This window comes from Tympanuchus pallidicinctus, unplaced genomic scaffold (assembly GCF_026119805.1).
Source record: "Tympanuchus pallidicinctus isolate F22 unplaced genomic scaffold, pur_lepc_1.0 scaffold11, whole genome shotgun sequence".
NCBI classification, from domain to species: Eukaryota; Metazoa; Chordata; class Aves; order Galliformes; family Phasianidae; genus Tympanuchus; species Tympanuchus pallidicinctus.
Window position 1 is genome coordinate 906,674 of NW_026294627.1, and position 546,686 is coordinate 1,453,359.

General features: G+C 44.7%; 14 protein-coding genes and 1 long non-coding RNA gene across 28 annotated transcripts; 6 read left to right on the forward strand and 9 right to left on the reverse strand.

Annotated features, from left to right (window-relative positions):
* The first annotated feature begins 21,617 nt into the window (after positions 1–21,617).
* On the forward strand, positions 21,618–77,715 carry ACER3 (alkaline ceramidase 3). 3 transcript variants are annotated; one of them, XM_052670897.1, is made up of 11 exons: positions 21,618–21,788; positions 40,402–40,512; positions 47,046–47,098; positions 51,066–51,118; positions 52,763–52,844; positions 54,409–54,444; positions 63,534–63,592; positions 65,315–65,416; positions 68,853–68,957; positions 71,215–71,260; positions 71,477–77,715. In XM_052670897.1, the coding sequence occupies exons 1-11, from the start codon at positions 21,686–21,688 to the stop codon at positions 71,528–71,530; spliced, it is 804 nt and encodes a 267-aa protein (XP_052526857.1). In that variant the 5' UTR covers positions 21,618–21,685; the 3' UTR covers positions 71,531–77,715. The 3 variants fall into 3 exon arrangements, with proteins under 3 accessions (XP_052526857.1, XP_052526858.1, XP_052526859.1); XM_052670898.1 differs by lacking the exon at positions 21,618–21,788 and adding an exon at positions 36,262–36,280; XM_052670899.1 differs by lacking the exons at positions 21,618–21,788; positions 40,402–40,512 and adding an exon at positions 41,576–41,601.
* Positions 77,716–90,619: 12,904 nt separating this feature from the next.
* On the forward strand, positions 90,620–138,216 carry CAPN5 (calpain 5). Of its 2 annotated transcripts, XM_052670895.1 has the most exons (13): positions 90,620–90,746; positions 103,681–103,857; positions 119,655–119,786; positions 130,142–130,350; positions 131,060–131,252; positions 131,859–132,052; positions 132,544–132,621; positions 133,139–133,334; positions 134,069–134,191; positions 134,681–134,877; positions 135,230–135,351; positions 137,696–137,832; positions 137,936–138,216. In XM_052670895.1, exons 2-13 carry the CDS (start codon positions 103,696–103,698, stop codon positions 138,116–138,118), a joined length of 1,926 nt encoding a protein of 641 aa, XP_052526855.1. In that variant the 5' UTR covers positions 90,620–90,746; positions 103,681–103,695; the 3' UTR covers positions 138,119–138,216. The 2 variants fall into 2 exon arrangements, with proteins under 2 accessions (XP_052526855.1, XP_052526856.1); XM_052670896.1 differs by lacking the exons at positions 90,620–90,746; positions 130,142–130,350 and having other exon boundaries at positions 103,689–103,857.
* Positions 122,865–124,475, forward strand: OMP (olfactory marker protein). Its single transcript, XM_052670900.1, has one exon. It carries the CDS (start codon positions 123,738–123,740, stop codon positions 124,215–124,217), a length of 480 nt encoding a protein of 159 aa, XP_052526860.1. The 5' UTR covers positions 122,865–123,737; the 3' UTR covers positions 124,218–124,475.
* Positions 138,217–144,443: 6,227 nt separating the features above from the next.
* MYO7A (myosin VIIA) lies at positions 144,444–241,075 on the forward strand. Of its 2 annotated transcripts, XM_052669335.1 has the most exons (50): positions 144,444–144,579; positions 160,842–160,899; positions 180,959–181,072; positions 182,128–182,280; positions 188,998–189,182; positions 190,085–190,206; positions 192,772–192,914; positions 193,007–193,120; positions 194,086–194,239; positions 195,004–195,080; positions 195,920–196,039; positions 196,788–196,930; positions 197,375–197,585; positions 198,074–198,209; positions 198,824–198,930; positions 201,441–201,497; positions 205,855–205,992; positions 208,665–208,823; positions 209,163–209,255; positions 210,561–210,655; positions 211,763–211,847; positions 212,818–213,036; positions 213,169–213,276; positions 213,776–213,985; positions 214,498–214,701; positions 215,786–215,962; positions 217,566–217,655; positions 218,891–219,018; positions 220,236–220,362; positions 223,348–223,467; positions 224,194–224,367; positions 224,758–224,989; positions 225,782–225,948; positions 226,910–227,027; positions 227,333–227,459; positions 227,566–227,735; positions 227,841–228,031; positions 228,577–228,701; positions 229,834–229,991; positions 230,745–230,898; positions 231,034–231,189; positions 231,389–231,494; positions 232,950–233,063; positions 234,080–234,167; positions 234,369–234,475; positions 235,173–235,358; positions 236,106–236,222; positions 237,074–237,157; positions 237,627–237,746; positions 238,739–241,075. In XM_052669335.1, the coding sequence occupies exons 2-50, from the start codon at positions 160,882–160,884 to the stop codon at positions 238,826–238,828; spliced, it is 6,591 nt and encodes a 2,196-aa protein (XP_052525295.1). In that variant the 5' UTR covers positions 144,444–144,579; positions 160,842–160,881; the 3' UTR covers positions 238,829–241,075. The 2 variants fall into 2 exon arrangements, with proteins under 2 accessions (XP_052525295.1, XP_052525305.1); XM_052669345.1 differs by lacking the exon at positions 201,441–201,497.
* A 1,316-nt stretch (positions 241,076–242,391) lies between these two features.
* LOC128074227 (glycerophosphodiester phosphodiesterase domain-containing protein 5-like) lies at positions 242,392–276,307 on the reverse strand. 3 transcript variants are annotated; one of them, XM_052669902.1, is made up of 17 exons: positions 276,186–276,299; positions 275,487–275,717; positions 263,669–263,877; positions 262,204–262,307; positions 261,349–261,442; positions 256,090–256,149; positions 254,337–254,435; positions 252,739–252,832; positions 251,119–251,264; positions 250,666–250,748; positions 249,615–249,765; positions 248,768–248,992; positions 247,971–248,128; positions 246,464–246,611; positions 245,352–245,434; positions 244,002–244,084; positions 242,392–243,385 (listed from the first exon to the last, which is right to left on the reverse strand). In XM_052669902.1, exons 3-17 carry the CDS (start codon positions 263,849–263,851, stop codon positions 243,354–243,356), a joined length of 1,743 nt encoding a protein of 580 aa, XP_052525862.1. In that variant the 5' UTR covers positions 263,852–263,877; positions 275,487–275,717; positions 276,186–276,299; the 3' UTR covers positions 242,392–243,353. The 3 variants fall into 3 exon arrangements, with proteins under 3 accessions (XP_052525862.1, XP_052525852.1, XP_052525872.1); XM_052669892.1 differs by lacking the exon at positions 275,487–275,717; XM_052669912.1 differs by lacking the exons at positions 242,392–243,385; positions 244,002–244,084; positions 245,352–245,434; positions 275,487–275,717 and having other exon boundaries at positions 246,493–246,636; positions 276,186–276,307.
* Positions 276,308–285,282: 8,975 nt separating this feature from the next.
* On the reverse strand, positions 285,283–354,279 carry PAK1 (p21 (RAC1) activated kinase 1). 3 transcript variants are annotated; one of them, XM_052669916.1, is made up of 16 exons: positions 353,722–353,739; positions 329,745–329,822; positions 313,893–314,106; positions 308,721–308,821; positions 307,201–307,348; positions 306,304–306,341; positions 304,546–304,662; positions 304,269–304,443; positions 301,725–301,788; positions 300,868–300,916; positions 297,960–298,072; positions 292,736–292,853; positions 292,181–292,280; positions 289,906–290,102; positions 288,489–288,626; positions 285,283–286,472 (listed from the first exon to the last, which is right to left on the reverse strand). In XM_052669916.1, the coding sequence occupies exons 3-16, from the start codon at positions 314,083–314,085 to the stop codon at positions 286,386–286,388; spliced, it is 1,638 nt and encodes a 545-aa protein (XP_052525876.1). In that variant the 5' UTR covers positions 314,086–314,106; positions 329,745–329,822; positions 353,722–353,739; the 3' UTR covers positions 285,283–286,385. The 3 variants fall into 3 exon arrangements, with proteins under 3 accessions (XP_052525876.1, XP_052525875.1, XP_052525880.1); XM_052669915.1 differs by lacking the exon at positions 329,745–329,822 and having other exon boundaries at positions 353,722–354,279; XM_052669920.1 differs by lacking the exons at positions 329,745–329,822; positions 353,722–353,739 and adding an exon at positions 336,602–336,679.
* Positions 354,280–356,445: 2,166 nt separating this feature from the next.
* On the reverse strand, positions 356,446–380,642 carry LOC128074640 (uncharacterized). The gene is made up of 6 exons (XR_008203255.1): positions 380,554–380,642; positions 379,543–379,749; positions 366,467–366,566; positions 358,186–358,279; positions 357,248–357,405; positions 356,446–356,534 (listed from the first exon to the last, which is right to left on the reverse strand). It is a non-coding gene; the product is annotated as an uncharacterized LOC128074640 (long non-coding RNA).
* AQP11 (aquaporin 11) lies at positions 380,186–393,559 on the forward strand. Of its 2 annotated transcripts, none has more exons than XR_008203200.1 (4): positions 380,186–380,529; positions 380,610–381,266; positions 386,296–387,218; positions 387,322–387,414. XR_008203200.1 is itself a non-coding variant. In XM_052670305.1 (4 exons), the coding sequence occupies exons 2-4, from the start codon at positions 380,672–380,674 to the stop codon at positions 392,671–392,673; spliced, it is 783 nt and encodes a 260-aa protein (XP_052526265.1). In that variant the 5' UTR covers positions 380,194–380,529; positions 380,610–380,671; the 3' UTR covers positions 392,674–393,559. The 2 variants fall into 2 exon arrangements, 1 of the variants encoding a protein (XP_052526265.1); XM_052670305.1 differs by lacking the exon at positions 386,296–387,218 and adding an exon at positions 392,603–393,559 and having other exon boundaries at positions 380,194–380,529; positions 387,322–387,438.
* Positions 393,560–396,583: 3,024 nt separating this feature from the next.
* Positions 396,584–407,831, reverse strand: CLNS1A (chloride nucleotide-sensitive channel 1A). The gene is made up of 7 exons (XM_052670375.1): positions 407,665–407,831; positions 404,635–404,771; positions 402,759–402,866; positions 401,752–401,862; positions 401,258–401,431; positions 399,518–399,602; positions 396,584–397,192 (listed from the first exon to the last, which is right to left on the reverse strand). The coding sequence occupies exons 1-6, from the start codon at positions 407,781–407,783 to the stop codon at positions 399,535–399,537; spliced, it is 717 nt and encodes a 238-aa protein (XP_052526335.1). The 5' UTR covers positions 407,784–407,831; the 3' UTR covers positions 396,584–397,192; positions 399,518–399,534.
* A 7,969-nt stretch (positions 407,832–415,800) lies between these two features.
* RSF1 (remodeling and spacing factor 1) lies at positions 415,801–470,490 on the reverse strand. The gene is made up of 16 exons (XM_052669467.1): positions 470,257–470,490; positions 449,916–450,007; positions 445,681–445,773; positions 445,184–445,389; positions 443,093–443,247; positions 437,271–438,991; positions 435,107–435,304; positions 434,119–434,223; positions 432,715–432,794; positions 428,511–428,565; positions 427,232–427,341; positions 424,545–424,612; positions 423,226–423,433; positions 421,685–421,908; positions 419,379–419,570; positions 415,801–417,602 (listed from the first exon to the last, which is right to left on the reverse strand). The coding sequence occupies exons 1-16, from the start codon at positions 470,450–470,452 to the stop codon at positions 417,037–417,039; spliced, it is 4,269 nt and encodes a 1,422-aa protein (XP_052525427.1). The 5' UTR covers positions 470,453–470,490; the 3' UTR covers positions 415,801–417,036.
* A 249-nt stretch (positions 470,491–470,739) lies between these two features.
* On the forward strand, positions 470,740–478,340 carry AAMDC (adipogenesis associated Mth938 domain containing). Of its 2 annotated transcripts, XM_052670550.1 has the most exons (5): positions 470,740–470,846; positions 471,929–471,993; positions 473,206–473,356; positions 476,542–476,637; positions 477,370–478,340. In XM_052670550.1, exons 3-5 carry the CDS (start codon positions 473,225–473,227, stop codon positions 477,508–477,510), a joined length of 369 nt encoding a protein of 122 aa, XP_052526510.1. In that variant the 5' UTR covers positions 470,740–470,846; positions 471,929–471,993; positions 473,206–473,224; the 3' UTR covers positions 477,511–478,340. The 2 variants fall into 2 exon arrangements, with proteins under 2 accessions (XP_052526510.1, XP_052526518.1); XM_052670558.1 differs by lacking the exon at positions 471,929–471,993 and having other exon boundaries at positions 470,751–470,846.
* Positions 478,341–481,461: 3,121 nt separating this feature from the next.
* On the reverse strand, positions 481,462–515,101 carry INTS4 (integrator complex subunit 4). Of its 2 annotated transcripts, none has more exons than XM_052669533.1 (23): positions 514,977–515,101; positions 513,612–513,806; positions 509,685–509,802; positions 509,029–509,135; positions 508,342–508,527; positions 506,855–506,905; positions 505,688–505,776; positions 505,310–505,430; positions 504,768–504,839; positions 504,002–504,176; positions 501,633–501,838; positions 499,539–499,681; positions 497,579–497,694; positions 494,913–495,046; positions 493,907–494,064; positions 492,078–492,171; positions 490,129–490,209; positions 487,725–487,855; positions 487,169–487,228; positions 485,319–485,478; positions 484,861–485,004; positions 484,016–484,136; positions 481,462–482,413 (listed from the first exon to the last, which is right to left on the reverse strand). In XM_052669533.1, exons 1-23 carry the CDS (start codon positions 515,028–515,030, stop codon positions 482,220–482,222), a joined length of 2,910 nt encoding a protein of 969 aa, XP_052525493.1. In that variant the 5' UTR covers positions 515,031–515,101; the 3' UTR covers positions 481,462–482,219. The 2 variants fall into 2 exon arrangements, with proteins under 2 accessions (XP_052525493.1, XP_052525485.1); XM_052669525.1 differs by having other exon boundaries at positions 514,938–515,089.
* A 1,289-nt stretch (positions 515,102–516,390) lies between these two features.
* Positions 516,391–520,833, reverse strand: KCTD14 (potassium channel tetramerization domain containing 14). 2 transcript variants are annotated; one of them, XR_008203206.1, is made up of 3 exons: positions 520,613–520,833; positions 517,432–518,311; positions 516,391–516,892 (listed from the first exon to the last, which is right to left on the reverse strand). XR_008203206.1 is itself a non-coding variant. In XM_052670357.1 (2 exons), the coding sequence occupies exons 1-2, from the start codon at positions 520,670–520,672 to the stop codon at positions 517,640–517,642; spliced, it is 732 nt and encodes a 243-aa protein (XP_052526317.1). In that variant the 5' UTR covers positions 520,673–520,833; the 3' UTR covers positions 516,391–517,639. The 2 variants fall into 2 exon arrangements, 1 of the variants encoding a protein (XP_052526317.1); XM_052670357.1 differs by having other exon boundaries at positions 516,391–518,311.
* Positions 520,834–527,591: 6,758 nt separating this feature from the next.
* LOC128074563 (thyroid hormone-inducible hepatic protein-like) lies at positions 527,592–529,087 on the reverse strand. Of its 2 annotated transcripts, none has more exons than XM_052670525.1 (2): positions 528,577–529,078; positions 527,592–527,943 (listed from the first exon to the last, which is right to left on the reverse strand). In XM_052670525.1, the coding sequence occupies exon 1, from the start codon at positions 528,986–528,988 to the stop codon at positions 528,599–528,601; it is 390 nt and encodes a 129-aa protein (XP_052526485.1). In that variant the 5' UTR covers positions 528,989–529,078; the 3' UTR covers positions 527,592–527,943; positions 528,577–528,598. The 2 variants fall into 2 exon arrangements, with proteins under 2 accessions (XP_052526485.1, XP_052526496.1); XM_052670536.1 differs by lacking the exon at positions 527,592–527,943 and adding an exon at positions 527,959–528,193 and having other exon boundaries at positions 528,577–529,087.
* Positions 529,088–533,524: 4,437 nt separating this feature from the next.
* LOC128074983 (thyroid hormone-inducible hepatic protein-like) lies at positions 533,525–534,023 on the reverse strand. Its single transcript, XM_052671392.1, has one exon. The coding sequence runs from the start codon at positions 533,987–533,989 to the stop codon at positions 533,525–533,527; it is 465 nt and encodes a 154-aa protein (XP_052527352.1). The 5' UTR covers positions 533,990–534,023.
* Between the last annotated feature and the right edge of the window lie 12,663 nt (positions 534,024–546,686).

Below are 546,686 nucleotides of genomic sequence, written 5' to 3' on the forward strand. Positions count from 1 at the left end.
GTCAGTTCCAGGGCTGCTTCCAGCTGCGTCAGAGCCGGGCTTTCCTCCTGCATGCGGGCAGTGCTGTCAGGTCTGAGGGCTGCTTCTGCTCTGGGGATGCTGCGAGCCTCGAGGCGCTGCAGTGCATCGAGTGTGTGCGGTCAGCACAGGGCAGGGCAGGGCAGGGCAGCTCTCTGGGCTGAGCTGTGGCCTCGCCTGCCCAGAGGCCTCCTCCAGCCTGGCTGCACCCACACATGCTGGTGGCCTTGTAAGAAGTGATTGCTGAGCACGTCTCTATCACCTTTCAAATGACAGATCTCTGCTCTCAGCTGCAACGGTTGTTTTTCCTTCCCAGTGTCAGGTACAACGCTTTGGCTTCAGGAGAAAAGCAAACATTGACCAAACACATTGGTTGTTGACCAAACACACTGACCTCTTGTTCAGCCTGGAGAACAGAAGGCTGCAAAGGAGATCTCCTTGCAGCCTTCCAGTGTGGAAAAGGGCATAAGGAACAGGAGGGGAATCAACTTTTTACAAGGGTAGACAGCGAGAGGACAAGGGGGAACGCTTCTAAGCTCAGCAAAGGAGGGTTTAGGATGGATGCCAGGAGGAAGTTCTTTCCAGAGAGAGTGCTGAGGTGCTGGAAGAGGCTGCCCACCGAGCTTGTGGATGCTCCATCCCTGGAGATCTTTGCAGCTCATGGCAACTCAGCAGGCCCTGCAGCCACTGCAACCCTCCAACGCAAGCGGCAGATGCTCCAAGTGCCGTGACAGAGCCTGCAGTTGCTTCAACCCTGGTGATAGGCCCTGCTGTTGTGACGGGCCCGGTGGTTGCTCCAGCCCTTACGCTGTGTGCTGGGGTTGCTAAAAGCCCTGCAATGGGCCGTGCAGCTGCTTCTGCCCTCATGACGGGCCCTGCGGTCGGGACAGGCCCTGCGACGGGAGCTGCAGCTGCTCCGGTCCCTGTGAGAGGACTTGTGGTTCAGCCACAGAACCCATCTGTGCCACTGTCAGACGCCCGTGTTCACAAGACGAGAAAACGGCCTGAGAAAGTCGGCGCATTTGGTAAGGAAATTAACTTTGACTAAGATGGGAAAGGGCGTAGAGGATGAGAACGAAGCCGAGCCATTGCAAGAGATCTGCAGGAAACAGTTCAGGGAGAGGCAGGGACCCGCAGTCCCCTCACAGTGTGCAAGCACAGTGGTTCTGAGGCGCTGTGAGCGGAGCCAGGAGTGACGTGGTCAAATCCTGAACGTACAAAGGCTGTCCTTGGGGAGCGTGGTCAACCAGGAACGTGGCTGAACAGAGCCAGCAAACAGACTGTGGCATGGCTGCTGGCGCAGGCAGGGCGAGCAGGGAAGGCAGAGCCTCCCTGCCCACTAGGGAGACCTCCTCACCCACCGGCTTCCTCCTTGACAACAAACCAAGCCATGGCCTCCACCCAGGAGAAAGCTCTCACCAAAAAGAGCGCAGCTACCCAAACTGAGTGCCTACCCAGAAATACAGCTGTCCAGGTCTCGCAGTGCCTGAGCCTGCTGCTGCCAGCGGAGGCGGCAGAGATACCACCTGCATGAGGTGAGGGCAGGGGGATGGATGGTGTGCTCAGCCTGGTGGCACAGCTCTCGGGGGAGGTGGAAAGACTAAGGAATGCCAGGGAATTGCAATCATAGAACCATTGGGGCTGAAAGGCACCTTTCAGATCATCTAGTTCCAACCTCTGCTATAGGCAGGGATACCTCCCACCGGCACAGGCTGCTCACAGCTCCACGCAGCCTGGCTTTGAATGCTTCCAGGGAAGGAGGGGGCATCCACAACCTCGCTGGGCAACCCATTCCAGTGGCTCACCACCCTCACAGCAAAGCATTGCTCCTAGTATCTAGCCTAAATCTACCCTCTTCCAGTTTACAGCCGTTTCCCCTCGTCCCGTCGCAACATGCCCTTATAAAATGTCCCTCCCCAGCTTTTCTGTAGCCCCCATTCGAGTACTGACGGGCTGCTATAAGGTCCCCTTGGAACCTTCTCTTCTCCAGGCTGCAGATCCCCAGCTCTCTCAGCCTGTCCCCGTCGGGGAGGTTCTCCAGCCCTCTGATCGTCTTCATGGCCCTCACTCCTCTGCAGTGAGCAGCGATACCCACAGCTCCATCAGATTCTCAGAGCCCATCCAGCCTGACCTTGAGTGTCTCCAGAGATGGGCCATCCACCACCTCTCTGGGCAACCTGTTCCAGTTCTTCACTTTCCTTTGTCATAACAAACATTGTCCTTATATCCAGAGACATCCTGGAGGAAGTTTCTGACTGGCTGTGCCCGAGTGCCTCTTTGGATGGATGTGCCTTTTTCAGGCTCTACATGTCACATTCATGTACACAGAAGTGTCTATAAAAATGAACAATTGTACATCAAGGTGCTAAGAAAAGAACTCTTCTGTCCTGTTGGAAACAGGATGGTGTTGTCAGGCCAGTAAAGTCCCTTTCATCTCAAATATCTTTGTTTCCAATTCTTTGCACATCTAATTTTGCACCTCATTGCTCCTAATTGAGTGGTTTTGAAAACCCATCCTGTAGAGCTATCCGTTACTCTGCCACCACCAGTGTCAGAGAAAATAATTTCTGAGACACTTCTGTCCATAAATAATTCTGCTGCCGTGAGGATATCCGCAGGGAGTGTTGACAGCTACCTCATTACTGGCGTATTTCTTGGTTTTCTATCCAGTTCCTTGCTTTCTACCTTCAGCTTCTCCCCAAAAGGAAAGAGCAAGTCTTCCTAAGCAGCATTTCCAGCATCTTCTTCCCAGAGTGGATGCCACAAACAACCATGAGAGCAGCTGTTCCCAGGTTGGGACTCAGCAATGAGACTTCTGGTGCTTGTGTTTGCCTGAGATCGTTCTCAGCATCCAGAATCAGAATCACCAAACTCCTGCTCCAGTCATTACATTCTGCTAATCCAAATTCCACCATGCAGTTTCAGCAGAACGCGTGAGTCTTCATGCTGTTGTGCATCTTTAAACCCCTGCTGTGGTTTATCTCACAAGTTTGGGTGGGGAAAACTGATTTCTGTATATTTGGCCCTAAAACCCATTTGTGAGTTTTGGGGCAAACACCATAACACTGGCTTATGGGGGAGAGGGATGATCAAGATCAGCTTGGTTTCCAGCAGGAAAAGAATCATTACTGAAGTGGGACTTCGGGGATGGTGTTCCTATAATACAATGAATTTATTCACAGCAGCAATTGAACAGAACGGCTCCAAGCTTGCAAGGGAACAAAACTTATAGTCTAAGCTGGCAGTCCAAATACCCAAGCAGCTGCATCATGCAGGCAAACCATCACCTCTTGCTCCCACTTCCCCACAAATCACCACTGTAACACTGACAGCAGTGCAGCATGAATTTAAAGTGCCTACACTGCTTTCCTGCCATGGCAGGAAAGTGCTTGCACCCTCTGGTTCCTCCCACTGTAATATTTAGTCCATAATTAAACAAGCATTGGAGATAAATAGCTGACAGCTTAAAAGCACTTTTTCACACTCTTCTTCTCACTTTGTAAACACAGACCTTACTTCTCCCATAAACTGCAGAGCACAGCTATAACTCACTCTTACCAGCACTGCCTGCCTCTGGCTTTTCTTGCCCAAGTTCCTGCTGTGTGTAATCATTTGGGCTGCCGTTCTGTCTTGAAATTTGCCTTTTTTTAAATCAGAAAATTGCTTTGTCCGCCTCTGAGGATGGATGGAAAGTTCTCTGAGATGGACCTGTTGAAGTACTATCCTAAAGTCAGCAGCATGCTCTGCACAAGGATATGGCTACAACATATGGGCCACCATTTTCAGGAGCGAGTCAGAGAGAAGAATTTGTTGGACTTCTCCAGAATAAATCAGTTTGGATGAAATAATATCATTTTTGTCTTGACTTGGAAACCCCCCCTCTTGCCAATGGAAAACGCTCTCCCAGGGGATGGAGCTGGAGGATGCTGGCACATGGTCAGCTTTGAGGTTTCACCCTGAGCTGCTGGCCCTCCTGAAGCTGCAATGGGCAGTGCTCAAGGTGGGATAGGCTGGACCGTGGAAGGTGCCCGTGGAAGTGGAGCCCTGCCCTGCTATGTGGGGCAGAGGTGCTGCATACAGCGTCCTAGAGCACCATCTGCTGGCACCTTCCCCCAGACGAAGCCTCTGTGGGTTTAAAGGGAGGTGGCCACGGCCAGAACTGCAGAGGGGGTATTGCTGAGAGCAGAGAGGGCTGCTAGCAGCTGGAGGAACCCCACGCTCTCCTGTGGGCCTCCAAGGGAATACGGAAGAAGGGAAAACAGGACAAAGCCTTTTCTTATTGCTGCAGTCAGAGTGAGCAGTGGGCAGGAGCCATCCACACAGCTGAGATGCCAGGGGTGGAGAAAAGCAAAGAGGGTCAGAGCAGGCTTGTTTGGGAAAGCCCACCACCCCAGCAAGGGTTTGGGTCTTGCAGTGTCTCTGATGGGATGTTGCTGGGCTCTACTTGCCCTGTGAGGAAGATTGGCACCTAGGCCCCTTGTGTGTCTGTTAGCATCTATGCTCGGTCTCCCCTTCTAAGATTTTCCTCCTCCAAGATTGACACATCTGAACTAGATGCCTACATGCCCTATTTTGGCTCATTTGCCATGTGACATTCTCAGTCACTTCCCCAAACTTCTTTTTTTCTCCTTTGCTCCCTTTCCATGCATTTACCTTCTACGCCTTATTTTCAAGACTCCAAGTGTTCAAGTCCACCGACAGAAGTGCTTTTCAAATACTGTGCACAACAGCTTGCTTCTTCAGCTCTAAAATAGCCAGCTGTGGTGCTAATCAGTTAGGACAGGTCTACACAAGATATTTTTGGATGCTAGATTTCATCAACACCTCCAAGACAAAGGTCTACAGACACTTCACAGTTGACATCTACAGTCAAATTTTGCTTCTGAGCAAAAAGAGCCCTGAAAATAGAAAGGATCACCCTGCTCACGAGGCCAGTGCTCTGTTTTCATAAGCTGCTCACCCTGCTATATCCTCCATCGATCCTATCTCACACCTGTAATTTATACAGGGCCATAATGTTGGAGCATTTCTCTCATTCATGCAGAAAATAGACAGCGTTCTGCTTGAGGGAGGTAAACTTTCTGCGTGTAATAGCAGAGCAGAAATGTCTGGGATGACAGAGAGGATGTATAAGCAGCATATTGATTTTTACGTGCTGCAAATAGCCAAAGGAAGTTGTCTCTTGATACACTTGGACTAACAAAGCACAACACTTGACACTGGAAGCGTTGCTGCCACAAAGCAGAAGAAAGGAATGTAGTCTCTCTGTCTTGGGTGCAGAGCGGACTGAAATTATAAGCCATGTAAAGCTGGTTATGAGCTGCTCATCAAATGAGTCACCAAATCATTATCTATTGAGCCTTTCTGCATTCATCTTCCTGCACTGTGGGAAGGTGAGGAGGCAGGGGCGGGAGGGGTAAGTCCCAGCTCCTTATAGACAGAGGTGGTAAGAACTGCCCCAGGAACCACGGTACATACTGTCACCAACACCAGATCATCCTGAAAGCACAGATGGAGCAGCAGGATAGGAAGAAGAGCACAGAAGGAATGCACTGGACATGGGAGTGGATGGAAAGACCAATGTGAGCCAGCGATGTGTGCTTGCAGACTAGAAAGCCAACCATGCCCTGGGCTGCACCAAAGCAGTGTGGCAGCAGGTTAGGGAGGGGATTGTCCCCTCTATTCTGCTCTTGGACTCCATCTGCAATACTCTAGGGCCCCAGCACAAGGACTTGGGGCTGCTGGAGTGGGTTCAGAGGAGGCCATGAAGATGCTCAGAGGCTGGAGCGCCTCTGCTATGGAGAAAGACTGAGAACTGGGGGTGTTCAGCCTAGAGAATAGGAGACTCTGGGGATACTTTATAGTAGTATATTTCCAGTATATAAAGGAGGGGGTACAGGAGAGCTGGGGAAGGATTTTTGTCAAGAGTGTAATGATAGGACAAGGAGTAATGGCTTTGAACTAAAAAAGGGTAAGTTTAGATTAGTCATTGGGAAGAAGTTCTTTACTCAGAGGGTGGTGAGGCTCTGGCACAGGCTGTCCAACCTACGGATGCCCCATCCCTGGCAGTCCTTAAGGCCAAGACTGGATGGGGCTTTGGGCAACCTGATCTCGTGGGAGGTGCCCCTGCCCATGGCAGGGGAATTGAACTGGATGGACTTTAAGGTCCTCTCCAATCCAAACCAGCCCATGATTCTATGATTCTATGATGAAACAGGTCATGGAGAACATGTGCCATTGGTTGGATGAGATTGGACATCAGAGTCAAAAGCACTGGTTTCTTGGTCGCTGGACTCTCTGTTAGCACAGGGGTAGATAACCTCAAATCCATGGATAGGCAACTACTTTCTGAGACCAACAGACTTCTAGGCAAGAAATACACAAAAAAGAACAGATTCAAGACTGTGAACATGCCCGAGATCAAACAGAAGATTCTGAGGCTTTTGGTTCTCCATATCCTGGTTGCACTGGAAGAGGAGGTGCTTCCCTAGAACTGTATCCATTAACATACAAAAGATGACTGATTGATATGGCAGCTCTCCATAATACTGGTATCCCCAGTGGTCTTTGGAAAGGAAAAGTGTTTCCTGACTAATAGGCCTTTTATGTGTTTCATATTAGTTAAATTATGAAAAAGTTATGATAAAAATTTTGGTTTGGTGTTAGGAAACAGAATATAAACTTATCTGTCACTGTTGTTCGCCCATGTAGCTATGCCTACACTATCCAAGGTTTTAGCTGCAGACTCTATTGGCATCCACATTCACTTCTTTAAGTACAAGATCATGCTCTGGTGTTGGTTCTGGTAGGAAAACTTTTGGGGAGCCTAGCTGCCCAAATAGGACCTGAACTCACTGTCAGCTGCTTCCATATATTTGCCATAGCAAAAACACTAGAGTGAGGTTAAGTGTGCAGAAAAAATTGTATGATCAGAACAGGGAAACATACTCCCATTTACAAGAAAGAGAGGAAGGAGGACCCAGGGGAAGTACAAGCCGGAGAGCCTCACTTCTTTGCCTGGGAAGATCACGGAACAGATCGTCCTGGAAGACATATTAAGGCACATGAGGGATGAGCAGATGATCTGAGACAGCCAGCACAGCTTCACCAAGGGAAGGTCTTGCCTGACCCATCTGGTGGCCTTCAGTGATGGACTGACAGCATTGGTGAACAAAGTAAAGGCAGCTGGTGGCATCTACCTGGACCTGTGCAAGGCCTTTGACATGGTCTCCCGCCACATCCTTATCTCTGCATTGGAGAGCTGTGGATTTGAAGGGTGGATTATTCTGTAGTTGGCTGGAAGGTTGCAACCAGAAGGTTGTGGTCAATGGCTCTGTGCCCAGGTAGAGGCAAGATGACCAGTGATGTCCCCCAGGGATCTGTCTTAGGACTGGTACTCGTTAACATCTTTATCAGTGACATACCTGATGGGACTGAGCGCACCCTCAGCATTTTGCTGATGACACCAAGCTGAGTGGTTTGGTTCTGCCCTCATGAGGCCTCATCTGGAATACTGCATCCAGGTTTGGGGCCCCCAATACAGGAAAGATGTGGAGCTTTTGGAGAGGGTCCAGAGGAGGGCCATGGAGATGATCCAAGGCCTGGAGAACCTCCCCTACAAAGACAGGGTGAAGGAGCTGGACTTATTCAGCCTGGAGAAGAGAAGGCTGCAGGGAGAAGTCACTGTAGCCTTCCAGTATTTGAAGGGAGATTATAGAGAGAATGGAAATCAGCTTTTTACATGGGTAGATAATAATAGGACAAAGGGGGAATGGTTTTAAACTAAAGGAAGGGAGATTTAGATTAGATGTTGGGAGAAGTTTTTTACTGAGAGTGGTGAAGTGCTGGAACAGATTGCCCTATCCCTGGAGGCCCCATCCTTAAGGTTTGCTGGGATGGGGCCCTGGGCAATCAACTTGATCTAGCAGCAGCCCTGCCCGTGGCACAGGGGTTAAAACTTGATGATCCTTGAGGTCCTTTCCAACCCAAGCCATTCTATGATTGATTCTAAGATTCTGTGATTCTATGAACAGCATGAACTTCTAGGGTTCAAGTCATTCCAAGACATTTTTAAGTCTTACACTAATTGTGCCTGTGCTGGTCAGCATGGGTTCTGTGTAAAATTAACATTTCTATGTAGGCGGTCTTACAGTATGATTCATTGACCCCTTTTTAGAGTTCTGCTTTAAGATGAAATTACTGTTTCCGCTGACAAAAATGGCATCTTGTGGTTTCAGGCTTGCATGGAAACATCTACTCTGTAAATATTTATATTTCATTCAAAAAATTCAACCTCTGAAGTGTTATGATGAAAACGCTGTGTGTGGGTAAAGAGGAAGCACACCATACATGTGAGTAAAGCCAAGAACTTACTATTAGCATAACTAAAATCTTAATTGGTTAAATCAGGAATTGCTATTACTCTTCGTCTAATTATTAGAGAAAAGGAGAGAATAATCATTTAAAATTCAGCACAGAAAAAGTCTTAAAAATAGCAAGAACACAATTCAAAATGTGTTGTTTATGTTACTGGCTTATCATTTCTCATTTTGAGATCCACTTTGGGTCCTTTTTCTATGTTTGCTGATGTTATTTCATAACCTTCTCTTTCTTCATGAGTCTACCAATCCCTCCCATCTCCAAATTTGCTGTATGCTGTGCCATGCATGTACATTAGATATTATTGCTTTGTTCTCTTTGTTGCCCCTAAAACTAGTTCTGTCCATGTCTGCATTTCTTTAACTGACCGTGGGTGAATTGTTTATAACCAGGAGGTCTCCAGCTTTAGCCTGTGCCCTATCTCTTCTCATCCCACTCCTGCTCTCCTTTATATCACATCCTGTATCTCCACTTCTCAAGGTCTCTGCTGTCATTCCAGGCCTGTATTTCTCCATATTACATCATGGTGTTATGGCTGTTTGCATCTCGTTCCTCACAGAATAACTGCTTGCTCCTGCCGTCCATGTAAACTGTGGTTGATCATAACACAGAAAGATAAATGAAAGCAAAGTAAATCAGATGTAGACACGCAGTCAAATAGAGAAATTGCTGTCACAGCTAAACTGAGTGAAACAAAGCTCAGGGGGGTCAGGAAAAGTTCAAAGCAAACCTGGCAAGGCTCAGTCCTGAAAACTCCTAACTGTAGGACTGCCTTCAAAAGAAGCTCTTCTCCTTGCAGTTCCCCCAGGTTCTTCAGAGAAGCATATCCTTGCCTCTGGGATTGCTCACACCACAGAACATTGTACGCTTTTCTAGTGAACCCCAGGAAAACTCTTTCCAAAGTGCATGGAAGTACTCTGAGGGCTGACTTAGACTCAGGTGGGACACAAAGGTGTCAGGTCATCCTCCTTCATCAGCACAAGCAGGAGGAGCCAGCAGACAGCCATAGACTGGCTGGGCTCAGAATAGCTCATTCAATGCAGGAACCTCATGCCCTTTTACTTACCAAGATACTACACTTGGGTTATTCTGCTGATACCTCAAATAGCTATTTCTGGCATATCTTTGTGACTAAAATGAATTTCACGCTTCATCTGTGGATCTTTGCAGCAAGATTTAGGAATACTGAAGGAAATTGAACACAGTCTTGACATGCATTGCTCTTCTCCTGTGTACAAATGGCACCAGGACTGCTGGGTTTCTGGAGTTTAAGCTGAATTTCAGGACCAGGCTGATGTTCATGTTTCTGCCACACCTGTGTAGACAGGGGAACAGCTCTGAAACTTGCTTGGTCAGAAAGGCTGGAATCCATTTTGGGTGTTACCATGCAGGGCCAAGCTCTGTTCCTACTATCCAGAGGAGGACCTGGGAGCTGAGAAGGGCACAGCCATCTCACCTCGACTCTTTCAGAACACAGCGTGGAATTTTCATACTTGGCCTCTACAAGATATTATTCTGTTAACATCAGTGTCTCAAAGCTTGCTGGGGACACAGATGGACTTGTTCGAGTCCAGGCAAGTCCTGGGCAGGGGCTGAGAAATCCTTTGCCTGGGGGGCACAGATGGATAAGGCCAGGAGCGGGGAGAGAGAGATGAGCTGCAGCTAAATAGCTGTGAAGCGGTCTTTTGTGTGGACTTATCTCAGGATGATGGCCATCTCAGGGGGTACTCACATGTCTCTTGCTCAAGCACCCAAGTATATCAGTTAGGCAGGAGGAAAAGGAGGATAAAAGGGGAATCCAAAACCATGAGGATAGGTTTTCTGGCAACAGATGCCTCACAAAGTGATGCCTGCATGCTGAAGTAGAAGAAGAGGTGTCCGACATTCCTCACAGTACGGAATTCCTGCATGCTGACCAACTCTCCTGAGCACGTTGCCTCAGCGCTGCTGCTTCCGCCCCGCATTGGCTCCGCGACCGCCTTCTGCTGCCTGCTTGCTGCCCAAGGCCGGCCACGCTGCCGCTCCTCCCCTCCCGCCCCCCGCTGCTTCTGCCTCGGACCTTCATTCGCCGTGCATCGGGACCTCTGCTGGATCCTGGTGGTGACTCTCACCCCTTTACGCAATTCTTGCTTCTTTCCTGTCTTTTCTATCGCCCTCCTTCCCTTCCCCATCTCTCTGATTAGAATTTGTAACAAACTGGTTGGAGTAACATATGAACCGTTGTTTTTTAATCTCACACCGGGTATACAGATATGAAAAGAAGCTCATCTCCCTCCTATAAATTGGAGCGAGACAGCCTCGTTGCCCCTCCTGGTACACATGGCTCCACCTCTCAGGCATGTCCAGATCTCTCCGCATGATGTGCCTCCGTCCAGCACCCCAACCGTACCACACAGCTTGGATTTTAGGATTGGTCATTTAGTGACGTACATTCCTTTTGAGGGGGGGTATTGCAAACAGCAAGATAATCAATCTTACCATCTTACCAGACCCAGTAGGGAATCAGACATTAATCTTTCATCCGAGGTTGCTGAAACAGGAGGTTTCCCACATGCTGACATCAATCTCCCCCCTCCCATGACCAGGTTTTCTGGCATAATAAATAAGTCACTTTAAGAAAATCCCCAGATTCCACTTCCTTTATGCCTGCTCTGACACATAGCCGAGCTGTAAGCCCCAGCCATCCCCTTCTGTTCAGCCAAGGACAAACAAGACTTTCTGCAAGCAAATAAACAAATGCAATAAATCAGCTTTTATAGTGTGGCTCTCCTTTCCCCTCTGCCTCTCTGCATCTGAGGTTCCTCTCCGTGCTATGACTTAGGAGATATGTCAGGCAGGTGGAACCAAGCCTAAATTTCCCTGAGAAAACAGAGGAGTCAAAGGCATGTTTGGAAAATAAATATCAAAGCTGGCAAGTGAGGCACAGGAAAGACGGAACTGGCATTGCTAGAAGCCAGTAGGAACAAAAGTAGAGGCAGTTTCACACAGGACTCAACACTGACAGAGCCCCCTGCCAACAATATCTGGGGAATATTGCTCCAAGAGCAAAAGAAAGAGAGCTGGGCCTTGAGCAGGGAAGAAATTAGAAGTGTCTGTCTCTGCCACTCTGATAACACGAGGAATAATAATAGAGTGTGAGAAATAACGGAGGAGGGAAGGAAACAAGCGGGGAGAAACTGGCAACAGAAAAGCATGTCAGAGTTATAAAAAGAGACAGTGAAGAGAATTTTATTCATGAGCCTTCCAAATGCATCTGCCATTATCACAGGCATGAGAATATTATTCTGCTGCTGTCAGGGGGCATGTGACTGAGGCTCCAGTCGTCAGAAAATCACTGCCAGCTGTCAGAGGGCCAAGCCATGGAGGGCGATGGGCCAACACCAATCACACTGTCAAGAGATGCATTTGCTTGTCCAGAGATTAGCAGCCTGGCCTTCAAAGATTGAAAGAGCATTGGTTTAAAAAATGGAGATGGTCATGTGAATGGTGCAGCGTGCCCAGCAGGGCACAGAATGCTCCTTGTAAAAGCAATGGGAGAAGAAAGGTGTTCAATTCTTTCCAGTTGGATCCGGTGCATTAGGAAGGCACTGAATAGAACAGTGTGTGTTTGCTCTGATGGTATTAAAAAGAGATTAACTTATCCAGAATCACTGTTCAGCCTTTGAGTGTCAGAAAGTGATCGTTTCTTTGTACTGGCACTGGTGAGGCTGCACCTCGAGTGCTGTGTTCAATTCTTGGCCCCTCACCCACAAGAAGGGCACTGAGGCCCTGGAACATGTCCTGAGAAGGGCAAAAGCTGTGATGGGTCTGAGCACCTTATGGGTCTTATGGAGAGCAGCCTGAGGAAGCTGGGATGGCTCAGTCTGGAGAAGAGGAGGCTCAAGGGAGACCTTTCTGCCCTTGACAACTGCCTGAAAAGAGGTTGTGATGAGGTAGGGGTTAGCCTCTTCTACTAGGTAACAGCGATAGGATGAGAGGTAATGGCCTCAAGTTGCACCAAGTGAGGTTCAAGTTGGATATTAGGAAAAACTTATTCTCCAAAAGAGTGGTAATGCATTGGCACAGGCTGCCCAGGAGGTGGTGGAGTCACTGTCCCTGGAGAACCATGGAGATGTGGCACTGAGGGATGTGGTCAGTGGGCATGGTAGGATGGGTTGGGGTTGGGATTGGTGAACTTGAAGGCCTTTTGCAGCCTTAATGATTCTATGATTCTGTGACCGATGGGTTGATGATGTACAGCATCCACCTCTGAGCACATCACAACTTTCTTTGGGAAGACTCACAAGAGAGCTGAATTTTTGCTGTATTTATGACCCTTTCCTTTAAGCATCATCAGTCCCCTGTAAACTGTATCAGTCACACCTGATCATGGATGTGGCACTGTGTAGCAGAGCTGCTGCAGACAGTTCAGACCTCAAGCAGCACAGTCTGCCAGCTTCAGCAACGCTCCTAGAGAAGCACAAATCATAGAGGTGAGTCACTGTATCCCTTCCATGAGACAGTCCAGTTTCTACCAGGAGGATATAAAGCTATTAGTACAGTTCACAAAGGGTTAGTGTTAATTATAGTGAGCCATGGTTAAACCCTGCATTAGCACTGCCTAACTTTTAGATCCCAACTACTGCAGCATTTGAACCCAGGAACCAATACTGCACTCAGTATAGAGAGTTGTCTACTATTTAGCCATAAGAACATCAGACAGAACGTAGACAGTGATTCACATGCGTTAGGTTGCTTCATATGCTGCAATTAATCCATTCACACTGTAATCAAATAATTACGTCAGACTTTTAGAAAAAGCTTTTCAGAAAAGCATATCATGATGGGTCAACTCTCCTCTCCAGTTTTGTTATGATACCTGCATTAAGCTTGGCTTGATGAACACCTGGGCACTGCCATGTCCAGAAACCAGCTCTCATTCATATAATTAAGTAGTGTACCATGTACATAATATACATACATATAATCAGATGGTTGGATAAGATGTTTTTAGAGGTCTTTTCCTGCTGTTTATCTTGCTCCACAGCTTCTGCTCTGAACAGTTTTTCTTGTATTCCCACATTTTCCAATCTTGATGATTCTATAATTACATGGTACTATAATATATATACATGAATACTATATGTAAAGTCAATTTGGATGTGTATCTATACATGTATTCAATATGTAGCATGCTGCATGTATGTATATATAAAGATCAAATACGCATACACATATAAAATATGTAGCATATTACATATATAAAGCATTGACTTCTTACAGTATAGGATAACATGACTTGCTTCTTGGGAGCTGATGCCAGCAACAAAGCAGAGATGGGAAATCTCCTGGAGATTTCTTTCCTTTCCCCTCATTAATGAGCTCTGCTGCTGAGATCAATCATCAGATGGTCACTGTGGGAACGGCCATGGGACAGATGGAAGAGAGCTGCAAGTGGAAATGTACTACTGTATTTCCTCGTGCTTCCTTTTCTCCCCCTTTTTGTTCACAAGTCTGAATTATTCAAGCTGTGTTAATAAAGTCAAAATTGTCTGAGCAGGCTCCTTTATTAATGACATGTTAAAAGAAAGAATTTGGCTGAGGTTGAAGTTGATTAGCTCGCTGATAATTAACTGAGATCCAGAAAAGTAACAAAGAATTTTTGCCAAGTAAATAATTACTTGATCCGTTTCCTCTCCTCCCCCTTCCTGCAGTAAAGGAAAGAATATAACAATGGTTTCTTTAGATGAGCAGAAACTGCTTCATTTCCTAGGCTAGGTAGAAAAATTTGCATAAACCTGGGGTAAATATGTATGTCATCTTCCCAGAGATCAAGGAAGAAAATAGCAGATGCCTTTCCTCCTGTAGACGCTGTGCAACTGAAGGCATTTTGGTGGTTCTTTTTGTTATTATTATTATTATTACTATTACATTTTAATACGTCTGTATCTGCTTGCTATTTTCCTCTTTTCCAGGGGTTTCCCAGAATAGCAATGCAAGGAAGTGGCTTTTCTAGCAATGAGCCCAAATGCAAGGCAGTGCCCAATTGAGTGGGGATATATTATCTTCCACATTCAGGCACTAATTGCCTCATTATACAAGAGAAAAAACAGTCTGTGGGTGCTTTTTTTCTCTAAACTGAAACTTAGAGAACGTGAGTGAGGCATTGGTAATAGCTAGTTCCTCTAATTCTGTCCCTACAAGGATTCTGGGAGGAAATGCTGCCAATAAAGACATTTTAAGCTGAAATAGTTGGAAGCTCACATGATGATGGGATTTGAGACTTAGAGCTGAGAAACTTGTCTCAGTATTTCATGCCTAAGATGCTGAATACGATCCATTAAAATACAATCCTAGAAGCCCTTAATTAGCCTGTCCCTGTCTCAAAATCAGTTTCTTGTTGCTCAACAGCAAGTTGTCTTTAAGATTTGCCTTAAGCCACTCATGCACTGTTGGGAGTTCCATTCCGGCATCAGGTGGTCACAAATAAGACCCTGCTCAGCCACCATCTCCCCACACACTGAAAATGGGAAGAGTGGGAAGGATTATCTCCCCCCATGCCACAACAACAGCATGATATAACATACAGATTTAACCTAGGATAGATTCTCTTATTGTAGTCTGCCTAGAATCCTTTCTCAGCCCTTTTCCTAGGGATTTTGTCCCTAGCTGGGACAAGAACAAAATGAGAGGAATGCTGCTCTCACCATTGTAACAAAGAGCTGCTTCAAGTTTTTAAGTCCCAGATGGACTCAGTGCTGCCTTGCCAAAACCTGGATAGAGCCAGCATTCTGTTGCTCTCATCTTCTGGCATCTCTCTCCTCTTAGGTTGAATAGAGGGAGTTTCTAAGCTGTCCTAAGAACAGCATACTGCACAGGGTGGTATGATATCTAAAAGTGAGGCTGCTTGCCACGAATGCTTGAATTTCAGTCAACTGATGTCCAAGCAGTTCCAAGAGTCCATTAGACGTTCACTTGTCATGGGCCCTGTGAGCACAGAAAACAGAGCAGGAAGCTCACAGACCTCAGATCAGAGCAGAGTGCTCTGCAGAACTGAATAGGGAAAAAAAAACAAGACTCAAGACCTCACCCAACTCCAGCCCTCTGAAAAATCCAGGCACTTACTGAAATGTAAAACATAAAACATTTATTGCTCTTGGACACAGAGCAGCTGGGAGCTATGCGTGCTATGATATGAGAGCTAGGGAAGATCAGTGACCTCAGGGCATCCTGCCTGGCCTTCTGCTGCTATTCTGAAAGAATATGAAATGACAACACTTATGAAAGTGAACTGAGACTTTAAAGCAAGATCCAACTTAAGGTTAACACATTTAAATACTCTTGCAAATGTTCCTGCACATCTTGTTATACTAAGCTACACATAACATAAATTAGCATGAAAAGGTAGTTTGCTTTATTTTTTCTAAGGCAAACGCTGTTTACAAGTGTAAAGAATGAATTACAGTGTTTGGTTTTGGTTCTTTAAAGGCATGAGAAGATTTCCAGGGTACAAAGGCAGGCTGATTCCTGGATTCCTTTGAAAGTCCAAGAGATTGAAGCACCTGCCACTTGTGCTTTTAGAAAGTCTTTCTCCCTTGATCATCATATGATGTTTCAGCTTAAATTGGTGTGCATTTAGCATAAATACATTGCAGGGTTCTGATTCACACACAATTCTGAGTGAATTAAGCTTAGATGACAGGAAAAGTCGCTAAGCTGGGCTCTCCTCTTGCACTTTTCCCACTGCCTTCTGTATCTCCTACAGGACTGGATGAACAGCAGGCTTACCCTCTCTGTGCCAGTTCCAGATCCACAAATTAGTGCAAATTTGATTTCATGTTAACACTATGGGCTGAAAGCTGCAGGTGTTAGAAGATACCTACACGCGCTGTCTGCATTCAGGGTAGTGACCACCAAGCGTTGATAAATTTCAGCTTAACCCATCACTAGCAGTAAGCAAACATGCAGATTTTAGCACCTACTTTCCCAAACACCTGTGCTCAGCAGTTCCTGTTATAATCGACTCTTTGAAAGGGTAGATAATAGCAGGACTAGGGAAAAACGGTTTGAAGTTGAAGGAGGGAAGACTGAGATTGGATGTCAGGAGGAAGTTCTTTACAGAGAGAGTGGTGAGGTGCTGGAACAGCTGTCCAGAGAGGCTGTGATGCCCCGTCCATCCCTGGAGGTGTTCAAGGCCAGGTTGGATGGGGCCCTGGGCAGCCTGGGCTGCTATGAAATGGGGAGGTTTGTGGCCCTGCCTGTGGCAGCGGGGTTGGAGCTTCGTGATCCTTGAGATCCCTTCCAACCCAAGCCATTCTATGATTCTGTGATCAGCACTATTCAAGTTGTTGCATTCAGACTTGATTCTCTCAGTGCCTGGTCACAGAACCCACACAGCTGATGCCATCCACTAACAGCCATCTGTATGCCAAATGCATACAGTATGAAAATGAAAATATGATTAAGAAAAGTCTTGTGATACTGGCAAGTTTCTGAGTGTTTGTATGGCTCTAGGATCTGATAATGCTTTACATAATGCATGACTCCATTTAACTTCAGCACAGACATACCTACTTAGCTATCAACAGTAAGACATACCTACTTACCTAACTTTCTTGGATCAGATCTCTCTTCATGTTAGGAAATGACTTACCTTTTCCATTCATTCATGTGCTAATAATCTCTGTGATATTACTTCAGGCAAAAATTCTCATCATCCTAACAAGGGTGCTTACAAAATGCCCTTAAACTTCAAAGCACTTTACAAAAGAGACCAATTCAGTCTCTTACAGTTTTTAGAACCCTGCTCGTGCTATCTGCATATAAACCAATGGGATAAATTACATGTTACACAGGATCAGGCTCACATGATGTCAAGGTGTTCATGACCTTCTTCTGTAACCAGTGCAGAGCAGACGATTATTGGAAAGCTGTCAATAATGGCACTTTGAGCTGAAGTGGGAAACCAACATTTTCATGGGATCTGAGACTTTTGAGCTAAGAACTCTGCCTTAGGATTCCACACCTAAGTTGTTGAATATGGCAACAACCCATTAAAATACAATCCTAGAAGTTGTACAGGTTCATAATAATGAACTGTGATAATTAATATAGAATTGCACCAGGCAATTTGTAGCACAACATTTAGCTTTGTTGCTGAACCAGTGACTGATACTTTTATTTTAACATTATTAGAACCAAGTAGTGAAAACACCCTCAAGACTGCGCCAACTTTATCTCCCCTGATGCAGGCAATTACTGATGAGAGGGAATATGTACAGCCTTCTCCAACATATGCAGGCATAGTGAGCTGTAATCAATCTGTTTGTTAGTTCTCATTTTATGTGGAAATTAAACAACCAGCAGAACAAGCAAAGATCATCATAGAATCATAGAATCAGAAGGTTGGAAACGACCTGCAAGATCATCTAGTCCAACCACCCTCCCATTCCCAGTACCAAATAGATAGAGGGTTTGCATTGTGAAGGGAGTTAAGAGAAACGATCTTCAATATTCAGGTGTCATTTTTGGAATTTTGGAGAGCACAGAAAGAAACACCTGCCATTTCTGAATGGCAGCCTCTTCCCAGCCCCAAGCTAAGGCCTAAATTTACAGGGCATATCCCTCTAGTGGTGTACACTGACACGACTTGACTAACTGAACAGTTCGGTTGCTGCTGAGGTTTAGGGTGACACAGAACAGTATGGAGATCCTTTACCACAAGCAAGCAGGAGAAGCCACAGGAAATTACTCCACTGGCATGTGAAGTGCATTTTTAGTAGTACTGAAAATAAGCATTTCATGAGCCCTGTCTTAGTTTCCCTATTTGTTACTGCAGAAATGAGATGTTCCCTCCATGTGTCTTATAGTTCACACAAAGAAAATATACCACCTGGGCACAGGTAGGTTTTACTATCTAGTTAGAGAAACCACATTTAGATGCAAATTACTTCAGGCTGTCACATTATATCCAGTGAGGTAATGTACCCTGCAAAGCATCGCTCAGTGTTACAGGGGAAAAATACTGCATTCAATATGTGCTACTGTAAGAGCAGACAAAAATTGTCTTTGTAGAAAATGCCTTTACCTTTACAAAACAGGTTTAGAAAAGCGTATTACAATGGTTTGTGGTCATCTCTTCAATACTATGCTTCTGAGAGTGCAACGGCTGAAAGGATTGCTAGAGAGTAAGTCAGAAATAAAAGGCTGTTACAGTGAAGAACCCAACCAAACCAAAACAAATAATAAAATAAATAAATTCCCACGGAATTACATTAACAGCTAACCATACATTTCTGTTTGCATTTCACAAGGGGAAAAAAAAAATTGTAATAGTCTGTGTTATTACATACCCCATACAAACATTTGTTAATGTACCCTGCCCAGTTAAAAAACCAGTTTCCTAACTGACTTCTTTTCCTATTGCAATTACAAACCTTATCATATCCAGCATCCATTTGGCGATAAAAGAAATGAACATCAATGTTTTTAATTATTTATTTAAATCCAATTGTAAATGAATATTGTAAATACTGTTTGTTTCCATTCTGTACTCCTGGTCTGTAGAGGGAATATTTATTTCTTCAGTTCCAGAACTGTTGTCATTTCAAACTTTGAGTTATTTTCTTGTTAAGAGCTTGTAAACTTACTATGGTTAACTATAATAAGAAAAGATAGATTAGAACCCCACAGGCTTCCTCGTAAGAAAGGAGCATGTCCAGAGAAGGGCAACAAAGCTGGTAGAGGGTCTGGAACACAAGTCTTATTAAGAGCAGATGAGGAAACTAGGATCATTCAGTCTGAAGGAGGCTCAGGGAAGACCTTATCTGCAACTCCCTGCAAGGAGATTCCGGTGAGGTGGAGATCGGCCTCTTATCCCAGGTAACAGCAATAGGATGAGACAGAATGGCCCCAGGTTGTGCCAGAGGAGGTTCAGGTTGTATAGTAGGAAAAATTTCTCCTCTGACAGAGGGATAATGTGTTGGAACAGGCCGCTCAGGGAGGCAGTGGAGTCACCATACCGGGAGATGTTCAAGACCAGGTTGGATAGGGCCCTGGACAACCTGCTCTAGTACCAGATCTGGAGGTTGGTGGTCCTGTCTGTAGCAGGGTGTTTGAATTTGATGATCCTTGGGGTCCCTTCCAACCCGAGCCATTCTATGACTATTCCATGATTCTGTGAACTGTGGGTATGTGGCACTGAGGGACATTGTCAGTGAGCATGGTGGGGTTGAGTTGATACTGGGATTGGTTATCTTGAAGGTCTTTTCCAACCTTAACGATTCTATGATCTGAACACTCAAATGTCCAAAATGCTGCAACCACCAGATTAAAATCCTTCTCATGGTTCATAAACAGTTTTGCACTTTGGAATCGGTTTGGCGCTACTTCAGACCTGTTTCAAAAGTCTGAGTACGGAGAGGAAAATCTTGCTTTGAAAAAGAGGAAAAAAAGAGAAAAGAAAAACAAACAAAAGGAAAATAAAAGGAAAAAAAAAACAACATAAAAGGACAGGTCTACAATGCATAGTGATTTTGATGATATCTTGGCAGCCTAAATATTTTATCATTGCCATAACTAAAATCAATTTTGCTTTGCAGGCTTTCTAACATCACAAAAAATGTTGAACACCTTTCTCTACCTGATGCTGAAGGCACTTAGGTTGGGATGAAGAAGGCAGGTTAAGAGATATATGTTATAGTGCACTTGCACTTGCACAAGGAAATGGATGTATTTACACTGGAGCGTTTTTTTTGTGTACAGAACCATGCAATCAAAGTGTCCATTTGAGTTGGAAGTTACAGAATCACAGAATCACAGAATGGCCAGGGTTGGAAGGGACCTCAAGGATCATGAAGCTCCGACCTCCCCTGCCACAGGCAGAGCCACAAACCTCCACATTTAGTCCTAGACCAGGCTGTCCAGGGCCCCATCCAACCTGGCCTTGGACACCTCTAGGGATGGACGGGGCATCCACAGCCTCTCTGGACAGCTGTTCCAGCACCTCACCACTCCCTCTGTAAAGAACTTCCTCCTGACATCCAACCTCAATCTTCCATCCCTCAACTTCAAACCATTTCCCCTTGTCCTGCAGTTATCAACCCTTTCAAAGAATTGGTTCCCCTCCTGTTTGTAGGCTCCCTTTAGGCACTGAAAGGCTGCACTGAGGTCACCCCACAGCCTTCTTTTCTCCAGGCTGAACGAGCCCAGCTCCCTCAGCCTGTCTTCATAGGGGAGCTGCTCCAGCCCTCTGATCCTCTTTATGGCTCTCCTCTGGACCCTCTCCAACAGCTCCCTGTCTTTCTTGTACTGGGGGCTCCAGATCTGGGCACAGGACTGCAGATGGGGCTTCGCAAGAGCAGAGTAGAGGGGAACAATCACCTCCATGGCCCTTTACCTTGACCTTAACCCCCTGTCCCTGTTACCTTTAAGGGCCATCTGGTCCCATTCCCCTGCAATGAAAAGGGACAACTATACAGTGCTGGAGGGGAGGTGAGAAGAAATAAGATGTAGAAGTCTATGTGTATACACACAATGAGTTCCAGTGAGTAATGGGTAGAAGAGCTGTGCCTGGCTGTCAAGGTCTTCCCAGATCTCCTCCTTCGCTCTGAAATATAAACAGAACACAATGTTATCAGGCCTTTCCTCGCACATTTATTCTTTTCTCGTGTGTTTTGAGTCCTTTTTAGACTGTGTTTCCTTTTGGAAACAAAAAGCACTTTGCATATTCCGGGTGCGAGCATAGTAGGCAGCGTAAGAACTAAATAAGGCATCAGCTGGGAGGAACCCCCGTGTGGGAGGCAGTGTTATAAAAAAAAAAACCTCTTTCCTGCCTGCCCACCCTCAGAGAAACGCTTTCCTCTTCATTTAAAAACACAGCAGTGAAAGGAGCAGCCACGTTTGTGCCACCCGGGGAGCGCTCTGTGGTGGGCTCTCAGCTCTCTCAAGGGCACAACACGGGCGCCCCGAGCCTTTAAACCTTCCATTTCTCTCAGGTGTCCCCTAAATCCGCCTTTCCCACCTCCACACCCAACAAATCCACAGAGGGCCGAGACGCGCCCCGAGGCCACGGCGGTCGCCATGACGACGCGCGGTGCCTCCTCTGCTCAGCTCCGCCTTCAAGCGGGCGGGCTCAGCTCGATTCTCCACCCTCAGAACTCCGGGCCCGGCAACCTTCTTCTTCCCTCCCTCTTCCCCCCCCTCCCCCTTTTTTTTTTTTTTTTTTCCTTTTTCTTTTTTTTTTCTTTTTTTTTTTTTTTTTTTTTTTTTCCCTTTTTGCTCCGCTGTGGCCTAAAGCCGGCGCGCCGCGATGGCTCCGGCCGTTGACCGGGAGGGTTACTGGGGCCCTCCGACCTCCACCTTGGAGTGGTGCGAGGAGAATTACGCCGTCTCCTACCACATCGCCGAGTTCTGTGAGTGGAGCCGGGCTTCCCCTCCTTCCCCCCTTCCTTCGTGCTCCCCCGCGGGTGTTGTGAGGGCCCCCCAACCGCACACGCTGTGTACGGTTCCCTTCTTTCGTGATCCTAAGGGAAGCGAATGGTGTGGGGTGGGGAATAGGCTTACCCCTCCGCCAGCCCGGTGGGTGAGAATGGGTCCTTTCCCCCAAATCCCTGAGGGCTTTGCTTGTCCCTTCTCCCTCCCTCCCCCCCCAGATCCCTGCCTGAAGGAAGGCCGTTTCTCCCAGTGTATCATCTCGTGGTCCCTTCTGCCCAGACTCTGCCCTTTTGGCTGTGCCCAAGCAGCAAAAAGGTGCCTGAAGGTTGTGGAGGGTTTGAAGGGTTTTGCCATTGCATTAAAGGTGTTCTTGCAGCAGTGCGTGGATAACCAAAGAAGGAAGCCTTCCCAGAGCTCTACAGGTCCACAGCCAGCAGTGGGTATCTTCATACAGAGCTGGCATCTTCAGCTGCCTGAACTTGGGTTGCCCAGTTCCTCGAGATGCTTTATAGTAGCTGGGTCCCACCTGTTGACGTAGCTCTGAGGAGCAGCAAGAGGACAGGTCGCGGTGTGGACCTCAAAACTCTATTCTTCAGGAGCAGTCAGGAATTTAAATGTATTCCAGTGTATTTCTGAGGGAAGGCGTTTGAACTATGCAGTCATCCAACAGGCTTGTTGGGTTCAGAGGGTTTGAGATGCTGTATGTCGTGGTAGGGAGTAAAGAATCAAGCCCTGTCTCTAGTGTGTTGTTGAAAAATTATGTATTTTTGTGTTCTGTGGCTTCAAATGATGTAGAAGTTTTGTACAGCCACCTGACCCTGTCCTACAAAGGCTTTCATGTCCATTTGATGAGAGTGCTTTTGAAGTCTTAAAACTGTAGGAAAAGTAGTTCGAAAACTGAACAGGCTCTTCTACCCTGAAATGCTTGGAGTGGGAAGCCTGAGAGGGCCTTTTGCATAGCTGGGATGCTTCAGCAGCACTTTGGAAGAGCGTGGCATGCAGGAGAGTGAAGGTTCTGGGTGTACCTCCTGGGCTGCGAGTGGGTGACAAACACTGACATGGGTGGAGGACCAAAAGAAATAGTTGTTATTTATTGTTGAGGTTTTCAGAGTGTGGGAATGGGAAAGAGTGAATAACGAGAGGAATAGGGATGTTGGGGTGTAGATTTATGGCTGAAAAGAGGCTGCTAAGAGAGGGCTTAGTACTCTAAAGTGGGACAAACGTAGGAGTTCTTAAATAGAGTGACAGTTTTGCAGAGTATGTATTTTTGTGTTTTCCTCTTGGCAGAAATTGGTTTGAGAGATAATCTGCATGGGGAAGAGGAAGTTGGTACTTCACCATGTGAAAGTAGATTTGGCTAGCATGTAAATTTTGAAGTAACCCCTGCACTGTTGGGTGTGTGAACTGATAGTTTTCATCTGCTTCTAGATTAGACAAAGAAGATGAGATTAAAGGTGTGTGTTTAGGGGCAAAAGTAAAAAGGGATTAATTACAGAAGGTTTGATCTCTCCTTATGGTTTTAGTGTTGGAGACCGCAGTTTGTTGGTCAGTTGTGCTGAAACAACTGCATATAAAAGCTGTGCTGTAAGCTGCAGCACTTAAATGGACCAAGCTCAGCAAGAAAAGCAATTAAACAAAAACTCAAATTCAGAGAGCAAAGAAACCAGAAAGTACAAAAATATTTTTCTTGCATCTCTCCCCGTTCTCACTGTGGTAATTTGTGATGTTGCAGTTAATTATATTTAAAGCTCTGTTACTTTGTCTTACCTTACTGAATAGTGAAAATCACTTTTGGACTTCCAGCTGACTTGGTACCACTCAGTTAAGCTGGTGGTGTATTTAAAATATTTTCATTAAACATTTATTGTAATTAATTCGTAAGAAATCATTGAAGACCCAAAGTTGAAGGATGCTGATGGGTCCAAATCAAATATTATGTTTTCTTCAGGTTTCTGAAGTATGCAAAGAGCCAAACTGAAAACTTGTTTGGCAAATTAAGTCCTACTGCCATTTAGCAATTTATTTTTATACACTAATTTTAGTAGAAATTGCTACCAGTTGTGTTCCAGAAGCAGTTCTTTGCTATTCACTTCTTAAAGAAACAGCAAGCAATGGCAGTTCATCAGCTGTTCAGAGGTGTGAAGGTAATGTGGTGCAGACTGTTGTTTGTTGTTTTGTTTTGTTTATTTAGCATGTCAAGTTTGCATTGCCTTCGTATGCCCCAAAAACAAGGACTTGCATTCAAAGACTCGTGCTTTAACTAAGGAAAATTGTTTTTTTCGTGCCTTTGAGTTTGCATCTAGCCAGTTTTCCTTCCTTGTGTAGGTGGATGACTAACTAAATAATATTAAACTGATTGAAATGGAGAAGCAGATGAAGATAATTACTTCACCAGCCTGTGTTTGATGCTGAAATGACTCTCGCATCCCTCACTGATGCATCTGTTGTGTGGTGTAGAAATTCAGTCAGTGTTCCTTGGAGTTTTGGATTAATTCTCATGAGCTGGAGGGCAAGCAGTACAGGTGCATTTCTTTAGAACTGATCCTTTCTACCTCCCAGTGTGTTATGCTGAATTATCTGAGCTTTTGTGCACCAACAGAAGCGAAATAAGACCACCGCCACCACCACCCTCCCACCCAAACAAACAGAACAAGGTCAAATGTAAGTCGTGTTGTTACAGTTTATTCCTTGTTTCCACAGGGGTGATGTTTCAGGTGAGTTTAACCCATATAGCGTTCAGTTTTTGGGCTCTGTTTTGATTTGAACATTTGTATGATAAGTACTGTGTCCTTCTTGCATCCATACTCTGGGAAGCACGTGTCTTGTAGGCTTTGAAAAGTGGATATAACTGATCTTCGTAATTTCTGTGCTGTGGTTCCAAAGGGTTTATGATTCTCTGTCAGAAGAATCTGTTGTTGGTACCAACTCAGTGTTTGGTTTCAGTTCTGATCAAACTTTGGTGGTGTTTCTGGGTGTGTGGAATAAGGCCTTGTGCTGTTGTCTGTGAGTAATGCGCATGGCCTACAACAGAACTGCTTTCAGGTGGAGTAAACTCATGTTGGCACAGACAGTGGCAAGCATCTTGAAAGCAGCTTCAGGCTTCCAAGGAACTGTTGTCAGATTGTTTCTTTCTTGGCCTCTGATCCTGTGTCGCTATGTTCTGCCACCTTCATTTAAGAAAATACGCTTTTATTACCTTTTGTTTTCATTGAATGCTTGTTTACCATATTTCTTGAGCTGTTCTTTCCTTATAGAACCAATATTGGGGGGGGTTGAATTGGAAGGGAAGACATTGTTTTGGTCTGCTTACGATTCAGGTCAGGCAGGGCTGGGCTCTGAGCACCTGATTGAGTTGTAGGTGTCCCTGCTCGTGGCAAAGGACCAGATGGCCTCAAAGGTTCCTTCCAACTCAACTCTGTGATTAGAGCCACTTCTGCCAGTGTTTCTGAAATCCTTCCTATTTTTTGTCTAGATGAGAGGTAGAGGTGAGATGGTTGTTACCTGTGTTGTTAGATACAAGAGATTTCGTTCACATAGATACTACTATCAGAGAATTCTCTGTTGGAAACTAACACAAAAATACCTGTGCTTTCTTTCAGCAAGCCTTAAAAAAAAATAAAAAAAAATTGAGCTGTCAACAAATACACCTGTATCTCTGTTCTGCATGGGAGTCGTTACTTTGGAACCTATCAATTTTCTTAATGTACTTCAAGTTGGGAAAACATCTTGGATGTTGGATTTTGACTGCCGTGTATATACTCTTACCTGTTCCTCTCGAACATCCTGCTTTATTTTGCTTCCTTTGCCAGAGGCTTTGAAAAGGGGCCAGAGGCTGAAAAGCTTGATATTGCTGTGTGAGTGAAAATAAAGAAAGAAATGAAGTGAAAAAAAGCCAAACTGTCTGGCTTCAAGAGCTCTGTCTGTTCTTTCTATCATGAAGTGGCAGGTGAAGGAAGAATCATGAGGATTAATTGGGTGTGATCAGCCCAGCTGCCTGGCTGCAGCTGAATTATTTAAAGGCATCATGAAACCAATGATTTCTAAAGTGCTGTTTAAAAAGAAGACAGTGTCACAGCCCTGCAGCCTTCAAGACTGAAAGGGATTTGGACTTGCAGCTTTAATGACCTGATTGCAGGAAGCCGCATCACACATTTCCTCTTTAAACTTATCAGGTTCCTTCAGGGAGCTCCCTCAACTTAGGGGGTGGGAGAGATGAAAAGGTAAAGGAAAATTAAACTAATTGATGGTGGCTGTAATGTCAGGTGGAGTGTACAGAGCAGTGTGGAGCTGCGGGATGCTTTTCAGCACAAACACTTCTCGCTTGGTTTTTCGTGCTGTGGACAAAAGGAAGTTGATAGAAGGGTCTCTTTATTCGAAGAGGGATATTGCAGAAGGAAGCTCGTTAGGCAGACAGCTGTCTCTGCTTACAAGTAACTTTTGGTCAGTGGCAAATACTGCTGTGTTATTTTTATTTCTCTTCCTAGTTTGTATATGGGTATGCTACAGCTGGAAGATCATCTTGTAGCCTTGCTCTGATTTATAATTTTTCCTTTTCTGTGTGTGGGTCTCTGATCCTTGGTGCTCCTCTACCTGTCATCTCATGATAGCTTAACTTTTACAGCTTTCATTAAAAGACATGGTCAAAGGCTTCAGCAAAATCCGGTGAACTCGTTCTCTTCTATCCCTCACCTTGTAGATATGCTTAAAACTCGTGTGTGTTGTACAGCTACTAAGTGACAATAAAAGCCTTAAATATGGTTTAACAAAGCATTTAATTACTCTATAATTAGTGCTTCGCATTCGGTACTTGTACAGCTGGCATTTGGACATCTGCCACTCCACATGGTAACAGAGCAGTGGCATTTGTACAGTTCAGTTCTGCTTCATGCAGGCTGAAGCAGAGAAACTTACGAACTGCACGATATGAATCTGCAGAGTATGTATTATTAGCTAAGCATGGGAAGGTTAATGTAAAATAAATTATGGTAAAGGAACACTGCTGAGTTCTGAATGCCTGTAAATGAGCCTTTAGTGACAGCTGTCCCAACTGAAAAACAAAAATGTCTTCAGTCTGTTTGGAGTTTGTCTTTGATTTTTGAAACTGCTGTTTCTGTAATGCATTTTGCATATTTGCTGGAGCCTTCTGTAGAACAGTGGGGAAGATGTTTTCTAAACAAAAGAATAATATTAATCACTGTAAAAATGTTCAGAGGAACTCGGTGTTGTTTTCAAGCCCAGGAGCTAAGTGGTATATGGTCATTTTGTCTTGCAGGGCCTGCAAGCACTATTTGGCCATTCTCTCACTTTTCAGTGGCATAAAGAGGGTCACAGGAAGGTTCACAGATCGTGAGAGGTTAAAAAATGCAAAAAGAGTTTTTAGTTCAAAGTACATATCAAATAATAACACGTACAATGCTGGGAGTGAGTCCAACTGCAAACAGTTCTCGAGTCAAAGCTACCTACCTTTGGCTTTGGGTTTTCTATCGGTGCAACTCTTCATGCCTGCCTCATTAATTACAGCCGTTTTTCAGTCCATTAGCAGAGAAGAAAAGCTGCTGCATGAATTCGAGGTGCTTGACTATTTTGGTAGTTTTGGAAGCATTACAAAGAAGTCAGGAAAGTGTCAGGTAAAAAGAAATTTCTAGACAATATTAGAACTCAGAAAACAAAAGCACTGGTTTTGCACTGATCTTTTTTACCACTGACAGATCTGAGTATCTCAGTATCCCAGACAGGCAAGCTCTGGGCAGGCTTGCAGTGATTTTACAGGCAGCATTTAGGTTTGACAGTGTGGGCACAGATCTTTTTGTGCATCTAAAAAACTGAGCGTAAATACTCAGGTTTCTTGTGCTAGCTCACACAGGTCATAAAATTATCATTAAGGTTGGCAAAGACCTCTGAGATCATCTGGACCAATGGTCAATCCATCACCACCATGCCTGCTAAACCTTGTCCCTCAGTGCTGTAAAGTATCTTGACCAGGCTTATTTATTTCTTTAAAGGGAACCAGTGTGTCTGCAGCCTGGGAGGTAGCAGCTCTCATTCATTCATTTCTGGTGGCAGAGAGGCACCCTTGGTGCTCAGCCCCCTGCCCCCCCCAACCATCTGATGCTTCTCTCCATTTCTTGACCTTTCCAACTGGTGACTCAACCTGCCTTCTACACTGCAGATCTTTCCTGAGGGAAATTCCAAAACTTTATTTCCAAATTGAGATTAATGTCCAGCAGCAATTTTGCTTTCCAGCTGTGTCCTGGGGCGTTAGTTTATTGTATCATTTTTTTTTATTGTCATTGGTTTTGCTGGGGAGATGTTATTCCTTGGTTTGATTTGTTTTCAGAATGTAGTGTCCTTGGAGTGACCTAGCAGTGATACAGGCATCTCTTGAAGGATCTCCAGCTGGCTGTGTGAGCAAGAAGTTATTTTCCCTTGCAGCACAGGTTGCACAGGTCCAAGCAACACTGTGCTATTGATTCTCTTCTCTAACCAGAAGAGCTGGTGAAGATGAATCACCAGAAGTTCTTGTCAGCTGGGCAACTTTCAGGCTTTCAGTTTGAGATTTGACTTTCGGGTTTGAGGAGAAGACAAGGTTTGCTCTGCTTTAGGCAGGAAAGTAGACAAGCAGGATTAGAGAAAGACAATGCTGAGGGTGAGCTGGACATCTGCCTCTACCTGCAGGTTTGCACCAGGTGTGGTATCCGGGACACAATGTGTAATTTACACCAACCCTTCTTTCCTCTCAATATCTTCCTTCACGTTTGCTTCCCTGTGAGTTGGGGTGTATGGCAGTGGATGTCTGTGTATGACTTGTGTGGTTTCCAGCTAGTAGGATTTCAGTATATCAACCTTATGGTCATAAAGCATGACCTTGGAAGCTCTCTTACTTACACAGTGCCTTAATGAGCTCATTATTTGCAGTGAAAGCTCAAGATACTACTGCCCTGTAGGCTGGTTTTTCAGTAATTGCTAATTGCAATTGGATAGGGGCCTTCATTTGGACAAGATCCAGCATCCAGAAATCAGATAAAGTATTACACCAAAAGGAAGGAGACTGTAGTGCTGCTGTAAGATAGTTAAGCATTAATAATAGCCTGGAGCATTGATGATCCTGGGACAAAGTAATTCTGTCCACTGTCATTTCTTCATCACGTATTTCCATCCTCCCAAGTCAGAGCCATTTGTCTGTTTGGACCATGGTTTGCCTCCCAACTGGAAAGCATGCTGCTCCCATCCCCTCTCATGGGTGTTTTGACCTTACCATGAGGAAGCACAGGGATCCTTGAAGAATTACTTGCATATCTTCTTTGTGAAATAGTATCTGCAGACCTGGCTTTGCTCTGAAGCAGTTTCCAGCATTGCTGTGCTGTTAAGGACAGCCAGGTCTATGCTGGCTCTGTACTGCAGCGGGCCAGGGCACATTCCTCCTATAGGGCACAGTTCTTTTCAGGCTCTTGTTGATTTATAAATAAAGATTTATATATGTCAAAGTTGCTCTGGGTGATATTTTGCTCATGAGTAAAAAAAAAAAAAGTCTTTTTTCCTCCCCTCCCTCCCCCTCAAGTTGTTTTTACAGCTGTGGAAATGAATAGAAGGGAAGAGCAGTCTGGAGAAGCAAAAGGTTTTTCTACCAACTTTTGATTTGGTAACAGAAGCTTAGAAAGAGAGCAAAAGCAAGGTGCTTGTGTTCATGGCCTACTGTTACCTGCAGGTCAGGCTTCTGCAGATGGCTCTCCATAAAGCTGCAGCTAGCTGCATAATGTGGGAGATCATAACTTTCTTCAGAAGCAGCAGAGTGAAAACCAGGTGAGAATTGCTGGTTTATATTGCTTGTGGCTCTTTGGAAATGGTGACTGTTGGCTCTAAGAAGAATCAGCTCAATTGGACTGCATAGATGCTTCGGGAAGTAGCAGAGAAGTGTGGCAGGGCAGTGAAATCATCCAGCAGATGTTGTTTTCCTTCACTTAACCAAGCTGCTATGGCTTTGTGGTCTGTGATATCACAGTTGTTTTTCACTCGGGCGTTTGGGACTTGATGGCTGTTAATTCTTTTAAGGCCCAAGTTTATCTTCCTGTGATACTGTCTTCCATACGATGTCCAATGGGAGCACAATACTCGAATGCTAAAATTGAGTCCATCATACTTAAATTTGCCTGTATTTTTTCCTCTTTTCTGTTGCAGGCTGTAGAGAAATGTTTCCTTTTCCTAAACATATCCTGTTGAGAGGTCTTCTATTCTTTTTGTTGTTTTGTCCTTGAACTCTCCCACAGTGATTTCCATATGTCTTTTGTGTTAATTTATATTTTCTTCCACTTTTGCTGTACTTCTACATTTGTCTCAGAGCTGTCCTCTAAAAGTTTCCTCTGCCAGTCTTTGAGCCAGCAGTTGTGCTGGGAACTTGGTTCATTTTGTGTTCAGTTTGCTTATCTTTGCACAGTAGCTCTTCTTCCTGCCCAATGTCTTCCAGCTAACATATGAATTGTTTCTTTGCAGCTACTGTATTAAACAAAGATGGTGTGTAAAGCTTTAGTCTTCAATGCACTGCATTCTCTCTTCCCATATTTGGTTTAGATTGTGAGATTGTTGAATTTAGACTTCAAACTTACTATCTTTATGGAGAAGAATCTTCATTTTCACATAGGTAGAATCACAGAATGGCCAGGGTTGGAAGGGACCTCAAGAATCATGAATCTCCAACCCCCTGCCACTTGCAGGGCCGCCAACCTCCACATTTCATAGCAGTCCAGGCTGCCCAGGGCCCCATCCAGCCTGGCATTGAACACTTCCAGAGGCAGGGCATCCACAGCCTCTCTGGGCAGCTGTTCCAGCACCTCATCACTCTCACAGTAAAGAACTTAATAAATAGTTTTTGCCAACATTTGTGGGCTAATAGGGAACTACTTTAATTTTTCGAGTGAGAACATGCAAGTTGTGTTGAAATGACAAGTAAAAGGAGTTACAAATAGCAGACCAGGAGAAGACACAGCCTTCAAATGTTGGGTTAGTGAATGAGGTACAGAAGTCCTTGCAGGAGGTTGTTACTGAATTACAAACTGTTGGAAAGACTTTAAAGGTGACATACTTAGAAGAAAAAAACCTAAAAGAAGTAAAGTTGGATGTTAAGAAGTGAATAAGAGTAATAAGAGTCAGTCATTTCAGAGATCAGATGGTTCCTGTTTTTTTCATTATTTTCTTTATCTCATGCAGAATCACAGAATTGTGGGGGTTGGAAGGTCCAGAGATCATCGAGTCCAACTCCCCTGCCAAAGCAGGTTCCCTACACCAGGTTTGGATGTTGTATTGAGGGGCATCGTTTAGTGAGTACTATTGGTGATAGGTGGATGGTTGGACTGGATGATCTTGAAGGTCTTTTCCAACCTTGGTTATTCTGTGATTCTGTGATCATTGTGTTGGCAGCCATACGGTTCTTAAGGTGGTGCTGCAAGAAAAAATGGCAGTTAATTCTGGATGGAGGTTTCTGTTGGTTTGCTGATGAGAGAGAAAAAGTCATCAAGTGGTATTGTGGTGGCTGCTGTGTGTCTGATTCAGGCTGTGGTTGCTACTGGTTCATCATCTCAATGTGCTCTGTTTTACATTTATCACACCCCATCCTCCCTTTCATTTTCCTATCATCCGTGTGAGATGAATCATCAGTAGGAGAGACTTGTAGCTTTATCATTCTGGACACCCATGAGAAATCCATGATGAAAGTCAGGAAGGCAGGAAAGCAAGAGGGTTTGAATTTTGATGAAAGCTTTCTAAAGTTAGTGCTGCAGGTATCTTGAAAAAAGCACTGATCCATGTTATTTTCTGCTACTCACCTTTCAGAGATGCTGAGCTCTCATGCTTCACTGCACAGTGCCTGGGAAGGAGCTGCCAAAGCCTCTGAGTCCATTCCCATAGGATACTGTGCCTCAAGGCACTGCATCTGGAGTAAGGGTAGAGGATGCTGAGCTGGATGTATTCTGCTAACTCAACGTCAGCTGCCAGAAGCTGTGCTTCTATGCTCAGAGAATCTCAGGCTTAGAGGAGTTGGTGCAGGCACTGAGTGTGAAGCCAGTACACTGATCCCAGTGTAGGAGAGGAAAGGTGAACAAGAAGGAGTTAAGTATGATGAAAATCAAATTAAATGGATGATCTCTGTAACAAACATCATCATAATCACTTCAGTTTTAACATTGGCTCGAGAGTAAGCTTGCCTTTCTTGGTAGCTTCTTGGCAGTCTGACATCAGTTTGTCTTAAAATAACATTTCAAATAGGTTTTATTTTGTTTCCAGTAAAGGCTGTAGTGGCAGCAAATCTGCCCTTCAGCAATGAGCTTATCACATGTAATATTCAAACTTTACATCATCTCAGCCTAATCTCTTTACACTTTGATTGCATTTTCCGGATGTAGGTACTTGCTTTCAGTGTGCTTTCTAGATTGATATTGCAAATGATGTGTCTGTGTTAACTGTTTTAACTTCAGATTTACCTGCAAAATCCTTCCAGGTGTACTTCCAATGGTTGTTCTGCTTGTGTCTTAGGTGTGCGTTTATCAGGGAAATGATGCTTTCTTTCCCTATATTCCAGAAAAGCAATGTTCAAAGATGGCATATCAGCTACTGGTAATGAAAATGAAGTCTAGGTAGTTCTGGATGTCTTGGATTGGAAATAAAGTACAGTGGTAAGGAGGTGTTCCCTGTCTTGCTCGTTCAGACTTCTTGCAGACTCAAGAAAATGGTCAAGGATATATTCTGGCATTTTTGTTTCGTTCTCAAATACTGTTACATTTAGTATAATACTCTCCTCTGAACCCCAAAAATAATAATTAATGCTTCAGAACACCTTGTACTGTAGGCGTGCCTGGATGTGATAGGCATGGTTAAAGCCATAGGAAGATAATTATCAAAACTGGCCTTTAGTAGTGAGGAACTACAGAGAAAGGAGGACAGTCCAAGGCCACAGCAGCCCTGCTGATTATCTCCCTTCTATCCCTGGAAAAAGTGCCCTTGAAGTGACAGAAGGACCACCTCTGCTTTGGAATCCTGAAGTAAGATATCACATTGATGTCCTGGGCAGATGCTCTTTCCACAGCTGGTTTCATCCCATACAGAGGAGATGCTGAGAACATCCCCTGTCTTTCATGCTCTCAACTCACTCCCTCAGAAGAGCCACGCATCCACGTGTGGGGCTGTCATGTGCTTTTCCTTCATTTTTTTGTCTTCTTTAAGAGTTCCAGTAGGAGGAGAACTCCATTATGCTAAATGCTGTAAGAGCTGGTAACTAAAGAGCTACAGTTCTTACTCTTGCATGCTTTGAAACTATAATTAGAAGAGATGATGTGGGTAAGTCAGTTATTGTGCTAGGTAAGGGTAGTTGAGTGGCTGGACATACTCTCTTCTAACCTGTCTTCCCCTCGCAGGGGTATTAAGGATAAACACACAGAAGACTGGAGTGGTTCAGACACTGCAGTAATAGGAACTAAATAGGTAATGAATATTTTTTTTTGCTTTTGGGAGGGAAAAGCAAAAGCTGCTTAGTCCAACAATGGGTGTTTCACCATCTAAGTTGAAATCTGCATTATTTTACATGGTTGTGCAGCTATCAGTTTCTAATGAAGAAACATGGAGTTATTTTAAAATTTGCTTTCACGCATTTATTTTATTTTTAGAGCAACATAAGGAATAAGATCAGTGCTGGAACAGTCTCCTGTTAGGTTCTAATTTTTTAGTGTTTTTATTACACAGTAGAAAGCGATTTTCATAGAGGTGAGAGTCAGGAAAAGGATAACTTAATTGTAACCCAGAGCAATTACAGAAGCTGTAAGGAGACATACCAAGGAGAGGGCTGTGCATTAGAAAATACCTGTACAGTGTGGGTGTTCAAACTGAGCTTGCTCACGCCAGCTCTGTTAGTCAGCAGCATTGAGAGCTTTCTCTTCTAATTACCTTCTACACGTTGGTTGTTTTGAAGAACACAGACGTGTCATGCAATACTGTAATCGGAGTAGAAGCATCTACAGAAATATTGGCTGAGTGGGTACACTGAATGCCAAGGGATGAGTTCTGCTGCTGGGATATGAGATGCATAATGCTGTAAGTCAGCACTTCTTGCTTGATGCAGCATGTTGGAACTGCTCATAAAAGCACTGGAGATAAAAATCAAATTGCGTTGTTAATAATTAATCTATTATTTTTTTTTTCCTTGAAATTACCTCATTACCCCTCCCTGATCCACTGATTCGCTGGAGTGGTTTACCTGTGCAGTTTTGTTTGAAGGATACCAGTGTATATTTAAGGATCCAGAGAACTGAAGACCCAGCAAGGCAGCAGCAGCCAAGAGAGGTCAAAGCACAGGTCTGGGATGCTGACTTCAAGCACAAAACCTCCTAGCTGGCCACTTGTTTTCCTTTGTAGTGCTCCTGGTTGCTCTTACCTGAGCCCCTTCTGACTTTTCTCTCTCAGATTTTCCCATAATATTACACTAAGGTACGTTTCTTATTTGCCTAAACCTATGCATAGCTGGATTAATACAGTATTCCTTTCCAATCTGCTTAATCTATCACAGTTTCCTGTGGTGTTCTACCGACCTTTAAATGTTAAAATTCTTACTATTTATAATAGCCTGGTCTTTAGGTTTCTAAATTTTAAAAAAAAAAAGGAACAGCTTAGGGAGATCAGTCCCTGTAATAACCCATTAGATTGTATTGCATCTGGACCAATTCTTGTGGTTCTTGAGTAAGTTTTCATACGCAGCTTATACAGTTCAGTAGTTCAGTAGTCACATTGCTATTTGTTTCCTTCAGTGTTTTTCCCATGTTGTTATTTGGACTGTGATGACTAATGTAAGTTGCAGCTGAATTGCTACAAGTAGTAGCTTCAGTTAATGTCCATGTAAAGGACATCAAGACTTCCTTAGCATATGGAAAGGAGACCTGAATTGCAAGAGGTAGGAATCAGTCATTTAAAAAGTACCTTCTCTTTTTCTTTAAGGTCAGGATTGCTCTGGTGCTCCAGCCTGGAGTCACTGGGTTGTGCTTCTCTGAATAACAGGAAGCTGACATCGATCTTTCATGCACATTAGCAAGTAGGGAGCTCAGTAATCACCTACTGGCAGAATTCCCGTCAGGATGACTCGCTTTTCTCCCCTCAAGGTCCTTCTGAAATATCAAAAGGAGACAGGAGTTTTCATTTCCTGATGCTCTGGAGTGCAGTTATTGTGGACTTTGAAGTGGAAGATATTAAAAATGGCTGGTGGAAGTTGAAATCTAATTGCTAGACAGCCCTCCCAGTGCTGACTTAAGTGAAAGCAGTTCCAGATTGAAGATAGTAGCCAAACCAGCTGATCCTGTGTAGTTGGATTTTCTCAGCAATCATGAAATGCTGGATTTTGGAAAGTCAGTGATGCAAACATCTTCTGGGCTCTGAGTTAGTTATTATTCACTGACAATATATAGCATGTACTGTATGGAAACTTACTGGATTTTCTTCAAATTAATTCTTTTGCTGATTGCTTACAATGCTGTAGCTTACAATGCTGTAGGTAAGCTGTGAGACACTTCTGTCTTAGCAGGGGACTCCCGTATTGCATTTGACTGAGATTCTGGTAAGGAGATATTCTAGAATCCTCCATTGTGTTTAAGTCGTTAGGCTGCCTACTTCTCCAGTTTGGAATTCAGGTTTCAACACCTTTTTGTCATTTTTTGTCTCACCTCACCTGCTGCAGCTGGGACTTCTCTTCTTATGCCATTCTTACACCGTTGATCTCTGAGTTTCTTTGGTTTCCCATCTCTAGAAATCCTTCCATGAAGAGAATCCATCCTTTCTTAAGGAGAGGATATTTCCATGGTAGGTGGTTGTGCCCTCAGATAAAGAGCCACGCTTTGCACCAGAGCTGCTTGAGATGCTTCCGAGAACAAAAACTGTGAGATAGAAATTGTATCTGAAAGCAGCTAAAAGGATGATTCAAGTTCTGAATGTATCATGAGGCCATCTGACAGGCTTTGGTTTTTTTAAAATTATTTTTGTTTTTTTTAATCCATTAATGGGAAAAAAGGAGCAGCTATGTGATCCAGGTGCTGCACTAAAATTGTGCTGTGCAGCGTGACGTGCACACAATGGAATAGATCATTTTCACCTCAAAATCTTGTTTGTTTTCTAATCACACAAGACACATTGACTTTACAGGAGCTAGGTGTGTATATTTGAGAATGTAGGAGCTACTTCCCTTTCTTGTGTTTCACAGTGAGCTGCTGTTGATTTTAAGGGTAGGTTGAAAGCCTGTAATGAATATCATGATTCTTAGAAGCTTTCAATATCTAGCTGACATCTTAAGCTGGAAAAAAATCATGATGTTCTTCGCTATCTGAAGGTAATGGTTATTTTTGTTGTTGGTTTGAGTCTTGCAGAAACCGTACTGAATTCAAAAGTCTTCCTTTGAGCGTGAGACAGCCAGATGGAGAGCAGAAAGGCAAACGTCTTAACATTTGAAAAGGTCCTTACAGTTGGTAAACCTTAACTTATTCTATGTACAAACACAGGAGAAAGGATCTCTTAACACTGTAAACCGTGTTAGGACACCTTGCCAAAAGCAGAAAATGATAATTTTGGCTTCTTTTTAAATACCACTTCTCTTCCTGCAATGAAAACATTCCTATTTTCTCTCTTTGTGCTATGTCCCTGCATCCTGCAAAGTATTTTTTCTGACTGTGCTTGACGTATTTGCAACTTCACATGGTTTATCCTTGTAACTTCTCATCCACGTTTATTGTAGAAATAACTCTCTAACATAGAAGTGACTGCATCTTGGGGAAAACTGAAAGCTTATGAAAGTAGGGTCCTTCAGGTTTGTGTACCTTAGCTATACCAAACTCTTCAGATAAGAGTATGTTGCGCCCATGTTTGCCTGTAAATGCTATTTCCTCTTGAAGTTTTGTTTGTAACTTTGGTGTAAACCACTAACCATGTAATTTCAGTCTCTGTACAGATCTTCATTCATTTATGATACCATAAGTATATTTTTAACGGTCCAAAGATGACTGTACATGCATAGGGGAAAAAAAAAGACCAGTCAGTTTTGCTGCTCTGTTTGTATAATAGAGTGCAGCTGTGGTGAAACACAAGTAGAGCTGTCCTTCCTGGAGACAAAGGCTTGTTGAAGCGATGATCTGATTTCGTTTTGGTACAGTATGGTGTTCTCCCAAGGAATAAAATCATCCTCTGAAACAACACTTTGTTACAACAGTCTTGAAAACACTTAAGAAATTTGGCAAGGTTCGTCATCCAGTCTGCCAGTTAACATGGTTGAAGTTAAACTTCTATTTGACCTGGTACCAAGTATAATCTTCATGGTCGTAGGCCACCATATTGCATCACTCCAGTGTTGGAGCTGACTGAGCTTTACCCTAGAGCAGCAGACAGCCCGTTACTATTGGGAAGTAACTCGTAAATGATTCTTCCTCATTTGGAAGATATTTTCTACCTGCTAGGATGCATTTATTTAAGCTTAGTTTATTATCACACAGAATCACAGAATCACTCGAGTAGGAAGGGACCTCAAGGATCATGTAGTTCCAACCCCCCTGCCTAGCAGGGCCACCAAACATCCACATTCAGATCAGGTTGCCCAGGACCCCGTCCAACCTGGCCTTGAACACCTGTAGGGATGGACGGGGCATCCACAACCTCCCTGGGCAGCCCGTTCCAGGGCCTAACCACTCTCCTTGTAAAGAACTTCCCCCTAACATCCAACCTCAATCTTCCCTCCCTCAACTTGGATCCATTTCCCCTCGTCCTGCTGTTGTCAGCCCTTCTGAAGAGTTTACCCCCCTCCTGGCTGTAGGTTCCCTTCAGGTATTGATAGGCTGCAATGAGGTCACCCTGCAGCCTTCTCTTCTCCAGGCTGAACAAGCCCAACTCCCTCAGCCTGTCCTCATAGGGGAGGTGCTCCAGCCCCCTGATCATCTTAGTCGCCCTCCTCTGGACCCTTTCCAAAATCTCTATGTCTTTCTTGTACTGAGGGCTCCACACCTGGACACAGTACTCCAGGTGGGGCCTCACAAGAGCCGAGTAGAGAGGGACGATCACCTCCCTGTCCCTGCTGACCACCCCTCTCCTGATGGAGCCCAGGATCCCATTTGCCTTTCGAGCTGCCAGAGCGCACTGCTGCCTCATGTTCAGTCTCTCGTCCATCAGGACCCCCAGGTCCTTCTCTGCCGAGCTGAGAATTATCTATTTATTCATTTGTCACTCTTATCCTTTATTTCACATAGCTCCCTTTTATCCATGGCATTTCCCATGCTGTGTTTGTGGAGCCTGGTTTTATGTGTATATTTACAGTATAACTTTCCCATTTCCAACTTCAGTATCTGTTTCCTTTAAAACTTGTTTCAGTCAGTCCTCTGTTAATTACCTTCTGAGCAATGGGGCTGCAATTACTTGTCATCTTTTTCTTTTTTGGGATTGTCTGCTAATTTCTGTGCATGTCCCACTGCCACTTATGAGGGAATTAGTAAAAATCCTTGTTAATGAATGGGTGAGCTCTTCTATACGAGGATAATCCTGAAAAAAAGAACACGACTTTTATGAAATCCACACTCCTGAGGACACGATGTTGAATAACTGCCTTGTTTTGGTTCTTGAAATAAATAATTTTGCCAGCAGTGTGCTATAGAACTCCACTGCTCCCCCGCTCCTATTCCCTTTATTTAAAAACAAAACAGCACAATTTTCAATAAATGTTTCCTAAATAGGCTTGCTTAATCCATGCTGTAAACATTCTGAATAATATGGGCCAAAAACTGCCCAGGAGGAGTGTCAGGAATTTATGGCTACGCTAGGTCTGCAGCATTTCCTATCGCAGCAGGATGGTCTTAAATTAAATGCTCATAAATTTTCAATAAATTAACGTAATTATAACTTCACAGGAAGTGTTGGAGCCTTTGTTTTCCTACGGAAGAATCTCTTTTCTGTCTTCCTGTATCCATTAGCAGTTTGTTATCCTACTGCAGATGGCTTTGAAGGTCACGTGCCTTCCCATCTATGGATAAACAATGTGGTATTTCTTTTATTCAGCACTTGCATATTTGAATTTTTGCCAGGTTTTTGACAATTTCATCATAAAGTGACCTTTAACAGTGATGTTTACATCAATTCTAACGACATCTTTGTTAGATGGATGTATTTGACAGCTCCTTTGGAAAGCAGGAGTTTTGCTATCCAGTCTGTGTAGCCTTTGCTCTGTTTTCTGAGGCTAGATGACATCTCTGCCTGATTTGTGGGTTATGGTGATGGTGATGTACCACATAGTGCTGCATTTTCAGCAGGTTTCTTCCAAACCTGGTCTCCTGCGTCACTGTAGGAACATGCTGATAGGTTAATGACTCCCCAGAGATACAAGGCATCCAAAAGGCCTGTTATATTGGTTCAAGCTAGTGTGTATTTGTAGAGCTGTTTTGATTTGTGGCCTCTCATTATCTTCAGACATTGTGCTTGTGGCGTATTGAGATCTTTGGAAATCAAACTTTACGTTTTGGCTATCTGCATTTAACTGATAGCATGTGAAATTTTGCAGCTTAATTTATGTGAGCAAAGTTCTTCCTTCTTTTCTATCTGCTCTTGCCTAACTTGCATGTCATTTCATTCCCATTGCAAAACCTTTTTCCTTAAAACTTTGATTTGTGGTTGGGCTCAAAATCTGAATCCTCTCTGCTGAGAAATGTGCTATTTCCTTTTACTTCACTTGTACTTCTCACCATTTCAGTGTGCATTTTCCAATGGCCAGGACAGTTTGAAAACATGTCTAAATGAGGATGGCTAAGTAGTCATAAGAAAGAAAAGAAGAGGGAAGGTTTCTTCATCTTCCCCAGTGCTGGAAAGGCTGTCCTGCCCCCTGGTATGAGAGCTGGGCTCTGTGCTTGTTCGTGCTGTCTCTGATCTCTGCAGCACATGTCATTCCTTTGTGTTGCATCCCAGCTTCAGCAGCAGGGATGGAGAGCAGCAACGTCTTGCTGAAGCTCCAGCTTTTGATAAGCTTTGACAGTTGCCTGTCATGCTGATCGTTAGTGGCTTCTAACTTTTTTGCTATTCTTATTCATACCCTCTTGCTCTTAACCCTTTGCTGTTCCTTTTCGAACCTTCTTGCAATCTTTGATCGTGTTGTGATTTGTGATGTAGTGATTGCACACAAACAGTAGAGATTGAACTGGTTAATTTAGGAATGAGTCACTCAGTGACCTTAAGGATCTGAAGGGAGCGTAATGGGGAGAACTGTGAGGGCAGAAGAGAAAACAGACAGCTCGTAGAATACCTAGCTTTATCTCCTGAAGGACTTGGGTTTGAATTCATGTTCCATGCAATCAAGGAACCCTATCATCATCTAAGCCAACCTTTTCAGCTAATTTAGTATTCTCTTACTACGGAAAGTGGCAACAGAGTGAAAACAGTCTTCAAATGGTTAACTATGCTGCGCCAGAATTTAACTGTGTGTGTTATGTTTAAGCAGAAGACAGTTTCAAAAAGATGCAGCTTCCTGGGTGACAACTGTTGAAGCAGCTTTGTATATTGAAAGTGTGTAGTATCCAATTCTAAATCCCTGCTTTTGCTTCTGTCTTACAGGGAACACAGTGAGTAACCTGATTTTCATTCTACCTCCAATCTATGGTGCGATTCGGACCTATAAAGATGGCCTTGAAAAGCGGTATTTAGCTGCATATTTATGTCTTACAGGTATGTGTAAATGTTAATTTGTGCTTCTGGCTGCCTTTATAAGAAAAGAACAGTGAACAATATCCAAATATTAATAAACCAAGTCGTGGAATCCAAATACTGTGTGTGAAACTATAACAGCTCAACCACATTGAGGTTTATGTTTACAGGAAAATACTGTTTAGAATCGTAGAGTCATAGAATTGCTAAGGTTGGAAAAGACCTTAAAGATCATCGAGTCCAACCGCAACCAAGAGCATGAAATTAGGGTGTATTAAATAACTCTGTGAGGTTTTCATGCAGAAGGCCTCTTTTGTGGTGCTATTTTCAAAAGCTTAATGGCATATTAGTGTGCTTTTTGTTATTTTTAAATAGTATTTGTATTCCATAGAAACAGGCGAGATTTTAGAGGAATTGAAAGAGCATTCTTTCATGAGTTGGAATTGGCTTTCAATTCTTGTTTGGCCCCAACGACCTAACTGCTGTTGTGTTTGGGAAGTTCTGCAGGGGCGGAAGAGAAAATAAGAGACCTTGGTGTATCAGTGGACTTCACTGCAGTCTGTTTCTTCCTGTAATAACAAAATACAAAAAATAAACGTATTCCTTTAAGTTTTCAGTTATGTAGCTACTAATCGCATTCCATCTGAGAAAAGATGTAAGCCCATTCAGACTTGGTAGTAAGGGTCTCTAGAAGTGCATTTCACAAATCTGTTTGCTGTAGCTCCCTTCTCTGGGGAGGCTGACTTTCCCAGTCTTCTCAGTGCTAAGACGCCTGTTTATTGCAAATGTTACATTTAAAACTGGCATGCATATGTATTTAGATAAACATTGTCAGAAAGCAGACAACCATATGCTAAGTGTATTTGTGATGCCAATGAAGCTGTTACATGCACAAGGTACAACTCAGGGTTTTTCAGCTACTTGGAGACCTAGTTCAGCTTTGCTAATATGTGTGAAATATAGGCAGCCGTGGAAGCTCCTGAGAACTTTCCAAATAGCCATATGGAGGTGTTCTAGAGCTTTGTGTAAAAATTGAGTGATTTTTTTTTTGTCTCAGTTTAAATTACTTTGGTGGAAGGAGCTTCTGAAGGCCAGAGAGAAAACGAAAGTGTAAGCATTTGAATCATAGAATGACTTGGTATGAAAGGGACCTTAGTGATCATTGAGTTTTAGCCCCCACCAGCTCAGGCTGCCCAGGGTTTCATCCAGCCTGGCCTTGAGCATCTTCGGGGATGGGGCCCCCACATCTCTGGGCAGCAGTGCCAGGGCCTTACCGCACTCCGAGTAAAGGATTTTTTCCTACCATCTAATCTAAATCTCCCCCATTTTACTTTAAAACCATTCCTCCTTGTACCATTGGTATCAGAGTAAGAAGTTAATTTCCTCCCAGTTTATAAGCTCCCTTCGTGTACTGGAAGGCCACACTGAAGTCTCCTCAAAGTCTTGTCTTCTCCAGGCTGAACAAGCCTAATTCCCTCAGCCTTTCTTCATAGGAGAGGTGCTTCAGCCCTCTGAGCACCTTCATGGCCCTGCTCTGGACCCGCTCCTAACAGATCTGCATCCTTCTTGTGCTGGAGGCCCCAGACCTGGATGCCCCAGACCTGGATCCAGATGGGCTGCCTCACAAGGGCAGAGAGGTACAAACCCCTCCCTCACCTTGCTGCTACCCCTCAGATGATGCAGCCCAGGATACTGATGGCCTTCTTAGCTGCAGGCACACACTGCTGGCTCATATCTAGCTTTTCCTCTACCAACACCCTTAAGTCCTTCTCCACAGGGCTACTCTCAGTAAGTTCTTTTCCCAGTCCATACACATACCTGGGATTGCCTGGACCCAAGTGCAGCACCGTGCACTTAGCTTTGCTAAACCCTATTTGAATCCCACAGGTCCACATTTGAAGCCTGTTCAGGTCTCCCTGGGTGGCTTCCCTTCCTTCAGCTTTGCTAAAGTTGACTCTTCCCTTGTTTTTGAATCAAAGTATCCTGAAAGATTAGTTCCTTCTAAACTGAAAAATGGTAAAACTGCATTGAGTCTCACTATTTGCTATATATTGTAGCTGCTTCATGATGGACAAATTGTGCCATTGTTTGACCAGAACGTCAGCATGTCACACCAAGACTGCTAGAGGGATTTCCAGCTCTGAACTGGCACTTATCATATACCAGTTAATGTGGTAAAAGAGTCTGTCTTTGTTCATTATAAACACCATAGACTTCCATTTTCTTGCTGTTTCTGGTGTTCATGAAGGGGAACTCAGCCTGCATACTTGGCAGCATTGCTGCAGGGCAGTCCTGACTTCCAGCTGGGCTCATCTGTGACTGGGGAGAAGAAGTCTTTGAATGCTGTCTGCAGTGATAATGCTTGCATGACTCGACTTTCATTTCTTATGTTAGAACCTCACATTACAGGTCACTGTGTGTGACCCAGTATGTTTCTCTTCTGTTTTGTCTCCATTTCGCTATTCATAATGCTGGGCTGTTTTGCAGCAGTTGGGAGATATGAAAGAATGTAGACAGCTTTATCACTTCTTGGTGGAAAAACAAGAGCAGAATGGTGTGGAATCACAAGCCTCTTAACATCTGTTCCTCTACAGAAGCAAAAAAGCAGCAAATGAGAAGAAAAACAGAATTTTAAATGCAGTTGAAATGTGCCAGGAACATTGGCATTCTATCTCTGCATGTGACTGAATGAAAAACATACTGACACAGAGAGAGTAGGTGTACAGAAATGTCTTTGTGTTAGAAAGTGCCAGAGAGCACTTTTCCTGAAAATGGTTTTATTTATGAACAGATTTCATTCTGTCACTAATTTATCACAAATATAGACTTAATCCATAAAGGAGCATTGAATGTAACGCAGAAGTGCTGGTTTCACTTGAGGCTTCATTGAAAACACCACCAGTTAGGAGCTCTGCTGTCAATGGGTTGTTTTGTCAAAGTAGAAAGTCTTTCACAGTTCTGCTCTGAAGATATGGGGGTGGGAGGGGGCACTGTAGTTAGTTATGTTGAATCATTACTGATATTTTACAAGAAGCTAATAGGCAGCTGTCAAAGCGGACGTTGAAATGAAATCTGTTAGCATTTGAGAATGTAAATGTTGTTTCTAGACGTTATTTCGATCCAGATCAGCTGCTCCTTTTGGATGCTTCCAGACATTCAGCTGATTGTCAGGTCCTTTGTTTCACCACGCTGTGTTCAGTGCTTTACTTTATACCCTACAATTTCTGCTGCTGACATCTATTTCCTCTTTGAACCCAGTGCATGTTGAATTAGGGGAGGACTGTTCATTTCACATACGTGCTAAGATCCCAACTTGGCTCAACAAGAATGGGGATTTCTGAATAACTATTTAAATAAATTCCTTGTTCATACTGGTGCCAAAACTGGGTTGCACTTTACAACGAGTGTTTTGAGATGCAGCACACTGTTCTCAGCCTTTGTTTCTGCTGCGCTTCAGCTCGAAGGGCCTACTGTCAATGAACTCAATAGAAAAAGGATAAGATTTTTAGTGAGAACTATTTATCAGTCAGTCTAAAGTTACTAAGATTATTCTTAAGCAGTCGCTTTAGCATTTTGCTTCTCATCAGGCAGGTAGAAGAGATCAGAGTGTCATTACCTCGAAGCAGTTGGTTTTGGGTGGCTCATTTTGATGCTTTGGTTTTTTATTGGGTTTTACCCATGACATTTTCTCTTCTTATGGGGAAATGTGATTTCCAAATGTTTTATGTTCTAGACGGGTCTTGATTTAAATATATGTATTTCTTTTTCCACTGAAACTGCATCTGCAATAAGAGTTGTTAGAAGCCCTTCGCCCCAAATTAATTCCCTTATTTTTATCTAAGAGCCACAGAGATGCTGTAGAGGCTGTGTTTGTAAATCAGATGTGCTTGGGAATGTTCCTGCATGCTGAAGCCAAGCAATGTGGAACGGTCTATCTGTTTATCGCAGCCTCCAAAAGAGGGAGACTGCATACAAATATCCTATTGGGCACGAGCTTGGGGCTCTTCTGGCTGCTGGACTGTGCTGGGAACTGCTGGGGAAAAGTGCTAGTTGGAACAGGCCAGGCTCATGCCACAGACTGTTCTAACCATTCTCTAGCACAGACGCTTGCATTATGCTGTCTGGGAACTGGCCCAGCTGTGCTGGAGTTCACTGGTAGAGCTGTACGGTGGGAGTAGGCAAGGTCACTCTTGTCTGAGGCGGAGGAGAGAATCACAGAATCACCCGGGTTGGAAGGGACCTCAAGGATCATGTAGTTCCAACCCCCCTGCCTAGCAGGGCCACCAGAGAAACCAGTACTGAGCGTAGAAAACAAAACAACTCCATAAAAATAATTGATTTAATTCTGCTTTTTCATCTTTCATTCTTTGACTGTTTGTGGTACGCTGTAGTTGGCCAGCTGAATTGCTCTTATAAATGATGCTGTCTTTAGTGGAAGCTTTGATACCAAGTAAATATGTAAATACCTAAATAAAGATGTTAGCAGCTAGAGCAAAATTTCATCCCACCCTTTACAGTGTTCTTTATTTTAATTTAAATTCGTGCCACATCTAGGTGATCCTAATATATTGCTTTTTCTGTAGATGTTAGGTTATGATTAAAGAATAATTCTTAATGCTGATGGATAGTCTGATATCAACATGAATTGCCACTGCTTATGTGACAGATCTAATTTTTCCTCAAAGTATTGAAAAATTCATAGAATGTTCTGGGTTGAAAAAGACCACAATGATCATCCAGTTTCAACCCCCTGCTATGTGCAGGGTCGCCAGCCACCAGACCAGGCTGCCCAGAGCCACATCCAGCCTGGCCTTGAATGAACAAGAAACGGTGTGATCACTACACAGACACAGCAGTATTTTGATAACTGTTTCTAGAAATTAATTATAGTCCTGGGATTAATGACTTGCAACAGTATTACCTGTGGCATTTGATGATACTGAATAGGAAAGATAATCTCGAAATAACTGCTTCTAATCATGTTCCAGGAGGAAGGGGAGGAGTGTGTTTAGTAACAAGCTGTTGAGATTTATAGCCTCAATAACATTTAAAAAATGACAACAAACACAAACAAAAAAGAAACCTAATAACATATTTTGTTAATTTAAAACGAATAGCAATTTGTTATGCAGTGGTTTTGTTCATACTCGAAAATAATAGTTACAATTTTTAATGGATTGTATCATGAAGATACTGAAATCAGCATGACAGCCACAGTAATGGGTGGCACTGTTTTAATTACGATCTCAATGTGCTTTTTCTGCAGAGTGATTAATAGTTATAATCTATTCTGTATATGCAGAAATACAGCTGTGAGAATTTCTCATTAAAATCCCATGAAGTGGTTGCCTATTGTTCAGAAAGAGTTTTCAAAAGCCAAGCAATGTAATCAGAAGTCCATTGTAAGTTACAGGGTGCGTATATATGGACTTGAAGAGTTTGGCAGTGCAGCTCTGTTACAGTTCTGTGTTTCAGTACAGCTTTAGTATTTCGTTTTGTTGAGTACATATAATCACAATTCCAGGATAAAAGCATCTAAAGAAACATCTCCAGGCGTGTCTATCAACTGCCTTGGGAAAACTGTATAAAAAGTGCTGTTTGTGTATGCCTCAGTGAAACCAAGCTGGTGGGTACAGAAAAGAAGGTTGTATTCTTGCAGCAAAGGCTGCACAGCAGCACTACCCAGTGTGCAAAATAGTTGGCTTTCTCTGAGGATGAGGTAAAGCTTCATTTCTTGAAGGAAGACAAGACATCACATTAATGTAGTTACTCTTCCAAAATAAAAATGAGCTGGTGCTTAATGAGAGTATTTAATTATTCACATTCCAAAGCAGCGAATGACAGATTAAATACTCTACTGGCTTTGCTCTAAATAATGAAATCTAACTTACAAGAAACATTGTCCTTGTTTAACTGCTAAGAACTTGGTACGAGCAAAGCATACATCTCATAAATTAAATTCTGAATTTACTTGTGAAATCAAAGTATTTCAAATAAATAAAATGGATCATCTAGAAGGATTGCAGGAGGAAGCTAGGAGATGGTGCTTACATTTCACAGAATGAATGAATACTGATGGATTCTGTTTGTGTACTTTGAATTTCTAATTCTGAGTTCTAGTAACAGTTGTGCCTCCATAACTAGCCAAAAACTACTTGCAAAATTTACCTTTAAACTAGATGATAAGCAGAAATATTGCTGACTTTCAGGATAACCACGTTAGAATGATGCTTTGCATTATAAGATTGACAAAGTGAAGTCTTAATGTTCTAAAAAGAAAGCTGCAGTAATGCTGTTCCATTCATTCTGGGTTCCCTTCGCTCCTGATCTCAAGTGAAATCACACTAGATAGTAGGAGACAGGGAAACTTCCCTCCCCCCACAAAGAAAAAAATTGACAATATAAAGTGGGCAGCCATGGAAAACCGAGTTGTCCCCAAGATAGGATGCTCATGGCTTTTTTTTTTTTCCAGTAAGTTTTGCGTGTTTAAGTTAATGCACCCAAAATGTTTTCAGCATAGACTTGTATTCTAACCATGGCTTTGGTGTTTTCAGCTGTGGGATTGGGATCTTGGTGCTTCCACATGACCCTGAAGTATGAAATGCAAGTAAGTATTGATAAGTCACTGTGACTCATTGTGTTTCTCACTGTGTAGTCATACTGCCATTTCTTGACAAGATGAAACTTCTGTAACAGGAGTTAATGTACCTCAGATATGATTGTATGTGGGTCTTACTCCACGTGATGCTTTACACTAATAGATGTACATACTCCTAAAATAAGAGCTCTAATCGATTGCTTACTTTGTAGAAGACACTTTGTTTGGAAATTATACTATCTTCTTACTCACTGGTACTTTAAAATTCCTGCAGCTGTGTTTTAATAGCAAGCAGTATAGACTACTGTTATTCACTGTATCATCTTTTTTAGCTTAATGTCTTCTATTATATTTTCTATTGATCTAGATGCACTTGTAGCACAAATACTGCAGTCAGTGTCTGCTGAGAAACAATAGTAGAGTCTCGTTCTCAAGCAGAAAGTATTCAGCAATCAGGCGTGGGCATAAGGATTTGTCCTGGTATTACTCATTTTCTAAAGGGACATAGAGAGCTTTGTCCTGTTTTAGGTCTGAGAGAACAAAGGAAATTTGTCTTTATATCAAAGAATGAAATGAAATTGAGTTCAAAATTAAGAAACCTATGCTCTATGCTAGGAATCTGTGTTTACACAGATTCTATGTTGGTAGCCTGAACTTGAATCATAGTCTACCAAAACAAAAGTGTGTGTCCTTTCAGACCATGTGAATGTTCTGTCTGGCCTCCAGGTGCCATCCCTCAAGAGTGCAGGTCTCTTGGATCCCATACTGTCTCTGCCAGCCTTGAGAGGGTGTAGTGGAGACCCTGAGCATCTGAGATAGCCTGTGCCTTGGCAACTGGATCAAGTCTTGAGTCATAATGGGACCTGAGACTGTGTAGATAGACACCAAAAATCAGATGTCTTGAATTTGAACCCAATTACAGTCTGTAGTGATGCTTGCCTCCGTGATGCTCGTTTTCAATTTTGTAGCATGTGCTGGAGATAAGTCACAGTGGAGCATCCTGTTGCCACCATACAAATATTTGCTGTTCTTTTTTTTTTGGCATGGAAAAAGTTTCTTTCTGGATCCATCACCCCACCTCCTCCCAACTAATAGCTAATACAAGTTAATCCCATCTCAGTGGGAAAACTTAAACCTTTTCTTCTCTCTAACCAGACTTTCAAATCCCCTTTCATAGAATCATATATCCCACGTTTGAAGGGATCCATAAGGATCATCAAGTCCAACTCCTGGCTTCACATAGCTCCACCCAAAAATCAGAACATATGCCTTGGGGGCTTTGCCTAAATACTTCTTAAACTCTGGCAAGCTCAGTGTGATGACCACTGCCCTGGGGAGGCTGTTCCTATGGCCTGTCACCCTCTCAATGAAGAACCTTTTCCTGATATCCAACCTTAACCTCCCCAGTAGCAGTTTTGTGATGTTCCCTTGGGCTCTGTTTCTTGCAGGCGAGCAAGGCCACACAAAAATGATCCAGGCTTAAAAAAAAAACTGGGTGGTTGTTTTTGTTTTTGTTTTTATTTTTAAATCCATGTGACTTTGCTGGTTATCATGTAGCTCTGGTGTTGCATCAGAACAACCAAGTGTCCTACAGACCATGGTGTATAAAGGGCGAACAGAAGCAGAGTAGAGGGGAACAGCAATGACTTGCATCATTTTTCCCACTGGAATAAAAGGCTTTATGTGAGATAAAGTACACTTGTTATTTTGGCAGCCACGCTAAATCTGCAAGTGGCCCATAATACTCTGCTTACTAAGCGATGAATCACCATAAAAGAAACATTTCAACTAGTAAATAGTCTTTTCTTGTTCAATTTCTCTCTTGTTATGATTCAAAGTCAGCACTTGACAGCTGTTTGAAGAGAATTTCTTGACATTTGTTTCAATCTTAATACTGTAAATGGTCAATTCACATGCTTTAATTAAGGGAAATGTGAAAGCTTTGCTTTCAAAAGCAGTTCCTGAGAGTTTTTTTTTCTGAAGCAACCACTTTTTGATTTTTATTTGCTCAACCATGGTTTGCGGGCTCCAAAATACTTCTTTAACCAGCTGAATCAGCTCACAAAGTTCCCTTCTATACATGTTCCTTCAGTGTTCAGGTATCTTGTCACAGCATTTTGGGAAGGATAAATTTCTTTTGAGACAGAAGCCATTGTCTTCTGCAGGCAAATCCTAAGTAGGATCTTTTTGAGAGTCTCTTTGCTGTTAATGTTTTGTCCCTGAAAAGCAGCCAACATATGAACTTTGTGGTACACACAGCTGTCCAAATGTGCAAGTATTTTCTAAATTGTATTTCTCATTCTTTTTACCTTCTTTTTATGAGTCCTTGAATCACTCATGCTCTTAACGAATTATGAATGAATTAATCCTGCAGAAAATTCTTTTCAGGCTTGGTGAATGAATCACTGAACTTGTAATTAACAGTAACTACTATTATCAACTAGAATTTAGCTATTGCTTCTTTCTTTTTCTCCCTAAGACATCACAACAATGATGAGCTCATCTGGTGGCAAAGTTGGCTTCATCTGCCCACTGTTCCCAATGCTTTCTTTGTGCTACCTACTGCAATCCCCAGCCCTATAATTCAGGGATTAAAACCTTCTTCCTGCAGTCTCAGCTGTGTGCTGGGTCACCTATTGGAAGTGACTTCCCATGGGTCAGACAAACATGGCTGCTGGCTCGAGAGGCACCGGCGGTACGTTCGAAGAAGAGCAAGACTTGCCATTTCAGTGACTTAGATCTGTTTAGCTGTATTGTGAAATATTCCTGAAGTTTCTGTGACCAAACCCAAGGAAAGCTTTATAGTTCATGCCTTGGAGAATTCATCTTCAGTAAAGAACTAGCTCACTTTTTCCAATCTAAACATTCAGTACTGAAAGAAGCTTTTTGCCTTTGCAATTCAACCAGTGCTCCCAAATGGAGGAGAATCAGGTTGGCCATGCAGAAAAACAAGATTGTGAACTAGCTAACTATCCTTTACCAGTAATGGGAAGGGAGTTTCTGTACAAACATGGCCATCGACGACTTCCAGCATGGTGGAGGAAATAGATCAAAACAGCTTTGCATCTGGTTCTTGTTTTTCTTAGGAAAAAGTCCATTGTGTTGTGGGAGTAACAGTTCTAAGGTGGCGCAGCGTTAGCGTTTGATCCACGATCAGAAGCAGTAGACCTTCACTGATGCATTCGCTTGCTTTTCCTGATTTTTCCTGATTTTTCAGTCCTTCACTGGGAAATCAGTTAACTGTGTTACGAGCAGAAATGCGGTGGTGTTCTTTGAGAACAATTTTAGGATAGAATAATGCTATAAAGTTCTGTGAGTTTCTTTCTTCTTGTTTTCCCCTCTTGGATAAATGCATCACAATTCAGAGTGTATGTGTACCTGTTATTGAGAAATCACCTACAACTGTTTTAATTCCATCGAAATTGAGGTGGAGAAATAACACTGATCTCCAAAATAATAAAAAATATTTAAAGTAAGACATTATTTGGCAGTCACAATATGAAAAACAAGCCCACAAATCAGCAGAAAAAGCCATCTCAGAATTAAAACAGTGTCAGAAATTACCAAAATTAGGAAGTAAACCTTTGAGCGTATTTCAGGGTGCTTCATAATGGCCTCAAGATTTATTTTACATGCTGAAACAATTATATCATTGCAGTTTGTTGAAGTTTGTATAGGAGCAACTTGTATAGAATGTATTATAGAAGCTTGTGTAGAATGCTACTGCATCAAGCAGAATCCAAGTGATGTGGTCATAATGTAATGTAATGTTCCAAAGATCCAGTGTAATTAGCTTATTAATATAGTAACATTTCAGTAGTCGAATAGGAGTTGATACTGCCTCATACTGAAGTTCATTTGAGAAGGGGAAATCAAAATGATGTAAGAGTTCTATTTTCTTAAGTCTTCTGTCTCCTTAATTAACTTACACAAGTTAAAAGCAGTTTACATGTTTTGATGTCTCTGCTTTTTGTAGCTGTTGGATGAACTGCCAATGATATACAGTTGTTGTGTGTTTGTCTACTGCCTGTAAGTATTTGTTAAATGTTTTTTTTTTCCTGAATATTTTTGAAATAGTAGATTTTATAATATGGCATATGTGGAGCTCAACAGAGAGGCTGACATTGAGGCTTTCAATGAGATCTCAATTTTGCCAATAGTACAACATTGTGATTGGCCATTAGAGCACCAAGTTGACTTAAATCCTTGTTTTTGCTACTTTAGAGATATCTTCCTAGTGTTTAGCAGGAAAGCATTAAAGAGTAGCACTGCATCCAACCAGAGCTGTGGCACTTAGTATGTAAACAGCTGACATAAGAAAATCACTTCAGCAGTACCGATGAAATTATCAACGTGGCAATTAATTGCAGCTATGTTTTTATGACATAGTCTGGCTTTACATGCAGATTTCAGTTTTCTGGTTAAACCTGCTTTCCACTCATCTAGAAAAGTAAAGCAAAAAAAAGGCATTAAGAGCAAATTTTGTGAAGAATGTCCTGGAACATGCATGACAGCTTAATGCTGTGCCAGGATGGTTTGTGCTGTTTAATTTCAGGAATAATGTGGCATTTAGTAAAGATACAGTAAGTTATTTTTCTTGCCTGTTGCTGCAAGGCCTGGTTGGAATAACGGTTTGTTCCATTGCTTGGAAAATCTAAATGATTAAAAGGACCCGTTGCAGACAGAAATTAATTGTCTTGTTGCTTTTGAATGTGTGATCAAATATTCAACTTGCAAACTGGATATCTTTTTTGTAAAGGGTATAAGTAGCTTGCAGTGGAGATGGGCTGAGATAGAAGTAAATCTGCATCTTGTGGAAATTACCATCAGTTTGTGATTCATACATTAGTATGATTTGTACAGACTGAGGAGCAGAATAATAATCTCTCTGTTACAGTTTTCCATTGTAGCTCCCTGTCTCCTTGAAATTGCCTTTGCATTCATTTTGTCTGATTTGAGTGTGATTGGAGAAAGGATAAGAAGAGGCTTTAGAAAGCCGATTGAAAAAATAATCACGCTCATTTTGTGCAGTGGTTGCTGTCGTCTTCAAAAGCACTGAACTCTGTTACTGCACATCCAGCTCTAACAAGACTCTACGTTTGGTTGGTAGTAATTAAAATGCTGTGAAGAACGAGCTAATGCTTGGTTCAGGAGGCCTTTAATAATCGTTCTGGTTTTCTTGGAGGTAGTTGGGGTGGTTCTGCATGGGATTCTCCCTCACCTCATCATTCAAACCCAGCGGCTCTCAGGCCATGCAATTACTTTGACAGTGCATTTTGCAGTGTAACATATTGTGCTGCCTCATACATTATATTTCAGATATTTCTACACTTTTTTTTTTAATCCATGCTGGTATCTTTCCAAAAGCTTATGAACTGAAGAGTTTGCTGTTTTGTAAGGTGGATCCTTTCCCACACTGACTTTAGCTCACAGACGTAATGCTTTGGGGCACTTGCATTGCATTCCAAACTCATTTCTAATTTGTCACCCATCACCCCTCGAGCACCTTTGAAAAATGTTTATGCTTTCTTTCTCAATTTGTTCCACTGATTGGTTTATTTTCAGTACATGTATAAGCTTACTGTTGGGTTTTTTGCTTATTTGTTTTTGAAAAATACATCCTTTATGTGGTAAGTGACAAATGTTATCTCTCTCCTTTATGTTCTGTTCCAGGTACGAATGTTTCAAGTACAAGAACACAGTCAATTATCCAATGCTTTTCATTTTAATAACATACAGCTTCATAGTCAGCATAGTAAGTAACTTTTTCTGATACCTCATTTTCACCTGCATGTTGGCAGCCTCCTGTCCCACAGCAATCCTGAGTCACTCCCACTGCCAGTGAAGAATGACTGTTGTGGGAAAATTACATACTGGCCTTAGTAAACTGAAACCTCTCTCTCTAAGCTACTAAACAGAATAAACAAAGAGGAAACAACGCAGTAATCCAGTTGCTAGAATAAGAATGTGACAAAACAATCCTTTGAGGACTGAGGAGTCCTTTTACAGGGCTGAAGCACCTCCCCTATGAAGACAGGCTGAGGGAGCTGGGCTCGTTCAGCACGGAGAAAAGAAGGCTGCGGGGTGACCTCACTGCAGCCTTTCAGTACCCAAAGGGAGCCTACAAACAGGAGGGGAATCAACTCTTTGGAAGGGTTGATAACTGCAGGACAAGGGGAAATGGTTTGAAGTTGGGGGAGGAAAGATTTAGGTTGGATTTCAGGGGGAAGTTCTTTACTATGAGAGTGGTGAGGTGCTGGAACAGCTGTCCAGAGAGGCTGTGGATGCCCTGTCCATCCCTGGAGTTCTTCAAGGCCAGGTTGGATGGGGCCCTGGGCAGCCTGGTGTAGTATTAAACATGGAGGTTTGTGGCTCTGCCTGTGGCAGGGGAGGTCGGAGCTTTGTGATCCTTGAGGTCCCTTCCAACCCTGGCCATTTTATGATTCTATGATTCCTTTTAGGTCCCTGAGGAAAGCTCTTTGACAAAAGTGGCAATAATCCTGTTTATCAGGCTGCAAGAAGTGAACTGTAATGGACTGTTGTATTGAGGGGTGTTTTGAAACAACAGCCCAAATAGAAAGGAGCATTGCTGATTAAGAAATGAGATTCAACATGGTTTCAATTCTTCTAACTTCATTCCCTTCTCAATGCAGACAGCTACCTGCTCGAACAAAATGACTTTTGCACAGGCTGTCAGCCACAGATGGAATCTCTTTCTTTATTTTTGATAAAGGTTATTGTATTAAAATAGTGATGCAGGTCTTTTTCCTTTAAAAGACTTCTCTTTTACACCTCCTAAGCTTTCTTTTCTTTACACTTGTGGCAAGTTATGCCTAGGGCACGTTGCCTTTCTGTCTCCAAAAACAGAGCATAAATGAACTGTGTGACCAACGTGTCTGTTAACTACTGGCTTTTGGTAAAAAGAACTGGAATATTATTGTCAAAAACATTTGTAATAGCAAATCAAAGCAAAGTACATCATTTTCTTGCAATGCTTATCCGCAATGTGCCTGGCAATTTCTGTATTTTAATTGTTTTTGTGTGTTATAAGTCTGTTAAATGAGAGGAGGTCTTAGATGTTAATATCTCTATTTGTGCTCCCAAATGTTCCAAAATAACTCCACAGTTTAAAATGGATTGAAGAAACCCCAGATTTTGCCAGACGAAACTTCAAATGTTTAATCAGCTTTAATGGTATATGGGTAGGCCCTCGTTTTTATTCTAACAAACAAGCCTTGGCTGTTTAATCAGTAATTTAAATCAGTAATGTTATGTTTGTTCTCTGTTGCAACTTATCTATCTCTTTTTAATCTGTGCAGGTTTACTTAAAATTGAAACAGCCTGTGTTCCATCAGGTAAGCCTTGCTCTGTTGGAGAAGCTGGTTTTGTTTAAACCATGTTATTTTAGTGGAATGTCATGTAGGGTGCTACATCTGGAAGGAAGAATGGAAGGTAAACACCATTTGCTTTTTACATAGTCTTTAGGCAGCAGTGCTGCCTGTCCCATTGCCATCCTGTTTCTTGATGACCTGAAAAACTGGTAGGTTTGATACGTGTTGTTTCAGTATTTGACCTAGTAGCCTACATGTTTCTTCATCAGTGTAATAAACGTAACAAGAGGAAGGCCTTAATGAGTCCTGATCTGCTTTATTCCATTACTGGCTGCTGTGAAACTGCAACATGGCATAGGCAGTTTAGCCCCGTGGTCTTTTCTTCCTTTTTCAATATCAACTTTCTTTTTTTAACTATTCAATTTTAATTTGTATAAATTCAAGCTGTATTTAAATGGAGAATATTTACAGGGCTATGCAGTGACCTTGTTGCTATTGATTCTGTCCCGTCTGCTATTGATGGGCTGAGAGAGTTGGTGCCCTGCAGCCTGGAGAAGAGAAGGCTCCAAGGAAACCTTATAGCAGCTTTCCAGAACCTGAAGGGGCCTACAGGAAGGCTGGGGAGGAACTTTTTATAAGGCCAAGTAGCAGCAAGATGAGGGAAAGTGATTTTAAACTGGAAGAGGATAGATGTAGCATAGATACTAGGAAGAAATTCTTTACTCTGAGGGTGGTGAGACACTGGCACAGGTTGCCCAGTGAGGTTGTGGATGTCCTCTCCCTCGAAGCACTCAAGGCCAGGCTGGATGGGGCTGTGAGCAACCTGATCTGGAGGGAGATGTCCCTGCATATAGCAGGGGGTTGGAACTAGATGATCTTCAAGGTCCCTTAGAACCCAAACCATTCTATGATTCTACGACTCTCTGGTTGTACAGACTTAATAAAACATTTGGTACAGGCTCTTTTGTTGCTACACTGTCCAAAATTATTAAAGCGCATCTGCTGGTGTCAGGTTAGGACGTGCATCTCTTGGCCATTCAAAGGACTTTAGAAGTCGTGCTTGCTTGTCTATGCCATGTGTAGCTTTCCTTCTTTTATGACTTTTTTTTTATTAAGGATAACAGCAGAAAAATTGCTGAGCAAAATCACGGAGCTCTTTGCGGGATAGAGCTTTAAAGCCTTAATTTCAGAAATTGGTAGTGCTGTCACTTGTCAAATGGTGCGTGCTTCATCAGCAGTCATAAAAATGATGCATGCTTCCTGTTGCTGGATTAGTAAAGTGCTGGAGAATAAAGTAAATTCTCAATTGCTCCAAATGATCTGTCTTGGAAAGAGGAATTGTTAACACTACCTGTAGATAAAAAAAGACTTGCAGGTGTTTTTTACCCTGTTTATTAAACTCCATTTTACCATCCTGGTTTTCTTTTTGTCAGGAAGATATTAGGCACGGTGAAAATTGCAGTTTCTGATACTTTTACTGAGCTGACTGTAACTAGCTTTGAATGAAGAGATTTTAAATATATATATTTTTTTACAATAGCAGAATCTACTACTGATGTTGGACTGTTTTATTTCTCTAATTTCCTACTCAACCTACATTTACTGCAATAAGTATATCACAGCTTCATTGTAGCTCAGTTTGGAGTGTTCACTTAGATGCAGTTCCATATGACAGATATTAAGATAAATATTACGACTTGTCTGGAAAGAGGAACAGGGAAACTTTAACTCGCTGCCCCAAAGCACTAATTTTTTGCAACTGGTTTCTGTTTGGTTCTGTGTACAAATTCCCTGTAATAACTTATACGTGAAGAATCAATGTAGAAAAGATTTAGGCCAGTATAAGTGCTGAACTTCTATAACTCTTTCCAAATTGATTTTTATGCAGAACATACAGTTATGGCCAAATACCAAAGTCTGAAGTACTGCAGACATTTTTTTTCATAATCTGTGCCAAATATGTTGTAAATCTGGAGGAAGCATTACCCCGACTCACAGCTAAGCAAGGTTATTTTCTTAATTCTTGTCCTCTGCATAATTACAGTAGGTATTTTCCAGCTGAATGAGTTGTATAGTCTTGAAGGTTAAGTATTAAATTTCTTTGTACCTCATATTGTAGCCTATACTCTCAGTCCCAAGCTGTATGAGAGAGCAGCGTTAGGACTTAAAACAGCATTTGATTCCTCTATTTGTGGTCATCGTCATTTGCCAGCCTTGCAGAAAGGAGAATAATCCCGTGGACACCTTGGTATTGTTTATTGTTGCGGTGTGTTTTTTCCTCTAAATGAAGAGCAACAGGACTCTTGGAAAGGGCAGATAATAGCAGTGCAAGGGGAAATGGTTTTAAGCTGAAGAAGAGAAGATTTAGGTTGGATATCAGGGGGAAGCTCTTTACTCAGAGTTGAGAGTGGTGAGATGCTGGAACAGCTGCCCACAGAGGCTGTGGATGCTTCATCCATCCTTGGAGGTGTTCAAGGCCAGGTTGGATGGGGCCCTGGGCTGCTATGAAATGTGGAGGTTGGTGGCCCTGCCTGCGGCGGGAGGGTTGGAGCTTCATGATCCTTGAGGTCCCTTTCAACCCAAGCCATTCTGTAATCCTCTGAAGAATGGGAGTGGATTCCATTATATTCAGTTGACAGGATTCAAGCTTCAGTTCTCAGTGAATTCCTTTCCACTTCCCAACTTGTGCTCATGAATTGCATATTGCCAACAGGGCATGAAGGGAATTCAGTTTGTTTCTCATGGTACTGTGGCACTAGAGACCAACTTCTTATTCTCCATTCAGATACTACAGGTGTGCAAGGGTCTCAATGATTCAGCCATGGAAGGAATGAGATGTGCATTTTAGTTAGCTGGGTACTACACATCATTAGAAGGAGAAAACACTTAAAAACTGATCTGTAGGCTTCTTTTCTTTTTTTCTGTTTCATCAATTAATCAAACAAGATAGCACTAGTCTTTACAGGCTTGTATTGTTCTGCTTATATCAAAATTTCTACGACTAAAGCGTTGTTTTACCTAATTTCCATGCTAAACAGGCACAGGTCCCAGTTCTATAGCTGTTCTGAAGCCAGCATCATTGACCTCTCCTCTCCCAGCCAGCACACCGATTTACTGTCTGATGGGGAAATTAACAGGTTAAAACTGTTCAGAGTTAGCTTTAAATCAGATTAGCTGCTTATCCCTGTTGCGTGCTTGTACCACGTGTATATTTGTGCTTATGGAAGGAAAGAGATGAAGGAAGATTGGTTGCAGGCATGGAATTGTCCACAGACAAGTTAAAGGCAACCCTTTAAGCAGAAAAAATGTCCTGAACAGTTAAATTTTTAGACTTATGTATCACTGGTGGCCTTCTAGTATGTTATGGCCTAGCAAGCTATCATCTGCAAAGCATTTTCCATCCAGATTTATCTACTTGCTCCGTGTGGGATGCTGGCTGTACAACTGAAGGGCTCAAAATCTTCATTCAGTGAGTGGGCCAAGCTACATGAATAATGAAATAAATGTAAAATCCTTTATTATTTGCACAGTCATCTGCTGCAGGAGTTTGAAGCAAAATTTCTAACAGAGTTAGCTAAAAGGTAAACTGAAAATTAGATGAAGCCTAACCTGACAGCTTTTTTTTTTGACAGCTGTTTTTTCCACATTAGGAAACACAGTTTAAAAATCTTTTGTATAGACATTACAAAAGTGTTGATATGTTCTCCCATGAATAACAGAGCAAGCTGGAGAAGGAGATCAGTGTAAGAATTGCAAATATGGTAAGGGAGTGAGTAGTGCAAAATGACTAAGGGAGATGATGAAAGCCAGACTTGGTCTGGACTTTCTCAGATTGGTTATGGGAGTGTTTTTATTTAATGACCTGTAGCAGGAAAAGAGTCACATCCTGATGGTATTTATGATGATACAGATCTCAGAGACATCACTAAGTACAGAGGAGGATGAAGAGTGAACTGGGAGACCTGGAGGACTAACACTGCTAAAGAGGGAGTGGGATCTGAAATGACTCGGAATGGAAGAACTGATGGGCACATACCAGCTACTGTTGTCATAAGCTGTGCACAGATCATTCAAGGAGAAGAGAGCCTGGACGTGTTTGCTGATCACGGCATAATAATATGGCCTGTGAATTTTCTGCAGCAATGATAGAAGTAAACCACGTGTACTGGATTTTCAAGTTAAGGTGATTTTAGATAGAGGGAGTGAGCGTGAGAGGAAAAGATATTTCATGTGCTTAAATGAATAAAATTATCTTCGGTGGTGTTTTAAGCATACAAATGGAAAGAAGAAAGAAGAATAACTTAGGCTATTATGAAACTTGAGATGGGAGCCTGAAACTGAATGAAGAGTGTGTTGTGGCACAGCATAACACATTTGGACTTACAGATTCCCATTTTTTTAGGGAATATCTGTGAGCAAAACAAAGAGTCCTGCAGCTCTCCAGAGTCTTTCTTGCTAAGGCAGCAGCCAGTTGTAGCCTTTTGCCTTAATGATATTGTACCTCACAGTGGTTTCCTGCTTTCTACATGCTCAGGTTGCCAAGCAGTCTGTTAAAAATGACCTTTTCAGAGCGTATTTTCACCACAGAGCTTTTCATACTCAGGCACTGTCCTGCTAAAGAACAAGTATATAAAATGAATTGTGTGAAATTTTACTCTTAAGTTACATGGCCTCACTTCTAGAAAACAAGTACAGCTTTCACTCTGGCAAGTACCTGAACATAACAATAGCTTAGGGAGTGTGGAAAGATGTTCAGAATCTACAAAGGATGAGCTCTATGAGTCATTGAAGAGGAAACCAAGAAAAACTGCTGCAAACCGTGTCCCAGGAGCTCTGGAAGGCTGCTCAGCACCATGCAGCAGCAGTAACTTGCATGTCACGTTGATGTAGTTAATACCAAACCTGGTGAATCTGGTTTGGCTCAGTAACGAGCTGTTGGTGCCACATGTAGTGCTGAGCTGCAATAAGACTGTTCTCAGATACTCAGTGTTACTGTAGGAGTTGCCCTTCCTTTTTACCTCTGCTCAGATGTCTTTTCTAGAAATGCATGAATACGTAGAAGTCTGGTGCCTTTGCTGTAAATCTCAAATACAGTTTCTAGCTTCAAGTAATATTTCTTGATAGGTGGTTGGGATATTGATAGGTAAGTAGTGCCATGATCCCCAAATCTGCAAATGTGATTCCCAAAGTGTGCATATTTGAGGCTGATGAATTTGTTAGCAGAGAATGGACTGGAGGTTAGGAGCAGAAGAAATAGAAGTGGAAATAACAGGTTTTCTGTATTAGAAAGTAGATGAAGAACCAGTTTTATATATTTCCCCTGGTGTGGAGGACAAAGCTTGTTTCTGATGTACACAAGAACAAATCTGTTTGATTTGTTAAACTCTACATCATATCAGAAACACTGCTGAATACTGAGTGCTGGAATGCTTGGGTCCCATTCGTAAATGAGAAGCGTGCTCTTCATTGTATGTCCTTTTCACCAGGTAATGCTCAGTATGAAGAAGACTTTGAGTTTTTCCCCATCGGAAAGACGGGTGTGGAAGCTGAAATAATCATATCATAGAATCATAGAATGGCTTGTGTTGAGAAGGACCACAGTGCTCATCCAGTTCCAACCCGTGCTATGTGCAGGGTCACCAACCAGCAGACCAGGCTGCCCAGAGCCACATCCAGCCTGGCCTTGAATGCCTGCAGGGATGGGGCATCCACAGCCTCCTTGGGCAGCCTGTTCCAGTAGAGGGGAAACTGTTAACGGACAACAAAAGAAAAGGTTCTCCTGCTTTCTCTTGTTTAAATTGTAGTGAGGTGTTCTTTTGCTTACAATTTAAAGGCAGTGTAAGGCAGAATTGCACAAAGCTTGCTTGGGTGTTCCAGTGTCACTGAAGTGATACATTAAAGAACAACAAAAAAAGGGAACTGAAGGAGTTGAGAAATTTGAATAGACTTGAATTACAGTAGATATTTTTTATTTTATTTTGTACTGTGTCCCTTGGGTGGGCAGATAATACCTGAGATACTTTTTTGGCATATTTAAAATAGTAAATCCATGGGTGGTAGAGGAATAAAAGTAAACACTGCTCCCAAAAGTAGAAACTAATTTATGCTGCAGTGTTTATAGATACCTAGTAAGCAAAAGCTGTCATAAGACATGCATATCGTAGCAACACCTCCTGGATGTTTGTCTGTGGTGTGAAGAGAAGGATTGGAGCACACAGAGCAGAACACTGTTGTTCCAGTCTTTCATGGGCTTTTAAGCATGAATGTTGTGTTTTACTGCTTACAACCTATTTGTGTGGGGGAGTGCAAAAGGAAAGAAATTGTAGTGTCAGCTGTGCACAGGTTTTTCTTTATACTCATTGCAAGGTTCCTTTTTTCCTTCCTACATTAAGCCTGTCCCCTTCTACAAGCGTTTAAGAGATATCGAGCCACTGGCTCTACACTTTTCAGAGCTTTCCCTTTTACCTGCTTTTAGGAGCTGCAAAAATAGTGGTTATAGCCAGTGTTTTACATTGGCTTTAGGCTGACTCTAAAGTGTGTTTCTATGGACTTAATCTAGCACTATTTATTGCTTTCTTGTACGAAGGAACTGAGAGAAATTACATAGAAAAAGCTTGAAGGTCATTCAGTTGGACTAGATGATCTTTTCCAGCCTTAATGATTATGATTCTCTTAAGCAGATTGGTAAAAGTCTCTCACTTCACATGTTATTTTTTCTGTAACCATGCTGCAGAACTGTGTTTTGTCAGTGCAGATTGTATATGAGAACCACAAGGAAATGAGGTCAGGCCAAGGAACCTTCCCAGGAGCTGCTGCTTCTCTCTTAGAATAAATTACTGGATTTGGTTAGGAAAGCAAAAGCGCTTTGAAGTGGGTAAGATGCTATTCAAGAGCACTGTGCTATTGTAGCTTGGAAAGCAAATGGGATCCTGGGCTCCATCAGGAGAGGGGTGGCCAGCAGGGACAGGGAGGTGATCGTCCCCCTCTACTCTGCTCTTGCGAGGCCCCATCTGCAGTACTGTGCCCAGATCTGGAGCCCCCAGTACAAGAGAGACAGGGAGCTGTTGGAGAGGATCAAGAGAAGGGCCACAAAGAGGATCAGGGGACTGGAGCACCGCCCCTATGAAGACAGGCTGAAGGAGCTGGGCTTGTCCAGTCTGGAGAAAAGAAGGCTGCAGGGTGACCTCATTGCAGCCTTTCAGTGCCTAAAGGGAGCCTACAAACAGGAGGGGAACCAACTCTTTGGAAGGGTAGACAACAGCAGGACAAGAGGAAATGGTTTGAAGTTGAGGGAAGGAAAATTTAGGTTGGATGTCAGGGCAAAATTCTTTACAGAGGGAGTGGTGAGGTGCTGGAACAGCTGCCCAGAAAATGTGAATGCCCCGTCCATCCCTGGAGGTGTTCAAGGCCAGGTTGGATGGGGCCCTGGGCAGCCTGGTCTGGTATTAAACGTGGAGGTTGGTGGCCCTACTTGTGGCAGCGGGGTTGGAGCTTCGTGATCTTTGAGGTCCCTTCCAACCCTGGCCATTCTGTGATTTAACTGTATTTGTATTTGTCATTGTGATGGAGAGGCAAACTCCTAGCAATGGGGAATTGCAGCAGCACATGGAGCACTCAGCAGTGAGCAGTCCCAACACCACGTCCCCTTTCCAACTTCAGATGGCACTGATCAGCACTCAATACCAGGGCCATATCTAGCAGATTCTCTGATTTATGTGCTGCACTCCAACAGGGGAATTAGTTTACAGTTTTGTGTAAAAGTACAAGCCAGAACAAATTAGCTTTTCCAAATAGTTTTGCTTTGTTTACAGAGCAGTATCCACGTAGCAATAGTGTAGTTACTGAATTTATCTAATGCTGAATCCAAATGGAGAGCTGCTGAGCTGAATGGCTTTACATAGTCAATATTGTAACTTCTGTCTGTTGTCGAACACAAAGAATCCATTGTCTGTCGTGTTCTGAATGTATGCACTGATAATACAGTATGTGCTACTAACCTCATCATTAAAGCTGAAGTGAGTTTGGAAGGTGGTCTTTATGGATTTCTGAACGGTAGGTTTTATTAAATGCTGTTACAGCAGTCTGTTTTGTGTCAGGTGAATGGCTGCGTGCATATGCTTGTGGGATATTAATAGTTGAATGCTCCAGTTATGGCAGAGCCTTGCAGACAGTGTAGTCTAAAAGAAGGAAAGTGGTGAGATTGACAGAATGTGGTGAAGTCGCTGGTATGTAAATCAACTGTTCTGTTAGGTTTAGTGGGTTTTTATCACCGTAAAGTGATGCCGCTGGTGTCTGAAAATCCTCCGTGCTGCATTGCCTTCTGCACCACTGCTCAGGCATGGCACACTCCATTGCTTCACTTTGTTAATCCGTATTTCTTGGAGGTGGTATCATGTGAATCCTGAGGCTGTGGAGAAAGAAACGGAGAGTGATTCGAAGATCATGAGGCACGAAAGAAATGAGTACTTTGACCTTTTATTTGTCAGTCCATTACATTCAGCTTCATTGAGCTTACAGTGAGACAGATGTTGCTCATGGGACTTCTCAGAGCATGCGGCCTTTTCTCTGTATGTGTAGAATGAATCCTAGCAATTTGGGAATAGATGATTTGAAATGCTCCCTGGAAAGTTTTTTTCATGCTGGTGCTCAGTGTGGGCGTAGTGCATCGACTCTTGAAGTGTTTGCCTTCAGAAAAAATATTAAACGTACGTGAAGGAAGTATAAATTTCAAGTGTGTTTTCAACTGATGCTTATGCAAGCAGGGGTTAAAATTTACAGTTACAGAAGAAGTAATGGGAGTGAGTTACTGTTTTGAAGCCAAGGTGTTTACTGAGTGCCATCTAGTGTTTGCTTTCTAATTCAAAGAAACGAAACAGCAGCTTTCCACGACTGACTTTTCCCATAATTGCATACACAGTGTGATTATAACTTTGTTTCTATTTGTCTATTCTATAGGCATTCTCTTTGTGTTGACCCAAAGAGAAATTTAGCAGGGATTCTATTTTCTTCAAGCTAAGAAATAACAGTCGAGATGCAAATAGTTTTATTCATTTAGTCTTTTATAAAGTCTCTTGAATGCCACTGCTGATCTTTATCTCTGCTTTTATTTACAGATCATGTATGGAACACTAGTTTCTATTATAGTTCTGCGATCTGTTTATATAGTATTATGGTAAGTGTTATTACATACTACTAGTAACTCAACATTATAAGGTACATCTTAGCATGTGTATCTTTTCTGGTGGTCATAACATGGGAAATGAGTGGTGGCAGAATCTCTTTAACAAGGTACACAGTGCTAATTCACAGTGCTCTGGTTGAAAGAGAATGCCCCACTTCCTTGCATTTTCTTGAAGCCAACAAGTTATCATCAAAACTTGGTTTTTAGTTCCGTATGTAACTGTTCAGGAACACGAGGAAAAACATAACAAAAGCTGTGAATTTAAAGTGAATATGCTGAATCACCTTTCATTTGCAATTTCAGTTAATTTGGTTTGACTTTCCCCGAGAAATTTCCACAAACCAAGCATAAATGTTCGCAGGCTTCTGTTAAGCAAAAAACACTTAAGATGGATTGCGTGTTGCTTGCAGCTATAGAAACAACAGTTTAAAGATACTTTTCAAACCCATGAGCATGGAAATTTTAATCATAGCATAGAGATCTTAAGTGATACTGCCTCTGTTCTCATCCAAGGGGAATCAAGTTCGAGTCGATCTAATTTTATTCTTGTACAAGGATTCAGCACAGCTCTAATCATTTAGATTAAATCTCTCCCTGTGTAGATAAGCTCTTGGGTCTGCTGACTTCTCAGTTCTGCAAATTCCACTCTTGTGCACGCTGGTTATTTCTGAAACATTGCTATTATGGCACTACCAATAATGCCACCATCCTTCTAGGATTTCATCCAAAGTTTTCCACCTGCAAAGTTAATCTCTGAAGTTCTGCCTACTTTTTCTCTTTGGTTTTAGAAGTTTTGGAATGTATTTTCTTAATTGACTAGATCACTTCATTGCAACACTACAAAGACTGACTTCCCTTTTCAACTATACTGATGCAAACTGTGGTTAGAAAGTTGAAAAAGGGAAAGAAGCTTTGCTGTCCTTACAGTGCCCTTTCTCTTTGAGAGAAGCCAGCCCTGAGTATACTTTCAGGTTTACTTCCTCTCCGCGTTGCTAAAATGCATTTCTGTCTTTCTCTTTGTAATTCTAGCAGTTGTTCAGGTCTGTTCTATTAGATTGCTGTTTCTGCTTTACTGTTTTATTTCTTTAATATGTAGTAACATCACACTTACGTTTTGTATAACTTCAGTTTACCCGTGCACTGCTCATCTGTAACGCAGCACTTAGGGGACAATTAGTGTAGAGGCAAAGTCTCTAAAAGACCAGTCCCAGAGAATGCTGTTTCAGCAGAAGCAGAGCAATATATGGACTTATTGGAGCACGTCCAGAGGAAAGCCACAAAAATGATCTAAGGGATTGAGAATGGGGGCAAACAAAGATAAATGGTTTTAAACTGAAGCAGGAGAGATTTAGATTGGGTATAAGAAAATTCTTTTTTTATTTTTAAAGGGTAGTGAAGCAGTGGCACAGGTTGCCCAGAGAGGCAGTGGATGCCCCGTACCTGGAGGAGGCATTCCAGGTCAAGCTGAATGGACCTCTGAGCACCTGATGGAACTGTAGTTGTTCCTGTTTGTTGCAGGGAGGTGGATGTCCTTTTAGCTCAAAAGTTTCCCTTCCAGCTCAAAGATTTTTGTGTATACTTGAATAGATGAAATTTGAAGTTGATATCTTCTAAATGAAGCACTTTACATGTATGTTATAGTGTTTATGTATGCTACAAGCTGCCTTTAAAGCATATTGAACTAAGCTCTATTATTTCTCTTTCTCTCTTTAGGGTATACCCATGGCTTAGAGGTCTAGGCTATACATCTTTAACTGTATTTCTGATGGGATTCTTCCTCTGGAATGTGGACAACATTTTTTGTGAGAAATTGAGGTGAGCACTTTCACTTTGTCTCGCTAGCTTGTAATCTTTTAGCTGTTTCTTTGCTGTGTATATTCAAGTCCATCTCATGGTAGGTTTGGTAAGCTGCCTACAAAGCATTCACAAGGCTTTTATCGAGTTTGCTTATGACCAGATTCAGCACTGAACAGTTCTTTTAAAGTGTTCTTTTAAAAAGTTCTTTTCTTATTCATGAATAGATTCCTTTTTTTTTTTTTTTTTTTTTTTTTAATAGTAGGTATTTCTCTTTAACTTCAATTTAAATTGAGGGAAAGTAATGTCACTGAATTAATTTTGAGGATCTGTGCCTTACTAAAGTCTGCTCATCATACTTGATTTACTTGATTTCATCTGAATGAGATTTTTATCCTGCTTTTTTTTTTTTTGTTTCTGATCTTATGGTTTCCTAGGAAGATATCAAAAACAGCAGTTCTGCAAGTTAAAGAGGTATCTGCTGCAATATATCTGTCACCAATAAATAGCAGCAATTTGAGTGTCTCGAAGAGCAGTAACTCTGTGAGCTGTTGCACTGTGCCTAGCTGTCATTATTAGCCTGAAGTCTTACAGTTTAGCACTGCAGAAGAGGCCAGAAAGACTTCATCTCTGTTTAGTCTATTGCCAAATGGGGTAAAAAAAAAAAAAAAAAAAAAAAAAAAAAAAAGGCTTCCACATAAACCATGTAGGAGTCCACCATCTTGTTGTATGGCAGATGCTGTACATGTGCATGAAAGAACACCAGACCAACACGTTGGTTTCTGAGTGCGTCATCCCTTGGAGCTGGAGAGCTTCCTAGCAGCACTTGTCTTTCACTTCACTGTGATGGTTATGTTCCACCACAAGCTGGAAGAATTGGACAGGTTGATGCCAGCAACAAGAAAATCCCATCTTGACTCTGTACATAACGCAGAGAGGCTGACTCTCAGTGTACATAAAATACACTGTTATGTACTTGAGTCTGTGGTGTACAGAATTATCCTATTAGGTTGCTTTGTTAGGCTCAGATCATAACATGCTGTAAGGAATCTTATGTTTTCCATCTGTCCCTTTTGGCTCTGTAAGTCTTGCAGTGTTTTGAGCCAATTGATATGTAACTCCACCAGGATTTTCATTAAACTTGGGGAGGAAAAAAAAAAAAAAAAAGGCAAAAAAAGCCCCTCTAAAAATACTTGATAAACTTGCATAGAAAGTTTATTTTCCAGCACAAGTGGGTAGGTATACAGTCAGTTTGCACATGCTGGCATTCAAGGTTGATTTTTGCAGCTGCATCAAATTGCTGGTGAGATTGTAGCACCCAATTCACCAAGCCTGCTGAGTTCCTGGGTGTCTGTGGGGCTTTGGAGCTTGCTCTTAGAGTCAGTGATTCCATCAACTGCTGAAGCTCTTTTTTTCCACCCTGATTTTGTAAGGGGAAAAAAATGTTAGCGTATTTCCTGTCATACTTGTTTGGTTATGGTGCTGGAAAGAAAAATTGTTTGTTTACTGGCTTTAATAATCAGATGTCGTCAGACCCTTTGAATTTCTCTAAGTGCAATTATGATTTGAACATTTTGAAGTCATTCAGGCAGAGCAGAAGGCTGGTCCCAGATGTGAAGAAGGTCAAGAAAGATTATTACATTTACAGGCCTGTCAGCCTCATTTGGGTGCTTGGTAAAATTATGGAAGAGGTTATTTTGAGAATTACTGAAAAGCACCTGTAAGGCAATGAAATCATTGGTCTCAGCCAACGTGGGCTCATGAGAGTGAAGTCCTGTTTAATGAACCTAACATCTCCTTTGATAACAGGGCTACCCACCTAGCTGACCAAGGGAAGCCAGTTGATCTAATCGTCTTGGATTTTAGCAAAGCTTTTGATACTGTTTCTCACAATATCCTTATGGACAGAATGTCCAGGATGCAGCTAGACAAAAACATCATGGGATGTGTGAACAGTTGGCTGGTGGGTCAGGCTTAAAGGGTTGTAGTAAATGGGGTTACATCAGACTGGTGGCTGGTCATCAGGGCTCCATTTTAGGGCCAGTTCTTTTTAATGACTTTATCAACGACCTGAATTCAGGACTTGAAAGTATACTAAGTCAGTCAGCAGTTGAGACTAAACTGGAAGGGTCTGTTGATTCCCTTGAGGGCTGAGAGCTCTTGCAAAGAGATCTCAACAAATTGGAGGGCAGGGCAGTCATCTGGTTCCCAAGGCAATGGGCTGAGCCTCCAGCTGCCAGCGATCAGGGAATATTTGGACGCTGCTGACAGACTTTGGGTTTGGGGTGGTCCTGTGTGGGGCCAGGGGTTGGATTTAGTGATCCTTGTGGGTCCCTTTCAATTCAGCATATTCTGTGAAAAAATATGCTCAATTTCTTGTTCCCTATAACTTTTTTTTGTTCTCTAAAAGATCTGACTTGTGAATCATCCACCCACCTGCTCTTTTGGGCTCTAATATTCAAAATTGTTTTGATTTTTTTTGTTTCTCCTTACGTCATTTAGTCTGGAGCTAAATGAAAAAACAACAACAACAAAACATGAGATTCTGATTTTGTGCTTTTTCTTTTCCTGCTATCAAAATGGTCAGATTTTTGAGTGGTGCTGTATGGAGGCAGAAGTTGGACTCTGTGGTCCTTATGGATCCCTTCCAACTTAGGATATTCTCTGATTCTAAAAGGCTGGGGTGACTGTTTTCGTATTCCAGTAGTCATTAATGGTCTGACTGAATCAAAGCTGTGTTTACCTTTGTGACTGAGTTGGAAACCTAATCGGTAGCTCAGGGACTAGCATTTAGTGGAGAAGCCTGAACACTGTAACATAGTGCAGTAAATAAGTGTAACAGAAGTTGCAGACTTTTCTCCCTTACTCCTGCAGTCTTTGCTATTTTCCCTTTTCGTTTTGACTGAACATAAAGTACAAGTCAGCCAAGAAGGCAGCTAGATGTTCACTTTTGCTCCATCAGCCACCAAAACAGGAGTTAACTGCAGAAATCTGGCGAACAGGAGAAACCACAGTGACTTAATTCCTTCCTTTTTTTCTTCCTCTGTCTCTATCATTGAGACTCTTCCCAAGTAGCTCACACCCTGTGACTGCTGAAAATACAAAATGTGTTGGCAGAGCATTTCAGAACCTCTGTTTTCATTGCTTCCTCACTAAACACTATGTTTCTCCCTGTTCTAAGTGTAAAACAGAGAAAGGTAAGCTAAGCCTCCACAAAGCTGGAATGAAGCAGTGAGGTCAGGTGGACCCCCTCGTCTCTCAGGCCTAATCCTCAGCAGTAGTTTGCAAGGTTTGGGACTGGAGAATGACAGAACTCATTTGAGACAGTGGGACGCCATAAATGCACTCTCTGAAATTTAAGTCCAGAGGTAACAGATGACTCAAATCTGAGATTGTTCTGTTGGGGAAGGGGAGGAACCCAACAAAAACAAAAAAACCAGTGTTTTCTTTCTTACAGAGCACTACGAGAGAAGATGCCTCCTGTTTTGGGAGCTGTGACACAGTTTCATGCGTGGTGGCACATTCTCACAGGCCTGGGCTCTTATCTTCATATCTTGCTCAGGTAGGAAATGTTTTCTAAACTGGATGATCAGGAAGCAGCCCTGGGAGTTTCCCCAGATTCAGATTGACTTCAACATGCTGTGTCAGCAGAAGAGCAGGAAAATGACCTCTTAATGAACTGAAGGCAGTGGAAGTCCTTTCCTCTGAGTGACTTGTCTGTAAATTCTGGTAGTGTATGTTCTCCAAAAATAATCATCAATTTTTTAGATAGTCATGATTCTACAAGAAAGCGCAGTTTAGAAATGAGAACTCTGTGCAGTTTACTGTTGAATACTTTTGAAGTTTTAATTAATTTCCAAATATAAGCTATTAATATCTTTCTGCTCTTGTGCGAGAATCCTCAAGGGCTTCAATGTGTTTAATTTTACAAGTGTAAGTAATTATTTGATAGGTGCTGTCACTCCTGGGGACTATCAGGCATTAAGCTACAGAGCAGAAGGGTGATGGCTGAAGTGCTTGCAGAAGTGTGGGATGTTAGTTTTAGAAGGAGACTTAAATATGTAAGCGCCTTACACATTTGCAGGTCTGCAGCTAGCAGATTTTCCCTGTTGTTGCTCTATACCCCCATCTACTGGAAGCAGGGATGAAAGTCGACAGAGTGCAGATTTTATGTAGTTTGTTCAATGCCTAACAGGTACATCCTGTATAAGTGAGAAAACATGATCACATATCAGCTTTGCTATGCCTGACGTAGTTCTCCATTTTTTTTGTCAGATGCTAAAATAGCCAGTAAAAAGAGAATTCAAGGAAAATAAGTACAATTCCAGTAGCTGATCTGATAGTTGTGTTGTGTTTTTTTTTTGTATATAACTGTAAAATATATAAATATGTGTGCATATATATGTGTATGTGTATATGAAATATAACATAGTATGTGGAAAACAGTTGCTCCGTTTTGGCTGAAAAGTTGTCTGCTGTCCTGAAGAGCTTGAGATGATCTTTTGAAAAAAATTCCTTATGGAAAACAAGTTGATGGAGATGCTTTGAATACTATAAGCAAGGTTTTTCCAGTATGCTGCACAGAGAAAACAATTTATTTCTGCATTCTCTGGCCATTGAGGAATGTATCCTAATCCAATGAACCACAACTTTCCCTGCAGTAGTTTCCTTAGGGTTTTCTCTGAGGCACCACCTATACTACCTGAGCTGATGGTTGCATAATGAGTGGGGTCACAGACAGGAAAAGATCTGCTAAGGGGAAAGAATGAGTCAGAACAAAAGTAAGGAATCAAGCTATGCTTTTTTACTATTATTTTTATTGATATCTGCTACGTTCTGTGATATGGTGAAGTAATTTCACCCTTCCAAAATGACAGGCTCTATCCAGTTCCTATTCATGGAGTCATAGAATGATTTGGGTTGGAAGGGACCCTTAAGATCCCCCGCAGATATAGGCAGGGAAACCTCCCTCTAGACCAGGTTGCTCACAGCCCCATCCAGCCTGGTCTTGAAGCCTCCAGCATTCACAACCTTTCTGAACAACCTGTTCCAGTGTCTCACCACTCTCACAGTAAAGGATTTCATCCTGATACCTAAATCTACCCTCTTTCAGTTTAAAGCCATTTTGTCTTGTGCCATCGCTACCTGCCCTTTTAAAAACCTCCTCCCCAGCTTTCCTGTTGGCCCCCTTCAGTCACTAGAAAGCTGCTATAAGATCTCCTCAGAGCCTTCTCTTTTCCAGGCTGAAGAGCCCCAGCTCTCTCAGTCTGTCCCTGCAGGGGATGTTCTCCAACCTTCAGATCATCTTCATTGCCCTTCTCTGGATGCGCTCCAACAGCTCCATGTCCTTCTTGTGCTGGGGGCTCCAGAAGTGGGCACAGTAGTCCAGCTGGGGTCTCACGAGAGCGGAGCAGAGGGGCAGAATCACCTCCCTCAACCTGCTGGTCACACTTCTCCTAATGCAACCTAGGATATGGTTGGCTTTCTAGGCTGCAAGCACATGTTGCCAGCTTATGTTGAGTCTTTCATCAACCAACACCCCCGAATCCTTTTCCTTATGTGTTTCCTGAGATCTTTTCCTGAGCAGAGAGGACTTCTCCTTGCTCACATAGTTGATTGTGTAGATCTGTTTGCTAATTGCAGTGGGATTTATCATGTGGGCTGTTTCCTATTTTGTGTAAATGTAGTCATAACGTTTAGTTCTACAATCACAGTATCAATTATTTTCCAGTTGGAAAACAAAACAAGCATTAATACTTATTATTTTGTACGCTGTCTTACATATTAAATTTAAAGTGTGCTTTCCTTCTCTTTCTCAGTTTATACACAAGGACACTTTTCCTGAAACACAGGCCAAAGGTGAAGGTAAGCAACCAATATTTTGTGTCCACTGGAGCATTCGTGTATCTTGGGCCTGAACGTGCAGTGGGGCTTGCTTGTTGTGTCTGTTGTTATGGTACTGCCTTTGCTTTCTACTTGCATTCCAGTAAGTGCAATTGAGATGTTGTCAACAGTGCTTGCTTTCTGTTCCAAGAGATATTCCAAGAAATCTTTCTCTTCTTCATATTTTTCTTTTAACAGTTTCTTCTTGGAATATGGCCTGTTCTTCTTGTGGAGCCACCCAAGAAGCTTTGACTGAGAGCTAGGCCGTCACGTGCATCCACTTAGCCTGGCTGAATAAAGTGATTCAACACTTATTATGGCTGGATTGTCAAAATCGTGGATCAGTTCAAGTCCCATTGCTACAAAAGGACTTCTCTGTGTTACTTGGCCTGCCCGCCAGAACAGAGCAAAGAGTTGGCACAATAGGAGAATAACGCTTAGTACAGCTTTATTCTAAGTTGTTAAAACAAAGATTAAGACACAATATTTTTATGTATATGTCGTATAGCTGATGATACTGAGCTAATATTTCGTGCTGGTCACAGAAAACTAACCATTTTTGAAGTGGGTTGCTTAAGTTTTTCATTCAGTTGTTGTTCTTTCTGTGGTGTAAACTAATATTAGTAACTGAATGATAAAAACAGGTCACTGATGGCCAAGCTAAGCATCTGTGTGGACTGTAGTGGACTGAATGCTTAACCTGAACTACTTTAATCTTGCACTTTCATACAATTAATGAAGTATGTATGATTGATTTAGAGCTTTATTCTACCCTTGCTTCTCTACAGCCTCCTTTGCAATTGATATTTTAAGCAAAAAGGTTGGGATACATGTGCCATTTGGTTAATTTTGTACCAAGTTTTCACTTTTGTTTTAGCCCAACTGAGGTACATCATACAAGATGTTCCAGGGTGTGACCAAGAGAAGGCATTTGTGATATATAGGAGCTGTTTGTGTGTGGAAACAAAATTCCTAATTTGTTTGACTGGTGATCCATCAGGTGGTTTATAACCACAAGAAACATGTTAAAAATCTTTTTCTATTTACATGCCTTCTTTTTCTCTTCATACTTTCCTAATCCCATTATGCTAGCCTTAGCACAGATTGACAAACACTGTGTATGTGTGTGCTTGTTCAGCTTTGAATTCGTGCCTTTCTATTATTTTATGAGTCTTAAATACTGCTGTGACTTTCAGAAGCACCTGTTTCAGAAATATTGACAAAAGAGTAAAGAACAAGATTTATGTTGAGGATACCCCAAAACATGCAGCATTTTGATTGCTTGCTCTTAATGTTTCCATCATGTGGTTTCTCTGTGGAAAGTTGAATACCTTTTTAACACCAACTTTTGGCTCTTATGTGGGGACAAACCCTCTGATTTCTGTGTTTTTTTCCTACCCAGATGATCAAAATTAGTAAGCATTAAAAATTAAAATAAAAAAAATAATAATTGAACATGAGGTATATTAAAAATATACCTCATATTGGAGGCTCTTGTTTTGTCTGTCCAGAGCTTGGGGTGGCTAATGTAGTTTGTCTCTAGGCCATCAAGCTGCCATGCTATGCAATTGTTGATGCTTTGAGGAATTTATCCTTCTTGCCACCAAGGGAAAAGGGAAGTGCTCAGACTGATGGCAAGTCCTGTTCTGCATTGATTTAAAACATGCCCACAGCAGTGAGGCACGGTAATGTGACTATAAAGCTCTCTCTCTGGTTGAAAAAATCAGACTTATGTATATCTTCTGTGTCCATTTGTGGCAGCCCTGCTGATGCAAAGCTCTAAACAAAATCATGGCTTTTGGTTATGGTGACTAAGCCTGGACTCTTGGGATCCAAACTCAGGACTAGAAAACAATGCTTAACCTTCAGTGACTCCAGCGAGGTTTGTGCATGTGCTAAGAGCAGTGAATTTTGACCTGTCATCAGTTAACAAGACTTCTGAACAACATTTTTTAAACAAATCTGTTGTCAGTAGCCTCTAGTTCTATAGAGATGAGGTGGGAAAAGAGGAGTCTCTGAAACTGAAAGAGGTTGGAACTGCTAGCACAGAGGGAGGAAAGTGCTGGTTTGGACCAGATGTCTGTGATTACCCAGAAGTCCTATTTTCTTGTAGCGAGATTTGAGAACCATACAAAAAGTGTAGCTTGAACATAAGTGCCTGCCTTTTCCCCTCCTGGCTCTCTCAAGCATGCTTCTGCACACTGTATCTTATTCTCTTATTGAATACATCTGCACGCTTCCATCTGTTTGGGAAAAGAGTCCTGTAACAGGAGCAGTGCAGGGACTGCATATCAACAGTCCTTAGTGACGTTTGCTAGGTAGGATTTTGTTTTTAAGAAAAAGAACAGAACCTTTATTTTAGTGGTCTTATTTTTGTTTCTGGAAGATGTAGGGGCTCTGCTTTATTTGCCTGTAATTGCAGGAACCACAGTATACGAAAAAGCCACTTTCATCCTGATAAAGCATCTCTAGAATGGTGTATTTTAAAGGAATTTGTACATTCTCCCACACACTTGCAACAAAGATGTGTTTCCATTCAGACCCTGTTGAATTAATTTGTCAAGATTAAAAAGATATTAGCTTTTACATTAATTTTAAGCTGCTGTTATCTTTTTTATTCATATCATTTATCAGCAGTGTTTTTTATCTTAAAAACTTAGGTTGTGTTCTTCCTTCATTCCAAATAAACGTGAGCCACCCTCCTGGTGACCTTTCAGGTTGTGCTGGACCCTGATGAATGTAATTTTTATATATATATAATGTTATATATATATATTCTAAGCATAAATAATCTAACCTTATAGTTGCTTTGGGTTGACTGCCTTACTGATCCTGTAAGTGATAATGAAAATGGGAAGCCAGTCTTAACTTTGTTGCTAAAATTCTAATGTTTTCTAGTGCCTGGAAAGACATACATCTTTACTCCTGTAATTTGGTAGATGTCTGTTAAAACTGATTTCTATTTATATTGCTTGTATGATGTGCTGATTTTTCTGCAGTCCCTAGAGCAGCATACCCCAAACTTTTGTTGCAGTACATCTTACAAGGTGGGTCATCTTTGATCCTGCTTTTCGAGTAGGATTCAGACAGCAGCTACTTTGAAGGGAATTACAGAAATAGCAGGTGTCCTTTAATGTGAATCCTACAGTATGTGTTAGACAGACATAAAAATAATGAAGAGCCCTTTTATTCTTTAACATCTATGAAGAACCAGGAAATGTGTCACCTTGAGCCCGTCAGTTTGGCACAGATCAGGAGCGAGTAGTTATGCAGACTGTAGATGAAGAATTTTTCCTTGGAAAGCAGTAGAAAAATGTCAGAATGACTCTCTCAGTACAAAACAACACCATACCACACCAGGAATCAAGATTTTCTGGATCCTTAAGACTCACATTGCCAACTGAAGATGAGACATGATAAACAGAAACGCACCATCGAGAGGGATCTTGTCTGTGTTTTGAAGGCAGTGTTTGAAGCTGGCTTGCAGTATTAGTCATCTCCAGACTCCTTTCTAATGCTTTTCCTTTCAGCACAAGGAAGGTGTGCTACCAGCAAGCGCTTAGAAGACTACCCCAGAGTCAAGGTTGGAATATGCAGTCTATCACTTGCCAATCTACCTCTGTCGTGCATTAGACAGTGCCTGTGCCCTTAATGATGCCTGCCTGAAAATGCAGGTGTCAGAGCAGTCTGCAGCCCCCAAGCTTTGCAGTATGTGTCTGTGGCTGACTGTTCACTACATAAATGTCCACATTCGTTTGGTGTCTGTCAGACTTTCTGGTCATGCCCCGTCTGCTGATCCTCTGAACACAGGAGTTTGATTTAGATAGAGATGTGAGTAGGAGGACTTAATAACGGAGACAGGTGAACTGAAACCTCTTTTTGGCAGTGTATTAAGTGACATTTAATGTTTAGATATGGCGTACAATTAATTTGATGTGACCGTGGCAGAGATGTGGTAGGAGATATTGTCCTGTAATTAGTTTTAATTCTCTTCTAATCTAGCACTGACGCTGTGTTCATCTTTGGCCCTGCTTTGTTTGCCTGAAGGGGACCGTATGATTTGAAGTGCAGTTAATTCTTTTGGCTGAGTACATTTGCTTCCAGCACTTGATTTCTAACAGAATGAATTTTTCTGCTAACTCATCCACCTGAAACTCATAAGAACACAAAATCCTCCAAGTATCACTTGTGTATCACTCGTGTTTCCCAGACTCACCACCACATTGTTTAGTTTTTGCATTCAAGAATTTCATTAATACCACTTCTGAAACCAGTTTCACCCTGTGGATATTTATTTTTTTGGCATCTGATAGCAGGTGGTGAAATAAATCACTGCGATCTTTGGTGGTGGAAGAGGAGCTGTAACAAAGCAGCACTGCTGTTTTCTTCAGTAGACCTGAGGATCCAAGAAGGCATTCATTTTGATGGGCCCCCATGGTTGTAATGGACATTTTTGGGTAAAGCAGTTGCTTTGCTTTACAGAAACGTGCTCTCCCCGTCTGCGCTTTATAAGGAGGCAGTGAGAGGCTTTAAATGCAAACTACTGATTGACTGTGAGCCTTCATTGTTTATCTCTTTTCATAATAAAGTCTTTATTACCCACGAGAAGCAAGAGGCAGAAGGAGATTAAGAAATTTGACATGGAAAGAGAATAATGAAAGATTAAGCACAGAATCCCACGGTATTACATCAGCCGCCTTCTTTATAACAGCACTTTGGATTTTTGTGTAGCAATCTCGAGGGTTTTGATGTTTATACACTTAACTTCTCCTGCTGGCTCTGCCATAGAGGTGATGTAATGTGTTACGTGTGGTTCATTATGAATTATCCAGCTGTTGCTCTCTGAGGATGGAAGCTGACATGGATTGTTTCATACACAAGTGAAAATGCTTTTCGCGTACCAGGAACATCTTCTGCCAGCTTTCCTTGAGAGTCCATGATAAAACTGCAGAGGATTTACTGTACAGCTGTTAAGATTGTTTGGAGGCTGGTCTTTCCCATGTCTCACCCACAGCTGCCTACTGCAGCCAAGTGCCTGACCTGTTGCAAGTCTTTTCTGAGAGCTGAAGCTGTCTTTTTCCTTGAGGTCCACAGAAGGTCCTTGTTAGGTGGAAATGGGCTTTGGTTTATGTTAAAAATCCTTCTAGTGCATAAGTCAGGGCACTTCTCGTGGCTGTTCTGTAGAAATACAGTTACCCAGTATGCAGCTGCCTCTCAGCTGAAACTCGTGCCTGGCTACCCCACGTCCCTGATGCTGTTGGATCCTTGGATCCTCTCATGTTTGTAAAGATGGATGAGGAATTTAGCCCCATAACTGCTGTTTATTGTAGCATGTGTAGTGCAGTGATGGGCAGTGAGAAGGCACAGCAGTTAAGCAAGCACTTTATGCAGACTCCCATTTTGTTTTTGGAGCTCCTGGGTCTGTTGATGTGATTTTGGAGGCAGGATTGTTGCCTGAATCTCTCACTTAGGATCTCTATTTGTACCTGTTGAAATATCCAGTCTCAACAAGATGAGAATCCAGCTAATGCAAGACCCTAAACCAGTGCCTGTAAAATGTTTCACTCAAGTGGAGTATATGCATCTGCCTGATGCTGAGGGCAGATGACTGAGATTTTACAAATGCAAAGATAAAGGGTCTTCCTTGATTTTGTTTATTTATTTTTTTGGTCCTTCATCACCAGAACACAGGAATAGCTGGAAGAACAATCTCAGATTCACTCTTCTTTCCGTGGAACAACATACATCTGTTCCTCAAATGCCAGTATTGAATAAAGATGGGTTTTCCCACATGCCCATAGCAAACCCTATACCAAAATGTTTCCTAAATTAGAGCCTTGGTCAGTCACTGCAGAGGAACATACTGTTGCACCCTGGATTTTGGAACAGAGCTTCAAGCAGCGTGAACAGTGGTCACTCCTTAGACAGAACAGGGATGGATTTTTCTGTTAATCTCCCAAACTGACATTGTCTGTGTGATGTTGACTATTAAGCTGAGCTGAATGCACTGATGATGCCTCGTTTACTGTCTTAGCAAGTAACATCTGTCCACCTGTATGGGGTGTGAAAAACACCACGTGTTACGTGACCAAACCTTTTAACACTGACACTATTGGTTCTAATGTAATATTTTGGGGTTTTTTTTCTGAAATTCAGCATACTGTTACAGATATATAAATACACTGTGATGGACGAATGGCAGTTGACTTGTAAAACAGCTGCTTTGAGCAGTGTTTATTGACAATTTTGATAATACTGAACTGATTCTTTGTACCAGACCTGCTGGTAACTAACGTTAGGCTTCTGTGTATCAGCCTATCTTGTTTTGCGAGCACCATAGCTTTGAGATATTTAATGCATTTTGTTTGTTATTCATGTTGTGGTCAGGCACTAATTTGTGTCTTAGTTCAAATTATTAAAGAACTTTGTTTTAAGTATCCCTTTTCCCAGGTGTTTCTTGGCTTTTGTATTGCACTGGGTTGGCCGGTTCATCTTGCTGCTGTTTGGTATCCGGATAGCTGTGTATCTCAACCTCACCCTTCTGGTTCTTTCAATGCAAGAGGAAAATTAGCTGTGTGGTTGCATGCTACATTATGGGACCTGCTAAGAAAAGAGGATTCTCAGTTCTCTGTAGTTTTGCTCCATCAGCATCTGTGCCAGTGCTGAGAAAGGACACAAGCATGTCGCTAAGACTCATCTCCTGCAGGGTCAGTGTGGGACTCCTTTTGGTTGTGAATGTACCTTGAGAAGCCCCAGTGGTCTTGGATTGGCTATTGCCCAGAAGGACCACCACATGCAGACCCCAGACTCATGGAAAATAAGACTTGAAGTCTTGAGAATGGTGATTTAGGCACTGCACAGGAAAACTGTGTGTCCTCAGAGGCCTTCTTCAGAGCCACTTGCACCAGCTCTGCCTCCTCAAAAAGCCCATTTTCCAGTAGTTAGGATAGAACTAACGTAGGCTGCCTGAAGTGCCAGGTTGAAAGCCAGATGAGGGTCCTGCAGGTCTCGGATGGTCCTCACAAAGACAGGACAGAAAGACAACTCTGCTATCATGGAAGAGGGGATCAACAAAGGCAGGAAAAGGACAAGTCTGTCAGTGTCTGGATTCAGTCCTAGCTGCTCAGAAATCATAGGCTCATAAAGGTTGGAAAAGACCACCAAGCCCAACCCATCCCACCATGCCCACTGACCGTATCCCTCAGTGCCACACTTCCATGGTTCTGAAGCACCTCCAGGGACGGTGATTCCACCACCTCTCTGGGCAGCCTGTGCCAATGTTACCACTGCTTCCAAGAAGAAACGTTTCCTCATATCCAACCTGAACCTCCCCTGGCACAACTTAAAGCCATTACGTCTCATCACTTGTCACCTGGGAGAAGATACAAGCCAGGATGCCATTGCAGTCCAAGTCACCACTGGAAGACGTCCAACCCAATTAATTTGCTTCACTCAGAGGCTGACTCTATAATTAGCGCACACTGATTTAATGAAGTTAGTAGTAATTAGTGGCACTGAGGAGTAGCTCCTGGGGACTGAGCAACTGCAGCACAGCACCCAGCAGCACTTGAGCCATTAAGGGCTCCGACTTGGTGCTTTCTCATCTCGGAGATCACATAGGTGAACACTAACAAGGAACAGCTTGAGAAACCCACAGACTGAATTAATTGAGTTGTAGCTGATGTAAACTGATGTCCAAACACCGATATTTATAGGCTGGCTGAGCATCAGAGCTGCAGTGATTTATGGGGATACTTCACCTGAGCAGTGTTTTTTCCTTATAGCTGGCGTGTTGAGTCACCACCAAGCAGCAGAACAGGGTGAATTTGTTAAAACACTTCAGCCCTGTGTAAGCCTGGGGACAAGTCCAACTTCTTCTAAGCTGCAAGAAGCAATGAACAGGACAGCTAAATCCATGCTGCAGTGGGGCAAACCTGTCCAGGTACTCAGGAGTGCTTAGCAGGATTTTGTTCACCTGCAGTGTTCCAAGGGATTTTTATTATTTCTTTTCATTTTCTACTTTTTTTCCTATTAGTTCAAATCTTTAATCTTGTTTTTAATATCTCACTTTGGCTGGAATGAAAACAAGACTAAGTGCTTGTTAGGAGATTAAAACCAGCAGTGAACCTGCAAGCCACGATGTCAAAGCCTCACTGCCATTTTTATGCTGCTTATTTGAAAAGCAAACAAACTCCAGCTGGGCTTTCTTGCTGCTGGCACTAATTGAAGTGGGAGGGCTGATTAACGTGTTGCTGCTGAAGATCTCTCTCTCTGTTTCAGAATTTGACAATTTTCTATCAATTTGCTTTGCAGCTGATGTGCTCACGTCCACACCTCCCATGCAGTCGTGGCTCTTCAGTGGGTTTGTCCATAAGCTGACATCATTCGGTGTTTGTGTTTGAGACAGGATAGAAGCCCCTTTGCATGGACTGTGGACCACAGTACTGTGATGTTCATGCTCAGGATGGAGAAAAAAAAAAAACCCTTTGGGGGGATGATGGACTATGGTACTGCAGTGTTCATGTGCAGCATGGAGTAGAAGCCCCTCTGCATGGACCATTGATCATGGTACCATAGTGCTGAAGTTCAGAATAGAGTAAATGTCCCTTTTTGTGGACCATGAACCACAGTACTGCAGTTGTTCAAGTTCAGGATGGAGTAGAAATCTATTTTTGTGGATCATGGACCATGGTACCATAGTGTTCAAGTTCAGGATGGGGTAGAATTTCCTTTTTGTAGACCATGGGATGGTAGTGTTCATGTTCAAGATGGAGTAGAAGTGGGAAAACACTCACTGACAGCCAAGCTGTATTTTACATACGTGTTTATATGCAATCTGAAATGGTCAGGGATTGCTTCAGTTGCAGTTATTGTGAAGTCAGGAGTCAGCAAATTAGGGAGAGCAGGAGGAGTCTCCAGTGTTATTCATCAGAGGTGTGACAGTGGTTCTAAGCCTTATGCTTTGCTCTCAGAAAAGATGGTATGTGTGTATGAAGGTATGAATGAATGTCCGTAGGAGTGTGTATCTGTATGGACATTGATCCTTCAGTACAGCCAAAGCAGCATCTCTTCATTTTGGATGTCTGGAGGGAGGACTGGTGCTCTGCATCCCTGATTGGGCTGTTTCATCATAATTGAGTTAATTCTCACCCTCCAGATAAAAGCTGGGCTCTGTTTGCCACCAGGTGATCAGAGCCTTTCGCTGCACTTCAGAGGGATGCTGCCACCTCCTGTGTATTAGCACAATTGCATCAGGCAAAAACAAACCATGAATTCCTTTTCTCTCTGTAAGAAGCTGAGCACTAGGAGAGACTTTCTATTGTTTATTTCCTGAGGTATCACCATCACTGGACTGAATTTCTTTCCTCCAGCCTTTAGAGTTGAAACAGAAACTCCTCACTTCCAAAACCCTTTTTTTCTTTCTCTTTTTTTGGCATCCATGCCCTCTTTCTGGCGAAGACAGTGGGGGAAAGGCATTTCATTGGCTGCGTACAGCATTAGATCTAATAAAACACCACAAGGAAGCAATCAGGATGATTTGGGATGGATTTACACCCTTGGGTAGAATGATTTCCCAGCCTCATACATGCCAATTGGGTTTCCAGAGAATCATAGAATCATTGTGGTTGGAAAAGACCTCTAAGATCCCAAAGCCCAACCCCAACCCATCCCACCGTGCCCAGTGACCACGTCCTCCAGTGCCACATCTCCACGGTTCTTGAACACCTCCAGGGATGCTGACTTTACCACCTCCCTGTGCAGCTGTACCACTGCACGGACGCTCTTTCTGAGAAGAAATGTTTCCTAATACCCAACCTGAACCTCCCATGGCACAGCGTGAGGCCATCACTTCAATATCTTTTTGTGAGGTGCCCAGAATGGAACACTGTCATTTCTGTGCTACATGAGCACTGCTGGGTCTGTTTTGTCTCTATTATTTTTCTTTTTCCTGAGATTTTATAGCAAAACTGATCACTTTGTCTTCGCTTTCCCTCACCTAATGCTTTGCACAATGCACTAGTTGGCTAATTAATACAGCCCTTCCTTCTCAACTGGCAAATCAATGAGATCACTTGAGTTATTAAAAAATGAGGAGGAACACGGATTAAAGGAGGACCGTATAATTAGCTCGCTGGCTGCTGTCCCTGTTGCCAGCCTGGGATATTAATTCTTTTCATGCTGATTCAGGGGAAGAGAGCCAAGCTTTGAATCAGCCCTGCCACTTCTTGCAGCACCTGTCTTCTCCCTGCATCTCCTCTCCGAATCCTAACCAGGTCTGGCGGCGCTTCGTTAATGAGATCAGGCTTAATTGCAGCACGAGCCTGTAGGGTTGCAGAGCTGGGGGAGAGTTGGAGTGAGTGCTCTTCCTTCCACACTGCGAACAGGAAGTGTTATCTGGGAGCAGGTGGTATCTTTCTGCCTAAAAATCCCAGTTAACAGTTGTGTTTTTTTGTAGGATCAGAGGGTTCTCACTTCCCTCCCATTGCTCTGACTGCAGAAAGAGCAATGTTGTCTCCTTTAAAGAGACTGAAAACCAAAAAAGACCCAAATTCTCACCTCCTGCAGCCAAGATGTGCATCCCTGTGTGAGAGAAAGTGGCACAGATGTAATGAGGCAACAGCTTCCTGGCAGCACCACAGGCTGCTCAAAAGCCACATCATTATTCATTTACTCAACTAATGCAGTCAAGTTGTGAAGAGGAGGTGGGAAAGCTATCTGAAGGGCTGAGAGAATGTGAAGGTCTTTTGAAATTATAGCTAATACAGAGAGGTTTGCTGAAGGCCAGATATAAAGAAAAAGTTATTTGTATTTAGTGAGGCATGTATGGTATGGTAGTGAGGCACTGGCACAGGTTGCCCAGAGAGCTGGTGGTGCCCCATCCCTGCAGACACCCAGGGTCAGGCTGGATGGGCTCTGAACACCTGATGAAGCCGTGGGTCTCTCTGTTCATTGCAGGGCAGATGGACCAGATGGCCTTTAAGGGCCTCTTCCAACTCAAATGACTCTATGATTCCATGACGCAGGTGGGAACCTGCAGCCCAGTTGGCTAATGGCTGCTTTTCCCAGTATGTGATGTGTGATAAAATGGTTAAAGCTCTTAAAATGCTGGTTGAGCCCATTTCCCAAACAGGCAACTCTAAAAAACTGCTGTGTCAAAGATCTCTCAGAAAAAGTGTGTTTGAGGATGTCTTCTACTGGACACTCATTTTGGTGACTATGCAGTATTTTTTCCTCAAAGGCAAGGAGGAATGGGCAGAAGCCAGTCACTAAACACTGCAAGAGAAGAGCATGGAGGGAGACCAACTTTTGCAAGGATAGATAAGTGATGACAAGGGGGAAAGGTTTTAAACTAAAAGGAGATTTAGGTTAGATGTTGGGAGGAAATTCTTTACTCATAGGATGCTGAGGCTGTGGCACTGCTGCCCAGAGAGCTGTGGGTGCCCCATCCATGCAGCTGCCCAAGGTCAGGCTGGATGGGACCTGGGCAGCCTGAGCTGGTGAGGAGCAACCAGCCCATGGCAGGGGGTGGAAATGGGTGGGCTTTAAGGTCTTCTCCAACCCAAACGGTTCTGTGATTCTATGACTCTATGATATCTGAGGGGCTGTGCCCAAGTGAAGGCTCAGGTGGAATCCCAAACCAGTTCAGGGTTTAGACAACGATGCTGAGCAGTGCCCTACTGCTGAGCTTTACACAAAGAATCCCATCGCTGTTTTTCCCACACCCTCAGTTCCATCTTTCCAGCCAGACTGTGCTGCAGCAAATAAATCTTGATTGTGCTAATAGTTTTATGCTTGTCTACTGATTGAAGCTAAGCTGATGAAGCTGGGACGTAGAGGTGACCTCTCTAATTAAGACCCAAGCATGATTCTCCGAGCTGTGTAATCTGAGAGCTTGGAGCTGGCTTCCTCACCAAGTGCAGGACTCAGCATGAGGACTGGAGTCGCTAAACATTGACTTTAGGGTGAAGGTTAGGCTGACAGGCAATGGTAGAGGGATGTACCTTAAGAGCCTCCAGGACAAGAGCTGACAGGACAACAGGCAATGACCTTCAGTTGCACCAGGGGAGGTTCAGGTTGAATATGAGGAAGAATTTCTTCTCAGACAGAGTGTTAATGCAATGGAACAGGCTGCCCAGGGAGGTGGTGGAGTCACCATCCATAGATGTGCTCAAGAAATGGGTGGATGTGGCACTGAGAGGCATGGTTTATTGGCCTTGGTGGGGATAGGTTGATGACTGGACTAGATGATCTCAGCAGTCATTCCAACTTCAATGATTCTACGATTCTCTGAAGTGTCCCAGAAGTGGCTCATATGAAAGGAGAAAAACTGGTTGTGTGAAAACATCTGCCTGGGAAATGGTGGGGAAAATCTCTACAGATGAGTCCTCATGGGGTGACTGTGATGGGAATATGGCTTCTGTTACAGGAGGATGAAAGGACTGTGGGGACACTTTGCCACTGTGGCAAGTTATTATTTGTGATCAGATTTTGGGTAGTCCAATGGGCAGCCATGGGTTGGGCTCAGTGATCTTTATGGGTCCCTTCCAACTTGGGATATTCTATGATTCCATTGTATGTTGTCCTTTTCTCCTCTGAATCCTTTTTCCTTGAATTGCAATGGATGTGATGGGCAACCTGCAGGTCCTCCCAGGTGTGGGAGGTAGCTCAGTCAGAATTGTATTGAACTAAATAAATCTCTGGGGAAACTGGTCCTTTTGGAGCTAGTGACTACTCAACTTAGTGTCTTGTCATGCAGAGAATCATTGGAGTCATCTTCAGCCCTGACTTCATGCAGGAGTCTTTGCTCTACAAACACAGGAGCAAGGACTTGCTCAGGGGTATTCAATGTGTCCCACACCAGAAGTGGTATCACAGAATCATAGGATCATTAAGATTGGAAAAGACCTCTACGATCACCAAGTCTAATCAACTCATCCTCACCGTGCCCGCTGACCGTGTATCTCAGTGCCACATCCACACACTTCTTGAATACTTCCATGCACAGTGACTTCACCACCTCCCTGGGCAGCCTGTGCCGATGCATTACGCCTCTTTTAGAGAAGAAATTTTGCCTAATATCTAATCTAAATCTGCTGTGGTGCAACGTGAGTCCATTACCTCTCATCCTATCGCTGAGCCCAGTGGCTCTATCTCCATCATCCCTCATGTATGCTCTTGGACACTGGAAATCAGACATCTGTGGTCCTCAGATGTTTGATGAGAGCTGAAAGCAGGGATGGTGGAAGAGGGCAAAAAAAAGCCTACACAAAAACCACACAACCCTTGTGGGTTTTTTTATGTCTCCAAGGTAGAGAATCAGCAGAAAAAATTGCCTAAAGAGCTCTTGGCAGGACTGTTTGGAGTCAGCATTTGTGCAGGCTGCTCCTGATCTGCCAGAAATAAAAAGCAGCTGAGAGGTCAGTGGTGCTGTTTGCTCCTTTCCTTCTTCTCTGCTCCAAGGAACGTGGGCTGGCTGGCAACCTGTTGTTTTCCAAACTGTCTGGTGGAAAACCCCGAAGAAAAATAAAATTCATCTCCTGAACTGCTTCTGCAATGCTGGTCTGCTTCACGCAGGGCTGCATCCAAAGCAGCTGAGCCCTGGTGTCTTAAAGTCATGGAATCATTAAGTTTTGGAAAACATGACCGAGAACATCAAGTCCAACCATCCCACCATGCCCACTGACCATGTCCCTCAGTGCCACATCTCCATGGTTCTTGAACACCTGCATGGATGGTGACTCCACCATCTCCCTGGGCAGCCTGTGCCTATGCATCACCACTCTTTCTGAAAAGAAATGTTTCCTAACATCCAACTTGAACCTTCCCTGGCACAACTTGAGTCCATTACCTCTCATCTTATTGCTGTTACCTGAAAGAGGAGATCAACTCACACCTCACTACAGCTTCCTTTCAGGGAGTTGCAGAGAGCTTTAAGGTCTTATTGCAGCTAGGTGACCCAAGTCCTGCAGGTTGTGGCCAGGAGGTGGCATTGGCTTCCCAGAGCCACAGCCCTGCTGCTTGTGCCATGAGGAACCCTGGCAAGGTGGGAGCTTGATGTACCAAGGCATTGGCATCATTGCTGACTGACCCCATCCTGAGTCTGATACATCAGAAGAGTTTCAGAAACAATTTGGATCTCTTTGGGAACATAATGAGCCTGGAGGTCAGAGTTGTTATCTCTCTTTTATACGAGGTGGTGTACAGCAGGGACAAGGGTGCAAAGAAACATCCCTCCTCAGTGAGCCTCACATGGAGGGTGGTGACACACTGGCACAGGTTGCCCAAGGAGGCTGTGGATGCCCCATCCCTGGAGGCATTCAAGGCAAGGCTGGATGTGGCTGCCTGGTCTGCTGGTTGGTGATCCTGCACATAGCAGGGGGTTGGAGCTGGATGAGCATTGTGGTCCTTTTCAACCCAGGCCATTCTACGATTCCATGATTCTATGACTGGGAGTTCCATTCAGCTGGGGTTCAGCTGGGGCACTTGCCCTTATTTCATCCCCACACATGCAGATTGCCCCAGATGCTTGTGCCAGTGCATTGCCACTCTTTCAGATCAATCACAACTTCATGCTTCCATCCCTTTGCAGGCAAGCTTCTTGCTGTCTGGCTTTTATCTTGCTGAACACCAGGCGGCCCGCTGCGAAGCTCCTTGATTTGTGACTGTGGAGAAGGAAGCGCAGATACAGACAATTAAGTGCAGAACTTAACGGTATGGATTTCCCAGCAGAACTATCAATTAGCATGAGCTGTTTGCCAGCCAGATGCATCCACTCTGCCACATCCAGGAACCACGGCCAGTGTGTTCAGCAGTGAAGCAGAGTGGCTTTCAGCAAGGGTTTTCCATGTGTTACGATATCCAGCTTTCATTTTACGTAGAAAGAGTAGGGGGAAAAAATGGGCTTTTGATGACAAAATGTTTTTTGATAGGGATCTTTGGATGGGAAGGACTCTTCTCGACAAGCATTGCTTGTCATTAAAACCTGGCTATTTTGGTAGAGATGCTTCCCTGTGGAAGGCCACGCAACAACCCACAAGGCTGGTTGGCCCCCAGTCACTCCTGGGCACGTCTGCCTACTTTAGTAGCTGCTTTTCCTACCTTAGTTTATATATGATGGGAGAAAATGGAAAGCGAGGAGAATTCTGATCTTTATCAGAGCTCTTAAACTAGGTTAGATCACTGGGCTGAGGCCAGTGGGATGAAATTCAAAGAGAGCAAATGCCAGGTCCTGCACTTTGGCCACAACAACATCAGGCAATGCTACAGACATGGAACAGAGTGGCTGAAAGCTGGGTGGAGGAAAAGGATCTGGAGGTGTTGGTTCACAGGTGTCTGAACATGAGCCAGCAGTCTGCCCTGGTGGCCAATAGGTCCCATAGCATCCTAGCTTGTATCAGCGATAGTGCAGCCAGCAGGAGCAGGAGCTGATCGTCCCTCTGTACTTGGCTTTGGTGAGGCCACACCTCCAGTGCTGCATTTAAAACTGCCCATAAGGAGGTTGCAGCAAGGTGGGAATTGGCTTCTGCTCCCAGAGAACAGCGATAGGAGGAGAGGTGATGGCCTCAAGTTGCACCAGGGGAGGTTCAAATTGGATATTAGGAAACATTTATTCTCCGAAAGAGTGGTAACACATTGGCACAAGCTGCCCAGGGAGGTGGTGGAGTCACCATCCCTGGAGGTGTTCCAGAACTGTGGAGATGTGGCACTGAGGGATGTGGTTACTGGGCATGGTGAGGATGGGTTGATGGTTAGAGTTGTTCTTAGAGTTCTTTTTGATGATTTAATGATTCTAAGAGAAAAGGCATCTCAAGGTCTAACTTCTGGACGAAGATGTTGGTGAAGTTCCACTGAAATGCAAGATTTAACAGCAAGGATACACAGCAGCTGGACTGGCTACCAAAAGAGGTGACAGAATCCTGGGCAAGGAGCTGTCTGTGTGAGTGACCAAAATACTCACCTGCCCTTTGAACCCTACTGAGCACATCTTCATGGGAGACACATCACTGAATTATAGCCCAAACTTCCCCCATCATGGTCAAGGACAGCAATTTGGCTTCTTACTCAGGAGCTGCTTCTGCCAAAACCAGGAGGAGCTCCTGTCACTTCCCTTTGTTACCAACTGGTCACAATGACCCCCATAAATAAAGCAGCTAATTAATGCCCTTCTCCTCCCACCAGCGACTGGCCATGACCTTGAATGACCTTGCTGAATTTAACTTCCTCTACCAGCTATTTTTGACAGCAAATAATTTAACATCCTTGTGACCCCAGCCTTGCCTCTCTCCTGCCAACTGGCTCTGCAGCTTAAATGAACAGCAATAAATAAATACATATCTGCAGAGGGACCTAAATGACTCCCATTATTGGAGCATCTGAAGGCCCGCTTAAATAAATCAAGTGAGGAGGAGATTATGCTGCAATCATGTGGAGAGGAAAAGGAGAGAATACATTACTGGTATTCCAGAGGCTTTAACAGGGCCGAGCGACTTTGTAAAAGTCAGAAAAATGCCATTCAATTCAAGCACAGCCAGAGGAACTGGGTTGGATTCAACAGTTGGGTACAACGTTGGGTTCATCGGTTGGGTACAACCTGGTCTGGTGGTTGGTTGGTTGGTTGGACCCTGCACGAAGCAGGGGGGTTGAAATTAGGTGATCACTGTGCTCCTTTCCAGCCCAGGCCATTGATTCTATGATGCATCAGTTGGGTTCATCGGTTGGGTTCCTTGGCTGGCATCTTCAAAAAGATGCAGAGCAGAAGCTCTGCTCACCCTCGCCAGGCTCCCGCAGTGGGGACACGCATGGGGAAGGAATCACAATTTGCCAACACTTTGTTTTTTTCCTTATTTCTTCTTTATTTATGGCACATTTTTCCCTTTATTCCAACTTTATTTATAAGATCCGGTCTTAAAGCCTCAGTATTTCATCCTCCCCCCTTGCCCACCCTTCATGTCGCTCATCACCGCAGCCTCATGCATCCCAATGAGGAGCCACCGCATGTTGGTATCAATTATATGCACATAATTTAGAATAACATCAGGCTCCAGTTGCTGACTTGTTTCTTATTTCTTTTTTAACTGCTTTTTCATTCCTTTCCTTTTGTCCACTGCAGTATCCCCTGTCCCCACTGGGAGTGATAAACTCCCATAAACGCCGCTCTCCCCATATCCTTGACCCCAGCTTGTCCCCAACCCAATGACCCCTTAACCTAAACCCTAGAACCCCAACAACCAACCCAAACCATCAAACAGATAAAAATGTCTCTTTGCTTCTATTGCCACTATGGAAGACTACAGAAGGCAACAGGGCAGCAGATATGTGCACTGTTGGGATGAACGATGTGTTTATCAACCATCACTAATTAATACTGAGGTATTAACATGATTATTGGAGTGTCATCAATCAATTAACGTTGATGGATGCCGATTAAAGCACATAAACTAGAATGAGCTTCCCTCCCTGCCCTGTTTTTAGGGCCATTACTGAAGATTTGAGGCTTGGGGTTGGAGACCTGCATAGGGTCTGTCCTCCTTTCCTCCTTCCCTCATAAAAACCTTCACAAACTGAGATTTCACCTTTTCTATCTGTTTTGTTCTTTGACTTTTGCTGCTGGAGTTGTCCATCATGGGTTCCTAATATGATTTCCCCCACCCCCCCCCCATTTTTTCTTTTGTATATTTTTATTGGGGTGAGGGGAACAAAAAAAAGAAAAAAGAAAAAACCATGGAATGGGGTCATTGCACTGACCTGGTTTTGAGCACAACCAGACCACAGCAGCCCCCAGGCCTGCGAGCAGAGAGGAAAACACACAAGGAGAAGGAAAACATGAACAAAGGCTTTTGCTGCCAGGGAAAAACATTGCATTCCTGGAACGACACTCTGGCAAACGAACTAAAATAGCCCCAACACAAATAGTGCATGAGTTGAATATGTGACAAAAGTTACAAAACAAAAGCTCATTTTTAGGTATATTTGCATGGCGAGAGCACACGTTTTCCACCGTGCCACCCCAGCCCCATTGCACATGGGCCAAGCACCTGCCCCCTCCTCCGTGAATCATGCTTCCCTCTTGCAAACCAGACAAAGGGAATGGATTTGGGTTCTGAAAAACGCGGCTCTTTTGGGAAGATTCCTATCCAAATCTTGCACCCTGATTGCTCTCCCCATACAGGTGATGCCCTGGGGCACTGAGAAGCTAGGGACTGGTGTCAGTGCCTGGTGCCACCTCCATCCCCCAAATTCTCATCACAATTCCCCCCAATTCCCACCCCTACCCCCCTACTTCCCAAATTCAGTCCCCAATTCCTATTCCAATTCCCCTAATTCACCTAATTCCCACCTCTACACCCCCAATTCCCACTCCTAGCTCTCAAATTACCCAATTCCATCCCCAATTCCTATTCCTTGTCCCCCAATTCCCATGTCTAGTCCCCCAATTCCCACCTCCAGCCACCAAAGTCCCCAAGTCCCAGTTCTCACCCCCAGACCTCCAATTCCCACCTTACTTCTTCTCAATTCCCACATCCAGCCCCCAATTCTCACCCAGAATCCAACTCCCAGTATCCACTCCCAGCCCCCAAATTGATGCTCCCAGCCCCCCAGTTCCAATCCAATTCTCCCAACTCCCATTCTCTTCCCCAGACCTCCAATTCCACCCCCATCCCCCCAATCCTCACCTCTCAGCTCCCACCCTGATTCCCCCAATTCCCACCCCCCCCAGCTTCCCAGTTCCTACTCCAAACCCCTTGGCTCCCCGTGAGACTCATATCTACTCCCAGACCCCAACTGCTGCTCCCAGCCCCACAATTCCCACCTCAACCCCTGGTTCTCACCTCCCAGATCTCAAATTCCCACTCCCATCCCCCTAGTTTCCAATCCAAATTCCCACTCCCATCCCCCCAGTTTCCAATCCAGACCCCCACTTCTCACCTCTACACCCATAATAGCCACTGCTACACCCCTACTGTTACTCCCAGCCCCCTAACTCCCACCTCAATTCCCATCCCTCCAGCTCCCCTAACTGGGTGACTAGAAGTCACCCAGTTCCCAATCCAGGCCCCTACTTCTCACCCATAGAATCATAATACCCACTCTCACACCCCTATTGCTATCCACTCCCAGCTCCCTGACCCCCACCCCAATTCCCATCCCCTTATCTCCCAATCCCCAACGCCCTCAATTCCCACAATTCCCACCTTTCCCACCCTCGACCACTTCCCCACAACTCCTGAACCACTGCCGGATGCACCCTTCCTCCGACCGACTGCCATCACTCTCATCTCCCAACCCAGCCCCTATATCCCGGGCATCCCTCTCCACCTCCACCTCCGTTCCCATCTCCCGGCCCCACGCAGGCGCGGCGCTGCCCTCCCCGTCGGGGCGGCGCTTGGGGCTGGAGCGCTGCGGGCATCGGAGCTCCGGGAGCGGCTGCAGCGGAGCGGTGGGATATCGGAGCTCCGGCAGCTCGAAGGTACCGAGAAAACCCCGGGATGACCGATGGAAGGGTTTCTCCCTGGCTTTTTCTTCAACCCCGAGGCTGTGACTGCGCGCTGTGCCCGGGGAGGGTGGGACTGCAGCCTTTCGGGATACCTTGCTCCCTTTAGGATGAAGCTATCCCATTTGGGATGGCACCGTTTCCTTTGGGATGCTCGGGGCACTTGTGGCTTTGGGGACGGTGTAAGGGGGGACAACTGCATGGTGAGGGGTGAAGAAAGGTTTTAATGGGGGGGGAAGGGGTAAGGAAATGCATGCACACCCCTGCACTGCTTTGCTTTAAACACGGTGCTGCTCTTGGCTCGAAGAAGAGGCTGAGATTTTGGGGATGCTGCAGATTGGGGTTGTGCAAATCAGACCCCTGAATGCTTAAAACCTTTCAGCTGCTCCCAGTGCAGCTGAGCTGAAGTGAAACTTTCGGCAGCGAGGCCTCGTGGAGAGCAGCATCAGCCACAGAGCATGGGAGGGGAAAGCTGGGAGGTTTCAGAGTTCTTCTTTGTTCTGAATTTCTGGGACAAACCCAATGGCTTTTAGAAAGTTAAAGTGAGATAGAGAGCTCCTGTCCTCAGGGTGACACAGGGAGGAAAGCGATGTTTCTGCAGGTTCCCGAGCAGGGATGTGAGCCTGGCTTTCCCTTGTCCCTGTGATAGGAGGCATTACCTCTTTCTCCCCGTTTTTTTGCTGCCCTGAAAATGTTATTTCAGAGCTGAAAACACCAGCCTGGTGCTTTTCAATTGGGCGTCCCATCAGGAGTGTCTGTGTGCCTGCACCCCTCACCTCCTGTGCTGGTCACTGCCAGCTGAGCCTGGGATGCACGCACAGCACTTGGGTTTATTACCACGTATATATTATCAATTAATTATTGCCAATTCCCATTATGCTGCTGCCTGGGTGCTGGGGAGAGCTGGCAGACAGCAAGAGGAGATGAGAGCAGGGCACTGTTTGCAGGGATAGAGGGATGCTGTTAAATCCTACGGCTCGCTTTCTCACTGCATCCAGCCAGGACGGCGCTTTGTGGGCTGCTCTCATCTCCCTGCTGGCCTTCATCCCTTGGGATCATCCTCCAGGGAACCCCTTCCCCATTGGGTTATGGAAGAATTAAGGTGGTGGTACAAGGGAAGAGCTGCTTCTATCTTCCCCACCCCTTGGGATTGCCCCCTAGAAAGCCCCTTCCCCAAGGTTTCTGATGGAAGAGTTAAGGCGGTGGGACTATGGAGTGGGGTTGGGATGGACTCAGCTTGCAGCAGGTGCAGGGACTTCCCTAGAGGCTCTGCAGCTTCATCCCATTGGGAAGAGCATGAATTTGGGCAGATTTCTCTTCTAAGGTGCTGCGTGGCTCTGGGATAAGGAGGATTTGGGGCTGGTAGGAGGAAATGATCTCCAGTCTGTGTGCTGGTGTCTCCTTTGTGAAGGGCCATGTTGGTATTCCCCCCCCCCGAAGTGGGTGCAGAGCAGACGTGGTGAAGCTCAGCTGTATCCCTGAGATAAATGTTGTCTTTGATTATACCTCAAAAAAAAGCAACAAAAAAGGAAGAAATAAATCCAGCTCTGCCATGCCCTGTTGCTGCACAGATTAATAACAAAGCATTGATGCTTTAAGAAGGCTTTGGATCTGATCCCGAGAGGAGATTTAGACAGTGTTTGTGCTGGGGTATGATGATGATGCTAAGAATGGGTGCATTCTGTAAATCTGTTCATACTTATAGAATCATTACCAGACATTTTCGGCTGGTTCAGAGGTGCCAAAATCCCTTTCCTGGCTTGGTCCAAGCAGGCTGGTGTGTGGGGAATGAGAACGATGCAGTAAGGGCTGGGTGAGCATCATGGTGATGCTCTGGGTGTTCCTGCTGGGGCAAGGATGGGCCAGATGGACCCAGAGGTTCCTCCAACCTCTGCCATTCCACAATTCTGTGATCGTATACAGTCCCTCCTCCTCCTCACAAGTCTCTATGATTTGTTCCCATTTCTCTTCCCCACCTGTGTTCAGGTTTCAGCCTGTAGGGAGCCAGTGGTGTGATGGGATGCTCATGGAAAGAATTTATTTGCTGGTGTCTTCATCTGTGGTTCAGCAGTGGGTTTTCATTGACCTGCTTCATATTCAGGTCCAGACAGTTCTCCTCCACTTCCTATCCCATCCCACGTCCCCATGGGTGGAACCATGGCTGTGTGATGAGATTGTGGTGCTTACTCCAGCTCTGCTCACTTCCACCTGATTACCCAGGGAGAAAGGACTGAGCTCACTCCAAAAAATGGATGCAGCCCATTCCCTTTGCTGGGGCTGCTTTGATTGCACCCGCTGAGCTGCAGCATTTTAACCCTTTCCTGCTCTTAGGGACTTGATTAGCAGGCATGGTGGGGATGGGTTGATGGTTGGCCGTGGTGATCTTGGAGGTCTTTTCCAAGCATTATGATTCCATGACTCCCCTTTGTACCCTGGGGGGATAACTCAAAGGTTATTGGTGTCAGATTGAGGAGTATGTATGGGTAGCTGCTGGAGGCATCAATGGAAACGGTGTCTGAGTTAATCACAGAATGGCCAGGGTTGGAAGGGACCTCAAGGATCATGAATCTCCAGCCCCCCTGCCACATGCAGGGCCACCAACCTCCACGTTTAATGCTAAACCAGGCTGCCCAGGGCCCCATCCAACCTGGCCTTGAACACCTCCAGGGACGGGGCTTCCACAACCTCTCTGGGCAGCCTGTTCCAGTACCTCACCACTCTCTGGGTAAAGAATTTCCCCCTGATGTCCCATGTTTTGATCCTCTCTAGGGAATAATAACATGAGAGGTAATGTCTTCAGGTTGCGTCAGGGAGGTTTGGGTTGGATGTCAGGAAAAATTTCTTCTCCAAAGGAGTGGTGATGCATTGGCACAGGCTGCACAGGGAGGTGGTGGAGTTGCTGTCCCTGGAGGTATTCAAGGACCGTGGAGATGTGGCACTGAGGATGTGGTCAGTGGGCATGGTGGGGTGGGTTGGGGTTGGACTTGGGATATTAGAGTTCTTTTCCAACCTCAGTGATTCTGTGATCCTATGAAAAAGCCCCATTTCTCCTTTGTACTCTGGGACAGAGCAGACTTCAGCAGCTCTTGCCTTTCTTCACAGAGTATTCTTTTGCAGCCAGCATTGCAGATCCTCGTGCTCCAAGGCTAGGACAGATGATAGCTCTGCAGTGCCCCGTAGGTCAGCAGACCATCTCCTCTGGGCCTGATCCAGCTCTATGGGGTGGCTGAACCCAGCTCCCCTCCTCCTGCACATCCCTGGGCAGCTTTCATGTGCTTCACAGGCGATGGCCCAATTCAGCAGTGCTTTGACACATTTAACCTTAAAACACTCCAGCACATTAAAAAAAAAGCAAAAAACCAACACCCTGACAACACTCCTTGTGCCTTAGTTTGCCCTTGGGGTTAAAGGAATGATTTTCATCCTTCTGCTCTTCATTTCCTGCGTCGTTTCTGCTCGCTCGTATCCTGCAGTTTCAACCAGTCTGGAAGTTTTAATGCTGCCCACAACCAGGAAATGTGGCAGCGTGCATCAGCAGCGAACAAACATTTAAGGGTTTTTCCTTGTGCAAGCTTAAATTGTTACGAACAAGGGAAATTTCCAACCAGACTTACAGGTGAAGCGGCAGCAGCAGCTTGAGGGCTTGCAAAGCACTGCGACCATCCTCACTCTGCCCCATTGCAGCAGAGGTGGTGGGGCAGATCTTCTCCCTGACTGCAGCTCTGCTTTACAGCTCTGAGGTTTATTCTGCAATATTTTCTTGCTGTGAGGTTTATCTGACAATAACTGACCTGACACGGCTGCAGCAGCCCAGAGCAGTGCAGTTTCCAGCACGGGGACAAAATTGCAGGGGAAAAGGGCAAAGCTGCAGCTCTGCACATGAAGCAAGATGCCTTCCCCCTCTTGTGCTTTTACTGCTCTTTTTCTTTGTATCTCCAGTTAAATCGCAGAGTGGGTTCAGTGGGGGAGAAAACACATCCCTGCAGCAAGGAGACCTCTGCCCATTGCATTTCTATGCTTTTTTGATGTAGCATGCAGGCAGCTCTTGTTAGCTAGCCTACATCCCTTCCCAGCTGTCCCAAGCTCATATAGAAAAGAAGGAAGCATGCTGATTAGTTGCTCAGGGTTTGCTTGTTTTGTTGTTCCTTTGGGTTGTTGTTTCTTTGCATTTTTTTTTTGCTTGCAAGCCACACCCTGGCAAGCAGAGCTTCCCACCAAGTCTTTGCACACTCAGCTGCTCCCCAACCTTGCAGAGCAGGTCCTGCCACTAGTCTGAGCACGTGTGCATGCTGCCAGGATTGCTTTGGGCTGATTAAGGGAGTGAAAGCAAAGGGAAGCCGTGCACAGATAAAAGATGCAGCTGCAAACCCTCCATTTGCAAGCAGCTGTTGCAGAGGCATTGGTTAAGGGCCTTAAGAAATCCTCGCCCAGAAGAAATCTTCAGAGCTGGGAGGATGGCTGCTTTCTTTCCTACCCATGTGGGATTCCTCCTGGTGGTGCTGTCTGTAGGTTCAGCCTTTGGGGGATGTCAACCAGGGTGGATGTTCTGGCAGGAGCAAAGGATTGGGGTTGCAGCCCTGCACATGAAGTTGGACTTGCAGCAGTGGTTTGGTCTCCCTGTTTGTAGTTGTGGCATGGTGTTGGGTCAGCTCAAGCTGGGGAGCCTCTCTGGTGGCTCAAGGTCATATCCTGGGATCCTGGGGGTTGATTGTGTTGTAGAATGGCTGGGAAGCAAAAGCAAAGGAAGGTAGGTGCTGCCCATGGGCATGAATCCCTACCAAAAGTCCAATAGTATTGGTGCATAGAATCATTGGAGTTGGAAGGGGCTTTTAAAGGTCATCTAGTCCAACTTCTCTGCAGTGACCAGGGGTATCTACATGGAGATGCCCGATGTTTTCTGGAGGTCACCGTGCCTTGTAAAATGGATCTGTTCCTCCCTGAATGTTTCTGCTATGGACAGAGAACCAAAGGCCATGGACACAGGACACAGCCTGTCCCTGCCCAGAAAGCACCACGATGCTGTGATATGCGTCAGTCATTGAATCATAGAATGGAATCATAGAATTGTTACAGTTGGAAAAGACCTCTAAGGTCCCCAAATCCAACCATCAACTCATCCCCACCATGCCCACCAAACTATGTCCCTCAGTGCCACATCTGCATGTTTCTTGATCGCAATGAGCAGCAGCTCACGTGATGCTGGTTAGCTTTGACCATCCAACTGTAGGGCTGTATGTTGGCCTATGGGATTTCTCCCTTGGAACTCTTGTTACTCAGGAGGGGAAATGCTCAAAAGGGAGATGAGGTTCAGTGGACATAATCCATGGTGCTCAGCACCATAAGCTGTATCCATCTTCCCTGGGCAGCAAGAGTTCAGGCCTTGTTGGTAAAAGTCTGCAGCCTTTTGAGTTCAAGAGCAGCACTGCAAAATCTTTCCTCTATATTAGAGAAAACTGGGGCTGGTGAAATTAAGGAGAAAGGGAAGAAAGGTTTGCTAAGGTGTTGCAGTATTAAGGCAGAAATGTGACTTGGAAAGCTCAAAATGAGACAGCAGGAGCTTTACCCCTATGCCTCTTTGCCCGCGTTGATCTTGTAGCATCCAATTGCCTCCATTCTGCCTCCTGTAGAGTAGCTGCAGCCCCGTTATCTCTTCAGCTTCTCAGGCACGCGTCTCTGCATCTTTTGAAGTTCAATTGCTTTAATTATCCCAGAAGCTGCAGTAGCAATTGGAGGCAGCACATTTGCATGGAGACGTGCTGCATTTTATCTGTGCTTAATAATGAGCTTTCTGAATGAATTTCCCAAAACCTCTTAATGAAGCATCTCCGAGACCCGTAATGCCCTAGCAAAAGGCTGTCTGCACTGTCTCAAGCAATACCTCCTGACTTCTCTGTCCTTCTCCCTGTATACATAATGGAGGTGTGGGTCTGTCTTCAGACCATAATGTTTCTGTCCAGCTGGCAAGAAATTCAGTGTGAACATATTGTTGTGGTGTAAGGCTTCCAGTGGAGTCAGTGTGACTAGGTTTAAAAGCAGCTGGTCCAGACATTCAATTAAGAGCCCTGAATAAATAATAGAAATCAGTTCAGGCCAGTCCTACAAAGACGACATTCTTCTCTTGACTTATTTGTATTTTATCCAGAATGATGCTGAGAAGGGCACGGTGCTCCTGTTGTCTGATAAAGCAGGTGTTCAGCACCATGCACATGGGGGGTGATGGCAGTTGGGTCCTCTTGGGTTAAGGATGGCCCGTGTGAATGAACAACCACAGGTGGAGGTGAATGGATTCTGCGTGCATGACTCTGCTATTCCTAGGCAGTTTCTCCAGTGTCTGAAACCCTGCTCTATTCAGAGCATGTTTGAAAGCACAACCTTGCTGTATGAGACCAGCCTCCTACCTCTCTAAGCTACCCCATCTCAGTTTGGGGCTGCCCTATGTAAATCTGGTGGAGCCCTGCAGAAGCTATCTGCCGTCAGTAGGGTTTTGCTAGGAAGCCCAAGGATTCATGGGTGTGCTCGGATGTGACCTTTCCCTTCTTTGTTGTAACCAGCCATTACGTAGTGCTCGCTGTAATCATTAATCAGAGCCACAGCTACAGGGCTGGGGCATGGAGGGTTAGAAGGGTGATGGATATCTCCAGGAGTTGGGCATTTGCAGGGCTCATTAGTTCACTTTTCGTTTCTTGTCCTACAATCTCTGCCGATCTGCAAGGGTTTTAAACCCTAATCTGGAGATTTATCCAGGGTTTTTAAACCCTGTTGAGGTACCTGGTGGAATCATCAATCATTAAGGTTGGAAAAGACTGCTAAGATCAAGTCCAACCATCAACCATCCCCACCTTGCTCACTGGTCGTGTCCCTCAGTGCCACATCTCCGTGGTTGTTGAACACCTCCAGGGTTGGTGACTCCACCAGCTCCCTGGGCAGCCTGTGCCAATGCATTACTACTTTGTCAGAGAAGAAATTTTTCCTAATATCCAACCTGAATATGATGTGCATCTGCTGTGGTAAAGTTTGGGACATGTTGACTTTTTGGGGTATCCCAAACAGAACTTCTCTGTTCTCACCAACCAAGAGTTTGGGAAGAGCTGGATGCCAAGCAGGGAATATCGTCTTCTGTCTTCATTACTCATGTGAAGCTGGCAGCCTGGTGGCATATTAACCTCCCTCTGCTTTTGGGTCTGTCCTTGTGCCATCTTCTCTTGTTTTTTTTCCCCACAACCATCCCTGTTAGTCCTGCAGCTCTCCAGCCTCTTCCATTTGAGCCACCAGATTTACTCTGTGCCAGGATGCCTTCAGACAGACATCCTGCTCCTGCCTGGACTTAATGCTGAGCAGAAGGTTTGCCCTGGCAGCCCACAAACCCATGTTGTGTGCAGCGCTCTGGTCAGGCAGATCTTGACCACAGCAGCTCAGCAAGCAGAAGATGAGGAATGAGCTCTGCTCATAACCTAGACAGCCACCAGGAAATGTGTTTTTACATCCTGCTGCTGAGACAGTGTTATCAGGGTGTTGGGCAGTGCAGTGTTGCCCTTTTCTCCTGCAGTGACATCGTCGCCTGTTTGCAAATGGTGACTCACGTCTGCAGGGAACGAGGAGCTCCCAGCTTGGTGGCACTCCCTGTGAGTTATCCAAGCAAAAGGGAACTCCTGACGTTTGTACCCTGCCTGTTTCCCTGCAAACAGGCATCCAGGGATACCCAGACGTGCTGACTCCAAGTACAACCTGAATTCCACATCTCCATGTAAACCCATTGGTTTGCCCACTTGGTATGCAGGCACCTTTAGGAGCTCTTTTGACTTGCAAGTCTGTGAGCTGTGCTTTTGTGTTTTCTTGCCCATGTTATTTACCTGGTGGTAACGTGGTCCCATGTACTAGGGGAGAGTGGGGTGACGCAGGAAGCTTCTGCTGACCCTCTGGGTCTATTAGAATCATTAAGATTGGAAAAGACCTCGAAGATCATCAGGTCCAACCATCAACCCGTCCCCACCGTGCCCACTCAACCACGTCCCTAAGTGCCACGTCTACACATTTCTTAAGCAATGAACAGGTGATGTTCTGGGGATGTCACATTAACAGAAAGGTAAAAACCAGAGAGATGCATTCAGTCCTCTGTTTTTTGATGGTTTTCTTTCGATAAGAGACTGCTGTGAATGCTCGGTAATTTGCACTTTGTGTAAAGCAGCTACTTAGAAAAACATCCAACTGCTCCCAAACATCTGGGTATGAAGAACCTACAGCTTCCCAGAGGAATTAAATCCCTGGTTAACCGCAGTCAATTTGTGAAGAAATAATGTCTTGTTTTCGGATATTCACCAACCTGGCTTCACCTCTCAGTCCTTGTGGATGCTGCTGATGCACGCAGGATGCTCTGCGGTGCTGTTGGCTCCAGGCCATGCCACTTTGTGTCCAAGCAAATCAACGGTGGATGCACCCATGGGAATAGGAAAGAGCTTTGGGAACGCAGTTCAAACCTGCTGCCAACTGTGCTGCTGGTTCCAATGGCCCTTAAATGAGAGTGTCACTTTATAGCCTGCATCTTGAGGTTTTTTTGTTTGTAGAGATGTGTGTGGAGCACTTATCTCATGTTCTGTGCAGAAAGGGATCTGTGGTTTGGCTGCTTCTTTCCCAGATTGTGGAAAAAGAGTGCATAAAGCTGTTCTTGTGTTGGCAGCATTTCCCTTGCAGGGCAGGACTTCTGTGTCAATAGCTGGAAGAGCAATTCCCAGTGTCCACAGAATCATGGAGGCATTAAGGCTGGAGAAGACCTCCCAGATCCCCAAGTCCAACCCCAACCCATCCCACCATGCCCACTGACCACGTCCCACTGTGCCACATCTCCACGTTTTCTGAACACCTCCAGGGATGGTTGACCCCACCACCTCCCTGTACAGCCTGCCCCAATGTGTTACCCCTTTTTTCAGAGAATGTTTCCTGATACCCAACCTGAACCTGCCCTAGTGCAACTGAAGGCTATTACCTCTCTTCCTAAAGAAGCACATGAGAAGGCTGGAAAAGACAAGTTAAACAAAATTTTTGAACAGAGTCTGTCTGCTCTGAGTACTCTGAATATTCTGCCATTGAGAGTTGTGGTTTGTAGGTTGTAAATTTTCCTCATGACTGCACCTGGTTGGGGCTTTGTGAGTGCCGTGCCTGGTCCCCACCTCGTCTTCTCTTTGACCTGTGCCACATTGCAGTGTGATACCAAGGGTGTCTCCTGCTCAGTGAGAACGTAGATCGCACCCTGTAAGGACAAATTGTTTGGTCTGACATGTCTCCAGACAAATAAAAACTGTAGGATCTCCAAGCAAGGAGCCCTTTGCTCCCTGGCCAGTGTGCAGCCCTGAGATAAGTGCGGTGAGCCTTTGCTGGCAAAGCCTGCAAGCTAGAAGGATAGGAAAGGAAGTGATTTCTGAGAAAGGAAGGAATACATCAGCAGACATTTGGTCCTGGCCGGTGCAGACACTTTCAATAGTTATTCCGTTTCAGTGCTTGGAGCTGGGATCACAACCAGCTGGCAGGAGCTGGAAGGGGGAGTCCACAGCAGCCCTGAGTCATGCATCTGGCTCCCTCCCCAGCAAACAGCTTCTTGCTTAACTGCTTGGTGGCTGAACTGAGGTCAGGCTCAGATCTCTGTTCCATTTCAGCTCTGCAAAGGGGTTGGAAGCACGGGTTTCATTTGTTACCCATGCACAAACACATGTGTGGGGTTTTGTTAATGATGTCTGCTTTCCTTGCTCCGTGAGCATGCTAGCTTTGTGCAAGGAGGCAAAGGGTGCTCAGGCAGTCCTTCAGCATTTTAATGTGGCAGATCTGAAGTTCAGCCTGGTAAGCATGAAATGCTGCAAATTAAAGAGAGTAATGATTTTTAACACTGCCCCAAAAACATTTCCCCCAGCCCTCCCTTTCAATTATTTTGCAATTTAAAAAAAAAAGAAAAAAAAAAAAGGGTCCTGAGCATTTTCCTTTCTCCTTTAGCTTGGCTTTTTCTTTGCAACTCAATCCTATTTCATAGAATTATAGAATGGCTTGGGTTGGAATGGACCTCAAAAATCATCAAGTTCCAGCCCCCCTTCCATGGGCAGCGTTGCCAGCCACTAAATCAGGCATCAGACCAGGCTGCCCAGAGCCCCATCCATCCTGACCAACCATTTCCATCCTCTTGGCCAAGGGTGACAGTCACCCTGTGTGGGATAGAAGGCAAGGAGTCACCCCCACAGGCAGATTTGGGCCACAGGAAGGCTGATGAGCTTGGCTTGGAGAACTTTTGACCCATTCTCATCAGGATGCTCACTGCCAAGGGCATCACAAGGAGGTAAACATTGCAAAGGTCGTTGGAAAAAGCAGCTCCAAGCTGTGATTGCAGAGCAGTAATCTTATGAATAAGCACCCAGATGCCAGCCCTTGGCCACAGGACAGGCAGTGGAGTGGTGGCTGGCATCTCCTGCATCAAAGCCATAACTTCTGCCTTAACTTGAGCATGGCTTTTCAAAAGTCACAAGACTTCCCCTCCCCTCCAGGCTCTATTCCTAACTCTCACAAGTTCTTTCTGCACAGCATCTCATGGATACATCCTTTCCCCTCTATAAAGACACGTATTTCGTGTCTTTGAATAATTCATCTTATATCTGCTATAGCAGAATCCTTCTCCCCCTGCCTTTGTATCATTAGATAAAGCATTAGAAACTATACAATTCCAAATCCATAGTCCTGCAGGATCATCACTGAACACTGTGCCTGCAGAGGAAGGACTTGGGGTGAGTGGGCTGTTGACCATACAGTACCAGTGGTTTCCCAGTGAAGATATGTCAACCTATTGCCCCAGTTATAGAATCATAGGATGGCCTGGGTTGTAAAGGACCACAATGATCATCTAGTTTCAACCCCCCTGCTGCGTGCAGGGCCACCAACCACCAAACCAGGCTGCCCAGAGCCACATCCAGACTGTCCTATGAAGTCTATCCAGGGCAGTGCTTCTCTTGGAATTTAGATCTCATTTAAGTAAGGGCCTAATCACCCTTTTGCATAATTATCCCATGCTGGGAGACACAAGGCATGTTGGAGAAATGTGGGTGACAAAGTACCTCACAAGCTGCTTTAGCAACCAGACCTCAGCAGCAAGGAGACCTGTGGAGCTAACAACAAGTGGGTTATTTTGGCTTCAATCAGGCCTTGGCTGATAAGCACTTGTGCTCCTAATCAAGCTGATAAATGCCAGCAATTAAAACCTGTGCTTTGCAGGAGTGAAGTGTTTTCATCTCACCCAGGCAAGAGAAGGTCAGTCGGTTGGATGATACTCTCAGCAAGGGCACTGATTTGTCTCTCCAATATCTACTTAATTCATCAATGAGGAAAGTGAAACCACTCTGACATGGGTGTATGATCACATAAGTGATTGTACAGTCCCTGGGACTATGGATGTTCACACATTTTCTGCTCCCAGTCAGCTCTTCCTGCAACTTCCTTCTCATATCTGTGGATATTCATTAACCACAATAGGGATATAGTATTTATACATCTTGCTGGGATCAGTGAGTTTGGTCAGCTTGCTGGATATATATTCTGCTGGATGTATATTCTGCTGAATCATAGAGTTGTTTGAGTTGGAAGGGACCTTAAATGTCATCAACTCCACTGAAGTAAATAGGGATACCTGCAACTCCATCAGGCTCAGTAATGATCAACAGAATCAACAGGACGCCCTATTTTGGGGAGAGAGAAAAATGATGCATGAATATTTAAATCTGGGGTACTTTTAGGGAAGTAGCTGTAGAAGAGGGGCTATGGTTTAGTAGAGTGGAAAACTGCAGGAGGTTCCCCCTTCCCTTCTGTCTGAGGTGAGAGAATTCTTCTTATGGGATGGAGGGATGAGAACCAAAGCAAAAGGGTTGGTACCCAATGACCAAGCAATGAGGGTCCTTGACGAGATGCTGCTTTCTCTCAGAATCATCTGGACAGTGGTTTTCTGCTGTCTGCTGGATTCCTAAATTCATGTCTCTACCGTAGAAGCTAGAAGCTTGTCAAGACAGAATAATTAATCTAAAAACACAGGGCTTGCTGCCAAGAGGTCTTTTTTTAATTAAAAACAGATCTGATCAAGCCTACTGATGAACTGGCTTCTCTGATGAAACCATGAAGTGTGTGTGTGTGTTTAATTTTGAGCAGAAGGTGCTTCTCGAAACCCTGGCCCTCTGGGGATGGCCTGCACTCATTGCTGCCTTCTGAGCAGATAAATGGTCATCACCTCGAGACGACTGAGGAACGTTTCCTGCTTTAAATGGGGCATCCAGGATTTGAAATGTTTAATATTAACCATGACAAAGTTCCCTCTGTGTGATAGTGGGCTGAGAACCTGCTCTGTGTAGGCACCACCCAGGGTGCCCCATTGCTCTGCAGTAGACCATAAAAGCTGCTCACATACAGCTAACCTGGAGGCATCTTCAGGCTTCAGTTTTCCTCAGGAAAACCCCAAACAGGTTATGAATTCACTGCAAGTCAGGCTGTCATCTCCTTCTGTGCCTGTTTGAGTGGTGTTCGTCCAACCCTGGGGGAATTCAGAGACATGAGTCCAGGCAATCAGTTAGTTTAGAGGAATCACCCATCTCCTCATTCAGATACAGGCTTTTTCCTGCCTGTTTAAACTGGAGCGTGCTGATACCTTGTGGTATGGCTTAATCCTTATAGGAGAGGGAGCCACAGGTGCTCTAAAGGACCCAAAAAGTGTGCAGTAACTCAGACCAGTCAAAACTGGGGGAAGGCTTGGGCAGAAGCCAGGGGGTGTCCTCCAGCCATGCCTTTTTGGTCTCCATGTCTTCTAGCCGTGACTTTTGGGTCCAGGTGTAGCAGAGGAGGGTGGGGTATCCATAGCCATACCCTACCCATCTCACTCCTGCTTTTTCTGTCCCCCCAGAGTCGGTAGGAAAGGATGTTTTCCTCAGTGAAGCCCTATGAGAACCAGCGCTACGCTGCCCTGAAGAAGGAATGCCTGAGGAAAAAGCAGCTCTTTGAGGACCCTCTTTTCCCCGCCAACGATGACTCACTCTTCTACAAGTCAAGGATCCAGGGCATTCAGTGGAAGAGGCCAAAAGTAAGTGTGCCCATTCCCTTGCCTCTTAATGCTGCTTTCCACCACCCCATCGCTCAGGAAACCCCAAAATGCCCAGTGCTTTACCAACTGCAACACTAAGTCCCAGACAAGCTATCCTCTCTCTGGAAAGGTTTATCAGCAGCATGAACCTCTGTGAATATAAGGAGACCTGCTGCACTGAGGAGTGGGCCCAGGAGCCCACTGGGAGTTTCTCCATGACTCTGTTTCTTTGTGCATAAGTCAGGGAGATGCTTTGCAACCTGATTGCTGGATCATATTCTGGTGGATCTAGTAGAGCAAAGAGATAGCTGTATTTCCTTGCTTATGCATTTGCAAATGAAAAAGAAAATAATCTATGAGCAGGTGAGGTGTTTGGGGGGTTTTGAAGAGGTGGGCTTTGAGGGCTGAGTGTAGAGGTGCTGGGTCCAATCTGCAACCATGACCAGAGACATGGAGTTGTTGGAGTGCATACAGAGCAGGGCCACAAAAGTGATCCAAAGGATGGAACCATCCTCTCCAATGAGGACAGGCTGAGAGAGCTGGGGCTGTGCAGCCTGGAGAAGAGAGAGCTCCAGGGCAGTCCGTGGGGTGAATAAAAGGGCTCTGTGTGATGGGAGGGTTGGTGCTGAACAGGCTCCTTTTGTGCGGCTGAGCCCAGCATCCCGGCAGGCCCTTGAAGAAGGAGATCTCATTTCTCTCTGTGTGATTCCTTCTGCTCTGTCCTGGGCTCTTCCTTGATGTTTGTGCAAAGTACTGTGTGCACATTTTGTTCCCTTTGTCCCGCCAACATCTTTTTTTCTGTGACTGTCAGCAACCCTTTCCTTACATTGCAATCATTAAGGTTGGAAACGGCCACTAAAATCATCAAGCTCAACCATCATCAATCCCCATTTAGAAAACATGCAAAGTGACACTCCCAGCTCTCAGCAAGCACTCCTTTGAGGGCTTCCTGACCCAGAAATGCAGTCCACAAGACCTTGGGACGCTCTCTGCAGGCAGGGGATGCTGTGCACGCACCTCTGCTATCTCTCAGGGCCATGGCCATGATTTGTTTGGGAGAGTTTCAGCTCAGGCTGAGTGATAAGGCTCAAGAGTACACCATGCCCTGGGCTCTGCTGTGGAAACAGGGTGGGTGGAGAGTGGAAATAAGAAGTGTTGGATGTTACAACAGCTGTTTGCTTTCACAGAAAGGGTGTTGCTTACCATCTGTGTGGGGAAGTGGTATGTAGGAGCTAAGCTTTTCACTGGTGTGTGAGAAGTAACTGCACTGAGCTCACTGGGGTGGTGGGAATTAGCTCTGGCAGGGTCTCATTCCCATTCTTTGTGTGTGCAAGTACCTTCATTCCCTTCCCATACCTAGAAGCATAGAATCTTTTGAGTTGGAAGGGACCCTTAAAGGCCATCTGGTCCAACTCCCCTGCAGTGAAGAGGAACACCCACAGATCCATCAGGTGCTCAGAGCCCATCCAGCCTGACCCTGGGTGTTTCCAGGGATGGGACACACACACATTTCTGGGCAACTTGTTTCAGTGCCTCAACTGGAACTGCTTCATCCTTTCTACTCCTCCACTTACACCCAGAACCTGCAGTGGCCAAAAAAAACAATCTCTGCACCACTCTCCCTCTTGTTTGATGGGAGAAGGGAAGGCCTTCCTGGAGCAGTTGGTGAATAACCCAACTTGGGCAACTTGAGATAACCTCCCACATCTGGTGCTGCAGTGTTTTCTGTAATGGTCTCAGCCTTGTTTTTTCCCAGAGTATCTTCCCACCCTCCCTGCTCTCCTGGCCTCCAGATCTCCTTTGGAAGCCAGCTTTTTGCAGATGTAGCAGCTGGACAAGCCCTCATGCTGGGCTTTAGCTCTGGTGGCTGCTCTCTGGATGACTTCATCTTCCAGCACAGCTGAGCCAGAAAGCTAATTGCTGGAGTGTGTCAGAGAGAGGGAAGCCATACCAGGAAGTGGGTCTTGAAGAGCTGTTGTTTTGTGTAGCCATTCAAAAATGAGACTGTTTTGTTGCTGAGCCAAATCAAATTCTGGAGCTGGCTTGGCCAGCATTAGGGGTTCTTTCTGGCAGCAAAGCTTGGCGTTTGCATCAGGGATTAAACTTGGTGTTTTGGGCTGAGTGCTTGAAGCTCCTTCTCCCTCTGTCTGCTGCTGTATGAAGGCAAAAGAGATCTGTGTAATGGGGCACATGGTGCTTGATCCTCAAACTCTGAGTTTTGCAGGTTCCATTGGAGATACAGATGCTGTGGTGCAGCAAAGAAACAGCAGTGTGAAGAAGAAATAGTCTGTGCATTAGGTGAGATAATCCAGGATTTTAGGGGCTGGATAAATGAGGAGAGATGGTACTGGGAAGAGGCTGGCAGACATACAGGCTGGGAGACAGAAATTAGGGCTGAAATAAGGAAAGCAATGGATGTAATTTTTCTGGATTTTATTTAGACTTTTGCAACATCCTTCTGGACAAATTGTCCAACTGTGCAATAAATGAGGTCACAGTACACTGGATGATGAACTAATTCAATGGTTGAGCTCAAAGGATCATAGTCAGCAGGGTGACATCTGGCTGGTAGCCACTTCCTAATGGTGGTCCTCAGGGCTCAGTTCTAGGACCCGTCCTGTTCAGTGTTTGTATCAGTGATCTGGATGACAGAGTATAAGGGAACAGCATGAAGCTGTGCCAGGGGAGGATCAGACTGGATGTCAGGAAATATTTCCTTACTGTAAGTGTGATCAGATACTGGAACAGGCTTCCAGAATGGTGGCTGATGCCCCATGCTTGTTTATATTCAGGAGGCAATTGGTTAAAGCCCAACTTTTTGGTTAGTTGTGAAGTGGTCAGGCAGTTGAACTTGATGATCTGTGAAGATCCCTTCCAACTGAGCTACTCTACTCTATTCCACTCCATTCAATTCCCCTATCCTATCCCATCCCATTCCTTGGGAACACCATTCATGGTCTGGAGAGGAAGAGGCTTGTCTACCCTGCTGGAAAACAGCTCACCACTCCTAAAATCACTGACTCAAAACACAGCTCTTGTGTACAGACTGCTACTGGAGATGCCATGAGATTGATATGGGGTTAAATTAGGCTCATTAGTTCCTCCTGGCCTTAGCAAGGGTGTCTTTTCTCCCTGTTTCAAAGAGGACCAGTTGTTGGCTCAGGACCTGGACTCATTCTGTCTGCTGCTGAGACTTTCTGGCTGGTCACCAAGTCATCACTATGCCCAATGGGAAGTAAATTAGACCAGATGGAAGACTTAGATCATGAATAGTCATGGTGCTGCTGCACCTTTGCACTGTGAGCTCAAGCCTACGGGTTGCAACAACTATAGGAACTGTCCTGGATGAAGCCTACACCATCCTGTCTTCAGGGGAAGGGTCCTGCTCTCCATCCCTGTTATCAGGATATTTTTTTTTAGCTCTTTGTAGTTTGCTCTCAAGCACCAAATTCTCTCTACAGGAATTCTCGAGGGAGTTTGACCCTGATTGAACAGTGCAAAGATAGGTTCTTGCTAAATGGCAATGCTATCTGGGTGAAAGTCTGGATGAGGAGCTATGAGATATGGTTTAGTGGCTTGTGGTGTGCAAAGTTAGTGGGAGGACGGTCGGATGATTTTGTAGGTCCTTTCCAATCTTGTGATTCTGTGATTCTATGAAAGATGTTTGGAAGGGAGAAGCTGTGAGCTGGCGTAGTTTTCTTTGGAAAAAGAAAGGCCAGACATTTTAAGAAGGGCTGTGGGCAGGAGGAGGTCTTCCAGCTGGAGGATTGGGGCATTTTCAACCCTGCTTTGGCACTGAGGAGAGATGCTTTCTTTCACAGCCCTTTTTACTTATATTTTTTGTTTCCAGCCATACAATAGCTATTTTGTTTTAAGAACTGGGGAATACCATTTTTCAGCAGCCACTTCTCTGACATATATCTAGACTGACTTGTCCATAGGGATTTTGTCCTATTTCCATTTTCTCCTGAATTCAGTGTCTTTGGATGAGGAGGGGGCACTGCAGGAGAGGAGAGTATCTCTCCAATCCCTTTTTCCTTGCATGATGAAGCACTTATCTCCTTTCCCTTGCTGAGTGAGGGTTATACAATCCATCCCTGCGGGGTTTTCTTGGAATGAAAAAGGAGTCAATGAACTAATTCACTAAAAGCAGGACCGGCTCTTGCCTGCCCGCAACTTTCTGCATTAAAAGGTCTTTTCCCCAGCGTACAACACAGGCTGGGAAGCTGGCAAAAGCACAAGGGTGATGATAGTGGGGATCCAGAGGCTAAAATCTTGTGGAGCTTTACTCTTAGAGCTCTTAGAACTTGGGGTGCCAAATCTCTAAGCCATGTCACTCGGTGCACCATCTACCCTTCTCTTAAACACCTCCAGAGTCAGTGGTTCCACCACCTCCCTGGGCAGCTTTATGGTCCTGCCCATAGGAGGCTAGGGATGCCTGTGAATAGCATTACCAATGGATGAACCATCTCCTTTAAATGGGAGTCTGCAGCCTCCCTGCTATCCATTACAGAGTCAGAGTCCTTCCAGACTTTTGCATTTCTGCACTTAGGAATTTATGAGCTGCTCACCTGTTCATTTATCTGCTGTGCTCTCTGAAGCCTGGAGCTGGCTGCCAATTTGGTTGCTCCTTGCCAGTAAGGGGATTGATCACCTCGCAATGCAGTTTCTGAGTTTATCTTGTTTTTAAGCCTTAAGTCAGCACTGTTTACCTATTCCCAGTCCAGGAAGGATGAGATAATTTTTGTTATTATTTATGATTGTTTCAAGAGCTCTCAGTTCTCACTGAGCTGGATGCTGACCCTGGATCTGTCCCAGCAGATTTCACCAGATCCTTCCAGGGTTGTGGCCCCGTGGTGACGCACATATGTTTTGCCTCTTAGCATCAGACTAAGCTGCCTGGCATGGGCAGTATTCAATAAGAAAGCAGCCAGGGAGTCTACTCCGTCTTCAGCCTCAGAAGGACACAGCCAAAAATGCAAAACCAGTGCTAAAATCAGCAGATCAGATTTATGGCTTACATTTTAATGCAGCCATGTGTCTATGTCTAGAAATTATCGTAGCTGAGTCTGTAATGGAGGACAGTGGGAGCAGAGAGTATCACAGAAAGGAGCCAAGGGCATCTGCTGCCCTCTCTGAGGAAAGTGGAAGGGAATGGTGTAAAACCTTTGCAGATTGGGCTGTAGGGTTCAGGAGGGTTAGGGCGTGGGGCAGATACAGGGCTGCTTGTGCTCTGGGTGAAGCCAAGCCTTTAATCTCTGTGCAAGCACTGCTGGTGAGATCTCTAAGACCACCCCCACCATGCCCACTGACCACATCCCTCAGTGCCACGTCTCCATGGTTCTTGAGCACCTCCAGGGACAGGGACCCCACCACCTCCCTGGGCAGCCTGTGCCAATGCCTCACCACTCTTTCCAAGAAGAAATTGTTCCTAATATCCAACCTGACCCACATGAGCTCCTGAAGACCAAGATGAGCAATGCAGCTTTGATTTTTTAGTCTTGGGAGAAAATGGGATTTCATGGGACTCCGTCTCTGGGTTCTGCTGGCACCAAAGCCCTTGCAAAGGAGCTTGGTTAGGCATGGTGCTGCCTCTTGAAGAAGGAAAATGAAACACTAGGCATGGTAAAACTGAGGGCTGACATCAGTTGCTGTGATAAGTGGTTAAAGAAAGAAGCAAATAAGAGGAAGCATGGGTGGAGGATGGAACCCTGCAGCTGGAGCAGAGGAGCCATTTCCTTGGTCTGCTGAGTCTAAAGCCAGAAGGAACTGCAGTCAATGCATCGGCTGAATTTCTGCACAAGTGGTCACGGGATTTCCTTGAATTAACTTCCCATTGAATTAAACTAGAGCCACTTCCTCTAAGCACCAGCCAGTTTTATTTAAAGCATTTCCAGGAGGGGAAAATAAACCACAGCTCCGGATCACTTGTTCTAAGGACCAGTCCTCACCTGTGGATTTGAATTTGTATGTGTGTAAGAATTGGCAAGGCTTAAGCATGCACCGCTCATATCTTGTGTGCACTGGGGAAACGCTGCTTCTCCATTTCTTTCTCCTTTAAATATGTGGTAGATTTATGATTACCCTGAGCAGAGGGATGCCTATGACTGTAGGGAAGCGGGTATGAACCCTCTCTCCATCAGCTTTCCATCTTGCCTTGCTCAGCATGCCCTGGGCTCCAGTCAGATTCAAAAGCATCAACGAGTTGACCAGGGGTGAAAAAATGCAGCCAGCATCCGTCTTTGTCAATGCCCCAGGGCAAGGGCTTGTCCTTTCCTTGCTGCCAAGGGACTGACTCTGTCTGATTGAGTTGTATGGGGTATTAAATTCCCCAAGTTGTCCCTTTTTAAAATAAAACCCCAACGTAATTCGACAGTAAGTGGAATGGTACTGTTTCTCCTCTGATATACATAATTTAGCACAGACAGTGGGAGGGGATGACAAGCATCATTGAGGAAGTACAGTGGCTGCAGTGTTTATGCAGGCTTTAGTGACCTAAAGCAGAGCACAGATAGCTGAACTCACCAGCTCCAAGCAGGGTGCCAAGCTATGTGAGATGCTGACCTGTTCACACCCTCACCTGGATGCTCATCTCTCAAAATCCACCAATGGGTCCCTTTTTGGACTATCCTTCTGTATAGAAATGGGCTCTGACTTCCTCCCGTCTTGTCCTTGGCTTTCCAGGTGCCCTAAAAGGGATTAGGGCTTCAGCCATCTCTTTGGGGCAGAGGAAGCTTGCCATTTCTCCTCCCTTTGAGGCTGGTGGAGACTCACACAGACATCACAAGAAGAAAACAGAGATGAAGCATCACACCTTGGAATGACAGCTGGTCCAGCATTGTTGACCAGCACAAGAGGCTGCAGCTTGGAAGGGGTGACCAAGCAAAGCAACCAGTATCTTCTGGATCTTTAGTAAGAAACCACCATTTGGTGATGCATTCCTCCTAGTTCCCCTTCAAGAAGAGAAGGGTGAACAAACTATCTTAATAAGCAGTGTTTCTGGGATGCTTGAAGCTTGAGTGTGTCCTGGTGCAAATACCACCACTGGAGTTATGTAAGAAATAATCATGGAACATGTAAATAGAGTGCTTCATAATGGGAGAAACCAGCTAGAAGTCTAACCATGTATACACAATATGCAAACCATGTTGTGAGTTTGTATGGAGACTCACCTATCCCTGGGAGGGCTTGTGCATCTTCCCATCTTGGAGCTATGGATGATGTACGTACATCATTGCATCTCTCACTAAACTGGCAGTAAACTGGGCATGCATTAAAGGCTTCAAAGTCTTGTCTGGGAATGCTGCATGGAAGAAATCACCATAGGAAACAAGGATGCTGTTGAGGAGAGATGAAACTTGCTTGGGTTTAGCAGCTCTGTGAATACTTCTAGCTCCATGACCTGAGACTGCTTCAGGAAGATCCCTGTTGGGTCACTTTGGTTATTAAATATGGATTTCGTTCTGTTTGGTGAAATTCCCCTTGGAGGGTCCAGCCAGCACCAGACAATGCTGGATGCTTATGGTGTGATTTGAGCACACACTGCTGACAAACTCCTCTCTGCTGCCTTCTCTTCCCAGCAGTAGGAATGCACCTTTTCTTGTTGCTTGAATTTTTGAATGATTTTCTCCCATCCATGTTCCATCTCCCATCTCATGTTACAGAAGCTCATGTGTCCACATTTCTAGATGTTGGCTTTCTCATAAAGTGTGTTTCTGTGTTTCTGTGTTTGCAAAGCTACGCCCAGAGTATGAATAACCAGAATAGGTGTGGGCTGGAAGTCACTTCTTTAAATAGCTTAAACTCATGATAACCTCTTCGTCACCAATGCACAAACGGGGATTAATTGGGCCTGTGGTGGGGTCAAGTGCTGGTCTTGAATCAAGGTGCTGCTGTGTTATAAATACAGTACAACCGCAAACTTAGGGGCAGATCCTCGCCCTGGTATAGTGTTGCTTAAGCAGATGTGAGAAGTATCCCTGCTGGAAACTATCTAAGATGATTTGACCTGCATTGCAGAGGGTGGAGATAATTTTCCTTTGCAGCTTTGTGCTCTCTTTTTCCATTTCTTGACTCTTAAGATAGTTAATAATAATAAAAGGCGTGATTTGGGTTTCTAAATTGTGTTTTAGAAGATTGACTTTCAGTGCAACACAGGAATTAGGATTCAGGCAGGGCGGTGTTGGGCAGGCACGTGTGCCAAACCCAAATGATGGCCCTTGGAAGCAGAAACTGTGCAGCTGAGCTCATAGATTCACCAGCTCACTCCGAGATTCACAATAGCTGTGGAACAAGTGGGTGTTTTTGAACTATTCTTCCCAAAATTATATGATTTCTCACAGCAAAGATTGCATGAAAAGGGTCTTCTCTTCCCATCTCTATGTTCCCGATGGGAACCAAAGGCTCAAAAAGATGCTTGCTGTGGCCATCCCCATCACTCGTGCTCATCCATCTGGTTCATGGTTCATTTGTGCCAACATGACTGAGAAGCTCCCCATCCATGGGTTGGTCTGCACATGGTTTCAAGGCTGGCTGAGGTTTGACCCCACAGCATGTACTGGTGTAACAGAAGGGAGCAGCGTGCCACGATGAGGAGATGAGCTCTGGAGTGTGGATGGATTTTAAACCCAAGATGTTGCTAAGCCAGGGCTTTTCCTGACCTTTAGTGCTGATCTTAGTGCTGTCCTAATGGAGGTCTGTAGGAAAGCTGAAGGGTGTGATGGACTATGGGGGAAATGGGGAGAAGTTGGGCAGTAGCATTGTGTTGAATCAGAAGGACGTGTCCTTGGGGTGTGAAAATTAAAGCAGAAAGGGGACTTTGTTTCTCCTCCTCATTTCTGGTGTAACTCCCTTGAGCTCATGCCTACCCCTAGAGGGAAGGAGATCCAGGTGGAGCCATCCCTGAAAGCTGTTGGGTCTGCTCAGCATCATATCTCTTGCTTCCCAGTGCCATGGTTGTGTGCATGTGTAAAGGTCAGGCTGACTCAGGTGCGTGAAGAAGCCAAGTGGCATTTTTCCACTTGGAATGGTGGCCTGTGTGGTGGCTGGACTACTCTGGCACTTGGAACCAATAGGGACCAAGGTTTCTGCCTCTGGCCAGGGTTACTGAGAACAGATATCATCTCACTGCTCTGTACATCCCACTCCCTGGTTTATCAGTAGGTGCCTGGAGACCTTCCTGCTTGGGAGCTGAAATCTGCAGATCTGATCTACTATCAGGTACACCGAACCAATTCACTGTTAGATAGTGTCTGCAAGCATGGAAATGCTGAAAGTGGGGATATCATGTCCTTTGCTTTGATCTTGGCTGGGTGGAGACCAAAGAAGCCCTGGGCTGAGTAATGATGAGGCTTTCCAAGAGCACATCACTATGAAGTAAGGGTGGGAGCACTGGGAACAGCAAATCAGAGGATTCCACACTTGTTTCAGCCTCCTTCCCATTCTGTACTTCCTTCTGGGCTCTGGGATTGTTTAGTCTGGAGAAGAGGAGGCTCAGGGGAAACCTTATTGCCCTCTGCAACTCTCTGAGACGAGGTTGTGGTGAGGTGGGGTTGGCCTCTGATCCCAGGTAGCAACGATAAGATGAGAGGGAATGGCCTTAAACTGCAGTAGAGGAGGTTCAGGTTGGATATTAGGAAAAGTTTATCCTCTGAGTGGGTGGTAATGCGTTGGCACAGGCTGCCAGGGAGGTGGTGGTGGTGTCACCGTCCCTGGAGGTGTTCAAGAACCATGGAGATGTGGCACTGAGAGTCATGGTTAGTGGGCATGATGGGCATGGGTTGGACTTGACAGTCTTAGAGGTCTTTTCCAGCTATAATTACTCTTTAATTCTCTACCTCATCTGCTCCTGGGATGGTGCAGTGCTCCTGCAGTGTGTTGCATCTCTCCCTGTCTGGTTGCTTCAACAGAGATCTCTTTGCGTTTGTATTTCGGATACTGGGAAAAGCAAACATCAGGGCTAAGCCTGCAAATTGACCTTTGGATCTAGTTTGAAACTACCCACGCCATTTCTGGTGCCAAAACAAACGCTGCGGTGTGGTACAGAGGTACACAAACAGAGTCATGATGTTGGTGGGAGTGTATTTTTGTGATGCTTCTTTTTACAAGTCCTGCTCACTGTGGGTGGAGTATCCCACTCCCTTTGTGTGGTGGGAGCTGATAACAGATGCAAATACATACAGGGTGAGGTACGTCAGGTGGGTTAGCATTAGGGATGCCTGGCTGAAGCAATACAAAACCCCCCAAAGCAGTTTTACAGGATGCAGGTATTTCCAACACAACCTACCATATGGTACATGTGAAGCTGAACCACTGGGGAAACATTAATCCCCATGAAAACACAGACCTATGGGTTCCCAAACCCACCCCGTTCCTCTTCCTTGTGTCACTCAGGTGCAAACTCTCTAACTGCTGTTTATGAAATCACATCCCAGTGGAGATACCAGCAGCACAGGGACCTTTGTGCCACCTGTGCCACCACTGTTTGCTCTGCTTGAACATTCACAGCATGAGGTCCGTTCAGTTCCCTGTCACTCAGGAAGGGGGAAGTGCAGCTAATAGATTATCTTGCTGATATTGCAAGTCTGAGTGAAAGCACTGTTCCTGAAAGAGCCGGTCTCCTGCGCCCCAGCTCTGCAATGCAATTAAGCTGGTCTGCTCCTTGCAAGATCTTGTTAGCTAAAACTGATCCTGGCATGCAGCAGATGTTGCGTCTCACATGGTTATTATCCCTCTTAGCTTTTTTCCCTCTCTGCAGCAGCGTTGACATGATCCAGACCCCCAGCATATCTAAAGCTTAGAAATCTGCACCGGGGAACATTTATGATAAGACAGTTGCCAATTATAAAGCCAATTAGAAGGTGATTTGCTCCCTGCTGCCCTATGTGGAATTGGACCAGCTGGAGACAAGGATGATATTTTCTTGTTTAATTGCATCTGGAAGGAAAATGTACCTGTTGAGGGAAATAGTGCTAAAGGTGAGAGAAGAGGGAAAGCCCACATGCTTTTTGGTGGGAGGAAACATTAAACCATCAAGTACAAGATAAATGCAATGATCAGGTCTTCTTTTTCCTAATGGATTTCAGTAATCCAAGCTCATAGGAAGCAAACTGGCACAGACCCATTCTGGACTCCTATAAGCCAGTGCTGCTATCTCTGCCATCAGCCTTTCATCAGCAGGGCCCTCAAAGCCCTCTCCATCCGCTGTCACTGCTGTCCACCTCTACCCTACACCCATTGCAGGAGGAAGAATATAGAAAGCAGGATATGAATCACAAGAAATTTGAATCACTTTGCCCCTCCCTTTGTTATCAGGCTATATCTTTCCATGGGACCATCTGCACCTGCTTTCTCCAAGTCATAGTTAATTACCTGCAGTTCAGTGGCCATTTCAGCAGCCCATTTTAGGGAGGGTAAATAGCTCTAACACTGCCTAGGTTCCCTAGGGATGCTCCAAGCCAAGTTCTTCTTATCATAGAATCATAGAACCATGTGAGTTGGAAGGGACCTTTAAAGGCCATCTGGTTGACTGCACCACACAGCTTGGTATCATCTGCAAACTGCTGAGGGGGCACTCGATCCCACTGTTTACGTCACTGATGGAGATGCTAAACAACATTTATCCCAGTACTGACCTCTGAGGGATGCCTCTTATCACCAGTCTCCATCTGGACCTTGAGCCATTGATCACCACTCTCTAGGAGCGATCTCACAACCAGTTTCTCATCCATCAAACAGCCAACCCATCAAATCCATATCTTTCCAATTTGGATAGAAGGATGTTGTGAGGGACCACGTGAAAGGCCTTTCTGAAGTCTAGAGAGATGACACCAGTGGCTCTTCCCTTGTCCATTGTTGTAGTTATGAAGAATTTAATTTAAAGGCAGTGCAAGCACTCAGCCTTGCAAGCCCATACCACCACTGAAAAAAGCTCAGCCAAGAGGGGTAAAAATGGATGAGGTGGAGTCAAGAGCAGTGCATCAAAACTATATCTCCTGCAGCCATAGCTTTAGGTTGTCCCTTCCACATTCCCTGTTGTCCAGCACCCATATCCAGATGAAGAGCAGTTGTGACCCAGGAGCCATCTGCTATGAGATGAAGAGCAGAAACTAGGCATTTGCTGAAGAGAGCGTGTGGGTTGAGCTAGCTGAAATGTCCAGTGTTTGAACCCAGAAAGCCCCAGAGTGTGTGGATGTGTGTGGTTGTGTGCTGCCCTTTCCTTTCAGGGTCACGGTGCTGGGAGGGTGATTCAATGTTTGTCCAACTGGCCCTGTTGAATGAATGGAATGAAACCAAGGTTGTGACCTCCCGCAATAAGAGCATTCTTGCTTCCCTCCTTCCCCTGCACATACAAACTCCAGGCCCTTCTCATTCAACCTGTCTCCAGGAGGAGCAGATTCCTTTCTTCCTTTCTTCCTTTCTTCCTTTCTTCCTTTCTTCCTTTCTTCCTTTCTTCCTTTCTTCCTTTCTTCCTTTCTTCCTTTCTTCCTTTCTTCCTTTCTTCCTTTCTTCCTTTCTTCCTTTCTTCCTTTCTTCCTTTCTTCCTTTCTTCCTTTCTTCCTTTCTTCCTTTCTTCCTTTCTTCCTTTCTTCCTTTCTTCCTTAATATTTTGAAAAGTCTGGAGCATGTGGCACAACAGAGGAGGTCAAAATGTGTGAGACTCTTCATCCTTGAGCAAACAAGGCTCAAAGGGACTCCAATAGTGTGAATATTAGGAAAACTTTCTTCTTGGAAAGAGTGGTAATGCATTGGCAAAGGGTGCCCAGGGAAGTGGTGGAGTTACCATCACTGGAGGTGTTCAAGAAAAGGGTGGATGTTACACTGAGGGATGTGGTCCATAGGCAGAGGTTGGTGGTTGGACTTGAGGTGATGCTATTGGATTCTATGAATGTGCATAGGGATGGTAGGGAATGAAAAAGACCAAGTCAGACTCTTCTCACTGGTGCCCAGTGATGGGACAAGAGGCACTGAACAAATAATGGAAAAAATAATTATATTTAAACATGAGAAAAACACTTTTTCACTGTGGGTAGCTTAAGCACTGGCATAGGTTGCCCAGAGTGATTGTAGAGTTTCTATCCATGAAGATACTCAAAACCAAACTGGCCACAGTCCTAAGTGACCTGCTCCACCTGATCTTACTTGGAGTAGATGGGTCAGGTTGGATGCTCTCTGGAAGTCCCTTCTAACTGCACTCATTGAGTGATTCTGTGTTTGTGTTTGTCCACTGGGAGGCCACCTGGACCAAGCTTCATCCTGGGGATGATGATGCTGTGTTATCCTTTTGCAGCATGGCAGCCTCTCTCTGCCCTTCCAGGTGGACTCCTGTCAAGGCTTGCTGAATATTATGGGACTTGTCCAAGTTGTGTGCAGAGCTCACAGTGCTGTCCAGGCACATCTAGAGGTTTGTGGCATTTAGGGGCATTCACGATCCTAGGAGATTTGCAATTTAGCTGTAATCTGCTGTGAGGTTTTGCATATTATTAGGGAAGGAGGTTGAAAAATCCATGTGCTGCTAGGGTATAGAGCAAGGATGTGCTCTCAGCCATAACCGCCCTGGACCAAAAGCACCTTGAAATGCCACATCCAAGTTTGCACCTAAATGGGAAACGCCTACTGCAGCATCTGAAGAACTGCCTGAATGACTTTGAGAACAATGTGCCCCTAGGGACCTTCTGCAACAGTGGGAAGAGAAGCTGAGTCAAAGGTTGGATCTTAGGAAAAGCTTTGAAGGAGTGTTTGAATATTGGAACAGGCTGCCCAGAGAGGTGGCAGTCACTGTTCCTGGAGGCGTTCAGGAACTGTGGAGACATGGCACTTAGGGACGTGGTTTAGTGGGCAATATTGGTGCTAGGTGGACAGTTGGTCTAGATGGTCTTAGAGGTTTTTTTCCACCCTTTATGATCCTAAGATTCTGTAAATGAAATGTGTGCTTTGCAGAGGGACTCTGCATTTCCAGACATGAGCATTTCTAGCCTTGGCACCCTTGGTGCTGTTGTGGTTTTGAGAGAGTTGAGAGTAATGCACTAATCTCCTCTTATGTACCAGGACAGGCTGCTTCTCTGATGAAAACACAGGGCTTCCCTGTCTTAAAATGAGCAATCAAACGGTTTTAATTCATAGACACTTGCTTGGTGATGAGGAAATCACCCAACACCCTATACCCTAATTTCTGCCAAGTATAATGTGCTTCCATGATTTCACCTTCTGACTTACCGCAAACCAAGTGAGTTCATTTTTGGGCACTATGGATTCACCCAAGGGTAGAAAGAGCTGCAAAGGTCCTCAGCCATAGTGCCTCTGAGCCCAGAGCAGGACCACTATGAGTTGATCATCCCCATCACTGACAGCCAGGACAGATGCATCACAAGCTTTTGGCTGCTTCCTTGATGGTGTGAAATAGGATAACCCCTATTATCCTGCTATTAAATAGCACTGCTCCTCTTCCATCCCTCTCGGCACTAAGGGATGCTGAAAAGATCAGGTGCTGTTGGCAGCTGTCAGATTGCCTCCCTCTAGTGTTTATTCCAACCTCCTGCAACACTGGCAGCCAGGAGTGAATCAGCCCTCTCCTGTTGGTTCGATCGCTGCCCAATTTACACAGTTTTATCCAGATGAATCTCATGTTGTTTATAAGGTGTGCAGTGCTGGCTGAGTTAGATGGGATTAAAGGGAGATCATAAAATCATAGAACAAGGGAATCGTTTGGGCTGGAAGGGACTCTTAAAGGCCATCTAATCAACTTGCCTGCGGCAAACAGGGAGTCCTACAGCTCCATCAGGTGCTCAGAGGCCTGTCCAGCCTCACCTGGAATGTCCCCAGGGATGGGGCATCTGTCCTGGTATGCTTATGAAGCAGCAATTCCTCCCCATGAGGAACAAGCAATGCAAGTCCTGATGTGCAGAGGCTGGGGAATGTGTTACTTTGGATGTAAATAACCTGAAAAATTAAGGGGCATAGAGAAAGGAGATCTGCTTTGTCTTTCACTCCTTTAAATTAGATAGAATAGCAAAGCAAAAAAGTTTCTTTCGACTCTTTCTCTGCCCCATCCACTTTCAGCCTCCAACTGGTCTTAGCCTTCCAAACTGGACTGATCAGGCCACAAAAAAAAAAACACAAAAAACCACAAAAAAAGAAGAACAACAACAAAACCTGCAGTATTTCACGTTTCACAAAGCTTTTGGATTACCAGCATTTCACCATCTGCTGGAGAACAGTGAGCCTCTTGGATGAAGACACTTAGTGTCCATGGAAATGCCCAAGGCCAGGCTGGGTAAGAGCCTAGGATCTGGATGGGCTTTAGGGTCACATTCAACCCAAGCCATGCTATGATTCTGTGATACTCTCAGCACCAAATGCCTTTCCATCACAAGGTCCCCAGAGCAAAGTGAGAGGGAGAAGCTTGATAAACAGTTTTGTCAGAACTGAAGGGCTTGCAGAAAAGGCAAAGGGTAGACTTACAGGAGGAGATGGTCACTAGGGCTGTAGTGATGTGAAAATGTACCATTATCACCATGGATAATGATAGCAGAGATGTGCTGATGCTGGAACAGAATAGCCATCCTTCAGGGAGAGGATCTGGCATCACTTCAGCAGCAACGTGGTCATGTCCTGGGGAGAGCATAAGGCAGGACAAGGTCCTCCTGCTACCAGTGTGATGAGCCAGGCCAGCACAAAGCTGCAAGTGGGATTTAAAGGGAACCTGAGGAGCAGAGAAAGTGATTTTCCTCTGCCAGGTAGCCTTGCTTTGTATTTCCCCGCCTCCTCACTCACTGTGTTTATTTTCTCCTGTCTCACAGGAAATCTGTGCCGATCCCCATCTCTTTGTGGACGGGATCAGTTCCCATGATTTACACCAGGGCCAGGTTGGGAACTGCTGGTTTGTGGCTGCCTGCTCCTCCCTGGCATCCCGCGAGGCCCTGTGGCAGAAGGTAAGCTTCTCTTCGACACCTCGTGCTTTGTTTGCCTGGCTCAGATGCTGGATCTTCAGAAATGCTTCAGTCCTGAAAAGCTGTTCATGTGGAAAACCTCTCTTAAAAAAAACAATGTTCTTTGAGAGGAATTGTTGTGATTACAGCCACATCGCATTTGAGCCAAACTCTTGGCGAGTTTCTCCATAACCACAAGGATCAAGCCCTGCTCTGTCCTTCCACATCCCAAATCTGACCCTCCCCACTCCAGAATAACCATATACAAATATATATATATGTTCAGGATGCTCAACTGCAGTGCTGAAAGTCTCTGTTTCCCGTGGTATTACCTCTCTGGCTGCCCAGTGTGTTCTCACCTTGGCTATAAGACACCTTGCACATGGGCAGTAGGATGATCTAAGGATATTAGCGTGCCTCCCAAGCCACTGCTCCTCAAACACGCATCCCTGGCATGTCCCATGGATGGTTTGCTCCGCACAGTGGGATTTCCATAAGATTGGGGTCCAAGGGCATCGTGGTTGCACTGTCACAGAGCAGGAGGGCACCGAGGAGCTGCAGAGTAGGGGGCAGAGCCTGAGCAGTGTGAAGGGACAGGAGGTATGAGGTGCCGCATCCTTTGCCAGCCTGTGGCCGTTTTTACCATGTCCTCCTTAGGAGAAGAATTCAAGCCTATGAAAGCCAGTGCAGCTGTGGTCTTCAGTCTGGTACAGGTGTCTAGGACAAGGGGCCAACAAGTTGCAAGTGCCTTTATCTAGATTTTAATGTGAAAAGGCAGACACCAAAGCCCCGTAGTGTTGGCAGCATTGCCCACTTCACCCACAGCCCTACTGCAGCAGAGCAGTATTCCTTCCTTGCTCTGTGTGCTGAGATCCCTCCAGTCTCTACTACTGTGGTCATAAACACTGAGCTCCACCACGGGAATTTGTCTTTTATTTTCTTTTAAAATCAAGTCTTTCCAGCACATGTGAACAAGGTAGGTTTTGTTGGCTTCTGGTTAAGCAATAAGATTTCCTCCTACTTCTGTAGCTTGTGGCTGTTGTTAGAGGCGTGGTGTAAGGTGTTATTTAAACTGTTCCTCTGCATCGTCATCTCCCCAAGGCAAGTTCTCCTCCCTCTTCACCATTCACCTCCAGCCCTGCCCTGGGAGATGTCAACCAAACAGAAGCCAGGTCTCTTTGGACACCTCATTATTTCAGTTTACCAATGGCATTGCTTTTCCTCCCTTGGCAATTTTGCTATAGGTGTTTGTGACTTCTCATTTTCCATACGCTTAACTCTCAGAGCTTTATGTTCTTTATCTGCATCTTTGCATCCTTATGTCTTTCAGAAAGGTTTGTTTTACAGCAAAAGCTAAAGTTGCAGTCCTCTCCCCATGCCCAGAATGTTTGTTGGTGGCTCAATGGCATTACAGCATCTGCACACCCAGGACCCTGCAATGCTATTGTCTGCTCCTGACCCATCCATACACCAATAAAAGCAACAGCTGATAGGACAGGCAAGACAGCAAAACACTGAACTGTCATTAGACACCAGAATGTCTCTGATTTGAAGTCTGGGAAGAATTAAAAGATGCTGGTGCAGGTGTTAATATCACTGAAATATCAGCACAGGGATCTTGGTCCAGCTCTCCCATTGCTCCTAGAAAAAAATGGGTAGGAACAAGGGACTGGAAGAAAATTGAGAGCAGTTTCCTAATATCTTAAGTCTTGTCTGGCCCTATGTGGTTTTAGACTGGCTCTGTAAAATTCTGTTTTGTGGCCCTTCTGAGATGTCTAGCTCTACTGAAAAGAAATAAAGACATTGGATTATGGAGGGGATTAAGTCATTTCCAGTAGCACTTTGTCCTGAAGGGTAATCTGGATCTGTAACCAGGTCTCCAGGGTTTCCTGAAGGTATCTTTACTTTAAAACCCAAGAGTTGATATGTCATTTGTTGCTGAAGGTGTTTAAAAGCTAGCGAACAAGCAAAGCAAGAGCTCAGAGGACATCAAGAAGGGTCTGGTTTCCTCAAACTTCTCTTTAATCCCTTCAAATGGGGCTATGTGTGGCCCTATAGCTTATTTGACTCTGCTCATAGCGTCTTTAGGAGCAGACATATCAGACAGGTGAGTACAGGGCAGTTCCCGGTGCAGTGACCCACCTTGGGCTCCTGATGTCTTCTGATGGTCTTTTTTGGAGACTTCTTATAGAAGACCAAATTAAAACCTCCAGGGATCATGCTCACTGAGTTGTGTGGCATAGCCCAAGTGATAGCAGTGCCTTTTGTAAAAATACTTTAGAAAACTCTTTCCTGGATTTTATTTAACACAGCTGGAGCTCTCAAAGTTCTCTGCAGAAATGTGATGTGACAGAAGCCAGCATGAGTCACAGATAGGACAGAGAGAAGCAAAGAACCTAACGATAGAATCATGGAATCACCATAACAGCATACAACCTAACTGCATACAATGTGCCACATAAAAGTTAATGCTGAAATCCATGGGCTCTCTGACAGTCCAAACCAGTGGCTCTATCCTAAGGATGGCACAGCGTGCTTGAAGGAGTCAGGCCTTTTCCGTGGAACACCTGAAGTCATGATGATGGTTTAGCCATCTTTTCATGGTGCATGGCAGAGGGGTGCATTGTTAAACATGGCAGCTCTGTTTGGGATCCACAGCCTCTTGGAGACACCCTGCAAAGAGGGAGCATTCATTCTCTTTTATCCCATCCACTGCCTGGAGAGCTGACCAACGCAGCACAGATGCTCTGGATATAACCATACTCAGTAGTTTTCAGGAAATGAGCAGCCCCAGGTTAGGCATAGCAGTCTTATTGGTGCTCACTTGGACTCAGAGCATCTCTACAGCACCTGGAAGAGCTTGCTTGCATCTTGGAAATGCTCCTTCACCTGGCCCAAAGAGACAAACATAAGGCCCAGACCACATCCCCATTTCCCAGAAGCACTGAGTAAAAGGGAAGTCCATGCATGAGCACCTTGTCCAACATCAGTCCAGTCCATTCGAGGGCAGCAGACTGTGCTGAGCTGTTGGTGCCCACTAAGGCTTCCTGCCAGCAGTGCCACCCAGCAGAAGACATGGGGTCCTGGCTGTGAGTCAAACATGAAACTTCGTAGAGATGAACAGCCACACGTGGTGCCAAATTGCCATGAGTGCAGCCATCAGGGCAAGATAAATTATTCTTCCCCTCCAACAGGCACTTGTGACTCCTCATCTGGGATTTGTCCAGATTTAGGGTCTACGGACACCAGAGAGATGGTTTTGTGTGGCCAGGAGAAGATGAAGGAGGAGCTTTTTGCTGTTTGGAGGAGGCAGGGTACAGACAAGACAGAGACAGATTTGAGCACAACCAAATGACAAAATTCAACAGCAGCATGGGAAATGAGATATAAAGGGGAAAAAAAAAAAAGAAATATCTCCAGCATGAACATGTTCTGATACTGGGGTCCAGTCTGCTCCATGCAAAGAGGTGCTCAGAGTTGGGATAGACAAACCTCCAGGCAACGTGGTTTAACCATAAAGTCCCAGTCCAAGCAGAAAGCTGGAGCAGACTCCTCCAGAAGCTGCTTCCAACATGAATGATCCCACGAACCAATATTCTGAGAATACACTGGCACCGACACCTGCAGGATGGTTGCCCTGGCTGTGCACCTTCATTTAGGGATAACGAGCTGCACTTTGGCTTGCTGGAGCCGTTGTCAGGGAGGTTGCCAGGGAGGCTGACATCAGATATCCCTTCCCTATAGATTATCATGCACAGCAGCACCATCAGTTCCTAATCTGCAAACGAGATGGGAGGGCACCCAGAGGAAGCCCTGGAGGGTGTTTTGCGTCACTGGCCTGGGTTGCCTAGCACCGCTGGGACCGTGGAGAAGGTGCACCAGAATTTTTACCCCTGCGTGTCCTATCTGGGAGCCAAACGTTGCTGAGGACATAGCAGAGGAGCAGTGGAGGAGATGGCAGCCGAGGCAGGGGAGCTCAAGCTGCCCTTCATCCACGATGACCAGCTCACCCAGTGCATGCGTCTGAGAGCCCAGAGCCTGCAGCAGAAAAACTCCAGGCCCCAGGATGGTGAGAAGCTGCTGCATCCCAACGAGCACATCTACAGGGTGGATTTCATCCAGCAGCACAACCTGCGCTTCCTGCACTGGGACATCCAACTGGAGAGATCTGGGAAGGTGATGGTGACTGGCACCTCCCAGCACTGGACTCCTGATCTCACCCACCTGATGAACCGGCAGCTGCTGGAACCAGTGGGCATCTTCTGGAAGAAACCAGGGGCCAAGGAGGTGGAGTGCAATGAGGCAGATGCCCAAGAATTTGGGGAGCGGCTCGTGGAGTTAGCCAAGATCCGCAAGGTGATGTATTTCCTCCTTGCTTTCACCGATGGCCTTGAACCTGCTCAGCTGAAGGGTTCCATCGTTTTTAAGGCCTGACTCCCTCCTGCTCTGTCCTTCTTGCTCAGCTATGCTTTGTCTTCGTTTTTCTTTCTTTTGTTCAGTTCTCGGTTGTTTCTACGTGGCTCTTCATTGAAGGATGGCATAACAAAATGGTGGAGAACACCTTGGCAGTTCTGGAGCTCCTCACCCCTGAAAAACATTCCCTTAACATGCTTTCATCAATTTGAGTGGAGGGGAAGAGGGAGGACGAGCCATGGGTGCTTGCTGCTTTATTTGCCTAGAGTATAATTCTGCTTCCTTACCCTTACTGCTCTTACCCTTCCAACCACGGCATGCCTGATGGAAAAACAAATTGCCATGCTGCAAACAGGAGAGGCATCCTGGAGAGAGTGCTGCTTTCCAGTTTCCATCCCAACCATCCAGAACGGGAGGCTTGTTTGAGATGGATCCTTGCAAGGATGCTGAGCGCTTGCAACTTACTGTGACTCCTGTGTGACTGTGACTGTGACTGCTCCATGTCTCTGAAGACCAGACCTATGGAAGCTCACCTTACCATGAAGCTGAAGGACCTTCAGACATGTTGTGTTCAGCAGATTGCAACCTCACTGGACAAAAAAATAGGAGGGTGGACCTTGCTTTTCCTGACAGCTTTCACTGTTTAACAATAGGGGTCAATGTGGGGAGGTGTTCTCAAGCATGTTGCCTTCCTCTTGCTGCCTGTATTTCTGTTACTGAGATGGGTTGGAGCAGGCATGCGTTTGTGTGCAGAGCCAGCAGCTCAGAGCAGGCTGTAGGTCTGAGCCAGCAGCTAGTCCCCTGCAGCAAAAGCAATTTGTGCATGATTATGGCCTTAAAACATCTTCATGGCCAAGATGGGGCATTGAGCAACCTGGTCTAATGGAAGGTGTCCCTTTCCATGACAAGGTGGTTGGAACTAGATGACCTCTAAGGTCCTTTTCAACCCAAACCATTCTTTGATTCTGTGATCTATAGAGAGCACTTTGCAGACCCCATCCAGGATGTTTTGTTTCTGTCTCATCTATTGACAGTGGATAAACTGCTAACTTTGGACATCCCCTTTTCCTCCTCCAGAAGGTACTTTAGTGACACTTCTTGAGAGTCACGGGTGGAAATGTCTTTTGAAAAAGTATTTTTATGATTGTTTGCACCCAAATGATGGTGTGCATTCCTCAAAGTATGGACTGAGGTTTTCCTGAGGTGTGTAAGGACGGGGCAATGATGGGAAACCAGCATGAGATGGCATGATACCCATGGCCTACTGATTGTGTAGATCATCCCCAAAAGAGTCCAGCTTCTTCTCCAGATCCCATGGAGGTCCTGGACACCATGCCCTCTCTAGCCCAATGACAGTGTATAACATGATATGCACAAGTTGTGTTAGAGAGAAAGGAAAAGTCAAACAGAGATGGAGAGAAGTTGGGAGATTTGAGTCTTGCCTGCAGCCAAAGTTCAGCAACCACATACGGCCATGCCATGGACACTGCTGGAGAAGTTGATGTCATTGCTTATACCCCAAGACATGCTGTATTCAGTGAAGAGAAATGAAAGGGGACTCATCCCTGCTTGGCTATAGTATGGACATATGGTGGATCAAACCCAGTTCTAGGGTCCCAAAACAGTCTCTTTTTCTATAGGAGAACTCTCTTCATACATCCCAGAACAAAGTCCCCGAGTGCAAAACAGATCAGATCCCATAACAGGAGTCACTGCCAACTTCCAAAAGGATTTTTGCTGGCCAAGTCTCATAATATGTAATTGCTACAATGCTGTTTGCTCAGTTAGAGTTCCTGCAGCAGGTACCTTGCTTGGTATTGATGTGCCACAGTAAATAAAAGCCTTATCAGCTGGTTTCCCCTTAAGGATTAAGGCTGTCCATATTTTCTTGATTCCCTGTTTGGTAGCTGCCCTAGTCCTGCATGCAGTAAGGCAGAACCCACCAATTTTCAAGTCATTTCTGGTAGTTTTGATAACCTTTTCCTCTGCAAAAAAAAAAAGTAAACAGAACATTTACCTTCTTCCCTCTCAGAGTGAAAGGCTAAATGGAGCGTTTAGTATTTGATATGGTTTGGAGGGGTGTGAAGCTGGGCTGAGGAGAAATTGATGGAGGAATTGATCCTCAGGTGGATCTCACCTTTCCATCAGAGCTGGGAGTGGGAGGTGAGTGGGGTACTCAGATTCCTCTCTCCCATAGGGCAGATGATCCAATTCATGCCAACCACTGAAAATATCAAATACAAAGTTTTCATACCCTGTAAAGGCTTTCAGATACACCACTCCATCCCATCTCCTAGACAAGTTCAGTCCTGGTTCGTTCAGCAGATTGACACAGCAGGTTTCCCTCCTCCCTGTCCTCAGCTGGCAAGTTCCCAACAGAATATCTCCTGCTTGGAGGAATCAGCACCCACCCATCCCTCCTTCAAGTCAGGGATGTTTCTCCAGAGTCATAGGTGCATTTTCTGTTAATTAGCCACTCTGGAGTAAGAAAAGGTCTGCCTCAGCTTAGGGAAATGTCATTTGCACTGCCTCAATGCAACCAAGGTGAGTCCAGGACCCAGCAGAATCCCAAGATGAGTGGTTAAGGGCACATTCTCCGGTAACCACTGAAGAGAGGTGAGATATCTGAGGAGGGTTCTTGGGGGTGGGTTAGAGCTGTGGATCTCATTTATATCACTATCTCCTGCTTAATCCCTTAGGGAATATGCAGGATAAGGTCACAGGTAGTGTTGTCATGTGTGCCTTGAAGAGTGACTGTGCTGGGACCAGCATCTCAACAGGCACCTGGAACTGCCACCTCTCTCCTGTTGTGCCAGTGGGTGTAGGAGATGGCCCCTCTCTGGCCCAGGGGCACCACTGTCCTTCTTATACCTTTCTTATGCCCTCAGAAAATGACCATATCATAGAATCATGGAATCATTGAGGTTGGAAAAGGCCTCTCAGGTCATCTAGTCCAACTGTCCACCTACCACCAATATTGCCCACTAAATCATGTTCCTGAGTACCACATCTACATGGTTCTTGAACACGTCCAGGGATGGTGACTCAACCACCTCCCTGGGCAGCTTGTGCTAGTGCTTGGCCATTCATTTGGAGATGTTTTTCCTAACATCCAACCTGAATCTCCCCTCTGGCACAACTTGAGGCCATTGCATCTCATCCTATCACTGTTACTTGGGAACAGAGGCTGACACCCACTTCACTGCAGCCTCCTTACAGGCAGTTGTAGAAGGCGGTAAGGTCACCCCTGAGCCTCCTCTTCTCCAGACTGAACAATCCCAGCTCCCCATAAGACCCATAAAGTGCTCCAGACCCTTCACAGCTCTGTTGCCCTTCTCTGGACACACTCCAGGGCCTTGATGTCTTTCTTGCAGTGAAAGGCACAGAATTGAACACAGCACTTGAGGTGCAGCCATGCCGGAGCTGAGCACAGGGGGGCAATCAGCTCCTGCTCCTGCTGGCTGCACTATTGCTGGTGCAAGCCAGGATGCTGTTGGCTCTCTTGGCCACCTTGGCACACTGCTGGCTCATTGTCAGCCAAGAATTGAGAGTTCATGGAGAGTTCTATGGGAAGAGGAGCCTCATGCTTGAACTCACACCTCACTGTTTGCCAGGTTGAGCAGAGGCTGGGCTCTGGAGATCATAGAGTCATAGGATATCCTGAGCTGGAAGGTGCTCACAAGGATCATCAAGTCCAACCCCTGGCTCCACACAGCACCACCCAAAATCCAGACTCTGTGTCTGAGAGCCATGTCCAAGCGCTTACTGAGCTCCATCATCTCAAGTGTGTGCCCACTGCCCTTTGGAAGCTTATCCATTTCCATCGCCCTCTAGGGCAGAACCTTTTCTGAGAAGAGATCTGACTCCTTGCCCCTTGGAACACTGTTGGAAAAAAACCAGCCCCTGATCATAGATTCTGCTGTGTATGTGAAGTTGCTGCCTTCAGTAGCTGAGGATAATTTTGTTGCCATACCCAGATGAAGGGACAGAAGAGAATGGTTGAGGACCAGTATATCCTGCCACCATTAGTGGTAGTGCTAGATCTCAAAACCAGCCAGCTGGAAGCTGAGTCGCTGTCTCTAATCAATACCTTAGTCATTTTTAAGCTCACATTAATAGTGAGTTGATTAGCACAATGGTCCTCTATGACAATTCATTAGCATGAGTGCCAGTCAGGAGGGAATCGATGGGGACTGACAGTCTGACCTTCCATGGCAGTGACCCAGAGGGAATCTGGGGCATCTTTCATTAGCACTCCTGGAAAACATCAAACCCTCCTGAAGTGGCTCTTCTCATGGCTCTGTCTGTTCTGCCTCTATTGATCTGGACAACTCAGAGTGCCAGTGAGCTCACAGGGCTGATGGCATCATTAATATTTCAACTGTCTTTAATTGTAAGGAACAATAAGAGTCCTGGGCTGGATCAGGGAGACTGTTACAGCTTTGTGGTGGCAACCATATGAAAGCACAAAGTTTCAGCAGCAGGAAAAGGGCCACGGTCTCATATGGGGGTCTCACCAAGACCTGGGGCTTCCTGAAGAGCCTCTTTCCAAGCAATATAACTGTGTCTTGTCCTGTCCCAACCCATTACTTACTGTTTGTCTTTGCAGGACAGGCAATGAATCATTAAGTTTGGAAAAGACCTTCCAGATCCCCAAGTCCAGCCACCAACCCTTCCGCACCGTGCCCACTGACCACATCCCTCAGTGCCACATCTCCACAGTTCTTGAACAGGGATGGTGACTTCACCACCTGCCTGGGCAGCCTGTCCCAATGCATTGCCACTCTTCCAGAGAAGAAATTTCTCCTAATATCCAACCTGAACCTGGTGCAACTTAAAGCCATTACCTCTTGTCCTATCAGGTGTACTGAAACATAATGCTAATAATTTTCCCCATGGGCTCACTGGAGCATCTCCTCTCTTAGGTCACAATGCTTTGGAAGCAGTTAAATATCGGATGGTGCCCACAAGCATGAAGGATATGAACTTTTTATTTACTGTTTTACTGACTCATCCCTTTTTGCCTTGTCCTGCTGAGAGTGCTAATGGCTGTGACTCCAAACCTGCACTGCCTCAACTTCCTAACTTCTCTAAAGTTTCTTTCACTTCAGACTCTTTTCCTTCGTTCCCTCCTGTGCTTGCTGGATGACTATGGCAGGTCTTGGCAGGGATGAAAGGGGACTCTATGGGGATGAGAATCTCACTTTCTTCTACTTTAGCAGAGCAGATATACCCAGAGTGATGGTCCCTGTTTATTACCACTCAGTAAACAAATACAACGTTCACTTTTAGACCAGTCCAATCACACAGGAACCAAGCAAAAGGATTTAAAAAGGGATCCCAGTAGTACCCTTCTGACATAAAAGTTCACAAAAATTCAATCATAGTAATAGCCATCAATGAGAATGTGCTTGTCAATGTTCAAGAAGCATTTTCATAGTGCCCTTAATAACATACAGTAACTTTTGGTTAGCCCTGATGTGCTCAGGCAGTTGCACTTGATGAACTCTATAAATCCTTTCTGAGTGATCTATTCAGTTCTAAAACTTTGATCCTAAGAATAGCCATCCCTGTTCAGATCAAGGACCCTTCTGTTCCAATAAGCTTTCTACAACAGTAGATGTCAGCAGATTTCCCAGGTAGAATTATGAGAATGAGGTCAAGGAAGGCATAATAGAAACAGAGCCGTGAGAGATTTATAGAGACATTCTCCAATGAAGGATGAAGTCTGAGCTATTTCAGTGCATGCAAATCTAGTCTACCTTGGAAGAGGCAAGCCCAGAATATGTCGTGAATGGGCTGTAATGAGCAAATCCACCTCCCTCAGGTTCTTCCTCGTCACTGATATTGTCTGCATTAGTTCTGATGTAAGAATTAACCCTAGCAAAAAAGGGTATAACCTGAGTGCATGTCTCCTTTCTGTCTCCTTCTTGTGTTGAACTCAGGTCATCCCAGACTGGAAGGAGCAGGAGTGGAATGCGGAGAAGCCTGAGAGCTATGCAGGGATCTTCCACTTCCAATTCTGGCGTTTTGGTCAGTGGCTGGATGTTGTAATAGATGACCGCCTGCCCACGCTTCACAACCAGCTCATCTACTGCCACTCCAACTCCAAGAATGAGTTCTGGTGTGCCTTGGTGGAGAAGGCTTATGCCAAGTAGGTGCTTGAACAGATGCAGAGCAAATGAGGACCTGCACACCCCAATTTTCATCTCTGTTCATTCATCAGTTGGCTTATGCCTGTGGAAAATATTTGTAGTAACAGAATGCTGCAGGCTCCACAAATGTCTGATGCCGTGTAGAAGCTGGTGATGGTTATTTCTGAATTTGGCTTAAAGAACTATCAGAGGTAGAACTGCAACAGGGAGGTAGTGTGAATCTCCATGTGAGCTGAGGTCTTTTCTTCTTGAGGATGCAACAGTTTTATAGGTCGGAAGTAGACCAAAGGTTATTGGGGCATATTTGTGGTCAGGGTCCCCACACCAAACATCATTCTTTTTCTCCTCTGGGTATAAGGTCTACTCAAGAATTGTAACTTCCAGCTGGAGGTTGCTTTAGCCTCAGATATTTTGGTCAAAACAACAGCTTTCTTGGGGAGGAGTAAGATGTATCTCAGATACAAAGGAATTGGAAGAAAAAGCTTTGCCTCAGTTTACCCTCAAAACAACATATCCTTCAATTCCACTTAGATTTAAATAATACCTATCTCAGGGGTTTCAGGAGTACTTGTAAACAGCACAGATCTGATTTTTTCACCCTCTTTTTGCTGTCCACTGAAATATTGCCTTCTCTGTGCCATCTCAAGAAGTGTCTGAGAGCTCTTAAAATGTCAGTACTATTGTGCCATCCCTATCACCCTCTTTTAGGTTGTCAGGGTGCTACGAGGCCCTGGATGGAGGCAACACAGCTGATGCTCTGGTAGACTTTACTGGTGGAGTCTCTGAACCTATTGACCTGACTGAAGGGGACTACACCACCGATGAAGCCAAACGAAACCTGCTCTTTGAGCGTGTGTTGAAAGTGCACAACCGTGGAGGCCTCATCAGCTGCTCCATCAAAGTAAGCAACGTTGCCTGCATGATCATGGTTTTATGGGAGTAGACATTTTAGGATGCTGTTTATCCAAGCCTATTGGAGGCATCTAAATTAGATCAAGTGAACTGTGGCCAAGGGTTCATACATTTTCATATAAATGTCAAAAGAACTTGCACAGGGATGTAGTTTAGTGCGCATGGTGGTGATGGGTTGATGGTTTGACTATACAGTCTTATAAGCCTTTTTCAACCTTAATGATTCTGTGATTCTGTGAACTCAATCCTGGAGTTCAGCCCAACCCTCCTTATTACTCATTGCTATGTCCAAGAGTGCAGATTCATCCTACTGGCCTTTGAATACTATCAGAGTATTTACTTCAGGAAAAAAAAACAAAAAACATTTTCATATCTGTATGTGAACATCTTCATGAACACTGCATTTCAAATCTTCCATTATAACCAATAGGATGAGCATTATTGCTTATGGGACATCATGGGAGCTCAGAGACCTCTTGCAACTGGTGAAGACTGGAATGAATCTAGTACCTAATACAAGGTCACATACTCCTGATGAGGCAGCTTTCTCTGTCCCTGAGCACTGGTGCTCTTCTTCTTGTGTCCTCCTGTCCAGGCTACGTCAGCAGCAGACATGGAGGCCCGCCTGGCCTGTGGGCTGGTGAAGGGCCATGCATACGCCGTGACTGACGTGAGAAAGGTCCGTCTGGGCCATGGCCTGCTGTCTTTCTTCAAGTCAGAGAAGCTGGACATGATCCGCATGCGCAACCCATGGGGTGAACGAGAGTGGAATGGCCCTTGGAGTGACACGTGAGTGGGAAAAGCAGCAGTAGCACTTTTTTTTGGTGGAAAATGTTGCCTAGAGCAAGCCCTGAGGTTATATCTACACCCATATGATAACACATAAGCAGTTGTGGAATGCTGCTTCAAACAGTTTCCTAAACTTACTGTTTCATTTGGGTAGATGTATTTTTGGTCCTGGAAGGACACAGCAGGAGGGTATATGAGCTTGCAGATGTTATTGAGGTTCTGGTGGATGTTGTGGTGAAATCATCAGCATTTCACTCTTGTGAAGGATGGCTGTAGCTCATCTCTCTACTCCCAGTCTTACTTCAGCCAAAATAACACCCAAAAGAGTCAGCCTGTACCACTGCCATGACATCTGTGGATAGGATGGGATGGGATAGGATGGGATGGGATGGGATGGGATGGGATGGGATGGGATGGGATGGGATGGGATGGAAAACCAAGGGCTGATGTCCCCTTGCCCTCACAGTGATGATTCTGCACTCTTCCCACAGTTCTGAAGAGTGGCAGAAAGTGAGCAAAAGTGAAAGAGAGAAGATGGGGATGACAGTAGAAGATGATGGTGAATTCTGGTGAGTCCTTCCTGAGGCTGCAACCATGGACAGTGTTCACAGTCCTCCCATCTCTTGTAGCATCTCAGTCATTACCATTCAAGTGGCTAACCAGAGCAAATGGCCTTTCAAGCTATAGGATTTTCAGTTGCATCTCCTTTTGCCCATGGATATTAGCTTTGGCTGGTCATGACCCTAGGATTGCAAGCTGCGCAGTATCACACTGGTTCCAAACCATTTCACTAGGGCACTAGAAACCTGTTGGAAGTGTGTTGAGCATAACCAACTCACCAGGTACATAGATCAGTACCACACATGCCCATACATGCAGGAGGAGCAATTGCTTTGCTTCTATCACTCCAACACATACCACCATTTTGTTTGAAAAAATGAACTATTTGCTGTGTGCATGGAGAAGGGTATCTCCACCTCTTTTGTTGGTATCAGCGGCTATCCACAGTCTCTATGAGTATCTCCCTGCACCATGCTGCTCAGGAAAACAAAGCAGCATAACCCAGCTCTGTCCTTTCTAACTTAGGATGACCTTTGAAGATTTCTGTAGATACTTCACAGACATCATCAAGTGCCGTCTCATCAACACATCCTACCTCAGCATCCATAAGACCTGGGAGGAGGCAGTGCTACACGGGGCATGGACCAGAAGTGATGATCCCTTGAAGAACCGCAGTGGAGGCTGTATCAACCACAAGGACACCTTTTTGCAGAATCCCCAAGTGAGTCATTTAGCAGAAGATATTCAGAAGCCTTCACACTTGCTTCCAAGGATTCCAGTCTCCTACAGGGACTTAAAAGGGCAAAACAACCATCAGAGCTCTGTGCTCATCTTTTTGATGTGCTCGTGACCTTTATTGAACTGAGAACCCTGGGCAGAGTGTGACCAGCATCCAGGCCAACTCTCTTAACATTACCCTTCCTAATAGGCATCCAGGTGGAGCAGCTTGGCACAAACAAACATCCAAACATCAAATTGTGCCACAGGGAAGGGGTATTAATTGGTGCCAGTCAAGGCTAGGAAGCATTTCCATCTATTGGCTATAGGGCCATTTCCTTCTAGCTTTTCTGGGCTTTCAGAAAAGGCCCTGCTGTATGGTTTTCCTCTAGAAACAATCTCCTCTGTCCCCTTCTGAACTAAGATTCTCAGTAACATGGGACAAGCTCTTTTAAGTCCTTCATCCAATAAGCACATAAAGGATGGTCCATTCCATTGTAGGAGCCGTCATCAGGGATGTGGGAGAGTTGTTTTGTGCTCCCTGCTTTGTATTAACTTCACTGTTAGGTCTTTGTGAATAAGTCCTCTATAGAAGGACGTGTGGCAGACTGCAAGGGGTGAAGTGCTCTGGTACAAGCATCTAGACTCCTTGGATTCTGCAGAAGAATTCAAAGATGGGTTTGCCCCCATTCATGCCCAATGCTCCTGTCTTCCTCATCTTCCTCTGTTTGCTTCCAGTATGTATTTGATGTGAAGAAGGCAGAAGATGAAGTGCTGATCTCCATCCAGCAGAAGCCAAAAAGGACCAGTCGCAAAGAGGGCAAAGGAGAGAACTTAGCCATAGGCTTTGATATCCATAAGGTAAACTGTGGGTCCTGCATGCTAGCCTGCATCCCCTCAGGAAGTTCCTTAGTGCTGCACTATCCTAGCATTGCTTGACCATTGGCATGATGTGTTTAGTTGTTACTCTGTGTGCCCCATGGGTGTATTCAGCACATCCTGTAGCAATGGTGAGAGATTTCAGAAATGAATAGGGTCAGCATAGACAGGATTTCCTAGGTGAAAGCAGTGGTTTGCTTGTCTCCTCTGAATGCTGAAGTACGCTAGTTTGATCACGTGTTTCGTGGTGGTGAACCACTGTCAAGCTGGAGTGCAACAGAGGATGAGTTTATGAGCCAAGAGAGCTTTGAGAGGCACCTCAAATTTTATTTGGGACCGCCTTGCTGGTTCTCCTAATTCCAGCTGTCCCATCACTGTGGAGTCAATTCTTGCTGGCTGTCCCCTGATCTGGTAACTGATACAATTCCTCAGTGATGTCCTGCTGACTGTCCTTCTGTGCTCTCTCCCCAGGTGGAGCTGAACAGGAACTACCGGATGCACACCCTGCAGCAGAAGGTGGCCAGCTCCATTTACATCAACTCCCGCAGCGTCTTCCTGAGGACAGACCTGAAGGAAGGCCGCTATGTCATCATTCCCACCACTTTTGACCCTGGTCATGTAGGCGAGTTTCTTCTCAGGATTTTCACAGATGTGCCTTCAGATTGCCGGTAAGAAACAAGAGCAGTGATGGTGAGGAGGAACTGACTTTTTGGAGAGGGCTTTCTGCTTTTTTTACATGGTAGCCCTGACTGGAATTGGCCATAGACTTGTCCAAAGCTGGTGTCTGGCTTCCTTTTAAAGGTGTCCAAGAGACAAAGACATATGGAGAAGTTCTCACTTTGCTTATAAGCATGACATGGGAGAGCATCTCAACCCTTGAGTGAGAAGGAGATCAGAGTGGGGAGCAGAGTCTGCCAGTGGATGGTGCATAGGCTTTCCATCCTACTAGAGAAAACTCATTGGCCTGCCCGTCGGGTAAGGCTGGGCACATCCCAAATATTACACATTTCTCCCCAATAGAGAGCTGACACTGGATGAGCCACCACACACCTGCTGGAGTGGGATGTGCGGGTACCCTCAAGTGGTGTCCCAGGTCCACGTCCTCGCCGCAGCTGGCCTCAAGAATCAGGACTCCCAAGGAGGTAATGGCCTTTTCTGCCCACTGTGCAGTCGCAGAGGGACGGGGAGTTGGTTGTTTCAGAGGGAGAAGAGAGAGGTGGTCTCATGAAGTGAGGGCTTGCTGGGAATTCTTGTGTCCTCAGATAGTTTTTCAATGGAAGTATCTGGTTCAAGCACCAGAGGAGGAGAAAGTCCATGGAAAATCTTGCTGGGCAAATGATGTGCTGTTATATTTAAGCTATCGGCAATAATTCTTGGGAGATCCTCCCAAAACCTCCCCAGAGCCTTTGGCAGAGGTCTTGTACTCTTCCAGGCTTTCCTCCTAAGTATGAGCAGCTGTAAAATTTAGGAATCATATTCAAAGGCCTTTCAGATGGGAGGACAGATAAGCAATGGTCGATGTTGTGGTGTAGTCTTCATCTTATTTATCACCTACCATAAAGGGAGTCTTCTTATCATGACTGGAGCTCAGAGTGAGAGTTTTGTCCTAAGTAGGTTGGTTTTTTTCCTCAGGTTACTCACAATACTCAGTGTGCCTGTAGTAATGCAGCAAAGTAGCCAAAAGTTTCTGAACCGTTCACAAAAACATTTTCTTCCATGGGTGTATGTGGATTCTGGAGCCATAAAATATTTTTTTTCAGCAAGATCTCCCTGGGAATGGCTTTTCCCAGCTGTGTTCCAGCTGTTCAGCTCCCACCACCACCAGCCTGCTTATTCAATGGTTTCCAGTGCAATGGTATCTCTCGTATCTCCCAGCCTAGTTCCTCCACACCATTTCAGAAACAGTGATTTACGAACTGGAATTTGGCTCCCGCTATGGAACATGAAGATTTTATGAGACATCCCAAAAGAAGAGATTGGTTTGGAAAAACAGCTGTGAAATGATGCAGCTGTGTTTTGCTGGGGGATCCGGATCCTTGCACACAACAAGCTAGAGAGGAGGTGGTCTGGCAAACAAAAAGGTGATCTTAAATCCTGGCTCTCAGGAGGAGGTGGTTCATTTCTCCTCATTCCCATGCTCCCCTTGGACAAAAAAGCGCACTTGGTCTGTGTTTCCATCATAGACACTAAAATCCATGGTTGGAAAATGCATCTGACAATTACATTTCCAAAGCAGTATCTTATTCTCTACTGAAATTCCCAGAACCTGCACTTGTTTCATAAGGGAAAAGTGATGTCTAATGAGGGACATTTTCTCTGTCCTAGAAGCTCAGGTACCATCCAGCTATGAGTTCATAGTCTTTGGATTTGGTAATTACCTCTCCCATCATTTTTGCCTGCTTGTTCCCACGATTATCTTGTTCCAGATGGGATATTGCTATAACCTTCCTTTCCTACTGACCTTCTGGCTTCCCACTCACCAGCTTTGCCTGCTTCAATCCCTTCTGGATCCCACCCATTTTACCTCTTTGCCCCTCAGTGCTCCATCTTTCTCTTCCCTTTGTCTCTTGCTACTACAGATGATCCTTTTCTTTTGTGGCATTTCTGTCTTTTCCCTGAAATCTTGCTCACAGCAAATGCTTTAATTACCATCATCATCTTTTATAAGTATTTTTAAATATAATTCCATTCTCAGGTTCTCTGTTCTGCCACTAGTTTCTGACTAAATATTCCCAGTTCCCAGACCCTTTGTGGATCTTCTACCTCAGCACAACTTGGCACTTAATTTTGGCTCAGCTTCGTGTTGTCTCTCATCACCTTGATAGCCCAGCATTTTTTCTTAACCCAGCAGTAGCCCTTATACATAAAATCTCTGCAGCATTTGAGTCTCATTCAGTCTAGGAGAAATAGAAGATGTGCCAAAGATTTATGAATAGAGGTGAAAACATATTATCACACTGAGTTAGTTGGTTCTGACCTTAAAGTAAAACCAAGCCCAGTTCTAGAGTGTGTAAGTATAGTGGAAGCAAGTGTGTTTTTGCAGGCTCTGTCTGTTCTTCTTGGTGTTTCCTTACATGAAACAACCTCTGTGAGTCCAGATCTCTTCTCCATGGCTTTATTTTCATCTACTTTCAGTAAATCCTGTAAGGGAGAGGTGAGCACATCGCTGTCTTCCATGCCCAAAGGCAAGGAGAATTTAGAGTGATGAAGGAGGGCTTAAATAGAATATGAAGTCAGGGAAGAGGTGGCCATTTCATAGCTTTCCATCACCAACTCCTTTCTGGATGCCATGTCACCTAACAGGGTAAGCCCCAGCCCATCAGCAGAGCCTCGTGGACATCATCTGGAGTGTGATGCACTTCTTGGCAGATATCCATCTCTTCTGGTGGGGCTTGGAGGAAAACTGCTGCATGCAGCCCCTGGGAAAGGGCTCTGAGAAATTACAGGACACACAAAATAAGGATAATATACTTTTTATCTCCCCAGGAGCTGACCCATATGTGATAATAAAGTGCGAAGGGCAAAAGGTTCGTTCTGCAGTGAAGAAAGACACAGTGTCACCAGAGTTTGATGTGAAAGGCCTCTTCTACCGCAAGAAGCCAGGAAAACCCATCATTGTTCAGGTATCAGTGATCTGGGGGCTTGAGGTGAGGCTGCACCAGGCAAAGCAAAGTGGGAGAGATTGGTTGGATCCCTTAAGGATCTGCCTTTGTTTTGTTTCTTCAGATCTGGAACCACAACTTGATAAGCGATGAGTTCTTGGGTCAAGTGGCACTCAAGGGAGATCCCAGCGACCAGCAGACCGTGCACACACTGCACCTCCAGGACAGAGGGAACAGAAAATCAAATGATCTGCCTGGAACCATTGCTGTGAGGATGCTCAGCAGTAACATCCTCACCAACGTCTGAGTACTCAAGGACTCTCCTCTAGTGCCACATATGTATATATATGCATATATACATACACACACATATATATATACACACAGCCTATCTACCACCTGCAAGTGTAGGAGAACTATGCATGCATTCCACTCAAAGGAGCCAATCTTGTGTTTTCCATGTTAAAAAATGGTGCCTTGTTGGGGAACCACAACGATCCTTCTACTGGCATCCTCTGCAGCCCCATCACCACCGTGCACCCCGTGGGATTGCTGCTGGCACGCTGTGTGTCCTGACAGCCAAAGCACGATGTCCAGGTGCTGTATGTTTACACGAGGCTTGGGACACACGTGTCACCACGCACACGTGTGGCCACCATGGTCCCACCAGCTGCTTCAGTGCATCTTCAATGTGTCTGCTTGGTTTTAGAGTAGTGCACGAGGAGTCTTCTGCCCATGAACTGGCATTTAATTGCTTATCCAAGGAGGCACGTCAGCAAAGCAGAAGGGGAAAAAGAAATTGGGGCTCTTGGGGTGTTTTATTGATATGCACACAGCAACTGAATGGGAAATGTACTAGAGCAAGTCACACAATCCCGAATCCACAAGGTCAGCAAGACTAGTGGCTCCATCACTGTAGGGACCTGCTGTCTCATTCCAGGTCCTGTTCAGTCCCTGTTCACTGTCCTGAATCACGGAATCACAGAATGGCTGAGGCTGGAAGTCTGGTCCATCTATTCCAACCCTGTCCCAGCAGAGACACCCAGAGCAGGGTGCCAAGCAACCACATCCAGGTTGCTTTTGGAGATCTCCAAGGAGGAGAACTCACAACCTCTTCGAGCAGCTTGTGTGGGGACTCCATCACCCGTGTGGCACAGCAGTGCTTCCTGGTGTTCAGCTGCCTATTCTGAAGGATGCAAAAATGCCAACAGCTCTGGTTAGTCAACTGTTCTGCAGGGCTATGTTTTTGAGTTGGTCTGGCCTCGATTCCTGCCTGTGCCTCTCAAACTGCCATTGTGCCTGCTGTCTCTACTGCTTTTTTTCTGTCGTCCATAGAGCCTGAATTTTACCTTTTGCAGAGTTGTAACCCCATACCTGAGTTGTCTCCTGAGTGTATTCAGTGTTGGGGTAAGAGAAGAACAGTTCCTCTGAAGGCCAGAGCATCAGATCTCATGGATGAGGAGCATCAGTTCCCACACATGAGGAGCTTTGTTCAGTGGACATCGCCTTCACTGCTGCATACTGATTTCTAAAGCATCATTTTCAGTGCCTCACTTTCCCAAACGCTGTGGAACTTGAGCTCATGTTAAAGGAGGGGAGCACTCAATGAATGCTCAGTTCATTCTAACATTCATCTGCCACATTCAGTTTCCAGTTTATTGATGGGTTGCACAGAGCTAAAGCCAGTCCACAAGCACAGCCTAAACACATCTTGGTACAAAGGTACAGAGCACAGTCCTGAAGTGTGTAAGACCATGCTCCCGTTTGCTGTAATCCTGAGTTTCTCTTCCTTATTCCACTGGGTGGCAGACTCTGGCTTCATATAAACTATACCAGCAGATCCTCTGCAGTCAGCTCCTTGCTAGGAGAATGGAGCACACATGATGCAATGCTTCCCGTAAAGAACTTTTTTTTTTAAATTCAAACTGTCCACCTACCACCAATATTTCCCCACTAAACCATGTCCCTAAGGATAACTTCACCTGCTTTTGCAGGCTGTTCTTCCTTCCACATCTTCAGTTGTTAAGCCGTTGTGGGTCAGCACTGGACTTTCGACCAAATTGCTCATTTTTCTTAGGTCTTGTTTTCCAGGGCTTAGCAGCAGGCAGTGACCCACAAGATGCTTTTTTGGGTCCCACTTATTCCTGTTGTGCAGAACACCTTCCAAATCTTGTTGCCATCACCCGAATGAGAGTGGCACTGTGCAGAATGAGCTCAGATGCTGCTGCTTTGATAAAGGGAAGTTTTGAGCCCAAAATTGAAGCAAACTCTTCACTTTGCCCAGCACAGTTCAGAGTTCCTTTGATTAGATCCTGATTTTGGGCACAAGATTCATCAATGAAAATAAGTGGGAGAAGGACTTTGGGGCCAAAAGTTGTGATTTAAGTCTTAGGAGTGACAGATGAAAGGGACGCCTAGGAATGCTTTGGAGGGAGAAGAGCCATTCAGCTGAAGGAGAACACCACAGGAGCACCACAGGCATTTTGCACCATCAGCACCAGATGGAGGAAGCTGGTGTGCTTGCATGAGCCATGTTTTCTCAGGAAATCAGGCTGCCCATAGCTTCAATAGACCACAGCCACCTGGCCCAGGTGCCCTGACCCCTGCCAAACCGTGCTGTGATCCCCAAGAAGTGGCACTGAAGCTTGCTGGGGAGCAGTAATGCCCTGATACCCATGGCCAGCCTCCCTCCTTCCTACAGAGAATCAAGCCATAATGAAAGGCAGCTTTCGATACCTTCTTGAAAATAACAATTGTTATACCATATCAGGACCAAAATGTCTTAATATTGATAATAATTCTGTTCTTTTTATTTCGTTTTCTTGTCGAAAACTTAGAGCAAAAGCTTTCTTTCCCCCTTCATTTCCAAGGGATGAAGGAAAATTTCCTTTTTCTAACTTCTTTTTTTTTTTTGGTCTTGTTTGTAGAGTGGGTTGAGGAAGGTAGTTATAGAAATGCCGCTGTTCGTGTCAATGCCTTTTCTCTTTGAATAGAGTAAATGGATGTATTCCAGTTGTTTTTTTATCTGAGGGGAGGGGCAAACCTGATGAGGACTTTCCATTCCCCTTCCCACCACCATAGATCATAGAATAGTGGAATCATGAAAGTTGGAAAAGACCTTTAAGGTCATCGAGTCTCAACCGTCAACCAATCCCCACCATGCCCACTAAACTAAGTGGTGTGGGGTGTCTCTGATTAATTTTCTGTTTCTTTTATTAATCACTGCATCGGTTGCAAGTAGCCTGTCACTACACTCCATGAAATCCCCTTTTTTTAATGTGGTGGTGTTAAACCAGGCTATGAGTTGTCTTCATCTCCGAAGGCACCGATGTGTCCCGCTGCACAAGATCGGCGAGCGGTCAGAACTGAAGGCCAACGTTGTACAGCTGTAAACCTCCTATAAATAAATTGTGTATATTTTATTCAGACTCCCTGCCTCCGAACTTGCTGTGTTCTTCCAGAAGGCTTTTTGACGGACACCAGGTGGCTCTGCAGAACCTAATTTGTTGGCTTGGTTCACTGAACTCCATTCAAATTATGTATTTTGTTAACTCTGAGACAGGGGCAAAGCAAAATGTTCATAGAATCATAGAATGGCTTGTGTTGAGAAGGACCACAGAGCTCATCCAGTTCCAACCCCCTGCTATCTGCAAGGTTGCCAACCAGCAGACCAGGCTGCCCAGAGCCACATCCAGCCTGGCCTTGAATGCCTGCAGGGATGGGGCATCCACAACCTCCTTGGGCAAATGTGTGAAGATTTTGTGCAAGGTTACCCTCATGTTCACTGGGCAAAGCCAAGGAGGAGAGTAACCACCTCCAACTCGCTTTATCTCAAAGTCATCACAGCGCAGGGATCTTGGGGTTGGTTTCTTATTTCTTTTTGAGTCTCCATTAACTTCAAAAAAATCTCTGCAATCTGGGAAAAATGATAACAACAAGAATAATAAAAAATGTAAGATTATGGGCAAAGCAGGAGGAAGATATGATTTTGGATGGCTTTCCCTCAACAAAGAGCCCATTGCCCATTGCACAAAGAGCAGATTGCACATTATAGAATCATAGAGCCATTTGAGTTGGAAAGGACCTTTAAAGATCATCTGGTCCAACTCCCCTGCAATGAACAGGGATACCTACAGCTCCATCAGGTGCTCAGAGCCATGTCCAGCCTGACCTTGACTGTCTCTAGGGATGGGTTTCTTATAGCTCCTTTGGATAAACTTTGGGGAACTTCTCTGTTTTCCCTGAGACTTGTTTGGTGCATAGCTAAAAATCCAAAAAAAAAAAAAAAAAAAAAAAGCCTATGCAAGGTTGGATGAGCCAAAAATCATCCTGCATGCTTCCACACCAACATTGGCTTTGGCTTTGAGGTTTTGCTAGTACAGTGAGGCTTGAGAGCCAAGGCTGCTTTGCAACTGTGCTAATGGCACTCAAGTGGTGTACACCAACACAGGTAGGCAAGGTAGGGATGCTGGAATTGTTGTGAGGCCAAAAGCAAATCAGTATGGCGACACTGGAACAGTGTATATAATTGGAGAGCAGCAATAGGGAGTGGAGTGGGCCCAGGTTTCCCAAGGTTCCTGCAACATCTCCTCATCCCTCCAGCACTGTCATCTCCTGCAGATTTCTGCCCACTAATGTTAAATTAATAAAAAGGGCACTTTGGGGCCTCCTTTTGACCTGCATGAGCACCTTTGAGATGAAATGAACCACCATAGCCACAAGATGGGCTTGGAATGCTAATTCTCACACAGAATCACACAGAATCACAGAATCACCCGGGTAGGAAGGGACCTCAAGGGTCATGTAGTTCCAACCCCCCTGCCTAGCAGGGCCACCAAACATCCACATTCAGATCAGGTTGCCCAGGACCCCGTCCAACCTGGCCTTGAACACGTCCAAGGACGGGGCATCCACAACCTCCCTGGGCAGCCCGTTCCAGGGCCTAACCACTCTCCTTGTAAAGAACTTCCCCCTAACATCCAACCTCAATCTTCCCTCCTTCAACTTGGATCCATTTCCCCTAGTCCTGCTGTTGTCAGCCCTTTTGAACGGTTTACTCCCCTCCTGGGTGTAATTCTCCTCAGAGTTGGATCCCCTTTAGCCTCCAGCTTCCCATTTGAGCATTCATGTAGAGTAATCCCAGCATGGATCTGAGCCTCCTGCCACTTGAGCAGGCTGAGGATTACCAGTAAGAATGGCTGCAGAGGCAACAGTGCTCTCATCTAGGGGTTCAATGGCTGTCCCTCAGAGCTGCTGAGGTGGTGCCATGTCCTTGGCCAACATCCTCAGCGTTGAATACTCAGGGATAAGCTGGTGACCCATAACAGTGACATTGTTAAAGAAGTTTCTAAGGGCTTAGTAAGGGATGTGGTGGCCACAACATGGCTTCTCCTATGTTTTGAGCAGAATTCCTTGGTGCACCTCTGCAGGACAAGACTCTCTCATAGTGCTCTATTTCCATGTCATCACCAAAAATTCAGCCACCCCCAGGAGAACACTGTTTCAGACACCATCTCACATTTTGGGGCATATTTCTATGAAAGGAAGAAGAATCACAGAGGGCACTGGTACCATTTGCAATTAATATCCAAGCTTGTAGAGCCCACTTTTGCTAAGGCCCACAGAAACCAAAAACATGCTCCAGGTCTGCTCAGCTTCTCTGCCAAGAGATGCTTAGAAACACTTTGTGTGCTATGCTGTAAAACCAAGGTGTAGTTTGCAACAGTTATGAGATAAAATGCCAGGCTTCGTATTCAGTAAGAAGCTCTGGGGATGTTTCTCAGCACAATTAAAAGCAGGAAAGAGAAAAGACATCAGCCCTGATTTGGGCATGAAGTCATCAGGTCAGAGTTAAGCTTCTTGACACAACCTCAGCTCTAAGTTTCCTGGTCTTCAACCATTTCTCTCTGCTGACTTCCCCATTTTCCATATTTACAAGCTTACCAGTTTGTGCATTCAAATATAAATTTCAACATCTAAAGGGGGACTGTAAGAAAGAAGGGGACAGAATCTTCAGCAGGGTCTGTTGGACTAGGACAAAGGGAAATGGTTTTAAACTCAAAGAGATTTAGATTGGTTATAAGGAAGAAGGTTTTTTTAATGATCAATGTGGTGAGGCACTGCCACAGGTTGCCCAGAGAGGTGGTGGATGTTCCAAGGCACCCAAGGTCAAGCTGGATGGGGCTCTGAGTATCTGATGAAGCTGTGGGTGTCCCTGTTTCAATGCAGGAGAGTTGGATTAGATGGCCTTTAAAGCTCCCTTCTAACTCAAACAAATCTGTGGTACTACAATTCTGATTCCATCAGCATCCCAGGGGACCTGGATGAGGTCCCCTGGTTTTGCACATCCATGTGCCCCCAGCATGGTATTGAGAGGTGTTCCCAGTCATCCCTTTGCCTCAGAAGCCATCAGGACTCTGAAAAACCAGAACTTTGCTATTGCGGAGCTCGTAGCTCCGTGGGTTCCACCATTCTGGGCAGCCCCGGGGGTACAGGAGGTGACCTACGGGGCCACGGGGATGCACGGGAGCGCACTGGTCGCCCTGTCCCCGGGTTGGAGGTGTCTTGGACACGTACAGACACACACACCCACGTACACACACACCAGGGGCTGGCTGTAACCCGGCTCCTCCCCCGCTAAGAGGCTCAGCAGCGGGCAGGGCAGCGGCTGCCCTCTCTCCGTACGGGAGGCAGCGCGGATCCGCTCTGGGCACAAAACCCTTTCCCCTGCCCCAACCTTACCCCCGACCCCGGCCATGCCCCGTTAAGGTAAGGAGAAATGGAGCGACAGGTTTGCAGTCGGGAAAAAGACGGCTGGAGGCTGGAGATGCTTGGGGAGGGGGGGTTGAGGGGGAAGGTTGCAGTGGGGTGGGGTTGGAGAGGGGTCCGCTTCCAGCGACCCCGCCGCAAAGCCCGGATCGAACCTGGAAAAGGGGTGAGGGAGGTGGGTGTGGGGTTTCCCCACCTGCCAGGAATGGCCGGCAGCTCGGCTCCTGCAGCACGGATTAGTGCCTCGTTGATTGCTTGGCGCTGATTAATTTAGCTCGGGTCACTCAGAGCTGAGCTGGGTGAGGTGGGGGCTGTTCCCCTCCTGTGCTGGGGTCTGAAGGATCCCCTTCTTCCTTCCACGTCCCCTTCATATTCTGGGAGACGTTTGGGTGTGCTTAGAGATGGGGAGGGGCTGTTGGGGGTGTGGTGCTGCTGTACTGTCAGTGGCACAATGATCTCAGGTGTCCCCCAACCCCACCGGTCCTGGGGACACCTCTACTTCTCTTTGTTCTGCTCCAGCCCCAAAGCTTTGTATTTCACTGCCCAGTTTGGGAATGGGATGTCACTTGCAGGGGCTGTGCTGCTTCAGATGGGTTTGGTAACAAAGTAAGATCCCTAAGCTTTCCTTGATGCAGCCACAGTATCCTAAAAAGGTGCAGCCAGCATCTCTTGGCATCTCAAGGAAAATTGGTGTGTATGGTGGATGCATCCTGCAGGCAATATGGTGGGAGAGTTTAAGAGGCAAAAGAGCTGTGGATCTAAGATTTCTTGGTCTTCCATAGCTCATGTATGGCTGCATAGGGCCCGGTGGTGGTCTCACAGCCCCAGGTCATTGCATTACTGGGAGTATGCTTCTCCCCATAGTCTCTCCATAGTTGGTCCAAAGACCAACTCCATGGGGTTAATCTGTGCTTTGCCTTGAGATATTGATGATGTAGCTCTCCCCTCCTTCTCCACTGTGGGATGCTTCAGCTCTTATCTCTGTCCCCAAGAATGAGGGAATCCCAGTGTACCAGCTGTGGTGATGTGAATATATGGGAAAAAGCTTTTGGTAAAGCTTCAGCCAAAATCTGCTTTCGTGTGAAACCTTGTGCAAGATCCCCACTGTCCTGCATCTCCAGAGGACAGCAGAACAGGGACAAACAGACTCAAAACAGTACAGCTCTTCCCTTCCATAGATTGATGCTCAAGTTGTTGTCACCTGTTGCACTGCAACCCTTGAGCTTGCAGCTTTCCAAACACAGCTGCCTAAATAATGCTCAACATCAAAGCTGTGGTTGTAGTGAGCTGTGTTCTTTCCTTCCCACTCAACTTTTTTGTTGAAAGCTTCTGTAAAGCCAACATGCAGAGCCAGAGTCTGTTCTTGAGCTCTTGGGAGCACAACCAGCATAATTTCATGGAGTTCCATCATCCCCCCACTGACCCAACATTAACGAGACCTGAATCAGGCCCAGGGACGAGCCCTTCTCTATGGCAACGTCATTTCTAGCTGGTTTTCCCCCCTCCAAGCAGCCGATCTGTCTTGCCCTCTATTAAGTTTCCACGGACCAGGGGCTGATGTACAGTGTTTCCCTCTTACGCTTGCTAACTTGTGACTTCGCAATCCTTTGGGTTGCCATGGAAAGGATTATGCTGTGATTAATGAAGGTATTGTCAGCTCATAGGGTTTCTTTTTTTTTCTTTTTTTTTTTTTTTTTTCAAAGCCTTTCCTGGAACAGCAGAACAGCAGAAAGGGGCAGAGGGGACAAGTGGCTGCAGGCGCTGTCAGTCCCAGGCAGGATTTTGTATTTTTTCCACCAAAATCTTGCTGTCAGGTAGAAGCTGCTGCCTCTGCTCCTTGCCAGGTCTCCTCTCTAGGTTCCTTTTGAGGGTAAAAGGAGAAATGTTGACTTTCACAGTTTGCCAGGAGCAGAGCCAGATGGTTCTTGCTCCGGAAGAGGAATGGGATGAGTGTCACTGTACCAAGGGGCTGGCAGGACGTGCAGCTTTCTGCTGGCAATGTATGGGGAGAATCTGGTGTGGGATGAGCTGTGCTTTGGTGCTGTTGGGTCCCCAAGGCAAAAAGCTTCTCCTGCCCAGCAGTGCCTGTGCTTGGTGTACCAACCATCCCCAGTGAGCACTCTAAAACCTTACTGCACCAAATGTGAGCCTCTGCTCTGCAAAGTGCTGAGATGCCAGGACAGAACAGAGCGCGGTTGTTCCTCTTTTGCAGAGCAGCAATGAACAATGTGCAGAAATCCAATGGAAAACAGGCATTTCAATAGACAGAGTGACAAATATATAGGCAAAAATCACAATCCAAAAGTCTCTGGGGACACCCCCACTTCTCAGCACTGCTGACTGAGTTGTGTCCATCCTAAAGAGATTAGCTTGGGCTGGAGGGGACCTTAAAGCCCATTCAGTTCCAACCCCTGTCATGGGCTGGTTGCCCTCCACCAGCTCAGGGCCCCATCCAGCCTGGCCTTTGGCACCTCCAGGGATGGGGCAGCTACAGTGCCAGGGCTTTTCTGCCCTCTGGGCAGCAGTGCCAGGGCTTTTCTACCCTCTGAATAAAGAATTTCTTCCTAACATCTAACCTAATTTTTCCTTCTTTTAGTTTAAACCATTCCCGTTTGTCCTATCACTATTAGACCGTGTAAAAAGTTGGTCCCCTCCTATTTATTAGCTCCCTTCAAGTACTGGCAGACCACAGTGAGGTTTCCCTGGAGATTTCTCTTTTCCAGGCTGAAACAAGCCCAGATACTTGAAGGGAGTTGAAACTTATGGTTTAGGTTGAATATAGACTTTATGGCAAGATAGAGCAGGAATTCTCACAGTACTGGAGAGAGGATGGGCACAAGATGAAGACTGGCAGAGTGTAATTATCAGAAAGAGAATGTATCTGTAGTGCCTGGATGAAGGGAGCTGTCGATGACATGCTGTAAAAGACTTTTAGAAATATTATGGTTTAATCTCGTGGGGTTTGCAGGTTACAGCTATGAAACAAGTTTCATTTCAGAAGGAATTGCAAATGCTGAAGTACAGGGACAGTGTTGGAAATTAGGAAAAATTGCTTCTCAGAAAGAGTGGTCAAACATTGGCACAGGCTGCCCAGGGAGGTGGTGGAGTCACCATACTTGGGGGTGTTCAACAGCTGTGGAGATGTGGCACCGAAGGACATGGTCACCGAAGGACATGGCATGGTGGGATGGGTTGGGGTTGGACTTGGTGATCTTAGAGGTCTTTTCCAACCTTAATGATTCCATGAAACTCAGGTGGGCTAGACTTGGGAGCAAAACCTACTTTTGGGGATCAGGCTGTTGTATGTTGCCCAGTGTAGCAGTCATTGCCCCCTCCCCCTCTTTCCCCTCCATTCCCCTCCCTTCCTTTGCAGCTCCTTACACTCCCATTCCCTTCATAGAATTAAGGAATGGGTTGGATTGGAAGAATCCTCAAAAAGGGCCACTAATGAGACCACTTCATACATTAGGACAGAGGGATACAGAATGTGCATCCTGTAGTTGGTTGGGCTGCAAACCTGTACACAGTGCTTCAAACCTCTACCTCCTCATCTGTGTCTTAGGGTGTTTTCCAGCATTAGTGGTGCCTGCCCTTTGTGCTGTCCCTACTATTTCTGTTCTGCTTCCTCTTATCCCTCAGCTTGGTTGGATCAGTGCCATCAAGGCCAGCAGATTTACCCTTTGTTGAAGCAAACTCCAGAACATTGAGTTTGCATTGTGTTGCACTGAGTTTCTCTCTCCTGCAGCCTTCAGAAGGTTTCAATCTAGAGAAATAAATGGGGTTATTTTACCTATAATCCCCATCCAAGAGCCTTTCTCAAGCCCACTGAGAAGCTGCACTTCTTAATCACTGCACAGTAATTAAGACCCTTCCCATTTGGTCTTGGCTGCCATTCATCACAGAGGGATAACAGAGCCAGGACAACCCAGACTTTTGTGGTCTGCCTCTGTGCTGCAGCTTGGAAAATAGAGCATAGGAAAAGAGACAAAACTGTATTTATGTTATTTTGTTGGTGGTTTGTTGCTGTTTTTTGTTTTTGTTTTTGTATGCAAACTTCATATTGCCAGAATTACTGGGCTGGTAGTGCTACTGCATCCTTAAGTTGGAAAAGGATGGACAAAATTCCTGTGGTTTCTGCAGGTTTTCAGAACTGCTGATCATCCCTGAGCACTTGGGGTGCCTTGGCACAGCCTGCCCAGGGGTCAGGATCCATGGCAGGAGCTATTAGACCTTTTATGTAATTCGGTAAAGCAGCACACGGCAGTCTATAAACAATTAATGAGCAGATCAGCCCAATCTGCTGTGTACTCTGGTATACCCTGAGAACACTGCTCTTCCCATAGAAGGAATTACTCCTCAGCAGCACAACAAGGTGAAGGAAGCTCTGTCTCTGATACCACAGTGCTTGTGGATGCTAGAGCAGGTCCTTGTCCCAAAGGGAGGAGAGTTTCTAAGGGTGTTTCTTCAGGAAGGCACTGAGATGCTGCTGTCGTCACTGCTAAGTGTCTCATCTGTACCCAAATAAGAGATAAGCAAGCACCCCGTGATCTTGGCCAAGTCTATGTGAGAGCCACATGAGCTTGGGATGCCCCAACGGGGCTTATCATGACTGCTCTTCATTCAGGTTTGTTGTTCTGGTACAGAATGGGGTGGTAGGAGAGAAAAAGCTGGTTGAGCAACCTTATTGTTTTCAGAAGTAACCCTCTGGATCTCTTTCAGTGCCTTTTTTGGGGATTGGAACTAGATGATCTTCAAGGAATCTTCCAATCCAACCCATTCCTTAATTCTATGATCTTTAAGCTAAGCCATTCTATGATTCTACAGCTGTTTTGTAGCAGACCACTCTTTGGAATTGCAAACAAGACTCTGTCTTCCACCATACAGCTCAGCAGTTGGGAAGGATATTAAGAAAAACGTTGGACTAAGACCAGGAAAAGGCTTTGGCGTGTCTCCAGCAACACCCATTTCTTACATGAAGATGGGAGCAAATCACAAATAGTAACAGCTATCATTTTTCTTGATGGGATTTCTCAAAGTGCTGCAAACAAGGGTGTGAGTGGAGCAGCTTGTTAAAACTGGAATAAATTAAGTCCCTGATTAGAGCTGACTGGTTCATCTAGTCTAATTTCCATAGGAAGCAAGGCTTGTATGGCCACACTGCCTGTCTCTTCAGATGTGTCACGTAATCATGGTAGAATTTGTTGGCCAACTTCAGTCCAAATTTGACAGAGCAGTTGCAAAGAGATTGAGTTCCTAGGCGCTTCATGACAATCTGCATGCAGGCGTGGGTGAAAACTTGTGCCCTGCAGTGTGGTGTCAGCACTCATCGGACACCAGAGAGACCAGGTGGGGAGAAAGTTGCTCAGTTGCTCTGAGTATCTCATCTGCAGGAAAGGCTGCCTGAGGGGACTGTGTCCTGTTGGCCATCAGGATATCATATGGATTGGAGTTTGTTGGATGCAAATGAGGCTTTGGTAGCAGTGCTGCCGATGGAAGGAATTCTAGAGTTATTTCTGACTGTTCTTCACCAGATGGTCTTTGAATAGAACAAAATCAGTTGACCTCTTGGAGCCTCCAGTTCTGTGGCTCAACCAGGCTGCTTAGGCATGTACTGCCTTTCTGTTTTCAGCCTTTTGCAACACCTAGCACTTCTGCCCTTTAATCTAACCTATGCTTTGACAAAGACCTCCAAGCACAGCTTCACCTCATACAGGTGATGCCCTGGAGAGCACAGAGCATCCCACGTGCCAAAGCACACCCAGCAATGTCACGTCCCACCAAAACACGAAGACCTGAAGACAGAGCAATGAACAGCCCCTTTGACTCAAGTTCCCCAGCTGCAAAATTAACACAGCATTTTGCATCTGCAACCAATGAGTCAGGGAGCGTCTGTCCCCTTTCAGCAGGGCTATTACAGGGCTGATGTCTCCAGCTTTGCCTCAAGGTGCCCTGAGGGATGCAGAGGCAATTGCTGTTAGTAAAATGGCTTGCATCAAGGGCACCCGGAAAAAGCAGAGCAGAGTTTCTACTTGGTTTGTATCAAGTTTCTTTTCAAGCAAAACTCGATAGGTCAGACTTGGTGACCTTAAAGGTCTTTTCCAACCCAGATGGTTCTACTATTCTGTGAAAATGTCCTTTGAAGTCATCAGGTGTCTCAGCAGCGTAATGCAGGGCTGGTACCTTCTCATTTGAACTCACTTAATCCTGCTGATACCAGCTGCACCTGGAGAGTGACCCCAGCCTCTCCAAAAGGCTCACTCTGAGTTTCTCCAGCCCCACAAGAGACAAGAGAGTGGTGCTGGGGAGGGCAGAGGGAGAATATTTCTGAAAAGCCCAATAAGGGGCTCCTGCTGAAAGAAAACTGTGAAGGACTGTAAGATCTCGCTCCAGCCTGCACTAATTGAACAGGAGTGAGGGAGGTCACGCAGTCGAGGACAGACCATTAGGGAGCAGCAAGAACAGAGGCTGCTTATTAGGACAATTGAAGGACAGAGAAAAGAAGGGAAGCTGCCTTTATTAAAGATGTTTTGATCTGGAGTCAGGCACAGACTTGGTGTCTACAAGAAGTATAGCCCTGGTTCTGCCCATGGCCTCCTGCATGACCCTGGGGACAGTCACATCCTCCTTTTGTGCCTCAGTTTCCCTCTGTGTGATATGAGGACAGCATCATCCCCCTGCTCTGTAAATTGTCAGAGATTCACGAGTGAATAACATAGCTCACCAAGAGTGATTACTGTACTAGTGGATGCGGTGAGGGCTCTCTTTAATGAACTTTTCTATAGCAAGAAAATAAATAGCAGAGGGTCAGTAATGAAGGTATTGAACTGCAATTAGTCTGACAAACTCCTAATTCTGCTGTACAGAAACAGGCAGCCCAGGTGGATGTCACCATCCCTGGAGGTGTTCAAGAAAAGGCTTGATGTGGCACTGAGGGGCAGCTTTGGGCATGTTGGGGATGGGCTGATAGTTTGACTAGACAGTCTTACAGTCTTTTTCAACCTTAATGATTCTATGGTTCTATCTATATACAGCCTGGTCTAAAAGGGAGTACTTCATTGGTCTTAGAAGGACCCCATGTGCCTAAATCCGCCTGAAACCACCTCAGGAACAAATTCCTACAGGACAAGTCACTTAACACCCCCTTTTTATTCTGGGGTCCTGGTTCCAGCCTGCTATGGATGCACTGCCCTTTATGCTGCCATGTGACTTGGACATAGTTGGTTCTTGAGATAGAAAGCTGGTGGGAAAAGGACGTCACTGACATCACCTAGAACGACCTCCTTCATAATGACATGACCCAGCTAGAGTGAATAATAGAAGGCTGGGATATGTGTATAATTTTTTCAGGTGTATATATAAAGGGTGTATCATTCTATATGGGGGATATATATAATAGAATCACAGAATCATGAAGTTTGGAAAAGACCACTAAGATCATGTCCAACCCCATCCCATCCCCACCATGCTCACCAGTCACATCCCTCAGTGTCACACCTACACGATTCTTGAACGCCTCCAGGGACAGTGACTCCACCACCTCCCTGGGCAGCCTGTGCTAATGCTTAACCACTATTTCAGAGTACAAATTTTTCCTAATATCCAACCTGAACCTCCCATGGCACAGCTTAAGGCCATTACCTCTCATTCTAAACATTTCTTTGACTGACTTGTCTTTGTTCTCACATTATAGACACAAAATTTATAACTGCTTAACCAATATAACCAAGAGATCAAACTCTCCTATGAGCTAATTGCTAATGACTGTGGTTCAGCTGCAAAGCTGGCAGAGCCCAGATGGATCAGAATGCTGCTGCCTCCTGAATGTGGTGCAAACAGTGACATGCCACACATGAATCTCCTCTCAAATCCATGTGTTCATTGTAAAACATATCTGTCTGAGGTTAACCACTGCCATGTCTGCATGTAGACCCTGCTCTGTTAGTGGTGTGGGCTGAGCAGTCCTTGAAGGAGCAGATCTGTGGAGACCCCAGTAAAACTCAGGACCAGAAAGGGGACATCCAGTACAGCCCAGCACCATGCAGGAAAGCCCTGTTCCAAGGAGGAGAGCCTCGACAGCGTATTAGTGTCCTGAATCACCCTCAGGGTCAAATACAGGCTTCATTTTTCATATGTTCTTGTTCTGTGACAGCTCCCATGTGTAGAGCCTAGCAGAACTGGAAATTCATCTACAGAGTACATAAAGAAGAGATGAAAACAAATTGCAAACATCCTTAGGACAATCTGCTAGTGCAGCGTTGTGCTGGGACTGACTCATTCTGCTAGGTCTGGATTATGCTGAAATTACACCTTGCCACAGGATACTTTATTTGATTAATTATTGTGGCTGTTGAAAAATACTCCGTGGCTGGTAGAGGCTAGTGCACAAAAGAAAATTGCCCTCCTCAGGAGGCTGTGCAGAGCATTCTGCAGCAAGCTGGGATCGGATGCCTCAGTGATGCTTTGTTCTGCTCTGGCTTCTTGAAAGCATCGAGAGGGAGAAAAGGTCAGGTCTTTTGTTCCACTCCTCTACCTGCTGGGCTTTTCGTAGGGATTGAATGCAGGGTAAATCTATTGAGCTTCCTGTTGGAGGCTTAAAAATTTGATGCCTGTTTCCTGATTACTCTCAGAAGTATACAGGGGCTAAATATTGATTTTCTGACTTTTCAGAGTAGAGAGTTTTCTGTGGTTTCTTGCTCTAATGCACCTTTGTAGCTCAGGTTGGAAAAAATTATTTTCCAAACAAGTAGTAAAGCGTTGGCACAGGCTGCCCAGGGAAGTGGTGATGTCACTGACACCAGAGGTGTTCACAAACCATGGAGACGTGGCACTGAGGTACGTGGTTTAGTGGGCATGGTGGAGACGGGTTGATACTTGGACTGTGATGATCTTAGAGGTCTTTTCCAACCTTAATGATCCTACGATGCTCTGATTTTTTGGCTGGGACTCACTCAGATACGATGTCTCTGTGGAGTCACCAACCCTGGAGGTGTTCAAGGAACGTTTGGATGTTGTGTTGAGGGACATGGTTTAGTGAGTACTATTGGTGATAGGTGGGTGGTTGGACTGGGTGATCTTGGAGGTCTTTTCGAACCTTGGTGACCCGATGACTCTTTAATACTGTCCCATGCAGATGTTATGTTAACACAGTGTTGCACTCTTGCCCCCTCACTCAGTACAGCTGAACATACATTTAGAATAAAACTTTCAGGGGAATGGTTTTTCTTGTCCTAATCTGAAATGCAAAAGTGTTTGGGTAACTCCCTTAGGAGATCAGTACTGGATTGCAGAGCCTCTAAGGAGGCTTTAAGATCCTGCAGCTGGATTTGGATACCTATGGCTGTTTTGCTCACAGGCGAACAGCATGGCACAGCCTGGAGCTGTCATCACAGTCTGTGATTAATGCCTGCAGCTTCTGGTGGAGGAAGGCACAGAGGATCACATTCCTTCCCCTTGCTGCCTGTTATATCACTTCACACTCAGAGATCACCACTTTGGCATCTCACGGTGCCTTGATTCTCAGCTCCTGGAAATAACTCACTTGCAGTAAAGTCAGTTGTGTATCAAGCAGCTCACACTTCTGGGCTCTGGTCAGTTAGTTTTTTCAGATGGGTCAGGAGGAACAACCTTATCTGCATCTATAGCTGGGCCATTACCATCCTGACCAGTTTTATCCTTTGGGCAACCTGATGTAGTAAGGGAAAGATGTCCCTGTCATGGCAGAAGGGTTGCATCAAAAGATCTTTAGAGGTCCCTTCCAACCCAAAACACTCTATTGTTCTATAACCAGTGAGAAGAGCTCATGAGATGAATCACAGGATCACGGAATTGTGATCACAGTCAAAGGGGTTGGGAAGCACTGGTGAAGATCCCCCAGTCCAACTCCCTGCTAAACCAGGTTCTCAGATGTGACCTCACAGGGCAGAGCAGAGCAGAGCAGGAGGATCACCAGGATCACCTCCCTCAGCTTGCTGGCCACACTTTTTTAAATGCACACTAATATACCATGGGCCTTCTTGGCTACAAGGGCACTCTGCTGGCTCACGGCAGCAGTTGTCCACCAGGACACCCAGGTCCTTCTCTGCAGAGGTCATTTCAAGTCAGCCCCTGACCTGTACTGATGATTATTCCTCCCCAGGTGTAGGACTCAGCACTTTCTCTCTTTGAACCTCATCAGGTTCCTCTCCATCCAACTTTCCAGCCTGTCCAGGTTTTATTGGTCTAACAGCTCATCTATTCTGAGCACAGCCATATATTCAGAAGCTTTCAGTTCTGCCCAAGGACTGAAAATCCAGTCCTGGTTTGGGGTGCTAAAGTCTTGGGCTGGAAACTCTACCTACTGCCCAGCCACTGACACCTTTCTGTCTTTCACATTGAGTAGATTACCCTCTATTTACTGGTGGTTTCACTTACCAGAGCCATTTCCCTGGGTTTCAGATGCACTCACAAAATGACAGACTGCAGCATGCATAAGCTTTGCCCTTTCTTCCTTGAGCTACTTGCAGAAATATAAAAAAGAGTGCTGAAAACCAAATCAACCAACCGTGCATCTAATGCATTATTCTACACCCACCCCAGGCTACTTTACTGAAATAGTCTGCCTTGGTGTCTGCAGTCCTTTCTCCCTTTAGTTATTTGTCTAACTGATTAGCAATCTGTTCTATGTAGAGAGGATACTTATACTTTGAATAGCTGGCAATTCCTGAGATTGGAGATCCCAGATTAGACCTCTGTGGGATGACGTTTAGCAAGGTCTTCCCTAGGAACATCATCCACTCACCAGAAAAGACAAGCTCAATGGGAGCACCCCCAGATCCACTTAGCATCTAATCCTGTGGCTCTCACCACTGTAAGGCTGAACGCTCTAGGTGCAGATAGAGAAAATTCTGTATGTCCCTGAAACAGCTCTTGCAGGCTGTTCTTTAGTCTCATCATGTTACACTGATGACTAGAGAGGCAACAAAGCCTTTCCAAGGACCCAGGGCTTCATGAGGTGTCTTAACCCTTCACAAATCTTGTAGTTCTACCTGAACCTCTCTGTTTTTCCCCATTTTCCACGCAGAGCTGAAAGAGAGGTGAAAGTGAGGTAATTTTTCCAACAAAACAAGTCTGAACATAGCTATTTCTTTGCCTCCCAATATCAGCTTTACTATGTTCACTGAAACCTTGTAGTCACTCAAGTCTGTTCTTTCTAGCTGTAGATGTCCCTGTTCATTGTGGGATACTTGGACTAGAAGAGCTTTAAGGGTCCTTTTCAACCAAAATGATTCTATGATTCTATGAAGAGTGTGGGAAAGGTGTCTGGATTTGATCTTTTTTTTTTTATGGCCTTTCAGTGAGCTTGGATCAGGATTTTTCCAGTAGAACACGCACTGTGCTGATTAATTCCTGGTCTGTGTTGTGGATGCACTGCCCACGTGAGAAGGGTGTTGGCATCTGCACCTTATTGGTGCTGTGACCTCCCTTCCTGAGGTGACAGTTTCCTGGCATTCCCTCATGTCACCTGCCAACATGACCTCAGGTGATCCATTCATGCGGAGGCGGCAATTAAGATGTAAACAAGGGAACTTTCTCAGCACGTGGCAGGTGGTTTTCTGGCCAGGGAGTGATCACTGTGTCCTACAGCCCCATCATGAGAGAGGTTTTACCTCCTTCTGTTTGCTCATCCAGGGAGCGCCTGTGAGTCTGAGCATGACATTATTTGTGCCATGGGAGAGGAAGTTGTAACTGGATGGTCATTACCATGAACACATCAATCCATAGCCCAGACAGAGGAGATTCTCATATTTAAGCATCATCCCAGTAACTAAAGTAGGCATCTGACAAGACTCAATGTTTTGGTCCTTCTTAACTGAGGTGGGGGTTGAACTAATTTTGCCACTTCTCAGTGGGTCCTGGACAGATTACCTTCATGATTTTGGGGGCACATCCGAGCACACTGGAGGACTGACCCTTTGTGCAGAAAAGAAAGCAAGATTGGAGGTGAAAGCCCAGAGAGGCAAGGGTGTCTCAGGCAGCACTGGATGGCCGGAGATCAGCAGTATCTAAGATTTCCCCAAATTACCTCAGAAACCATAGCAGGCAGTCTGGGCTTCCTATTATAAGAGGCTAAGTGTTCAGTTCACTGTGAGTGCCTTCACAGGGAGCAGAGACCACATGCTGAATCTCTTACACATCAACAGACACCAGTCATACAATGGAGAGGGCATGGCATGGCATCAAAGCAAGGATGTGTACTTCTCAGGAAAAGTTTCCCAGGAACAGATGAAGATAAGATATTTTATTTTAAACAGTAAGGATCTTCAGAGGTAATTACCTCGAGAAGTGGTGGATCGTCTTTGTTGAGGTGTTTAGATCAAGATAGCATAGAAGAAACTTGTTAGCCAAGAAGAAGGTGGATGGCTGCTACATTCAGTTTCTGACCTCAAAGCCTTAATTCTAATGAAGAGTGCATAACACGAATTGTCATAGCCTCTCGAGCATCTAAATTTCAGTAGGACAGGGAGCAGGAGTGGCATGTAGTGGCATTACCTTCTTCCTCTTTGTGCAGTGTCATACAATGCTTAGAGTTCCCAACAACTGATGTCTCTGCTACCTTAATTTCTTTCAAGAGCCATTGATTCTCTTGACAATCAGAATCCTGATTTTCATGAGGACTAAGGCACTTGTCACCGAGGGCATAAGTCTAACCTTTTTATTCACTGTTTCTCAAATGGAGAGTAGAATAGATTGCAAAATCTTTAATTGTTCTCAGATCCCCTGCTGGAGGACAGGAGGTGAAAGAAGCAGTGTGCAGATAGCACTGGTGTATTAAATCTCTATGCTCTGTTAGGGTGATACAATACGTGAGTCAAATGGAGTAGAAGTAAGGCAATGAATCAAGAGCCACTTCTTTTGGCTTTCCACACTGTGAAGTGCCTGGGATATTCCCCATAATTAGACTTTACTCCGAGCCAACTATTCATTTTCTTCACAGCATCTGCAAATGGGAAATTATATGGGATGTGGGACTTCAGAAGAAAGGTACAGAATTTGCACTTTTAGAATGATACATCTGAATATCTCTTAACCAACGTCTAACAAGCATATACTCTGCAGGATTAATGCCATGGAGTGATCCCCAAAGCAGCGTGGCCAGTCATGAGGTTGGATTATGGTCCTGAGCAATCAACAATGAGATAAGAAATACCAACCAGATGATAAAAGCAATCCTCTTGGCAACTGTAACAGAATAGCTCTGCCCAGGCTCCTCCTCAGTTAAGCTCTGTTGGGTTTCCCTCACTCTTGCATTTGAGATCTCCTCATAACGAGCAAGAAAGTCATAGAGGAGGTCATTGTGGTGGAGACCTAGCATGGAAGAGACATACATGGCTCCATGTCACACATCTTGATGCATACAGAACTAGTTTAAAGAGTCTTTTAATCTCACTTCATTGCCTGCCCTGGAGGATCCCTTCAGATGATGTTGAACTAGCCCAGAAAGCTGCAAAATGAACCATTTGGATAAAAAATAGACTTTCCAAAGAGGTGTCTTCATTCCTTTGTTTTATGTGCAGTTGATGTGGTAGAGATGGTGAGTGCATTTTGTTTAACCTAGATTATTTCCTACGCCAAAAGTAGCTGTAAAGCTTCATATAGAAGCCAGGCATGGGAATGATGTTCTAGCAAGGGCTGCAAGGTCCAGATGGCCACTTCATTCCATCAGGGCTCCTGTGAATTAGCAGGCAGCTGATCTCCCCTGTGCTCAGACAAGGCCAATCCTTCTTACCGATCCCTGTGGGAAGAACAAGGAGGGCAGCCTGCTTCATGCTATACCTTTCCCTTTTGGGGTTTTCCCTACTGGGAAAAGCTGGATGCCTTTTCTATTCAACCTCCCGTGCAACAGTATTGTGACTGAGCTTAGGGAGCTGTGAACAGGAACAAACTTGATGGATTGATATGAAGGTTATACCTTCAGAAAAGAAAAAGAAAAATCAACAGGTTCTGAATACTGAAGACCTGTTGGGTACATAAGCACTCTTCCAAACCTAGCACATCTGTTCGGCGGGATTCCCAGTGCAGCTTTAATGCCAGGGGAGCCATGGCACAGTGCTTTCCTTCAGCAGCAGCAGCAGGTTCAATGACTGAAGGAGCAGTTCTGAGACTGGATCCTGTAGTTTTACCCCAGTCTGTGTAAGAGATTCCCCCATTCATTGTTTTTGCAACACAGAAATTCAAAGGAGGATGATGATTGAGGCCTTTTGCTGACTAACATCCCCATGTTGCTGACTAACATGCAAATAATTAATAATATTTATTAATATTATTTATGACCTCCTCTCCATTAGGTGAGACCTCTCTTTTTGAACTCTGATGAACAGTGATGCCTGGGCTGTTCTTCCACCCTCCCCCTCTTCTTCCTCTTCTTCCTTGCAGTTGAGGGAACTGGGCTTGTTTAGCTTGGAGAAGAGAAGGCTCCGGGGAGATCTCACTGCAGCCTTCCACTACTTAAAGGGAGCTTATAAACAGGAGGGGCAATGGCTGTTTACGAGGGTGGATAGTGATAGGACAAGGGGGAATGGTTTTAAACTGAGACAAGGGAGATTTAGGTTAGATATTAGGAGGAAGTTTTTCAGCCAGAGGTTGGTGAAGCACTGGAAAAAAAGTTGCCCAAGGAGGTTGTGGATGCCCCATCCCTGGAGGCATTCAAGGCCAGGCTGGATGTGGCTCTGGGCAGCCTGGTCTGCTGGTTGGCAACCTTGCAGATAGCAGGGGGTTGGAAATGGATGAGCATTGTGGTCCTTTTCAATGCAGGCCATTCTATAAATGAATTCCTTCTCCAGGGAAAGGAGACAGGTAGAGCAAAGGGATCATGTAGTTGGTTTCAACAACTGGATCTTTTCACTAACATGTTGAGGGTACTTAGATGGCAAACTCCTGCTTTTTCCAGTGGTATAGGTATATGCCTTCAAACATCTGTACTGTAAAAATGGAGAGGTGGTGCAAGCAGCGTGGTAAAGAAAAGGAGAATGATAAGACTGCAGTTCAGTCTGCAGTCCCTGAAGAAGTTATTCTATGCCATTCCACCTCACTAGCTTGAATGGGAATATTTATGTCCCACTGCTGGTGGGAAGCCACAGAAAATCCACTTTGCATGGTCATTACTGAATGAGATGAGTGGAACTGCTGTTGGTAGAGAAAGGGCTTTTCTTACAATGAGGAATGTGTACTAGTAGGTTCACACAGGAGGTGAACACTGTCCCATATGGTGTCTCATTCCAAAGTCTCACCTGGAGATTGTAGAATCACCAAGGTTGGAAAAGGCCTCCAAGATCATCTAGTCACACCATCCACTTACCACCAGTATTTCCCCACTAAACTGTGTCCCTAAGTACAACACCTAATTGAGGAGAGGCAAAAAGATATTGCTTTTCTCTCCAATCCCCCCCAAGAAATGCTATCCTTACAGTGGGAATGCATAAAAATAAAAATTATGATTGAACCTTAATACTCAGTTTTGTGTGACCGGTCTGGACCATTCTGTCACCATAAGACAAATGTCTTTTGTCCTTCAAGACTGTCAGCTTTCATAACCCTGGTGTGTCAGGGGAGCTGTAGCCTCTCAGAAAGTGTGACTTTTTGCCTACTTGTTAAGGAATGAGAGTTTTTACTATAGTGGAAAATGTTCCACATCATAAATTTAACAGTGACTGATTGTCATATGAGAAGGATGGCTTAAAGATTAAAAGCTGCAGAAATTTAATTATTTGTAGGCAATTTTTGCTCGTAGAGGCCAAACAATTCCATGCTGCAAGCAACACAAGGCGACATCACACCCCAGGTCTTTTCTTTCCCATCCTGAATAATGTTTTGCTGAAAGTTGTTCAGCCTACCCAGCCTTGTGATCAGTAGGCATAGGGCTGTCCTTCTTCACTTGCATTAACTTGTTCCATGGGATTTGGTGATATACGTAATAAGTCAGCTTTAGTCTGTTTGCTAGTTAATCTTTGGACAACTTTCTAGGACTCAGTTTACAAAATACTGCTTGCATAAGCAACCTCTATCCCTGTCTCATTCACCACCATGCAGGCATTAATCTGAATGTATTAGAGGATTGTCTCACACTGTCTGGAATTAATATTATGAAAGCACTGGCAGTTTAAGTGCTTCTAGCCCTCTTCCATATATAGGGGCTGGGTCAGACCCACCAGGGTTGAGACAGTCCTTGAGTTGGGGTCTATGAATTGGGGTGTCAGTCCATTAACCACAAATTTCTTTTTCTTTAGGTCCATTCCTGGTGATTGCTGATGTGTTTATTCAGGAACCATGGTCATCCTACGGCAGGTGAGTGGAGCATTCCCCTCTTCAGCATTTCTAAATTTACCCCATCACCCCAAGGACTAAGAAGACTTTTCTGGGGGGAAGGGTCGAATCAGGCTATTTTTATCCTATTCTATTTCTTTAAAAGGACTGTTACAAGATGCAGGGATACTCATTAGCCTTAATCCTTGATTGGCTTAGAGGAAATCATTGCTCTCTGTGTGTAGTCCAGATTAACCTCATGGAGTGTTCTGCTTCTATTTTCTCATCTGGGATGGCCCAGGAGCTGCACGTGAGTCCTGGATATGCAGAAGAGTAAACCAACTTTTTGCCAGCCATGAAGAATGTTTACTGCATGAACTGATTTCTGATTTCAAGTAGCAGTGCTGCTTTGGCTGTGCAAGAAAAGGAAGGGTTATCATATTTAAAAAGAATTGATGCATTAAGCTGTCGATTCAGAAATCATTTAGGGCTTCAAACTAGTTTTCCCTGTGTCTGGGCATGGTTTGAATTATGGAATCATAGAATCTTTAAGAGTGGAAGGGCTACTAAGAACAAGTCCAACCATCAACCAATCCCCACCACACCCACTAAACCATGTCCCCCAGTGCCACATCTCCATGGTTCTTGAACACCTCCAGGGATGGTGACTCCACCCTCTCCATGTTCATCTTCCTATAAGCTTTTTTTGGACCAGATGCTTATTTTCTGCTCAGACTTCTCAGTTCATCTGCACAGTATTTTGAGAGTACATAAGGAATCCACAAGTGAACTCCTAAAAGTTGTCAATGCTACCTGATACAGTTTTCTGAGATTAAAACAGTATTTTGAGATTTCAAGACAAGAAAAACACTAAACCTCCAAACAACCTGAGATTTTCAAAAAGCTCTTCCATTTACAGAAGGAAGAGGTGGAGTCACTGTTCCTGGAGGTGCTGCAGAACCACAGAGATGTTGCATTGGGGGATATGCTTTAGTGGACATGGTGAGGATGGGTTGGGTTTGGACTGGATGATCAAAGTGGTCTTTTCCACTCTTAATGATTCTGTAATTCTGTTCTCAATATTTTGGCGCTGCCAGCTTTTTGCTGACAAATATCAGTTTACATAGAACATTTCTTGCAAATCTCTCTGTAGCGTGTTGGGGTGATCAAGGACCTTTATACTGAAATGCAGGATGGTTGCCCAATTGATTTGAGGTAACTTTACATGGCTTACCCCATCTTAAGGTTCACTCTGAGTCAAAGATTTAAGTTATATATCTGTGCTATTCCTATTCCTGATTAGTATGACTTCTCAGATAACTTTCCCTCTGGGTCTGTCTGCTCTAACCATGTCCCAGCAGAGACACTCAGAGCAGGGTACCCAGCACCACGTCCAGGGGCTTCTGGAGATCTTCAAGGTTGGCTCTGTGCAGCTGAGTATGGAGGGCAGTGAACAGCATTGAGCAAGGAGAAGGCAACACTTAGGGCTTCTACACTGTTTTCTGTGCTTTCCATTCAGTAATTCAGAAGAAAAGACAATATTATTCCCCAGCAGGGGCCCACAGGGAGCCAAACTTATCAGCTTTAGTCACTAGCAAATTACTGATGACAACTTCATTTCCATGCACAAAGTAAGGGAAGGAATAAAAGGAGAGCTTCCCAAATTCCTGCCTTGGCAGCCAGTCAAATTCATTTGCCTTGGCAGCACAGCAGTAGTTTGTTTCTCCGTGTTCTGCCTTTTATTTAAAGCAGTGGTGTTTTGACAGTTGGATCTGAGACCAGGAGAGCATGGTGGAGAGTGCCTGGAGAGTGGCACATTCCCACTTCACGATGAGTGGAGTTTGCCAAGCTCATCACTGTTCTGATGGCAAAGAGAAAAGATCTGTCGCTTGAAACACGGCCATTTCTGCCAACTCCCTCTTCTTGCTTGTGTGGACAACATGTTTTTATAGCTATGGTGTCTCAGTGCTCTCGGTTTCCTGCAGACCAATGGAAACGGCCTTAAGTTGCATCAGAGGAGGTTCAGGATGGATATTCTTCTCCAAAAGAGTGGTAATGCAGTGGCACAGGTTGCCCAGGGAGGTGGTGGAGTCACTGTTCTTGGAAGTGTTCAAGAACCATGGAGACGTGGCACTGAGGGATGTGGTCATTGGGGATGGGTGGGGTTGGATAAGGGTTGAGCTTGGGGATCTTAGAGGTCTTTTCCGACTTAAATGATTCTTCGATTCTACGACAAATCAAAAGCATTTATCTGCTGACGATTAAAGCGTGGAAGTATTTCCTGTAGGACCAAATTCAGTGTTCTGTGAACTAGACTTGACATGAGATCATACTGGATCACTCTGGTCTCCTGACCACATCCAGTGCATGCAAGAAGAATGGCTGTTCTTATGAGTTTCTCCCAATGTTAACAACCTGGCAACCAACTCTTGAGTATATAGACATAAGTTAACCATGTAAATATAAAGTAAGCTTACCCAGAAGTGAAGGCCCTGAGGGATCAAGCTCTGCCGAAGTGCCTCCTGCTATAAAGCTCTTGTTTAGTTTAACATGGAGGTGAAATGCATGCAGATGAAGGTGTCTCCAACTAATCTGGAGCCCTGGAGGAGCAAAAGCTTGGTTGGAAAGCCTCAACTCTGCTTGTTTGGCTCAGCAGTGCTCCTTGTAGGTCGTTTCTGGGGGGCAATGCCAAAACCTCCCTCTTTCTCTGCAGCATTTCACCGTGCAAAGTCTGTACCATCTCTGGCATTCTTACAGCACACAATACACAAGACTGAGTATTAAACATGCAGAACAGAAATGTCAACACCACAAAAGCCTCTGCGAGGATCCCTTTGCATTAATATTTAAGTGCTTGAATATGTTCAGCTTGGAGTCACCATCTGATTGTGGAATTAGTTTGTGGTAATGATTTAGATAGCATTGAAAATCAGCTTGAAAGAAACTGAGCAAAATGACAGATGCTTTCTTTGTATCCTGGTTCTTGAACCTTTCCTATTTCCAATCTGGTGAATGTGAGGAGGGCAGCGAATGTTCCTTTGATGATTTCTAACAGTGTATGTGCAAGTCCCTGCAGAGAAGACAAGGACCTTGCTAGGTTCAAGAAGATAGAACTGGAGATCCCTTTCTAGGACTGGAGTGTGATGCAATGAATCTAGAGCAGCTTGGGGCATGAGGTGACAGCAATGGGAGAGTGACAGAGAAGAGAACCACGTGACAGCCCAGGAAGCATCCCTGATTGCAGGGAAGCTGGACTAGATGATCCTCAATGGTCCCTTCCAACTCAAATGATTTTGTGCTTCTATGATTCTACAGGTTTGCAATCCAAACCTTGTACCCACACCCAACATCATTTCAGCTTTAAACCTCCCAGAATAAGTCCAACATGAACAACGCTGTCCTTGACACGTTCATATTTGTGTTTTCTGAAGGTATTTGTGGCTTCTGACAGTCACTTTTTCCTAGGCCAGCCTAGGCTTTTGGATAAAATTTCTCTTTCTCCTCTTTGCCATTTCTACAATGTTTATATATCAAGCCGTCACTTTCCCTCCCAGCCTTGATATTGACTGAAATTCTCTAAAACCTTTATTTTAAACTCATAAAACAAACTCCCCTACCTCTTATGACAGTAGCAGCCCTTTCTGCACCTGCCCCAGTTTAATTTCTTTCTCCTAACACCAGAATTGCACACAGTGCTGCACATGAAAGAGATTTGTGCAGTTCATTAACGAGCAAGAATAGATTTTGTGATCGACAGCATCCACAGCGACGCTCCAGGAGATGTTTTCCCTTCCTGGGAGTAAGAATAGAAGAGAGGAGAGTTTGAAATCTCTCAGTCCATTCAGAAACATCTCCCAGCTGGGCTCTGTGAGCACTGTTTTCACCTGGAGCTGACACACATTGTTCTGGCCCAGGTTGATATCAGATAATAAGCATTCAGCTTTGCATCTCCAAGTGATTCATTATGCTATATGTTTTGTTAGAAAGAAAGGGCAGGGGAGAAAACAAGACTTATTGTAGGTTTTCTCAGGGCTGATCTGTAATCATGTTATTATAAAAAGCAAAACGTAAGCCCACTGTTTGGATTCTCTTTCTCATAAACACTGAATAATTTAAGTCTTCTCCCATTTATGCCTTGTATCTGTCTGATCTATGAGTATGAGGCTTCCCTAGGTAGCTGTAATTCAGCAATGAGAAGTCCAGCACAAGCCAACCAAAGGGCACATTTGCATATAGATTGAAACACGAATCTTTGGGAGCCATTCATTAGTTGCAGTGCTCAAGACATTTGGCATTTTAACAGCTCTCTGCATCAAATCCTTTCCATCAGATTTATGGGACAATTAAAGTGCTGGGGTAGCTGTGTGCAGAAAATGAAGCTGCAGGCTGGGGAGATGTTCTTGTAGTGCTATGGCTGTGGAATATAAATTGCACGATGTCAAAGAAAGGTACTGTGAGCAATCTCAGTCCTGGTATGGAGATATCCTGCCTCTGAGAGAGTCTGTCTGAAACAGTTGTTCCTGCTGGTTGATATGTTAGACAAGTTCCCAGAATCCATCTTTCCCAAAGTTTGATCACTGGAAACCTTATTCTATTTGATCTCAACAGAAGGAAAATGTGGAGTGAGAGCTGTTACATCTGGGGGTGAGTTTTCTTTTGATTTTGCAAGAGGCAATAGCAAAATACCCAACCCAATGGGACCTTCATCTGAAGGTACAGGATATCATGAAGCGCCCAATAATAAAATTTATCCTGAATTAATCTTGGGATTTTGGGTCTCTCAAGGGAGGGCCTACATCACTGGGTACAACTCTTAGAAGATAGTTTCTCTTGCTGGATGGTAATTTCTGTCTCTCAGAGTTCTTTAGGATGTCATTTAACTTGCTGAGACATGAGGTCTGGGGCAAGGAGAGAGAAATCCAGCTCCTTCAAGTCACATTTTTCTTTTAAGCCTTTCAGCAGCCTGACTCTGGAGGATTCGTGCTGTTTGTAAAAGCTTTCTGTAAAGAAAAATCATAAAGCCCTAGAATGATTTGAATTGGAAGGGACCATTAAAGGTCATCTAGTCCAACTCCCTTGCAAAGAAGGAGGACAGCTACAGCTTGATCAAGTTCATCGGCTGGTACAGAGATGTTGGAAGTCCTTCGTTTCCCCATTCTGCACCAGAGGTAGAAGTCAGTGTGAGGGTTGATCTCCTCTAGTCCTCAATCCTACTATCAAGGATCTGTTTCCTGTTCACAATGAGAACACTAACTGCATCCCAGCAGTGTGGACAGAGCAAAGGGGGCCTGTCCTCTTCCCATCCCCAACCCTGCATGCCCACTTTCCTTCACATCAGATGTGTGTTACAGCTGCTGCTGTTTATTATTTCACTATAATCATTTGTCTTAAAAATTTTTAATGTAATTTATTAATTTTTACTTTTTGCTATTATTTATAACTAAGGTCAGTTCTCAGATGGGATATAGGAACTGGAAAACAGGGATTTGGGGAAAGGGCAGAAATTTAAGGCAATAAGGCTGCCATAGAAAATATTTGTGATATGACAGCCCTGATGGGATCCTGCCTTTCACATGCTCCATCTCCAAATGACTGTGCAGCCATGGGTGACTATTCCTTCTCAACCTCCCTCTTCATCAAATTCCCCTTGCACTTGAAAGCGTACAGCAACAAGGCACTGAGAAACAAACTGTCAGTGTTTCATGGGTTTGTGGTCAGAAACACATCCTTGGAATGATGCTGATGTAAGCTCGTGAAAGATTTGTCCTTTCCAGTGTAAAATTCATTCCTTTTCTTCCATTAGCTGCAGCAGCACTTGTTCACATACACTGTAGATTTCTTCATTGGAAAAGCATCCTTTATTAGAAAAGACAATATCTTAAGCCTGGTTTTCGTGCAGTTAGGTTCAAGAAGCTGTGCATGGCTCTCAGGGTCCAGGGAAAGGAAAGCAATAGGAGACCTTTCAGTGGCACCAGCTGTGAAGTTGAATTTGTATCTCAGAAGTCGATCTGGAAATAGAGAGAATGTCTGTTGAAGTGTCACTGTACAGACAATAAAATATTTTTATTGAGTTTAAAAGTTAATTCGGAAGACAGAATTTCAGTGAAAGCATAAAAAAGATGCTTTCCACGTCAGTGCAATATACTCATGAAAAGCTTTGCTGATACAAGTTTCTCAAGGCATATTAGGTTTTGCTCAACTGTGTTCACTAAAAAAATAAAGATTTTTCAGTAAGAATTTTGGGGAAGTAAATATACTTTTAGTTGTTCTAACCCAAAAGAGGAAGGATCTTGATGTTTACTAGAATATGCATCAAATACCTCTACTGGGGCTTTCAGCACTGGCAAAATGAGATGATTACATGTCTATCACGACCTGGAAATTTACAAGCTTACACTTCCACATTACTTTTTTTGCAACTCCTGGTATTTACAGATACTGTTCAGCAGTACTGACTGGCTGCCGACATCCCCAGGCACAGCCAGAGAAAGGGAGTTGTGCATTGACTGGTGTAATTGCCTTTTCCCTATTGACCACAGCTATGTGTATCTGAATTTTGTAGACATGAGAAGGCCATATCATGAATCAGCCTTCCTCTGTTTTCTTTCCCAAATCACCCTTGCTGATATCTGCACAAGGGAAGTGGTGTTAGCAGAGGAATGCTGCTGCTTGCTTGCACTGGGGAAAAGTCAATTTTCAAAGCTTACCAGGATTTCATCCTCCACTGGCAATTTCATGAAAAGAGAAAACTTTACAAGCTACAGATTCTGAGAACTTCTGTTTTTGAACAGAAATTTCCTGAGTTACAGTGTGCTAGAGTTGAGAACATACATAAAATGGCCATACTTTACAGACTAGGTCTGTCATACAGAGTAGTCTGTCTCCAGAACCAACTGCTGGCAAACATGAAGGGACAAGTAAGCATATGGTGTAATTTCCTCCTAGTATTTTCCTGTCCTTCACCTAATTTCCTAGCCTTCAACCATGAAATATCATCTCAGAGATTTCCCAAGCCTGATGTATTTGCTTAGTAGTCAGTCCCCAGTGCCTCTCCTTTCCAACTGTTCAGCTTCCCCTCAACCCTATAAAAACTCATTACTTCTACAGTTGCCCTATTTACCTCTATAGCTTTGTGCTGCACTCAGTTCCTTATGTCTTCATTTGGTATTCCCTTACTCTTTTGTAGGAAGAATATTTTAAAGAAGTATCTCTACAGGCTTTCCCACAACTTATATTCTACCATAAGAATCCACACAGGCCACTGGTGAAGTTAGGGTGCTATCCTAGCTGGATGTTGGGTGTACCTCTGCCTCACACATCCATTCACATGTCCTACCTGACCCAATTAATTTACATCCTGAAAGCATCACTCCCTCCACACTATTTAAACTTTTCCTAAAATCACTTTAGTAGAACCCAGGAGAAAAAGGTGTTGGCTCATTTTGTCTGCTGGAGAAGAAAGAGCCAAATGCTGCTTGTCTTTAAGACTGGGAAAAGTGCCTATTTGGGATAGAACCTTGCCAGTCATTTCCACACCACATCTCCAAAACCATTTGTACAGCCAACATGAATGCAATGTGAGCAATTTAAATGCATCTCCTACCACCCAGCCAGCCCTTTTATTGCCGGCAAGATTGCTGGCCAGTGACTCTTAAGGTCACACACTGTATTTTCATGATCTGCAAATCACTTTGTAAAGGGATTTTATTGCCCCTTAACCCCATAAAATTGCTACATTCAGTGCGAGGCAGACAGACAACCCTTTCCCATCAAGTAGATGCCTGAACTTAAACAGACTTTCATCCAGCAAAATGCAATGGAGGCAGTAACCATATTTCCATGACAATTCTCTGTCTGTCTGTTCCTTATGGAAACATAGGCATAATGACTATCTCTGTGCAATAATACTTTGGCAGTCTCAAAATTAAGGCTGTATGGCAACTCCAGAGTATCTCAAAACAACTATAAAATTGATGAATATTTTTCACACAAATTAATTTAAGTTTGTATGATGTAGGGTTTTACATGAGCACCAATCAGCTGCTTGTTCCTGGTCCATGACTCTAGGAAACAAACAAACCAACAATAAAACAGAGATTTTGGTTCCAGCAGTAACATTTAACACAATTCTTCTGCAATAAAATATTTCCATCCTAAACTGGATAAAATGTAAGACAACATTCCTTTGGAGGACATACACCTGTGCAGACTGTGCAGATAGAATTCTCCTTGTAATAAAATTCCCAGGAGGAAAATAGACAGTCTCTACAATATAAAAATTAGTTGCTGTTCCAAAACCATGCAAAGCTCATTTCTTTTAAGTTTCTTCCTCAGTGATCTTACCAACAGCCATGCCTGCAGTGTCTGTCCCATCTAGTGGACGAGGGAAAGGCTGTTGTAGTCTACCTAGAATTTAATACAGTCTTTTACACTGTCTCCCACAGTATTCTCCTGGAGAATCTGGCAGCCTGTAGCCAGGACAGCTATGCTCTTTGTTGGGTACAAAACAGTCTGGATGGCCTGGTGCAGAGATGGTGGTGAATGGAGTTAAATCCAGTAGGCAACCCATCACGAGTGGTGTTCCACAGGGGTCGGTATTTGGGCTAGTCCTGTTTAACATTTTTATTGATGATCTGGATAAGGGGATTGAGTGCACCCTCAGTAAGTCTGCAGATGATACCAAGTTGGGAGGAAGTGTTCATCTGCCTGAGGGCAGGAAGGCCCTACAGAGGGATCTGGACAGGCTGAATCAATGGGTGGAGGCCAACTTCAACAAGAGCAAGTGTTGTGATCAGAACAACTCCATGCAATGCTACAGGATTAGGGCAGAGTGGCTAGAAAAATGTGCATGGGGAAAGAATTTAGGGTTAATTGTTAACAGGAGGCTGAACATGAGCCACCAGTGAGCCCAGGTGGCCAAGAATGCCAATGGCATCCTGGCTTATATCAGAAATAGCTGGTAGGACTAGGGTGATTGGCCCTGTGTGTTTGGCACTGGTGAGGCTGCACTTCAAGGGCTGTGTTACACCAAGTCCCTGGAGCATGTCCAGAGAAGGGCAAAGAGGCTGTGAAGGGTCTGGAGCATAAGTCTTATGGGGAGTGGTTGAGGTAACTGGGACTGGAGAAGAGAAGGCTCATGAGAGACCTTACCAATCATTACAGCTCCCTGAAAGGAGAGTGTGGCAGGATGGGGGTTGCCTTCTTATAGATAGCAGTGATAGAATGAGAGGAAACGACGTTAAGTTGTGCCAGAGGAGGTTCAGGTTGGATATTAGGAAAATTTTCTTGTCAGAAAGATGGTAATGCATCGGCACAGGCTGCCCAGGGAGGTGGTGGAGTCACCATTCCTGGAGGCGTTCAAGAACCATGGAGATGTGGCACTGATGGACTGGTGGGCATTGGTGGGGATGGTTTGATGGTTGGACTAGATGGTCTTAGACATTTTTTTCAACCTTAACGATCCTGTGAGTCTATGATTCTATTACTGATAATTACATGTAGGAACAACTCTAACTTGTTTTGTTGTGCTTTGTTTTAAGGCAGTGGCAATTAGTCAGCTTTTAATGGCTGGCAATTATTTGATGAAATTTGAGTTTTGAAGCTGGCTTCTGGGTTTGTGTGTGCAAAAAGGACTGATGTTCAGAGTGGCTTTTCATCACTCTCTGAAATACAAATCTCTTAGGAATGTACTCAGCAAGCTATAAACCATCAGCTGCAATCACATCCCAAGCTCTCAGGTTGAAGGCATCCACAGTGCACACCTGTACATGTTCTGGTCCAACAAAGCAAGCGTTTTGGTTGATTCTGACAACTGCAGCTGAAACAGTGAAAAATGGTAATCATCCCCATCTCTATTATCTTGCGCCAGGTTGGAAACCACTTTTTCTCTGTTTGCAGACTGTTAGAGTTTGCCTAGCTGAACTTCCTGTTTTCTTTATATATCAATTCCTTCCTACCCTGATCAACCTGGCTATGCTCTAGGTTTTCTACCTTTGGCCAGAATCTTTTTACACCTCCGTGATGATGTGAAATTTGGGCACCATCTGCCGTACCTTGTTCTGATTCACTGAGGTTATTATTTGCACGAAAGTTGAATTAAAACTCATGGAGAAATCATCAGAAACCAAATTCTCGATGCATTTGGCAGTTCCAGATAGTTACAGCAGATGGGGCTGGTATTTTGTTGCTGGCAGCCCATGGAGCATACGTGTGGTTGGTCCACCTCAGCTCTCAGAGGGATTCACCATTAGCAATTGTGAAACTCTCCAGGCATGATGGGCAGAGGGGCCTGAAGAATCCACAAATTTTCTCTGCTTTTCCATTTCAAGAGGGATCTGGAGAGTTGTTCTGCATCCATGGCACACAGTCAACTCTGGAGTCCCCAAACCCATGAGGGCCACAGAATATAGATGTTTGTGTGGGGTTTTGATGAAGACTTGAGGAGTTCATTCTGTTATCATTTTCCTGGTGACAAAAATGTCTAGATTCTTCGTAATTTCAAGATATTCTTGAAGTAACATTTTGGAAAGGAGATTGCCATCATTGAGGCTGGTACCAAAGGGACAAAAACCAGTATCAAGATGGTTTCCATCACAAGCATTGCTAACATGATTTTTATTTTGCCTCAATGCTTCATCAGGATGCTATTGACTAAGCTGAAAACTAACCTTCCTCCAGACCTCACAGCTTCCTCAGTAACCAAGACAACCCTCGGTGAAAAAGCAGTGCAAGTGTGTAAAAGGGGCAGTGCTGCTCAGAGCCAATATGGTATTGATAGAAAGGCAACACTGCTCCTTTTTCATTCAGTATTTCCAAAGATGAGACATGCTATTTTAAATGCTAGAGCTTGTCTAGACATATCAATGCCACTTTGGCTAATGTAGTCCCTTAGCACAGACAGGTTTCCTCTAGAAAATCTTGTGTTTACACAAGCACAGATTATTCCAAATGGGAGAAATATATTTTAAGGATTTCTTTACTGTATATCCATATTTTTGTTCATGTGGCAATAGATGTACAGATTAGAAAAGTCCATGTCTGTTAAGTACACAAGGACTAATTGCAGACTCAATGAGGTTGTGAAAAGGCAAGGAAGAGGGAAGAGAGAGCTTGAAGTAAAGAAACAAAAGAGGAAAGCATGAAAGATAATCAGCTGCCTCTACCTACCGAATGCTCTGAAAGAGAATTTGACAGGTTGTGTATGAAAAATAAAAGAGATTTTAATCATAGATGGTGGAAAAATCCTGCTTTGTTTCCCCATAAATAGAATCAGGTAAAACTGAATGCGTGTCATTGTTTCTGGCTTCTTTGAACAGCCTTTCTGGGCCAGGATGATTAACACTGCTTCAAATTTAGATTTCTATGCCCAATCTTTGGTTGTTTTCTCCCACCACCGGTGCTTTCTATTCTTTCCCTGCTCCTTCACTGGGGCTTACTGCCCAGCGAGCCATTCAGAGGCTAGCCCAGAAATATGCTTTGCAAAAAACCTGTGAAAAATGATGCTGCTGGGTTAATTCCCTGAGCCAGCGCACTTGGGATCAAACCAAAACCAAAGAAATGGACAGGACCAGGCAGCCTGGCTGTATTTTCCTACAATGGGGACTTTCCGGAATAATTGTGCTTTTTCCCACCTTCCTAAAGCTTGCCACAGAGAATGACATGATATAGGAGGGACATAAAGCTATTAGAGAGCATCCAGAGGAGGGCTACAGGGACAGGGAAGGGCCTGGAGGGGAAGAAGTGGCAGGAACAGCTGAGCACCCTTGGTTTGTTCAGTCCAAAGCAGAGGAGGCTGAAGGGAGGCCTCATGGAAGCCCACAGCTCCTCAAGGCGGCTGCTGTTCCTCGCAGAGGGGCAGCGCTGATCTCTTCTCTCTGGTGACAGACCAGACTCAAAGGAACAACATGGAGCTTTGTCAGGGGAGGGTCAGGGTGTGAGGAAAAGGCTGTGCCCCAGTGGGCAGTGGGCATGGCCCTGAACTGATGGAGCACTGGGACAGTGCTCTCAGACATGGGGTTTGGGTTTGGGAGGTGCTGTGTAGGGTCAGGGGTTGGACTCGGTGATCCTTGTGGGTCCCTTCCAATTCAGGATATTTTGCATTCTTAGATTCCATGCTTCTATTCTTCCTGTTTTGATTTCCCTCCTTCCTGGCTTGCTAGATTTGTATTCCTATGATTGCTCTGCTGTCTTGCTTTAGATGCCTTCTATTTACATTTAGGACATTGCCCAGCTTTGAGGCTCAAAAGCTCAGTCGTCATTTCCTGTTCCACTTCTGCACCTTATCAGATTTTGCAGCCCCATCCCGGGGCGGTGGCCATCAGCTTTTTGTGCGAGACCTCACCAGCTCTGCATTGGCACAGCCTAATCTTCTTGCAACGTCAACGGATTGAGGATGGATTCTCCAAGTCTTCCACGTCAATAATGCTGCTCCCCATCAAATAGGAGTCACGGATTAAATTTTCTATCTCTGTGTTTGTCTGCCTGCTTAAAACCCACTCCTGAGCCAAGAAGTCCCAAACAGTCAACAACAAGCTTCTTGCCAAAACCTAGGAATGAGGGCAGGAACCTCGCATCTCCAGTCAAATGCATTATTTTTGCCCCTTTGAACCAAATAGGTGAATGCTGGGACTGATGCCATGTTTTGCAGGTTGGTTTTTTCCCTGCTATCAGTATTGAAATTACAGGCTGAGTGAGCAGTGCATTGATTATTGAATTATTTAACGATCCTTCCTGTGTCTCTGCCTGTGTTTCAGAGAGTCTGTGGATGCAGTGTGTTACCTTGGCTGACAGCTGGTGCCAGATGCACTATTGAGAAAATGGGAAGAAAATATTACTTATTTATGAAAGAGCAGCAGCAAAATTATTGGGGTGGCTGATTATCAGTGTGTGTGTCTCTTGCACCATGGTTTCCTGTTAAGTAGAAATTCAAGATTTTTTTCTCCCCTTCCCAGAGATGCTGATGGCAGTTTTGCAGATAAAGATGAATGCAAAGAATAGAGATGAGCACTCCCAGTTCTCCCTGTAGATCCAGGAGTAGACCCATTAAAGTGAGCAGCATATGGCCGAGTAATCAAGAGCTGAATTGAATCGGACAGGTGATATCTGGAGGTGATGACAGGTGTTTTTAGCAGAGTGCAGACTTTGTGCTGCTCAAAGGATTCGGGTAATTGTTGGAAGTCCATATTATCATAATGTCCTATGATGCACCAACACATTTGGACATCGGTCTGCTTTCCCCATGACACTGAAATTGGGAATGCAATATATTTGCATCTGCTTGCACTAAGGAATTTCTTCCTGACAAGCAGTAAGGAAATAAAATGCTCAGCTTGGACCAAGTTCTCCAAACACCTGGGTACATGACTGTGCCCATTTCCCCCCCCAAAAAAGAAAAGGAATTGTTTTCCATCAAGTCTCAGAGGCACTGCTCACAGACCACATTTGGCACACACTGTGTATTGACAGCCATCGTACAGCTTATCATCTTTGTTATATTAGAAAAAGTACATTTTCTCAAAGAGATGCAGAGAGGACGGTTGACCTGAGTGCAGGCAGCTTCAGCCAACCCGTGATTTTCCATGCCTGTTATGAGTTTAAGCAAAGAGCAGCCCTTGGGACCTTTCACTGTCTGTGTCAGGGATAGGAGCCGCCGCAGCTAACTTTGGACAGGCTTCTGCCTCCAAACTTCACTCACTCCAGTGTCAGCTGACCTAGTTTAAATATCTATTCCATGTAGAAGTAACTTTAGAAATGCTTCTTTCTCTTCCTTGATTATAGCAGAGATCTAGATATCTTGAGCCTATAGGTTAGTGGAGTCCCACCCAATGTCTTTCACTGCATAACTCAGCTTTTCAGTGACAGTTTCAAATAACCAGCTGAAGGACACTTCCTCAGCCCTAACAGCATCTGATAGGTTTTCTTTGGATCTCAAAATCACATTGGTGCAAATCAAACCCAAGCTATTGTGAAATCCACCTGTTGTGAGGGCAGCTCTGGCAGCTGGAATTCTCCTTTTTGTCTCCAGCAGTGATGCTCACACCATCACCGCTGCAGGGCTTAGTGAGAGCTCAGGTCTCAGTAGCAGCAAGAAGCTATTCCCTGTGTTACACTGATTCCTTAGGATAAGAGTTATTCCCTCGCTGTGTGCGTGCTCTCAGCTGGGCCTGCTGCTGCAGAGATGTAGCACATCATCAGATCAGGGTCCAGCATGGCTCTTTGGGCTCATGCTTCTGTTTCTGCAGTGAGGAGCTAATGTTACCCTGGGGAGCTGTAATCTAAACCGGGCGGCATTGCTGACAAGCTGCCAGCCAGCTCATGGTTTGTTTTCCTCCCCTGCGTCCCTCCCCTTCTCATCCTAAGCATGTTTGTTTGTTTCCCATGCAAGGTGTAGAACTTCTCTTAGATAAAGATGCTGATAGGAGGATTTTGCTATTGCTCTGACCGTGGGTGCATGCAGAAGGGAGGCTGATTTCCAAGCTGGGCCATCCCTTCTGTGGAATGGGATTTCCCGTTTCCAGGAGGCAGCATGCTTGGACTATTCAGGCTATGTTGTGCTAACAACAGATGCCTCTGACTGAGCTACTTGCTCTAACAAGTCCCTGGAAACCTCCTGCTAGCAGGGGAATTATGTGAAAAACATACAGTAGAAATGTGTGGAATTTCAAATCTTCAGCAGCCCAAGGGAAAAGCTGAGCACACTCATTTCATGGCACTGCAGAGACTGGTCCCAGCCCTCTGGGCTCCCTTCTCTGCTTTGTTCCAAGGATAACCTCAGGCAAATCCCTTAGTTTAGTCCTTGGCATCACATGCTGATAAACAGCCTCAGAAATGTGGTACAGGGTACAGCTGATCAGTGGTCACAATGCCTGAGTGTGATAAACTGAGAGAGATAAACTTGTAGGCTGTTTTCTTAGTTTTGCAGTTCATACACTCCTCCTCTCACAGTAGCATAGTAGAGAGGAAAGATAAGCTAACGAGTAAGGAATATTTGTAGGACTCAGCTCAACTCCAAAGAGCTCATCCTATGGTTCCTTTATACATATTTATTCAATCTTTCCTTTCATATGGACTTTACCATTGATTATTGGTTTTGACTGAGCATCTGTCTTGTACTTTCTGGGTAAGTATAAATGAGCACTGTGTGTTCAGGTCGTGATGGAGGTGCACATCTCCCATGAGGATGTCATATTTGACCTGTCTTCTCCCTACATTACTATTCCATCTCATGTAAAATTTTGTTGGCTCTTTTGGCAGACTGTAGACATCCTCAGTCTCTTACCTGGCTTTGTATCTTTGAAACTCAACCTATTCATTATATTTACATAGCTACTAGACTTAAACACTTTATAGAATTGTTTGAGTTGGAAGGGACCTATAAGGGACATCTAGTCCAACTTCCCAGCAATGAACAGGGACATCTCCATCAGGTGTTTATAGTCCAGTCCAGCCTGACTTTGAATGTCTTATCTTCCAGGACTTAAACCTACGAAGTTGTTAATTCATCATCTGCTTAGGCTAGGTCTGCTTCACTGATGTCACTACTGCTCTCAGATGAGCAGAATTAGCATGGTGGAAGTTTGGTATATTCATCATCTACAGATGTTCATGGTGACTGTGTCCTATCAGAAGATTTATAAAGCCTTCTTTCCCTCCTCTAGAGAGGGAAAAAAATGTATAAAAATATATCTTTTGTGTCATGGGCAAGTGGCTCCAAAACCCTGTGGAATCAGGGCTTCACTAGAATTTTGTATTAAAATGTTAATAAATGAGAATGGCATAGAAACTTTAGCAGCTTCCTGTCCAGCCATGTATTGTTCTGATCTGTGCAAATCATGCTGACTTAGGCTCTAAATTTCTGTAGAAGTTACTGTGCCCCATCTAGAGAACAGTCTTTTTACACAGAAAGAGGGATTCAAGAAAAGGGTCTGTAGAGAGAGCTGTAGAGTAGGTGCAACATTCTTATCTCCATGGTCCCCATGTTTAGCACATTTTTGTTCACAGCCGAGGTGTTTCTCTCAGAGGTTGTGCTGCTCCAAACACCATCCACTCAATTATTTAAAATTCAGTTGCTATGGATCTACTCAAGGTGATCAGTTTAAAGAAAATGCAGATGGCCTCTGGTTTTGAGTTCCCGCTGCGCTTTGGTTAATTTGGTATGTAAAGGTATTAGGTTAATTAAATGCCATGTGTTGCATGGAGACTGACTACATTTGTGGATTAATCAGCACCCAAGTGTGTTCTGCGCTGGATATCCTCAAACTGGCAGCATTTTTTTTTTCACTACAAAAGAACTGAAGAGAAGTCAAGGGGAAATGAAGAATTTTTCTGTTAATCTTGCAGTCGTTTCTCTGGTACTGGTGTTTGCAGTGTCCTTCAGGTCTCCGACTAAGCTTCACTCTTTACTGGAGAGACTGGAAGAATTTAAGTGAAGAGTAGCAAAGTTTTTCACTTTGCTTTGAGGATCCCACAACATCGAGTTGTACAGGGAGAGTATGACTGGCAGGTGGAAGTTTTTATACTAGAAGATCTTTACCAAAAGCCAGATTGTGAATGAGGTCAGTGGGTGCCTCACATGCAGCAAGCATGACCATGCCAAAGGTCTGAAGCAAACCGGCCACGTCTCTCTGGCATTCATGGTGGAAAAACTATAGAAGGCAGAGGGTGGAAAACACAGCTGCAAGGTTTTGGAAATGCTGAAGAGAAAGAAAGTCGTCTTCATGCAGCCATGTGCTGAGGTGGTGGAAGATCAGGACAGAGACCAGGGCAAATGGACACTGCTTCGCAACGTCAATCAGGCCCTGAAGCCCGCAACTATTCTAGCGGTAAGATAGGGGGTCCCAGGCTACTAGCATGGCTGGGAGCTTTTAAGCTACTTTGAACAATAGATCTCTCTGTCTGATTACATCCTTCAGCTTCTCTCACCTGAGTCTTTCCTCCTAGTCTTTGAGGCCCCCCATCCCAGGTGCTGTTGCTCCCATGGTGCAGCCTTGTTGTCCTTGCACTTGGAAGCCCCTCCTAAACATCCTCTTTGTTAATTGAGCTGATCTCTGCGTGTGCCCGTCACGGTGCTCCCTCCTCTTGCCCCACTCTTTGACTGTTATTGCCCTTAGGTTGTGTGCTCCCAAGGGCAGAGTCCACCACAGAGCTTTTGGAAAGGCTCTAGCACCTCCTTCATGGGGAGGAACAGTTGGAACATGGAACATGGTTTAGTGGGCAATATTGGTGATACATGGATGCTTGGACGAGATAATCTTTGAGGTCTTTTGCAATCTTAATGGCTCTATGATTCTAAGACTCTATGTCAACACTGTAAAGTGCTCGGTGACATTCTCACTCTTCTGTTGTTTGTTTTGGAAAATGAACAACATTACTCCAGGTATGAGGGAGGTTATGCAACTTACAGGCCAATTCACTGGAGCTGATAAATGCACCCCGATACGCCCTGAAATCCCCAATATATTTGCTGTTATTTGGGCTGATCCAAAAGTGATTGCATTAGTGGAAGAAATGTCAACTGACTTATGGGTTTTACATAAAATTCATTAAAGTGGAGGAAGGAAATAAGTCGGCAGTCTTAAAAGTGATGCTATTTTTTAACCCAGTCAGACCTTCCTGATCTTACCAGCTTAGCCCATCCCATAAGGCTTGTGTTGTTATTTTTTTTCCATCAGTATTAAGAATGGCATTAAAACGTGTTTAGAAATAGTATTTTGGGGGGACAAGCAGCCTGTGCATTAGGTAGTCAAAGCACGGGAGTTGTTCTAGTGGTAGTACAGGATCAATTTACCTTGGGGATAGCAGACTGCCTTTTTATCTCAGTTGTGTAACAGAATATATGAAGCAGGCTGCCTTTACAGCTATTTATTTATATATATATATATATATATTTTTTTTTTTAAGGGAAAAAAAGCAATGTTACAATTTTTTGTTTTCTCGACCTGGAGCAATTTTTACTCAGCTGATGAGGTGTCAGAAGGGCTTTCTGCTGAGCAGGGTCTGAACTCCCCAGCTCTGCTCTTGCTGACACTTTGATCAAGTTACCTACCTTGTGCATGAATTTGCCCAGCTCTGCAGGTGAGATAATACTGCTGAGCACTCTGAAACACTCTCAGAGTCTTGGATCAAAGGAGCTAAGAAATAAATATTAATATAAGCTGATTTATAATGTATGTGTGCACAACACTGCCTTCATATGTGTGGGTTCTTTTTCCCTTTTAACCAAGTTATGGGATGTGAGATAAGGCAGTTAATGAGAAAAAGATCAGATTATATTTGTTACAAGTTGCGTGAAAATATTTATTGAAATGCTGTAGCAGGACTGAGGAAAAGGAAACATAAAAGGCCAGATCCTCACTGCATGTAAGCAGTGTGACTGTTCACATCCAGGTGAAGCCTAGCAATCTGCTTCTGAGTGTGGGAACCACCTCAGAATGGCTGTGAATCATTGTGTATATCATTTCTCTAGGTTTTGATCCCTGGTGTGACCTGCCATCACTGTGACAGGTGTGTAGTCTGGGTAGTGGCACGCAATCCTATCTGCAGCAGTGGTATGGAACTAGATGATTGTTGAGGTCTCTTCCAACCCAAGACAATCTATGATTCTGAGACTTAGGAGGAAGTTTTTCAGCCAGAAAAACACATTGGAACAGATTGCCTAAGGAGGTTGTGGATGCCCCATCCCTGGAGGCATTCAAGGCCAGGCTGGATGTGGCTCTGGGCAGCCTGGTCTGCTGGTTGGCGACCCTGCACACAGCAGGGGGTTGAAATAAAATCTAGATGATTATTGTGGTCCTTTTCAACCCAGACCATTCTACCATCAAGTCCCTCTGAGCAAGTATATGTTGGAACATGTTTCATGTTACTACATGTCTCCAATTCCCACTGCCTGAAGCGGAGTTGAAGAAGGTTGCTCATCAATCCATGGGGTCAAACAAAATCTATAAGCACTTCATCCACAGAAATGGTCAGTAGTGGCTGCTGAGAAAAGAGGTTATAACAGTGCACATTCAAAGCAATCCTTTCTGTTGTTTGCACTCCTCTCTCAGTGATTTTTCAGGACTTCAGAAAACAGGTACTGTATTTCCACCATGCTTCATAGGTACCGATGGAGCTGGCCTGCAGGAATGTGGCATTATAGACGGACATCTTGATCTTACAAATTCACAATGTCAAACCCAGTTGCATGAAAAAGTACATTTTCTTGGTTGTTGCAAAGATTACTGATGTCAGTTGAGGAATAGGCTGCCTCAACTGGATGGAGTCGCTGTCCCTGGAGGTGTTCAGGAACTGTGGGGATGTGGCACTAAAAGGACAGGGTTGGTGGGCATGGTGGCAATGCGTTGGGGATGGGCTTAGGCTTGGGAAGCTTAGAGGTCTTTTCCAAGCTTTATGATTCTATGATAATTTAACTAAGTAGCTCCCAAATGTAGCACCTCATTCCATTGACGTTAGGGATGGAAAATAATTTTGCCTTGTTTCCTGCTTGGGATTTTAGTTTTGGATTATTTTTGGTTTTGCTTTTTGCATTGGGGGAAAAAAAAAAAAAAGATGGAAAACTTTTTTTGCATTCATTTAATACCTACAAAGCCAATCAGCAGATAATCCCTGCCCAGCAGAACTGACAGAGGTTTGTAGGATGACCAATGACACTATGGGTGGGTAGGAATGGATAGAGGTTAGCTTTCTACTCTGTCTTCCAAAACAAAAACAAGTTCTCAAATGAAGCAAGACATTTCTGAAACGCACAAAAGGACACAGATTATCATGCTATCTGTCACTAAACTTTTCCTTTGAGATTATGGTTGCCAATGTTTTTGCACAGTTTCAGGAAGCAGCCAGACACACAGTAGACAAAAATACTGAGAAGTATTAATGCAAAGAGCCCACCTACAAATTTCTGTAGCTGGAAAACCTCCTGGGGAAGTGTCCCTGCCGGCAACCCCACTCCCAGAACCCATCTGTGAAAAACGGATGATACACGGTTTGCAAAGAAAGCCATTTGACTTGTATCAATGTCTTGGGTAGAAAACTTCAGGATCTTTTCTCCCAAGAGATTCTGAGCCTTCTGCAGCACTAGGTGTAACGGTCTTCTCTTTGTTTGCAGGGGGATTATGTGTGGATGGACCTCAAAACCGGCCGGGAATTCGATGTCCCCATTGGAGCGGTGGTTAAACTGTGTGACTCAGGACAGATCCAAGTCGTGGATGATGAAGGCAACGTAAGTATAAAGGGTTGTGGTTGCTCTTCAGCTCTGTAACTGTTGTGGGCTCAGGCCCCAGGTAGGATTAAATGCATGAACTTAGGTTGTATTTGAAAGCCAAACTTGAATCTGATTAAAAATGATGGGATTCTTTCCATTAATATTAGTAGATATTAGAACTGGGCCATGGCTTCAGAAGCAGTCCCACCTCTGAACCAAACTCCAGCCAAATAGAGACAGCACAACACTCCAATTCAAACATAGTTAATAGATGTAATTTTGCTCATTCCCAGTGTTTCCAGAAATTTGAGGAAAAGGGCTTATAAGAAGAGATTCCTGATGACTTTATCATAGGCTTCTCATGTGTCCTTGGAAATAAGTGTAAAAGAAAGATAATATTGTGTCTCTACCTTTGTGGCTGTACTAGGAGTGAAATAGTGAGAAGCTTCTTGAGTACAGTGATGACTCAGTCTGTTTTAAGGGAACATTCATATTACAAGCAGAGAGTGACCTGAGGATGTTTCTTGTCCTTTATCTCTTTTGATAAGCTTTGGTTCAGTTGGATCCTTGTGTCTGGTTTGTAGTGACTTTTGAAGTCCTTTAGAATTGATCAGCCTAAATAAAATTACATCAATAAATGTGTAATTTACCACCTTGTGCATCTCTCTCTGCTTTTTTAAATAATCTTTTCTATTCTTAACAATGTTTTGCATCAAAGGGCCAACAAGTGATGTGGAAACGTAGTTCTTTGAAAGGAAGAACAAATTGTTATTTGTTAAAAACACCTTTGACCTGCTGGATGTCCATGCTTCCCCAGATTATGCTCCTGCCAAGATGGCTAATGTCTCATGTCTCTTGCCACTCCAGTAAACCAGAAGATGTTTTCCTTCTTCTGCTATGAATCTCTCAAATGACTCCCTGACATTTCTCAGTGATAGAAGTGGTCTGTGTGCTATTGCTCTCCCATGCATGCTCTTCTACTTGGTCCTTCTGCCTAGGTTGGACTGTTTATGCCCCTTGCCCTAGCGGTTTTCCATTTGACTTATCTTTCCCTGCCCTCATTCTCTTCCCAGGAGCACTGGATTTCCCCACAGAATGCCAGCCACATCAAACCCATGCACCCCACCTCCATCCACGGAGTGGAGGACATGATCCGGCTGGGGGACTTGAATGAGGCAGGAATCCTTAGGAACCTGCTGATCCGCTACCGGGAGCATCTTATCTACGTGAGTATCTACCCCATCTCCATCTACTCTTTGCACTGTATTTCCAGCTCTCCTCAGCTCTTTGAAACCCACATGAGTTTTTCCCTGATTTCCGGATTTCTAGGACCCAAATAGTTGAGTGTATCTGTGCTGGTATGTTGTTGTTCTGTGGAAAAATCATTGCAAAGTTTACAATTGCACCAGGGAAAGCTGGAGATCCTATTACATGTGATGAGCAAAGTCCTGGTCACCTCTCCACGCAGTCCCTGTTGAAGTTTTCAGAACACGTCAAGTTTATGCACATAGAGTAATTAGTTTAACCCAGGCCACACACAGGGTGTAGTAACCATAAAGAAAAAAGACTTTGGTCACTGTTAGCTGGATGTGGCCTTTCTGCATTCTCTCACTGAACTGTTAAGTCATCCAGCCCAAGTGGGTGAAAAGAGCTATGGCTGGAGGTTCAAGGGCTGGAGAAAGGATGAGAAGATGCACATAGGAATAACCATGTACTGTGAAGTGAGCATCTCAGAGAAGAGCTCCAAAGTACCTACCCCATCTGTGTTTATAAACTCTGAGATCCTGACAGCTGAACTTTTAGGATAGTAGTACTTCTCCTTAGGTTAGTTTGGTCGTGTAACAACCTGTGGGCCTACTGCACCTTTTCCAACCCCAACAGGCATCCAGAAATCAAGGGTTTTACAGGGAGCCAGCAGGAACTGAGCCACTCTCCTGTGACAACACCTCAAAAACCAAATAGGACAAGAGTCAGCATTCTAGTCTCTGAGTTGCTTTTTTTTCAGTATGCTATATACTGGATAGTCTGGTGCACATTCTGGTGATGGAAGAGAGGAAAGTGTATGCTTGCCACTAGTAAATAAACTAAAACAACCTACGTAATATATTACTGCTGGGTATTTGTCCCATGCTACAGCTTTCTGCCACTCAGGTAAGTACCTGCTGTGCCTCTGAAGGCCTTTTCAAGGCAACCTGGAGACCTACTTTTTAAAAGGCTCTAGAGATTACTAGCTTTTGAGGCCAGAGGGAATTGCAATGAATTCTGATCTGCTAGACAGCATGAACTAACAGACCATATCCTTGATTTTCTGTATCAAGTCTGCTTGTTCTGCTTGTTGTCCAGTGCCTTTTGAAAGGATGGTTTAGGATTAGAGCTGGGCAGTGATGGAGAACACATCACCCTGTTACAAAGGCTGTTGAAATGTTTGACCACCTATTCTCTCATCCCAACTCTACAAAATAAATTCCTTCTTTCATAGGTGAATTTCGGTTCTAGAGGAAGAGGACAAAGCTACTAAAAAGACACTCCTACATTCCCAATACATTCCCAAGCACCTCTCTCACTAACACACCTTGTTTGGTGCCTTACGTTGTCAGTTTAGAGAAAAAGGCACAATGAGAAAATAATTCAGATGTTAGATGAGCTGGAGCTCTTTTTAGGGGAGTTCAGCCATTTATAATGATCAAATAGCAAAAGTTAACGGGGCCAAATTTGTAGCTGAAGTGTTATCTCTGAGCACTGAGCACCCATGATAGTCACCAAAGGTATTATTGCAGCCAACAGATCCAAGATTGCCTTTTGTCTGTCTAGACATAGGTGGATGAGGTGAATTGCTTTAGAGCTGGCTGGGGCTCAGATATCCTTGAAAACATTATGTTGGAAGGAAAGTTAGGGTTGGACATCTACAGTCCAAATTCCAGCTAAGCACCTGTCCAGTTTCTAAGTTTGATGTCATACTCACGTGAATAAGTGAATTCAGGCAACCTGGATGCCACCCAAGATGGACAGCTAGCCAATAGTTGGAGGTGACTGGCTCATTCAGAGAACAGGCTTTTCATATCTGTTCAGCATTACCCCTTTTCTTCTGTTTGTGGACACTCCATAATGGTACCAAGGGAAATCCCATGTGTCTCTGTGAGAAATTTGGGATCATGCTGGATATTTTTTCAGTGATGTCTGTGTATCTCTCCTGGGGGTCCCTAAGCCATCAGGCAAATGTCTGTTGCCTTGCTAATTGAAGTCCTTGGATAAGATTTCACATGTACAATACCAGACTGTCCACAGATAAAAGCTTCACCTTCACAAAAGCTCTGTCTCTGAGCTCCCTCACTAAGCCATTCACAGACATCCAGGGAGATTATGAACATGAATGAATGATGTTTGGCAGAGTCATGCTAACAAGTGCTAATGCAAAGGGCAGCTGCTAACCTAGAGGTGAGAGACTGGGCAGTGATTTGGGTTGAGTAATCCATGAACATTATGGTTTCTCCATGAGTTCTTTGAGTCTGATGGTGTCAGAGCTAGGTGTACTGCAGGGCTGCTGCTGCGTAAGGGGTGGCCATTTGCCCTGATCTAATTGTAACTGATCACTCCACCTGCCTTCACAGCACCAGGCAAACACTGCCTGGAGCATGTTCATCTGATTTTAGGCTGTATCCAGAGCTTGAGTTTCACAGCTCTTTGGTTTTCTGAGACTAAGGTACATTTGGTTGTTATTTTTGCAGTATGTCACATGAGTACATCCTTGGAGAATAGCAGCTTAAAGGAGCTCATTTTTTCACCAAATAATTTTAGCAGGTGGTTCTTTACTAGGTTCCTTTATTGCAACCTACTCATAGAATAATAGAATGATCTTCATGGAATCACAAAATGATTGTATGATAAAATGGATATGTTGTATTCATAGAATATAATGGAATCTGTATAGAACAATAGAACCCACTCCTTGGGCTAGTCCTGCTCCATGCAGTAAACTACTTGCATCTATCAGAGAGGTCCCAAGTTACTGTGCTTTGATTACTCCACATCACTAATGGCTTTGAAGTGGCAGTATGTGATCCTGGACACCACAGAGCAGGTAGTGTAATATCAGCATTAGAATGACACTGAAAATCATAGAATCATTTGAATTGGAAGGGTCCCTTGAAGGTCATCTACTCCAACTCCCCTTCAATGAACAGGGAATGACATAGAGCATGTAGCTTGACAGAGATATATGCAAACCAACCCTATCTCTGTGAGTGTTATTACAGGGTCAGGAATTCAACTTTAGATCTTCATCTTTTAAGAATGGAGACACTAGCAGGAGTACATTTGTAATGAGCACGGTAAATGTTGATGGCAGTTTTGCAAAGCCAAGAAGTGTAGGCATACCCAGTTCTATGAAGTGTTGGGGTTTTTTGGTGGTGCTTTGGTTGGTTGTTTGGTCGTTGGTTTGTATTTCTGAGGTATAATTTGTATAGTCTCAAAGTTTGGTGACTTTGCCTTCACTATTTGAAAGAATTTCTGAGCCCCCTGAGTGAAGGCTAACTTTTCCAATAGGTCTTCAGTCCTCTTGTTTCATCTCCGTAGCTTTGTGTAAGGTATAATTCTGCTCTAATAAAATATAATTTTCCTTTTTCTCCTCCCTCACATTTATAAGACAAACTGCGGCGGGAGGGTAAGTAATGACTCTTGGAGATGTCATTTGTAATCATTCTTATGCCCATCCGTTGGATCACTTGTTTCTGTTCTGTTGCGTTTTCATTTCATTTGCACATTACCATTGCTGCTGCCTCACAAATGCATGGAGAGCATCATCCCATTTGCAGCAGAGCTTGGCCCTCGTGGTGAAGTTGTGACCTTCCCAGAGCTGGAAAGTCCCCAGTCTGTCAATGCAGTATTGCATGATTAAAGCTTTAAGTGCTTCTCAGTAATTATCTCAGCTTGCAGGGAAAAAAAAAACAAACAACAAAACTTCTGCAACCAAATGAAAAAAACTTCTACAAGGGTGTTTTTGCCTGAGGTTTGGTTTGTACACAGTGGGGAAACCATGCTGAATAGCAAGGTTATTTGGTGGGGAGTTTGGACTTTGAGTAAGGTTAAATCTCTTTATCTAGAGATGAAAGCCATGTCTGCTGTTGCTTTCTTGTTGCCAAAATGCAGAAAAGTTTGGTAGAGCTTTAACCACATAAAAATCCAGATGAAGTCAGCCACAGTGCTCTGAGCAGTGAGGGAAGCAGGCTCAGAAAGGATTTTGTTTGGGGCTATTTAAGATGTAGGTCATGCAGGCAGTAATGAATTTGGTTTCTGATGTAAGTGGTCCACTACAGCAGAGCCTCTTCCTATCAGCAACACTTGGTTTTTCTGATACAGAATGGCTTTGCTCTCACCCAGCAATAGAAACCAAAGAGATAATACTTCCTTGGAGGTGCCCTTTGGCCTGTCATCAGCAAAGCAGACAAAGTTTTTCATGGGAAGTGGGCAAACTGTGAACATTCATCAACTAGGAATGACCTAGGAAAGCAAGCAATAGTACAGGGGTTTGTGCTGACAAAGTCTTTTGTAAATCACAAGGGAAGGGTCAACAAGAGCATCCAGGAAGTGCATTCCTGCAACTAATGGTTAACTCCTTTCATAAGCTTGCTGGCTGTGTTTGGGTAGGTCAGACCAATGTGGCTGAAACACAGAGATTTCAGAAATCTCTGCAAAGTGTCAATCTTTCTGAGAAGATGCTCAAGGAAGACTAGAAATACTCCTCAAATTAACCTGGTAATGAATTATGAAGAGGAAAACGGTGTTGCAAGTCTCTCGCCCAGTGCTGGAAGGAAACTCAAGGGTCAGTGGCAAGCTTGGTGTCATAAGGCCACCCAGAAATTGAGCTCAGTCCTTCTCTGAACGCTAAATTTACCTACTCTGTCACTGCAGAAGGCTGCTTAGGGACTTTGGTGCTTCCCTACTTCAGGAACTTCTTCTAACACCCAGTCTAAGTTATTTCACAGCCAATTTCCACCCTTTGTGTTTGTGACAGTTTTGTCCTTGGGCTTCGGGAGCTTTTCTCCTTTCCTGACATTTACTCTACTATTACAGAGAAGACCACAACTTTCTCTATTAGTTGCTTCTATAAATTCAAATTTCACCTGGGCTGAACAGAAATCTGTTCTCTGGTGTTGCCCACGGGGCCCGCAATGTGCCAGCCCCTAAGGGCTTCCAGCATCCCTAATGCAGAACACAACTGCCACCTACCGGCTGCCTTTCAAGAAGCTGGAGCAGGCGGGAAGCGGGTAGCTAATAAAGAAATTATCACCTATCTCCACTGAAGCCCATTCCTTCATGATTCAGAGATAACAAGTTTTGATGTTTTGATGAAGTTAACTCATCCTGGGGTTGTGTTATCTACAGGCTATATAAGCATCCTTACCTGAGACACTTTGGTTCCTTGTTCCAAAGGCTTTTTTTTTGTTTGTTTTAGGTCATGCAGCTGAAAGGATATATTTTTATATTGAAATGATGAGGATTTTTGTTGTTTTTTGTTGTTGCTTTTTCCTGGAAAAATATTTGCAGCAGTGGGGACACTTTTGTAACTGATCTCCTGAGAAATGAAAGGGGAAATTCAGCTTTCATAACATTAGTTGTCAAAAGTTAGCCTAGAGAAGGCAAATGAATTCATTTTTCATAGAATCATAGATTCATTTGAGTTGGTAAGAACTTTTAAAGATCGTAGAATCGTAGAATCACAGAATGGACTGGGTGAAAAGGACCACAATGATCATCTGTTTCCAACCCTCTGCTATGTGCAGGGTCACCAAACAGCAGACCAGGCTGCCCACAGCCACATCCAGCCTGGCCTTGAATGCCTCCAGGTTTGGGGCATCCACAACCTCCTTAGGCAATCTGTTCCAGTGTGTCACCACCCTCTGAGTGAAGAACATGTGGTGCAACTTCCCTGCAATGAGCAAGGACACCTACAGCTCAGTCATACTGCTCAGAGCCTGGTAGTCATTACTGTAGTCATTAAGAGAGATGAACCCCTTGGTTACCCTAAGATGGATCTCTGTTGACTTGCATGCTCTAGACAGTAATTTTTAGACAATTGAAATTGGGGGACGACATCTTTACTCTCAGACTTGAGCTGGGATATGTCCAAATCTCCTAACCTCAGAACTGATCTGAGTGAGAAGGCTAAGGCCTTCAGTCCTTTGTTGAGAAGCTCAAGAAAAATAACTCCTGGAAAGGCAGAAATGAAAGCATATGACATCACAAAGAGTTTTGATGCCAAAGGCCCAGGACATTTTCGCTTATCTGTGTGCAACAGAGAGCATGGGATGCACAAAAGGCATTTTCAAAATGACCAGGATGTGGCTTAGGGGAAGTATGTCTGGACTTCATGAACCATTTCCTTGTGTACAGACAGGGTTTAAACTGCAGCATGGAGAAATTTGGTTAGACAAAGATGTAGTGAGGAACAGACTGCAGAGGAAGGTGCTAGCAGCTCTGCTGTGGATTTTTAAAAAGCAGTTAAGTAGGTATCTGTCAGGAACAGTGTGGATCCAGCAGGCCTTGGTTTGAGGCAATGATCTCCAGGTCCTTCACATCTTCAGTTTCTCAGAACTTGTACAGAGCACTAAATGTATATGGATGCATACTGGCTCTGGGGGTGTTTTTGCAAATATAAGCTTGACTTGGAACTCTAAATCTTAACTGAGGGGCATCCGAAATATGAATTAAAGCTTGAATCCATCTATTGCATGAGCAAGGCTGTATCTGAACTGAATTGTATAGTATGGGACTTTTGTTCCAGCTTTGCTCCAGGCTCCACTCTTCAAGCATCTTTGGCTTGTACATCACCTTCCATCCAGCTTTTGAAAAACATGATTTTTCTGACCTCCACACTCCATCCAAACTGCCAAAGCCTCTCGGCTGGGTCTCACTGTGCCATAAAACTTCATGTGCTTCTCCTCCAGACATACACTGGTTCAATACTGGTGGCAGTAAACCCCTACCAGCTTCTACCCATCTATTCACCGGAGCAGATACGGCTGTACACCAACAAAAAGATTGGGGAAATGCCACCACACATCTTTGCGATCGCTGACAACTGCTACTTCAACATGCAGCGCAACAACAAGGATCAGTGTTGTATCATAAGGTGAGTTGGTAAATTTCCAAATGGAACAGACACTGGAAAAGGCAGCTGGTTGATGAGGAACAGATAATCAAGCGTAATCGGGAGTTAGAAAGAGCCATTAGATACTCCATCCACATAAAGTTAGTGTAGAGTTGGTTTCCGTTGTGCGTTTCTAAAGTCAAAAATGCCATCTTGCAAGTAGCATCCTGCTTCTTGCTTTGGTTACCTTCTCCTCTTCCCTCAGTGAGACACAGATTGGATATTAGGAAAAACTTATTCTCTGAAAGAGTGGTTGGGCACTGGGACAGGCTGCCCAGGGGAGCAGTGGACTCACCGTCCCTGGGGGTTTCCAAGAAACACGTAGATGTGGTACTCAGCTACATGGTTTAGTGGGCAATGCTGTTGGTAGGCAGATGGCTGGGTTGGGTGAGCTTTAGAGGTTTTTTTTTCAACATAAATGATGCTGTGATTCTATGGGACCTGTGGCTGTCACCAAATGGCAGTATTTCAGATTCTGCTTTCTAGTGCATTTGTGCACTTCAAGATGTGTTATAAATCTGCCCCGGTGCCACTGGCTCAAGGTATGATGATCCTATTTGGAAAAGCACTGTCTGAAAGTGCTTTCTGGTGTTCTTAGTTAAAACTGTACAATATTTTCTGGAGAAACCCACACCTAAAAGCAAAATTTTGGCCACATGAATTGGAATGTAAATCTGTATCCTGGCTAGAAGCTGTCCCATATTGTGTCCTAACATTTGGATATAACCAGTCTTTGGGGTGTTGGAAACTCATCCTTATTGGACTCGTCCTACTTGTGCTAACAGAACAGGGCTAGAGACATCAGTCCCTCTGGAGATAGAGAGGAGGAAGTTAGCAGAATGCAGAAGGACTTTCACTGATCTCATATTCTGTTGTCATTGCAGTGGTGAATCTGGGGCAGGGAAAACAGAAAGCACAAAACTGATTCTTCAGTTCCTGGCAGCAATCAGTGGTCAGCACTCCTGGATTGAGCAGCAGGTCCTGGAGGCAAATCCTATCTTGGAAGGTGAGGCCTCAAATGGTAGAGGTATTTTTCTGATGGCTAAAAAAATCAGACTTGAGAAATAGAAAATGTGGTCAAATGTAACCATTTATTGAATTAAAAAGTGTTTTTGAAGTGAGAATAAATTTGAAAGAAAAAACAAAAATTCGGAAGCAGCAGTATAAGTGTTTGTTGAACTGTACATTCAGATCCTTTCTGTCTGAATTTATTTTTCTCAACAAAATTACCCTCTATCTGATTATCTGTGTAGTCTGGGATTTCAAAAACTGATGAATGCCAGAGAGTAAAACTGATGATGCCAGAGAATCTGTGGTAGCTTCATCCCTGGAGGTGCTCAAGACCAGGTTGGATGGTGCTGGCCAGCCTGAACTGGGGGTGGCAACTCCCAGTCTATGGCAGGAAGGTTGGATCTTGATGGTCTTTAAGGTCCCTTCCAACTCAAACCATTCTATGATTCTACGTAATATTTAAAATTCTTTAGAAAATGTGCACCACCTCTTCCAATGTTACAGTTATAACTACATGCAGAGCTTTGATACAACAAAAAGGTGCCATTCCATTGATTTTTTTATTTGCTTTGTTAAAATGTAATTGCCAAAATCTCATTCTTATTGTTTGCTGGTTCAGCAGAACGGGAGATTATATTGCTCAGGGCATCACAGACTACAAGCATGGGCTGGCAGTACTCAATGGTCCTGCTGGAACAGGCTGCCTAGACAGGCTGCGGATTCCCCATCCCTGGAGGTGTTCAAGACCAGGTTGGATGGAGCCCTGGGCAACCTGGTCTATAACCAGACTTGGAGGTTGGTGGCCTTGCCTGTGGCAAGGGGATTGGAACTCGATGATCCTTAGGGTCCCTTCCAACCGAAGCCATGCTATGATTCCATTACTCTATGATTCTATAAATAGCAAAGCCCTCCATTTTCTTCCAGTGTCAGAGAATGGAGGCAGAAGACAGAAAAGGAAATGAAGAATGAGATAACAATAATCAACTTATTGGCTATCTGAGATGCATAAGCAAGCATCTGTTAGGGTGAAAAACAGCCGCACAGTTTTAACTGGATGTCTGAACATTAAATAGTTGATCTGAACCTCCAGGCATAGTGCTACATGGAACTTTTCAGCACAAAGAGAAGTATTTTCTTCCTCTCCTCATTAAAGAATAATGAGATTTTAATCTACCTGCTAGTCCCAGTGAGCAGTGTTTGCTTGGTAGGTAGCCCCATAGGAATCAATGGAAATGTGAATATCCTGACAGCTTTCCATGAATAATGCGAGCAGTGCAAACAAGCAAGTCACCAGCTGAGCTTTCCTTCTCTGCTCTTCTCTGGAGAATCTTTCAGTCTAGTATGAGGATGCAACAAGATTGCTGAGGGATGCATGCCATGCACATGTGGGATTTGAACATACATTTCACCAGGAAAACAGACGTTTTGTATTCCAAATGCATCTCCAGCACCTGGCAGCAATTCCAGAGCAAGCAAACACCAGGGCACGCTTCCTATGCCCGCACAAAGGATAGAACTGCACTTTGTCATGCCCGGACCTTTCCCTGCACGTGATCTGCATGTGGTTTCCCTGTCTGCTTTCAGGGCAGAGTCTCCCTCTGGAGGTTGGCTTGGTTCCTCTCTATTTCCTGAAAGGATGGTCTCTTTCCATCTATTAACAAATCAATCACCAACATCCCTGTCATTTCCCACACTATCACCTTGCATACTGTGGTATCCTCCTGTGTGCCTTGCTCTACCCTCCAGTATTTTAGCAGCTGCTGACCAGACCCTGTTGTTGTCTTCCATTTTCCTGCATAAGGTCACTCTGTTTCCATTCCTCCTTCTTGCCCATAGAATCATAAAATGGGCTGGGTTGAAAAGGACCACAATGGTCATCGAGTTTCAACCCCCCTTCTATGTGTAGGGTCACCAACCATTAGATCAGACTGCCCAGAGACATTGATATTCCTCTCCTTTTTCTGAATAGTTATGTGTGGAATATCCTGTCCCCCCGCACTGAAACTGAACCAGGCAAACTTCAAGAAAAAACTTTGGGCTGCTTCCTAGCCTCTTTTGTTTGTTTTTCTTCGACAGGCTAAGCAGTGGGGTCAGGAGAATCTCATGAGGTTCAACAAAACCAAATGCAAGCTCAGTTACTGGGTCATGGCAACCCTCACTGAGGGCTGAAGGACAAAAGGGTGGAGCACACAGCCCTGCCGAGAAGGACTTGGGAGTACTGGTGGATGGCAGATGGACACTAGCCAGAAGTGTGCCAGGGAGGTTTAGATTGGATATAAGGAAAAAGTTTATTACAGTAAGGGTGGTGAGGCACTGAAATATGTTGCCCCAAGGTGTGGTGGATGTTCTGTCCCTGGAGACACCCAAGGTCAGGCTGGATGGGGCTCTGAGCAGTTGGTGGAGCTGTAGGTGTCTCTGTACACTGTAGGAGAGTCAGACTAAATGACCTCTAAGGTTTCCTTCCAATTAAAACAGCTCTGTGATTCTATAACTCTGATGCCAGTTTCACAATCCTTCCCATGTCAGGTCCTCTCTGACCCATTGCAATTCTTCCCTGCAGCTTTTGGGAATGCAAAGACGATCCGTAATGACAACTCCAGCCGATTTGGGAAGTACATTGACATCCACTTCAACAAAAGGGGAGCCATCGAGGGGGCCAAGATTGAGCAGTACCTGCTGGAGAAGTCCCGGGTCTGCAGACAGGTAAGGTGACATATCTGCAAAGCACGAGAGTGGGTCCATTGATATTTGCAGTGACATTATCAGAAGAGCTGATGGCTGCTCTTCTTCTGCAGGCCCAGGATGAGAGGAATTACCACGTGTTCTACTGCATGCTGAGAGGAATGACAATGGAGCAGAAGAAGAAGCTGGGTCTCGGGAAAGCCACGGACTACAACTATCTTGCAATGGTGAGGGTGCAGAAAAGTGAAGGTTTGGAAGGATGAGATAGTGTGAACTTCTTAGCAAGGGAGAGAGAAGTGGAAGCTCTTCCTTCAGGAGGCTGTTTTGCTGATTATAACCTTCTTGAGTCTTAGTCACCAAATAATGAGAATTACTTGTCCCAACACTTCAATCTTAGGACAAACCCTTAACCTGTTTGAATTAAGCAGGTTACATCCATTATTTCTGTTGGATGATTGGGGTGTTTTTTCCCCAGGCCACTTGTTTAGACACAGCTAGGGTGCTAGATACAAACCAATGCTCTTGGAGAAACAATGGAAGGGGATGAATGTGTGTCTGGCAGCCACCACACACACAAACAGCAATTTATTCTCACCTCAAGGAGCTTTTTCTCTGATTGATTCTCTTTAGTGCTTAAAGGGAGCCTACAAGAAATCTGGAGAGAGACTTTATCAGAGATTGTAGTGATAGGACAAGGTGTAATGAGCATGAATTAAGAGTGCAGACATACATTAGATATAAGGAGGAAATTTTTCATTCGTAGGGTAGTGAGGCACAGGCTGCCTGGAGGAGCTGTGGGTACCCTATCCATGGCAGTACCCAAGGTTGGCTGGAGCTTTTGTCACCTATGGTCTATGGAAGGTGAACCTGCCCATGGAATGGGTTGGGACTGGATGGGCTTTGAGGTCGCTTCCAACTCAAACCATTCAATGATTCTATGACACAGGGTGTCTAGGGACAGTAGGGTAGTGCATTTCACAGGGCTGAGAACCAAATCATAGCCTACACCAAAGGCCAGAACCAGACCAACAGGTTCATCTCATTTATTCCTTAGGCAAAACATCTGCCTTACTAGAGCTTATGGTTTGCTGGGTTTTTTTGCTTTTTCAGCAAAGCCCTGTTAGCTTAAAGTTGCACCAACCTGTGCCAAATTCACTCATCTTTACCCCATGAAACATCCATGCCTCCCCAGGGTAACTGCACAACCTGCGATGGCAGAGATGACAGCAAGGAGTACGCCAACATCCGCTCTGCCATGAAGGTCCTTATGTTCACTGACACAGAAAACTGGGAGATCTCCAAGCTGCTGGCTGCCATCCTGCACATGGGGAACCTGAAGTACGAAGGTAAGAGGACAAAATGCAAGGGCGTGTTCCAATATGCTTTTCCTCCTTATTCTGCACAGTGAAATGGAGCCAAGGTAACGGACCATATCTAGACCACCTGCCATGATGCTGTTTTAGGGACTTAGCTGTTCATTGTGATTTGTAAGGACACTTGGTATTATTGTGGTGTGTAAGGACAAGAAAGGAGGAATAAATCCACCTGCCCACTCTGCAGGGCTGCCAGACTTCGGTGCACACAGTGGAGACAGGCAGTCCTGTTCAGCCATCTGCGATAGGACCCTAATACATATAACCTCCACCTTGATGTGTCTGTTCCAGCAGCATGGGGCTGGCAGCCCTTTATTTGAGGCTGTGACATTCATCTCTTCTGAATTAGAGTATTTGGATATGGCCATAGATCGTTCAGTAAATCCAGGTTTGGCAAGGGGAGACCAATGGTGTGGTCAAGAAGTGCCTAGGTGGTTTGATATGCCTTTGTAAAAGTACCAAGCTGCCCTGATGTCAGAAATGACATGTTAAAATGGAAAACAGAAGCCACACTTACATCCTAGAAATTCTGTCATCCCATAAGCCACTGAATACAAGTCCTTTGCTACCAGCAGCAGGACTCCAGTGGCTGCCTTAACTTTTCTCTCCCAACTAATGGTTAGATTTTACCTGGCCACCAAATTGAGGCATTGAGGAGAGACCCTTTCCCTCTCCCATTATATTCTGCAGAGCTGCATCCCTTGCTGACTGCTTTCCCTGTGCCTCTTTTCCCCCAGCTCGGACCTATGACAACCTGGATGCTTGTGAGGTTGTGCAGTCGGCGTCACTGATCACTGCAGCATCATTGCTGGAGGTCAGTGTCTCTGTAGTGGTGAGTGGTATTGTCCTTTTTTGGTTTGTTCCTGCGTTCCCAGTGTTGTAGGAAGGCTTGGAAGGCTTCATCTGAGTTAGGATATCTTTGCCCCTCCAGCTATGGGAGGCTGTGTAAGCCATACTTTGTACTGGCAGTACGGAGGATGTCTCCATCTGAGCTCCCCTTCACATGAGTGGAGAGGAACAGACATTTTAGTGGCACATAGTCCTAAGAAAGACACCCCAGACAGTCCCTGAAATAGTCTGTTTCTCTTATTGATGAAAGACTATCATGGGCAGTCAAGAAAGATACACATACCTGTCTGTGTGTGTCTGGTGAGGTGAGGTAATCCTCACCCAACCACCCACAGTGGGAATGGAGTGCTCCTCTGTGCTTCCCCAGCACAAATCAAGGCTCTCTCCCAGAGACACCACATCCCTATGGCCCCAGAGTGTTACCCCCAGCCATCTTCAGGCAGTTTTCATGGACTTTATGAACTGGATGTTTCTCTTGCGTGATCTCAAGACTACAAAAAGCTGAAAACAAGATGCAAAGCTACACTGATGCTGGCAGGCTTTGCAGGCTTTCCTTTTTCATCTCCATTCCCCACACCTTGTTAGCATCTCTCACTATGTCACAAAGAACACTTTCCATAGTAAAACATTATATTAATTAGTCTTTCTGAAAGTGCCTGTGACATCATTTGAGATCTGTGAAATGATGCTTACCTCCAGTTATGAGGATCTGCACAGTTCTTTTCCAGCCATTTATACTCAAGCTATGGTAAGGAACCCTTGAGCTATGAAGTCAGCAGCTGTGTTTGGTGGTACCTTTGCCAGGTTGAGCCTCAGGATGTGATGAACTGCCTCACCAGCAGAACTATAATCACCAGAGGTGAGACTGTCTCAACTCCTCTCAGCATGGAACAAGCGCTGGATGTGAGGGATGCTTTTGTAAAGGTAAATCTTGGGGTTACTCCTTCCTGTTCCTGATGATACGATGAAGCAATCTGTCAGTTTTGAGACAGAGCATTCACTGCATGGGAAAAGTGAGCTTCAGGAATAGATCCTCAGCTACTCAGAGCAACATTTGCAACACCTGCAGCACCCACACCTGAATTCCAGGATTTCGGCATGTTCAGATCAGTGAAGCTGTGCTAGCAAATAAAACATGTTGACAGGGACAGAGCTGTTCAGCTGTCACCAAAGCATCAGAGAGCATCACCCGAGGCTCTTAGGTGATGGAGGTTAATAGGTTGTGTATGCATCACTGTTTGCAGCCCCATTTAATGTTACAAAACATGCATAAATAGCTCACTACAAATTGTGCTCTGATCTTTGTTGGCCTCATTAGGCATGATATCCTAGGCTTGTCTAATAATGTAGCGTGGCTCTGCTGACCCACAGAAAAGGAAACCAGGGGAAGCATGAGCTGGGTTTAAAGTAAGCACATAAGAAAGTATCAAAATTTGAGACTTTGCTTTAGATTTTCTTTGGTCTAGGCTTTCAAGTCCAATGTCCTTGATCTACACAGTGGCTCTTGCAGCTTTAAAACATGTCAAGAATCAAGCATAGTCTTCCTTGAGAGCGGTCCAGTTGCTGGTTGTGCTGTAGGGATGTCTGTGCCATCAAGGGAGGAGTGATGCCACAGACTATCAGAGAGAACTTCTGACTTGCCTCAGTAAGCTCTGCATTTGGGATATTGCAGGGAATTTATGGGCGGCTCTTTGTGTGGATCGTGGAGAAGATCAACGCTGCCATTTACAGACCTCCTTCGCAGGAACTCAAAAGTGTTAGAAGATCCATCGGCCTCCTTGACATCTTTGGCTTTGAAAACTTCACTGTGAACAGGTATGGAGTCTACAGTTGGAGATCCCAGTCTTAACCCTCATTCACCAACCCAAACATAATGTCTTGCAGTTCTTTCATCTCCCCTGGGATGAACAAGACTTTGTTGGTCCAGGCCAATTTCTGCATGAGAGATTATCAGAATTAATGATTTTTTATGTTGCAGAAGACAAGATACTTCCGTTATTTGCTTAATTATTGTCCAAAATGTATCCACGGGAGATGACCTCCAACTCATCTATTTAGGCTACATACATACAACAGTGGTGACACTGCTTTGGGGGAGAAAAACTGTTTAACTGGACCAATGTGGTAATTTTTAGCCAACAGCAACCTTAGGAAGTGATTGACAAGACCTGAAGGTATTGCTTTAAGCATAGGAGAGTGACAGAGAAATAAAGACCATGGTGGGTCTAAACTGACCTTTCCTTCAATTTCTGTCCACAGTTTTGAGCAGCTGTGCATCAACTTTGCAAATGAGAACTTGCAGCAGTTCTTTGTGCGACACGTTTTCAAACTGGAGCAGGAGGAGTACAACCTGGAGAACATCAACTGGCAGCACATCGAGTTCACCGATAACCAGGATGCCTTGGACATGATTGCCATCAAACCCATGAACATCATCTCTCTCATTGATGAGGAGAGCAAGTTCCCCAAGGTGTGTTTTGGGCTCAGCCTTCCTTCCAGTGACTCTACTGGTTTCACCTCTTTATATTTTCACAACGGCACCCCATGAGAGGTCTAATCAGCCCTAAATCACACACCAGGGAAAATATAACATGCATTTACTACTCAGTTATATACTCATAGCTTTTATTATTCCGTGAGTATCGCAACCATGCTTAAGACAAATTAACATTTCTGGATGGAATAATACACCTGTAAAGGCTCTAGGACAGCTTTTGACTGAAAGTTTAAGAAAAAAAATATTGTTAAATATACTCACTCCTGACTGGTTTGAATACAGCACAGAACACCATATTTTTGTTATTGTTTTCTGCATTTGAGATACCCCTTCCAATCCATCTCTTGTCAAAACAAATGCACACTGTCCCCTGAGGAAAAAAAAAAAAGCACTATTGATTGGAAAATTACTGTCATGGGACAAACCTTGGTTAAATGGATGACCTTTTCCTATGTGCACAGGGTACAGATGCCACGATGTTACACAAGCTGAACTCCCAGCACAAGCTGAATACCAACTACATTCCTCCAAAGAATAACTATGAAACCCAGTTTGGCATTAATCATTTTGCTGGAATAGTTTACTACGAAACAAAAGGTATGGGATGGCCCTTGGCGCACTGCAGGTGTTAGGGGATGCTGAGGGGAAGGTGAGATGTTGCTGCATTGAAGCAGAGTTGGATGGCAGTCAGTACTAGTGTCAGTGTTCTCCTTTTCTGGTGGCCATGGTCTTTCAGCAGTGCCTGTAATCTGCAGAGCTTTGAACTCTATTTCCCTAGGAGAAAACTGCAGTGCTTTTCATCACTACTGTTCTCTATCTGGTCTCAAGATGTGTCTCTGTCTTCCTCCTCTCTGCCTGCTCCACCATTTTTGCTTAGTCTTTCCTAATGAAATCCACTCAGGTCCATCCCAAGCCATGGCTCTATCAGGATATTTAGTTGTCCTGGGCTCTGGGATAATGCTGTGTACCTGCATTGAATTTTTCACACATGAGCTCTGCAAACTCTCTGTCATTGCACAGCATGTCCTTAACCCTTAAGCAATTCCATACAAATAAAGGGCACATTTTCATTACAGTTTCTTGCTTTTGTGCACCTCTCATTACCTCCAGAGAGAAGCCACTATCCCAGCAACCCAGAGACTGTATGCAGGCCACTTATTGGCCATGTCACCCTATGTCATTGACCTATGTGCTGTCCCATTATCCTCTAGGCTTCTTGGAAAAAAACAGGGACACGCTGCATGGAGACATCATTCAGCTGGTGCATTCATCAAAAAACAAATTCATCAAACAGATTTTCCAAGCAGATGTGGCGATGGTAAGGCATGCAGCAGGTGGGAAAAGATCTTTATTTACAGGGAGAGTTTTCTTTGAAAGGGTGGAGGAATTGCAAAGGGACTAAGTGCTTGGGTGCTCCTTGGGGTGTTTCAAACCTCGTAGTAAGAGCCAAAAACCACGATGTATGAATGTGGTACAACCACATTCACACTCCCAGATCACACAGTTCAGTTCTTAAAAGACTGCTTCATGCTGCGATTGCTCTTCTATTAATTGTATAGGGATGAGAACAATGAGGTTTTTGATTGTAGAAATCTGAGAAAGAGCCAGCCCTTACTGTTGAATAGTTCAAATCTTCATACAATAGAGTGACAGATGGAAACTAAATAACTGCTCTGAATGAGTTGAATATCAAGGATGCTGGGTGAAGACTTTCCAAAGTAACCACGTTTTTCAGGCGTTGATGTCCTATTTCCAAACATCAGTCAATGGCACTGATGGTACAAGGGACTTAGGGACCTATAGGAGTGCCAAACAGATTTAAGTGCTGAATATGATGGACTCCAAAGGAAAATTAATGTTTAGATTCCAAATAAATTTCTTAAATTAGGCTACAGGTTCTTTTGCAAGGCTTATTCAAAACACAGCTACTCAGCTTTGCTCCTTCTGCAGTGAATAATTGATATCACTTTGACTTTATTAGGAATGAGATAAGGTTTATCAGCCCCACTCAGGCTACCAATTGGCGTGACACTGTCCCCAGAAGTGGATGCTCCTGCTGAACTAGATGCTAACTCCCTTAGCATCAGTGATGCTACCCTCTTTGCTTTTTATTGCTTATTCCTCAATGCTTTTTGTTTTCAGGGCAAGATATGCAGCTCACCTTGGAAATAATTTCTTGCTTGTTTGGGTAGAACAGAATGATGTTTGCTCTGGGGAATTGATAAGAGGGAGCTCTCAGGTTTATGCAATTGTGCAGACTTAGTCATGGGGACACCTACTGAGCTTGCTGTATGGCAAGCCAAACTGAGATGCCTGCTAGGGTATTGTCTAAGATTTGAGAACTGAGACATTTTAAACCATAAGAGCACGTTGTCTTTAAGCACTATGAGAATCTGTCCTGAGTGGTGGTCCCTCTGCCATGATGTTTAATTACCTCTGCTTTTCTTCTCTGAATGAGGGATTTGTAGTCTGATATGGAATTGGGAAGGGAGTAAAAGTTCTGTCATAGGTTGTCTAGTCATGCACCATATTAGCATGAACTGAGGGAGTATGAAACCCCTAAACACCATGCAAACAAAATCTGCAAAGAAAAGAAGGATGATGGAAGAAGGAGATGAGATGACTTTGCCATTGTCTCTCACAAAAATTCAACCATCTTTGCAGCCCTTTTCTTCAAAGGCATCTCCTAAAAGAAGGCGTAAGTAGGTAAGCACAGGTTGTAGGAGTGCATGCAGCAATGAGTTGGGAGAAGACTCTGCTTGGAGGTCTGCAATTGTTTCTTGAGCATCAGGAGGACTTTCTTCCTGAGGAAGTCTGGACAGGTCAATCAAATCTAAGAATATTTCCACCGAAGAAAAGACCAGTGGCCACTCTGGTGAGAGCTAAATTAGGCTTTTGTCCTCAAGAACTTCTCAGTGAGCTCATAGGATTTGGTGAAAAGCAAATCTGTATCTAGTTTGTGGCATTTCAGCTTTCAAATGTGTTCCTTATGTACCAGAATATTGAAGGAGGTCAAGAGTTTCGAAACCAAACTAAAGCATATGTTTGAATTTGTAGTAACTGATCCCTAAGTGACCTAATCTTTGTGCACACCAAATCCTGTGTGGGGGAAACCAGTTATTGCTGATGACACAGGGCTGAGCTTTGTTTGTGGGTGACCATTGTGGAGGAGGTCTGTCTGCTTGCATTGACTGAATTGAAACATTGCTTTGAGCACTGTCAAGTGAAATGACAGATTCAGTGGGAATTACACATGGTTCCTCTGAGGAATCGACATGGCCCATAGCCACCATGGTCTGACGGTTCTGCATGCTCCACTTGCAGATAGAGCAAGAAAGGTGGAAATCAAAGATGGAATATTGATGAAAGGAAAAAGAAAGAGCAGATCTGGGTGCTTTTCCTTCAGTGAAAAGTTCATTTCTGTAGAATCTGGGGAAGAAGAGAGCAATATCTTTAGGATTCTTGTGAATTATTTTTTTTTATTTTTGATGGCATCTTGCAACTGGTCAGAGGGGAGCAGGGATTTCCAAGGCAGAGGAGTGGGGAAGGCTGAAGCTGAATGGTAACAAGTGAGTTATTTCTAAGAGGCAAGAGCTGGACAGCAGTGGTTCCCTCAGGTTCAAGGATATGAACATTAAGAGAAAAGGGGAAAGCCAGGATCTACAAGAATCTAAGAATTAGCACAGTTTGCTGATGGGATGTTTCAACGCCTCCAAGACTGACAATGTCAGGCTCCCAGTTTGGTTATTCCTTCTTTTCACTGTTTGCTCTTCTCTGTCTCTGTTCTTTTTGTTGTTTGTTTGTTTGTTTTACCTGTGCTTCATGTAGTTTCTCTGTGGCTATGCATCCAGCACTTTTGGCCAGTCGCCCACACCCACGCCAAAGGTAAACTGAATACATGAGTTTCTCTGCTGTATGTTCACCTCTCCTTGGCAAAGATTGTGCTTCTCTCTTGTTGGTCTGTTGCTCTCCCTGTGTTCTCTTTAGAGGATCCATTTCAAGTGTTGATGTGACAAAGAGCTTTTTTAGGGCTTGCTGACTATTTACAGAAGTATGAATCGTTTATTTGTAAAATTTAACTCAGAAGAGATTTATCACAATGGGAGTTTGGTTTGGATAAGATCAGAACCAGCCTGAGACAAAGTTTTGGATTTGGATTTTTGTTTGTTTGTTTGTTTGTTGCTGGTTTTTTTTTTTTCCTTTTTTTTTTCTTTTTTTTTTCCCCTGATATTTGAATCATATTATATAACTTCAGATTGACCACCTGTTGGATTTGGTTATCATGTTGCCAACATTGGCTTCAGTGGTTCATTACACCTCAGTGCAACAGCAAATCTGGCTCTGTTTTGCACACGGGGGGGCAAGAGGCTGATGGTTCATGCACAAACAGAGGCTCTTGGATTTCATTATGGGATTGCTTGGAATTGCTGTCATATTTAGGATCATTTCATGCCTTGTGAGAGTTCAAATTCAACTCTTCAAAGGTGCAGTTAATATTGAACTTTCCGTGCTCATCCAAACAGGCTTTTGGCAGCTGTTTTAGGTCTTTCCTGTTGTACCTCACCTCCTGACTGGTTCTGATGGCTTCCCAAACCTTTTGTGCTAGATGTTTGACCATAGAGTATTGTGTGCTAATGGTTTTGTGACATCAGCTCTGTGAATCTGCCTACATTTCTTTGACAGCCCCCTAATAGCCAAGGGATTATGTTAGAGATGGACCTGGCTTTCAAAATTCAGATCCTTGCATGGGCTGAATTTCAACCCTTCTTACCTCCACGTTGTTTCGGAATGTTTGTATTTGGAATTCCAATGAGGATGACCCAACCCAAAATGAACCAAAGCCATTAATTCCAAAGCTGAACTCCTTCCCCTCCATATCATGATTGAAAAGTGTTTGGGTAGCAGCATCTTGTTGAGCCCTATTCTAAGACTGTAGCAGTGCCACACACCAAAAGAAAAAAAATATTCCTGAATTAAGATATGGTGAAGTAAAGCACAGGAGAGAATTCTGCAAAATCCATCAGAAATGCCCATGTCAGTCTTTTTCTCTGAAGACAACAAGAGATACAGGGAAATGAGAGAAATAACACTGATGATTTCTAAGAGTCTTCTTGTCATTACAGTTCTTGTAACGTAGCCTAGTGTTTTGTAAATTTTCTAATAAAGAATTGATCATGTTTGGTAGGCACTGAGGCAAGGGAAGAACAACAGTTAAAACAGTAACTTGTAGAAAATGGAGCCTTAGTTCAAAAAAGAGTAATACTCAGCACTGTTATTTATCCCATGTCAGCTCTGCATCTCAAGGCACTTTCCAGATTGCACGCCCTTTAGGACACACACTGTCTCTTCACTATATGCTACCTCAAGACCTGCTATGAAGTGGCCCCAACTTTCAGTGGTCACCTAGAGGTGACCCCAGTGACATTTGCTACAGCAAACAGTGAGCATCAGTGTCCTCAGACTTGACAAAAATAAAAGGCTAAAGCACATGCCATTTTGGCATGGCTCAGGGCTGCAACCATAGTATCATTAAGGTTGGAAAAGACCTCTGAGATGACTGAATTCAATTCCAGCTCATCCCCACCATGCCCATTTACCATGTTCCTCAGTGCCACATCTCCACAGTTCTTTAATACCTGTAGGGGTGATGACTCCACCACCTCCCTGAGCAGCCTGTTACAAGGCCTCATGGTGGGGCTCTTTCTTTATGAGAATTTCTTCCTAATATCCAGCACCAGTGAATCTTGCTTATCCTTCCACATTATAGTAATCTCAACCTCCTTGAGCTAGGCTATCTATGAACACTGATCAAGAAACAGCATCTGTCCCAAAGATGCTACTATAGGAGTTTAAAAGCTAGGACCTGTCTTGTCAGGAGGAAAGCAGAATGTATTCAGCCCTTTATCCTTCAGTTTTTTGGGACTGTGTCTATTTTGAGCTAAAAAAGTTCTTCCTCCACAACACAGTTTACATTTTCAGTGCCTCACATTGTTGGCAGGCTGCTCCACTTACTTTTTTGGCCATTTTGTTGAAATGCCAAAGGAGATGTGATTGTCCCCACACTGGTGTTTAATTGAGGCAGGAGGAACAATGACTTCAGCATTGTCATCCTGTCCATACAGGAAGACGTTAGTGAAAAACTCTTGCCTGAGGTTTCATTGTGTAGCTGAGAGCCCAGTAAGTGCCTATTGGAGCTGGTGCCCACCATGGAAGGGTCAGTGTGAAATGTCAAGGATGCAGGGGACATCCATCCGTTCACGTCCCATGCCCACTTGAATGTATGATGCCTTCTTGACAGGAAGAGCCTGGAGCTCTCTAATGATTTTAATAAGAATTCAAATTCTGGCCAAATTTTGTCCAGGTTCTGGCCAATGTTCCTTTTCTCCTGCCATTCCCATCAAAAGGGATGCAAATAACACCACTGCCTTACACCAGAGCTGGATGCATGCAAGAAAGAATTGCAAGGCACCAGCAAGGCAGAATCTGCTGTCTGCAGGCAAACTGCTCTTTCATTCCTATATAGGGGACCCTTGTATGAAGTCTTGCACCCTTCCTACCACCACAGCTGACAAATGACCTCTCCCAGCTAAACCCAAATCAGCAAACCTGACAAATGGGCAGCTGATTCCAACTCCCAGCTGTGCTCCTGCATCTGTTGCTGCTTCTTGTGACTGTCATTTCATATTGCATGAAGGTGACCCCTTACACAGAATTAGCAAAGTGCTAAGAAAGCAGCCACCAAAATTATCCAAACTAGGATTCTTGCTAGAACAGCCTATTCCTCATCAAATCTGTGATGGAATGTGAGCATCGAACTCTATGCTGCTCTGCAGGTAGCAGCTGCATCCATTAATTATCTTAGGTTTGTTAATGACTTGTCCTTCAGTGGAAAATTTTGCTGGGAGAGGTCACTGGTGGCCCCTCAAGCTCTCTTGGCCAAGACAAGCAGGTTTTTCTGGTGTGTGCATGAGCTGGGTTTTCTCTGCTCACGTTGTCTTGTTGGAATTCCATGATGACTTTGTGTTTGTGCTGATTGGGTTTGTCCTATTATTGTGTCCAACCTGAGCTCTGGGGGTCATTTTTGGGGGTTGGGGATTGTTGTCTGCTGTAAGATGAAGCACACATAAGGATTTTAGCAAAAGAAGTCAAAATAAAACTCACCACCTTGCAGAACAGAGGGGCAAGATGGAGATGGAGACTTTGTGGCTCCACACCATGGCTTGGCCACCTGCAAAGAAGAGGATGTTTGGAGGAAAAGTGCATGAAAATCCTGCTCGAATCCTCTCTTTGGGAATTCCCTGGCCATCAGGTCATATCACAGGCCATGTCACAGTGTGTCCTATTTTGGAGATGTAATGTGGGGCCTGCCTCTTCCTCCTTCAATCCATCAGCAGCACCTGCTGCTCTACAAATGCTCCATGGACACCAGACCACTCTGTCTGATGTTTGACATGGTATGGTAGTAGCAAAAAGAAAGCCAGTGGCTTCATTTAGTTTGGAGAAATGTTCTCTCACAACAAAGGAAGGGCTATTAAGAGAAAACTTTCCATTCTTCTTTACAAATACTTGCCCAAAGCTCTAGGTGAGATTATTAATTTCACCAATGGAGCTAAAACTAGCAAAATACTCAAAATCATCCTAGAAGAACAGTGATAGCAAGGTTGGCATGGCTTACTGTACCCATCCTCAAAGGCGTTCAAGGCTGGGTTGGACGGGGTGCTGGGCAGGCTGACTTGTGGTTGGCAATCAGCCCATGGCAGAGTGTTGGAAATGGATGATCTTCAAGGTCCCTTCCAATCTAAGCCATTTCGTGATGTACGGGATGGGGAAACCCAAGCATCTCCTGGGTAATGCATTGCCCCAGGTTGCAATAGAGAAATTGTTGAAGACCTGAAAGGGGCTGTTTGCTCTCACAAGCCAATCTTCTTTATAGCTTTGCACAGGATGCTTGGGAATGTCAGTCAGACAGGGAGGCTTAAGCAGGACAAATTGCATTCCAGCACTATTCCACCTTTGGATGAGGCACACGGGGCAAATTGCAGGTTGTCTATCCAATACGAAAGAGAAAAACTCAGGTGCCCCAAGTCCAAGCCCTCTCCCCCACATCTTCCACCCTCCATCTCAGCCCTGAGGCCTCCACTCCCACCTCCAGCTGCAGCAGGAGTCTCGTGGGACCGTGGCCGGAGGGGAAGGGCACTGTTATCCTTTCATTTCCTGAGCCTGCTCTGCTGTGGTTTTGCAGGGAGCGGAGACAAGGAAGCGCTCGCCGACTCTCAGCAGCCAGTTCAAGCGGTCCCTGGAGCTGTTGATGAGGACTCTCAGTGTCTGCCAGCCCTTTTTTGTCCGCTGCATCAAGCCCAATGAGTACAAGAAGCCCATGGTAAGTTCTGCTTTTCTCTCTTGCTTGTTTTTTTTTATTTTATGGGATTATCCACTGGAGCTAGTGGCTAACACAGCCCTTTCTGCAAGCAGACAAGTCCACAGAATTTGTTAAGGCAAATTTGGGCACTGTACCTTCAATGCAGCAGCACCCCAAACTTTCTGTGAAGGGGAGATGTTTCCCCCACCTTCATTCCCAAGGATGACCTCGAGGAATTCACCCTGTAGCCCTTTATCCTATAGGAAATGCCTTTTATTTCCATAGTGGCTCAGAGCCTCTGTTCTAGCCATAGTGCCCTGCATCGTGTCCTCTTGCTGGGTCTGATGTTTCCTACAGGTGATCCCCTTTCTGTGCATGTTTTCTACAAAATTTTTGAGGGATCTTACTTTTTTCACCCCACTAGATTCTTTCCAACTGTTACCTCTTTTTCTGTTGTTTTTTGTTTTTGGGGGTTTTTTTGTTTGCTTGTTTGTTTGCAGCAGTATCAGATGTACAATTAAAAATCACAGAGGGAAGAAAATGGTAAATAGCACAAAGGAAAAATCAAAGTTTTGTTTTTATTCCTATGTGGTCCTGTGTGGAGCCAGGATTTGGACTTGGTGATCCTTATGGGTCCCTTCCAACATGGAATATTCTGTAATTCTATGATTCTACAATAGAATCATAGAATCCTTAGAGTTGGAAGGGATCAGTTATGCAGCTGTGATTCCCAGGACTGGGGGTGATAGACTGTGACAGAGAGAATTATTAGAACATTAGGTATTTTATCCATATGAACAACCAATAGGCAATCCTCCCATCTCTCAGAGCGCTCTTAAACCAAACAACACAAAGGCTTAAGACAAAAAATGGTTAAAAATTACTCAGAGCCTTAAAAACAGTTGGCAGCCCATTGAAACTGCCCCTTTTATTGTGTCTATTTCCAAAGCAGTGAACGCTCTGGGATAAACTTCAATGAATAAATGAGTGTGTGGCTGTAGATTCCCCAGTGATGTTGAATGGCCTCAGGTTCAGCACCCTGATGAACTGAGTCCTGGATCTTTCCCTGTTAGCCATTCACCACTCTTAATAGTGATTCTTCTTGGGGTTAAAGAGCTTTATCTAATAGTAATTTCAGCTTTTTTTCTTTCAGTGGCTTATCTAGAGATAAGTTATCTAGATAGAGCTGGAGTTTTATCTAAAGTTAGTTAGAAAACTCAAATGAATGCCAAAAAAAAAAAAGCACAGAACATCAAATTTTGGACATCCAAGCAGTGTTTGCTTGTAACTTACGGTTCAGTGAGCATAACACAGCATGGGGCAAAGAGTTTGGTGGCTCTCTGAGTGGTTTATTGTTCTTTGGGTGAACATTAAAAGGCAGTTAATGGCATATTAAAGGAGTATTTTGGGTTAATATGTAACAGTGTGTCTAAACTGAGATCACTGAGCTGAGGCCAAAGCAAAACCTTGCTTCAGAACGTGGGTGCTGCTGAGAAATTGCTGCACGTTCTGAACTGATGTTAACAAATTATTCGTGGTGCCCCAACTCTGAGCTGCTTTTTTGCATTTGGGTGTCTGGGATTCAGTCAGGCATTCTGCATCAAATTGTATTTGACCAGCTGTGATAAGAGCTAGCTAGAATATTGCGTTCAGCTCATTAACTACAAGACTTTTGGTGGGACATAAAAAAAAATATAAAAGCATGGAAGAATAGAATCTCACTGTTAAAGTTATGAGCGGATGAGTTAACCCAGCATCAAGGACTGCAGTGATGTGAGAAGTGTGTTTTTGTTCTATTTATTTTTGGCATGGTTTAGTAATTCAAAGGAAAAATCTCCCAGATAATGGAGCACAGAGCTGTGCAGGGTCACTGCAGAAGAGAGCATTTTCTGGGAGTTCATTTTCTGTCCCAGCCAATGAAGGAAAGTGTGTTGATAGTGATAGGAAACAGCATGCCGGGAAGTGAAAGGTCATTGGAAAGTCCTGGCTGTTTGTTACTTTCTGTTATTTTAAAGCTTTTGTTTCCTTTCTAAAATGTACTTTTGAAGAAAAAAAGAAAAATGAAAAGAAGAAAAAAAAAAGGAAACCTTTCTTTTTTTTTTTTTTTTTTTTACAAGCCCTCAGCTGCTTCATGGAGCAGGGAGAGAGGAGGAGAGGAGAGCACAACAGGGCTTACTGCCCATGCTGTTCCAGCACCACACCATGTCTGCCTTAATTTGACATTTAATGACCACGAGTGGTCATTACAAGGTGTTGTTCACTGTTACGTTGTGTTCTCAGATCTTCTCTCCATCCTTTTCATAGAGTGTAGGGCATGTGCTGCTTTGCATAGAGGAGTTAAAGAAAGGTCCATGATAGCCAATGCCTATAGCCTTGGGTCCACCACATGGAGGGTTTGAGTGGGTGCCTGCCCTCATTGCCTTACACAGCTTCCATCTTATGGCCACGCCAAGGTGTGCAATCATAAAATAATTTAGATTGGAAAAGACCTCTAATCCAAACCCAACCTATTAGCACCATGCCCACTGGCTGACCATGTCCCTCAGTGCCACGTTTCCATGGTTCTTGAACACCTCCAAGGACAGTGACTCCACCACCCCCATGGGCAGCCCGTGCCAATGCATTGCCGTTCTTTCTAAGAATAATTTCTTCCTAATATCCAGTCAAACCACCATGTCCTGTAACCTCCCCAGCTGTTTGACCGGGAGCTGTGCGTCCGTCAGCTGAGGTACTCAGGGATGATGGAGACCATTCGGATCCGCCGTGCTGGCTACCCCATCCGCTATACATTTGTGGAGTTTGTGGACCGATACCGGGTGCTTATGCCTGGGGTGAAGCCAGCATACAAGCAGGTGAGTGTCTTCTTCCATTGCCAATAATTGTTCTTTACTGGTCTCTCTGGAGGTGTTCATAGGAGGTGCATCCTCTCCGAAAGCAATTGTGCAGCATTTGATCCCCAGATGTGGCAGCAGTTCTCTGGGATTTTCAAGTGAAAGAAGAGTGGTTGTGGGACTGATAGGGACAGAGAGCTGAGCACCAAGGGGATTTATTCAGCCATTCCCACTCCCTCCCCTTAAGATGTGGTGAGAAGTAAATTAGCAGAAAACTACTGGAATTTAGACCAGAAAGGATCAGCACTGATCAGGAAGGGTGAAGCTGGTCCTGATAAACAACATTTCCATTCCCACTAGGGGGACCTGCGTGGGACATGCCAGCGCATTGCTGAAGCGGTGCTTGGAATGGATGATGACTGGCAGATTGGCAAGACAAAGATATTCCTGAAGGTACTGGGCTCCCTGCATCAATCTGCTATCCAGGATCCTTGTTGATGAAGGGGCCTCCTACCAACCCTTTCCATCGCAAGACATGACCCTGACATCCGGTCTCTGGGCTGGCACAGCAATAAGCAGAAACTGAGCCAAGGCAGGATATCTGGAGCTGGTTTAGGAAGTGTCAGGCAGGAGGAAGTCCTGACACGCTGCCAGCCCTGATGCATGCACATACTCGTACAGACGCAGAAATAGTCACATTAAATACAGCCTTTTCCCTCCTGGGAAAAGAGAAGTGTGCATGCAAAGCCCTGCAGAAAGAGGGATTGAGAGTAGAATCACAGGATCACAGAATCACAGAATCACAAAGTTGGAAATGACCTGCAAGATCATCTAGTCCAACCACCCTCCCATTCCTATTAGTACCACAAGCTCAGTTTGGTTTTGGCATGTCCTTGCACAACACAAGGCTGAGCTGACCAGGAACACAAGGCTAAGCTGACCAGGAACACAAAGCTGAGCTGACCAGGAAGCAGAATGGAAGCAAAGCCTTCTCTCATGCAAAAATCTCATAACTAGATTCTGCTGGCTTTTATTTAAATAACACCCACACCTCATCTCCATCCTTTCCCTAGAATCTGTTTCTACTAGTCACTCTTTCCAGAGCCTGTTATCAAGATCGCACAGCTGTTAGGGCAGGAAACGGAGAAATCAGGAGGCCCTGATTTGATGTGAGGTCAAGCAGGAAGCATGTGGACTTGCCTGCACTGCACCCAATGTGGCAGGGTTCAGCATGCCACAACTGGGACAGAAAGTGAAGCTCATTGTGGGAGGAATGAAAAGAAAGCTTAGATCAGTGCATCTGAATGCTTCAGGGCAAGGAAATTCCACGTAATGAAGCTGTTTTGTCCTTAGGGTATGGAAGAACTGTAGCTTTAGCTGGAGGGAGTGATGTGACCCAGGCAGTCTGAGGTTTGCTCCCAAACCTGTCCAGTGCTCCTGGGACTTGTTCCCATGGCTAATGGCACTGGCAGGAAGCTCAGCATGGAAGGACAATACAGTCTGTGTGCTTTCAGACGCACAAAGTTCAGCATATTCGGACTGTTACTGCTCTGGTTCAATTGGGAACTAAGGCAGTGAATCACTAAGATTTATGTTAGAATTTCTCCAGGAGAAGGTAAGGAATGCTCGGGAATTAAAATGTCCAAAGAGTTTGTTTTGGTCTTGTTCCCTTGTGAAGGGCCTTGCATCATCTTTGCTGCCATATTTCAAGTGATTGTAGATCTTCAGACATGAGTACTGTGTTGTTTCCCCCCTCAGGATCACCACGACATGCTGCTGGAGATTGAGAGGGACAAGGCCATCACAGACAAAGTCATCCTCATCCAGAAGGTTGTGCGTGGGTTCAAGGACAGGTAAGTGTGAGCCTTTCTGTTGTCTGGGATGTGGGCTAACAAGCAGCTCCCAAGGGATGCATTGCTCCCTTTTCACCCATCTGACCTGAGTGACCTGTAGCTGGGAAGAGGGAACTTGTCATGCAGTTGCAACAAATACTGGGGGAAAACAGTAGAAGAAATAGAAGTAAAATTATTTCTTGCCTCAAATATGGGCTGAATAGAACCTTCTGTTCCTGCTTGGTGGTGTCTTCAAGGGAACAAATATTTGTTAAGTGAGACTCTGCTGGAGGCAACACTAAGCCCCCAGTCTGCAGCAGATCCCCACAAGACTGCAGCGGGGCTATTGAAACCTACATTACAGCTAATGTTCCCATCTTAGAATCACAGAATCACAGACTGGTTTGGGTTGATCAGCTTTTTGATGGATCAGTTTGCCCAAAGCCCTGTCCAACCTGACCCTGAACACTTTCAAGGATGAGTCACCGCATCTTTTCTGAGCAGAGTTTACCAGGGTTTCACCACCTTCAGAGTGGAGAATATCTCCCTAATATCTAATCTATCTTCTTTTAATCTGAAGGCATTACACTTTGTCCTATTGCTACACTCCTTAATAGTGACTCTCTTCCAAGCTTTAAGCCCTCTTTAAGCCCTACAGCTCTACAGCTATCCTATAGAGATCTCTGAGTTCTTGTGATGCTGCTGTCCCCAGGGTGTCTATGCACATGCTCAGACCAGACTCAGGAGCATGTAGTGAGCAGATGAGGGTAGTGGGGTGGTTTTGCTGAAGTCTGAATCAGATTGAATCATTTTGCAGGTGCCTGGAATTGAAGCAGGGAGAGCAGTCAGTGAGATTTCAGAGGAGAATGCAAAGGGGGGAAGGCAGAGACCATTCAATATCTGCTCTGCCCAATCCCATGGATCAGCATATGGAGACCCATCAGAGAGAGACCATACAGACCTTCTTGTAAAGGCAAAGAAAGGGGAAGGGGAAAGGGAAATTTTCAAGCAAAAAATGCAGAATTTGTTCCACCCAGATACTCAATTTCAAGTCTCTAAAGAATGAGGCCCAGGAGATAATAAATCAAGGCCAAACTGCAGACACACATGTCTGAAATGCCTTTACAGGTCCAATTTCCTGAAAGTGAGAAATTCAGTCCTGATGATTCAGAGATACTGGCGTGGACATAACTGCAGGAAGAACTATGGTGCTGTAAGTATATGGGTGCTTCCTCACACTTCTGCCTTCCTACATGTTTTAGCTGGGACCTAAATTAGAGTTTTCTGGCTCAGTTTGCCCCACCAGCTTTGGGTTGGTGGGATGAGAAAGGAATTGTGTCCTTGCTGTTTTGCCTTCTGATTAAAGACAGCTCCTTATCACCTCCATGGTGTCCGTTTTGCTCATAGATTAGATTTCCATTGTATCAAATAGTCACTTGGACTTTTAAAAGCCTTGCCCTACTGTCCAAGTGATTGAAAATTCTGAAAAACAGACTCCATCCCCATATGTGATCATATCTGCAAACAGGGCTTTCTCCTGGGCTCTCCTCAGCCTAATCCATGGCCTTCATCTCTCCTTGTCCTAGCTAGTTTTGATCCTAAAGTGGGTCATTTCAGAAGTGTGCTGTGGTCTAAAGGGTTCAGTATCATCCTGTGAGGCTGCAATAGGATAGAAATTGCCATTTCCAGACTGATCAAGCTGCTGCCTGCTTCCACAAAGCCAATTCATGGGAAGAGATCTGGAGGAGCAGCGATTCGCAGGGAAGTTATAGAGTCACAGAATAGCTTGTTTTGGAACAGACCTCAAAGGTCATCTAGCTCCAACCCCCCTGCCTTGAGCAAAGTTGCCAACTGCTAGATGAAATGCTAAAGCCCATGGGAGATGTTGGAACATCATGGGAGCAGGCTCGAGGTTGATATCAGGAGCCAGACCTTTTGAAACCTCTCAAAGACAGAAACCACAGGTCTCAGTTGGCAAGAAACTCCCTTCATCCTCCTTGGGCTTTAATTAACGCAGCAGCCAGAGGGCTTCATTTCTCCACCCTCTTGGAGAACCTCCCTCCCGGAGGGTTTGTCTTGGCGAGATCTGATTTCAGTCACTCTTATTTAAGAAGGAGATTAGCAAAGCAAATCTGCTTAGGGTGAGCTGCGGTGGATGGGTTTCATGGTTCTCCCTTTTGCAGATGCGTATTGGCTTCCTGAGACTGCAGGCCCTCTACCGATCCCGCAAACTCCACAAGCAGTACCACATGGCCCGCCGGCGCATCATCGAGTTTCAGGCCCGCTGCAGGGGCTACCTGGTCCGTAGGGCTTTCCGTCACCGCCTCTGGGCTGTCCTCACCGTGCAGGCCTACGCGCGGGGCATGATAGCACGGAGGCTGTACAAGCGCCTCCGAGGAGAGGTACGTATTGTGGAGAGGATGGTTGTGGGAAATAGAAGTGGGGAGAGGGAGGACAAATAGGTTAAAGGGCGCCAAAGAATCCTGAAAAGTAGGAAACGTCTCTTGAGAAGGGCTCCTGTGTTTATTCCTCAGTATCATCGGCGCCTGGAAGCAGAGAAACTTCGGCTGGCGGAAGAGGAACGGCTCCGAAAGGAGATGAGTGCCAAGAAAGCCAAAGAGGAAGCAGAAAAGAAGCATCAAGTATGCCAGAATTGCTCTTTCCAAGGCTCTCTCACTATTTTCAAGGGCCTGCTTCTGCTCTGTTGAGGGGGAATGCCAAAAATATCTGAGGGATTTCTGCCCTGCTTGAGTTATTTGTGTTTAATTCACTAAAGCCCTCTGTGCTCTATCTAGACTTAGACTTAGGCTGCTCCAGAATTTCTGATCTGCTGCAAAGGAATGTCAGAGATTACAGTTGTTATTTGCTTCCTTTTGGTGTTGTATGAAGGCTGAAGGTGGAATTGTGTAATGTGTATATGTGCAAGTGTGCACATATGGAAGAGAATGTATTATTGCTTTGTCCTTCTACAGTTAGGGAGCTGAGATTCTATATAAACATGCTACTGTTTAGCTCCAACTCACATGACTGGGATAGTGTCCTGAGCACTGAGAACCCCACATTTCTAAAGCTGGTCTGCATGGAATTCAGTGCCACCTCTCTGGAGTCAGCAGTTGAGTCACTGAACGTTTTCTCTTCCAGGTACGCCTTGCCCAGCTGGCCCGCGAAGATGCAGAGAGAGAAGTAAAGGAAAAGGAGGAAGCACGTCGGAAGAAAGAGCTTTTGGAAAAAATGGAGAGAGCACGCAATGAGCCAGTGAATGACTCAGAAATGGTGGACAAAATGTTTGGATTCCTAGGGACGACCTCCTCCCTGCCTGGCCAGGAGGGGCAGGCACCCAATGGCTTCGAGGTACCACAGATGCACGCAGGTTGACTGTGACATAAAAGGCTTTAGCAACACATGAATTTATTAGGGTAGGATGGGGCAATACTAAAGGGGGTCTTCCTTCCAGAGTTCCTTCCTTCTGCACGGCCCCACAGATTTGCTATGCTGTGTCTGAGACAGACATGCTGTTGCAGGTTTTCTGCGGGGCTGCTACATGGAAGGAAGTAGTATTGCTGTAAGATCAGTGAGGACCTGTGGCCTTTGTGATTTTTTTTCATCACTTCTCAAGTCATTTGGCACTTGGACAGCCATTGCCACACTTAATGCTTCTCCAAGTGCTGTGGGGACATTACTGAGCAAAGGCATGTCCTTCTGGACTCAGGATTTGCTTGGGCTCAGGAGTGACATTTCATGGTTTTCCCTCCAGTTGGCTTTTCTTGATGGAAATCAGGTAGTCAGTGAAGTCAGACCCAAGGGGGAAGTACAGTTCAGCATCCAAAAACGTGCTGACCACCTGACAACCACTTCCCCACCAGGATCTTGAGCGAGCCCAGAAGGAGCTGGAGGAAGAGGACCTTGATGCTGCATTGCCTCTCCCTGAGGAAGAGGAGGAAGATCTCTCAGAGTACAAATTTGCCAAGTTTGCAGCCACGTATTTCCAGGGCACGACAACACACACCTACATTCGTCGACCTCTCAAGCAGCCTCTCTTGTACCACGAAGACGAAGGAGACCAGTTGGTGAGGCAGGGGAGGAAAACCCTTGAGCAGGGTGGGTTGGAGCAAGCCTGGGGAGCCTTTCACCTGAAGGGTACCAGTTTGTCTTTGGTATACACTGGTGTGTGTTCATGGTTCAGGGGAGAGCACAACTCTTATCCACTGGGGATGCTCTGAGAGTAAGACAACAAACATTAGAGGGACACAGTGGTGAGTTTATCTCTATACCTTGATATTTAAGACAGTTAATGAAGTCTTCTGGGCTTAGGTCATGGAAGATGCAAATTGTTGTGCTGGTACCATTTGGCACATGCAAATGTTGTTTCTTACCTTGACATGTGCACCAGTGCAGAGCTAGCAGAGGATAAAGGCTTGCCATATAACCAACAGTACAAGGGCAGAATTGTAAGGAACATTACAAAGGCCGTGAATTTTGCCTTCTCTATGATTCTCTTTCTCCTCTACAGAGGGTTAAAAGTTCTCAGTCACTGTTTATGTCTTTAGGACAAGAGGTAATTGTCATAAGTTGCTCCAAGGGGGAGGTTGGATATTAGGAAAAATTTCTTCTCAGAAAGAATGGTCAAGCATTGGAACAGACCACCAACAGAGAGGTGGTGGAGTCATTGTCCCTGGAGCTACTCAAGGAAAGGGTAGATGTTGCACTGATGGACATGTTTAGTGGGCATGGTGGGGATGGATTGACAGTTGGACTAGATGATCTTAGAAGTCTTTTCCAGCATTAATGATTCTGTGATTCCATCTGAATGTGACATCTCCTAGCCAAGACGCAAATTCCTTGTAGGATATGCAAACATATTCATGATGGCAAGAAAACAGATCCTGACTTTCTGGTCCTGGCCACCAGCATACCCAACTTTTCTCACTCAGATGAGATTCATGCTGTAAGCCAATTAGTTGTGTGTCACACAGGTAGGCAAGGAGACTATAGTCATGGTCCCAATGGATTCACAGAATCATAAGATATCCCAAGCTGGAAGGGACCCACAAGGATTATCCAGTCCAATGTCTGGCTCCACTAAGGACGTGGTTTGACTACCATCTCTGTTGCCCTACTGCAATCTGATGGAATTAAACTTTATTTCAACAGGCAGCACTTGCTGTGTGGATCACTATCCTCCGTTTCATGGGAGACCTCCCTGAGCCAAAATATCATACAGCCATGAGTGATGGTGGTGAGAAGATACCAGTGATGACGAAAATCTATGAAACTCTTGGGAAGAAGACTTATAAGAAAGAACTGCAGGCTCTGCAGGGAGAAGGAGAGGTAATTGCTTTCTAATTGAGGTAATTGTCTGTCGCAGAGATGGTATTTTCGTATCAAAATATGTTGGGAAGAAGTTAATTTGTCAGTTTTATCTGCAGATGTGCTACAAAGGGAGAACTGTCTGTGTGTCAGGTGTTGTTCCTATCACTTCTTTACAAAGATAACCAAATGCCTCCAGCAGTACTGTCAGGGAAGCACCCTGATATTTCTCATGGGGCTTTTATCTCTCTCTTCTTCCCCACATGGCAGTGTCCTGAGTCACTGGTCTCTCTTTTGGGATATTTTGTGTTGATTTGCACTGGGTCAGGAGAGAAAAAATTAAAAATATGCCCTTAATCTTGGAGCAGGAAGTGAAGAATTAGCAGGAGATTAGGCTACAGAAATCCCTATTGCGTCTTCAGAACATTCTGGGAAGTATTTGGAGGACTTTGTCAAAGGACCCCTGCCAGATAAGACATTGCTTTGGATAAATCACTGTCCATAGCACTGATACACTCTCATTTTGTCAGTTGTTTTGTACAGTATGGTAATCTGTTACCTGGTATTAGGATTTGCTGTGTTTATAGATGGTGATTTCATTCAGCACTTTCACTCCAGCACCTGAGAAGGAGAGCAATCTGATTTGCATTTGTATTTTGTAAAAATACGCACTAAGAATTACCTTCCATTCCTTCTAGCTGTCATTTTTTTGCTTGTTTATTTACAAAAAAGTATAATGTATCCAACCGAGTTGTTAAGTAGCAGAGAAGATAAAGAAAATTTAAGTCATCATTTGCATCTCCTGCTATACATGCTCTGAGAAGTGCACAGCAGTGTAAAGATGTTTGAGCTGACCCTAAGCCTGATGGTTTGTGAATCCAGCTTGACTTTGTAATGGATACAAACCATTAAAGCTGCAGGGCTCAAAGTGTTGATCTGGTGTAAAATCAGTCATTTCAAAGATGTATAGTTTTGGGGAGGTTAACTGAGTTAAAAAGTAAAGCTATTGTTCATGCCATCTCGGTCTCAGAGCTGGCAGAAAGCTGGCAGAAAGTCAACAGAAAAATCATATCGTATGTTTGATGATATGTAATCAGTGCCACGTGACATTTTATTTTTCTGGGAAATTTGATAGAGCACAGAGCTAGGTAACGATGATGAAACCATAACAGGTAACAATAGCTGCCCCCAAATCTCTGACAAGATGACTTCCAGCTCACAAGTGTGCTATGCAAATCGCACATCTCAGAGGGTGATTTTGCTCATCTCATTTGTGAAGTAGGAACAAGCCTGAACAGGATACAGTACAAGTGATGGGGCATAGTTGGACTAAGAGTCAGCCACTTTTTCAACATGGCATGGTCTTTTTGCAGCCATCTCCAGTTTGTAATTTTAATTTGGCTTAGGTTCATTGATTAAATTAGACAGTGGTCAACTGCAAAATTCAGAGCCCAACCTGGTTTATCATGGGGAAAAAGGAACATGGATCCAGAATTCTAGTTCCTACCTTCTTCTGAAATGTCTCAGTCTCTGCCCTTTGCAGAAGTCTTGGAGAAGCAGAGGCAGCTTGCATTTGGCAGAGCTCTCCCTCACCACACTACACTGCGTGTTTCTTGCTTTGCAGAGTACTCACATTGACGGGCACAAGAAGAACAGTGTGCGGCACAAACTGGTCTCCTTAACACTCAAGAAGAAATCCAAACTGACGGAGGAGGTGAGAGGAGATGCTTGGCCGCCTGGCAGCACAAGTGCCGTTGGATTGTCTGCAGCCCTCTCTGACTCTCTTCTGCTTTTCCCTAGACAACATAGAACCAGCCCTCCTCTGGGTTTGGCGCTACCTGTCTCTCTGCCTGAAAGATTTAAGGAGTGTTTAAGGGGAAAGGTTGGCTTCCCGTGTCTCCTTGAGTCATTCTGCACCTCGCGCCGGCCTCCCCTCGGCTCCTGTTCTCCATCCATTCAGCATCTTCCCTCCCCTCTTTCACAGCCCTCCGTCCAGCTGCTGATACCTCTCACCACTTCTGATGGTCTGAATGTTACCCCTGCTTTTAGCTTCCTGCCCTCTTCTGTGTAGTAGGTAGCAGGGGAAGGCCATCCAAAAGTGCTCACCCATCCTCTGCCTCTCTCTTCTCTAATTCTCCTGTGCGTAGCTATCCAAAGCTGAGAGCTTTTGGAAATACCATCCCGAAAGAGTGAGGAGTAATAAGGCTTTTGGGTAGGGGGATGAGAGCAAGGCAAACACATGGATTCAGTCTTTTTCATAGTCTTGTCCACTTCCAGAGCAGGCACCAACTCAGCTGCTTGAGAGCATGAAAACCTCTCTCTGATGTAGGCACCCTCCTTCCCTTTAGTGTCAGAGGAAAGAAGTAGGAAGCAGTTCAGCTTCAGTGTCCTAATGTGACTCTGAACACATTCTCTCTCTAGTGGCTTTAAAAAGAATCATAGAGAATGAGTTGATCAGCTGAGGTAGAGAACTGTGGGCAGAGAGGTGGATGATTGCCAACCCAAAAAGCACCATGCTCTGTGCTTTCATCTGCATTGTTAGCATGGAGAGAGGGTCCGTTTGTTAGTATTTTAACAAGTTTTTTTTTTAATATGACTAAATTGGAAGGACCAGCCTTCCATGGCAATAAGTTGGATTATCCCAAGCATCATTGGTGACTGTTTTTCAGCTGTGGATCCATCCTAGTGTTGGGATGCAAGGGTGCCACTGTAGAAAAGAAAGCAAAAAACTAAACATGTGGAAGTGTGACCAGGCAGAGCCATTTTCATCTTCATCCATACCTAATTAAAGCCAACCAATTCACAACCTCCCATCACTGACAATGCATAGACTGAAAAACTTCTGGCTGGTGGAGGAGTCCTCCTTGGGGGGCACACCACATGTGGGTTGGGGGTGGGGGGCCACAGTAAATGGCTGTACTGAAAGAGAGCAATGTGTCTGCTTGGCAGGTGACAAAAAGACTTCATGACGGGGAGTCAACACTCCAAGGTAATAGCATGCTTGAAGACCGGCCCACCTCCAACCTGGAGAAGCTCCATTTCATTATTGGTAATGGCATCCTCAGGCCAGCATTAAGGTTAGAAATCAGGACAAAGGCATAAATATGCCATTCTTTTAATTCCTTCTGAAGCTGTTCTTCTGAGCTATTCTTGTCCAAATGATTTTGCCAGTGTGTGCAGCTTTATCATGCCCTCATCCTTCTGGTGTGTTGCACAATTTGGCTGGGTTGGGTCATGTTCCTTAGTGTTCATTTCAGGCCTGATCACAAGACCATGCAGAGGGATTCAAAGGCTTCTGAAAGAGCTGGTGGGTGCTGGATTGCTTCATTAGCACTCACACTTGCTGTTCACTAGCCTTTGCTTTCCATTTGACCATTTACGCCTCTTTCATTTGTGTGAATATTTTTGATGGCAAAAAAGTGAAAAACTCAAACTCATTTGTGTTACTAAGTAAAGCATTCAAAAAACAGGAACAATCAAATTAAAGATGACTATGTATCGGTGTTTTAGCCCATTTATATGTGTGTGATGTAATGCAATCAGTTTCATTTTATCCTCCCACTTCACCGGGAAACCCTTAGCCTTATGTTTCTGTACATCTACTCGATCTAATTGCATATTCATGAGCTTCTCCATGGGGTTTTTTGGTGTGACACGTTGGTTAACTAGTTTTTGCTGCTTTGCATGTAGATAAGGAAATACCAATATCCCTCATTTTGCATGTGGAGAATTAAAGTCAAAGGCAAAATTGGACATCAATTCCCCAGATGAGATATCCATCCATGCATCAGAGCATGGGTCTACTTACACATGAGATGACAAACCTAGATCTCTGCTGGAGCAGATAGTTCCCAACATTTCTATAGTTCATGTTTAGGTGCCCCAAAAATAACAGTCAGCAAATAAGGACTCACAGTAGGTGGCCCAGTTTGTTTAGGAAGCTCACTTGGTATCAGGGGGAAACCTTTATAAGACTCCATCTGTCTAAGACTCCATTTTCCAGAAGCAGCATTCAGAGACCTGAACCTTGAGACTCTTTTTTGTTTCTCTTTTCTGTAAACATCAGTCAGCAATGCAAAATTTCTGCCGAAGCACAGGGAAAACCCAGTTGAGAACTGGAGAAGGAAAGTATTTGATAGACCATGAAGCAACCAGAGTGACCATCATTAGGACTGTTATATGAATGTCCTTGCAATTCCAAAATGAACCTGCAGACAGGGTTTGGCTCTTTCTCTGTTAAGACTGAAAAGCGCCACCTTGTTAATTCTAATTTTTATTTTCACTTCTATTGCAGGGATGAAATTTATTGTCAAATCTGCAAGCAGCTGACTCAGAACCCATCCAAAAGCAGCCATGCGAGGGGCTGGATCCTGATGTCCCTCTGTGTGGGGTGTTTTGCTCCTTCTGAGAAGTTTGTAAAGGTAAATTGTAGATGAAATTTATGTCATATACCATCTGCTGACACATTTTTTTCCCCATCTGTGGGACCAGCTTTTCTCTTGAGTTTGATAGTGGAAGGAATCCTGGTCTTCATCCCTATCAGAAATGACAATGGCAAAAGTTCCTAATGAGAAAGAAAAAGAAAAATGTGCAAGATCCTGAGCTTAGTGTCTAACAAGGATCAGAGTAATTACTCCTGAGAAATTGGCTCTCTCTTTCCACCTACTCTAAAGAGAGAGTAGATCACAAATTCAGATGGTATCTCCTACACTCCAGATGAAGATGTGATTAGGTAACCTCTGTCCAGAAACTGTATTATCAGAGGTCACGTGTGAAATTTGCACACCCAGAAAGACCCACATATCTCCCATTTCCCACATCCAAAGATCTATGCATTTAGTCAAGCATCTGGTGTCTTTGCCAGTTACTTAAGGCATGTCCTCTAGTTTGATAAGGAACAGTATTACACAGCAAATTATAAATCTGATCTATTCATGGAAAGGATGATCCATCACTGAAACAGACAGCACAGAGAAGTGGTTGAGTACCAATCCCTGGAGGTATTGAAGAGATGTGTGGATGTAGCACCAAGAGACGTGGATTAGTGGTGGACTTGGAAGTGTTAGGTGATGATTGAACTTGATGATCTAGTGGGTCTTTTCTAATCTAGGTGATTCTATGATTCTATATAACGTATCTTCAGGAGCATACTCCATGTTTTGTTCCTAGATTTGAGCAGCATTCCTTCCAAATGACTTATACACCTCAAGTCTGACCAGCACCCTCTGGGCTGCTGAAGTTAATCCCATGATTTAGAGTTTGACTGGCTCAGGGCAAAGAGCTCAGTACTTTGTCTTTGCTTTGACACAACATGACAAGGCTTCCTTTGACCCTCCCAGATTTTTTAATGTTAGAACCTAGAACAGCTCCCAGACCCATGGAAATAAAGGTGTTATATTAATATCCATAGATATCAGATCAGGTTCTGTCAGAACTGAAGCCAAGAATAGAAGACCCTTTTTCATCTCCAGACACTGTCAGGAAGAAATATAAAAATGCAGATAAATCACTGGCAAAGTGGCAGAAAATTAAATTATACCTGGTAATGTGATCTGAAAAAGTATATAACAGGGGACTGTGTGAATTTAAATTTTTAATAATGAAAGATTATTTTAGGTGAGTGAAGCACTTCACAGAAATAATTAATGAATAACTCTGAAGTCTTGGAACAGACTGCCCAGGGAGCTGGTGGAGATACTGTCCCTGGTGGTGTCCAAGAAACATGGAGATGTGACACTTGGAGACATGCTTCAAGATATGGTTTAGTAGCTTAGTGGGTAGTAATGGTGATAGAGGAACGATTGGACTAGATCTTGTAGGTCCGTTCCAACTTTGTGATTCTATGACTCTTGTATGACTCTGTGGTTTAGCGTGCCTGGTGGTTAATGGTTGGACTAGATGATCGTAGAGATCGCTTTCAACTGTATTGACTCTGTGATTCTACCTCTGCCCAAAGTCCTGGTATGTGCTGCAGTGTGTGTCAGTATTCCCAAAAACATTCTGTATTTGTTCATCTTGGGCAGCCCTTTTGCTCCTTGGACTGCTGGAGACAAAAGAGAGTGTTGATACCAACTTATTTCAGATACTTGTCTCCTCCTAATAGAACATGGAAAGAGAGAGACTCCTCTAGAGGATCATTCTGAGACCGTGAATGAGAATCCTGCTCTGAATCTTTCCCAAAACATTTTCTGTCCCCATGGGTAGCTCTGGTGACTGTGGCTCCTTGGATGTGAATGTGGACACCTCTTGCAGCTGCACACACTCTGGTTATATTTCTAAGCTCCAGTCTTGCAGTAACTTGGCCCATGTCCTGGAGCTCCTCTGAAGCATCTGTAGTAATCCATAGGGACGTAGGAGACATCAGTTTAAAACATTGTGTTTGAAGATAATACATTCTCCCATTTGAATGTTAGTTCTGCCCCTGGCAGCATCCTTTCCCATGCAGACTCATTTTTTTGTTTTTGTGAAAAACAGAGGGATAGTCAAAGTTTGATGGAATTCAGTGAATTCATTGTGAAGCTGCACTAACCCAGACCACTTAGTCCAGCCTGTTCTGGACTGGGAAATCAATGCCATGTCAACACCAGACGTTGCTATCATACTCATAACCTCATAACTCATTTGGCAGTAATTATTCACCATTTAAACAGAAGAAGAAGCAAATAAGGGTAAATATCTCTTAGTGCTTCTTCTCTATACTCTGTTGTGCAATGCACAGTGAATGTGATATCAAATTCCTGGTTAATTTTTTCCTGAAACCTTCATTTGGGGTCTAACTTTAATAACAGCAACATTATGGGAAAAAGAAGATGCAGGATTTCAAGAAAGGATTATGCCTGGAGGCTCTTCCAGGACCCTGGAATATGTCAGTAAGGACTGAACACTTTGAGATGGATTTAGGTGATAATGAGGCAATCTTAAATATGTTTTCTGTTCCCAAATATGAAGATCATGCTTTCGATCCTATTAGAAATCTTCATCACCTCTTATGCTAAGCATGGTTCAAGACACAGCACCCCAGTCCTTTGCACTTCTCTTTGATTTACAGAACTCTTAGTCTTAGCTACAAGATTAGCCAAGACATTTATGTAATGCTTTTAGGTGTATCTCTCAAACTGTGGAAGTCATTGGATTTCATTTTCTAAGCAAAGTATTTTTAACATATGGTGAAGTACTTCAAATTTTGGCTTAGGGTCCAATAAAATACAGTTTAAAATCCAGCTAAGGAAACACCTGTTTAATGTAATTGTGAAATATGTTTTCTATTATCAGCTAAATGTTCTGAGTCTTGCTTGCTTACAGTTTCCCATGATCATTATTTATAGGTCTTTTTCATTCACTCCCATCATTTTGTCCTATATTCAATAGTGTAATGGTCTAACCAATGTGTTCCCTGCTGCAAACAGTACTTAAGGAACTTTATCAATGGAGGCCCTCCTGGTTATGCTCCCTACTGTGAAGAGAGGCTGCGGCGGACGTTTGCCAATGGGACAAGGACACAGCCACCAAGCTGGCTGGAACTGCAGGTATGAGCCCCTCCATACCCTCCCAAGTCTGCTGGGGCTCAGGATTGGATCTTTTCACTGACATGAGAACCACAACTCTGGCAGAGCAGAAAACATCATGACAAAATGCCTATTTCTCTCAAGAATTTTCAGGTTTTTAGAATATATTACATTCCTCTTGCATCCTGGCCTTGCTCAAAGGCATACTGAAGATCATACTCTTTGCCTACATCAGTGCTTTTAAATTAAATGCATTTGAGAATGCTCTCAGACATCGACGCCAGCTGCCATGAAGCAAACCCCCATGCATGCTAGGAATTCTTCCAGCTGAAAATGGCTGCAGGCAAACTGCCTACTGAGAATGTCCTTGGAACATCACAGCTGCCCAAGCTTCTTCAGGAGCAGCTGTAGTTGGAATAAGCCCACTTAATGCAATATTTGCTCTTTTTCTGTGCTGATTTACTAGCACAGATGATTGTTTTAGTGCCCAGGAGCATTCCTGAGCCTGGTTGGATTTACTAGATTAAACACTTCAATGATTGAATGTACTATATACAAGAAACAGTTTTTTCAGTGTTTCCAGTGACTGATCATACATTATCCAGTTGAGAATGCTATGGTAGCATTGAAATATAGCCAATTAGTGGAATTAGGGATTAAAAAAAAATAGCTGCTGGGGGGAAGAATACATAGGTAAATAACCTAGAATGTTGAATGCCATCATAAAGTCTGACTTTAATCTATTAGGCAACCAAGTCCAAGAAACCAATCATGCTGCCTGTCACATTTATGGATGGGACAACAAAAACACTGCTGACAGATTCTGCAACTACTGCTAAAGAGCTCTGTAATTCATTGGCTGACAAAATCAGCCTGAAGGACCGATTTGGCTTTTCACTTTACATCGCACTTTTTGACAAGGTAGGTTATAATTAATGCTTCTGACTAACCCTATAAAAGAAAAGGGAGATTCTCCTTGCTGTCACATCTTCCAGGGGGAAAGAAGGACGTTGTGCTCTAAGCAAATGCCCAGTCAGAAGATCAGAAAGGAAAATACATATACGTATGTATGATTTTTACAGAATGAGAAGGCATGCTCTGGAGTAGTTTTTGCAGAGAGACTATGAAATCTCCCTTCTTGAACATATTCAAAACAGAGGGCATGGAGCAACCTGATCCAAGATGGACCTGCTCCAAGCAGGAGATTGGACCAGAAACCTGGTCCAGAAATCCTCCAGAGGTTCCTCACACATAGACATCTCTACCTAGAGATATCAGATGAATTTCACCTTTTCCCTCCACGTTGCTTAGGTTTCTTCACTGGGGAGTGGCAATGACCACGTGATGGACGCTGTGTCCCAGTGTGAGCAGTATGCCAAGGAGCAAGGAGCACAGGAGCGCAACGCACCATGGCGGCTCTTCTTCAGGAAGGAGATCTTCACTCCTTGGCACAACCCAAGTGAGGACAATGTGGCCACCAATCTCATTTACCAACAGATTGTCCGAGGGGTGAAGTTTGGGGAGTACCGATGCGACAAGGCAAGTGTCCTCAACAGCTACTGGTCTGATCAACATACATCCTTATTATGGTGAAATGCGCTTCACAAAAGGGAATAAGAAATCTTCCTCCCTGGGTACCTGCTAGGGTATGCACTTAGGAAACAGAAGCTACAGAAATCAGATCCTTTTGGCTGGAGAAGGATCAGATTCTCCTATGGGTTGTGAGCACCATCCCCTATGGACTTTCGGATCAGAGAGTGAATGTCCCCTTATCCATCACCCCCAGTTTGAAGGGCTACAGAATGCTGTAACCAATCCACCAGGTCAGATTCCTGTTTGGTGAATCCTGCTAAGCTTTAGGCACGAGACAGACAATTCAGATTACATACAGCTGTGCTATGCAGTACAAACCCAGTGCTGAAGGGATGTTGGAAGCAGAAACCTATGTCTCTAGAGTCTCTGTGAGCTTACAGAATTTATAAAATTGCTCAGGTTGGAAAAGACCTTAAAGATCAACAAGTCCAACCGCAACTTAGCCATTCTACCCTAACTCTAACAACCCTCTGCTAAATCACGTCCCTGAGCAGTTATTATTCCAGTGTCACTGAAGTGAGCTTCTCAGAAGACATTAAAATCTCTGAAAATGCCCAGTGCATTTTGTCTTGCTTCTGTTTAAAATTATCCAGGCGTCAAACTGAAGATATTCTTCTTTCCTAGCACCTAAGTCCTCTCCTTTGAACTAGTAAAGACCAGGCACTATAGGAACTAAAGCATCTTTTCCCATCTTTATTACATTAACATCAGCTCTTTTATCATGTGTGGATCTCACAGGAAGAAGACCTGGCAGAACTGGCTTCCCAGCAGTATTATGTGGACTATGGGTCAGAAATGGTACTGGAAAGGCTGCTAAATCTAATTCCATCCTACATCCCGGACAGAGAGATCACTGCATCGAAAACAGTGGAGAAATGGGCTCAGCTCATTATAGCTGCACATAAAAAGGTAAGATGATAGATCATCTGGTAATGGCCAAGATATGTTTCAGTAGCTTCGTGTGCCTTCTAAATATGTCAGACACTACAGCTCAAATCTTGGCTGCACCTGAAATTAAAACAAAGGCAAAGGACATGCTTTGCACTAGTCATGTCCAGCAAATCTACCACTGCTTTTGATGCAAGAAGACAACTTGCAGAGATGCACTCTGCCTTTTCTAGTATTTCATTCCTGACACACGAGATTGTGGCATTATTGATTCTATTACAGTGGCAGTTTGTGACCCCAATCAATATCAGATTATTGTACCAGATGCTGTGTAACCTCCCTTACTTGTTGAGTCATCCAGGCACAAGGACTGGCATTTGTTTAAAGACAGGATTCCACCTCAGATTAAGATATCTAAATGCAAGCATCTCCATCTGTGTTATGTCTCACTTCCCATCACTCTCAGTGAAAACTCAGGGGCTCAGTTCTGTTGCCTAAACAGAGATGCTTGGGGTATTCCTGCTCCAAGAATCTTAGGCCCTCCATCAGCCTCTCAGCTACATACAAAAATCTCAGGTTTTGAAAGATGTCCTAAATGAAGCTAGATGCCTGTGCTTAAGGGCTATCAAATATCTACTTCCAGCTAAAGGACTGTCAAGCAAAAAGGCAGACATCTATGTTAAGGAAACCCAAAGCCAGTTGAGATGATCACACCCAGGTTTGTCACTCTAGATGCTTGCCCAGACTTCTCAGAGTCTAATTATTTCTGAAGGGGGAACTAGAATTTTGCTAGGAATTTCTCCTGCTTCTCAGTTGTTCCTGTAGGACTTTGGGCCTTAGCATCATCAAGATCTAAATATTGGTTCCAAGATCTTCAGATGTCATGGACTGAATGAGTTTCAAGGAGTTGTACTTTTTGCTCTCTTTCTGAGATATAACTTGGTTTGTGCTTCATGTTGCTTACGGTTTGCTTTGTCGGTAGGGAATTTATACTCAGAAGAGAACAGACCCCAAAAAAGTCAAGGAAGAGGTGGTGGATTTTGCACGTTTCAAGTGGCCTTTGCTGTTTTCTCGGTTTTACGAAGCCTTCAAATTCTCAGGTGAGTCAATAGAACACACATTGGGATGGGTGGGATGGTCAAAAGCAAAAGGTAGAAGAATTAGGGACTCCGCAGACAAGACCTAATGGGCCATCAGGTGATCTGTTTTGAGTATGTTGCTTTTTGGTGCATCCTCATTAGCAATGGCTCTGAGTCCATATTAGAATATATTAGAATAGCCATGAGTCTGCCATTATGTCTATTATTAAAAATAGCTGATTTTTGTTATTGCATCCTTCTTTGAAACACAGGCTTCCTATGTCGTACCCTTAATGAACTGATTGTATGTCTTGCCTTCAACCTAGGGCCAAGCCTACCTAAAAATGATGTGATTGTGGCTGTCAATTGGACAGGAGTGTACTTTGTGGATGAACAGGAGCAGGTTCTCTTGGAGCTCTCTTTTCCAGAGATCACAGCTGTGTCAAGCAGCAGGTAGACTTAGCTAATGTTTTCTGCCCCTCAAACAGTCTTTTTCTTGACTTTGACTTTTGATACCGTTATATTTCCTGTTTATATCTCCTATAAAAACATATCCCAGAGGGGGAAAGCTGCAAGGACAGAGTTTCACCTTGGCCACCATTAAAGCAGATGAATACACTTTCACCTCCAACAATGCAGAGGATATCCGGGACCTGGTAGTGACATTCCTTGAGGGACTAAGAAAAAGATCCAAGTATGTGGTCACTCTCCAAGACAACCCAAACCCTGGTAAGTAAAAGTAAAGAAGGTAAGCAAATGCATAAGCATATTAATTACTCCAAAAAGACTTGCAAAAAAAAAAATCATACTAACTAATGGTTATTTTTCTTGTAGTGGGAGAAGAATCTGGGTTCCTCAGCTTCCTCAAAGGAGATCTCATAGTTCTTGATCAAGACACAGGAGAACATGTGATGAATTCAGGGTGGGCAAACGGATTCAATGAACGAACCAAGCAGAAAGGGGATTTCCCAACAGACTCTGTCTATGTCTTGCCTACTGTCACTATGCCTCCCCTGGAGATTGTGGTAAGCTGTCTTACAGAACAGCAATACTTGATGCAGAGTCTGAGGAGGTCAAAGTCTTTCTGAGCAGTTTGGGTTTCAGAGAGTCTTTCTGACAATAATGTGGACCAGTGTGGCTGAGAGAGGTGACGTTTTGTAAGGTACAAGTGATTTGCTGTAATAGTATCTTAGCTTTCTTCTAGTCTCATCACTTTGAAAACCATGAGATTGGGACTTGGCATATCCATTAATCCTTTCACATCTTTCCAGCTGGCACAATTCTTTTTCATTTAGGGTTAGAAGAAACCACTACATGCATTCATAGAGCAGTAAGTTCCAAAGCACATTCTCTTCATTAGAAAACAATCTCCACTATGGAAACATTTGTTATTCTTTGTATTAGTGATAAAGAATGGCGCAGGGAAATGGCACTTTTACAGTTCTTACTGTCTATTGACTGAAATTAGTGGGTTATTTTTACTCACTCATTGCCAGTCTCTTCATTTTGTATCTGCTTCCTATATATTGCATCAAACATATGAGTTAACAGACAACTTTTCATCCCACAGGCTCTGGTCACAATGACCCCTGATCAACGACAAGATGTTATCAGAACCTCCCAGATGGCAATTTCAGACAGCGAAGAGAGAGTGAAGCCATACACCTTAGAGGAATTTTCCTATGATTATTTTAGGTGACTTTTTTCAACCATCTTAAAAAAATACAGGAGTAGAAATCCGTCTCCACATAGGTTGGGAATCAGTAATTTTTTGGCCACTGGAAAAGACTGTAACTATCTTATCCTCCTGTGTGACTGTACAACAACAGCTTCCAGTTTAGGCCATGGCATGAGTTACAAGTGTTCCACAGACAGGGTTTTATGAATTAGGTGGAAACATTTTCATCTCAGCTCCAAAGCATACTCCACGGCTGCCTACCAGACTGACCGCAAAACTGCCCTTTCTGCTCAGAGGGGCTGACAGGCCAAAGAGGCAGACCAAGTCCTCTAGGATATTGTCATCCTGGTGGGCTTGCTCTACTGGGCAATATTTTTTCATCATTGCTGCCCATCTCGCCACTGTCATCATCTTTCCTCTTGTGATTAGAAGGGTTTTTTTTTTGTTGTTAGAAAAGTGTGTTTAGGTATCAGTGCTTAAGTAGGGTCCAAAACAGACCTTTCTGAGCCCTAGAAAAGTCACAGAATCACAGAATCACCTGGGTAGGAAGGGACCTCAAGGATCATGTAGTTCCAACCCCCCTGCCTAGCAGGGCCACCAAACGTACACATTCAGATCAGGTTGCCCAGGACCCTGTCCAACCTAGCCTTAAACACGTCCAAGGTGTAGGTTCCCTTCAGGTATTGATAGGCTGCAATGAGGTCACCCCACAGCCTTCTCTTCTCCAGGCTGAACAAGCCCAACTCCCTCAGCCTGTCCTCATAGGGGAGGTGCTCCAGCCCCCTGATCATCTTAGTTCCCTTTCCAAAATCTCAATGTCTTTCTTGTACTGCGGGCTCCACACCTGGACACAGTACTCCAGATGGGGCCTCACAAGAGCCGAGTAGAGAGGGACAATCACCTCCCTGTCCCTGCTGACCACCCCTCTCCTGATGGAGCCCAGGATCCCATTTGCCTTTCGAGCTGCAAAATGGCTATGGTTTGTGTAGAACTGGAGCTGTATACTTGCTAAAATGTAAATTCCCATTTGGTTTAAGAGTTGATTAGTGAGGTGTTGTGAATAACCTTCCAGGTGAAACTCAGGCCACAGACTGTCCCTTTCATCTGTGTAACTTCTCTACTATTACTTTGCTTTGCCTTTGCCACCAGGCCTCCGCCTAAGCACACCCTGAGCAGAGTTATGATCACCAAGAGCCGTGGGAAGGACAAGCTGTGGTGTTACACCCGGGAGCCCATCAAGCAGCCCTTGTTGAAGAAGATCCTGGGTAGTGAGGAGTTGTCTCAAGAAGCTTGCATGGCCTTCATTGATATCCTTTTACTGCCTGCAGCCCTTGGACAAGAGGACAACAAGTCTGACAGACAAAGGGATGATCAGTCTCTTCAGGGTCACAAGTGAAGCCCATAAAAAGCCTTCTGTCCCTTCTTAAGGGGGCTGTGTCATAGACTTGGAGACAAATCTGATTCTGACATCTGTACTAAAGCATCCTTGAGATCTGAGGTACAGGGAGAAAGAATTATTGAATTGATTATAGAATCATAGAATCATTAAAGTTGGAAAAGACAACTGAGATCATCTAGTCCAACCATCAGCCCATCCTCACCATGCCCACTAAACCATTAAGCTATTGAGTCTTTCTGGTATACACACTGCTTAGTGGTTAACAGTTCTGTTTTGGCTTATTTCAGCTTTCCAAGATGCATCTGCTGTAAAGGGAGTAGACATGAGCAGTGTGGATGCAAACCAGTCTTCATGACCTCAGGAGCAGGGTTTGATACCTGAATATCTCTACTTGACAGAATAAAGATAGCATGGAGATAGGCAGAGTGCAAACATAGATCCAAACTGTGGAAATGGCCTCTGTATTTTGGTGGGCTTTTCTCTAGGATCCAGACTTTGTAATTTGAACAGTTCTGTTGGTATAAGCCTGGTATGCTGCTACCATTACTGCTACTGTCACAGCCACTTCTGTAGTCAAGTGTAGGTTGTCTTTTACCATATCATCAACAGAAGGGGTTGTCCAAACCTCCCGGTTAGCTAATCCTTAACTCCTGCCTCTCACCAGTGCTAAAGTATATGGGTGACTACCCATCCAAAAGGACCCGCTCAGTCAATGAGCTGACAGACCAAATATTTGAAGGTGCCTTGAAAGCCGAGCCTCTGAAGGATGAAATCTACTGCCAGACCCTGAAACAGCTGACTGACAACCATATCAAGTAAGAGCTGTCTGTTTTGCTTGTCCCAGAGACACTAGCCTGTGTTGGGCATAGCAGGTCTGGAGCATTTTTCCTCCCTTCTTGTGCGTTCATGCCATGAGTTACTTTTTCTGTTCTGTATCTCACCTTTTTTAGGTACAGTGAGGAGAAAGGCTGGGAGCTGTTGTGGTTGTGCACAGGCCTTTTCCCTCCAAGTAACATCCTCCTGCCCCATGTCCAGAGGTTTCTTCAGTCCCGGAAACATCACCCATTGGCAGCAGACTGCATCCAGAGACTCCAGAAAGCCCTAAGGTACAACACCAAAAGACCTCCTAATCCTGACCATGTCACAGCATCCGAATATGCATGAGAAACAATAAGTAGGAGATATTCTGGTGATTGGAGGGACAGTGAAATCTCACAGCCTCTCTCTTCATTCAACCAAGACTAATAAAGAGTGTGCCTGGTGGACATGTTGCTTATTCTGTGGCACCTGCCTCCTGTTTTGCAGGAATGGGTCCAGAAAGTACCCTCCCCATCTTGTAGAAGTGGAAGCCATTCAACACAAAACCACCCAAATTTTCCACAAGGTTTACTTTCCTGATGATACTGATGAGGTAAGTGGGATAGAAAGAAATTCTTAATTTTTATCAGGATGGCTGTCCAAATTCTTACTAAAATCTCAGAAGAGATTCATTCTAATGCAGAAAAATTCAGCCTTCTCACAGGTGTCTGAACAGTGCAGTGTCAGGAAAACCCATTCTTACCAGGATAGAAGACTGGAGCGTAGGGGTCTGATATCCTACAATTTACCTTTTCAAGACATGGGTGCAGAGTTGGCTCTCACTGAGTCTTGTCAAGAGGGGAACACGATGTGTTCATCTTCATCCTCTTTCTCAGTGATTCACAAACTTTTTTCAGTTATTTAGAGCCTAGACTAGAATATACAGTCCACCAAGCTATGCCTAGCCAGGCACTCTGCTGGGGCTCCCAGTGACAGAGCAGGGAGCTGGCAGGCAAGAAAATGCAATTATTCCTCCTTCTTCTGAACTGAGGTGACACAGAAATCATGATACCTGCACTCAGAAACCTCTCATTAAGCATCTTATACACAAATAAGGCAGGTAGTGATACTGTTGCTGGAAGAGGCATCCTCTTGCAGATACTGCTGTCTCATGTTACTGACTGGTATTGCAGTGAGGCTTGCTCTCTTCCATCATGCCCTTAGGTACACCTAAATCCTTGCATTTTCAAAGGAGTTCATGTGAAAAACAGTTCATGTCCATGGGAGGATGTGAACAGTAGCTGTGTATGCCCATGTTTGTCTGTTACAGGTATTTTAAGAGATCTACTGGGACTTCCCATCACTCTGAGTTTTGGGGTTTTTTTGTATATGACCAGTAAGAAGCATGACACTGCTTTATGCACATAGATCTGTGTGAGAGCCAGGAGAAGGAGGCAGAAAGAACTTCTGCACTTGGATATAGTCCCTTTGACAATGGAAGTCATCCAAGTAGGCTAACAAAGCCTTGTCACTATGGTACAACATGCATCTTTCTCAGTCTCATGAGATGTAGAACATGGGTCCTGGTGGTTCAGGCTAACAAGGTCATGCATGTGGTGGGTAAAGGTCTTAATTCTTTGAACTGCTGTGAAATGAATCACCTTAAGTGGCCAGAAAAAACAAAGTCACTGAGAGTTCTAAGAGTAGCTCATAAAGTGGAAAATGGAGAGATATCATCAGTGAGGAAACAACTGAAGATCAGCCTGGAGGTCTCTCTCTCCTGTAGACAAATAGGTCTGAGATGTTACAAATGGATCAGAAAAAATCTCTTTACCTTGGAATCTCTACAAAAGTCAACACAGAGTGTAGACATAGTATCCTGAATCACAACATTTCACCAATAGTATGGCTGAACTTCTATAAATGTGCCTTCCCATGTGCAGAGCCACAGTCCACTAAATCTCTGTTTTCATTGGTGGTGTGCACCTAAATCTCTTCATACATCTAAACTGCACAAAACAGAAATTAATCTTGAGTAGCAGTGATAATGTTCTTCCTTTCTTTGTAGGCATTTGAGGTGGAGTCCAGCACAAAAGCAAAGGATTTCTGCCAGAACATCTCCAACAGACTGCTCCTAAAGTCCTCTGAAGGCTTCAGCCTCTTTGTCAAGATCTCTGACAAGGTGAGCGACCCACACTCACGTTGTGGTAGTGCCAAAGCACTCAGTGCTTCATTTCCAGAGACTCAGTAGGTGCACATAGCTGGAGTTATGAAACAGGTTGCCCAGAGATGTGGTGTTGGAAGTCTTGGATACATTCAAAGTCAGACTGGACCAGGCTCTGAACAACCTGATCTAGCTTGTTCATTGCAGGAGGATTGAACTAGATGACCTTTAATGGTCCCTTCCAACTCTGTAGCCCCACGAATAAGATTAATTCCTCTGCAAGTAGTGCAACATTTCTAAATCAGATCTAACCTGCTACAGGTGAGATTTGGAGTATTATAGCCATGGTTACAACAATCATCCTAAAAGGAAAAGGTCTCCTATGTTGAGAACAGATGGCCTTAATACCTGATGATAACACTAGAGTGTCCTTGCTGATTTAGGGGCCCAACCAATACCATTCTATGTGCAGGATCTCACAGAGGAAAGAGGTAGAAAACCCAAACCTATTGTTAAAATGAGTTCATAAAAGATTAAATTAGGTGTTAGGAGGAAATTTTTCACATAGAGGGCAATGGAGGCACTGGCACAGGCTGCTCAGATTGCTGTGGTGCCCCATCTCTTGAGGTGCTCAAGGTCAGGTTGAATGGGGCCTTAAGCAGCCTGAGGTGGTGGGAGGCAGCCAGCCCACAGCAGAAGGTTCAAACTAGCTGACCTTTAAAGTCCTTCCCAACTCAACTCTATGATTCTATGATAAAGAACTAAGAAAAATGTGCAGGCGTAGAGATGCCTTGGGCAACTGGAATAAATCTGTAGATAGTCATCATGGAGGGAAATTAATTGCTCCAGGGAAACAGGAAGCCACAATAAGGAGTAATGGGGGAAATTAGAGTGGTGTCTTTCTGACATCAACAGTCTGTAGTTCAGAAGTCTGAGACAAAGCAGTGAGCAACAACCTCAGGAGGTAGGGCAGTGTGCAGCCACTGTCCTCTTGCTGCTTACTTGGTCTTCATAACCGTGTACTGTGCCCACAGGTCATAAGTGTGCCCGAGGGAGATTTCTTCTTTGACTTTGTGAGACACCTGACGGACTGGATAAAGAAAGCAAGACCAGCAAAAGATGGTAACAGTGCCTTTTCTCCATTGTGGGTCACACACAGTCCTACTTGAGCCCTCTAGTCCTTTCAAAGGAGGCTGACTGCCATTCGTCACATCCGTTGGGCCATTGCTGTGGCTGTGCTGACATCACGTGGGAGATGAGGAGATGATCTGTCTGGTGCTCACAGCATTGTTCTGATATCTGCTCCCTGCTTCCTTTGTGCAGGTATAGTGCCTTCCCTCACCTACCAAGTGTTCTTCATGAAAAAGCTGTGGACCAACACAATGCCTGGAAAGGATTCAATGGCAGATTCAATCTTCCATTATTATCAGGTACTGTCTGAAATAGCAGTGCAGACTCTGGGAGGTTTTAAGATGGATTTGAAAGACTGACTATGTGAGGATGAAGACTTGCATTAAACAGAACAAAATTCTGCCTTAAACAGAGAGCTACGAAGAGCAGTTGGGTTGCCTGGCAAGGAGTGGCCTTCGTGCATTTTAGGTAGCCTCTTCAGCTGGGAAATGTGCCAGATATTCTCGAGCAAGTAGCAAGAAGTGAGAGAGTATGTCTTGCTAGCAGCCTCAGCAGGGAGGCCAAATTCAGAAGCATTCTAAAGATTGTCTGCTCTTCCATTCTTGGAGATGAGAAATGATGGCCCCAAAAGCCATGAATTTTTGTGATTCGCTTGCATGCCACAAAGCTCTCTTGTAAACAAATGCAAACACACATATGTTCCTTGTGTTCCTGCCTTGATGAAGCAATTTTCCCAATATGACCATATCCCCTAATGCTTTAATAGTTTCTTATTGTATAACAATTTTTCAAACATCTTCTGGTAATGGTGGATTTCCAGTGACATGGAGGGTGAACAAGACTATAGATACGCACATAAGTCATCTAGCAAAAGGACCACCCTGTGCTGTATTACAGGAGGCTTTTTTAGATCAGAAATCTTTAGACAACCTTCATTTACCAGTAGAGAATGAAGGTCTGGGGTCACATCCCTGAATTGCTGTCTCCCCTATACAGGAGTTACCAAAGTATCTACGTGGTTACCACAAGTGTACACGGGAAGAGGTCCTGCAGCTGGCAGCTCTCATCTATCGAGTAAAATTTGAGGATGACAAGTCCTATTTCCCCAGCATCCCTAAGCTCCTGAAGGAGCTGGTGCCTCAGGACCTCGTTCGGCAGCTCTCTCCAGATGACTGGAAACGGGTAAAACAGCAACTTTATTCATATGTCAGTCTAGGCTTGGGGAAGCCCACCATCTTGTGTCACTTGTCTGATGTTCACCATTGAAGTGGTGTTGCCAGAATGAGTGACCTGTGGTCCTTCTTGGGCCTTAGCAGAGCACAGCTCCCCATCAGCACCAAGAGGAGGAATTGTACATGTGTGTTAGAATGGACAAAGTCTAGAACATAGAAAAATATAAATGTCTCTCTGCCAAGAAACAGTCTTATAAGTATTTTCTCTTTCCTAGGATTTGAACTCAACCATGTACCCAAACAACAATTTGTTGATTTCTTCAGTAGAAAGTCCCTCTGTCCCCTCTGCTTCATAAATTGGAGATCAAAACTTACAGTCCTTACAATAGAGTTACCAGCATGGCTCATCAAAGAAAGGAGGATTTTGGTTCCAGGTTTTGTTCCAGTGACCATCCAGTGAAGCATTCATTGGTGCAGAGACTGGAATCAACACTTCTCTAGCTATCTTCTTGGTGGCTATCCCAAAACTTGCCAAAAAACATTCTGTAGGTTAGAATTTAGTGCAGAGAGAACTGTTTGTAGGTTTATCACACACTGTGATTTGTTAATGGATCTCAGTGAAAGCCAAATTACTGTGTGAAGCAATTATGATTTCTGGTAGGATAGTCCATGTTCGTGGCATGATGCTCCTTCCCTGGAGAATTTCATGGTAGTAGACAGTGCAGACTCTCCAGTTCTACTGTCTTCTCTGTTGCAGTCCATTGTGGCATACTACAACAAGCATGCAGGCAAAACAAGAGAAGAAGCCAAGCTTGCCTTCCTAAAGATTATCTTCAAGTGGCCTACATTTGGATCAGCATTTTTTGAAGTGAAGGTACTTGTTCTTCTTGGAGCTTTCCTGACAGCTTTGGGCTAAGTTCAGAGGTTCCCTATCATGGGGAGGTTCCAGGCATGCAGGGTTGTCCCAGTATCTGGGCTGAACTGGACTGGGACTACTCCGATGAAACAGGGAAAGAATGTGAGAGTCTCCATCAGTAAAGGGTTGATATAGTAATTTGTGGCTGCCCTGTCTCTTTACAATACTGAGACACTGTAGAGCACCACTGTATCTCAGTCATCTTTGGGTCTGTCCTCACAGCTGTACAGCTGAAGAGGCAAGAGCCGTTCTGTTTTATGAGGGGAAAAGAGAGCATGCAGTTTTCCACATGATGTGTCTGCAAACAGCATGGACCAAATCCAGGAGTACATCCCATGCTGGCACAGGGCTGAAGAAGTGTTTACCAGCACTAATTAAACTGAAAGTAAAGATCAGGAAAGGACAGAATAGCTTAGTATTGGCCAAAGGGTCCACAGCAGCAGTCAAGAGCAGGAGCAGAGTCCCAGACAAAGGGACTGCATAGAAGATAGTAAGTCTGGGACTTTGCCATCCTGCCCCAGCTCTTCCTTTCTAATGGTGGGATAGCTTGACTTTTGGAGATGTTGAAGAGGAACAAGGAACTTCATACTCTCTATAGCTCACACAATTATCAGGTACATAGGAGATCTGTAATTATGACAGCCTTTGGTAATTACAACTAATACCCTAAAGGTTTCTATGTTTATCTTTAAATCATTAACTGGATAGCAGTTAATGAGCCAGCAGATGCTGGTAGGAGAAGATAGAGAGGAAAAAAGAAATAATTTTGCTTGACACTTCCTTTGATCAGCTCATCTCATTTCCAACAGCAAACTACAGAGCCAAATTATCCAGAAATCCTTCTAATTGCCATCAATAAACATGGAGTCAGCCTCATCGATCCCAAAACCAAGGTAAGACTGAGGTCTTCACCAAATGCCCTTGAGCCAACAGCCCAAAGGCTGTGTTATTTAGAGATACAGGAGATCTCATTGACCTAGTTTGAACAGCTGAATAGCCAGAAAAGATCCTGGAGAAGAAGAATAGTGAGCAGCAACTCTTTGAGCTCTGTAAATGGAGAATATGCATCCTCCTTCATTAATCTTTTCACAGACGTTAGGATTAGAGCTGAAGTACATGAGGTCCTACTAGGTACTTCCACCAGCCATGTAGCTTTTCCATAACAGCCATCCTCCACAAGCACTTGAGGTTCCACAGTCTTGCACCTCACTACTGTTCCTATGAGGCCATGGTACAGCCATATTTCAGCAGACATCCTTAGTGTACTTTGAAGGAAAGAGAACAGGGACATGGAAGGTTCCCATGAACTTTATAAAAGTTGAGACTCTTGTGTGTTAACTGTCAACCTTGTGTTCCCACCAGGATATTCTCATCACTCATCCCTTCACCAAGATCTCCAACTGGAGCAGTGGCAACACGTACTTCCATATAACGATTGGCAACCTGGTGAGGGGAAGCAAGCTGCTCTGCGAGACATCCCTGGTAAGGAGGATTAAAGATTATGGCACAAACTTAGAGCAAATTCTGACAATGGCAGGCCAAAATTAAATGCTTCCAGTAAGCTGTGTCTCAGAGATTCTCTGAGTTGCAGGTGGTCTCGTAAATGAGCCCCCATAGTTGTTTGTTTCTTCTGGATTTCAACACCGTAAGGTTACTATCTCCATAACACCTTTTTTTAAATATGGGTTAGACATCAAGTGTTGGGATGTGTCAGGTATGTAAGGTCTCACCTCTGCCTGTGCATCCATGCAAGGTTTTACCAGGGCTCTCTTTGGGTTCAAGCTACAGGCAAGCCTCAGTTGCTTGGGCATTACCACTGCATGAGCATGGGATTCTTCTCCATGCCATTAGAGTGAAAAGCGTAACGTCTTACAGTAGGAGGCTGCCCAGGGAGGTGGTGGAGTCACCATCCCTGGAGGTGTTCAAGAACCATGAAGATGTGACACTGAGGGACATGAGGGACATTAGTGAGCATGGTAGGGATGGGTTGGGGTTGGACAAGATGATCTTAGTGGTCTTTTCCAACTTTTATGATTCTATGAAAGCAGACGTGGGTTCAAGGGGTGTATTTTTACAAAGGTCTCTTGTCAGTCCTGTCCCTACTAACAGTCACAACAATAAAAAAAAAAAAAAAAAAACTGCCTAGCAAATCTTAAACACAAAGAATGCAGGATAAAAATTTTTGCCAGGTTTATTGTTATTAATTTTTGACATCCTGTTTATCATTGCCCATTTGAAAAGCTACTCCCTTTCCAAAGCTCTGAACATCAGTAGCATCCTGAGAGAGTTTAACACTGCAAATAGTTTGGCCTTTTATCTTTGTGTCAGAAAATGGTGGAAAAGATGGGGAAAAAAGAGGGGGAAGTACACCCGGATTCATGTAAATATAACATATAGCAAGTGTGATGTTGATGAATAAGCCAGAGATTAAGTTTTGCTAGAAGGACATGTAAGAACTTCTCCCTCTTCATCAGGGCTACAAGATGGATGATCTTCTGACCTCATACATCAGCCAGATGCTAACAGCCATGAGCAAACAGAGGAGTGCAAAGGGTAGCAAGTGAACTGCAAGAAGCCACTGGCACGTGGCCATGGGGCTAATTCAGCAGCTGAGGGCTGTGGGATACCCATGCAGCTGGGGGAGAACCTTTGCCTCCCAGATGTGGAAGATGAGCCGAACACCATCAGGGAGCTCGCTGGACTCTGACCTTGAGGGCTCCAATCCCACCACCCCTTCCAGCGAAGATGACTATCTCTGACCTCCCATCCTTCCTCTCCACCCCAACTACACCTGGACCTCAAAGAATTCCAGAAGACAACACTGCTCTCAAACAATGACTGGAGCAAAAAGACTCTGGCAGGAGGTTTGCCTGAACCCAATGGCTGGCATCACAAAGGCTCTGGGAAGAGGATTTGTGTGTGTGTGTGTGTGTGGCTTGGTTTGGTTTGGTTTGTGTTGTGGTTTTTTTTTTTTAAGTGACAACAGTTGGGATTCTAATGCCTTTTGGTGAGCTTATGGACATTTTAGGTTTGAAGACAAGTAGCAAAGACCCAATCCATCCTGGAGGAGTGTCCAATGAACACAGCAGGGCTTGTTTTTTGGTGTTAAAAAGGTATACACTGTGTTCTCAAGGACAGAAAGAGAAATCAGGCTGGGAGGAGCACATTTTAACTAGGAACCAGAATAAACAAACCACTGATTGAACATGTTAGAACGTTAAAGTGCTGTCTGTGCAATGCTGGAAATATTTAACGAACAAATTTTAAAGTTTTGTTTCTTCTTCTATTTATTTTTTAAAATATTAAAAAGAAAGAAATCTTGCATTTTGTGCCGATATGTGGACAATGCCTTGGGGCTGAGGGCAGCCTGCAGGACAATCCCTCACCAAGGATTCCCCTGGAAACATGACTGCCAGCATCTAAGGCACATCTGTCCCAATTAAGAGCCTAGCTGGAAGTGAAGCGTGGAAGATGAGTTACCTCCTTTTGCCTCATGTTCAGACAAATTAACCCTGTGAGGGTCTTTTCCACAAGCTTCAATGTGGACGTGGGGGTTTTAGAGTTCCCACTCTTGGAAGACTATGGCCAAGCCCATGTGCAGAAAGGATTCTGACCTTAACAGGGACTTGGACATCAACATTGGAAACAGCTAATGATTAGCTAATGATTTTGTTGTGCTTTTGTGTGTATCACTGTATAAAATGGTTCTCTACCAACCCCAGCTGGAGCCTGAACCACTCAGAGGCAGGGCAGGCCCTTGGTCTCAGTGGGCTTTTCTCTGTCTTTGGTTGACCATACTCATCTGCTGGGTGCTTGTCTCATCTTCCACCCAGCAGCATGCAGTGTGGAGCAGCTGGACCAGAGATGGGACCTGCCAGCAGAGAGGAGGCTAACCCACACTGTGTGTGTGAGAACAGAGGGGAAGGAGCATGGAGTGCCTTTCCAAAGTCCAGGCTTTAAAGGATCAGGTGTCTGGGCACATGGTATCGAGAGATAGGAGAAGTGTCCACCAAGATCTGATGCTGTTGTCACTAATGCTGAGTGGCTACTAGTAAATGTGGGAGAACTCTCTTGGTCCTGTGCATTGGGCTGAGCTCAGCTGCACGCATAGGAGTCAATACTGTATGGTACCCTGTGTTGTTGGAGCTCAGCTGGGCTCGGTTCCTCAACACCATGGCACTGCTTGTTGAACCACAAGGACAAAAGCATGTGGCTGGGATACAGCAGCATCACTGGACCTTGGTTTCTCCCCCAAAGCAAACACAGTGCTGCATAGAGACATTCACCACTGGACAGAGCTGCCATGAGATCCCCTTCCTTTACCCTCTCCTTGCCTGTGGCACTTTGTTGATGGGATCGTGGTAACACCAGCTAATGCTGCACTGGGAGCCCTGTCTCCCCAACAACCATCTCCAATGCTCCTCCTCCCTCCCTAGCTGCCATGATTTGTCTGGCCCTGGGATCCCACTCACTCCTAGACAAGCTTTCATCATCCTTACCACCACTACCACAACTTTCTTGAGTTTCCTGCCATCTTTGCCTCTCCCCACAAGCTCAGTACAAATCGTAGAAATGTTTTTCAGAGCTGTCCTGGGGAGCTCTCCCCCTCAGAACTCCCTTGTCCCCTCATTCACAGCTCCGTTGGCCTCCCATACATCCTATCATTTTGGGGGTGCTGGGACTCTGTGTGTGTGTGTGCCTGTGTGTCATATGTATTAGCATCTGCTGGCCTCTTTGTATTTACATCCAACAATGTAACATGCAAAAACATATGTCCAAGTGAAATACTCTAATTAAAAGGCATAAAGTGGCTTGTGGGAGGCTGTTCTGCACTGTGTGGTTGTGGTACCTCCAGGGGTGGAAGAGTGGGATCAGGGCTCTCCTTCATTAGGGAAAGGACTTCTCTTTGTGTAGTGGGACTCCTGGTGAGAGTATCCAGTGATGGGGAGCACGTCGTCAGTGTGCCTTGGCATTTAAGGACATCACTTAATGGTAGTGATGGGTTGACGATTGGACATGATCATCTTGAAGGTCTTTTCCTACCTTTCTGATTGTATGATTCTATGATAAGTGAAATCTTTTTGGGCAAAACCCACTGGAGCCTTGGGATTTTCCACTGTTCATCCTCTAAGACGAGGCCTGGATCCTCCACAAAAGCAACTTTTGAGCTGAATCTCTGGATATAGGAAGTGCTGGGTCAAGAGAACAAGAGGTAATGACCTTAAGTTGCACCAGGAGAACTTCAAGTTGGTATAAGGAAAAATATCAGAGCGGTAATGCACTGGCACAGGCTGCCCAGAGTGGTGGTAGAGTCACCATCCTTGGAGATGTTAAAAACTACGGAGATGTGAAACTGAGGGACATGGACAGTGGGCATGGTGGGCGTGGGTTGGGGTTGGACTTGGTGATCTTAGAGGTCTTTTCCAACCATAATGATTCTATGATCGTATGAAAAGTTTCTGTGTGGAATTCAGACCACCAACCACATGCTTAATGGTGTTACCAGGACGTGCAAGCTGCTGGGAAACAACAAAAATAGCTGTGTAGCTGAGACACAACGCAGCTCAGGATGACTGTTATGGGTCAGCCTGGGACACGCTGAGGAGACGACAACAGTCGAGGGACCACAGCCTGTCCCCACCACATCCCTCACCTGGAGCACCCCGTGGAGCACACCACCACCCTGTCCAAACACTTTCAGCTCTCATTTTTCTGCTCGTGCATCTGCACCTGGGTGGTACCTACAAAAGCTGTGAACCAGTATGGGTGCAGAGTACGAGGAGGGGATTTAACACCATCATTAGCATCCTCTGCATGCTCTATAGATCTGGAGCTGTTTTATAGCAATCCTTCAGCTCTCTTCAGAGGAAGCTAGTGTCTTTTTGCATTTCTAGCCTCCAAAATACTCGAGAATTTCAAACTTGGAAAGGTTCAGCACTTCTCAGCAGTATTAAGTTTGAAACCTCGCACTTCCCTTTCACATTCCACTTGTGATATAGGTTTATTCAGCAAAAACATTCTGCTGAATAAGGAGGCTTATATATGAAAAGATGCCTGTGGTCTGATTTTGATGAAGATTACTGTGTTCTTCCCCTTTCCTTGACTGCTGGAATAAGAACAAAAGAGGTTAGGAGAGCCAAAATTTATTTAAAGCTGCACTTGCAATTTACAAAATAATAATAATTGTTAAAAAGTGTTCTTATTAACTGTTCAAGTACAAATTTATGGCTTAAACTTGGGAGATGCTCAGCTCTTCTTTGCAGAGCAGAGTGTAGTTTTCCTTCCCCATGCGCCAGAAGCCACTGGGAGAAATGAAAACTGAAATAAATCCCAGGATACAGAGCAGGTATAAAGGTCTTCCACAAGGGAAAAGAAGATAGGACATTTGGTGGAACCAGTTCACATGCAACAAATGAAGAAAAGTGTTGTGATCTTGGTCGTAGTCCTGGTAATTACTTGGCCAAGGCACCAGAACTGCTTTTGCATTCTTGGGGAGTACTCCCTCACTGAAAGTCAGGGTGAGGAGGCTGTCCCATTTGGACTAATGGAAGGATTAGAGGAAGGAAAAGAAAAACCTGCCTGCCTGTATTAAGGAATGTTACAGACCCTGCTGAGCCATCCACCAGCACTTGACCATTGTGGGGCTGGTGTGATCTTGGGCTGGAGAAGACTCATGAGGAGAAAGGGGCTATGGGGACTGGGGAAACATGGGCAGCCAAAGATAAGGAGGACCAGAGGGTGCTCAGATTGATTACCCTCTGACATGCCAAAGGTCTTAATGGGAAATGGTGGCTACTACATGTGTACTGCTAGAGAGGTTTAACCACTGTGGTGCACAGCTCCCACCTGCAACCTCATGTGTGCTCCTCTTCACCCTTGGAATCCCTGCCAGGCATGAAATGATGAGGAAAGCAGGGAGAGAACTCAGTGCTCATCTCCATCAGGACCGTGATGACAAATGGCTCCTTCTTCATAGAAGCTCATTGGCCCTCTTGGCAGGCTGGATTTGCACTGCAGGAAGAGTCAGCAAGTGATGCTCCAATCTCTGGATCTCAGCGAGATGGCAGCTCTGCATCCTCCCTGCCCACATCAGGCTATGACGGTTGGCATGTTGCTAAGCTCTGGAAAAGAGGACACACAATAAGCTACCGAAATACTGAAATACTGACAGCTTGGTCCTAAATGCTTGGGTCGTTTTTCTAGGGCTTGGAGATTCATGATGCTTCAGGTCCCCTCCAACCCTGGCCATTCTGTGATTCTGTGATTCTGTCTGCTTCTTTGGTTCAGAAATCTGGAGCATGGAAGCATCTCAGAGTGCTCAGGGATGTGGTGGATGCCCTGCCCCTGGAGGCTTTCAAGGTGAGGCTGGATCGGGCTCTGGGCAACCTGATCTAGCTGTGCATGTCCCTGTTCATTGCAGGGAAGTTGGACTAAATGACCTTTAAAGGTCTCTTCCAACTCTAAGGATTCCATGATCTCCAAAACATATTATTAATGCATATTATAGAATATAGCATCTAATGTATATTAGGTGTTTGCAGACAGTGATAAGATGCATCTTGAACTCCTTTCTCGTTGTATAAATCCATCTCTTAAATACCTCAAGCTCCGTCCCTGACTAGGTTGGTGGCCCCACTGGGCTCAGTCCTGTCAGAGCACCATCACCAACCCCTTGGTTACGCTCCACAGAAACCTCCCCAAGCAGAATCCAACTCTTGCCCCTCCTCACCCACTCACCTGTCCTGAATTTGTTGTAGGTGCCACTCTCCAGCATCGGGTCACCTTCATGGGCACAGCAGGAGAAGCTCCGCTCTCGCCACCTGAAAGGGACAAAGTGCCTGGGTCAGCTCCCTGTAGCCCTGGTCACCTTATTCTCTTTTGTTAGGGCTGGAATTGCCCAGTTATTTGGGGATTTGCTCAGGCCTTTAGTGAGAAGGGAACCTTGTGATCCTTAAGTATCCACACTTCACAAGCAATAGCATTTTGAAGTCAACTTTGTGACTAAGTCCTGTTTTCTGGGAAAGATTTAAGGGATTACAGTCCTTATTTTGCAGCCACTGGTTCCTAAGCAGACAAAGACATTTAAAATTTGTGAGTTCGGTGGACTCATGAACCTGATAAACTGGATCACACAGGTCCCCCAGGCACAGCTGATGGCCCCGTGCTCCCAGAAGCACTGGGAAAACCCTTGTTGCAATGGCAGCCCTGCAGGGCCTTCTTGGATGGATCAGAACCATCTGCAAAGTCCTGGGAAATAGGAAGACAACATGGAGAAGCACATGGAAGGGAGCCTGGAGGAGATGGGGATGGGAAGATTTAGAGATGATAATAATGTATTGCATAGATGTGGTCATTTCAAGCCATCTGCTGCAACCTGCAGCCTTGGAAGCAAAGTGAAAGATGCTATAGCAAGACTTGGGTCAGGACTGCAGAAAGCAGAGCAGGGTGACTGGTTTCTGATCCAACCATGATGCATCCAACACCCTGATCCAAGTTTCCCCAATAATCATAGATAAAGTCATGGGCAGCACAAAAGCAAAGAAAACACAGTGCTGGGCACACTCAGGTGTTCTCAGCTGGGAGGATGGATTTCCTCATTGACTTTGACACATGTAGACAGAGAACTACTACTTTGGGGGGCACAAATATTAACACTGAGAGCTTTCCACCTCATGTCTGAAGTCCTAATATCTAAAATCCTAATCTAAATAGTAAGGATAGAAGAATCAATTCCTTTTCCAGTCCATCAGCTTTGATAACTTGTTTCTGTTTCTACTCTAAGCCCACCACGTCTATATTGAATCCTTCAGGTAGATGAAGCTTGGTTGCCAAAAGAAAAGAAAAACAGGAAAGCAAGCAGGAGAGGTTTTTGGAGATGTACAGGGCACTTTTTTGTTTGTTTGTTTTTTAATAATTCTTGAAGAAGAGCAGTTTTAACCCTTCAGGACACCGTAAGCATCCCTCCATTCCTCTGCCAAAGGTAACAAATCAGGTTAGAAGGCGGTGGAGCCAGGAGTTGGACACAGTGATCCTCATGGGTCCCTTCCAACTCGGGATATTCTGTGATTCTGTGAACTCAGTAGTTACCAGTGCAGAGCAAAGATGAGCGAGATGAGAAGCACTGAGATCAGGTCTGTCAGGATCCACATGATGTTGTACTGCCGTGGTGTCTGGAAGAGAACGACAGAGGATATGTTGAACACCACGGATACTGAACCATGCAAAAAAGCTACTCAAGCTCCTTATTAGTGCTTGGCCTTGTCAATCCCTGGTGTGCATGTGAAGTGATATCCTTCAGGTGTTTAAAGCATTTGGAAGCATTTGGAAGTGGTCACTTGCCATTGGGTGCAGGTGCCAAGCCATCATCCTTTGTAAAAATTGATCCACTGGGTGTCCAAGGAGACTGGATTGCATTGCAGTGAATACAGCAGGGATTCCTTGTTTGTCCCTACAACGTTAATATCAATTGATGGCATCTGTTCCTCCCCCACGAAACTGTCCTTGAGTGAATACCACTGAGGGGCTGGGGGTGGCTCCTTCTTTAAGCCTAGGATTTGCCCTCATGAGGACAGACTGAACCTCACCCACCCTCAGAAGGGGTGAAAATGATTTAGTTTTCTGGATGAGAGATGGCAGTGTTTTAAAACCCACTTCAAGAGTGTGAAACTAGTTATTCCAAGTGGTATGATGCAGGGACTCTGTGGTGAGAACATGGCACTCCTCAGCCCTAAAGATCGTCCGAGGCAGAGTAGAGGATGGAAAAGCAACATGAAAAGCTCATCCCAGCAAGGAGGGGTGGCCTCTATGCTTTTTTCCCTTTGGCTTGTGACATCTGACCAAGTTTGTAAAGGAATGCAGGAGTTCCTGGACATTAGGAACTCCTGAGTGCAGTAAGATTCCTTAGAATCTCAGAAATCGAAATTGTCACGCAACAACCACATGTGCCCTCAAAGCCCTCTTCCTTTGTCTTTACATAAGTCTCACTAGGACTTTCTTTCCTTCACAGACAGTAAGTCCTACCAACCAGAGTGCTTTTCTAAGGGCCATGAAAAAACAGGAGTTGAGAATGATGGTAGCTGTAGTGGCTCAAAGGAACCGGACTTATGTCCATGAATGAATTGGCCCTTGATCTCTAAAGGTAATCATGAGCATCCTACCCCCATTTTGTACCTCAGGAAAAAGGGAGGACTACTGCTTACCATGAGGAAGAGTGGCTGGCTGAGGTTCTTCAGCATGTGGACAGCATTCGTGGTCACAGAATGTGCCCCGGAGCACCAGGCCAGGGAGAAGAGCCAGGGCTCATTGATCACATAGAAATTGGTGGTGATGTTTGCCTCAGCGTATTTCCTTTAAAAGACCAAGAGGCAATTGCCTTCATTAAGAAAAGCAAGGAGGTTAGTACTTCCTTTGGGCTGAATCAAGGAGAAATGGCAGATCTGTATAAGAAATATTTGCTTTAGGACCTAAATAAGGAATAAACAGGAAGCCCAACCAGCCAATTTGAAAACAATTAACTAATACAGAGTATCTGGTCTGCTGCAGGTAAATGTAACTCATGTCTGAAAGAGTAAAACTTTATTTATCCCTCTGGCATATGAATCAGTCATAACTGATACAGAATGACTTGGGTTGGAAGGGACCTTAAAGCCCATTCAGTTCCAACCCCCTGCCATGGACAGGGACACATCCCACAGACTGGGTTGACCAAAGCCCCATCCAACCTGGTCTTGAACACTTCCAGGGATGGGGATTTTAAATTCTGCTGTTTCCTAGGTTTTTAAATTCTGTGAAAAGAAAACATGAATATTATTAATATCGAAAGGGTTCAATTTTTTCTTTTAATTACTTTTAATTAGATGTCCGTATTTTCATAAGTAGGACAAAAAGTCCTATTTACAAAAGGAGAGTTGGACAAGTCAGATATTTAGTGTGGGCTTTTAAGGCTTGGTTTTAATGGAATAGAAGAGAATGGAGACTTCTGCAATAAATATGCAGCCTTCCTTTGCACAAATTACACTCCTAGTGTATCACAAGCAGCAGAGCACTGTAGCTATGGTGACAAGAAATTAAGGCTCCAAAACACCATCTGTAAAAGGGTGATGTTTTCTGACCACAGCATCATGCCTTGAAGGTCTTTTCCAACCTTGGTGATTCTGTGATTCTGTGATTCACTCAGGTGTTTTGTGGAGGCCATATGAGGTTTAATAGTTGTTCTTCATGGTTCAGTGTTAGAGATGCTGGGGATGGCATGTGTAAAAGGATAGCAAATCAGAAGATACTTTGTTCTACCCAGAAGATTCCCCAGATCCTTGGAGGTGTTCAAGAAACATGCAGATGAGTATTTAGGGACATGCTTCAGTGGGCAATATTGGTGATGGGGTACAGCTGGACTAGATAATGTTAGAGGTCTTTTCCAATCTTGATGCTATGATTTTATGACTTTGATTGATTAAATACGGACTTGGACTTAGGTAGGGAGGGGTCTGGGGTTCAGTTATGCCAATCTCTTGGCCACAGTCAGGGTCGGCAGTGGCAGTGAATTAAATTCCAAAATGCAATAGGGATGGCTGCTTACTCCCAAGGAGTACTTTCTAAAATGCTATCGATCCCAGAGTTGGTCACTGGAGGGAGACATTGCGACACACACGAAGCAAACGTTCTCTAGTCAGCACGCAGACTGCTCTTGGAGCTGAAACTTCAACTTACCGAATATCTTCACTGGACATTTCGGTGTAGGCCAGGTTGAGTTTGACAATATTGTCCATCAACAAGTCTTCAACCGGGGCCTTACTGCCCATGGTCTGCTGGAAGCCAGGAGCAACAGACTGAACAAAGGACCTCATGTCATTCTCCAGCCACAGGACCTGCAAACAACAAGAGGACCTTGTGAATTCACAGTGAACTAACTAGTAATTGCCATGCTCTTTGCTCAAATCTGGTAAAGATAAGGGCTTGAGGGGCTTAACCCAGCCTGTCAAATTACATATTTCTTGCAATGATCAAAGAACATTCATTTGCTGGCTTTAAACTTGCTTCTTGACAAAAGTCATTTTCATCAAGAAATCGGTCTTCAGTGTTCCTTCTTATCAACTGGAAATCACTGAACATTTCCCATTGCCCTAACAAAAGTTGCAGTGTTTGAAATGAATGAAAAAGCAGCTTTGTTAAATGGGAAAGGCAACAGAAAGTATTCTCTTATCCCTTTTTTACAGCATGGGAGCAGACACGGATCAGCTTAACTCTCTGGAAATCAGTGGATACATAACCTGGTTCACATGGATTCGGCATGTATCCTAAGCAAAGTGTTGCCTGGGGAAGGAGGAAGGCAATGAATGCTTCCAGCTGCTTTAACTTAAACCAGGAGCTTCTATGCAATATATAATATAAGTATGGGTGGCAGAGAGTCGACTGTCAATTATCACAATGATGAAAGAGCTCAGTGTTGACCCCAATGTCCCAGTTCAGTGAGCAATGGAATGGGATATGAAGATTGGCCACCCTACCAGGTGGGGTCTGATCCCCGACTCGTTGAGGATGACTTCCAGGGTTCTGTTGATCCATGAATTCCTGTAAGGATGTTTCTCTGGAGGACGGTAGAGATCAAATATCACAAGTTTATTCTGACTGTCTGCGAGGCGTAAGAAATTACTTAGCTTGTAAATTGACTGATTCATTGCCTGGTTTTGATCTGCCCTTGACAGGGAGCCCATGCATGAAAAAGGTTTGTCCTAGAAACAAGCAGATACAAAAAGGAAATCAATCAGCCCGTTGCATCTGGGAGGCTGCTGCCTGCAAACAGGTCATAGCTCTGTGGAGGAAAAAGTTTGTCATCAGTCCTCAACAGAGCAGGATGTTCGATTTTATTTAGCCCTTCTACCTGGGAAACAAGGAAAACTAATCTAGGCTGTAATGGCACTGCTCCTGGAACCTGAACTGTCTAGTTCTCATGTAGCCCTACTGTGCTTCTCTGCCCCACCACGTTAGCTACATCACACACAACATCTTGCACAATTGTGTTAGGTCAATGGTTAGACTCGATGACCTGATGTTCTTCTCCAACCTAAATTGTCTATGATTCTAAGTAGCTGATATCTTCTTTCTCCAGCATGTCAGTTCTGCTGCTGCCATGATAAAAATCAACAAAAAAAAAAATCCACTAGCCAAATATAACAAGTCTCCAAAGCCTAAAAGCCAACTGTACAAAACAAGAAGACCCTATAGCTTAAGTTATCTGTACTGACTCTGTTCTGGCTCAACCAGAAATTTCCCTTCTAATATTCATCCTAATAAGTAGTAGCCAGCTGGTTTATCTTCTACAACAAATTGATGATTGTCCTTTACAGTGCTTACCTTTAGGAACCATGTTCCAGCATTCAACTCCTTCAGGGCATCCCAGGAGAACAAGGCTGCATTTTGAGCAGTGGCATTGGGATAGACCTCTTTGATGTTGGTTGTCCTGCTCAAGGTGCTGTCATGCATGAGAAAAGGAACACCATCGTAGCTGTTGGAGAGCAAGAATTCAGGTCACTTGAGTGCAGTTCACTTAGGGCACAAGCAGTGTCATGCTAGGTGAGAAGAAGTACGTGGGCCACTACAAACATAGCTGTGTGACTTCCCTCAGTACAGAGAGTAAGATAGAAAAGAAGTATGACACTCAAAACACCAACCAATATTGCTGGTTGACCCTGGGGACTTGGTTTCATCAGGGACAGAGTAGAGATGGTGCATTTATGCCTGCCAGCCCCTAAAAAGGTGGATACAGTATGATGTGAAAGGCACATTCTGCAGATGCCAGAGTGTTCTAGTATTTTCTAGGACAGATAAAACCCTCACAGAAGTCTGTAAGCCAGACTAGGGTAAAAACTGCCTTTATATGCTGCAAAATGTTTAAAATAGAGTATGGAGATGATCATAGAAGCATAGAATCATGGAATCATAGAATGAATTGGGTAGGAAGGGACCTCAAGGATCACGAATCTCCAACCCCCCAGCTGCAGGCAGGGCCAGCAACATCCACATTTAATACTAGGCCAGGCTGCCCAGGGCCCTATTCAACCTGGCCTTGAGCAGCTACAGGGATGGACGGGACATCCACAGCCTCTCTGGGCAGCCTGTAATAGTGATGAGGTAATATGTTGACCACGGCCATGATGGCAGTGTGTTGATGGTTGGTCTAGATGATCTTAGTGGTCTTTTCCAACCTTAATGATTCTATAATTCTATTTTTTAATCAGTAGCTACAACTTACTGACTTGCCCAAGAGTAACCATGCCCCACAGTTTTTGTCATCATGTGTCAGCTGAGGGATCCTACCAGTAAAACCACGTTGCCTGGAACTAAACAGCTCTAAACGCTCTTAGAAGAAGCATGAGCTTTGTGGGCTGTCATGTTGTCCACTTACCTAATGGTGACATCTGTTTCAAGACCATCTGCACCATGTTCAATTGTCTTCTGAAATGACATCTCAGTGTTTTCTGGGGCCAGCTGAGGAAAGAAATGGCCCATAAGCAAAATGGTTTTAGATACACACTGGAGAACTCTTCAAATACATTCTGTCTCCTTGTCACTCTTCTGTTTTCTATTAAGGGATCTCCATTTTCTTGATAAAGTCTCCTGTTTCCTTGGCTACCAAACTTTGTCCCTCAAGAGCAGTGCTGTTAGCAGAACTACAGAGTGATCCTTTTGGCATGCAATTCCAAACTGAAATACCTCCCCTCCCATCCTCCACTGATTTCTTCAGGAAAAAAAAAAAAGAGAGAGAGAAAAAAAAAGAAAAAAAAAGGGAAGAAGAAAATGATGACAAAGGTAGCAATACAGAAGATGAAGAGATGTCTAACTACTCCTCCACACCTACCATTGGTGCTCCGCGGTGTCCGATGAGGGCTGGCTTTGGTCCAAGTGTCCCCACTTCTCTGATGCAAGGAGAGTACATCCCCAGAGGTATCAAGAAAAGAAAGAGAAGGATAGCCAGGTATGGACCAACAATTATCACCTGAACAACTGAAAGAATTCGAAGGAGGAAGGCTAGAGTTAATCCATTTGGTAACATATGGGTTCACCTTGCAGCTTGACTTCATACAGCCCTCCAGCTAAGTAAAATTGTTGGGCTTTATCTCAACACTTTTTAATATCTCTTCTTTCCCCACCTCTCCAAACAATAAAATCCAGGAGAACAAACTGGTCAAAGAAGGTTTTGGGCTGTTTAGGTTAGGACTGAGGTTTTGTGCTGCAATTACATCACACTATGCCTTCAGGCAAGAAACAGCCTTAAACTCTTTTCCTTTAGATGTGGTACAATGCTGCTTCCTCCAGCTATAAAGAAATGGTCCTCAACAGAAGGATGCTATTTTTTTCTTACTCAGATAAGAACAAGTAACATTTTAAAGTTTAATTGCCAGTTAAAAAAATGAGGAGGAACCTTTCTCCATTCCCTTAAGTTGAATGCATTCAGAGTTCATTCACCTTGTTGTCAGCGGCTTCTTCCGTGTGACACAGACTCCTACAGACCCTGGTTGCATGGGCATTGGTTCTCAGAAACCTGCTAACTCATCACCTACAGTGTTCTCTGGTGTCTGTTGACATGTGACTTAAGAGTGACCCTTCTCTCAAAGATAGAAACTGTTCCTCTGGGAAGTGAACACCTATGACCATCATTTATCTGGTTGGGTACCACCATCTCTCTGCACACTCCAATGGCTGTTCCCACCAGCACATTTTGTCTGAGGTCAGTGGGTTTTGTTACAAATTAGATATATGAAGAAACAGGGTCAGATAAGAGTGCCCAGTGCCAGAGCCAGGCTCTTCTACAGTTGTTCCTGTCTCCTGGCCCTGCCCTTAATCACACTTCTCAGAGTTGGACTGGAGCTCTCTTTTGAATAACATCAGGTAAGGAAAACAAATTTCCTTACCAATCAATCAGGAAGTTCTTTCTCCTATTTCACTGGCTTCTCCTAAGATTCTCTAGTCTGGATCAACTTTCTGAGACATGAAGCTGAGCACAGCAAGCGAAGGTCAGGCATTGCTTGCTTTCTCCTGCAGGTGATTGACCAAATTTCCATGCATGCCTCAGAACAAGGGGATTTCTGCTTAGCTCTTTATCCTCAAGACTGGTAGCTTCCTAGATATTGACCAGAACTCTGCAAGTCAGTATGTAAATCATGGAATCTTAGAATCATGAAGGTCAGAAGAGACCACTAAAATCACCAATTCCAATTGTCAGCCCATCACCACCATGACCACTAAACCGTGTCCCTAAGTGTCACATCTACCCTTTTCTCAGTAATGTATCTGGACAGACAGACAGGACAGTGCATTACCCAAGTTCAAGCCCTACAAATTTCCCCGAAATACTCAAAAACTAAAAGTCAACTCCAACTGGAGTGTGGATATGGGAGTAAAGGCTCCTTCACATTTGTTTTCCCTCACTGACGTGCATCTTCTGTCATACAGGGAGCAGGAAGCAGAGTTACTATACCTTTCTTATCTGCTCTGATGGCATGCAGAGCCAGGGGCCAGGAGAGGAGGACCATGATGGTTATTGCTCCTATGTGGAGATAGGGGGCTGTGATCTGGCAAGGAGAGAAAAGGATTTTATATAAAGGGTCAAGCAGAGATATAGGTGGAAAAAAGCCCCAACACGACTGTACCTTCCCGCGTGATTCCTCTTCTCTGCTACACCTGGGTTGAATCCACAAATCACCCCAAAATTCAGGGAAGAAAGGTATGCCCCCATCCAGGCTGGTGCCCAGAGTGCTCCTCTCTTTACTGTGCAGCTCTTTTTTCTTCTATTCAGCTGAAAGGTACAGGGCTGTCCTCGTCCATGAGGCTTGGCAGGCAGTCACCTTCACCACCATGCCATAATTCATTAACATCTTCCAGAGTGCAGCCATTTTAATCCAGTCTAATTCAACCCAATCCTACTCAGGTAACAGCCATCTCCAATGCAGCTAAGTCTTTGAAATAATGGCAACAAATCTGAATTTCCTAAGCCTTTCCTATTGCTCTGCCTATGCCTGATTCTCTAAGAATGAAAGGCTGAAGGAAGTAGAAGTCATTGAGAGATTTTTTGTGTGTGATTTTTTGTGATTTTTCTTTTCTGCTTTGGACACTTGATACCTCCTTCAATGAGAAGCAGGATTCAGTTGTGTAAACAAAGGCGTCATCTGAGACTTCCAGGATATCTGAGATAGTAACACAGGGCTAAAGGACATGACATAGGATCTAGAAGAGATGCATGTCCCTTGGGAACAGCAGCAGGAGGCCAAATGAAGCATCTCAAAGGGTCAGAGCACCTAAAATAAACAACACCTGGGAACCCCATGGCTCTCCTGTCCCCTTCTCCTCCTCCCCTGGAGTCTGTGCAGAGGAGAAGCTAACATTTTCTAATCACCTTTGCTACTACCTTAGCCTAGGCTTACCAAATTGTAGAGTTCCACAAAGACTATGAGAAACTGAAATAAATGTGGGGCTACCAGCTGCTTCCTCTTGCAGTCCCTTTGCATTGCTGTCCTAATGTTCACAGACAATAAGTAAAGTGGGAGAGAGGTGATACATCCGAGTAATATCTTCAAGGCAGCTCTGTAGTCAAATGCTATAACTTCCTCCCTCCTGGGACATGTGGGAACCCAGATGCTACAACACTAAGCAGCAGTGGAGCAGATCTTGCCTCCACCTTCAGACCTGCTGAGAGTTGTGACCATGCACTCTGACCTCCTGCATCCCACAGGTTGTCCCACCTTGCACAAGCATTCCCCACCTACTCCTTAAGAACCTCAGTGCTTTGTCCTCAGCAGATGAAGCTTCTCTGATTCACTATGACTTCCCAGAACATGTTATATAAAACAGATAGCTCAAAACCAAACCTCAGGTCTTAGCTTCCTTTTTTCCAGTAGGAAATATCAGCTTATTAAGTCATAATAAAGGTTTGTGCAAACCTGAATAGGCTGCCAGGAAAACCCCCATGAAAAACATTCACCATATGGAATTTTCTATTGATTACCAAAAAATACTTACTGAAATTAGTTGTTTTGTTTTGTTTTGTTTTGTCTTAAACAGTCTCCAAGTCCCTCTTACCTGGAATGACAGGCGGACTGTTTTCCATTGATCTCCCCAGAGTACAGACAGTATGAAGATGGCTGTGATAGAGAAACCCAGGACAAGAAAAGTCCCAATCTAGGGAGACAAAGAGAACATGAAGAGCGTGAGTATTTCTGCATAGGACATACAATTAATTTCCCTGTCAGACTTATTTAAGCAGTTCAGACTCAGTAATTTTGGGATGTATGAGCTTGAGTACATCAGTTGGGAAATATCTGGTGGGACTACAATCAAACTGATTGTGCTATAAATTGGATTTTCTCTATGACAAGATTGATTTTAAGAGTTTGGTACCCAACCTGAGTCAGCCCTCAAGATTCCCTCTGAAATGAACAGAGAAAGAGGGGAATTTCCAGAGGTGGTCTCTTTCCACTAGCTTTATAATGACAGACATCTCTTTGTGAGCTGGCGTATATAGGTGCTATATGATCCAACATTAAATCCTTTACCTGTAGCTGGCTGAATTCACAAGTGATGAATTGACACACTGTCACATTTTTTTTATGCTGAGTTGCTTTGCAATGGGCTTCTGCAACTGCAAACGCTTCAGAGATGAGTATTCATTTCTTAACTGAAAGGAGTTCAGTTAAGAATTCTGTTCTTTGATTACTTGCCCAGTTTGGTACCAAAGCAGTTATGATTCTTTGCTCTTCTTGGCACATCAGCTCTCTGCTGGGCATTACATGATAGTTGGACCAAGACCCAAACCACACTTCAGGAAGATCCTACACGTCAACATCTTAACGACCCGTCCCCAGTCTCTTCCACTCAAGGATACCATCCCAATATTTTCCACAGATTGCTCTCTCTAGTTCTTCAGAAAGCCCATTTTCAACAGCAAAATGCTTATTTCCATTACTAAAATGAAGAAGCAGGATCAAGTATCTTCCCATTCAACTATTTATTTCCACTGCATAATTTGTCATCATGGAACATTCTTCCCTAAACTGCATGGCTAGGGGCTCCTGTTTGAAATGTCTCGCTTAACTTTCAAGAATTTCTTAAGAAAGGTGACTTTTATCCCTGATTAGGGAGGTGGTGGAATAACCATCCCTGGAGGTTTCAAATTCACATTGAATGACATTGTGGGCATGGTGGTGATGGGTTGATGGTTGGACTAGATTATCTTAATGGTCTTTCCAACCTTAACAATTCTGTGATTCTGTGGTTATGTACAACTTTGTAGCAACAGATTCCTGAGGGTTTACTTCTATACCTTCAGAACTCCAGGTGACATTTCCAGAACTTCTCAAAGACAAAAAGGATGCCTGGGAAAAGACACATTTCTGCTCTACAGAGAAAGCAGCTACTGCCTGCAGAGGTTTATACCGTGATCCTCAGCAAACTCCTCCTTTGTCTTTATGGTACCACATGTGAGCACTTCAAATATAGACATCCTCACCTGAATGAGTCACTGCAGGCTCCTTTTATAGTCAGCAAGGAAAAAAAGGTGGTTTAGGTGTGATTCATCTCATCTTAATTTAGATACCTGTGATCAGCTGGATGATTTGCGTCTTCAGACAGTTCGTTTCCCTCATCCAAAGGGAACCTGGGGTGATCAGCTCAGGTGGAAACATCATTCTCATGGATATCTAAAGCCTCTTGAAATTTACCTCTTCCCTCCCTTCCGTCTCTCCCATAATCTAAGCAGTTTTGCACGAAGAGTACACCACAGGTTTGATGTTTAAAACATGGATAAGGGTTACCAGAAAGCCCTGACTTTACTCACCTTGTGACTCCAGTGCAAGTATAGCTGCTGCCCTTCTGCAAGCAAACACATTGCTAGGACCTGGAAAATCAAGAAGGTATAGTTGGCATGCTGGCATAGGATGATAAAGTGTGTTTAGCGAGGCAGTCCTGGGATGATTTTTGCTTTAGAAAGTCATTTTATGCCTTGCTGCACAACGGTGAGGATATTAGCAGGACAGCTGTGTGCTGATAAATGTTTATTGCCACAGTAAATATGCTCCTGAAATGACCAAGCACACGACAAAGCTGCCCTGTAGGATCAACATCTTCACTGAGCTCTTTGGTGCACACGCTTTGTGAATATAAACTCTGGCAGAAAGGATATAGCCAGAGCCAGCATCCATGACATGAACCTTGCGTGCTTTTTATGTATGTGTTGTCATTTAGGGACACATCACCCATGGGGGATACAGCTCAAGGAATAATTAATGTATCAAAATAAATAAACAAATGAATAAAAATACAGAGCAGAGTGCAAAGTAGAATACATATTGATAGCAATTACAAGAAATGTAAACAGGCACATCTCAGAACATGGACATCTACCACTGGAGATTCAAAACCTCTACTTCGTATTGGGTTAATTTTTAGTCATCAGCTGCAGCCCTATGGCTGGCATGTTCCTTTTCCTGATGGAAAGGTTCACTTGTGGCACAGTGCAAACCCCAGTTAGGACAGGGGACAACACACAAGGCCTGGAACACTGAGTAAAGGGTGAGAAAAACCAGCAAATGGCTTTGCTGGAAACTTTCTTCTGTGCTCAGATAGCTGAGTGGCTGTAGCACTCTCCCTAGCAATTGTAAGGGACAGTTTGGGGAACAGCATCACCAGATGTTGATGTCAGTGATGGAGATGTTGAAGAGCACCATTCCCAGTACCATCCCTGTGTCACTGACCTTACTAAATCCAAAGAGATGACATCAGTGGTTCTTCCCTTGTCCACTGAAGCAGTTATGCCAACATAAAAAGAAGAAAGGTTGGCCAGGCAGGACCTGCCCTTCTTGAAGCCATGTTGGTTATCCCATATCATCTCCTTCTCTTCCATGTGCCTTAGCACAGCTTCCAGGAAGATCTGCTCTATGATCTTCCCCAGCACTTAGGCAAGGTTGAAAGGTTGGTAGTTCCCTGAGTCTGTTCTGAAACCCAACTACAAAAGAATGTAATCTCTTCCTGACCCACCTACAAATACTCTTTTTCCAGGATGATGCTGATTTGAAGTGAGATAAGCACAGCAGAGAATACAGATCAGCTTTTAAGTACTTCTTGACATGTTAGACTCCTTTAATTTAATCCTACACCCAGTACATGATGGGTAAACGTGGGAACAGTTTGGAGGGAATTGAATTACTGTTGAAGATCTTAAGCCAGCCCCATTTAAATAATCCACTTCAGAAAAATGAAGAAAAAAGACACTTTTAAAATCTTGTCTTTTCTGCAAGCAGTGCTATAAAGACTTGATCCAAGGCAAATGTGCATCCACTTATTTCACAGGGTGTGCTCAACCAGACTCTCCCCTGTTGTTGCAGTATAACCTTACTACTAATGATGCAGCACATCCAGGGATGCCATTGGAGAAAGAGCTCATTTTTATGAATGGAGCCAATAGTTCGTTATCAATTTTCAAGAAGAATAATTACCAATCACAGGGTGAAGAAGGAACTCCTGTAGTTGCACCACTGGGTACTGTAGGAGAACACATCTTAATTGGTTGGTGAGCAGATGTGATGTGGACAAGATCCATCCTCTGTGTGTTCTGGCACAGTCAGCTTGAGCTTTCTTTGCTCTCCATGCACCCCTGAAGCTTAACATCCCAAGCTTCATCCCCAAAAGCTATCTCAGGACCCGTCCAATGTGTTGTTCCAAAGAGACCAGCTGCCTCTAACAGTGTTTCACGCGTTTGCAGCAGAAGTTGAACTTCCTTGGGCAAAAGGACAACCAACACAAGCAGGTATCCCACCTTCAAACTGTTTCCATGCATATCGTGGGATTGTCTAATACAAGTTCATGGACATGCTAGTGTTGGTGACTGATACATGTCTGATTATTACTATGAAGGTTAAAGCCCAGGTTCCTCTTGCCAGCCCCATCAGCTCTCTCAGTCTTACATCCAATACTTCCAATCTTCCTATCTTCAGTAAGAAGTGTGGAAATGTCTCCTTCCACTAAGGTCAGCATCCCTGCCCATGGCAGGAGGGTTACAGCTACATCCCCTCTAACTCAAGCCATTTTGTGATTCTATGATCTACCAGCCAACTGGTAACTTAGGCATGCTTCCCTAATGTAAGAGAGTTGGATTCACTGTAATGGGGCTCACGTCTCTGTCTTCCTTTTTTCTGACTGGAGAACTGCCCACAAAGTTATGATGAAATATGATGGACAGTAGTCTCCTCATCCACCTCTCTGAACTTCAGCGCCAAGGGATAGTTTTGAGTCTTCTTTTTTAGCCTACAAATGCAGAGGCTACAGCATTTCTGAAGCACTTTACTTAATACAGTCACAGATGACTTTCCCAAACCCTTGGAATGAACACGGCTGAACTACAGAAAGGAAAATATTATCTGTTGGTGTTCAAAAGATTGAACAACAAAAGATTTTTCTTCTCCACTGAACCTGGGTTGTCCTGCAGCTAGACCCCTCAGCTTAACATTTTAGCTTTAATAGGAACGAGAAAATTGTCTGGGGGAGCAGTAACAATTACATTAATTGAAACTGATCGTCTGGAGAAAATTACACTGATGTGTGCAGGCAGAAAGTGTTTTTGCAGTCACTGCTTTATTGTGCAGTGCTTTGTTCAGCAGCTGGTGGGCTGAAGAATGTTTGCTTCGGTGGTTCCCAATGAGGACATGGAAGCAGGCCTGCAGGTTCTGGTTGGATGCCATTGTTAAGGAAAAGGATACAGTGCCCACAGGTTAAAAAAAAAAAAAAGCCATTACTGGTTGCTGGAAATTCTCTCAACTCCAACAATGCCAGCAGTGTGCTCAGTTTTTTTATCTGATGTGAAGCATCAGTATAAGGAATGTAAGGATATAAGGAAAAAAGTTCTTTACAGTTACAGTAATGAAGAATTGGCACAGGCTGCCCAGAGAGGCAGTGGATGCCCCATGTAGGTCAGGCTGGATGGGGCTCTGAGCACCTGATGGAGCTGTGTCCTTGTGCCTTGCAGAGGAGTTGGACTAGATTGTTATAAAGATCCCTTCCAAATCGAAAGATGAATCTATGATTACAAGGAAACATTGTTTGGGTGAAGACCTCAAGTCCAACAGGTATGGAGATGGTCTCTATCCAGAACTGCACAGCCAGAACATGAGAGCAGCACCCACAACAGTAATAGTATTTAGGTGTAGGAGGGCTTCATGGTATTTATGAGTTTTTGGGGCTGAGGGGTTCATCACAGGCTACACTGGAAGGCTAAATGCTGTGACAGGGAGGATCATATGGTGATGAAGGTGTGTTTCCAGGCTGAGGCATTCTCTGAAAGAAGTCCTGTTAGAACAAGCATTGGTGAGTCAGACTGTTGCCATTCTCCTCCACATCCCTATCCCTTGTCATAGAATCACAGTGTGACAGAACAGTTTGGATTGGAAGCAATCCTAAAGCCCACTCAGTTCCAACCACCGATATTTGCAAATACATCCCATATGTCAGGCTGCCCAGGGCTCCATCTAACCTGGCCTTGAGCCTTACCAGGTCTGTGCCTCACCATCCTGTGAATGAAGAATTTCTTTCTCATATCTAAGCTAAAATTTTGCACATTTTGAGATCGCAGCAACATGGATGGCAGTGTTGAGCACTATTCGTGCTCCTCTTTTTTCAGGATCTGGTCCAATTTAGATCACAGCCCTGATGGCACAGGACCTTGTGTCTCCCAACACCCACTGCTCATCACAGTTGAGTGCTGCATGTCAAATTACATAATTGACATAATGATACAAGCAAGCAGGGCAGGTGCCTTTAGAAATACCTAGCGGTTTTGGGTGAGTGACTTCATGGTGAGGAAGAGGGAATGGAATCTGACTGCAGGGGTTGTCTCAAGAGCAGAGGCACCTCTGAAATGTTTCTCTTGTAGAACTTGTTTGGTGATAGCCCCCAAACTCCAAGCTTCACCCTCTTGAGGAAGGCAGGCCCTGTTAGTCTCATCAGACAGAACCAAGATTCTGGGAGGATCTATTTACACAGTGAGACCAAGACAGAATCAAACCCCATAGGACACCAATTTCTCTCATGTTTAGAATTACATTTCTGGCTTTACTTCATCCATTGCCTTCCCTGATAGCTTGCAGTCATCACCTCCATGCTGCCAAGGACATGAAATTCCTCTAAAACAGTCGAGGCACTCACTGGTGTTTGGATGCTGACAAAGTACAAACACGAGTTTGGAGCTGATCCAGACAGATCCACTGGAAATGGTGATAAAAGCAGTGATTTTGGTCACAGCAGTGAGTCAAAGCCATCAAATCAGCCTGGATTCATGACATCCCAAAATGGAAACAGATGTGAGATTGAGCATGGACTCCAGTTCTTGGAATTGAAGTGATTTCTTTGCCTGGAGCTCTGCATGCAGAAGATTGGAACACAGAGGTCAATCTATGCTTATTTTGGGTTCTCTTTGAGGAAAGAGAACTCTTTGGGACTGTTGGGAAATGCTTGCCCTTGTTAAGTTTCCAGAAACCAAAGGAAGCAGCAGATCAGAAGTCCAGAAAAAAATCTAATGAGATTTGGAAAAATGAAGGACTCAGGGACATTACCTCTCTGGGCACACAGTTCAGGAGTGCTTTCTCACCATGTCTGTAGTCTCTGCCTGGAGACAAACTCTCCAGCAAAGCAGAGGGAATCATGGCAACTCCAGTGATGATATTTCTCTTCTAATGAGAGCTTCTGTTCAGGGTTAGAGGAATAACCCTGTTCTTACATTACCACCACAGTGTAACTCGGATCTCAATGCTTCCCTGCTGTCAAAGCAACAAACTTCAGCTCCCGCTAAGGAGAGATGAAACGCATTCACCAAAGGGGAATCATTGAAAGAATGCATCAAACCTACAACTATCTCAGAGACCTCTTCACTGAAAATGCTCTTCCATGATCAGAAATGAGGAGAAAGTACCAGAAATGCTCTCTGTGTTCCCAGTCCTCCCCACGTATCCACTCCCAGTGATGGGTGAACTTTGGTCTGACACATCAAAGCCAACCATATATTTACTTTATAGGCCCGTAACTCACTCCTGCAAGGAGCTTTACTCACCAAAAGCAGCGTGATGTACATGAACAGGATTGCAGCCACTATCAGGAGAACCAGAGACCAGAGGAACCAGAAGCCTAGGTTCCCATAGTTATACCTAAAAAGGAATAAAATCTCATAACAGCATTTGTGTTACATTAGCACAGGGGCTGCAGGGAAACAATAGTTGGAGGAGAAGGTGTCAGAACACTGGAGGAGCTGCAGAGGCGTTTCCCAAGAAGAGAGAGGGAAGCTTTACTTCCTACCCAAAGGCTCAATAAGAGTCAATGACATAATTACACCTTTCCTCCCTCTGATATTAGAGCTATCTGGACGGCATCTAATTTTAGGTGTTTATGTAACTGTTGCCTACACGGTTCAGAAGGAAAGGATTTGCATAAAGACTTGCTGACTATTCCTCTGTTTCAAGATGGGGGGCATGCAATTCTGTTTGCTCTGAGATAGCTGGTACAATGCTTCTGCTGCTAGCCACTACATCTCTTTACTCCTGGCAGTGCTATTCAATTTCACAGAATCACAGGATCATTTGAGTTGGAAGGGACCTCTAAAGGCCATCTGGTCAACTCCCCTGCAGTGAGCAGGGACACCCACAGCCCCATCAGTGCTCAGAACCCATCCAGCCTGACCTTGGGTGCCTCCAGAGATGAAGCATCACCACATTCTCTGTGCCAGTGACTCATTACCATTGTCATAAATTTTTTTTTCCTCATACTCAGTCTAAATCTCCTCACTTTTAGTTTGAAACCATTTCCGCTATCAATTTGAGTGCTGAACTTCAAGGAGTCTTCAAGGGGACTTCAAGGAGTCAAATCTTTGGCTCGTGACTGAAGTGGAAAAGAAGGAAAACACAGTACTTACCAGTCAAAGTTATTGTAGTCATTTTTTGCTTCACCCCACATGTACAGGAAGACCAGAGAAAAGCAGAAAGCTCCAACAAGCAGTGGGAAAAACACACATTCCCGCTAGAAAGGCAAAAGAAGGACATTTAGTCAGAGCATTGTTTACTCCAAAACAATCAGAGAAAACAGCAAAAGAAGGACATTTAGTCAGAGCATTGTTTACTCCAAAACAATCAGAGAAAACAGCAGTTACTTTTAGGCTGTCCTTAAACATGTGTCTTGATGCTCCCTCACATATAAACTCCCTTTAAGTACTGGAAGGCCACAATGAGATCACTCCAGACAGAGCCTTCTTTTTTCCAGGCTGAACAAGCCCATCTCCCTCAGCCTTTCTTCATAGGAGAGATGCTCCAGCCATCTGAGCATATCCAAGGCCTCCTCTGGACCCTCTCCAAGATTGCTGAGGCTGCTCAGCCTGTGAAGACACGAGGCTCAGAGGGATCTGATCAATCTGTGTAAGCACCTGAATGGAGGGTCTCCAAAGGAATGATGTGGGAGCACTGTCACTGCAGCCAGCCCTACCCCAAATGGACCCAGAGGTGACTTCAATCTCAGCCATTCCATGATTCTGTAATATTGACATGGAGGGGATTTCTTATCTTGCGCCCTGGGAGCAGGAGGATCTCCTCAAAGGAGAGGCAGTGGGCATAGCCCCGAGCTGCCAGAGCTCAGGGAATGTTGGAAACCACTCTCAGACACTGGGTTTAGATATTGGATTAAGCCAATGTCTAAGTTGTAAAGATCATTAGGTTATGTCTGATTTTAAAGTCATATGCTCTCCATGTTCAGAGGGCTCAGACCACCAAGGGGATGTTCAAGAAGCATCTGGACAAAATTCTCAGATATATGGCCTGTTTTTCGGGTGATCCCATGTGCAGCCAGGATTTGGACTCAATTACCCTTATGGGTCCCTTCTAAATTGGCATTTTCTATGATTCTATGATCTACAGCTCCATCAGGTGCTCAGAGCTCCAGACAGCCTGACCTTGAGTGTCTCCATGGATAGGGCACCCACCACTTCTCTGGGCAACCTGTGCCAGTGCTTCACTACCCATAAAAACCATACCATAAAAACACTTTTTTCTTACATCCAATCTAAGTCTCCTCTCTTTTAGTTTGAAATTATTTCCTCTTGTCTTTTCATAACAGACTCAGCTAAAGGGTCTGTCACTATCTTTCTTATGGCCCCCATTGATTTGCTCCTCATTTGGTGCCAGGCCATTCCCTGCTGCCATGTTCGCTCGCTGCACGGCGGCACAGACAAACTGAGCAACACATCAAGATCTCAAAACCAAAATCCAGAGCACTGATAGACCTCATTTGGACTGGGCAACCTTTGACATGTGACATCAATCACTTGTCAGCTTGGGCTGACCTGTTTCAGTATGGAAGTCAGTGTCTGTGCTGATTTTGGGCAAATTTACCGTCTTGCAGCAGCATTTCCCAGGCTCGGTCCTTCTGCGCTGGTACCGCTTCCATCGGCAGCTGTAGAACCCGGCCAGGCAGGAGATGAAGGGCTGGTGCTCGTATCTCTGCAGCAAGTGCCGACGCACCACCTTCAGCTTCCCAAATTTGATCTTCTTGAGGCTGGTGGAACTGGCCTCCATCTGAATAGCCTTATCTCATCTTCTTCCTGAAATGAGATCCCAAGACTTATGGCAGGACTGTGGGTGTCCTCTCCTTTCCTTAAAGTTGTAGAGTCATAGAATGGCTTGGATTGGAAGGGACCTTGAAGATCATCTAGTTCCAACCCTTGTGACAGGCAGGGTTGACAACCACATCAGGCCCCAGATCAGGCTGCCCAAGGCCCCATCCAGCCTGGCTTTCTTATGGGGTGAGCTTTCCATATCAGAATTTTTCCCAAGAGGATGCCAAAACCGCCATGAAAGTATGCTATGGACATCCCACCTAATGTTATATCCTTAATAGAGATGCTTAAAATTAAAGCATGGTTGTTGCAAGCCCCATCAGCAGTCAGTGGCAAGCAGTGGATGCTGCTGGTTATAACTCCAGCACTCTGCATCACCTCTAAGGGAACCTCTGCCTCCTTTAGACTACGCAGGGTGATCTGGGAAAGGAAATTGTTAACTTAAGCTCTCCATGCAGCTTCCCAAATCATGTCAGATGAACCTGAGCCTCAACTTAGCTATGGGAACCAGCTCAAAAGCACCATGACCTGTCTGCAACCCCCTACCAGTTTAACTAGCTCAAGCAGGAAAGGGACTAAAGCCCTCCCAGTTCACAGCTCTATTATCCTGGAAAAACTGCAGCTCTGTACAGACTGATCCCTTATGGAAAAATTATTTCCTGGCTGAAATAGCTTTCCTGGCAGAATGTTTCATGGCTAGGAAGAATAGCTGTAAATTTGCACACCTGAGAGATCTGTTCAGTGTCAGGATTTTAAACAAAGATTTTGGTGGTAAATTGTGAGTGATGTAGTCACCAGGAGAGCAAATAACAAAGGGGTTTGTGCCAGAAAAGAGCAATTCGACCAGCAGGACACTATCAGGAACATGAAGAAAGATTTAGAAAAATATACTTGTGTGTTGTCTTACAAACAAGCACCATCATCCATCACTTCTCTGGAGTATGAAAATGCCCTGAGGTGCTTTTCTGCTACACTAAAGAGTGTTTTGTTGCCCCCAGAAAACCTATAATCAGTTTGCAGAAGCCATGAATAATACGGAAAGACAAGATGCAACTTAACATTGAAATGTTGCATCCCTGTTGGATTTTCCAAACATCTATCATCAGCTTGGGCGCAAATGAGAAGGAATAGATACTGGATATTTGGAAAAGTTGCTTCTCCAAAAGAGCAGGGTGCCCTAGGAGGTGTCCCTGGAGGTGTTCAGCAACCCTTGGAGATGTGGCATGTAGGGACATGGTCAGTGGGAATGGTGGGATGGGTTGGGCTTGGTGATCTTAGAGGTCTTTTCCAACCTTAATGACCCTGTGATGAAATGAGACACAAGAGTTGACAGTTTGGACCACTGCTAACTGAAGTGTGCCCAGGTGTGTCATGCTCTGAATGTCTTCCTGAGGCAGAGGCCATTCAGGACAGTCAGGAAGAACCCCATACTTTTGGAAATGATCGGGTCAAGCCACTCCTAAAAGTTCACTAACATCTTTCTTTGAAGATCCTTAGACCACAGTTTTCCCCATCCACAGGACCTGTTCTTTCCCAGCCCTTGATTCAAGCCTTCATCCTTCTTCAGCAACAGGGATGAAGATACTCAATCAAAATCATCTGTTGTTCAGTCAGAAGACCTTGAGATTTGCTATTGCATTCCTGACGCGTGCATGAGGTTCACACATCAATATTTGCCTATGAGTGCATAGGATTTGACAGGAAAACAAATTGCAGGGACCTTGACACACTGTTCTCTCCATTCAGTTGGCTGGATGTTAAATTTTCATGGTAGTCCATCTTTCTCATAAAAGTTGCCACAGGATGAAGGTACCATTAGCTCCCTAGACATGCTAATCCCAGCTGAACCAGTTTTACATTTCAAAGGTTTTTTCAATGTCTATCCTCCTGTTTTACAGCTTAATCCTACTAACTCATGACCTATTCGTGCGAGATACAGAGAGCAGTTTAAATTTTTCCTCTGTTATGTATTTCACAACTGTCTGGATGACTGCTGTCTCTATGGAGTTCTTGGAAGGAGTGAGCACAAAATCCCATGTAAAGGGAAACATTCAGCAAGGAGCCTTTCACAGAGCTCCAGTCTTTACCACAAACAAACCAACCGAGCTGTCATCTTGGTATCATCTCTATGAACTGGACTCGGTCATCCTTATGGGTCCCTTCCAACTTGGGATATTCTGTGATTCTGTGATCTTGACCAGACACCTCCTTTTAGCATGAGATGATGTGAGGATGCCAGCTTGGGGATTCCACATTCAGACCTCAGAGCCCTCAGTATTCAAAGGGCTGCGTCCCCAAATAATGTCCTGGTGGCACCCATCTCTTGGCAGCCTTCAGGGAGCAACACTTAGGAAGCTTAACCTTATGAATCTACACCATGGAATATGAACTTTTGGAGCTGTTTATAAGGAGCATTCTTTCTCTCCAACAAGGACCATCTAGGAGATACGGTTGACATCCTCCCATGACCCTCCATCCTTGCCTACAGTCTTCCAGTTGTAGTATGGCATTCAGAAGCCATGGGAACATCTCTGAAGGTCTGTCTGAATCTGCAGTGCCTCAGATCACATCAAACACAAAATGCACAAGCCTCTGATCCTAACAAAGATAATATCCCTTCTTCTGGATTGAGCAACCAGCTAAAGGGCAAACAACATTGCAACATATGGCAGAGTCCAGAAGTCCTCGATAGAAACTGGAGCAGCTCAGTCATTACTAGCACATAACAAGAGGCTTCACAGCACTTGCATCGAGATTTGAAGCAGTGCTCCTAAAACTCAGAGGCTGTCTGCAACTGTGCTCATCCCCACCAGGCAAAGGTACATGACTGGAGAGGGGTGACTGTAAACCCTAAACCCATTCACTGGGAAAGACAAAGGAGTAAAGAGCAAGCAGGAAAACATACATCAGTAGGAGAGCAAAGTTTAGAGCTTAGTAAGTGAGCTGTGAAAGCTGTAACACGTTTTACAGCTCTACATGCCCAGGAGACCTCAGGTCTTTCTCTAGCAAACAGACATTGCTTGCTCACTGATAAGGGTCCCCACAACTGCAGGCAGTGGATCAGGGCTGCCCCGTTCCCACTGCTTGACAGAGGGTGAGGAAAAGTATGAGAAATGATCCAGGAGTGGTGGAGGGAGGAGACGGAGGAAAAAAATGGGAAACATTCTGCATGACCTGAATGCAAAGGCACTGCAAGAAGAGTTGCTTGGGAGTCAAGAGTAAGAGCAAGGAGAGGGTCTTTGTCTTTATTTCATACATATCTTTTCCCCTCTCATTTCCCTTTTCCTCCCCTCTCATTTCCCTTTTCCTCTCCTCTCCTCTCCTCTCCTCTCCTCTCCTCTCCTCTCCTCTCCTCTCCTCTCCTCTCCTCTCCTCTCCTCTCCTCTCCTCTCCTCTCCTCTCCTCTCCTCTCCTCTCCTCTCCTCTCCTCTCCTCTCTTCTCCTCTCCTCTCCTCTCCTCTCCTCTCCTCTCCTCTCCTCTCCTCTCCTCTCCTCTCCTCTCTTTCCCTTCCCTTTTTCCTTTCTGTTCCTTTCCTTCCCCATCTTTCTTTGTCTTTCCTCGTCTTTTCTTGATCTTACTGCCATCTGTAAGTGATTTGGAGAGAAAATGAACCTCATGCCAAGGCAGGGATGTGCCCCAAGCCTGAGCTGAGCCTTCCCAACACACACAGTCCTTTGCATGAAGGTGCAGATGACAGCAAAGACTCCCCAGACCACCCCACCACTCTCCAGGAGCATCACATCCTGCCCTTCCACCTGGGAGTCTCCAAATGCATCACACCAACAGACTTGGAAGGAGAAAAAACAGCCTGCAGGATGCTGCTGGCTGGTCACCATCACCACAAGCTGCACACAGCCAGAAGATCTCAACAAAGAGCATAACTGAATCTCCATTTCCACCCTAAGGATTTGGATCACAGCCCTAGATCACCTCTTCTTTTACTGCCTTCTTCTTCCAGTTTCTTTTCAGATAATTTAGGAGGATTTACATAGGAAAAGAAGAAATTCTGTATAAAACATGACTAGTCATAATCTCCCTGTGATATGGGATATACTCTCTATCCTTTCCTTTCTCTGGCAGGTAATAATTATAATTTATCACTAAGACTTTCAACAGTTTCTACATAAGCCCTAATTATACCTTCCTTCTGTGTGGGATCCCAGTATGTGCAGCTCAAAATGAATTTCTCATGGGTTGAATAGCAGCTGGATCAAAGCAGAAGATCACAGTCCTTACTGCAAAGAAAACATAGAATCATAGAATCATTAAGGTTGGAAAGATCACTAAGATCACCTAATCCAACCTTCAACCCATCAGCACAACACCTCTAACCCATGTCACTCAATATGACACCCACTCTTCTTGAGCACCTCGAGGGACAGTGACTTCACCACCTCCTTGTGCAACCCATTCAATGCCTCGCCACTCATTCTGAGAAGAAATGTCCCCTAATATCCAACCTGAGTTTCCCCTGATGCTATTTAAGTGCCATTACCTCTCATCTTTTTGAAAAGATTGGGCTTACCAGGGGAAGTAACATGTGAATCAGAAGTAGTAGGGGCTAATGAGGAATAATTCTTCCTCTGGCCTCCAGAACAATATCTTTTTCATTTTTTTCATTCATTTAATGTGTTGTTGTACACTTCCACTGTGGTTCTCAAAGCTGTGTGAAGGTTTCCACCTAGGTTAATGCCCTGCAATTCGTAATATGTCACCACAAATTAAATAGACACAAAAAATCAAGCCTGCTTCAAACAAATTAACCTGCAAATACAGATGAACCTTTGTATCTCTTGGGGTTGCAGAGGATTTTTTGGACTCTATTCTGGAGGGACCATCACAGGAAATAACAGTCCAAATCTGATTCATGTTTTTGCACAAAGCACTTTTTCCAAAATTGTTCAGTCTCTGTATTCCTGCAGGGAACCTCTCTCAACATGTTCTTGTGTTTGGAGCACGTGTGCCCCCAGTATTCACTCCCTGGGGATGACTCATTGTTCACAATCAGTTGCAGAAACCTCATTTAATCATAATCACCACCATTAGAAATTACAGCTGTTTTGCTTCATCTTCAAAGCACTTTACAGGCTGTGTTAACAAATGCATGCCCAGGAAATTACTGGCCAAACCTCAGAGCATTTGCAATGGATTTTGTACAAATGCTTTCAGTTTTGTGTGGAAACAAGCAAGGGGAAATCATCATGTCTGCAAAAGGGTCACATGGTGTTACAGTAGATTTTCCCTTGCCTGCTAGGAGCAAAACGAGGATAAAGCCAGGGAATAATAGCTTAAAAAAAATTGAAGAGGAAGAAGAAAGAGGAATAATGTTGAATAAAGAAGAAAGTAATGGAAGGAAAGGGAAAGAAAGGGAAAGGGAAAGAAAGGGAAAGAAAGGGAAAGAAAGGGAAAGAGAAAGGGAAAGAGAAAGGGAAAGAGAAAGGGAAAGAGAAAGGGAAAGAGAAAGGGAAAGAGAAAGGGAAAGAGAAAGGGAAAGAGAAAGGGAAAGAGAAAGGGAAAGAGAAAGGGAAAGAAAGGGAAAGAAAGGGAAAGAAAGAAGGGTTGAAGAAAGACTTTTCACAAATGCCACTTCTTTGGCTGTACCCATGCGCATTCCTGACCCTTATTAGACGAGTTCTAATTCCTGACCCTTATTAGACGGGTTACCAAAAGTGTAACTTCGGTTCAGCAAAGGTTGACACACCGCCTGATTCTCTTCTTTTGCAAGGAATGAAGACACGAGACTGGCACATACAGGGATGGTTTCAGCTTGAGGAAGTTTCTTTTGAGGAAGAATAGAAAGTAATTCGCACCCCAGGGCCTGGTTTTAATTATTTTTGACTGATAGCTTCCTTATAAAGAGGTCCACCCAGATCACTCTGCTGTTCGTCTGGAAACGGGCTTTCCAGGCCTGCCTACCAAACCTCCTTCTAGAAGATTCCTCCTCCCCATCTGCCCTCCAGGGAGTCCCAACTGTCCTTCCAGAAACTTCCATGGCACCTCTCAAGTGAAGGTAGCCACCAAGAGCCATCAGTCCATCTTGGTGGCCTCCAGCCCACACCAGCCTCAGTCCCCACAGCCTGCAGGACAAAGGCACAACCTCTCCATCACCGTGGGTTCAGGTAGGGATGAGCAGGAAAGGCACCAGCCTCTGCCATGGGACTCGCTGCCCCAAGGAAGGGATGCTCCAGCACCAAGAGGACAAAACCTGTGTCCATCTCAAGGTATTCTCCAAGCCCAAAGCAATAGTAATTACTGTCAATTTTATTGATGATAACAGGAGAGGAAATTCTGGCTGAAGACAACAAAGAAGTCTTCAAATCTTACAACAAACACAGTGCTCCTGATCTGAGCACAGGAGATCTTTATACCTTAACTTTTTTTTTTTCCCCCCATAGTTTCCCATGCACAAAAATGTGGATAGGACCCAGTTTAGACCATGGAAGGGCCTGAAAAGCTATCAGAGCTCTCAAAAACAACAACAGCAACAAACTTTATATATATAAAACACTGATACTCCCCTATATGAAATGGCTACATGAATAACGTGCTTTTCAGGACCTGCTTTCCCAGGGTGTTCACACAGCTCCCAGTACAACAAAGTTCTGATCCAGAGGCAGGTCCCACTCATGTAACACATGCAGTACTACTGCAGAAAAGCCCAACATAAAAACACAACACAGGAAAAACGTGAAGCAACTGATTTTTTCCAAATGGAAAGAGTAATTACTTTAGTAGAAGCAGTAATTACTTTATTAATGTTTTCTTGCACCCAAGCAGATGTCATACTATACAGATCCTAGAGAAGGGTAGATAAGTTATACTGTAGAGAGAGCAAAGTGGATCTATGAAAGCACAAGATTAGGTGTAGTACCACAGGGCAGATCCATTCTGTAAACCAGGGCTGTGTGGTAAAGTCTCCACTTGCAACAACCACTGGGATCATGTTCCCAAAAATTCCTTCCAGGCTTTCTGAATACACAGCCACAGAAAGAAGGGTTGAGAATATCCAATCCAAGCAGCTGAAGAGTCACATGCAATGCTGGAGTGCAAGTAGATGAGTAAGGACAGAAAGAATTTGATTGCTTCAAGTGAGGAAGGAAATGTGTGACGTTAAAGCTTCTATTAATGCTGATTCATTAATGGGATTATCCTGAAGTGCCCTATAAATGTGATAAACCATCAGATTTGGGGTCAGGATCCTAAGGAGGTTGTTATCTGCTAGACCAGAGCTTGGGGTGAGAGTCGAACCTCCCTACATCCGAGTCAACCCCACTAGGTGCATAGAGCATTTATCACGTAGAGCAGTGAAGAGTATTCTGTAGCATATGCATTTCCTTGGTGTGGTGGGATACCATCACCACTTGGTCTTTCCTGTAAACCTCTCTGGAAATCTGGAGATGCTCAAAGTTACAGCTTTGCTTTATACACGGGGAATATGAGGCATGGAGAGCAGCCCAGATGGTCCAGATCAACAACCAGGCAAACATCAATAGCACAGTATCGTTAAATTAGGCATAAAATGCATTACAAGTCAGAAGCTGTTTAGACCGAGGGCTTACAAAGACCTTGCACAATTAACAGATTGGTGGCCAGCCCCAAAACATCCCAAAACAGCCAAAGCATGGATCCACTGCACAGAGATCAGTGGAACACAAGAGTTGCTTTGGCCCTGTTGGTGGGCCACCAGCAGTTCCTTCCCTCTGGTTTTGACCCTGAGCTCCTTCGTATAACTGATTTACAAGTTTGGCTTAACATAGAACAACAGAATGGTTTGAGTTAGAAGGGAACTCAAAGCCCATCCAGCCCCCCAACCCCCCCATAGGCAGGGACACCTCCTTTCAGACCACGTTGCCCAAAAACCCATCCAACCCATCCTTGAGCATCCTGCCAAAGATGGGGAATCCACGGTTTCTCATGGCTGTGTGTAGCTGGCAGTGGTGGCTTTGCTCCATGTCCTGCCCATGCAGGATTCAGCTCCGTCCCATGGAGCATACAGAGCTCAGCCCCAGGCTTTGCCCCAGGAGGCCTTCAGCTTTCTAAGAAGTCTCTCTCCCACCACTGAACAGCAACTGTGGGATGGCAAAAAAAGTGCTCCCAATAGCTCAAACCGAGCCAAGTGCTTGGAGGAAGGAGGAGGAACGAATCACTTGCAGGAAAATTCTTTTTTCAAAAAAGGAGCTCAGAAAGGAGGGAAACATTTCTTTGAAGATAAATCCCACTTTGTGCAGTTCAGCATGTCCTGGCTCAGCTCCCTCCCTGCTCCTGTGAATTCCTGAGCTGCTCTTTGTGCTGTGCTGCTGAGGGATGACGATAAGATTGGGGCACAGCATGAGGGACCCTCTGCTTCCCCCCAGCTCCGGCCCCACTGAGGGCAGCACGTTGCCGCCAGCACCATCTCCAAGGGAAGAGTTTGTCTGCTGGCCAAAAGGGAGGAAGAAAAGAGGTCTGCAGATCACATACCTCTGTCGGCAGCTCTGCAGAGTGCTATTCAGCCTGGACAAAGGATGGGGCCCCTGGACGGTCATTTTTCCAAAACCCCCAGTACCAGCTCTCCCCAGGCTGCTGGAGTTAATAGGCTTGGAGCAAAATACCCCTGCAAGGAAGAGATGCTTTCCATGAGCTTTCTCTTTTACAGCATCTCTATGCATCAAGGCTGGCCCATTCTTATGCTGTTAAGATGCAGTTCTGCTGTTTCCAGAGCAAAACTCTTTCTAGCTCATTAAACACTACTGCACCTTTGTATCTCGGTAAAGTTTTGAATGAACTTTGGAGTGAAAGGATTGTCTGACACTGAAGATCCACATTCTGGTTCCCCGTCAGATTGCCCGGAGAGGTGATGGGTGCCCCATCCCTGCACTCAAGGTCAGGCTGGATGAGCTCTGAGCACCCAATGGAGCTGTGGGTGTCCCTGTTCATTGAGTGCTATAGCATGAATCCAGCCCAAGACGACTGCGCTTTCATCACTCAAACTCAACAAGCCAATCCCAACACATCTTAAATAACATCTGCACCCCGGGCTTCATGAGTTGTCTTTATATGGCTACGGTACTCCGTTACCAAAGGGCACTGCTACATAGAAGACCACCCCATAGGAAAGCTCAGAGCAGGCAGTCAGGCATCAGCTAATGAGATAAGGAAAGTGTTTCCCAGGATCTGGGAGAGCCAGGCACTACCAGGCACATGATGGACTTTGCCCTGTTGTAGTGCCTCGTATTCACAGAATGGCCAAAAAAATATATCCCTCCAAACAACATTCGCAATAACCCAAGAGGAGGGTGGGATAGGTGCAGTCTGATAGCAGCAGAGGGAAGAAGTCACAGGGGTGAAACACTGAAGTGGGGGTTGGATCATTTGGGGGAAGGAAAAGCAAACTGGTTTGGTGCCATTCACCAACATTACTTGCACAAACTGGGTTTCGCCCAACTAGAAAGTGTTAAAAACTTTTCAGGAGAGAGCTTGGTGACCCCACAGAACCTTTCTGACTGCCTTAAGGCATGAATCAATTAAAGCAATCATAGAGCAAAGGTTAATCAGTAGCAAGTACATCTTAAGAAATAGGCAGTCATTTAAAAAGCAATTGCTCTTGCCAATTCTGCCGACTCCATCCCACTCCCCCCTCTCCTTTTCTAAAGTGCCTTTTATTTCTCAAACTCTGGAGGCTTTCCAAAACAAGTCCAGGATTAGGAGCAGGAAGGGACCAGCCAGAATCATGCTCCAATCCTGACTCAAAACGTTTCTATGCAAGCAATGAGACTCCACTGATGAGAAGTCGAAGGAGAAGGCTCCTCATCTCTTTTCCTACAGCATCACATGTACTACCTAGATCACAACCACCCAAGCACCAGAGAGGATGTGAGCTGGGAGAATGGAAAATCCATCCAGACCTTTACAGCAGGTCCTCATCATGCTTAGCACAGCACCTGTGGACATCACAAAGGCCTATAGGGCAATTAGGGGCAGGAGAAAAGGACTGGTATGAGGCCAGGATCTAGGTAGGATAAGGTCATAGAATCATAGAAACATGAAGGTTGGAATGACCAATAAGATCATCTAGTCCAATCATCAACTGCTGTCAGTGACTGCTCTAGATCATGTCACTCAATGTGACATCCAGGCTTGTTTTGAAAACCTCCAGGAATGATGACTGTTCAGACCTCTAAGGACTCTCCTTCCCTCTTTTTTCCTGGAGGGTACAAAGACAAGATGAAATGCCACAGAAATGCCACATGTGCCAATGTTCTGCTGGTGAGGAGTTGCAGGGAACAAGGACCAAGACCACCCTCTCTACACAAGGGATGTTGCCAAACAACAAACCCTCAGCCACCAAAAAGCCAGCACACAAAGGATGAGGTGAGGATGAGATGCTGAAGGGATGAGCACCTGCAGGCAGCCTCCTCTGCTCCCTTGTGTGAGGTGTCCAAAGCTGGAACAGAGGCTGCAATGTGGAGCCAAGCCCAAGCTCAGGCTGGTGCAAAAGCATAGAATCACAGAACTATAGAATAGTTTGAGTTGGAAGGAACCTCAAAGATCATCTATTTCCAACCCCCTGCGATGGACAGGATTGCCAAGTATTAAATCAGGCTGCCCAGGGCACCATCCACCCTGGCCCTAAACACCTTCAAGGATGGGGCATCCCCAAAGTGGTCCAGGGTCCAGGGTACATCAAAAGTACCATCTCCACACTATTCTGTCTGTGTCACCTCCCTTTCCTTCTTCCTATTGAGACCTGGAGCCCATAGGATCTTGCCAACTTCTTCTCCTATTTATAGATCAGTCCAAACCCCTCATGTTTCCCATGCAAAGCTGCCATGTGGTCACTTGGCCATGGGGTGGGATTTGCTTCATCTCTCTGTTGATGCGCTGCCTCCTGAACCCATTGCCAAACAGCAACAAGTGTTAGCAAAACTTACTGCCCAAGGGCTACAAACTTAGAGAAACCATGTTTTCTGTTACAGTTCTGTTTATATCACACTCAGCACCCACTTGCACACAGGTAGTCCTGCAACAAGCTGCCACTGAGTCTAAAGAGCTGCATTTTCATCACGCCAATGGCACATAAAGCCCGCAAGACCCCATCCAGTCACCTCCCCAGTCTGATGCCATGCCATAACAAAGTCACAGGGCTGCTTGTGGAACCCAGCTTGTTGTTTCTCATCAAAGTTTTTCAAAGTTGCCTAGAAATCTCACACATCTTTTAAACATTTAAATAGCAAAGTTGGAAAGGAAGAGGCTTTGTCTCCTTTTACATCCAGAGGGGTTTTTTTAATTAAAATCCAGCTGGTCCCACAGCACTTTCTGCATTTTCTTTAGTGAAATGTAGCTAAACACTTGGAGCAGCTGTAGGAAATTACCTCCAATCTCTCTTGCCCTTCCACCTGGAGTTTTGTGCCGGAGGATGAATGCAGAGAGACCCCATTGGGAGAGCAGGAATCCCAAAGTAAGGAGAAGGAATCAAGAGATGTACACTATAGGCTGGACCTCCAGCCAACCAGAACCTGCATTATCCAATCCAAACCCGTATTATCCAACTCAAACCCGTATTATCCAACCTAAACTTGGCTCAGTACTGGTCCCCAGGTTTACAACAGCTCACCAAATCCAGATGTACACCTGCACCCAACGTCAAGGCTCCCTGCCTGGGAGCAGAGGACATGAGGGATGCGTCGGACCCGAGTGCCACTGCCTGCTCTCAGCCTCCCTGAATGGGTCGTGATTATTTGCAGCTGTTCCCAGATGTTCCCCTTCCACGGGTTATTTGTTCCCGGGACGACCTCCCCGTTCACACGCCATGGGAAGAAAGAGAGAGGCTCCTTTCTCCCGATCCCTATGGAAACAGCCCTTTATCCGAGAGGCATTAGGAATGCTCGCCCGCCGCTTCCCTCCCTCCAGCCCCACGGCCACCCACTGCTCATACCTCATCCCAGCTCCTTTCCTCCTCTCCACAGCACACAGCAAACTCATCTGAGAGAGAAGCCGGGCTGCTTAATGCCTTTTCCTCCCCAGAAAGCCACCAGAAACCCCCCAAATCACAATAATCCCCTTTGCTCCCCCTTTGTTATCGATTCTCCCCATTCTCCAGCTTTTCAGGCTTTGTTTTTTCTACCCATGCAGAAAACGGTTCGGTCGCATCACTGCTGGATGCCAAGCAACGCTCCCAAAACTCTGAAGAATTAAAGAAAAGTCATCAAAATGCCCCCTCTGTGGTGCTAACTTTCAGGCAGGCGGGGATGAGTTGGAGGGATGCATTTCACCAAAGATCATCATTAGAATGAGGATGCTGGAAGGAGCTCACCTCAGCAGGGTGCACGTGGAGGGGTATTCCTGCTCTCTGCCACACTTGGCTGACGGTGTCCTTTGCTCGTGACACTCCTGGTCCCGAATGGTGGCACGGCTCTGTGACACCCAGCATTAGAGAGGCTGCAGAGCCGTCCCTCCCACGGTAGGAGGGGCCACGTGAGGCTTAATAAATTCAGTCCTGAAGGCTGGGAGAATTGAAATCCCATCACGGGACGCGGGCAGCCACTCACCACGCAGCCCTGAGAGAAGTTAGGTGAGTCCAGGTTAGGTTCATCCCACGCAGAATGTGAGAACCTGGTGCTAAAATGCTGCTCCAGCAGAACGGGGGTGTCTGCAGGATGGGGTTCGAGGAAATATCCCAAATATTTGGGCAAGATGCATCAGCGCTGATCCTCAGCATCCTCTGGGAGAGCATTTCCTGCATCTGTGAGCCTCAGGCAGAAATCTGCTGCACACCATTTCTGAACAGCTCCAGACACAAACCGTGCTTTTAAAAATATTTATTTATTTATTTTCAGTGCTTTGGGGACTTTAATAACTTAATCCTATTAGAGACATAACTTCCTTCGGAGGGGGGTGAGGGGCAGATCAGCATAACAAAAGCATTTTGTGCGGTTGAATTTTGTAACTTCCAACTCGCCGTCGCCGCAGGGGAGGCAGCTGTGAAGTTTCTCAGGCTGCACAGCTCACCTTACACAGCTCCTCCTTCTCCTGCAAAGCTCTTTCATGGTATCGTAGAATCATTGAGGTTGGAAAAGACTGCTAAGATCAAGCCCAGCCCCAACACATCACCACCATGCCCACTGTCCGTGTCCCTAAACCATGTGCCTCTTTGCTGCACAAGAGGCCAAAAAAATATCCCCCCAATCCCAAAAGAATGCCGGAAACACCGCCAATGTAGACCTGTCATCCATCATCTCTTACACTGGGGTTTTTCTTGTTGGATGAAGAGATGGATCCAAAGGTCCCTCAACAGCAGACTCAGCAAAGTACCTTAAAGAGTGGGGAAGGAGAGGGCAGAAATGAAATGACAATCCGGTGTCTTTTAGGCAGTCCATGCTGTTGCGGAGATTAACTCTCAATTAGAAGACGGGTCACAGAGATAAACAGCCTGATTCGCTCTGAAACCTGTTGACAGGATTCAGAGCAGGCAGAGGGCATTGAACTCTTCCACTGTAAAATCAGTACTGATAATTCCTAGATAGCACTAGATCCCACAGTACCATCATTTTCCTTCGGAGTTAGAACATCAAAGGAGTGAAGGAACCACAAGCTACGCAGTGAATGCAGAAGCAGATGGTTTTAGTGTAGGCTGTCTTGGGGCTAAAACTCGGATGGAGTCGATCAAGGAATCATAGACTCATTAAGGCTGGAAAAAACCTCTAAGATCCCCAAGTCCAACCCCAACCCACCCCACCATGCCCACTAACCTCATCCCTCAGTGTCACATCCCTCATCCCCCCGTTCTTGAAAACCTCCTGGAACCGTGACTCCGCCACTCCCTGTCTGTTCCAATCCATTACCACCCCTTCCAATTAAAAATTTGTTGTAATATCCAACCTGAACCTCCCCTGCTGCAACTTGAGGCCATTCCCTCTCATCCTGTCAAATACTCCTATTTCCTTCCCAAAAACAACAGCGTGGTTTTGCATCCTGCCCTTCCTTCTGGGGGCAGACTCAAAGCCCTCTGCGCTGCAGTTTGCTCTCTCTTTGGTATCTCCAGCTCAGAGTCCAGTCCCTTATCTCAACTAGAACACCCTTGCCCCACACTCCCACCTGTCCCAGCCCTGCCAGCAGCTGTCACTGAAGCACAGCTGGGTGATAACTGTGCTCCACGTGATGGACCTCATCCAAACCGGTACCGAAATGAGATCTGCCACCAGCAAGCCCAGCCCTGAGGTTTATGAGCCCATAAAGGCAGTATCTGCAGGGACCTGGTGTTGTAGAAACCCCGCTCAGTGATATGAGCCTTGAACTCAGGTGAGTTGTGCATCTGAAGATAAAACCATGGAGAATGGCACAAACAGGGAGTGCCGGAGCAGGGATGTCTCCTCCCTCAGGTACCAGCCAGGACGAAGAGTCCAGGGCTGCATTTGGCTGAAAAATATATAGATTCATGTCCTGCCACCTGTGACTTGGGATGTGTGTCCTGTCTGCTGCTCTGTGCTCCATAGCATTGCATACGGAGCAGCAGACCCATGCAGGGAGCAAGATCCCTGCAAGGTGAACCATAGAAACTGTGGCATTTATGGCACTGATGTTTATAGGAGCAGCACAGGAAGAGGGGACTTCAGCCCTTGCATCATGCAGCCCAGCACAATACCCAGACACAGGGAGCACAGCTACAGACTGTGGTGTGGCCGGGGGAGATTTTACACTGTGCCCCAAAACCTCCATCCCACTGCAGCAAACTCTGCCTCTTGCAGTTGCAGCAGCTCCATTTTCCATTCTCTTCCATTGGTGCTGCGTGCAGTGTGGACCAGTTTATGTGGCATGATATAAAGAGGGTCAGTGCCTGTCCTCTCATTTCTTCTTCCATATTTCATGGCTATCATTTATACTATGGGATCATGTTGCTCTTTCCCAGCAGAAATGAGGGTTGGTGATGAAAGACATGCAAGCTGAGTTAACCCAAGGAGGGCTCGGAGAAGCAGATGCAAGGAGCAGTGAGGAAAAGCTTGGGGAAATGCCAAATGTTTCTACACCTTAGCAAAGCAGTGTGGGAAATGGTGCAGGTACCTCTCTTCTGTGTCAGCCCAGCCCCCAGGAGCAGCTTTTGAGCATTTCAGCTCTGCACTGGAGAGAAATCAGTGTATTACCACCTGTCCAGTGCCCTTTATAACATGATCCCAGTGCACTCAAGTCCTGGATGCTATTGCAGGACAATGGCTTTGATGGCAAGTAGGGTAAATAGCCCCAAAGTTGTGCAGGTCCAAACCCTTTGGACACAAGATGTAGGGTAAGAGATACTTCATGGTTGTTAGGAGTGGATGGTGAGCAGTGCCCCTGTATTGCAAAGGGACTCCCAGGGAACAAGCTCTGCTACAGACTGTTATTTGGGTCCTGTCCAAGTCGTTTCCAGGCCCATTGGGAATCACAGAATCCTGTCCTCAATGGATCACAGGATGGCGTGGGGGAGAGAGGTCTGCCTGGCAGCAAATCCCACCTCAGCAATAAGCCAGTGTTCATGCGATGGTTCCTTCCTGGGCAGGTTTGCACTCCTCCAAACATGGGGACACCAAGGTTGGCATTATAGGATCATTAAGGTTGGAAATGACCTCTAAGATCACCAAATCCAACTCCAACTTATCCCACCATGCCCACATACCACGTCCCTCAGAGCCACATCTCCACAGTTCTTGAACACCTCCATGGATGGTGACTCCACCACCTCCCTGGGCAGCCTGTGCCACTGCATTGCCACTCTTTCTGAGAATAAATTTTTCCTCTTACCCAACCTGACCCATTCCTGGTGCAACGCAAGGCCATCACCTGCCATCCTATCACTGTTACCTGGGAGTAGAGGTCGACCCCATCTCACCACAACCTCCTTTCAGGAGGTGGCCTTCAGCCTTCAGGTGATGAGTATGGTAGACAGTTCCATTGGAAGGGACCTTCAAAAATCACCACTTCAGAGCTAGCCAAAAGTCAGCAAACTTTTGAGGTGCACTCACGCCTGGCATCCAGGTCACTGATAAAAATGTTGAAAAGTTGAGAACAGAAGACACAGAGTGATGATGGGGGAACTCTGGGACAAGGGGAAATCATTTCAAGGTAAAAGAGAGAGATTTGGATTGGATATAAGTAAGAAGTGTTTTACAGTAAGGGTAGCGAGGCACTGGCACAGGCTGCCCAGAGAGGTGGTGGTTCCCCATCCCTGGGGATACTCAAGGTCAGGCTGGATGAGGCTCTGAGCACCTGATGGAGCTGTGGGTGTCCCTGTTCAGTGCAGGAGAACTGGACTACATGGCCTTAAATATCTTTTCCAACTGAATCAATTCTGTGATTCTGTGATTCTAGGACAGCCCTTTTACACCTGCTGCTATGTGCCAGCTGCCCTCAGCAGGCAGCCCACAAACTTCGAGCTTTGCAGTGGAAATTGGGAAATGTAAAGAGAAATGCATCCCCGGTGCAGCTACCAGGAGAGGGCATTACAGCCGCAGGAATGGGAAAGGAGCAGCCTGAGCAGCCTCTAAATTCTCCCCAGACATGAGCCTGGCGACCAAAACCTGGAATTGCTCTCGGTGCTAAAAATCAGGGATGCAGAAAAAACATCGTCTGCATGGGGGGATAATGAACCCGTTGTACCTACCGGCATCAATTCTCCTAGTATTCATTTCCCCCTTTTTTCTCCCATATAAACGAAGATCTGCAGAAAAACCCATAAAGATTTAGATGCCAGCTTGCTGTCTGGCTTAGAGCTAAAGTTGTGTGTTCCACAGAGCTTCTGCTCTTCCACCCTTTCCCATTTCACACTAATCCTGCTCTAACACAAGGCATCGCCTCTCTTAGCAATAGGTGGGGCTGCGCTGGAGCCACACAGGAACTAAAAGGCCAAAACACTGCATTTAGGGATGAAAAAGTCAAAGTTCAGAAGTTTGGAGTAGGTGCCACCTCCAAAGAAATGCATGTTGAGCTGCCATTGTGGAATATACATGATCCCCAATCTGGCAGCACAGCCATGCAGAGCCACCGAACACCAACCCAGTCATCTGTTTTATGTGCACATTTTGGGGGAGGACACATAGCAGGACCACCAGCCTGCCAGGTACCAAACCTTCTGTAGTTTTACAGGAGGAGGAAGAAGAGGAGGAGGGGGCTGCAGCACCAAGCTGCTCTGGCTCTAACGAGATGAGGACATCAACACGGCATGCTACCACATCTCAGCAGAGAATCCCAGCCACCTGGGCTGCTATTCTCCTACTCAAGAGACAGGAACCTTCATTTTTGTCCAAAGAGCTCTTGCAAAGCATCAGTTCTGGACACAGAGGAGGAATTTAAGAAGTAACCTGAAATTGCCTTATTCTAATTGGCTAGATGCCCATTCAAGGCATTCCCCTTCCTTCCAGCTTCCTCTCTAACACACCAGGCTCAGCACCCCGACTTGGAAGAGCATGGCAACATTCTGGCAACATTCCCAGGAGAATGACTTCCCACCAGCTTTGGTTTGTTGGGCTCCTGACACCCAGATCTGCCCAACAGCCACAAGCAGACAGCCAATTTCAGAAGGGTTTTGGTGGTGGTGGACACATCCTGTCCAACCTGTGGTTGATCCAAGCTGCAATGAGGTACTTGTGCAAACCAACCTGTAGGTGAAATCTTTTCACCATTCTCACCCTACTGATCCCACAAGAAAAAACAGTGCTGGAGGAAGCAGTTTGTACGTATTCTCCTGAATCCTCCTGTTTCCTTCTCTGCATTAGGAGCCATGGACACCAAGTTCTACCTGGGAAGAAAACAAGCAACTGGGAAGCCAACATCCTCCACTTCTTCTCCTCCTCAAGCTGTGATCTAGATCCTCTTCCAGATATTTCTCAGAGCATTAATTGCTTCCAAATTTATTTTGATAAAGCAGCAGAAATCACATTTACTTCAACAGTTTTCAGTGTAAAATCACTCTGCTCTATCGAGTAAGATTTAACTAAAATAGACCACAGAAACACAGCTTCTCTTTCAAGCATCCCACTCATTTCTGCACACGTCGCTGAAACAAAGTGAAGTAGAAGCAGGTAATTCATTCGGGTTTTATTTAAGGTTTCAATTTTGTTTTCCAAATGGCTGAGCTGACCTTGCACTTCAAACAAATTGGGCACCATCGGAGAGCGATGCCAGGACAGTATGAAGAAACAGGAGCAAATTTCCTACCTGATTTTATGGCCACAGCCCTCGTTATTTCCCAGCAAACACACAGATGACCTGCCCACAGGTCAATGCTGCAGTGGAGCAACAAAGCCTTCGCTGCAAACATGATCCCAAAGCACGGCAGCTGTCAACACGAACCCAAAGCAGTGCTGATGGTGCTGAATTGAAAGATGGGAATGAGTTTCTTGCCATACGCAGGAGCCTGATTTACATTTGCTTCTGTGTTCTCGTGTACCTGAAAAATCTGGCCTCTCTCCATTTCCTTGGCACAACAAGGCCACCTCTTCCATTCAAACATCCCCTTTTTCTTTCCAGCTGAAATTTGTTACTCTTGCCAACCTCCTGGATTGGCTCTAGTGGGATCCCCCCACTCCTTCCTGAATTTCCCCAGGGATTGTGGAACTGAGCTTTTAACCTCTGCTTCTTCCTTGGACCAACACCACCTTCTGCTCCTCTTCCAGAGGCATCCATACTGTCTGCAAGTTTCCATCCAGCTCCCATACGTATTGCTGCTTTGTCCCCACTGGCACTTCATCTCCTCCTCGAGACCCCACATGTGATGCTGTGATCTGTCATTGGCTGCAAACGACGGGATCAGCCCTAGGACAGCAATGATCTTTGCACTTGATCCAGTGGGTTTACAGCACCAAAATACATCCACAGGTTCTCTACTATGATGACAATGAGAAGCCACTGAGAAGTGTTGGAGAAGTATTTCACGCTAGGAAGATGAGCAGAGAATCGGACTTCATCTTTAACAATTTTAATTTCTTAACAACTTCTTTACAACTTTACAATTTTATAATAACTTTTAGACTTTTCTTTATGGTAACAGTGCACAGGTTGCCCAAAGAGGTGGTGGAGTCTTCTTCTACGGAGATATTCAAAACCCAGCTGGATGCCTACCTGTGCCACCTATGTAGAGTACTTGCAAGGGGGTTTGGACTCCATCTTTTGAGGTCCCTTCCAGCCCCTGTGTTTCTCTAATATTTAAATTATTATTGAGTGTACAAATAGAATTGCCAGCTCTTAGCTAAGAAAGATGCTCAAACAAATATCTTCCCCCTTGGTCTTTGGTGTGAACCTTTCATTGTCTGCAAAGACTGGCAAATTTAAAAGCAAGTACCAACCTACCACTGGCCATTTCAGACCACTCTTGCTAAGTACTTTGCTGCAAATATCACCTATTGATACCAACCTGTGGTATTTTGAAAGACAGATGCATTAGGACAGCAATGGAAATCCCAGCTCTGAAGTGACTTTACATGCTTCAGGGTTGGTGGGATGGTGGCGATGGGTCAGCAGTTGGATTAGATGATCTCAGTGGTCTTTTCCAACCGTAATGATTCAGTGGTTTGTAAGCTGTAGTGCATTATACAACTTCTGCACCTAACCCGACAGACTTGCCTAAGATCCCTTAAAAAGGAACCAGGTTTTCAGAATGGATAGTCAAACAACTTCATATCGCATGTTCTAATATAGAAGAGAATCTAGAATTAATAATCAAATAAATAACTGAGGGCTGTGACAACAAAGGGCTCAGACTCGGTAGAATCAGTTCACACAGGTTCAAACAAATGAAAAACCAACAGGAAAGCCACCAAAGCAGCTCTCTAGTGAAAAGCTGTTCTCAAATCACAGCAGTCAAGATGCCTGCAGAAAAAATAAGCCACAGAGGTGACTTTCCAAGTCATTCAAGAGCTATTTAAGAGCTCTTGTTACGTGACAGGAATGTGCTACAAGAGCTGATACAGGTGCTGAAACCAGGTGATGGAATGGAGAAAAGGATGCATCTCAGAATGAAAAACATACCTAAATCCTCCTGAGCTTCAGGTAACTACAATTTTTATTAATACGATAGTTCTGTTAATTCAGAACTGAGGCCAGGCACATCACAGCAAGTTGACTTCTTTCTCATCACAGGTGGGTTAAAAAAAAAAAGCCTGGGACAGGCTGATGCATCACTGACACTTCCTTACATCTTCCTTCCTCTTGAGCAGCTGGTAGAAACCAGCGAGGACTAATCCAAAAAGCTGAAGTTGAGAGATGGAAGCAAACCATCAACACAAGGAAAGGAATAAAGACGTTCGTGTCCATTCTTTTCCAGTAGGCAACAAAGAATCCAAGAGAGGAGCTCATGGAAATAGAGATGGAGATGGAAATGGAAATAGTCCTTTTCATCTCCTTCATGGAAATGCAGGAGTCCTCCTGCAGAAAAATAAGCTCCTGCATGTGCTGGCAGGTAGGACATACCTGCAGTATGATTTGCAGCTCCATGGCATACCAAGGGAGGAGTGGGAAAGGAAGGTGAAGGGAAGTCAGGGACAAATAGTGCATTCACTGGGGGCTGGAACTCAGATCTCTGAGGTGTCTTCCAACCTAAGCTATTCTATGACACATGGGTCACGTGCTATCGTAAGAAGCCAACTGCTCAGCCTGTAGGACCAGAGCCACATCAGGTTTTAGTTCAGTCAGATCTAGTCCATCGTACCCATCTCCCCACATATGCCATTCTGATACTTCACAGGTGATAAGAACAAACTCCTTATCAAAGACAACGATTCAAGAGTAGTGGCCTCCCCCTTCCCAGTCTCACCTAAGCTGCACGCAGAGCAGATTCCCCCAGGGCTGCCAGCTTTGCCCAAGGAAATTCATCTTGTGAGGGGAAACCTCTCAATCTTACATGAAGATGAAAAATCTATACAAAGGGTCACAGACAGCAGATTTGGCAATGGACTTCAGACATGGTAGCCTCAAATCAAAGAGTGACCGCCCTGTGGCACAAAGGGTAGGAAGGCACCAATAAAGCAAGAGACTTTGCAAACTTTATCTGCAAAAGCAGCGTAAGGGCTGTCACATATTGTACAGTGAGTGGAGAAAAACATACACTCGGAGGACAGCCTGGGGCAGAAAGGAAAGGACTGGTTGAGCAGCAAGAAGCAGCAATGAGTTTTTTGTGCAACACAAGTGTTTAGGTGAGGGAGGGAAACTTACTCCAAAACTGATTTAAACTCATTCCTTAAATAACCAAAGCAATATGTACAGCAAGATCTTTTATCCTTTCCCTTGATGTGTAGTTACTCCCCTTCAGGACCACTTGTACGCCATAGGGCTACAGAAGCTTCCATCCTTGTACTTTCAAGCACCCAATGACAATAACATGAAAAATAATCCCATCTGACAGAAGTGTTGGGTGACAGCAAATTCTCCAATCCTCCCTCAGCCCCAGGTTAAGAAATTCAACAGTCATTTTATTAAAAATCAGTATACAGTTGAACATAAGCCCAGTGTTTACAACCAATCTCTCTAGTAGTTCCAGGTTTCCTGTTGTTTTTTTACAGATCATTAGCAACCAAAGGAGTCAGTAGCATACAGATACCAGGTTACTCTCTCATTCCAAGAAAATTAATGCTTTCCCTATGCTTTCAGGAAAACAGCATCCATGACCAGTTTGTTTTCTGTTGGACTTGGTCTAAGAAAAACTCTTCGTCAACAACATCTTGCAGGCAAATCTTATCTTTATAATAGTAATTGCTCTGTTTGCTTTCTCATACAAGGCAGGTCTCTATGAAGCCTCAGAGCACTGATACAATAACCCCCAAAAGGAATCTTTATTCATTTATCTTCTGATTTTTCTAGAATATCACAAATATTTGAAATCTGTTTAACCAGTTGAGCTGAAACAAAAGCGTGTGGGGAGAGGCTTTGATTCACACCATTTGGCCAAAAGATCACCCGTGAATTAAGCTGTCCAGCAGCAGCAGGAAGCACACAGAGGCTTTCTCCTCTCTCCCTCGAAGCATCCAGCAGTGCTGCTGCATCTTCCAGCCCCCACTCCCTTCTCAGTTGTTAAAGCTGTTCAAATTGCTGCTGCTGCTTCGTTCCTTCCTCGACTCATCCAAAGCACAGAGCAGATTCAGTGGTGTAAGAGCAGCTTGGCAGAAGCAGGAAGAGTCCAGCCAGCAAAAGATTTCATTTATTAAGATAAACACAGTCTAAGGTTCCACATAATTTTTAAAAAATAAACACAGTAATATGAAAACAAACTGGCTTTGTTACAGGTTTGGATGTTCCCAGATCTTCCTGGCCGTAAAACAGATCCTTCCCCTCCTGCCCCCATGCAGGCAGATGGAAAGGCAGTTTGCTCTGTACGATCAGCAACGTTCCACATTCAGCAAACGGTTCCTCTGCTGCCCTTCAGCACAGACCAACATTTTAAGAACATCCTTGTGAAGGCAGGGCAGGAGGGAAGGAGAGGAGCAGGGAACTCAGTCTCTCAAATGGACATCTAAAAGGGTTTGACACGATGGCTGACTATGTTAACTCCATCACTTTAATGGTTGTTCTTTGCTGCCTCTTTAGCAGCAATAATTAGAGGAGTGAGGCTAGAAAGAGGCTTTGCGATCTTCAGGAACTGGTGCTAGCAAAAGGGAAAAAGAAAAAGGGTTAAACTTTTCAGAATACGTCCCGGAAATCTAATAGCTATACAAAAGATTGGCACCTACACCCATATGACAATCAACAACATACTCTAATCTCCAAACAAGTGTCTGTTACCACCAAGAACTTCAGTTCAGGGCTTGTCTGAACTGATAAAGAGCTCTGCATCCAACCCATGCTAATTTCTCCACTGTTTGTACACTCTCAGGACCAAGCAAAACTCAGCAAAATCTATACTGAAATTCTGCACGGAAAGAAAGTGTGCTAAAGGCAACCTGTGCAGTTCCATCACAGGGCACAGGGCTTCCCGAAGCAACCATCTCTCAATTCTTTCTTCCCTGTTATCACAGATGTGGTGATAATATTACCTTGGCCTTCTAAACATATTAGAAATTTCCAAAACAGTTGGAATTTAGGGGCAAAGCACAGATTTGCAATTTGACCATTCAGTCGGGCTCCCATACGCAGCACTCTGTTAAGTAGAACAGTATTGGTGATCAAACACACAACACAGAGTAGGTGGTGTCACAAAGTGCTGCTTGCAGGACTGGTGTTCCCTCTACTCATGCTCAGATTTAAGTAGAAAACTTGTGATTTTCCAACCTCACACAGGAAGTCCAGGTTGAGAACAGACACAAAACAGCTATCAGATACAAAACAGCTATCAGATGAGAGTGAAGGCACATAGAGCAAGTTCAAAACCTTCTCTGAAAGCAAAAAGCAGCTCTGTCCCACAAGACTTCTGAGCATCAGAAGGGATCAAACACCCAAAGCACTGCAATTGAACACGCTTCAGAGATGGAGAAATCAGAGGCCAGAAGATAAAGGCTGACAGAAGAGCTGTAGTCAAAATGTTCTCCCACTCTGAGGAACAGGACGTTACTGCTGTCTGATACTTTGAAACTGGCGAGACCAGGAGAAATGGGATCTTTCATCCACTGCCACTCTGCCAGTGATTAATGCTTCATTATGGTCTCAGAAGGCTGCAATACATCCGAACCTGAACCCAGGAGACAAACTAGTTGAAAATCAAAAAGGGAAAAGGGAACTGTCTCTCAGTTGAGGTCTGAGGGTGATCACAGATCTATTTTACAAAGAGCTGAAGCACATTTTCCACCCCCATGGCAGATCTGACAGATGGAAAACATTCTTCATCTGTGCTAGTGAAAAGCCTGGCAGCTTGGTCCTCCACTTTCACCAGGAGTCCAGGCAAAGATACCAGGTTTTCAGTGAAAAAATAAAAGAAAGATTTCTCACAGGTTTTGTTCCACTGCCTCTGCATTAAGGATCAGTACCTAACAAAATGTGGTTTTGCCAAAGCGTTCCAGTTAATGTAAGACATGCCCATACCAAAAAGCTTTGGGATCCCTCCACCAGAAAGCAGACAACCAGAGATTTCAACAGATGGAAGCCCTCCTGCTGTCCCACTCAAAACAAGCATGGCCAGATCACAACACATCCAGACATCAGGGCGAGCTGCACGAAGAAGCCACAGGAATTAAGGGGCTCAGCACTTGGCAGGTCTGGGGCACTGCGATTATCTGAGATCTCTTATAGAACATGCTGCATAGCTGCTGCCAGTAGCAAGTACTGCATGAAAAGGGAGTGCTCTGTTAACATCTTGGTATGGATTTTGGATGGTTGGTTGGTTTTGTTTTGGCAAGTTACCCCAGCTGTCCCTATGCCTTGAGATGAAGTAGTATTCAAGACCCCAGATGAGATTTCTCCATATTTACAGAGAGGGTGGTTAAGCACTGGAATAGGCTCCCCAGGGAGGTGGTTGAGTCACCATCCCTGAATGTGTTTAAAAACCGTTTGGATGCGGTGCTCAGGGACATGATTTAGTGGAGGACTGATAGAGTTAGGCCAGTATGGTTAGGTTGTGGTTGGACTCGATGATCTTTAAGGTCTTTTCCAATGATTTCTATGATTTTCTATGATTTCTATGCCTTGTCTAACTGCAATGCCTCACTCAGCCCTGTCCCCCAGCAGTTACCTGTAGCAGCTCCTTTGCAGAACCTCTTTTTTCCACATCCATTTCAAGACAGCGGTTTAGGAAGTCTCTGAATATGGGTGAAAGCTTTTCTGGATTCTGCAGTTCTGGAGTCCCATTGGTAGCAATGAGATACAAGGCCTAAAGCAAAACAAGCACCAAAGAAACAGGAGGTTATGAAGGTCAGATTCCATCTCCGGATTACACAGACATCCACTTTTCCCCTCCCACCCACCAGCTCAATGGGAAAAATAAAACAACAACAAGCCTTATCAGGGTGACTAATAAATGATTAAGTTTCAGCAAACAGAATAGCTGCTGGCTCTATTTTCATGTGGATGGGATCCAATCCTTTATTGTTTTACCCTCATAATCTGGGTTTGGATCCTGCTTCCCTCTCGAGGGATTAGAAGGACAAAAACAACATTCCAGACTGTGTTTATATAGGGAAGCTAACTGGCACAGCTCTACCAGTGCTAGACTCCTGCAATAGCTATATCCTCATGGGAAGGTACTCCTGCATAAATAGATTTTGTTCTGCTGGTACTTTGCCTGAGTATGTAAGGCCTATAAAGTCAGTACTGTGAAGATGGACTTGATGCTTTATAAATGATGTTCAGCAGATCCTCGAGCAGCATTTGACAGGCTAAAGAAACAAGTAGCTGTGCTACTGCTTGGGAATAAGTGTGTGTGTAAATCCTCTGAGAACCAAGGAACTCAACATTCCAAATTCATGCCAGAAACTTCCTGGGTGGATTTTAAAAGGAAATGCCTATCTATATACCCAAAATCATTTCCAGTGCAAGAGATGGAAACATCAGTTAAGCACAACTGCTCTAGAGCTTTGCATTCTCTTTAGCTTAAGGAGAAGAAAAAAAACAAACATACATCAACCTGGCTTACACACAGAACAGCTACATTACTACAAACTGACAGAATTTCCTTTTCCATTAAAGAATGAGAAAGACACCAGGGAAGTTAAAGCTTGTCTAAAGACTTACTAAGGTTGGAGTTTTATTTGGAGCATGCAAAGTGGAACAATTTGCCAGAAGAAAAGAACCCTGTATCCTTCAGTGCAAGGAGGGCTTTCTTCCTCACTCACAGGGCACAAGGATTCAAGAAGCCAGGTACAGTGGTGCCAGACAGTGCTCCTTCTGTCCCATCAGCCTCTTGAAAAAGCAGGGAATTATGAGTTTCTTTGGTTAACTGAGGTTCCATCAGAAGGACTGCAAGACGAGCCTGTGCTTCTACCATCCAGAATCAACTATGGCTTTTAACTCAAATGATCACAATCTCCTCATTACAATGTCCAAGGAAATATGCAGCTGAATGTGATGAAACCACACTGCAGGCTCTTTTAGAGCCTGAGTTAGCCAGAATGCTCAGAGCAAAAACAGAGGATGAAAAGATATCTGCTTACTCTCAGGGGGTTCTCGTTGAGGTAAGGGGGTTCTCCTTCAATCATCTCGATGGCCATTATCCCCAGCGACCAGATGTCCACTTTGGACCCGTATGCCTTCCGTGTCACCACTTCAGGTGCCATCCAGTATGGGGTCCCCACCATGGTGCTGCGTTTGCTCTGCTCAGGAGTGATCTGGGCACAGAAGCCAAAGTCAGCTGGGAAGTGAAGACAGAGAGAAAAGCCAGAAATCAGCCAGGTTTCTCCAAAAACAACATGTACTGATTCCGGCATTACAAGCCGGTCTGTTGCACTGCATTGCTTGTTACATTGCTTCTGCAGCTCTAAAGGAAGGGTGGTTTTGTGGCTAATATGGTGTTCAGGGGTTCGTTTCTAAATCTGACTCACTGAGGCCACGAGGATCACAGAGCTGCTGCCTTGTCTACATGAAGGCTGGTGATCAGCAAACAGCCGTATACGGCTGTTGTGAAACTGGACTGTGCAGCATTTTGCAGTTGTAAAACACCATCTATGTTTTCAAGATCACTCCTGGGTATGTGAAAACATAAATCAATGCCCAGCCTGATCTTGATATACCCCTCCACCCACACATTGCATTATCTGTGCTGATTTTCATTCCTGGAGATATTTCTTCCCTGGAAGACACATCATTCCTCAAACAAGATTTGCTTTACAGGGTAAATGCTATGCTCAGAATAAGCTTAAAGTACCAAAATGTACACTTAACATTTTTCTTGGAGTAGACAGAAAGATGGGAGCCTTCACATGAAAATTACTTGGTCCAATGTCTTATTTGCTTTTGTCTTATCTAAAGAAAACCAGTTCTGTTCTTGTGTGACCAGCAGAATTAACACAGCAAGATGCAATGCTCATGCTGATCTCCTATGTCACCAAGAGTTCAATTTTATGCAGAACCATGAAAATTAAACTAATCCCCAACTGAGTTTTTATCTAGGGTAACAACCAGGATAGGTACATATGATTCATAAACAGAGCAAACTGCTAACAGAGCCAATATGAAGCCCAGGTCCAGAAGGTTACTGCATCATATCCACAGGGGCTTTCCTAACTGCAGCCAAGTACCTGCATACTGTGCTCAAATATGCTGTTCCATAAGAACAGAGCACTTTGGCCCTGATAAGCTGTTCATTGCTGACACTCCAGAGATCTGACTGTACCAAAGTGTAACTTTAGTCTAAAAGGAAATTATGTACCAAAACAAAAAAAAGCAAACAACAACACCATCTTACTCAGCATATCTGCACTGTGTGAATTTTGAGTCATATCTGCTGTCACTGCTGACAAAAATAGATTTATTTATGCCTGTTGGGTGCTAGCCAACAGAACTGGGAAGGAGAGGGAGGGAACAGGATTTTGTGAGAGCCATAGGTGGAAAGCAATCATTCACTGGTCCCCAAACTTGTCTCTGCGTGGGCAATCACAAGCACAGCAGCCACCTTAGTACCAGAGGGGCAGAACAGTCTCAAGGTCTTCATTATCAGTGATAACACAAGGAGGAAACAACACTAAGAACTCAGTTTGGGCTGGGTTTGTAAGATTAAGTGCTATCTCGTTGCACAGCTTTCAGTTATCCATTCACTCGCTTCCATCTCCCAAGTACCCACAAGTATTTTCCAGTCTGAAGAGATCACACACAAATAAAGGCTTGTGATCCTACATCTTTAAACTCAGCTTTACAGACTGGGGTAGCACTAAAATATTGTCATTTCAGGCAACAAAAGGAGATGGTCCAAAGCTAAGTGATTCAGGTTGGATATTAGGAAAAACTTTCTCTTGAAGAATTGGTAACACACCGGCACAGGTTGACCAGGGAGGTGGTGGAGTTTCTGTCCCTGGAGGTGCTCAAGAATCACAGAATGGCCAGAGTTGGAAGGGACCTCAAGGATCATGAATCTCCAACCCCCTGCCACATGCAGGAAGGAGATGAGATGGCTCTGAGGGATACAGTTAGTGAGCATGGTGGGGACGGGTTGACAGTGGAACTTGATGATCCTAGAGCTTTCCAACCCTAACGATTCTATGATTCTAATTCCAAACCTCACTGCATGTCTGGTATCAGTTCAAAAGGACTTACACTTGCTAATCTCCATTAAAACAGATGCCACAAAAATACGTACAGCAGCATTTCTATAGACTCTTCATCACTGCAGCATCAAGTAACTCAAAAACCCCTCTTCCCACTAGGCCTATCCTGTAGCATGTAAGAAGCCTGGGCTGACAACTAAAGCCACAACCAGCACTGTTCCCCACATACTTAATTTAACAGAGCCATCCATTCCCAGTAGGATGTTGTCACTCTTTATGTCTCTGTGAATAACTTGGTTTGAGTGGAGGAATTCCAAAGCCTGAAGACACTGAAAAAGATAATTAAAAAAAAATCACATAAATAAAAACAGAGGTATTCTTTCTGAGTATGAAATGATTCATCAGCTATAGTTAGCCAGCTGATGGACACTAACATCATGCATTTTAAGTAGCACGGGCTTAGCTTCTTAAAGAGCCTTTCCCATACCCAGTATGCATGGGGCTACAAAGAGACATCCCTACTGGGACCAGCAGGTGGACAGGGTAGTTGCAAAGAGGATAAATGTAACCATGGGAATTCCAACCCCATTTTGCACCACGATCCTCACTTGAGGGTGAAACCTCACAGGAGTATGCTGCAAACCCCTAAGTAAAATCCACCCTCTGCAAAATTACTGTTGCATTAGAGAAGCTGCAGGTGGCTGTGCTGCAGAGCCAGTGACACATCACACAAGGCCCATGTCCCCCACCCCTCACAGCTCACTCAGTGTGAGCACAGCTTTACCTCTCGGCACACAGCTGCAATCTGTCCTTCGTCCATGCAGGTCTCTGTAACAACATCTGTTAGGGAGCCTCCTGCCAAGTACTCCATGACTACCCAGAGCTCTTCTCCTACAAGGTAACTGAAATGCCAAAGAAACAGCTTTTAGATGAAGCAGATCTATGAGCATCCCACCACTTCCCTAGTCAGAATGCACTGGGTTTTTAAACTATCATAGAAGTATAGAGAAACCATCTACTTTGCTCAGGCACAGGGGCAATCCTGGATGACACAATGGTTGGTTTCCAACAAACAACAGAGGAAGAACACCGTATTTTTAAGTATCATGTTTACGAAAAAAATAAAATAAAATCAATCTTTTTTATGGTACCATTCAGTTTGGCATTCTCACAGAATCACAGAAGTGCTTCCTGGTGTTTAGATTTTGTCTAAAACATTCAGAACTGTTGCCCAGAGAGCTGGTGGATATCTTGGCCCTGGAGACATTCAAAATAAGGCTGGATGGGTCTCTGAGCACCTGACAGAGATGTAGGTGTCCCTGCTCATTGCAGGGGAGTTGGACCAGATGGCCTTTATAGGTTCCTTTCAACTCCAATGATTCTATGAGGGCTACTGAGTACATCCTTCTGGATGAAACAGCATTTCTACAGAATAAAAAATTAAACAGGGAAAGCCTGGAAGGGCAGCTCTCGCCCCAAAAGGCCTGCAGGAAGATGGAGAGGAGAAAGCTGAGATGAGGGTGAATATTCTCAGCCTTTGTGTTATTATTCTCTCCTGAGAGCATGTATGTTGACATCTAGAAGCAGACGACCTAGGATGAGGGCACCAGCATTAACTCATGTTAAAAAAAATAACAGTAATCGCCAACCACTTCTGCCTTTTGGGGCCCATCTGGAAAAACATCAACACAGCTTTTCATAACGTACACATAGGTATGACACATTCATGAAGGAAGGAATCATTAGTTTGGAAACTATAAAACCCACTTTCAAGACTATCTGAGCATTTTTGACAGGAGCAGACAGTTGAGTCAAAGAGAGAAGGAAGGCAAAGATTCAAATTAAAAGCTTCTCTGCTGGCACCAGAATTCATCAACACGCTCTTTGCTTTGCTCAGAAACACTGATCCTGCTAAAAAGTGAACAGTGAATCTGCTAGAAGCCAAAGGCAAAAGCAGGACATGATCCAGAGAACAACAGCGAAGGAGAAAAAGGTTATAAAGTCTGACTTGGCACAGAAAGTTGACAGAGATGAGCCAGACATCACAGGAGTGAGCAAGAAGTTCACTCTGGCCCCAAAAGAACATACTGCCAGCACCTGAGCTGATGAAAAAACACTCCTAAAAATAAAAAACTGCAATCTAAGCTGCACCTGGATGCTAGAAATATTACAGCTATAGAGAGCTTCTAGTATTAGAGACAAAGATGTGATCTAAGTTTGGTGATGCTGTAGATTGCAGTTAGGCAAAGCCTAAAGCTTCTTTCAGTATCCAGAGCCCAAGGACACAGAGCAACGCTCACAGAGCAGACAGGTCTCCAGCTCCACTCCCGAAGTGCTGACACTGGCAGCTTGTTCCTGGCAGCACAGAGCCCAACAAAGGCAGAATCACCTGCACAGCAGTCTGTTGGCGTGACAGAGGAGCAGAACTGCTTTCAGCAGCATTTCTGTAGGTCAGCAACCTCTTCATGGGCTCTAAAAGCCACTCCATCCAGATCTCTCCTTCCTGTTCCCTTTGCTGTTGTTGATTCTTCTTCTCCTCCTGCCAATCTAGAGACCTTCCAAATTTTATCAGCACCCTCACCACAAATCAGCAGCTGCCTGGAAAACCAACACTCCCCTTCTGTGCCACTACACAGAGCATCTGGAGAATGCTCTTAGACATTCTCCAGAAGCCCAAATCTACTTGGCTATAGGGATGGGCAGAGCAGGATCCACTGTTCCTTTGTAACCCTCTCAGGTTGCACAAGCTGGGAGCAAGCTGGTTCCTCTTCACAGCCAAAAGGGATGGAGCAAGCCAAGGAGCCCACTGTGAACCAAAGCTGTGCCACAAGCAGCACGTGCCAAGATCCAGGCACCTCAATAATTGATAGCTCTGACACAACGTGCAGGGAGGTAAAATTAACAGTGGATCCTTGCCAGCTGACACTGAGCAGGCGTAATTTCAGAAGGCAACATGGTGTCATCTCAGGGCTCTTTTCACTCTCTCACCACAGTAGAGGCATTTTAGTCCCTGAGTTGCCTCCTGCAGACGTGCCTCAAAACGGCTCTATCAGATGTTCCTGAAAAAAGCCAGACATCATAGAATCATGGAATACCTTGAGATGGAAGGGACCCATAAGGATCACTTAGACCAACTCTTGGCTCCACACAGGACCACCCACAAATCAGACCATATGTCTAAGAGCATTCTCCAAATGCTTCCTGAACTCCAGCAGCTTGGGGCCATGCCCACTGCCCACTGGTGAAGGACCTTTTCCTGATATTCAACCTGAACCTCCTGTGTCACAGTTTCATGCTGTTCCCTTGGGTTCAAGGGGAGCCAGGGCAGCTATGTACTGCTCTCCCTGTGACTGACATCAAAAGTATTGCAGTGCCACACACCGTCACCTGCAGTCACTCTCTAAAAGAAGGCTGGCAGCAAAAGCAGGGTGATGAGTCTTGGAGGAAGGATGCAGCCTACAGTTTTCTCTTCACCTCACTTACTAACTTCAATTTCAGCTGAAGGCTGCATCCTGAAAGGAGGCTGTAGTGAGTTGGGGGCGACTTCTTCTCACAGGTAACAGTGATAGGATGAGTGGTAATGGCCTTAAGTTTGGGAGGTTCAAGTTATATATAAGGAAAAAATTCTTGTCAGAAAGAGTGATAATGCATCGGCACAGGCTGCCCAGAGAGTTGGTGGAGTCCCTGTGTCTGGAGGCGTTTAAGAACCATGGAGATGTGGCACTGGTCTTTTCCAACCCTAATGACTCTATGATTCTATACTGGTAAGGGCAGGAGCTGAGGCAGAGATCAGAGAGATGGTTTATTCCAATGAGCACCTTGATGAGCTCCCATTAGGTACTGAGAAGGGGAGACACTGTCAGGAACAGAGCCTCAAAAAAGAAACCAGGTCCCACATCAGCAATGCATCCTTCCTCATATGTTCCTTCTGGGACAGCAGTAGGCAGAAGCCAGCAAGCTTCATCACTCAGGAACAAACAGGCACACAAGGCCAGACAGGAGAGGATGCAGCTCCCCAGCAGCAGGAAGCTGCAGTTGCAAAGCTGAAGTGGCACAGTAGGCACAAGAGCTCCCATATGCACCCTCATCACTGTTCTCTCCCTCTGCAAAAGATTACTGAGAGAAAGCTGAGGGCAAAAGCAGCAGCTCTTGCTGGAAGTTTAAACAAGACAGCAGGACGTGCAGCCACCCTGCACTGGGATGTACTGCCTAGGCACAGCACGTGCAGGGACACTGTGATGCATTCTCTAGTGAGAATATGCATCTCAAACAGTTTTCCCAAAACAAAGCCTCTAATCAGCCTGGAGAAATACATACTTCCAGCCTACATGCAGTACTTAAAGGTTCTTTTCTACAGTCCTCATTTTGCACAGGCAATATCCTTCTGCTCTTTCTACGAGAGGGCATCTGTCCTTTCAACAACACAGCTCTTCACAGTTATGCACATAATGTGGGACACAGCACCACCTAAATTGAGTATCACACTAGATGCTGATATTGCAGCATGAGAACTATTCTTTCTTATTGTGATGTCTTATATCTAAGACAGCCAGTAGGCTTTTGATGCACATGCAGAGCAATACATGTCCAAATATTCTCTCTCAGATTTCCAAAAGTGATTCTAGGTCATATCCCTCCATTCTATCTTCAGAAGATGAATTGCCAGTATTCAAGTCTGAAGCTTGCCTATCTGAAGTTTCTGCTTTCCCTACAATAAGCCAAACCTGTAGTTAACCAAGACTGCTTGTTTCTGAAGAGTGCAGCAATCTGGAAATCCTGCTGCAGCCCCAATGGAAAAAGCTGTAACGTAAGATGAATGATTCAAGCTTGACACAATGCATCAGTGTTAAACTGATGCTGAATTCAATTCACTGTGCAACACTTTCGCTCTGTTTAGCTTTCAACACATCCTAGATTTCAATGCTGGCAGCTCGTGACTGTTTCCTGGAATTCAACCAGGGAGAGATGCAAGCATTTCTTGTGCTTTCTTTCAAAGGCAGCTCCCTACCCCTAAAGCTACCCAGTTGCTCCTTTTGAAGCAGCCAAAGTCCAAAATGTTGATTGCAGCACTGCTACTACCACCCTTATGTACAATATTGATACCCTGTGGGGAAGAACCCACAGCCACATTTGTGTGTGGACTTGGTATTTTATTGCCTTGAGCTATATAGTGAACAGAGTTTTCATGGCTACATGCATTTATGTTAGAAACAGCTTACACAGGGCAGCAGTCACAGCACTGATTAGTTCTGCTCTGTTTCTGTCCTAATCCGAGGAACAAGTGCAAGCAGGTCCCTGCATATGTAAGCAATTATGTGCAGCTCCTGAAGTAAGAAGAAGCAGAGATTCAAAAAGATGTTCCACATGAATGCAAGGCTGAGCAGGAGTACCACAGAGTGTGTACAAGTCCACAGAATTCAGCTGCAAGGAAGGAGTAAGCTTGTTCCTTACACCTTTCAAAGGATTTTTATACACTGTGCCAGCTCTTCTTCTCTCCCTTATCCACATCCACTAGAAAGCCGTTTTGCTTAGTTCTGTTACATGTTGTTTACCCTCATCACTACCTAGAAAACCTCAGTGGACAGCAACAGGGACAGGATTACCACCCATGCCTGGAAGGAGTTATGCCAGCAGAACGTTTGTCTTGCTCAGAAATGAGGAAAGAGAGGAAAACAAATATAAATAACACAGTTCAATCTATTTTCACTTCTCCTCTAGGTGCAGGGAGGAAATGGCTCACTGTGTTAAATTTGGCAGAGCATGTTGAGAAATGGAGTCCTGACAGCATGCTGCTAATGCCAGTATCTCTAAGAAGCCTGGATTCTCCATTAGCACCAATTCTCGTTTCTCCTAGGATTTGGACAGAGATCACTACATCACCTACACCCCAGCCTTACCAGATGCAAGACTGTCCTTTATCCGCATTAAGCTGAGACAGGATAACTTAAGACAGTGACAAGGAAGCGTTTTCCAGAGCTCTTTCATGAACTCTTTGAACTGTGACATACCTGTCCAAGTAGTTGACAATGTTGGGGTTTTTGTTTTCCCTCATTACGAGGATTTCATTGATAATCAATTCCTTTTTGGGCTGCTGCTGCAAATTCATCTGCTTGATTGCAACCTACAGGGAAGAAAAAGCAAGATAGAGAGCATTATTACATGATTTCCCAAGAGTTCTGCCAGTAGTGTTGATTGTTTTAGTCTTACATCCACATGAAGGGGGAAGCCATTTATTTATCATGAGTTACTCAGTCATTCAGCAACTCTGAGCTCCTGCAACGAGTTCACTTCTACTCTTGCTGAGCATATAATGTCAAAAAAGAGCAAGGGAATTTACTGCTTTCATACTGGACTTTTACATCACTGTTGGACAGCCATCTCTAGCTGTAGTTTCTTAGCAAGACAGCAGAGAGACCCTTACTCTAGTTTGGACTGGTAATTCAAAGACTTTCTGTTTTGAATCAGATGTCTTTGGAAGTTCTGTTTTAGTTGTTGTGTTTGTAGTTTGTTTTTTTTTTTCCATTCCTATGCTTCTATAAATCTACAGCAGATTGGGAATGTAGGGAGGAGGTAAATAGCATGGGCTAAATCACTTTCAAGAGATAATTCTCTTATTTGTTACGGCAAGACCTAGGAGAGAAGAATCACCAATAGTTAGATTAAAGGTTGAACAGATGGGAATTTGATTCAGCTTTATCCCCAGTTATAACAAAGAGAAATATGGGCAGGTTCATTAGCTGTGGTCTTTTTGCTTGGTAGCTGTCTACCTGTTTCATTATACCTGCTCCACATGCTTATGTGCAGAAAGCAGTTGGCTACAACATGCTTTGAATTCCTACATTCAATTCCTACATTCATCATATCCCACAGCCAGTATTTCCACAAGAACACCTGGCCTTCAAAGAAAAGCCTTCCAGCCACAGAAAACCTTGAGTCCAGTAAGTCTGCCCAGCACAACAGGAGGCAGAAACACTTTGATAGGCACTGCAGCCCAATTGTATTTGGTCCAACACTTAGGCAAAGGGAGTGATATGTAATTACACCTTTACAGAACTGCTGATTAAAGAAAGCACTATAGGCTAATGGAGAGGAGCCAGTAATTAGAGCTCACAAAAGCAAGGATTAGAAGCAACAAGCCAATATAGATAGCTACAATTAGCATTTTGATAGGATAGCAGGAGATTCTACTGAAAAATGCCAACACACAAGAAGGCAAGAACAGACAGACATCATACTTCTTTTCCACAGTATTCATAAGGCTGCCAGACAGCATTTAAGAAACAAAGACCCTGTGCTGCTCTTTGCACAAGGAGAAGAGAATGAAAGATGAAACAGAGAGGGAAGCATTTGCTGCAGATAAAGAAATTCCAGAGCAATACTGAGGAAGCCTCTGCATGTCCACGCTCCTGTTCAGAGGCAGACCCAAGGGCATGCTTGCATGAAGGGGTGTTTTCCTTATCTATGTATTAGGGTACAAAGTAAATAGCTGTAGTTATACTAAATAGGCGTAATCAGTGACAATCATGAGTATTCTTAATCCTGGCAGCTGCCCAAGGCTCTTGTACATTGCACAATAAAGAAATTTCTATCATGTGCTGCCTTTCACTGAGTCCCTGAGCTCTCAGCGTTGGTACCAGCAGTGCTTCACAGAAAGGAACAGGTTAACAGCATGTCAAAACTACAGTGATCCCAAATGCAATTCTAAAAATCCAGGGACCAATCAAGCTAGTATGAAGGGAATGATTTAAAAGTCTGTTGTACTGCAAGAGTTCAAATATTCACATGGGAGTCACTGAAGGGATCGAGAAGGAAAACAGAAAACCACCGAAGGATTTCCTCCTCCTACAGAACTTCCCACTGCTTCAAAATAAATGCAACACCCCTTCCTCAGAGGCAGCAATTAAACTCTGTTATTTCTTCAGGAATTGGAGGAGTTATGAAATTCACTGGTGGATAACCCTGACATTGTACAAATGCAAAGTAGACACACAGTGCTGCAGACTTCCATAAAGATATCTGGAATAATGCATACACTTCCCTCTTTAACAGTCCTCCATCTAGCAATAATCATTTCCACAGGTGCTGCATATCCATCACTGCTAGTTTATTATGCATGCATGCAATGTGCACAGCACTTTTCAATATTCAGGGAAGAAAATAAAAAGACACTCCTTGTCTCTCAAGCCAAGGGCAAAAAGCAGGTGGGCAAAGGGTGGGAATTAATTATTTCTATGCAAGTCAACTGGTGTAAGTGTACAAAGCAAAGGAAAAGAAGATGTAAAAGAATTTGCATGGGGGGAGGAAGACCCCTTAGCAGGGACCCTTCTGATAAGACAAGGGGAAATGATTTCAAACTAAACCAGAGGAGATTTCAATTGGATATAAAAAAAAAAAAAAAAGTGTTCTTATGATAAGGGTGGTGAGGCACTGGCACAGGCTGCTCAGAGAGGTGGCGGTTCCCCATCTCTGGGGACACCCAAGGTGAGGCTGGATGGGCTCTGAGCACTTGATGGAGCTGTGGTTGTCCCTGTTCACTGCATTGGAGTTGGACCAGATGGCCTTTAAAAGTCCCTTCCTGTACACATGATTCTATAACTATGAAATATCAGGGATGAAGAGAGAAACTTCTGCTAAGGAGCTACCCAGTCTCCACATCTACTTCCAGCCTTTGTAGCCACAAAAAGGTTTTTTTTTTTTTAACAAACACAAAGCGATTCAGGAATTAAAACCTGGGAAATCATTTTTCCAATTTACTGCTCAGACCACTTGACCATGCCTCATTAGTAAGGAAAGCAATGCCTCATTAAAAACAAAATGTCATGAACCTCTGGAAGAATGTCTTTATTTTATAGCATCAACTGTAACTTTCTGTGGATGTTGAATTGTGTCCTGAAGTGGTATTCTGGCAGCACTTACCTCCTGTCCTGTAGCTACATCCATTGCTGTGTAAACTGTACCTGAGGCTCTAAAGAAAAGGGAGAACGATAATGAGAGGGGAGAATAATAATAAGAAGAAGCTGATTATTGTCTCTTAGCAAGACAGAATTTAATATACTCCTCCTCTTCCTCCCATTCTTCATCATATCAATAATTCCAGTGGTAAATGTAATCTGAAATACTTCTTAGCCAACATCACTACTGGAGAAGTTCCAGCAGGGAACAAAGCTCCTGGTATGGCAGAGTCTGGCCATCCAAATCTTTGCTGCTAAACCAGCAATGCAGCACAGCTCACAGGACCACGATCTAAACTGGCATGACTGCAGTGCCCTGGCTTGCAGACTGTGCTGTAATCACGTTGGGCAGACAGGATGAGATAAAGTAAACAAATGTGGCATTTGTAGTGAGAGGAATGGGAGTCTGGGCCTCAGCACAGTCTTTCCATGATGTACCTCACTGTGGCCTCTCCCCAGATCTCTTCTTTCCCCTACTCTGCTAAGAGTAGCACAACACCAGCATCGAGGAGAGTTAACTCAGAAAGCAAATCTGTGCTTTCAGCCTTGCATGCTGAAAATAAGCAGCTCCATCCCTGCCTACAGCTATATTTAGCAACCTGATCATCTAATGCCATATTTTCTTCTATTAAAACACAATTGCGCAAAAGAACCCAGTCACTGTGACTCAAAACTTTGATAGGAAGGGGAAGAGAGCTTTGGGGAAGGGATAAAAAGAAAAATGTCATCACCAGCTTTTTCAGCAGACTAACTTAGCCTGGATTCAGCGCTTCTTTCTGAACATAAGGAAAGGTATGGGAGAGAAGTGAAGCGTATACCAACCCTTGTCCAATCTTCTCAAAACGCGTGTACTTCTTTTTTGGATCCCCCACACTCACAATGCTTCCTGCAAAAGAAATTTTTAAAAATAATAATTTTAGAAGTACTTTCCCATACAACTACACCATGACAACTTCCGTCAGAACAAACATATTTACCACTTTTCCATACCAGCAATAACATAGCCATTATTGATCTAACTAATAGATTGCAAGACATGGGGAGGAAGCTAGAGAGACCCTCAGAATTGCCCTGGCTATTGCTCAGCTCCTCTATTAGGAGCCCAGCAGCAAGAGGAAGGGCAGGAGGTTTTTAGCAGCAGTTGCCACGCAACTGCAGCCATGCTTTCCTGGGTTTGGAGAGCACCCTGAGGCAATCTCAGCTCATTTTCCCTAATGTGGCTGCTCAGCTGAAAGAAAGTCTATTATTGCATCCCTTGGAGGATAAAGCTTTTGGCTTAGTGTTCTGCAAGGTGGTGAGGGGCTGCTCAGGTTCAAGGTAGCCATGAGGAACACAACCTCAAGCTTTCTGTAGCGGAGGGAGCTTGCAGAATAAGGGCACAGAGGAACCAAGGCCAAGGATTAAGCTAGAAGAAGCTGCCAAAAGCAGAATCACTGGAACCCCAAGTTCCCTGAAGACACTGATATTTGTCATGTCCTCAAAGTTGGAAGGGAATCGTATCCTTCAGGGCTGAGGACATCCAGGCCAACAATTCCTAGAGCTCAGCTGGGTACAAGTCTCCCTACAACATCACCAGGGTTGACTAGATCATCTTGGTGGTCTTTTCCAACATTTTCTGATGAAAACATAATTTGATGATTCTAATAGGATCAAGGGATGCAGAGCTGCCTCTGCATTGTTTGCAAGTTGCTCAAGCAGCCAACATACGGTGCTGCCTTTGCAGAGGCCTAGGGCTGAGCCTAAGCAGATGCATATTGGCAAGGAAACCACTCATGGTCATCATGCCAAGAAATCCAGTAGCGAGCAGAGTAAGAGCAGGCTATTTTCAGACACCAATGGCCAGCAGCCAAATCCACAGGGTTTAGGGCAGACAGAAGTAAAAGAGGGGAATACAGCTTCATGCCTGGGGAGAAGGGTGGGAGAGAAATCAGACTGTGTACACCTTACTGCACAATTACTGAAGCAGTGCTGTCTGCCCTGAGGACAAACATTTCTGGACAAATGTTCATAAACTTTCCCTTAAAGTCTAACACAGGATGCAAGTTCAGACTGCGAGAGGCAAATGTTTGCCCAAGGCAGTCACAGGACAGTGCTGCGGGGCAGTGACAAGAGGCAGCCGTCAGTCTTGCCCTGTTTAACCCTCTCATTCTGTAAAAGGGGTTACCTTCTCCTACCTCCCTAGAAGCCAGGTGAGGATTCATTAATGTCTGCACTAATGCTGCACTAACGCTAAGAGGTGGGGATTTACAGAAGCGAACATATTTGCATTAGAATAGCACTTTTTTCCAGACCCTGCCTGCCCAACCTGGTCACAGAATGGCTTAAATCCTTAATGATACAAAGGTCCTGCTAATGCAGCAAGTGAAGTTGCTGTTTTGAAACCTGTCTTGAAAGGGCAAGTTTTCAAATAGCAAACACTTCCAGCTTACATGCCATCAATGCAATTTAGGCTTAATTTCAGAGGAATGAGGTACCCAAGTGACACTGTTGAAGTTGTGCCCTCAGATTAAGTTTCTCTTGATTCAGGTATTAGGCTAAGCTTCATCAAACAGGGGGAAAAACTCTCAGCAGAGGTGTCTAGCCTGACTGTAGGGGTGCTAACACAATTTACACCATCTGACATGCAAGTCACATATGTAATTAACACAGCATTAGTAGTTCAAAGAATTAGAAATGCTCTACCCTAATAAAAGCTGGCCCAGGCTGAGGACAGCAATCAACTGCACAGAACAGCTGTTTCAGCTGTCAAATGCTGCCACAGCACATCCCAGTAGTGCCAAGCAGTAGAAAAGCACTTTAAATAACACCCATAAAGTGAAGGAAAGGACTGCTAAATAAACCAGGACACAACAGAAAGACAAGATAACACCCACAAATCTGGGTTATTTACTGGGTATACACCCAGTGTCAGGACACTTAAAAATTAGCAAGACATTTAATATCATGATATCAGGGGAGGTAAACTTGGGTTTGAATGAATTTTCTCTGTCTTTTAGTCACAGCTGAAAGCTCTGCTCACCTTAGGTGCAACATTTCAATATAATCATGCACACTCCAGAGCTGTGGAATATGAAGATGTGGAGCAGTCTCAGACTTTGTGGTTAAGTAGATGTTACATATTCAGGGCTCGTTTTGCAGAGTCTGAGGATCTGCAGCTCCCAGAGCCCTTCAGCTGGCATCACAGGTGCTCAGCTTACATCTACATTCTCCTTCTTCATCTGCCCCAATTTTGGCATGCAGTCACAAGGCAAAGTTTTCAGTAAGGGATCTCAAAATAGCAGTGCCCAAACATCCCAGCTTTTAAGATATCAACACAAAAGAACATGGAATTCAATTTTTTTTTTCCCCCCCCCCAAGAAGACATACTTAATTTTTCCAAAATCTCCTCATCTGACATTTTTGGCTTTTTCTTTTGTTTCTCCGCATTCCTGATCAGCATGTCGGGTGTCACTGTGCTGTTTTCCGAGGGAGAAGAAATAGGAGAGGTGGCCACATCTCTGGTAGGAGGAGGAAGGGGGTCTATCACAGAGCGGGTGTATATCTAAATTTGAATGAATAAAAACAAAGCAGATGATGACTTAAAACACCGTTCATCTTTTCAATATCTGAGCGTGACTGTGCTGAAGGAGGGACTGGCACTCACAGATTTGGTGTGTTCAGGTCGTGGAGCTATCACAGGGGGAGGAGCTGCATCATCTTCATCATCTTCGTCTTCAGACACCGAGGGCACTGCAGGGGTCTCAGACACAGCTTTCACATTCTGCATGTGGTCACACAAATAGCAAAAAAAAAAACCTAATTGCTTGCAGTAAACGTGTAACAAACGTTTGATTAAGCTCCTAACAGAGAATGGCTTGAAGGAAACACAGAAATATTTTATTTTTTTGCCCAGAGAGGCTTGGATGCCCCTGGAGGTGTTCAAAGCCAGGTTGGATGGAGCCCTGGGCGACCTGGTCTACTGCCACATCTGAAGGTTGGTGGCCCTGCCTGTGGCAGGGGAGTTGGAACTTGATCCTTGGGGTCCTTTCCAACCCAAGCCATTCTACAATTGAAGTTCGCGGAGGCCTTTACCCTATAGGCACTCCAAAATAAACTTGGCAAGCCCCTCAACCCACTGGCTCAGTTCTGCCCATGCTCCTGCTTCCAGGCTACCCTAAGAGTAGTAGTGGAAAAAGACTTCTTGAAGCATTAAAATAAAGTTATCTATCACTGAAATAAGGGGGTAAAAAGATTTCACTGATCACATTTCACAATTCACTGATTCTATGTCTTTGGAGCAACCAGCACACTGACATATATTTGATAAAGTGCCCTTGACATAATACAAAAGCTTTTTCTATTAAAAACAACAAAAACTACCAAAATACTGTAAATTTCCTGAATCTCTCCAAAATTAGAGGTTACTCAGCATCTTACAGAAAACATTGGGCAGCCTCAATAGACTGGTAACTACTGCTTTTTTCAGGATTTACTTTAAAATCCAATGCTCTCAGATATTCTAAGCTTCTGAGGACTGATGCACAATAAAGTGTAATGATGAAAAATGATGAAAAATGACCAAAAATGTTTTCTTTTTCTTTTAGCAGAGTCAAATAGCAACACGCTGCTCCCAGAAGGGAGCAGAACAAGCCAACTCCAGATAACATCATGGCTGTGAGAAAATTAGAGGTGAGAGAACTGTGTGCTCTTATGAATCACCCCAAAGGTGAAGTTTTGTTTACCTCATAAATATACATACATAAATTTTACAGAGCATTTCAGCTCTGTCTCCAAGCAAAGTGAAGAGGAGTGGTGCCGTCCTGGTAAGGACAGAGTAAAGGTCGAGCAGAGAGGAGGAGAACCTTTTATTTCCTTCTAGGCTGAGATTAGCTTGGTTAATCAACACTGCTTCAATCCAACCTCTCCAGCTAGTGATTAAACTTTGTTGGATCACAGATTGTTTATAGAGACATATAAAACCTGAAAGCAAAGTGGTTACAGTTTTCTAGATTACCCCACCCAAAATAAACAGATGCAGGAATGGATCAGTTTATATGAAAACAGCACTGTTTCTACTCATTCATTCACTAACTTCTATTATTTTCATAATAAAGGCCTCTTCTGTCTACTTGGCTTTACCACAGCTTTTTTTTTCTTCATGTACAAACAACATGTCCTTTTAAGATAATTTGCCTGTTTTTATAGACATATTCATTATATAGAATCACAGAATCATGAAGGTTGGAAAAGACCACTAAGATCATTAAGCACAACCATCAACCCATCACAACCATGCCCACTATGCCCCCTAAGTGTCTTTAAAATGATTTTCAAATGCTAAGCAAACTGAAAGCTACACAGATAAAACTACCCAATGCAAGTCTTTAAATGCCCAAGCTCAAGAAATGGTGGGAAGACTTACCAGAGTATTTGATGAATTGTATTCCTCTGCCAACTTATCTGAAAGAAAAAGATACTGATGTAACTATGAATGAGTTGTAAACACAGCAGCACGAGAGAGAGGAGAAAGGGACGAGCTCCTTTTGGAAGGGACAGGAAAAATGGCTCCTTTCTTCTTAGAGGCTTTCAGATACCTTCTGCACCCTACAGCAAGTCTGAAAAAGGCTGTCTCAAGTCTCATGACCACCCTACACCTCATTAATTATCCTAGGATCATGGCTTGCAGGCTTGCAGCACTTCTCAGAAGGATTAGCCCTGAAGCAGAATTAATGATTTCAAATCCAATAAAGCTTAAGAGAACAGGTAGCTGTATTTCAACGTCTATGCTTTTTTGTTTGTTTGTTTTTTGTTTTTTTTGTCCTCCTGCAGGAATCTGTAGGTTGGATCTTATTTAGGGTCCTTGCACCTGACTGCACTTTTGTGGAGGTACAGTGCAAAGGAACTCCCCAGACCAAGCTGACACTTGGATAAGGGAGCAAGGAGTACAAAATTCTACAGGCAAATGCAAAAACCTCAAATCCCTTTCGCAGGAAGGTGGAATTTCTCAGAGGAACACATGGGATCTGTATTGTTATTCACTCACATACACAAGGTGCTTGCAGTGGAGCTGAAAAATCATCTGATGCTAAATCACCAGCACAGGCACTACAGCTAGCCTGAGACCTGCAAGGCCCAGTTCACCAACGTCCCCTTTTACAAATATGCTGGGCATTAACAAAATTAACAGAACAGTATTTTCCAGAGCAAGAAGGGTGCTCAAGCAAACATTGAAAAGACAGATCTCCTCATTGATTAAACAAAATAAAATCCCTATATCCAATGAATAACACAAAGCTGGACAGAGCAGCCGTATAAATACCTGTGAAACTCATGTACTTCTGACTGCTGGAGGTCTTCTTGGAGTTGTAAAATTCCAGTACATCCAGCACTGCCTGGGGGTTCTTCTTCTGCTCTAACTTGGTGATGTTGGAAGTCTGCAGTAAGCGTGCCCATTGCTCCGGCATGCCCTGTGGGGAGATGTACCACATTAGCCCACAGATGACCTAGTGTGCTTCTACACACACACAGTTCTGTCACACTGCTTCTGGGGTTACTCCACACTGCGAAGGAAACGAGGAGAAAAGAGGAAGGGGGGGGGGTTGAAGCTACATCTTCTCTGAAGTCCATTCCAACCCAAGCCCATCTATTATCATATGACAGCCATTATCTGTGTCAGAAGTTAGAATCACAGCATGGTTGAGGTTGGAAGGCATTTCTGGTCCCACACATCTCCAGCAGGGACACCACCCAGAGCAGGATGTCCAGCACAATGTCCAAGTGGCTTTTGGAGATCTCCAAGGAGCAGCCCTCAGCCCTTCCCTGGTCCCTGTGCCAGTGCTCAATCATCACGTTCCAGTATCCTATGCCATGTCTTTCTGACACGAACAGATCAATGCCCCTCAGTTTATAGGGATCTGTGTGAACCCCAGATCCTTTGAAAACCAAAACTCAAAAGACTGAAAGGATCAGACCTCATGTTAACCTAGCATACAGAGCTCATAATTTCATTACAGAGACACAATTTCAATCATACAATAGATTCAGAATACAATGTGGCTTGCAACTTTGAGCACCAGCAAGGACAACTGTGCGCAGACGAAGTGGCAAATGACTGGGGTACCTTACTGATAAAGTTGCCCTCCCTTTTAGAAGGAGTTGCTGGATGCCCTCAGAGGTAATGCCCCACTGGTACATCCAAGTTAACTTGAGCAAGAGTGGAAGCTGACATGCAAAATACATCTGTACACACAATTCAGGCTAGGAGAACAAAGTGCCTTTAAAAGAAATAAGCACAGACAAAACCATCTTGCTTGTGAATAACTGCTGTTATTAAACCCTATCTCACAATCAAATTAAGAGGAACAACATGATGAAATACAACTCTGTCTCCCTACTCTTTTGCATGTCAATAAAAAACAAATGCATAGAAGTATCTGCCATTTAGCCTTAGGACAGCACTGCACATTCTGGCACAAACAGGTATGTACAGTTGTGTGAGTCCTAAAGCAAAACCCTGAGCCCCATTTAAAGGGCACAGACTATGCTGTAGAACTGATCCAGCTCTAGAAGAGGAAAGGAGGGGAGATATAACAAGTTTTGCTGTCCACATCAACCAAGAAACAGGACAGGAAAAGTCTGCTGGCAGCCTGGGCCATTGGGATGTGTCAAGCTTGACAAGCAATCTCTCAGCAGGAATTAGTGGGCTGCTTCTACAGATGCACATCAAACCAGATGATGGTAATAGCCTTTCCAGCGTTACCATATAAAAGATTAATAGGTCCTGGCTCCTCCCAGCAATATGCCAAACCACACAGTTCTCTTTTCCTACAAATCACTTACTGTGAATTCTCCAGTGACTGCATCAAACCCCACGTGAATCGTGTGTTCAAAGTCAGAAGGGAGGGAGATCTCTGGCCGCTCCTTCTCTTTCTTTTTGTTGGCTAGAGGAGACAACAGAAATATCCATCAGTCCTTCAAGAATTCAGATCTCCCTGACAGCTTCCAATTTATCTCAACATCCACAGCCTGTTCTGTGGTAGACTTCAATCTGAGGCAGAATAGCAAGTTACAAAACTTCATCAACCCACTACAGAGCAGACACTGCAACGGAGCAATAAAGATCAGAGTCCAGCATCAAAACAGAGTTTATGAAGAAAACCAGACATACTGCATGTGTTTCTACTACAAAACCTTACAAGCAAAACCTTTTTTATGTTCCTTCCCAGAAAATGAACTAAATGTGGTTTTAATAACAAGCCATGAGCAGGAAGAGAGCAGAATCTGGCAGGTGAGGAGCAGAACTCATGAAAAAAACAGGAAAGAGAATAAACCAAAGCAGATGCACTCCACAAATTTTCAAGTTCGGACTTCAAACAAGATTATCATTATGTCTTGGATTAAGTTTATCCATACTCATGACATATTAAAAACTCCACCTTCCTTTTAATATTTACTATATTCAAGAAATTGAGATCGGTTTAAAGAAGAACCACGTTCTACTCAGATTTGCCACTGCTTTTAGTCATAAATTAAGCAGAACCAGAAGAAGGTGATTAAAGCTCCTGTGTTTCCCAGCTGCTACCTTCTGGATCTAAAGCCAGAGATAATTTGTTTTGTAGCTGATGTTCCACAGTGGCCATACGAATGCCAAACCTCAAGCATTTCAGAAGCCTGGGAGGATGATGCTTAGTATTGCCATTATTTAAGACACTGCTGGAGGTCCAATGCCTGTTTTCTCCAGTGCTCAAGCACTGTTCTCAGTGCCATTACAGAGTTAGAGTAATTTTGGAGGAAGAAAAGGATCCGTTTGAGACATGGAGAAGGAACAGTTTTCAATCACTCTTTCGAACAAAGGGAATGGGGGAAGCTGAATGACAAGAGAGACAGTTGTTAAGAGGAAGGTCTAAAAGTGATAGGACAAATGGGGATGCTTTAAACTGAAAGAGGGGAAATTTAGGTTAGATGTTGAGAAATTCTTTACTCAGAGCACGGTGATGCCCTGGAACTGCTGCCCAGAGTGCTGTGGCTGCCCCAGGCCTGGAGGTGACCAAGGCCAGGCTGGATGGGGCCCTGGGCACCCTGAGCTGGTGGGGGACAACCAGCCCGCATCAGGAGGTGGAACTGGATGATCTTTAAGGATGATCTTTAAGGTCGGTTCCTGCCCAAGCCTTCTGTAATTCCATGAGCTTATGAATGTGGAAGAGGTGGAAGCTAGAAGCCAGAAGCAGCTGCTTGTTATCAGATGGTGAGCATCTGCAACATGGAGGCCTGCCAAAGAAGGTCAACCAGCTGAATCCAGCAGGTATACAGAAAATGTTGCATGCACTAGGAGCAGATAGAAAGCAAGAAAAAAAGATGTGGAGAGAACCAACTGAAGCATCATGTTATGCTGTCCATTGCTCCAAGCCAGACTCAGTTGTCAGCCGCAGTCCAGAAGCCTGAAACAGAGGGGAGGAGGAAGAGGGCAACTATACGACTACCAGTGTACAGGAGTGCTGCATGGGAAATCATAGAACCATGGAATATCCCAAGTTGGAGGCCATGAGGTCTCCCCTCTGCCTCCTCTTCTCTGGGAGGAACAAACTTATAGCCTGAATGAGCTTCAGGGACACACATACACAGTTTTGGATGGACTGACTAAATAACATAAAGGCCTCTGTCACATCAGTAATCCAGATTTATGTTCAAATTTGGTACCCAGTTGGAAAGATCAAGTGTGGGCCTAAAATGGAATATAGAAAAATCAAAGAATCACAAAATCATTGGGCTGGAAGGGATCTTGAAGCCCACCCAGTTTCAACCCCTGCCATGGGCTGGTTGCCCCCTACCAGCTCAGGCTGCCCAGGGTCCCATCCAGCCTGGCCCTGAGCACCTGCACAGATGGGGCTCACTGAACAGCCTGTGCAGCCCTCTGAGTAGGGAAAATTCCCTAATATTTAATCTGAATCTCTCTTCTTTTAGTTTAAAATCATTCCCTCTTGTCCTATCGCTATCAGACCATGTTAAAAGTTTGTCACCCTCCTGTTTCTAAGCTCCCTTTATGTACTGGAAGGCTGCAATGAGGTCCCCCCAGAGCCTTCTCATCTCCAGACTGAAAGAGGAAGACAGCTTTCTGCATTTACTTTGCTTTCATACTCCTGCAGCAGTTAATGCTTTCCCCACAACCTGACAGTTTCTTGCAACCACTTCCTACAGATTCTCAACTGTCTGCATTTTTCCTGGCTCTCAGTAACAATTTGAGACAGCTCTACAAACTCTTGCTAAAATCACTGTGCCTTAGCTATAACGTTACAGCAGGTGAAACCATAAATGTTCTCTTGTACACTTTATTAAATCTGCCTGAATGCCACTTTCAGGGTTTTGTAGTGCCCACATTGACTTAGAACCTCATGTGAATGCACATGGAGGTTGCACATGAACTCAGAAGCATTCCTCCAGGATTCCCAGAAGACAATGCATTCCACAAGCTCTTGTTCCAAAATCTAACAGACCTACAAGTCTAAATGCATTCAAACATTAATAATTGCTTTCCGTGGTAGAGATGTATGTCACGACAGGAGGCATATAACTGAAAAGAATTAAAGAGATGGGCTCTCAAGTCTCACTGAACATGTACTCCCCATCTACAGTGATCATGCTATCCATGCAGCGAGTCAAAAAGCCCTGAAGGATCTTAAATACAATAAATAGAAGAGAAACTTATACTTGCTTGGGAAGGTCTATCTATCACTAAGTGCATCATCACCACAAACATCTTACCACCTCCCCATTCAAAGCCTCACACGTTTGATGCTGTGAAAAGAGCATGACTTCCATCATGATGCTCTGACAAGTCGAGCTGCAGCTTGGAAGCGCAGCATCCTCCAGTAAAGAAAGGCCATGGGCCCATCCTGAATGTCTTCTTCACTGGTAAATTTAAGGAAAGCGTTCCCCTTTCAGATGCAAGATACCACACATCTGCAGCAGTGTAACCCCCACGGAAAGGGCTCGTAGGCACCAGACATCATTACTTCACGGTACCACTCTGGCTCTTTGTGAATCAGTATCAGAGCTCAGCAAACATCAGCAGAACAAAATGTGCCACATGCGCCTGGTTCGTACACCCCAAGAAGTGACTGAACCCAAAAAGACTTGAATGGGAGCATGCATTTGCAGAGCTTCCATCCAGTATTAAAGGTGAGGGTTAGGCTGGGACATTAGAACTACAAATTACACTTTACACTCACAGACAAAGCACGGCACTTCCAAAGCAGCCTGGCAAGGAGATGTAACTCAAGAGAAGTGTGTGCGCACATATAAAGGCATTTCAGATTTCTGTGGGCACAAATCATTGCCTTCTTTGATTTAGGACACAAAGTCACAAAACACTCCAAATCACATTACTCTGAGTGTCCAGCCAAACCAGCAAACATCACTTCAATTAATTCAGGCACAGACCAAACAGACTGTCAGAGCACCTGAGAATTTTACTAACACTTAAGCAGCAGGAGGGAATTTAGTTGTCATCTGAAAAATGTTCCTAAAGTAAAAATCAGCCAATCAGAAGTGGAGGTGATGGTGTTAAAGCTAGTTTTTGCTTGACAGGAATTGTAGGACAGAAGCAGTCGTTCTAGTTTGGGCAGGTGTATTGCAACAGAAGGCTCTGCTGGGCTTGGCTAAACAAAAATCTCTCATGTCTCGAAGCATCTGCCATGTTGGCCAAACTTCAGAACATGCAGGCTTAAATCTTAGCATTAGTGGTAGTGTCTCATTTACCTGAGCTGTTTACCATATCAGTTCTCCTTTAAATTCTACGCTATTTAATGCTGTGTTTGTTTTCATCTTACACATTTCAGGTTATTTCTTTGTTTTTTTGCAACTGCTGACCCTAGAGGTTTTAGAAACACTGTTAAGTGAGCTGACATCGAAATCTGACAGTTCTTCAGGATTAATACACATAATGGCAAGTTCTAACCAGTATCCTGCAAATGTTTAATAGAGTTCATGGGTTCCTGGGCTGCAGAATTAAAAATCAATGTCTATAAAACAATCCAAGTTCTCCCTGAACCTGTATATCTGTGATTTAAATTAGCACACCAATTAGACTTTGTTCTATAACAAAAAAAAAAATCAAGCAGGCAGCCTCCTTCCTGAAGGCAAGCAAGTTGCAGGTACTTAGACTTTCAGTTATCCAATGTTTAGATACCAGATGCAGACTCTGATGTACCAGAAAGAGAAGTCAAAAAAATAGGTCAGATATAAAAAGAAATCAGCAGATAACAGATGATAGATATTTTTTCCTTACATCATTTTGAGATTCATGAGAGGATTTTGAAATTATCTGGATCGTTACGATTCAGAATTTCAATTCACAGCTTCTCTCTCTATTTCCATCTGTTATAGTGCCTGTAACAGGAGAAAATTCCTTCCCTTCACACGAATCGTGCGAGAATTTGTGGTGAGAAATTATTTGTAACAGCAAGTAGAAAATGCATGACACAAAAACTAAAATAAATGAGAAATTACACCTTTGACTGTAAGCCTGTCACAGCAGACCATGCAGTAACACACAACAGTCCTGGCAGGAAATGGACTGTTGCTCACGCTTTACACAAACTACTTGCTGTAACAAGAAACAGGCAAAAAGCTTCCCCTTCCCCACCAAAGGAACTGCCAATTGCATTTGTAACTGATCTGCTTGTTACTGGGAACAACATTTATATTATTTTTAACATCATTAAGGATAAGTCAGGCTGGGAGCTGCAGAGCTAGTCCTACCTTTCAGGGATGCCGTTCTCATAATTTAAGGGGGAAAAAGCACAAAAACAGGGTTAAGAGGGATAGATTAATTGTGGCAGAATTAATCATTAGGAAAAGAAAACAGAACTACAGCCAGTATCTCATACACCCCAAAACGACCACGACAGCAGTGCAAGAAATGAGCACGAGCCATCCCCCAAACCATCCTTAAGCAACAGACATCCAGAGCAAAACTGAGACGTGAGGTTTACAAGAAAAGTCGCAGTACTGTACTTTTATCTCCTTGTAAAATAGATCGGTAGAATCGGTGGTCCCTCTTCTTCTTTTCTTCTGGGTGGGGAGGCAAAGGCTTTGAGCCATGGTTTAAAGTCCCAGCATCTTTGCTTCCCGACCCAATCATAGTGCTGGTATTTCTCATCGGAGGAGCAGGTGGTTTGTCTTCTGTTTCGACTCCATTGTTGGACATCTTCAGATGTAGAGGCCGTTACTAGCAAAGGAGGAAGAAAAGAATTAAGAAGCTTTGTGGTTTGTTGGGTTAGTTGCTTTTCTTTTTTTTTTTTTTTGTAAATTAGAATCACATGCTATCAAATAAACCACACACAGGTATTTTCAGAGAAACCTGTAGCCTCACACCAATGCAAAGCGTCAGCACAAATTCCACTTAAGATCCAAATCATTTCTATGAAGATTACATTCAAGAGTTGCAGTTGCTGATTATCACAAAAAGCTTACTGCAGGGTACAGCCAGATCTCAAGTATACCATGAAGCAGAAGTGTAGAGTGAGCAGGAAGAGCAGCAAATACCAGGTAGCAAAGAGCAGGGATACCTGACAGCAACCAAGATAATCATGCAATCATTGAGGTTGGAAAAGACCCTAAGATCATCAAGTCCAACTGCCAACCCATCTCCACCATGTCCACTAACCACATCCCTCAGTGCCACCTCCCCACAGTTCCTAAACACCTCCAGGCACTGTGTCTCCACCACTACCCTGGGCAGCCTATTCCAATGCTTGATCACTTTTCCAGAAATATTTTCTTCCTAATAAGACCTCTCTGATCCATTCTAGCTCTGCCAAAATCTGCCTCAACAGGTTTGCATCAACCTCCAGCACAGGCAGTAACACAATGCAACAGGGACTGAAGTTTGCAATGAAAGAGCTTGGATGCAGCCACTCAGGCTCCATCACTGAAAATGTGCTGAAATGTTCCAGAGGGAGATGGGCAGAAAGCATCAGAGCTGCGTCCATGTCACCTCCATATCAAGTCCTGCAGTGCTTGCTGGCCTTCCTGCCCTAGCAGCACACTTGAAGCACAATTCAGACAGCCAGAACGTTGATCCTCAACATACACATTAATCTGTAAATCAGGACAGTAAATAAACCCTGTGAGGATTTAAAGACGGAAGCTTGTGAACTGGGTAATAGATTATTCTGCAACTACTAGTTTGTTCCACCCAAATGAGATCAGCCTGACCTCAGAAGCGGTCTGGCTGCAGAGGGATCCTTCTGGAGACTGAAATTCGCTTGCATTATGCTCTCAACAGAAAGTTGGGAGTTAACCAAAGGACAGAGACCAAAGGAGGAACAATTCTGTTTGGGTGGAAAAGTTCAACAGCTTTCTGAATTTCATAAGCAATAGGAGAAGATGTTTCACTCCAGGAGATTATGTGGCAGTGGAAAGCAAGAATTGGTTTGCTCTCTGCAAGCAAGAAGTCAGCTTACAAAGTCTGCTGGCCCAGGGAGTTGCTTTTTCATACGATGGACTCAGAGGAACTGCACTGAAGTGGATTTTAATACTCTGGGTTACACTTCAAACAGATCCCACAACCACACTGAGGTCTTCTTCAAAGACTTTTTTGGTCCAACTAATGATGTTGGACTCAGAGCATGCTTTACTACAATTTCCCTCTGCTGCATGGAGTCAACAGAAAGCAAATGCTGACCACTATTAGGCACTTACTAGCAACAAGCTGGACCTTGCTGAAAGCAGTGGTTCCTTGACTACTGCCTGCCAAGCCACAGTTGGTCTGCAGATCCATATTCGTGTATTTGTTTCATGGTTTCTTCAAAGATGCACTTAAGCAGGAGGGCTGGCAGAGGTGCACAGCCCATAAGGCTTTGGAGAACCCTTCATACACAGATTTTTAAGTTTGATTCCATCCCTGCTTCCTCCTAACAAAGCTACACAATGGTATTTTAAATTACAGACTAGCACTTGGGGTATTTATTTTAATAGTGAGACAGTTTGGGCATTTGGGAGAGGTGTCAGAAATGAGTTGTGCACTTGCACAGGTATGCAAGGACATGTGCCCTGTTTATCTCCCATTGCTCCTGCTTCAGACTCATGCCATTTTCCAGTGTAAAAACCTAGCAGTAGTAAGTAACAGGGGGTCTAACAGCAACAAAGTAAAGCAAATTATTTCCTCTCCATCCAAGCAGGGGGCAAAAGAATTCTGACCTTAAACTCAACTGCAAGTTGAGTTAGTTGAGCGAGTTTGGCAGCCACTGTTGCTCACATACTCTGTGCAACACAAAGACATTGAGGACTCCTTGACAGGCTTTGCACATTGCCATGTCAGTGGTGTCAGCACCAAACTGGAACTACTAAACAATTTGAAAAGCCAGAAGCAGAAGTGTCATGGAAGATCTGCATTCTTCACTTACTTGATCAGTGGAAAGCAAATTGCTGCAAGGATGCTAGGAATATGTATCCAACAGGTAAAGTGAATGTTAGCAGCTCTACACTTGCCAAATGACCCTCTCCATCCTCGCAACTGCTGCAACACTGATTTACCCCAGGATGGCCTGCATACAGCAGCATCCAAGAATTCCATCAGCCAAACTTCCAGCAGTCTGTCTCCTATGGAAAGGTAAGGAGGTGGGAATGAGATTCCTGTAGTGGGAAGTGGATGCAAACCCAGAGAGGAACATGTGAGAAGGAAGGGAACAGAACAGCAAGGCTGAAGAAAAAGAAATGAGAAGAGCAAGAAAATCCCACAGATAATAGGCAGAGGTTGGTGTAATACTAGGGGGAGGTAAAAGAGAATGTAAGCAAAATAAGACCATGAAAACCTACAAAAAACCTCTCAATGTCAAGCATCTTCATGCCCAGCTGCATCAGTGCAAAACACCATGGAAAGCTGCTTCCATTTTCTTTAGTGTAAGAGAGCTTTTCAAAACCACCAGTCAGAAAGGACAGAGTACAAGTGAATTACTGTTTTATGGCCGGGCTGGAAGCACCGGCAGTACAAGCTCTTGTTTACGTTCTGCTATTCCCCAAAAGAGAAACTAACTTCTCAGAAGTCACATATTTTACAATGAACAATGCTTGTTTATATGTATTTGGTAGCTGCAGCTTTCACAAGGACAAAGCCTACAGCACAGCCTTGCCTTTCCTTTCTATCACTCAAGTCCCCAAATCCCTCTTGCAATCCAACTGTTACGTGTCACAAGAGATATTTAATCTGCTTGGAGACCAAAGGTGGGAGAAATCCTTAACCTACCAAATTAAGAGACTGCTTCTGCAGCAGTTAGCCCTTGCAATAAGTACTGCTATTCTTGGGGGACCCCATAAGGCTTTTTCCACAACATATTTACTTGAAAAATTAAGAATCTGCTTCAGACATCTCTCTGTAATATGGAAACATGGTCTACCCCAGAGTCAATGTTGTTGTGCTTTAAAATCTTGTGTGGGTTTCAAAGTTTTTGGATGAAGCTCTGCCCTGATAGGACCACATCTATCTCCCCACGGCCTCGCAGCACCAATGTGGCTACAGAGGCAGCCCTCATCATGTAGCCTGGTTGTCTGCTCAAATTCTTTCCTCCTAAAAATAATCTCCTTGTAAGCAGAACTGAAGCAACTTCCCTTGCGTAGAGGCTCTGCTAAATTTCAGAGCAGCAGGCAATTGCTTCAGCAGTTGGCAAAACCTTAGAGGTGAAGTGAGTCACTGCTCCACACGATCCATCCCAACAGGAATGCACTGGACTGAGCTTCCTTCCCTCTCCACATCATGCTGCTCATGCTGAACTCCAAGAGAAATCCATCTTATGTTTCAGCAGCAGGACTATAAACGAACAGTGGAAGCAGTTACCCAGCCCATGAACTTTTCAACTGCCGTTGGATGAGGGAGCACATGGTAGATACAGACACCATTATTCTCTACAACTATATGTTAAAATAGCAGCACTCAAAGCAAACCAGACACCACTAGGAAAGCACAGTCCAGGACTATGATTTCTGCAGCCATTCCAGTGCACTGAAAGACAGAAGACCAGGTTGTTTCAGCAGACAGCCCTAATGAAAATAGAAGTTTTACATATACTGTGACTTTTAACAGTTTTACACAACTTTACACAGGCTATGACTACCATGAGTCAAATTACAGAATCACAGAATCATTAAGGCTGCACAAGCCCACTAGGATCATCTAGTCCAACCATGAACCCAGAACCACCATGCCTACTAAACCATGTCCCTCAAAAGGACTGTGGAGGAAAAGGGGTTGTCCCTCAAAAAGGCTGTGTGGGGATTGTTAGTTGACAAGCATCTGAACACGAGCCAATAGCGTGCTTGGTGGTTAAGAAGGTCAATGGCATCCAAGCTTGTATCAGAAGTTATGGTGGCCTCCAGGAGCTCTGTGTCCCTATCCATCAGCTTTTGAAGCCCATGAGATTGCCCCAGCCTCAACAGAACCAAACAGCAAACCTGACAAATCCTTCTCACACTTCTACGAAACATTTCTGCATCTGGGAAGAACGGACAGACTGTGTGCACGGAGGCAAGCAACTCAGGAAACTGCCTGGCAGCTCGAGACGGGACACATGGTGTTATCAGGACAGAAGAGACACCCAAAACGCCAACAGTGGCAGTCAAAGAGTGTGCAGATATGCACATATCTGAGCAGGTCTGCTTATCAGTATCACACAGGTATGGCTCAAAATCCTTTACTTTCTGCCTCTTTCCTACAGTAACAGTCACAGGCTATCCAGTTCGTCTTGCAGAGTGGGACTTCAACGTACGTGGAGCCCTCTGGCACTCCTGTATTTAAGACACATGCATGAAAATGAAAAAGAGAGCAAAGATCCTTCATTTATGCCATTTTTTGCCTCTGGTAAACAAGCTCGTTTCAAACCTACTCTAGTCATAGGTGTCTCTGTTTATAGCAGGGAGGATGGACTAGATGACCTTTATGGGTCAATTCCAACTAAAGCGATTCTATGGAACCTGATGCTCCATGCTAAACTGTAAGTTTCTGTTGAGTTGGTTGTGTTTTCTTTGCATTCCTTGAGCAAGGCAGGAAAATAAAAAATCACGAGAGTTGAAAACCTGCGCTACAGTAGATGCAACAAAGAAAACTGTCCAACACACACTAATGGCTGGAGTCAACACAAAAACTCATAAAACAGCCATCTATAATTCATGCAGTCTGGCAAGACAGTAGCTGTAAGTTACTCACTACGACTAACAGATGAATTAATGATATGAAAAGAGAGGGGGAAGGAGGATGCTCAGCAAGTGCTTTTGTAGCTCTGCCTACTACCAGATGAAAATCTCACATTTTTCCAAAATGCTGCTTTCCTGTTGTTGCCAGGGTGAGGAAAGACCACACACGAGCATCTTGACCACAGAAAAGGCAGAAGGAGACTTTACTCTCAGTTGATATTTTCCTAATCAGAACCAGCATTTTACCTCTGCACCAGCATCCCCGTATCCTTTCACTTCCAGGCTGGACATTTAAAATCTCCCTCCTCCTTGCACCAACCAAAAAAGCCAGGGCAGGCTCCTGCTTTGTTCAAACATACTGCAAGCAGCAGAGATTCTCTCACTGTGTGTCATCCTCTCATCCAAATCCCAGCAGAAAATTAACTGTGCAGTTCACCAGCTGGGTTTCAACAAAGGCTGAAAAAGGCATTCATTCATTTTTTTCTTAATTACTTTGCATGGGACTAAGCTGCAGTCTCAAGCACAGTCTTGTATTGAAAGAAAAACACCCTATGCATGTTCCACCTGGAATTGAGGTAGGACACGTGTCCAGGTCTGCCACCAGACAGCGGATGGGATTTAGGACATGCCATCACAAAGCAGGGCAGTAGCAATGCTCACGTCCTAGGGCAGGAAAGCTGATGGTCACATTTAGATGAACTAAAACAAAAAACAGTAACTGTAGCATCTAGCTGGCTCCCCAGCCAGTTATGCTGCATATCTCAGTGCTCTGCAAGAGCATTAATTAAACAAAAAAGTCAAGGGCAATGATGTATTGCTCCAGACCCAACGTTTACCAGTGAATTATTCCCATGTAAGGAGAAAAACAACTTTTTTTAAGAAGTTCTAATGAACAACTAGAAGACTACCTTGTTTACTCATCTGTTTAAAAAAGTCACCTGTTAAGAGCCCCGCAGTTGCTGCCAGCACCTAAAGACACAGATGAAATCACTATATTAAACAAAGCCATTATTGAATCACTAAAAGAAATTTATACACTTAAAGGGGAGTGTATCCACTGCTGCAGTGAGAGAGGGTGGGATGAGGAGAGGCTGGGGAACAGACTCTCATGGCTGAGGGCCAGCTACCGGTTGCAGCCTTGATGCTCTGCCAGCACCATTTCCACAGTGCCAGACATAAAGCATAATTGACCAGTTACACCTCAACATGAATGCTGGAGGCTTGGAATTTTAAAAGGCAAAAGACAGGAGGGTCCTTTCAAAAGGTACTCTTTAATGCAAGCCCATTCATTTGGGCTAAATAAAAGCACTGCTGGTGGGATTCCCCAGCCTGTATTTTGCAGAAGAACCTGATCCACTTTGAGCGCTGCTTCTTGGGAGGAGAACTGCAAAATCTCTTCCTGGGCAGACATAGATGCCAACTCACCATACCACACAGATATGCTTTTAAGGAAGAACAGACTAATTATAACTGCTCGATTCCTAGCAACAGAGCACAGTTCTCCTTTCACTCAAGCTAAGGAAGCTCCTTCTCATTTTAAATAACCAAGGTGCAGCTTTCACCAAAAGGGTTGGGGCACCCACAACTTCCCTGGGCAGCAGTGCCAGGACCTCAGCACCCCCTGAGTAAAGAATTTCCTCCTAGAAACCCCAAGGGAAAAAAACTGCACCCATATTTGAAACAAAAAAGTCCAAGTTGAGAGAGAAGGAACCAAGAGTATCGCTTTTTTAAGGAGTTCTCAGCCCACGTATCATCCTTATTATTTCCTCACCTCCAGAAATGTGCCTCCCCTCCCCAGCTACATGCTTGAACAAGTGATGCTGTTGGGGCAGATGTCGGTGCAGGCTCCTTTTCCCAGCCTTTTCCTTGGCTGGGATTCAACTTAAGCTCACAGCACAGCCGAAAGTCAAAGTAGCAACTGGAGTCAGAGCTCGCTAAGCACGGTGGGGAAAATAAAGACCTTTTATATTAAAGTATACCAAAAGCCCATGTAAGCAGGTTTCCTGGAGGAAACCTGTATTCCGGAGGAAATGACTAGATGCATCATAAAGAAAATATATTAAAACACGCAGTTAAAGGCACCACCACTGCTTTCCACATCAGTTACTTGGCTCTGAGTCCAAACTGCATGTTAGCAGCACAGCACTGAAAGCAAGCAAATCACAGATCTTTTTTTTTTTTTTTTTTTTTTTTTTTTTCTGTTCAAAAGTTTTCAATCTGGAAGATGAACCCAGAGCACAGGGCTCAGAAGTAAGCCCCATTACCCCCTAATGTGGAAGTGTACAGTGCCTTCCCACCTGCAGCGCAGCTCAAATGGAAACTCCTTTTTCTTCACCTCTAGCCAAATTGGAAAGGCTGCTCTGAAGCTAAATCATAGAATCACTGAGACTGCTAGGATTCTCAAATCCAACCCCAATCCATCCCACCATGCCCACTGACCACGTCCCTCAGTCCCACATCTCCACTGTACTTGAATGCCTCCAGGGACAGTGACTCCACCACCTCCCTGTGCAGCCTGTGCCAATGAATCACTGCTCTTTCCAAGAAGAAATCATTCCTTATAACCAACTTGAACCCCCCCCTTGCACAACTTAAGGCCCTCCCTTCTCAAATCTCTGTTACCTGGGAGAAGATGCGAACCCCCGCCTCACTACAGCATCCTCTCTGGGAACTGCAGAGAGCTGTGGTGGGTGACAGATGCTCTTCTACAATATCAGCAATCTCTCTGTAAAGGACTGTTCTGATAACTGGGGCTGGGCAGGCTTGCTCAGTAGGATTTCTTTAGTGTTAGACAGACATTGTCTGTAAATCACAAAAATACACAACTCCACTGATCTGTAACAATTTCTAATAAGTACCTGCCTGAAGGAGCTGAAAGCAGATTTCAAGATGTAAATAGCTCTATTGATCCTGATCGTCTCATTTGGGGTTTGAACACGTATGCATATTTGCAAAGTCACAGCACGTGTGCAGACGTCTTGTTAAATGTAGAGATTTGACATTTGCTATTCAGCAACAGGGGCAGAGATGTGAAATAAGTGAGAAAAACTATAACATGGTCAGGTCGGGTCAGAAATATCCTGTGAGCACAGAGGGCACCACAGGCAGCAAAAAGCCACAGCATGCAAACTACAGAAAATATTCATGGACCCAGAAAAAATGAACTCTTCTCTGAAGAGAAACCCAGACAGAGACCTGCAAAGAGGAATCTAATGATCCAACGCTGCAACACATCCAGTTCCCTTCTCTCTGGGAAACTGCAGAGCAAGAAAACACCACCAGCATAGCTAGCTGGTGAAGCCATCCAGGAGCTCCAATTAGACTGAGGAAAAAATGCCACAACAGTTCAGTGCTAATTAGAAATGCAAACATTTATCATCAGAGAGGAGCTCACTGCTCTGTGTAGCCCCATTGTCTTCACTGCAGCTAATGACAGTAGGAAGCTCTGTGCTCAGTGGTATTTATGTAACAGACTGGCAAAGCTGTCACATTCCCTTAATTACTAGCCAGGATTGTCATACTGGCAGTGGTTTTCAATTACATGAAATCACAGAATGGTTTCAAATTGCTCCTTTCAAGTTCTGCTTCATCTTCAAAAGTTGGAGAAAGAGGAAGAGTGAATACTTTTCCCAAGATAAAATGACTTCTGCAATGAGCAGGTGGGTTTTGTTCACAAACTGATTTTAGAGACGAGGAAAATAAACTGAAAGACCCATAAATGAAAGGCCTACTTTGGCATCAGTAAAGACCAACAATTCAAGAACTGGACATAAATTTGGTTCAAGTTTGCAACACAGTTCATCTAAAAGAGTAGGAAAATCTACGGTAGCTTAGGGTTTCCATCCAAATTCCTAATTTTCCTAATTCAGGAAATAAATTCTTCTCAGATATATATATATATTTAAATAGTGGTAATGCTGTGGCACAGGCTGCCCAGGGAGGTGGTGGATTCGCTGACCCTGGAGGTATTCAAGAGCCATGGAGATGTGGCACATGGGCCACGAGGGACGCGGCCGGGGGGCACGGTGAGGGTGGGCTGGGGTTGGACTTGATGGTCTTGGTGCTCTCCCCCACCTTAATGATTCTATGACTCTAAAGCATCAGCTGTGCTTATAATGATACACGGTTTGCTCAACTTGCTATTGCAGGCAGTTTGTAATCCTACTACGTACAAAAGCATAGCAAGTACACTGTGCCAAGGTCTCCTGCTCCTAGACTTCCTTACTTCCATCAAACGGACTGCAGAGCATTTAGTAGTCCATTAAGAATCATCATCATCATTTAATTTAACGAGCAGCAGTTTGTTTTCAGGAAATACCATCCGGCCTCCTATCACATCATTTCCTCAGATCCCAACAGTACTTACTGTACGTAGGCAGAGAACAGAAAGCTCTATAGATCTGGTGAAAGGATCTGCTGTTTCTACAATACATTACGGCAGAACGCACATTAGCACTCAGTTAAATAAAGCCATGAGCCAACTGAAGTATTTTTACTTTGCTGAATAAAAGGAAATAGAAGCACATCACTTAATACAGCAGCAGACCCTTTTTAAGGCACCATATTACTATGAGGAGTAGAACTCAATAAGATGACCAGAAGGGGAAATGGAACGAAAAGATCTTTGATGTCCCTTCAACTCAAGCCATTCTGTGATTCTATAATAGCTTCTTTCTGGGGCATGAATCTTCCTATCCTGTCTTCAGGCTGCAGATACTTAAGCAGCTTTAGGTAGGACACGTGGATCTTCTCTGCTAGTGGAGGTGATGGGCTGATGGTTGGACTAGCTGATCTTACTCTTTTCCAACCTTATTGATTCTATGATTCTATATTCAAACCTCATTCTCTCTCATGAATGACATCAACTGCAGGGACAAAACCCACTCCAGTGTTACAAGTCTGTGTATAGGGCCGACAGAGCTCCTGAACCCAGTCCTGAAAGCATCTTCAGCAAGCAACTGCCTTCCTTCGATCCTTCCCAGTGGACAGGTATCTACATCTTAAAATTAGTACCTATATGACCTGGAAATTCAGCAGAATTCAGGTTCACTGATGGGTAGACTACCAGTACACGCTTTATTTATATCAAAACTGCTTGGTCAGATTACTTCCATTTCCTCCCTGTTCTTAAAATGCTAAAATTCATTTTAGAACACAGTCACTAACGTGCTGCCAAGAAGCTTGTAGCTCCCTTCTCAGCACCTGCAAATCACCTTGCTGAAGTCCCACTGCTTCTATCTCATAAGGTAATCAGCATGTAAACAAGCATCCCTATGAGAGCACAGCATGCAGCAGACCCAAATGCAGGTCGACAATCACCAGACTTTTAATTCCAGAAAGGAAGATTCAAGGCTGTACACCACCAGCATGCGTTCACAAAGGCTCCTGCCACCTACCCAGAGCCTAAAGCTTCCTCAGAATCATTCAAAAGAACTCTCATTTCAGCATCAACCCCAGGTTACCTGCCCAGGTTCCCTATCCCTCCTATTATAAATTCAATGCAAGAGGGTGCAAAAAGAGGTATTATAAATTCTTTAAGTAGCACACTGTAAGCTCACCCACTGCCTTTACACAAGAAATCCCAGTCCCCGAGCAGATCCAGGAGGAATGAATAGGGTTGCATTTCCCCAATTAATTTTGCTCCCTTCACCTCGTGGCATTTACATCCTGTCTCCCTCTTTGCTGAGGTTCCCATTCATACCATTCCTGTGCTTACAGAGAGATGCTGCAAAGTGAAATTCTGGGGGAAAGAAGATCCCAGGACTCAACCCAGAAGTGAACACGACCCAGTGGCGTAAGTAGATTCTCTCCTTTCCAAGTACAAGGCAGCTGCTTCCAGTCTTTCCCCCAGTGATTTCCTTCAAGCTGAGTTTTCCTCCATACCAGGTTATTTTTGTACTGCTGTATTTACAGGTACTGATCACAACTTCCCAAGCAATGCACATTTGGCTGCTTTAATTTTTAACAGCAGTCACTTCAGGCTGTTCCTCCTCTCTAAATACTGTGACCACAATCTCAAAGTCTCTGTTGCTCTATTAAAACATGATAAATCAGGCATCCAAATTTGTGGTCTGCTGTTCCATCAGGTCCCTGCTAGATTTAAATATAGAAGTTGCATTTGAGTTTAATGCATATGCTTTAAACTTTGAACAGAGCTTGCATTTGCATCTCCATATGTGAAACCTCCCCAAGGGTCCTGATCCTCAGTACAATTAAAATCTGCAAAATCTGAATGCCTTGGTTCTGTTTAACGCTGAACCAAAGTATCTCAAATGGAAGTGGTCAAAGCTGAGATTGTGGAACTCAGTAAGGAACTAAAAAAAAAAAAAAAAGCTCTGAGCAAATCAACCCCAATTCTGTCATTTTAACATCCCACGTTATCAGCAGCCAGCATATATCTCAGATCTGACACGGTGAGCTGCCTCCAGCCCCTGCTCAGCTGCTCCTGACCTCCTCTCCCCCACAGGGCAGCTGTATTCCGGGTATGTCCTTGGAGATCCATTAACTGCTCCTTCCTCAAAGGCTGCAATCATTGGCATTTTTCTCACTCTACATTTCTAAGCATTTTAAAAGTCCTGTCAGGACAGAGAAATAGATAATACAGAAAAAAATATCAATTTATCATGCTCTGGCAAGATATCCTACATAAAGATAAGACTTAAATTCTGGCTAATGTTTTTCAAGACAGTTTCCTACCTTGCACACAGCCTGTATATCATTTACATAGCATTTTACTCTCTCACTTAATGCCAGTGTCCTCAGAGGGAGGGTGAATTAGAATATTGGTGTGTCTAATTTAGGAGGCAATTAGACCAATAACAACAAACCCGAGCTGAATGCGTGCTAAGAATAATCTAGTTAGAATCTACTTTAATTAAAAATCAGTCAAATAATCCTATTATCCTGAAGATTGCTTTAGGCGTGGCTCCAATCCAGCACTTCTAATTTGAAGCTTTCAGGTCTGTACCCAGAAGAAGCACCACAAAACATCGGAATACTCCTTTTCTGTACAACAAGTCGCTCTCCCATTTCTCATTTCTGGATTTGCTCTCAGATGCTCTGCGGGGTCCTGCCGCATAACAAACATTTTATACAGCAGAGACAGCAGCACGAGGCAGCAGAGCTGCCAGAGCCAGTTACCTGCATGGGGCACTGATGGGCTTCAGGAGAAACGGCAGAAGAGGAGCAGGAGATGCTGCACATCATACAGCACAGTGCAGAGAGTGCATGTTAAACACACACATATATACATAGGACTTAACATATACACACACTTGCAGCCATACATAAGTGCATACGCACGTAACTTGCACCACCCAAGCAACTCACCCATTGTTTTCATGCCCAGAGAGTGACTGTGCATCATGTGACAATTTATACAGCATCCAACCTCAGGTGATACCAACTACTAAAAAAACACAAGCTGTAAAAAAGCTATAAAGCTTTATAGAGAGGGATGAGTTCATATAATATTGTATCGTGCATTGCCTAGTTACTTCTGTGTGTACACAACATCTGATCTCATTTCTTCTAATTGGAATCCACGCTAATTAAAAATAAAAATCAACCGACCCCTTGAGGCATGTAAATATGGTTGTTGCTCAAATCCACATTTACCTCATGCCTATGGGTTGTTCAACTACTACCATTCACTGTATGGAAACGCACTTAGGGTTTAAAAGAGAAAAGAAAACCAAGCCACACCTCTTTAGCACATTCCTTCTTTCAAGACACTTCTGCAGGAAGGAGGGCTGGATAACCCAAATGAGTTTAACCTCACAGCATCCCTTCACGCTTCCCTATAGGCTTCCCTATGGTGCTAAAGATTCAAGGTCTTCCTTCCACAAACTGAAATAGCTCTTTGCAGAAGCATTTTTCCACCAGGTCACCACACAGAAGATACTGGGATGTCCCCAGCCATCTCCTTCTCTGCCCTTTATCATGCTGAGCCCTTAGGGCTGCCAAAGTAAACTCCAAATGCTTCAGGCCCATTGAGAGATAGAGAAGATGCCAAGAGACAAAACTATTAACATCCATTAACCACCTGTAATATCTTCACAGTATTTATTTTTAGAATCAAAGAATCGTTAAGGTTGAAAAAGACCTCTAAAATCATCCAGTCCAACCCCAATCCATCCCCACGATGCTCACTGACCACGTCCCTCAGTGCCACATCTCCACTGCTCCTGAATACCTCCAGGGATGGTGACTCCACCATCTCCCTGGGCAGCCTGTGCCAATGCATCATCACTCTTTCAGAGAAGTTTCTCCACATATCCAACTTGAACCTCTCCTGGTGCAACTTCAGGCCATTCAATTTTGTCCTACTGCTGTTACCTGGGAGAAAAGACCTAACCCCCACCTTGCTATAAGATCCTTTCAGGAAGTTGTAGAGGGCAATAAGGTCTCCCACGAGCCTCCTCTCCTCCAGCCTCAACAATCCCAGTTCCTTAAGCCGCTCCCCATAGGACTCGTGCTCCAGACCTTTCACAATTTAACTGCCCTTGTCTGGACAAATTCCAGGACATCAACATCTTTCTTGTAGTGAGAGGCCCAAAACTAAAACATACTACTTGAGATGCAGTCTCACCAGAGCTGAGAGTACAGAAGGGACATCAGCTCCCTTACTCGTGCTAGTCACTCTATTTCTGATACAAGGCAAGACGCCATTGGCTTTCTTGGCCACCTGGCCACACTGGCTCATGTTCAGCTGAGCGCCAACCAGCACCCCTACATCCTCTTTTACCATCCAGGTTTCAGCTACTCTGCTCCAGGCCCATAGTGCTACATGGAGTTGTTGCAACCAAAGTGCAAGACCCAGGACTTGCCCTTGTTGAAGATCATCCCATTGGCCTCAGCCCAGTGATCCTGAAGGGTCACCACTGTACTGAGCTTGGAGCTTGGTCACTGGGGTCAGACCCCATTTCACCTGCAGGCACAGCAGCACCAGATCACATTGCACAAGGCAAAAGGACCAGATGGCAAGAGCACCTTTGAAGACTGGCTTGTATGGTCATATGAGTACGAGGCTGAGGGAGGAAGCAATACTGTTCCTAAACTTCCCATCAAATTAGTGTTTGCACAGCACTAATTTTGATAGCCAACAGCAGTTGTCCTGCTAGGAAGGTTGAACAGAAGTGAAACAGCTGTCAGCCAGCTTCAAAGAAGCAAATTCTTGCAGGTTTGTATTTTTGGGGCCAAACATAGTCAAGCCAGCACAACACACATGCTTTCAGCCTTTCTAGGACAGAACACCTCAGACATTCAGTACAGCTGACACAGACGTTGAAAAAATGAGCGTGTTTGCCTGTTTCTCAGGGGGATTTAAACAGCAGGTGAGTGGGGCTGGTCTGTGGGACCCTTTTTTATTTCAGCTATTTAGATGCAAATTGTTCTCCCTCCCTCCTTCCTCCCCACACCATCTGTTAGCCCAGAGGTTGAGACTATGCCTAGGGTGTAGGTTTGGGGGGAGGGGGGATATAAATAAAGCATTGAGCAATTTCAGTTGATGCCCTTATTTCCTATGGGGCACAGTTTAGGGGGGAAAAAAATCACCGCGATACTAGCAAATTCCAATAGGATTTTTCTCTCATTCTTCTACTGCATTTTACCCACCAACCTCACAGATTTCCTTCCCTGGAAAGCATTCCTTGTTCAGCTTTTGGCCAACAAGCAATGCCACAGATCAGGTTGTTAGTGTCAGCATGGTTGGTATGGAAGCAAGTATCAGAGCTTCAAGGAATTTAAGTGTCCAACCTTAAAATCAAACCCCTTGCTATATGGTGCACAACTTGATGCTCTTTCATTCTAAGAGAAGTTACCTCATCTGTGACTGATTTTCCCTAGCGAACAGCAACTTCAAGGACTGTTGAGAGACTCGATTCATTAAGCACTCCACAAAGGGCTCTGGATTCTTTATAAAGGAAAGATTATGGGTGATGGCACAGAGTGCACTCTCAGCAAGTTTGCAGACGATTCAGAATCTGGCTGGGTGTTTGACAGAGCAGACGGGTGTGCTGCCACTCAGAGGGATGAGGGCAGGCTGGAGAAGGGAGCCAAGGTTCAACAAAATGAAAATGCAAAACTTCTGCCGCTGGGGAGAAATAGTGCCAGGCACCAATATAGATAGGGAGTCTACCTGCAGAGACACTAGGGAGCCCTGGTTGGTGCTTCATTGGGCATGAGCCACCAATGCATCATGGTGGCAATGAAGGTTCAGCTGCTTGTTGGATGAATCAGGAAAAGCACTGCCGGCTGGTCAAGGGAAAGAGATTCTTACCCTCAGCTCTGTTCTGGTTAATTAAATCTGGAGTACTGGGTCAAGTGCACACCTCCCCTGAGCAAGAGAGATGTGGAGACACTGGAGTGAGTCTCATAAAAGGACGTCAACATAATCACAGGATCATAAAGACTAGGATCATCAAGTCCAATCCCAGTTCTCCCCCACCATGCCCACTGTCCCTCAGTGCCACATCTCCACTGTTCCTGAACACTTCCTGGGGTGGTGACTCCACCACCTCCCTGTGCAGCCTGTGCCAATGCATTACCACTCTTTCTGAGTGGAAATATTACCAAACATTCAACCTCTGATCACCTCTCATATAAGGAGAGGCTGAGAGCTGGGACTGCTCAGCCTGCAGAATGGAAAGCTCAGAGGGTTTCATCAATACGTGTAAATACCTGATATCTGGCGTAGAGTTGGAGCCAGACTCTTCTCAGTGGTATGTAACAACAGGGTTAAGAGGCAATGGGCATAAACTGAAACACAGGAAATCCCAATAAACAATAACAAAATAACAAAAAGAAAAAATAATAATTAAATTTTATTTATTTATTTATTTTAATTAACCCCTTTTTAACATAGGGAGTCAAATCCTAGAACAGATTGCCCAGAAAGACTGTAGAGCTGCCATCCTGGACACCGCTCAAAGCCCATCAGGACATGCCCCCAGAGCACACTGCCCGAGCAGCTTTGAGACAGAGGTTGCACAAAGTGGCTCCCTGCCAACCTCACTAAGTCTGCAGTTACCAGCCACAGAAAGTGGCAGGGAGCTTCTAACGGAGAGGGGCACCACCCCAAACCATTTGGGCTTATCTAAAGCAAGTAGATTTTCAGCCAGTCTACAGTATTCAAAGCCTCAATTTAGTGATGGAGATTAAAAAAGGAGGTAAGTCACAACCTTGAGCAGAAAAGTATGTGAAGGAGTTGGGCACTACAACCCCTCATTGTGAATTTTAAGGTCTGCAGTACAGTCCTGGTACTTGGGAGATGCAAGCTCTTGTCCCAGATCTTGCACTGACCTAGTTTGTGATTTATGGAGGCAGAAGAAGAGGGGTTGGGGGTGGGAAAGGGACAGTGCTATTCACTTGCTGTGCCCTCCTCTACCAACTCTTTAGAAGAAAGTCAGGTATGGAAAGAAAACAGCATGAAAAAAATTCCTTCCAGGTATTTCTGCAACTGCAGTTACCATAAGAAACACGTACTTGGTTTTAAAAAAAAAAGACCTGCGTGCAATTATTTTAATAAGAGTTGGGATATTGTTTTGTTTTTTGGGATGCCGCCAACACAAGCGCAACATTTTCCTCTTTCTTGCATGGACAGAAGAAGCCAAAAGATTTTATGATCTCAACTGCATGGTGCCAGTCAGGAGCCTCAGGTACCTACTTCTAACATACATGCAACTCCAAATCTCAAGCTGGAAAGAAACAGCCTGGGAAAATTAGCAGGCATTTCATTGAAACATTTTCCTTAAACACATAAATAACATCAATTATCAGAACAATAATTACTTCAGTAAAGTTGTGTTGATATTCTGAGAGAATCTGAAGCTTCCATTTTAAAGTGAAAGCGGTTATATTTTCTCCATTTATGAAAAGTTGAATTTAGAACATTAGAGTTGTCCCAATAGAATGCAAGTCTTCCTTATGCAGTGCTCTGCATCCCCAGCTAATTTCTATTACCAGATTGCTGGCATTTCCCCAGCCTGACTGAGAATCTAAAGAACAGTTACTGGAAATGTTTTCATTTAAGCAACTTCTTGATCACAGACCCAACTGCATGGATGAAATTAAGGGCTGTAATCCTGCAGGTTGATCTGTAATGTAAGATATGGGCACCAATGCTCAGTCTCAGTAATTTAAAAGAGATGAAAGGTCATCTGTGATAGCTAAAGGGGTACTTGGCCTTGGTGCCAGCAAGCCACCCACTGAAACCAGTGGGTGTTTGGCCCAAATTAGCATTTCAGGATTCATCCCATCTTGCCCTGTAACACTTCCCACACAGTACTACCTGACAGCTTCTAAAAACTGGCAAAATGTAAAGGACGGCATCCGAGATGAGCTTTCCAAGGGTGTATTTTGGAACAGCTTAGTTCAGCCAATACATGCATGCATACACACATACTGTGGCCATTCCATAATAGCAGGATTTTTATCATGTCGATTTTAAAAGCACACAATCAAAAACCACAGCTCCAAAGGCTGCTTGAATGCCAAACAAACCAGGTTTTTAAAAGCAAAAACCCCACAGAGCATTTTCAACCATGACATCATCAAACAATCACTGAATAAAAGAGGGGAGATTGAAGCTGGATGTAAGGATATAAAGAAAAGGATTTTTACAATAAGGGTTGTGAAGCACTGGCACAGGTTGTCCAGAGAGGTGGTGGTGCCTCATCCCTGGGGACACTCAAGGTCAGGCTGGAAGGGCTCTGAGCACCTGATGGAGCTGTGGGTGTCCCTGTTCACTGCTGTAGAGTTGCACCAGATGGCCTTTAAAGGTCCCTTCCAACTCAAACCATTCTACGATTCTCTGATTCTGCACTCTTATCTAGGCAATATTTGTTAACCATATGCCCAAGCTGAATGTTTCCCTTGAAGAAAAGTTTCATCAGCTTCGTGCAACCCAACCTGACCTGTTTCTTGCAGGGAGCCAAGCAATAGCCTATTCCTGCATTCCATAAACCAAGAGCTTTATATGGTACCACAGCTCCTAATGGGACGTCACATGTAATCATTGGGTACAGACTCAAGCTGTCACAGCAGCTCTCTGACACGAGGACCAACAGAACAAACAAAAACACACACACAAAAAAAATCCACAACAATTTTAAAAGACAGCCGAGGGAAAGTTTGACAGTGGATCTTTCAGGTGTTTAAATATAACTCACTTTGGGACAAGAGTCCAACTGTGAGCACACGTACTGCCAAAAAAGACAAGATGGGTTAAAACTTAAAAAGCTTAAAAGCAGCTCTGAGTTATCAAATGACAAAAAGACTTCCACAGAATAGTTAACAGGCATGCATTTTACATTGGGGAAAAAAACATATTTGTCATATTCATGACTTATATACTCCAGCTAGGAAATATCTGTAGCAGATAAAAGCCTGTAGGCCCTCCTCTTCACAAATCCTTCATATCGTGATCCCATTTTTAAAATATTGCCTCTGAACAATGCAAATTAAAAGACTTAAGTAATTCTCTGACATACTGTTGAAAACCGCACGCCAACAGAAAACAGCAATTTATTGCATACAAGCCCATTAAACTATTACTTACAGCATAATATACTGCAGCCACACAGATACCACTGTCACCACCAAGCAGAGAACCCAGGAAATTCATCATCACTGCCCCTGGAATTTGAGTGAAAGAAGCTGGACTGCTGCTGCTTGGCCAGGCTTTTGTCATCTGAAATGGCAGCAGTCTCTCAGTTACACAGCTGTTATCCTGTAATTATCATGCAGAATTTATATAGCAGTAAAAAAAGGGAGCCTTAACTTCAGATGTAATTTTTAAGACAAAAGCAGCAGAAAGATTTTCAGATGATGGTTGTGAAAGGACAAAGAGAAGGTCCACAACTGTGACCAAGAACACCTATGGGAGAACTGAGCTTGTAAAATTAGTAGTGATTCTGTTTTAATGGAGAGATGCAAAGAGGGGATGCAGTAGTAGAGCAGTCAGGAGGAGTTCAAATGAGAAGGCAGGTTGGAAAGCCAGAGCAATAAATAAACCTGCTAGCTCTGCACTCTAGACGAAAGCCTGGTTCACTGAGGCCTTTTGCTTTTTCTTCCTCTTCCAAATTTAAAATTGGGATGGTGTCAATTTCTCTTTCCTAAACGGAAAGCTCTCAGAATGCAAACGAGGTTTGAAGGCTTTTTTAGTGAGACCACACCATCAGAACTGGCTGCTTAACACGGCCATGCTCAGGGCGTCTGCAGAGTAGGGTTGGAATCAGACCAGGACTACAGTGGGATGTTCTCCAGAGGCAATTTAAGGGAGCAGAATCAAATTGCCTCACAAATGTAATTGCCAAGTTTCAATCTAATGTTACAGCAATTTGCTTGATGTGTTTCATTCCTGAGGACAGGCTAGCAGACTACTATTTTGTGTTATTTAAGGCATCCAAGCCCCTTAACACTGTATCCGTATCGCTGGTAAAGGATTGTTTTGCCTTCAAGTTCTGCTTCGAATAACAGAAAGCATTACAAATTCTTTACATAGCCTGGAAAAAAAAAAAAAGATTTGGATAGGCTGAGTTTAAGTCAGTCATTAGTGAGAAGGATGCAAAGCAGTGCTCTTCAATGACATACTTAGGAACTGAGGATGTTCAGTTCTTTGCTTTCCCTTCCAAGAGTCCATTCAGACAGCTGCCTGCAAGATATTTCCTGACTTATCTCATCACTGCATTACCTGATGCTTTCCATCTTTGCAACTCATGAAGCAACAAATCATTTGGGAAACAGGATTTTTCTGCCCCTCAACCCCACAATATTTAGATTAGGTCAATTTCTGACCCATTTTGAAGTGACCATGCTCTTGATTTCCGAGCCTTGCACAGCATCACAGAGAATACGCTCAGACCATGAGAATGCATCAGCGCACATTCAGACCTTCACCCATAATCAGAAGTTCTGCAAAGAGTGAGCAGTCAGCCCGAGCAGTGGGAGCAGCTTCCTTTTCCATTATTTTTGAAGACAGTTTGGTCCCAGTTCTCACAGTGCTGGAACATCTCTTGAAGAGGACTTTTTACTTACAGCTTCACATGAGTTTTCAAGTTTCAAAGGAGAAGCTGAGCTATGGAAAAAATGAAGCCACTCATCCATCTTATTTCCATTATTCAGCATGGAACCCAACCAAGTTCTACAAGTTGGCGGTAAGCACTTTCTCCAGTAAAGAAAGTTTCTTGAACACAGGGTTAGAACACACCTTTACTCGACAAACACAACTTGGAATCAAAGTCACACTCTTTATTTAAAGGATGTTCTTTACCTATTAACAAAAATTGAAAGAATTTATCTTAGAGTGTAAAAACCTATTAATCAGTATTAGTACTGTGTTGGTAAAACTCTGTACTAGCATCTCAACAGTGCCTCTATAAGCCTTCAGAGTATACAAATCAGTAGCTCTACAAAGCAGGAAGATGGAGCCCCTTAAACCAACCATTCTGCGACACTGGTCAAAGACTGAGCTCAATTTTCAGAAGCTTGTCATCTGGATTTATTTTTTTTCCCACATATGGAAGGGCTGCATCCCAATACAAGCTTCCAACCTGAGAGCAGTTCTTTCTGGAGACAACTGAGCACAGCAAAAAAGAAAAAAAGAAAAAAAAAAAGAAGGCTGTGAAAAGCAGCTCCAAATCTATTTAGCAGGTTGCTAACTAGGCTGAGCATCCAAGACATAGCAGGTACCAACTGTAAGTCAGAGGAGGGATGAGTCACAGTCTACCACAAATCCATGTTTTTTAGTTCCAATTCACATAAGTTACTTCCTTACTTGAGTCCATAGAAGAAAGGCATTGTTTCTCTCTACTCCACTCTGCATGGGATTCCACTTAATGACAAATTCCCCCTTTCCTCTGTCCCTTTCACATGACCTTTATGCAGAAAGTCATTTTAAAGACAGCTTAGGTTTGTAAGAACTGCACTTTCCTACCCCAAAAGTGAGATGCAATGCTCCAAAGCCAGGCTCTGTGCACCAACACAAAGGCTTATCATTTTAAAAAGAGTTCTGTGGAGTCAATGAAAGTCATTTAACAGACACCACAGAGCCCATCAGCTTCAATGATTCAGAGTCACAGCACTATTACAACTATTAGAAGTCACACACAGTCCCAGATTTCTCTAAAAATGAAATGTCCTTTAACTTCATTGAGAAAATCCAGTGATTCAAGCTACACACAGCCTTAGGTAACTTGCTAGGTCACGATGCAGGTGATTTCAATAATATGTATGCAGGCTGTTTACCTAGAAATTAACCTACTGCCTCAGAATATGCTGCTTAATTTATATGAGTGATTACTTACAGCACCTGCTGCCAGTCTCACAGGATTTGATATGCCAGCTTCTCTGGAATTGATGTAAAGCCTTCTAAAATTATTTACAGAAGTAATTAAGGAAAGAGCTATTAAAAAAAAAAAAAAAAAAAAAGACTGCTAAATGTGTAACGTAACAATCAGCTTGGTTATCAGATGCAATTGAAACTTCAATTTCCAAAGCAAATAGCTGAAGTCCCATGGTCAGTCCTCAGCCAGGCACAAGAGAAAACACATTGCCCAGGGTACAGGTTCCAAATCGCATTTGTGTGCAGAGGGTTTGCATGCCTATGGGCACAGCCAGCCAAAAAAAGGTCTGCCAGTTTTAAAGCCTGTTTCCCTGTAGGCTTTGAACCCAAAGCTGAATCCACTGCAGCCATGCCATGCACATTTAGTGCTTCTCAGTGCCTGACTGCTGATGTCTAGTGGGTAATGGGGGAGGAAAATAAGAGATGGACTCAACAGTATGGTGAAGCTGTACCTCAAGTAAATGTGTTTTGGGCTTCTCAATACAATAAAGACAACAAGGCCCTGGAGCATGTCCAGAGAAGGGCAGGATCTATGAAAGGTCTGGTGCACACATGGGAACCAGCTGAGGGAACTGGGATTGTTTGACTTGAGACTGGAGGAGGATCAGGGGAGACATTATTGCCCTCAGCAGTCGCCTGAAAGGAGGTTGTAGCAAGGTGGGAGTTGGCATCTTCTGGTAACAATAGAAAGATGGGAGGTGATGGCCTCAAGTTGCACCATGGGAGGATTAGGTTGGATATTACAAAAAGCTTCTTCTCTGTAAGAGTGGTAATCCACTGGCACAGGCTGCCTGGGGAGGTGATGGAGTCACCGTACCTGGAGGTGTTCAAGAACTGTGGAGATGTGGCACAGAGGGACGTGGTCAGTGGGCATGGGAAGGGTTGGGGTTGGACTTGGGGATCTTAGAGGTCTTCTTCAGCCTTAATGATGCCATGATTACTGAAGAACAGGTTCAGTTCTCAGGGCCTTGAAATTTTGGGTTACTCCTACACGCAAAGCTCTCCTGCTTCAGCAGTCTAAGTTTTGGCTATTCTGACAAACCCAATTTCAAGCAAGAGGCTTTTTAGGTGTAAGGTTCTTCCTAGTGATTTAACTGCACTAACAACGGAAATGGCACCATTCCCATTCTACCTGCTCATCCCAAAATATTAACTATCCAATCAACAAAGCCTGGTGAGGACTCAAGCCAGGTACCTGAACACACACAGGCCTTGAAAAGGGTGCTTAAGTGGTTTCACCAGGCAGCGCAAATTGTTACACTATTTGTAATTCCTGAATGTAGTTTCATCCTGCTGGATAAACAACAGCATTTCAGTGAGGGTACTTGAGGTGTTGGATGTTTCCTTCCAGAGTTCAGAAAAGCTGAGAATTAAACAGAGTCCCCTTTGCTGAACAGACACAAATTGGGTGCCCAGAAGTTGGAAGCATTTCAAATCCGGTGGTTATTTCTGTTCCTAATCGAGACAGAAGTTATTTGCAAAATTCAGCTAGGAGCTTCAAACCTCCTGCATGCGTTCAGAAGGACTTTTTAAGCAGCTTGGAAAACATGTAACAGCCTCTGCCTGCTTCCTCCCCTGCCCCGTATATATCCAACTATAAAAGCTGCAAGCAGCCTATACAAAAAGCTTTGCCTCTTAGGAAGTGGAACAAAGAACATAACATTCCTGTCTGAGTGCAACAAAAACAGTTTGAACAAGATTTCAAAAGGTCACAGTCGTTGCAGACTCCCAGAACTGGAGGCATCCAGTTGCAATTCAAGCTTTGCAGCTCATCTCTTTCAAGCTTGAAAGCTTGGCTAAGTTTGCAAGTCTTCTGGGGACGCTAAGCAGAGCACCAACCAGAGTGCTTCAGCTCCAGACACCGGCTGCTTCTGAAGCCAAAGAAAACAAAGCAAAAACTTGAAGTACTGAGGATTTGGGGATCTATGCAAGCAAAATCTCACTTCACCCATCATTTTCAGTTATGCAGCTGTCCAGAAAGCATCACAATTTGTATTATGCTTAAGGCTTTCGTATACGAGCATCTTCTAACTCGTGCAGCTTTCACAAAGAACCAACTGTTCACTGCACAATGAATTCACTGACATTTGAAATAAAGAAATATCCTGAAATAGCTGTGGAAGACAAAATGAATAAGGGGTTCTGCAGAAATGGATGATATTTCTTTCTTGGGTTTTATTTTGGCCAATTCTTGCCACCTAAAGAATAGGCCAATAAAACTTCAGGATCCTTTTCTAATTGTTGAACAACACGCAGGAAATGATCGCTCCATAAATCACTACTCATGGGTGATGGAACAGCTGCTCTGCTCCTCCAAGGCTAAAATACCTACAAGGCAACGCAGAACATCTGAAAGCTGCAGTTGCTCTGCTAGCCATCCACAAAGTGGGGACACAGATTAAGTGAACAAGGGGCATGAAGCAGAGATTTGATCTTGGCACCAGGCTGCACCTCTGTCGCCTTCCACTTGACACTCACACTCAAGCCTACAGACTCCCCTACCCAGCAAAACACATCCAAGCTGTGACACGACCATGACATTCCTTTCTGTCTGCTCATTCACTGAGCAGCTGAAGAGCATCTATTCCAGCTGGTTTGTCTTTGCCCCACCTGCTTAATGTTCACAGCAAAAAGGAAAGGTATCTGCCCTATATATCACTGGATGCAATAAACACACACTGCAAACCTTTCAAGGGTGTTTTGCTTCCAAAAAAATAATTGCCAGCCACCGCCAGGTCAGCAGGCCACCACAAGGTCACAACTGTGCTGTCAGTTGCATAACTTCTCCAACATCACATTGAAATTTTGATAATAAGATGGTAAAAACTACTGGTGAAACTACCAGCTTACCTTACCAGGAGAAATGCTTGCTTCTGCAACAAGAAACAAAAAGCATATGCCAGTGACATGCCAAGTTTGACTCAGAAGATTCATTAGCATCTTTACAGAGTTTGTTGCTTGCTTTTTCATATTTCCCTTTGTGCAGAGTGAGAGATCCTCTAATTTACATGACCTGCTTCCAGTACTGCAACAACTGAGTTTTAATATGCTTATCACTTGTTTGTTTTCTCTCTTAAGAAAAAAAAACAAACACACAAGCATCCTGGATTTTCCCTCCTTATTGCACAGAAACATTTTACTCATGTGTTCCCTGTCCCTCTTAGAGTTTAGAACTTAAGTTGAAGTGTGAATGCTCCATTCCTGGAGGTATTCAAGGCCAGGTTGGATGTGGTGCTGGGCAGCCTTGTCTGGTGCCTGAATTAGTGGCAGGGGGGTTGGAACCAGATGATCTTTGAGGTCCCTTCCAACCCAAACCACTCTGTGATTCTACGATTTCTATTTAGAAAAGTAAGAAATACATAATCACTTCTAAAGGGTGACTTCCAGTATTATTTGTTTCACATTTTCAAAGGTTCAGAAAAACACCTTGACCCAATCCCACTAACACTAATAGGTGAGTTTAAATCCCCATTCCCACTATGGGGGCAAACACCTCTGGCAGATCTGCACTCACTGCACCTGAATCTACCCAGAACCCCAAATTAATGCCTCAGGAAAATCAAGGCAACCCCTTTGCCTCAGCTCAACCTCACTGGCTGTCAGCCAGCCCAGGGCCAGTCACACAGCTTGAGAGAACCTCAGGCAGATGAGAATCAGGTCTCCCATCTGTGAGGCAACTGACTTTGCTGGCCTCTTCATCAGACCCTCCGGGCTGTTTTCACTCTCTCATGAGAATCTGGGATAAGAGTTATGTAAAACAGATTCCTCGCCCTTAATTAAAACAGAGTTCACATGCACAACCTGCTGAAGGCAGCATTTTAAAAAAAATAATAATAAAAAAAAAAATAAATCACTTCTGAGGGTTAAGTTGCTTGTAATTTAAAACAATCTCCGTGTGTACTCAAAGGAGTGTCGAATGTTTGCCAGGCACCTGGATGATCACTTCCCCTGAAAAGCTGTAGAAGAGAGCTCTGGGGAAAAGAAAGTCACATAGGCTCTTGCAGAGGCAGTGGAGGTGGGTAAGAGCTGCAAAGCCTGCCACCAAATTCCACCTATTCTGAGGCCACGCGTAGCCATTCTTCACCACAGCGCCAACACGTTCCTCCATCCATTTTAAAATCAATCCCCACAACTTCCCTGGTTGTAATAGCAGGGGATCTAAAGGACAAGGTTCACACTTTCAGTTTTGCACACTGACTTTACCATTTAAGCCTCAGTAACATTCCCTCTCCTCACCAAACAGCTTTTTGCCTCTCCTGTGGGGATGCAGTTCATCTCTGAGACCCTTCTTGCTGCCTTTCTGTTGCTCCACTGCCTGCTTCTTCAGACACAGAGACCAGAACTACACAGCACACAGAAGGTGCAGGTGCACCAAGCATTCATACAACAGTAAAGATACCACTGACCCAATACCAGATGAGGAAGATGGCTTTTTTGGTTACTGCTACGTTGGGATGTTTCCCTCTCCATCCTGAGAAGTGAAATTACACCCAGTGTTTTACTTAGAAGCAAAGAATCATTAATGTTGGAAATGACCTCTACGATCATCAAGTCCAACCCTAACCCTTCCCCATCATGCCCACTGTCCTTCAGTGCCACATCTCTGTGGTTCTTGAGTCCCTGTCCTTAGAGCTGTTCCACCACCTCCCTGTTCAGCCTGTGCCAATGCCTCACCACACTGAGAAAAAAATTTCCTAATATCCTACTTGAACCTCCTCTGATGCAACTTCAGGCCATTATCTCTCATCCTATCATTGTTACCTGGGAGAAGAGGCCGACCCCCACCTCATTACAACCTCTTTTCAGGGAGTTAGAGAGAACTGTAAGGTCTCCCCTAAGCCCCCTCTTCTCCAGACTGAACAATCATTATCCATTCAGCTTTCAAACTACAAAACCACCTCTGCTCCAAGGTTGGAAGAGTTTCACATCTTGACAAAAGTCTTCAGAAATTCCAAATATACTTCATCCACTTTAACCCCATTCTTAACAAGACCCTACAGAATTTCACAGGGTAGTGCAGCAAGATTTTCATTTTCAGAAGCCACACTGACTCTTTTCCAGCAGAAAACATTTACCCATGTGTTCAGAGACCCATATTTCAGATCTGAAAACTGGTATCATGACTGTGCAGTGTGTGGTTCCCAGGATCCCCTCAAGAGTCCTTTTTATAGATGGGAATTACGCTGGCAACAACCCAGTCCTCTGGCACAGCAGCAGTCTATAGCAATGAATGATACAGGCTGGCCAGCAGTTCCGCAGTTTCACATTCAAGTTCCTCAGGACTCTGAGATGAATGCCACTCAATCCTGCTGACTCATTATTTGGTCTAATTTTTGTTTCATATTTACCTCAAATTAATTTTTCTGACCTACTGGTTACAGCACGCTTGGTGTTAGCATGTCTGCAGTATCTTCAGAAGTTAAGACTGATAGAATCAAACCTCTGGAAGGGCTTCATCAACTCCAACTGTACCCAAACTCCAACTTTCTACACTGCTGTCACCAAACACCCCCAAGTGTACCCTAAGAATCATTTGCGTTGGAAGGGATTTTTAAAGGCCATCTAGTCCAACTCCCACACTACCCTGCACAGGCACTCGTAGAGCACAGACCAAAGTTTTCCTTCTTTCACACCCTCCATTCCATGCCAATTAGACTCTGCAGAAGCCCATAAACACTCCTGCTCTCCTCATTTTATAAAATCAACCATGCACATAGGCTTATAACTTCCTCTTGAGTCGATCTTGCTAGCCCCACAGCCACCCTTACTGCTTTTCCTCAATCTCCTTCTGTTAATCTGCTAGAAATAACAGGGATCAAAGGCAGCAGTTACTTAACAAAAAAAAATCTCACCTCTCAGGCTGACTAGTAACATCAGACCCAATTTCCAGAAAGATATTTAAGAGTCTTTAAAAATACTTCACTAGCTTGGGTGCCAAATCCCAACAGCTTCCAAGGGAATCAAGCGCCCACAAGCTTTCTGGGTTCCCACTAGATGCCTACCCACAGCTTTTAGAAATGCTCTGCTTTTGCTCTCAAGGTTAGAAATGCTGCTAAGACAACCCCTAAATGCCCCCACTGACACCCATAGGCTACTGCCAGAGTTACGGCCCCAGGTTATCAAAAGCACCTTTTTTGCTTTTGATTCTTCATGTACAGGTCTTACTGAATACGTCCTGCACAGTTCCTGACAATGTGAAAAATTCTCATCTTGTTTTCATCCCGACTACGGGCTCTGAGGCACAGACACTGCCAGCCTCTCCACCCATATTTCAGGCTATTCAGATATGTGTTTTCCTGTTCCCCTTTGCGCCTGCTGCTTCTGTGTTGCCCTTTTCACCTGCACAACAGAAGAAAGAACCCTACCCCTCCAGCATGCTTGTTTTATTCTCCCTGTGAGCCTTTATAAGCAGTGCTGAGGTGGAAGGCGACAGAGAAGGGCAGCGCCTCAATGAGGAAGCCAGGATGGTTTGTACAGGAGATGACTCCTGCACTACACCGTTTTAATTACAAGCTGAAGGACTGCAAGGAAGGAGCACTAGAAAACAACAGGATTATATAAAAACACAATGTGTGAATGGCAGCAGCATTAGCAACTTAATTCTGTCTTGGATTAAAACTTGTTTCAGCTGGACACCAAGAAGTTTTGTCTTAGCTGACTGTTTCTAACCTGCTATAGAAAGCATCCTTCCAATTTTGAACCATCATTTCAAGATTATTGGGAGCCATGTAATGCTCACAAGACATTATGCGGGCAAGAGACAGAAAAAACCCAAAATGCTCTCATACATTACAAAATAGATTCTGAAAGCATCCTCTGGTCAAAGTCCTTAGAGCATGGCAGGGATTGCAAATATTGTGCTTCCGCACTGTAGCATGGAGCCCAGGCTGAGGAGAAGAGCACAAAGAGAGCAGTAGGAAATGTATGTGCCAGTTGGGATTTTCTGTCAAGCCTTTTGTCTCCGAAACATATTTACTGAAGACAGAGAACCAGTCAGAGAGTTAAAACCCATTTTGTTGCAAGGATTTTCAGATACTGAGCATAAGCAGAAGCAGCAGGAGCTGAATGTGCATAGGGTAGAGGTTTAGAGAGCTTGGGGGCAGATGTAGTTAAGAACAAAACAACAAGAAATGAAAAGCTACACAAAGCAGGCACCCCAGCAGGTAGATCTTTCAAAAGTAAAAACACTCATTTATGAACTAACTCTGAGAAGCTCCAGATTTGCTCTCATGTCTTACAATCCTTACAAAGAATTGTTAAGGAAAACCACTAAGATCACTAAGTTCAACTACCAACCCGTCCCCACTGTGTCCCTCAGTGCCACATCTCCACAGTTCATGACCACATCCAGTGCCTCCACCACCTCCTTGGGGGCTCTGTTCCACTGACTGACCATTCTCCCTGAGAATAATATTTTCCTAATATCCAACCCAACCGCCCCCTGGCACAAATTGGGGCCATTACTTCTTGCCTTAGCGCTGTTTCCTGGGAGAAGATGCTGACCTCCCCTTCACTACATCCTCCTTTCAGGAAGTTGTAAAGGGCAATAATGTCTCCCAGACTCTATTCTTCTCCAGACTGAATAATCCCAGTTCCCCCAGCCATTCCCTATAAGACTTGTGCTCCAGAACTTTCACAGCTCTGTTGTCTTTCTCCAGATATTCCCCAGGGCCTCAACATCTTCCCTGCAGTGAAGGGCCCAGAAATGAACACAGCACTCGAGGTGCAGCCTCACCAGAGCTGAATGCACAGGGTCGATCAGCTCCTGCTCCTGCTGGCAACACTATTTCTGATACAAGGCAGGATGCCATCGGCCTTCTTGGCCACTTGGGCACAATGCTGGCTCACATTCAGCTGAGCATCAACCAACACCCTCAGATCCTCTTTTTCCATGCAGCTTTCAGCCACTCTGCCCCAAGCCCACGGTGCTGCATGGGGTTGCTGTGACCCAAGTGCAGGACCCGGGACTTGCCCTTGTTGAATTTCATCCCATTGGCCTCAGCCCAGGAGTGCAACCTATCCAGGTGCCTCTGAAGGGCCTCCCTACCCTCAGGCAGATCTGCACTTCTCAGATGGGTGTCATCTGCAGACTTACTAAGGGTTCACTCATCAATAAAGATACTAAATAGGGCCAGCCCCATCCAGGTTCCTAAGCCACAGAAGCTCTAGGATCTTTAATATGACACTGCATGTCACTCTGTTAAGTATTCTTCCAGCTCAGCTCACAGCCAAGTGCTGAAGAGGAAAAGCAACCTTGCCTTTGGATGGCAGCATGCCTTGATGAGCTCAGCTCTGTCAAGCTTCGCCCTGTAACATTGCTTCCCAGGGAAACTCAAGCACGCTCCCAGCAGGTGGAGAGGGAGACATCTCATCTTTTCAGCACATAGTCCATCCCCAAGAAAATGCAAGTTCAGAGTTATACTTTTAATGTGGTCAACTGAAAACGATTATGAGAAGGAAAACAGCTGCCAGCAGCTACATCTTCACTCTATAGCTTTGTAATGAGATGGGGTGGAGGTGGCCAGTTTCTGGAAAAAGGCAAAAAAGCATCTAATCTGTTAATCAAGAACAGTGCAATACCAACCACAGAGTCTCTCCTTCTGAATTTATAGGGTTAGTTCCTAAGGAATTTAGGATTGCAGCTGTCACAGAGAGGACAAACAAAAACCAGTGTAAGTTATGCTACAGAAGCCTTTCACTGCTCACCCCATTCACATCCCAGTGGAAAGAAAAACGTTAAGTTCCCAAACAGAGAAATGTGTTAATTTTTTGAATCATGAAGGTTGGAAAAGAGACCATTCAGATCATCTAGTCCAACCATCAACCCATCACCACCATGCCCACTAAACTGCTGAGAAAGGAGGATGACAGAACAGAGATCACACATGCTCATCCTACTGGATTTCAGGGGATTTGCCTTTGCCTACAGGAGGTGCAGACGGAACAGATTTGGGGATCTCAACTCTTCAAAAACAAACACAGCTACACCGCAAGTAGGATGAGATCACCTTGCTGAAGTCACTGCTCCTGGATACTGAGCCAAAATAACAGGGTGGGATTGTGAGAGCGACCGAACATCAGCAGATATGCAAGATCTGCACTGCAATACTAAGCACAAAGCTGATGACAGAAATAAGTATGATGTTAAAGGCATACAGCCACTCACTCGGATGAGATTATTTTAATCTCTGTGACCATTATCTCCTGAACTGATGCATTTATGCTGCTTGAGAGCATATGAACAAATTTTTCGGGCAGTGGGAAGAGAAAAAGCCTCACATGAGCACTGGTGGTGGCATTTGGACTAAGTCCGAGGATGAATAAGTACTGGACCAGAAGGCAGGAAGGGCTCTCTTGCAGGATGTACCTAATGCCTAACGTTACAAAGGATTTGTTCCTAAAAAAGCAAAAGGGCATCTAAAAGAAAACTGATAATGTAAATTAAGCAAAAATAATAATAATAATAAAAAATCATGATTCTGACAATTCCCAAATCAACTGCAGGAGATGAAGAAAACTCAAGCTGAGATCACTTAAACATTATTATTGTTGTTTTAAGTAGCCTATAACTTTAAATGAAGTCATCGCAGACAAGAAAAGGCATTTTTGGTCAGACCAAGTCAATGACTAAATTCTTACAGATATGGTCATCACTTCTGAATGTTTTTTTCTTTTGCAACCCCTGGACACAATTCAGAGACACAAACACAGAAGAAATGAAAAAGCTGGCACTCGGAAGTCATCAACAACAGAAAGAAAAATGTAATGGGATTTCTCATCTTTAAACTTCCCCTTAGCTTCCGTTCCTGCCCCTCTCTCCAAAACCCCTCTTCACCAGGAATAAATCAGAAACAGTTTTGGGAGAGAGGGCTGTTAATATGAGCTGGCAGGATGCTGTTTCAGCAAGGATAACTTTCATGCAAGCCAGAAGTCCCCACTATGACAGCGCAGTGAGTCACCTGATGACAAGCTATTGAAGCATTTAGGCACTGTTTTTAATTCTAAAAATTGACACTGTTTTGCTGTGTCTAACTGGAGGATGTGCCTTTATTGAACCTAGAATTCAAACACTGTCTCTGGCCGTCTGCCTCCATTTAAAGACAGCCTACACAGAAGAATATACTGTTTGTGTTCTGCTTTCATAGAATCATACGATCCTTCCGGCTTCCAGAAGAGCCCTGGAGGAATCCAAGCTTTTTTGCTTTTTCTTCTAGAAGGACAAGCAATTCCCAGCCCTATCCTCACCTCTTCAGCCTTTCTGAACGACATCAGCACATTTTAAAATTTCCATGTCCCATCAGCAAAACTGCCTTCTCCAAAGAGGCAGGCCATGAGTTTCTTCCCCCTATCCAACCTTTATCCCCCTGCAGAGCCCTGAAGCAGCTGCTTCTTAGTGGGGTGGAACACAAAGCAAACTACCTCCCTACTGCTCATCTTCAGGATCACAGATGGTTTAGGCCTCCATTTCTCATCAGCCTTGTGGGTGTCCAGGGAAAGTAGAGCTGGACAGGAGATGAACAGTGTTACTGTAGAAAGGGGGCAGGAAAAGAAAAAAAAAGAAGAAATAGGCTTTAAGAGATATAGTTAAGGAATGAAGATAGAGGGTGGGAGGGAAAAAAAAAAAAGTCAAAAGCATACAGAAGGAATCATAGATATATCCCAAGTTGGAAGGGACCCAAAAGGATCACTGAGTCCAATACCTGCAGAAGTTAGTTCCCACATATGCACCAAATTACATTTAATATGACTGTCAGTGCTCCCAGATATGAAAGGAGAGACAGCAGTTTGACATTGCCAGGCTGCAGCTTCATCAAGATGAAATGTCAGCTTAATGTTGCTCATAAAATGTCTTCAAAGGCTTATTTAGGATCATGAGATAGGGATTGAAGGCAGCCTCAAAAAATAATGCTATTCCTACTCTCTCAGACTCTTCTGGCACTGGTTTCACAGTGGAAGAAACTTCTGCTGCTTTTTAGGAGTTTAATATGGCCCTTTTAATCATCATCCCTGCTATTAAAGGATTCAAAGTGGCATGGGAGAAGAATCTGTTAAGATACAGAAAAGTAAGAGATTGCAGGTTTTTCACCTGTCATCTTATTACCAAGACAAATGGATTGATGTAACAATGAGAAATTTGATGAGCCAGAAATTAGAAGAGATTTTTTTATTAGATCAGTATAAGTGCAGTACAGTGCTGCAGTACCTCCTCCTTCCTCCCTTCACTTCTCTGGCTTCTGTAAAGCTATCAACTCAAGATGTTAGTGATTGAGCAGAACTAAGTTCATAGCATCATAGAACAAAGCCCCTTCCAAACCAAGCCAAAGATCATGTAGTGCCAGCCCCCCTGCTGCAGGGAGGGTTGCCATGTTGCCAACCACTACATCAGGCACCAGCTCAGGCTGCCCAGGGCCCCATCCATCCTGGCCTTGAACACCTCCAGGGATGGAGCATCCACAACTTCTGCTGTTAATAAACTCCCTGAATTTTAAAACGCCGCAGAATCCTTCACTTTCCCACACAAAGTTAGGAACTGAAGGCTCAACCACACTTAAACCTCATTATTTAAGTCTCCAAGGCACACTTGGATCAAATCCTGTCACTCTTCCTGCAGACAGGAGTGGGAGAAGTCTCCCTTGTGTGACACAGATTTTTACATAGCCTTCACATCTCCAGAATCTTGGAGCTTAACAGAAAGACCAAACACCTTCACACACACCCATAAAACGCATTAAGATTTACCAAAAAAGCTCAGCAGTTACTTAGATTATCAGAAATGGGATGGTTTAAACAAAGTGCTCTGCAGCACCACCATCCCCCATGCCTACCCCTCTTCGTTCAGCTCCCACTGCTTTCCCTTAATCATCACTGATGGGTTGACAGTTGGACTGGATCATCTTAAAGGATTTTTCCAACCTGAACGATTCTACAATCTGCTGCTGTGGTTGCAAGGCCACAGGAGCAACACTGAAATTGAACTTACATCTCATTCCCAAGTGGGATTGAAGACAAGCACAACAGCAGGGCAAGGCAGAGATGTGAACTCTAAGTTTGTGGTTAACATTTTGTGGTTTAAACAGGAAAGTTTGCTTTCCTGGGTAGTCTGGCAATAAAATTCAATCAAACTGTTGTGGAAAAAAAGAGTTAGCAGTGACCACATCCATGAGAATGCCATTCAGTACAGCCCTCAGAGAATCCATAGTAAACAATCATTCCAGGGTCTTTATTTTAGGTCTTCCAGCAGCCTCATTCTTGCATGGAAACCAAATATTCCTACAGCAATTCCTGACTTCAGCAAGAAGTGCCAAGAGTGGAGTGCCTCGAACCACCTGCAGGAAATCCTTTATTAGAGATATTATTTAAACAAAGTCAGAGATCCACGTTGGAAACAAGCCTGAAGTCATCAAGACCTGTAGACTGAAAAGTACATTTCTGTATTATAAAGGCCATAGAACATATTTCTAAACATAAAGAAAACTGTGACACTCTTCACGAGCCAACACTCCCATTCACACTTGTTTCCTGAGCTTAAATAAAGGCTTGTTTTTATGTGCTGTGTTTTAAATGGATCTGCCTGATTTTCTAGCAATTAGCAAGTATTTAAATATCTGCCTTTTGACCTCAACTGCAGTCTTTATTTCAACGACATGCTGATTCAGATCACTCTCAGTTAAGGCACCTTTCAGTTTGTACATGCTACGTGTAAGTCCTGCAGTTTACTGAAAACAGTGGCCTACTAAAGATAATGTTTGCTAGAATAAGACATAGCCAAACTTGGGCTACAGGAAGAGTTAACACATTCTGTGGTTTGCAAAGGAAATGATGCTAAAATTCAGCTTGAGTGAGGTGTTCCTGAAAGAATAAGGATGTATAACTTGTTCTATTTCCAGAAGAAACTGCAAAATGTAATGGGTGTTTTATAATTGAGTGTCTTATTAAAATTAATGAACTAATCAATATTGCATTTCAAATTCTGACATGCCCATTTGCTGCTAATTCCTTTTTTTCCTATGCACTCCCTGGTCTTTGCAGCTGCTACCTGACTGTTAAATTTACCTTTTATTATGAAGGAACACCAGAGTTCAGACTCAGGTGAGCAGCTCAATGAACTAGAAAAAGCAAAAGATAAATTACAAGTCTGGCCTCGTACATTTTTCCCCTTCTACATCAACACAGAGGGTTACAGAGCTCAGTAATGGCCTCAAGCCCATGCTGCATCTTACAAAGAATCACAGCCACGAGCTGAAACAAACTAATAGCCTCAGTAGTAGTGACTGGATTTACTGAGACAGAAAGATCTACTCCTCCCCACTGCTGATGGAGGAAACCAGTTTATTCTTCATTCCAAACAAGACTGAGTTATGGATGCACATGAATTCTACACTCAGCTCTGACTTACAGCTTCTCCAAAGCAAGACTGAAGTAAGACATTCTTGAAATACCTCCTAAAGGCAAAGGATAGATTCATTCTGGCACAAAGCCTTTGAATTCAGCTTGCTGGTGAAACTGCATGTTCATTTACAGCTAGCTGGGAAAAATAAATTCAAGTTTTATAAAAGCAATTACTTTTCTTCTCTCTCGACAAGGAGTTTGGGCTAAATGGCCAAGGCACTCATATTTTGAGAACGTGCATTTGGTAATCTGCAAGTATAGAAAATAATTTATACTGGAAATTCGTTATGCTAAAGAACCAACAAGGTATTTCACATCATACAAAGCTTTCTGCATACAAACGAGGAGAAAAACCACGTGCAGTAAGACACCAGTTCCAATGAAATACGCTTCTCACTCCAGCTCCTGCTTCATGAATAGAATCCAAGCCCTGAGAAACAGCTCTATCTTGTAAGAGAGCCGTCATACCAAATATCCTGTGCCACTTACAGACATTAAGAGAACCAACAGTTCAAACCCTACTCACACTTCCAGAAAGTAACTCCAAGTCCCAAAGTGGTGCTGTTACAACTCTGGATGCCAGACTGTATCTTAAATTTTTCTATCCAGGAGTTGGACCTGATGATCCTTATGGATCCCTTCCAACTCAGGACAGCCTGTGACACAGAATCACAGAATGGCCAGAGTTGGAAGGGACCTCATGGATCATGAATCTCCAACCCCTCTGCCATATGCAGGGCCGCCAACCTCCACGTTTAATGCTGAACCAGGCTGCCCAGGGCCCCATCCAACCTGGCCTTGATTCTTGATTTTCCTTGACTCTATGATTCTATTTGATTTTACTTCTCTCTGCTGCCATCTGTAAAGTCACCAAGAGCCATGATTCTACCTCAACTGTAAACTGTGGAAAGGCACTACATGCATCAGGCAGGAGACAATGCTTCAGGTGAACCTGGAATGACACTCCCTGCTCTAAAAACACAAATATGAACACTTGTTATTTTTATACTCCATTTTCACTTTAGATTACATGTATGGATTAACTTTATAAAGAAGAGAACAGAGGATGAAACAAGGTTTTATACCCCACACAATGCATACCTGCCTCTTGATTTGTTAGCCTCATAGTTGAAGGCCAAGATCAAGAAGATTTTAGTAGCTACATCATGAACTTCAGTATATATACATATGTATATACACACACACATCACATGCCACGCTTCCTATACCTTAACTGAGATCACAGGGTGTTATTATGGGAGAAATTCTTTCCTTTCTGAAAGAACATTTGATTACTACTTGTGCAATCTTCTCCTTTGGTCTGTTTTACCCAAAATACAACCTTTCCTCTGTCCCATCAGCAATTTCTCCTCCTTGACAAAAGGATGCCTCACTTACCACCACCTGACTTCAGTAATTCTAGAAGAGAAGTAGGAAAAACAATGATTTTTAAGGGAGTTATATCAGTGTAAGAGTGAAATAAGCTGGCTGTGTAGCAGGTCCAAAGAGCACAGATTGTGAGAAGGAAGGAAACCATGGAAGGACAGTTGCTGTTTAACCTGTGTCTCAGACAAGATGTAAGAGACACAGAAAGGCCATCGTTTGCTGTACGATGGGAAGAACAGAACACGTGGATTGCCAGCTTAAACAGCTACTCCAGAGCTTCAGTAACTTACGAGAAGTACATTGGTACATAAACAAGACCTGAATACTTCCACTGTTTCTTTGAATTCCCCTGGAAACGCACTTCATCAGATAGCTTTTTTGCTTCCTCTTGCACCACCCCAGCAAACAATTGCTAAAACGAAAGGAGCTAGAGAAAGCTATGCAAGAATACCAGTGCATTTGTTAGCACAGCTGCTTGGATCCCCAAATCGAGATGAGGAAGCAATACTCTCAGCTCTCTGCTCCATGTACAACGCAGTAACAGTGAGATCCAGGGGACCAGCATGAGCAGAAAGAGCAATCTGCATTTTTAGAGTGCAACTCACTGACCTATTTTAAAACACCTACCGGGGCATCGTAGAATCATGATGGCTGGAAAAGGCAACTAAGATCACCAAGTCCAGCAGCCAACCATCACCACCAGCCATTAAACCATGTCCTCAGTGCCACATCTACACGTTTCTTGAACACCTCCAGGGACGGCGACTCCACTGTCTCCCAAATGATGATAAATTATAATACTTAGCATGTCCTCTAAGAGCCTTTTTCTTACTAATGAGTAAATCCCGGTTAGCATAAATAGTGTTGGTGTGTTTCAAGCTACCTATTCCTAAAGAGCACCACATGCCTTTTGCTCAGGAGGGAAGAATTGATCGCTGTGCCTTACGCACTGCATCACTGAGCATCTGCTGCCAGCCCTGGTTCTGCTCCCACTGGGAACGGGGCTTCAAAGCACCTCCCCCCAGGTGAGAGCTGTGCAAGTCCATATGAAATGCAACACACTAGATAATTTTCTCCATAAGCACAAGCCCTTGCCATCAAGCAGAACACTTCTACATTCTTCCCAATTCCACACAGAGGTTGAACACGCAAGCAAAGCTCCTGGGCAAGCACAGAAAAAGGCACAGTACATTTCTGACACGCAGTATTCTTTCCCCTTCCCAAAGAGGTAAAAAACAAGAGAGATTCGTGCATGTGTCAAAGGTCTAACAATGCAAGACTTAAAGAAATACGGCTTTTGTTTACAGATGCTTGGTCTCAGGCTGTTTTCTTATACTTCCTCACAAAGCATGGTTGCTTTCAGACCCTTTACGAAGTCTATTTACTTCTGTTATCACCTGCTGTTGACAGGATGAACTGTAAACCCAGACCACTCGAAGGGTGGAGCTCAGCATCATTTCTGTTTTGCTAACCAGAAAAGTCTATTTTTATAGGTGTTTCAATATGCTCATAAGAATGTAAGGGAACTGGGCCATCACAGCCATGGTTACAAAATAACGAAACTTCCCACACCTATGAAGGTGCAAAACAGAGAAAGAAGCCACACTGAAGCTCACTCATATCTTCAGTTAAACAAAAACAAAACTGCTTAAGAAACCAGGTGTAATTCATGCACTTGCAGTCAAAGTTGAGGAAAGCTCTGCACAAATCTGAGAAAGAATCCACAAGAATCAGCAATAATGCAACAGATCTTTGGGGCAAAACAACATGTTTGTATTTCCAGTGCAATCAAAGCAGTCAGAAAAGCAATAGACAAGCAGTATATTTTATCATAAAATCATAGAATCATTTGAGTTGGGAGGGACCTCTAAAGACCATCTGATCCAACTGTGCTGCAATGAACAGGGACACCACAGCTCCATCAGATGCTCAGAGCCTCATCCAGCCTGACCATGACTGCATCCAGGGATGGGGCACCCACCACCTCTCTGGGCAACCTGTGCCAGTGCCTCACCATCCTTAATGTAAAAAACTTTTTCCTTATATCCAATCTAAACCTCCCCTCTTTTAGTTTGGAGCCATTTCCCCTTGTTCTCTCACATCATCCTCTGTTACAGAGTGTCCCCTTCTTTCTTACAGCCCTTTTTCTGCCTAACCCAGTGAAAACACAGAGGGAAAAGTAATGCCTAACCACCCAGTGGACACACACATGAGCTGCTCCACACGGATGAGTTTTTCCAGCCTTACCCTAAAAAGCTTTGAGTAAGACAAAAGCACCCAAACAACGGGAAGGCTGTTAGAGCAGCAGATAGGGTGATGCTCGCTGCTGCACCAGGCAACACCAGGAAACTCCAGGTAAGGAAAGCAGGGAGGCGGTTCAGTGAAAGGCATCCGTGAGTCACTGTACAAAGAGTAATTGCAAGCAAGGAGAACAAACAGTCTCCCTCCCGTGCCCAGCACAGCCATTTCACCAGCTACAATGTCTGCTTTCACTTTAAAAAGCTTGGCAAGAACTAAACAGCTTCTACAGTTGTTCTTACATACGCACACAGTGTACTTAATCACCACCTAAAGTACATGCCTTACAGCTGGTAACAAGCAGAGGTCTTGACATCTATTTATTTAAAAATCTTGCTGCTGGAGGTAATGTCTGAGTAAGGATCAAGCAATGCCCAGCAGAAGCAGATACACCGTGACACACACACGGATGGAGCCAGCTCTTCCCACTAATCGTGGATTTTAAGCCCTTTGGATAACAAAAGCAGCAAAAGCAAGGATTGCAAGCATGGGAGAGCTGCGGGTTTCCATGCACTGAGGAAAGGACGAGAGTTGCTGCCCTTCGCCCTGCGGTGCTGCCTCTCCTTGGGGCTCCGAGGAGCACCCAGAGGTGCCACCCAACTCGCAAGGTCTCCTCGCTGCCGTTCGCTCCCTTATCCGAGCCGGAGGGGGGGCTGGATCGGAGACCTCAAGAGATCCCTTCCAATCCAAGCCGTGCCACGATCTTAAGTTCAGCTTTGCCGTTAAGATCTTGAATAACAACAGATCTCACACACGGAACGGAGGGGGCTAAGGAGAAACACGCTCCCACGTCTGCATCCCTACCATAGAGCCACACACAAAGCCCGAGGCTGCATCACTCAGCACGGGGTCGGCTCTTCAACTCTTTGTGTTCTCTCCCCCCCCACATCCCACAGCCCCCAGAGCCCCTCCAGCCACAGCCAGCACCAGGCGCGGGCTGAGCCCCGATTTCCCCCCCTCCAACCTCTACCCCGAGACCGCAAGAGGCTCTCGATCGCACAGCCCGAGGCTGGATACAACTCCCTTTGTTAAATGAATGAGCTGGGAAAGCAGGAGGGAGGCAATCTCACCCCCACCCCCTTTCTTAAATTGAATGGAAAGGGGAAGAAGAAAAAAAAAAGAGAGAGAGAGAAGAAAAATAAGAACCCAACCGCTCAACCTCTTTGCAAACTTTCCAGTTGTAAAAAAAAAAAAGAAAAAGAAAAAAATCGGGGAGGAAATCCCCGGCCCGGCAGCACTCACCTTCCGCCCGCTGCAAGGTGCCGCCCGCTCTCTGCCCTGCCCGCTCCCCGCGGCCGCCCGGCGCCGCCTCCCCGCGTCCTCCCCGCTGCCATTGGCTCCGGAGGGGTCCAAGGGTCCGCCCCCTCCACCAAGGTGGGCAGCCCAGAGCTGGGGGAGAAGTTTGGGGTCGGTGGGTTGTGTTGGAGCTTTGAGATGGGCTGATCGTTCGGTGTCCGGTACCTGGAGCTGCTGTTGGTGAGGGGCGTCAAGGATGGTTCGCGATTACGGTGATAACGACGAGGAAGGGGATCGCCGGTAGTCGTGAGGCGCTGCAGTGACTTGGTTTCTGTTCTTGGTATCTCAGAACCGGCTCCATTAGGGACCGTGTGCACGCAGATCCAAAAAAGGAAAGAAGGGAAACGGGCTCTGCTCTGCTGCTGTGCTGCACAGCAGGATGTGCGTATCGCAGGGATGTTACTTCATACTGCAGGAGATTGGGGTTCGCTCTCCCCACGATGTAAAGCTCACAGGAAACTTATCCCCACAGTTAGCAGGAGTGTTCAGCTCCACGCTTATGCTCTGCTGGGAGAGGAGAAGAGATGGGACTTGATCACAGGCATTCAGGAACAGGAAACGGTGAGGCCGTCTAGACATAGAGATGTCACACACTAAGTGGAGCAGGTAGATACATGGGAGGGAAATAATGCAGGTCACCGCATCAGACCTGCTCTTACACTGGCACAGCATGCCCGTATACAGCAGCACAGCCTTGCCCTTCCCTCCTGTATCAACGTTTATCAGTTCCCCTGATAAGTTTGTTCGGGAACTTCAGCAGCAATAAATGAATCCGACTGAAACACACAAATAGAGGAAGTGAGAACACAAGGAGTGGCAGGGAAGGTTGGAGTGCAGCAGAGCTGATTTCAATCTGCTTAGAATCACGCTTAAAATTACTTCCCCCTTGATACAGGAACCCCCAGGTAAGTGGGAGTCATGCCTACATGATCACTGCAGTGAGGAAAACTGCACAGCTGAGCTCAAATTCCATACTGCAAAGGAAGCACACAGAGCTGAAGTTAGAAATGAGCACAGCTCCTCTTCCATCCCAAACCGAGTCCTGAAGAGTGACTCTGTCTGTACTCTATATCAGAAATCCTCTTAAGAAACAAGGATGCACCCTGATAATTTTGTTTTGAAGTTTTGAAGGCAGGCAGGAGATTGGTACAAGGTACTCCTAAGCATGTCCTCTCTGCAAGATATCTAACCAAATACATTTATCTAACCACCTGGCAGTGAAATGGAGAATGGTGATAGCAGGTTACTGGCAGTGGCTGGCCTAAGGCCTAGCCCAAAATCAGCCCGTGGATTGCTCTAATAGCCCCTGCTATGGCTGCTTTTATATCTGTATCCAGATCTCAGAACTTCTTTCTCTACCGTGTTTCAGAGAGGATTCCCAAACATTTGGCAGAAGGGCTGTTTGAAATGTCCATGCACTGTGGCAGAATGGGACAGGGAGCTACTGCTGCAAACCAGAATTTGTACTTGAGAGAGGAATGAGTGAAATGCAGATCATTTATTTGCCTTGTAAGTCCTCAGAGCGGAGAAAGTGCTCAGGGGGAATTTCATAGAAATGATTCATCTTGCCTTGTACTCGGGATAAACTCAGATGGCCCTTTTCCAATATGGGTAAAAAGGGTTTTCTTATATCTCAAAAGGGTCTCCCATTTTCAATATGGGTGAAAAAGGGTTCTGTGGGAGACCAGTCCTGGCCTCAAAGACCAACACTGTTCATTTTTTTTATACTTTAGATGTAGAGCAGAGAGAGGAGCCCAGATGTTGTGGGGCACAGCCTGACAGTTTATTCTCTAAGAAGTTTATTCTCAGCGAGACCAGCATTGATGGTTCATACCATGCTGTGCATCTTTGCTCCTATGCTCCCTGCATTGTGTCAGCGTGGCTGTGTGCACCTGGGAGGGATCAGCAAACTTCTCCACCTAAAGTTTCCAGTAAGATTTTCAGGCAGATCAAATCCCCAGGCCTAGATTGAAATGATGCACAGGGAATGGAGGGGCATGTGAAGTCACAGGACTGAGGGACAGTAACTTGCTGTGGTGAACTGATTTAATCACCTGCAATCATCTGTCCACTCCTTTAACCTACTCGAGCAATTACAGACAAGTTGGCCTCAGCCTACAAGGAATCAGAGATCATGAATATCTTGAAGAATTGTCACAAATAGAGAGAAACTTAATGACAAATCTCTAAGACTTAACAGTCAGGCAATGATTGGAAAAAGGTAGGGAAGGGAAGGGAAGGGAAGGGAAGGGAAGGGAAGGGAAGGGAAGCTCCTCAGCCAAAGACCTAGCTAACAAGATTGAAAAGTTGCAAGTAATAGCAAGCAAAACTGAAGGTGACAGTAGGTCAGCATTCTACCATCTCGAGGTCTCTCAACCAGTAAATCAGAATTAAATCCAGCAAAATAATGCTTTTACAGTGGTGTGAAGTGATGAAGAAACTGGACTATGATTCATCACTGCTCTATGTATCATATAAACTTATACAGCTCTGCAAAACATGCACAAAACACTTCAAAATCAGAACCATCTCCTTTTCATTCCACTTTGTTGAGATAAAATAATAGATTAAAGCAGCAAAAATTGTGTTTCTTGGTGCAAAACTATGATGCTCAAGAGCAAATGCCTATTTCTAATGAATGCATGCACAGGAGCAGCAATCTTTAGCTTTCTCCATACCTTTTAGAGTGTTCCAATGTCAGAAAATGGTCAGCTTATGCCAGTTCGAATTCCAACTTTGATTTGCTGAGATTTTGCTGCCTAGAGTGAGGTCAAACGCAGAGATAAGATCCCTTTTGGCAAACCTGGCTCTGAATTACAATGGATCTTACAGCTGTCTGCAGTTTTACCAACTTGAAAACGCAGCTTAGGCACTTGCAGTTTCTGCAGTACCGTTTCTCAGTATTTGGCTATCTCCAGTTTCTTCATTCTGGATAAAAGGCTAGAGCATCATACCAGAGATGGTCCCACGTGTCACTTGGGCCTTCATTTCTGTATTGAGAGGACTATGGTAAAGATTCATGGTCTGTGTGGTTCAGGTGTAACAGTAATTATAACCTACTGTGCTCTTTATCACTTACATCCCAAATCATTCAGGTTCTCCTTAAGGGTTTTCTTGTTTGTTGAGCTATGCTGTAGCTGGTTAAAAACCCAGAGGAATCTTTGTGTCATTCCAATGTTAAATCATCACTTACTGCTTCACTGAAGCCTTGGAATCCAGCAAAACCTCTGGTGATGAATACTTTTACATTCCAGATCTGTTTTAACCAGGAAATTGCATAGTGACAGCTAAGAGCACTCAGTGCCTTGGTGAGCAGTCAGCAAGTAAGGATGAATACTAGGGAAGCCACAAGTGGCTATTTGGTTCTGGAAGCCTTATGTAGCTCTGGAAGTCATAAAATACAGATGGGTAAAGGCTTAACAATGAGCTCAGTCTTTGATTCATTAGCTAACAGCTGAATCTAAGTACTTACATCCCAGTTTTGAGGCAAGCTGCTAATTCAAGCTTAAAGAGATGGGCAGATTTGTCCTGCACTGTGGAGGTGTACTGGTTCCTGGTTTTGACTTGAACTTTGTTTTCTCAGTGATCTGAAGAGCTTCATTTCTTGAAAACTTCCAGCCATTGGTAATCCTGTTGTAGAAAACAAATTTAAATGTCTAAGCTTTCTTCCCCCAACTCCTCATATGTTTTTGACCACGCTGGGTCAGTCACTGGAGCTATGCTAATTCACACCAGAATCTGACCATTTACATGTTAAGCCTACATTGAGGAAAACAAATGTTGTAACTTGAAAACCTGCCTTCAGATATTACAAACAGCATCAGCCTGTTCAAAAAGTACCATGACATTCAGAATGTCCTTTCTTTCAATCTCTCAGCTTTATCCAATATCAGAGCTTCTCTCTGCAGTCAAAAAAGCCCATCTCTGCCTCTATTCTTCCTCAGCCACTTAAAAACATCTACTCCTACTTGGTCCTCCCCTCCATCCTCCAAGCCTGTATCATTCATTTCATCATTCACCTCATTTTCAAAAGTCTTTCTCTTTCCTGATTCCCCCCAGCCAACCCTTGGTATGTACATGTAGTCTAGACAGTCCCTTAGTGAGTCCCTCAGTGCTCCATCTTGACTAGAAATCACAAGAGCAAATCTGATTTGTAAATTCTATGCATCTGGGCAGAGCTGCAAACAAGGAATGAGGCACTGGAGGAGAGTTAGAGGGGCTCCACTGCGAGGTAGGCAGAAGTGGGGTGGGGGGAAGAGGGGAAGCTCGTAAATACTGCCCATTCACTTGGGTCTTTGGAGCATGAAGGAACTTGCTGACAGCACAGGAAGCATGGAAAGTAGAATGGTGAAAGCAGACAAACATCCTAAGCACATGACAGCATGCCTTTAGACTGGGAAGATACCATACCTGCAGAAATCACAGGGTGTGCTATGGTTGCTGTCTCTTTCCCAGCTGCCCTGCCCACAGCATGGCCTGGCTCTCAGATCTGGACTTTCCTGGCCTCGGGGACAAAAAGCGAGACTCAAAAATGGGTAAATTTGCTGCAGCACAGAACACTGCTTCCAGCAGTCAAATCTGTGACAGGTTTTCCTTCCAGGATCCAGCATACAGAGCTGGAATGGTTTTACAACACACACTCAGAATCGCTTTTCTTTCTTGTAATTTTCTGTCCATTTTATTCTGTCTACTTTACTACAGTCCAGTGGTGCAAGAAATCCTTGTCTGTGAACATCTGGAAAAAACACAGTAGATTTACAGGTAACTGGAAATCAACAATTCCTGCTGAGCCAGGGAGAAATCCACAGTAACAATGCTGAAAGTGAAATTAATCCACCTATGTATATTAAATCTCTTTTTACTCATAATTAGGGAGAAATAGAAAAGAAAGCTGCAACATCAAGGCAACAAGGGAACTGACTCTGAAAGAGAGCAGTGAATCAGACTGCAATAAATTCACCTTTCATTTGGGACTGCCCAAATGTAAGGGGCTGTCTTAGAAAGGAAATAAAAATAATTTTAAAAATCAATTATTTTTCCCTCTGTGTTGATTTTTTAAAAGTATATCTCTGGAGAGATTCCACTTCAGTGTCTAAAAAGAAAAGCTGTCCAATGCATGCAGTGGTTTGAATGAGACATCAGACAGGGACCACTAATCTAGGGCTATTTCATTACTCAAAATCTAACAAAATCAGCTCATTTTTCTTGCTTTCACTACATATGAGGACACTCAAATAAATAGAGGACGGCCAGCCTGGAGGGCTTTATATAATGTAATGGTGTAACAGTTAAATTCTTTTGCTGCTTTTGCTGAGCTTATTCACACTGCATGACTCCCAGGACCCAATCCTGTTCTGACTGAAGCTAGAGAGATGTTTGCCACACATTTCAGAGAGAACAAAACCAGCCCTTCAGTCACAGCACCTCTGCCAGACACTGTTTCACACCCTGCCAAAATGTCAGAGCTTGAATCACTTCAGTAGCTTGAGCCATTTAAAACTGGACTGAACAAAGCTCTGGAGAATGAACTGCAGAGGAAAACCTTCCCCTGTTTCTTTCCTTATCTCTGGTTCTGTCTCACTGGGTTACATGGATAGCAAGCAAAAACTGCAGAGCATTGACAGACAGGGAGTCACTGGGTGATCCGTACTGCTGCTTCACAAGGAAGCTGTGAAAATATGGAAGTAACGTTCTCCATTCCTACCTATTTGCATCATGTCCGAGATGAATTAAGTGAATCATAACACAAAGATTATAGAGCAGCTGCCTGAAATGTTTAGAAAAAAAAATACACAGAGTTTTGAAACATTTCCTGCCAGCTTTGAACAACAGTGCATTGAAAGTACAAAGTAAAGGTCTTCAGCAGTGTAATTTGTATAGGTGTGTAGTAAAATTGGCTCACCAAAAATGCTGAGCTGGAATGCTCATTTTGCCAGTTAGAGAGCTGCTTCCATGGTTAATCCAACAGAGGGAGCTGCAAAAGCTCAGGGACAGTTTGGCTGGGTACAGTGATGCTGGTAATTCAATTATACTGGTTGGTCACACTAACACCAAAGTTACTCTGGAGATACAGATCACATTGAGCCTGCCAAGAGAGCTGGCCCTGCAGAATTCCTTTGGTATGATGTACATCTCAATGCTCTCCAAACCACTGATGAGTTGCAGATTGGGCTGCAGGACCCAGGAAAACTTCATAAATTGACTGTATAGCATGATGTTGTAGATATAAAATATGGAGCAGATATGTTGTCTTAAGTGAGGGAAGTGCAAGTTGTGTAAGTTTTGTCTGTCTTCACATAGGAAAGTTCCCATTCCTACCTGCAGGACTTGCAAAATAACATCATAGCACCAGGTGAGCCTTTTCACAGGGCACCACAACCCAAATCTGAGATTTCAGTCTAACTTTACTGTCAAACGCTCTCTGAAATCAGAGAAACATCACATTGCACCGGTTGGGGAAGAATAATTTCAACTAGGATCTCTATTTTAGACAAAATGCACCACTGTAACTGCACTACTTTCTGCGCCGAGGTTTCTTGCCCTGAGTCTCACCATCTCGTCTGGGTTTGTTAATTAGCAGTTTTAAGGCTGGCTATTCTGCTTCTCTTTTTGCCACATTTTCTGGGAGCTGTTGCAATTCTTATCAAAGTATTCAATTCTTACCAAGTAATTAAATTCATCAGCATAAATTAATCACCAAAGCACCCTTTGAGCAGTATTACAGATGGGGAAAATGAGATAAGAGCTCACTCAACCAGTAGCCTGAGGCTGTGCAGCAAAAAAATGACTGAAATTATGCTTCTTGAATTCAGGAGTTCCTGTCTCCCAGCTCTCTTCTCAGAGTAGATCATTCCTTTAGACTGCATTTGCAATAGGAAATACAAATCTAATAGGACAGACTTGGCTCAGCATAGGCATACAGAGATCTAATCGTCAGCAGGCTGGTGAACTACGAGGGGGACCAAACCAGACACACTGCATATTGCTGTTTGCATCAGACTGGCAGCCTCTGTCCAAATGCTTTGTGTTAAGAGACAGCAATCCTGCATGAAAACAGGACACCAAATCTTAGTCTGCTGGTGGTGGCCTTCTCCCACCCAGGCAGTACGATGCAAATTGGCTGCATAGAGAAAAAAAGGCCCAGAGAATTAAGGTAAATAATTTTCAAAGGGCTGGTGCAGAAAGTGAGCCAACTGCTGATGTATGTGGATTGTGTTTGAAAGTGTGGGAAAGCTCCTTGCTCACAGGGAATTGGAAACGTTCAGGTTAAGCAAAGGACAGTGTTCTGTTGTGCAATCTCAGCGTGGAGGGTTTTTTTGTTTTGAGCATATATGCCTAGATTTCTGGGAAGAGCACATCTAGGAACACCATATTCAAGAGGACCGTGCTAAAGCAAGTGTTCTTCCCCTTTAATTTTTAAGTGGTTACAAAACAATGAAGCCCTCAGTTCTTTACACTTCACAGGGAAGAATGTACAAAGAGCTACTTAATCTCTTTCAGTTCAGCTCTTTCATTCTCATGGATATCCAGTTGCAAGGTATCTGTATCTGTCTCCAAACTCTCCGCTGATCCCCAAAGCAAAGTATGTCCAACTGTGAGCTCTTGTTCTAACACGCTGTTTCAGACTGACCAGGTTTCAGCATGCAAGGCTTGTTCTGCATGAACCTGTTTGAAATTGGCAGAGAAGTGGGATCACAAAATCCGGCAGTACTCCTTCTGCACTGAAATGTCGAGTAAGCACTTTCACAATGCAAGGCTAATCTTACTCCTGATGTCTGAGATCCAGAAGGAAGCAAGCAACACAACTAAAGTAGCCCACGTCACCAAGGAAGATTTGAATGCTTCCTGATTGGTCTTCAAATAAGTATTTCATGTGCTTCTAACAGAAACAGGCTTGCAATTCAAGTATTGTACAGTTTTCTTCATCGTTGCAAACTGCAATTAGGGAATCAGATGGCAAGATATAAATCACATCACAGGATCAGCTAGGAAACAATAATGAAAGCAGACAGTGTTGGGGATTCTATTTTTGTTGCTCAGTTATTGCTAGGCAGTGTTAAATGCAAATAGATGGAAAAAAAAAGAAAATAAACATATTTATAGCTAAGGTGATAACAACCTGTACACCAAATTAATTTGTGAAATTTGCAAAATTAAAATGCCACATTTAGCTCAGTCACTTAGCAACAGCTGCTTCAGTTTAAGATGCGATCATTCTGCAGCTGTTAGCTGTCACCTAGGGCTGAAGCTCCCATCCCTCTAGCAAAGTCAGCAGGAGAAAATGTGTCCCTGCATTTTGGCTGCTCCTCTTCACAATCCAATGTCTTGACTCAAACACATTGTTATCGACCATCTGCGAGTTGGGCTTTGTTGTCAAGCAGGATCTCAGCACACACTGTGACAGCTCTCCTGTGAGGCAGTTCCCCGCTCAGAGAGGCAGTGCAAATAATGATGTCTTAAATTGCCCCAGCAGCACTCATCACACTGATACCTGAAATTCAGACAAAATCAGAATTGTGAATAAATATTACCAAGAAAATTGGGGTGAGAAAACTTCTACTGAGTTTTTGCCACAGTGTAATAAAAAATTTAGAGACCATTAGGCTAAAACGAAGCCTGAGACAATGTAGCCTAAGGGCTAAGGCACAGCCCAGGGAAAGGGAGCTGAGTAGTTTTGGGCTAAGCAATCTGACTGCTTACATGCAATGCTGCTCCACACCCTGGGTTATTTTCTTGTTTCCTGATGCATAACCGTGTTTGTTGGGCGTGTGTTCAAATCAGCTCCATCCTTTGTAGGGCAGGTGTGCTTGGGGCAGGAGCCCTCAGTGGATGCAAAGGAACACCTGCTCCAGTCTCCTGAGTAGAGTTAAGAGCAATACAGGAGCCAGAGCTGCTTGTGCTTGCTGAGACAGCATCTGGCCCAATGTGCAGAAGGAAAGCCCAGAGTGCACACATGTGTACAGGCCAAGATCAAGGCTTTCATCTGAAGATTTTGTCAGTCTCAGAATGGCTCATGGGTACCACTAGAACACTAATTACAGAGGCCTGATCATCTTCTGCCCACTGCCCTCCATAGTCATTTATGATATGGATGTCAAGAGTTCATCACCTTTCCTCTTAACCTCTATTTTGTTCTGCACCTCATGTACATATGCATTTTAGTGGAAACAGAAATAAAATCAACTGCAGAGTACATACCACTATATTCAAACAGCTAGTAAGAACACTTAAGCTTTCATTAGCCTAAAAAAGAAATGTGTGTGCTTCACCCCTACTACATGAAGTAAATTTCCTGCAGCAGAGTTCTCATACATAATAAGGAGATGCAGAACAGAATATTTGTGGGGAAAAATGAAAAAAAGTAAACAGGATGCTCAGATCAGAGACTGCCAGTGGCTATACATTCTCCTTTTTTTTTTCTTCCCCAAACCCTGTGAGGTAATATTATGACTAATAAGATCACAATCACGGGCTGTAAGGCCCACTTAGTAAGACAAAATAAATTTAAAAGCACAAACCTAAGGGCTTGAAAATAAATTGGGTCAGAAAGCAACACCAGAAACTGCATGGGAAGTTTTCTATTTCAATCTGTTCTCCCTTGTTTTAGCCTTCCAGGTGATTTTTTTTTTTGTTTTGTTTTGGCTTGTTTTTCATTAACTGCAATTTTACAGATGTTCAGGGTGATCAGAAATGCAGCTTAAATTACTTCTTTGCTACTAGCAGATTCCTGCTATAGAACAAGTCTCCTTGCTGGTCAGTCACTGTCAAATGAAAACTTGGTTTTGTCTGGAAAACTTCTTTAGACTGCTGCCAAAATTTTCTTCTCTTATTGGCACAGGCTGCTCAGGGAAGTGATGGAGTCATCGTTCCTGAAGTTGCTCAAGAATTGTGTAGATGTGGCCCTCAGGAGCATGGTTAGTTGGCAAGGTGGGGATGGGTCAACAGGAACAGGTTATCTTAGTGGTCTTTTCCAATCTGAATGATTCTATGATTCTTAGCACACTGAACCTTTCCCTTCTGACTGTCTCAGCCTACCTGTCTGGTGCTTAGCTCAATCTAAAAACTGGAAGGGAACCACCCAGCCCAAACAAGGAATCTGAATTTTCTGTCTACTTCCCAGGGCACTTTTAAAGGATATCTATATTGGTATATAAATTTGATAGACAAATCCAAGCCTGACAGAAAAATTTCTCTCTTCAATCCACTCCACAAAGTATTTCCCAAACAAGCTCATGAAGTCTTGCTCTACTTGTAATAGAAAACTGACCTTTTGTAGGCATTATGTAGACAGTGCAATATGCATTTGCCAAAGACCACTTTCAGCAACACTGTGCAAGTACTCATTCACTTCCTTCGATCACGGTCAATCCTGCACATCCAAATGACACAGAGCTCCAAAGCCATGCAGAGCCTTCACATTCATGGTGACTGGAGCTTAGCAATCCCAGGATATGGTTAAGCATCTTTGCTATTTATATTTTTATCATGTGTCTCTCCTTTTCAACCTGTTAGTTTGGCCTTGCTAACACGTGGCACACAACACTTTAATAGGCTCAGGGACACAGTCATGAAAAATCCTAAGTAGGGAAATTAGAACCTACTTGTTTTTGTCACTATTCTTGATGTCATCCTCACTAAAAGCTGACTCCCTTTTCTTTCTGGCAGTGTGTCAACTATTTCACTGGAGGCCTGAAAGACTCCATTCTTCTTGTAAAAAATCAGTTACTTTGTAAAATAAGTCTACACCCTTGTGCTGATATTATCTAGGTTTCCTCCTTTTACTTTTTGCCTCATCACCTGACTCTAAATTCCCCAGATTTGCCATTAAGCCTTTCACTCCCATCAAGGTCAGATTAGTGGGTCTGAGAGGCCTACTCACTAAACTGCAGCTTGCTCTGCAGAGCATCCAAGAAATAGAACGTTTGAGACTTCTACTCCACAGAGATTCAGGTTTTCTTGGAAGTAATTTTCCACTCTGCTTGCAATGTAGTCCCAAATAAAGCATTACATGACAGTGAAATCACAGCACTGAAGTGTTATTTGCACTTTGGTTGCAAGATAACATTTTTGCTTGCTATGCCCACTATTTTTATTTGCTGTGGTGTCACCTACAGCAGGGGGAAGTCATTTCAGACATCAACACTAGCATTTCTCCCTTGTGTAACAAAGTAATCATTTAAAGTGTGATGACTGGTACTTAACCACTGATCAAAAGGCTGCTGACGAAACCAAAGTTTGTCAGAGTGCGTGAGATGACTTGTCTTGTTATTTCAATTGGAATGGAAAGTTTTGATCCTGCTGCTCATCCACATGCCTGCATGCTGGGCCAAATTCCCCTGCCAATCTCAAGCTCACATATGTATTTGACCAGTCAGCCCAGGTGTCATTCTACAGCCTTCCACGCAAGCACACAAACCTGCCACTATTTTTTATTTTTATTTTTTAACTCAATCTCTTATCCAGGCTTTTAGCATATGGTACCAAACTAAGTGGACATCACAGCCTCTCTGTACCAACCACACCAAATCACCTCGGAGAAGACAGAGCCAGAGCTGCCAAGAAATGCACTGACTTTGAAGAGCTGTGCCCAGGGACCTGAAGACAGCTACAGCAGAATGATGGCAGGCATCCACAGGGAGCGAGCTCCTCAGACAAGCTCCCTGACCTGAGAAAGCTCTGTTCCCCCAGCTCAATCAGATGGGACTGCAGCACAAAGAATGAGACAGCCAGACCGTCCTTGACTGCCTGCCTGCCTGATGAGACGAGTGCTGGCCACTCAAGTGTTTTCAAAGAAGATGAGTTGAGCTGTTTTCTGTTACAAAGCCAAGCAGCTTATCTAATACTGTTAAGAAATGCATAGAAGCCAGAAATGTTCATGGTCACTACTGCATGCCCAAATCACTTCGAGCTCTGTGGGAAGAAGAAAGAAGAATGGATGTCTCCAAACCCACAGGCGTTTCTAATGAAACAAAATGACAATCTCCATTGTCCATTAGCAACACTCAGCCTATAACATCCAGCTGGGGAGTTCTGACAAGCATTGGTTGGCCTTAAGGAGATCAGAAGGTTTTCTATTACAAATTACTACTAACCACCCTTATCACTACAAAGTTTAGAGACCTAAGGCCATAACACAGCACAGTCCAAAGATAACACATCTCCTATTCTGAAAAGCACAGACATGGACAAGTGAGGGGCTGCCTCCTGCTATCAGCGTTCTGAAAACAACCATCACACATCCCAGCTTTCTTTGCTCAGCCAAAGATAGTAGAACTTCGACAGATACTCAGCGCTGTGACTGCACAGACTTACAGTCCTTGCCCAGATGTTCCAGATTCTACCACTATATGCACCATAGACAACATTAATTAAATGTGTAAGAAGAATATTAATGAAATTTGCATATCTAAGTATTCAAAAGCCAGGAAATGCCAAAGTGAATGTCAGCTGCGCCACTTTAATTAGTGCTCTTTGCAGATACCCTATAATGGATTTTAATTATGTGATTTAGTGCTGGTTTTCCACAGATCCCTGCTTCATTTAGTTTACAAAACAACATCACTCGCTTAAGGGATAGGTGTCATTTGGTTTTATGCACCAAATTTAGGTAATCTGAATCCTTAGCAAGGTAAATCTCCTTTTGAAATACAAATCTAGTCATGGTGAATGTACAAAATGTTAATTTAGGTACCTCAGTAATCCATTCTTAATAGAAATAGCAGCTCAAATTCTTTTTCCTCCTCTTTTTTCATGCGTATCCCAGTGCCTTTTTCATTGTACGTTGGCCAAACCTGAAGACAGAAAACATTAACTTATTCTACAGCTTTCTATTCTTTACATCATAACATTTCTTAATCTGTTGTAACAATGTGGAAGCAGAACTGAAATCTCCAGCCCCAGAGGGAACCGCTCCTACTTGGTCTTAGTTTCTCACTTCCCATACATGCTGTCATCTCCTTTTTGTTTGTCCCATACATTTACCTCCACACACACCAGACTATTTAGGTAAATGTCTCCACTCCCCCACAGCCATTCCAACACCTTCGTAGGGCCAGTCCCAGTTTCCTGCTCATGTCCCCTTCCTCCTACTACCTTCTCACCCTGTCTCCATCACCCGTCGTTTTATTTTACTGTTGAAGTTCAGTACATCTCCCCAGAAGAAAAGAAGCGAGATTCTTTTTCAAAGTCGTAAGACTTGGCCATATTTGGGTTGGCTTTCACAGGCATGAGGTACATTCCTGGCTCATTGTCTATCTTCTTGCCAGGCTGAAAAAGCATAAAAGCATCTAAGCATCTCGGATAAGTTGCTGCCAGTATTTTAAAGCTAAGAACAACCTATTCTCTTTTCATATTGGGAGAGAAATGAACAGCTCTGTTTGAAATTTAAGGAGAAAGTAGGGAGGAAAGAGTCATCTAAGACAGGCATTTGACTGAAAAACTTCATTGTTAACTAAAACTAGATAAGTAGCTTCAAACAGATGCCGCATTACAACTGGCTAAGGGAAGACAATTATTTTCATTACAAATGATGGTTTTTCAAAGTCTGTATGAGCTGCTGTCACCTTGATATCACTTCAGCTACATTTCTGAAGAAATCTGCAAAGTTATGGTTCACTGACTCATGAATTAAGTCCATTAGAATACTCTTAGCTTGTAAACACAAAGAGAGGGAACTACCTTTTCACGGGTGCTTGCTGAATAACATGCATTTATTTAATATGTTTTGAATACACTGCATCCTTTAGCACCCAAAAGGAACAATTGTGGTTTTTTTCCACAGGACCACAAAGAGAGCCACAAAGATGATCAGAGGGCTGGAGCAGCTCCTCTGTGAAGACAGGCTGAGGGAGCTGGGCTCATTCAGCCTGGAGAAGAGAAGGCTGCGGGGTGACCTCACTGCAGCCTTACAGTACCTAAAGGGAGCCTACAAACAGGAGAGGAGTCAACTCTTTGAAAGGATAGACAGCCCTGAAACCTTTGCAGCAGGTTATTTCAGTTTATTTCAGTTTTGCTCAACACACAAGCTAGTTCTCCCAGATCGTCAGCCAGTCTCATTGTACCTTTGGGGAGTTGGGCTGAAGATTCTGCCTAGAGCAGACTAGCAGACATTGCACTTCAGAAATCATAGAATCATAGAATCACAAGGTTGGAAACGACCTGCAAGATCATCCAGTCCAACCGTCCTCCCATCACCACTGCTACCACAAGCACCAAACCACATCTCGTAGCTCCTCATCCAGACGCCTCTTGAACACTGCCAGGGATGGTGACTCCACCACCTCCCTGGGCAGCCATTCCAGTGCCTGACCACTCTCTGAGAGAAAAAGTTCTTCCTGATGTCCAACCTAAACCTCCTCTGGTACAACTTGCGGCCATTTCCTCAGGTCCTGCTCGTTGCCTGGGAGAAGAAGCCAAACTCCTCCTCATCACAACCTCCCTTCAGGTAGTTATAGAGAGCAATGACGTCTCCTCTGAGCCTCCTCTTCTCCAAACTGAACAATCTTCAGCCATTCCTCATAAGACTTGTGCTCCAGACTCCTCACCAGTTTCTTTGCCCTTCTCTGGACACGTTCCAGGGCCTCAATGTCTTGTAGTGAGGGGCCCAAAACTGAACACAGGACTCAAGGTGCAGCCTCACCAGTGCCGAGTACAGGGGGATGAAATCTTCTGGTTGAAATCATCCATAGTAGTCTCATTAAGATTCAGCCTTTCCCTTTATATTTATTGCTTAGCAAATCAGGCAGGGTTGTACTGGCACATCCTAGAGAACTGACCTAACTGGTAATTTCACTTTAAAATTGTTCTCAGATTTCTTGGAGGTTGTTACATTTCAGCAGAGAAAAGTATTACTCACAGCAAATGAGCCTGCAAATATTTTAACTATGATTCTGAGAAAATAACTGATAATACAGTGGGAAAGGAAGCCTTGAATCACGCGTTCGTGTTCTCTGCTACTACAAGCAAGGGAATCCAAGCTTCAAATAAACTTGTTTGGTTTTTGTTGGTGATCTGCTTGCATGGCAGAGCTCTGCTGAGCATTAGCTTCCTCCATGTTCTTCCAAACAGCAACTAGAGATGTAACACTTGGTTTGTCTTCATTTGGGACACGCTTAACTGCTGGTCTCCTGAACATAAGCTGCTGGCAACCATACCCAAATGGTTTCTCTCTACCCTTTCAAAACTCCTCAAACCAATATTTTTTCTTAGTCCACTACATGGAATAACACCAAACAGCACTTTATTTCTATTCCTCCAGTCTTCAAGGTTATGTGGTACTTCTTGTACAATGTTTCAGTCTTCCTGTGTTTTGATATTGCTTTCCAATTTTGTCTCATCAGTAAACTTCATTAGCAGCTACTGTCGTGTTTTAGAGCAAGTAGCCTCAAAAACATGATTCATTCATTATTCTGTTCTGCCTGCATGGTGTGATTTTTCTCTGGCTTTGCTGCAAATGCTTGACAAGCCTGTAACCATGTAACCTAATCATTAACAATACACGTTTCTCTAAGAAGCACAACTGGTACTACTGTACCAATTTTCCCATTAAAGATTTTCCAACCGACTTTAAAACTGTCACTGCTCAAAGCTGATTTGCCACTATGCAGACTGGGAAACTGCGAAGGCACTTCTGTCCAAATCCTCAATGATATTCCAATTAAAATGAAGTGACCTTGTTTGTTAAGTTCAAAAATGCTACCCACTGAGAAGAAAGGTATCTGTTGTTTGACAGAACTATTTTTCTAAGATTGCTGAAAACTCAACTCAGCACCACACTGAATTGTTTTCTGAAATCCTGAGTGCTAGAAATCAGAGAAGGTAGGAGAAATGTGTGTGTAACAGAAGCTTCAATTCTGGGGAAGCAGTGGCATTATAGAAAATTAGTGATTGTCTGTAGTTATGCTCTGGCTGAATCTGACCCCGGTCCAACCTTCAATTAAAGGTGACGTGGAAGGTCGGGCTTCAGAGACTTCAACATGGCATCTCTCCACAGGCTGCAACTCACAAAGAAGTAGAAACAGAATAATTGAGAAGTGGCAGGCTTGGCACAGAAAGCTGTTTCAAAGACTCACTGTCTCAGTGTCATCCTTCAAGTTACCTCTCATTATCTGTATTCAAAGTTGATGCCTAGGTTTTTAGTGAGGAAAGAAAAGTCTTCTTATAGTCAGTGCCCTCAGCTTACCCTCATGAAAACCTTCAAAGCTCCGCTTGACTCAGCTGGAGCTTGGGTTCAGAGCAAACAGCAAAGCTATTGCTCCATTTTAAGGCCAAGAATAGCCATGCAGCAGCAGCTGAAGGTAAAAAAGCAACCAACAGTATCACACCCACAGCAACGATTGCTCTCTCCATTCTTGAGACGGGTTACACGTTCCGATACCTCAGTTTTTGGGTTGAAGTGGCTGGAGGGAGTATCTGGGGTTGCACAGACTTGGGAGTCTGGAGGTCTAGCTGCTGCTTAGTTCCTCCACATAATCCACAGCCCTCCTGTCATCTCAGGCGAGGCAGTTAGCTGTCTGTTGATTTAATAACTAGGAAAACAAGTAATTCTCCACTGCGTCTCATAACAGGGCTGCGAAACACACTTCTACTGTTTGTGCAACGTTCTAAGATCGCTGTTAGTAACAGGTGATCTCGTCTGAGACCTAACTGTATCAGATAATCCACTGCAATGATGATACACACATCCAGATGTTTACACTGCAAACAGACAAGCAGAAGGATACAGATATTCAGAGATCAAATTAAGACAATACAAAACAAAAATAATGCAGAAAAAGACGAGATTACACTCTGTTGACTACTTTTGTTGCCAGTGCTTTTCCACCACCTTAACTCACCTTTCATAGCTAAGTTATACTTCTAAATAGAAGTTCTCCATTTAGCAAACCTTCTCACACTGGAAAAAAGTAGATATTAAAGTATAAAACACAAGCAAACAAAAGATGTGGTAATCCCCCACGGATAAATATTGTATCTGACTGAAACGCAGTTGTGTTAATAAGGCTTTCATATTATTAAACTTTCAAAACAATTATGTGAGCAGAATGATAAACAGGCATGATATGCCTCAGTACTAAGAGCAGCATTTGCATTCACAAGATCTTCTGCCGCAGGGAGCTACTCACTCAAACTGCTCCTTCTGTCTAATGCTGAAGGTTTCATTTTCTTCAGTTTCCCGGCTTCCCAAAGAACAAATGTGCCTGGATCAGCAGGATAGCAGAAAAGATGAGCTTACACAATGCTCTCCCTGAAGGAAACCACAGAGGACATGGGCACGGTAAAGCTTGAACAGGATATGTAAACACTAAGCAGGCATCAAATCAGTCATGTTCCTTTTTCCAAATCTTTCCTTTGGCATCAGCCAAAGACAACATCAGAGTCAACTAAAAGTCATGGTCACCCCCTAACATGATTCTTCATTCACCTTTGGTCAAACTTGCTGTTGCAGTTGTCTGATTCAAGTCCTAAGATGTGTTGCCTCCTCTTTTTTTCTTTAAGCCTTTCCTCATCTGTTCATAAAGAAAGCAGAGTTCCCAGTTGCTTTTTGATCTATTTCTATTGTATTTTGGAAGCTATAAGCAACGCATGAGTCATTATCACTAACAGTTGAGAGAAGAACAAACAAGCTCGCTTCTTTCCCACAAAGCTTTTTGCCACACTTGCTATCACACTGTTTTGGATACATTCTTTCATACCTGCCACCTGACAGTGGGCTCAGAAGGGCACTCGGCAGGTAGAGACACACATCAGTAAGTTGTACTAACATAAACAGTTCACCTGTAATTAAACCTAAATTGAAAAACTGCTTTGGCTGAACCAAAACACTGCTTTGGTACCAAGAGCAAAAGGGAACACTAAGGCAAGCCCTGCTGCTCACGGCCCTGATCTATGAAGAAAAAACCCAAACATGGGTATGAATCAGTCTGGGAAGTTCTCACAGGATCTAAGTGCTCTGCTAAACGACAGCTGGGCTCCAAGTTCTAATTAAGCCCAGCAAAAAAACCCCACAACAAATGTATACTTAAATATATTTGTACAAAAATACTAATTTAAGCCTGTCTAAATACCAGTGGCAATTTATTTGTTGGTTTTGTTCCCATGCACAAAGTCAGAGAAAGGTAATCATCACTCCTAGCAACTGGAAGTCAATATTGTTTCTGTCCCAGTTCAGCAGAATGCTGCATTTCACTTTTACGTATTTATTCCCAGAAACACCCACAGATAAAAATACAACCCAGCAATGACTATTTTGGTTGATCCGTGGCACTGTGCATCATAAACAGCAGCAGAGAATTCAGTCCAAATGCAGTTTGAGAGATTTTTTCCAAACACACTCGAAATTTAATCATTTTTACCTCCTGGGGCCTTCTGCTGGCTCTTCAGCATTTACAATTCTTAGAAGTGTGTTTCTATGCTATCTTACGTCACTAAGTATGATTGAGTACGAGCAAGGAAAAAAAAAACTGCACACTGATGTCCTTCAGAGCATCCTTACATTTTTATAAGGTAGAACCTTTTTTTTTTAAGGTATTAATGTAAAGTTAAGCATTAAAGTTCAAACTGATGCTACCTTTGCAGGAGTGGAAAACTACTTCAGATGAAGGAGTGCACACTGTCCGATTGTTATCAGCAAACTCTGGGCTATGATTTTGTTGGGTTTATCACTTTACTATCAAGGATGGGGTAACACTAATGCTTGAGGAAAGAAAGCTAAGTGTGTTCTGTATCACAGATCCCAGAAATCACTCACAGAGCTGCCACATTTCTCAAATGTTAGGCAGGTGAGACTTCAAACAAGAGAGTTGGCAATGAAACCTCTTCTTCCAGGCTGGATGTGACCCTGGGCAGCCTGGTCTGGTGGTTAGCAACACAGCAGGGGGGTTGAAACTGGATTGTGGTCCTTTTCAACCCAGGCCATTCTATGATTCCATGATGATTTAAACAGAACTCAAATTTAAATGGAATTTTCACAGCTGTATAGAAACGAAAATCCACAGGACAGAATCCATTCCTTGCTAAGAATGTCAGTTGTGTGGACAAGTCATATGGCTGGTGAGAAAAGATGGAATTGTCTCATGCACAAAAATAACAACACTCTGCATCGACAGCAAAATGATCTCTGTATTCTCTATACAAATTCTGACATAATCCATCTGACTTCAAGAGGAAAAAATAGCATTTGTCTTGGAAAAAAATACTGTGCGACTGATTTTAGATGTATATGTTAGTGTTCTATCACAAATATTTATGATTAGACAAAGAAAATTACTCAGCGGCTGTTGTGAGCTGTATATTTCAGTATACCTATGAAAATGCAGATTGCTTCCCATCCTGGTCCTCATCTACCTCCCACAATTTTAGGATAAGACATTTATTTAAGACATCACAGACCATAAGTGAGTTTCAGTTCCTATAGCAGATGATTTGTTCCCTCTTATTTTAAAAGAAGAATATCTGGCAAAATAACACAGCACCTCTTGAGAAATGGTCAGCAGTAAGTCCACGAAATGTAGATTCTTTTAACAGAAGTTTCTGTACAAGCACAGGCACTGATGTGACAGACATCCCAAATATAACAAAGACATTTTCTGCACCATTTAAGAGTGCAGCCTTCAGCCAGAACAGAAGTTGGTTTCATTGCATTCCAGAAAAAAACAACCTTCCAAAAGGTCCTGAGATCCTTCGTACCCTTTGTCAGCAGATATTTCATCCAAATATCCACACTTACAAGTGGGACTCCAAAGAAAAAAAGAGAACTAAAGGAAGAAAGAAAAGAAAGCATAAATGGGCTTTAAAAGCCCAGCCTTTGCAAAATGTGCCTTTGGCTTTCTGCCTGTTTATTTTCTAGCCTTTTGGCTTACCAGCTTGTCTTCAAACCCAGGGATGTTAGATCCTTCTGTTCTTAAATGAAACCTGAAAGATACAACCACACTGAATTAGAATAAGAGAATCACAGAATGGCCTGGGTTGAAAAGGACCACAATGATCATCCAGCTTCAAGCTCCCTGCTGTGGGCAGGGTCACCAACCACCAGACCAGGCTGCCCAGAGCCACATCCAGCCTGGCCTTGAATGCCTCCAGGAATGGGGTACAAGGACTTGCAGGCAAGTGCTGCTGGCAAAAGACCCTTACATTATTTTCCCTGAAGATCAAGATCCTGAATTCTGGATGGATGTCCTTTTCAACCCAGGCCATTCTGTGATTCTATCATTTTTGCTCCAGTTTCATTCGGACTTTTCTGTTAAAATCTAAATCAGGTATATTTCTACTGCAAATTATCTATTTTTGCATAATGTGGAATTTGTATTTTTCTTGCTGCATCAGAGATTATGAAGACAAGATCGGGGACAGTCTTCCTTTCTCATCTAATCATTCAAATAACTTCATGTTTTATACTTTTAAGGGCAAAGTCTTTCTCTTCAAAACTAACAGCATGATCAGAAAACAAAAGCTGCTGGTAGCTCTCATTTACTGGGCAGAGTGGCCAGAAATGACTGAAGAGCAACTAAATCTTCTGACCCTTTGGTAGGAAGCAGTAACCTCCGGTAGCAGAGGGGAACAGATGGGGATAATAACCCATCAGGTGCAGCGTCTGTCCCTGAGGCCAGCAGCATAGGATATCCAGTATCCATTTTATTGAGGCCTCCTGAAGATGGGCACAGCAAACAGCCTGCCAACTGGAGATGGCCAAAAGCAGCTGGAAAGGGGTCACGTCCCAAACCTGTACAGCCACTTGCTAAGAAAGCTGTGCTTGAGTTTGCCAGGCCTGTGCTCAGCAAGGTTTTTCTATCTGGAGCGTTCTGACTACTTCTAGCTTCTGTACCAGTTTCCACATAGATCTGAAGTATCAAAGGAAAACTACTGACTGGGGAGGAATTGGTGAAAGCACAACAGACAACACAGGGCACACAAATTCCCCACTGTATACTTAGCTGAACTACTCATTCAACTCAGTGAACACTCATTCAACACAATATGGTTTAGTAGCTTGTGGTACTAATAGGAATGGGAGGGTGGTTGGATTAGATGATCTTGCAGGTCGTTTCCAACCTTACGATTCTGTGATTCTGTGATCTCATCTGCAGTTGTTGATTAGCATTAAAGTGTCTGGGAGACACTTTCCCAGTGTTGGCCAACAATTTCCTGCATTCTAGAGTTTGATTTTGCCCTGCAAAACCCATCCAAGAATTTCTGCCACGTCGGTGCCCCGAATGACTCAGCCTCCCATAGGAAAAGGAAGCAGATCAGGGAGTTTTAGGAAGGAAGGGAGCTGACTGTACACAGAGCTAGGAACAGTTAACTGCATTAGAGCTACAGGAAAAGCAGAAAACGTGGGGATTTGGGCGGAGAAATAGGAATGTGCACAATAAAAACACAAGCAATGATATGCATGGAAGAAAAAGTGGAAGAATACGTGGATTAACTCAAATGGAAAGAAAAGAAAACTGAGTACTGGAGAGAATAGAAAATACGTGCATCCCTGTACAGAGCAGGCAGGAGCATGAGGAGAATCTGGGACATGGAGAAGAGGAGAGAGAAGGCACAAGGAAGATCTGGAATAAGAAGATATGAAGCCAGTAGTGCTACAAGAAAGAAGAAAACAATCACAGAATCACAGAACCACAGAATCACAGAACCACAGAATCACAGAACCACAGAATCACAGAACCACAGAATCACAGAACCACAGAACCACAGGGGTTGGAAGGGACCTCCCACAACCATCGAGTCCAACTCCCCTGTCAAAGCAGGTTCCCTACCCTGGGTAACGAGTTCAACTCATTCAGTTTACAGAAATTAAGAGAGAAGTTATTAAATGATCTTTAAAAGATATTCCAGACGTGAACATGCATTTTTGCAGATTATAAACTGAAGGGCTTGCACCTGTACCTAGAAGGTCCAGATTCTCACCTGTAAGTGGCAAGAGCACAGAAGAAAATTGCCAGAGGACACCAAAAGCAGTTGTTTGGAATGACACTACCATCTGGTGGCCGAAGAAAACGCAGTGGAGTCCAACAGACCGCTAAGGCTTGTTTGAAAGCAGGCTGTAGATACATAAGGATCTATAAGTAGTGGGGGAACAGCACCACAGATTACAGAAGTGAGAGAGTGTAGGAAAGTGACAACAGACAACACAGCTCGTTGCAGCAGTGACATCACAGAATCAGAGAATCACAGAATGGCCAGGTTTGGAAGGGACCTCAAGGATCACGAAGCTTCAACCCCCTGCCACATGCAGGGCCACCAACCTCCACATTTCATACCAGCCCAGGCTGCCCAGGGCCCCATCCAACCTGGCCTTGAACACCTCCAGGGACGGGGCATCCACAGCCTCTCTGGGCAGCTGTTCCTGCACCTCACCACTCTCTCAGTAAAGAAGCTGGAATTAACACAGTGACTACTGCTGTTGCACATAAAGCTATAGAAACCCAAGTGTCATTAATCCTGCACAGAACTTCTCACAGAAGCGTGTCTGAAGCATAAGGAAAGAGGCATTTCAAAGCTGCAGGGGGATGTTTTGATACAGGCTGTGAAAGTACATGATTTTCAGATGCTGATATTGCTCAGTATTTGTAGCCCAGTCGCTTTTTAAGCCTTGAGAATTAATTCCTTCCATTATTGCTTTTTAGAAGTGAGTTCCTGTCTCCTAAAGCTGCAGCTGCCACTTACAAAACAATCACTTTATTCTACTGACCCTCTATTCTAATATAGCACTGCTTCATTTCTTCCAAAATCTTGGATATCACTGTTTTTTTTTTCCTCTACTACCATTGTAGAACACAGAAAACCACCACTGCAAAAAGCAATTGCTTTTTCACAAAAGTGCTTCAGGACTTCTCAAAGACTTATCGCAGTTGTTATGTCTCCAGCCTTGCCTCACATTTGTTGACGTCTGATCTTGTAGAAACAATAAAAGCCAAACATTAACCACTCCGCCACTTATTCCTTTCCCTTCTTTACATTATCACTGTTCAACTGTTGTGGAGATTTTTGCCCCTGTGGTTTAAAACATCCCCATTTCTCAAAGCCAAATGATCACCTTGGAAGGTGATCTAAATTCTTCTCTATCCAAACCTCTTAAGGTGAGATGTCTCAACAATCCTACATTTCAGAAAACAAGAGTTTGTCATGCAATACCCCACATGAGAAACGATTCTGTATTTTGCAACACTGGCCTTTATGGCAGACCGACCTTCAACTAAAAGGAAGGGTTTGCTTTAGCTGCTTGGAAGCCACGTGTCTGTGTTCTGCTTTCCTGCAATAATTACATTGTGCAGATCTCGGTCAAAAGTGAGGTGTGGTGAGAGTCCATCTTTGGTGTCGCCTTGTGGTAAGAATACTGAATCATGAAAATACTCCACACCCACCTCTCTTTGGAGGTCATCTTTTGCGTCTGAAGGAAGCTTCAAAGATCATCTGGTCCAACTCCCCCGCGGATGAACAGCGACATCTACAGTTAGATCAGAGTGCTCAGAGCCCGGTCCTGTCTGGCTATGAATACCTCCAAGGAGGGGGCATACACCACTTTCTGAGCCAACAGTTCCAGTACATCACCAATCTTACTGTAAAAAACCCTTTCCCTTACATCCAATCTAAATCTCCCCTCTTTTAATTTGAAACCACTTCCCCTTGCCCTATCACAACAGATCCTGTTAAAGAGTCTTCCTTCTTTCTTACAGCCCCCCTTCATATACCGAAAGGCTGCTATCAGGTCATCCCGCAGCCTTCTCTTTCCAGGCTGCACAGCCCCAACTCTCTCAGCCTGTCCTCGTAGGAGCTGCCATCCACCAGCACTCCCAGGTCATTTCCAGCAGAGCTGTGCTCCATCCTTACATCCCCCAGCTTGTACTGATACTAGAGGTTGCCTTGACCTAGATACAGACCTTATACTTGGCTTTGTTAAACCTCACGAGGTTCTCCTGATGCCACTGCTCTCCCTGTATGTCATCCCATCCCCCATACACGTCAACTGCACCACACAGCTTGGGGTCATCTGCAAACTTGAGGTCCATTTAAAGCACTTCTACTCTTTCCACACTGCAAAAAGGTCCTTGTCATTAAAAGCAAACAGCATCTGACATTTGGGCATTTGAGTCCCTTTGGCTTCCAGGAGATCACACTAAAACCTTAAGAATACTTCTTCTAGGTACAAGAGCCCAAAAAAAGAAACTTCTGGGATTATTTTCTTCTCTTGTAAGGATATAAGGACTAAATCTGAAGCGGAAACAAAGTAAATGAGTAATTCACAGAAGCTCAGCCTACACACCCCGCATAGAGCTGGAGCTGGCCTTGATGATCCCTATGGGTACCTCCCAACAGAATCACAGAATCACAGAATGGCCAGGGTTGGAAGGGACCTCAAGGGTCACGAATCTCCAACCCCCCTGCCACCAACAGGGCCACCAACCTCCATGTTAAATGCTAAACCAGGCTGCCCAGGGACCCATCCAACCTGGCCTTGAACACCTCCAAGGACGGGGCATCCACAACCTCTCTGGCCAGCCTGTTCCAGTACCTCACCACTCTCTGGGTAAAGAACTTCCCCCTGATGTCCAACCTAAATCTCCCCTCCCTCAACTTAAAACCATTTCCCCTCGTCCTACACGTATCAACCCTTTCAAAGAGTTGATTCCCCTCCCCTCTGTAGGCTCCCTTTAGGTGTTGAAAGGCTGCAATGAGGTCACCCCGCAGCCTTCTTTCCTCCAGGCTGAACAAGCCCAACTCCCTCAGCCTGTCCTCATAGGGGAGGTGCTCCAGTCCCCTGATCATCCTAGTGGCCCTCCTCAGGACCCTCTCCAACAGCTCCCTGTCTTTCTTGTGCTGCGGGCTCCACACTTGGACGCAGTATTCCAGATGGGGCCTCACAAGAGCTGAGTAGAGGGGGACAATCACCTCCCTGTCCCTGCTGGCCACCCCTCTTTTGATGGACCCAAGGATACCATTTGCCCTCTGAGCTGCAAGAGCTCACTGCTGGCTATATTAAGTTTTTCATCTATCAGGACCCCCAGGTCCTTCTCCACAGGGCTGCTTTCAAGGACCACTCCTTCCAGCCTGTATGGATGCCTGGGATTCCTCTGGCCCAAGTGCAAAACTTTGCACTTTGCCATGTTGAACCTCATCAGGTTCACCTGGGCCCACCTTTCTAGCCTCTCGAGGTCCCTCTGAATGGCATCCCTTCCTTCAACCGTGTCGACCGCACCGCTCAGCTTGATGTCATCAGCGAACTTGCTGGGGGTGCAATCGATTCCTACATTGATGTCATTGATAAAGATGTTGAAAAGCACCGGTCCCAAGACAGAGCCCTGGGGGACGCCGCTCGTTACTGGCCTCCACCTGGACATAGAGCCATTGATGACTACCCTCTGTCTGCAGCCTTTCAACCAGTTTCTTATTCATCGAGTGGTCCACCCATCAAATCCACATCCCTTCAGTTTGGAGATAAGGATGAGGTGGGGGACCATGTCAAAGGCCTTGCTCAGGTCCAGGTAAATGACATCGGTCACCTTTCCCTCATCCACCAGTGCCGTCACTCCATCATAGAAGGCCACCAGATTGGTCAAGCATGACCTTCCTCTGATGAAGCCGTGCTGTCACAGATGACACGCCCATCCCTCATGTGGTTGAGCATGTCATCCAGGATGATCTGTTCCACGATCCTCCCAGGCACAGAGGTGAGATTCAGCGGCCTGTAGTTCCTGGGGTCCTCCTTGCTCCCTTTCTTGTAAATGGGAGTGATGTGACCCTTCCTCCAGTCATCCGGGACCTCACCTGACAGCCATGACTGTTCAAATATGGCGGAGAGCAGCTCGGCAACCACCTCAGCCAGCTCGTTCAGCACCCTGGGATGCATGCCTGGGACACACTATGATTCCATGATTCTTCTCAGCCACAAGACGCAGGCACACAGCCTAAAGGAGGAAATCTCAACTTCTCCAGGCCACCTGAGATCCTTCGGGGCCTCCCTGATTAAAAGATCTGGAGCATGAGGACAAAAGCTATTTTTAGCGTTATTTCCATGGAGGATTGCCCCTGGACTCCTCCCGGCACCCTGTCAGGACCGTCTTCCCCCACAGGCAGCACGGAGACGGCGGGTCCAACCCACACCTGCACCTCGCACCGCGCTGCCCTCAGGGAAACACTTCTCAAAGCCTTCTCTTGGGCTCGGTCCTCAACACCCTGTCAGCTTCCCCTCACACAACCCCCCCTCCTTCACCCCGTGGACGCCAACTCGCTGCTTGATTCCACTTTTACACGCTCCCGGCAGAGCAACGCCCGAAGTTGTGCAACAGGGAGAGGCGGGCGCAGAGCCGTAAAGCCCCAGCGCTGCCACCGCTCTCACCGCTGCGCCAAAGAGCGGGAAAGCACCCTGCGCGCGCCCCCCCCACCACAAGCACCGGAGCTGACTTTGCGCATGCGCAGAACCGCCGGGGGCCGCGGCCGCCCCGCTGAGAGGAGGGCGGGCGGCGGTGAGCGCGGGGTGGGGTGTTTCCAGCCCTGCTGCGCGGTTATTCTCTGATTTATATACGGCTGCGAGAGGAATCGGCTCGTGGCTTCTTCTCTTGCAGGGGGCTTTCTCTTGTGGGGCTGTCCTCCCCTCAGTGAGGGCACCCCTCTTCCCCCGCAGACTGAAGGGAGAGACGTTCCTGAGGGGAGAGCGGTCCTCCTTCCCACGCCGCTGTGGGACGGGGATCCCCGTGCCCGCTCCCCCCTCAGGCTGAGCCGAGCTGAGGGCAGAGACCTCGCAGCTGCAAGCAGGTGGGGAAAGAAGCCGCCTCCTACCTTGTAAGGCCAAGTGTTGCTATTTTCCCTCCCTCTTTCTTCCTTTCTCCCTGCAGGCAGTGAGGCTGGAGCGGAGCGAACTCCTTTTTCCAGTCACTCAGCGAGTGGGACTGTGGCTATGGCTGCGGGCGGCATCTGGACGTCGCTGGGGCTGATGGTGGCCGTCGTGGCGGCCGTGGGCCTGTGCCGGAGTTTGGCTCTTCGCCGCCTGTACAAACACCCAGATCTTTGCTCGTTGCTCCTGGAGCTGCTGAGTACCTTCCAGGTGTGCGCCTGCACCAACGAGCTCAGCCTGCTGGGCAACACGGAGCCCAGGCCGCACACCGCCCTCACCCTCACCTACGGCTTCACCGTCCTGCACGGCTTGACGCTGCCCGGCAGCACGTGCAACCCTTGTGGCACCCTGCAGCCCCTGTGGGGCGGACGGACCTCAGTCAGGGCGAAGGGACTGAAGATCGGTGCGCAGTTCGTCGCTGCGGTGTTGGCCAGGGTCTTTATGCACTTTATCTGGAGACTGGAGATGGCGGAATCCCATTCGGGAGTGCTCACTCAGGGTTGTGGCAACCCCATGCAGACGACAGAGGTGCAGGCGTTCTGCATAGAGCTGCTGTTCTCTGTCGTTTTCCAGCTGACCATTCTGCAAGTGGAAAACATTAAACCCAGCTACAGAGTCCACGCGGTTGCTCTCCTCATCACCATGCTGGTGTTTGCAGGTTAGTCCTTTTTTCACTGTTATTGCAATCAGGAAATTTAAATATCACAGGATCAAAGGGGTTGAAGATCATTTAGTCCAATTCTCCTATTAAAGCAGGAAAGCAAGACGCAAAATTTGTTTTCTTCAATTAGGAAAAAAGAAACATCATGGAAACGGGCTTAGGGGTGCTGGTGGGTGGCAACTGGACGTGAGCCAGCACTGTGTCCTCACAGCCCAGAAAGCCAGCCAGTATCCATAGCAGTGTGGCCAGAGGGTGAGGGGATGATCCTGCCCCTCTACTCTGCGCTGATGTGGCCCCACGTGGAGTACTGCATCCAGATGTGGAGTCCTCAGTACAGGAGACACATGGAGCTGTTGGAGAGCATCCAGAGAAGGGCCATGAAAATGATGAGGACAGACTAAGAGAGCTGGGGCTGTGCAGCCAGGAGAAGAGAAGGCTGGGAGGTGACCTGATATGAAGGGGGATTGTAAGAAAGAAGGGGACAGAGCAGGTCTGTGGTGATAAGGCAAAGGGAAATGACTTCAAACTAAAAGAGGGGATATTTAGATTGGATATGAGGAAGAGGTTTTGTTATGATAGGAGTTATGAAGCACTGGCACAGGTTACCCAGAGAGGTGGCTTGTGCCCCCTTCTTGGAGACATTCAAGGTCAGGCTGGAAAGGGCTTTGAGCTGTACGTGTCCCTCCTGACCACTGCAGGGGAGTTGGACTAGATAACCTTTACTGATCTCTTCCAGCTCAAACTGTGATTCTATGAAATGGTCCTAGAAATTCTGAATTCATTTGGAGTTTATATTTAAAGTTTGGTTAGCTCCTGTGTTGTGTGTTAAGGATGAAATGAGTTGTGCATGCAAAACATGTAATCTGCAAGTGCTCTGTGAAGCTCTTAACCCTTCTTAAAATATTTCAGTGAAGGTTTGTTTCATAACTTGACATTATACAGTCTGAGGATTCCATGTGTACCACACTGCTCAGATTTTGAAGAGGCATTGCAGGACAGCAGCAGTCTGGATCAGGGAAAGATGCTGAGCGTGCAGGCCTGCAGAAGAGAGGTTCTGCATTAAAATAATGCATAATTCATATCAGTGCAGTGGTTAACTGTTAAAAAATATTAGAAGCAGGAATGGTTATTTGTAGAATGTGTGCACAGTTCAAAGTTGCAAAAAAAAAAAAAAAAATTGTTGCCTGTAGTATCATAGCACCTACAGATCTCATGTCCTTGCAGTGCTCTCTGTGTCCCTGTCCTTACTTTTGCCTCTGCGTCACCTCTCAGAGCTGGAATTGTCCCTTGCACTGCAGATCAGGGCAAGGAACTCCTGTGGAGTCAGTGGGATTCTTTGTGTTCTCCCCAGTGAGGTGCCAGAATTGTGTCACTGGTCACTTGGGACTGCATTACAGGGAGATTCAGGGAAGGAGATGCTGTGCTTTGGGGCATGGGGGGATGAGACAGAGGTGGTTATGGAGTAACTCATGCCATCTTTGGCTACAGCCTCCATAGAGGAAGTCATAGAATCACAGAATCGTTGGGTTGGAGGAGACTTCAAAGCCCAGTTTCACCTCTTGCCATGGGCTGGTTTCCCCCCACCAGTTCAGGCTGCCCAGGACCCATCCAGCCTGGCCTTTGACACCTCCAGAGATGGGGCACCCACAGCTCTCTGGACAGCAGTGCCAGGGCCTCACTGCCCTCTGAGTAAAGAATTTCCACCTTAAATCTAACCTAATTTCCCCACTTTTAGCTTAAAGCCATTCCCCATTTGTCCTGTCACTATCAGACCATGTAAAAAATGAGTCTACCTCCTGCTAATATGCTCCCTTCTAGTACTGGAGGGCTGCAATAAAGTCTCTAGCCTTTTCTTCTGCAGGCTGAACCCCCCTCTGCTCTTTCAGGCTTTCTTCACAGGACAGGTGCTCCAGCCCTTTGTGCATCTTCATGGCCCACTGTTGATGCAGCCCAGGGAACTGATGGCTTTTAGGCTGCAGGCACACACTGCTGGCTCGTGTCCATCCAGCAGGACCCTCAAATCACCTAGAAAGTGAGCCATCTATGAGAGGAGATCACTGCCTTACCTACAGATGTCTGCAGTGTTGCTGACTTCTTTGCCCAAAGGTTGAACCAATACAGTAAGATAAAAAGCACACTCAAATTTTCAGATGTATTCATGGGGAAAAAAAAAAAAAAAGGAAGCCTTGCTTGTTATGCTTAGCTCAAGTGAGCTAATATCTGAAAGATTAAAACCCTGTGGAGAATTTCATTAATTAGCAACTTGAACTACTTTCTAAACTTAGTATTTGAATGTAGAAGCAAAGTGTAACTGCGTGTTAGCACACTAAGAACAGTCCTGAAATGGTAGGTGAAAGTGGAGCCAAGGGTTTTGCTACCTCTTCTCCAGGCACAGAAAGCTGGATTCCTGATTCTTAACATTCCTTTGCTGCTGAGCAAATATTCTTGTAAAATAATACGTGCCACACAGCTTTCTCTTAGCTAGCTCATACAAAGACTTCATGCCCAGTGTTGTGGGCCAGGCTGGCATCCTCTCTTGTTTCTTGCAGAAGGCTGATTATCCAGTGCAGTCCATCTGCAGAGATTGATTTCTAGGAAATACCAGATCTGCTGTGCCCTGGATGTTTTCCTTTGCACTATTTTAAAATCTATGAAGGCTGCTGTAAAGAAAAAAGTTCTTGTTCACTGCTCCAGGCTTCCCGGGGTTTGTGTTCTTTGCCATGCACTCATGTTCAAAGGGGAACTGATAGGTGGTATCCTCCCCCTGCTGTGCTCTCCCAAACTGTGATTTGAAGCCTCTTGAAGCAATGGAGGACTTAAACCCCAGTGTTCCTACTGCTGAGGTACTGCAGGCAGCGTGGGAGCCTGCTCGTGTGTATTTCTATGATGAAGTGAGAAGCTTGCACTGTAGCAGACCTTTTCAATGGAAGGTTGGCCAGGTACACATAGGGCTCCTGAGAGGTTCTCAGACCGTTCCTCCAGCCCCTTTCCCTCTGCTCACATACACACATAGATTCCCCTGGGCACCTGCTGTCCTGCACTTCAGAAGGCTGCTGATGGCACACACCTGAGAGACATCCACAACCTGTGTGGTGCATTCAGTGTCAGCGTGCAGCTCTGCGTGGCCCCAGCCACCATCTGTCCACCTCCTCTCTCCTGCATGATGTGTTAAGTGGGCTGTGCTTCATTACAGCTCGCAGGTGCTGCTTTTTCCCTTTTCCAGGTTAGAAATAGCACACCATTTCTATGTATTTCTGTGCCAAATATGGGGCTTCGTGCTTTGCATTGACAGCTGCTGCCTCCACAGGACGGTTGTGTTCACCCCAGATCGATTCCCCAGCTCTGCTAAGGAAATATTTCCCTTCCCCAGTTGGAGGAGCAGTGCTTTGAATGAATGAGCACCTAGAAAATGAGGCCTGCAGCAGGCCAGCCTCTGGTACCCATGCTTTGAAGGACAAATTCTTAGCTGGGCTGGATTGTTAGGAAATCTGTGCCTCTTCATTAACTGTGCATAAAGAAGTGGAGTGCTTCTTTAAGAGAAATGGCTCTTTCTTGCTCACTCAGCACCAAAAGGTTAGACAGCCAGCACTGATTTAGGCAACCTGGTCCCAACATCATTTTCCCTACAAAAAAACATCAGTTATTTTAGAATATTGTTTAGAATATTGTATGAATGATGATCCACCAAGACTTCTGTTGGAAAGATGCAGTGGTTTAGCTGGGACCTCTGAAAGGTGAATTAAACTTAGGGGAAAAAAATCTCCATGCTCATGGTTTCTTTTTATACTGATTGTGCCCTGAGGACGTGTACACTGCAGTCAGGCATGAATCAGAAATGTTACAAAATGCATCTCATGCGTATTGTATCCCATTTCCATGCATGATTTATCTTCTACTGTGGGTCTAAAAGCTGTGTGGATGACTGCTGTCTGAAAAGGGACTGTAAGAAGAAATATCTCTGGCTCTATGTCAGCTTTGATTTGGATGAAGTGTTAAAGCATAGCCGTATTTTTATGGCTTATACCCAGCTAAATGATGAACATGAAGGGCTTCAGAACATGAAAGTGTCTTTTTTTTTTTCCCACAAGGGACTGAGTTAAATTGGTGGAAATAAGTAAGTGTTTGTATGTCACTGGGTAGACGTGTAAGTTACTTCAAGCATATCATGCAACTTAATCCAACAAATAACATCAGATTCTACAGTAAGTATTTTCACAGAATCACAGAATTGTAGGGGTTGGAAGGGACCTCCAGAGATCATCAAGTCCAACCCCCCTGCCAAAGCAGGTTCCCTACAGCAGGTCGCACAGGTAGGCATCCAGGCAGGTCTTGAACATCTCCAGAGAAGGAGACTCCACCACCTCCCTGGGCAGCCTGTTCCAGTGCTCCGTCACCTCACTGTAAAGAAGTTCTTGCGCACATTTGTGCAGAACTTCCTATGCTGCAGTTTCCGGCTGTTTCCCCTTGTCCTGTCTCCACTCACCACTGAAAACAGTCCGGCCTCGCCATTCTGCCCCCCACACCTTAGATATTTATAAACCTGAATCAGGTCCCCTCTCAGTCTTCTCTTCTCAAGGCTGAACAGACCCAGTTCACTCAGCCTTTCCTCATAGCAGAGATGCTCCAGGCCCTTCACCATCTTGGTGGCCCTGCGCTGTTCTGTTCCCAAGAGATCCCTGTCTGTTTTGTACTGGGGAGCCCAGAACTGGACACAGTGCTCCAGATGAGGCCTCAGCAGGGCAGAGTAGAGGGGGAGGATCACCTCCTTCGACCTGCTGGCCATGCTCTTTTTAATGCACCCCAGGATATCATTGGCCTGCTTGGCCACAAGGGCACACTGCTGGTATTTTGAAAACTACCAACTCTCCCTTTAGATTTCTATTCTCAGTTCAAAATATTTGGATTGCTTTTTGTTATTTTTTAACGTTTTGTCTTGCACTGACGTAGTTTTCAACACAACGCACAAACAAACCCTGTGATGCTGCAAATAGGAAGGTTTGTTTTGTTTTTTTTTTTTACTAAATAGGAGAAAGAGAAGATGATGCCTTTGAATATAAAAGAATGACTCAGAAGCTAAGGATGCAGGCCATACACAGATTGGTAAAGGACAAAGAATCACAAAATGGCCTGGGTTGAAAAGGAGCACAGTGCTCATCCAGTTCCAACCCCCTGCTATGTGCAGGGTCACCAACCAGCAGACCAGGCTGCCCAGAGCCACATCCAGCCTGGCCTTGAATGCCTGCAGGGATGGGGCATCCACAGCCTCCTTGGGCAACCTGTTCCAGTGCTTCACCACCCTCTGGGGGAAAAACTTCCTCCTCATATCTATCTGGGTATTTACTTGGAGAAAATATTTCATTACTGAAAGACAAAACCCCCCTTTTTGAGTTCTGTTCTTAATTTACAGGCAGTATTACAATGAAGGCAGAATGGTCTGAAATTGCTGAGGTGCATCTTATGTCCTGAGGTTGAAGTAACACGCATGACATTTTCAAGTGACAAATGTTCAGGTGAAGTTTTCAGTTCTAGATTTCATCCTAAAACCTTTCTGTACTGTAATAAAGGCCAGAGAAACACTGGGGAGTGCGTGGAGAAAGAGAACAACAAAGACCTTAGTGAAACTTTCCTGACAGATGAGGATTACAGCAACACAGTGTTTGTACACGGAGCAGTGTGAAAGCTCACACTGGTTAATTGGCCTAGGACAATCAAGAATGAGGTTAAAGAAACTAAATAGAAACCACGATGTACACAGACACAGTGACTGCAGTGTAGGATTGATAAAACAGATGTGGGGCAGTCAGTAAGAAAACGGAGGCAACTTCATTTACATCTGAAGACAGAGAAGGAAAGATGCTTCACTTCCTGGATCAGTTAAACAAATACAGTAAAAAACTGCAGGAGAGTTCATCTGTTCAAATGGTTTCTGCTAATGTATTTCTCTGCAAGGTATGCATTTCTTGTAATGTTGTGCACACGTGTTTCTGTATTTCATTTAGAATGAACATTAAGAAAGATTGTTTGACTTCATGTTGTTCCTGTTTCGTTTCAGGTGGAAATCTTACAGGAGCAATATTTAACCCAGCGTTGGCTTTTTCATTACATCCACATTGTTTCTATGACAGATTTCTTACTTATTCACTGGTATATTGGATAGCACCATGCTTAGGTAAGTTCATAATATGTCATGTATTTAAGAAAGTGTTACTCAGTATGTGATTGAAAAGAGTATTAAAAAGGAGAGGAGGCAACATGAAAGTAATTCTTAGCCTGAAAAAGCTCAAGAGAGACAAACTGCTTAGCATTCAGTTCTTGTCTTACTTTGTAAGCAAGAGGATGAGGATGATTAAATTAAAGATAAATCATATTAGGGCAATATGCTATCTCAGTTGTCATCATCAAATGTCAAATCTTTTTCATCTCCATCGTGTCAAAGCTTTACATTTCCCATTTTATGTCTTTCTCCCAGTCACTGTTAGAAACATTCTGTTCTTAGTTCAAGAATAAGGAATACCCACGAGTCACTGGAGCTTTGCTAACTTACATTCTGATTCATCTGGTGCAGATGAAAATCCTTCATGCTGTTGATTGTTCACAGTTTCTCCCTCCAAATCTTGAGCTTAGAGAGTACATAAAGAGGCACTCAGCCAATCCCAAGTCCTTTTGTGACTGTTGATCCTATTAGAAGGGGCTATTGTGGTACTGAAAACAAGGTGAGTAGTAAAACATGGACAGAGAACATTGCAAAAGGCTTCAGTTGTAACAAATAACATGCACAGAGAGGGGAAAAAGTTATTTTGAGGTGACTTTAAGTTTTTAAAAATTACACATCCAAACAGGATAACTGCACAACAGAATAAGCTTGACAACAGCTGTTCTAGTTAATACAGCTAAGGGAATGTCCTAGGCAGAGCTGGTGAGCACCACCTGGTTCCTGGCAGAAGATGCACGAGAGCAGCTTAACATCAGCAAGACACAGAGAACGCATACAGAAAATGTCAGATACTGTCTCCAGTTTATCAGGAGAAGGAACTCCAGACCAAGTAGCTCTAAGGATGTGAATCCTGGGGACAAAGCACTTGTTGTGAAGTGTCACTACTGCAGTAGAAGAGTTTGGTGCAGATGTCAGGCCTGTGGATTATGTGGAGAGCACGGCAGTCTCTCAGCAGTATCATATCATAGAATCATGGAATAGCCTGGGTTGAAAAGAACCACAATGGTCGTCTAGTTTCAATCCCCCTGCTACGTGCAGGGTTATCAACCACCAGATCAGGTATAAAACATGGATATTCATGGGTACATAGGCCTTATTTTACAAACCAAGAATGTCAAGGTGCCTGAGGTGGAAGTGTAGAGATCTTTTTCAAAACTGAATTAATACTTGAGTGCAAATCTATAACTGTAGCATGAAATGTTAGATGTGAGGCATTTCACCTAACTTGAAATAACATTTTACTGGCACTTATTGAAAATAAGTAAATAATATAAATAACTCTTCCAGAACTGGGCCAAATGATAAGGTGTTTAGGAAGGTACCTGTTAGGACAAGAAAATTCTTATTAAAAGGATTTCTACTACAAATTGTTCAAGAAGATAATGATGAGAGAAGGAATATTTCATATGTAGTTGCAAGGACTGCTTTCAGAGTCCACATGTCTGTTGATAATCCCAGACTTCCTAGACACCCCCAGAGCCATCGTTATCTGCTCATCTGAGGTCTCACTTTTCTCAGTATCAGCATCTTAGATGGTGAAATTATTTCATTGCTCAGGAAATTCTGTTAGGAGAATGCTGGGGGGTTTTGTGATGTGCCTCAATAATCAGCACGTGCAGAAACATAGAGTAGTGGGCCATGGAACTTCCAACTGCCTGTGCCAAGTGTAGTGTGATCTCATTTGTGAGCGTAGCAAATGCAGCGATGACCAGAGAGACCAGTCAGTGTCTGATGGATACCCAGAGCTACCAGCAAGCCAGTTCTGAACTTTTCATAGAAAGTAAACTTGGAACAAGAGGAAGATTATCACCTTCACAAGAAGAGCAGGAAATTGAAGTTTTCTAGTAGGATAAGCAAATCAACTGGTGTCATAAGAGTCTTCAGTGAATATTATCTCAGAGTTATGAATTAAGAACTCATTTTTCAAGGTGTTTTCACTGAAGTTTCAGTGAAGGTGATTCTTCAGTAGCATTAAAGCAGCCAACAGTTGGAGTGAATATAGATGTCAGCAAATATTTACGACTTGAATAGGTACCATGAATGTAAAAGCTCTGGTGGAACAAAGGCAGTTGCTGTTTCACTGCCAATGTAGTTCATGCCAGTTGTCCAGGCATGATTGCAGCACTAATGATGGTTGTGACTGAGTTAATGCTTCTCTTTCAGTATCAGGGAGATGGCAGGAAGAGCTGGTAGCAAGATATTGGGCATGAGAGCAATGAAATAAGGCTCTGCCCTGCTAGATTTGTAACACTGTAAGAGAAATGGTCACTGATCCTCATTTGGATTGGTTTTACCTGAAAGATTACAGCTGTTCTTTAAAAGAAAATGATTTCTTCAACATCAGATTAGAAAATAAATGCCACGAAAGTCACACTGGAGTAGATGTAAATGGAAGAGGTAAGCAAGGGTACAGGTAAAATTTTCACCTTTCTGCTGAGAGGATATTTGAGCTTCCAGCAGGTTCAGGATGCTTACATGTGAAATTTAAGTGAGAAAACAAGAATTTCAAGTCCATTTGCAGTGATACTTTTAGCACTCAGGGACACCAGTGACTCGGTGGGGTAGCATGCACAGCTGGAGCACATTTCAGTGTATTCCAGAAATGTTCAGATGTTGTACTAAGGCCATGGTTTAGTGGGGAAATATTGGTGGTGTGGGGACAGACGGACAGAATGATCTTGGAGGTCTTTTCCAACCTTGGTAATTGTGTGATTCATGGGCAGGGAAAGGAAGGAGGGAACTGTGCTCTGTGCTAACAAGTTCCTTGACCACAGGAAAAGAACTTCAGTGCAACACCAGGGATGTGCCTGTCTGAGAGCTGCTGGATCTAGATTGGAGGGCAAGTAAGATTGGGATATCTTGGTGGAGGACTGTTGTAGACCATCTGGACGAGCATAGGTAGCAAAAGAGGCTTTCAGCAAACGAGAAGCAGAAGTCTCCTCCCTGACTCCTGTACTCCCAGGAGTTTTCAGCTATGGAGGCATCACTTGAGAGAGCAGAACTCATGCATTTGAGTGAGTGCAATCCAGGAGGTGCCTAGAAAACTCATCAAAAACACATGGATCAATGAGTGATTTTTGCTCACAGATTGAGAAGAGCTGGTGGTGAATGCGGCAGTGTGGGCTGAAGTCCTCGCAAGAGTTCAGGGTTCAGAAGACTGGAAAGGTAAACAGCAGAGCAGTTTGGACTTCAGAACCAAATTGTGCTTAGATAGGGAATTGCTAGGTAGAATTCCCTGGGAAGCTGCCACAAAGGAAGAAGTTCCATGAAAAGATGTTTTTTTTTTTTCCAAAAAGCTTACTGAGAGCTTAGTAACATTCTGACTTGCAGGAAAAATCCATCAGACAGCCTGAACATTTTGATGAAAAGCCTTTCCCTGTTGACAAGAAGTCTCACCATAAGCAAAGGAGAGCAGATAAGGTATAGAAACAGGGATAGACAGCAAATGAAGCATACACAAACTTTGGAACAGAATCAGGAAGGTCAAAGCTCACTGAAATATGACTTTGCTGGAACTAAGATACAGCACAGATTTATCAAGGGCACAAATGTTTATTCTATCTGCAAATAACACAAACTACACGATTTGGAGAAGTGGGATATTGCTACCTCCTTCTATTCAAATTGAGGCCCTGGAACGTGTTCAAAGGAGGGCAACAAAGCTGGTGAGGGGTCTGGAACACAGACCTGATGAGGAGAGGCTGAAGGAGCTGGGAATGTTCAGCCTGGAGAAGAGGAGGCTCAGGGGAGACCTCATTGCTCTCTATAACTTCCTGAAGGGAAGTTGTAGTGAGCTGGGGGTCGGCCTCTTCTCTCGTGTCATCAGTGATAGGACCAGGGGGAATGGTTTCAAGCTACGGCAGGAGAGATTCAGGCTGGACATGAGGAAGTATTACTTGTCAGCAAGGGTGGTCAGGCACTGGAATGGATGCCCAGGGAGGTGGTGGAGTCACCGACCCTGGGGGTGTTCAAGGAAAGACTGGATGTTGTGTTGAGGGACGTGGTTTAGTAGGAGCTATTGGGAATAGGTGAACGGTTGGACTGGGTGATCTTTTAGGTCTTTTCCAACCTTGGTGATTCTATGATTCTATGAAATGTAGAACATGTCTGAGCTGAAATCCCCTAATTCAAAATAGATCCCATGGAAGACAAGCAAAACAATGAAGGGCCTGGAGTAGCTGGTCACCAAGGGGATACTGAGGAAACTGGTCTTAGTCTGACAAAGATGAAGAGCTGATTAATAGCTGTCAACAATTGTTTGAAGAGCAGTCACAAAGATGACAGATTAAATCTTCTCAGTATTGGCAGGCAGTTGTGGCTTGGGAGGTTTGGACATTGAAAAAGCCTTCAGGAGGAGTGCAGCAACATTAAAACAACCTTGGAGTTTTTCTGAACAAAACCACGCTGACCCAACACAGCCTAGACAACAACCCTGCACTCAGTGGGAGGTTACCAGGCAGCATTTCTAAGAAAAATAAAATAGAAGCTGTGGGTGAGGAATATTCTCCTTCAGAATCATCCTTTCTGAAGCAGAACGTATTTTGTCAAGAGAGCTAGAAAGTAGTCAGTCTACTTTTCTGTACTTAGGTGCCTTACAAAGAACTGAAGTTCTCACTTTCACCAGCTTTCAGCTTCAGAATAAACCCTACATTGTGACCTTAAAAAACAAGCCAGTCAACTCGCCTTATCCTGTGTCGACACGTAGTGCCCACTGACTCAGCCTTCACCTGTCTGCTGAGACTGGGGCATTTGTATATTTGCATATCCTTGTCTGTCCATATTGACCTGGAAAGGGGTCGTGTACACTTTGACTTCACTTGGTCAAACTGTTCCATCTTTGGTTTATCATCCCAGAAAACACTGCTCTATCAGCTCCTAAGGATCACTGGTGTGGCTGATTGAAGCTTTCTTTGCAAACAAGTTTGTGTTTGCAGAAACTGTTCACTGTCTTTAGCACTTTCAGCTGAGAATTCCATTCTGCAGCAACCCTTATTTTACGTTGGATGATCAGATACTTCAACATAATGCTTATTTTCAGCAGCAGCTGAAAACAACTGTGAAGAACTACATCCTCAAAATGCATTTAAAGAAATGCTGGTTTTGTATTTTGTCTTTTCAGGTACAGTACTTGTGGCTTTTGTATGGAAATCCTTTCTTGGACACCAGAAGACATTAAAATCTGAATTATAGTAGGACTACATTGAAAGAAGTGTTTTCAAACAAGTTAACTTGCAGCCACCTCCAAATGAAATGAGGCTTTCAGAAAAAGCATTGACATCAACTTCCACACCTCCTTTCAATTGTATTCAGATTTCATGTATTGAAATTTCACTTACAGCTTTGTGTTCAAAACCTTCCTTTGTAACACTAGATCAGAGAATATCTACCAGCATTTCTGTTAAGCCATATGAATGCAAAAGACTGTTAGAACACTGAAACTTTGTCACTTTAGCCATAAGTGCCATTTGCTGACCTGAATTACAGTGGCATATAAAACTTTAGATAAATTCCAGACCTTTCGGGGTTTGATTTCATTGGATTTCTTTCTGTAGACAGCAGCTGCAGAAACAAAACTGAAGATTTCCCTCTGTAGCGACCTCAGCAATCCCTTTCAAGCCACATATAAACCTCCAAGAGGAAAACAGGTTGATTTGTTGTCTGATCCCTGGAAGAACTGACACAGCTGTATTCTAGAGGTGACCTACAGCAAAAGTACAAACCTGTAGGACCAGCAGTGTTTTAATAGTGAAGTGCAGGTAAGTAACCCTCCCCTTCCTTCCAGGAAGGTTCTGCCCCACCCTGTCTCACTGCAGTCTATTGAATGTTTACCTTGATTGGGAAGAGCAATAATAAAGCAGCAAGTTCTGTAGTCACACAGCTAAAAGCTCATTTTAAGTAAAAAAAAAAAGTACTTTATCCCAGATAGTCTTTTGCACAGACAGAAACAGATACAATGCATAGGACTGAATCACATGGAATTTGATGCATCGTTGATGTTATGCGACCCTGACCAGATGTTCTTGAAATAAATGTATTTGCAATATAGTAAGGTAATAAAAGGACTAAAACCAGGAAAGCTGACAGCTGAACTGGGCAAACACATCCTTTGTAGCTGAAGAACACCAGTAGTACCAGCCTTCAAGCTCTCTTCCAGTGTGAAGCTTCTTCTGGATGTTTCATTTTTGTAAGCAACACATCAAAACACATTTCAAATGTAAGATCATGTAGTTCTGAGAGGCAAGATGGTCAACAAGTTGTATGAAGATTCCAGTTCCAGGCTCCTCTGCTCTCTGTTTTAGGGATATTTTTTTTCAGGCTTTGAATATGGTGAACAAAGGAGAACAGAGGGAAGCAGGTGAGGTATTTGCACTGCAATTGTGAACCAAGTCTCCAGCAGCTACTGCTGTCAGGTATCTTTTTTGCAAGAATTTGAGTAGTTTCATTTCATACTTCTTGCAATAACATTTTTCCTGGATTTTCCAAGGTTCATTCAGATTATATTACAAAATTAACTATATGGACACTGATGATCAACTATACGGACCTTCTGTTCTTTCATTTAAGAGCAATAGAAGGAAGGAATGCCTGCTAAATACAGCAAAATGGAATTGAACTGTGGAGTTATCTTTCAGAGCTCTTTACCACTGCTTACTAAAGAAAACTTCTCTTGGCAAGAAGCTGTACAGCAAACAGCCCACCCCAGGCTGAGCCTGCTGACACTCCATCTTTCAGCCATTCTTACATTCATCCATTTCTTTACAACAACTATAAAGGGCTGCTAGAACAGAACCAAACCAATGCATGTTACCTTTAATTGAAAACCACATACTGCTTCTAAAGCAGACGTTGGTAGGCGCCTACCTGTCACTTTCTTGCTTTACTGTTTATCCCTTTTACCTACTTCAAGATGATCCATACTTTGCATGTTTTGTTTCTCTGCACTGGATTTGCCTTTGCTGTTGTACTTCAGCCCAGTTTGTAGCTTCATTTCCTTACACCATGAATTCATCTGCATGTCTCCTTTGAGCCCATGAGGCCCATAGGATAAAGCTCTCAGAAGTAAACTCCAGGGAGTATAAAAGTTAAGTGAGAAGGAAAGAGAAAGCACTGATACAGACTTAGAGGAAGCCAAATTCTATCAGATTAGAGTCCCTACTACCACACCATTTTTGAAGGCCTGCAGTCAAAGTCCATCTGTACACCTATTATTCTGGCATAGCATATAGTTTAAAACAAAATAAATTTTGTATAAATCTGGGCACTGGAATATTTTAAGTCACATATATAAGTAATGCATACCTACCCTTCTGTATATGAAGGTGACAGTAAGGCAGTGTGATTAGGAGAACCCAGGTAGGGCCTACATGTACCTTATGTAACCTTTTTACTTCAACCATGATTGTTGGACTTGATGATCTTTAAGGTCTTTTCCAACCTGTGTAATTCTGTTCTATGATTTAATCCCAGAGCTAAGCTGATGCTGGTCTCTGTCTCAGTCAACAGTTTTTCTTCTCTAAAAGACAGTCAGACAGCTGCTTGGCCTCACTGGTCCAGTGCACTTAGCTCATCACTGGGAGGCTCAGCAAAGAACAAAATATTAAGTGTTAACTGCACAGAACTTTCATTTCCCTGTCAGGTCAGAGTAGAACAGTAGAAAGTGGTAGATGGCATTTCTGCTGCTTCTGTGGATCCCATCCACTGTTGTAACCCAAAGTACAGAGTACAGGTTGCATGCAACAGTGCTCATGACTTTAAAGCTCTGCCACTCCATGCTGGCTCTACAGGATTGTGACTGTTTACTTTGTCCTCAGACAACTTATCTGGACTGTGCAGTCCGAAGTGATGAACTGCTCACTGCCAGAAGTTCAAGGTATGCCTTCAGTGTTGGAACACACTACAAAGTATTAAAGTCTGCAGAACATTTGTTCCTCCACATTAAAAGCAGGAATATCTGCAGAAGAATCATACAATGGCTTGGACTGGAAGGGACCTCAAGGATTAAGCTCCAACCCCTCTGCCATAGGAAGGACCCCCAGTCTCCACATTTAATACTGGACCAGGCTGGCCAGGGCCCCATCCAACCTGGCCATGAACACCTCCAGGGATGGATGGGGCATCCACAACAGAATCACAGAATCGTAGGGGTTGGAAGGGATCTCCAGAGATCATCGAATCCAACCCCCCTGCCAAAGCAGGTTCCCTACAGCAGGTCACACAAGTAGGTGCCCAGGTAGGTCTTGAATATCTCCAGAGAAGGAGACTCCACAGCCTCTCTGGGCAGCTGTTCCAGCACCTCACCACTCTCCTAGTGAAGAGCTTCCCCCTGACATCCAACCTAAATCTTCCCTCCTTCAACTTAAAACCATTCCCCATCATCCTGAGCATGTTTATAAACAGAAATGTGCCAACACCCACATTATACCAGTCCACATGCAGGCTGTGCAATGTAGAAATGTAAGAATATCCATAATTCCAAGTATTAGCTTATAGATTTTCTGCATGTTCACTGTGCTCTGAATTTCAAAACTGACCATGGAGTTTCACGAAGAACGTCTTGTTGCCTGACATGCTGAATACTTGTTAGTCAGTGATAGAGCTCGCTTTTTAACAATCTCAAATTGAAGTAATCAGCAAATATTCAGAGTGGTTCTCATTTTCACATAGCTTGAAACCAAACCCAACATACCAGGCCGGACAGCACTGCTTTGTGACACTCCGAGAGCACAGGACAGGGAAGGAAAACTCTTCATTTACCAACTTCATTATGTTGAAAAAAAATTTTCAAGTCAGTCAGCTTCAAATCAAAACGGACAACATTTAGTATCAAACTTCCAGGGGGAAAAAAAAATAAATTTGCTGCCATTGCTCCAGCACAAAAACATCACCAAGCAGAGAGAAGTGAAACGACAGAAGCAGAACAAACCTCTCAGCACTGTAGAGACATTTGGCCCTAATATTCTCACATGTGGGTAAACACTGGAAATGGCTTCACTAATTTTTTTTAATTATTCTTTTAGAGAGAGCTAACAAGCCAATGGATGCCAGTGTCAGAGTTGCCAGAAGCTTGCTGACGTAAAGGACTGAGAATGGCAATGCAGAGTTGACTGTGAGATACAAAAATCTTAAGTTTATTTAACAATGTTGTTAACATTTAATACAAAGACAAAACAGTTCTCATTCGAAGGACTCGAGAGATTTCATTCCATCTCCATTCTACTACCCAAACTTTGCTCCCAGAGAATTCAGAGGGACAGCAGCGAACCAACAAAAGCAATTACTTGAGGGGCATTACCTTTAGCTTTGCTTTTAATTCATGGCTGACCTTATTTCCTTCCATTTTCACATGGTAACACTGCCATTCTATTCCACTTACTCAAAGGTACAAAAATATGGAGAATTCCAGGACAAACTACGATTCTGCTCTACTTACACTCTTCTTTCTGAAGTCCCAGAATTCCTACAAAGGCTTCTTCCAAATGACCCCTGGTTAGCCCCAATCAAGGGTTAGATGGGAGAGAATTCATTTGTTTTGCTTTTTTTTTGTTTTAAATAACCCCATAGTGGTCACAAATGTCAAACCCTTTTTAAACATATATAAAAGCATTTATAGACCTTGATGTCTGAGCTTGAGTCATTAAAGATTAACTGCCAACAGTCACTGCAACGCCTTCAGTTCTACAGCTTACTCTGGAAGTGCCACAAGAAGAATCTGAAAGATACAAGACACCAAAGTTTACATCATTGGCATTAATCAGTAAATCTTTACATAGAGCAGCAACTATCCATTGGTCACAGCCACAGACAGCAGTTCACATCAAATGCATTCATTTTTGGAACGGCTGGGCATCATCTTCGCCTTTGACAGCAGATCTGAACTCAGACCAGCTGAGAACAGCGAGCACTTGGGGTCAGCTGCTGTGTGCCTGTGCCTGTGAAGCCCCCTCCCAGCACACAGACACAGCACTGCTCAGAACAGCCTCGTGATGTGACAGACAAAACACCTCTTGTTAATGAGCGCTGCCCATGTCTCGCATCAGCAAGTCTTCCAGGAGCTTCTGCAGGCAGCTGCCACATCTCATTTGGGTAATGAGCAGCGACGTGCACCAGCAGCACCCCACAAGGACACTGCTCTCTGAAGGACCACCAGCAGGACGTCCTTGCCAATTGTTGCTGCAGTTCAGGAAGCTGAAAGGACCGAGCTGCTCCACAGATTACTGAGAGTAACAGCAGACTCTTTGCCCTTGTTTTCAGGACGTGGAAGCGAGCAGCCTTCATGCTCAGGCTTGTTAGGATGATGAGCACAGGCCTAGAGCTGTTCCTACGTCACACCTTCTGTTAGTTCTTGCTGCAGTACAGCCTACAGTTTCGAGCTTCCTTAAATTACACTGACTCAGGGAGGTGGATGGTTGCATTTAAAAGCTTCTTCAGCTCCTGAGCTGCTGCCTCGGTGTAACACCTGATACAGCACGTGCAGATGTCCTGATCCATCCTGATGGGGATCAGCTCCATCCTGAGGTCAGCAGCAGCTTAGTAGCAAGCCAAAGAGCTCTACCCATCCACTTCTGGCAGTACTGATCTCCTGCAGCCAGCCACCTCCCAGGGTGAGCAGCAGGGAGAATCCCACCGCCCACAACTGCTTCTGACAGTGCACTGTATGCTCTGCTAGGAGACCAATCCAAACCACTTCCACCTGCATCGTCAGGCTCCCCAGAGATCTGCTCCCAGCCAGAACCCTGAACCTGCTTAACTTAAAACCAGCACAACAAGCACTCAGATCTGAATTTAAAACAGATGGGTATTCTTATTTTTAGCTTGAAAAACCATGGGCAGAAATAATCTTGGAGACAGCCATCAGAGCCAAGCTTTTCATTCAGAATCCAGGAGTTGCAACAACCACAGCTGAAGAGTTTTCTTAATTTCATAACCTTATTTCATATCAAATAAGGCAGCTGCTCAGACGTAGGGCAACCAGAACCTAGACTTCATTTGGAAGAGCTCCTACACCAAATAATAAATACTAATTGAGGTCCAATGGCAGCGCCTGAGATTAAGTGGGTACTCGGAGCCTTTCAGAACCTCAGGAGTCCAGCAACAAATTAAAATAAGGAACGTAAGAGGGGAGTAGATGCACAGAGTCTCTCCATAACAGCCTTTTTCAGAGCTGCAGACTCTTCCTCAGTACCACTATAATCTCCAACTACTTCTGACCCGTTTTCACTGACTTTTTTCAGCTTTCTTCCTATTTCTGTCCTTTTCTCCTCTGCTCCATTCCTCTTCCCCTCAGCTTTTCGCAGTCTGCTCCACAAGTTCTTTCTCTGGCATTTCAAGTGGGACAATGCAGCACTGCTGGAGGAGGGGTAAGATCACATCCCCACTGGGCTCTGCACTCCCCAGATAAGTTGCTTTTCCTCTCCCATCCAGCACTAGCCAGGAAACAAACTCTGTAATGCCACAAGAGGAGTGATGCTGGTAGGCACTTGGGCACATCAACACCTACGTAGGGTGCTGATTCTCCATAGTGCACTTTTGACCACAGTGCCACCCAGGGGGCTGGATAGGTTCAATCAGGAAGAGTTCCTGCTCCACTTAGAGTGAAAGAAGAGATGGACTTGTGGTGCTATGGATCATTCTGGCCCCTTGAAAGCCCTGGGAAGTCTCAGACACTAAGGGTGAAATGATGGATACTGAGGACAGTAACTTCCTAGTACTGCCTCCAAAATTCATATATCAGCATCCAAAAACATTCAAGATGAGACAAATTTTAACCTACTGAAGAGCTGACTCATCTTCCAGACACGCATTCCCATACAGAGTGATATTTATACAGTCAGTTTTGGACACCTGTGTGACAGATCACTGAGCATCTTTCCCATACCTGCAACAACTACAGCGACCTTTTCCTTCTCTATGTCACCATCCTTCTGATACCACAAGGCATTTCCTGCAGATCTGCAGTCACTTCCTTTACACAAATTAGAGATGAAACACTCTGCAAGACTGAAAAGCTTTGCTGTCAGAAGACAGAAGAACTTACAGCAGCATACGTCCTCCTCAGTGATCAACTTCTGCATCTTCAAATTGCCCTGCAACTGTTGGTGCAATGTCCACCTCCATCCCATCTGGAAAAACAACACAGAACAGCCAAGGCTACACAAAATGCAGGCAGGACAGCAGGTGTTACCACACAGAAGAGAGTGAGTGCCCTCTGCTGACAAGAGATGATCAGAGCAGGAAACGCCTCGATTGAACTTCAGAAAGTGGCCTAAGACACTGATGTGCTCACAAGCCCATGGCCTCACTTCAGGTGTACCTGCAGGTTCCTTAAAGAATTCACCACTTCCTGCAACCTCGAGTCATTCTATCCTATTAAAGGACTTCAGCATCAGACTTAAAAGAATTTTTAAATTAAAGTTCGGTGTTACGAATGTGATCCCTTTAAATAGCTTTAGTTGGGCTCAAGCAGAAAGAGACCAGATTTCATTCTGAAACTGCCTTCAGCAGCCAGCAAGTCGAGAAAAAGGAAAACTGCCCTGTGTTAGATAGCAGGTCTGGAACTGAGCAACCCTGGGGATACAAATAAGCACAGAAAACCACGCGGCGGTACCACAGCAAAGAAGATCAGGATGGCTCATCAAACTTATCCAGATGGCTCAAAGATAAATGACATAAAAGACTGATGTTCACTTCTATTTTAATTCTCACGTGCCATTAACACTGTCAACTGAAAGCAGGGCACAGTGTTGGCAAACAGTTGTGTGCATTTCCATACGTCAGCTCTGACCAGTGAGGAATGTGCAGCAGCTTGTTTCATAAAGGAATTTGAGAATAGCTTTTAAGATTGCCAAAAAATTCATCAGCTAATGTTTGCAACACCATTTTCAGTTGATAGAAATACACTACCAGCCAATTTTCAAATGGCACGTATAGAGTTGTGATCAGAAAATCAACTCATCTCTCTTTACCAGACTTCCCTAAGGCCTCTCTTACCAGAGCACAAGATCCTTTGCTTCAAACCACACCACATTCGTGCCGTGGCTTTTTGGCAGCACGCACACTTGTGAACAATTGCCAAGGATGGAGTACAGGAAGAGCAAAATTACATCAAAAATCCCTGATGAACACCTTGACAGCTCACTGAGAATTGCAACCATTGCTGGCGAATGAAGCTGATGCATTAGTTTCACAAAAACAAGGTCAAATATGTCACTAGTTTTATGTTTTTCTTGTTTTTCTTAATGTTTTAAGAAAAATATTATGTAAGCAACAAGACACTTGAATTTTTATTAATGATGTTGTGTATATTACGAGAGTTGCTCCAAAAGGAATGCCTCCTCTTGTACTCTGTTGGCCCACAGTGTCAGAGCTGCACGGTGGTGGTGTGGTGAGGCAGCAGAGGTTGAACCTTCCCACAGATGTTCCATTATATTTTGCTGCATTGCAACAGATGGCAGCAGAGGGGCAGCGTGACAGAGTGGCACGTGACACAGCAGTGCATATGAAGCAAAGGTGACACTGAATTCCTCCATGCAGAAGAAATGGCACCCACTGACAATCTTTACCACAGCAACCTTCGCTGCCCACAACACAGGCAACGTACTGCATGCAGAACCACTGCCATTTTTACAACCCATGGCTGTGAAAAATAAAACCATACATCCAGTATGGTTTGCCATCACCCACAGCACAGTAGTCGCTCAGTCCTGGCATTCACGGACACCAGAGTGGAGAACCACTGCTCTCGTGCATTCTTTAGGAAGAGAAAAGAGCATCTTACCTTCAAACTCCCTTATGGAGTCTTCTGTTCTCACCCCGGCCATGTTGTACTGACTGCTGACAGACTGGGCCAACATGCCCTCTAACCTCTCCAGTGTGGCCTGACCTTCTGCTGTTAGATGCGACAGTCCTTCCTCATACGTGTAAAAGCTGGGGATGTCGCCCTGTTCCAGCTCTGCAGGACAAAGGCACGTTTATCAGACCTACACTGAGGAGTCTGGCTCAGAAGGACAACACACACTCGTGCCAGGATGTTCACTGCAAACAGCTTATGAGAATCAGAACATTTTTTGCTGAATTCCAGCGACAGGCCACACTTGGTTAGAGATCTGTGGATTTCTGTGTTTTATACTGTGCCTGTTGCACAAGAAATGCTTGGGCAACATGAGTAATACACAGGGAACAACTTAAAGAGATCAAAACGTTCTCCTAACAGACAGCACACAAGTTGTACCAGGTACCCAAGGTATCTGGAAAGAAACAACTCTTACGAACCGCGGGCCTCAACATCGTACTCGTCGCCTTCGTAGTCATTGTCTGAATCCTCATCTTCTGGGTCTGGGTGCAGAGCTTGGCATTCACACATTGCTGAAAACATGGCTTCCACTGCATGAACAAAACAGAATCATCTCAGCAAGCAGCCCAAAAGAAAGACACCAGTAGTTACCTTCTAGTGCTTTCAGTTGGCTGCTGTGAAGCACAAGTGCTCAGTAGGGCTGGCACCTCTCAACTGAGGAGCGGGGAACCTGCAGCTCCACCCAGCAGCTGGCAGCACAGCTGGACTTCCAGGAACCACACCTGCAGAATCAAGCTCCCATCTCAGCTAGGAAGTGGCAACTTCAGCTAAGATGCTGGTAGAAGCAGCTTCTTACATTGCATTTTACTATTTGCTCTGCTTGCATGGGTTGAAAATCAGAAGTCTGATCTGACATTAGGGCCTGGCACACTCTGAAGTTATGAAGTCACAACAGCTGGTGACCAGACGTGACATGACCAATTCTGAAAACATAAGATACTAGAGGCAGCAGTACCAAAAACACATCAAGGCAGTCAGCTGCAGAGATTCAGAGAAAAACCTTCTTTGTTTTTCCATTAATACTCCACGGGCAGCAGCAAGAAATTCTGGAATGAGTGATGAGAGACTTTTATTTCAACAGAATGGCCACCGAGCTCACACTCATCATCCAACAAGCCAGCAGCCAGGCCAGAGAAAAAAAACTTCCTAGATGCAGCCTGGTGCTCCATGCATGCTTGCACCATGTCACTGACAACAAAGGCTCAGCAGAGGCAACGGCAACAACTCAGCCTCTGGTTACCCTCCTCAGGATCCCCTGCAGTAGCTAATGCATCACATTCCTAAAACGTGGATCCAACTGAAAGCTCCCCACAAGACAAGAGATGATTGGCTCCCAGTGGCAGCATCCAACATCAGACACAGTGCTAAGCAGACACTGCAGGACGTGCCGTTCACAGCGGGTGCAGCACAGCTTCCCTTCACTTACGGGCCGATTTGTCGCTGGGTACGAATCTGAATTCTGCAATTGGTTCGACGTCGTCATCGCTGTCTTCCTCCTCCCCTTCAGCCATGGGGGCCTCCTTTGTCTCCTCCTCTTCAGGATTAAAGAGAAAAATGTTTATTTTGTTCAAAAAAAGACAGGTTTTGCCTTTAGAATCATAAGCAAATCAGGAACCTGGGCACAGTCTGCGACAAACCCGCTCCCATCCATGCTGGATACAATACATACAACAAGGTCCTCTCACAGCAGCCTGGAAAAACTTGCAATGCACACAAGAACTCTGTTTTCAATTTGAGGAGCCAGGTTTTCTACAGTGTTCACGTAATCCAGAATCCTTATCGCTTACCCGCAGAGAGGTTGAGGTACATATAAAAATCAGTAACTTCTTAAAAGTCTTAGATATCAGGGATCCCTAGCACTGCTGCCATCAGATCAGCCTATTTCCAGTCTGGCCTCTCACAGAGGACTGACACTGACAGAAGGCCACACTCAATTTCTCGTGTTCTTAGCAAACCAGCAAGGCAATGAAGCAGAAAGTCTCCTCACAGCCCAAGTCAGCTGCGGGTGAAACCTTGCTTCCTGATTTCTGTGCACCACATATTTGAATAACTGAGCAAAAACACGACGTTCTACTTTCTGTAAAAACAAAATCCACGCAGAATACAGCTTGCAGCTCATCCCTTTGTGGCTGGGGAGGTTGAACCGACAGCCTCAGAACTGCGTGGTTACTTTCTACAGAACGAGAGGACTACAGTAAGGCTGTTCCACAAAGAGTGCCTTTCATTACAAAGAGAACTGGCAACATGAAGAAGCCAAGAAGCTGCCAGCCTGCAACCCCAAACAATGCAGTGTCCAAGGAATTCACCCAATCCCTTTGGAACTGAGCTCCCCAGGCTCAGCTTGCTGCTGCTGCTGCTATGTCCAGCTCTTTGTTTTCAACCAAGTCAACCCCTGCCTGCCTTCTTCTAAGGCTGAGGATGAGGCAAACATACACAAAGAGCATTACAAAAACATCCGAGGACGAACAGGACGTACCCTGCCTGACTGAAATCAAGACTCCTGCAGCCTACAAAGCAGAGACATTTCCATATAACACTACTCAGCAGTTAAAATCCACAGGCCAGGGGCAGACATGAGAGCTGAACACTCAGACTCACCCTAGCTGGGCACCTACCGTGGCCAGAATTCTTTCATATGTCAATCTATTGAGGTTTTATTGAGGTTTTAGGAGCTATCACAGGAAAGATGACATGTTTCCAAGCACCACTGTAACAATTGGAAACTGGAAATAACATCTTTCTTCAGGCCTGCTCAAGACTTAGCACTCATTGCTCTTCAAACGATACAGCAGAGTTGATGAGACTTAAAAACATTAAAGGGTCTGGCAGAACTGGGAATGCTATGAATATCTATTAAGCTTAATAACATGAATTACTGTCTTTCTTTTTTAATGAAAAAATAAAAGCAAGATGTAGGAGAAAGTAGAAGTCAGGCTTCCAGGCTAATGGGAAACAGCAGGAACTCAGGAAGCCTGAGCAGAGGGTGGAAACATTAGCATAAATCTAATGAAGCAAAAATGATGCGTAAGCACAGGAATCACAGGGAGGCTGCAGCAGAACAGAGTGGTTTGAAATGGCTTTAAGAAAGGAGAGAACCTGCTTCAGTGACCCTGGCTGTACCCATTCACGTGCTGGGATACCAAAGAACACTGACATAAACAAGGGTAAAACTTCAATGCCACAATAATGATCTCCCACTTCTTACAAAAAAAGGAAAAGATATCGCTTGAATTAAGAGCTTAAGCTTTAAAAACTAGAATTTGTTCCCTTTTTGAGGAAGGGATCGCACTGGTGGGGCTTACCTTCAAACCTGGCATTCACCATGACGTACAGGTGCTCCCAGGGGTACGCATTCAGGTCCCTGGAGACAGCATGTAAGCTTATGGTGGGATAATCCAAGGAGAAGCCAACTCCTGAGTTTTCCAGCCATGACAGACGGCTAAAAAAGAGGGAAAAAAAAAAAGAAAAAGATAGGAAAAAAAATCACCAACAGAAGTTAGAAATCAAGAGAAGAATAAAAGGACCCGACTCACACCTGTAGGAAACCAAACCAAACCCAAGAAGTGAGACGTTCTGGGGAATTACTGAGCTCATGAGCGATCCCTCAACTGCCTCAGCACAGCCTTGCCACAGCGTATCTTAAAGCTGAAGGGAAAGGCCATCTTTCCTTACGGAATGTGAACCTGAGCACCTCAAGCACATCTCAGCTTCACCCCATTTGGATGGAAGACTGAATTTCTCTCCTTACTTCTTCATTTCCCACTCTCTGTAGATATCCACCATACCAAAGATGACTACAGAGATGCCAGAGCATCGTTTGCTGCTCTAATTATCAAACGTTCTCAAATGCTCAGTATTTTGGCACCGCTCTCAGACAGCGGGTTTGGATTTTGGGCAGTGCAGTGTGGAGCCAGGGCTTGGGCTCAGTAATTCTCGTGGGACCTTTCCAGCTCCTTCCAACGCCCCATATTCTGTGATTCCGTGAGAGCAAACAGAAACACTGAGCAGCAGAAATCAAGGACAAAACCAGTGAAAAGGTCCCAGACTGTTCCTGGAGAAAACCTCCGTCTGAGAGCGGTGTCCCAGTGCTTCCCTCCATCACTCAGGGCACTCATTGCCCTGGGCAGCCTGCTCCACGTTCACTGCCCTCTGGGGCACAGCCTTTTCCTCACAGCCCCCTGACCCTCCCTGGATGCAGCTCAGTGATTTCACCATTCACAGATACCCCAAACTAACTGTGTTTGGCAGCTGCTTGAAAGATGCTGATCTTTGTGACATCTACTGAAATCAAGTTTAGAAGGAAACTCCGCACCATAGCCAGCAAGAGCAGATGCTGTGCAAACAGAAGCCATCGTATCTGCAATCAAGCAGCTCAACAAAACAGTCACAGAATCACAGAATGGCCTGGGTTGAAAAGGACCACAATGATCATCCAGTTTCAACCCCCCTGCTATGGGCACCACCAGCCCAGGCTGCCCAGAGCCACATCCAGCCTGGCCTTGAATGCCTGCAAGGATGGGGCACCCACAGCCTCCTTGGGCAACCTGTTCCAGTGCCTCACCATCCTCAGTGTGAAAAACTTCCCCCTAATATCCAACCTAAACCTCCCCTGTCGCAGTTTAAAACCATTCCCTCTTGTCCTATCACCATGCACCCTTGTAAAGAGCCATTAAAATTGAAATTCCAGACAGATTCCCCTTCAGCAGGGATAAAACAGCACTAACAACTTCCAGTCGCTTGAAAGTCCTCAAATAACACTAAGCACTTCAGGAACGTCTCAGTCTGAAAGCAGTGTGACAACTCAGTTCTCTGTGCTGCAGAAATGCATTCAATTTACAGAATCACAGAATGGCCAGGGTTGTAAGGGATCTCAAGGATCATGAATCTCCAACCCCACTGCCACATGCAGGGCCACCAACCTCCACATTTCATAGCAGCCCAGGCTGCCCAGGGCCCCATCCAACCTGGCCTTGAACACCTCCAGGGATGGACGGGGCATCACAGCCTCTCTGGGCAGCTGTTCCAGCACCTCACCATTCCCTCTGTAAAGAATTTCCCCCTGACATCCAACCTCAATCTTCCCTCCTTCAACTTCAGACCATTTCCCCTTGTCCTGCTGTTATCAACCCTTCCAAAGAGTTGATTCCCCTCCTGTTTGTAGGCTCCCTTTAGGTACTGAAAGGCTGCAGTGAGGTCACCTCGCAGCCTTCTTTTCTCCAGGCTGAACGAGCCCAGCTCCCTCAGCCTGTCTTCGTAGCGGTGCTCCAGTCCCCTGATCCTCTTTGTGGCTCTCCTCTGGACCATCTCCAACAGCTCCCTGTCTTCTTTGTACTGGCGACCCCAGACCTGGACGCAGTATTCCAGATGGGGCCTCACAAGAACAGAGTAGTGAGGGTCAACCACCTCCCCGTCCCTGCTGGCCACCCCTCTTCTGATGGAGCCCAGGATACCATTTGCCTTCCAAGCCACAAGGGCTCACTGCTGGCTCACATTAAGCTTTTCCTCTACCAAAACCCCCAGGTCCTTCTCCACAGGGCTGCTTTCAAGGACCGCTCCTTCCAGTCTGTATGGATGCCTGGGATTCGTCCGGCCCAAGTGAAAAGCTGCATTTTGCTGTGTTGAACCTCATCAGGTTCACCCAGGCCCATCTTTCCAGCCTGTCAAGGTCCCTCTGTATGGCATCCCTTCCTTCCACCGTGTCAACTGCACCACATTTAGTGCACTTTTCAAAGAGTACGGAAAGTTGTATTGCCTTAATGAACAAGCTGGGGTTGGTTCCGAACTTCTAAAGAAGTCATAAATGGAATCATAGAACAGCTTGGCTTAGAAGGGACCTTAAAGCCCACCCAGCCGCCCCTCACCAGCTCAGGCTGCCCAGGGCCCATCCAGCCTGGCCTTGGGCTCCAGGGCTGGGGCACCCACAGCTCTCTGGGCAGCAGTTCCAGGGCATCACCAAGCTTCTACCTAACACCTAACCTGAATTTCTCCTCTTTTAGTTGAAAACCGATAACTGAAGTGCTCAGACAGCATCTCAGTTATCGCCTTTTGGAACACGTTAACCAACGCCTGGTGACCACGTGCAGCACCCACAGAATTAACACGAGAAGCGGCTGAGGGCCCTCGGTTCGTTCGGCCCTGAGCACAGCGGGCTGAGCCAGGCGGCTGCGGCTCCTCACAGCGCGAGGAGGGGCAGCGCTGAGCTCTGCCGCCCCGTGAAGGAGGGCCGGGGGCTGCGAGGGAAGGGCTGCTCCCCACACAGCTGCCCCTCAGCGCGCTCCCAGCGGCCTACTGCCGCGTCCCCACAGCCCTCACCCGCCAGCAGCCCCGCGCACCTCTCGGCGATGTAGAGCGTGCCGGCGCCCAGGCTGCGCCCCGCCAGCACCGCTTCCGTGTCGGGCTGCCGATGGCGGACACCATCAGCCGGCGGCGGGAACCGCTTGAGAAAACTCATGGCGCAGCCACCCCCTCCTCCTCCCTCCGCCGCCGGAAGCAGTGGCTGCCGGAAGCGGAAGTGCCGGCGTTGTCGGGCCGCTCTGGATTTGACTCTATGGTGCAGGAGGACCGTGCATCAGCGCCGCCATCTTGTGGCCTATCGCGTGCTGTCGTTGGCTGAGAGAGGGGAGGGGAGGGGTAAGGGGAAGGGAGGGGCGGGGAGGGGAGAGCACTTCAGGGCTGGCAGAAGGTTGAAGTATCTTTGTGAGGCCGTTCTCCAGGCACCTCTTGAATGCTGACAGACTTTTCCATCAAAATACTGAATGCTTTTCCTTCTCTGGATTTTGGTGCTTATAATTTTGGATAGCAAAATGCCCCAGCAGAATAATCTGGAAGAAGAGAATGTATGAAGAAGCCAGGGGCAATGAGAACACCAGGGGTTCTTAGTGAGCACTCTGCCACTCCTACCCATTTAGGATTCTAATTAAACCGATAATTACTCTTCATAGAAACAACGACCTTGGCAGAAATCAAAGCATCTTCAGTAATGAAGTGACATTTAAACACTGCAAGAATTGAGATGGGAAGAGATGAGGAAGCTGAAGCTTCTCAACCATCTTCACGTGTGTCGTGCCAAGGCGATACCGAAGTGCTCACCAAGAAACAGAACAGAACAATCTGTCCCTGAGCACAGCCCAGGCAGCAGCTGGCGGGGTGAGGTGCAGCTGTATGAAACGCCCATTCACTGCACTCAGGGATTAGAAATCAGCATTTCTGCTCGCTCGTCCCGCGTTCCCTGACTGGACAGTCCACGTCTGCCATGGAGATCTGTAGCTCTTCTGTAGCCAGCTGGAAGTTGTCACAGCTCCTTCCAACGGTTTTATGTGAATCTTCCTGCGTTGCTCGAGTGGAATTAAGCCCCTGTGGTGGAGTGATACAGAGTTCATTTCTCCTCCTGCACACAAATGCATTTTTAGTGTGTCACGGACCACCCTTCCAGAAGAGGACAGGTAAAAGCGTGGTTTAAGCCTTGAGGTTGAGAGGTTGCTTTTGAGGCTAGGAGGAAAAAGCCACATTCTCCTGGTTTACAAGATCCATCTACTTCATGACACAGTGCCAAGTCTTGAATCTTAAGGCAGTTTAGCACGAGTAGGCAGACATTCCTCTAAGTTCACAAACGGAACAGAATGGCACCATTTGAAAGGTCTTTTCCTCAGCTTTAAGAGCTTACAAAAGCTACTTAGCATTCACCCCCACACTGATGAGTGAACGCTGGATGTCCAAAAGGGATTTAGACATGTTTAGAGCCAGGAGGGATCAGCCAGCACCCACCCAGAGTGGCAAAGAGCCATCTTAGCACAGCACACAGCGCTCACCGTGCCTGATTCTCTTCACTGCTTGCACAGCGCTCCAGCATTCAGTGCACGATGATCATCATCACGCTCAGTCCGTTGAAAACACAAATGTAACTTTGGCATTTCATTTCAAGGAAGAGGATGGAGCTCTCATCGCTACAGGAATGCGCCACAGCCTGGCTCTGACCACACGTGCATTGGGAAAAGAAAAAGGATCAGCAGGCTTCCATGGTTAACGCTGAGAGAAATCACACTTCTCCTGGTTCATGCTTCTCTCCCTGATTTCTTCCAGTTAAGTTACGTGATGTTGTCAGTGTTCATTGCCACACAGCTTCTCTGCCAACATACATTTAGTCTTTACTAAATAAAGGAGCCTAGCTCCTCTTCTTAGTACCACATGGAAACCTCGGGGATGTCTGCTAGCAAAGCCGAGCAGAGGACTCCATGGCCATGGCAGGAAGTACTGCTAAGTGCTGGGTGGGCCCTCACCTTCAAGAATTCACCACTGGCAAATAAAAACCATGCTGTAGCCTCAAGCAAATGCTGAGTTCCATCCTCGCTCCTGGTTTTTGTCAACTGACTGCAACATCGCCCTGAAGTCAGGATTAAAAATGATGAACAACTGCAAGAATAATTCCATCAGGTCTTCCTCATTGTCAGTCAGAGCTGGGCAAGGAGAGGAAAACTGGATTTTAACAAAATTACTGCCAACCATGAATTCTCCATTCCCATGGCAGCCGTTGAGCCACTGCTGGGAAAACGCAGCAGCCATTTCTTGGTGCTTATGTTGAAAGAAATCCCTCCTGGATGGAGGTGACCACCATGAAAGAGCACTCGTTGCTTCAATACACATTATACTTTGTACATCCAGTTATTTCTTTTTTTTTTTTTTTTATTATGACAATTTACATGTCATATTTATATGAAAGAAATGACAGTAGATATTATAACAAAAACATTATGAAAGAAAAGTTACACAATTAGGCCTACAAGCTATAAAATGGCTTCAGGCCCAGCTTATACACAAAGAGTTCTGACCAGACTGTAGTGAGACAACGCTGAACAATTCATTAACAAAAATATTGGCACCAGCCTTAACATTTTTTTTTTTCTTTTTTTTACTTCATTTACAAGGAATACAGTATTTAAACAGTTGCGTACTGCAAATCTAAAAACATGAGCTGTTATTAAACTGCAGTTAACCCTTTGAGCACTGAGGCCACCACGACTTCCGTTTTAAAAGGTTTTAATGCATCGTGTTTCGCATGCTCGTGGTATTTCTGGCGAGGGGGGGGAAGGACAGTGACAGCACCACCCAATTTATGTGCAACAACGACAATTCCAGTTTTTTCAACATCTCTCTCCCCACCTCCCGCACACACAGTGTGCGTCCCCTCGGTCCTTTCCCTTTGATATTGGAGCAAGTCACGATGGAAGAGATTTAACAATCGAGGTTCAGGACTCTGAAATGCACGGGTTAAGCTCTGCACAGAGCTCGGCTTGCGGGACTTCTAGAGAAAGAAAAGAAAAACGAGGCCAAGCGTGAACGAGAGTGATGTTAAGGAACTCCAGATTTCTCTGTGAACGTACGAACAGCACACAGGAGTAAGACAAGACTGTATTTCGTGTAAGCGTGTCTGAGATTTTAACCTATCCGGCAGTTTCGATCTAATTGTGACAGGAATTGGAGGACAGCCGTTCTGCTAGCAATTACCTGGTCTACGCTATCTGGGACTGTGAATACACCCAGCGCTTGTCTAGCATCCACCTAAAACTCTGCTCCTATTTGAGAACATCATCACACTGCCAGCGGTGACATCAGGTGTTTGAATCAGTTGAATGCCATCTCATGGCTGCCGCAGATCTATGAAGCAGGGCCAGCAACTAGCAACCTGACTGGCATGAAAAACAAATCGTGTTAATGCAGGTTAGGGGGAGGAGTACCATTGTAATGAATACAGCATAGGCATCAGATACTGTACAAGACTTTAGAGTCCATATAATGAGTATGAAATGGAAAAATAAACAAGCTATATAGCTCTATGGTTTGATTTCCTCTTCTACCGCTAACTTGAGTAGCAGATCTGTTAAGGACTTTTAACTAACAAACGGTGCACTGGTAATGAGGCCTATTGCATGTTTTAGTAAAAGGACTTTATCCCCTCAGGATCATTTAAGTCAAGTTCTGACAGACTAATCTAAGTATCACTAATCAGTTTAGTCGTGTGGGACGTAAGAAGAGGAACATAGGACAAAGGAACCTGCGTGGACTCCAACCAACATCCCCAAGGCAAACATTGTCACAGTGCTCTACTGATCCTAATCTTCTCCACGCCACGCTGTGCTGGTGGAACTGCTCTCAAGGAAAGAGACTGTGAACAGCTTTGCCTGTTGCTCTGAAGGTCACGATGAGAAAAGGGGGTGTCAAGATGATTCTCCACACGGAGACCTTCCATTTGAAGTACAGTCTTTAAAGGGCAAATCAGAAGCAGTTTTCAGGCCTGTCCAAGACCCATCTTGCAAATTGCAAGGGCTTGCATCCGCATTTTCCCATTCTGCTTCCCTCCACCCATTCCCCATCTCCTGTTAATGGAAAGAGCGTTCCAACAGCAGGAGAAACCAACTCGGTCTGCACCTGGGGAACCAGTGAGACTGACTATACACAAAGTGCTGCCAAGTGCACAAAGTAAACCAACTGAAGGAATAGAGCAACTCTATCTTTCAGTTTTCCTTAGTAACCTTTGGGGTTATACGTAGCAATAGTAGATCTATTTGCAGACACACCTGCCTTCATCAAGCACGTGTCCTCTCTAACTTCTGTATCATCATCCCCTCTCCTGATCACAAGCTCAGGTGCGGAGTGTCAGCATTTACAAAACGACAGTCAAAAACCCAAGCTGTGGGACTTGCTTTTAATCGCAGTTATACCTGGAGCCTTTACACCACATCCTCAATTATAAAAACTTCTTCTCTACTTAAGAGTGTCCTATTCTTTCCTCCAGAAGCTGTACACATTTCTTTTTTAAAGTAAGTGTCATACTAAGCAATATACATCTTCTGCAATATACAAAATAAGTTAAATTATTCCAAAGCACTGGGACAAACAACTCCCAAGCACACGCTTCTGCCATTTGGAACGATCTCATGAGTTATACCTAACCTAAAATGAGAGCTTGGTAAGTGATGCACGTTTTCAGAAATGACCAGTAATCCTCAGTACCCCGACTGCTGTGTGTCCAGCTGCAGGGATAAGCATTTCTGAAGCCAGTGTTCCGTGAGATCCCCAACTCTACAGCATCGCAAAGTGGCCACTGAGGATTGCAATTGCTTCAATATATGCTGGATAATAAGTTCTGTTTCTGTTGTTGTTGTTGTTTCATTTTCTCTCTTCTGACATATTGATATCGTCCCTACCCCACTTGTTCTAGAAGGGGAGGAGGAAAAGATCCCAGGAAACGCGGGCTTCATGCCGCACATTGCAGACAGCAGTCCTAACTGCTCCCATAGATGGTTTAAACACTAGAGGAGTTGCAGTGCTGTGCTCTTTCTGCATGAATTGCTGGAGATCTCCCCACCATATCCAACAGATTTTGTTTTCCAGAAAGTTACCGTTTGAAGACATTTGATATTTGTACATACATTTATACACGAAAGGATTTTATATACCCAGTGAACTGAAAGCAAACCTAAATACATATCCAAGGCTGCAGGTTGGATGCTTAACACGAGCTTGTGGATAGCATTCACTGCACACGGACCAAAACCAATTCTCAAGGCCCATGCGTTGCCATTTTGAACTAGATGACACAAATCCCTTGCCACCAAAATTCCTCATTTACTTCCCATGGAAAAAAAAAAAAGAAAAATGATGAAAATAAGAAATTTGAAACAACTTGCTGAAAGTTTCGACCAGGCCTTCCTACTGCAGAGCATTGAAAACCAAGCTGTAAGCACCTGAAAACAAAGCTGTGCAATGGACACCCTGACAATGGACTACTGAAACCATTGCACAGATACCAAACAGCTCAAGTGAGAAGCATGAAGACAAACCAGGAGAAGAGCACTGCTACCATACAGTTTCTCTTTTGTGAACATACATTTTTGCCTCAAGGTTCTTTGAGTGGGACCCCTCAGAGTGCAGGCCAGCACTCAGAAAACAGCAGTGACCAGGAAAGAAGAGCTTCACTCATCAGCTCCCACTGCCTGCAGAGCAATCGAGAGGTTTCAATGCACAGAAATCTCGAGGTGACATATTTATACATGAGCAATTTAGAGAAAAAGCATCTCTGTTTTTCCCAAGTGCCATTAGAACAGAACAATCGCTTCATTAAATGAATCAGGAAGATACAGTAATTTTATAAGGTAATTTGACATGTAGGAAATCAAACTATCTAAGAGCTCAGAGACTTTGTTGTTCAGTACTCGTCTTTCTACAGGCTTTCAACATTATGGGTTTTTTTTTTTGGTAGCTTAGTGATGTTGTTTTCCATTTTTAAATGAAGGTTTAGAAGATTCAGTATCTAACCAGAAGACAGCAACCGCAATGGAATTTTGCCTTCTTAATTCCCCACCCTTCTGGTTGGTTTAACGCTCTGCATTCCTCAGCACAGAGTGGCCCTACTTTGCACATCCATCCCATGCTCATGGCAAAGCCATCCTTTATCTTTGTGGCACCCAAAAACGTCCATTCCTCAACTCAGTTTACAGTTCCTTCCCTTCTCCAGTGCTTCTTAAGACTCACGAAACGCACAGAAACCAGTTCCCTTTCTTCCTCATCAGTTATACTCTGAAGGGTCCGCAGTTAAAAAAGACACAGCTTTCGGTGTCAACCTGTGTGCAAAGCACAGCTCAGCCAACAGGTGCTCCTTCTTCTGCTGCCCAGTCCATTGTGTGATAAACCCCTGGCCAGAATGCGTTCTGTTCCTTGCACACCCTGAATTTCTGTTTGCCCAAAGCCACGCCTGAAGATGAGCAGTCAAAGACGTGACTTCTGATCTCACGATGCATCCAGGAGAGCACAAGCTGCTAAGGACACCACAACACCTGGAGGATCCCACTTGGGATCACGTACACGTGACACGACAGCAGAGCCACACATGGCAGCCAGCCGGCCTTGTGTCTGAAAACATCTTGCCAAACAGATTCACATTCCGACCATGCTGGAAGCCTTAGACAGGAGAGGAAATGGAAGTTTTAAAATCCTGGGCTCTGTAGAACATCTAGGCAGATTTTCCTTGCACAATATTCCCAACGGACTAACGGGACCCTGGGATCCCAAGGGATGAAATATCCCGGCTACCGAAGGTGACTTCTCAGAAGACAGAGAATTGTTCTCTAAAACCCACCAATAGAAAGTAACAACCTGTCTGTCCACATTGGTTAAACTTGATGCTCTTGACATAAACTTCAGTGCTTCACTTCTGCTTTCTGCTCCGCTACGTCACTCCTGAACACGGTGCTCAATTTCTTCCTGGTTGGTATATTTGCTGTTTTAACTGCTTTGTATTTGCCTACATTCACAATGACTCACCCACTACAAGAACGTTTGCTACGGCACTGATCAGACAGGAAAAGGCTCCACGTGGCAGCAGAAAAGGTGATGGCACTGCCAAAATAAATGAGGAGTCACTGACTGCACAGTGTCACTGCATGGGAATCAAGACAGTTTGCACTGCAAATAGTAAGAATGCTCAGCAATTATTAACATTAGAAAGTGGACGCCATGTGTTCTTACTTGTTATAAAACACAAGTATACTAGAAATGGAGCACTGCATTTATGCATCACCTAGGCAAAGAAAAACATTGTAGTAGCTAAAATGCTACATACACTTACAAGAACATTCTAAACCCTGTTTTAATACCTGCTTGTGAGATCTGTTAACAGTTAGCATTGGTAAGGTGGAAAGATATGTAATCTTTAATGATGTTCAGTTCTCATTTAGAAAGAGTGTGATTTCTCTTTTTTTTCTTAATCACAAGCTTGCTTAGCAGCAGGCAATGAACGAGTTCTGTCTTTCTTGCAGCTCTGACGATTCTAGTTGTAGGTGTGCACTGCTAGAACCCAATCGAGTAACAGTCACGGAGTGGTTCTGATTGAACTCGTGGAGAGACAGGTGGGGAAACAAAACCAAGACTTTCCAGGCCAGAAGTAGATGTTTTGGGGTGTAGGTACTCTAGAGAGGTATTTAGTAAAGGCCTAACGCCGGTTTTAGTAGAAGAAAACAGAAGTGCTTCATGACTGACTAGGAAATACAATATAATGGAAGGGAATCAGGTGGGGCAGGAAAGGAGAACTCACTCCTCAGTGGCAGCAGCAGTTTCGGTGCGTCCATTGCCGGCAATGGACATCAACACCAGTCAAAAATCCAAATCTCAGAGCAAAAGGAGTAACAGATGTGACCTCCTTGGATTTCAACGTTTGGCAGATCTTTTTCAGCTGTGTGCTACAACATGTACAAATGCTACAGCCTGCATCTTAATTCCAAATGAAGAGAAAACTCAACACCACCCAAAGCAAATGTCAGCTCTGCTCTTTCTTATGTGCCCACGTCTGTTGGTTTTGTTTGTAGTCTCCTTTTTTTTATAATGAAAGCACACATCACCTCAGGCCCACTCCAAAGTTGATGAGACGTCTTGGAGTCGAGTGTTTTCTCTCAGAAATACTGCCTTCTTGAAATCAGTTTGGTCACATGACAATTATTAAAATGTATTTTAAGAAAATTCTAATGGCCAAAGGCCAACACTACATTCAAAACCTGCTAATACATCCAGGCAGATAACTAAAATCAAAACAAAAACACACACAAACCCCAAACAGAAAACCTCCAAAAGGAAAACTGTTCCATTTGTTTACTTCAATTTGAAGTAGATACTAAGGACATGAATGGACCAGTCACGGTTTATTGGAAAATCCCTCCATCCTCTGAAGCGCTGCAATTCTGTGGTCAGTGCAGTTTGTACAGACACGTTCCATTCCGAATGCTCCAACGGAAGGTGAAACCCAAGTGGCCAGGCAGCTGCTGCAGGATTCTTTTGTCTGTAAAAGTTTACAGCACGCCAAGATGCCATCCTGCTTACAGACCAGCTTCGCCTCGCTGCGTCCTCCCACTGGACACCGTGCACAGAAGACCAGCTGATGAACTACGCATGGGAATAGCTTTGCAAATTCATTGCTAGCGTGTTTCAACTGTCAAAAACTTCATTACAGTACACTTTACTGTACAAACACTTTAAAGGATGTTTATTAGGAAAGTCTGCAAGTCATAATGGATAGTAGAGTTCTTGTTTATGGTACCTTCTCGGCCTCTAGTAATTCTGTTTGCCTCCTGTATTAAAATCAAACTGCTTCCATGAAGGTGATTACTAATGAGCTATGGCATGTTAACCTACAACTCACAAAATGCGACAGTACAGACGTTAAATTTGAGACTGTCTGTTAAGTTGTAATCTAAGTTGTGAACATTTAAATATAATATATATCTCATATGAAAAAGCTAAAGCACAAGTGCTTCTGCACCCCGCCCACCCCTTGAGCCAAACCCACCCCAATTTCGGTTTGGGCCCTGACCGATTTGGAATGCTTTCTTAGGCCACCCATTTCCACAAATTTGTATGCACTCAGGAAATATAAAGCCAAAAATATACAAATCTCTTGTTGTGATAAGGTATTTGTGAGTGAAATTACCCAGGACCATGGACTCGGAAGGAGAAAGGGGGGTAAGAGAGGGAATTTACAGCAATTCTTCTTCAAAGTTCAAAACTGGTCACTTCACAGAAAGACTGCAGGACTGGTGAAATTCTTGCTTCTAAAAAGTGATACTGTAGTGGAGAATTTTCTAGGAAAAATAAAACAGCTTTTAATAACTGGCCCGCTGGTATGAGCTACCGTGGAATAAATTAGCACAAAAATGGAAGTCTTATAACTGTTCACTGTTACAGACGTAATCAACAAGGTCAGTCACTCTCAAAAGTTCATCTTCATCTTCCTCTGGCCCTACCACTTCCTGCCCGCTCCCCGTCCCGTTGGGCGCCAGGCTGGCACTGGCTGTGCTGTCCTTGGGGGCTTGGGTCTTCTCACTAGGTTTGCCAATCAAGTTCTCAATGGTTTTACCTGGGCTCTGTCCGTTGGTGGAAGGCAAGTCCACCAGGCTGTAGTCCAAAGGGCTCTCTACTTTCCCCACGTTATCAAAGTCATCTTCGTCGTCACTTTCTATCCGGTAGCAGTGCTTCTTGGTGTTGTCTTGAGGAGCCTGTGGTGCCGGCAGCTTATTTGCAGGGTTTTCTGCCTCATCGTTTGCATTTTCGCAGTTATCTTCATCGTCTGTTTCAATTCTATTGAGCCGCTTGCGGACAGGCCTCTCTTCATCTTCCTCATCCTCTCCTTCCTCAGAGTAGTCATCCGTACTTCGCCGACGCTTTCGAATCCGTCGCTTCGACTCCTTTGTGGAATCGTCATCTTCGGAGTTCTTGGACGCGTAGCTCTCTGGAACAAGCAGCAGACTTAAAGCCGTTAGCAAATCTGAGGGCACGCGGAACAGCTACACTCCTATTCTTTAATGACTTACACTCATCAAAACGCCATCTCTCCCTGTCTCTCAGCACACACATTTCGGTCTCCTTCCTCAGTCCCCCAACCACGTCAAAACTCTTGCATACTTCTCACATGCTGAAGAAACTGCTCAAACGGCAGAGTCCAGCAATCTGTTGGTATTCTGCCCTCAGCCTGAGCGTTACGGGAGGCTTTGGAGGCTTCTGCTAGAAGTTAGGAGCGCTAACTGCCTCAGGAATAGCACAACTTTACAGCCTTCCAGAAAGTGAGGACCCTCTGCAGAGCCAGGACTTGGACTCGGTGATCCTCACGGATCCATTCCAACATGGGATATTCTATGCTTCTATGAAATAATGGCTGCACTGCCTTCAAAAATATATACATACATATATATACATGCACTCAACCGTACTCTCCTCCCCTCACCAAATTCTACAGGACTTCTTTCAAGTCATGAACACTGTTTGAATGTGACTGGAAGGCTGCTGTCCCTCAGTGGAAGGCCTTTTCTTTGCAAAGTGGCTTAAGTGAAAAAAGACAAACTGAAAAATCAACCACCACTGGCTTTCTCCTTGCTATTTCCATTAGAAACGCACACAAATTGCCATTTTTAAAGGTATTATCAGTGTAGGTTCAGGTTGCTAGAGACTTCGTCAGAGTATTTTCAACGTAATTACATTTCCAGTGACTGTTACACACTTTATACATTAGAACCGTGGGAAACTACTGGAATGGTACTAAATGGCATTGGGTTTAGTATGCAAAAAGCCAGTACCAAAAATACCTGAAGGAATGGGTTTTCATGTACAAAAGACACCATCAATCAGGCACTGTTTAAAGTCACAAGTGCAGGCAGCAAAGAAAAAAATCAGCCACCATATAGCAGATTGTGAGTGGACAGCCTATATATCCTATTTCTGAGAACAGACTGTATATTGAAGAATGAGATCAAGTTTTCAAGATACCATACGACTGCATTACATACTTGCTTCCCTTCATGAAAGAGGATCCTGTAACATTTTACAGACTCAGGCCAGCACTTCCAAAACTTACCTACAGGTGCCCTGGCACCCACTGCAACCTGTAAAGTTCGGCACATCAGTGCCAAACAGATGGTTCTCATGAGCTGGGCACCAGAATTCAAAGGACCCAAAGCCAGTGGCTGTGTTTGCACAAGCTAATTTGGTATTTAAATACACATCAGTGGCTCATGGAGTGACTGACAGTACTGCGAGCAGGTTTTCTGTTTGTCATACACACCTGCACTGATTGCAGCACCTTCAAACAGGAGGCTGCATTGGAAAAGGCTGAACGATCACAGAGGAAGGTAGGGTGGCACACCGACCTATGAAAACAATCAGGGCACCAGAAGGCAAAAAAGAATCTTTGAGCATTCGTGGAGAAGGCTTTGTGGCCTCTTAACAGGGAAGTGGCAAAACAGTGACATCAATTACAGCTTCGAAATGCCACCACTCATTGCCAGACACAGTAAAGTCAGACCCTGTGAGGCCAAAGCAGGGACAGTGACTCTGAGGAGTAACCATAATGGCACATCACACAGTGGGCCGCTTCACAAGGAAACGAGTTTCTGAGAAACATCAAGGAACTCTAGAATGAAAATTTTCTGGGCATCTCTGAATTAGACACAGTTTTCTCCTTAGGCTAATGCAGACACACACCAGCTCCTGCAGATCAGACTGTGTGCTTTACCTTCACTATCTGAAGTGGAGAGCCTGCGTTTATGAACTCTTCTCAACTCCTTGCCATATCGGACACTTTTCTGAGAGCCATCACTTTCTGAATCCTCCTTGTAGTTGACTTGCCTCTTCTGATTCCTTCTTGATCTTCTCCTCCTGGTTTCCAGGTAATCATCATCACTGTAATCCGTGTAATCACCACTCTCTGTACAGAAGAAAACAGCTGTGTCTGTTATTCCATGAAGACAAAACTGCGCTATTTAGATAAGCTTTAGACCAGCGCAGATAAAACCAGGCACATTTCCAGCAGAGGAGTCTCAGCCATCACCCCTCATTAGCCTGACCTGTCCCAGGCTCACACATTACTTCTCCCTTTCGCTGCCAGCAGCGAATTGCTTACTTTTAAAACACAAATTCTTCCCCATCAATCTCCCCCAGAGCAAGTTTTCTTCCCATGTTTTCGCTCCCTCATATCTACTGGTGCCAAAGATGCTTCCTCTACAATTCCTGACAGTTGAAGTGACCTGAGTCAATGACATACATTCCCATGTCCAGGAAAGCCCCTTCTTTTTTTCATTTTTTTTTCAATTTAAATGCATTGCACTCTGCTCAAATTATTCTCAGAACAGGTAGATGAATAGAAACAAAACAAGAATCCAGGTAAGATCTGGCTTGGGAGTTTTAAATGATTTACAACAAATCTAGGCTTAAAAGTTCACTTCCAACAAAAACTATGGAGAAGAAACTTACCATCATTCTCAGTTCTTCCTGCACCGGACTACTGCACCTATTGGCTTTGAGAATTGAATGTATTTACATTTTTAACAGTCAACATCAGCTCTGAGTCAACTTCTGCTGCTTTTTCACTGAGCCATGCCAGAGCAATTATCCTGAGATCACAGTACATTCCTATATGCAATCCATGCTGTTCTTAAATTACTGACTGACACCAGGGACAGATCGAAGCAGCAATCCTCTTTACCTCCTAAAATATTACAGAAGGGGTCACAGCCAGGCAACCAAACACTGCCTTCAGAAAAAGCTCCCATCTCTGGAGACTGACAACACTCACAGGAACATTACTTCTTTAACTCAAAACAGAGCTCAGGCAGGATCCTGAGGACAGCAACAGAGGTAAAGAAGAACAGCTATGAATATGCAGTCATACATCTAAGGAATTACGTTGGAATCAGTGAGGCAAGGCTCTACCAACCAACTCTTTGCTGCAAAAGTAAGAAAACTACACTGCATTCTGTGTTTCCTCTTCCTGCTCTTTTTTGAAACAGGATGCTTCTGGTGGTACAGAACGGGGCCTGATCTTCTCGCAGACGTGTTCACAAAGAAACAAACTTGCTTGTAGGCATTACGGAGTAGATGGCCAAATTCTCTGGATCTTCAAGGTTCTGCAAATATCTTCATTACTAACCGCTCACATTTAGTGCAGTGATGCGTTCAGGACAGGAAGACAGCAACTAGTGCAAGTGCATGTGACTATCTTGATCTGTTCATGCATTAACCCTCCTTCTGGAAGCCAGAACTTCAAATCAACCTACTTCAACATGATCCTGTCTACATTCAATGAAAACATTTACCTACAATTTACAATTACAATTTATCTACAGAGAAAACATTAAAAAGGTAACTGAGCTCTAACAACTGAATGCCACACAAAACTGACTGCGGCTGAAGGAATTAAGTTTTCTACACAAAGTGAGGAAAAATGCTTCTTTCAGAAGAGGATTTTTAAGTTTTTCAGGAGGTCTTTAAGTACATAGAAAGAAGAATATTTCTGCCTCCATCCTTTGTATTCCCTGCAATCATGATCCAAACAGATCACAAAATCACAGAATGGCCAGGGTTGGAAGGGACCTCAAGGATCACGAAGCTCCAACCCCCTGCCACATGCAGGGCCACCAACCTCCACATTTAATACCAGACCAGGCTGCCCAGGGCCCCATCCAGCCTGGCCTTGAACACCTCCAGGGATGGACGGGGCATCCACAGCCTCTCTGGGCAGCTGTTCCAGCACCTCACCACTCTCTCTGTAAACACAGTGAGACACAACATAACAGGAGCACACATTTAAATATGGACTGATTTTAAATGCCAAGAACCTAGTACTCAGGAACAGTTTCCTTTAGAACACTCACAGCAGAACAAGCAGCAAACAGCTTTACAGACAAGAAGCACAGATGACACACACTTGACCAAAGGAACCAAAACCATTAGTGTCCATGTCATGCCAGGAAACTGAGACTTCCACTCTTCCTCTCTCCAGCACAAAGTATTCCATACATTTAGAAGACCACTTATACTCACCAGATTCTCTGCTTGAATTGTCCTCGGAATCTTCATCTTCATCATCTTCAGAATATTTTTTCTTGGCTGTTTTCCTTCGTAACCGCCTGCTTTGCCTCATGGGCCTGGAGAGATGTCTCCTGGAGATGCGGGCACAGAACTCGGAATCGCTGTCTTCGTTTGACGGTGGATCATCTTCACTTTCGTCCAGGTTTTCCTCTGAGATAACAAACTCATCCTGAGATCTGAAACAAAGAATCGAAACGTTAGCTCCATGAACCTGCCTCTGTTAGGTGCAAAGCAAAACTGCACGGATCTCACAGAAACAATGTGTACTGAAGATCCAGAGCGAGCAAACTGCCATCACCCACACAGAGCTTCTGTTTACTCTTGGAAGACAGCTTTACAATGCATGACATTACACAGTGGATCAGAACAGTGGCTGGATATGAACGTTACATCAAAATGTGACCACAGGTGAGATTTAAACTGGATAAATTCTAGAGTGTTCACACAGTGCACTTCAATGTAACGCTCACATAGCAACGCCTTTGCACAAGCATCACTTGTGAGGGAGGAAAACATGTTCTTTTTTTAGAAGAACAGTGGAACACTGCAGGTGCACAGACACTCGCATTTGGTTGCCAGCTGAATGTAAACCCCAGGATTACATTCAGAAGGTATTCAGCAAAGAACTGAGCTGAAAATGCTTGAGCACAATTTAATAGACATATGTGCTATTAATTCTGGGAGACTTCCAAAAGCTCCGATCATAGGTTGGATATTTTCAGCATTTTCTGCCTGACTATTCACCATGTCACTGAAAATTCCTTCATGTGGTCATATGTGAAAAACAAAGCTCAAGAGATATTTGCATCTGTTGTGTAGGTCACCTATAAACTTTGTACATTGAGTGTTTTACTGTGTAAAGCTTTAAAAGTTTTAAAAGCTCAACTATGCCTCTTCATTGAGGCATAAAGAAAATCTAAAATTATTATTTTTAACATTACCTGTTTCCCAGTGTGAAAGATTAGAAATTCCAGGGAAAAATAATTTCAGTGAGCCAAAGCAATATTCATTCAGTCTGTGAAGCTTTGCATAACACACATTTGTTTTCTGCAGTGTAACCCTCTTTGGCTGTGTTCAAACCTTATATTTTAGAAAGCAAAAGGCAAGAGCCGATTCCAGAACCCAAAAGTCAAGTTTTGTATGCTGGAGAAATGGAGAAATTTTACTTTTCTGATTTAAAAATGGCAACCAGGCCAAAAAAAGATCCCAGAGAACAGGACATATTTTCAATGAACCCGCCTCACTTTAGCTGCATCTTTGTTAAGGATAGGTTTTGCTTAAAATGGAGTTTGGATGACTGCAGCACATGGATTTGAAGCATAGTTTTTCCAGCACAACTAAACTCAACTGAGCCAGGAGTATTTTTGCTGGCACTGTACAGTGCCGTTCTGGATCCGGACACATTCCCCCAGTGACCACTTTAGGGGCACTGCAGAGTCACAGAAACCCGAAGCAGGCAGTGACTCGAGGTAGAAGCTGAACTGGAGACTTACCCATCACTGATCTTAAACTCATCCTCGCTCTCTTCCTCGTCCAGGTTACTGTCACTATCCAGGTCGTTTAGTCGCCGTCGTTTCTTGCGCCGTGCTGCAGCAGCCCTTTGGGGTCGCTTGTTTTCTTTCCTTTCTTCCTCTAGGATTGTAGAAATGTCTTTTCCACGATGTCCTGTGATGTTAGACATGTCTTTGCCTCTGCCAATGCCTGAATTCAGTGACAGAAAAGGGAAAATAAGAACAAGATTATTTTTGTTTAATTTTGCTCCTAACTTTTTTCCATGCCTCCTGCTTCAGATTATTTTCTGTAACAGAATCATTTTTTGATGCTGTCTGGAGCCTCATTCCTGACAAATCAGCCCCAGCTGTGGTCCCTGGGAAACACTGAGGTCAACACAGAAGACAGAAGGTAAATGTTGGCATTCTGCTACTTAACCACAAAGTACATCGTCCCCCAGTGATATTGAGTAGGGCAGATAGCAGAACATACATCTTCTTCCTAAGGCCTTCATGCTCTTCTTGGGAGTTTTGGAAGTGTTTAAGCTGGTGTTTGGCCAATAAGTCGACTTTAAGAAAAGCTGGCTTTACTGTTGAGGATTTAAGTTACATTTATTAAGGTCTTGTGTAACACACCACAGACACCTGAGTTTCAGATTGTCTGCATACATCTGCTGGCCTTCTGAGAACTGCTGTCTCTGTAGAGATGCCATGTAAGGAAGGGATTAAGTTTCACAGCAGTTGTCTCCACAAAAGCCAACGTGATGCAGAGCACGGATTCATCAGTCTCAGGTACTTTGGAAGATCTCTCTTCTGTTCCCTGTGGTGCCTCACCAGCAACGAGTGCAGCTGCATTTCACTCATGTATAACTGGGAAGTGCTCACGGATCTGCATTAGCACTTCAGGACTGTATCTGCAGACCCAGCCTTCAAAGGGTCCAAAGGTGGACGAGTTTCTGAGCCCAATATTTACAGGTGTTAGATGTCAGTGGTGCTAGCTGAACTCTCAAGTTCAAAACATAGTGAACTAATCTTAAAAACTGTCTTGTCATGATTATTTACTGTATTCACGTATTAAAACATGTACAAGTTGAATTGAACTATCAACACCAAATGCTTTTTGGCATCTTCTGGCAGCTTGGCATGGCCATTTCCAAGGGAAATTATTTAGTGTGAGCCTAAAAGTGCAATAGTAAGAACTGTAAATTACACCGTGTGTAGTGTGAGGGAGAGGACTCCATTCATTGCCTGTCATACCAAAAGAAATTTGGTCTCAATCTTCATACCACCACCAGAATGAAAAACAAACGTGAGAAACGTACCTCCTCCATCAGCTTCCTTGATGTCATCTTCAATTGCCTCGTCAATTGCCTCATCAAATTCATCAAACCTAAAAGTAACAGTTTTTTATGATTTTATGACATCACAGAAACATACCCCAAAATCTACAACTGCTTTAACCAACCATGCTGCATAGGTGATGGGCTTCATGAATAACACAGACAAAGGGGCAGATGCGTGAGAAAACAGCCATTTTCTAGAAGATATGTTTATTATTTCCATTTGCAAAGTATTTATCACTGACAGACCTTTTGGTTCTGATTGACACAAACAGAAAAGCACTTCAGTTTTACATGGCACACTGCTGAATTTAACGATACATCATTTGAAAATTATTTGCAATGGTATCAGCGGCACATTTCACACCAAACGTTAGCAATGCCCTCACACCTTTTGCAGGGATGACATACACACTGCCAGTTTGCAAAACAGGCTTCCAGGAAAGCACTTATTAAAGCCAGGGGATAATTATCCACCCTGTTGAAATTTGCCTTCAGGATTTGTTTGATGCAGCTTCATTCATTGATGGTTGGACTAGATGATCTTACAGGTCGTTTCCAGCCCTGTGATTCTATGATTTCTCCTTGGAGTAATTACACCTTATGGACTGGCAGCACTCTAAGTTGAACACAGGAGATGTACTGTACAGAGCTCTTCACAGCAACACAAATAACCACAAGGTAATGTTACATAACTAAATGGGAAACAGAGAAGCAGTTTGCTTTTGTAAGCCTGCCTCAGTCCCTGCACACGGAGTGGCTCACTGCAGGGGAATGGCAAATGGAGGAGAATGGAGCCAGTCCTCCTACACAGAAGATGACTTCTTTACATGGTTTCTGCAGTTAGGAATTGCAGTTTTGTAACAAGGGACTGTTACCTGTGTTACCCAAACTCTGCCTTGAGAAATTACATGCAAAAAGTACAACTTTTTTTTTTTTTGTAGGAAAGACATTTTGTTCAGATTATTTTCTTCTCACTTCTCTGTTTTTAAAATAGAAATGACTGTGCATGGGACAACACTTTCATCAAAGATTTGTCTTGCCAGGCACTAAAGAAAGATTACAGGTATGTTTATCTCCATCCTCCATTGTAACCTCCAGCAGAAGAAGACAAGAACAGATCTGGTATGACTCTATAAGCCAACAGCAGCCATAAAACACCTTTTAAAATGAGGTGATTGATTGCTGGTCTTTCTGTATATCCTGAGAACAGCTGTATGTCATGTTGAAGGCAGCTTTACACAGTAAGGAAGTAAGTCTGAAATTATTCCATCAATAAGACTTGTCCCACATTACTCAAACACTGTTTTCCCTCTAGAGCTCTAAAAAAAAACCTTTAAAATGTGAGAAATCACTTAATGCTCTCAAATCACAAATAACCTGAAACCCAACATGGGCTGACAACTGCTTGTCAATTAGCTGTAATGGCACACCATTTCTACTGCTGCTGCTGTATTCAGAAAGCAGGGTTTTGCTAACCTTCTCACAAAAGGAAAGCACAGATGACAAAAAAAGGAACTAACCTGTCTTCAGAGAACCAGAGTGCTACACAATACAGATTTGTCTGTAAGCAGAACGAGACATTTAGCATTTATTTTCCCCCTCGGAAGGAAAGCACGCACAGTTCTCACTGACACTAATAGGACTTCACTGCAGACACACAGATTTGAAGTGACACACTGACACGTGCAGTGCTTTCTCCAGCTCAAAGTTACGTGTGTGATGCAGGCTGTGAGACAGACTGCCATTTTCTATCACAGACTGATTTTCAGGAGCAACATTACAATAAACATTATTTCCAACAACAGTTATTGCCTCTCTATAATGTGTGTCCTGCTGAAGTCATGCCAGATATCCTACAGGTAAGACTTGTGGCCAGCTGCTGCCTGACCTGCTACAGACATAGCAGCAAATCTATCTGTGTCCCTGGCATCACGTTCCTTATAGAAATACTTCACTTCACAAGCCAGAAATGACATTTTTGTTAGTGTGGCTTCTGCTGTTAATTTTAAAGTTACAGAAACTCAATAGCTAAGTAAGGTCAGAATGAGTTTGTTGAGCAGGTTGAAAACCCAACACAAAGGTCACATCTCTCCTCAATGGCACAACCAGACTGAGTTTAACCATGGTTATTTGCTGGAAAATTTTGGAAGTTGTAACGTTCTTGTTTATTATAAGGGTCTACAAAGAACAAGCACTGTGGGAAAGGCAGGACTCCTTATATTCCCAATGCAGCTGGGACAAAAAACACAAGCTCTTAGGCAGCAGTTCTCTTCTCCAGTCCCCAAAGAGGAAAAAAAGAGATGGAAACTGCAGGCCTTTAGAGAGAAGCAAAAGTTTTTCCTTACAACAGAAAGCAGGAGTGTAATCCACTTGCTTTAACTTCAAGCTGGAGCTGCAATAACACCATTTTTTTCTCCAGCATTGCTGAACAAAGCACCCCATGTGTTTTAACTTCTTATGCATCCCATTTTCAGTATACAAAGTAATAAGCACCTCTGTTTCACAAACATCCAGCATAACTGGTATTCAGAGGAAACAACACAGACACTTTAATTTGGCCTCTCTTTTAAATGTGAAAGTGTGCATGAGAAGCAGGAGGTTGAATGAATGAGAAGGAAAATGATGGTATGCTTTATTTTTATAAGCTGTTTAAACAAGCTGCCTACCTGTAGCTTATGCATTTCCGGGTTCTGGTAGACCTCCTTTCAAGCAGCTTTGATTTGTGCTTTTTGGAATCTTTCTTTTTTTCTTCTTGACCTTCAGGGATTTCTGGCTCCTGCTGACATAAGACAGAAGTATCAAGAAGTTCTCTTCACTCCCTCCAGATTTCTCATGCCTGTGCTCACACCACACACAGACACGTCACTCAAAGGTCCCACTGCACCACTGTGTTAATGCTACAGCAGCCAGGTGATGCTCCCAGCACCTGTAAATGCAGCAAAGCTGAACAAACTGCTCAGGTAAGTCTCTGTGTACATTGACTCTGCCCCTGTGCCACCACACCGTTCTTTGACCCGTACAGCCAACAGCATGGGTGTCTTGTGCAGGGGCTGGCTTTGGTGTGAGCCACTACAAATGCCTTTACATGGTGCAGCTTTGATGGAATCCACACAGTTTAATTTTATGACGTTCTTTCCAATTTATTCATTTCTTAAAAATCCGTGCCTGGGTTGAGTTTCAGACTCTCAGCCACAGAGTCTCTTGCAAGTCTGCAAAATCTGTTACCATTTATCTGCTATCCAGAGACAGAGGGAGAAAGCTGGCTTTCTTACTGTCAGAGAGGAAAGTCTATACCTAAACAGAAGTTTTGTTTTAAACTCTCATGGAAGAAGAGATGACATAATTTTGGATGAAGGCATCTGACTGACATGAAGAAATTCACTTGAAAATGTATTCAAGAAGTGAGAAAAGGACAGTCTCCACATCAACAAAAAGATTTATTTTCTCCTTTTCTGTAAAGTCAAATCACATGGGAGCATTTGTTACTAAAACACAAAACGTTGATAGTTTTTCATCAAATGTAACTTCAATATGCATCTCTGGGAGGGAAGTACCTCCCATACCTCTCACCCCTATCAAAAGCCAGAAAACACTCATCTCCCTCCATCGCTTCTAAAGGAAGGCTGTGGCTCCGGCTCAGACATGGATACCAGAGTTAATGAAACTGAATACCTACCCTTCTAACTCACAGAATGCCAATGGATTCTACTGACATCCCAATTTTGATGGGAGAAGTTGATTCTGAGATTCTTCACTGATGGAGGGTCCCAAAGCCCCTCCGCTAAACTCAAGTTCAGACTAAAAGGAAGACTCTGGAATTGTTTCTGTCCTACAAATACACTCATCTTTCTTTCCAAGATACTCTTCTAACATGCCGTTCAGAACCTTCTTCCTTGAGAAGTGTAGACAATAAAAGAATAATACAACACAGACACAGTAACTTACCTGTGGGGGAATGATGTTCTCAATGCTGATACCCACGTACACCAGTCGCTCTTTTCTTTAGGAGAGAAAAAAGAAAATAAGCTCACAGAAAGACTGCAGATATCCAAAATAACACTGCAGTTAGCACCATAACCATCCCAGGAGGATGCACCAACTGAAAAGTTATTACTCTTGGAATTACATATTAAATCCCACGGGATTATATTTTCCTGTATGAATATGGTAAGTGATTTCCAAAGAGTCCTCACAAAGAACGGAGTCTGAAGATGCACGGTGGTTGAAGGATGCATGGGCAAGAGAACAGCCTGCAGGATAATGAAGACATTCTATGATGAGCTGGTAGGAATTACTGGAGTGCAGGAAAAGCTGAAGAAGCATGGACACCTGGTCCAGAGAACCAGGAGAGAGAACAGTGCTCAAATATAAGAAAAACTACTGTAAGGAAAAGTAGGCTGCCCTTATGGTCCACAGCAGCTCACAGGATTCAATCAAAGTAAAACTGAGCTCAGGCAGTAGCAGCAAGCTCTGCTTAGCAAGCATCCACTGCCAACTGAATTGCCATGTCTGGCTCCTGGCCTTTGCTTGCTGCTCCAGTGGAACATCTGTCTGCCCCAAGATGCCTCAGACATCCTAGCACCTCTCCAACATCACTGGGTTCTGATCTTTGGCCTAAGTAGGCAATCTGTAACCTTTTCCATGAACATAAGAGATAATTTAAATAAATGAAAGTAACGAAGAAAGCTGGTGAACCTGCAAGGACTCTGAAAGTGATCAATACCTCTATAGATTTTACTATTATTTTGAATAAAAGTGATTTAGAACACAGCTGCAGCAGGAACAAGGTATGAACGAGTCATTTGCCAGAAGACCTCCAGCTTTCAAGATCTGGTGAAGCGTCACCACGGTTGAAATGAAATCATGCACGAACCAATGCTAAACTTTAAATTCCTGATTTTCTGAGATAAAGATTCTGCATTAATCAACTTCTGCAGTTACCCTGCGTAGCTGCACTGAGCACACACCCCATTACAACAGACTGCAACAGGATGCACACAAGTCATCCACACCTCTACCCAATTGCCCTTCATCCCTGGAGGCGTTAATAGCCAGGTTAGATGGGGCCCTGGGTGACCTCAGCTAGTGACTGGGCAACCTGACCAACACAGCCTGCAGCAAGGTTTTGGAACCACATGATCTTGGAGGGCCCTTCCAAGCCAAGCCATTCTAGGATTCTATGACCCAACACCTCTGCTTCAAATGTGCATCATTTTGTGCAAATAATTACAGGCATCTATGAGTAAAAATTTGGTTTCCAATACTTTGATTAATTTGGAATGAATCTATGTCGATTTTAAAGTAGTTTTCTCAGCAGCCTTCTGCACTGTATATTTTTACACAACAATCTTCTGGAGAACTATCTACTGAAAGAATCCAGCATCGTATTTTTTTAATTAAATACCACAAACACATATAGTTCCTAAAGTAATACTAACGGAGAGTACAAATAGATTTTAGGTTATTTTAAAGCCAAAAAGACCATAAGCTTTGACAACTCCGTATCATATCTAAATAGAAAATGTTGGTTTTCTATTAAAGTATTTGTTTGTGCCTCCTAATATCACCTCTCCAAAGTGACAGACCAAAAGAAACGTCCATCCTGAGCACCAATGAGATTAATTGGATGAGGAGGAAATTTTACCCTTTGCAAAGTCACTGTGTTCTAAAAATGCGATCAAGTAGCACCTTGAGGAAAGGAATGCAACTCCTAAAATCAGAAAGGAACTACAAATAAAAACATTTTAATATACAGTGAATGTCTTTGATGGTCTCTTCCATTTCTCATTTCTTTTAATGCAAAGCGTGAAGAAATGGGAGGCATGAGAAAAATTCAGCTGTTTTTAAGCATGATCCACGAAGGTTCTGAGATCTGCTTTACCTCCCCTTGCTTAGGCACTCACTAACACTTCAGTAACACCATCCAACAGTGTAAACATCTTCACCAACAGGTTTGGAACTGTTGGACGCTGATGGGCCCCAACTCTTTACAAACACATAAGGACCTAGAAAACACTGCTACAGGGAAGCTAGGAGTACATGAAAGGAAGTGCTCTGCCTGACGTGGCCTGCAAGAAGTAGAGAATCCCCAGTAGGATTTTCTATAAAGAAGTCTGAGAGTCTCTAGTAAGATTAAAAGTGGCATCCAGAACAGCTCTGATGCCTATTCTGGCTTGTCATAGCATATGACTACGGGAGTTTAAGTGCAGACACCTGAAATTCAGCCAGGCTGCTGCAGCAGCATCCCCAGGTCAGGAAGGGGAGAAAAATAAAGGCATGACTTTGGTGTAGTTATTTGTCAGAGTCGTCACAAAACTGAAAAGTTTTCACTGAACATCTGTGGCACTTTGGGGATATGTAAGAACACAGCTGAACAGCTGAATCAATTTTAGTCAGATTCCTGAAAGGTTGGGAATAACTGCACAAGCACAGCAGTGTCACCTGTTCAAAAACCAACACTGAATCTGATAACAGTACAAGAAGCTGTTAAGTGTGAGTGCCCATGGTGAGACAGACAGTTGTTCTCCTCCCCAGCAAAACAGACAAGAGATACTCTGTGATCTTATAGAAACATTAAAGTGTTCCTGTGCCCCAAACAACCAACTGTAATTTACACAACAATAAAAAAGAGCAGACTATCATTTCCTCTAGCATCACAACTCATGCTCTCTTCAGCCTTCTCACCTGGCAATTTACTAAAATACACCACCATTAGGCTGAAAAACTTCGATATTCAATTAGTGTATCACAAAATCTTTACAACCCAAACTCACTTCTCTCTTTCTAAAGGAAACCTTTACAACAGAAAACATTAGGTTAATTTGGAATGAGGATCAGATTGCAAAATGGTTGTGAAACATCTGTTTCAGACACTGAAGACTGCTACTGTATTGACTGTGTGCTCTCCTGTAACAGTTAGAAAGCCACATTCCCATGCAATACCACTGAGTTCAAAGAAGTACGACAGGATGGAAAAAAACTGCATTCCAAGTAATGGTTGCCAGCAGAATATTTACCAAAGTAAGACCAAAAATATTGTTCACTAGCAATGAGATTTCCCACCATAAAACAGAGCAGCAGATACAGTTCTTCTGCGTTCCACACTCCTGCACAGATGGAGGCTGTTTGTAAGCTGAGCTCACTCACAAAATCAGCTAATTGCTTTGTTCTCACAGCTACAAATTCACTAATTGGCAAACCAAGGGTAATTTCACTATAGTGAATTTTACTAGATCCACTCTGAGCAGAAGCTGAGAACAGTTGGTACCTGACCTGCCACTGTCACTGTTGCTGCTACAACAGCAATCACAGACAGGAGGGCTGACAGAGGCTGAACACAAACATGGACTCTGCTCCACTCTCGCAAGCACCAGATCACTGTATCTCATGTGGTGTCAGTGTCATGCTACAAATATAAACCTGCCTTATTACTGTATTTAAAGACGTCTCATCTTCAGGTGAATTTTGCCTTTTAAGATACAATTAATGCAAAATTGTGCTTAATAATGCATACAGATGTCACTGAACGTTACAGAGTGCTCAACACACAAGCTGTATATTATGCAAATTCTGTTTCATGTCCCTCTTTACCAGATCTGAAAACTGCAGGTAGGATGTTCAAGCACTAAGGATGCTGCCCACAAACACAGCAGACTGGTTTGCACTGAGCCTTTGGAAATGGCTGGAGTGAATGCAAAATGTCAGCCAAAGCTGTGACTCAGATGCACTATGGCAACTGCACCATCTTGTAAAACAGGTAAAGTTTAACAGAAACTAAAGCAACAAGATTCAGAAACTAAATCCACACTAACCTGGATTACCTTTATACCAAAAGCAGAGCTTAACCTTGCTGTCAGCAGGATATTTACACGTGGATGACAGTACTAATAACATGCAGCTGAACCAGTGCTGAAAACCATTGAAGTACAGCTGTGGGAAAGCCAAAATCACCTCCTGACACCTTGACCCAAGTTCATTGCAAGCTATTTTTCTTTTCTAATTATTGGACTTTTCCACCTTTCCTGTAAGCCCTCCCAGCACTGCACCACCAATAACCACTAATCAGTGTGAAGACAAAACTGGGCTGGGCTCCAGTTTCCCTCAATGCACGTACAGTCAGTGTGCTGTGAACACAGCCCTACAGCAGTACCTGCGTTCTGCACGCTCCTTCTTTTTTAAGACGACGTCCAGATCTTGTAACTGTTCTTCTAATTTCTCACAGAGTAATTTCTAAGGGAATGAAACACAGGATTAGTTTCTTTCAGAACTGTTTCCATCTCCTGCTCAGACGCTTTGTGCATTATTTATTCATGGCAACATACGAACACATAGTTGTGTTAACAGTGCTATCTGGTATTTATCTTAACCTTTGGAGAGATGTGAGTCTATAGACACCATAGATAAAAGGTTCCAAATATTTTTAACCAAATATTCCATAATATAGAATGCCATTTAATAATCCAGGAGCCATGTGGAACAATGACTTTTTATGGACAAGCTGTGCCTTGTTTCATGTCCATACCTCATCACACTATTTCCAAGGATGATCATCATCACAGTTGCACAAATCTGTGATTTTTCATGTTAAAAATTACTAAACAGCAACCAAGCAAGGAGATGACTTAACTGCAAGCAGCAATAAGAAATTGTTTAAGGAAGAAAACATTCTTGAACATTCTCGCGATTCAAGATCACGACTACTTAACCCAAACTACTTCTCAGAAGACAACTGAAAGCCAATGCACAATACAGCTGTGTCACACCAGGTCAAGGTGGCAAGCATTTTGCAGAGCAACAGCCATTTTGACAAAGGAGTCATCTAAAAGAAAGGAAGATCAGAGATCTTCCCCATTCATTTAGCAGGAACAGCACTGCACTCTCTCTGGCTTATCCTTCCAAGCATCACCACTGCAATTCCTGCTATTTAGATGTACTTAAAATTAAACAAGACATATGCACATTTTTTTAACCTTTTTTTTTTTTTTTTAAGAAGCAGCTTGTAACCTTTGTGAAAGTGCTCATACCTGTCTATTACTCAGCAGGGAAAACATTTGGTTTTCTAGGAGATGCTAACCAGAAATGGCAGCTCTCTTTACCAGCTTCTTAGCAAATGTCTCTGAAGGAGGAACAGTACTTCAGAAACAGCTGCTTGCTTTGATCCCTGATTATTCCTTGCTGGACTTGATCCTTAAGGCTCCCTTCCAACTCAGGAAATTCTATGACTCTATGCTTCCCCCTCCTGGATGACAATGTGATGCTTCTTAGGATAAAATTATGATTTTATACTGTTAATGCTACGTTATTCTTTAAGTTGCTTAGCATAAGAAAAAAACAGCAACATGCAGTATTTGTCACTAACAGAAGAAAGAAATGGAAAGGAAAACCACCTCATAAAACAGTTTTACTAATGGCTAAGGGGGAAGATCAGCATCTCTACAATGCATCACAGTCTGCTTTGTAACAAAAAAAAAAAAGATGAAAGAAAGAAACTGTTAAACTCCCAACAAATTTCCACAACCACAATGCTGAAAGTGAAGGGGAACAGGAACCATACGTGCTGGCAAGGTGGGCAGAACCATTCTCCATCAGGGATTATCATCAAAGGAGGGCGAAGGCAAGCTGTATGGTATCCACTGTCACAGGAGTCACATAACAAAATCTGTTGAAACAAAACAAATCATGAATATCTTTTGGCATTCGCAACGTGTAACAAGCTCCAGAACTGTTTTCCTTGCCAACACAGAAGCACTTCATAAATACTTTGGACTGTGCCAAAACCAAAAAAAATCCTGTATCACTTATCACTGGATGTTTCCAAGGCCACGGGTGGTTTTTATGAGCAAGTTTATGTATCACAGTTTTCCACTTTAGCACCAGATTTCATCTTGCGTTGTATTCTCAGGCAACTCAGCACTACTGGATTACACAGACTGCATACACGTACTATGGAATCCTGTAATGCTTTCCAGACCCTGGACTAAGTAGAAAACTACATCTGGACAAGATGTGGTGGGAACTGTTTTCCCTGTGCACTTACATCCACATGAAGGAAACCTGGCCATGCAGGCCAGAAGGGAAGCACAGCAATCTTAGGCAGTTTCCTCAGCTGGGGTGTTCTTATGTCCAGGGTGGCAAAGACAGACTCACTGACTCTCTGGGGTATGCAGAACCAACTACTGCGATTCCTCCTTAGTTGGGAAAGCTATTTCCACTAAAACTGAGCAATAATGCTCACATAAACTGTGTGACCAGCTGGTGGAATACACATCTCTAACATTCTAACTGTCTCAACCGTGCTGGGATATCTTTCACACACCTGAGAATATGCTCAGTGCAAGGCTGTATATTCTTCTAATAAGAAGAATCTATGACAGTACGTACCAGTGATGAACCAGGACCATAAACATCAGAAGCACTGAAAGCTTGTTGAGCTTCTACACACGGCCACCGCAAAGACTGGTGTATCAAAGGTGTACCTTCAGACACTCCTCTGATCAACCAGAACTGCCTGAATCACTCAGAAGGTTTCCCCCAAAGCCTACCAGCTCAGGGTGGTTGGGAAGGCCACACTTCTTGCACGGTTCATCATCGTCAGCAGGTGCAGCTTCTTCTTCCTCCTCTTCTTCCTCTTCTTCCTCATCATCAGAGTTTTTTTCACTCTCTGAGCCTTCACTTTCTTCATTGCTTGAGTATTTCCACCTGCCACGTGTTCGTGTACCTGTCCACCGAACTTTGCTCCTCTGAGTGATACCATTTCAAAGAGAAAACACAAAGGAAACTTACAGTTTCTTTCCAGATCCTAAAAGATATTTTTCTCTACAGTAAAGTGATTCATCTCAATCAGAACAGTTGCAATAATTTCACAAGAGAACATTTCAAGGAACAGACACCTTCAATGAGCCCTGAAGTTCAACAGGATACTAAAGGGAGAAAACTACATATCTACCTGCAGAGAAATTTTCAAATGAGATCTCAGACCACAAAGACAGATCAGTGACTGAGGCCTTCTTGTGAACATGGTGAATTCCACATTTGATGTTTTTTTATGATAGTTCTCCATAATCCAAACTGAATATATGTATACGTATAGTTGGCTTTTTTTCTTTTCTAACATGCACTTCATCTCTTTCGTTTTGCTTTAGGAAACATGCTTACACTCTAACAAGTACATTAATTTCAGTGTTTTTGAAGCTCTCTTTTATGACAGGCAGAGTTTTCTGAAAGAAAATCAGTGTACCATGTAAGGGCACAGTCTGCTTTCACATTTACACTTTTCCATTCTTTTTCATAAGTAAAAAAACGATTCATCAGATGCTAGTTGAAAAGGGCATTCACCCCTTTATATCATACCTACCTTAATAAAATAACCACATGTCTTACCAGTGACTTATTTGGACATTTATTTATTTTAAGGACTGGAAAAATGACTTCTCTCATTTACTACGTGAAGTGTTAAGTTTTATCAGACATTTGTTTAAGATACATTTTGGATGAAAAACAGAATTCCAATTACAATTCAGAATCCCATTTTGCATTAGTTAAAAGTACTTCCTACAACCAGGCCATTTTAACTTCACAATAATATACCAAAAATTCAAGTTCTCACAAATACTTTTTACCCTCCAGAAATTGAAAAAGGAAAATACCCTCCCTAGGTTTTTCAGCTCAAAACACTTCTCATTTATGACCAGGTTACTCGCTGTTCTGAACCAGCTATCTAACCAAACTGTACAACACATTCTGCAGGACACACTCACACCGCAGCAATACATCATACTGGTAAAATTTCATTTCAGGTTCTTATCATTAACTTCTGTCTCTTTAGTGATGTCATTATTCACTAAACTTTAATAGAAAACTGTACTTTAAATCCATGAGAGAATTAATTTAATTTGAGGCTTCATCATACGTCATCTTTATTTTGAATCTATCTTTAAAGAACCTCTTCAAGAAGAAAAAAAAAGATAGATAATCAGTAAAACTGTTCATTTTATGAAGGTTATTCAGAACTTGCTGAGTATGTGCGTGTGTTGGTAAAACTAGAGGAACAATAAGGAAATGCACAGGAGTGAAATATGAAGAGGATTTCAAATTGATAGAAAAGAGCATACTTGAAAATACAGGCTGCTTTTTCCTCCTTGCTTTTCTTTGGCATTGCACATCCAGAAACATCAGGAAGTTAAATGAATAAAGCTGTTGATCATTACATTGATTTACAAGCACTGTACAGATGCACATTTAACTTTTTGTATGAAAAAGACACCTCTGCCCAGAGCAAATTATGTATCCCAAGTGTAAGAAGTCATAATATTTGTTTCTTTGCTTACGCTCATTCTCAAACTGGCCAGCCAGACACCAGCAAGCATCCACCCAGAAAATCCACAGCATTTTCTCCATTGGAAGAATGGAAGCCTCCATTCAGCCACACAGACTGAGTCAGGTCTGATCATGTCATGTTTTAAAAGAACTCACTTGAACTGGTTTGGTCTTTTTTGTTTGGCTTACATGAAAAATGTTAGAAGCTGCTAAGTCAACAGATATTAGCACTCTCTTAGGGGGTGGTTTTAACCTGGTTGAATCCACTAACCAGACTGCAAATCTAGCTCCAGGCTGACCAAAGGGAAGTAATCCTTAACATTCTTATGTAAACACATATACTCCTATTAGGAAAGACTGCGGCAACGCCAGACAGTAAAACTATATTACCTTGTTAACCTTAGAATTTGACTCCTTCTCCTGTTTTTTTGCATCTTCTTTTCTTTCCTGCTTATGTGCAGGTTTCTCCTCTTCCTCTTCAGATCGTTTTTTGTCAGATTTCTGATCCCGAGTCTCCGCAACTTTCGGAGTAGGCTTAGATATCCTTGGGGATCTCCTTAACGTGCGGCCAGCAGTGACGTCTTCTGGCGGTGTTTCTGCCTTTCTCTTCCTACTGGAGATCCTGATAGTTAATTTAATCCCTTCTTTCTGTCTTTCAGAAGTTATTTCTTTATTATCTGTTGTGCAGCTTTCTTCTTCAGAAACTAGTTTATACTTAAATTTGCTTTTAGGTGTTGGGGAATCCTTTTTACTCTCGGAGGAGTTCTCTAGGTTGGACGCATGGGCATCGTCTAATCCCTCTGGCTCTGGCTTGGCAGCTTCAGGCTCTTCCTCTGGTTTTTCAGGGCTGGATTTTTCTTCTCCTTGGCTCTCCTCAAGGAGAGCAGGTTTAGCATCAGAGCCCTCCCCTTCCAAAACAGGCTTCTCTAAAGTCAAAGGAGAAGAAGATGGAGGAGGTGTCTCAGCAGCTTTGGGAGAATCAGGTTTCTCCTCAGGCTCGCTTCTGCTTTCCAAGGTTTCTTCCTCAGACGGCGCAGGCTTGGGCAGTTCTGCAGGAGCAGATGCATCTGTGGGCTTCTCCAGCTTCTCTAAACATTCTTTGGGTGGCAGTCTGTCCTTTTGGATTATGGTGGCTAGTTTCTCTTCGGATTTTTTGGCACAGTCTTCAGAGTTTGAAGATTCTTCCACTACCATCTCAGTAGCTGGACTGTCAAGGTTCTCTTTCTCCACGGGACTAGATTCCTCCTTTAAAGGCACTTTCTGATTTGAAACCTCAGAGACCACAGCTCCTAGCTCTTTCACCACAGTTACTGCATTTTTCTCAACCTCACATGCTTTTATAATTTTACTAACAGAATTTAGGGGGTCTGATACCTTTTCCCCACTTTTACCGTTTTTCTCTTTTAATGAGCTGCTGTCTTCCTTTGTACCAACCGAGTGCTCAGACCTATTATTTTGTATGACACTTGGGGTTATTTTTTCACTGCTAACCTCTCCATTTACCAGCACTTTCCCATCGGGACATAAAGCAGTAATTGTAGGGACTCTCTTAAAAGTTTCTTCTTCTGGTTTCCCCTCTTCCTTCAAGACATCCTTCGTTGGAGTCACACATTTACACAGGGACCCCTTTATAGGACTGTCATAGTCATCTGTCAGCTTGATCTCTCGCTTTTTAAGGGGTATTTTTGCCTGCTGGTCATTTTTAAGTTTCTCGCTTTCTTCTACAGATTTCTCCACAATTTCCTGGGGAGTTTTGACATTAACACAAAATTCTAACCTCTCGGGCTCATGAACTGCTATTTTGTCAGTAGAACTTTTTACTTCCTTTAGGTCTTTTGGTTCTATTTTGTTTTCCTTCACCTCTGCTTTAACAGGCTTGACATTTTCTTTAAAGGAGTCACTTTCTTCTTTGACAGTTTGTTTCTCTTCGTTGTATTCCGAAGGCTTCTCTAATTTTACTATTACTGGCAATTTTATAATTTCTTTTTCTTCAGCCTTCTCTATTTTCATCATGTTTTCATCCTCTTTGACCACAGGAAGTGGAAGACTTTCCAATTCCTTTGACTGTTCCTCTACCTCGTCTTTTTCTTCTTTGATTTTTAATTGGTTTTCTGTTGACAGAGAAAAACAGTGATGAAACAACCAGGGGACCTATAGGATTACAAACAGTATCCTTCAAAATGAAGGCGTATCTAGAAAAGTCAACAACCCAAAGCTCCCTGCAAATAAATACTCTTTCCTGGAATTATTAGGAGCCTGGCTTGTCTCAAGCTGTCATTAAGCAAGGAGGTTGCCAATTTTTAGCTACAGAATCACCATTTGGCTTAATTACTAGCCGAGATAAACCTAAATTTCAGATGCTTTTAGCAGAATTCTATACTTATCCTCCTATCCACTTCAATTCCCTCTTCAGTTGTAATACAACGCCTCCAGAGGACAGATACAGAAAACCTAAGCACAGCGTGCAAGGAGGATCAACTTTCAAGAAATCTCTCTTGAGTGTCTGAGTTTTTTTCACAACCCAGACCATGCTGCAAGATCCCCTGCTCTTCAAATCCTACACACCGAACCATAAGGTGGAAGGGACCATAAAGATCACAGAGTTCCAATCCCCTGCCACAGGCAGGGCTGCCACCCACCAGGTCAGGCTGTTCAGGAGACTCAGAGCTCTTCCCATGAATCTGGTACTCACATCAATCAGTTCCCTGTTTGTACACTTTTATTTCAAGAAACATCTAACTGTTGTATTTCAGCGTTTTGGGGGGGGGAGAACACAACCAACAGGAAATTCACCTGGATTCTCTATTCCTGGGCAGTGACTACATCTTCTGTGTACAGTCAAAACACATGTAACAGATTATATTCTACATTCACTTCATTTGCCATTTCTAAGACAAACATGCACCAGAAAATCCTGCAGAGCTTAAAAGATTAGATCATGCCTGCTTTGCTCAAGCAGTTTTGAATTAATGGGGCCCAAAGTATAGTTACAGCACTCAGAAGAACCCATGCATTTATTCTGTTGCTCTGTATTTCATACAATTATTTATCATCGCTGAAGCTACTTAACATCTCAGGTGTTTTATTTTGCCGTGCTTTTTGAGTCAGGTAGGGACAGAGCTAATTAGAAAAAGCAAAGATGATGCAGTACAGATAGTGTAACAGCATCTTCTACCATCTGGAAGATGCTGCAGAACAGGTGCCATAACTCCCAACAAAGCCATGTTTTCTGTCTTCTACCTCTCCCCTCTCCCTCCACACTGGTGTGATTCTTTTCCAAGCTGAGAACTTCCCAAAGTGATTACCAACATGAAAGGCAAGAACGTGAATTAATTACATTTAGAGAAAATAAACATTTTACAAAAGAAAAGAGTGGTGAAGAAGCAAGTCATATATTTTAGAATGTTTCTAAATACAAAGAACATACCCAAATAAGCCTCAGCAAGTAGCAAAGGGTGCAAGATGCATCTCCAGATGCAATAGATGCAACCAGAAGCAATAACACTTTGAAGGCTGAAGGATGCTTGTTTCTCCCTTCATAGAGGTAATCACCACTCTGAGCTCTTGTAACATTAAAGCCACCTCTCTAAAGACATTTGTCAGCATTTGTCAGTGACACATTCACCATGCATGTATCCTTCCACCTTCTCTTCACATCTTTCTGGATTGACTTACATGAACCATTTCTTCCTATCATCAACTGCTTTTTCCCAAACTAACATCACCAGAACCCCAAATCTCTTCCTGTGCTAATAAAGCAATGGCTGTGCTAAGATCTACTTTCTAACTCTCTCAGCTGCTCAAAAAGCACTTGATATGCCACAGTGACTCAGCAGGTGCACGAACTGTCTTACAGCAATTCAAGTTAAGAAGGCTAGGTTAAAAACAAAACAAAACAAAAAGCAAGAACTGGATCCATTTATTTTTGAAGGAACAACTTTAATGCTATTTGGAAAGCTGTCAAAGCAGCTTTCAGTCCTTCTGATAAATTTTCATAGAACCTTTGAAGGGCTTTTATGTATTCCTAGAACTTGAGAACAGTTTGATGACTAATAGGAAGAATTATTAAACTTAATTGATCAAAGTGCTGCTCTGTGAGTATGTTGGCTGCAATTAAATCACAGCATATATAAATAATGTCATTAATCATTAGGTCTGTGGGACTAGTGCCTAAGAATGATCCTGCATGGCAGCAGAGCCAGTGACTTTGGTGACACTGGAGTGTGCAAAAGGACTTTGGGACTTGCCTACAGCGGAGATTTTAGTTAAGATGTTATAAAATGAATTATTTTGACTTAAGTAAAATCATATTCCAAAAGGAGGTCTCGATTACGTTACTTAAGCTGACCTGACTAATTCTTAGTCAGACAAAAGCAAGATCAGCACTCTAGAATAAATTCTGCAGTATCAGTAACCAGATAGATTGTGTTGTCACATGCATGCAAAGGTAGATACTGGTCTTAGATGGAGACAATTCTCTCAGTGTTCATCACAATTTACTGCGATTTCTGCACTTGTCTTTTAACACTTCCAAACTCAACTTATACTTATCTAACCGTTTCATTTACTTCTTCCATTCTACAATGTTTGTTGTGAAGAATAGGAACGAGAAGCATTTCTCTTTGATATTGAGAACCAGGACAGATCTTGCTAACTTTGTATATCCAGTTAAACTGCAGAACCACAGAATGGCACAGGTTGGGAGGGACCTCAAGAGATCACTGAGTCCATTCCCCTGCTAAAGCAAGTTCCCTACAGTAGGTGGCAATGGTAGGTGGATGGATGGATCTTGAATATCTCCATAGAAGGAGACTCCACCATCTCTCTGAACAATCTGTTCCAGGGCTCCATCACCCTTACTGTAAAGAACTTCTTCCACATGTTAGTATGGAACTTCCTATGTTCAAGTTTTAGGCCATTACTCCTTGTCCTATTGCTACACACCACCAAGAAGAGCCTGACCTCATCTACTTACCTCCCACCTCCCTTCAGATACTTATAAACATTTATCAGATCTCCTCTCGGTCGTCTTCTGCACATACCCAGGTTACTCAGCCTTTCCTCATACGGGCGGTGCTCCAGGCCCTCTCTCATTTTTGTGGCCCTCCTCTGGACTCCTTCCAGGAGATCCCTGACTTTTGAACTGGGGAGCCCAGAACTGGATACAGCAGTCTAAATGTGGCCTCAGCAGGGCAGAGTAGAGGAGGAGGATCACCTCCCTTGACCTGCTGGCCACACTCTTTTTAATGCACCCCTGGATCCCATTGACCTTCTTGGCCACAAAGGTTACACTGCCGGCTCATGGCCAACCTGCTGTCCACCAGGACCCCCAGCTCCTTCTGTGCAGAGCTCCTCTCCAGCTAACAGATTAATTACACAGATTTGAAGAAACACACATTAACACTGGAATCTTAACTCTTGTTTCTGATTGAGCAACTGCTTTCCTGTAGCTTAACCAAATGCTAACATTAGGGTAGTAACCAGGGTAAAATTACTTGGGATAACAAGCTTTTAGCTTCTCATAACCTAAGAAAAATCTTGTAACAAAATATTTCAGGTTGATACTAAGTAAAACCAATGCACAAACCACCAAGTCAGGCAAGATATTTAATATGTGCAATGACATGATAATAAGGAAGGAAAATGGATTCTTTACTAGCAAAAATAACATGGTGGAGGCAGCTCACGACCACTTAATGTATAAATATTTTTGGATTTCAAATTGTTTCAACATAAGCTCATGCCTTCTTCAAGATTGTGAGGAAAAAGCCTGTATTTCTGATTCAAACTTAAAAGTAAAAATAAATAACATACACAGATTGTATTGACTTCAATCATGGCATTGCACAAAGTTGTGGTTTTTTTTCTTTTTGAAATTTTAATGTTAATAGAACAGGAAAAGTTGGGCAACAGTTGGGTACTCCACAAAAACATACAATGGCATATTTACAATACTATACAAAATGTACAGCATGAATAAAATTAATTGGAGAACAATTTATACATATCTCTCTTTTCATAAATAACTTGCACCTAAAGATGCACTATAAAAAAAAAAGTAATATTTATCAGTGCTCACTTGATTTACTATGAACAGAAATGGTCTTTGATTGTTTCAAAGAGTCCTAATCTAAAACAGTAACTTTTAATCAAGTTGAAAATTCTGACACTGCCACAGCACAACATTTAAAATGTGAGAAAAGGCAGAAAACCTTGTGTAGATGCTTCTTCACCCTTTTTGGTGTCTTCATCTTCTATACTTGGGCTTTCACGTGATGAATTCTCCTGCTGAGAATTGTTTTTCAGCAGGGCAGGATCAATTTGTGCTTTCAGGAGCTCAAGGGTCTCGGCAAGCTCATTTCTGTTTCTGGATGATGGAAGAAAAAACATATTGTCTGATAAGCCACTTACTCACTCACCCCAGAGGGATTCATTAAAAATAAACAAACACCATCTGTTTAAATGAACACTGCCCTGAAAACCTTACACACGAGCCCAGTGAAATGCCTGTCCTACCAGAGCAGCTGCAATTTTGCATTCAGAAATCTTCCAACTTCTCCACATCACAACCAAATCACTTCGTTTTGCAGGGCGTTATCTATCCAGACTCAAGTCCCGTTATTCTGGATCCAAGCTGCTACCATTCATTATTTTTTATCTATTTATCCTTCTTTTACCAGTTCTCACTGAATCTCTTTGCAATTTCTTCTTAACGTGCTTAGAAAACAATATAGAGATGTCCAGAGGGCTCTGGCTATTTGTGTATCTCTATGTGCTTGAACATCAGTGCACTTTAACTCCTTGCACTGGATATCTAACTAGAAAAACCAAAACCTTAACAGATAATGAGTTTGAGTGTTGATTAAACAGGTTCTTTATTTTCAAAACAGACAAGAATCACAAGACTCTCACATTTCCTTTTCCAAAGTCAACATTCAACCACTAGATTCAATGAAAAAAAAGAAAGAAAAAAAAAAGCTGGAAGTGCATCAAGCCTGACACACAGAATTACACAGGTTTAAAAGGATCTCAGATGTCATCATGCATTACTGTGTTTTTCTGCAGTAAGTATGAGTGTCAGAACTTGCCCAGAGGAAGTCCCATTTCCTCTGCTTTTGGCATTGATCCCTGGAGTCCAGAATGTAGGAAAATGATAAATGCTGTTCAGCAACTGGTTGACTTGTTTAGATGCATTTCCTTTATTCACCCACAACAGCTGTCTCAATTTCAGTGGTGGTAAGGCTTATCACTTTATGGCCCTTTGACAGTGGTTTAAAACATTCCGTATGACTAACCTGGACACTGAGCTTTGGATATTTAAGTAAGCTATACAAATTAAATTTATATTTATTTATAAACATGAAAATTAAAAATGTAGATTAAAATTATGGAAATTAAAATATACAAACAGAAGAATAAAAATAATATACATTATGTAACTTCTTTAGATCTATTCTTACACCTCGATGTATTAATTTAGTCAGAGTTGATGCTGCTGGGCCCAGTTTAAAATCCTCTTGCAATTAATTAGTCAAAAGAAAAATAGGTTTACATTGAGATGAACTAAAAACAGATAACTGTTTTAGATACGAAATATAGGTATATATGTAGAACTAATCATTTTTCTATTAACGTCCATGCATCCTGTGCATAAAGAGGGATACGACAAAGTATTTAACCTAAATCACAAAAATCCATAAGTCTGAGGCTAAACTATCACTAAAATATTATCAGACCAAACATGAAGCAACAGAGACCCAGGGGCACTGAGTCATGCACATGTCACTCTGCATCACCATCATGTACCTCAACTTGAGTTATCTATGAGCTGAATTCTGCTCCAGGAAGGGCTCAGTACCCATTGGGATGGTCAGCAATGCTTTTACTTCCATGAAGTTCAAATCGCAACGTAATCCTCATAAGAACAGAACTGTCCACTTATAATTGTCTTCTTAGGACAGAAGTTACAGATGGAACAGTTTCCCTCCATCTCCAAAGGGAAGAAGTGTGACAGGAGGCAGCATGGAGGCACTGTCCTCAAAACAATTTTCTCTCGGCACCCTTTCCATATATCCTTTGTAGCTTAATTGAGCACAGAAGTCATTAGCTACCATGTACAATTCTGTGAGATATTTCTGGACTATTTTTTCATTAAATCACATATTTGCAGGCAGAAAATCCCACTGTAAGTGAGAAATGGAGACTGAGTGAAATGAATTTCCGAACTCCAGTCACACATAACCACAAGAATCTCACCCTACAAAACACTGGGAAAAAAAGGGAGGAAAAAAAAAAAGGAATACCTAACAATGCACTTCCATGTGGATCCATCCTGGTCATCCTGTTCTTCTATGTACATCCTGACATTATGCTCCTGGTCCAGCTGATACCAATACATCAGTCCATCCTTGTCTCGACCAATAGGCTGAAGGCGCATGGCATCAGCATCCTCCTCATTAATTATATTTTTAAACTTCAGATTGTCATCAAATTGACATTCACAGAGATACTGAAAAAAATGAGAAAGTGGAAAGAATGTTAGAACATTCTTTCCACATAAAACATAAAGAAAAATAATATGTGGAAGTATAAATAAGAACAGTAAGCATGATGTTGTTTGGGCCTGTCCCACTACAAAGAACAACAGTCCTGTTCCAAGATCAGCTCCAGATTGAATACGTCCAGGTATGGGTCAGCCAAGGGAAATCTGCAAGATGCTTCAGTGAGTGAGAAAGTCAAATCTCTAAGATATCCAAGTGAGTAAGGAAAAAGACAATCAGAAACTTAGTTGAATGCATACCTTCAGAATCCCCAGTTTGCATTCGACGCTCATTTCTAGGTATCCTTTTTTTTCCATCTCCCAAGCCCAAGTGCTGTTGAATTCTTGGCAGATCTGTCACAAAGAAAATACTGAGATGAGTAGGCTTAGTGAATAAAAGTAACTTTCAACTTTTATATTAGTAGTACCTTACTGCACTAAAATTATACGTGATGTTGTCAGGATTGTAAGTCAAAAAGTCTTGAACAAAAATGAAAACTAGGATAGGCCAGAAAGCACTGGCAAAACTCCATGGAAGAATATATCACTGAGACCCTGACACCAGCTACTTTAAAACTCTTACGTTTGGCAGCACAACTCTGATCTGTGAAGTTATTCTCATCTTTGCTATGCAAAAGCTTCCATTTTTCTGTATATTTAGAAAATAAATTCTGTTGAGAAGATGTGATTTCTTAGCATATCTTTACAGCACTTAGCACATCAGTTGCTGAGACCCCTTGGGATCCTGCTGTCCTACAACTGCAGATAAATGAGACTTACACTCTTTGTTGTGGAATTATCGGGCATAATAGCTTGGCCCTTGAGTCATTTGATAAATATTTTAAGATATTTTAAAATATTTTAAGTGCAGCCAGCCTCAATTTACTAAAAGCAAGTAAGTTCCATGCATTCAAGAGGAAAAAAGCACAGAACATGAAAAAAGCAGCAAGAAAGGATGGAGACTGAATCACAGGAACCTCCAATAACAGCAGCACAGAAGGAATTCCCTCTCCTCCCTGAAGGAGTCAAATGTGCTTAAAAGAACTCATGGAAAGGAAAAACACAGCAGGAGCTCTCAATCAAAGCTGCAGCAGTGAGAACTCCAACCTGTTCAGGTGGGAATACCATCAGAAGGAGGCAGGAGTTTAGCACAGCCACATCTCCAGTTGAGAATACTTTGAAGTGCCACCCCTGAATCACAGCCATCCAAATCAGCACATCCTGTGCACTCCAGTCCACAAGGAGCCAAAGCTCTGCTGAGCAAACTCAATCAGAACTCAATAGTCTGCCACTCACCAAATTCTCAAACAAATGATGTTATCACTAAGCTACTGAACAACTTGGAAACCACATATGAAAGCAGCTTTCTCTGGAAACAGAAGGAAAAATGACACTAAATTTCCTCACTAGATGTACTGTACAACTCAGCGTGGGCTACAACCAAAGAGGTGTTCTCCCTCCTCTGTCCCCACGGCCACACTACTCACAGTACTGACACGAGTTCTTCACTGGCCTAAGTGTAAGTTAGTTAAAGCAGGTAAAATAGCAGAAAGCTACTTCTTTTTGTTATGGAGAGCTGCTTTTCTGCTGGCTCTGTTGCCTAAACTGGCTCGCTCTGGGGTAAGCTTCAAGAGCACCAAGAAGGGGAAACGTGGGACCATGCTTGTTGGCATCAGCTTGCAATTGGGTTGGCTCAGCCACACCATAAATCACACTCTGACTCTGTGACCTATGGGAATGGTGAAGATGTGCTCTGATAACAAGGAATTGTGCTAAGGAGCAGTTTTTCCTAATCTGAGGCTAAGGCATTAACACAGGTCCTCCTCTGGCACAAAGCTCACAGCAAGAGAAGCAATTGTTCCTCAAGCACTAAACAAGCTTATTCTGCTTTCTCCTTCATTTTCAATACTGGAACACAAAGAACTCTGGGCAAATGTACATCAAACCCCTGCTCAGGGCAAGAGCCACTCACTGCTCATTGCTTGCTCATTAAGTATGAAAGCAATAATGAGAAGTTTCATGTGCTTCAGAAGCGTATGACTGACTGTCAAAGCAACAACTCAAGAGACATACGAGTTGATAAAGCATCTGTTCAGACTGAAATGACTACATTTTGACAATCAAAAACCAGATGATCACGCTTTCTACTGACAAGCACTGTCACAGCCCTGAACTACAGATCCCACTGACATGGACACTGTCTCAATATCAGTCTCTGACTTCACAGAAAGGACATTTCACACCAAACAAAAGCCTGCTGCTCATGGGAACAGCTGCTTTCTCCACACTGAAGAGCAGTCAGTAGCTCCCTACCCTGCCAAAAAGATGTCAGGACGTCTCTCAGACATTTTCAAAGCAGCTACAGCAGCATCCAACACTTCCTATAAGCTCACTCCACACTTTCACTGCAATCAATGAAAAGAGGAAGGTGACAAACATAGCAGAGGAGTCTGCCTACGTGGGACTATCAAGCCCTCAACTCTGAACAACTGGGGCAGAACGGTGTGGTCAGTGCTGAAGGCTTTGAATTCTCCAGCCCAGAGAAATTGTATCTGTACAAAAACACAAAATATGTTTGACAAGAGCCAGTGAAAGCATTCTGCTGGGAGACAGAGCAGTCTGAATGAATTCAGTTACACGCTTCCCAAAGCAGCTAAGCTGGCCAGTTCCTCTCAGCTGTTAAAACATGCAGGACAAACCCTTTCTTCCCTTCACTCATACACAACCATGCTTCCTACTGGAGAAATTCAGACCCTGAAACCCTACAGCCATTTGCTTCCAAAAAGAGCAGTATGTAGGCTGGTGAGGCAAAACTGGGTGGTTCCCCACCAGGACATACAAGGGAAAGAGCTTTCAACTGCAGTGTTCAATTCCTAGTTAAGAACACTGCAGGTATCTCCCAAGAACACTCTCAATAGTTCCACATGCTTTCCATTTTTCCTGGCTTTTGGGACATTTCCCAGAGCTCTTCCTTGTTTTTCTAAACTAATTACACCCTTTTGAAATGGGGGCCATATTAGCATACCTCTCTCATTAGTTATATTCAAATTCCTTTGTTCTCGAGATTCCTTTGAACCACTGGCTAGAATAAGTATCAAGTTAAATGAAGAAGAAGTTATTACTGCTTGCTTGGTCTCAACAGGGGCAGGTGGAAAGGTTTCCTCAGCACTCTCCCTCCATGCTGAAGGAGGATTTTCCAGACTATTCCCTCATAAACTTGCTTTCTCCCCGTTTTCTGCTTACCATACAACTGCTTCAGTGGGATTTATATGCCCCCTGCTCAGGGTTAGGTTTCCACAGCTTGCTGGAATGGCTTTTGGGTATGTTAATGGATTGAATACAATGCAGTATTCACAGTACTTGGCGATACGTGAACACACAGAAGGTGCACACATCACACTGTTAGCTCAAAACAGCATCATAAATGCTTTACAGCTGGTGAAGAGGTCAGATCTCACCTTAGGCCCTTCAGCAGGCTATTTCTTGACACAGCCCTGGTGGTCTCACATACATCATTATTTTAAGTCTATTTTACACAAACCTCAAGGCAATCTCCTACCCCAGTAAATTTGATAGATAGCACTAAGGGGGGCAAACTGGGACTGGATCTGCTAACATCATTATTTGCTTTGCTGCCATCACCACAATGCTGCATTTCTAAGACAGATGCAATTGTGGTTGTGCAGACAATACTGAGCACAGGTTGGATGGGGTCCTGGGGAACCTGACCTAATGCTGGTAACACTGCCCATGGCAGCAGGGTTGGAACCAGATGATCTCAGAGGTCTCTTCCATCCCAAACCATTCAGTGATTCTGTGATGACTCTAAGACTACATTTTGGCATGAGGAATAAGGTATCCAGAGTGCCAAACTCCAAATTTTGAGCATTGTCTGTTTTTATTTTCTGAAGCAGTGTAAATTGTTTGAAATAAAAACTATTCACACGTAAGGTAGCAACAAAGGCACAGCCATAGATAGAATTAGGTAAAAAAAATGGGATGTTCTATCTTTACTGATGTTATACTGATTTTATCTTAGCTGTACCGTTGTGAGCATGCTGATCTAAATCACTGCAATGTTCTCATTTAATATTAGCACATGGTACAAGAGCTCTGTATGGTTACTCTCAACCAACTTATTTTAAAATGAATAGTTACCATGTTAATTTCCCTGCTCAATGTAGTCTGTTTGCAGGCTATTAAATCTGCTTCTACACTGAAAGCCTTAATGCTCAGAAAGTTTGTTTCTAGCAAGCATGAAGGTGCACACTCGTATACATGCAGGAGATAACGTTTATTTTTAGAGATTTTTGTACAAGTCTAGGCAGCCTGAAAGTTAAGCTGGGATCTTATGCAACTGAAGTCTGGGCATGCACATCGGTGTTGGCCACAGCAGAGCCCAAGGCTCACTATAATTCATACCAGGGATTGCTGACACAACAGCTCATCATAAGCATATTCCAGCAGTGCAGAATAATACAACATGCATATTGTACCTTGATCAAATATTTTTCCCATCTGTCTGCTGTGACAGACTTCCCAATCTTTCTCATCAGTTTCAAGTGAAGCTCCACCAATTCTTTTGGAACTGCAGCATTGAGAGAGAGAAAAAAAAAAAGAAGTTATGAAGCCTGGTGCAAATACACTTCAATGCTAAACACTGATAACACAGTGAAAAACAGAAATTGTAATAAAACATAGTAACTTCAAGTCTGCTAGGAGCAGCTCTGTAACTCTCAGGCACTGGAATGGGCTGCCCAGGGAGGTGGTGGAGTCACCAATCCTGGAGGTGTTCAAGGAACGTTTGGACGTTGTGTTTTGAGATATGGTTTAGTGAGAACTGTTGGTGATGGGTGAATGGTTGGACTGGATGATCTTGTAGGTCCTTTCCAAACTTGGTGATTCTGTGATAAAATAACAACAGCAGGATGAAAGTAGTTGCATAGCTCTTTTTGTTTAGATTTACATCTACGATGATCATTGCCCTTCCTGTGTTGAGCCAGGAAGGCTCCAACCAACCATCATTCGTCCTTCGTTGAACCAGGAATTCTACCTCAATGACAAATACGCCAAACTGTTGGCAGTGTTAAACTAAAAACTGCACGGGACCAATGTCAGTCAAACATCTACAGACACAACACCTCCTGACTGCCAGCAGCACACCTGCAGCTGCCTCCAGAAATGCAGAAGGTATCTGTGCCATGCCTGGAATATCGCTGAATCCCAACTATTTTTGGCTGGATGCAAGCTATGGGAGAAATGTTCTAGAAATTTTATCCTCACGGATACAACCTTGCTATCTATTTAAACTCCTTTGTGCTGGACGGACAGAGAGAGGAACCCAAGATTTGAAGAGCGAGGGATGGAGGCCAGAAGCGCTGCTAAGCACAGCTGCACGAGTGCAGGCACAAAATCAATGCTTCCCATCTGAATTATAGCTTACTACACACTTCTCAAACACAGCTTCGACACCTCGCCTCACATCCGTGATTTGTAAATCAATCTGGCACCACCAAGTGGCAAATGTGCAGAACATCAATTTTAGCAGCGGGAAACTTTTCTAACTTGAAAAAAAAGAGGTGAATGATAATTATGAATGCAACTACACGTGCCCAATGGAGAGAGCTGTCTCACAGTCTGTTGAGAAGAGCTTAAGGAAGTGAAATTTTTACTCCTTTCTTAGATGCTGTGATGCTGTTTGCATACCCCTTCATTTTGTGAAAGCGTTTTTGTTCAGCTCTGCACACACACCTGAAGAGCTGAATTAAGAACTCTTATGATCTTACTTACGTTTTTCTGCTCATTCAGCAGTATTCTTTGACACATGATAAAGAGCTGGGACATAAAACACCTTCATTCTAAAGCAGACGTTACTGAGATACTTCTTTTCCTGGTCTTTTCAATCTTTGAGTCTCTTTGTGAATCCTTCCATTATTTGACTTGATTTCACCTCACTGATGCCTGTCTTTCAAATGCCTCTGTTTTCAGGTGAGTGTGAGTTGGTAAAGCATCAGTTTGTTGAAGATGCTTGCTTTAATTTCAGAAGATCACCGCTGCTGGTTTGCAGCCAGCAAGTTAATACACAACCACAGTTCCCATTAAAATACAGAAAGAATCAGCCTGGTAGCCATAAAGAGACCTCCTGTAAACCTAAGCAATTCTCAGGCAACAACTCCAGGCCAGTCCAGACCTCTTCTCTTTCACTCAGTTACTATTGTTTCCATTACCACTGCACACTGAAGAAACTTCACACATCTCCTCCTTGATTCTCCCCAAAATTGGTGCATTTCACAACTTTAAACCACCACATATCTTAAAAAGAATGAGATCAAAAGGTCTTAACCCCAATGGATGCTGAGCACTTGGCACCAACAAAATTAAGCCCAAAGCACTTTATACACATGAGCAATTCTATCAAAGGCAACTCATACAATTAAACCTCAGCTTGTGTTTGTGTAACGTGGAACTGAGCCAGAATATTCAAAACCTTGCTGGATCAAAGCTTCTGTTCTGCTTTTTTTTTTCTTTCTTCTTTTTAATCAAATCTCTCTTCATAGGTACGTATTGATTGGAATCCTGGCTTAAGGAAGCACGACTGATTTGTTCTGAATAATCAAATTCCCAGTCACCAGAAAGTCTTTGCCTCAGAAGAAATGGGAAATTCAGACCCTGGAAAGTGCTTTGGTACATTCGTCCTTGGGCAGCACCTACTGCCACCTCACTCCTTTCCCAAGGTTTTAGCATTTCAGGTCCTGCACTTCTGGGATCTTGGTGATGTACTCACACAGTTACTTTCACAAAGAAACTTCACAGCATTTTGAACCCTTTATACATGTATTTATCATCACTTCTGTTTTTTTAGTGCACTGTAACAGTCTTCATGGAGAGAGGAGGTGTTAGGAAGGCTGAAGAGTGATGGAAGATCCATCCGTAGGCAGAGCACCCAATTGGAAACAAGGGGAAGTGCACCAGCAAACCAGATCATCTCAGCAACACACTGGACCTGCATGGCTTCAAACTTGCTTACCTGTGCTCAGAAGATGAAGTTCCAGGAAGAGAGACATTGATAAGGATCATTTTTACAATACTCCTCTGATCCTACTTGGAATAGATTGAAAATAATGAACGTAAGATGCAATTACTCCTGGGTAATCACTCATTCACTTTTCTTAAGTTTCACATAAGGAAGGAAAAATTCATGCAATCTTCCTTGAAGAACAGTCATTTCTGCTAAAGCTATTGCCAAAATAGTGTGACAGTGTACACCAACATGTGAATGACATACCCAGATGTTCAAAAAGCATTGGTTTCTCTGCAAAGCAATATAGTAGCTCCCTAAAATCATGAGGCCCAACTTGACAGAGTACACTTCAGTGGTAGAGAAGACTTAGGACTCCAAGTGCAAGGCTAACGAAAAAGTGTGCTATTTTAAAAGAAAAAATGCCTGTTTTAGGAAAACTTGTAAAATTAAGCCACGGCCATCTGCTAGATATTCAAAAATATAGATTTATCATGGGAAGAAGAAATGAGTCAGAAAGAATGAGTCATTGGGTACAGAATTTTTGGACTTCTGGTGCAGTTCAGGCAATTCTGTCAAGTCCTGCACTTTCCTGGAAGGCATGCCCCTGTCTGGGCATCAGCAAACATCTTCTGAACATCATCCATCCCAGCATTTCAGGGAGTGTTCCCTCCATCAGTTATTGCTAATAAACTTGGAAAAGACAGAAAAAATCTCAATGGAGAAGAAGAAATAGGAACACAGGGAAGACCTGTCACCTGCTTAGAAAAGCCTCAGCTTCAGCACCAGCATACAGCTGGCTGTGGCTGCCCATCAACACCTCCCCACACAACCTCACCTGACCTCCTGTCATCTTCCCTGCCAAAATTAACCCACTCCTAGCTGAATGAAACCAGAAGAAATAATGGAGGAAAACAGAAAAAGCAGCACAAGGCCCTGGGCCTGGAGGAGCAGGGGGAAGGGAGCAAGAAGCAACATTTTGGGATGCAAAAGCAGCTGGCAGTTTGCATGCTTTGCAAATACAAACAGGTCCTCCCAGTCATACCAGTAAACCCTTTTACTATGCTAACTTGCTGTGGTATGTGAAAGAAAAAAAAAGTGAATCCAAAGATAAACTGGGCAAGTATTTCCATGAACAGTTTGCACCTTTCTGTCTTTCTCCCTTGGCTGATTTCAGATGACAGGACTGCTGTGACCTCAGCATGGTAGGACTTCACTGTCAAATAAAACCATGCTAAGCATGCGGGCAGTTGAGATCAATGGGATCATGAGTATCTCCCACCTCTTCTACTAGCTCACCATATTCAATCATATAAAACTGATACGTGTGTAGTAGCACCCTATGTTAGCAATTTAATGGCAAGCAAATATCAGTCAGCTTCTACCATCCTGAAGGTCCTTTCCAAGCTGAGCAATTCTGTGATGTTCCAATCTCCTCCACTGCCAGCTGGAGGGATCAGGACCAGAGCACCCAAACAGACAAGGGACCACAGTTCAAACAACTTCGCTATTTTCTATTTTTGTGTGCACAAATCTGAAGGCCCATGAGCAGTTTGGGGTGGCAAACACCACGACATCCATGTTAGTTGCAACCAAAGGTAAGTTCTCCATTGGATCGGTTGGAATGGTTGGATTTTAGGAAAAAAATGTTCTCAGAAAGAGTAGTGATGCATTGCAAAGGCTGCCCAGGGAGCTGGCAGTCACTGATGCTGGACATGGACAGAGGCCTATGGCTAGTGGGCTTGGTGGAGATGGGTTGAACAGTTGAACTAGATGACTCAGTGGTCTTTTCCAACCTTAAGGATGCAATTATTCTACGGGAAGTGAAATACTGAGGAGAAAAAAGAAGCTGGGATCTTCAGCAGCAGCACTGGTTTATGCCAACATAAATATTCCCCCCTAGGAACTACCTCAATTGTTTCTCACCCCAACTGTTAGAAGAAGCACACAAAGATCCCTGCAGTTGGGATGTGTTATTAAAAACTTCATGGATGAGACAGAAAAATGATGGTCTTGTCATGAATGTGCTATGCTAAGTAACTGAAAGCACAGAAAACATCTAGTGTGAACCAGGCAAGGAGTTACAGTGAACATCTAAAAAATGGCTATTGATAATGGGATTTATGGAGAACACTGTGAGCTCCACTCATGTGCTCATTCAAGCCTGGCATAAAAAAGAAATTGATGTATTTGATGCCTATGTCATTTCCTAAGATAAAAAGCAGTAGTTTCTGTTCCAAAGGACAACCTAAATATCTCATCCTCCAGTTGATTCACCTGATGAGTATTCCTATCCTACCTCCAAGCTGTGCGCCCATAAAAAAAAAGAGAGATGCAGGAAAGGGGGGAAAATGTACTCCATCTTCCTAGTGAGAGCAAAAGAGCAATCAAACAAGCTGTAATTAAACAGAAAATCCAAACAGAAAGAACAAGTCACCAAGCAGGTTTTTTTTATATCCTGTTCCTAGAAAGATTTTGGCAGGAATGAGCAACAAACAAACCACGCTCACATTTAAATGACACTGCTATCCTTTGAAATGTGGATGCTCAGCAGTTAGATCATTTCAGACACAGCAAGTACCTTTCTATCTCAATTCTGTCCAAACACCTATTGGAGAAGTCTCTGCTTCCCCAAGCTATGCAGACTGTGTGCCATTCTGATGCCTGCTGACTGCCACCCATCCCACAGACCCCAGGACACACCGTCCCTTTCACCACCACACACAGCTGCATCACAGCCCACAGGGTCTCTGAACAGAGACACAGAAGCCTTTCCCCCTCCCAAGATCTTTGACTAAGCTGCGTCACCAGCCTACAAGGCCTTGCTGTCACAGCCAACCAGGTTATGACCTTACAATTCAGCTCTACTTTCAGTGATGAGATTATTTTCAAATATTTAGAATTTATGACCCATTTGTCCAATGTGTTACTAAGCACCTTTCCCTCCCATGTTTTTCTTCCTACCCTCTCCAACTGCCTGCAAATCAATCTCTCTTGCTCCCTAATGCCCACAACACCATCAGTCATGCACCAGAAGAGACATAACTCTGGAAGCTGAAGAAGTAGACTCGGCCACAAGCTGCAACTATCAGAGAACACAGGATTAAGGAGGAAAAGCACACTGCACTACACAGAGAAAATGAAACGGAGATAGAAAAAGAAGAAAGGAAAATGACTTTGAAAACAACACAAGAGAAAATAGCACACCGTTTATTTTAGAAACTGGAAATTGCCCAGGAGAGGAAAGACAGCAAATAAAAGTCCTGCTTACTGTCTCAAAAAATGTACTGAATCCAAAACGGGCCCAAGCCCACACTCTGCATACGGGAAGAGAGGATAAGAAAAATGAGACTGTGGCAGCAGTGTGCATGCAAGCTGACCACACGGAAACAGGTACTGAAAGCAAATGGAAATCGTAACAAATTGCTGCTGTTCAATGGGAAATCACTTCCAATGACCACATGGTGCACTTGAGCAAGTCAAGTGGTCTTGATTTGAAATAACTGATCGTTAATTCATGCACAGGCAAGCACTTGACTCTCTGAAGCTGCTGGGAGCACAGCCTGTAAATGTGAAGACATGGCAAAACAAGCAACTTTCATTCTGGCCAGTGAAAATCAGCAGGTAAGGGCCTCTCTGGGAGGATGGATGTTCCCTGCTGAGGCACCTGGGTCTCCATTGTAAGAGTAGTAACTATCCAAGGCTTTCAGACCATGAGCAAAAAAATCTCTTCGTTTCCTTCCTTACCACTCAATACTTCTATAATAAAGAGAATCCACGATGAAAGTGAAAAGAAAAAGAATGTTGTGCACAAGAAACACAAGGAGCCAGTCATGTAAGGGCAGCAGTTCTGGCCTCAAACCAACTGAGAAAGGAAAGAAGTGGGTGTGAATCCTGCTGGGAGGTGTTGCAGAGTGCTGAGCTACTTCTGGTCAGCCCATAGACAGCACATGGACAGGACACTCCTAGAGAGTCAGCTCATCATACAGCAGGCATCTGACATCAGCCAGAGGGGCTGCACTCAGTAAACGTGGGGAGGTTCATTCTGTTGGCATCAGGCAACCAATGCATGTAAGGTCTTGGGGGGTATAAGAGCCTTACCAGCTACTGAGATGGATTAGTCTCACTCAAGTAACCTCTTACTCTCCCCTTCAGACACTGAACTGTCACTGCAAACATGGTCTCAGTTCATGAGGTTTACCTGTGTGCAGAAATTTCTGCTAGACAAAAATCAATTCTCTAAGCATGGCAGCATTTAACTTTCAGAATAAGCTCATAAGCCCTGTTATATTAAAATGGAATTGTAGTATTCTCAGTGCAGGGAAAAACATCAGGATGAAAGACATGACCAGAAAAGTGTATATTCAATAGCTGAGAAGCCTCTGGTTTTGTTTTAGAGTCCCCTTTACACACATCACAAATGTAACAAGTTTATGTACATAGTGTCAGAGAGTAAGCTGAATGCAAGTTCATTACAGGAAAACAAGAACAAATTTAAATGGTTTTTAAATCTGGACTTTGTTTAGTTACTAGAAATATCCGTCTGCTGGCAGTTCTGCTAAGTTTCTTAGATGTTGGCTGACAGTTTTCTTCATCATTAACAGAAGGATGCTGATTGCACTATAAGCCAACCTTTGCAAACACCTCTCACCTCAACAACAAGGCAACATTAAGAGATGCAGAGCAGGCTGAATAAAACCACTTTTCTACACCAAGTTTCATGGCCCAGGTAATGTTACCACTCCTCAGTGGAAAACACAGAAAACGTTCAGAATTCTTTAGTTTGTTTTTCCATCTATCAGATGAGTTGTACCAGACAGCTATTTCTGCCCTTCTGGGGGTTCAAAATGGAGGTGTTCAAGAACCACATGGACGTGGCACTGAGGGATGTGGTGGTGGGCAGGGGCTGATCGTTGGACTCGATGACCTTCAGGGTCCTGGCAAGCTCACTGATTCTACGATATAGAAAGGCAAGTATTTTCTCTTGTCATTGTTGACCTCACATGCATTTATCAGAGTATTTATATGCTGGGCTTCACCTGTGGGCTTATTTTTTTCTGCATTGTACTTTCTATCAAGTCTTGTAGTTAATTAGAAAACTTGCACCATCTCATCCTTCAATTACACAGCAACTGTACAGATACAATGTTTCTTGGCAGTTTCAACTCTTTGACAAGGTAGATTATAGCAGGAAAGGGAAAACGGTTTTAAGTTGAGGGAGGGAAGATTTAATTCGGATGTCAGGGGGAAATTCTGTACAGAGGGAGTGGTGAGGTGCTGGAACAGCTGCCCAGAGAGGCTGTGATGCCCCGTCCATCCCTGGATGTTCAAGGCCAGGTTGGATGGGGCCCTGGGCAGCCTGGGCTGGTATGAAATGTGGAGGTTGGAGGCCCTGCCTGATTCTCTTTGACTGTCAAATATTGCAGATACCACTTCTGGCAAACTCAGGTCACAGCATATAAAATGTTGTCAGTTCAGTGGATCTTAAAGAAATTCCATGGTGTAAGCAAGCCGTGAATTTATCATGAATATATGATGATACATATGATGAATTCATGTAGAAAAGGGAGTACTGTGACTAAGCATCTGGTATTTTACAAACAGTAGCATTACGTGAGACTTCTTTAAGGATCTGCAGAAGCAAAACATGAGGGTGAAAACCAAGTCATCCTGCTGCACAGAGCACACTTCCCTGTCAGCTGGCAGGGAGCAACTGCACATTTGTTCTGCTCTAAGGTAATGTCAGCTCCTGACTTTATCAGCAGTTCAAGTGAAAATTTCTAACGTTTTACAGAAACACAGAGATCCAGAAAAAGATGCAGCACATGTTGGAGGTTTGGGCAAAACACTCACAGAAGTGCAATGTTTGCAGCAGCTGACAAGGAAGGCAGCCATACAGCTGGATGAAAGTCATTCTGCAGATGAAATCACAAGCATAACATTTTATGAGTTTTATCCAATTAACACAGAATTTGAGGCTTTTTTTTAACAATTCTTTCACAGCTAGTAGCAACTTTTCTCCATTATTTCTTAGGAAACCTAGGGAGCAAGTGAGAACAGAAATGTTTAGAAGTAAAACTGAGATAATTGCCTGACGAAGTGCTAGCAGTAAATAGAAAACAGGTGCAGGGTTTGGCCAACTTTCTTAAGCTTAGGTCTAAAGAAAATACAATTATTCAGACATACAGAACAAGCAAATTGTATGTGAGCTAACAGAATCCCAGACAAAGTGAGAATTCACAGAAGGTTCAATCCTTGAAACAAAGATCTGAAGTCAGAACTTCTACAGGCAAACTCAAGTTTTCACCTGCTAATAACATCAAAATATCTACCCTGATGATGTAAGTAATTGCAAGGAGCAGTTCTAAGCTTGGGGCTGTCGCAGCTTCACGCAGGACTGCCAGCTTTGGGGTCCACTTAGGCAGACTTGAAGCTACAAAGCTAGAAGGAAAGATGGTTACACCCTGAAGGGACACTGGGTTTCATTCTAACATACGGCCATTACTCAGAAGTCAGGTTTGAGATACAAAGCCATAACACAGCCAAGCACACAGGGACACTGTCAGGAACTGGAAAGAACCGAGTAGGCTGGGCTGCAGCTCCAAGGAAGGTGCTGCAGTTTAACAGTCTCCCTAAATCTTTCCTTCCTACACAGACAGACAGAAGGGGAACAAACCCTGGCAGTGGAAGCTGCGTTCACGCACAGCACTTGGAACAGAGAAAGATGAAACACATCAGAGCCACAATGAACACAACCCAGGTGTTGGGCAGTGACCACCATCTGCTGCTTCAGAATGTGGGCAAAGAAACCCTAAAGCACAAGGCTGAGAATGCCTACCCCCAGGCACCTTTAAATACTCCTCTTAGATGATGCCTGGTTTAACTTAGAAGCAAGAAACTTCTTCCTTTATTTTTCAATATTTTTAATACAACTCAGTATACCTTAGCACAGAATCACAAAATCACAGAATGGCCAGGGTTGGAAGGGACCTCAAGGATCACAAAGCTCCAACCCCCTGCCACACGCAGGGCCACCAACCTCCACATTTAATACCAGCCCAGGCTGCCCAGGGCCCCCATCCAACCTGGCCTTGAACACCTCCAGGGATGGACGGGGCATCCACAGCCTCTCTGGGCAGCTGTTCCAGCACCTCACCACTCTGTGTAAAGAATTTCCCCCTGACATCCAATATGCAGCTAAATCTTGTTTGCTCTAGCCTCAGTAATAACTTGCAGCAATCAATTGCAATTATGCCACATGTGAAAGACATTTCAATTTTAATCACCTTTAAGTTTTATTCAATACACCACTGTTGTTTCTACAAGGCCAGAGGAACACCAATCTGTGGGAGCCATAGTGCACATCTCTGAAGCCATCAGTATCCACTCATCTTATCTCCTTCTGTTTTCTTAGCAAATAAAGTACCCATGCCATAGAAAATAATAATGATAAAAATATGAAATTCCTCTTTACTTCCTCTTTAGTTCTACCACAACAAGAATTCTCTTTTCTCCAGCCTGCTTCCTGTTGGTTAATTAGTTTGTGCTTGGGCGATTACCACTCCGATGCTGATACATGTTGAGTGCTTGCTGGCTACAAGGGCTGAGTGCCCCACCATGTCTCTTCCTCTGCCAGGGATGGATATGAGCAGGGTGGAGAAAGCAGAGACCGCTGGCAACATCAGTGTGCATTACCACGTCGGGCTGCAAACAGTGTGGGCAAACTGCACGCTCCATGGCTCACCTGATTCCTCCTGCCACTAGGAATCACATCAAGGATGGGCATGATAGTTCCTGTTGTGGACACATCAGGTGAAGTTGCAGCAGAACACGCGTCAACCAGCGTAACCAGTGACCTCCTTGAAAGACTTTCTGCATATATACCTAAGTATTCCATCAGTATATCCATGCTTAAAAGAAGTCAGAAAAAGAGAGTATATCATCTTTTTCTCTGGAGAAAAACTAAATGTAACATCAGAAGTACGAAACTACAACTTCATAAAGTTTATCAAAAACAGACGTAAAAGCTTCTTCAGTTTGATCCCCTCAATCTTTGTTAGGCTCCTTGCTCTATGCTAGTTGCTCTGTTTTCCACTTCTGCACTCTGATTTCAAGCCTTTATATTTTTACTACTTGTATTTCTAAACGCTTGCAGAAAGCCAGACGACTATCTGAGCCTGGCAAAGCAGCACGCTTTCATACTATTAGCATGTACATCATTTCCTAACACATCAGTTTTATCGTATTTCATCTTTATTGCCAGAAACACAGCAGAACTAGAACGAGGATATCACAAATTAGCCTAATAATACATTATGCAAATAGGTTACTTAAGTTCTCAGCAGTGTCCTTATTTTAATTATTGTAGCTAACGATTTCAGACATCCGTTTCCCAGCCTGCTTTCTTTTCTCTACGCCTTTTCTCTCCAAACCCACCTCAGACTCGCTAACTTCCTTCTCACCACTGCCAGCTCCCAGTACATCCTCCTGGGCTTTGTCAGGATTCCATTTCCACCCCTCAAACAGCTTCTGCTTGGCATCAAAACATCCCGCTCTGAAGCTTATCTTCACTTATCCTGCTTCCATTTTGGCAGACACGAATTCAGAGACCTCCTTTAGCTTTGCAAGCAGGCTGTTCCTAGGACACATTCAGCATTTTTCCTCCTTGACCTCTGACTGCTTCCGGGCTCACTTACCTCTTCCAAAAGCTCTCTTCTACTGTATCAGTTTTTTCCTACCCACTGTAACCTTTCTGAACCAAAGCAGATTGCTACTGTGCCACTGAGGAGGTCAGCAGTTAGCTGCAGAATGCCTAAGTTTAAAAACATGCTTTAAAGGACAGTTTTGCCCCTTCGTGGCAGCTCCTCCAGCAATGGAGGAATGTTTCCACGCCAGTTCCCTTCCAGCAAGCCCTGCAGACAGTCCTGCTCTTCACCCGGTGCAGGGGAAGCTTTCCAGCTGAACGCCCAATATGCAGTCCTCCACCTGGGATGCTTTCTTGGGATGTGTTAACAGCATCACACCACAAGCTCTGGGGCCAAACTAGGATTTTTATACACTTCTACCATCCACAAATTAATTGGCTTTTGTGAACCATCATCATTTTTCTCAGGAGGAAACCATTATAATCCTGTAGTCATTAACACTAAAAGGCAACAAACGTGCCCTGGCACTTCTGTTACCAGATAGCTGTAGATGAGCTGGAAAACAGCCAGGTGTACCAGAGGGACACAGAACTGAGGAGGAAACAAAGTGATTATTCACGTCCAAGTTCTGTTTAATAACCAACTTCATTCAACACAGCACTGCTTCAGGACTTGGCCAACTAGGACTGACTGCAAGGTGAGACAAGTGGCACAGCCTAAGACAGTCAAAAGGCAAAATATTTTTTCTACAAGGCCTAACTGATCGTGATGGAAAGAAACCTCGCCTTTATGGGGCAGCTGTTGAAGCATAAAAACCTTCAGAAATGGGCCCTGCCTCGCTTGGAGAAACAGTTTGTTTTTTCCCTCTGACCATTACAGGCCTCAACAAGGTCACAATTTCTCCTATAGTTCTCTGAAATCCTCCAGCACCTCAGCTGTAAGAGCTCTGTGTCACTCCTGGGGAAGAGAAATGACTGCACCAGGCTGATGGCAAACTGCGAATGGGAGACTGACAAATGCTACAGGCTGCTAAGAAAACTTGTTAATGCCAATGTGTTTGTGGAGCTTTGCAGAACAACCAGAGCAAAGGAGAGCTCATTGACTGGGGAAGAAGGGTGGGGATGGAAGGAGAGAAAATGAAATTAAACAGGCTGGAAAGAACATCACAGTGTTATCAACAGCCACAGACCTGGCTGTGTTCTACAGCCGAAACAAAACCTATGCTGTTTTTGCAAGGCTGGAAGGAAGCACAAAAATACACACTCCTATCCAGACTACATTATTTATTTCCCAGCAATTTTAGTATCTCGATCAAAATAGATAATTTCATTAAGCTCCAAAGCCACAGACACAGAGCTCTGTCCCACCACTGGCATCCAAGTAGGGACTGGTCACAGCAGAGGCTGAGCACTGAGGAACGCCACCATGCCCATTTGTCCCTCTGGTGAGCAGTCACACCAAGTGCTGAGTAAGTCCAAACAGCACAAACCAGAGGAATACAGCCATAGCTCACGAGTGCTGCAGAGTCCTGAAGAGATCTTCTGGTTGACATGGATCCTTCCAGAGAACCCCAAGAAAGCCAGCTTTGAGGAACCAGTGAGCACACTGACCCAGCACTCTTTTTAGGACCATATATATTCCTCTTCCCATCACTTCTTGCCAGCTCGATGGCTCTGGTCCCTCCCTTGCACCACCAAAAGGAAACCTTGCTGTCCCTCCTGCCTTCTGCCTCCAGTGGGACATTACTACCAAGCCACAAAGCACCCAGACCTGCCAGGTACTCAGGCATATTTCTTCCTGGGAGCTGTCATCTATCAGCTACTGCAGAGCACGGGGACACCACAAACAGATATTCTGTTTTAATCTTCGTATCAATAACACCATGAAATTTCCAGAAGTTCTCCTGGGTTTCTCAGTTTAGCAGGGGCCATAAACAAGCTCATCTAAATGCAACCTTCAAAATGGGCTCAGAAGTGGGGGTACCAGGCAGGGAGCACAAGTAACAGCACACGGCTGACCATTCTCACATTTGATAGTATTACCATGAACGAATCCCAAAGAAAAAGGAAAAAAAAGCCCTGTTCAAGTCCACTGGGAAAGACAAAAGAAAAATAGATTTAAAATAATAAAAGAGAAGAAAGAAAACCTCTGGACTATAAGCTACTGGATGCTGGAAAAATACTTGGAGAAACTCTTACAGCTTTTGTCAATCCCTGCAGTTGACCAGCACCAAGGACACAAGACTGATGGATGGCTGATTCCATCTGGAAGGGTTTTCCTGCTGCTGTCAAATCACATTCTGTAGCTGTTTTCCCACAACACACCCAACCAGCAGCACCTACCTCTAATACACAATACAAAACAGGTGCCAAATATGATATGCCCTGAATTCTATGTTCCTGAAGATTGGGATGAAGTACAGCTTAGATTCCTTTAGCCACCTGGCTGTTTAGTAGCGCTCAGCATCTTCTGCCAGGAAAGAACCTTGTTGAAGCTTAAGTTTCCCAGTGGGGATGCTATTTTGAATGTGCCAAAATAAGGCCAAGAGCTTGACAATACGTAACTCCTAGCTTCCATGTGATGGTGTCACTGAAAACTCAGTTTGATGTTTGTGAAGCTCTTTCATGCAGATATCCGACAACAGGGCCCATGAGCTTCTTTCAGTAAACAATTTCACACCAGCCAGAACTTCCACTTGCATTCCTGAACCTCACAAACTTGTTTAGAAGTAAGCAATCCTTGAGACTCTGTGGCTTAGGAGTACCATCACCTTTTCTGAAAAGCTCTTCTCCAGCTCTGCACCACCTGATGCACGTCTGAATTGAACAAAGCCACCCACCAGAAGCACATCACCCTTCCTCAGGGGAGGCACAAAAACCTGAGTTAAGTCCTGGTGGGGCTGAGTTCTAGCAGGAGGACTCTGGCGTTCTGTCAGGGCTGAAATCTGTGCTCCGAGTTCCTTTTCTTCATTCAGTGTGGTATTTTGTGATCTTCTTCCCTCAAGCAGTGTTACTGACAGAAACTGGACCTGCTCATTTACCCACAAGTACTGTGTTTGTCCATCTTCCATACAGGATCTGAAGAAATGTGGAGCCCAGCTGGAACTCACAGTGGTGTTCCCAGCCCAAGTTCCAGGTGAGATGACACGCCGATGAATCTACAATAGTGATAAGAAGTCTTGCCATGGAAAACTAGCAAAATAGGAATAGTTAAAACAGAGATAGGCATCCATACTCTGTTATGAAGCAATTAATTCCAAGATAACTTAATTCATAAAGGAAGAAATTAAAAGTGCATGTTGGTAAGACACACTGGTCTTAAAGTCACACTAATCCAAAATGACTGAAACGCAGTTTATTATATAGGAGAGTATAGAGAACAATTATTTTTGGTTCCTACCTCCTCCAAATGTAGCCCTGATGTACTTTGAGCTCCAAGCAGCTGGAGTCCACCTTCAGCAAACCAGTTACCTCAATGACTAGAAACGTGGTGCTGCATAACTTGAAATAAACCTCTGTGCAGAGGGGCACAACCTCTGTCATCCTCCAGAATGAAACAAGGACAGCAGTAACACAGTATGTCCATAAGTTCACTAGGTACACACTTATTTGCAAGCCCACTGATCAAATCTGACATTCTGATTCTACAATACCTTCTTGTTAAGTTAAATAGATTGCATTTTCCTAACAGGTGGATTAACAGCTTTGACAATGTTTAAAGTTTGGTTCAGTCCCTCAGTACAGCAGGACAGCAGCCTTCTACTTCACATATATATATTTATACATGCATTCAAGTTTGACCTGTGTGTAGGTGACAGCTAACTGATTTAAAGCAGCAGTTACATGTATTATTCACACAGGGCACGACAAGATACAAGCACAGGCCCACAAAGCTGATAAGAGAAACTTTGGACTACTTGACAGATCCTGACGGCAGCAGCAGCCCTAGGATATTGTTATACCCACACTTAACATGTCTGGTGATGAATATCCAGCATTACCTGATGTGGGAACAAACTCCTCCCACCCAGCAGAATGACCATCACCAATAGTAGATGCCAGAATTTCACAGTCCACATGAGAGGGCAGTACATGAATATACAGAATCACAGAATTACAGAACTGTAGGGGTTGGAAGGGACCTCTAGAGATCATCGAGACCAACCCCCAAACACCTTTCTGCACTGAAATCAGACAGAAGGTTTTAAGCACCATATTAGCCACTCAATTAGCATTTGACTACTTCCATATCACATTTATTTTCTCCTTTAAACATTAAACAATCCTCCGTGGATTTTGAAGGCTATGCAGTCTATCATGACTTCTGTCTGAAGTCACATCAAACCTCATAACTTCTGATCAACACTGTACAGACAGGCTTGGTCTCAACTATTAAACAGAAACAATCACACCAACAGAACGTTTTCTTCTTAAAATGAACACTCCTATTCTTGAGCATGAAAGTCTGTTAGACTCCTAGTCATCAGGTCTTGTTGGCTTTTGTTTGCTGTATTAAACAGGCACAGAGCTCCAGGTATGCTTCTCCCATACAAGTACTCAGCAGCCATATAAAACACCGTTAATTTCTTCAGAGGGTGGTGAGAACCATTAAGCTTAAAGCAGTAAAGCTTTCCAAAGCTATTGGGATGACAATAGGAAAACTGACATAATCCACTGAAACAAAGGGCTTCAGCCTCCAACGTCCTCAGAAAAAGAGAAAAGATGCAAGATGTCTAGGAGACGTAGAAAAATAAAGCAGCTTGTAAAGCTTAACTTACTGATCTGAAGCATGGTAGCTCCAAGGAAAACATACTTTGAGTTCCACAATGTGGTATCAGGTATACTTTAAAAAATTTAAAGAAGCCATAAATGACTTGCACGGGTTTCCCACTGCCTCTAACCTCAGCTCCCATTACAAAGCTAAACAGGGGGAGGAAAGATTTACTAAAAAGAACCTACTATGGAGCACCTGCGTCTCACTGCACCTCTTTACACCACTGAAATCTGAGCCAGCACACAAAGAGCGCTGTTATTATCAAACTCCAAACTCAACACATTTGGTTGGTAATGAAGAGACAAACATCAAGGCTGGCTCAATCTATCAGGAGGAGACTGCCAAGGATCTACGGAGATCCAAGACATTCTCTTTTTGCTGTTCTCAAGATCACCTTTAGCTTGATCATTGCTGGGAAGACTCTGATGCTGCTTTGCTGGAATACACAGGCATGCAGACTTGTTACCATTCTATCAACAACAACTGAAAGCCCACAGTGCTAAGAAAAGCCTGCAAAAACTGGGGAGCTAACAGAGCCTAAGAGGCTTTGGGAAAAGCCATTCACCTCAGTGAGAAGTTCTCCCATTCATGCACTAGGGAACCTGGCACACCAGCAAGCCTTTTGAGTAGTCATGTGTAAAATTACATCTCTGTTGTGCAAGCTAACGTTCTACTAATATTTCCATTCACGAGAGACAAAGTGCTTAATTAACATTTACACCAATTCTCAAGCTATTTACAAACACAAAGGAGGTGGTGATTTGATATCATGGTTCCTTAAACACAGCCCCAAATGCAGATATAGTCCTTACTCCCCTTCATCATATATATTAAAATATTGAACTGTTCTTCTGTTACAATTAAAGCTCCTCGTAAAACGTCCTAAGTGTGTTCATGAGAACAACTATTGTTTTACTGCCAGTATTTGGTCCAATGTGCAGTTTTGCTCTTGTGAGCAAGCAGATACAGGGATAAGGTACTACCCCACATCCTAGAACCACCTTATTAGGATTAGTTCTGCATCTAAAAGTACTGTAATACGGGGGGTAACGACAGCTCAGTGCTCATACTTCAGAGTTAAAATAATACACTGAATCCCTCACTAAATCCTAAGAAACAATTTACTGTGAGGCATGTCAATTAGCAAGCATTTAAGAGAGCAGTGCCACAAACCGAAGAAACAATCAACTTTCTTCATTTCCAAAGAAGCTGAAGACTGTTGTAACTGTAACCCAAGCCTTGATATTGTCTACAAAGCAAGAACTACGATTTTTAAGGGCAAGATCATTATTCTTCCTACAGCAAATTATTCACTAAATGACCATAGTCTCATGACTTTAATTGAACAGTCACGTCCTACAAATGAACCACCAGCATCAGTTGAGCTCCTGTGTTGTCCGGATTTCTGAAGGCTGCTTCCACACGCACACATTCATCCCACCCCATAAGACCACCCAACGACGACGAGCAAAACCAACGTCACGTCACCATTTTGCTATTCAGGCACGATTTATGCTGCCCACCAGATCCCAAAGCACATCTTATAAGATGGTTTGTAAGTTTTGACAAGACCATGCTTCTGCCCACACAGTTAATATCCAAGCAAGCCAAACAACTGAGGAAATCCACTCATCCTCCAGCACTGTTGTCACTGTAGCAGAGGTAATACGGCACAGCTCAAACACCGAGCGTGAATGAAATCTCAGAGTCCTATCAGAAAGATCTGCCCTCTTCCTAGCTGTAATGCCAGCTCTACATCCATGCAGCATCCCTTCCTGCAGAAGGTTACACCTTGTTTCTTTAGCAATTAGAACAAAGAGCTTGTTCATTATTAACAGGAAAATGTAAGGCTGTTATACAGCTAATGAACAATGCTCAAACTTGAGCTCCTTGAGGTGCGTGGTTAGAAGTTACACTGACATCTTCCAACATTAACTCTGCAGACGTGAACTAAAAAAAAGAATCAAACACAAACTTATGGAGCAGCTGACCATCAGAAAACCATGAGCTCTAACCACTGTGCACCCCAAACTATTCACTTCTCTCCCTCGTCACAAAATGAACGTGGAGAGAAGCTCCTCAGAGACATTACCTGCAAGCTGGGATTTAAAGCCCATTCAAGATTCTAAGCTTAGAAGAAAAACACCCTGAAGTTTTGTGGCTATTTGTTTACTTTTTTTAATACATATATTTCTGTCAATGTAAGTCCACTGTCCACTTGGTAGCAAAAATGAAATTGCATACAACTGAACTGCAAACCTCTTTTGTTCTCCAAAGAAAAACTACACACTCTTGGTGCAACGGATGCTCAGGAGAACATTTCTTCAGTTTTCAAACAACGCTTAGCAACTTTCTGACTTACACACATCAGAGAAAAGCACTTGGGGAACTGACCTGTCAAAATCACACAGAGAAATGCAGTCTCTGCAACTGTTTTTCCAAAAGCTTAAAATACTGTGGCCAGCAGCTACCAGCCATGTTCCCCCATTCAAGAGAAAAGCAAAGAGTTGGCACCCATAACATCCATAACTCACCCCTACCATGAACTTCATTCAGCAGCTACTCAAGAGAAAAGCTGAGTTGTCTTTCTATTCATGCCCCCCCAAACACATCAGGAACTGAAATATTTTTATCAAATATATACATTTAGAACACAGCTCACTACCTCAACCTTTAATTTTACTTTATTCTGCAGTCTGCACACAAGAAAAGTCACATGATAATTGACATTTTTTCACACATTAAGCTTCGTTATCTTTACAGACATTATTTCAAATTGATATTTTCATTACATATTCAAACTTTAAGCATAACAGTGGCTTTTATTCACAAGTTCAGCAAAACTTGAACAGAACAATACTTCTGTGAACTACCTTTTATGTAACAGGCAGAGGAATGCAAGGGAAATTTAAAATAAACACCTGTGTTTCCATAAGTTAACCCTATTTTTGGATCCCACTTTTTCTTTTCATATTCATTAGGTACAGGACAGCACAAGGAGCAGTAAATGAACTGCATTACATTTTGGCTGGGATGAACTCACAGATAGGATGCGTGCACTTTACATAAAGAAAACCAATTTCATTCCAGGGTTGTATGACAAGGAAGGAGTCAGATCTGGGGGGAAAGGCGTTCTTTTTGGCCCCAAAGCAGCCCTGGGCTGGGATTCTCCAGCAGCAGGAAGTTTCTATGGGGCCTGCCGAGCATGCGCTGTGAGCCCGGCAGTCTCCCTATGTGGCAAGAGTGCAGAGGCAACAAGCAAACCAATAATCAAGGCAGAGAGCAACAAGCACCTTCCCCTCCGAATCCCTGCTGGCATCCCTCCCCTAGGCCCCCGCGCTGCTGCCCAAGGCCCTCCTGCAGCCATCACAGGGAGATCAGGGTCTGGCAACCTAACCCTTGGTGTGCTGAAGGGAAAGGAGAGGAGAAGCAGGCAGGACATCCCCTGTCTCTGCCAACTCAGGGGGTGTCACTGGGGGTGAGCAAGGAAGAAGCTCAGAGCCACCATCCCAGCTGTGAGAGGAGGAGGAGGAGGAGGAGGAGGAAAGGGGGGGGGGGGAAGGAAAGGATGGAGCACAGCACAATGGCTGTGTGGGGGGGGGAGGGGGGGGGTGGGAGGAGGAGGAGATCACCCACAATAGCAGCGCTGGAAGGGGGGGTGGGGGGGGGAGTTCTGCGTGCCCCCCCCCCCCCCCCCCCCCCAAGTACACAGATCAGGGAGCAGACCCCTCTTCATTCTCCACCCCATGTAGAGGAGAAAGGAAAAAGGGGGGAGAACGGGAGAGGCAGAGAGAACTGCCCACTACCACTCCGCACTCTTTTTGGTTTAGGGAAGAAGTAGAAAGGGACGCAGGCTTGGGGAGTAAGGAGAGGGGAGAGGCAAAGTGGCAACCCTCAAGCAGTGAGAAGGAGGGAGGGGGAGAAGACTAGATGCTGCCACCATTGGCCTAAACAAACAAGCAAACAAACAAACAAATAGTTATTTAAGATAAGCTTAAATAACAAGGAACTGATGGAGGAGAACACAGCACTGAGGGGGGCCACCACCTTCCAACGCCTCACTGAAGGGTTGGGGGGGGCAGAAAGGCAGCACCCTCCACATCCAACAACTACCCCTATATGAGGGGGGGCGAAAGAGGCATCGGGAGGCTCCATCCTTCCCCCCCCACACCCCGAGGCTTCACTCCGGGAATCCCAGGCCCCTCCTCTCCCTCAGCGCGCTCCACCCCCGGGGCTGGGAGGAGGCGGGGGGGGAACAGCCCCGGCCCCCTCCCCCCCCCAATACACACAGCCCTAGAGCCCCTCACAGCGCGGCCTGCCCCTTCCCTGAGGCGCGGGGACGAAGGATGGAAGGGGAAAGGGGAGGGGAGAGCTGAGGGAAGGGACCCCCAGGCCGCTCACCCTGGTCTCCAGGTTCCTGTGGAGGCTGTAGGACGCGCTCCAGATCGGGGAAAGGCAGCTCGGGGAGATCCAGCAAAGCACCGTAGCGTTCGAGGAAAGAGCAAACGACGGCGAAGTTAGGCCAAGAGCCCGGGCAGCACGGGCCGGCGGGAGGAGGGGGAGGCGGCGATGGAGCCGGAGGAGCCGCCGCCGCCATCTTGGACCCGGGGATGGAGAAGGAGCTGAGGAGGGGGCGGGGAGGGAGGGGGCGCTGCCGAGCTGCGCGCCGCCACGATCCCACAGTGCACCGCGAGAGGCGGGGAGATGGGGAGGCGTCGGCCAGAGCGTCTCCGGGCGGCTCCTCTCCTCCGCGTGCGGCACGGGAATGAAAACAAGGCGGGGCGCAAGGAGGGCGGAGGGGCTATTTATAAGGAGGCGGGGCCTCAGGGCGCCGCGGCCAATGGGAGAAGGCGGAACGACAGCACTGCGGAGAGGGGGTGGAGCCGGGAGGCGACGTTGGCCAATGAGGGGGCGGTAGGCGGGGCTTGGCGCTCCCCACCCGCGTGAGGCCGAGGTGGCGGTTTTTGGGGTCGGGGTCGCGCGGGTGGCGGGTGAGTGTGGCGCGTAACGGTCGTAACGGCTCCACGAGAGCTGAGGGGACGGGCGGGAACGGGCGGGCAGCGGCGGCCGCGGGGCAGAGGGAGAGCCCGGACCTGAAGGGCTGCCCTCCGAACGCTGGGAGCTTAGGCCTTGCCGCTCAAATAGCGTTCCCGTGGGGTATCAGGAGCTCTCTCCCCTTCGTAGCTTTTATCACGTGATACCTCCAGATTTTTCGGTGCACATTGCGGTAGATACCATAGCATATAATTAAAAGCCAATATTTGTTGAGGAAATCCTTTCCGATCCTTGCTGGTTGGTGATTGGACTGTGCCCTCTGCGAAGAATGTCCAAAGGCCACATTAAGAAGTTCATTCTTCCTCGCTTTGGTTTCACATGCTTTCCTTCACACTTTGTCGATGCTCCCTGTCAGTGCTGTGGAAATATTTTTGCTCTCTGGATCATATTTGATGGCTTTGAGGTCTGTCTCAGCTCCTGCCACTTCTGGGTGGTCGGTTCTGCCTTTCCCCTCAGTTAATGGGCAGCTTGTCTCAGTCGGGAGCAGCGCTGTCATCTTATTTCACCACGCTGTTGGGAAGGTGGTCCAATGAACCTTTGTGTGAACCCATCGCATTGCAGATGAGTGAGGAACAAATCAAGAACGTATTAACCTGGGCAAATTGCACTGCCCTGTAGCTGCATGCCTGGCTTCCTCTTTGGCAGAGCACCTGTCTCACTAACTCACAAAGCAGCGAAGGAATAATTGCCCTCTGTGCAATTCTCTGGCAGCCTCAGAGCTGCGCTGAATCCAAAGTAATGCTGCTTTCCCTTCATGTGCTGCTAGAAGCAGGGCACTGAGATGGATGTCACGTCGTGCTGCCGCTTGTGGTAGCGCGTGCAGCATAGGAAGACAGTCCAAAGATTTCTCTTTGCTGAGGGCTCTTCCTTTAATGGGTGCCACCGGGATTCTGAGAATTTGGATGCCTGGAAGGATCTGCTGCTGAGGGTTTCTGGATGAGCCATGAGCACAGTTTTGCTGCAGAAACCTTCCATCTTTGTCATGCAAGTTTCACACCATCTTCTTCTGCCCTTACAGTTCAGAAGGCCATTACCTTCCAGACGCAGCAGCTGGCAGCTGTGCTAATCTAAAGCATTTCCAAGGTACCTCTGATTTGTGTCTTGCCATCCAGTGCCAGAATCCCATCAGCAACCAGACTGCAGTTCCTTGAAGGGCTGAGAAAAGGGTGTAAACTCCCATGGTGCAGTGAGACGATGCTTTCTAAGGCACAGTCTCTGTCGTGCTGATGCCCAGCTGTGACTGTGATAGCTGGTCTGAAAATGACTGTGGTTAATACCAGAAAGCAGTTGCTCTATAGCAGCTCTGATAAGGCCTCAGCTGGAGCACTCTCACTGGTTTTAGGCAACAGACTTCAAAGGAAGATGCATACCTATTGCTGGTTGTCAGGAGGGGGAAAATGAGAAAATAAGCAGAGATTTAGAAAATGCGACTGATGGAAAGGCCAAAGGGAACAGAGATTTATTTAACCTAAAAGAAAGGGAGAAAAAAAGACTCAAGGATGGTTATCTTAAGTCTTCAGGAAAGCAAAAGATGGTGGAAAAGACAAAGACTAAGCTGTTTTCCTTGTCTACGACAAAAATGTTTGGAAATGATTGATTGCTTTAATCTGAAACAATGAGGACTGAGGTATGAAAAAAGACATTATTTGTGTGCTTAACTTATCCTGAGAAGTGACACGGGGAGACTTGGTGTCTGTAAGGAATGCCATGGGAGAGAAGGCTTCATCCTTTGGGTCTGAAAGTCTTTTGCTACAGCAAGTGGGAATGCCATTGTTTTGTTTTCTGCTGGGTGTTGCCTTTTAGCAAGAAAAGTGCACAGGTCAAAAAAAAATCCTTTAGTTTAAACTCCCTGTTCAAGATCCAAATCTTCTCGCTTCCTGCTAAGGCTAAGAAAGCAACAGCATGTTTGATTGTTTGTTTTAACCTTATTAATTTAAATTAATAAGCCTGTACGTAAGTATGGTTTAGAGGGCCAAAGAAACAGTGTATGTATCAGAGATTTTGTTGTATCCTAAGGGAAAAGATTAAAACCCTGATTTGAAAGAATACTCAGGCACCTCAACCCTGTGGATTGTTTTGAAAGTTGATTTGTAGAATGATTTGCTCAGAATCCTACCAGAACCCTCAGGAGGACAGCTGGTAATTCAACAGATCTGATCCGTCATTCAGTTCTGGTGCCACAAAATGACACGGATCAAGTCTGTCACGGGGGTTTCTTCTCAGCTGCTTGAGGCAATGACAATACTTAGATGTGCACATTGGCCTGATGTTATGCATCAAATATCTACTTTTCAGACTTTGGTTCAACTCAGCAATGTCTTCCCCTGAAATTGCTTCCCTTTCCTGGGGGCAGATGAAGGTGAAAGGCTGCTCTACGACATACAAGGACTGCAAAGTGTGGCCGGGAGGAAGTCGGACTTGGGATTGGAGAGAAACAGGCACTAGTGTAAGTTTGCTGTTTCTGCCCATCCCGCGCTTTAAACAGGACTGTGAGAGTAGTGAATAAAGATTGTCTTGTGGGATAGAGACTAATTAATGTGAATAAAAAAAATCCACAGGAACTGAGCTTACACGTTTGGAAGAGAACCGTGCGTGCAGGTTAGTTTATATCGCTTTCCTTGAGGTTCTTAGTGATTTTTGAGTAAAGGTGTGCAGATACAGTGTCATATGTGCTAGTATCTCCATGAAAAGCTCTGTCTGGCTAACCTCACAAGGACTTTTATTCATAGCCCTTTACCAAGTGAATATCCTTATAATTTTTGTATCCCTCAAGCTTTAGCTTTAAATACTATCGGAGTGTATCCAAGTAATGCAATAATATTGATGTTTTGGAATTAGAAGCAGTGTGATAACTATTGTGTTGGGAATTAAATGTTGATAAATTCATCCTATATCAGGGCTTACACTAAGATAGTTGTATTGGTCAAGAAGAAAAACCTAATCCATAAGGGTCAAAGCAAAAAAGACCTGCAAATGCATCAGGTCTTAGAGCCAGCTGTACCCATGTAGGCCCTTCCAGTCACTGCTGTATTCATTTTGGCAGAACTTTGGTTTTGGAACTTCCAGTATAATCTTCTAGGGAATAGAATTTGTTAAGCTGTCGGAGTTCAGTCTATAAAGAGTGTATAATTCAAAGTGAAAGGTAATGTTGTTGTATAAATGGTTTGCAGAGACAAATACAGCTGTGTATATAACCTTTTCAATAGCCTTTCATTTATGGCCTGATTAGCAAAAGTGAAGTTTTCACTTTTGGGCTGTTTGAAGGGCCTGAGCTGAGAGGAGCTGTAACTTTTTTGTTTGTCAAGAGGAATCCAAGTTTTAACAGTAATGATTTCCTGCTTCAAGTACATATATGGCTGGAGATGCAGAGCTGAAAAATTCCCAATACTTTCCAACTCTATCACATTTTTATTTCCTTCCAACTATTTGAAAACTCTGTTTCATATTACAACCACCTACTAACATTTAGGGGGACGTGTCTTCCTTTTAAAGTTTCAGACAGAAGGTGTCAGGTGTTAGGGAAGACTTGAACTCGGGATAAGTTCCTGGATGAATCCTCCATTTCACCAGGAGAGTTGGATTTGTTAAATGAAAATGAGAGAAAACTAGTTGGGCTATTCAAAGAAGCAGACATTCTTCGTCAGCATTAAGTAAAATAAAAACAAACCACTTCAGGTTTTCCCACAGAGGCTACTCATAAAGCTTCTTCCTGAGGACAGTTCCGTTGCTCTTACAGCTATGGCAGCCACAGAGTTTGGTGATTTCAATTTAGAATTGAATGCAAGCAACAAATACAGAAGCTTTTTAGACTGTACCTCTGAGTCTAGAAAAATTACAAAGGATTTAATTTGATCTTTGCTGGAAACATCAGAATTCACTGGGTTCATTTGCTGCGTATTTCTTCACGGTAGACTGCGGAGTGTCATTTGCTGGGTACGTTTTACCTGGGGCTAGGTGGAGCTGTTCCCTGTGTTTGGCAGAAAGGCAGTGCTCCCCATGTCCTCCACTCCACCTAGAAGTAAACCTTTTCCTTCTCTGCTATCAAACCGATGCCTAGTAGGTAATTATTTCATCAGGAAGAACTGTGCAACTTGCTGTGCAGGATTCTGTTACTAAGCACTAATAAATAGCTCATATGACCTTAACCCTTGGGGATAAAAGGCAGCCTCCCTGACTGGCTGCATTTCAGTGCCATCTGCTAATGGGAGAAAAAGAGTCCTGACGAGAAGACCGGAGAGCAGAACAGGCAAGAAATTCTGCTGCCCTTTCTCCTTCCCTCCTGCTGTCACAGGAATTGCCTGCAGTAACACAGTTATTCCATCATGTTGCATCTTTTCTCCAATGATAGAGTTTTCCTACTGATGGAAGCCCCCTTACAAGAGTGCCTCGTGTAACAAGCTCAAATCCTTTTGTTCTGTGGCTTTCATGGCTCAGCAGTACCTACTACAGGATAGCAAACTTCCCCAGCAATCTAATCAATGTAATTGCAGTAACCTGCCCCTGTTTGTCCAAACTTTGAGTCTACCTTAAAAAACCCCAGTGGCAAATCATTACCTGTTCTGCCATAAACGCATATGTGCGATGATTTGGCCTGATAAAGCTCTGCAGCTGAAGTGGCAGTTTAGGTATGGATCTCAAATCTAAATGCACCTACAGAGAATGCAACTGGGAGAACCAGAAAGGTGAACCATCTCTTGCTGAAATGCCAGACTTGTTGCTGTTAATTCATTGAAACAACGTAGCGGTGAGTGCAGGGGATAAAGATTTATGGGCCTCCCCATAAAAATAATGTTCTGCAAAAGTCCACTATGGCATTACTCCGTTCATGGGAGAAGATGGTCTCAGTCCTCCCAAAAAATACTTAAGGATCCTGTTTTAAAAAAAATATATATATATATATATATGTGTGTATATATATAATACATTAAAATTGAAGCTAAGGAGAGAATTAGTGTGACATAATGATGACTTAATTTAATATCACGTGTCTATTTCTGGATTTGCATGTTTGAAGTGTATTAGTACTATAATGAGCTTGCAATCAAAATCCTGTTACGGATCATTTTTCTTTCTTTAGAAAGAGTTTGGTTTCAGAGTTTCTTTCTCAAAATTGAGAATAGAGCAGAAATTGAAGATATTAAGTGCAATGAAGCCAAGCAGCATTTCAGTCCTCTTCGGTAAATGAGATTCACAAAGTAAACAAGCAAGGAATTTAATCATTTTAGTTACAATTCAAGTGAATAAAGTTGAGCTTGCCAGAGTCCATATTAAAAGCAGGTTCTGTTCAGCGTGAAAACAAACAGCAGTGCACTGCGATTTACTGATCTCGGTGTTAATGCTGATAGAATGCCAGTTGTAGACGTAGATGCTTTAGGTACGTACCACATATCTTTTCATTTTTACCTACTTAAGAAAAACATCTTTATTGCCATCCATTGATTTACTGTCATCCTTCATCTGAGGGTAAAATACCTCTTAAAACTGCCATCGTTAGTGTGCACACAAGAGCTGGTTTACACCTTGGGTAGCTCCTTGATCCTGCTGCTCTAAGGACTGATCCAAACACAGGCACATCCTTCCTGGCTGATGCTGTCAGCACACAGACTATTGCTTTCTTTTCCTGGCACTTAGCATTCTCCAGGAGTGCAGCCTGCTGACCTTGAAGAAGTTGTCAAGAAGGGTGTTAAAACTCTCGTCATTGGCCGTGGCATGAGCGAGGCTCTGCAGGTAGGTTTTTGTTCCCCAATAACCATAAACTAGAGCTGTTTGTTTGCCTTTCTCTTCTGGAGGATGGGTTAAAAAATCCATGAGGCTTTACTAAAAGCAAGGAACTTGGGGTTGCTGAATTAACCAGACTGAATTGCTGCCAGGAGTCATTCTCTTCCTGAAAGCAGCAGCATTTGAGCTCCTCACTGTTGGTGTCAGTGTCAACAGAAAATAGTTTTACATTCTGCTACAGAAGCAAGTTAAACAAGGAGCTTTTTTTTAACTGTCATTAGTCCCTGCTCTTAGAAGAGGTTGTGAACTAGCTCTAGCCTGCTGTAAATACTCTGATAATTAAGGCCTTTTTGTCACGAATGTTGGCAGTGTCCTTGCAGCAGGTATGCCAGTTATACAAGGCTGAGAAGGGCTGAGCTTCCCTTCATGAGAAGCAATTCTTCAGGTTTTTGTGAGCTGAGTAACACCTCATTTCTATTATCTTTAGCTCAAATTCTGCTCCCTTCTGTAAGAACAAGCTGCACTTTAAACTGCATTCAGGAAAAATGGGAAGTTTGCATATGCTAGGTTCATTGAAAAGAAAAAATGGCATCAATCTTAAAAATACATTATCAGTTTGTCTACTATCAGTAACTTAAGTGGACCTACGAACAGATGGCATCAGTGCTAAGCAATGCCAGCAGCCTCCTGCTGCAGATCGGAGAATGAGCTGACGATTGCTTTCTCCTTTTCTCTTCTGAGGTTCCTCCGTCGACTGTGGACTACCTTAAGAAGAACGGGATCGATGTGTTGGTGTTGCAGACAGAGAAGGCAGTGCAAGAGTACAATGCCCTGGCTGCTCAGGGCGTCAAAGTGGGGGGAGTCTTCCACTCAACGTGCTGAAGCAGCGCCGCTCTGCAGCCCGCCCTGACCTCAGCCAGCGCCGGGCACGCCTCGGCTGCATCGAATTACAGCCGGCGCAGCGGGGAGGTGCGTGCCAGTGCATTAATGTGCGCTGCAAAGCTGAAACGCGAGGGCACTTTATGAGTTCAGGGTTTAAACAGAGTGCTGTTAATGAAAGCTTTTAACTGCAGAACAATTTGCATACGTTCTTGGGATTGACCTGATCTTCCTCTGTAGACTGCATGCGTTCTGGTTACTTTTGGGCTAAATTCATGAACTCTGGTTGATTTTTGGCTAAATTAAGACACTAAGTTGTGAATGTTTTCATTATGAAATGGTGCAGAATTACATTATCAGTTACTGCAGCGTAGCCAGAAAATATCAGATGATGACAGTCAAGTGGTAGCTATGAAGTGGTGGCAAAGGATCACTTTATAAATGAGTTCAATAAAACAAAACACAAGGCAGCCCCGAGCAACAGCTCTGCCTCCTGCTGGTGAACTCGCTCATGGTATCACTTGACACTTTTCTTTACACGGGACATAGAAAAAGCTGCCTACAGGGAAGGAACAGAACCTGTGCCTTGAAGATTTTTATCATTAATTGAAATGTGAATGTTGAGTTGTGGAATATGCATCTGTGTGAAACTCCCTACCTGCTTAAAATGATCAGGAAGATCTGTCACAGAATTGCTTGTAGGAAATCAGTCTAAGTTGCTGCTAGCAAGCTGGGGACAGAGGTAGAATTCTTACCCAGCAGTAGCTGCTAATGTAAACATTACAAGTGTGTTGTTACACTGAAAAAAATTAAAATTCTTCTAGTTGCTGTTCTCCTTTTGTTTCGCCTACTTCTATTAATATCACCAGTTACTTATTGTGGGTTCCTTTCTTTTCCACCAAACTCACTAAATTCTTCATTGGTGCAGATGAAGTCTGTGCCTGTAAGCAAAAGAACAGAGATGATGCTGAGAAAAGTCCTGAGGCTCTTGGAGCTACCAGGGGGCAGCATAGAAGCTCGGATGGGTGTGAGAAGTCAATTACTTTCCCAAGCCCTAAGAATGACCCTTTGCAAAATACTCCACTCTCTTACTATTTGTTCTAGTAATCATTTTATCCATAAAACACAGCGTGGCATAAAGGCAAAGGAAAGTTGAGTGCCCCTAAGTTTTATCTTGCCATCTCTTAATTGCAGCAATTCTTTCTAATAGCGTAGCTGTATTTGAGGCACAACCTGAGCTAAACCAGCAGGAACTGCCTTTTCAGCTACATTTGTGTTCCCTCTTTGCAAACACCATGATATTTTTCTGAATAATTGAGGCCCAGAATTCTGCAGCCTCGAGAGAATCCTAGAAACCACCTTTGCCACTGCACTGTGTGCAGCCCTGTGTTCGTTGTGCTGGCTGATAGTGGAAAGCAGCTGCTTCTTGATCACAGTTCGATATTTGTGTTATTTCATCATCTTTTGGGCCTTGAACAGGAAGAGGCTTTCATTAAGGGGATAATTCCAGTTTCTTAAGCGCTGTTACTCTGCATGGAGAAGTAAATACCTTATCTTTTCCCTACAGGTTTTGTTTGTTGTTTTCTACTTTCATACGGTACTGAAATAGGTTTTTTGGATGAAGCCTCCTTCAAAAGCACTGCTTGGCCCAGTCCCTGCACTGAGAAAAGCACCACGGGCTCCTAAACTGCTGCTACACACTGTGTCCTTCCAGAGAGCAGGAGCACAGCCTGCTCTGCACTGCCAGGTGATTCTTAGAGGTGTGCCCTGCCCAGCTTTGTGCTGCAGCCTCTTCACTGTTCCCTTCATTTGGCAACCAGTAGCAGACAGAAGATTCCACTTCTAAAGCGGGGTGCTGCAGCCTGCAGAGGAAGGTTACTGCTAGGTCTTGGTTTCCCTATTTCAGAGTAAATTGTGAAACCTCACTCATGTCTGTACAGAATTTCAAGGAGAAAATCCACTGCAGGTCTTCTCCATCTTTACCTTCTGTCACTGCTGCCTGAGTCAGCTTTGTCTGTTGCCACAGAAGCTTTGTCTGTTGCCACAGAAGTCAGCCCAGCTTGGGCTGCTCCGCTTACCCAGAGCCCTCCTTCCTCCTCGATGCAAAGCGTAAACAGCTGGGACTGATTCATCAAAATTCAACCCGAGCTCAAAATGCTCTATTAAGCCCCTGCTTTCAGCTAAAGCCATCAATAATTTGTTAGAACTACAATCTCATTGCCCAAATCTTCGTAGGGCAGGGCTTCTCCATTGCTTCTATGCTTCCCCCAGGAAAGTGATCTCCCACCCCGGCACCCTCATTACACAGAGCAGGGCTGGGCTGGCAGCCAGTGAGCTTCCACCCAGCTGTTGCACTGCCGAGCCTCCATCCACAGCCCTTATCTGTGAGGAGCAGCACGCCTGAGCTGGCAACAGGGAGACACAGGCCGTAAAAAGGCTCCAACAAACCGAACGCATGACGAGCAGCATTTTTAAGGGATGGCAGGCAGCATTTATGAGCCTTCAGACTTGTGCGTGAGGCCTCAGTAACAGCGCAGGAGTGAACTGCAGGCTAACCCCAGCCTGCACCCCAGCCTAGCGCCTGCTGCAAGGACTAAACAAACACGAGTGACATGAGATAAAAATGGTGATTGTAGCTCTGATTTTTTGAAAAGATTTGAGAACTCAGCCAAAGAGGAGACCGGAGGAAAGCCATCCCCATGCTCTGGAGCCCAAGAAGAGGCCACGTGGCTGCATTTCAATGCGTGTCCCATTCTTCCTTCTTTAGGGGGGATGGGGAGGAGGGGTGTCTTTTTTTGCACTCTTTGCAGCGTGCAGTTTTAAAAGCATGTAACTAAGATAGATGAAAGCATGGTTCTTGGGAAGCCACGCTGCATCTGAGTTAGTACCTGAACCATCAGCTCTGTTCTTAATGCATAGATGTATTCAGCATTCTTGATAACTGCATTATTTACTTTCCAAGTTCTAAGCAATTGACCTCATTAATTCCAGTGAACTTAAGTGGCTCTGACTATGAAGCTCCCATTAAAGGCACACAAAGCTAGGCCATGTTTAATTAAGGTAAAGGTAAGCATAGCAACATGTTTATAAACCACTAACCAACACCCCTTACAACAGTGTTCAGCAGAAAAGCCTGAACGGAATCAGAAAACATCACTGAGGTTGGAGATGATCTCTCAGATGAAGTCCCATCAGCACCTCACTGCTGTGCCCACTGACCACATCCCTCAGTGCCACACCTGCACCTCTCAGAGCTGGAGGAAGGAAGGAGGAAAAAGTCAGCACTGAGATAGAAGCTCTAACAAAACCTTTTATAGACTGGATGTGTACGAGTCTGATTATCAAAGCAGCAGGGAAATCAAAGGCAAATGAATTTTGGTAAGATCACAATAAAGAAAAACACATATGGTACTGAATGTTCCAATCATCACAGAGCGTTATTGGACACATTTCAGCTAAAGTGATGAATCAGACACCTGCTTGAACAGGGGAAAGCTATGATGAAGAGGAGAAGCTCCAATTTCTTCCAGACTTCAAGTTAGGAGTCAGAGGAAGCTCCAGGATGGCACCCAGCAGAGAAGCCAGCTATGGGATGCTCTCATTACAAGACTGGAAATGTGTAGCAGTACAGTTTCTAATAACATGCCCACATCCCTGCCCACAGAGAAATGAACTGAGGATGCTGAAGTCCAGTGGAGACAACTGAGCTGCTACACATGCAGCTTTTCAAGCCAGTGCCCTAAAGGTGAAACACAAACAGTTTGTAAGAGGGTTTCTTCGTTTTACTGCTATTTGATGTTAGAATACTTAAAGCAGCCAAATGTTTGGATCTGAAGCCTCATAGCCATAAAACTGTCAGTCCTAAAAAAAAAAAGTCACAAGTATCACAAAAGCCTCACAGTAATCTCTTATTAGACCATGCAGGCTGGCATGTTTACTCTTGTAATAAACAGATTAGGATCAGTTTTCCAATTTTATTGTAGGAAAGCACATAACGAGTTTTGCGTAACTATTTATACTAATCTCTGTGTGACTGAAAAGTACTTCTTTGCTCTTTGTTTAGCCACTAGCCCTCCTTCCCCCAGAACCTCTCGCTTTCCTCCAGGCCTGCCAGAAGTGCTGCGTGTCCTGCTCACCAAGTTCTGCTCCTTGCACCAGCTCCCAGCATGAACAACCCGTGCCCTCCCCCAGCTGTCCCAGCTCCAGCACAGCTGTACAGGGCACGTCTCAGGATGTAGCCTGCAGCGACTGGCAGTTCCACTTGGAGATTCATTTCCTACACCAGGACAACAGCACTTCAGAATTATTTTTGCTTTTGCTAAAAAAAAATTGATACCAATGCACAAGTTTCTGAGAATTACAAAAGCATGGATTTATGTGCCTCAACATTTACGTAGTAAATAGCTTCAGCAGAAAACCCAGAGGCCGGAAAGAGACTTTGGCCCAATGCAGTTATTGCTGGAATGCTGACTGAGAATTGTCTTTGTTTGTTGATTCAATATAGGAAAAAAACCCAGTGTTTTCTTGAAACCGTCCTGAATTATCTGAATAACTCCTGTATTGGTCCACCTGCTGTGTAGCAGAGGAGCCCAATTGTTCTTCATCAGCTTTACTTTTATGGCTGACGTGTGGTTTCAGTACCTTGGAACACAGAATATCGTTTTCAATTTTATCCAGCAATCCCACAAAGGTGCTTTTTGTAGTGTCAGACTTCACCTCCTGGCAGGTTTGGGCATGATGTACACTTTGACAGGTTTGCTGAAGGGAATGGTCCCCTCGATGCCGCTTTCTGGCTGCGGCAGAGCCTCCGGGCTCTCGTTCCAGGTGGATTTGGCAATCTTGGCTGCTGCCTTGCTCCTGTTGGAATTGTAGGCCAGCAGCAGCCGCACTTCGATCTGACACGGCTCTGAAAGGAGAGAACAGAACAAACCATACATGGAATCACGGAGGTTGAAAAAGACTGCTAAGATCATCAGCTGTCAGCCCATCGCCGCCGTGCCCACTGACCACATCCCCAAGTGCTGCCGTCATCAACAAGCAATGCTGAATGTCTGATCACACAGACTGACCGGATGGAGCACAATAAATTACCTTTTCCCACAGTTACACCACAGCTCAGCTAACAGTTCCCTAAAACTCATCGTTCTGCCACAGCATCAGCTCTAATCTGTAGCTTTCAGTCACTGCTTCTGCTGTGCAACAGTTAATCTGTATTTTGTGTTTGGATGTCCTCCATTGTAAGCCCATACTGTCCTCTATGGTCTTAATGAATTTTTTTTTCATGCATTGAGGTAATTTGCCCACTTTGTCAACTGACCCTGTCCTCTCAGCCCCTCCCAGCTTGATTTCCTCACCACCTGTGAAATGCCTAAGCACCAATGTCAAAGTTCTTAACTCAAATAACTGCTAAGGGAACAGAACAGAATCCCATAGGTCCCCATTTGAAGTGCCCTTCCAGCACACACTGCAAAAGCAGAAATAAGGAACCAAGTTCAGCTCCTGCTGTGTTGGCAGAACCAACTTTTAAATCCTGATACTCCTGACAATTCCATTTTTCTTCTCCAGAAATGAAAGACAAGCAAGGTGAACGAACGCACCGTGGAGGTGCTACGTAAAATGGAGCAACTGAAAGGGAACATGGCACTGAAAAAAAAACCCACTAATTAAAAATATAAATCACCAAGTCCTATTAAACAGGAGAAAGTGCTCAAAAAAATATATACCCTATACTTGAATTATGTGAAGGGTTTAAAAGAAAACGGGAGAAAGGCAGCTGCAAAAAACATATTTGCTTTTGTTGTCTGAAGCCCCCAAGCCAATTACTGCAGCGGTTTCATTGAGAAGTGGGAATGCCATCTATGACTGAACGTGGATGTGGGAGTCACCAGAGATACAGGGTGTTTTTTAGGACGTTCAAAGGGTGAAAGTTTAATTAACAGTGAAATTATGCTGTTGAGTACACACAGTTCCAAAGGTTCTCTGCTGTGCTCAAATACCTGTCAGATCCAAAACAATGAATGACAATGAATCAGTTCATTAGGACTCCTTGCCTTTAAATGAGGATGCAGACCTGGCTCCTACAATGAATCCTGCTCTGCACAGCTATGGGTAACACGCTCCATTTAAAAGCTCCCAATGCTGGAAGACTGCATGTGCAGCCCCTGGTGCACAGCAAGGGCCTTCTCTTTAGGACAGCAGCCCCTCTGTCACCTGCAGGACCCCATATCCTATCAAACAAGATGTCCCTGCAGATACAGGTGCCCCTGTTCACTGCAGGGCAGTTGGACTAGATGACCTTTAAGGGTCCCTTCCAACTCAAAGGTCCTCTGGTAAGATGCAACTGCTCAGAGGCTGTAAGAACAGAAACCTGAGCGATGCTACACCCCCTGTAATGCCCCATGGTCCTCAAGCTCCCAAGGCTGTGGGCACACAAGAGATGGGAATCACACACTCCCATCATTCAAATATGTAGCAACACAATCCCATGAACTCGTATTGATAACATTACCTGTCCAGGCTGTGTGTGAGAGGTAGACCTGAGTTATCAATCTGTGCCTTCCAGGACCAGGATTTCTGAAGTCAGCTGGCTTAGGATGGATTAACTGCGCTTGCCCATCCGGATACAACACCTATCAAAAAATAAATAACAAAAACAGATGTATGACAACTGGACTGGGCTTTTGTACAACGTACAGAACTCTTGGGCTCTTTGTTCAAGGTCTGAAGGCAGAAGCTGTGCTTTAGCTCAGAACCAGGAGCTCAGTTGATCTAGATTTAAAGAACACATGATTCTGTGTTGGCCATTTAAACCCATGGCATGCAGGAGAAGGTATCACCTTCTTCCTCTACACTGTCAAGCTTCTAGTTTCTCTGCTGAGCAGTGCATCTGCATATTTACTTGAATCACACCATACCCTTCTTAGCTGCAGCTTAGTTGACGGTAATGATTCAACAGCAGGAAGAAAACTGAGTGTTAAATATGGAGAGCCAAAGGCACACCAACTTCTGTGGTATTCAGAACACCTCCTTTTGCTCCTCTTCCCAATATACAAGCTGGTGGAAGTTCACCCCCATGTCTGTCCATAGTGTGCTGGGCACACATGTGAAAGCAGTGTAGCACACACGGAGCACAGAATGCTTTCAAAGGGCTCAGCTCAAACTCCCAAGAGCAACAGAAGTGAGCCCAAGGCACTATATGCAATACAGTTTTACATGTGAGGTTACACCACAGAAGTCCAAGAGTGTTAAGGAGTACAACTGTTTGCAACCAGGAAGTATTGACATCCTCATGTCCTCATGAAAACTCCCCCCAAAACAAAATCTTGTCTGCAATTTTGTCAACCGGCTGCGTACCTGAACTTTAACAGTTCCTTGGGGATCCTGCACGTGTTCCAGGGTTGCATCCACATCCAATGCCACCACTAACCCTGATGTAAACCTCAGAGGATTGTCTGATTCACCAGTCGGCTCAATGATGTTTGCACTAGCTCTGTGGAGCTGGAAGAGGCAGAATTGTTGGTGAAAATAAAGGAGAGGAAAAAGGAAAAGGAAAAAAAAAAAAAGAAAAAAGAATCACTGTTGTTCTTAACAGAGGAACTATGCATGAGCTTTACATCACTTGACATGCTGCCAAGAATTAACATCTTGAATTTTAGCCATAATCCCGGAGATGATTGGTGAGGAGAAGCGATCGTGTGAAGAACCAACATCTGCAACTGAGCAGAAAAGCTGCAGCATAAAAGCTTTGTGGTCCGTCACGAACTACGTGGCAGCCAAAGACAGTCTGCAAAGCTCCTGCATTCCAAACTGACCTGCTCTGGAAGAGGAAGGTGGAGGAAGGTACTTTGTCGCAGCGTCGTTTGAAGAATCTTGACCACTTCTGAAGGCTTGGATGTCACCAGTCTGGGCATTAAGTCCAGCAGCTTATCTACGAAACTGCCCTGCATTTGTGGGAGCTCAGAGATGAAACATCTGTATTTTAAAAAAAATAATTAAAAAAAAAAAAAAATGAAGTACTTATTTCAGCATTTTCAGTGGTCTCATTATCTTTAGCCAAGCTGATCTTTATGGTTAGTTACAATGACAACATTAGATATGGAGATTCCACTTCCGATGCACTCTCATATTAAAATAATTTTGGCTACTTATTTTCGAGTTGTCAACACCAAGGGCTTTGGAGGACACATCTCTTAGGTCCTGCCTCAATACAGAGCCCAGCAGGGAAGATTTATAGAACGAGCTAGAAATGTTGAGGTAAATAAAAGCCTACAAAAACACTCATGGCAGCTCAGTGCTGTAAGGATTTATCTATATGAGACTGCATGTGCAGCTGTAACACTGTTTTGATAGCAAGAATGCTAACTGAATGAAGTGACAGGTCACAGGCAATTCCAGCACTCAGCACTCAATCCCTGCATCTCAAGAAATAAACACAGTCAGGTGAAAGTGCTGCTCCTATTACTGCTGCCTTGTAAACTTCTGAGATCAGTACATCTCAGGAAAGACACTCATCCTTTATGCTGGGCACTTTCATCCTGCTAACCCAACAGCTGACTCGTTGCAGAATGTAACCGCCACGTGAACTCTCTGACCTCCCTGGAGAATGGTTTTGCTCTACCAATATTTGTAAGGGAGTGTTACATCTGTACTGTGAAATTTGAACAGTAAACTAGAATCAGTTTAAAAAAAAAAAAGAAAGCTCTGGAGATGAGGAACAGAAAATAGAATTCGTTTTATATCAAGGGACAAGAGCCTCTCAGATCATCCAGTATTGTTCTTTACATAGAAGCAAAACCGGTCTTCTCCTGTACATCCCCACATGCAGAAAATGCTGTTAGACTGACTCCCTGATGGCTTATTTGTCACTGTCAGCAACATGCCTGCCACATTCAGCAGGACAGCTTTGTAAGCCCAGTAAATGCTTGGTGCGATCGGTGAGAGAAGTGACGTGCACCATTCCTGCAGGTGAGCAGCCTCTTGGGCAATGGGCTCTTCTCTGCTCATTAGGCCCAGCACTGTGCTGTATTTTCACCTCCAGCTGAGTCTAGAAAAGCCTGGGGAGGAATAGTGGACTCGCCCCCTCCTTCCACCCCCCCAAAAAAGGAGTCTCTGGTCCTAAAGCCCTACAAGTGAGATTCTCCAAGATCCAATTAATGCTCTACACAAGTTCAAACTCCCTAAACAGAAGCTTTGGCAAAGGCAGAGGAAAATCAAGTGCTCCTTTCTATGTTCCAAGAGTGTGTAAGCAGCACCGTGCGCCCTTGTGCTTCTGTATTGCCTCTACAGAGGCAGCACATTTCTACTGCTCTGTCATGCGGTGCAGCCAACATCTGTCATGCTGAGGCTGCACAACCTACACAGGGGGATTTTGTGTGTACAGGCATTTCTAGGTGACCTTACAGCTAAGCAACAAGCTCTGCCAACGTTCAGATTCCTGCTTATGGAATTCATCGCTGCTGTAGGGGTTGCATTCCTAAGATAAAGCGATGAGTTTTGCTGATCCTGAGGTCTAATGAGAGGGAAAGAAAGGAAGGAAGTGAGCAGTTCTGCTCCCTGGCTACCAGTGGCATATTCAATACCAGGTTACATGTGGAAGAAATATCATCAGCTTCAATACAAAATACAAAAAAGCACAAAGAGAAGAAGCAATGCTGTTTCTCACCTCTGAAAGGAATCTACTTCCTGAAGGAATTTCTCACACATCCCAAAAAGGGGTTCCACCCTGCAATGAGATAACATTGCTTGATCCAAAAATAAAATAAGAGAACTGGCTCTACAGCCGTAAGCATTTGAGTTTTGAAATTCAGTTCAAGCTCCTAGAAACTGTAAGACCTTAAAGACAATCTGAGACCACAAATGGATTCCCACAGGAGAAAGAAAAAATGAACTGTCATCTTCTCCACACCCATAACCCCCTCCACAATACATCCTTCACATTTGCATCCACAGGCATTAAGTTCCCAGAGCCACTGTTGCAACACAAACTTTCCACCTTTAAAACATAACAGATCTTATGGAACTCTATGACAGCACAGCAAATCGATGCCAACAAACATATTTATGTTCTCCTACGTGCACTGAAGAACGAACTCAACTTCATTCTTCAAATGCTCATCAGCATTTCCATGGCGTTTTAAGTGTCTAATTTAGCCTTGCTGCTTCTTAAAACAAAGCTCAAGGATACAAAGCTTGCAGGTGACCCTTGGCACCACCCTTACCCTCTGGTGGTGCGTGCAGTCACTATGAGCTGTAAAGCTTTTGCTTGCAGTCTCATGTGGTGAATGATGACCACTTGTCTACTTTCCACACCGCTGTACATGAACTCCATTTTGTAAGTTTCTTCCAAGATCTGTCAGACAACACAAACAAACACAACAACAAACCATCAGGCTCAGTTAATTGTTGCCCAAGCACGGTCGCAAGATTCTGCACTTTTTCCTCACGTGAGGAACCATCAATCCATGAGCACCATTCTTGTGATGAACCATTTCATGGTGCGAGGTGGTACTTCATACTAAAAGATATCAAAGAACCAATCTGTGACTCCTAGCCTGAAATCCATCACTCCCTCTCTTGGCAACACATCCTGTGATGTTGTATTTTACATTTCTGGGCTGGAGCTCTCGCCAGCTCCTGCTGGTTGCACTGGAATACAAAGCAAGCAGCACAGCAGAGCAGCCCCAGTGGCTCTGCTCAGGTTCAGTTTCAGAGCCAGACTGAACAGAAACAACTTCACATTCAACAACACTTCACGTGCTGCAGCTAGAAATGGGAACCATCACAAGGTAAGCATCCTCTTGTGTTGTTTTTGACACAGTTAAAAGCTTAGACAGCATGCTGTGGCTTTACTGAACACCACTGCATTCAGTGTAACCACACAGAAGCAAGGACTTTATTAAATAAAGATCCCCTCACCTTGCTTGATGGAAAGTGATCTACATTCACAATCAAAACAGATAAACCTTCCCAGGGGGGCTCACACACTACTAAGAAGGGCACCCAAGAAAGACAGTTCAATTAGAGATTTAAGAAGCTGATAGGCTTTTGTATCTACTCATCTCCGAGGACAATTGTCAACAGCAGAGAAGGGTTTGATGCACAGCAGTAGCTGCATCTTAATACATTTTAATTAACTGGAGGATCAAAATGTCAGCGTGGCTTCCCAGCAGACCCACAAACTTGCTTTTACCCTAAATCCAGATTATTTAAAGCTTGCTTTCTCATTTCTTTATTTAAAAAAATAGTTTCACTTTGGTTTTTTTCCAGGATCAGCCAATCAAATGCTAGAGAATAAGAATAACCTGGATTGCGTGGAACTTCTGGAGCTCATTTACCACAGCCCCCTCCTCAAGGCAGGTCTGATTAGCCCAGTTACCCAGAGCCATGTGTTCTGTGAACACTTCCAAGATGAAGATTCCCCACTAACAGTCTGGGAAATCCATTGCAGCGCCTCACGACAGTCACGGCAGTTTTTGCTACCTTACATCTACTCAGAATTTCTCATATTCCAACTTGTATCCATTGTGCTTCTCGTCCCACGGCAGCACATCTCAGAAGAGTCCTTGTTGGTGCGATCCATATCCTCAGATAAGGCAGTGGTGTAGAGCAGTAAATCAGCCTTGAACCTTCCCCAGGCTGAATGAGCCCAGATCCCTCAACTTCTCCTTGCAGGAAAACTGCTCCACTCCTCAGCCACCTTAAGGCCCCCTGCTCAACTCGCTGCAGTTTGGCATTACCTTCCTTGGATGGAGATGAGCACACATCACCGCTGCAGATGTGATCTCCTCACAACCAAGTAGAGGGGACAGATCACTTTCCCAGATCTGCTGAATAAGGCATGCTCTGACAGTCCAGGATGCAGTTGGCCTTCCTTACTGCTTCAACTCGTTGCACACCAGGACTCCCATGCTGCTGTCATGAGGCTGCTGTCATCCCATTTCTTCAGTCTGCTCCAGATCCCTTTGAACAGCAGCCTTGCCCTCCAAGCATACAGACCAGCTCCTCAACTCAGTTTTATCCACAGGGTTGTGGAGGGTACTCTGGACTTTGTGCCAGTATTTGCAATGCTTTAAGCCAGGCAGTCTGGCCAATTTTCCATCCACATTATCATCCATTTATTGATGTGGAATCTTGCCATTTTGGTAATAAGTAATGGGAGACTGTGTTAAAGGGTTTGAGAAAGTCAGGCTTTGTGACATCCAATATCTAATGTCTGCAGCACCAGTGCCATCACTGTGGAAAGCAGTAAGGTTGGTCAGGCATAATTCACCCTTCAAAATGCATTTCAGCTGATCCCAATCACCTTCCTGACTTTCATTTGCTCACAAACGGCTTCTAAGAGGACTCACTCCATGGAGTTCCCCAGAGGCCAACAGTCCACTGTTCTCCAATCTTCTTTCTCATTACTCTGGAAGATACGTGGCATGTTTGCTTTTTTCCTGCGGTCCTAAATCTCCTTCAATTGCTATTTCATTTGATCTTTTGAAACTGAAAGAAATTACTTCACTTTGGGGAACTAGGATTTACTTGGACAGGCTACAGCATAAGGTCAGAAACACTTTAGTACTGCAAGGCCATGGAGGCTGGAATCCAAGGACTCGCCTTCAGGTGCTTCAGCCTCACCTGTTTTGCTGCAGCAGATGCCAACGCATTCTGTTTCAGGTACAAAGGAGCTGCCACGTTCCACAGCTTCTCCTGCAAGGCCTACAGAAGAAAACCATTAAAAAAAAAAAAAAAGGGATGACAAATAATCATTTCAGTCTGAGCACTGTAACACTGTGCGAGATAAACAGCGCTTGGGGGCATGCTCTGTCTCTGCTATATGCCAACAAGCTGTCAGAGAGCAGGCTAAAGGTTTCTTCTTGCTTTTAAACACAGTATGGGAAACCACAGCTTCCAAACTACACACTTCTGTATAAACACCCACATTAAAAAAATCCTACACAGAGTTGGGAATAGCATTAACCAAACTACGAATGAGAGACTGGCTAAGCTGCAAATTCTTCAGTATTTAAAGATAATATGCAGTCACTGATCAGAGAAATTATAACCCATTATCACCTTCTTGAGACTAAGAGCAGGGCATCCTCAGACTGCACCCCTGGAACTGGAATACTGGAAACAATAACTGTCCTCAGAAACACACCCACACAGCCAGTATTCCTCAGCCTTCCTGTTGACAGCTCCCACTCCCTGCTCCCCCAGAAAGACCCTGAAGTTACTGAGTGCAACAAAGCTGCTGGTATTTGTACAAAAGAAACCCTATTTGCTCTTTGGTTTATGTTAAGAAAGGATTAAGAAAGCTTGACTGGAAAGAAATCTACTGAGAAGGGCGTTCTGGCATTGGTGTTCTCTCTGTCATACTGAAATTTCTCACTCTGTGGCATTAAAACTCACTTCTAATTTCAGCCACATTACTTGCTCTGTGTCACCCATGTATTTATTGACTGCTCTGCAGCTCAAGCAAGGAATGTTTGGAGCAGTGTTCACCCACTTCTCCCAAACAGAACACTCATCTTTGCCAGAAACACAAACGTTCACGTTCTCTTAGCTAAGGCAGGATGGCTCAGTCCAGTCAAGCCCTGGAGAAAGGCAACAAAGCCGCTTCCAAATGCCAGCCCTCTGCATGGACTGCACATTCTGTGTTGACAAATCTCTGCATTTCATAGAATCAGAGACCAGCATGGGTTGGAAGGGACCTTAAAGACCATGCAGTTCAAGCTCCCGTGATGGGCACTGACACCTCCTGCTGCATCAAGATACTCAAAGCCTACAACAGCTCTCTAAAATACTTTTTCTGGGTTATAAATGTATTCTGAGGATTTGAGGGCTGCTGTAACACATCCCAACTACAGTTACACATTCAGCTAAGAAACTCAAATCACTTTTGGTTTTACACAACAAAGCTTTTACCTTATTTCTCTTGGAAACTCATTTGTGAGGTCCTGCTTTATCTACCTGCAGGTTACATTCAAACACCTTAAGAGTATAAGGAAACTCAGGTAAATTGCCAGCTTATAGCTCAAGAAGGAAAACAAAACAAAAATCAAGTTTATGCTTCAGCAAGGAGCTGACTTTGAAGAGGGCTACTGTCACAGTATCAAAATAACCACTTCACCTGCTTATACAAAGCAGACAAGTGGTTTCAACACTGCAAAGCATAGCTGATATTTCCCTCACTCAAGTCTAAAGAATGGCACTGGCACAGGTGCCAAAAATGCTGTTTACAAAACACACTCTGCAGAAACTCCACCTTCAGGGGCAGTTTTACCAAAAGCATTTTGGTGGTCACCAGCAGAGAGAAAAGCACTCTCTCAACGTGAAAGGTTGCAGAGCGGTTCTCCACACTGTGACTGTCAGAAAATAAACTCTGCACTGGCACAGGAATGCAATGGTGCATTCAGAAATGAAGTTACTTTATCAATTCTCTGCCCCAGAAGTGAAGCAGGTGCCCCAGAAATCCACCAAATCTGCACTTTCACCAGGGATCAGCTCTCAGCTGATCACCACAACAGTGTGCAGCTGACTGGGACGTTCTGAAGCACAGCCCACGGCACCCTGCTGAATCAGACCTTGGTGAGGAGCAGCTGACACTGAAGGTACGTCGCAGTGAAATCCGCCATCCCTGCCAGCTCTGACTGCAGCTCCCCAAGCCTCTGAAGATCACTGAAATAAACAACAGAGGGAAAAAAAGCGTTGAGACAGCAAGTAGGTTAATCTAAATGCGCTCAGAATGCAGTGACAGCAATGCTGAGGCCAGCCATTCCCACATCTTGTTTTTCCTTACCCCTGGTACCAGCACCAGAAAAAGTAGGAAAGCATGCACTACAAAACAGCTTGCACCCTGGGAATTGGCAGCTCCTTTTTTCTTAGAGGCTGACACAAGCGCAGCAGTGGAAGCAGTAAGCCTGTCAACCCACACTGCTCTGCAGCCCTGTGGGAACCAAACAGGGCAGCAGTTCCAGATTTAACTTAAAAAAAACCCTCCAGGTTTCTACAGCAGCCAATGACCCATTTGTGTTCCGCTGCTGGGAAATCCAACTACTCGTATTGGGAAAGGTTGATTGGAACATGGTGGGCTCATGCAATCAAGCATGTTTGAGGTATGGCCTTTCAGTACCCAAAGGGAGCCTATAAACACAAGGGGAGCCAACTCTTTGAAAGGGCAGATAACTGCAGGACAAGGGGAAATGGTTTGAAGTTGAAGGAGGGAAGATTTAGGTTGAATGTCAGGGGGAAATTCTTTATTTTGAGAGTGGTGAGGTGCTGGAACAGCTGCCCAGAGAGGCTGTGATGCCCCATCCCTGAAGGTATTCCAGGCCAGACTGGATGGAGCCTGGCCTAGGACTAAATGTGAAGTTGGTGGCCCTGCATATGGCAGGGGGTTGGAGCTTCATGGAGCTTGAGGTCCCTTCCAACCAGGGCCATTCTGTGACTCTGTGATAGCTGCCACTGTAAGACAACCTTAAACCTGAGGAACAGCTACTCGATGGGCTGCTGTGTGTGGACAGGCTCCTTGGTGCTTAATTCCCACACCTCACAACAGGGAACAAAAACAATTCACACCAGCTCCAAAGCACCACTCTCCTGTGCAGTACACAGCTGTGCACGTGGCCATCTCAGACAGGACTGCTGTGAAGAAACAAAGGCACTCACAGCCTCTCAGGTGCCCAGAGTTTCGCTATGCCTGTCAGATTCTGGATGCTCTGCCAAGTTAAAAGCGTTTTGTGCACTGGATGCTGTGAGATGATGTTCTGGGCTGTGCACCGTAGCTCTAAAGCAGCTGAGGATAAAGCACGTTGTTTTCATGGTCAGGATTTCTACTGCAGGTGGGTGTGAAAGCAGTTTACAGCTACACATATAAAAAAGGTGGCAATGTAGGGAAAAAGGGAAAAGCCTTTTCGGAATTTCGTGTTCCAAATAAGGGATCTGAGCCTGTTTTTCTGGCTTTCAAAAATAACTCTCTCATCCCCTCTGCAATGATCCTTTTCAAGTGTTTTGTTTGTCTAAATCAGCTGAGATAAATGGAAAAGGCAGAATAGGCCTCTCATGTATGCAACAGCAGCATGCAATAATACTGTGTATTTCAGGAAAATCTCTGAATTCCTAACTCATGAAGAATATCCAACCCCTTTATAAGCAGGACTGATGAAAGGAACCCAGCAAGGCAGCAGAAGCAGCTTCTCTCCCATGCAATCAGAGGCCATGGAGCCTGGAAACCGGTAGACCAAGGGGGGAAAAACCCTTTTCTCCATCCAAAACAAAAAGCCCTGTGTGCACACGATACAAATAATCTGACCAAAATGAGAGATGTACAGGAACAGGACTGAGAATGACACCGATCTTCAGAACTGACTTCAGAGAAGCTGCAAATCCTGACTCCTCTGATGAGCAGCCTTACCGAATGGTGAACTCCAGCAGCTCCTGGATGCCCTGCGGGTCGAGGTGCTGGAGGTTGTACACCCTGTCCAGGCTCTGGTGCAAGAACTGCTGGGAAGGGTCCTCATGTGGTGCAATGCTGGGAGAGATGGGGGAGGAGACCAGCTTCCTACCTGGCAGCTAAGCGTAGACAAACATGAGACAAGAGACAAGTCTACCATCAGTAACAGCACTGCAAAACGCTGCTGTGTTATTTAACAGCTACCAACTGAGATCTCCGACTTTATTTCTCAAATTCAACATTAATGCCAGGGCTTTATTGGTTAATACTCTCTATTTAAAACCCACTCATAGCTAGAGATCTTGAGATTAAATGTCAGTGTGCCTTTGAGCATCCTCCTCACCTACGAAACAGTGGAATCAGAGGAAGACCACATGCAATCAAGTTTATGAACTGCACTAAGACTTACAACTGCCTTCAGTCCCACCTGTACTTCCATGCAGGAAAAGCATGCTCTAAAGGAGCACGGAAAGCACCACTGCCACTAATAAACTGTTTAGGTGAGATCTAAGTCAAATCATAGAACCCTTGGAGTTGGAAGGGACCTCTGAAGGCCGTCTAGTCCAACTCCCCTGCAATGAACAGCGACACCACAGCTAGATTTGTAATATGTTCAATGCTGTGAATTGTTAAGCATGCTACATGTTGTAACATCGACAAAGGCTGAGCTCCCCTTCCCCATGCAGTGACAGCTCCTGGGAATCCTGCCTCCCAGCACTCTTTTCTAACCAGCAGAGCATGTGCTATTCCAGCTCGAGAGCAGTAACATTTTTCTTCAACAAAATATCACAAAATCCATATCGTAACAATCTAATATTTGGCTCTCCCCACCTAAGGTATGTTTCAATATTCACTCACTGGTGCTGAGAGGAAAAAGAAATCCAGAATCAAATCGTTACCCGTTGGCAGACATGGAAGAAACCAACAATACTCCCAACAAAGCAAAAGCCTTGGTGGTTCAACTTACTCGTAGTGGAGGGACCAGATGAGAGAGGCTGTCACGAAGATAGGCGTAATGTCTGAACGTGTGATCAGAAAACAGCGCTGGCATTGTTGGGCAACTTTTAGCAGCATTGAAAATCAGAACCAGAACAGCAATGTCTATTGAAACGGATTGTCAAAGAAAAATAAACAATGACCAGAAGAGTTCTTTGGGGATGGCGAGGCCAATAGCAATAACTCAACAACCCTTTCTTTGCTTACTAAGTTCTTTACTGCTGGAGAATGCTGAACAAAACCCAAGGAGGCAGCTGTCTGAGCAGATGCAGCTGAAGTACAGAGTGCAAACACTACAGGCAGGGCCATATTGGAGAAGGGCTGCTACTGCCAACGGGGGATGGCTCAGAGGCAACACACAGGATAGGAGCCAAGGATCATAAATGCACAACTCAATAGGTGGAGCTTTCCCTGAGGCTCACGCTGTGCTTACCAGTTTGGCACCCAAACACTAAAATTAAACGTTTGCCTCTGAGGTTTTGAAAATCGCTGCAATTCCTCCCATGCGAACACCCTGAAAAGCATCATAGATTCACAGAATCATTTGAGTTGGAAGGGTGTTTGAAGGTCACCTAGTTCAGCTCCCCTGCAGTGAACAGGAACATCTACAGCTCTGTCAGGTTGCTCAGAGCCCAGTCTAGCCTGGCCAGCAGAATTACAGTGAACCAAAGGAACACCATAGGACAAAGATTCTGGAATAGGAAAACCTTTTTCATGGTCTGAGAGCCACAGAAATACAGAGGGCAGCCAAAGGCTTCAATCAACAGGTCCAAAGGCTGGGATATTCACCTGCAACAGCGTGCCCCAAAACATAAGATCTCTAGCAGGAGTAAAAAGATTCCAATGCAAAGCAGCCAAAGTCAGGGCACTTGCCTGCGTGGAGAAGAAATAGGTTCAGATGCACTCCTAAGCACAGCAGAGATGTGAATGAAATTTCTCATCTCCTGAATATATTCTCTATCTGTGAGCTACCAAGCATAAAGACTTCAACTTGCCAAACAGTTCCTCTCCTTCACCCAAAATCCCTTCCAGGTTTTCAGCTAAAGTGATTCAACTTCACTGTTGATTAAGATTTGCTGGCCACTTGGAATCTAAAATCCTCACATTTTTAACTACCAGTTCCTTCACTGAAGGCCTTCCTTGTCGTTTCTGGCTCTCAGCCTGGCTTCCCAGAACACCTCTCCATAAAACATGGTAGTGAGTTACCTCCAGAACATTTCTAAACTAACATCCCCTGGATTCGAGCAGAGAGGTGGTGGAGTCTCCATCCCTGGAGGTGTTCAAGAGCTGCAAAGATGTGGCCCAAAGGGTGACAGTGGGGATGGATTGATGATTGGACGAGATGACCGCAGAGATCCTTCCTAACCTCAACCACGCTATGATTTTAAGGTGCACTGAGGTAAACTAGAGCTTTTCACCCCCCAAATTCCTTAAATTCCTAGGACAGATGTATGACACAGCTATCCGAATAAAGATTAACTTCCTCTCCACCTGATCCCAGCCCTTGTCAATTCTCACAAGCTATTCATTTGATCTGTTAGCTGGTGGCCTCCAAATGGAGAGAAAAACAAGGAGCAGCGTGGCAGTTCAAACGAGCTGTTCCCATCTAACATCTCTCAGCATGCACCATAAATAACAGCACGTTCTGCAGCTGCACAGAAAGAAAGTGAGGAGAATGAACAATAGAAAAATGGTATTTCACATTTCTGACGCATCTTCCATTGTTAAGAGTAACAGTACAAAAATCACAGTGTGCACTCGGAAGCACTGAATTTAACATAAGGATTTTGGATTGACTTAATTCAGAAAGCCAAGTTCATAGCATTATGGGAATTCAGCCACTGCTACACTAAGTGACAGTGCTGTTCTATAAGCTGTACAACAGGCAGAGGAGTAGAAGTTTCACCAACAAGCAAACAAAACAGAAAACCACTCTTATTTAAAAGCAAAAGCATCTCCCAAATTAGTGCAAGCTAATTTTCCCATCAAAGGGCTCATCTGCAAAACCTCAACCTTGAGACATTGCTGGATAACCAGATCATTCACACAGCATGAAAAAGCTAAATTACACCACTCTGGTATTTACCAAGATTGTTCCAGATGATAAAATGGCCTGGCTTGCAAAGGAGCACAGTGCTCATCCAGTTCCAACCCCTGCTGTGTGCAGGGCCACCAGACCAGGCTGCCCAGAGCCACATCCAGCCTGGCCTTGAATGCCTGCAGGGATGGGGCATCCACAGCCTCCTTGGGCAACCTGTTCCAGTGCCTCACCACCCTCTGGCTGAAAAACTTCCTCCTAATATCTAACCTAAACCTCCCTTATCTCAGTTTAAAACCATTCCCATTTGTCCTACCACTGTCTACCCTTGAAAACAGCCGTTCCCCCTCCTGTTTATAAGCTCCCTTCGAATATTGGAAGGCCACAATGAGGTCACCCAGAGCCTTCTCTTCTCCAAGCTAAACAAGCCCAGTTCCCTCAACCTTCCTTGCTGACAGTGAGTCCATTGCTTGCTGAGTCACAAAGGGACAGCTACAGGACCGTGCTAGTTTGAAACAGCTTAACAAATTCAAGCACTGGGAAAACACCACTAAATGTTTGACTGTGAAACAGATCAGCTGCCTTCTTCACAAGGATACAAGCTGGATCATCCATGTCTGGTTCTGGAGTGTCAAAGAACGGGTGCGTGCTCAGCAGCTCCGGGACCAGAGGGAGCACCAGAGTGGGATGCCTGCTCCCCAGGAACTTTAAACACCTGTAAACACATGGACCAAAATATTTCTTAGTAAACACATACACTGCAAAATACAACATTTTAAAGCATTACTGTTTTGTATTACAGTGGAACTTTGATGAGTTGGTCAGCACCAGAATCCTACTGCTCAAGACTACGTGCAAACTCATGGCAACTCTGCCTCTTCAGGATAAAATCTGTTCACTTAAGCTATCCAAGAGACAGTTAACATCTGCAGGCACACAACCTAAGGAAAACTTGCAAGTTAAATGCTAACAAGCACATATATTTTTTTGTTCAGAAAAGCTAGAAGTGTGAGGAGGTAAAAGGACAACTAAACAAGATCCAGAAATCCAAACTCCAACAGCACTGTAAGAGTACACTAGAAGAAAAAGACCAAAAAAAAAAAAGAGCTTCCAATAATAACCAAAAATTCCATCTCAAACCACGCGTGTGGAAGCATTGCTTCCTTTGTTGCCTCCATTAAACAACCCAAAACCCCCAAAACGTTCATTATTTTCACTCACAGATGAGAAGAATCCCTCCAAGAGCACAATACCCTTAGCCAGCCCACTTCTCACAATCAGTACAAGCAACTGCTAGAGAATATTGCCACGTCATGGAGCACAAAACATTAGTTACGTGGAATAGATGATGTTTCCTACTAAAGGTTGGAAGAACCTTTTCTGGAAACTCTGAGAATGCTTTGCTTTCAATAAGGTTTTCCTTCCATGGTCATCAGTTCTGAATGACCACCAGCAATATTGGCAAGCAAGAACAGTACAGTGTCTCTATGTCAGTCAGGAACACATACAATCTATGTACACACCTGCTATTCCAAGTATTTCCAGAATAATAATAATACAGAGTAACTGTCTGCATGAGGAGCTAAAAGATTTGATTTAGTGGCTTGTGGTAGCAATGGTAACAGAAGGATGGTTGGACTAAGTGATCTTATAGGTCCTTTCCAACCTTGTGATTCTATGATTCTAACAGAATAACCTTAGTGCTGCTACCTCCTTAGCTAGTTCAGTGTTTGGTTAATCACAGAATGGCCAGGATTGGAAGGGACCTCAAGCTCCATGAAGTACCAACCCCACTGCCACATGCAGGGCCACCAACCTCCACATTTAGTCCTAGACCAGGCTGCCCAGGGCCCCATCCAACCTGGCCTTGAACACCTCCAGGGATGGATGGGGCATCCACAGCCTCTCTGGGCAGCTGTTTGAGCACCTCACCACTCCTTCTGTAAAGAATTTCCCCCTGACATCCAACCTCAATCTTCCCTCCTTCAACTTCAGACCATTTCCCCTTGTCCTGCTGTTATCAACCCTCCCAAAGAGTTGGTTCCCCTCCTGTTTGTAGGCTCCCTTTAGGCACTGAAAGGCTGCAGTGAGGTCACTCCACAGCCTTCTCTTTTCCAGGCTGAATGAGCCCAGCTCCCTCAGCCTGTCTTCTGTCTTCATAGGGGAGGTGCTCCAGCCTTCCAATCCTCTTTGCCGCTCTCCTCTGGACCCTCTCCAACAGCTCCCTGTCTCTCTTGTACTGGGGGCTGCAGACCTGGGCACAGTACTCCAGATGGGGCCTCACAAGAGCAGAGTAGAGGGGGACAATCACCTCCCTGTCCCTGCTGGTCACCCCTCTTTGATGGAGCCCAGGATACCATTTGCTTTCCAAGCTGCAAGAACACACTGCTGGCTCACATTCCATTTTTCACCATTTCACCATTTTCATCAGGACCCCCAGGTCCTTCTCTGCAGGGCTGCTCTCAAGGATTGCTCCTTCCAGTCTGTATAGCATTAATGCCCCACTTTATAACAAAGCAGAAAAGCAAGCAGACACACGAGGACATTGATCACGCTCACTTCCATATGGATTCTCTGTCTGTGGGATACTTGGTTAGGTTTTTCAGCAGCTCCACCAGTGCAAGATGGATGCCTTCTTTAGTTGAGACGTTGGTGCAACACAACAGCTCGTGAAGAGCTTCTCGAATGTCCCTTGAAGAATCCTAAAAAATAAAAGCAAGAACCCTCAAATCAGAGCCTCTGAATGCTCAGAGAGAGAGAAGCCTGGGTATATACTTATTTTAAAGGCAGGAGATCCTGTTCCTTGGCTGAATTCATCCTAGAGGCATCAGTGAGCAGTAAGAGAATAGAAAGAACTTGACCCAACTATTTGTTTATAGGTGTACAATAAAAAAAACGTGTAACAAGCTACAAGTCTCGCCATCAGCTTTGATATGACAACATGGGATCTTTAATGCATCACTTCTGAAGCCACACTGCACCTACGCTGAACTTCAGGCCAGTGATATTGCAGAGAGAAGCTTATGCAGCCTTCAAGCCGTATTTCTGGAAGCAGCGTGGCTGAACTCCAGCTTCATTACTTGCCTCCTGCCAAATACCACCTTGCAGTTCCAAATTAATACAATAGACTTCCTTGCTGTCATTTTTGTGGCACTGGCGGACAGAATGTGAAAATTTGACAGGATACAAGTCTGAGACGCATTTCAATAGAGGATTTTTTTAAAAGCATAATTTGCTAAATATCAACAGCACATTCATTACTGTCTTCCACAAAAAGAACGAACAGCCCCCTTCGCAGAGGCTCTTCAACGACAGCCAACATACACAAACAAAGGAGGGAAACGCAGCGGTTACGCTCATCTGGTCCTTATTTTGGTGCTGCAAGGCAGGCTGTCACTGAGTGAGACGACGTGCTCTGAAGGCTGATGCAGTGGCTGGGGAAATAAAATAATCCAGGTGTGTTACATGGACTGCTGGGAAGGGAGAACGGAGATGAGCAAGGCAGAAGACTACCATGGGCCAAAGAGGCGTCCAAGGTGACAGGAAGTGAGAACCACAACACCACGACATGCAGAACGCGATGCTTGGTGAAAAAAGCAAGGAGCAGTTGATAGTTATTCAGGTAAAGGAAAAGCAGATGAACGAAAACAAAAGTTACCATCACCATTAACAATTCAGACACCAAAGTTCATGCTGCTCTCCTAAATCCTTTGTTTTGGTGTCAAAAGTTGGATTTTACTGCTGATACAGAAAGCAAGTAAGCAAGCACCTTCCTGAACCAAGCACAGTGAAAATGTGATAATTCTCATATTTCAGCTATCGTAACATAGACGACAAATCATAACAAAAACATAAAAAGGAACACCAGTGTAACTGCCCTACACGTTTATACCTTAATGCAGAGGTCCCCAAGTGAAACAAATATGAAATAGATGCACAAATAACAGAGGCACCCAACACTCATTGCTGTGTTTTCAATCTGAGGTCGTATCGTACAGCTCTTGTTACAGACAGATAAGCAGATTATCAGAGAACCATAGAATGGCTTGAGTTGGAACGGACCATCAAGCTCTAACTCCCCTGCTGCAGGCAGGGCTGCCAACCTCCATATCTAATACTAGACCAGGCTGCCCGAGGCCCCATCCAACATAGCCTTAGTTTGCTTTATCCTGGAGCACAACTGAGGAATGTCACTGTAGCACAGGGTCAAGCAAATAGTGGGTAAAGAGACACACAGAATGCATTTTGAGTACCATCCAAGGCTGAGATACTGTCCCAAAGAAGCAGAGATTTGTCTACCACGTGCAGCTGGGAACTGGCTGAGATCGTGATGGTCAGGAAACGCCAAAACTATTCCAAGGAGTGCGCTAGAAATCAAGGGCTGGAAGAGTAGAGAGAGATCTCAGACCAGTGTCCTGGCTCCATTCAGTGAACAAAAGGTACAACTGAAGTGGTAGGACAAAGAAAATTAAGTTGTATTCAACGTGAAACATCACAAACGTGGACCAGAAAATGAGACAGAAGGAAATCCACGTGACACACCAGCAGTTAGCAAGGACAGCGAGCCTTTAATCTGAATATCATTTATTAAAAAAAACAACAACACAAAGAAAAAGCAAGAATGTAATGTTTCCCCCCTTGGGAAGGCCTTACCTCCAGAACAGCTAACACAGTATCCAGCTGGTCCTCCCGCAGCGTGATATTGTTGGAAATTTTCCTCATCGTGTGTATTGACTGCAACCTGACCTCCTCAATTTCATCATTAAACATGTCCACCAAAAAATCCAGGCATTTTTCCGCAAAAGAAGGTGAGGACTGAGCCAGCATGCACAGGGCCTCCACTGCAGCAATCCGCACCTCTATTAGGAGAGGGGGAAATCAGGCATTAGTGCTGTTTAAGAGGACGTGCCACCAACAGCCAGGCCCTGTAGCGGTGGAGCACTGGGCTAAGGACAGCAGCTCACAGAATGGCCTGGGGTGAAAAGGACCACAATCATCATCTTGTTTCAACCCCCTGCTGTGTGCAGGGCTGCCAACCACCAGACCAAGCTGCCCAGAGCCACATCCATCCAGCTAATAAATGTTATGCATTTCATGGCACGTTTTGCAAGCGTAGCCGTAACTGTGGTACCTTAAGCAAGCTAATTTAGATAATTAAACTGCTCTCTTCATTCTTCCAGACATTTTAATTGCTAAGAGCATTCACTGCATTTTTAAGTAGCCACGTAGCACTTTGTGAATTGCTGAAAAGCCCAAGAGTACCAGTGTGTTACCAGCACACAAAATGAGCTTTCCCTGCTTCCTGACTTCCTCACAAGAAAGGACAAAGGTGTGCCCTAATTATCAAAATGACTCATAATTCAAGCAAAAGTAAAAATAAACAGAGGCATCCAGAGAATATTTCTGCTGTAAACCATAGTAGGAATTGAAAGAAGACCCAAATATAACAGACTTGCATGAAGATTCTTCCCCCCACAGCCATTCCTGCTAGCTTCCATAACATTCATGTGCTGGGATCATAAAAGGGAAGATTAATTAGACGTCTTGCAAACATTGTTTAAAACATACTTCTACTTTTCATTCAAATTAGCTCATCTTGCAAACATTCATTTCAACTTGCGTGTAACGTTTAGGCCTATTGTTCTTAAAGAACATTTTGATTCCTGATGATTCTGATTAAGCAGAGAAATGCAAACACAGTGAGCCTTCCACTTCCACAGAACAAAGCCCGTGTCACAACGCTGAGTCTCCATGGTCATTAAGACCACGGTGCTGTTAGAGGCATTAGAGAAGAAAAAACCCCAAGAAAACATTTGCCAATAGTGCATTCATGAGCTGACACATTCATTTAGATTGAAGTTACAGGATGGAATTGAAGAAACGAAGCAGCACCGTGGGTAAGGAAGAATACAGCTCAGCAGTATTTAAAATACCACCGTGGAGACATACGTACACTCTTCAGAGTTCTGGTTATTTTCCACATCTGCCCATTTTACTGACATTCCCCAATAATCAAACTGGAGAATGCTTCACAGACAATGGATTGAGCCACTGTCAGGCAGAAAGAAACAAGGCTGCGTGCTCGAGCTTCAGGGAGAGTTCAGCTATTGGGAAAACGTGGTTTAATTTGCAGGAGTCACAGAATAATAAATCAACTTTTACACTACAGTTTACAGAGATAGTTTTGTTATGGTGTTTTTCTGCTGACTTCTTTACTGCCATCCTTCCAGCAAGGTTTAAAATTGAATTCAGGAACGACATTAGAGCTGCACCTCTTCACGGCTCTCAATAGCTTTTGCAAACCTTTGCTCTACACACAGGAAAGCTGAGCCAGAAAAGGCTGAACACAAACATTCCTGAGATCATCAGCACAGTCAGTGCTACAGCCATGCTCAGAAGCTGAAGAATGCTTGTGTTCCATTTTGACACTCATAATTTCCCCTGTTTAAAAGAGCAGGCCAGATATAATCTGCTAGAATGGGTGAGACAAAGGCCTCCACATCCATCACAGCAAGACCTGGTGCAACAGCACCACAGAGCAGGTAAATGTGATGGTGAAATGCAGGCATTTCCATTCAAGAAACAGAGCTACAACAACATGACGTAAACAAGCCCTCATCTGAAATCTATGTATCTGAAAACACATGAATCCAGTCATTAATTTTCAAGTATAACATGTTCCAACTGCCCAAGAACATTCATGCCAGCAGGGACCAAGAGGAGCTTGGCCTATGCAGCCCCCTGTGAGATGGAACTTGTCTTTTACTTCATTAGGAAAGCCAGACCTGATGAGAAGCAACTAATTAACCCAAAGTACCACTAGCTCGGAAGAAATGGGCATTAGTTGGCTAGGCACAACCTGAGATTGGAATTTGTAAGAAAACTTGTGTTCATTGGATTCTGAAACATCTTGAAGGACGTGGTGTGCCTCCCAACACAAAGGTTCTAACCTCCTGACCCCCAAACAGACAGAAGGCCCCTCCATACATCCCAAGCAATTCAGTCACCGCATTAACACTTACCATACATTTCATCTTCCAGACCGTGAACAAAGGCTCCACAAGCTCCTGATTCAATCAGGTTCACAGCACCTGTATCGATTTCTTCTTTGGGAGCATCATCTCCCCATTTTCTGCCACTTGAGAACTCCCCAGAGCTGTAGAGCTCCTTGGCTCGCTCGTGCGCCGTGCGCTTCCTCTGCCCAAATACATTTCTCACAGTTACAACCATGGGAAACATGAAAGGTGACTGATCAGAACAGTAAATGGTTTTCTGAATTTTAAAACAGGCATAGATGGAAGCTCTTGCCTCCTTACTATTTTGTAGGCCTGAGAAACTGAATGTAATACCTTCAGAAAGTTGCTTCAGGAAGGAGTTTTACTGAAAAGCTTTTTGCACAAGGGCCCCATTCTCCAGCTACTCACTGCTCCTAAGATGGGAGATGACTACCAGAGAGCTCTTGCAGGATGCTGCAATAGGATGCCAGCTTTCTGTACACAATAAAGCTTAGAGCCAAATGGCCGTCAGAGGAACGCAAACATTTACCTCTCATCCACAAAACCTGAATGGCCTCAAGCTCTTCATTACAGGGCTCAGTTAATGAAATCTAAAACTGGCAATTGCTTCACTGACTTTAATCTAACAGAAAACCTGTCATCATCAATTAACTCTCAGCAGCCCTGAGGCAAGGACGTGCTAAGCAAACAGGCTCTGCATTTCCACACCTGTTGTGTGATTTGAGTACTCTACACACAGCCAAAACAACTCGAGCACTGAGTGTTTACGCACCCGCAGATCTGACATGAGCTTCTTGTCAAGGGTCTGCTCTAAGAAATGGGAGCTCACTTGTTGCATAGAACCCTAAAGAGAAAAAGAAACACATCCATCAAAAGGAAGCAAGAGGATTACTCTAAATTCCACCACACAATTTCTGGGTATATCCCAACTCAGGGCCTGACAATATTTGTCCTTTCTAATAGCTTCACATGGTGCTCAACACTCAAACTCTACATCAGAGTTTGCTGAGGATTATCAGAACAGCTTATTTTCTCACTGAATCTAATACAGATTTTACTGGGTTCAGTTGTTAAAACGTGCTGGGGGGCAGTTATTCCAAGTACTTGTTTTCAGGGATACCAACCCTGCAATCTCAAGGAGGGAATCACCACGGAGTTCAGCCGAGAGAAACAAAGCCAACACCCCACACTCAGCTTTTCTCCTGCTTCGAATTCTGACATGAATTGATTTGAGCAGTTTCTAAATTCCTCCCCATTTCTTTTTAAAGAGTTAAGTAGTGCAACGTGAACCCCTCAGAGAAGGATGAGACTTACCAATAACTTGGCAGCTTGTACTCTCACAACCCAGGAACCATCGCTAACCATGTGACAAATTTTTCCAAACGCATCATCAACCAACCGAATCTCTTCATTAGAAGAAGGAATGGGGACAATGCTAGCAGACAAAAAAAAGTCAGTCAGTTTGCTGGCTTCATCCAGCATGGCATAAAACTAAGAGCTACGCTGAATTCCCATCAACACACAGTAAGCATCAGGAACAAAAACTTAATCGAATGAATGCATTCTCATCAAGTGTCAGCAGCTGGTACACAGCATTCCTCTAACTGCTTCTCCTGAGGCTTTCTGGCACAAAACACCCAGGATTAAGATACTGCAGTGGCACCGTTGAGTCCCTCTGTGTACAGCACATACCTTTCAGGGTACAGTTGACTGAGGACCCAAATTAGCTGAACTGCAGCACTGCGCACTTGTTCATAATCGTCTGCCAACAGCTTGCAAGCCTGAAAGATTTGCAGCCAATATAATCAATTTCCACTGATTTATGATCCTTAGCATATATCAGTTCAGATCATAAATAAGGATAAATTAAATCTTCCCTCCTACTAACAAGTATTTCCAAGTTTGATCATCCTAATGAAGACTGTTAATCAAATGAGGTATAGCTCCAAAACTGCCTGTATTCTGCAGGCAACACAAAGCATGAACATTTCCTAAGAGTAATCTGATACAGCCTGCAGCTCTGCAACCTTTTTGCCAGGACAAAGGGTGATGGATTTGAACTAAAACAGCAGAGATTTAGAGCAGATGCAAGGAAGAAGTTCTTTACTATGTGGGTGGTGAGGCACTGGCCCAAAGAAGCTGGGGATGCCCCATCCCTGGGCAATGTTCAAGGCCAGGCTGGATGAGGCTTTGAGCAACCTGATTAGCAAAAGATGTTCTGGTCCATGACAGGGGATTTGCAATGAGATGATGGTCTCTCAAGTTTCTTTCCAGTCTACACCACTCCATGATTCTGTAACAAACAGCCACAGAATCGTAGAATCATGAAGGTTGGAAAAGACCTTCAAGATCAAAAAGTCCAGCCCCACTCCCACCACTGACCACATCCACACAGTTCTTGAACACCTCCAGGGACAGTGCCTCCACCACCTCTCTGGGCAGCCTGTGCCAGTGCCTGATAACTCCTCCAGAGACCAGACTTCTCCTAATACCCAGCCTGAACCTCTCCTGGCACAACTTGAGGCCATTCCCTCTCACGTAACACCCTCCAATGCACAAGGATTTAACACTGAGATTGCAAGATGACAGTAAGAATTATGCAATGCCTTGCTCTTCCTATGCTCATCTCCCCCCAGCAAACAATCAGTTTCAGTCACAGCACACACATTAGTGCACTCGAAGTTGTAAAGCTCATTTTTATTTGCTGCCATGTGGCACTGCAAAGAACACACAGCATGCACATAGAATGCCCTCCCTCTGTTCAGAGCCTTCCACCTCTCGAAGCACAACGTCCCAGAATCCTGAAAAGCAAAGTATGCAAACCAACACAAAATAAATAGAACAAAAATGAGGTTTTACCTGACCATAAATGGCCTGCTGCAGCTTCAGTCCTCTCTCATGAAGCTGAAGCTATGGGGGAAAAACCAGAACAACAAAAGAAAGAAACAACAATGAAATCAAACGATGGTTTTAAATAACACACAATAAGTTTTCATCACTGTTTTTCCTGCTTTGCATAAAATTAATTGCATTTCTCAACTGTTATTGTAATTCAGCTGTTTCTCAAGCTTGGCTTTATCTTAAAGAAAACCTTGACTTCAGTGTAACCTTAAACTTCACAGCCACTTACACTTTGATTGCTTAGGAAAATACAGTTCATATGAACACTCCGCCCATTCTCTCAGCCTTCAAGCAATTTTTCAGCACTGGCCAGTTTCAACCACTCCCTGAGACATGGACCCAAAAGCAGCACCACCAGTGCATTTTCACAGCCAGAGGAACAGCAAAACCTGCCCTACTAAACACTCCTAACATAAACAAACAACACAGTAGCAAGGAAAACTGTGATTAAAAACCTTAGGAACAGTTAGGGACCCTGAATTCATTCAGGATGCTTCCAAGCTCCAAACTAAAGCAAAACAGCTGACATTGTAGTGAAACTATTAAATTGAAGGTCATAAATCTTGCTATGGATTTGATTCAGTGTCACTGCAGAAATGGTGGCAGGTGTAAGAAGTTCTGTGAAAAAAAAGAAAGCATCAAAATGGAATGAAAATGAAGGATGAGTGCAGCCTCCAGCAGAGGGAGATCCCAGACAGACTCACACACAATCTGATCCTCTCTAATGCATCTTGTTTCCTTCTTCACAGTTCAATGGTGTCAATTCAAATACCTTTGATCACCACCAGGTTAGATGGGGTAACTCTATAAACTTTAAGAGTAGCAGAGAAAGTGCTACACCCCCATACAGTTCTTAATGCACTGTCTATGCTTCTATTGCTGCAAAGCTAGAAAGTTCTGAATTTGCTGAATCCCACATGAAAATCAGTAACCAAAACATTGCCAAAAAAAAAAGAAAAGCACACAAGTTTTCAGATTTAAACACACAAGGTTTCCTGTCACAATCAGTGTTCTATTAAATCCTGAAGTAAAAGGGGCTTATTATTGTGGCAACCAACCCTGAATCAGGAAATGCAGACTTCTCACTAGACCTTACCTGCAATCATAACACGATATCCCAAATTAAAAAGCTTCTTCAGCTACAGCAGAAGCAGATCTCATTGAATCACAGAATTGCTCAGGGTGGAAAAGACCTTCATCATCAAGTCCAACTGCAACCTAACCATACTACCTTAACATATCATTATGAATCCCTCTGAGATCTCATGAACTTCTTCTATTCATAACTTACCTTATTTCTCCAAGTAATTTTGATATGTTAAACTGGCACTAGTTTAGCATATGGACTAGCTCTAGTCCAAACCTCTCTGGATTAATTTGCACATCCTTCCCATCTTTCTTATCAAACCCCAAACAATTTCTTCCATCACACCAGCACTCCTTACCATGGCTTTTATAGCTGCTGTTCTAACACGAGGGTCCTGGTCATTAAAATGATCTCCTATGATCTTCTGGACATCTTTGGCAGCCTGGCTTTCAGCTTCTTTTGCAACACCTTTTTCCACTGGTCCAAGACAGCCAATTAACTGAAGACACTTATTTCTTACACCGTGGGAAGAATCTGTCAGGTGCTATGGGACACAAGAGAAGAAAAGATCTAACTGGGTTTTTTAATTGTTCTTTCCTCTCTTCAAAACAGCCAGAGTAAAATTCCCAGCAATTATGAAATGTTAATATTTTAGTAGAACAAGATTAAGTAAATACTGACAACGTACTTTTTCCTCCGGCAGAGATAAATATTTAAACAGATTATTAACACATTTGCTTAATGCTTTCTATCAATAACTTATTAACAGGAAGAGTGTTTCTAAATAACAGCTACAGAAAGCAGACATGCTTACAAAAGCATACGAAGGAAGAGGCAGTAACTGAGAGAGCAGTGAATCCAGTGTTGTTTACAGACTTGTCAACTGCACCCAGTGCTGTGCTCACAACGCATTTGGTTACAAGTTGCTCTCCTTCAAAATTTAGTACCTTGAGCTCTCTCCCAAAACAGACTGAATCCAAATTCAGCATGAAGAGCACAGCTTTGCCCTTCAGCAGTACTGATGTCCTCAGGGAGGCAGCCTTACCTTGCAAGCCACCTCCACCAGCCTCATCCTGACAGATGGGTTCTCTGGGAGCTTTGTGCCAATCACCAGCAGGGTGTCCAGCAGCTGAGCAAGGACTTGGTGAGACTCTGCAAAACAAAGCAGGGAAAGGTTATGCACCTCTTTGCTGAGCTCCAGAACCACAGAATCACTCTGGTTGGAAGGTCCTCCTGGAGCCTTTTCCTTCAGAGAAGAAAAGAAGCCCAGTTTCCTTGGCTTCTCCTTGCAGATAACATACTAAAGCCACCAATCACCTTGGTACCAGGCCAGGCTGGATGGGGTTTAGTTCCAGATCTGGAGGCTGGTAGACCTGACTGCAGCAGGGGGATTGGAGCTTGATGATCTTTGAGGTCCCTTCCAACCCAAGCCATTTATGATTCACCTGTCACTAAGTGATACTAAAATAAAATTAAACTTCATCAAGAACCTACAAGCAGTGAATATAAAACAGAAAATAAAAATGGACTTCAATGAAGACACAAACAGAATCACCTGTACTTCACTGTCTATTAGAAAACCAATGTTACTACACTAATGCCCTGATGAGCTGCTTTGCAGTACAATAAGGAAAAACACTGCTCCTAACAAGATTCCACTTCAAGCAAGGCCTGAAAGGCATCTGAAAAAACTCAACTTACTCTCATTCTGAAGTGTGTTGATGGCATCATCCACAATGCAGTCTGGGGAAAATCCTGGAGTCTTCGATAACAAACCCAGCAAGGAAGCAATCTTCAGTCTTACAGAAGCATCATTCTCCTGGAAGGAAGCAACAGATATGAGGTGGAAGTTTTTCCCACAGTGGGTGGTGAGACTTGAAACAGGTTGCCCAAGGAGGCTGTGGATGCCCCATCCCTGCAGGCATTCAAGGCCAGGCTGGATGTGGCTCTGGGCAGCCTGGGCTGCTGGTTGGTGACCCTGCACACAGCAGGGGATTGGAACTGGATGAGCATTGTGGTCCTTTTCAACCCAGGCAATTCTATTATTCTCTCATTTTTCAGCTGGGAGAGCAAAACACTCTGCAGGGAGGCAGGATCCACTCACATTTCAGCACAAGGGACCAAACTTTGCCATAAGGTTCCTTCCTCCTCTATGCTCCACCTTGCAGTAAGTCGATCACACCAAAATGTTCCTCTTGCAGCTTCCACTACACTACAAATTAACTCTTTTACCTCTTAATTTCTGAGTAATTACTCACTACTGTTTGAAAATAAAAGTTTAAATAATCAGAGTTTCAGGATTCTGAAAAACTCCCTGTTAATGTTCCTATCCTGTAAGTGAAAATAAACAAATGGGAGGATTTTAGAAGATGAACTGACACTGATGGTCTTTGGATTTCAGCTAAACGTTGGGGTCCATAGCCTAGAGAAAAAGTTCACAGCAAGGAGGAATCCTGCTAGAACGATATAAAGCAAACAAACCCAAGGCAGCAAGGTTAAAAATAAATAAATAGGAGCACATGTTAGCTGGATACATCTCTAAATGCTGTCACAGGTGGTGATTACATAAATAAAATTAATGATGATTTGTGAAGCTTAAGTTCTTTAAGAATTCATGTATTTTGAAGGGCTGTAAATAGGAGTATTCCACAGATCTGTGCACTCAGCACTTCCAGTCCTAATGGGGAGCCCTCTTCCATCCTCACATTGCCAAGGATACCCAACAGAAGGCAGAAGGACACAAAGGAGTCTGGATTTTACACTCAGCTCTCTCCAATGCACCTCTGTATTCAGCACTGCAATTCTGCACCTCTCATCACAGCAACGACACCTTTCAACAGCGTTTAGGAGAGACTCCAAGAGCAGCAGCAGGCCCCTAAGTCACTGCATCTCTAACCCCTCAACCCAACAACCCTCAACAGTTGGAAGAGCCCTCTGGGATCCGTTCAGGCACTGTCTGATGGCACACCATTTCTGCCAGCAACAACCAGCTCATTCTGTGCCACCAGCCCAGAGACAATGATCCAACTGTCAGCAAACTGTCAGAAAAGTGTAGGGAAAGAGGAAGCGGCAGATGATTTTTCTGATGCTTTTCAGAGGGCAGATCCCAAACTGTCCTGTTTGCCCATCATATTGTAAAGGAAACAAGGAACAACAACAACAGTCAGTCACACTCCAACAACAAATACAGAGACTGATGAAACCCTTACAGCTCTAGCATCAATTCAAAGCCTTTCAGTACTTAAGGGGAGCCTACAAACAGGAGGGGAGTCAGCTCTTGGAAAGGGGAGATGACAGCAGGACAAGGGGAAATGGTTTGAAGTTAAGGGAGGGAAGATTTGGGTTGGACGTCAGGGGGAAGTTCTTTAGAGAGTGGTGAGGCGCTGAACAGCTGCTCAGAGGTTGCAGATGCCCCGTCCATCCCTGGAGGTGTTCAAGGCCAGGTTGGATGGGGCCCTGGGCAGCCTGGTCTAGTATTAGATATGGTGGTTGGTGGCCCTGGATGCTGAAGGGGGGGTTGGAGCTTGATGATCCTTGAGGTCCTTTCCAACCCAAGCCATTCTATGAAAGTAGAGAAGATCCAATTGAAAAGAAAAGAAAGAATAGCAGAAGGACATTTACAAGAAATAGCACATATCTCTGTTAGCAACAATCAAATTTGAGTTATCAAGTGAAGGATCAATATCTGGACAGCATAAAGCATCTATTCTTTTGTCTTGTTGTTCAGAATTTTTTGTTGGTTGAAGAAAAAAAAAAAAAAGTCTACCACTTCTGTTTTTCAGCAGTGTCATTTAGAAGTGGTCTGCATTGTAAGCTATAGCTAAAAAATTTCCGTACTCTTAAAAGAAATTAAGCAGGATTTAGATAAAGTTGAGCCAGCTTTGGACAACTGGGTTACTTGGAAAACTTCTTGTCATGCCATCTGCTCCTTGTTAAGCTAATGCAAACTAATCATGCAGATCACCTGCAGGAATCATGGAATCATTAAAGTTGGAAAAGACCTCTAAGATCACCAAGTCCTGTCCCACCATGCCCACTGACCACGTAATAGAATCACAGAATCACAAGGTTGGAAACGACCAACAAGATCATCCAGTCCAACCGTCTCCTCATCACCACTGCCACCACAAGCACCAAACCACATCTCGTAGCTCCTCATCCAGACGCCTCTTGAACACTGCCAGGGACGGCGACTCCACCACCTCCCTGGGCAGCCATTCCAGTGCCTGACCACTCTCTGAGAGAAGTTTTTCCTTATATCCAATCTAAACCTCCTCTGGTACAACTTGCGGCCATTGCCCCGTATGCTGCTCGTTGCCTGGGAGAAGAGACCAAATCCCTCTTCACCACAACCTTCCTTCAGGAGGTTGTAGAGTGCAATGAGGTCTCCCCTGAGCCTCCTCTTCTCCAGACTGAACAATCCCAGCTCCTCATAAGACTTGTGCTCCAGACCCCTCACCAGTTTTGCTGCCCTTCTCTGGACACGCTCCAGGACTTCAACATCTTTCCTGTAGTGAGAAGCACAAAACTGAACACAGTACTCGAGGTGCAGCCTCAGCAATGCTGAGCACAGGGGATGCTCACCTCCCTGCTCCTGCTGGCCACACTATTTCTAATGCAGGCCAGGATGCTGTTGGCCCTCTTGGCCACCTGGGCACACTGTTGGCTCATGTTCAGCCAAGCACCAACCAACACCCCCAGATCCTTCTCTTCTTCACACTCATCCAGCCACTCATCCCCTATAAGCCTATAACGCTGCATGGGGTTGTTGTGGCCAAAGTGCAGAACCCGACACTTGGCCTTGCTGAACCTCATCCCATTCACCTCAGCCCAGCGGTTCAGCCTGTCTAAATCCCTCTGAAGGGCCACCCTACCCTCAGGCAGATCGACACCACCTCCCAGCTTGGTGTCATCTGCAAACTTGCTGAGAGTGCACTCAATCCCCTCATCAAGGTCATCAATAAAGATATTAAACAAGATGGACCCCAGCACTGACCCCTGGGGTACACCACTTGAAACGGGTCGCCAGCTGCACTTCACTCCATTCACCACTACCTGCTGGGCACAACCCTGTAGCCAGTTCCTTACCCAAAGAAGTGTATATCTGTTCAGACCACGGGCAGCCAGTTTCCCCAGAAGAAGCCTGTGAGGGACAGTGTCAAAGGCTTTGCTGAAGTCTAGGAAGACTACATCAACAGCCCTTCCCTCATCTATCAGACTAGTCACCCAGTCACAGACGTCCCTCAGTGCCACATCTCCTCCATGGCTTTTGAACGCCTCCAGGGACAGTGATTCCACCACATCTCTGGGCAGCCTGTGCCATTACATAAGCACACTTTCAGGGATTTTTTTCTAATATCCTACCTGAACCTCCCCTAGTGCAACTTGAGGCCATTACCTCCTGGCTCACTTCCCTGTCACCGAGTCCTGAAACTGCTAAAACCAAGTGACATGAGCTGCAACCACACAGGTGAAGGACTACAACCACTCACTGTCCTCACACAACACTGTTGGCAACTGAGACAGCAACACAGGAAACAGCAGCTTCCCATCCTACCTCCAACCGTATCCCAAGACAAAAGGTCAGAATGGGGTTTCTGGCAGATCTTTGGCTCTCAGCTTCATTACCTTATAATAATGCTCCAGCAGGATTCGGACAACCCCTTCCACGCTTTCCACTTCCACAGGCTTCCTGGCAAACTGCAGCAGGTACTGCAAGGCATCTGCAGGCGAGGTGGCTTTACACAGGTCGACGTGGAGCGCTGCTGACTTGCTGGGCTTGGTCAGCCGCAGTTTCTTAGCAGACAGGTCCTCATGCTGCTGCTGTGGGCCAGAGACAGAGCAACACAATTCAGAAACACCATGCAAATCCTTATCAGAGCAAACTGCTTCCCACAAAGGCAGCCCGAGGGAGTTCCTGCACCCCACCGCAGACACCGCCCTTCCCCTTGCCTGTCACAGAACAGTATCTATTCTGGAAGCACATTCCATAGAATCATTAAATGGCCAGGGTTGGAAAAGACCTCAAAAATCATGAAGCTCCAACCCCCCTGCAAGGCTGCCAACTTCCATATTTAATAATACACCAAGCTGCCCAGGGCCCCATCCAACCTGGCCTTGAACACCTCCAGGAATGGGGCATCCACAGTCTTTCTGAGCAGCTGTTTGAGCACCTCACCGCTCTCTCTGTAAAGAATTTCACCCTGACATTCAACCTCAATCTTCCCTCCTTCAACTTCAAACCATTTCCCCTTGTCCTGCTGTTGTCTACCCTTTCAAAGAGTTAATTCCCATCCTCTTTGTAGGCTCCCTTTAGGCACTGAAAGGCTGCAATGAGGTCACCCCACAGCCTTCTTTTCTCCAGGCTGAATGAGCCCAGCTCCCTCAGCCTGTCTTCTGTCTTCATAGGGGAGGTGCTCCAGCCTTCCAATCCTCTTTGTGGCTCTCCTCTGGACCCTCTCCAACAGCTCCCTGTCTTCTTTGTACTGGGGGCTGCAGACCTGAACACAGTACTCCAAATGGGGCCTCACAAGAGCAGAGTAGAGCAGGGCAATCACCTCCCTGTCCCTGCTGGCCACCCCTCTTCTGATGAGCCCAGGATCCCATTTGCTTTCCGAGCTGCAAGAACACACTGTGGGCTCACGCTCTGTTTTTCAACCATCAGGACCCCCAGGTTGTTCTCTGCAAGGCTAGATTTCCCAGCCCAGTGGGACAGCTCCCACCCTCAGGTGAGCACTACATCTCCTCAAGTTGCTCTGCCCCTTTCAACCCCTTCTTCTGCACCTCCCAGCTGTCCTCTCCCTCCCCGAGCTGAGGCCACCACATCCCCCGCATCTCCCCCAAGGCCTGCAGTAACCCGCCCCAAACCTGAGGCAGCCCCAACGCACCCCTTATCCCAGGAAGCCACACCTGGGTTAGGCCCCAGGCTGCTACCACCGCCCTTTCCGCACTCACCGGGATCACCCTACAGAGCTCGGAGCTCTCCTCGCTCACCTGGACCACCTTGGTGAACTCCTCGTACACCCGCTTCTTCAGGTGCGCCGCCATGTCGCGGCCGCCCTACGCGCCCCTCCCCCCGCCGCCAAACCATAGAGTCGCCTTCTCGTGACGTAGCGAACGGAGAGTACTCTCTTTCCCGCTGGAGGTTCCGCTCTATGGTCAGGAGGTCTGGGCTGGGAGGCCTCCTGTTGCCATGGGAACGCGCGCTGCGTTCAAGATGGCGGCTGCGGCCTGCTCCGCCTCGGGGTTGGTGTCGTCACCCAGCAGGTGCGCTGGAGCTCGATTTTCCTCATCAATACGCGCCGTACGGAGCCGAGTGTCAGCAGCTCCGACGGGGGATGCCATCACACAAACCCCAGCGAGTCTGCTCAGCTGCGGGTTTATTATTTAATATTATGTGTGAGAAGTGCTGGTGTCTCCCTCAGGTTTTTCCCAGTGCCCAGTAAAAGATAACGCAAAACCACAGGGACACACAAAGAAGAGCCATCCCTCCTCTTCCCAGTTACAACAAAATTCTTCATCGTGTCACAGAACCATTAAGGATAGAAAAGACCTCTAGGATCCCCAAGCCCACCCCCATCCCAGCCCCCCATGCCCACTGACCACGTCCCTCAGTGCCACATCCCACCTGAGCACCTCCAGCACCAGTGACCACTCGTACGCTCCCAGCTCCTCTAAAGATCATGTGCTCCAACTCCCCTGCAATGAACAGGGACACTTACAGCTCCACCAGGTTACTCACAGCCCCGTCCAGCCTGACCCCGTGTGTCTCCGGGACATTAAAGGCAAGCTTTGCATTGGACACAGCCAAACACATAATGCAGCCTTCACGTGTGTCTCCTTCAAGGAGAGGGGAAAGGGGGGCAGCACCACCAAATAGCCCCTGTGACAAGTATCTGTCTAGAGGCAGTTAGAAATACAGCATGTAAGATAGCCAGGGATAGCTGCACGTGGACATCTTAGGGATATAATGATCTGTGAAGGGATTGGAGTATAAAGCTTTTCAACTTGTCTATCAGTGTCACCAGTATCAGCTAAAAAATCATAGAATCATAGAATATTCCGAGCTGAAAGGAGCATAAGGATCATCGAGTCCAGCTCCTGGCTCCACACAGCACCACCCAAAGACAGAATCATAGAATCATAGAATCACCAAGGTTGGAAAAGATCTAAAAGCTCATCCAGTCCAACCGTTCACCTATTCCCAATAGCTCCCACTAAACCACGTCCCTCAACACAACATCCAGCCTTTCCTTGAACACCCCCAGGGTCGGTGACTCCACCACCTCCCTGGGCATCCATTCCAGTGCCTGACCACCCTTTCTGAAAAGTAATACTTCCTCATGTCCAGATCAGACCATTTGAAAGCATTGTAGAGGAAATACATCCATGATCAAATTAGCTGTGATGACTTGAACATCCCAGAGTTATTAAAACCATCTTAATGGCCGTCTCCAGTAAAAAAGTACAAGACAAACAAACAAAATACCAACTTTGGAATGCTCAGATTTTTTAAACACAGTGTAGGAACCAACTCGTGTTCTGTTAAGAATCGCCTCTGGGCCCCAGGCTTTCACTTCAGTAGCATTTCCTTCCAGTCAAATCACAGGGGGGTTTCCCTAAATTTATACATTTAAAAATAGTGTTGTTATTACAATGAATAGCACAAGATGAAAGATTGAAATAGGGTGACATGAGAGAGAAGTATGGTTCTTTAGGTTACATCTCATCAGCGATTTTTACTTCTTCTTCATAAAATTGTAGAATCCCCAGTTCGAAGGGGCCCATAAAAGATACATTCATAAGATCATTAAAGATCCAAATCTCAGTTGAGCAAGTATTTACACAGCTTTCAGGGATTCCACTTGAAATGGTGCAGATGCAATTTTTTTTCATCAGAGAGGTCATGCCTGGCAATACATGAGAAACGTAAGTGAAGCATTAATCAGAAGAAAGCTTTTATGTATTCCCCTCGTTTCTCTCAACAATAGTTCAAAATCTGATCTGTTGCTTTTCAAAGATGTTTTTTTTTTCAACATTGCAGCTGTGAGCTAGCATTTAAAGGTTAGTCTCTGTGCTTTATGGACAGACCATTGTCTGTCTTTACCTAGAATAAATCTGTGAACCAGACTGCTGCACTCCATACAGCAGATCCTAACTTATGAGAAGTATTCACAGTGAGGAGAAGGCTCTGAGGACAGCAGGTTAGGGTGAATGGGCTCTGTAGCTCTCAGTATTTACAACTCAAAATAAGGCAGAGTAGGAGACCTGTCCACGTGCTGCTCCTAACCCTACTAGCAACTCTGGACTCTGAGGTAGCAATTTGTTCCAGTTTCTAGTGAGAGACCAACTTCCCATGTCCACAAGACACATTGGGACATACTCATTTCTCTTAGGTTGAGTGCAGTTTGCTCAACTTCAGGTCTGGCTCCCAGTTCAAAACACATACCTTGAAAATTGTACACTTAACTGTTAATGCCCAACAAAACAGTGGCTCTCAAATGTTCTTTAATTTGGCAAACCACCAAAGAAGAGACTTTTATGGGCCCACGCGTTTCTTCCTGTCCCTCCAGTAGTCCAGGGCTTAATCTCCACAGCCCAAGTTAGTTTGTTTTGATAACTGGTTTCTTCCACTCTCCATCAAGAAAGGCACTTTGCTACCACCAGGTGAACCGGATTATGTGGAAGAAATCCTGGGATTTGAAGCGAAACCCTTTTTCAGCACCGTGAGCATGTAAGGAGATTTCGTACCCTTTGTCTTTCACGTCCATTTGAATGCAATCCAGTAAATCATAAATAGTTGGAGCTGCCTTCCAGGGGCCAAATTTCACCACGGATTTTTTATCCATATCCAAGCTGTTCAAGGCATCCTGACACCTGGCCACGTCTTCCTCCGTTTTGACAACACATATGATGACGCTGGAATAGCGGGACGCGACCGCTTCAGCCCGTGCGATGCGGATCATCAGCTCCACGTTCTCACTGTAGCTGGGCACACGGGCCAGGAACTGCTTCCTTGCCACACGTTCCCCAAAAATCTGAGGGGAGTCCTCCAGCTGCTTGATTAAGGGTTCAATGTCGTAGAACAAAGCCTCCTTGTAGACATCCTGGATGCACTGGGTGGGCACCTGGTTACTGCGCAGATATTCCAAGATGTATTTGAAGTAGGTCCCCGGCCTGTCAATGAAGATCCTCCCTTTGGAGTCTGTCCTGAGTTTGTGCTGGCCGGTGAACATCTCTGCCAGCTTGGAACCGGGGTGTTTCTTCAAGGTGCTCAGCGTTGTCGTGTACATCTCCCCGCCGACGTTCAGCTCCACAATTGGTGGCAACTACAGATGTCACAAGGGGAGAAAAACCACACATGTAAGACATTGGAGGTTGCCAACACGGAAGAATCAAGGAAAAAATACAATTGCAACTGGGAGCTCTCGTGGCAGTGTAAAAAGCAGGATGAGTCATAGAATCACCAAGGTTGGAAAAGACCTACAAGATCATCCAGTCCGACCATCCACCAATCGCCAATACTTTGCACTAAACCACGTCCCTCAACACAACATCTAAATGTTCTTTGAACACCTCCAGGGTCGGTGACTCTACCACCTCCCTGGGCAGCCCATTCCAGTGCTTGTCCACCCTCCCATGGAGGACAGGTGAGAATATCTACACCACACATCACGTATTGCTAAAAGCAGACGCAGGATATTTATATTTGGCCCTCGTACCCAGATCAGCAGAAGCATGGATATTTTTGAATGGATTCATTTTCACCAAACCTTTAGGACTTAGGAAAGGGTCATTTTGCTGATATCTGAGGTGCAGCGCAATATCTGTTTAACTGTGCATTTGATAGGAAGTAAAGAGAATCATAGAATTATAGAATCATAGAACGGCTTCTATGGGCTGGAAGGGACCTCAAAGATCATCTTGTTCCAGTTCCTTTTTTTGCAGGCAGGGTTGCTGATCACTAGATCAAGCACGAGATCACACTGCTCAGGATCCCATCTAGCCTGGCCTTGAACACCTGCAGGGACAGGGCAAAATAGTTTGTGCAACTGATGTGGATTTAAGAACTAAGATTCAATATTTGGATTTTTACCTCTATTTATTTTATTTCACTGTGCATTAATGCCACTGCTATTTGAAACAGGAGAGGCCTGAATGCCCAGAGAGCTGAACCTGGAGTCACTTCTGACAACATTCCTGACTTATTTCACTGCTGAAGAATTTTAACAGCCATCTTTGCATTTTTGTAGCACTTGGGAGGGCAGGAGGAGAAGGAAGAAATGAGGCAGTTCTTTTCCCTCCCTCTGCCAGTCCAGTAATGCAAGTCATATGCCTGGCCAGGACCGCACCTGTACTGGGAAGGCTTGAGTCAATAAACAACCCTTTTCTCCAGGAGCTCACCTGCTCTTTCTTGGATCTGATCACACAGCGATCTGCTTCAGTGCTACCAGTCACATGCTTCAGCGTGTACCTAAGAGCTTAGCTGGATCCAGCCTGTGGTGCCCTGTGGGTACCTACCCACAGGATGAGATGACATGAGCTGATCTCACTGTTACACCAGGACAAAGGGGAGGCTCCTGCTGCCCTCTCCCCTGTCTTTCCTTGTCCCTGCTTCTTACTTTGTGCCAGCTCTGTTTCTCCTTCATTTTAGCAAACTGAAGTGGCTCGCAGCGGATTTAACTAGCACCAGAGCTAGCAAAATGAGGGGACAGGAACAGACAACTCATAGCAGAGGGAGATTATGTCTTTTAAATGACAGCAAGCTGTAAGGTTTAGCAGCAATGAGTTCACAGTGTAGGGAAACCAGGACACAACAGGAGATTCAGGACAAAGACCCAGCTGGAGAATTGCTTTGCTCTAATGTAGGTGGCTTCATCTCCAGGGCAATTATTTGCACCAGGGCCAAGAGAACATAAAAGGATTCTGTCTGACAGTATGTAGTGTAAAGAGCATGGCCCAAAGCTGTTTCTGTAGCAAAGCCTAGCAGTTAGAAAATCTGCCATTAGCCCAAGTGATAACAACAGCTTCTCCTGTCAGGCATCGTTTGTCAGGAGCGTCTCACGCTTTTGAGCCTCTTTCTTTAAGATGGAAGGTCAAGGCAAACCAGTTAGTAATAGGTCCAGGGAGGGGAAAGTAAAGCATTGTCTGATTTCTGCTCAGTAAAAGGCCCCTTGTCTTGTGGTTAACACTGATTTTCCTTAAAGCTCGAAAAACCACTGCTCTCACCTGCTAATTCTGCACATCTTAAGCACCGAGCAAATTACTCATCATTGGAGACCACTGAAAAACCCCTGAATACACAGAGGGCTTTTACTCAGGGATCTGGCAAATTAAAGTTAACATCAAATGAATTACACAGTCTGCAAAGGAGAAAAATAACCAGTGAGGTTGTTTGGTGTCGCTTTGTGTGCCTCCAAGGGACATTGCCTTGCTTTAACCAGGCTGGTGCAAACAGTTTGGAGTCAAACACAGCTTTTCACCTAGAATTCCCGCCTTGCTCACACATCTGACGTGCCCCTGTGCCTTCAAAGTATCAGATGGACGCAAAAGAATGCTGTAACTAACCCAAAGGGGATGCTCTGATCCCAGAAGAAGGGGCCATGCCCCCAAACCTGCCCTGTACTCACCATATGCTGGCTGCCAGTGACCTGTTTCCCGATGGGCTTGTGCTCCGAGGAAATGCTCATCTCTCCTCGTTGTGCTCCAGCCCTCTTTTCAGCGGATTCTCCTTCAGTGGGTCAGGCTCTTGCCCAACTGCTGCCCCTCAAACTCGAGATTGCCCCACGCACAGCACGGGCTGCAGGTCTGGCCAGAGGGGAGGGAGCAGCACGGAAGCGGAACTGTTTGCTCCTTAGTTTTCTGGCAATCAGCAAGCAGCAGCAGGGCGGATTTGGGCTGGCTGCCATCACACATTCACCTGCAGATGTCAGAGCTGAATCAGCCCTTCCAAAGGAGGCCCAGCTTTCCTGAGGAATCCCACAGCCTCTGCCTGAGTTGGATCAAAACCTGTACACACTTTTGGTGCTTGTTAGTGTTTGCATGCTGCTCTTCTAATGATGGATGTCCCAAACCATCTCACTGATCCCACCGTTGTGCCTGACAGTGTCAGAGCAGGGTGCTGGCCATAAAGCAAAGTGATGTTATTTTCTTCATTGCCAATGCAGTCTCCAGGCTCAGAGTAATTTGTGCAGGGTAAATAAAACCAGTCCTGAATCTCCACTGGTACAAAACCATGAGGGCTTTGGGGCATACAAAGATTTCCCTGTCAGCTTCTCTTTCAGCTTACTTGTGTGCTTTTTCTTTTTTTTTTTCCAGTTTTATCTGTTGGTCTCATGAAAAATGTTATCTGCTCAACCAGCCTTGCTGTCTTTCATTTCAGGCTGCTTCCTTTACCAGCAACAAAAGGGAAAAAGGGAATCAGTGTTGTGGTTTAAGCCCCAGGTGGCTGAGCACCCACTGGGAGTTAGAACTCATGGACTGAGATAGAATTATTTACTAAGATAGAGAAAAGGATAATAATTATGACAAATATTTATATATATGAATGTATTTAACAAGTGATGCACAAGCAATTGCTCACCATTCCCCAACTGGTGCCCAGCTAGAAGAAGAGAGCGAGATCAACTCCCACCCCCTTCACACACATGATATATAATATCATCATAATATCATATAATATGGAATATCCCTTTGGCCAGTTTAAGTCGTCCCTCCTAGTTCTGTTCTCTCCCAGTTCCTTAGGCCCTTCACTGAGAATGGCCTTGGCTCTGTTCAACCTCATTAGCAGCAACTATAAACATTGGTGTGTCATCAGCATTGCTTTTCTCCTAGAAACAAAACACAGCATCATACAAAGAAAACAGTTCAATCCCAGCTGAAACCAAGACATGCTTCCAAATCATCAAGACTGGAAAAGACCTCTAAGATCATCTAGTACAAGCCCAACCCATGCCCACCATGCCCACTATGTCCCTCAGTACCACATCTCCACAGTTCTTGAGCACCTCCAGGGAAGTTATTGCACCACCTCCCTAAGCAGCCTCTTCCAGTACTTGGTATTTTTTTTCTGGGAAGAAATTTTTCCTAATATCCAACCTGCAGCAACTTAAGGCCATCACCTCTCTTTCTATCGCTTTTATTGGATCTCCACCTCACCACTACTTGCTTTCAGGGATTTGCTGAGCAACAAGGTCTCCCCTGAGCCTCCTCTTTTCCAGACTGAACCATCCCAATTCCCTCATCCGCTCCCCGTAAGACTGTGCTCCCGACCTTTCACAGGCCAGCTGCTCTTCTTCAGACACATCTTTAAAAATGAACACTTATTGGAAAAAAAGCTGGAAGATCTGAGTGCTCTTAGTCTTTAATTCCTGCAAATCTCATTCATTCATCTTACTCATCCAAAAGTGTCCTACATATGACTGATAGAGGTGGAACCCGTACCATTTTGACACGGCTTCAGTGTTGGAGATGACAGCCTTCCCTTTTGCAGCTGTAGAACTGGATGGATGGACAGAATGTGGACAATTTCCCTGTGTTACAACCAAAGGAGACTGGTGTGGTTGAGAACAAACATTCAATGCTGCAATCAGATCCTTACCACATCAGCACAAGGAATCGCTGCTAGCTGTCATCTACAGCTCTTCTACCCTACACGGCCCACTACAGCCATTTCTTCAATACAATGGACATACTGAAAAGGTTCCCTCACTCTCTCACTCCTTTTTTACATCCTGGATGCTTTTGCCAGCACGCTATAGAACAAAGAATCGGCATTTTGAGATATTTGGCTGGAAGTTGCCACCTATGTGGAGAATCTGATTGTTATTATTCAGGCTTCTTCTGGAGCTTCTTAATCCCATTCGCTTGAAGATGTCGTTTTTCAGTCCCGCTGTGCACATTTTTTCTCTCTTTTTTTGGTAAGGATTTGATTTAAAATGCCATAGTCATCTGATCTGAGAAGGGGCCTGAGGAAAAGCTGTCTCACAGCCCAAGCCATTGGCATACCACTACCTACCCATTGGGCCTCTGTGCCTTTCTTTTTGGCAGTCACATCAGAGATGGCAGCCTGGATTACTGGGACCACACATCTGATCTGTATGGTGTCCCAGCCATGGAAAGCTTTGCAGGGAGTCATCTCTCTGCATCAAAGCCCTCTGGGCCTGCACTAAGGGGAAGCAGCCACTTTTGTAGTTCATCACTCCTCCTTTTACCCCCATGGTCAAAGTGATGCTGAGGAAACCAGTGGGTGGGAAGCAAACACTAAAAGGCAAAAGTGAGATCATGGCTCTGGAGGGGGCTGGAGGGCTCTCAGCACTCCATGCTGCTGGTATCAGCTAACCCAGGCTGGTTCAAATTCCATTCTTCCCCTGGGAGAGAAGTGAAAAGCCAAAAGCACGAATGTCTCCATAGCCTTGGGCAACCCTGTCCTGGGATTCCCACAACCCCATTGTGGCTCTTGCTCCGCACTCCCTGGGAGGCCTTGGCCACCACTGTGCTGTTTCTGGGACATTAGCTGGCTTTCTCCCTTTGGGGAATGAAATTTGCTTTGTATTAAGCTGGAATTTCTACCCAGGGTCTCTGCTGGGCTTTATTGTTACCGCTTGACTCGGATCCCTGAAATCCCTCATCCTTTCTGAAAGCTGTCTCTGATGCACTGATGGTATTTTGGGGACCAACCTGCTTCCTGCAGAGCAGGGAAGGAGATCTCTGAGGAAGTTTGCTGAGTAGATTGAGAAGAATCAGCAAGGTGTTGATCTGAGAACTTGGGAATCTGGAGGATAGCCAAGGAGAAACAAGATGTGGTGGTGGGTGAAGGTCCTAGTGTTTGTTTTCTGTAGTTGCCATCGCCTTTCATCTAGAAGAACACTGGTGCTTCTCTTGTCAAAGCAGTGAGCTAGAATGAGAAAACATGGAATTGCTGTGGTTTTTGGGGCACCCTATGAATGAGGAGAGATTAGCCAGTAGGATGGCAAGAAGCTCGAAACGCTGCTATAACCTGCAGCTGTGTCACCTTTACAGATCACAGAATCACAGAATCACAGAATCACCCGGGTTGGAAGGGACCTCAAGGATCATGTAGTTCCAACCCCCCTGCCTAGCAGGGCCACCAAACATCCACATTTAGACCAGGTTGCCCAGGACCCCGTCCAACCTGGCCTTGAACACGTCCAAGGACGGAGCATCCACAACCTCCCTGGGCAGCCCAAACTCTTCTCGTAGAGAAGGTCACCATGACCAATTGGAGAGGCTGGCTGCCAAAATGGGCCATGGAACCTGAGGAGGACGAGCAACAGGACCATGAGATGTTCTCCATTCCTCTGCTGGCTCCATGCACACAATAATGCTTCGAGCCTCTTGCCTACCCTTAGAGCGGCTTCTTTTTCTGACATTGCTTTTGTAGGCCTTTCAGAAATAGGTCTCCTTCTGTCCCCATCTCCAAGGACATCTCCAAGAGTGCAAGCTCTTACAGGCTTCCTTGCATTGCTGAAAAGGATTACCCTGCAGCCGAGCCATGTGCAAACAACCGGGCTATGAGTCACAAGAATAGCTTTATTACAAGCTGAGAACTTTGTGCCTGCTGAGGAAGGAGGAACTTGACAATGGCTTTGCGGGGAATAAATTTGTGTTTTTGAAAATGGTATAAATATGTAGATAACAATGCACTGGAACAGATTTGTGCTGGTAAATGCATCAGATTGGAAAACAGCATTGTCCGTACAAGTGTTTTTAACAGATTTATTAGCACACTGGATTGGCAGCTTCTGTTTGTGAGTTAGATCAACAACATTCCTTTTTGGGTTTTGCGCCCCAGTACAAGTAAATACATTAAATCCAATGGGGGAAAAAAAAGAAGAATTAAATGGCTACAGAAAGCAGCTGCTAAATCAGAAAGAGAAATGAGAAGCTTGGAGAAATGCAGGGGAAACAGCTGAGGGGAGCACAGAGCAGCTCCTGTCTTTTATTTCCTTGCGTCTGACATCTTAGTTTCCTGAGGAGATAAAGCCACTTAGCTTAGGTCCATTTGCCTGGGACACGGAGGCAATGATCCAGATCTGATCCCCATCTCCTGTGTCATATTGCAGCCACTAGTGTTATTACTGCTGGGAGTGAGGATAAATTGGTGTAAAGGGCCCCCACCTGCTCCAAGGGGTGTCAGTGGAGGAGATTCCTGTGGAAAGCTGGGGAACAAGCCAGGTAATATTAAACAGCAGCAGCGGGCTGGCAAAGAGGAGAGGCACAGCTATTCTAAACTCTTATTTGGACACTATTTACTATCATCTCACCACTTTTCCTTTGAGAAAAGCTCCTGTGTACAGCCAGTGTTACAGGGTTTCTGAAACAGATCCCAGCACTGGAGCTGCATTACCTACCAAGGTTCCTGTCGAGGCAGCCTGCCCCAGAGCTTGCCTTGCCTTCCCATCTCTTCATAGTCTTCACTTCTCCATGAGTTTGATATGGCTCTGCCTTATTCATCAGACTGCAGCCTGCATGGACGCACCTTGGACATTTGCTAAGTACAGCCATTAATTTCCAGCATGGGGAAACTTGAATGTAGGCAAACTTCTAGCCTAGCAGGATGAGGCACAGAACAGCCAAAAAGCAAATCCAGCAGCATTTGCTATAGATCTGCTGAGAAATTGCACCAGTGTAGCTGGGCAGGAGGCTCTGCACATCAGGAGCTACTCCTAAGTCAAACAGCCAGCCACTGTGCAAACACCACGAGAGCTTCCACCCAGGGCCTTCCAGCCATTTAGCTGCTCCACCCAGCTCTGTGTGCCTGGGTGGCTTTAGCACGTGCCTTTGGACAGACCCCAGGACACCAAAAGCCAAGACAGCTGAGTACCTCCATTCATTACCAGTGAATGAATGGGGATAGGTATGCCCAGAGTACAGCCTCAACCCCTCATATTCCCATCTGGTGAAACACCCAACAAGCCATCAGTGTGAACATCATGTTCACAATGTCCACATTAGTCTCCTGATCATCATGCCCACTGACTTCTTTCTTCTTTTTATATCACATTCAAATTGGCTCGTAGACCTTCCTGGAACAAGAAGCCAAACTAGATGCAACCGTGCTCCCTTCTTTCTCTCTGTCCTCATGTCCCTGATGTGCCTTCATGGAAGGTGTGGGCAGAGCTGAATTCCAAAATTCCCAGCTCCTTCTCGCCCAGTGACCCTATTAAACATATTGGCATGGATCCAGTCGGCTGGATCTTGAGGGACTTTGGCTTGTTTCCAGTCTAAGTTCAGGCTAATGCTGTCTGTCTAGCCAGGAAAGGGACAATCTGCAGAAGAGAAGAGCATTCTGGTGTAGTCTATGGAGAAGGGAAACCCAGCCAGTGGGTTTATGCCTCATCTCATGGAGGCTACAGCTTACTTCTTCCCAGTGGTGGAGAAGAGGAAACGTGGGGCTGGTAATGGGAAAGCAAGGTTGAGAGATAAGACCATGTTCTGCAAATTAGGCACACAGAAATACGGGAAGACAGAGAAAGCAGACTTTGGCTGCATACCTTTGGGAGACTGTGTGACTGCATCTTCAGTCAAGAGGAAATCCTCGTGCCTAATAAGAGATAAGCTCTGGTTCTCTACACTCCTGCTTTCTCTGATGGGTGCTTGGGAACAATTTCACAGCAGTTTGCAGACACCTTATTTTGTCCTTGGGTAGTACAAGGCCTCTTACAGGAAATGTCTCTCCCTAAGGAACCCCAGCACAGCAGGATGCACATGAGAGCACGTGCAGCACAAATGCAGCTCCCAGCCCCAGGCGCAGTTGCAATCCTCTTTCCACAGATGCTGTCAGATCTCTGTTTTCTTTAATCAAAACTGAAACCTGATGGAGTACCGGGGTTTGTTCAACCAAAACATCTGTGTTTCAGCAGTTGGATTTCTTTGAAAGAGGCCCAGAGAGGCATGGAGATGACTCCCTCTAGTGCCCAGTTCAGTAGCTTTTCCACAGTGACGGATCTGGGAGACACCTCTGGGGGGGCACAGCCTGTGCAAAGAGCACCAAACCGCTGCCCAGTAAGGAACGGAGGGTGAGCACGGCCCTCGCCTTCCCATTCAACATGTCAGAGGATCTCCACGCTCTCTTCTCTGCCTGGCTCCAGAGGGTGCCACAGCCCCAGTGGAGATCAAGTGGAGAGGAGGCAGAATTGTCCCAAGGGCAGTCTGTGGTGGAGATGGCGTGATGGCACAATGTGGTGGAGATGGCATGATGGAGATGGCATGAAGGGCTGGATGAGTGTGGGACAGGGGAAGATGTGTGCAGCTACTGACTGGATTGGGACATAAATGTTGGTTGGGATGTGGACAAGCTGGTGATCCAGGAGGAGGAAATAGGAAGGGGAGGAAAGATGCTGGAGGACAGGCTCCCAGCACCTGGATCAAGACCAGGAGGATTGCTCCAAGCTTTTGCAAAATGTGAGAGCCAGAGAGCTTTGGGAAGAACTATCCCAGCACAAACCCAATTCCCACTCTCCAAAGGAGAAATCCAGATCACCTCCCTGCACTAGAGTTTGACCTTGGTGGCCAAGGTGTTCCTTGTCATCGTGGGCTAGGGGACAGTAGCTCTGCAAGAGTAATGGCTCGTAGAAAACACACACGTACATTTCTCAAGGCTTTGCATTTTATTTCAGATCATTGACTTTGGGAACTGGTGACATTATCAAAGAAACCAGTGGAGAGGTGGTTTAGGCACATGCAGAACAATAGCATTGTTTCAAGGTTACAGATGCCTTCTAAGAAGCAGTAACAGAGAACACTCTTTTCTGCCCTGCCTGCTGCAAGGCAATCCCCTGGAAATGGAGGTGAAACAAAGCAATGAGGTTTGCTGGGAGGATCGGCCGTGTAACAACTTGGATGGAACACCAAGCTCTGTGCTGGACACAAAAGATGTTCCTCGGCAGGACTTGGCACAGGAGTAAAGCTGCCGCTGGGGTGCAAATGTCAGACCACCCTGTGGGGAGAATGTACACAGTTTGATTGGAATGTCCTCATTCCTGGTCATGTATCTTCCAAAATGAGAGCTGACTTTTTGTGTAGGACATCCTTTCTGTGCTCTGTTTCACTGCAAGAAATGTCAGAGCTTGGTTTGATCTTGAGCCTGTGTCTGTGGTGGAGTGCAGGGGCCATGGAATCCCAGGGGTGAAAGTCTCACCAGCACAGAGCCTGGGCTGGCTTTCTGGGGGAGGAATGAGGTAGTAGAGCTGTTGGCAGACGGAATGTCAAATTAGGCATCTGGAGACCGAAAATGCCAAAAGGCCCTTTACTCCATGAGGATGGTTTGGGATCTTTTACCCAGCAGCAGCCAGACACTGTCTGTGCTGCAAGCAGGAGAGTCTTGGGGTCAGCATGGAACTCCCAGAGTGACCCTTGTTCAGTGACGCAGCCTGTGCCACTGGGGGATTGAGAAAGACAAACTCAGCAGAATCTGTTGAGCAACGAAGTGCAAAGGACAGAGACTCAAAACTCCTGGGATTTTGGGAGGTGATGCAAACATTGGAAAGACGCCCAGATGATGGAGCAATGAGACAATGTAAATTACCCCCCAACCAGCTTGCCTTGCCTCTGCATCTCCCCACGCTCCTACCTTGCACTCTCTGCGTGCAGGCTCATGAGCTGCTCTGACCTTCACCGAGGTTGATCTCCTCCAGGATCTGGCTGTACCTCCGGGTGAGAGCTTTGGTGTTTTTGGTGAGGTCGGTCAGAACCTGCTGTAAACCATTCATGTGGTGGGACAGCCGCTCCTCCAGATTCCCATCTATGCCATCATTTGGGGCCGTGTCGGATTCAGCATTGCCGGTGGGGCTCTGATCGGTGACGGAGGCCAGGCCTCGCTCCACCACGGGCTTGATGGCCTTGAGGAGCTGGTAGCGCTCATACAGGTCTGCGGGGCCGCCGGCAGCTGGGTCGGCGCCGTCCTGTGGGAAGACCCCTCGCAGCAGGCTGGGGAACATCACCTCCTGCTCCATCTTCTGCGTGGCTGAGAAGTACTGCTCCATGCCCCGTGCCTCGGCTCTCCCAGCGTCCCGCCGCTGCCCGGCACCTTGGAGGCTTTTTATAGAGTCAAGGAATGTCCCCGCTCCTCTATCCCTCTGCTCTCTCCTGCTAGGCTGGGTTTGGCTCCAGCCCTACTGGGCTCAGCTGTGCTGTGTCCCTGGCTCTGTGCCCCTGTCCTCATCTGAGCACACCCTTGTCCTTAGCCCCAGATGGCTGTGATGCTGCCATGTCCCTGGGCACGCATGGAGCAGGGTGGTGAGGTACCTGGGGCCTCTCACCCCTTCCTGCCCAGCACTGCCATCCCCCAGCTCTTGCACTGCAGTGCTAGTTCCCCAGCACTACATGCAGCCTCCACGTGTGCTGCTGGACCTCCCAAAACCATCAGGAGATGGTCTGCTCCCCCTATGCTCCAGCAAGGTCACCCAGAGCAGGTGCCCAGTGGATATCCTATAACATCTTGGGGCTGCTTGTGCTACCCTCACACCAAAAATTATCGTCCCATGTCTTCCCCCACTAGGGATCCCCCAGTGTCCCTCGTGGATGCTCCCTCCCCATCGCACAGGGTAACGTGCAGCCCCAGTGCTGTGGTGTGGTATGACTGGGATGTGGTGTCCTGGTCATCCGATGAGGTGGTTTGTGGCTGTTGACACGCTGGGATAAGCACTGTGGTTTATCCACTGCGTTTCTGACACTGAGCCTGCACTGCCAGCTCTCACATTCCTGGTCCATCTCCTGTTGTCACATGGAGCTCCAGTGCTGCCATCCTGCTGGGTGAAGCTCTGTGAACAGCAGAGTTTTTCCCCACAGTGCTGGCAGCAGTGACTGCGCCCAGGAGCCCCTCAGAGCTGAGCAGAGCCCAGCATGGCCCTACCACTGCTGTGCCTGTCCCTGCTGCTCCCAGCCGTGTTGGCCATATGAGGACAATGACCGCCCCGTGGCCACCTGCCTCTTATCAGCTGCATCCCACCCTGGGCTGACACTTGCCTGGGGACACGGTGCCGGGCTGCCAGGGACCTCTGGTGCTCATCCCACGTCACAGAGCGGATCTGGAACGTCTCACAGCTCTTATCAGCCATGATCTATAGCAGTACTGAGCACTGGGATGTCCGGAGGTGACACATCCATGGGCACCCTGAGCCTCTCAGCCCGAGCCAAAGCACAGCCCAAGGAGCCCGCAGCCCTCCTCCCTGCCACCACTGTCTTGTGATACAGGGGCTGTCCTTCTTTGGCCACAACAACTCCATGCAGCATTATGGGCCTGGGGTGGAATGGAAAGATGCGTGTTGGGAAAGGATTTGGGTGTGGGGGAGTATCTGTGACAAAGCAGATTTTATCCACAATTGCAATGGCAGGAGCAGGAGCGTGTGCACAAAACAGTGCTACATCTTTTATGCCCTATTGCTCAACACTTATTTTTTCCACCCCTGGTTCCTCACTGGTTGAGTACTTCAGGTTCAAAATCTTCCCAACTTTCAGCTAAAGATACAGATACTGGAAAAACATAAATTGTTGGTAGCTAAGCATATATGGCTAATTAGTTAACTTCTCACATTTGCTCACTCAACATTAGGCTGCTATTCCTGGACACTTGCTGTCCTTAGACAGAGATAAGTTTGGAAGGAAAGATGTAGGGGGGTATCTGTTGCATTCCTCATAATCCAAAAGTGGGACAGTTTGAGCTCACGTAGAGGCCCTAGGATGGTCTTTTGCTGAGGGCCTCTGGGCAAAACAGAATAGTCTATAATACAGAACCTGCAATTTTTGTACTTATTATTTCATCTTACCTACTAAGCATGCATAAATATAGAAAGTTTAGCTAAAGGACAAGTGATGAGGATTATTAAAGACCCTCCTTTGTTGGAATGAAGAAAGATTTGTTAGTACCAATAAAAGTCACTAGATGACAGCACAGACCATAAAATACTCCCCTTGCTAGTTCTAATCGCAGAAACATTACGCCTTCTGCACAGGTCATCTCCCCCATTTGTTTCTGGCCAGGACAACACAAAACATTCCATGCATAATCGATGGGGTCTTCCATTATTTGGCAGCCCACCTTCTGCTCCTCTGTCACACGTGGACCCGTGTTTCCTTGCCACTCACTTCTGTCAGACACTTCAGGTTCAGCAGGGCTTGCCACTGCTCAGCTTGACCTTTGTAGCATCTGCTCACAGCCATGCCAGGTGTACAAACCAGACATCTTGTGATCATGTTGAGAGGTTCTGTCTGGTGGCACAGTTACAATCTTCTGGTTTTCTCCTTCCGTTTCTGCTGAACTTGTTTGCACCTCCCAAGGTCTTTTGCTAATCAGAGCTAGAATGTCTGTATTTCTCCCCATGATACACAGATTAAAGGAAGCAAAGTAAAGGACCCAGATAAACTAATTGAGGGGGCTTGGAGAGTATACAGAAACAGGGATTGTAATGAAAGAAAGAAATTGGGAAGAACAGCAGCTGCTGCATTAGAGCAGGAGATGGAAGGGCACAGGTTTTGCCCCCAGTGCATTGAAAGCAGTGTGTAAACAGCAGGGAAATGGAGCACTGGTGGAGGTGCACCAAGCTGAGGGGGAAGGGAACCACCTCTGATCACAGAAGCTGAATGAGGAACTTTGGAAGTGGGAAAAAGAAAGTAATTATCTTGCTAAAGATAAAAAAGCTCACACACAAGGCTCCTAGGTGTAACCAGTTGTGTGTGTATAAAAGGTTGTAAGAACCTACAATAAAGGTCCTTGTTCTGCAGCAGCAAGGGAGTCTGCACCTCTAGCAGCACGGGTAAGGGAGCTTGGAGAGCTTGCCAGAGAGAAGTTTGATCACAGCAGACCGATGGCTAGGATTTGATTGCAGCTAGGAGAGAAGGGTAAAGATGTTTGTTTTCTGGTAGATACGGGTGCCTCTCACTGTGCTGCACCAAGAATTACCACCCATGGATGATTCTTGTAGCAGTAGAAGGAGCTACTGGCCAACAGGAAAAAGCTTACCAATTAAATTTAAAAAAAAATGGATTTAAGGGTAAAGCAAGAAACAATAGGAGTGACTATAGCTGTGAATAACCTTCTGTGAATGTTTTGTTTTGTAAAGAGATCTGATTTAGTGGTTTGCTCTGTTTTACAAGCAGGTATTCCAGCTGGGCTCTGTATCACACACTGGCCATGCAGATGTGGAGGACAAACGGAAAAACCCTGCAGACCCTGAGAAGAATAAAAGCAGGAGAGTATCAGTGATGGGTGAGAGAGGAACAGAGCACTTTGAAGCAGGGGATGCCCTGCTGGCACTGCCTGTTGCACCCATCGTGGGCATGTTCCTCCTCTCTCCTTTTGGCAGTTTGCAGTCTCCCAAGGGTCGATAGGCAATAATACATGAGCTTAGGAAGTTTCCATTTCCCAGTCACGGAATTGTCTAAAACAGATTCCTGTGTGAGTGTGTGCATATCGACTCAAAACATGCTGACCCACTATGTGACTTTCATGTTTAGCGTGTTATCAATCGAGGCTTTGATTGAGTTATGATGATTATGCTATTAATAACTGCTGTGGTTTTATACTGTGGTAATAGTTTGCTAATCAACGAAAAAGGGGAAAGTTGTTAGGGAGGATGGAAAGCTAAAAAGGAAACTTGTGAATATATTCGGGGGTGTCGCTGGGGGCAAGATTGAGAGAGAACTTGCAAAAAATAGAATCACAGCATGGCCTGGGTTGCAAAGGACCACAAAGATCATCCAGACCCCTGCTGTGTGCAGGGTCACCAGCCACCAGCCCAGGCTGCCCAGAGCCACATCCAGCCTGGCCTTGAATGCCTCCAGGGATGGGGCATCCACAGCCTCCTTGGGCAACCTGTTCTAGTGCTTCACCACCTTCTGGGTGAAAAACTTCCTCCTAAGATCTAACCTAAACCTCCTCTGTCTCAGTTTAAGACTATTCCCCCTCTTCTTATCACTGTCCACCCTCTTTTGTCTCACTGCATTTGTGTGTGTTCTAATTTGTGTTCTGTGCTTGCTGCAATGCATACAGAAAATGGTACAAGATGCTATGAAGTATGAAGCACACTTTTTTATCAGTATAGAAGGGTACGGTGCTGGGGAGGATGTAACTGTGAGGGATTCATCAAGGGGCTCAGCAGACTCCGTGATAGGCCTTATTGCTATGAGGCTTTGAGAGTCTGTAATCTAAGACAAGGAACAGGTGGGTTAAAGGGCAAACACTTGTACCAGCAACAGTGCAGCCAGCGCTGTTGGAGCACAGCTGAGCGTCTCTCTGTGCTCAGCTCTGGTGAGGCTGCACCTCAAGCACTGTGTTCAGTTCTGGGCTCCTCACCACCAGAAAGACATGGAGGCCCTGGAGTGTATCCAGAGAAAGGCAACGGAGCTATGAGGGGTCTGGAGCACCTGATGGGGAGCAGCTGAGGGAGCTGGGATGGTTCAGTCTGCAGGAGAGGAGGCTCAGGGGAGACCTTACTGCCCTCCACAACTGCCTGAAAGGAGGTTATGGTGAGGTGGGGGTCAGCCTATTCTACTGGGTAACAGCAATAGGATGAGAGGTTGTGTCAGAAGAGGTTCACATTGGATGTCATTTGGCCAACCTGCCCACGGCAAGGAGGTTGAAACCAGAGGATCCTTTTCAAACAAGGCTGTTCCGTGATTCCACGATTAGGAAACATTTCCTCGCCGCCCCCCCAGCTCCACTCGGGACGCGGGCGGCGCCGCTCCGCCCCTCCCCGACCCGCCGCCACCCCCCGCGGCCGCCCGTCCCGCGGGTTCCCGCCCTCCTCCGCCCCGCCATCTGGGGCCGTGTCGGATTCAGCATTGCCGGTGGGGCTCTGATCGGTGACGGAGGCCAGGCCTCGCTCCACCACGGGCTTGATGGCCTTGAGGAGCTGGTAGCGCTCATACAGGTCTGCGGGGCCGCCGGCAGCTGGGTCGGCGCCGTCCTGCGGGAAGACCCCTCGCAGCAGGCTGGGGAACATCACCTCCTGCTCCATCTTCTGCGTGGCCGAGAAGTACTGCTCCATGCCCCGTGCCTCGGCTCTCCTCGCGTCCCGCCGCTGCGATGGCGGCTGGGAGCTGGTGACGCCGCGGCTCGGCGGCCGGGGCCGCCCGTCTGCCTTCGTCCCTCGACGGGACGCCACAGTGCTGTGTTTTGGGAAGGGACGCGCGGCCACTTGTCGCTCGCGCATCCCCCGGCGTGACCCCCTGCGTTTGGGCAGGGAGGGGGCGCTGCGTATTTCTCTCATATTTCCCACCTAGGAGCCCAGCGTGTTCCCAGCGCGTCTGCGTGCTTTCAGCCTGTGTGCGGTGCTGTGCACTACGGCCCCCTGGTGCGTCAGCCGCTGCTCCTGCTGTAACGTGCAGGAATGCTGCTGGGGTGTGTAGGGATGGGGCCACGAAGGCCATGGCCCGTCTGCAACTGGCAAAAGGCACAAAACAAAAAAGGTTTCTGTGGGTATCTCAACCAGAAAAGGGAAGTCCAGGAGGGCTTTCCTTTTCTGAAGAAAGTTCCAGGAGAGCGTACCACCCCACCGTGGTGGGTAACATAGGCAGGAAAGGGAAGAGCCAGTGATGTTACCATTCGGGACTTCATTAAGTCCTTTTACACGGTAGCCCACTACGTTCTTCTCTCCAAATTGGATAGACATGGGTTTGGTAACTGTTCAGTGGACGAGGAACTGGCTGCAGGATCGATTCCCGAGAGTGGTGGTCAATGGCGCCATGATGGAGATCAGTGACAAATGGTGACCCTCAAGAGTCAGTGCTGGGACCAAAACTCTTTAATAACTTTATCAGTGACGTTGACAGTGGGGTCAAGAGCACCCTCAACATGTTTTCTGAGGATAGCAGGCTTTGGGGTGTGGTCATCACAGCAGAGGGATGGGATGCCATCCAGAGGGACCTAGACAGGCTTGAGCAGTGGGCCCAGGTGAACTCCTGAGGTTCAGCAAATCCAAATGCAATATCTCGAACCTAGTTTGAGGTGACCTCTGCTACCAATGCATGGTGGGGGATGAAATGATTGAGCACAGCCCTGCCAAAAAAGACCTGGGGGTACTGCTGGATGGGAAGCTGGACCTGAGCCAGCACTGTGCCCTTGCAGCCCAGAAAGCCAACCGTAAGCTGGGCTGCATCCAAGACAGCGTGGCCAGCAGGACGAGGGAGGTGATTCTGCCCCTCTATTCTGTGCTGATGAGGCCTCAGCTGGAGTACTGCGTCCAGATGTGGAGTCCTCAGAACAGGAGAGACATGCAGCTGTTGGAGTGCATCCAGAGAAGGGCCACAAAAATGATCCAAGGGATGGAACATTCCTCCTATGAGGACAGGCTGAGAACTGAGGCTGTGCAGCCTGGAGAAGAGGAGGCTGTGAGGTGACCTGAGAGCAGCCTTTCAGTATTTAAAGAGGAGCTACAGGAAAGATGGGGACAGATTCTTGGGCAGGGTCTGGATGGAAATGGTTTCAAGCTCAAAGCAGGTGGATTCAGGTGAAATGTAAGGAGAAAGTCTTTATCAGTGAGGTTGGTGAGGCACTGGAAAAGGTTGTCCAGATGTGTGGATGATGCCCTATCCTGGAAGACTGTCAAAGTGAGGCTGGATATAAGCCTTGGGCAACCCGATATAGCTGTGGATGTTGCAGTGCATTGCAGGGGAGTTAGGCCAAGCAAATAGAGACAGGATGAGGGGAAATGGCTTTAAACTGGAAGAAGGTAGTTTTAGACCATATATTAAGAAGACATTCTTTACCGTGAGTTGCTGGCACAGCTTGATCAGAGAGGTTGTGGATGCCTGGAACTAGATGATCTTCAAGGACCCTTCCAACCCTAACCATTCTGTGTTGCTATGACTCTATGGATGGGAGGAAGCGGAGGTGGGACGGGGAGGTGGGATTTGGGTGTTGGGTCCCCATCCCCAAGATGAGTGCATGGGGGCCCTCTTCCATGCCCAGGAGCCGCGTTGCTCCAAATCTAGATGACAATCCCATTTGTTTTTTTTTGTGGACGAACAGCAGGGCATGCTTCTCGTATTTAAGTTTGCTAGGCTGAAAGTGCTGCTCATAGGAAATCAAAATGGAGATGAAGCTGAAGTTAGAAGAAAGCACAGTGTACCTGGCTGTTATCCAGGTTGTTTCATGAAACTTTGTCCATGGAGGTTTCCAAAACCTTCCAGCTACTGCCGTGTCAGCTTCCTCCTTTGTTGGAGTGGCAAGTGAAGGAATTCTCTGAGCTTTAATGTTCTGCCTTGACGAGATCCAAATCTAAAAAATCCACCAGGGAATCTACCAGGACACACTGGGCATCCTATGGCCGGTGCAGGGGAAAGGCACTGTGACATCACAGAGCAGGGCATGACATCAATCTTTGCAAGTCACGCTGGCAGCCTCCCCCAGCTCAGACACGTGGAGCGGCCGCTCCGTCCTGGTGGTCACTGCTGGAGCTCTGCTCTGGGTGACAGCCATTTGTGCATTGAGATTGTTCTTTGGGAGAGAACAGGATGAAGCTCAGCCTGACTCTCTTCCTGGCCATCGCTCTGACCATGTCTCCATTTGTGGGACATGGCCCTGGCTGTGCCAGTGGTTTCAGCTGGGTCTGGAATTGGGACGAAAAGCTGGATGTTCCTGAGGAGCAGCATCCAGTGGAGTCCAAGAGCCAGACCTCCAACCAGCCCTGCTGGTTTGGTCTAACCTCCTGTCCCATCAGGATCGAGGACAGGAAGACAAACCGGATCCTTCCTGAGGAGCAGCATCCAGTGGAGACCAAGGACCTGACCTCGTCCTGGCTCTGCTGGCTTGGCCTAACCTCCTGCCCCATCAGGATCGAGGACAGGAAGAACAACTGGGTCCTTCCTGAGGAGCAGCATCCAGTGGAGACCAAGGACCTGACCTCGTCCTGGCTCTGCTGGCTTGGCCTAACCTCCTGCCCCATCAGGATTGAGGACAGGAAGAACAACCGGGTCCTTCCTAAGGAGCAGCATCCAGTGGAGACCAAGGACCTGACCTCGTCCTGGCTCTGCTGGCTTGGCCTAACCTCCTGCCCCATCAGAGTTGAGAATGGGAAGAACAACCAGGTCTTTCCCAAGGAGCAGCATCCAGTGGAGACCAAGATCCTGACCTCCTACTGGCCGTGCTGGCTTGGCCCTTCCCAGTGCCCCAAATGGTTCAGGTACAGGGACAGCAAGATTGCCTTTCCAGAGGGCCCAAAGCAGCAGTCCCCGGGCACCAAGCAGAAGGCCTACAGCTTGCCTGGCTTCCTGGGCCACCTTTGGGACTACTTTGTGCTTGAAGGGAGAACCTGGCTCCTAGATTCCTTGATCACCATTTGCATTCTCTGCCTGCTGGGAATTGCCCGCAGCCTCTGGAGAAGATTAAAAAGACCATGGGGACAGGTGAGCGATGGAGATGCATTGTGCAGGAAGGGTACCATGAGTGGGGAGCGAGGAACCATAAAGACCATGTGCGTGAGGACATCCAAGGAAAGCAGACCTCCAGAGGTCCATTAGCTCTCCCCAGGGACATGCCAGCCACGGGGCTGCCATACAGTGCCCTGTGCAAAACGGGGCCTGCCAAAGATGGTGTGAACCCCACGGGCTGCCCTGAGCTGTCCTGCGAGGCTGGAAATGCTCCGTGTCAATTAGAGCTCTGCTGGGTGATTCTCTGCAAAACAAGCCGGCATCCCTTTCACTGTGCCCATGCTCTCTCACTGCCAGGGAATGGGAAAAGCAGCCTCGGTTTCCATGCAAACTGAGTGCCAGGAAAAGGATGACAAAATTCTTTCCAACCTGCCCAGCATGATTGAGGATCAAATAAGGTTTGAGGTCAGTGACCTGCCAACCTTCCGCATGCTACCAAAGTTTTGTGCACAGAAAACTGCTTGATGACTGCAGTGTCTTCTACTGGGTGCATGCCAACGTGAGGATGAGCTGCGCCATGAACACCTCCTGCAGAGGAGTTCTGCATTTGCCCATCAGAAAGATAACGGTTGGTGTCACTGATCTCTCTTTCCAAGGCTCTTCCAATTCCAAACGAAGACCGGATTAAACATCTCTTGGGACAAAATTCTCAGACCTCCCAGAAGAATGAGCTGCTTTGCTGCCCACACCTGGCATCCAAATCAGAGACAAGGAGGATCGGCTTAATTAACTTGGGAAACACTTGCTACATGAACAGCGTCATCCAGTCTCTTTTCATGGCTTCGGAGTGAGTTGTTGCTCTCTTGTTCCCACTTAGGACAGCTCCAGGGTTGATTTGTGCACTGGCATTGTGCTTTCCACGCTGATTTTCCATCTTGGTTTGCATCTCTTGTTGTCCTTTGCAGCTTTCGGCATTCGGTGTTGAATTTAACTGAGGGCATCTCCCAGCCCCTGATGACAAAACTGCAGTCACTCTTTGCACTTCTGCAGCACAGCGAGGTAATTATTCCATGTTCCAGTTATTTGTTTGGACTGTTGACTGTGGAACGGCTCGTCTTCAAGTTGCTTCCTGCATGAGTGACTCCAGATGGCACAGACCCATCTGTCCCCCAAAGACACAGTTTTGAATTTTCACTTTCTGTGGACCCGTTTACCTGTACCTCCCTGTTTACCAAGACTTGACTGGCAGCTCTGGCTCGTTACATAGTGGTGCTGCAGCATTACAGATCCGTTCCAGATCACTTTCAGGGGGTAATATAGAGAACATCTTAACTTAAACATCTGGTCATAAAAGAGCCTGTTTGTTCAAAGCAGGTTATGGTGTGTTTGATGTACATTAGCATACTTGCTTGCTGTGTAGCTCATAGTTAATAATTTCCCAGTAATTTCCTGTAATCATTCTAGTTATTTTTCTTTTGGGCCAATGATCTTCTTTTGGACCAATCTTTCCCAGCCAATGATGGGTCTTTCAGCATATTAATTAGACAACAATTGCCTAATGGCACTGATTACATTATCCAGTAATGCAGATTAGCTGCCTGCAGTGATCAGAAGAATGGGTGGAAGTTTTTCTTTCTTGGACTTGGTATCAAATTAAGGATCAAATTAAGTTCAGGCTGAATTAAGTAGAAGTCTGTGGGTCAGGAACAGAAACCATTTTGAAACTGAATGAAGAAATGCATGGATAGCTATGAGTACCTAAGTGATACATGCTGGTAAAAGTGAGCATGCAGAAGCTCTCATCCTCGTGACAGTCCAGCAAAAGGACGTTCAGCAGGGCTGAAGTTCATCCCTCCACTGCTAGATGCAGCAAACAAAGCAAGTCTTCTGTATGAAGTGAGATCCAGTTGCTTAAGATGTATTTTTCCCTCTTGGTTCCAGCGACCTGCCATCTCACCCGAGAGCTTCTTCTCTGCCTCCCAGGCACCCTGGTTCACCCCTGGTGCTCAGCAGGACTGCTCGGAGTATCTCAAGTACCTCCTGGATCGGTATGTGGCAAGCCCTCCAATTTTGCAGCCCAGACACGATGAGGCCCCAAGACTTGGTGTGATATGAAATGCTGACTCCCGTGGGAGTGGTGAGAGTGGCTGAGATCTGAGAGATTTGGTGTAAAAGGTGGTAAAATGAGTCTGGGGCTTCTTATTAGAACTCTGTGCTGAGCTGGGGTAAGAAATGGATTCAGCTTGAAAATTTCTGAAATTGCACCAAGTTCAGAGGAGAAGTGTTTGCCTGACAAGCCTCCTCTTTAAAATGCTGATTTTGCCTTTCTTTCACCTTAAAATCCCGAATCCCCAGAGTCCTCGTGATGCCCCTGGAAGTGGGCTCAATGCACACTGACCATCTCTGCTTTCTGCACCACCACACTTGGCATCAGAGCCCTGTGCACAGACAGGTTATCACACGTTAGCTGTGAGGAGCAGAGAACACACACCATACTGTAGAAACTCGTTCTTTAGGTTTTATTGCTCTATGTTGCCATCTTTTTTCTTCTGCCAAAGATTGCATGAAGAAGAAAAAACTGGAAAGAGGATCTACCAGAAACTCAAGGAATCCGGCTTGACGTCTCAAGCCACGGAGCATCATTCCTTAAACAAGACGTTGATTGAGAAGATGTTTGGGGGAAAAATGATGACAAAGATTCGTTGCTTGAAGTGTTTGAACATCTCCTCTAGAGAAGAAGCCTTCACAGACCTGTCGTTGGCCTTTCCCCCTCTGGATAGGCCCATACGTGGACCAGGAAGCACCTCTGTTTTGCCCATGGCAGAAGTCAGCCCACAGTTTATTGAGCCTCACAAATACCCAAGCCAGCCAACAGGGTCTAAGGACTCCCGATCCGTCTCGGATTTACTTAACTATTTTCTGTCCCCAGAGAGGCTGACAGCAGAGAATCAATACCACTGCGAGCAGTGTGCTTCCTTGCAGGATGCTGAGAAGGTGGCAGAGCTGACAGAGGGCCCGCACTACCTCATCCTCACACTGCTGCGGTTCTCCTTCGACCCGCAGACCATGAAGAGGACTAAGATCCTGGAGAACATCTCCATCCCTGCAGTGCTCGAGCTGCCCATCCTTGTGAGCTCAGAGGAAACTGAGGACGTTTGCCACCATGGGGAGGTCAGGGCTGACCGGGGCAGCACCTTTGTGCCCGCCGTGTACGATCTCTGCAGCGTGGTGGTGCATTCGGGCATCTCCTCCGAGAGCGGCCACTACTACTGCTACTCCAGAGAGTGCACTGACACCGTGCCCCACGCACCGCCCCGCGACGGGACACCGAAACCGGCTTCTGGCAAGCACTTGGACTTTGAAATCCCGTGGTACCTCTTCAACGACACCAGAGTTTCCCTCGCCTCCTTTGAATCTGTCAGCAACCTGGCTTCTTTATACTCCAAGGACACTGCCTACGTGCTCTTCTACAGGCAGCGGGAGGGCAGGCCAAGCTCCCACTGCATGAGGCTGTGGCAGAAGCCAGCCAGCTGCACAGCGAACTGTCCCTCAATAAGGACTTGATGGAAGCCATCTCCAAAGACAACATTCTCTACTTGCAGGTACATCCCAGCTGTGCACACACTGCACTTTCCCCCTGAGATTGGGTGTTGAGCTTGATGTATGGCATCAGTGAGGCAGCCAACACCAGGCACAAGAGACTGACTGAGTGATGTCTGTCCTGGGCAGCTCTGCATCTCGTTTTTCCTGGTGTCCAGGTGTGGTGAGTGGAGCACAGCTGCCAGTCAGGTGCCCACCCACCTGCTCTCTCACTCCCCCATTTTTGATCACCCGTGTAGTGCCACACTTAGATGCATCTCTCCAACCAAGTTCTAGAGATGAGTACGTGCCATAGCAACCTCAGGTTAGTTTTGGGAAAATTCCCAGGGGCAAACAGGACAGCACAGGGAAGGAGGGAGCAATTCCCAAGGCTCATTTCCATGCAAATGACAGCAATATTCTTGGTCATTTCTTCTACAGGACCAGGAAAAAAGAGGCAAGGAACAGAGCTGCCTACATTTCCACCTTGCCAAAATGCCCCACGCCTCAGTCCACCAAGGGTGTGTGAGCAGAAAACTCCTTGATGACAACAGTGTCTTTTCCTGAGTGCATGCCAAGATCATGCCAGCATCTCCTGGATCATCACCTCCATTTTCAAGCATGCATGAGACAAATAAAACCATCATTCCTGCAGCCTGTGTCATTGTGGTGGCAGTGGGTCCGGGACAGCGGCAGCACGAAAGGCGTTGGCGCAGGAGAGTGCTGCTGTGCGGGGAAGGGGAGGGAGGCCCTGAGGCGCGGCGGCTCAGACTGCCTGCTCTGCTTCACCCCTTGGCTTCTTATCGCTGACTGGCAGCTCAGGCCGGCAGCCATGAAGTTGCTGAGAGCAGCCTGCAGGACTCTGGGGCACTGGGCGGTGTTACGGTTCCAGCCCGGTGTGGCCTGGTTCTGTGACTATGGGGCAGAGGGACAAACAGCCTGGGCAGTGGGGACAGGAGTGTGGAAAGTGTAGGGAGGGGGCCTGCGTACAAAACAGCGTCAGCGAGCTGAGGGAGAGAAAACTCGCTTTCTAAACATGACAGGGGAATGCAAGAAAAGTTATAGAATCATAGAATCCCATGGTTGGAAACGATCTACACGATCATCTAGTCCAACTGTCTCCTATCACCATTGCCACCAGTAGCACCAAACCATATCATGCAGCACATCATCCAGATGCCTCTTGAACACTGCCAGGGACGGCAACTCCACCACCTCTCTGGGAAGGCCATTCCAGTGTCTGACCACCCTCTGAGAGAAAAGGTTCTTCCTTATGTCTAAGTCGTGGCAATCAAGTCCCTGATGCCTGGAAAGAAGGGAACATCACACCCATTTTTAAGGAGGGTACAAAGGATGACCCGGGGAACTACCGAGCTGTCAGTCTCATCTCTGTGCCAGTTGCAGTTGGGCCGTGGCCTTCCTGACCCCATCCCTGCACAACCCAGTGCACTCCTGCACGTTAAAGCAGGAGCAGCTGATGCACCTGCAGGCCATAGTGCACAGCACCGCACACAGGGTGAAAGCACCCACATTCCCTGGGGATGTGCTCATAACCAGCACCGTACGTTTAACCGGCCCAGCTGGCTTGTCTGTCCTCCTGCCAAGTAACAAGGGAGAAAGGGGACAAATACTTGTGCTTCCTGAGGAGCAGCTGCCCGCTAATGCTGAGCGATGTGTCTCCAGCTGGCCCTTCTGGCTTGGCCTTTCTCCATGCCACAAATGGGTCCTGTACAAGGTCAACAAGTCTGTTATTCCAGAGGGCCCAAAGCAGCAGTCCTCAGGCACCGAGCAGACAGCCTTCAGCTTGCCTGACACCCAGTCCCAGCTTTGGGACGGCCTTATGCAAAGCCAGATAACTGGGTTCTTCATAAAAGTCTGGACAAACTACCGTATTTTCCAGCTGCAATCCGGATTGCCCGCAGCCTCTGGAGAAGAGTGAGAAGACATTGGGGACAGGCAAGAAACAGATTTGTCATGCACGGAGGCGACCATGGGTGGGGAGCAGAGAACCATAGAGGTCTTGTCTGTGAAGTCTCCCAAGGAAAGCAGACCCCTGGAGGTCCATCAGCTCTCCCCAGGGACTTTCTTGGCCATGGGCCTGGACCCAGCCAGAGCCCCCTATGTAAAACAGAGCCTGACAGAGGTGGTGTGAGCCCCACGGGCTGCCCTGAGCTGTCCTGCGGGGCTGGAAATGCTCTGTGACAATCAGAGCCCTGCGGGGTGATACACTGCAAAACGAGCCTGCATCCCTTGCAGTGTGCCACAGCACTCTCACTTCCAGGGAACGGGAAAAACAGCCTCGGTTTCCATGCAAACTGAGTGCCAGGAAAAGGACAACAAAATTGCTTCCAACCTGTCCAGCCTGACTGAGGATCAACTAAGGCTCATGAAGAGTGACGTGACGACCTTCTGCCTGCCCTGCCTGCGAGTGCTCAGCATGCATCAGTGCAGGAATACAGTGGACACAGGGAGGCCCTGTGAGTCCTGCAGCACGCTGCGAAGCATCCACGGCACTCTGGGAATCCTCAGCAGGGTCACTTCTGCGAGGATGCCGTGCGGATCAGCTTCCTAGTGGAGGCCTGCAGCGAGGGAGCCTTCCCAGGAAGGAAAAATGGCGGCAAGACACCACAGCAGGAGCTGCTGGGAAAGGGAGGGAGGCGCTGAGACGCGGCGGCTCAGACTGCCTGCTCTGCTTCACCCCTTGGCTTCTTATCGCTGACTGGCAGCTCAGGCCGGCAGCCATGAAGTTGCTGAGAGCAGCCTGCAGGACTCTGGGGCACTGGGCGGTGTTACGGTTCCAGCCCGGTGCGGCCCGGTTCCGTGACTATGGGGCAGAGGGACAAACAGCCTGGGCAGTGGGGACAGGGGTGTGGAAAGAATAGGGAGGGGGCCTGCATACAAAACAGCGTTGGCAGTGTCTCCCATGCATGTCATCTGCAGTCCTTCCTGCAGCACTGAGTTCCGGGGGACCTTTCCTGGGTTGTTTCATTGTAATGTGCTTTTGCCAGCCCACCTTGAGGCGCATCTCATGGTGGGAAAAGGCCGAATCAGGCCCAGCAGCCAACATTGCAATGCCAGTGAATGAAGGACACAAACTGTACAGAGGAACATAGAAACCATAGGAATGTGAGCTCCTTGAAGCTCAGTGAAGGTAAGCAGAGCTGTGAGCAACTCAAGGCCAGAGGGGGGAGTCCTGTGAAAATAAGGAGGCAGAGTTGCTGATTTGACACAGTGCAACCCCCTGAAAAGGCTGAAAGTTCACAGTGAGGAAGACATCCAGTGTCCAAGACATCCTGCATCCAGTGACCACCAGAGACCCCCAGCACATCACTGGGACGCCTGCTTAAGAGGGTGGGCCAGCATGTTAATAATTTCTCAGAATCCCAGCCTGTTTTCTTGGAATGTAACAATATGTACATGTTATGTGTTTAAATGTGTAACCATTGCTTTTCTCGGTGTGCGAGTCAAGAGGAGATATCCCCCTCGCACCCGGAGCCATAATAACCATACCTGCTTTATAATCTTACGTGGGTTACAGAGTTTGATTCCGCACGCCTGCAGTATTCCCAGGTGGTGGGTCTGCAAGCTTGCTTGGCGGCACTGAGCAGCAGCAGGTCGACCTGGATGGTGCTGAGTGTCACAAACTGCCCCCAGCAACAAGAGACTGAGCAGCTCTCGTTGGTTCTTTTGGGCTCCATTGGGCCATTCTTGTGTCATTGGTGACCTGTGGATGCTGTGAGTGCCTTGTAAGGCAGACCCAGCCGTTTGTCCAGATGTGTCTTTAGGACTTGGTTATTCTGGCGTTTCCTGGATTCTGATCAGATCTGCCAGACCAGACAACTGGGAGCTAAGACCCCTAAACCCACCAGCTATTTCTTAAAATACTGATTGGCTAGGAAAGTAACCCAACCAGATGCACTGTATGCACCCTGTGTAAGTGCAGACTATGTAAAGCAGAGCTTTCTACATAATCAGTCACAGAACAGGGGCTGATGTTGGTGGCAGGAGCCAACGCAAGCCCTGGGCGTTGTGTCTGTAGGATTGTAGCTCTGGCACACAACGCCCCCATCCATTGTCCCAACTTTGAAATCCGTGGTACCTCTTCAACGACACCAGGGACTTCTTTCTTCCCCAAGGACACTGCCTACGTGCTCTTCTACAGGCAGCGGGAGGGCAGGCCAAGCTCCCACTGCATGAGGCTGTGGCAGAAGCCAGCCAGCTGCACAGCGAACTGTCCCTCAATAAGGACTTGATGGAAGCCATCTCCAAAGACAACATCCTCTACTTGCAGGTACATCCCAGCTGTGCACACACTGCACTTTCCCACTGAGATTGGGTGTTCATGAAGTCATGAAGCCATGAAGCAAAACCTCAGGCCTTACTCTAATGCTGAAGGCATGATAGCTAGGGAGCACATTGCAGAGGTGGGCAGAAAAAGAAGGGCCAGTCTGGGGACTCCCAAGCAGTTCTATCTTTCCCTCTGAACAGAAAATGGAAACCAAGGCAAATGCACTGATTGTTGCCATGGGGATTGGAGGCTGCCTGGGCTGTAGTGAGCATGGTATGGTTGAGTTCATGCTCCAGAGGGATATGGGAAGGGCAAAGAGTAGAATTAGGAAGCTAAACTTTAGGAAAGCCTCATTCCTGCTCTTCAGGGTGTTATTCAACAGGACACCCTGGGAAACTCATGGGCAAGAGTGTGGAGCAGAGCTGGCAGATGGGCAGCAGGGCGAGGGAGGTGATCCTGCCCCCCTGCTCTGTGCTGGTGAGGCTTCAGCTGGAGTACTGCGTCCAGATGTGGAGTCCTCAGAACAAGAGAGACAGAAACATGTTGGAGTGCGTGCAGAGGAGGGCCACAAAAAGGATCCAAGGGATGGAACACCTCTCCTACATGGACAGGCTGAGGTCTGGTGCTGTGCAGCCTGGAGAAGAGAAGGCTGCAAGCTGACCTGAGAGTGGCCATCATAGCACCAGGTCCCCATTCCCAACCCAGCTTGGTGGTGAACAGCCGTGGGCAAAGGGACTCTGCATGTCCTGCTGCCATCACTGCCCACGTCCTCAGGGGATCCCAGTGGGATTTTCCATGCAGCTCCACGGACACACATGGACAAACACGACCCATATGGGCACGCTGGGAATAGCTGAGGGCAATCACGGAGCCCCAGCGTGTTTGCTGCATGGGCTGAGTGTCCCTGCTGTGCACGTGGCGGAGAGCTGCTTCCGCCGTGGGTTGCAAAAGGGCAAAGGAGCTCGTCTGTGCTCCCAAAATAGGAGCGGGTTGCCACACACCCCGACTGTCTGTCCTTTGGCCCTTTTGGCAGCACTGGGCCGCTGGTTCTGCTGACGGGTGGGATTTCAGCAGCACCTCCTCACCCTCGGTTTCATCTCGGAGCGTTCTGTGTCCCCTGCGAGCAACTCCAGCGTCACGATGGGGCACGAGGAGGTGATGGGGACCAGCCTGAGGCTGCTGAGCCTCATTTGCTGCCCCCGAGCCCTGCAGCAGCTCAGGAGGGCAATGCTGGGACCTAAAGCTGGGAGCAGGAGGCAGTGTTCTAAATATTAGACTGCTGAACATGCAGTAGGCGATTCTAGTTTAAAGAGAACTTGGGTCACAAAGTCATCCTTGACAGATTCAGTGTGTTCCCCTCTGCTTTCATTTTTAGTTTTCAAACATAACACACAGTTGTGAAAACCAAACCAAAAAAAATCATCCAAGTACAGAAAAATGTAAGGGAAGCACGAAGTCATCATTTGAACAGAGCAACATAAAAAAGAAAGTGGAGCTGAGAGTATTTC

Excerpts from the sequence above, each read along its gene's own strand:
- INTS4 (XM_052669525.1), bottom strand. The coding sequence starts at position 515,030 with ATGGCGGCGCACCTGAAGAAGCGGGTGTACGAGGAGTTCACCAAGGTG. Across the intron at positions 506,906-508,341 it reads CAGCAGCTATAAAAGCCATG|CTTCAGCTTCATGAGAGAGG; the intron begins GTAAGGAGTGCT and ends TTTCCCCCATAG. Across the intron at positions 485,479-487,168 it reads GAAGTAGATTCCTTTCAGAG|ATGTTTCATCTCTGAGCTCC; the intron begins GTGAGAAACAGC and ends TTTAAAATACAG.
- CLNS1A (XM_052670375.1), bottom strand. The coding sequence starts at position 407,783 with ATGAGTTTTCTCAAGCGGTTCCCGCCGCCGGCTGATGGTGTCCGCCAT. Across the intron at positions 404,772-407,664 it reads ACGCTCTACATCGCCGAGAG|CCGTCTGTCATGGCTGGAAA; the intron begins GTGCGCGGGGCT and ends CCTCTTTTTTAG. Across the intron at positions 402,867-404,634 it reads GGTGAATGCCAGGTTTGAAG|AGGAGGAGACAAAGGAGGCC; the intron begins GTAAGCCCCACC and ends TTAATCCTGAAG.
- ACER3 (XM_052670897.1), top strand. The coding sequence starts at position 21,686 with ATGGCTCCGGCCGTTGACCGGGAGGGTTACTGGGGCCCTCCGACCTCC. Across the intron at positions 63,593-65,314 it reads TCTGTTTATATAGTATTATG|GGTATACCCATGGCTTAGAG; the intron begins GTAAGTGTTATT and ends TTCTCTCTTTAG. Across the intron at positions 68,958-71,214 it reads TATCTTCATATCTTGCTCAG|TTTATACACAAGGACACTTT; the intron begins GTAGGAAATGTT and ends TCTCTTTCTCAG.
- AAMDC (XM_052670550.1), top strand. The coding sequence starts at position 473,225 with ATGTCTTCCCCTGAAATTGCTTCCCTTTCCTGGGGGCAGATGAAGGTG. Across the intron at positions 473,357-476,541 it reads GGAGAGAAACAGGCACTAGT|CATTCTCCAGGAGTGCAGCC; the intron begins GTAAGTTTGCTG and ends CCTGGCACTTAG. Across the intron at positions 476,638-477,369 it reads GCATGAGCGAGGCTCTGCAG|GTTCCTCCGTCGACTGTGGA; the intron begins GTAGGTTTTTGT and ends TTCTCTTCTGAG.
- AQP11 (XM_052670305.1), top strand. The coding sequence starts at position 380,672 with ATGGCTGCGGGCGGCATCTGGACGTCGCTGGGGCTGATGGTGGCCGTC. Across the intron at positions 381,267-387,321 it reads CACCATGCTGGTGTTTGCAG|GTGGAAATCTTACAGGAGCA; the intron begins GTTAGTCCTTTT and ends GTTTCGTTTCAG. Across the intron at positions 387,439-392,602 it reads TTGGATAGCACCATGCTTAG|GTACAGTACTTGTGGCTTTT; the intron begins GTAAGTTCATAA and ends TTGTCTTTTCAG.
- LOC128074563 (XM_052670525.1), bottom strand. The coding sequence starts at position 528,988 with ATGGAGCAGTACTTCTCAGCCACGCAGAAGATGGAGCAGGAGGTGATG.
- MYO7A (XM_052669335.1), top strand. Across the intron at positions 229,992-230,744 it reads AGCTTGCATGGCCTTCATTG|CAGTGCTAAAGTATATGGGT; the intron begins ATATCCTTTTAC and ends CCTGCCTCTCAC. Across the intron at positions 231,190-231,388 it reads AGACTCCAGAAAGCCCTAAG|GAATGGGTCCAGAAAGTACC; the intron begins GTACAACACCAA and ends CCTGTTTTGCAG.
- CAPN5 (XM_052670895.1), top strand. The coding sequence starts at position 103,696 with ATGTTTTCCTCAGTGAAGCCCTATGAGAACCAGCGCTACGCTGCCCTG. Across the intron at positions 103,858-119,654 it reads TTCAGTGGAAGAGGCCAAAA|GAAATCTGTGCCGATCCCCA; the intron begins GTAAGTGTGCCC and ends CCTGTCTCACAG. Across the intron at positions 131,253-131,858 it reads TCATCAGCTGCTCCATCAAA|GCTACGTCAGCAGCAGACAT; the intron begins GTAAGCAACGTT and ends CCTCCTGTCCAG.
- KCTD14 (XM_052670357.1), bottom strand. The coding sequence starts at position 520,672 with ATGAGCATTTCCTCGGAGCACAAGCCCATCGGGAAACAGGTCACTGGC. Across the intron at positions 518,312-520,612 it reads TCACTGGCAGCCAGCATATG|TTGCCACCAATTGTGGAGCT; the intron begins GTGAGTACAGGG and ends TGACATCTGTAG.
- LOC128074983 (XM_052671392.1), bottom strand. The coding sequence starts at position 533,989 with ATGGAGCAGTACTTCTCGGCCACGCAGAAGATGGAGCAGGAGGTGATG.
- PAK1 (XM_052669915.1), bottom strand. The coding sequence starts at position 314,085 with ATGTCCAACAATGGAGTCGAAACAGAAGACAAACCACCTGCTCCTCCG. Across the intron at positions 308,822-313,892 it reads TATTTTACAAGGAGATAAAA|CCAACAAAAAGAAAGAGAAG; the intron begins GTACAGTACTGC and ends TGTCTCCTCTAG. Across the intron at positions 292,281-292,735 it reads TTGCAGCTGTGTGCCGAGAG|TGTCTTCAGGCTTTGGAATT; the intron begins GTAAAGCTGTGC and ends TATCTTTTTCAG.
- LOC128074227 (XM_052669892.1), bottom strand. The coding sequence starts at position 263,851 with ATGGAGGCCAGTTCCACCAGCCTCAAGAAGATCAAATTTGGGAAGCTG. Across the intron at positions 262,308-263,668 it reads GGAAATGCTGCTGCAAGACG|CGGGAATGTGTGTTTTTCCC; the intron begins GTAAATTTGCCC and ends TTGCCTTTCTAG. Across the intron at positions 251,265-252,738 it reads CATCAGAGCAGATAAGAAAG|TTGTTCAGGTGATAATTGTT; the intron begins GTATAGTAACTC and ends GAATTCTTTCAG.
- RSF1 (XM_052669467.1), bottom strand. The coding sequence starts at position 470,452 with ATGGCGGCGGCGGCTCCTCCGGCTCCATCGCCGCCTCCCCCTCCTCCC. Across the intron at positions 434,224-435,106 it reads TTCCCAACCACCCTGAGCTG|ATTTTGTTATGTGACTCCTG; the intron begins GTAGGCTTTGGG and ends TTGTTTCAACAG. Across the intron at positions 427,342-428,510 it reads AGAACATCATTCCCCCACAG|GAGCCAGAAATCCCTGAAGG; the intron begins GTAAGTTACTGT and ends TTATGTCAGCAG.
- OMP (XM_052670900.1), top strand. The coding sequence starts at position 123,738 with ATGGCAGCCGAGGCAGGGGAGCTCAAGCTGCCCTTCATCCACGATGAC.